At 40.8% G+C, this 576,716-nt stretch overlaps 4 protein-coding genes across 9 annotated transcripts; 2 read left to right on the top strand and 2 right to left on the bottom strand.

Moving 5' to 3' along the window:
- Positions 85,809-179,383, bottom strand: OPA1 (OPA1, mitochondrial dynamin like GTPase). Of its 4 annotated transcripts, XM_021070063.1 has the most exons (31): positions 179,154-179,375; positions 173,409-173,727; positions 172,484-172,580; positions 169,242-169,349; positions 168,688-168,741; positions 167,412-167,479; positions 157,919-158,029; positions 152,472-152,525; positions 150,628-150,732; positions 148,074-148,160; positions 147,031-147,144; positions 141,745-141,825; positions 141,539-141,613; positions 141,148-141,219; positions 140,965-141,064; positions 140,499-140,629; positions 137,915-137,987; positions 137,744-137,816; positions 136,251-136,366; positions 135,065-135,129; positions 133,855-133,931; positions 125,429-125,594; positions 122,940-123,092; positions 120,673-120,781; positions 120,111-120,190; positions 116,247-116,387; positions 114,601-114,717; positions 112,715-112,808; positions 112,099-112,209; positions 92,054-92,128; positions 85,809-89,340 (listed from the first exon to the last, which is right to left on the bottom strand). In XM_021070063.1, exons 1-30 carry the CDS (start codon positions 179,183-179,185, stop codon positions 92,064-92,066), a joined length of 3,048 nt encoding a protein of 1,015 aa, XP_020925722.1. In that variant the 5' UTR covers positions 179,186-179,375; the 3' UTR covers positions 85,809-89,340; positions 92,054-92,063. The 4 variants fall into 4 exon arrangements, with proteins under 4 accessions (XP_020925722.1, XP_020925723.1, XP_020925724.1 ...); XM_021070064.1 differs by lacking the exon at positions 168,688-168,741 and having other exon boundaries at positions 179,154-179,383; XM_021070065.1 differs by lacking the exon at positions 157,919-158,029.
- ATP13A4 (ATPase 13A4) lies at positions 214,030-367,159 on the top strand. The gene is given in 31 exon segments (XM_021070062.1): positions 214,030-214,529; positions 257,294-257,467; positions 275,230-275,376; positions 280,112-280,182; positions 280,414-280,494; positions 282,005-282,074; positions 283,853-283,987; positions 287,272-287,341; positions 296,534-296,668; positions 299,261-299,431; positions 300,481-300,638; positions 302,843-303,031; positions 306,275-306,336; positions 311,400-311,550; positions 313,080-313,166; positions 313,396-313,549; positions 314,748-314,859; positions 327,305-327,429; positions 336,349-336,512; positions 337,313-337,435; positions 339,213-339,228; positions 339,231-339,291; positions 340,719-340,761; positions 341,136-341,245; positions 343,375-343,471; positions 345,181-345,253; positions 351,238-351,409; positions 352,165-352,358; positions 353,427-353,515; positions 357,770-357,850; positions 363,223-367,159. Coding segments are annotated over 31 exon segments (3,591 nt in total). The 5' UTR covers positions 214,030-214,466; the 3' UTR covers positions 363,436-367,159.
- ATP13A5 (ATPase 13A5) lies at positions 383,612-497,472 on the top strand. 3 transcript variants are annotated; one of them, XM_021070060.1, is made up of 30 exons: positions 383,612-383,865; positions 402,878-403,051; positions 403,988-404,134; positions 404,354-404,424; positions 404,530-404,610; positions 413,356-413,425; positions 416,885-417,019; positions 426,598-426,670; positions 427,674-427,745; positions 433,651-433,821; positions 436,373-436,530; positions 439,878-440,066; positions 444,303-444,364; positions 446,634-446,784; positions 449,975-450,061; positions 451,281-451,437; positions 453,590-453,707; positions 456,988-457,112; positions 457,961-458,121; positions 460,933-461,058; positions 462,179-462,258; positions 464,972-465,014; positions 466,863-466,972; positions 471,179-471,275; positions 473,707-473,779; positions 482,814-482,988; positions 485,394-485,596; positions 491,460-491,548; positions 494,114-494,194; positions 496,323-497,472. In XM_021070060.1, exons 1-30 carry the CDS (start codon positions 383,803-383,805, stop codon positions 496,581-496,583), a joined length of 3,603 nt encoding a protein of 1,200 aa, XP_020925719.1. In that variant the 5' UTR covers positions 383,612-383,802; the 3' UTR covers positions 496,584-497,472. The 3 variants fall into 3 exon arrangements, with proteins under 3 accessions (XP_020925719.1, XP_005670134.1, XP_020925720.1); XM_005670077.3 differs by having other exon boundaries at positions 383,613-383,865; positions 427,617-427,745; XM_021070061.1 differs by lacking the exon at positions 404,530-404,610 and having other exon boundaries at positions 383,613-383,865; positions 427,617-427,745.
- HRASLS (HRAS like suppressor) lies at positions 500,795-522,040 on the bottom strand. Its single transcript, XM_021070059.1, has 4 exons — positions 521,936-522,040; positions 513,498-513,636; positions 508,040-508,308; positions 500,795-501,052 (listed from the first exon to the last, which is right to left on the bottom strand). Exons 2-4 carry the CDS (start codon positions 513,634-513,636, stop codon positions 500,951-500,953), a joined length of 510 nt encoding a protein of 169 aa, XP_020925718.1. The 5' UTR covers positions 521,936-522,040; the 3' UTR covers positions 500,795-500,950.

Below are 576,716 nucleotides of genomic sequence, written 5' to 3'. Positions count from 1 at the left end.
CCATGTGCAAATAGAATACTGACTAAGATCAAACATTTGCTGAGCCATAAAATAAATCTCAACACATTCAAACCGTTGAAATCTTATAAAATGTCTTTCCTAAATGAAGAATGAAATTAAATTAGAAATCAACTGCAATAAAATATCTAGAAAATCCCCCAAATATTTAGAAGTTAAATAACACACTTCTAAACATATGGATCAAAAGAGAAATTTACAAAGAAAATTAGAATATTTTTGAACCGATTGATAACAAAAATACAATATATCAAAATTTATGTTAAGCAACTAAAGTAATGATTAAAGGGAATTTTATAGGGTTTAAGAGTTCTTTGGGAAATTTCCAGTTTAAACACCTATATTAAAAACAAAGAAAGGTTTAAAATCAATGATTGAGGTTTCTAGCTTAAAAAGCTATAAAAAGAAGAAAGCATTAAATTTTGATATTAAAGAAAAGAAACAATAAGCATGAGTATAAAGCAATGAAATAAAATACATACCTTAAATAAAGAAAATTGACAGTCAGAAGTTGACTCTTTGAAAAGATTAATAAAATGTGTAATTCCTTATTAAGGTTAATAAAGAAAAAAAGAATCAATAAAAATGACTAATTTTAAGAATGAGGAGTTCCCATCATGGCTCAGGGGGTTAAGAGCCCGAATGGTATCCATGAGGATGCGGGTTCTATCCTGGCCTCGCTCAGTGGCTTAAGGATCCAGCATTATGGCAAGCTACAGTATAAGTTGCAGATGTGCCTTGGATCCTGCATTGACATGGCTGTGGCATAGGCAGCAGCTTCGGTTTCAATTCAACACCTAACCTGAGAACTTCCATATGCCACAGGCCCAGCCCTAAGAAGGAAAAAAAAAAAAAAAGAAAATGAAAGAAGGATATCCTATACATCTTGCAGACATTAGTGTCTAATAAGGGAATATTTGGAACTCTATGTTAATATAGTCAGTAATTTTAGGTCAAATGGACAAATTCTTTGAAAGAAATAACTCATCAAAGCTGACTCAAGATGAAACAGGAAATCTAAATAGCCTAACTTCTATTAAAAATATTCAGTTCATAGCATAAGTCAAAAACATTTCCACAAAGATAATTCCAGACTCAGAAGGTTTCACTGTGAGTTATACCAAACATTTACAGAATTAATAGTACCAATTTTATATTTATCAAATTAATTTTAAGCAGAGTTTAGAAAAATAGATATGAAGGCTCTACTTCTTTAACTCTATAAGGCTAACATAATCTTAATAGAAAAAACTAGATGAATGGATTAAGAAGATGTGGTATATATCCACAATGGAATACTACTCAGCCAAAAAAAGGACAAAATAATGCCATTTGCAGCAAGATGGATGGAACTAAAGTCTCATACTGAGTGAAGTAAGTCAGAAAGAGAAAGACAAATACCATATGATATCACTTATATCTGGAATCTAATATATGACACAAATGAACCTTTCCACAGGAAAGAAAATCATGGACCTGGAAAATATACTTGTGGATGCCAAGGGGGAGGGGGAGGGAGTGGGATGAACCAGGAGTCTGAGGTTAATAGGTGCAAGTTACTGCATTTGGAGTGGATAAGCAATGAGATCCTACTGTATAGCCCAAGGAACTATAGCTAGTCACTTGTGATGGAGCATGATGGAGGATAATGTGCGAAAAAGAATGTATATATATATATATGTGACTGGTTCACATTTCTGTACAGTAGAAAATTGACAGAACACTGTAAACCAACTCTAATGGAAAAAATAAATATTGTTAAAAAAGAAAAAACTGACAAATGCATTTAAGAAAAGGAATATATTATCCTCACTCTGTGAATGAGGACACTGAGGCTCAGACAGGTGACACGACTTGTCCCAAATCTCAGGATTTGGAAGAGGCAGAGCAGAGCTGGGTCCAGGTTTCCAGCCCCAGACTCTCTTCACCATGCTGTCACCTTCCAAGCAGCCCAATTACCATCCGCAAATCACATCCTATAGGCAACAATTTAGGCTACTTGGGCCAGAAGATGATACCTGAGGACCCTCTCTTCACTGCTTCCTGCTCCCAAAAGAAGGCAGATGGGTGATTTTTGCAACCTTTACTGGCCTGGTGTGAATCTTCCTACTTACAATGAACGGCTGTGTGAGCCCAAGGAGATATGTGTGGTTTCAGGGGAAAAAAAAAACAAAAAACAAAAAAAAACCACCTCTTCCATAGTGCATCTGGTTTTCTTATTTGGGCCAATAATCCTGTCTAGTCCATTATGTATTACTTTGGGTAACAGATCCAGGCACAGAAGGAAGGCTTGAAAGTTTTAACAGGAAAGCAAGTTGCTGCCAGAAGGAGATAATAGCAGAACCGCAACATAGTGATAGCAAAACTCTGCTGTTTTTCCTTATGCAGAGAGTCAGGTGCTATTTAAATTGAGGCTTGAGTGCTATTAATTAGTATTCAAATGAGTAATGTATCCTATATTAGACTCATTATCAGAACTAGAAATAACTTCCTCAGTTCATTTGTGGTCCTGTAGTTTAGATGTCCTTGGGGGTGATTTTAGAAGTGGGCCATTGGCTGGCACATGGGAATTCATTTCGGCATCTGTTCTACTGGTTTTTGAATCTTTGTGGCCTAGGTTTGCTGGGAACATGGTTAGGACTGGCCTTCATCTCTGCAGCCTTGACATCTAATCTTCCTTCATTGTCTAGTTGGGTCTATTTCCTAAATATCTCTCAGCTCTGTGTCTTCCCCTCACTCTCCTCTGTCCTTGTTCAGGGTCTCTTGATCAACTCCAAGGCCATTGGCTTCCTAGCCGGTTGCCTGTCTTTAACCGCCTAGCCTCCAGTCTGTCTTTCACAGGATCACTGGAAGCTGTATATCTATGTCGACTTTGTATTAAACCAAACACTCATTAGTATGTCTTTCATAATTCTAGCCTCAGTGTGTATAATTAATTTCCCAGTTTAAACTCTCCAAGCAGAATTCCCAAAGGTCCCACCTTCTCCTCCTTAAGACCAGACCCCCATCTTAACTAAAGACCACTCCTGGAGTTCCTGGCGGGGCGCAATGGAAACGAATCCGACTAGGAACCATGAGGTTGTGGATTCGATTCCTGGCCTCGCTCAGTGGGTTAAGGATCTGGCATTGCCATGAGCTGTGGTGTAGGTCTGATTTGACCCCTAGCCTGGGAACCTCCATATGCCTAGGGTGCGGCCCTAAAAGGCGAAAGAAATGAATGAATGAATGAATGAATGAATACATAAATAAACCTCCCCTTTCATCTAGTTGCACAGGCCAACAATTGGGGGTCAGAGTTCACCCTACCTTTTCGCTCTGCCCTGTATCCAATCCAGTCAGCAAATCACGCTGTCTCCACCTTCCAAAGAGATCCAGAATCTGCACCGGTCACCACCTCAATCTCCCCGATCTCTCACCAGGATTATTGAAAGAGCCTCCTTACTGGTCTCTCGGCTTCCTCTCTTGCTCCACCACCATTGTTCTCAAAAAGCAGGCTGAAGACTCCTATTAAAACTCAGAAGCCATATCACATAACTCTTGTGTGCAAAATCCATAACTGCCACCTAGCTCAGAGTAGAGACAAATTTCCTTACAGTGATGCCTTACTCGTCTGGCCCTTATTAAGCTTCCAAAACCACATTTCTACTCTTCTCTCCAGGGCTTCCTCCATTCCAGCCACCCTGGCTCCATCCATGCTCCAGGCAAGATCCTTTCTCAGAACCTTGGTGCCTGCCACTCCCTCTGCCTGGAACACTCTTCCCCTCCCTGTCTGCATGGCCCACTCCTTGTTTCTTTTAGATTCCTTATCACTTCCCTGACTGCCCAACTGCAGTACCCTTTTCTCATCCTTCTTATCTTCTTTTCCTGCTTCCTTTTTTTTTTTTTTTTTTTTTTTTAATGGCTTCCCTCGTGGCCTATGGAAGTTCCTGGGCCAAAGATTGAATCCAAGCCACAGCTGCAACCTATGCTGCAGCTCCAGTAATGCCAGATCTTTTATAACCCACTGCGCTGGGCCAGGGATTGAACCTGCACTTCCACAGCAACCCGAGCCACTGCAGTCAGATTCTTAACCCACTGCACTACAAGAGAAACTCCCCTGCTTCCTTTTTTTTTTTTTTTTTTTTTTTTTTTATTGCCTTTTAGGGCTGCACTCGTGGCATATGGAAGTTCCCAGGCTAGGGGTCAAATCAGAACTACAGTTGCTGGCCTACGCCACAGCCACAGCAATACCAGATCCCTAATGCATTGAGCAAGGCCAGGGATCGAACCCACGTCCTCATGGATGCTAGTCAGATTTGTTTCTGCTGAGCCACCCCAGGAACACCATCCTCCTCTCTTTTTTAAAATGGAACACAGGAGTTCCCATTGTGGTGCAGTGGGTAACGAATCTGACTAGGAACCATGAGGGATCCAGCGTTGCCGTGAGCTGTGGTGTAGGTCGCAGACGTGGCTCGGATCCTGCATTGCTGTGGCTGAGGTGTAGGCCGGTGGCTACAGCTCCAATTAGACCCCTAGCCTGGGAACCTCCATATGCCACGGGAGTGGCCCTAGAAATGGCAAACACACACACACACACACAAACAGAACATATAACCTTTTGATATACTACACACTTATCTAACAATTTGTTATTATTTCTGGTCTACATTCCCAAATGGAATACAATCTCTGTTAGGTCTGAACTTGATGTTATTCACTGCTCTACTGCCAGAGCCTGGCACATAATACATGGTTAATAAATATTTATCGAATGAGTGAAGAAAGGAATATGCTTCTCTAGCCTTATCTTCCAGAGTGCCTTCCCACTGAACACTAGCTTTTCAATGATGGTGATGATGATGATACATTTCTCTTGAAAAAAATTTGCTAAAGACAAAAGTATTAAAAAACGGAGACAATTTGTTAACATGTAAAAGTATAGCACATTGATGAAAACAAGCCAACACAAAAAGAAATAGCCAAAGCATGTGCAAAATACATCAGCACAGACTGAAAAAAGAGTTCATCCAATTCCAAGGTCTGTGGCTTTATAGCAACAATGGCTCCTAGGTCTCAACAGCATCCCAGCGGTCATGTCACAGGCAAGAAACCAGATGTTGGGTTTATTGTTCAACACTTCGTGGTGATATGGGTGGGGCTGGGTTTAGACATCCTCTCAAGGTCCTACCTTGTAAATGTTCTGATTATTTGGCAAGAATAGAAAGCATTCCTGGGAACTGCACAGTGCCTATTTGGACTCCTCATTAGGAGAGCGATTGCTCCAGCACAAAGGGATCGCTCAGGCCCGGGATGTTTCCGGGGAAAGGAAATAGCAAAGTCTCTTCAGTGCTGTTTGACTGGCCCTGTATCTGAGATTGCCAGATGCTCCAGGACACAGGTGCATAGGATGGTCCCGTCTCCCAGGGCCTCGTTCTGCTTCAAGCTGTGTTGGGACCTCTCATGAAATCAAGATGTGAGTTCCGCCCTGATCAGAACTTCCTTAATGTCCCTCATAAAAGTGGGGTTTATATCTGTAGATGACCTACCCGTGTCCCTCCCCTCCACCCACTACGCCCCACAGAGAGCTCCTGCAAGTCAGGCAGGCACGCTTGCTAGAGACAGACAAGCCAGGCTCTCCAATAGTCCCCATTGGCTTCATTTGCCTTTTAGCACCATCTCTGCCCTCAACATTTCCTGCTCCCTCACCCTCAGCCTCTAATCTAGTGGTTCTCACACCTGAATATGCATCTCCTGGAAGGCATCTTAAAGCATAGCTTCCTGGGACTCCTCCTCCCCCACCCCCACCCCACAGCTTCCATTGCACGAAGTCCAGATAAGAGCTGGAAAATTTGCATTTCTATCAAGTCCCCAGGTGATGCTGATGCTTCTGGTCCTGGGACCACACTTTGAGATGCACGGGTTCACTTTATCACTGTCTGAACTCTTCCATCCATCTCCTTTCCATTTTCTCGACCACTGGCTTAGCTTGGCTCCTCCCAGACCTCTAAACATTTAGGACTTAGACTTCAAACATAATATTTCAAAAAAGTGAAGTAAAAGGCTCAAAGTCACACAGCTAGACGGTGGTAGATTCAAGCAGGATCGCGGTGCTGTCAGCACGTGTAAATGGGGAATTTAATGTGGAAAGGGGCGTGGAGGAAGTTTTCCCCAGGGAAGTGACAAGTAGATTGTTCTCTAAAAGGCAGTAGATGTTAATCAGGGAAAGTAGAAGAAGCAAAGGTGTTTGGTGGAGGCAGCAGCCTGTATGAAAGCTCTGTGGTAGGAGGGACCCTGGTGATTACAAGGGAATAAAAGAAAGGCAGTATGGCTACAACAAGAAGAGGCAGAAACCAGAGGGGCAGGGAGGGCGGACATTGCAAGGACCAAGAGGGCACATTAGAAGGTTTTTACTGGGAAGAACAATAGGAATTAGCAAGAACCTACTGCATGGCATAGGTTGATCTACTCAATAGTGTGTAATGACCTATATGGGAAGAAAGAATGATATATTTATATGCAAAATTGGTTCACTTTATGGTACACCTGAAAGTACTACAACATTATAAGTCAACAATTCTCCAATAAAATAAAATTTAAAAAAAAAGAACAATAGGAATCCACCATGGGGTTTTAAGGAGGGAGAGGTGGCATCATCAGATTTGCTTTTCTGAAAGATGCAAGTGCTTGCCATATGGAGGAAGCAAAGGGGTATACAAAATCTGTGAATAATAAAGGGTGGAATCTGAGTATGTCAACTTCCCGGAGGAAAACATGGCCAGGATGGAATCTCCAGTCTGTGGAAAGTAGAGATACCAACAGCTTGAAGGGATCTTAACAGAATATTTTAGTAACTTTTGAAATCTCTGGGATTTCCTGCTGTGGTGCAGTGGGTTTAGGATCCAGTGTTGCTGTTAAGTCATAGTTGCAGGTAAGATTCAATCCCTGGTCCAGGAACTTCCATATGCCAAAGGTGTGGCCATTAAAAAAATTTTTTTTCAAAGCCCCCCAAACAGAAAAACAAATTGTGGGTCCCAAACATAACCATTAAATGTCACCAAGTGAAGCATCACCAGTCTTCCCAAAGGAAAATAGGTGGTCGCTCAGTCACTGTGAACGTAAACTCATCTTGCCTAACTTTCCCAGAATTCATGTGCCCTGATGAAAAGTTAAAATGCATTCTGCTGTTTCCTGAGAACCTTGGGGAACACATTTTAACTAAATACCCTTCAACAGCTCACAACTTGGAGTTGCTATGTGTAATTCCCTGTTTATAAAACCTAGTTTACCCAGATGCTCCTTGCTCAGGTAGGAGCTGCTTCTCACCTCCCCGCCTTTCTTATTTACAGATGAGCAATCTCCTTGGTGGCCCCTGGCAACGGTACCCCTCCACCTCATGAAGGAGATGCCAGCCTGATATGTCATCTGTGTTTTGCTTCGGCCTGAATTCTGGGAAGTGTTGCCATTTCCCTTCCTTGAACATTTGCTTTGAAAATAAAGAGAGGATGTTCATCTTCCCCGAGAACCTCCCAGGGCGTTCCTGCCTGTCCGTCATCCCCCTGCCTTGGGAAATTCCGTCAGGCAAACATGAGCTGAACTGACCATGCAGGTGGTTGGACAGGGAAGAAGAGGAGCCGGAGGAAAAGCCTTTTGCAGAATCCTTTCCCCCTTTGACACCCAGGCAGTGGTTTTAGGAAAGTAACTTGTGTTTACTAATACCCATGCACCAATTCAAGCGGATTTCCATACCATGCTCAAGGACACTGAGGGGCATTAAAAAGCCTGGTAGTTGGGCATCCAGGTTCTGGGTCTGGCTTGGCCAGTGAGCAGCTCTGTGACCTTGGATGAGTGTCTTTGTTTCTCTGGCCTCTGAATCCTCAACTGGAAGATGGGAGCATTAAATTGAATTACCAGTGTTTTCATTTTTATTTTCAATCTTTGAAAATGACATCCATATTGGTCCAGGCCCCTGTGTTTGAAAAATTTTTTGACTTCCATACATTCTGAACTTATTGAGAAAGCTTTCATTTCTCTGTTTTATTCACTAAAGCACATGCCAGAGGGTCTCATCAACATGGTCCCAGTTGTATATCAGACTGGCCAAAGAAAACATCATTGTAAGGACATGTGGTTGCTTACAGGATGTTAGAACTTTTGAAAACAGGTTGCAAATCTCTACTGCAATATTCAGAGACCCTTACACATTGCAAGGATCCTTCCCCTCGAAAGAAGAGTTCCCACTGTGTAGCAGGTTAAGGATCCAGTGTTGTCTCTGCAGGGGCTCAGATCACAGCTATAGCTCGGATTTGATCCCTGGCCCAGGAACTTCCATATGCCGTGGGTGCAGCCAAAAAAGTTTTTTTGGAAGGATCACAAATGTAGGAACAAATGAAGTAAAACATCTTTCGAGAAGCCAGCTGTGTCCACTGTCCTGAAGCTTAGGCCTGAGGAGGTAGAACCACAAGTCCTTATACTGAGGGAAAGAGTGTCACAGAGGCTGGAAAACCTGAGCTAGACCTCTGTCTTTCTTCTCTGTTGAAGGAGAACCATTCTGTGACTCTGGCTGACATCTATCCATGCTTCCTCTCCATTTAATCTCGCCAGTCTCCATATTGATGACTAGCCCAGACCGCTCCATCAGCTATATCCAAAATGATGAATATCAAGAAGCTCATTTATCTTTCTGAGGGATGCATCCACCAACTTCCTTAAAACTTGTGATTATGCTAGACCTCAAAGACAGACAAATGGAATTCTTTCTCTATCTCCACTTTGTTTTCTTCATACACGGATTGTCTATCATTTTCCAGGTATACAGTAGGTATATAACACATGCTTGCTGCATGTATGAATAAATTAACCAACTCAGGTAGAAGAAAACTCTGTTAAATATGTCCACACTTTCCATGCCCTTGAACTCTCTCTTATCAACCCTGTAAGGTAGGGAGCAGTCTTCCTATTTTACAACAGAGGAAACTACATGGTTAGGGTCATACAACAGGAGGTGGTGAGGCTGAACTTGAGTCCAGGTCTTTGGCCCACAGCCTGGCTGATGCCCCCAGGGTAGTCCCTCATGGATTTACATGGATTCCTTCATCTGGCATTTCTGGATGAGCTGACCCTGCCTCTTCTCCCTCTCCACCCGCCGCCCACCCTGTCCATTTTGCCACCATCACCCAAGGGCACACCAGTCCTTCTCACTGTAAGGCCCTCCATCACCTCCCCTTGGAGACTTTACCCAGCTGCCTCTGGTCCTCTCCTCACCTCCCTCTGAACACCTATACCTCTATCATGCAAAGGGCCTGCCCCACCCCGAAATGTCAACGCTCTCACCCATTAGCTGGGTGGTGTCAGGCCAGTCACATCCCCGTCGGGGTTCCCGCTAGTTAGGTGGAAGTGTTTAACTAGCAGCTTTGATATCAGTCCCTCTAGCAAATACTCCTGATTCTCTCCCCTCCCTTTCTCAAGGCTGCCCTGTCCTTTGCTGAGCCCTCCCTCAGCCTGGGGCCCAAACACTCCTCTTTCCCAAACGACTTCTCAAATTCCAGTTCCTCAGAGGCTTCCTGAACCAAGTCACCCAAGAGGGCCATTCTCAGCCCTGTGACTCTGGCCCAGAGCTCACATATCTCTCACTGCTGGAACCACAAACTCTCAGAGAAACACACGGTGTCAGGGTTAATGAGCACCTACCTGCTGTGGCAGGCCTGCTTGTGGTTCTTCATCCTTGGAAACTGGACACAGATAAATCCATCCCTGCATCACTACACCTGAGTCACTCCAGCCAATGTAGGAACAGCAGGTGATGTTACATTTTCCCCCTATTAGAACTGGAGAGGTCCTTTTAAAACAAGTGGTTCACGTTATCTCCAACTCCTATGCCCACGTGACATATGAAGAAACCAAGATTCCTGAACCCCTGGACAGAAGGTTATAACCAAGAACAAGAAGGATGGTAAGGGACAGGCCTTTTTCTTGGGGACTGATGGTGGAGGTATTTGACTGAAGGCATTCCTTTCTCTCTCGTAGGATAGGCTGACCAAAGATCCACTGGGCCTCTCATGATGAATGCTATTACCAATGGCAAGGCCTGTAGCTTTCCTGTCCCTGTTGGCACAATCATTCAATTGCTCAAAAACATGGTGCTGAAGTTCCCACGGTAGTGCAACAGCTGCATCTCTGCAGCTTCAGGACGTATGTTCGATCCCTAGGCCAGGGCAGTGGGTTAAAGATCGGGCATTGCCAAGCGGTGGAGTAGGCTGCAACTGTAACTCAGATCTGACCCCTGGCCTGAGAAATCCATAGGTTGCAGGGTGACCAAAAATGAAAAAAAAAAAAACCCAAAAAACAAACGAATAAGCAAACAAAAACCATGATGTTGATGAGAGCACTGTGGTTCCACCCCTTTCAGACTGATTTCCCCGAAATAAGGGCTATAATTTAACTTCTGGAAGAGAAACAGGAAGAGAAAAATTGTTAGCCAATTATTTCGGTCTAATATCAAGTACTCCCATGGCCATGTGCATGCACACACATGCACAAAATATTCTGTCCCTTTGATTAAACTAATTTTATGTGTTTTTAATGATGCATTTTTAATGATGAGAAACAATATCCCAAGGCCAGTGACGGGGGACAGACCTTCCCTCTTCTTGCCTGCCTGGCCAGGGTGGTGCTGAGTCAAGTTCAGGGTTTGGAGTCAGAGGAATTAGGACCAGGATTCGGCTTTAACCTTGACTCACTGTTCAACCTAGGGCAAGTCCTCTGTTTCCTGATCCATAAAATGGAAACACCACACAGCTGTTCACAGTAGTATCATGGGCAGCAGAAGAGGAAAGTCTGCGAAAGCTCTTCCCAGACTGTAAAGTGCGGCTCGAGGAGAGGTTATTCATACCAGAATTTTACTCCAGGGGTCTCCTGGGAAACTTTCATGGGGGAGCCTGGTCACATGGATATACATGCTGCTGCCAGTTCACCTTTCCCCAGAGCAGATACGCCCACATCACCTGCCCATGAAGAAGGCCACAGCAGCTGCCCCAACCTGCTGCCCAAGCTCCTTCACCAACATCTATAACCTTCCAAGGACTGACCCTGCTGACCAGCCTAACCAGCCAAACCAACCCTGTCATGTTTACCCAAAAAGCTTTCTCTCTGCCTACCTTCTCCCCACCCCCAAAATGCCCCACCTGCCCAGTCTCCACAGCCTTTGCCTATCAGAAGTCCACCCATCCTTCTAGGTACAATTTTAATGCCACTTCCAGGAAGTCTTCCCTGATTGTCCCTCCCCACACACCCTCAATAGAAGGGGTTTCCTCTCCTCTGAACTCACCTCGTTGTCCCTCTTTTACAGGGTCTATATTCTATTAGAGCTAATTTGAGCACATTCTCTCTGTTTTACCAAATTTGGAATTCCTCAAGACCAAGGTCTCTGTCCACTGCCCCCCACCCTGACCCCAGGCCCTTGCACAATTTCCAGCACCAGCAAGGGTTGGGTGTGGAAGGGATAAATGAATGAATGTACCCCTGCTTCCAAACACAAAAATCACCAGCAAAACTGTCAACTGAGCCCAGTTTTCTCTCCCTGGGTATGGGTTTGGTAAAGAATGCTGCATCTGGAACAGAGACAGAAGGGACATCAGCAAGTGACCTAGGCACATCAACCAGTGGGGCCCCCTGGAAAGTGGGTAACACAGAGGTGGTGAGTCAATTGGTAATCCGAAATCACATGACATATGCATTGACAGTTTAGTCAAGTAACCACAAAATCCAGGACATATTTTTAAAAGGCAGTCAGAGTTGGAGGGCATGTCTAATAAAAATCATAGCAATCGTGAACTGATTTAGATTTTTTTATTGTTTTACACCTATTCTTCCAGGATGTGCGAAAGCAAACATCCAACACCAAAGGGAGGAGCTGGGAGCGGCAGCAGGAGGGCTGAAAACATTCTAGTCTGGGAACGGAAGTTCTAGGCCAAGCTCTGCAACTAATTGGGTATGTAGACATGTCAGAAGAATGTCCTTGTGGTCCCCTTCTCTCCTCCTGTAAATCACAGTTGGAGCAGGTGCTCCCTCCTGACGCTCAGATTAAGGAAGGTGCGCGGTTCTCCCACCTGCCAGGGTCTTGCACCATTTCCCACTGACCGCTAGCAAAAGACCCTCTGGGTTTACTTGAACATGGGTCAATTTCATGGGGGCACATTATTGGTAAAAGCGAGGTTTCCTGATGACGAGTGTGGAATGGGAGCCCCGAGAATAGAGAAGGCTGCCTTCAACACATGACTCTGTTTTGGTTGCCACCACCCCTGTCTATCACAGGTGGTTGAGTCCCAGTAAGGAGTCCTGGACCGGGGGTCCTTTTTCTGGCCATGCCCTCGGCATGCAGAAGTTCTCGGGCCAGGGAACGAACCTGCACCACGGCAGGGATAACGCCAGATCCTTAATCCACTAGGCCACCAGGGGACTCTTGAGGTGGGGTTCCCTGCTCTGCTGTCTTGCCTTTTGGAGGCTCAATTTCCCCACCGAGAAACTGAGACAACACCTTTGAGCCAGGGTCTGGTGCTCATGCATTAGCTGAGCTGGCCGCCGACACCCCTTGGCTGTGGCCCAGAGCTCAGCGGTGGTGAGCAGCCATCTGCAGGGGGTGGAAGAAAAACAGGAATGCCCCCCACCCCTCTGCCACCCACGCCCAGTGCAAACAGTCCTCACCCCTTACAAGCAAGTAATTAGATGTTCCCAGGGTGGCCTGTAAATTGCTAACTTCTCTCTTTGGGAGGTAAGACAGGAAAGAGATTGCTACCGAAAATTTCTCTATTTTTCTGTCTGTGGATGAGTGCATTTTGAGAGATAGCCTCTGTGTGTGTGTGTGTGTGTGTGTGTGTGTGTACCAGCACCCTCCTCTCCAGCCCATGACTTACACAACTGGGTATTTACACACCAGATGATCCCTGCAGGAAAAGGCAAGTCCCCAGCTGCTGTGGAATTTTAAGAGATCTCCCTGGAATGCCCTTCTGGGATGTCTGGTTCTAATTGCCTCCGTCAGCCAGTGCTGGCGAGCTGGCAGAAGCAATGAGAGGTGAAATTAAACAGATTCCAGTTCACATCAGACCCCCAGCCTTGCCAGAGCTCCCCCACCTTCCCATCCCAGGGCTGGAAAATGATGGTGGGCATGCTGGAAAGAACTCTAGACTGGAAATTGGAAGGCCCAGATTCTTGTCCCTGTGCTGCCACTGCCACCCTGCCCTGGGTGGCTTTGGACCCAGCGTTTCCCTTCTCCAGCCTCCATCTTCCTCATTTGCTGAATGAGTGGTGAGGACCACTGGCTGGTCTCCAAGGCCTCTTCCCAGCCTCAGATTCAGGGACAGTAATGTCAAGTTCTCGCTGCAGAGTCGAGCGGCGGGGAGGGGGCTGGACTTTCTTCTGAACTTTAAAACCGGATGCTCTGCATTTTTAGATCTTTACGAAGAACAGGGGAAAGAGAGAGGATCTCGTTCCCACCCATTATAACCCAGCCCCAGCCCCAGCCCCATTCTTTCCTTGCTCCTTGGCTCTGGGTCGGGATGGTGGAACCCCAGCCAGAGAGGAGACGGGCATCTGCAGTTCCCTAGTGCCCCCTATAGGCCCAAAGGACAATCGCGCTGAAATGGGAGTTGTCCCCGGGGCCACCTGCACCTCAGCCCCCCAGGCTTCTTCTACTGCAAAGCCTCAGGTTTTAGAAGCAGAAGATTCAAAGAGTCCCCTAAGTTGTGGGGAATTTATCTTTTTAGCCTACTGTTTTGAGGTTCAGATTAAAGCCATTGGACTAAAAGTCATAACAGGCTGGGGCCGAACCCCCTGTAGGTTTCCTATGGTGCATATAAGAGCAGCAGGAGTACCAAGCACCAAATACTGAAGGCTTCTGGTTCATACTCTGCTCTTACTCACCCCTCCCTGCCAGCACCCTCACCCCTAACCCTACAGTGGATGCTTGCACATCTCCAGTGCCAAGGAGCTCACTACTTTCCCAATCTGCCTATATATCTGGCAGGGATTCTGTATGATTAGTAACAGAGCCCAAATCACAAATCTGACTTCATCAAACTAGGGGTTTATTTGCTCACCTGAAAGATACCTGCAGAGAGCAGCAGGTCCACAAAATCACTGGGAGCTAGATTTCCTTCCAGATTCTTCCTTAGTCATCCTTCTAGCATGACTGCTTCATGGGCCTTGTGGGCCTAGATGATTGCTTATGTTCTCACCGTCACCTCTGCACCCAGAGAGGAAGAGGTGGGAGGGCAAGGGGCCCGGGGTCCCTTCCCACTTGGTCAGCCCCCCTTGAAGACCCATCTAATGCCTTGTGCTTGCATCTTCTGGGCCACTCCAGCTGCAGGGGTGCTTGGGAATGTAGTTTCATGGACCCTTCCCATAAAATCAGGGCCTGATCCCAAGGGACGAGGGAGAATGGACACTGGGTCCTCCAGAGCAAATGGCCGTACAGCCAGTGCCGGTGGAGAGAAGCTGTGAAGGGTTGTGCGGCACTGCAGCTGTCTCTTGAGCACACGAATCTCCCTCTGACTGCAGAGAGGACAGGAGCAAGCGTGCTGGCTCAGTGGGCGTACTCACATGCCCAGAGGGAACGCTCCACTCCCCACACTGGACCAGCTTCCTGCCAAGTCGGTGGAGAGAGAGATGGTATCTGCCACGATCCATCACTCTTTCCCCGTGACGATGCCAAGCAAGTAAAACCTCCCACTTCCTCTGAGCCAGGCCTCTCTGGTACTTTCCCTGGGGAGAACTATGCCAGCTCACCCACGAGGACCTAAGCCCAACTTCAGACACATCCACCTCGGCGCCTGCTGCCAGATCCACTCCTTCACTGCAGGTGCATGTGCCTTTGTCCCCTTCCCCACCCCAGCCTGGGGCCGGGTAGGGAGGCAGGAAGCTCCAGCCAACATTAGGATGTGTCCTCCATTCCTGGGCTTTCTCCCCTCAGGTTTGTTCTGCCGGGAGCCAAAGCCACTCGTCAGCAAACATTTGCATGTTTAAATTTGGTTTTTAAAATGGTAAACAGGAGTTCCTGCTGTGGCACAGCAGGTTAAGGATCCTAGGTTGTCTATGCAGCAACTCTGGTTGCTGCTGAGGTACGGATTCTATCCCTGCCCAGTGCAGTGGGTTAAGCATCCTGAGTTGCCACAGCTTTGGTAGGTCACAGCTCTCACTCAGATTTAATCCCTGGCCATGGAACTTCCATATACCCCAAGTGTGGGCTAATTAATTAATAATTGATTGATTAATTAAAAATAAAAAATAAGGGAGTTTCCGTTGTGGCTCAGTGGAAACGAATCTGACTAGCATCCATGAGGACGCAGGTTTGATCCCTGGCCTCGCTCAGTGGGTTAAGGATCCAGGGTTGCGGTGAGCTCTGGTGTAGGTCACAGACGCGGCTCAGATCTGGCGTGGCTGTGGCTGTGGCATAGGATGGCAGCTACAGCTCCAGTTGGTCCCCTAGCCTGGGAACCTCCATATGCCATGGGTGAGCCCCCCCCCAAAAAAGACGATAAATAAATAAAATAAAACAATAAACTGATAGAGCAAGTAGAGCCTGACTTGACCCTGCAGCTGATTCTAGTTTTCTGGTCTTAGATGCCCCTGGTCCTTCAGGCTTGGAGAGGAGGCTCCAACTTGGCTGGTCGCTAGACCCCATACCGTTTGGTGGGTGTGATTGCCTCCTCCTTGGGAGAGCCACAACCTTTCCTCCCTCCTTGGACCACTACAAGGCCACTTTCCCGGAAAGGAAACTGAGGCACAGACAGGTTGTCCCTAACCCTGGACCAAGTGTGTAGGCAGGTGAAGGAAGGAGAAAACCCAGGAGCAAGCTGCATTGGGGAACCATTTTATAAATCTCCTAGGGGGCTTCCAGCTCTTCGCTGTGGTCTCGCTCAGTATTTCTTTTTTATCTCAACAACCATCGACATAATTCAATAACTGGGTCACCTGTTTGCGACAGTACACTGGCCTCTCTTCATACAGCATCATTTGACACAGGCTTCTGTTTCCAGCCCCCTTGTAGACATGGCCTAAAAAAATGCCTCCTCCCCCTTCCTCTCACCTTCATCTACCCGGTTCTCTCCTGAGACTGAACATATTTAAAGCGAGAGGCCCTTAACTGTACAGTTAAAGTGGGATTTGCCTTTAAGATGGCATTTCCAGGAAGGAACCACGTTTAAAAGCCAGGACCACCTCTCTGGGAAGGCGAGGGAGAGAAATAATCAGCTCTAATTTGTGAAGAACCATTTGTCATGAATGCGCTAAAACTATGTCTGTTTTAGATCTTGTCTTCAGGATAACAAAGGTATCACACATCTGTCATGGAAAGGTTCCTGGACTCCTGGGCTCTGCAGACAGCCCCTCAGAGCCCAGCTTTTCTGTTTCTTGGAATATACTTCAGCAAAGATGGCATGTCATTTACGGCATGTGATTTTTAGCACTTTCCTAGTTGATATTTTTTTTAATATATTTTTTGTGCTGTTCAAAGCTAGGTACTTAATATCTTGGCACACTTAAAATTCTAATAGCACATTGAGTTATCACTGCTTTGCAGCTGGAGAAACTAGAAAAAGGTTTAAAAAAAAAAGGTTAGGTGCATGCTCTATCTTCAGCTCAAGGGGGAAGCAGGAAGTGGAGTCCCATGGCTGCATCATACTGACAGCCTGGCTTCATCCTTGCTTGTCTGTGTACATTGAAATTATTATTGGGAATACCAGCCAGGTCTCTCCTTTCTCCAGAGCTCAACTGTCATGCCCCCAAAGCACAAGATTGGAGTAGCTGAAATGGAGCAGCCACTGGGTTTGAATAAATCATTTCAATCCCTAGATGATTTTCCTTATAAAGTAGGGGTCACATCCCCCCGAGATCTGTGCAAAGTCCCCTGAATTCCTGGAAAATGCGCATGGGGAACATAAACAAGAATGTATCTGCAGTAATCTCTTAACATCTACGGGGTGCCCATGGGTTTACTAAGCATTGACTGAGGGTTTTGAAACCTGGTGGCTCAGCGGGTTAAGGATCAGGTGTTGTCACTATAGTGGCTCAAGTCTTTGCCACAGGCACACCAAAAAATAAATAAATAAATAAATAAATAAACAAACAAAACCAAAAAATAAAACCAAAAACCCGGCATCAACTGAGGGTTCCATCTGCATTGTGTTTTGAGTGCACAGGATAAAGGTTCAGGATTGACTGCTGGTGTCATGGAGCAGATGAGGATGAATTTAAACATTAGTCCATAAACTGGAAAATATGGACCTTCAGGGGAAAGAAAAGGTGTAGAAGAGAGGATATAGTAAACTGACATTTGCATTTTTTTTATAAAAGGAAAGGAGTTCCTGCTGTGGCACAGTGGGTTAAGAATCCATTTGTGGGCATTCCCATGGTGGTTAACGAATCCAACTAGGAACCATGAGGTTGCAGGTTCGATCCCTGGCCTCGCTCACTGGGTTAAGGATCCAGCATTGCTGTAAGCTGTGGTGTAGGTCACAGATGCAGCTCGGATCCTTCGTTGCTGTGGCTGTGGTGTAGGCCGGCAGCTGTAGCTCCGATTAGACCCCTAGCCTGGGAACCTCCATATGCCATGGGAGCAGCCCTAGAAAAGACAAAAAAAAAAAAAAAAAAAAAGAATCCATTTGTAGCAGCTTAGGTCTCTGAGGAGGTGTGCGTCTAATCCCTGGCCTCGAACAGTGGGTTGAAGGATGTAGCTTTGTCACAGGTTCAGCATAGGTCACAGCTGTAGCTCAGGTTCAATCCCTGGCCTGGGAACTTCCATACACCATGGATGCAGCCATTACAAAAAGAGAGAGAGTGAGAGAAACAACTATGGATATACAGACACATATTTACTGGTATTATAAGCACAATGGATATATCTGGAGACATCGGTTACTAGAAGAGGGGTAACAGATGGTGGGAAGAAGGGGTAGGAGGGAGAATTTCCACTTTCTGCCTTTTGTCATTTTTAAAATTTTTTTGTTTAATTTTTATTTCTTTTTTTTTTGCTTTTTAGGGCTGCACCTGCTGCCTATGGAGGTTCCCAGGCTAGGGGTCGAATCAGAGCTACAGCTGCTGACCTGAGCCACAGCCACAACAATGCCAGATCCAAGCCGCATCTGTGACCTACACCACAGCTTATTGCAATGCCAGATCCTTAACTCACTGAGCAAGGCCAGGGATTAAACACGAATCCTCCTGGATACTAGTCAGGTTTGTTAACTGCTGAGCCATGAAGGGAACTCCCATTTTGTACTTTTGAATTTTAAACCATGGGAATGTATTATACCTATTTACAAAAAAAAAAAAAAAAAAAAAAGTCACAAGACCTAATGCTTCCTATATTCCAAGTGGCAGGGTTAGTGGCTCAGAGGCCTGGGAGGAGGCGAACAGGAAGAAGAAGGCACTGTCTCCACCATCCTGGCTGATGGTTTGACGCCCGTGGACCTCCGACTGGGCACCTCCTGCTGTCCAGTGCCCTCCTAGGGGCCAAGGCCTTGTGTGTCCAGGAGTCAAGGTTCATGTTAGCTCTTCAAGCAAACAAAACAAAACAAAAAACAAAACAAAACAAAACAAGTACATCAGTTGCTAGCTGGTTGTAATGCCCTCCAAGCCAAGTAACAAGGCTTATGTCTGGGAACGTCTCTGTAGAAGGATGCCGCTCAATCGGAGGGCTTCCCAGAAGCTGGCCAGGGTGGACTGGGGGGCATGAGCTGGGCGTGGGGTGGCAGAGGGGAGGCAGGGAGTGTTGAAGACCTGAGCATATAACCTGGGGAGGAGAGGGCTTTTGGAGCCAGGACCCTGTCTCCAGCGTGTGAAGGGAAGCCGGAGGCCAGGCAAGATGCAAGCCCATGCAGAACATGTGTCCTGAGCAGGCTACACACCTCTTACTCAGAACTGTCTTTCCTCATCCACAAGGGGACGATAACACCTATGACAGCAATATCCCCAGGCTTTTCTTTCTTTCTTTTTTTGTCTTTTTTTTCAGGGCCACACCCACGGCATATGGAGGTTCCCAGACTAGGGTTCTAATCAGAACTGTAGCCGTCAGCCTACGCCAGAGCCACAGTGATGCCAGATCTGAGCTGCACCTGAGACCTACTCCACAACTCACGGCAATGCCAGATCCTTAACCCACTGAGCGAGGCCAGGGATTGAACCCGCAACCTCATGGTTCCTAGTCGGATTTATTTCCACCACGCCACGTCGGGAACTCCTCCCCGGGCTTTTCTGGATGGCGACACAACATACGCAGGATGGCTAGCACCTTGTGGGGACTTTGCAGAGATTCCTGTGTCCCTTCTCTACCACATGAATTTCCTGTCCTGCGTCTCTCCGGTGGGTGAAAGCTGTCAGAAAATGGACTTGGGTTCCTATTAGGCAAGACTTTCCTACAGACGGAACTGTTCCAGGAGACAGCAAATCTCCATAGACAGAGTGGCCATATGGTACTTCCTAGGGAAAATCCAGGAGGCTCTGCCTTTGATGTCTCAAAACTTCCACAAGGAGGTGGGATCGGAAAGCCCTGCACCCTTCCCCACTAGCTCCTCTCTGGTCCTGTCCCTCCTCCAGCCAGCCTGGTCCCAGAAAGGCTCAATTAAGAAGGCATTTCCAGGCCTCTCTGAGGCTGGCACCACCACATTTTTTGCATTCTCTCCTCTGATGCATGTCTCTGTGTGTGTGTGTATCTCACCTACCCCAGGAGTCCTGTGACCCCACCTAAGAGGGAGTTTCTCCTTTGACCTCATTGTTCCAGCTGGTAGAATTTTCTCCAGGCTCTGGAAAGAATTGTCTTTGCTGAGCCCAGACTCTCCAGGACTTGTGAGCATGCCCTGTTCTGGACTCGTGGGGATTCGGGGATGAGTGGGACCTGGCCCCCAGCCTGGGGTAACCACCATCATATGCAAGTGACGTGTACTTGTGCAAGTTGCTCTCACCCTGGGAGAGTTGATTGATGCCCGAGGGCTGGAGCGCCAGAGGCCCAAGGAGGCAGCTAGTGATTAATTCTGACACCAGGCGCACAGGTCAGCCACAGCTTCACACAGTTGGTGAGGTTGAAACTGGGGTTCAGGGATGAGTCAGGGGATTGGGAGTGGGAGGAATGCCCAGGATTTCGAAGCTCTCGTTGGCTTCATTTTTGGTCTGTGAATCCTTTTGTTCTCTTGGGTTTTCACACCAGTGAAAGCATTTCCCTTCCAGGGTGTGACCCGTCCTGGCTTCAGACACCCCTTTGGGTGGAACCTTGCAGGAAGGACTCGTCTGGCCGCCAGAGTTGGACCAGATGCTGCCCCCCGCCCCCGGCCCCGAGAAGCCGCCCCCCCTTCCCTTTTCCTCTCTCCCCTCTAGTGCCCCGTCTGGGGAAACTTATCCAAGTTCCAAATAGTAAATTTAAGTCCTTGGCAGCCCTCCCACAGATGACTCCCAAATTATCCCATTCCAAGCCTGGGGGTGGGGAGGCCAGGAGTTCAGGCCTGAGGATGTGGCTGGTGGTCTGAGAGCTCCGTGCGCCATCTGCTGGCAGAAACCAGTAGCCAGCCTGGAGTGGGAGGCAGGGGAGAGCCTGTTGGTTGGTTGGTTTCATTTTAATTTAATTTTTATTTTATACTGGAGTAGAGATGAGTTACAATGCTGTGTTAGTTTCAGGGGTACAGCAAAATGCTTCCGTTATACATATACACATACCCATTCTTTTTTGTATTTTTTTTCCCATGGAGGTTATTACCAAATAATGAGTAGAGCTCCTTGTGCTATATAGCAGGTCCTGGTTGATGATCTATTTTATGTATAGTAGTGTGTATATGTTAATGGAAAAATCTGAATTGACCCTTCCCCTCAACGTTTCCCCTTTGGTAACCATAAATTATTTCCTGTGTGGGTGAGTCCATTTCTGTTGTCGCCTTAAAAAAATGCACAGCCTGAACGTTGAGGGTTACGTTCTATTTGGGGCAAAATTCGGGCTTAAGCCCGGGAGACAGCATCTCAGGTAGCCCTGAGAAAACTGCTCCAAGGAAGTGAGTGGGAAGCTAGGATATATAGGATAAAGGTCAAGGGGGAGGTGCCTGCAGCCGTGCACACATTTTCTAAAATTTGCTGCTGGTCTCCTGAAGGTTACCACTAGTCACACCGAACAGACATCACCATGAAGGATTTTAGTGTTTTTCCATCTAGAAAGATAGAGGAGATGCAAGAAGTGGGCTCCTAAAAATATCTAAGTATCTGAAGACCTGTTCTTCCAGTTTTCCCAGAGCACAGAGTACCTTACTCCTGAGCTCCGCTCAGGGGCTGTTGTGGGTCGGCGGCTGCAGTGGCTCGTGACTTAATCCATGTAGACTGTGATGGCAAGTGCCAAACTCCAGTTCACACTGTTTTGTAAATAACTTCATTTGTATCATTTTTTTAGATTCCACCAGCCCTGGTTGCGCATCTCTGACAGAGAAGGCAATGCACCATCTAACTGACAAAGTCAGAAAAGGGAGAAGTAAGGCGCGCGTGTGCATGTGTGCGTGCACGTGTATGTGCCACGTCGGTGCCTGTGTGGATTCCTCCACGGCCACTGCCTGCAGCCAGGCTGTGGGTAATTTGGGAGGTGTGTTGGGATGGCGTGCATGCTTCTGTTATAGTTCCCTAGGGTGAGTCTACGAGTCTGTCTCCAGAGTAAAAAGACAGTAAATAAGAAAGTAATCAGGCCCAGATGTATCCCTCCAAGGGAAGTTTCCAGATGTCCTCTCATTAATCCTCAGTCCAAACCACGGGTGACGTGTGAGACTCCGTTGATTGCCTTTTCAGTCGGGGAGAGTGAGACACACAGCACGATCGGGACCCAGAGTGAGAACACTGGGCTTTACTACAAGCACCCAATGACCTGGTGATAAAGACCTTACAAGTCATTTAGTCCATCCCTGCCGTTTCGCAGAGGAAGAGCCATGAATTCAATGGTGGAGGAGCAAGAGAGAGCGTTCCCAGGAGGTTCCCTTTAAAGTCCTTCTCACCAGGAGTTCTGAGGGAAAAATCCCCAGCCCAGCCCCCTGGGTGTGCCAGGAGGATCCCAGGCAACTGCTCCCCTGCCCCGCCCCACCTCTGCCTCACCTCTTCTCTATTTATATTCCTGAAAGAATTTCCTGACCCGTAAATCTTGAGAGATTTATTATTTCCTGTGGCAGGCATCCCCTTCCTTGGAAAAATGTGGCTTGCCAGTTGCAGATTCAGAACCACAGTGGGGTCACAGCTCCCAAACGGCAGTGGCATTTCTCCTGGAAGCCTTCCATTGTCCCCTGTGGGGCTCCCAAGGACACTACTCACTCTTCCTGGCTTCCAATTAATGCTGCGGGAACAGGTTGGAAGAGCAGCCAAAAGTCCCAGGAGGACTGAAGGGCTTGATTCCCTGGCTCACATCCCCTGGAAGAAGGCGGGGGTGGGTGTGGGGAATGGGGGGTGGGGTGGGAGGGCTGGGATCTTCCTTTTTTCTCTCCAAAACCACTGCCTCCAACTTCAGGTTCTTGTTTCTTTCTTTTTTCTTTTTTTCCTTCACTGTGAGGAGAATCTTCCTAAAACACAGCTCAGCTCCGAATCCTACAGGCAATGCCTCCTTTTTGCATATGATAAGTTTATATATTTTACAGGGTCTTCAACCCCTCCAACACGTGGCTCTCTTACCACCACGTTTCTGCACATGCGCTGAGCTCCAGCCCTGCAGGTCCCTTCCTTGTTTCAGGTCCTCCCCTCCCCAGGCTGTTCTGCAGGGGCACCAGCCTTCAACGGTCACCCCGTGCTTCCTTCAACCTCCTGCCCTTTCTTCTACCTCCAAATGTCGAAATCTTTTCTGTTTTCCAAAAAGTCTATCAAAGGTCACCTTCTCCTGAAAACCTCCAGGGAGCTCCTCCCTCCAAAGTAAACAGAATGTCCCTTGAGGCTCCCCGTATGTGTTGGGTCTGTACCGCTTCAAATTCTCACAGGCTGCTTATTCTGCAGCCCCTCGCCCACACTGGCGGCTCCCCGTCTTAGATTCGGGACACCCAGAGGGCAGGAGCGGCATCTTATTCTTCTCCATCTTTCTCCTCCCTCCCTTCCCCCATCCGGGCAGTAAGGATGCTCTCCGAGGAACTCGTAAGTGGTATTCAGACGATTCACTATTTGGACTTTTCCAACCTCTGTGCTCCTTCCCCAAAGGACACATTAGCTCCAAGGAGCAACGTACTTAGAGAAAACAGACCCCATTTTCACCTCCATCATCCTCAGAGAAGAGCATGGCCCCAAGCCCCAGTGGGTGTGCAGGCAGCAGCTGTGGGCTGGAAGCCCCAGCTCCTGGCACTTCGGCTCCAGACTCAGAATCCACTGGGAAACCTCATTTTGGAGCAGAGGACCTCCCCGGAGAAAGTAACCCGAGCTCTCAGGATTCATACCTGGAGAGTTCCAGAAGGCAGTCTCAACCTGTTGCATCCTCCGTAGGCGACCGGGGAGGGAAGGTATTTTTATAGCACTGGTCTAGAGATGCGAGTCGACAGCCAGGTTCTGGCCCCAGCTTTGCTGTAACCAGCTCTCAGACCTGAAGCAAGATCCTTGCGTGTCTGCATAACACGGGGGCTGACCTGGATCATCCTTTAATGTCTTTGCCAGACTGGCACTCAGGAGTCATAGGGATACAGCCCAGGTAAGTGGCTCTTCATTCACAAACCTTCACAGGTTTTGTCTTCAGGTTTTGAAGTGAAGTTGTTTTGAGCTGATACCAAACAGTTGGGGTCATCCCAAGTTTTCACGAAGAAGCTCCAGAATCTTTTATGAAGAGTTCATAAGCATGAACTTAGTTCCTGGCCTCTTGAGATGAGATAGTTGCCATTGTATACATGTGAAAACCGAGATGGGAAAAGAGTACATATATTCAAAGCCAAGATTTTATTTCTCCCAAATAATTTCAGAATATTTTTTTACATTCTAAGAGTGATCCACATTCATCATGAGTAAATATTGGAAACATAGGAAAGTGTAAAGAAGAAAACAAAAATCCCCTAGAATCCTACCCCTGACCCAGGGATCTCTATGAACATATTGATGTGGATCCTTCTAGACCTTTGTCGAGACACATTTACAGACATATTTTTGCAAAACTAGTATCACATGAAAATTCCTGTTTAGAACCCTAGAGTTTTGCATAGCAAAATACTACGAGCATTTTTTTCCCATGCCTACGATATTCTGTGGTGTTGTTTTTAATGCTTTTATGGTTTCCCATCATATAAAATTCTATCATTTATTTAACTAATCCCTGATGATCTCATAAATGCCCTTACTTTCATGAATTTGATTTTTTGGGTTTTGTTTGTTTGTTTTGTTTTTGTTTTTGATTTTTTTTTTTTTTGGTCTTTTTAGGGCCCCACCTGTGGCATATGGAGGTTCCTGGCCTAGGGGTTGAATCGGAGCTGCAGCTGCTGGCCTGCACCACAGCCACAGCAACAAAGGGTTCAAGCTGCATCTGCAACCTACATTACAGCTCACAGCGATGCCAGATCCTTAACCCACTGAGCAAGGCCAGGGATTGAACCTTCATTCTCATAGATACTAGTCAAATTCGTTTCCCCTAAGCCGTGACGGGAACTCCTGAATTTGTCTTATTATTCTGGTTTATTTTCCTCACAATAGAATTGCTGAGCCAAAAATATGGACTCTCTGAAGATTTCTGGTATTTCTTTCTTTTCTTTCCTTTTTGGCTGTGCCCAAGGTATGCAGAAAGTTCCCGAGCCAGGGCTGGAACCCGTGCCATAGCAGCAACCCAAGCCACAGCAGTGACAACACCAGGTCCTTAACCCACTAGGCCACCAGGGAACTCTGGATTTCAGATATTTCAAAACTCTTCTCCTGAACTGACCCCCTTGCCATGGCCCCATCACCCGGCCTGCCTCCAGCATTCCCAACTTGCTGAATGATGGGATGTCAAAACCGGAAGGGACCTTAGGCATGAAGATTTATGGCTCGTTTAACAGATGGGAAAGCAGAGGTCCGCAAAGGGCAAGTGTCTTTCTGCAGCGAGTTAGAGGCAGAGTCGGAACATGGTCCTGGCTCCCTACCCAGCGAGCTTCCCCATGTCCCCCTGCCTCCCTTGGAACCTCAACCTTGAAATACACCGGCTCAGGGCACGCTTCTCAGGCTTGCACACATACATGCAGGAAACCCACGTATTTACTGAGCTGGCATTGACACCAGAGAAAAACATCCACGCTAAATGCCTATATTAATATTAACACCATTATCTCAACAAACAGAAACTCCCTCTGAGGGCTAAGATTTGTTTTTTTATTGGAGGGCTGGGGTTGAGATGGTGAGAAACAGCTGCACAGGCTGAGCCTCTGGTAAAAATGCGTCTTTCAGAGGCACTGTGGTGAGGCGGCTTGAGGACTTGAGGTTTTCAATATTTGCATTAAAATCAAGGACAGAGCCCACATCTGAAGCCCCAGGGTGGGTGGGTCGCGCCCCCATCTCAGCTACAGTCTCTCAGGCACCTGAGCCTGGCGAAGCGATGCCAGTCCCAGGAAAATTCTCCAGCGAAAGCCTTTCCTGGGGAGTGGAGGGGCTGGGGAGGCACTGTTTATGCTAATGAGGCACTAAATTAGTGCATTACACGCCTCATTTAGCACGACTGTGCAACATCTAAAAGTACTAATAAATTTTCCTTCTGGGGTCAAGAATCATAAAAGGATAGATGATCAACCATTAATTAGCAGAGAAATTAAAGCTTGACGGCTTCTGTTCTATCCTTGCCTTCTTTCAAATGGCACAATTTGTTCAAAACACTTCTTTGAGGCAGTCTTTCTTAGGGAAGGAAAAAAAAAGTGGCATCAGCCAGCCAGAAGAGTGTCCTCCCATCCTCTGTGACTCTCAGGGTGACGGGACTTGCATAGAACTGACTGTTCCAGAAGGTGAGCCCTGGGCATTTTGTCAAAAGAGAAGGATCCTATCTTCTTCTTTTACTTTTTTTTTTTTTTTTTAACAGCTGCACCCACAGCATAGTCGACCCCAGGCTAGGGGTTGAATTGGAGCTGCAGCTGCCAGCCTGTACCACAGCCACAGCAATGCCAGATCCAAGCTGGTCTGTGACCTACACCACAGCTCACAGCAATGCCAGATCCTTATTCCACTGAGCAAAGCCAGGGATCAAACCCACATCTTCACAAACACTATGTTGGGGTCTTAAGCCACTGAGCCACAAAGGGAACTCCTACTTACTTTTCCTGTTAGCTTTAAAATGAGATCTATGTCTATGTCTTATGCTGGAACTACTTTTTTTTAAAGGGCATTCTTTTTTTGTCTTTTTAGGGTCGCATCCATGGCATATGGAGGTTTCCAGACTGGGGGTTGAATCAGAGCTACAGCTACCGGCCTACGCCAGAGCCACAGCAACTCGGGATCTGAGCCGGGTCTGCGACCTACACCACAGCTCACGGCAACGCCGGATCCTTAACCCACTGAGCGAGGCCAGGGATTGAACCTTCATCCTCATGGACATTAGTTGGGTTCGTTAATTCCCGAGCCATGAGAGGAACTCCTAAAGGGCATTCTTTGTTATTTGCACTAAAAAGTCAATGACTCTGAAGGGTCTCAGCAAATTTTGCTGAATATGGCAAAACAGACATTCTAGGATGAAAGGAAGTCAGTCTTTACTTTAAGTCAGCCAGAGACTTTTGAGGACCAATCTCATAACAATTCATTGTTCCTTTCCCCCCTTTCCTTTTTCAGGAAATGTATTTATGTATTCTAGAAAGTTGGGTGGAGGGAGGGCTTTATAGAATTCTCAGCTGTAAGTCTTAAACCTTCAGGCAGTCTCTCTGCCCATTGCTGCTACCCCAGCCTTGCTGTCCTCGTGTGCCCACTGAGTGTAAAGTGGAATACTTGGTTATGAAACAAAAGGTGCCCTGAACCAGAGTATAAAGGGGACTTTTTCTGACACATAAGTCCCCACTCCTCCTCTCCAAGCCTTGGCTTCGCCAGAGGGCAGGTGAATGCCCCCAGCAAGGCAGGGAGGGCTAGCCCTGCATGTCCCATCATCACTAGATCCTCCAAGGCGTCTGCAAATACGTTTAAACAAAAGCCGTTTAAATCCTCATGTTTCGTGTGTTTTGGTCATGGCTTTGGCAGTATAAATACACCCAGATGTTTTAAACTTTTCCTCTGTTGCCTCTAATCGCCAGAACAACTGGGCCTCAGTGCCTCTTTCCCCACCCTGCAGGGATGCGCAGAGAGTCTAATTAAAAGGGTTCTCTTTTGTTTCCCTAACAGCTCTCAGCCCTGCAGAGGCCAGCATTTGGTCAACAAGACAGACCCTAGTGTTTAAGGCCCCACATGTGGGCATGCCTGCATTGAACATTCAATGCAGCCCCTAGGGTATTGCTGAAGGGGGAGATGCAGTAGGACCAGGTTCCTGGGGAACATCTCCCGAGATCTCTCTGGAGGAGGGCAGTGAGCAGGGGTTGGAGGATGGATCCTGCCCGGGCAGGTCTGTTTGTTAATAGCAGTTGCAGGAGCTGTTGCTGGTTCCTCGTTGCAAAGGATCCTTTCCTTCTCCCTGGGGCTTTGGCTGCAGCATCCGCTCAGGCCCCTTCTCTCCACCTCTAGCCACTGCTTATTCTGGCCCTGGGGCAGCTCTAGTGGGTCTCTCCTCCAGCTTCTACCACTCCGTGGAATCACTGCCAGCCCGATGCCGCCCTTCTGCCACTGTGCGAACTATCTCCCCAAGACAAAGACCGCATCAGTCCCAGGCTTGAACTCCTTTCTGTTTGTCTGTTGCCTCCAGAATAAAGTGCAAAGCTAACCTCATCTTTCCCCAGTTCCCTCTAGTTATCCTTCTGGGTTTCTTACTCTTCCTTTGCCCACTTGCCTCTCTTCCTGCTGTGCCTACTACTTGCAAAGCACTTCCCACAGCTGGACTCAGAAAAATCTAGCTCATCCTTCAAAATTAAATCAAGTGTCTTCTCCATGGTGCAGCCTCCTCTGCAGGCAGGGTCATCTGTCACTCCCATTTCCTCCCCCTGCCGCTATTTATTTATTTATTTATTTATTTATTTATTTATTTATGTATCTTTTTAGGGTTTCACCCATAGCATATGGAAGTCCCCAGGCCAGGGATCAAATTAGAGCTGCAGCTGCCAGCCTATGCCACAACCACAGCAACAGGGGATCCAAGCCATGTCTGCAACCTATACCACAGCTCATGGCAACATTGGATCCTTAACCCACTGAGCAGGGCCAGGGATCTAGTCTGCACCCTTGAGGACACTAAGCTGTGTTTAACCCACAGAGCCACAACAGGAACTTGTTGCTCCATTTTTATGTGTCACATCCAACTGAAATGATCTCTATTTCCTTTCTAGATCACGAGCTCCACGAGGAGGAGTATGTCTAATTTAGCCTTGCGCCCCCTCTCCTGGGTACATTTCATATACAATACTTATGTTGCTTCTGTAAGTATTGTACATGAAAGTGGCAACACCATATTTGACTCTTTCACAGGAATTTTCTGGGTCACTGAAGATGGATCTTTTTTTTTTTTTTTCCTAGCATATGGAGGTTCCCAGGCTAGGAGTCTGATCAGAGCTACAGCCACCGGCCTATGCCACAGCCACAGCAACACCAGATCCAAGCCTCGTCTGCGACCTACACCATGGGGGTCATACCTTTGACGGATCCTTAACCCACTGAGCAAGGCCAGGTATCAAACCCGCACCCTCATGGTTCCTAGTCGGATTTGTTAACCACTGAGCCATGATGGGAACTCCACTGAAGGTGATCTTTAAACTTGGTCACTAGTCCTGCTTCCCAGATCACTGCTACTTAGATGTTAGCTTCCAGCATCCACACAACTGTCCATGGGTGTCCCAACACTGCAGCATGGAGCCCAGCAGGATGTGAGATGCTTCAAGCCCAGACCACCATTGGCGCACACACACCCTCCCCCCATGCTCCTTCTCAGGGGACACACACAGGACAGACTGAAACTGAGGAGCATCAAGGAACACCCCAGTTTAGAATGAATGTGGGTAGAAATACTGCCCAGACCCCATCTCAGACCAATGAATCAGTCTCTGGGGTGGGGTGCAGGTCCGAGCGATTCTAAGTTCCCAGTGTACAGTCAAAATTAAAAATCACCACTTTAGTCCAAAATGGTGGAAACCTTGCAACCCCACTTTTGAACCCTCAAGAACATAGCCAAAGCCTGGAGAGTTCTGTAAACTATCACTACCCCTCAGCTATTGGAAGAAGTCAAACAGAGCTAGTATAAGTGGTTTCTTATTATCCCAAACCAGCTGACTCTTCGGTCATAAAAGGGCAGGAAGAGGAATTAAGCAAAGCTGCTCCAGACCAAAAGTGTTCCAAACCCACCCTGGACCTGAGCTCAAAGGACTTTGGATAGCCTTTCTGAGTGGTGTTGTCCTCAACTGCAAAATGGATTCAGCAATCATTCCTACCACGGAGTCTACTGTGATGGCTGGATATGAGATGTGAAAGAATTCTATAAACTATTTTGGGCAGATGTTAAGGGTTGTTATTTTGGTGCTGTAATTATACATTTCTGAATTTATGAGAAATAGGACATGTATCATATTCGTTTATACACTTTTTGCACCAGACTCCTGCACCTGACTCATGGTCTACCCAGAGTATTCATTGAGTATGTGAATGAATGAATAGAATGAATGAGTGAGTGAGGTTAAGAGTGAGTGAGGTTAAAAGTGAGTGAGGTTAAAATTGAGTGAGAAATGAATGAGGGAATGAACAAATGGATGGAGGAACACTGGAGTTCCGTGTCCCCAAATCCATACCCCAAGCTCTGCAAGGCTGAGACAAAGCTTGTCCCCCTCCCCAAACCTGCTTCTCAGCCTTCAGATGACATGATCCAAACATGGACCAACTTGGCAGACAAGCAAACATCTGGGGACCAGAAACACTGTCACACAAACCACCCTGGATCTAATCCTGAATTTTGAAAACTGTGTGTAGCTTTGCAGTTTCCCTTGGGTCTCACGCCCCTTCCCTTCGGCAATGCTGCTAACATCAGGCAAAGGCTGGCCAAGGTCAATGGCCAAGGACAGGGCTTGGGGAAAGGGGCATGGGGAAATGGGAGGCCTTACCCGGGCTCCACTGGCGCCTGAAGTGAGAAAGCTGACCTTGATCACACAGCTCTGGCCCAAGGGCAGAGGCCACCAGACACAGAGGCAAGGGGCAGAGCTGCGAGGGGCTCCGAAAAAGAGCCCTGGACTGGGGATCAAAAGACCCAAATTCAAGACCAGGGGCCACCATTCATCTTCCACATGGCCTTGGGCAAGTCACCAATGCTTTTGTAAAAAGGGGTAAATCCATCCTGTGTCAAAGGGTTGTGAAGTGGAAAAAAAAAAAAAATTCTGGAAACTCCTAGCTTGCATCAAACTAACTTTAAACAGTCACTCATTCATTCTGCAACAAAATTCATTTCTGTGACTTTTCAAGCCCCAGACGCTATTCTAGGACACAAGGTGCTCAATAAATCCTTCCTCCCTTCCTCTCTCCCTTCCATTTTCTCTGAGGGGGAAGAAGACTTGGGTGTTATTTGGTTTAAACATAATGATGATGAAACAATCATTGTGTTTCCTAAGAGAGCCTCCCACCCCTGCACCCAAGAGGGAGAAGACAGAGCAGAGAGCTGTGCAAATACCCACTTATCACCATGAACAGAAAAGCACACACATCTTCAAGATGATTTCACTCAACAGTCTGGAGAAAGGCAAATCAAATTAAACCCTTGATTGGAGAAGCCTGCACTTGGCCAGAGGAGTTGCTGTGGGGCCAGATGTGTCTGGCAGGGCCAGATGTGTCCGGCAGGGCCGGGAGGGCTGGGAGCATTCTGAGGGCGCTCCTCCGTGTTCCGCGTTATCTCCCATTTCCTTTGGGAGCCCAGGAGACACGACCTTCCCAAAGCAGCCTCCGAGGTGGCCTGTGAAGCTTTTGTCCTTGGCAGCAGAGAAATTTCTGCTTCAGTGGTTCCAAACAAGGCCTGCATTAACTCCGGGCCTGTGAGGAGAGCGTGTGCAACAAAACCCAACACCGTGTCCCAGCCCTCAGACAAGCACAGAAACAAACGGTGCAGGAATTTTTCAGAATAGAATCATCCGCTCAATGTCACTGCATACATTTACCTACCTCAGTGCCTATTCACGGCCCCCTTTAAAGGCTGATATCAATAGAGATGGATAAGACAACATCTCTATGGCAACACCTCCCCTGAAGACCCATGGCGGACACAGCGAGAAGAGCGATGACCATTTTTTAAAAAACATACACAAACACAACACTACTCACCCCCAAGGAACCCTTGGCTCCCAGGACGCAGGGTTGTGTTGAAAACATTCGCAGAGGAACCCATGACACGACTGATTAGGGGCACGAGGTGGGCAGGCAAACTTGGGATGGAGAAGAAAGAATTAAGACCTGGGGCTTCAGAACATTGCAATTTGTCAACAAAGTTAACCCTCTGTTTCCTGGAAACTCTCACCATGAAGCACTTTAGGACCCTTATTCTAAGGGTCCATCTTGGGCAGGGACTGAGAGGTGGTAAAAAGAAATAGTAGCCACTGTCAGGCCGTTAATAAGATATTAAACTTAGCAGAAGGCTGGACCCCTCTACCTGGTCCACGCCTCTTGTGAGCCTTTGCAAATCAGGATTTGTAGAAGGAGCGGCCCTCACAACCTCAGCTCAGAAGCCTTGAGGGCTTCGTGGTTCTAAAGGGCTGGGATGTGAAAGGCCTAAAATGCTGTGACTGCCACCATCAGCAGAAGAAGATGAGGAAGCAATGGTGATGGAGTGAGGCGGATTCCATGTAGGCACTTTCAGGAGGTCTTAGGAGGTATGGAATGTTTTTTTCTTCTTTTTTTATTTTATTTTAATTTTTATTTTTTGGCTTTTTTTTTTTTTTTTTTTTTTTTTGCCATTTCTAGGGCAGCTCCCATGGCATATGGAGGTTCCCAGGCTAGAGGTCTGTCTAATTGGAGCTGTAGCCACCGACCTACACCAGAGCCACAGCACCGCCGGATCCGAGCTGACTCTGCAACCTATACCACAGCTCACCGCAACGCTGGATCCTTAACCCACTGAGCAAGGCCAGGGATTGAACCTGCAACCTCATGGTTCCTAGTCGGATTCATTAACCACTGAGCCACGACAGGAACTCCTGATTTTTTTTTTTTTAAGGGCCACACCCACGGCATATGGAAGCTCTCAGGCTAGGGGTTGAATGGGAGCTACAGCTGCCTGCCTACACCACAGCCACAGCAATGCCAGATCTGAGCCACATCCATGACCTACACCACAGCTTGGGACAACACCGGATCCTTAACCCACTGAGGCCAGGGACTGAGGCCAGGGATCAAACCGACATCTTCACGGATACTAGTTGGGTTCTTAACCCACTGTTCTATTTTTTTCTTTTTTGGCTGCACCTGCAGCATATGGAGTTCTCGGGACAGGGATCGAATCTGAGCTGGAGCTGCAACAATGAGGGATCCTTAACCCACCACGCCGGGTGGAGGATGGAACCCCAGTCCCTACAGAGACACCACTGATCCCCATGCTCCACAAAGGGAACCCCTACTGAATGCTTTAGAAAGAAATTGGTCACCGCCTCTGTAAAGCAGTTTTTCCAACTGTCAAAAGGATAAACAAAGGAAAAATACCATTTCATCTTGCTTCTCGATCAGCTGCATGTCATAGAAAAGTAAAGAGAAGCCAAGGCCAAGGTCAGGAGGCCAGCCAAGGCAGACCACTCTGTTTCCATCTTCCCCACTTACTTTCCCTCTGACCTTAGGCAAGTCATTAACCTTGCTTGCCTCTCAAAGCTCCTTCCTTGAAACGAGAAGTGCTCGCAGAGTGTGAGATGAAAGATTCCGCTGCGCATGCAGAGTTTATATACGGCGCCCTTTCTACCCAACACGTGAAAGAAATTAGCTGTGATAGGCGGGGGCCTCAGGTGGACCATGTGTGAGGGCGGCTGCCCATGACCCCAGTGTTTGGATCCCAGAGCTTTGAACAGCCTTATTTTAAGAAACTTTGTCAGTGCAGACTCTCGATTTTGCCTTTCCTTTCCTCTCTGTGCATTCTTTCCAAGTACATACTCCTCTTAGACAGTTGAAAGAAGTTGCACCATAATGTGTGTTCTAATTTTCAGAAGCCACAATAAAACCCTCTCTTTTTTGGTCTTCAATTAGGGAGAAGCTCTTGAACTTAAACACATACCAATTAGATCCTTTGACTCATTCCTTTTTCTAGGACCTATGTTTCAAATACCTCTTATTGACCTTTAAAATTCCATCCACACAGTTAAAATACATATTTTATATCCATTTGTGATATAACAAATATTGATGTCACTAACTTATATTGATGTCTCTCTTTAATATATAATGAATATACAATCAGAGTTTCTGCAAGGGCTGCAAAAAAAAAAAAAAAAAAAAAAAAAAAAACCCAAATAAAGAGCTAAAGGGGGAGGATAAATTAGGAGGTTGGGATTAACACCTACACACTACTATATATAAAATAAATAAGTACTGAGAACCTACTAAGAGCACAGAGAAATCTACTCCATACTCTGTAATAATCTATACTGGAAAAACTAAGACTTTAAAATTTTAATTAAATTTCAAAGAATACCACTATCAAGTATAAAAGCACTGAATACATTTTTGCATTCTCAAAGACTTTTCGTCTTAATTGCCTCTCCATCATCACAATATGAATGCTTTAATAAACGATATTTGTTTTCAATGACTGATCTGGTATTTTATAAAATCACGATTTTTGGTTCTAATGATATTCCTTTTTAAAACTAAATCAAACTCTTCTTCATTTTCACTTGATCAGGAGTCAGTTTCAGCCTAGTAAGAAAGGGACAGATGACTGTGTTTCAAGTCCATTGCTGATAAACACACGCCTTTCGGCCCTGTTTGTCAGCCTTGGGTTTTGTTCATCCAGCTGATGACAATTGCCATTTCCACTTCACGAGGTCTGCTGTGCAGGACTGAACTTGGCAAAATGATTGATGGAGCTCCTGTTTCTTTCCCTGCTTCTAAGCGTATTTGTGGATTAAGACTCAGTTCCCAGCACACGTGAGAGTTGCTCTCCCATGTTGGCTGCCCTGGGTAGAGTGTGGACATGCAAACGGATGGGGCAGCCCAGGACCTGCTACTCGCCTAAGAAGCAGAGGACCCATCTTCTGCTTATTCCTCTGGCCTGCGAGTGAAGAAGGGGTTCCGGGTCCTGCTCCCCTCTCCCTCTGCTGCCAGGAGGAAATTGAAGGACCATCCCTTTCTGAGGTCACATCACAAGTCACAAGGTACAGGCACCATTGGGTCCTCAGGGCACCACCCCCTCCTCTTAGAACCTGTTAGAAGGCCCAGGAGACCCTCCTGAGCACAACAGCCATCAATTTCAAAAGAAAATCACACAATGAAGTTAGAATTAAATGCCTATGAGAGGCATTGCCTATGGATGTGGTAACAACTGGGGACAAGTTCATGGATTCATGGATTTCAACAGGCATTTACCCCACTTCAGGGTGTGTAGGTGTGTGTGGGGGGAGGGGGGATTCCACAGTAGCTACATCATAGCCTTATCGTGTTATCTCCTAATACATCCTCATCCAAAAAACTAGGCAAGAGCTTGCAGACCATAAATTTCACTTCGCAGATGGGAAAACTGAGGCCCAGAAGAGGTTGCGTCTTGCCCAAGTTCAACTGGCAAGGCCAGAAGCCAGGTGTGCTGGCTCTGCACCAGGGTACATTCTGCTTTGGGGATTAACTCCATTATCTCTTTCCTGAGCTGTTAGATCCCTCTGCTGTCATTTTTCACACCAAGGGTCCCAGCCAACACAAGCTTACTGGGATTTACAAAATCCATTTTGGGGCCCCTAGTGATATCCTGCTGACCTAGGCAGAGAGCTGCGAGGGTCGCCTGAATACTGGATGAGGAAGTGACTTGTAAAGCGATAGGTGATGTATAATTATGAAGCGCTGTTTTTCTGGGGCTTCCTGGGAAACCCGGTCAGAAGATTCGATAGCAGCCTCTCCCCCGACACTCAGCTGAAGATGCTGACTCAGCTCTACAGCCCCAGGAGCCAGAAGCAGAGACAGGCGGCAGCTGCAGGGAGGATGGGGCAAACCTCTGTGGCCATTTGGGAAGCAGGAGCATTCGGATGCAGTCCAAAGGAAAAAAAAACAAAAACGCTTCTTTCTGTTTGTTTTCCTCTTCATTACCAAATGATGTCTAGCATAGTGATCCCCTCCCACCCCCTGGGCTCAAGAATGGCTCAGAAGTGGCTCAGAAATGGCTCAGGGATGGCTAAGGGGCGGGATGTGTGTTGCACAGACTGCCTGGTGTGCAAGGGTGTTTGGGCACGGGAGACAGGGGAGCAGCCGGGCTGGGGTGGCTGCATCACGGCTGAGGCTTTGCTCTGAGAGCAGGCTGTGGCCGGGACCCATGGGCCAGCCGCCCCACCCTCTCAGCCCCTGCCTCCCATGCTCCCAGGCTCTAAGCAGAGGCATCTTTTCCATGTTATAAAGCAGGGCCAGCTGGGATGGCCAGAATGAGTCAGGACACGAATGGCACCACCAGCAAGGAAATGGTAGAGAGTCTGTGAGGACAGGCTGATCACGCTGGAAGTGCCCTTGATGGAGCGATGCCACCACAGCCTGGCCTGCTATGCGTGGAACCTTGGACTCTTACAGCCCCTCTCAGGCGGGGCCTCCAAACTTCGAGACAGGAGTCCCAGTCCTGCCTCCCCTCCCCCCAACCCCCACCTCTACTCCCAACCCTCTGCCGCTGCCGCAGGATCATTGGGAATGTCAGGAATCATTAGGGGGGAGGATAGTCTTATTTATTTCCGATAAGCATTGACTGAGTTCTTTCTCTTCTCCACGTACCCTGAGGGCACAGGAGACAGAGAGATAAATAAGACACCCCTGGAAGGGCCTTAAGCCTGAGAAGTGACAGGTGCCTGTGTTAGGTGCCACTGCAGGGGCCAGCACCTCTGCACCCTGGGTACAGAAGTTTACCCACCGAGGGAAAGAAAATTTCTGGGGCAGAGCCATAGGTTTTATTTTTGCAAACCCACAGACAGAATGTTCACAGGGACAGAGAGATGGGCTTAGTCAGTGAGGAGGAGTCGAGGAGGCCTGGGGCGGGGGTGGGGGGGCAGGCTGGCTAATCCACCTATAGCATTGATTTTATTTCATATCCATGTAACAGATCACTAAGAATTTTACTCCTTTGATCTTTGAAAAGTACGTTCCGCAGTTCCCATCACGGTGCAGCAGAAACGAATCTGACTAGGAACCATAAGGTTTCGAGTTCGATCCCTGGCCTTGTTCAGTGGGTTAAGGATCCGGCGTTGCCATAAGTTGTGATGTAGGTCACAGATGCAGCTCGGTTCTGGCGTGGCTGAGGCTGTGGTGTAGGCCAGTGGCTACAGCTCCGATTAGACCCCTAGCCTGGGATCTCCATATACCGTGGGTGCAGCCCTAAAAAGGGCAAAAGGCCAAAAAAAAAAAAAAAAAAAGTAGGTTCCATTTTTATCTCCACTCTACGAGGAGGAGAGAGAGGCAGAGAGGAGTTGATTCCAGCCCATCACACAGGGAGATCCTAAACTCTGTGTAAACGCCAGTATGTGTGATTATAGAAGAATCACAGGACACTGGAGATGGTGTCATGGAAAGGAAAGAGATCATGCCGGTTTTGTTTTGTCATTTTGGTGGTTTTCATTCTTTTTTATTGAAAAGTCAAATAAACACTTTAAAATAAGTTACCAATGCTGAGGATGTGGGTAAGCCCATGCTCAGCCTTAAAGCTGCAGTTCCACCTGTGGGTCTGCTGTGGTGGCTCACGTGGGAAAAAGGTGCAGAGGGCAAGTTTCGAGGTCCTCCTCGCCTCTTAGTTCTCTGCCCTTCTACCTTAGCTCAGGTTTGGGATCTACTTTCTCTCATTCTCTCCTCTCCCAGCCTCATCAAATTCTGCCTCAGCCAAGAACATCTGGGTCCAGGGGTTAACTTACAGAGGCAAGTTCTTTGAAGCAGAAGCATGGGTATTACCACTTTTTATTCCTTTAGGTCAATTACTTAGTTAAGCCATCTCTTGCCACAAGCAAAGGGAGGGCCTACTGGTCTTCTGGTCATCACTTGATCCAAGTGAGAAAAGCGAGCTAAAGGTCCTGGACAGAGAGTGATGGTTCCACCCAGTGTGATGGTCCTGGTGCTGGGAGAGTGGCCCAGGCCCTTTATTCATCTTCACAGCCAGGGGGAAGCAGGCTCACCTGAGGGTTGTAGAATGGATGTGGCTGCCATTGCCCCAGGGGAGGGTCTGGACCTGATGTAGCAATGGGACAGGCTAGGACCTTGCGAGTCTGATGCTGTGTATGGAGCAACTTCTGGAAAGCACTCAGCATGCTCATTCCCACCACAGGTGGTGCGTGAAGCAGGTAAGGGCCTTCCAAACGCTCTTAGCCGAGCTCTTCCATGGGCACCACTTGACACAGACTAACCCAGCTTGGCCAGGACCCAGCCAGCAGTCTGGAAAACTGTGACCCAGCCATCTTCAGCCTGGATCAGCCAGGTTTCATTCTTTTGCAACCCCACAGAGTCCAGAGCCAGGCGTGTAGAATGCCGCCATCGCCACAGTCAAGGGACACGTCTACTTGGAGGTCCTCCCCCATTGTGGACCAGTTCCACAACACTTTGCAACCCATAAAGAAGCCCAGTGACACTAAAAAAAAAAATCAGTGAGGGGGGAGGGGCACTTACAAACCCTGGCGATTAGAAAACCTGGTCTCCACTTTATTCTGCATTTGCCTCTAAAGACATTGGAGTGAATGAAGAAGAAAATGAGAAACAAGCAACCAAGATGACTCCACTCTGAAGTCTGAAACAGGAACAGAAGGTCAGATGGAAGAAAGCCAAGGCCACCCGACACTGTTTTTCAGAAAACCTCAGCCCTCTTGTGGACAGAGGAACTTCAAAGCCACCGGGAGACAGAGACAGGGGAGCCATTCAGGGCTGCAGGGCAGTTACTTTATCCTTGATCTTGAATGACACTCCCTTCAGCCCTCACAACAGAGCCTGGGGACCCCAGGGCCCCCAGGGCCTGATTCCTGCCCCCGCCTCCACCACATCCCTTGCTGGCAAGGCTCTGATCTGCCCAAGGTCTCCACCCAGACTCTAGGATAACATCAGTGAAGAAACTACTCTGCTTGGACCTCAACGAAGGCATTGCCTTCTGCTTGGCAGATGGGATCTTTGCAGTCCCCTCCCCAGAGGCCTCTAAGAAGGGCCAGGCTGAGGAGGCTAAGCTTCTCCAAAGCTCAGCCTCTCTGCCATCAGACTGGTGTGTGTCAGGGCCACAGTCCTAGAACCAGGTGCCATGCTGGGCTTCAAGGCAACACTGATGCTGCCTTGCGCCATGGATCCTGAGGCTTACAGTACAACTAGAAATCCATCTAGGCACAGCTTCGATGCCACCTCCTCCATGAAGCCACTTCCAATCACCCCAAGCCACCAGCAGAATTGACTTTCTCCTCAAAGCCCCATTTTGCACTCTGAACTCTTATTGTAGCACTTCTAATTCTGCTTTGTACTAAAGATAAATATTTGATGGAGTTCCCGTCGTGGTGCAGTGATTAACGAATCTGACTAGGAACCATGAGGTTGCGGGTTCGGTCCTGCCCTTGCTCAGTGGGTTAACGATCCGGCGTTGCCGTGTGCTGTGGTGTAGGTTGCAGACACGGCTCGGATCCAGCGTTGCTGTGGCTCTGGCGTAGGCTAGTGGCTACAGCTCCGATTCAACCCCTAGCCTGGGAACCTCCATATGCCGCAGGAGCAGTCCAAGAAATAGCAAAAAAAAGGCAAAAAAAAAAAAAATAAGATAAATATTTGCATGTCCAGTTCTGACACCAGTTCTGACATGTGGGTTGTCGTCCCCTCACCACCAAGCAATTCTCAGACACCAGCTGGGTGCCCTATGATTCAACTCAATTCTGATGCTATCTATCCAGAGATAGCATCAGAATGTACAAGTTAAAGGCTCTGTCCCCACAAGATTGTCCCCACTTAAGATGCCAATCGCCAAGTCCAAGAAATTACCTGAGCTTCTGACCAACTGGCTATAAATCAGAAGTTCCTATGATCCCCCTCCTTGAGTGCAATTAATTTGCTAGAATGGTTCACAGAACTCAGGGAGCCAGTTTACTCACCAGATTGCCAATTATTACAAAGGATATTAAAAGATACAAATCAATAGCTAGATGAAAAAATGCATAGGGCAAGGTCTTGAACAAAGAAGCTTCTGTTCCATGGGGTTAGGGAGCCAGCACAGTAGCATGTGGAAGCATTCTGGTTCACCAACCTAGAAGCTCTCTGAACCCTATCCTTTTGGGTTTTATGGAGGCTTCGTTACATAGCCACAACTGATTAAGTCTTTAGCCACTGGTCTCCAGACTCTCTCCCACACCAGAAATCAGAAATCGGGGTTGCAGGGGGAGAATGAAACATCCAACTTCTAATCACTTGGTTGACTCCACTGGCAACAAGCTTCCCTATTTAGGTGCTTTCAAAACTCACCTTATTAACATCACAATCACAGCAAATTCCAAGGGTTTTAGGAGCTCCCAACCAGGACCTGGGACAAAGACCAAATATATATTTATTATAAATCACATTATCCAGACACATATCTCTCCCCCAAAGACTGTGAACTCCTTGAGGGCTAGGCTCAGAGCAGACTCTCACCAAATCCTGAATGATTAAGTTAATAAAAGAGCAGGTGCAGTAAATGCCACATTTCACTCATCTCCTGGATGCCTAGGTGGAGGAAACCCTCCTCTCATTCATCTGACATATTCATATTGTTTTACCAAATGCCAAGGATGAGTCTTGGTTATAAAAGGAAACAAAGCAGACAAAAATACATATCCTCCTCAAATTTACAGTTTAGAAAATGAGAACAAGCAATCTGTAGGAGAAAAACAACAAACAAAAAAAGTATGTAAAATAGACTGAGAGATGACAATGACTGGAGGAGAAACAAGTGATGGAGAAAAGGCAGAGGAAGACAGAGAGAGCTGGGGTGGAAGAGGATATGGGCTGGGCTTTTCTCTGTAGACATAAGGGATGTGTCAGTACCGAGAAGACATTTGAGAAAATACTTGAAAGACATGATAGAGTCAGCTACATGGACATCTGGAAGAAGAGCCTCTAAGATGGAGGGAAGAGTGTGTGCAAATGTCCTGAGGTAGGAACATTCAGCAATTCAGTGTAGCTGGGGCAGAGTAGGTGAAGGAGACAGCAATGGGTGGTGAGGCCAGAGAGTTAATGAGAAAAGAGGTCACAGAAGGCCTGGTGGGCATAATTAGTAAAATAGGAAGCCATTGAAGAAGAGTTTTAAGAAGAACAGCATGATCCACCTTCAGTTTTAGCAGGATCATTCAGGCTATCATGTGGAGAATAGACTGCAGTGGGTGGAGCAGTGTGAAAAGCTGGGAGGCCAGTTAGGAGGGTGTTGTGATAATCTGGATGAACATTATCGCAATTTGGCTCAGGCTGATCTCATTGGAAATGGTATGAAGTGGGAGGATTCCAGCACAATTTAAAGTGAGAGACAACAGAATCAGCTGCTGAAATTGGACATGGTACATGAGGGGGAAAAAAGAGAGGAATTAAGGGGGACTGCCAGATTTTTGGACTGGGCAACTAGGCAGAAGGGGGTGGCATTACTGAGATGAGGACGACTACAAGAGGAACTGCTTGTTCACCATCATGCTGGTGTTAAGATGCCTATTATATACCCTAATACAATAAATATAACAAATAATATAATATCTATTATAACTATTTTATATCAGATGCCTATTATAAACTGCAGAGTTACAGAGTAGGCAATTGGGTATTCCAATGTGGCGTTAGAGAGAAGTCTAGGCTGGTGTGAAATAATGGCCACATCCTACTCTCTAGAACTTATGAATGTTACTTTATAGGAGAAAAGGGACTTTGTGCATGTGATTAAGTATCTTGAGATGGAGTGATTACCCTGAATAACTGAGGTGTGATCTCAGTGATTCTTTTTTTTTTTTTTTGTCTATTTAGGGCCACACATGGAGGTTCCCAGGCTAGGGGTCCAATCAGAGCTACAGCTGCTGGCCTGTGCCACAGCCACAGCAATGCCAGATCTGAGCCACATCTGCAACCTACACCACAGCTCACAGCAATGCTGGATCCTTAACCCACTGGAGTGAGGCCAGGGATCAAACCCACAACCTCATGGCTCCTAGTCAGATTTGTTTCCACTGTGCCATGACGGGAACTCCCTCAGTGGTTCTTATACAAGGAACGCAGAAGAAGAAAGAGTCAAAGGAGAAGGTGATGTGATGCTGGAAGCAGAGATTAAAGTGCTATGACCACAGAACAGGGAATGCTGGCAGAATCTAGAAGTGGGAAGAAGCAAGTAACAGATTCTCCTGGGGCCTCCAGAAGGAACCAGCTCAGCTGAGACTTCAGTTTAAGACTCATTGCACTTTTAACCTCCAGAAGCACAACACAACAGATCTGTGTTACTGTGAGTCATTAAGTTTATAGTAATCAATTATAGCAAAAGGGAGATGAACATGATTGGATACATAAAATTGAAAGCATATTCTTTAAATGGGGTCCCCAAGGAGATAATTATATATAGAGAAAAGGGATCCAAACATGGAGACCTAGAGCAGTTGGGAGTGTGAGGAGGAAGGAACAGGAGAGACTGAGAAGGAGTCCACAGTCCAGTAGGAGGAAATCAAGAGAGTATGATGACCAAGAAGCAAAGTGAAAGAAGAACTCCAAGAGAAGGGAATGACTCACAGGGTAAGATGCTGCTGGTTGTCAAGAAGAATGAGAGGTGAGCATTGACCATGGGATTAAGCCATATGGAGACTCTTGGTGGCCTTGATAAGAGCAGTTTGGGTGGAGAGGTAGTGAGTAGGGGTGAGAAATGAGTCTGGAAGGGGGTATTGAGCAAGAATTGGAGAAATGGAATTTGGTGATAGGTTGAGAAGGTAAATCTTCCAAGGTGTTTGGCAAGAATAGGGAAGGAGAGAGGAATAGAGTGATGGTCCAAGGGGCATTTGAGAGCCTATTTATGATTTCTGATTAGTCTGTTGACAGTGAGCTAACAGAGAAGGAAAAGCTGAGGATACAGGAGAGGAAAATGACTGGAGCAATATTCTTGGGTAGATGAGAGGGGTAGGAGCTAGTGATTCCAGCTCAGACCGCCTAGACTCTCTCTCCTCCCTCTGCATTTGTGACATAATGCCCCCACCCCTACCCCCAGGCCATGGAGGCACCTTCCTTTCCCCACCCCAGCAGGGTTCTCCCACTTTCCATTTCATTCTCCAGCAGTTTGTCTCTAGCCCAGAGAGCTCGATGCACAGAGGTGCTCCCTCTGGGAGGAGGCAGAGTTGTCACGAGAAAGGCCACTTGGCTGTTAAGGCCCTGCCTTACCTCTGCCCAACTCTGAGAATCCCCTGTCTGAGAATCTGCTGCAACAGTGTCACCCCTTTTTCTGAGAGTTAGTACACTCAGAAAAACCCAGCTCCACCTAAAATGACTATTGAGCTTAATAGAAAAACATGTCTTTTATGGTCAAGCATGACAAAAAGGCTGTCTTGTTGCATTTCTTTCCCCCACTCTTAATGACATCAAGTTGTTAGTTTCTCGTTTCCTTAATTACACCCAGAATTTCTCCCCCTGCCTTGTGTAAACTTCTTCATGTCAGTTATATCCAGCATTCTTGACTGCCTCTCACCCCATATTAGGTGACAACTCATGAGGAAATTAGACAGACAGCTGCTGGGTTCCTCTGTAAGATGCACGTGGTCTTCTGTTTTTATAGTTGTATGCATTGTATATTTTAAGTTATGCATAGTCAATCCCCCTGTGTCAGGTCTTGTTATATAAAATGTAAGATAAATTGGGACAGTAATAGCTGACAACTTTGTGATGGTCAGAATGACCAATGAGTTTCATTAGTCATGGCTGTTTCTCCTTATGTGAGGGGTGTTGTAAGAATCACTCTAGAAAAGATCTGTGGACATTTAAATGGATTTTCTAGAAGATTATCTTTGGTAGAATCTTTGAGCTGGTAACATTATATCCCCCAAATACATTTTTTTTTTAATTTTGTGGTTTTCTTTTTTCTTGATCAAACACAACTCTCGCCCTAGAATACAGATAATAGTCGTGAATGGTTTGTTTCCATCTTTATTGAACTTGTAGATGATGCTCTATCATCAAAGGGAGCCAAGTAGACTTTCAGGCAGGTCAGAGAAGAGACTAGAAAGAGAATCTTGAAATCCTAAACCATGATGGAACATTGTGCAGAAAAGTTATCTACAAATCAGTTTAACAAAGCCTAAATAGAATAATTTTTTTAAAATGGGCAAAAGACTTGAATAGACACTTCACTAAAGAATTCTTTATTCAATGGTCAATAAATATATGAAAGGAGGTTTAGCATCTTTAGTCATTAGAGAGATGTCCTCATAGTGCCTAGAGTTCTGCAAGGAAGACAGACATTAACAAACAATTAAATGACATTTGATGGACAAAATGACACACCGGACTAGCAGGGACACGCCAAGGGGTTGGTCGTGGGGGGAAATGTCAGCCCAGGATACCCTAACAAGGTGGGTTGTCTGCAGAATTTTTTAAAGCAATAATAAAACCAACTCAAAGCTGCCTGTCTTTCCTTATGTGACAGTAATTCGAAACAATATCAGTGAAAAATTATTCTTACCTCAGCCACTTGCCACTGATGATGGTGAAGCTCTTGTAATACAGACAGTTTAGTCCCCATGTTTTCCCTTAGCATTAATTTCAACATATTCCCTCTTTAAAAACTTCCTGAAATAGGACTTTTCAATGATTGCATAATATGCCTTTATATTTTGTGAATCAATGCCCTTTCACTGATTGTTAAGTGTGTTCCCAATTTCTCTGTCTTACAAATGACATTGAGATAACATCTCCGTGCATAATCCTTTGACATTTTTTTCAGGTTATTTTCTTAGGAGAGAGAGGCCTCTTCTCGATGTTTGATGTATGAGGAAGTTCTTAGACAGTGAATTAGCTGGAAATGCATAAATGCGAGTGTATTGCGAAGGCCATGTGGATGTCCCTCCTGGGGAGGTGAAAAGGGCCGAGCAGCAGGTGGAGAGTAGCATGGGAGGGACCCTGGAGAAAGAGGAACACATATGCAGGACTCTACCTACATGGTGAGCCAAGGGAAAACAAGGCCATGCTTGTACCCAGAGCAAGGGTTAGAAGTGTGTGGGGGGCTGCCTTGTTCCTTGGGGTTGGCAGACTTAACCCTGTTTCCTCATCTTTAAAAAGAGCTTAGGAGTTCCCTCTGTTGTGCACTGGGTTAAGAATCTGATTGCGACAGCTCAAGTTGCTGTGGAAGCACAGTTTCAATCCCTTGCCTGGTGCAGTGGGTTACAGACACAGCATTAAGTGGTCTTTTGTTTTGTTGGTTTTTTTGGCCATTTTAGGGTTGCACCTGTGGCATATGGAGGTTCCCAGCCTAGGGGTCAAATTGGAGCTACAGCTGCCGACTTGTGCCACAGCTACAGCAACTCGGGATCCAAGCTGCATCTTCGACCTACTCCATGACTCAAGGCCATGCTGGATCCTTAACCCACTAAGCAAGGCCAGGGATCAAGCCTGCGTCCTCATGGATGCTAGTCAGATTCGTTTCTACTGAGCCAGAACAGACTCTCCTAAAGATGCAACGTTGATGTAGCTGTGGTGTAGGTTGAAGCTGTGGCTTGGATTCAATCCCTGGTCCAAGAACTTTCATATGCCACAGATTTGGCCATTAAACAACAAAAAAAAAGGAGTTCCGGTCGTGGCGCAGGGGAAACAAATCCAACTAGGAACCATGAGGTTGCAGGTTCAATCCCTGGCCTCACTCAGTGGGTTAAGGATCCAGCATTGCTGTGAGCTGTGGTATAGGCCGGCAGCTGTATTGGACCCCTAGCCTGGGAACCTCCGTATGCCATGGGTGTGGCCCTAAAAAGTAAAAAAAAAAAAAAGGAAAAAAAACAAAAACAAAAACAAAAGAAGAGCTTAGAAATAGTACCTAACTCTGTGACATTCTTCTGTAGATTAAATATATTAATGCTTGTCAAGTGCCTAGAATGTGAGCTGGCACACCTTAGGTGCTATATAAGTGTTTGGTAAATAAAATAAAAGTAAATGTGACTTCTGGGGGGAGCCTAAAACAATGCCCAAGGAGGAGATTGGCACCCAAATGCACCCGAAAGGGACATCTTCTGCTCCTTGATGAGGGAAAGTGACTGGCAGCCTTGCCCCTGGAGCAGGCTCCCGGCAGAGCAAATTTCTCTCTGACTCTGGCCAGCATCTCAAAGACAAGACATGAGAAAGGAAACACACAACTAGGATAGAAGGCGCTGTCTTCCCCCTCCATCAGCTCTTTGGGGACACCAGTTCCCACCTATTAAGCAGTTTTTGTCATTAAGCATCTCCCTGGGGAGCTGGGGAGCCGCAGGACAGGGTAGATAATGAAGATCTATTGCATTAGCAGGAGAAGTTCAACGGATAAAAACCTCCTCCGGAGCTCCCCCACCCCAGGGCAGCTCTGGCTCCTTTTCGTTAGCAGAGGGTTCAACGTGCATTTTATTTTCTTACTCCTTGTAGGAAAAGACATTGATCCCCCTTAAAGAGCTTTTCTGAATCTGTTCCCTGAGGCTGAGAATTGGGTTTCTGCTAGGCACAGGCTGGACTGCGCCCCAGGCCAGGGGAGCCCTGGGCAGAGGTCTGACCCCCCTCCATTTCCCTCTTCAGGCCTGTGAGAGTCCAGAGTGCCTGCTCTCAGGACCCTCCAACCAAGGAGGACTGCCCTCAAAAACAAAAGCCTGTCTTGGAATGGGAGCCAGATGCTACGGTTCCCTTGGCTTCTTCCGCTGTGAAACAGGGCAGACATGAGGCTGAAGGGCCTTCCGATCTGCACATTGTGTGAAGCGGAAAGCCATTCGGGAGCCAGGCTGCCTCTGGAGACAGGGGTTCAGGCCGGGCTGAGGTCCCAGGGGAGGGAGGGGAGGAACACGCTGCCTGGCCCCCAGGCCAGTGGAGTCCTGGACACACCTCATCGCATCGGCTTACTTACTCCACCCGTGGACCTCTCATTCTTTGATGGAGCTGGGTTTGTGTCATGATTGAACAGAAACATGTGGAGACTCCCCTCCAATGTCTAGTGTATAGTGCACATCTCCAAGCCTTCTTCTTTTTATTTTCTTTCTGTTTTTTTTTTTGCTTTTTAGGGCCATGACTATGGAGTAGGTTGCAGCTGCAACTCTGATTTGACCCCTGACCTAGGAACTTTCATATGCCACAGGTGTGGCCAAAAAAGATTAAAAAGAGAGAGAGAAAGAGAGAGAGATACGACAGTTGGAAAATAGTTCACACATCAAACCTAGGAACTGTGCTAAAAACTGGAAGGGAGGAGTTCCCGTCGTGGCACAGTGGTTGGCGAATCCGACTAGGAACCATGAGGTTGTGGGTTCAATCCCTGCCCTTGCTCAGTGGGTTAAGGATCCGGCGTTGCTGTGAGCTGTGGTGTAGGTCACAGACGCGACTCAGATCCTGGGTTGCTGTGGCTCTGGTGTAGGCCGTCGGCTACAGCTCCGATTCGACCCCTAGCCTGGGAACCTCCATATTCCACAGGAGCGGCCCAAGAAATGGCAAAAAGACAAAAAACAAAAAACAAAAAACAAAAACTGGAAGGGAAGAAATGAACAGCATATGGATTATTTGGTTGAGAGAAGCATACATCACCCAGTATATTGGAATCAGAGGACTGTGAAGTCCAGCAGTGTGGAATTAAATTAAAACACTGGAATTGCCACTCAGAAATTTGTCTTTAATTCAGAGTTTCTCAACCTGGGCACTCTCCACATTTTTGACAAATAATTCTTTGTTGTCTGAGGCTGTCCTATGCATTGCAGGCTGTGCAGAATTACTGGCTTTCACCCACTAGATGCCAGAAGTCCCTTTCCCATCTGTGACACCCAAAATGTTTCCAGTGCGGGAGCTGGTACCAGGACCTCAGAAGGAAGGTGAGATTAGCCACTGGGATGAGGGAAATAAAATATTAGATTTTATATATGATATATTTTGATTATAAAATGTAGAATTGAAATTTTTTTTTAAATTTTATTTATTTATTTATTTATTTTTGTCTTTTTGCTATTTCTTTGGGCCGCTCCCGCGGCATATGGAGGTTCCCACGCTAAGGGTCGAATCGGAGCTGTGACGCCCGGCCTACGCCAGGGCCACAGCAACGAGGGATCCGAGCCGCATCTGCAACCTACACCACAGGTCACGGCAACGCCGGATCGTTAACCCACTGAGCAAGGGCAGGGATCGAACCCGCAACCTCATGGTTCCTAGTCGGATTCGTTAACCACTGCGCCACGATGGGAACTCCAGAATTGAAATTTTAACATTAATGATATCCTCATCCAAGATACATCAGTGAGATACCCATAACTTAGGTAGACAGAAAACTCATTTGTTCTCTCCCTCTACAAGGGTTAGAAGGTGTTACAGTTCATATGTGCACAATTAGGTGAATTTAGTAATGATTTTAAATAGCAGATTATAACAATAAAGACCCCATAGGTTATCTCATAGCATGGCATTTTAAAATGGGGCACATTTTTTTCCCTCACAAAAAGACAAATTATTCTAAATTTGCTGCCCTTTTCTGTGATAGGTAGTATGCCAGTAGTATGCTACCTAGTAGATATTTTCTGTACACACAAAACCCATACTTTTAAAGCAAAGGCTATATTTTATGAGTGCAAACGCAACTGCTTTTAGTTGTTGTAGTTTTGTTTTTGTTTTTTTTGGATTTTTTTTGGCTGGTCCTGCGGCATCCTGAAGTTCTGGGGCCAGGGATTGAACTTGAGACATGGCAGTGACCATGCTGGATCCTTAACCCACTGGGCTGCCAGGAAACTCAAAATGTGACTACTTTTAGAAAGAAATTTTGCTATGGCAATTCTGGCAATAGAGAGCTTGCAAATTTCTCCTGAAATAGAATATATAGATATTTCGTATAAAATATAGCATGCACACTTTTAGATTCAGAACTGAACTGACCTGGAAGTAAGGAAAATTACTAGATTTTCACCATGGGTTACAGAACCTATGAATCCTGAAGGCTAACCAGGGGACTTGAACATCTAAAATTTTGGTATCTGTAGCCAGTGCTGAGACCAGTCCCAGGCAGGAGGGTGGGGAATGACTGAAGGATGACTGTACTCTCAAAAAGTCCCAGGTGTTTGTGGAAGAAGACCAAACAGAATTCTAAACACAAGAAAATATAATTATTTTAATTAAAAAAAAAAAACTAGGTGGACACTAGTTTAAATATGAAGTTAGGCACACTGAAGAAAGAATTAGTGAACTGGAAGATAGCTCTAAAGAAACATGAAGAATACATACATTTTTTTTTTTTGAGTCCACAGAACCCTAAACTAAGGACTTTAGATAATAACAGTGTATCAAGATCTGTTCATTAATTGTAACAAACAGACCTTACCTAATATTAGACATCAATAGGGAAACCTGCAAGCTGGAAAAGTTTCACCAGGGGGTAAAAGGGAATGCTCTGTACTTTCTGTCCAGTTTGTCCGTAAACTTAAAACTGCTTTGATAAATAAACTCTATTAATTAAAAAAAGAACTATTAAGTTCAGCAAGATTACAGGACAGGATCAACATATAAAGATCCCTGTACCATATACCAAGAAACAAAGTATTCCTATTTAACAGCAATGGGCAATCTGAAAATTCAGTCACTGTTGCTGTAATTCAATCCCTCAATAGTCACATGTGACAAGTGGCCATTCTACAGGACAGCACAGACATAGGACATGCCCATCACCATAGGAAGTTCTACTGGACAGCACCACAGTAGCACAAAAATGGGCTCTGTCTCCTCACCTCAAGAATAGGGATGATTTCCATCTCATAGGTTGTTGTCTATGAAATAAAATACTGTCCGGAACAGAATAGGTGTTGGGTAACTGGTGCTATGGTCACAACTACTAAGCAAGGAGTCGGCTGTCTTGGCTGTGGGACGCCCTGGTAATCCTCGGTGCTGGCACTAATCCCTGTGCTACCTTTAACAAACAGCTCATTTCCCCACCTTGGGACTCAGTGCCCTGGTCTGGAAAATGCAAGAGTTGGATCAGATGCTGGTGATCAGTTCTGACATTTGAAAAGCCCATTAATCAAAGAATCTTTCAATGAGAAAGGATTCAAGAAGTTTTTTCACTCTATCTCCTCCACCACGGGGCCAAATCATGCAAAATATAGAGCAAACGAACTGGGGGATATGACTTTTTTTCTTGTTTTTATGAGAGGTCCCAGAATTCTTGGTGAAACTTAACCATTAGAAACAAAAATGGTTCACTCTTTCAACATATTGAGGAAGGAAGAAAGAAAGGGCAGGAGGTAGGAAGAGGGGAAAAAAAAAGCATATAAATTTACAGGTTGACTCAACCTGTTCCAGCTGGCAGCTGGCGTGATGGGGCTGGGGGACACTTGACCTCCATATATCTTCTGAACAAAGTGGGAGGGAAGGGCTCCCTGCCATCCTTTGTCATCAAGCAGGCCAAGCCTGGCTAATGGGAACTGTCACCTGGGCCTTTCCAGGTCAGAAACGAAGAACAGCAATTAACTCCTCTCGGAGGCCGGCGGCCCTGAGCCGGTCCTGCTAGGCCAGGTAGCTAAATCATTAAAGACACAGTTCTTTTCAGTGATGAATTGTGCAGGCGCGTGAAACCCGCTGCTGGCCATTAATCTGGGCTAATCAGGTTGAAAGCTGGGTTGTTTTATTTAGTAATTAACAGGTTATGTGAAAAACATGATCCATGGCCTGGGGCATGTCTATAGAGCACTGTCCCGGCGAGAGAATGGAGGACCGGGGATTCTCTGGAGAGCCGCTCAGCCTTATGCAATTACAGCCATTGGCAAATGCTGAAAAATGACCCCGGGTTCGTATTGACACCCAGGAAAGAAACATTCCTGCCAACAGTGCAGGCGGTGTCTTGAAGGCTGATAATTGCTCTCTCCTCCCTGCCCCTCCCTTCTGCCTGCCAAGCCAGACCCAAGGTTTCGGGGATGCACGGCAATTCTGCAGGCAGGCACCACTCCCCATGGTGTGGCCTGTGTTTGAAAGTGAGCTGGATGGAGGGCGGGGCCTTTGCAGAAATGGGGGTCCCAATTGTAAAGGCGAAGGGCTCTGACTTGACACCTGGGCAGCTGGTGCTCAGAGATGGCCAAGAAGAAATGACCTCTTGGCAGCTGGATGGATAGATCTAGGGCTCAGGACCCGTGCAAGAGGTCTGGGCTGGAGTTATGAGCCTAGAGGGGTGCTATCATCTCGAGCAGGTGTGTTGAGAGCAAAGCCCAGAAGGCTTGGTTCTGCCCCTGTTCAGCACCCGCCTCCGACCCAGTCCCCTTGGGTGGTTCTACTGCCATTCTGCTTACTTGAGTCTCTCCTCCACTCCTGCTCTATAGTGAGTCACCCAATGCCAAGTCCTGCCTATTCTACCTTCTAAATTGCCCCCATTCCCCACGGCCTGCCCTCTGCAGCAGGGTACCAGCCTTTTCATCAATTCAAGCAATGTCTTTCGATGAGCAGCCTGTAAGTGGGAAGAGCTGACATTTCCACATAACATTGATGACTAGAAACAATTTAAGGAACACTCTTGAAAGTTTACATTAACTTTCTAGGATTCTTTGGAGGCAGTTAAGAAGGAGTGTTCGGGGGTGTCATTCATGAGCTATCAGATTTGGGGCAATTTCCTGGACCTCTCTGTGCCTTACTTTCCTCACCTGTAGACTGGGGATAATAATACTGGCCTAAGAAGTTATTGCTAATAACAAGTGAGATGGCATAATAATGGAAGGTGATGTTTCTTTTTTTTGTCTTTTTTTTTGCTATTTCTTTGGGCCGCTCCCGCGGCATATGGAGGTTCCCACGCTAGGGGTCGAATCGGAGCTGTAGCCACCGGCCTACGCCAGAGCCACAGCAACTCGGGATCCGAGCCGCATCTGCAACCTACACCACAGTTCACGGCAACGCCGGATCGTTAACCCACTGAGCAAGGGCAGGGACCGAACCTGCAACCTCATGATTCCTAGTCGGATTCGTTAACCACTGCACCACGACGGGAACTCCCGGAAGGTGATGTTTCTTAAGGGCTGGATACTGTGCTAAGTGTTTTAGATGTCTTACCTCAATCTCTCATATATCCTCTCTTATATATCTTATATCTGACCTTGGCATTTATACAGAACAGCACAGTATTCTTATTCCCATTTCATAGATGAAAAAAAGTGCAGCACAAGAAGGTTCAGTAAGCTGCCCAAGGTCACACAGTCAGTAAATGGAAAAGCCAGGAATGGCGAACTTCTAACCACTGCTCTCAATTTCCTCTGCAGCCCGGTGCCTGACACACAGTCTCCATCCGTGTCTCTGCTCTGAGTAGAGGCAGTACCAGAAGCGACAGTGGAAATTGCATTTTGTCAAGGGCTTGGTTCAGAGTAACTACTCAACAAATGTGTAGCTTGTAGGAGTCTGTGCCTGGGAGTGTGTTTCCTACTGTTTCTACCCTTAATTAATTAATTAATTAATAAATTAATTAATTTTCTTTATAGGGCTGCACCTGCAGCATGTGGAAATTCCTGGGTTAGAAGTTGAATTGGAACTGCAGCTGCCAGCCTATGCGGGATCCGAGCTGCATCTGTGACCTACTCTGCAATTTTTGGCAATGCCAAATCCTTAACCCACTGACCTGAGATCGAACCTGCATCCTCAAGGACACTATGTTGGGTTCTTAACCTGCTGGGCCAAAACGGGAACTCCTACTCTTTCTTTAAAAGAGAGCTAGGAGTTGTTCCCTAGTGGCCTGGCAGTCACTGTGTGGCTTGGGTTCAATCGGAGGCCGGGGAACTTTCACACGCCCGTGGGTGTGGTCAAAAACTGTTTTTAAATTTAAAAAGAAAAAAGAAAAAGAAAAAGAATCACACAATTATCTTTAAAAAGAGAGCGAGATTTGGAGCCTGGTGAGGAAATCCGATGGGCGGAAATGCAGCCATACGTTCCGGCCTTGGAGGAGGCGGTTCTCAAAGAGCCAGGAGTTCTGGCATCAGCTGGCTTCCACTCAGCTGCCAAGTCAAGACATGCCCGGCCCTGGTTTCACTTCCCTCCAGGCTTGAGGCTAAGTCATGTGCACACAAACCAGGTGGAATGCCAGGTCTAAGTGCCCAAGGGGGCAGCTGATGTAGCCCCTACAGGTCTGCAAAAGCCAGGGGTGGAGGGCCTCCTCTGTTGCACCAGGACTGGGCCCTGGTTGTCAATTGGAGGGCACACACTGATGGCCCCCTGTCCCTTCTAGGCCAACCATGCACCAGAGGGGACATTCCTACTATCTCCTTCCTCCAGGAGAAGCTTTTCTTCCTTCAAAATCACACACCTCTTATTGGTCTTACTGCCTGGCTGAGCAAGGGAAGGTACCAGCCAGCTAGGCCCAACCTCACAGGAACGGCAAGGGCACCATTCCTTGGCCAAGTGGGGAGTCACTAAACCACAGAGATGGAAGCGTGTTTGCTTGAAGATCTCCCGTAAAGGAGGAGTCATGGTATTAAGGTTGAGACCCTGGCCTCCGGAGGCATCCCACCCGGGTTTGAATCTAGGCTCTGCCACGTAGCTCTGTGCCCTTGAGTGTGTTTCTTAATTTGCCCATGCCTCCACTTTCTCATCTATAAACCAAAATAATAACGATACTTACTTCATAGAGCTCTGTGAATATTATACGACAGAACCCACAAAAATACAGTTGACCCTGGAATACAGGTTTGAGCTGCATAGATCCAGTTATACTTGTATATTTCTCAATAGTAAATACTACACGGTCTTTGGTTGGTTGAATTCTTGGATGCAGAGAAACTATATATGCAGAGGACAGACTACTAAGTATACAGAGATTAACACCTGCAGTTGTTCAAGGGTTAGCTATACTTAGAATTGTACTTGGGACAGTTCATTGCAGCACTATTTACAATAGCCAAGACATGGAAACAACCTAAATGTCCATCAACAGAGGAGTGGATCCAGAAGATGTGGTATATATACACAATGGAATATTACTCAGCCATTAAAAAGAATGAAATACCAGCATTTTTTGTAACATGGATGGACCTAGAGACTATCATGCTAAGTAAAGTCAGCCATACAATGAGACACCAACATCAAATGCTTTCAGTGACATGTGGAATCTGAAAAAAGGACAGACTGAACTTCTTTGCAGAACGGATGCTGACTCAGACATTGAAAAACTTATGGTCTCCAGAGGAGACAGTTTGGGGGGTGGGGGGATGTGCCTGGGCTGTGGGATGGAAATCCTGTGAAATCAGATTGTTATGACCATTATACAACTACAGATGTGATAAATTCATTTGATTAATAAAAAAATGGGGAAAAAAAAGAAGGAAAAACACATAACATAAGATTTGCCATCAAAAAAAAAAAAAAAAGAATTGTACTTGGGACATAGCGATTGTTCAGTATGTGTCAAATTCTTATTCTTGTTGCTGCGCTCAGGGTAGGAATCCTCAGTGTGACTAATGTGTGGCTAGTGGCCTCTTGTCCACTTCTAGTGATAGGAAGCTCTTTACATTCCAGGGCTCTCCTACTGTTCCTGGACAGCCCTGGCTGTTGGGTGATCCTTCCCTCTCTATGCAGCAATCAAAAAGTGCATGTAAGAAGCCTACATATACTAGAATGAAAGATACCCAAGGAGTTCCTGTCGTGCCTGAGCAGCAACGAACCTGATTAGTATCCATGAGGATGCAGGTTCAATCCCTGGCCTCGCTCAGTGGGTTAAGGATATGGTGTTGCCCTGAACTGCAGTGTCTTTGACAGGTCAAAGACATGTCTCGGATCCTGCGTTGCTGTGGCTTTAGTGTAGGCCAGTAGCTGTAGCTCCAATTTGACCCTAGCCTGGAACTTCCATATGCCATGGGTATGGCCCTTAAAAAAAAAAAAAAATCCAAGATGTAATCAAAGAAAAATCAAGCTGCAGAGCAATATCTGTACTAAATAAGCTAAGTGACTGGTGACAGATATTGGACACTCTCTCTGGGTGATAGGCCCCCATGGCTTTAGGCAGTATAGGTGAGAAAGTTCTGATTAAAGCACTTAGCTACCAGTTAATCCAGTCTCAGATGGTCAATCCCAGAGCTTAACAAAAGGAAACTCATGGGCCACAAGAAGTGAATTCTTTTTTTTTCTCCTTTTTGCTCTTTAGGGCCACATGAACAGCATATGGAGGTTCCCAGGCCAGAGGTCAAATTGGAGCTTCAGCTGCTGGCCTACACCACAGCCACAGCAACTCAGAATCTGAGACGTGTCTTCAACCTACACCACAGCTCACAACAACACCAGCTCCTTAACCCAATGAGTGAGGCCAGGGATCGAACCCACATCTTCATGGATACTAGTTGGGTTCGTTAACCACTGAGCCATGATAGGAACTCCTAGATCATTTTTTAAATGAAGCTCAAGATCCAGAATTGATCAGAAATTCCCTAAAGTCCCAAGAGTTGGCTGAACATCTCTTATGCAAACCATCATGCATGCACTTCAGGGCAATTCCAAGTCGTCTTCTGTTTCAGGACACTCCAAGGGCCTCACTGAGCCCCCGGTGATGGCCCAGCTCCACCCACTGCACCTGTTCCCTACTCAGCACCCCCCCGGGGGGGGGGGAATCAGATTTCCTCTCTGCAGCCACTATACCTGTGAGACTTGGAATAGTATTATGTAACCCCTTCATTAGCAAAGGGAGAAGGCTCACCTTGTCTGCTAGCTCTGCTCTGCCAGAGACGTTTCTGTGGCTCAATGGAAATTTGCAGACCTGGACCACGTGATTACACACGCCTCCATCATAGTCGTTATTTTGTATGGTTTTAAGATAAACCCATGTAGGTCTATTTGATCCCATTTTACAGATGAGGACACTGAGGCAAGAACCGGGAAGACTCACCCCGTGCAGAGGTGGACCCACCCCCAGGTCTCCCAGCTCCCCAACTGCATGTTCCTTCTGGCCCACTGGCCCCTTAGCAGCATCCTTCTTTCTCCTGTCTTTGTTCCTAAGCCAGTTTTTCTGCCCCCCTTCAGTCTACCATCCTTCATTGCTATTCAAAAGGGAAGTCTTCTTTTAGGAGAAAGGAGATGAAGGAAATCGTGGCAGAACAGAACATGATTAGATGCCCAGGGAGCAGCAGCAGCAAATACAAACAGGGGGCTTAGTCATCCTGTGAAAGCCCAGATTATCAAGGCTGATTCTCAGGGTCTGATTGAGGGTAAAGCCAAGGTCCCCTGATGGCCGTGAACTAGTCGCTCTGCTCAAGGTCAAACCGAGGCTCCAAGACGCGATTGAAGAGGAGGGTATAGAGACTGTCAGGCCTGCCCTGGGCCTGCAGTGCTCGCCTGGGGGCTGCACGGGAGCCCTAGAGCCCTTAAGCTGTATTTCAGAGTTGGGCAGATCAAGGAGGCAAAGTCATGGACTGTCACCCCCACAGCAGCATCATTTATAATAGGGGAGAGAGCAAGAGGACACCAGCCCCCAGGCGGTCCTCGCGCTTGAACCTGGCCCCCCTGGGGTCTAGAAAGGTGGGGTGAGGCTGGTCTGGGCATCCTCTGCCTGCTGGTTGGGCCTGTACTCTGCAGTGTCCCCCTGGGATTGCACTGGAGGGTTCCCTCTGCCCAGAATGGACCAGAGGCCACGTGGGGATTGGCCTCAGCCAGCACCAAGGACCCTAGATAGGGATGCGTCCCTGAGGGCGCATCTTGCACTGTGGCTGATGGCGACCCCAAACGGGCCCTGTGTCTCCTCCTCTGGAGTATTTCTCAAGAAGCCTGGGCCAGCCTGAGAATGGGAAAAGTCCCTGCTCAGCTGACTAAACTTCTGAACAGAGAATATGTGCACACGGGACAACCTCAGGGCCTGGGGTGGGGCTGGGAGCTCCCTGAGGTAAACTCCTCCTAGGCTGAGAGGGTAAAGGAGGAGAGACTTCCAATCCACCTTCCTTCTAAGTAGGATTTCTTTCAGGGCCTTCATTTCCACATCTGTAGGACGAGGGGCAGAAGGAATTTTCCAGTCTCTCTGGCTCTGCTCTCCTGTGACTCTGAAAATCCCCACACCTTGACTTCTGAAAGGCTGTGTCCCCAGACACTGTAGCTCTTGGTAAACACACATGAGATTTTCTCTCAGAGGGAGGCAGCTCCTTACTAAGGGTTCCCCAGCATCAAAATTAAGAAAATATTCTGTTTTGGAGTTCCTGTTGTGGCTCGGTGGTAATGAACCCAGCTAGTATCCATGAGGATGCGGGTTCGAACCCTGGCCTCCCTCAGTGGGTTAAGAATCCGGCATTGCCGTGAGCTGTGTAGGTCGCAGATGCGGCTCAGATCTGGCAGTGCTGTGGCTGTGGCATAGGCTGGCAGCTGCAGCTCCAATTCAACCCCTAGCCTGGGAAATTCCATATGCTGCAGGTGTGGCTGTAAAAAGCAAAAAAAGAAAGAAAGAAAAAAAAAAAAAAACATGAAGAAGAAGAAAGAAAGAAAAAAAGAAAAAAGGGAAAGATTCTGTTTTTCTGTGACTGCCTAGGTCTTTATAGTCCTAAATTTATCTGCACTCAGTTACTTAGTTAATTTAATAATTTAGGTAAGATTTCCTACACTTTCCTTAAATTCAGTCAAAACTTTGTCTGGAGCACCTGCATAGTACCTCCATGAAAGTGCCCATTTTATTTTATTTTTTATTTATTTATTTTTTTGTCTTTTTGCCTTTTCTAGGGCTGCTCCCATGGCATATGGAGGTTCCCAGGCTAGGGGTCCAATCGGAGCTGTAGCCCAGCCTACACCACAGCCACAGCAACTCGGGATCTAAGCCACATCTGCAACCTACACCACAGCTCATGGCAACGCCAGATCCTTAACCCACTAAGCAAGGGCAGGGATGGAACCTAGTTGGATTCATTAACCACTGAGCCATGACAGGAACTCCAAATGTGCCCATTTTAGTTGCTGGTGTCAGATTTCTACGTTTCCCAGATTCCAGCAGCTGAAGAACGTCTTTTTTTTTTTTTTTAAGAATCTTCATTAACTTTTTTCCCCTCTTTTTATTGAAGTATAGTTGATTGACAACTTTGTGTTAGTTTCAAGTGTACAGCAGTATGATTCAAATATACATATCTTTTTCCAGATTCCTTTCCTGTATAGATTATTACAAGACGTCAAGTAGAGTTCCCCGTACTACACAGGAGGTCCTTGTTGATTATCTATTTTGTATATAGTTGGGTGTATCTGATAATCCCAAACTCCTAATTTATGAAGATAAATTAGGACCTTTATGAACTTTTAAAAATGCATGCCAGGCTGCAGCCTCTTGGGGGATGCAGACAAGCCCCACAAGCAGAAAGGGATGTCAGGACGTGCCCTGTGCCTTGATCCTTTGGGGTCACATTTGAACACAGGACACATACGCTGGAAGTAGAAACCTCATCTGCCCTGTTCACAGGGCCTGGGGGAAGGTCACAGAGACCCTGCTGGCAGCCGGGAGAGCCCCCCTCCCACTGGCCTAGCCAGCCCCTTACTCACCGCTCCGATCACGTGCAGCTCCCTGGGGACCCCATTGTCTGCATGGATGAGCTGGGGTTCATTCGGGAAACCCGTGCCTGGGCATGGAAAGGGAGACTTCAACCGTGGAGCTGGACTTTTGTGTGAATACAACTGTGTTTTGTGTGGGAGTTTTGTCTTTTTTTTCAAGTAACACCACACAGAGAACCCTAAGAAAGTCCCCAGCCCGCGACGGACAGATGCATCATTTCTTTTGATTTCATCCATCAGAGGGAAAAAAAGAGTGAGAAAGGAAAGAAAGGGAAGAAAGGAGAAAGAAGCTCCTTCCCATCAGCCACGTGGGCCTGCACAATTCAATCTCAATAGTTTGCTCCAGGGCTTTGTGGGGCCCCTGATGGCCTGTGAGAACAGCCACTCTGAGTGCCACACTGCCCTATCCCCCCCAGCTGCTCCTTCCGGCTGCATCTTACCAGGCTGGCTTCTCTGGAGGAGTGAGTGGTGCTCCTGGCCACGGGGGAGCCCATCACGGGCCCAAAGCTGTCCAGGCTCCAGCTGGGAAGACTACCCGTCCCTGGAGAATGCAGAGAGCTGGCTGCTGGCGTCGCTGGCCTTTTATGTGGCTGCAAAGTGTGTTCATCCTGAGTTTAGGCTGGTTCAGAATCAGAGCAAGGAGATGGGTTGTTTGGGGGTTTTTCCTATGAAGGATCCATCAAGGATCATGTGCAAGCAACAATCTCTGTCTTAAATAAAATTCTAAACTTTCAGTTTATCTGATAATAAAATTAAAGGCATGGAACATAATACAAAATGTCTATCATTTTTTCTTATTTTCTTTCAGCCCCTCCCTGGCATGCCCAAGTTCCTGGGTCAGGGATCAAAGGTGAGCCAGAGCAGTGACTTGAGCCACAGAAATGACAATGCCAGATCCTTAACCTGCTGAGCCAACAGGGAACTTTAAGATGTCTACTTTATTTTATTAATTATTATTACTATTATTATTTGCTTTTTAGAGCCGAACTCGCAGCATATGGAAGTTCCCCCAGGCTAGGGGTTGAATCAGAACTACAGCTGCTGGCCTATGCCACAGCTACAGAAATGCCAGATCTGAGCCACATCTGCGACCTACACCAAGTTTATGGCAACGCCGGATCCTTAACCCACTAAGCGAGGCCACGGATCGAACCCACATCCTCATGGATCCTAGTTGGATTCATTTCTGCTGCTCCATGACGGGAACTCCTAAGATGTCTACTTTAAATCTGAAACCTTAGGCCTAATTTGGAAGAAAAGAGAATTCAGTTAGAAAAAGGAAGGCAGAGGGTTGGAAGGAGAAGAGCAAGGGACTCCTCTGCCACGCCCTACCCACTTCTCCTGTTTCCTTCCATCCATCCTCTCCCCGTCCTTCCCTTTGCTCCTTCTGCCCCTTGCTTGAATCTGTGGTTCCCTCCAGGCTCTCATGAGTCCCTCTGCATCTACAGGGCATCTTCCCCCACCTCTGACGGCATCCTCTGCATTACCACTGCCCTGGTCCATATCCACCTATGCCGTGATATCCCTCCTCCTCTAACAGAGTGGATCTGCCTCTGGGACTTACCTCCCTGAGGACCAGGACTGCTTGCTCCTTGAAGGCAGGGGTGGGGCCCGAGATACCCTTCAAACCCCCCTAGGACCACTGGTCAGATGCATGATATGTATTCAGCGTGACTGAACAGAGCTGCAGGTGGGAGAAGGTGAGGCTGAGTCTTCAGGCAGGATTAGCCCAGCTGGCTGCCATCTCTGCCTCCCCCAGGATATCGGCGGTGCTACCTGGAAGTTTCTTCTGCCAAGGTGTCCAACCAACATGTATTCATTACAGAAATCTCCCCAATGAAAAAGAACACATTTGGCCTTAAAGTTCACATGGGGGAAGGGGAGGGGACATGGGCTGTAACTTCACAGAGCTCGAATTTGCCTTTTAACTGGGCCAGGTCACTTTAGTACTTTGTTACTATTTCCTTATCTGTAAAATGGGTACAGTGATAATACCACTCACCCGCTGTCTTCCCTGAGTGTGAAGAGAATGTCTGTGAAGAGCACTTTGTAAAAGTTATAGTCAGAGTCCCCTTGTGGCTCAGGGGGTTAAGGATCCAGTGCTGTCACTGCTGTGGCTCTGATTATTGCAGTGGGCAGCTTCAATATCTGGCCCAGAAACTTCTGCCTGCTGCAGGAGTGTTGGAAAAAAAAGTAGCATGGAGATAAATTTTTTTTTAAAAGTTAGAGTATAAGTGACTGCAAAACAAGTTCCCCTGTGGTGGAAAATATCATCCCTCAATAGTTAGAAATAGATTTGGGAATTAATGGAATTAAAGGCTGGTTATTTTTTGTATAAAATAATTTCTGTATAAAATTATGATTCCCCCCCTCCAAAAAAGAACAAAAAATTACAATCTCCCTAGAGTTTCCATCGTGGCTCAGCAGAAAGGAATCTTACTAGTATCCTTGAGGATGCAGATTCGATCCCTGGCCTCGCTCAGTGTGTTAAGGATCCAGCACTGCCGTGAGCTGTGATGTAGGTCACAGACGTGGCTGTGATTCTACAGCTCTGATTCGACCCCTAGCCTGGGAATCTCCACATGCCGCAGACGTGGCCTTAAAATAAAAAGACAAAAAAAATTAAAAATTATGATATCCCTGGTGCCAGCAGTGACGTGGACCAAGGACACTAGAGAAGGGAATGGGTGGGTCTGAATGTGAACTAGTGAGCAGTTTTCCTGGAGCCAAGAGGATGTGGGAGGTGCATTTGGATGTAAAGGTTGGGGCTGTATTGTAGAGGCCTCACCTGCATGTCTGTGGAACCCTTGAAGATCTCTGAACAGAGAAGCGAGGCGTTGTGGGCTCTGAGTGTGGTCAGTGCAGCAAGAAGCATCGGACGTGGGAGATGCTGAAGAGAGGCAGACTCAGACCCGACACTGGCCGAAGAATTTGTGTTACTTTTATGTACAGAAAACTCAGTAGTGTACACTTAGCCCAGTTTGGTGGCCAGTTCTTTAGCCTTTGCCTTTTCCCCTTTGGCAATGAGAGCCACTGACTTTAGCAGACCCAGGACCTTGCCCAGTGATGGCAGATCTCATCGTATCTGTCATTGGTCACAGCTGTTACTGGTCCTGATGGCTTCCACCAGATTAGACCCACACTCTAGGAAGGAGAATCTGCAGGTGACTGTCACCCCCAGGATGCCAAGGCTGGTCATCTGTCATCCCAGGACACCTCTTTCATACATGGCACTGTCTGCCTGTGGCCTGTCTTTCTCCCACATGTACATTCCTTGAAACAGGTGTCATGGCAACATTGTGTACCCAGCATCTGGGCTGTGGGAGCTGCTAGTAAATATGGGTGTGGAAGGAATGAGAGTAACACATCTTTACCCCCAGTGCACCTAGGGCTCCTTATTTGTGGGAAGGGGGAAGCTACATTTTCAATAGTCTGGTCCCCCTTCTCCCAGGATGGATGTGGCTCTGGGAAGTGTCTAGTTGCCTCTCTCTCTCCAGGCTTTGCCTTGGCCCTTCCTGGTGGATGTAAGTGCCCTGGGAAACACTAGACCAGCCCAGCCTGCCCCTCACTGAGAGCCACTGTGGCCAGATTTGTGGAGTGTCTGCTCTGTGCCCAATCCTGGAGGAATGGTGTGTATCATCTCATTTAATTCCACTTCGTCTTTATGGCAATCCTTTAAAAGGGTTATAGTCCCATCTATGAAACGTAGGTGCTGGGACTCAAAAAGGTCAGTAAATTGCCCAGGGCCATACAATGAGACACAATGGACCAAATTATTATGCTGTGAACACTATTGCATTGTGTCTGCTATTGTATCCCCATGACCACGCTGTGCAGGTTTGAATGTTTGTTGAATGAATGACTGAGACAAGATGCTTCTGACTCCAAAGCACAAACGTGATCTGAGCCTCCATTGACTCACCTGGAAGTGACATGAAAACCTACGGGCTTGGTGTAAGATGAACATGGGTCCTGGCAGTATGTTTGGTAAACCCAGGGGTATGGAAGTCACCTGTCTTCTGGAAGTCCCCAAATCCCAGACTGTGACAGTGCTCGCAGATAGCCTTTGCAAGAGGTTTGGCCTTCAGAGCATAGCTTACTTTCCATCAGGCCTCTTTTGTGAGTCCAATCTGATTCTTAAAACTGGCACCATCACCTGCCACCAGGCAAATGGGCAAAACTTGCAGGAGAAGCTGAACAAACTCCCTTTACTTCCACCGCATCTGAAACCTGCTCCCTACTCCCGGCCACCACCCCATCCTGACCACACCTCCCAGCACCCCCTGGGCCTTTTGTCAGGGAACTTGGAGGAAGTGAAAGATCAACACAAAGGGAACCCCTCTTTGTGGCCAAAATAAACTAGCAGTGGGGTTGCTGGCTCAGCCTTTCTGGCTGGAGTTTCAGCGGCTGTGGCCACACAGAGCAAGCCTTGTTCTTTCACGGGAGTTCTAGTCCCAGTTTTGTGGAGACTTCAGCAGGGTCTTTGTGGCCAAAGAATCCTCCTAGACAATAGGGCCACCCTCCTCCAAAGAGCCTGCTCCACCCAGGAGGGCGAGCCAAGGCTCACAAACTGCACAGAGGCCCAGCACTTGTGGACATGGAAAGTTCCATGAGGCCTGGGAGAAAGGGAAAGCTCAGGCCTCCACAGTGCCAGGCCCCTTTCAGGTCAAGTCACCACCCGGAGGAAAGAAGGCTGCCTCCAGCCCTCGTCAGGTGGGGCTAACCTCAGCCACACCCCCTGGGGACAAGATGAGAGATGACACAGCTGAAGTGTGTCACTCAGAAGCTGACTTTCCCTGCCTATGGCAGCTGGTGTCCCCTCCTTGATTCAGAGGGCCGAGACTGTTCCCAACCAAACGCAGAGGGAAGGTAAGGGTGGAGAAAGGGAGAAACTTTATTGAGCATTTACTGAATGTCTGATGCTCTGTGAAGCACTTCGTAATATTATTTATTAAGCATCTACTATGTCCCCGGTAGTCTGTTAAGTAATTTATATGTATTATTTCCTTCCATGTTCATAATCATAAGGAAGGAATATTATCATTCTCATTTCACAGGCAAAAATTTGAGGTTCAGATAGGTTAAGTGACTTGCTTAAGGTCCTGCAGTCTGTAAATGGTGAGTTAGGATTTAAATGTGGGATTTGAATCCACAACTGTGCAACAGGGAAACCTATGTTTTTGTTTCTTCGTTGAGGCATAACGGCTATACAATATATTGTACATATTTAAAGTGTACAAATGACAAGTTTCAGTGCCTGTGAAACCATCACTGCCATCAAGATAGTGAACACATTCATCAGCCCAGAAGATCCCACACACCCTTCACAGCACCTTCATCCTGTCCCCAACCAACTGCACATCTTATATCACTTTATACTAGACTGTAGTTCCTAGAATGCATGGTTCCTAGAATTGTACAGTATGTCATCTTTTCTTTTTTTTCACTGAGCACCCTCATTCTAAGATTTTTCCATGATGCATGCATGTCTATTCCTTTTCATTGCAGAGTAGTATTCCACAGTGTAGATATACCAAAGTATGATTATCCATTTCTCTGTTGGTGGACATTTGGGTGATGCCCAGTTTCTGGCTGTTAGAAATAAAGCTACTAAGAACATCTGTGACTAAGTCTTTTTATATACCCATGCTTTCATTCCTCTTGGGTAAACACCTAGGGATGAGATGGCTAGATCATATGATGAGCTACCTAGGAAACTTTTTAAGACACTGCCAACTGTTTTCCAAAGTGGTTGTAACATTTTTTATTTCCACCAACAGGGTAAGAAGATTTTAATTGCTCCAGATACTTTTCAACCCTTGATAATGTCAGTTTTCAATTTTAGCCATTCTAATAGGTGGGTATTAGTACCTAATCTTTTCATGTGCTCATTTGCCATCATATACCTTCTTTGGTGAAATATCTATTCAAATATATTGCCCATATTTTTAATTAGGTTATGTGAGTTCTAATGATTGACTTTGGAGAGTTCTTTATATATTCTGAATTCAAGCCCTTTATCAGATATATAATTGGCAAGTATTTTCTCCCAGTCTGTGGCTTGTCTTTTCATTCTCTTAACAGTATCTTTTAAAGTATAGGTAATTTTAATTTTGATATCCGACTTATCAGTTTCTTCTTTTATGGTTGGTGCTTTAGTTTGTGTTTGCCTAACTCAAGCTTGCACTGTTTCTTTCCTCTGTTTTCTTCTAAAAGTTTTATAGGTACGGTTTCTACATTTAGGTCTATAATCCATTTCATGATAATTTGTGTATATCATGAGTCAAAGGGTTTTTTTTTTTGCACGTTTGATTATTTCAGCACCATTTTTTGAAAAAAAATCCTTTTTTTATTAAATTATATTTGAAATTTTGTCAAAAATCAGATGTCCAGATGTGCATGGGTTTATTTCTATACTCGCTATGCTGTTCCATGGATCTACTTGTCTGTCTTTATGCCACTATCACACTGTCCTAATTACTCTAACTTCACAATAAAGTTTTGAAATCAAGCATTGTTAATCTTGTTCTAGTTTATCTATTTATTCATTTATTTTGCAAAGGTGTCTTATTTTTCTGGGTCCATAGCACCATTGCCACATGAATTTTAGAATAAGTTTGTTGATTTCTACTAAAAAATCCACTAGGATATTGAAACTATCCTTAATTATCTGCTAATCATATTTTAAATTTTTACCAAAATCTTTGTGTATGACATTATTCTTACTAATTTAGAGATGAAGAAAATCAAGACCCACATGGGTTAAAGAGTCTCATTAGTGACAGAGTAAAAATTTGAAGTCTTCCGTAACTCTTGCTACCACTACACCATAGTACTTGAAGGAGCCACCTGGGTCACATGCTGTCCCAGCCTTCAGCTGGCACTCCCCTCTGGAACAGTTTGGGGTTGTATTTAATACATGACACCATCATTTAATGATTACTTGATTTCAAAATAGACCTTCAAAAACATATTCTTCATGCCCTCTCTGGCCCTCTCTTCATTCTCATTTCTTCCATGAATGGCGAGAAATGCACGCTCTCATCTATGCATATAATAATTTCCCTCTAACTCCACTAACCATTACCACAACGAGCACTCACCATTCGGCTTACAGATGTTCAAATACTCATCTCCTTAAAAAGCATGTCACTCTCTGGTTCAAGAACAATTGGTAACTCTGAAGTGTTACTAAAATTAAGCTGATTCAGGGAGTCGTGGGTGTCTAGAGCAGAAAGAGACCTTAGTGATCACGTATGACAAACAGTGGAGAGGCAATGCTCAACCCTCTTATTTCAGATGTGAGGGCTGATTACCAAGGACAGGAAGAGATATTTTGATGCAAGGAATCACTAACACCACCTCTGTTAGGATGTCTGGTTTTGTGCTTTAAGTCAGGATTTTCATTGCCATCTGATCTAATGTTTTGCCTCTAAAAATGTAAAAGACTCAGGCTGACATTCAAGGCTCTCCTCAATTGCATTCCAGCTCATTCCCTGTCCCTTCACCATACTCCAGGCAACTTGTCCCCACATCCGCAGGGCCCTTCCTGATACCTGTGCTTTGTTTCTGCTGCCCTCCGCCAGTGATGGAATCTTGCATTGATTTCTTCCTGAAATACCTTCACTTGCCATCAACTGAGGCTGATCTGAAATGCCACCTCTTCCATGAAAGCTTCTCTGATTCCACCAGCTGCATGCATAGGTTCTCTACCAGCACCCCAAATTCCCATCACCCTGGGTCTGAGATGAAAAAGACGTTGGATGGGATTAACAGCAGATAGGTGACTACAGAAGAGACGATGAGTGAAGTTGATGATATAGCAACAGAAACACCAAATGAAAGCCAAAGAGATACAAAGAGAATATGAAAAAATAAACAGATAATCAGTGACCTGTGGGAGAGCTGTAAGTGACCTACTGCATGTATAACAAGGGTCATAGAGGAGGAGCAAAATACTAAAGAAATAATGGCTGAAGTTTCCCTAACCTTAATTTAAAAAAAAAAAAACAACAGAAAAACCTATATACTCACAGATCCAAGGTCAGTCAACCCCCACCCAAAGCACAAGAAACGTGAAGCAACGTATAAGGCCCATCCCAATCAAATTGCTTAAAACCAGTGGTAAAGAGAAAAATCTTAAAGCAGTTAGAGAAAAAAGACATGGCACGTACAAAGGAACAGAAAACAGAATAGCAGACCTCACACTGAAAACAACACCACCACTCAGAAGAGTGAAGCAACATCTTTAAAGTTCTGAAAAGGAAAAACAACTTAGGAATTCCTGATCCAGTGAAAAAAAAGCTTGGGGAAATGAAGGTGAAATAAAGACTTCTTTAGATGTGTGAAAGCTGACTTACTTCACCTAGTATGATAATTTCTAGGTCTTTCCATGTTGCTGCAAATGACATTATTTCCTTCTTTTTTATGGCTGAGTAACAGTCCATTGTCATATGCACCACATCTTCTGTATCCATTCCTCTGCTGATGGACATTTAGGTTGCTTCCATGTCTTGGCTGTTGTAAACAGTGCTGCTATAAACATCAGTATGCATGTATCTTTCTAATTTAGAGTTTTCATCTTTTCCAGATTTATGCCTAGGAGTGGGACTGCTGGATCATATGGTAGATTTATTTTTAGTTTTTAAAAGGAAACTCCATATCGCTTATGTGTTGAATCAAAAAAATGTATAGATGAACTTATTTACAAAACAGAAACAAATTCAGACATAGAAAACAAACTTATGGTTACCAAAGAGAAAGTGGGGCTAGGGATAAATTAGGAGTTTGGGATTAACAGATACAAAAGACAGTACGTAAAACAGATAAACAACAAAGACCTAGTGTGTATAGCACAGGGAACTATATTTAATATCTTATAATAATTTTTAATGGAAAAGAATATATACATATATATATATATATAATACTGTATATATACATACACACACATAGCTGAACCACTGCTGTAAACTTGAAACTAACAATATTGTAAATCAACTATATTCAGTAAAATAAGTAAATAAACAAGCTGAAAGTTGACCTACGCTACAAGAAACAGTAAAGAAAATCCATTAAAAATGATAAGAGATGGAAATCTCAATCTGGAGTTCCTGTCGTGGCTCAACGGTTAATGAATCTCACTAGCATCCATGGGGTCACAGGTTCAATCCCTGGCCTCGCTCAGTGGGTTAAGGATCAGGTGTTGCTGTGAGCTGTGATATAGGTCGCAGACGTGGCTCGGATCCTGCGTTGCTGTGGCTGTGGTATAGGCCAGCGGCTACAGCTCCAATTGGACCCCTAGCCTGGGAACCTTTATATGCCATTGGTGAGGCCCTAAAAAAAAAAGAAAGAAAAAAGAAATCTGAATCTATGGAAAGTACTGGAGAGCACCAGATTGGTAACTTCGGGACCAAGTGTATAATCATTCTTATTATTACAAGTCCCTTTCAAAGATCATTTTTTAAGAGGTAATTGCCTGTTTACAGTAAAAATAATTACAATGTATTCAGGACTTCATAACATAGATTGGCGTAAAATGTATGAAAGCAATTCACTGTAAATTTTCTTAGCCGTTATCACAATTCGGGATTTATTACACCAAAGGTGAAAGATGACAATTCACTTTTTGAAGGATGTCCTTCATCACAGGTGATATGCCACCTCCTCCATGAAGGCCACCTGGGTCAATGGGCTTTCTCTGGCCCATCTCCCCTTTCCCAGTGCTGGTTCTCTATAGTTACTTCTTGTATGTGATCTGGGATTATTACTTTCTTCCTCATGTGCTCAATCCCTATCAAACTGTGGGAGCCTCTTGAGCTGAGGGCACACGTATTGTTCATCTCTGTCCCAGGCCAGGAGTCAGAACTGATTGGATGGGAATATGGGGCCCCTGGAAGGAGCTCCTATCAAGCCCACCCAGTTCCACAGATCTGCCCAAGGATGCTTGGGTGCATGCCCAGAGGTGGGGGTGGTGCCCCTCCCCTGCCCCAGGCATCAGCCTTCGGGGCGGGGGGGCAGGGGGGAGGAGGGGGGCCTGGAGGCAAAGACTGGGGTGTTGCTGGCACATGTCCTCAGGGGGAGTGAAGCAAGACTCCAGGGCATCTGTGTCCCCAGTGGAGGTCTGTGGACAGTGGGAGTGTCTCTTTGACGAACTAATAATTTCACATCCTGCTTTTGTGCTCAGAAGAAAGAGCAGGGCTTGCTGGAATCCATGCTCTGGTTTCCAATTCTACAGGAGATCCAAAGGCCCTGCCCCTTCCCACATGGGCAGCAGGGGATAGAGAAACCCTTTCCAGACCCTGGCATCTCCAAGCTAGCTTCATGGCCAAGGATATAATATTGGGCAACACATTTTTAAATGCAGACTCCAGGTCCTCAGTTGTAAAGTAAGGCTCATGATAAAAGAGAACAGGGTTGTTGTGATCATGGAATGAGAAGTTCTGTAATAGCTGGTGGGGGGTGGGGAGCAGGGGGCAGACATTAATGTGAAATGTGGGGGAGAAGTAGGTGAAATGGAGAATTCTCATGAATCTAAGGTCATTGTTTGTGCACTTGTGAATCTGCGTATATGTGTTTTCTCGGGGAGAAAAGGGTGGTGGTGGTGATTTCTTTTGTCTCTTGACATTAGCAATAAAGTCTTTTGAAAGCTTTCTAGGGCTGAGGTAGCTGCCCCCAGACACTCCCCACACAGCCTAGGACAACTCCCCTCTCCTTATGGGCCCCAGTTTCCCTACTGGTGAAACCAAGCATTCCTGCAGGGCCTTCCCAGGGACAGACCTGTTCATAGAAAAGCTTTCACCTCCTAGGTCTCTCTGAGTTCCAAAGAGCAAATTTAATCAGAGAAGTGAGAAAATGCAAAAACAAAGGAAAACAGTCAAGCAAGATAAAATAATAATAGCTTAGTTATAAAACAAAGTCAAGGAATTTAGTTCCTCCTCAAGGGCTATAGATAATATCCTGAGCCATATCCTGGAGTTCTTTTGCAGATGCTAATATCTTCAGCAGGTGGAAGAAGTTAACTGTACGCCCGCCCGCAGACCACAAGCATGCAGACTTCAGACCAGCTGGAACGAGAAGACAGATGATGTTAACTCCTGATTACCTCACCACCAACCAATCAGAAGGATGTCAATGATCTGGTTATTCACCCTGTGACCCTCATCCTTAATTGCCTTTAAAAACCATCCCTGATGAGTTCCTGTCATGATTCAGTGGTTAATGAACCCGATTAGTATCTGTGAGGATTCAGGTTTGATTCCTGGCCTTGCTCAGTGGGTTAAGGATCCGGCATTGCTGTGAGCTGTGGTATAGGTATGCAGTAGCTTAGATCCCTTGTTGCCATGGCTGTGGTATAGGCTGACAGCTGTGGCTCTGATTCAACCCCTAGCCTGGGAACCTCCATATGCCACAGGTGTGGCCGTAAAAAGACAAAAATAAAATAAAAAATAAAAATAAAAAAATAAAACCCCTCCCTGAAAGCTATTGGGGATTCAGGTCTTTTGAGCACCTGCTGCCTGTTCTCTTTGCTTGGTGCCTTTCAATAAATGCTGTACTTTTCTTCACTACAACCTGTTGTCAGACTCAAGTTTAGTTCCTCACATATGAAGGAAGCAGTTGGACCCCCAGCTCTGGCCTGCTTTCTGTAAGCTACTTTTCACTCCCTCCCACCCTATCCCACCACCACCACCACCACACACACACACACACACACACACACACACAGAGAGAGAGAGACAGGGAGAGAGGGAGGGAGAGAGAGGAGGCTGTAGGGATGCAAAAAGGAGTGGGATAGCTATCATACAGCAGAATGTATGCAGAGGGAAGTTTCCAGCGTCCCTCTCCTCATCTGCCTGGGATGGTTTTCATATAGAAGACTGGACAAGATTCAGGACTGGAACAAATCAGGTGTACTCCAGTGATATGGAGAGAATCCCAAACTGACCTGTCTTCTGATGTTTCTGGATGGTGGTATGGAAGGGAGGCAGGGCGGCAGGGTGTCTGCCTCCTTCTTAGAACAAGCCTGTGCATAGACACAAGCTCATAGTCCCCCTGATCCCTCCCCCCCACCAGGGACCACTCCTTGGCACTGGAAGCACCCCAAGAGATTCAGACCAACAGTTCTTCAGCAGGGCCAACCTGGATGCCAGAGCACTGAAGGAGCTTGCCCCAGCTAGGACAGAGCCGAGATCAGCATGTGTGCTGCACTGTAACCTTGCCCTCCTGGCCAAACATACACTATGGTGGTTTCAAATGCCAAGGAAAAGTTTCAAAAGCATGAGGCTTAAAACAGGCGAACATAATTTATGTTAGAAATCCAGATAGGACTTCCTTGCAGGAGGTGATCCTGGGAGGGAGCACAGGTGGGCTGTAAGATGCTGGAAAGGTTCAAGGTTCTCGACCTGATGGAGACAAGGAGGTGGCAGTGTTCAAGCTGGACAGGTGACGTGTATACATGACACTGCAGTAAAAATATCTCTTAAACAAATGAACTGAAAAGAGAGAGGGAAGGAAGCATATGGGCCGGACATGGTGTTGGCAGCTCCACACAGGAGAGGGCGGGTGTATCCGGCACCTCCAGTGTGGTCCTGGGAGGGGCTGGAAGGCCGTCGCCTGCGTGTGTTGGCAGAGCAAACACCCGGGCCTCCGAGTGCCCTGTCTCCTCTGTGTACACAGGGTGTTAGGCCAGGCTCCGTCGAGCTGCACTTCATGGTGACAAAGACAACAATGCCACCATCTCGTAATTGTCAACAGCGTCGCCACACTCAAGTCTTTGTTTCAATATTTGTGGAGCCAGAAGGGCCAGGTCGCCTTTGTAAAGTTGACTTAGATTCATCACTTGCCAGGAAAATTGCGGTGCCCCTCATCACTATGGCCCAAGGCAGAACGTTCGGGATCTTGGAAAATCAACCCTGCTTGGTTGTTGTCATGATTTTCTTCCCCCGCAGACCTGGGAGTCAGGAGTCACGAATTTTCAAGCCCTCTAGCATCCAACCTGCAAGATTTGCAGAGAGGGCAGGGAAAATGAAGCATAAAGTTCATACCTTGAACTTGTAGACGTTTCAGGAATGTGGCCTTGGAAAGTTTTTCCTGAGGAGGTTTTTGTTTTTGTTTTTTGTTTTTGTTTTGTCTTTCTAGGGCCACACCTGCAGCATGTGGAGGTTCCCAGGCTAGGCGTCTAATAGGAACTGCAGCTGCCAGGCTACACCACAGCCACAGCAACGCCAGATTTGAGGCACGTCTTCTACCTACACCACAGCTCATGGCAATGCTGGATCCTTAACCCACTGAGCGAGGCCAGGGATCGAACCTGCATCCTCATGGGTACTAGTTGGGTTTGTTTCCACTGAGCCACAATGGGAACTCCAGGAAGTTTTCTTTTTTTTGGAAAAAGAATTTCTTTTCCCCCTAACTTGGTTAAACTCGAAAAATACCAAACGTGTTAGCCTCCAGGTTTTACTGCTCCCAATCATTTCTGAGTGAGACACTTGACCACTGACAGATAAGAGGGACCACTTTCCAGAAACCTGCGTTGCCAGGGGAAGCCCTGCTCCCTTTGTGAGAGCCAGGCCTCAGCACCCGGCCGGGACCTATGACCTCCAGGCCCCCGCCTTGCTGTCAGCGGGAGAAAGCGAGGGGCCAGCCCGCATCAGCTGGACAAACGAGGGCCTGGAAACACCGCCCTGGGGCTCTGCTCTCCACAAGGGCCTGACCCCTCGCTGCAGGTGCCCTGTCCCTGGGGCAGCTTGCTGTCCGGTCAGGTGGCAAGAAGCTTGGCCCTCTCTGTTGTCTGAGAGGGGTTCTCTTTTCCCCATTTTCGCAGAAGAGCTCTGATGAAACTCCATGCCCTGCCCTCTCTTTCTGCCTCCAGGGCCCACACATTCCATGAGGCCTCCAGTAACCATTAATTTAGCCAATTTCCTGGGCCACACCATCCCCCCAGGGTCCCCACTTTGGTGGGCAGCAGCGGAACAAGACGCCCTGCTGTTTCTCTTCCCTTTTAATTACACGGGGAACAAGCTTCCTCGGGCTGACTTTGGGAGGCGAGCCCCGGGCCAGCCTGGCTGCCCTCCACGAAACAATGCACACATGTTCCAGAGAATTCCCTCTGCGCCTAATCCGGGCTGGGAAGAAAAGGGCTTTTCTTCTTGTCGTCAAAAGGGGTCTTCGATGCTAAGATACCATTTTGTGTCTCAAGTCATGTCACGGGACTTGTGCCTCGGCCTTGCTGCCTGCTCTTTAGAAATGAAAGACACAGTCCCTGCTTCACCCCAGGACAAGGGCCCCCTCCTTCCCCCACCCCCAGAAAATACAGGGGGCCTGGGGCCCAAGAGAAGCGGCAAGATCTCCCAACTCCCACTGTTCCTTTCTCCTCTGGGGACTATTTGCCCAAAGGATGAGTAGGGATGGCTGGGCCTCACCTGCTGGTCTCAAGGGTCATGAATATTCTTATAATCCCCTGGAAAGAAGGGCCCTTTCATTAGAGAAGCAGATTCCTCCTGGCTGCCTGGGGACTTGCTGCCCTCCTCCCGCCCTGTGCGCAGCCTCCTCTGTGCCTCTCTGCCTCTCTGCTCCACAGCCTCTGGGTCCCAGCTGGCTTCTCTTGATTCTCACCAGGCCTGGCTAGGCTGCTTTCCATTGCGAATCCATGTCCCTATGTTATAGAAGGGTGAAAGAAAGAACAACAGAGATGTTACAGACACGCAACCTGGGACTCAGAGAGGAGTTGCGTTTAGTACCCAGAGGAGAACAATCTTCCTGCATCCTAGGCAGCTGCAGCATTTATGTTTACACTTTACCCTGTTTGGCAAAGGGATTGGAGGTAGTTTTGGAAATACTCATGGAAATTCAGATGAAGAAATCAAAGATCAATATGGGCTCGGTGAGTTAAGAACCCAAATAGTATCCATGGGGATGCGGGTTTGATCCTTGGCCTTGCTCAGTGAGTTAAGTTTTCAGCGGCGCTGCCGTGAGCTTCTGCCTAGGTTGTGGATGCAGCTTAGATCCAGCATTGCTGTAGTTGTGGTGTAGGTTGCAGCTGCATCTCTCTTTCAACTGCTAGCCTGGGAATTTCCATATGCTGCAGGTGCAGCCCTAAAAAGAGGGAAGGCAGGGGGAGTAGTAAAATGAAATTGAGTCAGGGTCAAGTTTACTACTTGGAAGACTTGAAAATGTAAGTTTCCATATGTGAGCAAGGCTAAGTAGAGAATTTAGTTTCAGGCTTCCCAGCAGCCAAAGAAAAGAGAGGAAAGTGCTTGACGGAAGGTTGGAGCAGACCAGTTGCTCAGGGGAAGCACAGTTCTCCCTAATACTGAGGCCTGAGACAGCCCACTACAAAGTGTAAGTTCTCAAAAAGCCACCATGGACCACATTAAAAATGTCATCCCTTATGTAACAGTTTCCTTAAGTTGTGCTTTAAAATGGTTTAACCTGGGAGTTCCTGCTGTGGCACAATGGGATTGGTGGCATTGCTGCAGCACCTGGATGTAGGTTCGATCCCGGGCCCAGCACAGTGGGTTAAAGAATCCAGTGTTGCTGCAGCTGTGGCTCGGATCTGATCCCTGGCCTAGAGATTCCGTATGCAGGTAAAAAAAGAAAAAAATAAAGTAAAATGGTTTAGGGAGTTCCCATCGTGGCTCAGCAGAAATGAATCTGACTAGTATCCATGAGGATGCAGATTCAATCCCTGGCCTTGCTCAGGTTAAGGATCTGGCATTGCTGCGAGCTATGCTGTAGATTGCAGGCAAGGCTCAGATCTGGAATGGCTGTGGCTGTGGTGTAGGCCAGAGGCTATAGCTTTGATTCCACCCCTATCCTGGGAAGCTTCATATGCTGCGGGTGTGGTCCTAAAAAGACAAAAAAAAAAAAAAAAAAAAAAAAAAAGGTTTAAATTACAGCACACACACGAGTGGTCACAGCCATTCCCTAGACTTCTAACACTTGCCATTGTGTTTAAAATAGTTACTGAAATTCAGGCTAAGAAACCAAGGGATCATTCTCCTGGGAACTGCAGTGCTGCAAATATTTTCTTTTCTTTTCACTTTACTTTTTTGTCTTTTTTTTTTAAGGGCCACACCCGTGGTGTATGGAGGTTCCAGGAGTGTTTTTCTTGAAGTGGCAGTTTCACTCTTAGTTTGGAGAAAATGTCTGCTTTCTGACTCAGTTTGAGTCACCAGAGCTTATTAGTTCTTCTTTTAAGCAAAATGGTGTTTTTTGAAAAAAAAAAACGATAGTTTGGGTCATAAAGCAATGACCATCACATTTTGGGTTACAAAGGGTTTTATGTGACCCTTCTAACTTGTCACATAGACTATTAAAAAGCTATGTACTTAAGAGCTGAAATTTAAAAAAAATTCAAATCAATATAACCTATTAATAATGTAACAATACAAATTAATAGAATAAATGAATAATTTTCATTGTTTCATCAAGCCATTCTTTAGTGAGGCTAGCTTTTTTTTTTTTTTTAACTGTGAGCATATGGTGGTGAAGATGACAACATCATGAAAAGAGAGTAAAATATTAGTGTTACTATAAATCATGCTGACCTTGTGGCCACTGACAGGATCTTTAGGGCTCCGGGGTCCACAGACCACCTTTATCAAATGCTGTAGGAGAGGAAGACTTGCCATCTAAGATGACAGCTACTCTAGGAGGGATTCCAGATGCAATCCCCTCCCCCCCCAAAACGGCAAGGATTTCCCTCAGAAAAATGTGTTATATTTTGAGTACAACTCTGAGAGCCAAAGGCATTAGAAATGCATCCTATGCTGCAGAAACAATCATTTCGGAAATTTAGTCCTAGAATCAAATTATTTGACTAAGTTTGGATAAATGCTTAAAACAAGCCAATAACAGAATTCTACTTATTTCATCACAATGATGATCTAATCTACTACACAGATACATTTTAAAGATTGAATGAGTGGAATTCCCATTGTGACCTATTGGATCCCTGGCCTCGCTCAGTGGGTTAAGGATCCTGCGTTGCTGTGGCTCTGGCGTAGGCCGGTGGCTAAAGCTCCGATTGGATCCCTAGTCTGGGGACTTCTATATGCTGCGGGTACAGCCCTAGAAAGACAAAAAGACAAAAAAAAAAAAAAAAAAGGAAAAGAGAGATGAAAATGAAGGCATGTGGCAGTAACAGAGGTGAGCCATGTGGACCATCATGTGTGGAGACAGGAGAATGTGCACAAAAGATATTAAGATAAAAACTGTAGAAATTGGTGACTGTGTTTGCTGTTTGTATCAGGGACAGGGAGAGCCCTAGGTATCTGTCTTGTGCAGCTATCACAGGGCCTGTCCCCAAAGCAGTGAAACCTGAAGAAGGGGCATGTGTAAGGGAGAAAGGGGTGGTTGTGTTTTGGACAGGGTGAGCGTTAAGACTTCTGGGGGAGATGTAAGTTGATAGTCAGAGCTGGGGTTTGGAGCATGGAGAGAGGAACAGGGTGGAGCCAGAGAGCTGAGAGTCGCAAGCAGATATGGCTGGGGTTGATCAGCCAAAGGAATGTGGGACTGAGACAGGAGATGCTGAGAGAGCATCTGCAACCAGTCCTGAAATCAGCAGCTGTCTCGTGATTAGAAGGAAAACCAGGACAAAGTGGGGCCACACAAGTACAGGAGTCAAAGAAATAAGAATTGAGAGAAAGAGAGAGAATAGATGTCATGAAGTGTTAAATGGCCTTAATGGATCAAGCAAAATAAGTGTAGAAGCATTTGGGGGAATTGGCAGCATGGAGGTTACAGGGGGCTTCAGTGAGGGGCAGTGACTGAGGCTCCAGGATGTGGAGGAGGAGGTGGGCTCAAGTGGTCAAGAAAATGCCAACTTGGAGTAAGCCCAAGAATGAATGTGGGATGATCTCTCTTCCAAGGAGCTTGGCTAAGAACGAAAGGAGAGACAGTGCATCGTTCACAGATAGACAGGGCTTATGGAAGATATTGCTTTGTTTGTAGATCCTGGGATCCAAGGACATTTTCAAACTGCATTTGCCTTTTTTCCCAGATAACCATATCCAGAGGACCCAGAGGACAGCATGTTAAAATGGTGGTATAGAGTGAGTTCCCTGGTGTCACAGCGAGTTAAGGATCTGGCATTGTCACTAAAGCAGCTCAGGTGGCTGGGATTCAATCCCCAGCCTGGGAACTTCTACATACTGCAAGTGAGGCCAAAAAAAAATTTTTTTATAAAGTAAATAAAGTGGTGGTCTAAAAATGAGGATGAAGGGGAGTTCCCGTCGTGGCGCAGTGGTTAATGACTCCAACTAGGAACCATGAGGTTGAGGGCTCGATCCCTGGCCTTGCTCAATGGCTTAAGGATCGATCCCACGTTGCCGTGGCTCTGATACAGGCCGGCAGCTACAGCTCCGATTCGACCCCTAGCCTGGGAACGTTCATATATCTCAGGAGCGGTCCAAGAAATGGCAAAAAGACAAAAAAAAAAAAAAAAAAAAAAAAAAAAAAGAAAAATGTAAAAACAGCTAGTGCAAGCCACCATACTAGGTTCTGAGGGGGATGGCGGATGTGACTGTTAGGGTTGTGCAACATGGACAAGGACATAAGGAAGGTCGCTCGGGAAGCACGCTGACCAAGGATTGACTCCTCCCTGGGCAGGGTGGTTACGACACGACACGTACCCAGAAGTGAGACATGGAGAAGAGACACACATTCCTTTGCCGCTCTCCTCCCCTGATACTGGTCCCGCCATGTTTCTCCCACCAGCCGCCCTTCATAAGCAGATGCCTCCTCGCAGTCGTCGCTGATGCCATCTCGAGGCTCAGCCCATCCGTCTCCAATGTCCTAAGAAGTCTCTCCTGCTTTTCTGACTTGGCCTTGGACGCTCCTCCCTCGGCAAACCTAACAATATGCAATACTTGAAGATGCCAAAAAAGCCGAGTTGCCTCCTACCCACGTGCTAAAGCATGGCCTGGTGGCAGAGCTAGAAGTAGAAATTGAGCCAGTCCCTTTGCTGCCTGCCATGAACAGAAGGATTCACACAGCTCATACTCCACCCTCCCAGGCAGCCAATCCATAGTCTCCTTATTTTTTATTTATTTTTTATTTTATTTTATTGTCTTTTTTTTGCTATTTCTTGGGCCGCTCCTGCGGCATATGGAGGTTCCCAGGCTAGGGGTTGAATCGGAGCTGTGGCCACCGGCCTACACCAGAGCCACAGCAATGCTGGATCTGAGCCACATCTTCGATCTACACCGCAGCTCACCGCAACATCGGATCCTTAACCCACAGAGCAGGGGGCCAGGGATCGAACCCACATCCTCATGGATACAAGCTGGGTTCATTACCACTGAGCCACAATGGGAACTCCCCATAGTCTCTTTAAAAGCTGACTTGGAGGAGTTCCTATTTTGGCTCAGTGGGTTAAGGACCCAACATTTTCTCTGTGAGGATGTAGGTTTGATCCGTTAGCCTCGCTCATCGGATTAAGGATCACGGCATTGCTGCAAACTGCAGCGTAGATCGCAGCTGTAGCTCCAATTAGACCCCTAGCCTGAGAACCTCCATATGCTGCAGATGCGGTCATAAAGGAAAACAAAAACAAAAACCTTGGTTTCAGGGCTTTTCCCTGCCTTGTTCCCAAGCATACTCAGCTTTTGCCCTTCCCCCAGGAGGAGCCACCCGGCAGTCAGGGCATCCTAAGACCGGGCTGCCTGGTTCCCAAGGACTTGGGTGTGGTGAGCCGCGCCAGTTATCCCTAGAAACAAAAACATTCTATTTGCAAATATTCCCAACAAAGCAAGAACTCTCTTACCTATAGCTTCCAAATGCCTGCCTTCTGAGAAAACGTCTCTGACCTCCTTTGCCAGCAGCACCTTTTCCCCCAGGCTTCCTCCTAAACGTCACAAGCCATTTCTAGTGGAGAAACAGTTCACGGTACCGTGAGAGCGTTTTGTGCTCAGACAAGGAGCCAGGTTGTCAGAGTGGAAATCCCAGCTTTGCCACTATGATGGAAGCAAACTCTGGCAATTTGAACAGCTCAGAGACTCTATTTTTTGGGGGGGAGGCAGGGAGCAAGCCCATGGCATGTGGAAGTTCCCGGGCCAGAGATCAAACTGGCACCACCACCGCAACCTGAGCTGCTGCAGTGATAACTCTGGGTCCTTAACCGCTAGGCCACCCGGTAACTTCTCTATTTCCTTTTTCCATCTGTAAAAGGGGAAAATAGCAGGACCGATCTGTCAGGGTTGTAGAAGCCAAGAGCATGCATGGAGCTCTAAGTACTTACAACAGGATCTGACACATAATAATCCCTCAATAAGTGTTCATATCATTATTTAGAAAGATTTAGGAGAAAAACACCTTGTCCTTGGTTTGGAGTCACGTATGATGCTTTTCACTTAAAAGAGAATACAATCTGTCCTGCCTGACTTACCTGGACTGGGAGACATTATCCTTTGACTTTGAGAGAACATCTCTAGATGCCAACTGCAAGAGACGGCAGCAACTCATGGGCCAGCTGGGCTGGAAAAGACCTCTGGGACCATTCTGGAGGAGGAAGTGGCTCTAATAAGGTCACTTGTCATGTGGGCAGACAGCATGATTAGGAGCAGAGCTCTTTGTCTTCATGGCTGGGCTCTGCCTTTGCCCATCTACAGATGTATACACAGGGGCAAACCCTGTGTGTGCACACTTGTCATGGCCTTTCTCTTCTCAGCAGTGGCCTTCTTCTTGGTAAAATTTCTCCCAATGGATTTCTTTTTCTGGAACCAGTGATGAATTGTTGGTTACAAATCCAGGATACACACACTTGACAGCAGACACTTCTTTACTGAGTGAGATGATTTTATTCAAGCTGTGCAATAAATACAAAATAATGACCAATTCGGGTTCACTCCCTGGTCTTGCTCAGTGGGTAAAGGATCCGGCGTTGCCCTGAGCTGTGGTGTAGGTTGCAGACACGGCTCGGATCCTGCGTTGCTGTGACTGTGGTGTAGGCCAGTGGCTACAGCTCCAATTAGACCCCTAGCCTGGGACCCTCCATATGCCGCGGGAGCAGCCCTAGACCAGGCAAAAAGACAAAATAATGACCAAGATTCTGGGCTGCCTCTTCCTCAGCAAGCCTTAAAAATAAATATGCCCTGGAGTTCTCTGGTGGCACAGCAGGTTAAGGAGACAGCGTCACTGTAGTGGCTTGGGCGGCTGCTGTGGCTTGGGTTTGATCCCCGGCCCGGGAACTTTCCGTGTTGAGGGCATGGCCAAACAAAAATGCATTCAGAATACTCTAAATTCACTTAAAATGTGAAAAACTGGCATAAGTGCCATTTTCCCCAGCTGAGGTTCACCAGTGTGACTTTCAGAAGTTGGAAAAGTTGCTGTTTAGAACAAAAGGCTTTTGAAGGTCCCGCTGTGGCACAGCGGAAAGAATCTGACTGGTATCCATGAGGTGGAGGGTTCAATCCCTGGCCTCATTCAATAAGGGTCTGGCAATTGGCACTTAATAAGTGAGATGCTCCCTTCAGTCCGGCCTCACCGTAAATGAAGCTAGAACTCTATGCAGCTTAATGAAGGTTAAAATCCTATGCATCTCTACAAATGACCAGAAAGCATATTATTTTTAGAAGCCTCAGTAGTACTGTTACTCAAATCCATGGAGGCCAGAGGTGAGCAGAAAGTTGCTGTTTAAACCTGAAGTTTCAGATGGTGACTCATGAGTGAGCAGTGTGGTATGGATGTTTCTGGCTGACTCACACTGTTTAAAATTCTTCAAATTAGCTGCTAACATTTAAAAGGTAGGTTTCACAGGACTATCCGGGTCCCCAACTTCTTTCACAAAATGTCTGGCTTTGGAGGCCCTATACTTGTGGTCCCTGATTTAAGTCTTCAAGGAATAGAAAGAACATTTACCTGGGAACCTGAACGCAAGGGTTCTAGCACAACAACTCATGGAAGAAATTGCTTCTTCTCTCCAGGTTTCTCTCTCTCTTGTTTAAGAACTATTGTTGTTCTCAAGTTATAAAGCTAGATAAGCAAAGTCTGAGGGTAAAAAAATGATCTAACTCCTCTAGAAATCACACCATTCTCTCTCAAGTTAGCTAGATGGTAGAAGGTTTTTAAAATGTTTCTGAATAGGGAGTTCTCTCAGTGGAAACAAATCTGACTAGTATTCATGAGGATGCAGTTTCCATCCCTGGCTTTGAGCAGTGGGTCAGGGATCGGGCACTGCCATGAGCTGTGGTGTAGGCTGGCAGCTGCAGTTCAGATCTGGTGTTGCTGTGGCTGTGGTGTAGGCTGGCAGCTGCAGCTCCAATTCGACCCCTAGCCTGGGAACTTCCATATGCCGCAAGTGCAGCCCTATTTAAAAAAAAAACGTTTCCGAATATATCTAACTAATTGCACAAAATATTATCCAAAGTATAGGCACTGGTATAAAAGGCATGGCAGCTCAGAAAGAGGAGCTGTTTTTTTAAAGGGAGAAGTACCGTTCTCTATACTCGGGAAGATGGAAGCTGCCACCACCAGATGCTCAACACCCAGACGTGCCATGTATCCATCTGCTCTGGAAACTTCCCTATTTCCACATTCGCATCTTGTAGTTTTGAGGTTGAGCAGGCCACGCCTCGGCTGTGGAGGCTTTCTGCTCCGGTGGCTTCAGACAAAGTTACCATTAACTCCCCAACCTGCAAGAAAATGATTTGACACAAAGGATTCCAAAATGTCCTCCTCTCCCCCTACAAGCCGGCAAACAAATGGTACAGGAATGAGGTCAGAAAGGAATCCCCCGCCCACCAGGCCCCTGAATTCATTTACCTACCTCAGAGCCCATTCAGGGGAAGGGGTGGGACCAGGAACAAGAGCCCCTCGGAGGCCAAGTGGAGTTTGGGGGTCGAGCGCTACATTACAAGATCTGACAGGCCTTTGCCAGCCTTCAGCTTCTTTGTGTCTCTCACATAATAGAGAAACACAAACTGAGCAGCACACGATCTGTGGTTACACCCTTGGACAGCGCACACTCTTTGCAAATGCTAATAGTATTGTAGCATCCTGTCACCCGGGAACACAAAAAAGGATGTTGATTTTCACATGAACCAGAACAGGCCCATTGTACACAAGTTGGTGACCAACTTGTAGTATCTGCACATCAAAAGCCCAGCCAATCATAGGGTACACAGCTGGCGAATGCACCCAGGGACGGGGGCGCCTGGCCCAGAGAACGGGATCCAAAGGCCTCGGCCACCACGACAGGGACAAAACACAGTGCTTTTGACGTGAATGGGCCCACAGTCTCACCATCCCGATTCAGTTCTGACCGTAGCAATTACTATAAGCAGCGGGACTGTAAGTGTCTCAGATATTTACAAAGAGAAATCTGAATGTATGAAAATGGGAGTGGCATTGTGCTCCTGCTGAGAAGCTTTAATATGGCAGAGGCAGAGAAGGGCAGGGATAGGCAACGAGGCATTCACACTAGGGGTGATCTGATACAGGAAAGAGAAACTCATGAGAATGCTGGCAGGGAAGTATTCATTATCTACCTCCATCCTAATGGTCCGGGGGACCTAGAAACTCTCTTGTTAGTTAAATCAGGAATATATGTGGGAGTTCCCATCATGGCGCAGGGGAAACGAATCCGACTAGGAACCATGAGGTTGCGGGTTCGATCCCTGGCCTCATTCAGTGGATTCAGGATCTGGCGTTGCCGTGAGCTGTGGTGTAGGGTCACAGATGTGGCTCGGATCTGCGTGGCTATGGCTCTGGCGTAGGCCAGTGGCAACAGCTCCAATTAGACCCCTAGCCTGGGAACCTCCGTATGCATACGCTGCGGGTGTGGCCCTAAAAAGACAAAAATAATAATAATAATAATAAAGAATATATATGATATTCCAGGAGTTCCCGCCATGGCTCGGCTGAAACGAATCTAACTAGTATCCATGAGGACGCAGGTTCAATCCCTGGCATCCCTCAGTGGGTTAAGGATCTGGCGTTGTTGTGAGCTGTGGTGTGGGCCAGCAACTACAGCTTCGATTTGACCCCTAGCCTGGGAACTTCCATATGTTGAGGGTGCGGGCCGCCCCTCCATCCCAAAAGAATATATATGATATTCCTGAAAAGAAACTTACTCAAAATTGATAAAGGCTTCTGCTAATAGCTTGCCTTCCTAAGGTTAAATTTATAAGAAACCAAAAGGCAGACAAAATTTGGGAAAATAAAATATTCAATCTAGGTTTTGAAAACTGGTATAAAAATCATCCTATATCTTAACAGTTGGGGTAACTCAAAAAGAGAGAATCTGTATAGGTAAAACGGGAAAATGAATATGACAACACATTGAGGGAAATTTGCAGGGTATTCATTTTTCCTCCTAAGACTTAAGGTCTGGGGTAGATGGGAGATCAGAGCACCCAGAATCTCAGTAACCCCTCTCCCCCTGGGTCCCTGAGGGAACCACACCTCTCTGCTGGCATTTCCATTCCTGTGATGCCGCAACAGCCTCATATCATTAGGGGAAACCATCCTAGGCCATTTCTGCAAAGTTAACTCAAACTGCACTATTTAGGTGTATCAGTGCCCGAATGTAATTTTATAAATATGTTCATTTTCCTAAAAGCATGTTTGAGATAGAGCATATTTTGGAAAGTGCATAGGCTTGTCACCAGATTTGTTTTCCAATTTAGAAAAATTTCCACCTTTGTTATTTATTCACTAAAACACAATCGTGGTCATTTAGTTGGTTAATAGGATGCCCTGAGCCTATTTCCTCACCTATAAAACAGAAATAATACTGCTTGTGGTTGATGGATGTATAACACAAGACATGGTGGTTCTTTTGCTCTAGATTCAAGTTCTTTTCTTCAAAATTTAAAAAAGTTAAGTCGAACAAGTTTCTGAGGATTAATCCTTGGCAAGACAAGATACTGACCATTAAAAAGCCTTCATGGGGGGGGTCTATATAGACCCCAAAAGGCCCATGGCCAATGACAATACACGTCTTTGCTGTGCCCCAAGTCCTGCTAAGACCTTTATTCAGGCCCTTTGGGTGTGTGGCCGCCCCTGCAATGGCTGGAGACTGTGACATCTCTGCACGCTTTCTCCCAACACACACCAGGGCCTCCCTCCTGTTAGTGTAGCTCCTGGTGGTGGGGAAGCAGTTCACTGGATTTGTGCTGTGGTCTTAAGGTGACTTTCAGTTTCAATTACATGTAAATTTTTTGTTTTTTGTTTTTTGTTTGTTTTTGATCTTTTTAGGGCCATACCTGCAACATATGGAAGTTCCCAGGCTAGGAGTTGAATTGGAGCTGTAGCTGCTGGCCTACGCCACGGCCACAGCAACGCTGGATCCGAGTCGTGTCTGCAACCCACGCCACAGCTCACAGCAATGCAGATCCTTAACCCACTGAGCCAGGCCAGGAATGGAACCTTCGTCCTCATGTATACTAGCCAGGTTCGTTTTTGCTGAGCCATGGTGGGAACTCCTCCACTAAATATAAATTGATTGTAGAAATTTATCCATATACATTTGGCATCCAAAGGCTGGGTACCGCTCATGGCATCACTACATGCAAGTGTGAGAACCTTTGACTTAAGCCTTTTGGACAAATATATTTCTTTTCTTTTCTTTTTGGCTACACCTGCAGCATGTGGAAGTTGCCGGGCCAGGGACAGAACCTGGGCCACAGCAGTGACCAGGGCCACTGCAGTGACAATGCCACGTCCTTAACCTGCTGTGTCACAAGAAAACTCCCTAAACGAATATATTTCTTAATGGAGAAATACTTAAGTATTGCATTTCGTTAATGATGCATGACTACTTCTGTGTTCAGATGTTTGGAAGAGAGGTATTAAAAACAAAAATGGAACACAAACTAAGGGAACAGAGAAACAGATAAGTTCATTCCTTAAGCGATTAGTTTCAGCACTTCCTGGCAGCTGAGGCAACAAAAGGTACTAAGGTACTAAGTCTTGAGTTCTTTTTGACAAGAGGGAAGCACCATATGCGTTTATCTAGAGCAGGAAACTTCTGTAGGACTGAATTATCTAGCCATCGTTACTTTAAAGAACTTAAGTGATGGCAGAGACATGCCATTAGATTTTACTTCTACAAAAGGTACCGTGTATTTTCTTCAAATGAGGGCATCCTATAGTATTTGTCTGTCTATGCCAAGGGTGAATACTATTAGGTGAATTAAGAAGTGGGTAAACATAAGTAGTCCAAGCAGTTTTGCTTGCTGATGATTTTGGTCTAATTGTCAGAAAACTTTGGCAAATCAAGAAGATGTAGTGGGAGTTCCCGTCGTGGCTCAGTGGTTAATGAACCTGACTAGGAACCATGAGGTTGCAGGTTCCATCCCTGGCCTCGCTCAGTGGGTTAAGGATTTAGCGTTGCCGTGAGCTGTGGTGTAGGTTGCAGACATGGCCCGGGATCCTGGGTTGCTGTGGCTTGTGGTGTAGGCCGGCAGCTACAGCTTCAATTACACCCCTAGCTTGGGAACTTCCATGTGCCACGGTGTGGCCCTAGAAAAGACAAAAAAAAAAAAAAAAAAAAAAAGAAAAAAAAGAAGATGGAGTGGACCTATGCCCTACATACCTTCTCAGGAATGTTAGGGGTCTCACAGATTTTTGGCAAGTGTCAAGTCACGTACACCATGACCATATTTTTTGACACCAGATAAAATTTTGTGTCATTGCTATGATTTAGTTACTCTAAGAGTAAGCAGCCAAATAGACATTCTTCTTTGAACTCTAAGGAGTGTAACTTATACACAACCATAAGACATGTCTCTGTGGAGGCTACTGCAGTGCCATGACATGGTGACTGACTCTTCAGTGGGGCCTCTAGTTTTTTTTTTAATGACTATGCATTTTCTCATATACTTGGAAAGGAACAAGGCTACACCTGGGTTAATTACTTAAAAGCAAAACAAATAACAGTAAGTTTTTACCACAAAGAATGAAGGACTTGATTAAAAAACATAAAAGGTATAGTTATCCCCTCGTCAGTAACTTGATCTCAGTTGAACCTTAACACTGGTCCAAGAGAATGTGAACAAAACTCAGGAGAAAGTTTTCAGAGGGTGATCATACACTTTCTCATTTTCAAGCTGGTAACTCAAGTCTCATTTTACCATGTCTGTTTTTCTTACCCTTATCTTACAGAACTGACTCCTTTGGGCTAAAAATCACTCCCAAGTGAACTTTCTTGACACTGCCTGGCTTTTTAATCTTTGACAACTTTTGTAGTACCTTTTCTACAGCCATCAACTTAGTCTAATATGTGTAGAAATTATGACTTAGTTACCACAAATTGGGTATTTTATTGTTTAAGTTTTATTCAAACAATTATTATTTTAAAACATGTTTAATATAATTAAATAATACACCTTGTATTATTTACAAGCACATGGTAGCTACTTTGACAAAGATACTAACTCTTCATTTGAAAGTATTTGAAGAAAATGCATAAATTAACCTATTAAATCTTCAGAAAGTAAACTCTTCAAACTTTCTTGACCCACGAAGGTTTTGAACTTGAATTGCACAGAGGATGAAAACAATTTAAAATACAACTCGTTTCGGGGCCTTATACCAGGATTGGCCTGGTAGCACCGCTAAGTGAAATAACTGCTAATGTGACTGGAGTATGTTCTTCCCTTCAAATTTTCTAAAGGAATTCAAAGATTGTCTCGACATCTCTTCACCAGAAACATGCCACACTCCAGCTACGTGTACCACTTATGGGAGCGACTGTGCCTTTACTAAATCTTTTCCTGGTTTTGACTTTAGCCAACCACATGAGTCCTGGAGAAGACACACCTATGCCTTGTCTTATTTGACACATCTAATGATCACCAAATCTCTAATAAGCATCATTTATGAAAAAAAGTTCTGGGAAGAATTATAAAATAAGAAATGGGAGTTCATAATCAGGTGGTAGATGGAATTAAGTGATCTTTAAGGTTCCTTCCAGTTCTGAGACCTTAATGATGACTTTTTAATAAGCCTCATGTATGACGGAGCATGTTAGCATCACTAATGAAAATGATGGCCATGGCAGTGAAATGCAGTTAAAATCATTTAAAAATATATTTTAACAAAGAAAGTATCAGAATGTATTTACAAATATCAAGACATGAAAAAAGAGCATTGTTAGACCAGGAATTACAACTGTGCAATGTGAGGTACGTGAAATTTAAGTATTCAAACAGCCACGTGAAGAGGCTTGTTAGACCATGAATTTGGTTATACTAGAGGGTCAAATTATCACCCTAGGTGCACAGATACTTTCTCTTTCTTCTTCATTAAAACAGAGACAACTTAAAAGATGTTCTCCAATAACAGAATTATCACATGATTTTAGTATCTTTAATCACTCATCTACACAAATGACCTTAGATCAAGCACAGGCAAAATATAAATTGCAGTAACATCTACATGTAATGTGAAGGTCTTTAAAAATAATACAAAGTTCATTCATAGTGCACAAGTAAAAACAGGGTTAAACTTTAAACATTTAAGCACAAAGTCATGATTATTCAAAAGGTAAGCATTATTTGTAAGCACATTTCCATACCGTTAAAGATCCTGAAACCATAGCAATACCAGCTTAGAGAACTGAAATAAAAAAAAAAAATACTTTGATCCCCTTTATTGGAAAACTAAAATAACATATTTCTTTTCACAGATAAATACATCTAAAATAAATAAAATTATGGACTAGTTAAGGGATTTACCTCTTAAACTTACACTCTGAATCTTATCATCATATATAAAGTTCCCTAATTATAAGCTTAGGAAGCATTTCTCTCTGCAATGTTCCCTACTCATTTTTACACTAGTCATTTGCATCTGGAGGCTAAATTACTTGTGGGAAGGAGTCTGTTGCAGGAAGAAGTCTGGAAAGGATGGGGGGGGCAATAAAAAGAAGAGAGAATACAAATAAGCCACTAAGATTGCTCCACCTATAACAACAGCTCCACTGAACTATAGTTCAACCGTGAAACCACTTGTTTTCTATCGGGTCTTGCCCACATGGACTGATTTTTTTATTTAACTGATACCTAGACCAAGTAAATTTTAGATATAATCTATTTACAGTTGTTCAGTCTTCCATAAAGAGCTTTGTTCACTCTATTATTTGCAGTTTCTGACATGAAGAACAAACGATTCCTGGTCTAGTTAGAATTTAACTTCTGTATAGTGAATGTTTTTATTTGTTAATTTGTATACTTCTGTAGAGTGATTTGTTTACATTTGAATCATTTGTAATTTCTGAACTACAGATGCAACACACAGGGTTTACTGTTGAGAATCTGAACTTTATTTTTTCTTTTAATAACATCTGCATTTAATAAATACCTAGCTATGGCAAGGGGCTTAGTATGAGATCAGCCATAAAGGGAAAAAATACATAATCCATGAAAGGAGTTGTATTATGGAGAGGGATGGGAAATGTCTGGATTCTAATATGGTATTTCTAATAATATTTTTACCATCTATTTATATATTTAAATTACAAACACTGATCTCAAAGAAATGGAGATACCCCATTGCTCTTTCTTAAGTTTACATAAAGGCATGTGATAAAAGTACTGATTTAGGGAGTTCTCATTGTGGCTCTGGGGTAATGAATCCAACTAGAATCCATGAGGATGCGGGTTCGATCCCTGACCTCGCTCAGTGGGTTAAGGATACAGCACTTCGGTGAGCTGTGCGTAGGTAGCAGATGGGGCTTGGATCTGGCATTGCTGTGGCTGTGGTGCAGGCCGGTGGCTATAGCTCTGATTCGACCCCTAGCCTGGAACCTCCATATGCCACCAGAGCGGCCCTAGAAACAAAAGTACTGATTTAACATCAGCCTTTTGCTTGGGGACAATCTGTGGAACTATAGCTGAGGGCATTTTTCCTTATCCTTAGCTCAGAGAGTTAAATATGGGCCTATTTCTTTTTTCCTTTAGAAGTAGATTTGTAGTTGTAAAGTGGTTGTATTTTATAACCGCAAAAACATGAATAATTGTAGGATGTCTGCTTCAGTGAGGGTGTTTACCACTGGCCTGCACTGGCTGGAGGGAGTTAACCAGTAAGTTAGGAACGCCTAAGCTTTGGACAGGACATTGGTAAGCTCTACTCCCTTTCTATTCAGCAGCGATCCCTAAGCCTAAATGACATAAGAAATGTTCTTGACCACCCAGCTACCAAATAAAATACACTGCTACTAGCCACCTAAAACTGGATCTATTTTCCTTATCAAACAGTATAAAACAACTATTTTCTGAACTCTCAATTTCTGAACTATTTTGTGACATCTTTTAACCTTGCATACTAAGTGTCAGATCTTGATAGAGCTCACAATAAAGGCTGCACTGTTGTTAAATTAAAAAAAAATGTGGGGTTGGCAAGGAAACTGTTACCAAAACATATTCCGAGAAAACTGTAAAATTAAAAAAACTGTAAAATAAACTGTCGCGCAATGGCATTTTTATCAGAATAATAAAGGCTTAATGAAAGGGCAGCAAAGAGCAAAGTTAAACGAGAAAGATATTTAAAGTCAAAGATGGCCTATTTCTTTGTTTTAAATTTCTTTAGCTGATAAAAAAATTATATAAAAAACATGAAAATAATGTGAGGATATTACTGTAATTGAACTGCAATTAATTAAACTTTGTATTTTTCTTAAATGTTCAGTGAACTGGGGGTGGTGAACATTATTCTAATTGCTGAAATAACTTCTATTTAAAATACAGTGTCATGAAAGAAAGCTTTCTCCTGAGGTCTACTGAAATGTTTGACAATCATCTAAATGAAATCAGTCAACTGATTATTCTTAATCTTCCCCATCCTGTGTCACAATCCAATAGCTCTGTCAACAGGTTAAAAAAAACATTAGCAGAAAGCCTAGCTCAAGTATACAGCATCCAAAATGAATGAAATTCAAATGGATAGAGAGAGTACAAAAACATTAACTGAATCAAATAGGTAAACTGCTATTGACTTCTCTAAATTGTCAACGAAGGGCTGAAATCTGTCACTGAATGTACATGGGACTGCCTACTGGGCGGGGGGGGGGGTTTCCACTCGACTTCTTTCACCTGATGAATATCAACTGAATTATCATGTCAGATATTTTCTGGATCTAGAACATTACAGATACAGACAACAACTCCGCAGGTTACCATCATCTATAGATATACAATTGATAGCCTTTAGAAAATTGCCTTAAGTTTTATTTCAACACCTAGCATTCTTTTTCTGGAAAATAAACAGATATCAAGTAATGTCAGCTAATGAGTTAGCTGAGACAACAAGAAGGAGGCCAAGTGTCTTATCTTCAAGGACTGAGCCTAATGGCTATGCCACTTAAAGCATCCCAACTTTGATAAAATAAAATAGAATGTTACTGCCATTCGCATTGTTCTTTCATTCAAAAGGTAGCTGATGGTTAAAGTGTCTCTAACACACTGCATAAATTATTTATATTCCATGACTTTATTTTATGTTTAGAAAGGTGGAATAGCAGAAGAAAAAAAAAGGCAGGACAAAAGATTTTGGAGTTTTCTTTCTTCAGATGTATGCAGAGGTGATTATAGTATGAGTAGGTTTCTGTAAAAATAAACAGAATTTTTATTAAAAAATTTATTAGGTCTGAGGAGACAAATGTAAAAGTTTCTAGGTAAATTTTGCATGGCCATAAAAATATTTAAGCTTAACTGCCTAAGTTTGCTAGTTCTATTAAACATATCCACCATAAAAATATAACAATTTCATCAAACATGATATATGAATCAAAAAATACTGGAATTCATCTTCAGCAAGTATCAGAATTAGTTACTCAAAACTATCAGACTGAGGAGCTCCATGAATCTTAAAATTGTCACTGAGAAACTACTCTTTAAGATGCTTGGTAACTTTTATTAAATGGTCAGAACGAAGTAAGGCTACAATTTTGCCCGATTTATTCTTTTAAATGGATTTGCAGAGTACAAAATAGACTATCTGTCCAATTCATAGATATCTGTTAACAGTTCACAGAACCCTACATCAAGGGTTGGGAAGTGCCTTAGAGAGTAGAAACAAAGAAAGTTGGGACTGTTTTCCTGTATGCAACCCGGCTCACAGGACTGTCCTGTCCTGTACTTGGAACAGACATGCGGACAGGAAAAGGCCTGTTCATAGCAGCAATGGTAACTCCAGATGTCATACTGACCAGCTTAGGGAAGCGACCCTGACTATTTTGTAAAGCACTGGCTACCTTTGGGCTTCTTTGTTTTATTGAAAAGACAAAAACATACATTATTTTTTAGGGCCACACCTGTGGCATATGGAGGTTCCCAGGCTAGGGGACGAATTGGAGCTGTAGCTGCCAGCCTACGCCACAGCCACAGCAATGTGGGATCCGAGCCGCGTCTGCGACCTCCACCACAGCTCAGGGCAACGCCGGAACCTTAACCCACTGAGCAAGGCCAGGGATCGAACTTGCATCCTCATGGATACTAGTCGGGTTGGTTTCTGCTGAGCCATGACAGGAACTCCATACTTTATATTTTTAATGGGGTTTCTGTCAACTCCCCCCACCAAGAAAAAACACATTTTTAAGCAAAAATATCAAGTAAACTCGTGTTGAAGAGAATCTCCAAATCAATCAAGACTTTGAAATGTTTCTAACATCAACTACTGAGAGTAATTACGGTGATAAGGAAGATGCAACACTTTTTGGTTTTAAAAGAGAATTTCACACACTGAAGTTATATAAAACATTTACACTGGTAGATACTTTAAAACAACAAAAAAAAACATAAAGTAAGAAAACATTATTCTAAAGCTTTCTAACTCCTTCTTCTCTCATGCATTGATGGTATACTATTCTAAATGATGTTGGTCTGAGCTGTGCTTCATGTCCCAGCCTGCTTTCGCAAACATAGTCCCTACAATGAAGTAGGTAGCCTGATTTAAGGGCCTTTTCTGAACAGAATGTAGCCAGAGAAAGACTCTTGCATGTTACTAATTCTTTCCCTTCTGACTGTGCTGCAGGCTGCCTACAGGGTAAGGCTCCGAGATAAAGTAATTAATCAAATATTTTAAATAAATGATAAGGTCTTAATTATAGCATTTTCCCTTTCTCAACTTCTTCATTAAAAGCAAAAGACTTACTAATTGTAATTCTTTGGCAATAATTAACTATGCTACTAACGGAAGTCATTAAATAGACAATATTTTATTGGAAACTGCTTATATTGCCAGACTATAGAATTATACAAGAGCCTTTACATCCAGAAGAGTCCTAAATTCTACAGCTAAGTTAGTTTAAATAGAAAAATGTTTTCTGGAGTTCCCGTCGTGGTGCAGTGGTTAACGAATCCAACTAGGAACCATGATGTTGAGGGTTCAATCCTTGGCCTTACGCAGTGGGTTAACGATCCAGCATTGCGGTGAGCTGTGGTGTAGGTCGCAGACGCGGCTCTGGCTCTGGCGTAGGCTGGCAGCTACAGCTCCGATTAGACCCCTAGCCTGGGAACCTCCATATGCTGCGGCAGCGTCCCAAGAAATGGCAAAAAGACAAAAAAAAAGAAAAGAAAAGGAAAATGTTTTCTATTTCAATGTTTTTAAACATGGAGAATAAGACTAAGAACAATTATTGAAATTTTTAGTCAAGGCAAATAAAAAAAGCTTTTGCAAGTTAACATATACATAATCACCCACTGAATATGAACAATGAGGAATAAAATAATGATATCCACAGTTCAACTCTTCACCTGCAGAAAATCTGAGCCACACTGCATATTTTGAAGTACCTTAGCTTTATTCACCTTTGTTCTGTTCAAAATGAGTTCTAGAGGATATTTTTAATTTAGCCAAAAGGCAATCAAATCATTCAAAGGAACATCATAAATATGAAATTTAGAATCTAGTTTCAAAGATTCCAGCATTTTCAATTATTTAGATTAAAATTATGATTAAGGGGGAGTTCCGATTGTGGCACAATGGAAACAAATCTGACTAGTATCCATCAGGATGCGGGTTCCATTCCTGGCCTACACTCAGTGGGTCGGGGATCCGGTGCTGCCGTGAGCTGTGGTGTAGGTTGCAGACATGGTCAGATCCCGAGTTACTGGGGCTGTGGTGTAGGCCAGCAGCTGTAGCTCCAATTCGATCCCTGGCCTGGGAACTTCCATATGCTGCGGGTGCAGCCCTAAAAAAAAAAAAAAAAAAGAGCAACTTGAATCTAGCTAAGTAGAACGATAAACTATTAAAATAAGATTAAAAGGTAAATTTTGTGTGTAGACAGTACCAGTGCAGTAAAAGGACAATTACTTACTTATTACAATTTATTTCTCCTGATGAAGAGCTTCAATAAAAGCATCAAGTTTTTCTTGAATTTCTCTAACTTTCTCTGTGGAGACAAAAAAGATAATAAAACAGTTAAAAATTAATTTATTTTTCAAAGTCACAAATCATAGGAAATAAGTAATCTGGGATACTATAACTACTTGGGAAAATGGGAAAAATTACCTTAGAACCACACATCATCTTATATCCAAATAAAGTTCAAATGGATTGTAGCATTAATCCATAGTTACGGATTCTTACACAGAAAAATACAAGTATAAATACATTATATAATTTTAAAAAGTTCTTGGATACTTTGGATTCTAACCAAGGACTCACAGTTAGCAATATCTGAAAAGAGGAAAATATAATGACACCATTTTTTAAAATTAGAAGAGAATACAGGTGAGTATAAAGAACTAGCCTTCAACTGGGAAATGACTTTCTAAGTAGGTATCAATTAACAGGAAGAGTAACAAAGGAAAAGATTAACCAGTATGACCACATTAAAACATACAATGCATACATGAAAATGTCCTAAAATTAAAAGACAACGGAAATTGCAGGAAATATTTGCAATGAACATGAAAAAGGCAATAACACTTTAAAATATAAAAATGTACTTTTCTTGCTGTGAATGAGCAAAGTTTAAAGTGCCAGAGCCACTGAAGACAGACTTAATTTTATTTGATTTTAGAGGTTTTCATATTTAGAGATGTTCAAATAAAATCGATAATTTCTCTGAAATATAAAAATTTACATCAAGGATTTCCTGTTGTGGCTCAGCGGGAATAAAATTGACTAGCATCCATGAGGATGCTGGTCTGATCCCTGGCCTCGCTCAGCACATTAAGGATCTGGTGTTGCTGTGAGCTGTGGTGTAGTTTGGTAGCTACAGCTCCGATTCAACCCCTAGCCTGGGAACCTCCATATGCCGTGGATTCAGCCCTAAAAAGATTAAAAAAAAAAAAAAAAATTTTCCATCAAAATATAAACTATTCAAAGGACACGCCAATCTCCTAATATTAAAAACTGAAGTCGTGATTTATTGCTAACTTAATTGTGCAACTCAAATTTTATAATACAGGTTATAGTAAGCATAATAACAAATATTTTTGTCCTGTTAACACAGTTTAACATGTTAGTGAGAAATATCAATTAAAGTGAAGCGAAAGGTTTCAAAGCTGGTGATGTGCAAAACTTCAAAGCATTCTACTTCCTATCTTAAAGAAAAACCACATAAAATACATTAATATTCAAGATTTATATCTTTTACATTTAAAAATAAATAATTTGCAGTTGAAGATTAAGTATCCCTTTTTACTGGTGAGACAGCATTTATGATGAACAACCATTAAAAAGAGGAATGACCCTTTTTTATAAACTCTTATTAGCATTGCAGGATCTCAACAGAGCCTACCATGGTTGAATATAAAGAACATAATGTCTTTATCTTCTTTGCCCGGTAATTTAGCACTTCCAATTCTTGGTATTAGGACTGAGACTAACACACACTAAAAAAAAAAAAAAAAAAAAAAAAAAAAAAAAAAAAAAAGGCTGGGGGAGGGGGATCTCCTCTGTTCTATTTTTTGAGAAAATATGATTTAACAATTATCATAAAGGTAGCATTAACTCCTTACATATGTAAAAAAATAAACTACAGAAACTAGAAAAAATATTCCCAAACTATCTCTTGGAAGTTTACTCTGTACTTTTTGGTAGTCTGTGTGTAAATATATATGTATTTTATCTAGCAGTCAAACCAGTAAACATTTCCTTTCTCAAAATAAGGCCACATTCTTATTTCAAAAGTGATTTCATCGAGTTGCTTAGAAACAGTTCACCTATTTTCTTCACTGAGTATTTAGAGAGCTCCAGATACTACAAGTCATCAAGGAATTTTTAAGAGGGAGTGAGGAATACGGAGTAAAACAGAGTTTTCTAAATTGTCTCATGGAGCTCCCGTCCTGGCTCAGTGGTTAACGAATCCGACTAGGAACCATGAGGTTGTGGGTTTGATCCTTGGCATGGCTCAGTGGGTTAAGGATCCGGCGTTGCCATGAGCTGTGGTGTAGTTTGCAGACATGGCTCGGATCTGGCGTTGCTGTGGCTCTGGCGTAGGCTGCAACTATAGCTCCGATTCGACCCCTAGCCTGGAAACCTCCATATGCCACGGGTATGGCCCTAGAAAAGACAAAAAAAAAAAAAAAAAAAAAAGAAAAGACAAATAAATTGTCTTAGAATTTTGAAAATGAATGGTGTCTTTAAAAAATCATCTACCTTAAATAGCACAAAACATGGAAATCAAAAACAAATGTTTATAGAGCCTTAGCAGATCTCTAAACATTACATTGAGAATTATTTCTACTTGGGAAAACTGCAGTGTATGAAGAAAGGAAATCACGTTCTATCTGCTCTGTGACCTGAATACAATCAGACAGCTGGAGGGCCAGCTCTACCCATCCTTTTGCCCCATAAATGACCTCTGTGCTCAGCTGGACAGACTATCTGAGAGTGGGTGGTACGGTAGCATCACTCACAAGAGACTGTTCAGAACAAGATCTATTTGTAATGAAGGAGACCAAGAGCCATTCCGATGCAGGTGTCTAACCGTGGAATCTGGTTCAAATTCAAATTATTCTAAAATTAGGGATAACCAATGTTTTTATAAATGAGAGAAAAAACAAAAACAAACTAATTTTAAGATGAAGGCTACAGAATTAGAAAATACCAAATTTCCCTTTAAGGAGCTGTTTTTACAAAATATTTTACAGTGAGAATATCAGGACATTCATTGTACCCTTATGACCTAGAACTTTACATATGACAAAAAGGACATTTGTAAGTTACTAGGAAGTAATGGGGGGGTGGGAGGAGAAGAGGATGGAGGTAAATATTAAAAAGAAAAAAGAATACTTGCGATAGATGTAGCTTTTAACACTAAATTTAAAAACTTATTTCTTCCTTTGTTCCTTCACTTACACAATGTACTTAATGGAGTGACATGGGACACACAGGATATACCCTGCCCTTCAGAAGCATTCCCTGCCTACTTTTTACCTCATTCAGTCTGTAAGTATCTATGTTTTGGGTGATTTCGGATCTCACATGTCATTTGGTCCTCATCTAACCCTGTAGGTATCACTGCCAAGGATGAGGACATTAATAAGCCCAGAGAGTTAGCTCTGTCCACAGTCCTCTAATTCAGAAATACACACTAGATCTGCTACCAAATGCAGACTCTGAATGGTAACAAACTAATGCTATTATTTCAAGTGCATTTGTTTTAAGTTTTACCTTTTATGTGAAATATGACATTTTGATGAGACAGCTATCGAGCACCTCCTAAGTAGTTCTGTGCCTATAGGACTGTTTAAAAAATATATACTACACCGTCATACTTGGATGAGTACTCGTACCTTTTTAGGAGACTAGATCTACACACACTTGGAGGAAACCTTGGAGAACAACATACAGGTATGAAAGTGGACCAAAAAAGACCAGCATCTTCAAGGTTTACAACAGCATCCGACCTACTATATACACTCAATAAATGATAAATGAAGTTTCCAAAGTATGGCACAGAAATGAGGGCTGTAGGTTGACAGGCTTTCTGAATGTTAAGCCAGAACCACAAGAACTACAGCAAAGCCTGAGAACAGGGGGCAAGGTACACACTACTGACAATGAAGATCAAGGAAAGCTGGTGGGTCATCTGAACCAGAGCCACGCACAAAAGAGAATGAGCAGGTCTCACAACACAGTAACAGTGAAGAGAGGAAAAACTTCAACTTAATTACTGTACTTTATTAAGAAGGCTAAAATATGTTGACTACACCTGCACACATACACACATGTGTGCACATACATTCACACAAACACTCAACAAGCACAGCTTTGGGAAATAAACTGATTTCATGCTTTGTAAGGAAACGATACTATAAATAATAAGCAGTATTATTTCCCATATTTGAATTCATTCATTTAAAATTCTGATATAAGTTTCCAGCACTGTCCTGTATACTAACTATGTCATCTGACTGCACATAAAACTGAATTATGCATAAAAATCAAAGTTGAAAAAAAATTAAGCTGGAATATTAGCAACTAAAACTTTCTACTTTCTTGTCCTTCCAAATTAATGTTCCAGTATTACAGATTTTCAAATCCCTAGATCTTTCTGTATTTAACTTTTTCGCCATTAGAAATTACTTTCCCACAGAAAAATGTGTATAGATTAGCATGCTAATTATAAAGCAAATGCTTCTCTATTAAATATTTGCATTAAATATTTATAGCTTGAGAATTCTTACAAGTTCTTATAAACCAACTCAGGAAGGGATTAACAAACTGCTATTTCTGTTACACTGAAATAGCCAATTCCACATGTAGTGAATACTGAGTCTACTTTCCATTTACCCAATGTTTACTTAAAAGATGAACAATTTCAAACATCAATTCATTGTGCTTCTTGATGGAGTCATGAATATTCCCATAATCCCCAACTCATAGATCGTCAGTCTCAGTGAATGAAGTTCCTTCTTTTTTTCTTTTCTTCAGATGACTTGACACCATTCATGTTTTGGGTCTCTTTATCTCCACATGAAATGATACTGCTACTCTCATTTTCTTTTTGAGTCTTCTGATACTAGCTCTAAAAGCCTCAAATATAGACTAATCTGTAATTAGGTTTTGAATACACTGTGAATACCAAAAGGCCAAACCTGAGAGAAGGTTCACTTCAGTGGTTAATAACAGTTTAGAACAGGAACAAAGAATCACACACAAAACACTACCACATGCACTGAAATAAACCTTTAACAACTTTTGATGTTTTTAAAGAAAGCATGAAGAAATGAACTGCAAACTTATTAATGCAGTGTATTTTAAACAAACCACACATCCAAAGATCCAAATGTACTTTAAGAGAACTGTTTTATAACACGCAGTGGTACACACTTTGAACCAAGCTTGAGGACACCTTGTAGGTGAGAGTTTGCTATAAAAAGCTGAAAGTCACTAAAGGACTGAAAATTAAGGAACACTTCTTATTATGCCATATATGTCATTCCTGAACAGGCTTGCTTTTCATTAGACAATCACACTGTAAGTGCTCTTTAGAAATTCAGTATTTAAAGGCATCATTTAGAGAAAGAAGGAAAGAAAACAAACCAAAAAAGGTGAACAAGAGAGACCAGATTCAAGTTTCTCAAAACTACAGCTAAAATCTTAGACTTAGCACAAGAAAAGATGTATACCATTTACAGTTGAAAGAACCAAAAAGATACAAAAATACCTAGTGAAATCTAATACTTTCCTTCTGAATCTTGGCCTTGTAGTTTTTTCCTACAAATAGGTATGATTATTTTTAAACAGATTCACTGATGAAGACAAACAGTACACTTCTGCTTGTTACAGAAGATGGAGGTGTCACCTCCTAACCGTTTTGGAAAGCTGTTTGAGGTTGGGGCAGTAATTTCAAAGCTGGGTGGGTCCCAGATGTCTAGAGGTCTGTGAAAGTTCAAATGGAGATCTTTGTTTGGGCTAGAATTACATGCACTCTTGCAACAGCCTATTTATTTAGGTTGATTACAAAATGGAATTGTAGTTCTGTATTTCAGGTTAAAAACATAAGTGTATTTATTATAGACAAATCTTATAAGACACAGACTTCAGAAGAGTGTACAATAATGAAAGGCGTGTTTTATGAAACAAATGTTAGGAATCCTTGATCTAATTCCCCTAATCATCAATGGGGTAGTTATGCCATTTGATTTTTATAAAGATGAGATCATAATGTATTAACAGGTATTCGATTATGTGATCGGAAGAACTAAGTTTCTACTCCTGGTTTTTCCTTTAACCTTATGTCTCTAAACAAGTCACAGTCCTAGTTTCTTATTTATAAAATGAGGGAATCTGTCCAACAAAATTCAAAGCCCATATTACTTTAAAATTTAGGATTGATATATTCTATTCTAACTGACCATATGCTTTAATTGCATCTTTTATTTATTTTTTTGTCTTTTTGCCATTTCTTGGGCCACTCCTGCAGCGTATGGAGACTCCCAGGCTAGGGGTCCAATCAGAGCTGTAGCCGCTGGCCTACACCACAGCTACAGCAACATGGGATCTGAGCAGTCTGCGACCTACACCACAGCTCATGGCAACGCCGGATCCTTAACCCACTGAGCGAGGCCAGGGATCAAACCTGCAACCTCATGGTTCCTAGTCGGATTCGTTAACCACTGAGCCACAATGGGAACTCCTAATTGCATCTTTTAAAACTTGTTAGTGGCCTTTTGTTTGTTCCTTAGTATCTTTTTATTTGATGTTAAGCTCCTGGTAAAACATGTAACCACAAATGATAATATTCATTGTGTAACTCACAGGGTTACATAATTCATTTCAGAAAGATCAGTTTTATATTGTTCTTTCCAGGAATCAATGTGGGACTGTTTGTATGAATTATGTACTTACAAAAAAGTCTGTCATTTAAAATCACTCAGCCTAGTGTAATATGTAATAGATAACCATAAATATGTAATATTCATTCATTCACTTATTATCTGGTTTAACCAATACTTAATCCAAACTTAAAGATGATTATTTTAAAAATTTGTTATTTCGAACCCCAAAACACTATGATTTAGAAAGTTGACATAAGAAAGTATGTAAAGTAAATTATTAATCAGCTGAATGTATGCATAAACAGTTCAGAGTGACCTGCAGATACAAGCTTTTCTTTTAAAAAAAAAAAAACTTTTTAACTATAAGCATTTCTACCAGGCTCCTTTTGGCTAATATAATTAAAACCTCTTAAAATACTTAGATATTTTGAAGCCTATTCCCCAAAAGACTTCAGTATGGATGAAGACAGGGTAGCCTTATACTCAAGCCTTTATATTAATTAGGCCCATAAACTTTCACAAGTAGATGGCAACCCTGATTTCAGCTTAACTATTAATTCTTATGGACCTGCCCCTAACCAGTAAAACAGCACCATTCCAGGTGCTTGTCAATGTCAATCAGGGTAAAATCATGAACTTTCTGCTACCTGGTACTTACTAAAAGTCTTAATCACATTTATGGAAAACTGTGTGGGGGATATATAATCTATCTGTTTCTCTAGATAATATATTTATTTCATCTTTAGATAAGCCAAACCAAATAGCTAAGTATCTGCACTGCATCATTTTGATTTTTGCCCAGAATTGCCTATGTTATTGGCTTACAACAAAGAGCCCCATGCAATTCATGATTATGTGTGGCCATCTGATTCACTGTATCACATTACTCAGTGTTCCTTTTAGAGGACTAATGACTTCTCTCAGGGGTGTGTACTGGCAATACCTATGCTTCAACTAAGCATCTGCTTTGTTGTCTGATAGCCACCATAAATCATGTAATCAACTACGCTTCCCACTATGCATCAGCTACTGAAACTGAGTCCCCCTGTGGAGTTAATGATTAACCTCTCTATCCAAAACTTTATCCCCTGTCTTGTCCTGTTCCTGTCTTCCTTAAGATTGAGAAGTAGCAAAGAAAAAGGGGGACTGAAACCGAGTAGGACCATTCGGGGTGTTCCCCAAGTACAAGGCCTCTGGTTCCCCACTTGCTTCTTGTTTGACCTTCCGTGAGTTCCAAAGAGCAGGTTCAAGCAGTTAGTGATGACAACCACAGAGTCACAGGACTCTGGTTCCTCCTGGAGGGATACAGATTGCAATATGACACATATCTTTGAGCTGCTTTGCAAAAATGAAGACACCCACCCAACTCACTGGAGGATGGTGACTACATGCTGACCACAAGCAGGTAGACCCAGACTGGCTGGAGTCAGAAGGTTGCTAACTGAGATTCCTAAAGCATCACCCACGTCACCTCACCACCAAGCAGTCAGGAAAATGTCCACGAGCTGACCAGGCACTCTGTGAACCTTACCTCTAATTGTGGCCTTTAAAAACCCTTCCCTCAAAGGCATCAGGGAGTTCAGGTCTTTCGAGCAAAAGTTCAAAAGGGACCCTGCAATAAATGCTGTACTCTCCTTCACTTCAACCTGGTATCAGTTGACTGGCTTTACTGCACAGAGGGCAAGTGGACCAGAGTTCAATAACGCTGCTAGGAAGCTCAAGGCTAAATCTGCAGCTTCCTTACAGCAAAGTACACAGAACCCTCGAGCACCAATCTTGCCAAGTATCACATTACTTTACTTGCCTGGATTTTCTCTTCGCTTCTCCCCAATTTCTTCACTTAAGTATTTTACCTTTTGCACAGGGTAGATCTTTGCAAGCTGCCTCAAATTGTTTTGGGGATAAAGGAGGGAATTAATTAACAAACAAGCTAGTTTGTAGAAGATGTACCACTGGGCAGCTGATTTATTCGATATACTATAATAATCTAAAAAATGGTCTCCTTATACTGGTAATGCTTTTAAAACCAGTAACTTAAGCACATTTTTTGGGGGCAATATTTGTCACATTTAATCTCCTATGAATAATCTCTGCATAGGAGAAAAAACAAATTATTTTTTATTTTTGCTCAATTCTTGGAAAACTCAATTATATATATAACTATACTGAAAGTATTTTCAACAGAAAAAAATCATACGTTATTATGGGATTCATGATTGTCTTTTTAAATCTAAAAGTTAGATAGATCCTGGAGTTCCCACTGTGGCGCAGAGGAAATGAATCCGACGACTAGGAACCATGAGGTTGTGGGTTGGACCCTGGCCTCGCTCAGTGGGTCAAGGATCTGGCATTGCTGTGGCTGTGATGTAGGCCAGCAGCTGTAGCTCTGATCTGACCTCTAGCCTGGGAACGTCCGTATGCTGCCGGTGTGGGAAAAAAAAAGTTTTAAAAAGTTCACTATTTCAAAATAATTCCGCCTCTTGCCTTCTGGGATGGTCCACACTATCTGTAGAGTGTGTTTCTCCCAGGGCCGCTTTCTTGCCTTTTGAGAGGGATCGCATTCTGTCTATGGAATGTGTATCTTCCAGGCCCCTCTGGCCTTCTGAGATGGCCCACACTCTAGCAATAAATCTACTTCTTACCCATCAAAAAAAAAAAAAAAAAAAATTCCTTTTTGATTTCAAAGAAAAATTTAAAAACTATGATATAGGTAATTAATTGGGAAAGCTAAAAGAGGATTAGCCTACTGACTGACCAGTAAAATATTCAGTCCCAAACAATTAAGAAGGTTTTAAAACAATCCATCATTTTTTTTCCTTTTCTATTTTCTCTTATTCTTAAAAGCATATTTTACTCTGAATTTTGTTAGGAAGGAAACATTTTAAGAAAAGGAAAACCACCCAGGCAGTCCTTAAAGAGACAGGACATCATTTATCACCTGCAAAGACAGATTTATAAGAAGAGGGCCCCTTCTGTTCCTTTAAGACTGCAAAACAGATGGGAAGTGAATGGACAGTCAATGGGACAAGAAAACACATGGGAGGTGCTGCTGTATGTATGTTCCCAGCACAAGAAAGAGGTCAAGATTGTAACTGCATGACTGGGTCCTGGAAAGGGTCTTTCTTCAAGCTGTTACAAAGACAAACGCTGTTCCTCATCCTGCTGTCAAACTGTTATAAATATTGGTTTGTCAAAAGACCTTCAGTGCCGAAGCTTTCAAAAGGAGGCGTAACAGACAAATGAATCATGAGAATGATTCTTAAACAGCTCATTAATGTAATTTTAAAAGTAAAGGAAAATAATATAAGAATGGAGAATGTAATTCTGATTTATGAACCAAACTAAAAGTTTATAGTAAAAAGTATGGAATTAAAAATTGCAGACTTTAATAAAATTATGAATTAAGTGAGATGAAAAACAAAGACGAAATATGTCTCTTAAATAAGGTGCTGAATTAGGACAAAGTCTTATCAATCTTATCACAGGATTAACAGATATTCCTCTTTTGTTAGGCTGATTTCATAAGTTTTTAGTTACTTCTCACTATAACCCTATAAAGATGTATCATTACTGATGCTGGTTCCATAAGTCAGAATAAGCCTCAAAGACATAGAAATAATGTCAGACTTAATTTCATGTATTTACTAACTTAGAAAACCACCTTTAAATTATGTCAATTTCTTTTTTTCTATAGAAAAGAAATAATCATAAGATTGAAATAGCAATAAGAATGCATAGATTTATAAACCTGGGTTATCTTTTTTGAAGAATGAAACCATTACATATGTCTTTAGGAGACAAACCCGCATTATTCTAGATTTAATGAGCAGTTTAACCAGACTCCAAAACTAACACATTGAAAACTATTATATATATGTATATATATATATATATGTACATATATATATATATATAGAGAGAGAGAGAGAGAGAGAGACGCATATATATGTATATGTATATAGATATGTGTGTGTGTGTCTATCTATCTATCTATTGTCTTTTCTAGGAGTGCACCCATAGCTCATGGAGGATCCCAGGCCAGGGATCCAATCAAAGCTTCAGCCGCTGGCCTATGCCAGAGTCACAGCAATGCCACATCCGAGCCACAACTGCAACCTACACCACAGCTTACTCATGGCAATGCCAGGCCCCCAATCCACTGAGTGAGGCAAGGGATCACACCATGTCCTCATGGATCCTAGTCGGGTTTGTTAACCACTGAGCCACAACAGGAACTCCTGAAAACAGTATTAAAAAGGAAGCCAATGGAGTTCCTGTTGTGGCTCAGTGATAACAAACCCAAACAGTATTCACGAAGATGCAGGTTCGATCCCTGGCCTTGCTCAGTGGGTTAAGTATCTGGCGTTGCCGTGAGTTGTGGTGTAGGTCACGGATGCGACTTGGATCCTGTGTTGCTGTGGCTGTGGTGTCGGCCAGCAGGCAGCTGCAGCTCCAATTCAACCCCTAGCCTGGGAACTTACATATGCCTCAGGTGCTGCCCTTAAAAACAAAAAACAAAAAACAAAAACCTTACAAGCCTAGTATGTCTTTACAAGGCAAACATGGGCAAACATAACATACCCTGCAAAGTGTAAAGCACTATACAAATTTAAGGAACATGTATAGAGTTTCAAGCAGGATTTGGATGCCAAAGTACCAAATGACGCAATTACACGAGAATACTTTCTAATCCGAAATGCGTGCCTGGATCATTGCCTTCTTCATTGTCAGCAATCTCCAAAAAACCCAACTTCAGCAGAAGTGAGAATAAAAGATTAAAGTTAAGAAAAGAGAATCAAAAGTAGCTAGAGTGCAGAGAAGAATCAATCCAAAAGTTTTGTTAAGATGGGAATGATCTGAGCATCTCTGAAGAAAGGAGAGACATAATGAAGGCATAAGCAACAGAGAGGAAGGGCCAGGGTCCTGAATACAGGTGGGGATTAACTTTAAAAGCAGAGTAAATTTTTAGTACATGTTTTGCTACAATATAGTCTCTGGAATACCTGACCTATTTAAAGTAATGGGTACCATAGGTTTTATTTTTATCAATGCTACTTACTCCTCTCAATGAACCTTTTTGAAATAAGTTTGTATGAAGAAAAGGAAGAGAAATTTAGACTACTCTGATAGATACGAAATAGGAGTAATTACAACAAATTGAAGATGTGTTGGGTGTAAAAGGAAGCAACCTAGGATTGCTTCATGAAAAATGTGCTCCAGAAGTGTGACAGAAATCATGTCCCTAAGATCACATTAAAATTTTTGTTAATACAGGAGTTCCCATCGTGGCGCAGTGGTTAACGAATCCGACTAGGAACCATGAGATTTCGGGTTCGGTCCCTGCCCTTGCTCAGTGGGTTAAGGATCCGGCGTTGCCGTGAGCTGTGGTGTAGGTCGCAGATGCGGCTCGGATCCCACGTTGCTGTGGCTCTGGCGCAGGCTGGCAGCTACAGCTCCGATTAGACCCCTAGCCTGGGAACCTCCATATGCTGCGGGAGTGGCCCAAGAAATAGCAAAAAGACAAAAAAAAAAAAAAAATTTTGTTAATACAATGTTACAGCGGTTATCTCTGGGGAGGGGCAACAGCATAAAAAAATTTGCCTTCTCTATCTCCTAATTTTACACACTGCACATGCACTAGTTCTGTAATTTTATAGGATTAAAACAAAAACACCTAATGTTCTGGTAGGAAGTGGTGCCAATAAAAGGGGAGACCAAGAAAAGGCTTGAATGCCCTGGCCCAGAAAAAAAGACCTAAGTGAAGTGAATAAAAAATAGCCAACAACTCAGATTACTAAAACTAAGGAAGAGATGAAAGAACTTTTCTAAGGGAAATTAAAATGGACTATTTCCATATATGGTAGGTAACAATGAGACAGAGAAAATTTATTATCTTAAATGAGCTGCACAAGCTTGAAAACTTCACTTATTCAAGAAAGGTTTCAATTCCTTCACAGATAACAGAAAGGCCGTTTCTGGAAATGAGAAGAATTCAAAGTGAATCCCAACCAGGAAGGATGATATGACGGTGACCAGATACTATGTGGCCCATGAAAATGTCTCTTGGTGTCACAATCACCAAGAGATTATTCAGGAAAATATTCAGTTAAAGATTGATCACATCACGAATTAGCTTCATCATTTCTATGAACACGATTTCTAAGGTAATTCTGAATTACGCTTATTTGGGAAAAGAAATAGTTTAGAAACACATAAAATGGTAAAGAAATGAAAACTTTTGCCCTCGACACGCCCTGCCAACTATTCTGAGAACTCTCTTTCACAGAGGTTAGCAGTTCAGTGTACACCAATTTGTCCTTCAAGACAGTTCTTTTTAAAGAACTTATTCATATCTTGTCTATTTTTATTTTTTAATATACTGATTCACAGGCCAATGGGTTGTTCTGTGATTTGATTTAGTTTTCAATGACTAGATCCCATTTTTTTCCCCATCTTAGAATGATGAGAATACTTAAGATATAATTAAAAAATAAAACAAAGTTTAATCCCGAATGTAAAGGTATTATTTCCTTCTAAACTCTCACTGGGGAGTAGTAAGCATTAATAACAACGGAAAAAACAGCCAATTTCTAGCTATATATGTGTGCATTGGCTTTTTTACACATGAGCATATACTTATAAATATATAACACATAAATAGAACCTATTTTAAAATGATAAATGAAAAACTCAATCCATAAATTACTGAAGAGCCCTTTCCTATAATTTTTTTTTTACTTTTAATCAGTTAAAATGTGAGTTTAAAATAAAAAGAATATATTTGCTAGTAAAGCACTGAGTACCAGTAGCCTGAATAAGATTACAGAGAAGTAAATAAATACCCTTTTAATCTTGTACCAATTTATCAATATCCTTCAAGGCTGTCTTTAAAAGACAGACTTAGGGCATGAAAAATGTGCTTGATTCTAAAAGTGCCATTTTGAGTCTGAATTTTCTCATCAATAACCTGGAAAGCACACAACTCAGACTCATCATGTGGAATTCTGCGTGTAAATAACTACTTCTCTAACACAGAGGACTCTCCCTGAGGATTACTTTATTCTTTGTGTCAATTCACTCTCCTTCCCTCCCTTTATTGGGGTATGACACAAAGGCAGAGTCTACTTCATCTCTGCAGACTCGAGGTAAAAATAATCCTTCACTCTCTTCCTTAGCTGCTTCGTCAATTTCATCTTACTAAGAAAAACATTTCACAAAGGCAGAATTTAAAATTTCAATCACTTTTGCCCTGAGAAGATGCTTTAAAGACCTCAAACACTGATAATATAAAATAGAAGTTATTCATTCTGTAGTGAAGAACGATTCCAATCTTTCCATTTTTCAAACATGCTCCTCCTAACCATTCCAAAAAGTACATGAATGTCAGAGAGAATAACAATATTGCAATTGGTTTTAAAATTCCTAACATTTTAAAACATTACCTTAAAACAAAGCGTTTTGGTGAACTGGGTGGATGGGCGATTAGGACATCACTGGTGACCTAGAACGAGGTGGAGCTGCTAGGGATGAAAGCAAGACTGCAAGACGTGAGCAAAGGAATGTGTGGGTAGATGGGTGACTGCAGCAAACGCAAGCTACTCTACAAGAGGAGTGAGATGGTAGCTTTCTGGCATGACAGAGTGGAAGAGGATGAGAAAGCTCCCTTCTCCCTCTTCACTACGTCAAGAGAAGGGGGCTAACAACAAAGAGTCTGTATAAAACATCATGACCATATATTCCGTGAACACATACAATATATGGCATACAAAGTATGATAATTCATGAAAGAATCAAATCACTTTGGCAGAACAGACACAATAGGCACAAAAACAATTTTTCTTCTTAAATTGGTTATTTTGGTTGGTCTACAGCTGTCTGCAGTACCTCAGTAAGGTTCTTAACCACTGAAGGAAGGTAAATAAGCAGGGAGGAAGAAAAGCACTAGTTGAGGGCCAAGAGATAATGATATGGAAGGCACAGTGAGAGACATATGAAAAAAGACACAAAGGGAAAAAACTGTGTAGAAATGTACTAGAAGCTAGGAGAGATGATGAAGCAGTATTGAGGTCCTGTATTTATTGGGCAAAAAACCATAATAACAGTACTTAGATATAAATGATGCCACAGGGCTTATGGTTTTTACAGTTGCCTAAGTACCTAGAATTCTAGAAGCCAATGCTACCTTTTCCTCCATTAAGTCCCTTTAAAATTCTTTTTTTTTTTTTTTTTTTTTTTTGGTTATAGATACGGAAACAAGATGAACATGCTACTATAGATAGAGTTCAAATAACAAATTTTCAATAGTCACATGATTTAATAGACTCTACTAAAAGATAAACGCCAATTTTATCCCAATGAATAAAATGACAGACTGTATTGCTGTAAACAGGAAGAACTTGCTAGAGTACTGGTTTGGGGGCAGGAGAGTGGGTGGCAGTGGTCTGTGGCAAGAATCACTATGACACTTGTCAAAATATGCATGCCAGAGCCCTTCCTCTGGAACAGTAGTTTTAAACAGACAACTGCCCTTTCTATCATTTTAAGTACCAGATTCTGAGCACAGTAATCTTTTTAGGATGATTTTCAGTCTCACACTCTTTGTGGCCATTATTCTTATCCATAAAGGCCCTTAAGGATTCTGCAGTTATGGAAGAAGTTTATCTGGAGTAACCAATGGAAATTCAAGAGTATCTTGATAGTTTTCTTTTCTAGATGAAGAACAACAAAATTATTCTTGCTGGAGCATTAATCTAGATATTTTCTGACTACTTTTTATTCAAGTTTTAACACAGCATGAAGATCTTTCTTAACTATCTTATAAAATTAGAATTATATTTCAAAGAAAATGAAAGGATCTTCTTAAACCTAAGCAGCTCAGGTGCATTTCTCTTCTGATCTTAGGTTTTAAAATGGCAGTACCGGTTCATTCTGCTGCTGCTCTCCTTTTATTGCCAAGTTTTCAAAAATGCACTAGTACATTAATTATGAAGAAAAATACTTTCATTATAAAAATAAATTACTGACTATGTGGTAACAGAGAAAAAACATACTTCTACCTGTTGTCTATATTTCTAAGTTTTTGTCATCAAAATTGAATCTCCTGTGTACTAAGATACAAAGCTTGTATCTTTACTCCATTTTAATTATCAAGAGAAAGCACAGGATGGAGGATAAGAGGAGACTGGGAAAGTGAGGAGACACAAAGACAAACCCCCAGCCTTGAATGCTCCCAAGAGAAACAAACTTTAGGTTTCAAGAAACAATTGCTCGCTGTCCGGGAGATGCTCAGGCATCAAACAATAAAGAACAGTCAACAGAGGCAAGAGGCCGAGCACGCTGCTGTGACTCTGCTCTCTAATCCCCGGAGCTCTAGTAAAAAGGCCAGCTGTTGCCACCTCGTGTAGGGAGTCAGCAGAGCAAATTAACTGCGGGAGAAAAAAAAGCTGGGGATATTGGAAAATTCCAATTTACCAGCCTCTTTAAGCTGTACTGTTTTTAACATTAAGGACATCAAACTAAATCATTAAAATAAGCTCATGCAATGGTAGCCAACGTAAAGGAGTTTATCACTATCTTCATATTTCATTAGTAAATGGGATGTAAATATGAAATAATCAGTTTTGAATGAAGCATATAGCTTCTCCCCATGGAAAGTACAAGGAATATGAAGAAATACACTGAAGCCTATTATAAAACATTTCAATACTCTCAGACCAGCTCAACGAAAAGCCTCAACATAGAGGAACAACCATTATGCTCAACTACAGAGTCTGTATGTATTAGAGCTGGACCTTAAATCTCTAAGTACAAACACTAAAAGCTCTGTCTGAATTTTGGGTAACGCAGATACTACTTAACTATGGCAGAGTTTGACTGGACGTACTTCCAGATAGATTTACAAATTATATAAAGAAAATTATTTTCCTTCAATCTGTTCAGTGGCTTCATTTATATACTTTAGTGTTCTCTTAGCCAGATGCTCCCATTTGTCAAAGTTTTCATACTGTTTGAAAGTTAAACCTGCAAAGCTTTTTGTAGTGTGAGGGGTACACAGGAGGATCACAATTGTGGCGATTATCATCACTAACACAAATGTCTTTCTGACCCACTCTGTAAAGGACACTGTTAACTACGAAGCTTGCAAATTTTATATCATTATATATCATTTTATATCATTATATTTTCCAACACCTTGGGCTATTTTCTCAATTAGTTCAGCACAGTAGTTAAAAGAATTGGGTTCGAATCTTGGCGTTACCACTTACTATGTGTGTGTGTCTTAGGCCTCCATTTCTTTATCTGTAAAATGAGAACAATGACTGTATCTCTGAGAATGCAAGTTAAACACATAACCAAATACCTGGCACAGGAATTTATTCAAATATTAATTCACATTCATAAAAACTTTCACGTTGTGATACAAAAATGAAAAAGAAGTAATTGTAAAATAAGAAGGGAAAAATATAAATGATTGGTAATGCTCCTTTAATTCCTAGGACAATGCCCAAATTGTCCTAGTTTTGGCCAGCAGGAAGGAGCCTCTGCATGCCGGCTTCTGTATCTTGTCCCCATTATCATCATCCTACTGCCTTACCTCGTGCATCCTAAGATGCCCCAGGATCCTCCTGACCATTCCCTCTCCATCTATGGAATCCATAGCATCTCCAGAGTCCTGGTTCCTCGTGTGACTCCTCATCCTACGAGCCTCCTAGGACCACCAGTGGCAAGTTCTTCTTTCATACCTCTCATCTTTCCTAACTCAAGCTTTATGGCTTCATTTCAATAGTTTCACAGACTATTTTCTCCAGGATATGAGCGAAAACTGCACTACTTCGTACGTACTCATCTTAAAGAACAATCAGCTGATGAATCTCCAAGGTAAAGTGGTAAAATGATTTAAAATTGGGGACATTTACAACCAGCAAAATTCAGGCTACATCAAACTTCTACCAATCTCTATCTATAATACTCTACCCTGTACTATTCTGACGCTGTAGTAAAAAACAAAAACAAAGACAAAAACCTGACTCCCCCCTTCCTCTACATTCCATTAATTCCATATTCTAATTGGATATGCTATACTAGGAATTTTGATCTGTGTAATACAGTAGCAACTGTTAAACTTTCAAAGTTTTCTGGCTGAACGTACCCATGACCATATTCCCAAGTGTGAGACTGAAAATAAACAAGAAAAAGTATTCTCAAGATTCTTTTTCAACTAATGGACAAAATCATGGCTCCTCTCCTTTAGCGTGACTATTGAAGCTGAGTCATTGGTCAAACACTTGCTTCTAAGGACATTATTTGGTATATTAACACAACCATAATTACATATATACACAAAAAAGCAGTAAATCATTTCAAGGTAGTCATATGAGTACTTCCTTGGGAAAACAAGCAAGAGAACATAAGATTTGACTTATTGTGTTAGCAATACACTTTCTTTAAATAATCAGATTAGGAGTGGAGAATCATGGGGTTACACAAGGATCTATTATAAAAGATAAGAATAGACATAATTTTTTAATCACTTAAAACGTACATACTGGTAAAGCACATGAAAGCAGTTCACTGTCTGATAATTACATCCTGAGGGATGACAGTGACACATGTTTTCCTGTAACAGTACTAATTCAGAGCAAAATTATGAATCAGAAACTTCTAAGTGTTTTGTGAATCAATTCTCCTAACAACCCTGTGAAATAACTATCATAGTAGTTGTTACTCCAAACAAGGTACGGCTGAGGAGATACCCTGCCCAAGATTACATGACTGGTACATGCAAGTTCAGATTTAAACACAGACCTTCTATGAATCAACATAAATTTAACTACCCTGTCAAAGTGGTATGAAAACACTTAAAAGAAAAGCAAGAGAAGATGGAAATAAAAGTTAAAGTGAGAGATGTTTCAAAATAAAAGATTAGGACTTCCTGTGTGGCTCACAACAAAATAAAAGATGAAAGAAAGAAAAGGACAAGAAAAAGAAATGAGAAGCTGAGATAAGCAGGGAGGAGGAGAGAGCAGTAGTGGAAGAGAACATACTGCTCAGGCTCAGGGCAAAAGACAGAAAAACTCTGCCTGGTTTTTCTTGGATGTTTTGGTGATTATACTGTAGTGCCAAATATTCAGCTTAGAAACTGTTCTCAAATTTGAAGAACTGCTTTCTGCTGAGCATGTGTTATCTTTTGGATATCAGAAAACTCATAGATGATAAATTTATATATTAAAAGGAAAAATACTGTTTCATGAAGTAGAAGTAAGGGAAACTTGTAACAAGGTAAACTCAAACAGAAGGACTAAACTAGTATTTTTTATTTTTATTTAACAATATTAATCTTTCACTGGTTTCCTTGGATTGTCGAGTATCTAAATAAATTTTAATGTGCAACCTAAACATCTTAAAGCTAGGAATTTACTAGCATTCAAAAAGAGCCAAATACCCTTCTCTCCCTCCACCCCCAAAGAGAAAGTGAGAATGTGACTAATAAGCCCCAGCTATGTTGGGGGGCTGAGTGTGGGGAGCCACACTGGCCTGGTATAGGTGTTAAAGCTGGACCAGGTTTAAGAGGGAATCCACATGGGGGTGTTGGTGGCCTGCTCCGTAGAGAGGAGAGGATTCATACAGGAGAGCAGTTAGTGCAGGTGTTGGAACATGAGCAGGATGCAAGTGGTGTGTCTATAAATGCGTGGTGGGGCTTCAGGTGAGGAAGAGTCCTTGTGCAGTGGGGTAGAGAACAGGAAGGTGAGAGGGAGAGATGCCTGGCAGTGTCAGAACAGGAGCTCAGTGAAAAGGACTCCACAAGGAAAGTCAAAACCTAGATGAGGTGGAAAGGGAGTGCACAGGTGAGGCACTGTGCTGGCAGTCTGGGGTCGGGTGATAAGAACCCAAGCCCGGTGAGAAAGTTATCTGTGCAACGAGGGAGATGGTATTTGGTTACATATAAGAGGACTGATCTATCTCTGATCTCCAGATTTCTCACTACCAGAAAAGCAATTACAAATACAGAAAAGGAGAAAATTAGAATGAACTCAGTATCATCATATTAAAACGGGAAGTAGTGGTGTCAACTTATATTTATACTTATGATTAGGAATGTAAATGTAAATATATGTGGATGCATGTGTGCACACCCATGTGCATGTGCACGCCCGCCCGCCTGCTTGAATGCACACACACACACAAACACACAATATTTGTTCCCTGGCTCCACTGAGAGGGTTTGGAACAGAAATATTCCAGTAACAATAAACCTATCGAGTTCCTAGCTGTTGATTTCTTATTATCATTCTCCAAAAAAGGGATGCTGGGTCAGGAAAAGCACAAGATAAGCATGGAACATCTTGTTACATGGAAGGACAATATTAGGACAACAGGTGAAACTTGAATGAAGTCTGAAAATTAGATGCAATAATTTATCAGTGTTGACATCATGATTTTGATGGTTGCTAGGAGAAAATCCTTGTTTCTAAAAAGCACACATTAAAGTACTTGGAACTGACGGAGCTTCATGTCAACAACTTTCAAAGAGTTCAGGGGAAAAAGTTCTTTGTCTATACTTTAGGTTTGAGATGAAATAGAGAAATATATGGACAGTAGGTAGAGGGTAGGGAGAACTACTTACTGAGGTCTTCGGCCAGCTGAACTCGTTTACCAGTGAGCAATTTTACCTTCTTCTCACTATCTTCAGCAAAATCTTCCAATACTTCTTTAACATTTTTCTCTAATCGCCTAACTGTTTAAAGCCAAATAAAAAAAAATATGAGATGCACTGTTTTCATGAATGCACAAGGATGACAAAATTAACAATATATGAAGAGTAAGTTACTATTTCTCTCATCATGATCAATCAACTGTTAAGTTTAGGCTTCTCAGAGTTATAGGGAGAGAATGTCTACCTGTTACACAGTACTTTTATCGTCATGAAAGTAATACATATTCTCAGAGAATGTCCCACTCTTAAGCCCTAATGGAAGTACAGATTTCCCCCCAAATTTGCATGATGCTTAGGAGTCCTTTCTTATCAGAATTTTTGTGTAATGAAGAAAGACTCCTGTTTTATTGCTTGCTTTTTTCAATTATGATTTATTTTCATTAATATTTTAAGGGCAAATTATAACTTTTGGTTTTTCTAATAAATCTAATTTTCGGAAAGTATTTTGGCAGCCCTCTATTTAAAATGAATGTTATTACTATTACTTTTTATGTCAAAATTAAAAAATGGTTCTTCTGTGGCTTACCTTCAGTGTTTGTAAGTTGCTGTCTTAAAGTATTTGCGGTGATAGCTAGCATGCGCTGTATTCGCCAAAACAAGACAACATCGTTGCATTCCAACTGAAATATTAGGTAATGAAGATTACCAGATGCACATTTAAAAATAAAAATCACAATTATGAACACATACAACTACTAAAGTCAGTACCTATAGCCTACACTTAAAGATATTCAGATTTACCTAATAAATTATTCCTATTATAGATATAACCTGCCATTTTGTTTCTACACAGGATCCATGAAGTTCTCCATGATTTGAATTTTGTCTGCCCCACAGCTATATAGCTTTGTTTTGATTCCAATGACAAAACAATTAAAACTTCAGAAGCAGAGAATTTCATAAAATTTCATAAAATTATCTACGATTGGTTCATAGAATATAACCTTAATTTGTAACTAACAATCACATTATCTTAAATATGCCCTTGGGTCAATCTCTTTTGAATGTGCATTAGCTGCATTTTTGAAGTTCAGCTGCATATGAAGATAAATTAATGTTATTTAATTAATTTTTTAAAATTTTATGTTTTGGCATGTTCCCAGGCGAGGGATCCAACTCTCACCACAGCAGCTGCCCAAGCTGCTACAGTGACAGCACTGAATCCTTAACCCCACTGTGCCACAAGAGGATTCCTAATATTTTTAAAAAGAAGCTTATTCTCTGCATGAGGAATATAAGAGGGGTCGGGGACTAAGAGGTATAAATTTTCACGTATAAAATAAGTAAACAAAATGTATTGTATGGCACAGGGAAATATGGCCAATATTTGATAACTTTAAATGGAGTATAATCTAAAAAAAAAATGCTGAATCACTGTTGTACTCCTGAAACTAATATAATCTTGTAAATCGACTTCAAAAAAAACATAAAAACCAAAAAAAAACAAAACCTAGCATGTTCCTTTTCAAAAGAAAGAAAGGAAGGAAGGAAGGGAGGAAGCAAAGGAAGGACGAAAGAAGGAAAGAAAAGAAACTGTATTCTATATAGAGAGATCTGCCCAACAACTGAAATTACACAAAATACTTGTCAATTTTTATAAAGGCATATTTAAACACGAATTTCTTTAAGCTGCTGAAACTCAAAAGAAAAACATTTTAGAGGTCTTAAGATCACCAATTACCAGAACTCTTTCAGAAGGGTACTTTATAAAGCATTTCTGCTTATATGAAAATGTTCCAAAATACGTTAGTCTACTGCCACCTAGGGGTTGCTTTGTAAAATGTGACATTAAATTGTACAACTGTTTATTTCAAGAACTTCCTACAGTTCTTTTAAAGAATTATTTAAAGCAAGAATTTCATGATATATAAAAATTACAATATGGGCAAAAAGCATGACTACAAAATGTACTGCCTTATGATTTCCACTATGCAAACAGATGGTTGTGTTTTTTATATATATATATACACACACACATACATACACAAAACCATGTACAGTTGAACAGATATACATGAAAATGTTAACTAAAATTACTTCTAGGTCAGGTATTATAAGTTACTGTTTCCTTTTGCATTTTTTTTACATATATTTATTCTATTTACTTTCTACAACAGGAATGTATTATTTTCTAACATAAAAAAGTTAATTCTTAAAAAGTCCTTAAAAAGTGGTATGGTATCTATCACTATGCAGTTTTATGAGCACTGGGATATGAATGTAAAATGCAATTACCACCAAAGTGGTAAATGTCTTTGAAAAAATATGAGTTAGGTTCCTCTTTGCAAATCATGCATACTTTTCCCAAGAAGATTAAAAGACTTAAAATTAATGTTAAACGTCAAGCTTACTTTTTTTACACAACAAACAACTATCACTAAAGAACATTTCTCTTGTTTTTGGAAATCTTACCTCAGAATCTACGAAATGCCTTTGGTAGTAATAGAAGCCTCTCCGACAAAGGTTACAATGGTTTAGAGCTGTTTTTAAGAAATGTCTTCTATAAACTTGGTGCCAAGTATCCTTAATCTAAAATAAAAGAAGAAAACAAAGACCAAAGAGTTACTGTACACTCTCCAGGTTGATCAAACACATTCTGAAAAGTCATACACAAGTTTATTTATAAAGAAGTTGATTAAAACCAAGGGCAATGTTGTTATTCTGCCCATCATTTTATCCATTAAAATTTTTTTTCAAGATAAATATTAAATTACTACTAATCTGATTACTTACCAGTCTACGCACTTTAAAATTTGCAGTGTTTCTCTCACTCTTTTTTTAATGGCCCCACCCATGAGTATACGGAAGTTCCCACAGCTGCAGTGCAGCAATGCCAGATCCTTTAACCCACTGTGCTGGGCCAGGGATCGAACTTGTGGCTCCACAGTGACCCGAGTCGCTAGAGTGGGATTCTTAACCCACTATGCCACAGCAAGAACTACCAAATTTGCAGTATTTCTAATGAGCATTGTTATTAATCATCTTGTAAAGAGGGTGAGGATTATCTTCCCCTAGTTAGAGATAAGGTGTCCAAGGCAAAAAGAGGTTGTGAGCCTTGTCTAAGGTGAGAGTCAGGCTAGGAAGCTAGTCTCAGACAATGTCCATCCACCTAACAACATTTCTTTTCTCATTATTAAATTTTACTGTAACCTTATTGTTAGTGGGAACTAGGACCAACACGGATAAATTAAATCTATATTCAATAATTGCATGTAATCATTAGTTTTAATCATAATTTCTCAATCTATAAACAATAAGATGTTTGTTATTTATAAAACTGGTTCTTTTTACCAGTTTTCCTTCCTTGTTCTCTGGTGGATTTTAAAGTAAATATACTAATTTCTCAAGTGCAGACATATAAATAGCAAATAGTCTTTAAGAGAATTTATGCTTGGCTCTGAAATTTCTTATACAATTATTTTGCCCATGAGAATTACTTTTCTAAATGGGGTTCACTTAAGCTAACTTAAGCTAATATTAAAATGAAGTTTTGATCCGTTACATACTACATAGGAAACCTAGGCCCAGAAACACGATTGCTTTTTAAAAATTTTCTCCAAGTAAGCATCATGAAGATAAGCAAAAAGTAGTCTAAACTATAATTATTTTTATCCTTAATATTTATTATAAACAAAGAAAAGGATATAGAATCAAAAGGCATTGTCTAATTTACTCATACCTGTTTGAGCTACATTTGATTGAAAAAACATGTATATAAATGAGCCATATTTAAGCAAAAATTTTAGTCTGTAATCTAAAACAGTGTAATGTGGTTCAGAGATCTGGAGTGGGACGGGGCGGGGGGTGCTTTGCACATATATTTCACTTTCCTAAGTCTCAAGCTTCCTATTTACAAATTAAGCATTATACTTAAAAAAGGAATACTGAGAATAAAATTTCTACTCTTCCCACACCTAAAATGACTGAGTTCTTATTGTCACCCAGACGTACACATGATCAAAGCCAAATTAAGCACTCAAATTATCTAAGTAACACATTAGAACTAGTAATATTTTACTGCAAGAAACAAAGATTAAGGAAGCAGCAATGTTTATTACCAAGCTTGGGTCTACTTCTACTCCTCGGGATTCAAGGTTCTTTCGGACTGTGGTTATCTCATCACTTGCGAGATAAGCGGGGTGCTCCTCATTACATTTCAACATCTTCTCCAATTCATTCTTGGTCTCATTGTGAACACACTTTGAAATGTTTAAAAGAGAACTGTGTTTAGATGGTTCATGATTTGGCATAACTATAAAAACAGTCTCAATTTTAATAAATACATTGCTTCTGCACAATAGGTAACACAAGCTCAACGACAAGGAAGACCCAAGTCCCCTCATGTATGAATGAAGAACAACTGGGATGTACGAGGGGCCCGCGGAGAAGGGGATCAGCTCTATTTGTATATTTTACTTTTGCTGAGATGTTTTGATGTTGAAGTCATGGCACCAGGCACCTTACTATGTACTTCCTTTCTTGACCCTAGGGTACAATTTCCATCTAGGAAAAAGGATACGTGGGAAGAGACAATGGAAGGAGATGATGTTCTATAATTGCCTCATATCTAAGAACTAACTGGGTGACCGTAAGGACTTGCACCTGTTCACAGGTTCCTTTTCTGATAAGCTAAATATAAAATTCATAGGTTGATTTTTTAAGTCTTTTCAATAAAAATTCTTTAGACTACTTCTGCGAGGTGCCTATCAGTCTTAAATTCACTTTCAGTCTCTTACTAGTAATAAGTCTGAAAAGAAGACTTTTGATGGAAATTTTGAAATTTCTTTCAAAATTGCACAGTACAAGAAACTAGCTTCAGGAGTTCCCATCGTGGCTCAGTGGTTAACGAATCTGACTAGGAACCATGAGGTTTCGGGTTGGATCCATGGCCTTGCTCAGTGGATTGAGGATCCAGCGTTGCTGTGAGCTGTGGTGTAGGTGCAGAGGCAGCCTGGATCCCACATTGCTGTGGCTCTGGCATAGGCCGGCGACTATGGCTCTGATTTGACCCCTAGTCTGGGAACCTCCATATGCCATGGGTGCGGCCCTAGAAAAAGCAAAAAGACAAAAAAAAAATAAATAAAGAAAGAAAAAGAAACTAGCTTCAAATGCACTGATTACACTAAAGAAGCTACTATCACAGCACTGTGCCCCAACCTGTCCCAAACTATGGAATCTGAGTTTTTATGTAAGAATGGCACAAACACAAATAAATGGCTTTTAAATGGAACTACTAAATGATAATCTTTGAAAATATGACATATAGAAGAAATTTAATAAACAAAAATCTCACTGTTGCCTTAAACATCTGCATTTTGGTCTGAGAAAGAGAAGAAACCTCTAATTACAACATCCTCTCATTCTTCTGCTTCACTTCTACCTGTCCACACCATGCTCAGCATTTAGGAGAACCCCACCTTCCCATCTATCCTGACCAAAATTTCCATTAGTTTAGCTAAGACAAGATGAGAATGTTTCACAGGACAGGTTTTTTCCACAGAAGATTATGGAAAAAGTAACAACAGAAAAGCAAAAAACAAACAAACAAAACGAAGTTTTCAGAACATGGATTTCTCATTTTCAACTCAGGACAATCTTAAGTTTCTTTTCCTGCTAAATCTGCTAACTCAAAAGAAAGAAAAGGACCTGCTACACAGCTATCTAAATTTGCTGTGTGAGACTGGGATATTCTCAATGTCTTCTAGAATCTGTTTTCCATTGAAACCTCCAGGTATGAAGTCTAGACCAGTTATTTTCAACTGGGAGTGGAAGGGTTAGAGAGATAGAGGAGAACTTAATTTGGTGAGTCCGACACGAGGCTTTGCTTTGAGAAAGAAAACAAAATATTCATATTCAAACACCTCCCCAGTGATTCTCATGTCCCTCCCAGTCCCCCGCCACACACACACTCCAAACCATAGCCTCTGTTCTACAGTCAGCCTGGGTCTTAAGCACACTGCCCTGAAATCCTAGGAGGAAAAGCTCCTCTCTGAGGGACTTCCATATTCCTCTTCTAGGCTAAAGATCCTTGCATTGACCTTTAAACTAATTCCCCTGCTTCTCCTGACGGGATCCCCTATGGGTTTAAGTTCCTGAGAAAAGTAACTTACAAGCAGGAATCATTTCTCTCTGAGAGTGTTTGGCTGAAGCATATTTACTACTAGTTGCTGCTGAGGCATGTTCCGTCATCATTGATTGTTCTAGACCTAATTAGGCCTAATTGTACTAAGCCTCAAAGGTCAGATACCGTTTTTCTTTGGTGTTTATCTGCCTAACACCAGTTCTTTCGAATCAATGCCTCCTCCTGACTCAAAGTTATAAATCTCTAATGGATTCCCTAGAAATTCTTTTCCCAAAGATTACCTCCTTGCAGCATGTCTGTGGAGCAGAGATAACTGGGGCCCAACCACTAACTCTGTCCACTTCCTCAGCTTCTCTTCAGCCTCTTAGTGATTCACTTTTCCACACACAAAAAAAACAGTATCAGAAAAAAAAGAGAAGAGGAAGACTATCTCTAGACTCTTTTAAGACAAATTTGGGACTCACAGCTGATAGAGCCTATGAAGCAAGAAATGCATAAAGTCAGAAAAAAATAGGGTGTTGATTATACAATTAACTGTATTTAAAATGAAAACAAAAAAAATGAAGAAGAAAATAGGAGCCATAAGTCATTTGGTAATTTTTCATTCTCTTGATCTGTCCTCTCAGTATTTCCATATACGACAGTCTCCTTTTTCCTACTAATCATGGATTCAAGGAAGGAAGGAAGGAAGGAAAGTGAATTGGATACCACTTCTTTTTCTGATTCATTACTTCATTTATGTATTTCGCTTTGATATCCTATTTATACACTTTTATTTAAGAAATTAATGTAAAAGAGGTAGTGGTATAAACTCAATGCTAGACAGGATCTGTAACAACAAGGAAGAAATAAAAAGGGGTGGAGATGAAGGGGATTTTAATGATTACACATTTTCCCTCTATTTACTCATTTGTAAAGTTACGTATACTTGCCTTTACTATTTTATTCTCCTAAAGTGTTCATTAAAGGTTTATTAAATGAATTCTATAATTCCACTTCCCATCTGAAATTTTATACTTATATTGTGAACAGAGCAAAAATGCAAAAGAATATAATGATGTGACTAGACAACAACAGAAAAATCGAGATACTATGGATAGAATAAAGTAAAAAAAAAAAAGTCATTATATCCTTTACTCCAATTACATTCATTCTACATCCTTGAAAATCCTTGTCATTCTGGTCTTCTGCTCATAACTTTGATTTCACCCCAAAGAGAGACTTGAAATAAACTACCACTCTTTTTAATAAACAGCTACCTCACTTATTTATTTATTTTTTATTTTTTGGTCTTTTTTTGCCATTTCTTGGGCTGCTCCCGCGGCATATGGAGGTTCCCAGGCTAGGGGTCAAATCGGAGCTGAAGCCACTAGCCTACGCCAGAGCCACAGCAACTCCCCAACCTCATTTATTTTTAAATTTTCCTTTGTAGGAGTTCCCGTCGTGTGGCAGTGGTTAATGAATCCGACTAGGAACGATGAGGTTGCAGGTTCGATCCCTGGCCTTGCTCAGTGGGCTAAGGATCCATCATTGCCGTGAGCCATGGTGTAGGTCGCAGACACGACTCGGATCCCGTGTTGCTGTGGCTGTGGTGTAGGCCGGCGGCTACAGCTCTGATTAGACCCCTGGGAACCTCCATATGCTGTGGGAGCAGCCCTAGAAAAGGCAAAAAGACAAAACAAACAAACAAACCTTTCCTTTGTAGTTTGCTATTTATTCCAAAGACATTATATTTTAGAAAGGCTGATATAAAAACATTTAAAATTATTAAGTTTGGTCTAGGGGCATTCTGAGGTTATATTTTAATGACTGAATTAAAATGCCAAAGATTTGTTTTTACCTGTTCTTGTGTTCGATTCTTCCAGTACAGCCACCTCTTTTTCCAGTCTGGACCTACCATATTTTCAAGTGCATTTTCAGCTAGAAAAATTTTTAAAAAATTTTTGTAATTTATTGGGAATTTTATTACCTACCAAATACATAAATTATAACTAATACTATCTTGTTTTCTTTGCTACAAAATGTTATGTCAATTCAAAGTCAGGTGAAATAAAGAAATTACATGATCAATACAGTACATATATAAGAAATAATTATCTGTGTTAAGAATTTATGAAAAGTACAATTGTTTATAAAGTTCCCATAAGTATAGTAGCAAACACTACAATAGTCTGAATTATAGCTTTTTGGAATACGAGTACATATAAACATCATGGGTCGAATTTAATATTTTCAGTAGTTAGAGGCAGTTGACAGAAAAATCTCACAAGTAACATTCAACTAGAATATTAATAACAAAGACCTTTAAATGCTAAATTTTTTTAAACCAATCTTTACGAAAATCTGACGCTGCTTTCTCCCCTGGGAATATTCAAAACTTGATAATTCACATCCCTACTTACTATCCTTGAGACGAGCCTGAAGAGCCTCTTCCATAAAATAAATAGCGGCATCCCACTGCTGTTTATCAGATATGGACCGATCTTCTAAAGCATTGTGTTGAATAACTCTCTGAAATAACAAGGAAAAATAGCTATTTTGATTTATGCCTTATCATTTTAGTAATTTTTATTCAAATCGACAGCTTAGAAAATATCTAAAGGGAGTTTGTGCCTCTGCGGTTAATGAATCTGACTAGCATCCATGAGGACGCAGGTTCGATCCCAGGACTTGCTCAGTGGGTTAAGGATCTGGCGTTGCCATGAGCTGTGGTGTAGGTCTCAGATGAGGCTTGGATCCTGCATTGTTGTGGTGTAGTGTAGGACAGTGGCTACAGCTCTGATTCTACCCCTAGCCTGGAATCTCCATATGCCGAAGGTGTGGCCCTAAAAAACAAAAAACAAAAACAAAAAAAACCATCTAAAATAACAGATGTATCTACAACATAAAAATAGGTCCCCCCCACACACAAATGCAGAGGGAGGGCCCTATTATCTGCCTGCTTATTTGTCAGCTTTCTGTCTAAAAAATAAGTAGTGGAGATTTTTTCCTAGCCCAAATTAAATAGCCCACCATCTATAAGCTAGTTGGGATGGGGGTGGGGTAGAGAATTACATATTTAGCTATATAAAATCATACCCCAGAACTCTGGTATTAAGGAACTAATGGTTCAGATCATCTATACTACTCCTTTTTTTGCCATGTGACTGATATGTTAGCATTTTCAATTAAGAGGGGGGAAAAAAAAGCAATAACCATTAACTCAATGTTAACAGCAATGAAAAATGTAATGGAAGGAAGCTTAAAAGGTCTAGACAATCATAAGTAAATGTTAGTTGTTATAAGAAAATTGGTTTCCAAGTCTTATGATTTTGAACTAATGTATGAATGAAAATGGCACCATTCTCAAAAAGCTGATCTTACTGAGGCATTGATAAGAATCAATATGGTTTTCAAACATGAAGACAAACATTTCCTCAAAAAGAAAAAGGAGCTCCCATGTGGCTCAGCAGTTAACGCATTGACTAGCATCCATGAGGATGTAGGTTCAATCCCTGGCTTGCTCGTCGGGTTAAGGATCTGGCATTGCTGTGAGCTGTGGTATAGGTCGAAGACATGGCTTGGATCCCATGTTGCTGTGGCTGTGGTGTAGGCCAACAGCTACAGCTACAACTCGACCCCTAGCCTGGGAACCTCCATAAGCAGCAAGTTCGGCCCTAAAAAAAAAAAAAAAGAAAAAAAAAAACCCACTATAATTATGATCAGCTCACAGTGAGGTGATTTTGCCTAGAAAGCTGCTCAATCTTATCTTTTAACAGTTCCTCTCACAACTGAGCAGAGCAGGGGCTTAACAAGATTTGATTGATTATGGTGATGAGAACATTCTATATAACAAAACATCTATCAGGCGGTGGAGGTCAGGAGCCAGACTTTATAATTAGACTAAGGGCAGCTTGTATTCCAGCTTTGCCAAAGACAACACAGAATTGCTTAAGAATGAAATAAAATAATGCTTACAAAAAACATAGCAGAGTTCCTGGTACCTTGTAAGGATTCAATATAGGGTAATTAGTATTATGATTTTAGGACCCTAACATTTTGACTCAACTCCACCGAAAACCACTGCATCTAATTCCTTTTGCTACCATTGAAGGTAAAATGAAAAGCAGCTGTTCCTAGTTTGGGCATGTGTAAATTTTTTTTTTTTTTTTTTGTCTTTTTAGCTATTTCTTGGGCCGCTCCCACGGCATATGGAGGTTCCCAGGCTAGGGGTTGAATCAGAGCTGTAGCCACCAGCCTACGCCAGATCTGAGCAGTGTCTGCAACCTACACCACAGCTCACGGCAACGCCGGATCGTTAACCCACTGAGCAAGGGCAGGGACCGAACCCGCAACCTCATGGTTCCTAGTTGGATTCGTTAACCACTGTGCCATGATGGACACTCCGGCATGTGTAAATTTTGTGAAAGTTTATAGAAACCTGTTTACTGCAAGGTTTGACTTTTTTCTGAAATGATAGCCAAGAAAGAAATAGCAGAGGGTGATTTTAGGACAGAGAAATGTCAAAAGGCCGATTATATTCCATAAATCTATTTCTTTCCTTCATATTTTCAATTCAGAACCTAACTTAAATAGTCATATAAAAATAGTCTCCTATAAAAGAGTATCAATTTAAGAATTTACATAAAAGTATGAGGTTGGCAGGCACCCTAGTATACAAACAACATACCAAGCTGTCCTCTGCAAAATCATTCCACTTGTGGCGCTTAATACTTTCTTCCTTAACAGCCTCTTTAAGTTTATCAAATATGTCATCATGTTCTTTTCCTTTTGGTTCTGTCATGAAGCGAGAAAATTCTTCCTGCAGAGTCTCCCAAGCAACCTAGAATTATTTAAAAGAAAAAAGCTATTTTTATACTGCATACTTTAATTTATAACAAGAAAAATAAACACATGAATTTAAGTCAAACAGATTTAACAGACTGGTTTATCCAAAAGTACATACGATATCACACTTTTAAAAAAGGTAGCAGAACTCTGACTGAAAGATCTCATACTGCAAGTTGATGGGATAGATGGGGGCCTCTGAATATATTTGGCTACACATACATATTCACACTTAAAAAAATTAGTAACCAACATTTAAAAGCTGAGAGACCTCATATAAAATCTTTGTTTCCAGCCTCACCAGAACTATCTGGCAATACTGGACCCTCACACCTGCAAACCTCCACCCAACAGAGTTGAAAAGGAGCTGCCCTCTCACAGCTGGCGTGCATGCCACATCAGCCACCAGATTCAGTTCACTTATTTACTTCACCCTGTACAACATCTAAGTTTGTCTGCCTCCTCTACACTGTAGAAAGTTTTAAATTTCTTAATGATTTAGCCCTTTTCACATCTTTGCCTTCATGCAAATATATGAATCGATGTATCAGTACTTTCAAACATAGCTGAGTATTAGTCAGGCTTGTATTACTGCTAACTCCCAATTATCTGAACAGTGAAGGAAAACAGTGTCAAAAGCAATTAAGAACTAAGCCTACTTAGGATTAAGTGGGCTAGTTAATGCAATCGTTTATATTCAGCGCTCTCCAATTTTTTTTTTTTTTTTAGGGCCACACTTGTGGCATATGGAAGTTACCAGGCTAGGGGATGAATCAGAGCTGCAGCTGCCAGCCTGTACCACAGCCACAGCAACCCGGGATCCGAGCTGCTTTTGCGACCTACCACCACAGCCCATGGCAACACTGGATCCTTACCCCACTGAGCGAGGCCAGGGATCAAACCCAAATGCTCATGGATAGTAGTCAGGTTCATAACCTGCTGAGCCACAATGGGAACTCCTACTTCTCTTCATTTTAAACATTAATAAATTATGCATTAAGAAAGATGTATTCAATAATACACAGTGAGGTATTAAAATCTGTTTCTTGACCTCCAGCAGGTTCATGTCTTTCTACCACACCTAGGTGTGAAGGGAGGAGGCAACAGGAGACAGAATCACTTGTCATTTTTATAATCACTTCCACTGCTTGAACATTAGGATATAAAAATATGCTATCATGGGAAGGGCCCAGAAAAATGTTAGGGCCAGTAGTAGGAAAGCTGGTGAAGTGGTGGCAGCAGCTCTCTATTTTAGGGGGAAATGTGTTAAGCTCAGGGGTCAGCAACATGAAGCTTAGGTAGGACAGCTGTAACAGGTGTTAGAAAAAGAGGGTTGAGGAAATTGACAGCAGAGGTGAAGAAGCAAGGACTGGAGCAGGATAGGAAAGGGGTGAAATATACCTGCATGATCAGAAACTGACATTCTGTTTCTAAGGTAGGTATGAGAAACACATTTATTTTAACATGAATTCTAATTCTGTCAACAACCTCACACAGAAGCAAAGGACACTGACTCTTATCTACAGAAGTCCTTCTTCAGAGTCACATGCATGGCAACATCAACTTGGATGACGATTAGCATCATCATCAGAGCAGCTGGACTCACTGAGTGGTTACTATGGACCAAGTATTGTCTAAGTATTTTACATATGATAACTCCTTTACATAACAATGTGTGATGCAGGTCACATTTTCATCCTTATTTTATAGGTGAAGAAGCAGGAAGGTTATTAAGCAAGTAGCCCAAGGACTGCAGAGCTACAAAGAGGTAGAGCCAAGATACATGAGTAATAGGAATGCATTCTCTACCGTACTTTCTTATAATTCCTAGTCTAACTGTCAGGGTTCTAAAATACAGGAGTAACTAGCCCACTTAATCCTAAGTAGGCTGAGTTCTTAATTGCTTTTGACACTGTGCTCTCTTCATTCTTCAGGGTTCTAACTAAGGGAATAATTAAGTAAAATTGAGCTCTGTGGAAATTTCATCCATTAAACATTTTCCTTACAGAATCTCTAACCACAGAAGAAGTTAAAAATATTTCACATTCAAACAAACTTTGCTGGTTTTGTTAACTGCTATCCTTGGGAAAAGGACTAATACCCTCGGACCAACACGATACCAATTAATAATTATTTTTTAACAGTAGTAACTAGTAGCAGCATTAATGTTAATCCCAACACAGCAATTAGGAAGATTAGGAATAAAGACCAAAAGGAGCATAAGGACCAAAAAGAAAGACAGTGGCTGTGATGGGAATGAAACCTAAAACGCACAGCTCCTACTCCCTTCAGATAATGCTTCTTACCCATTTAATTAAATTATATCCTAACCTCGACTGCTTTATTAGGAAGCTGCTTATCAGTCCACTGTTTAAGCTTGATATCCACTGTAGTATTAAAAGTCCCAGAATTCATGGTCTGTGCAGCTGGAAGATAGATGTTTTCAATCACATGAGTTGATACTCTTTCCCACAAGGATTGCTGAAGGATTTCCTCCCTGAAATTAAAAAGAGAAGTTACAAGAATATACATTCAAATATAAAATTAAGTTTTTATAAACAGCTTTACTGATATACCATGAACTTACAATAAATTGCACATATATAATGTTTTGACACATGTATACACCTGTGTAACAGCTGAATCAAGATAATGAATTTATTCATCATCCTCAAAAGTTGTAACCTCTGGATCTGCTTTCTGCCACTACAGAATTAGTTTATATTTTCTAGAATTTAATACAAATGCAACGATACAGCATGCACTGATATTGTGTCTATCTTCATCTAGTACAATTATTTTGAGATTCACCCATGCTGTGTATATTCATATTTCACTTCTTTTTTTGCTGAGTAATATTCCATTGCATGCATCTGTTTATTTACCTGCTGATGGACACCTGGGTTGTTTCCAGTTGTTGGCTATCACAAATAAAGCTGCCATGAGCATCTATTAACAAGTCTTTGTATGACATGTGCTCTTGGGCAAATATCTAGAAGTGGAATGGCTGGACCATAAGGTAAGTATATATTTAACTATATAAGATATAGTTATAACTGCCAAACTGTTTTCCAAATTGGTTGGATCATATTACATTCCCAGTAGCAGGGTATGAAAATTCTAGATCCTCTACATCTTGCCAACATTTGGCATGATTAGTCATTTTCATTTTGGTCATTCTAATAGGCTTACAGTGGCACCTCATTACAGTCTTAATGTGCATTTCCCTGATGACTATTAATTCTAAGCATCTTTTCATATGCTCATTGACCTAATATTCATATTTGTATATGTTGACTCTGAAGTGGATTCCAAGACTATAAACTTCTTGGTAGGATTTTAACAATTTATCAGACCACAGCACAAAGCACAGAGATGTTATAGGATATTGCTAGGTAAAATTGTACAATACTTAATGATGATACAAAAGAGGCACAATCAAGTTGAAAATTCTACCTTAAAAGACGTCTTACAGGAGTTCCCGTCATGGCGCAGCAGAAACAATCTGACTAGGAACCATGAGGTTTCAGGCTCACTCAGTGGGTTAAGGATCTGGCGTTGCCATGAGCTGTGGTGTAGGTTGCAGACTTGGCTCAGTTCTGATGTTGCTGTGGCATAGATCAGCAGCTGTAGAACCAACTCCACCCCTAGCCTGGGAACCTCCATATGATGCAGGCACAGCTCTGAAAAAAACAAACAAACAAACAAACAAAAAGACACCTTACAAGGACACAGTTCTCTAAACAGAAAAGATAACTTTCAATCAAGAAAAAAAATGAAATCTCAAGAAAATATTTACTGGGCTTTTCCCAAACTAATCTCTACTGTAATATAATACCACGACATACAAAAACACCATGCTTACCAAGTGATCAGCTTTAAGAGTTAACCTTAAACTTTTAGGATGTAGCCCCAAAGCTCAGTGTAGCAGAAACACCCATTCTGTCCAAAAGCCAAATGGCACTTGAGTGAAGAGAGTCAACACTCCCTATTATGCAAGACTACTCATACTCACTCAACATTTTGTGTAAAATTAAACGTACTGACTCCCTGAGCTTAGCTGCTGGTTTTCCCTTGCTAATTTTTAGGTCTTTTTCTATTACAACCAGAAAACAAGAGTATGAGAGAGGACAAAACAGGTGATGAAGATAAAGAGGTTATCCACCAGTTATAAAGCATCCAGTTATAAAATAAGTAAGCCATGGAGATGGAAAATAAAGCATGACAAAGAAGGCCAATAACACTGTAATAACCTTGAATGGGTAAAAGACCCAGAATTGCCAAAACAATCCTGAGGGGAAAAAACCAAGCAGGAGGCATAACTCTCCCAGACTTCAGACAATATTACAAAGTACAGTCATCAAAACAGTGTGGCACTGGTACCAAAACAGACATACAGACCAACGGAACAAAACAGAGAACCCAGAAATAAGCCCAGACACCTCTGGTCAATTAAATCTTCGACAAAGGAGGCAAGAATATAAAATGGGAAAAAGGCAGTCTCTTCAGCAAGTGGTGCTGGAAAAACTGGACAGCCCCATGTAAATCAATAAAACTAGAACACACCCTCATGCTATACACAAAAATAAACTCAAAATGGCTTAAAGACTTAAAACATAAGACAAGATAGCATAAAACTCCTAGAGGAGAACATAAGGCAAATCATTCTCTGACATCAACCATACAAATGTGTTCTTAGGTCGATCACCCAAGAAATAAAAACAAAAATAAATCTATCAGGCCTAATTAAACTGACAAGCTTTTGCACAGCAAAGTAAACCATTAAAAAAAAAAAGGGGACAACTTATGGAATGGAAAAAGTAGTTTCAAAAGATGCAACTGACAAGGGATTCATCTCTAAAATATACAAACAATTTATACAACTCACCAGCAAAAAGTCAACAACCCAATGAAAAAACAGGCAAAAGACCTGAATAGACATTTCTTCAAAGAAAATATACAGATGGCCAACAGGCACATGAAAAAATGCTCAACATCACTAATTATTAGAGAAATGCAAATCAAAACTACAATGAGGTACCACCTCACACAGATCAGAATGGCCATCATAACAAGTCAACAAATAACAAATGCTGGAGAGGGTGTGGAGAAAAGGGTACCCTCCTACACCGTTGGTGGGAATGTAAATTGGCACAACCTCTATGGAAAACAGTATGGAGAATGTCAGAAATTTAAATATAGAACTACCATATGACCCAGCAATCCCATTCCTGGGCATATATCTGGACAAAACTTTTACTGAAAAAAATGCATGCACCTGTACGTTCACTGCAGCACTATTCACAAGAGCCGAGACATGGAAACAACAACCTAAAAGTCCATCAACAGATGAGTTGATTAAGAAGATGTAATATATATACATAATGGAATACTCTCAGCCATAAAAAAAAAGAACAAAATAATGCCATTTGCAGCAACATAGATCAAACTAGAGACTCTCATATTAAGTGAAGTAAGTCAGAAAGAGAAAGACAAATACCATATGATAGCACTTATATCTGGAATCTAATATATGGCACAAATGAACCTTTCCACAGAAAAGAAACTCATGGACTTGGAGAAGAGACTTGTGGCTGCCAAGGGGTAGAAGGACGGAAGTGGTATGGACTGGCAATTTGGGGTTAACAGATGGAAACTATTGCATTTGGAGTGGATAAGCAATGAGATCCTGATGTATAGCACTGGGAACTATATCTAGCCACTTGTGATTGAACATAATGGAGGATAACATGAGAAAAAGAATATATATATATGTGTGTGTGTGTATGAATGGGTCACTTTGCTGTACAGTTGAAATTGACAGAACACTGTAAATCAACTATAATGGAAAAAATAAAAATCTTAAAAAAAAAAAAATCCAAAACCTTGCATGGGGACAGATGGTTACTAGACTTATGATGGTGATCATACCATAATGTATGCAAATATCAAATCACTATGCAGTACACTGAAACTAGTATAATATTGTACCTCAACTATATTTCAATAAAAATAAACAAACAAAAGAAAACGTATGAGAAAAGGATACACCACTGAGGACCTAAAGGACAAAGTCAATTTAGTCATGGTAATGACGGATAATGGGAAAATTTTTAAGAACAGGCTAGAAGAAAAGAAGCTTGTCAGGGCCTTCTAGTCAGACAATTTTAAACACAAACTCAAGATTTTTGAAAGATGAACAAAAGATCAAGATTCAGACTCTGACCACTAAGGCCTTTTGCTGTTCCCTTCTCAGAAAAGACATGGTCTGTTATCTCTTTCCAGGAGTCTGTGGGACAGAAATCCATAAGAGAGACACCCTTTGGAGTTCCCGTCATGGCGCAGTGGTTAACGAATCCGACTGGGAACCATGAGGTTGCGGGTTCGATCCCTGGCCTTGCTCAGTGGGTTAAGGATCTGGCGTTGCTGTGAGCTGTGGTGTAGGTTGCAGATGCGGCTTGGATCCCACATTGCTGTGGCTCTGGCATAGGCTGGTGGCTACAGCTCCGATTAGACCCCTGGCCTGGGAACCCCCATATGCCGTAGGAGTGGCCCTAGAAAGGGCAAAAGAAAAAAGAAAAAAGGATCTGGCATTGTCACTGCTGTGGTTCTGGTTACAGCTGTGGTATGGGTTCAATCCCTGGCCTGAGAACTTCTGTATGTTGCAGACGCTGCCAAAAAAAAAAAAAAGAGATCATAACAAAGTTCCAGAGCACCAAACCCTGACGAGCCCCAGGTAACTTTCTCAGAGGAGGCTGCACCTTCCCAATCCACCAAAAGTGGCTGTTGTCACCTATCCTTACCCGGTCTCACCCGCCCTTTCATCATCAACCTGCTGTCCTCTGTCCAGATATCCCCTGCTCTCCTCCAACACAAACTTTTATTGTGCCCCCAGTACCCTGGCTCCATAAGAAACAAACCATTTTACATTCTCACTCTTTCCCTGTCCCCTGTATCTTCAAACCCTTCCTGGCTCTCCCTTACAGGCAGTGAGTGTCCTCAAATTCTGCTGCCTGGAAGCTGCAGCTGAATGTGCTTCAGAGTTAGGAAGTGGAAGCTATCTTCTCCTTGTACCACAATCTCTCTTCCCAACTCCTAGTCCTCAGGTGACATCCACCAATTTCCCCAGTACATGTGCTATGTGACTGTAGACTTTTTCTCTATCCTAAGTTTTGCTATAAGCCAGGGTCAAATTCTACTAACACACAAAATACAATTACCAGATAGTTCTATTCATTACCCTATCTCCCAAACTTTTTTCAAAATGGAATTTTTTTTTTCAAAATGGAAATTTCTTCTTTTAAAGCACTTACTCCATATAATAATTTCAACCAATACAGAAAGAGTAAGAGGTCCTCTACAATTTCTCTTTCATTAGACAAACACTATTCACATTTAATGCCTACCTTACTATTTGTGTGTGTTTACACAGGTGGACGTTACACATATTGTTTAATATATACAATATAAAAGTATATACATAGTTTTCCATGTTGACATCCTATATTTTTCAATGGCTGCATGGTAATACTCTATGGATAAATCAAATATTATGTAATTCCAAATAAATAAGTTTTCAATTTTTACACATTTAGACAAAACCATGGTAAAGATTCTTATGCATTCACCTTTGTCAAAAATATCTTCATTTCCATAGAGCCCTAGCAATATGCTCACTGGATAAAAACGTACTCAGTGTATAACTGCCTTTTCTCCATTACCTACACATTCAATCACAAAATCCTGCCAATTCTATCCCCCGGTAACATCTCAAAAATATCTCAAAAATGTCTCCTCTTCCCCATCTGCACAACCACTACTCAAGTTCAAGCCACTGACACTTGTCTAGATAATTTCAACAGTCAACTGTCTCCTTACTCAGTTTTCTCCACCTGTGTTCCACATTCCCTACTATAAAGATCTTTAGTTTACAAATGCAATTCTGAACCAAGCCTCTTCATTGGCCTTCACTGCTTGTGGGATAAATTCCAAGCTGCTGAACATGGCTTGAAAGGCCCTTAACTTTATCTTGCTTATGCCCACCATTTCATCTCCTGCCTCTTGCCTCTGATGCTAAAGTCATTAAGTAACTGCCTTCACAATACCTGTGTCACCTTTCATGCTCTCACCTCTCAGCCTCTGCAATATTTGGCCACTGACTTTATTAGCATTTATTTACTCTTTAAATCTCAGATTATGATATAAGAAATCCTTTTTTTTTTTTTTTGATTCCTTACATCTGAGTTAGGGTAATTAACTGGACAGTCCCATTTTCCTTTCATTCTTTTAACTCAACAAAATAAACTTAATGCTTTTCACCAAAAAAATGTATGCATACTATATGACATCATTTTTTAAAAAGTGTATTTCTATAAATCCAGCCAGTTATCCTTCCAAATAACATGAAAAAAAAAAAAAAAAGATCTAACAAAATGGTGGTCACATGGTGTTTACGATATACCATTATTTCTTGTTTAGTGTTCATATTCGACTCCTAATGATGAAGCATATTGCATGAAAATGCTAAGAGCCTATTTCTCACCATAATGAATCATGTCAAATCTAAACCTCCAATAACTTTCCTAAAGTATAACTGAAGTATAATATAATGACAAAACGCTGTAACACTGCTTTCAGATCACCAAATACAGATCAAACAGTCCTATCACTTAATTAACTATAAACATCTTAGGCATGTATCCTAAAATGTCACATAAGGCATTATGTAGCAAAAAGATACCATCTAAGACAACAGAGACTACATCACAAAAATTAAACACTTTGCATGCAATGCAGCTGAAATAAATGTGGCATGAATAGCTAAGATTAGGACCTGCTATTCTAACCTACGTTTGTGTTAAACTATAGAGCCTGGAGAAAAAAAGGGTGGGGTGATGAAAAGACCCAGCAGCTCAGAGAATAAATCTCTAGCAACCAGATGTCCTAGCTCTCTCCCTTGCCTTCTCTGCAGGAAATCTGGCAGTATAGGTCTCTGGTTCCTTCACAATTCCTTTCAGTCACCTATGTGTTAAGTAAATCAGATTTATCTTCAAGGCTCAAAGTGTGGGTATACTTTGATTTCAGACTTGCTCTGTCCAAACAAAACTAACTGCTCCTATTGATGATGTCAGAAATTTAGAAGCACATTTTTATCTCATAAATAGCATTATTAATTATTACAGTCTACCAATCACTTGTTCTGTACATCATCCTCATACAACTTAGCAAGATAGGTAGTATTATATTCATCCTGTGTGTATCTGTGTATACACACACACACACACACATAATCAATCTGTTGCAAACTGTAAAAGCTAGTTGACTTTTAGAAAGCAATAGAACTGGCTTAAAATACAAATAATAAAGATTAACAAGTGTTGTGTGTGATGTGTGTGTGTGTGTGTGTGTGTATACGACTAATTAACAAATATAGATAAGATTAGAATTCTTTTTTGAATAAGGAGAAGAGATTAAAAACAGCAAAGTTTTGACTACTTAAAGAGAGAAAAGGGTTCACCACTGAGGAAGAAAGGGCGCCGTGACAAAGTAAACTAGCAATACTGGATACAAACTTAAGGACTGGATATTACTATCTAAGTTTTTTTTTTTTTTTTTTTTTTTTTTTTTGTCTTTTCTAGGGCCACACCCACAGCATATGGAGGTTCCCAGGTTAGGGGTCTAATAGGAGCTATAGCCACCGGCCTACGTCACAGCCATAGCATCTCGGGATCCGAGCTGCATCTGTGACCTACACCACCTCACGGCAACGCCGGATCCTTAACCTACTGAGTGAGGCCAGGGATCGAACCCGCAACCTCATGGTTCCTAGTCAGATTCGTTAACCACTGCCCCACGATGGGAACTCCCTAAGTTCAATTTGATAATCTTCAACTGAGCAAATAGAAGAGTTACAGAAAATATTTGTAATGAATGGCAGTAAGGATAGTTGTGCTCCAAGAATAAATTCTTAAGTTACTACAGACTTCATTAGAAAAATAATTTTTATACAAGGAATTTGTTAATTAAAATATGATTATAAAAATGTCAAGGGTATTTACATAGTTTTCTTGAGATACATGGAACTATTTTGGTTACAGAGCCATGCCAACAAATTTAAGAGTGCCAATATTTACATAAAACAAAGGGAAGGGGTAGATAGCCTGCCTTCAAAGCAATTTGCATGAGTAATTTTCAAAAGGAGGCATTTATGTGCCATTTAAAAAAAAATGTCAAATAGGATTCAATTTCAAATGTGATTTGTACAAAACACATATTAGGCCCATGTTAACAAAAGTACCAGTGTTCTTACGGAGATATGAAAATTTGAAAATAATGTATCTCTACGTATAATCCAAAATAGCAACCAGTTTTGATAGACTGATACTTATCTAAAGCAGAGTTTGCTAAAACTTTTACCTAAATCATTTTATAGAAACAAAATAATGTATTTAAGTATAAGGTGAGCCTAAGACGGATCAAGATTTAAAAAGAGCATGGAGAAAGCTATCTCTCAGAATATCTCTTCTCAGAGATACTTAATAAATACATAATTTATTGTACTTAAAACACTCACATGGTTAGACTAGAAATAGTGGTTAGATTTTTCAAAAAGACATACTTTTATGTTCTTATCTATTTGCTAAGTATTTGGGAGGATGAGCCAAGGCTAAAATAAATAACTGCTTTTATCAATCTAAATTTTACTATTCCATTATAATTCATATAGTAAAGTCTTTGAGTAAAGGTCAAATACTCACCAATGTTTTGGTGTAACCTGGCTCAGACTGATAACTTCATCGAGGATTTCATTTTTAGCTTTTTCAAATAGTTCGTTCTAGGCAATACAGATACAAGTGTGTAAGATTTTGATAAGATAGTCAACCTGCCTCATCATGATTTTCAGAGATAACTAAAAGGAAGGCCTCTGACAGGCTACTTGGCTGGGCTAAGATTTGAAGTATGCAAAGTAACAAGTAATGCTGTTCTCTTCCAGTCCCTCTCTCTCTTTTTTTTTTTTTTTCCTTTTTTTTCTTTTTCCTAGGGCTACACTCGAAGCACATGAAGCTCCCAGCCTAGGAGTCAAATCAGAGCTACAGCTGCCAGCCTATACCACAGCCACAGCAATGTGGGATCTGAGCTGCGTCTGTGACCTACACCACAGCTCACGGCAACGCTGGATCCTTAACCCACTGAGTGAGGCCAGGGATTAAACCCGTGTCCTCATGGATACTGGTCAGGTTCAGTACTGCTAAGTCATGACAGCAACTTCCAGTCTCTTTTTTTAGGAATGTTAATATGCAGATAAGGTCAAAGAAACTGACACAAATGTCTACCTTATTCACTCAATTCTGAATACAGTTTTTCACGTTTGTTCAGAGAAGTTTTTCATGTAATAAACATTATGTGAAAAAGTTATCAACGCATATTAGTTTAGTGTATTAGTAATAGTAATTACTAATTACTGTGTTTTACAGCTGATGGCATTTTAAAATCAAAGAAAACCAATACTGAAGTCTCACTAGCTTAGAGTATATCTCGCCACGGTAAACGGTGAAAAGATGATGTATAGAACATCACAGAACGGAGAAATGTGATGTATAATTTTTAAGTTACATTACATAAATGTTAATTCTGTAAGATCTTTAAAGAATGCTCTTCACTTTCTCAGAAAAATTTTAATCATTTGTTTTGATATCCTATGATCCCTAATTACTTTTTCTTATGTAATAAGTAATTTAAATTATTGCAGAAGTGACAACTGCTCCTGGAAATGTACCCTTGCAACTCTACATTAGTAATTACGGTCAAAATCAAAATTAGGTTACCAGATTTCGCTCATCAACATGCATTTTGTTACAGCATGACGTTAAATTAGGTATATACAAAATAATGTATATAAGTATAAGGTAAGCCTAAGACGATCAAGGCTTAGATACACAAATATTACACAAGGTACACAAATATTACCCGGTCAAGTTCTCGGAGGCGAGGATAGTTATTCTTCCACTCAGTTTCAAGGTTGAAACGTGTTGCTGAGGAAAAAGGAAAGATGCACAGGTTTGAAGATTCTCTTTTGTTCCAGATGCAGTGGTTAAAGGCTAGCTTACCTATCTTCTATATTACCTGAATTTCTTTTTTCTTTGCTTTTTAGGGCCACACTTGCAACATATGGAGGTTCCCAGGCTAGAGGTCAAATTGGAGCTACAGCTGCCAGCCTATGCTGCAGCCATAGCAACGCCAGATCCAGGCCATGTCTGCGACCTACACCACGTCTCATGGTAATGCTGGACCCTTAACCCACTGAGCGAGGCCAAGGATCGAACCCACAACCTTATGGTTCCTAGTCTGATTCACTTCTGCTGTGCCACGGGAACTCTTTACCTGAATTTCTGAGTGTGCGCCAGCTCCTGAGCCCTCTGGGCTCACATCTCAGAACTGCATTATCGCGACAGTTTTATAAACCAGTCTCCTTGACTGTAGCTTCCCATTTTCAATCCACAAAGCACGCAGCTGGAGCAATTTAGTAGAGCTACTAGGAGTGTGAGCTCGGAAGTCAAATCACCAAGATTCAGATCCAGGCCTATTATCTATTACTTAGTGACGATGGGTGTGTTACCTAGGTAAGCTGTCCTCTGCTTCAGTTTGCTCTTCTGTAAACTGGGAATAATACCTAAAAGGTTGCTGAGGAACTAAATGGGATAAATAGGTAGGATCTTTCAATGAGAAAAGGGAAGGAAGGTATGCTCCCACCAAATGAAACTAGGGAAGAAAGCAAAGCCATGGGATGGGACAGTTCAGGTTCATGGGAATCAGTACAATGTAGCTGAAGCATACTGGCCACTCTGCTTCCCAACACATTTCCTCTCCTCCCTCTAAAAGGGGGGAATCAGAGTTCTCTATAGTTGACTAGGCTCTTTCTTCCACATACAACTGCAAACTTTCTGTTTGAACTTTGTAATGTGTTCTTAGCAATGCTTCCTCTCAAAGGGAAAATCCTGCTCTTGTACAACTGAATATTTGCATTTTTCCATTTCCTACATACTAACTTAGAAGCAACTGTTAAAGAAAGGGACTAAAGAATCTGATGGATGCCGAAGAACGCCAGCTAATAAAATCTCTAAATTTGATAGCTTATTTTAAAAATCCAACTTACCTTTAAAACTATCAGCCTGTTGTTCAACTGACTCTCGTACCATTTTCCAAAAGCAGTCTGATACAGCAAGGCTTAGATTTCTTGTAGTCACCTGGTGTGCCTTTAGCATGCTTGTCCTATAAAACAACAATCAGAGCTAAAGTATGTTAAAGTGGCAGAAAGGACAATACCATCACCAAGTTTGGGAATACGCTTGTTATAATATAATGAGAATTACTCATTTTAACGAGGGCTTCCCAATGAACTCTCTGTGATGAAGAAAGTAATCTGTGTCTGTGCTGGCCAACATGGCAGCTACTAGTCACATGCGGTTACCGAGGCCTTGAAATGTATGGCTAGTATGACTGAGGAGCTGAAGTTTCCATTTGGCTGCATGTTAACTAATTAAACGTCAGCAGACAAGACTAGTGACTATTGCATTGGACAGCACAGTTCTACACACTTGCCAGCTCCCATCCCAAGAGACAATACTCAAGATTACGTGTGCAAGGACCGCCTTAATTTCCTCTACTATATAGAGGCAAACACGATTTTCCAGTTCAAGAGATTCTCTATATGCTTTAATGTTGTAAGATTTTGTTGCCCTTTAGCTTTTCTTTTTCGCTTTTCTGTCACTGTTTTATTTCTATTAATTTCTACCAATACCTATTTAAAGACACCCACACCCCTCACTCCAACTTTCCCCAATACTGCAAGAGAAGTTGTTGCTTAGTGCCCATGTACCACGAGCAAGTTTATTATGCCAGTATGTACTGTATCATGTGAGCAAATGCCCTCAACTCTGTCATGGTAGCTTGAGGACTTGTTTATTAGGTACAGATCACCATGTGGGAAAAGGGAAAAGTTCTGGAAATTCAATGTTAAACTGACAGCTACTGCAGTTCCCGTCGTGGTGCAGTGGTTAACGAATCCGACTAGGAACCATGAGGTTGCGGGTTCGGTCCCTGCGCTTGCTCAGTGGGTTAACGATCTGGCGTTGCTGTGAGCTGTGGTGCAGGTTGCAGACGCGGCTCGGATCCCGCGTTGCTGTGGCTCTGGCGTAGGCCGGTGGCTACAGCTCTGATTTGACCCCTAGCCTGGGAACCTCCATATGCCACGGAAGCGGCCCAAAGAAATAGCAAAAAGACAAAAAAATAAATAAATAAATAAACTGACAGCTACAAAACAAACTTTTAAATGAAAACAGGAGTTCCCATTGTGGCGCAGTGGAAACAAATCCGACTGGTAACCATGAGGTTGTAGGTTCAATCCCTGGCTTCACTCAGTGGGTTAAGGATCCAGTGTTGCCGTGAGCTGTGGTGTAGGTTGTAGATGTGGCTCACATCCCAAGTTGCTGTGGCTGTGATGTCGGCCAGCAGCTGTAGCTCCGAATAGACCCCCAGCCTGAGAACCTCCATATGCCTCAGGTGCGGCCCTAAAAAATAAATAAATAAAAATAGTTGATAACTACTTTCTCACTATAAATTCTTTCAATATTTAAACAAGACACTCACTTTAGAAGTTTAGAATTCTGAAAAAATTCTTCTTCATAGTCTCTTATAGCTTCAATGCTTTCAGAGCTGTTTCCTAGGGACAAATGATGGTAAAGTTCTCACTAAGAAAATTCATCTTTATTATTTGAAAACAACAAACAACAAAAACTGTAGTAATCTGTCTTGGCATACCTTTTCCTGTTACAACAGCAAAATAACCTAGAGCTTTCATTGGGAAGAGTTTTCCTTCAATTATTTGCTGAATCTATTTTTAAAAGTGGGAAAAATAAACATGAGACGTAGGTTTACATAAGTTTTAAAGCATAATATCTCATTTAGAAAGCAAATTTAGTAATGTTGCACATATATGTTTAAATATATAAGTTTGTACAAAAGTATTGATAATGTATTTCAATTGTTATTTGAGGAAGAAAATTAAATACATTTAATTTTGTTATGTTAAATGTATTATTAAAACATAAGTACCAAAAGTAGAACTTGGAATGTATACAATGCTTTGGAGTCAGGCCTTAGTTTGAACTTCTGCTTTAACACTTAATAGGTATGTAGCGTTAAGCAAGCCTCTTAACTTTTTCAAAATGGTAGTTTAAAAGGTCATATAATAGAATATGATACTTAACAGTGCCAGGCATGCAGAAGCACTCAATAAATGGTAGCTGCTATTATTATTTCCCCATACTCTTCTCCAAATATCTAAATCCTAATAAAGTTGGAATTTTTTTAATTCTCTTAAAAAAAAAAAAAAAGATCCACTGGTCCTCAACTCTTTTAGAGCCAAAACTCCTTTTTAAATAGAATAAAAACCAGACTGTCCCCAGAAAAAATGCACATTTACACAGAGATCAATCATCCCCACACAATATAAAAGTTTCTACTTCCAGAAGCCCATTCAGATTAACACTGAGGTAAGAATCCCTCCTCTAAGACAAGTTCTGTCCCTAAGCTAATCTTTGGTATAAGAAAGACTGACATAAGTTTCAACTGTATTTAAAGGAATACAAACTCAATCTCCTACAGAAGAGGAGAAAGAAATGAACAGAACAAGGAGAGATGGGAGGAATGCAAATTTGCTTCTACCCTCACTTCTCCCCTTCTCCATCAGGACCAATACTGCCATACAGGCCTTACCCTTAAAGATAAGGTCACAGGAGGCTGCGCAGGAAAGAGTTAATAGAGCAGGCCTGCGACTGCTGTCCTCAGAAAGGCCTGTTTGTCCTCAGTTGGCACCAGGAACTTAACTGGTAAACAATTTCCTACATTGATATAAAGCTTGTCCTAAATAACAGACTCATTGTGCAATCAACATGGTTTATGCTGAACATCCGCTTTCCTTTGGGCATCTGGACTTTTCGTACTTGAGGGTGCCTACGTGACCACCTTAGGTGCTGAGTCTCTGATGAGTAACTTCCTGCTGGAGGGATTTCTACTGGGAAAGGACTCTTGGAAACGTGAGCCTGGTTTTCTTCAGACATTATCCCTTGCACCTTCTTCTTTTGTGATTTTGCTTTGCATCATTATAATAAAATCTAAGGTAAGTATGACTATGTGCTGAATCCCAGAAGTCCTTCAAGAGAATCAACCTAGGGGTGTTCCACTTTGGGAGCCCCCATCACGGAGGCACAGTCTCACAAAGTTTCAGACGGGAAAAGGAGAAATTCTAAGCAGTAGCATGAGGGATGGGTACTTCTATACCTGAAGCTCTTGCTCTTTGGGGGATGAAGATATAATAATAACAACATGATAGTCACCATTTACATAACACTTTTGAGCCAAGCACTATTTCAGCCACTTTACAAGTATTTAACTCAATAAATCTTCATAACCTATGAGGTAGTACCATTAATATCTTCATTCCCAACAGATATGACGAGGCCTAGAGCACTGAAAAAGTTAAATAACTTACCTAAGGTTACACAGCCAGCAAACTGTAGAGTGCATTTGAAACCAAATAATCTGGCTATAGATTGTGCACTTTTATCCACTTTCACCTTATGCCTTTACAATTAAGTAGAAAGCATGCCCTAATAAAACTTATATACAATGCTACCCTGAAATAAAACTCTTTCCTTGTTAAGAGAAGAGGATGGAAGGGCCACTGAACACCAGGTACAAAAGTCACAGAAGTCATTTTAATGAACCAGACCAATCTAGAAATCAGTCTAGAGATCAACTAGACCAATAGGCTGGATTGTGCACTGTCTGGATGCAGAAATAAGATTTTCCCAAAGACGTGTGTAGCCAATTGATGGTAGAGCATGAATAAGAACGCTGGACCTGATACCCCATCGAACGCCTTCTCTATTATCTGCTACACAGTCTTTCATCAGTTAGGAAAGGTGATGTTTCATTGAAAATAAATAATAGTAAAAACTTTTAAAAAGTAGAATAAAGTCCAAAAGGAATTTAAACTGTCCATAGTTTTACATTAATTTATGAACATCAACTAAAAAAATTTTAAACTAAAGCAAAAAATATTGCAAATGAGGGTAAAGACTGTCAGCTTACAAAATGACTTAAGAGCAACAACGTTAGCAGTTTTAAGTATTTGAAACAAACTTATTACAATTGTGGAATTCCACTTTTACCTCAAAACTGTACTTAATTTACTATAACTTTACAATAGTTTGTTTTTAAGAACCAAGAAAAATCCCATTGCTCATATTTCACAAGGAAATTTTCCCCCCCAACCAGTCCCTGTCATAGCTAAAGTTGGTACAAAGGCTCTATTCTCTCCAAATAAAGAACTTGCCCTCACCCTGCTTGGACTAGCCACATTTTTCTCTGCCAGGTCTACTTTGGTCAAAACAAATATTGTCCTTCTTCCATGAGGATCCATTTGACTGACCAAGTCTGTAACAATGCTGCGCTCAGCATCCACAGAGCCATCTGAAAAAATTGAAAAATGACACCTTAATGGTTACAAAGTGGGTTTCAAAAACTTCAACAAGCTATATCCCTGTGTCTATATTATAGTAAGAAAATTTTTCTTAATATTTTAGTTATGAAAACAAAGTCTGGCCAGTAAAAGTTTCTATGATGCCTACATAGTGAAATTTATCAAAATATCACTAACTCCAAATCTATTTACTAATAAAATGAACATTTAGAGAGGACAAAACACACAATTTGTACGTTTATGAAACATGCATATTTAGAGTAAAGCTTGGATTGTTAAATAAAGAAGAATATTACTGCAATTACAATCTTTTGATAAGATTTACCTTGAATACACAGTATGATGGCGTTGGGATTCTGCATATAAGCTTTGCTGATACTGAAAATGGTTTCCTTTGTGTCAGGAGCCATGCCTGATGTCACAGTCTTGAAGAAAAAGGTTTCAAATGTCATTATAAATGTCTTCCACAATAGGAATAAGATAAAACACATGTTTTGCATATACTTACATTAATCACACCTGGTAAGTCAACAAGCACCATCCTCTGTAGTCCAGGGCCTTTTACATTTAAGGATATGGTCTGTTTGGGGGAGGGGGGGAATCCAAAAAAATATTTTGGGAGGCAGCTTGTTAGGAATTTTTCGGTGACACATATTCTGAAAATTCTATATCTCCTCCATTCAGATATATAGCTCAGAAAAAGTTACAATTTTTCTGATCCTAAGACTAATTATTCTAGAAAATTACCCATAAAACAATACATCATTTGGATTATTATAAAGAAAAGGGCTATGTATCTTGGAACAGCTGAAATCTAAACATCAATGCCAATATCATGATTTCAAATCATAAACACTGGATTTCCATAAAATATTGTTGAAATGAATTTCAACACTTACCTCAGGGCTAACAGTACAGCCTTCTTTCACATTTTTCCTCATTCGGAGTTCTATTTCATGCCTTAATGCTGCAAGCTATCAATGGAAAACAACAAAATCCTAAGAAAATCTCCAGTTAGCAATATTTCGTTTAGTTGTCTTTTATACGTTTACATAGGTTATAAGAAGTTACACATTTTGATAAACCTCATATGAATTCTACTTACATCTTCCTCTTTTGTAAGATCAAACTCCCGAGAACTGTCTTTAAACAAGGCCACATGGTGAGGACCCTCACTCAAAGTCACCTGCAATTAACAGAAAATTGAGACAACTCTTTACAATTCCTATTAATTCCCACAGCAGTGAAGTGCATGGTTCTCATTTCCCAGTCAATGTTATACAAAGAGTACGAAGCACAAAACCATCCATCTCAAAACCTGAAAAACTAAAAGGAAATCTTGCACTTCACTTCAAAGGCAAATTCAGGTAAAGAACAACTTATCTATCTGACCTCTATTTATTGAGAGCTAACTGTGTCAGACATTATAGATGGAGGAACTCAAGGAACTGACTGTTCCTGGTTTAGACTCTGCTAGATACTGCGGGTAACATACACAGAAATAGTAAGTCGGTGTAACAAAACCTAGGATGCCACAGAGGAGAGCGATACTAAGGAGAACTAGGGCAGCCTTCACTAAAGGAGTGACATTTGTGCAAGAAATTCCCCAACAACTGCAGTGGTTTCATGAGAACTTAAAAACTTCACATTTCTTAACTTGTCAAACTGTAACTTTTCAAGCTTCTCTATAAGGATCCATTTCACTTTTAAAATACAATTCCTTCTACTGAGATTAGCTAAGCATACATAAGGTAACAAACAAAAGCCAGCTGTTTGAAGGCTCATCAGAAGAGCAGTCTGGACTAAGTCCAAGATCCCAAAGGCTTTGGGGTGGGCTAGGGGGATATTCCTGCAGCTATTTTCCCCCCAGGGCATCTGCTGATCTGTGGCACAGGGCCACCTGAGAGAAAAGCTAAAACTTGTAGAAGTCCCACTGCGTAAAGGAGACAAAATCGGGATTTCAGGGTTATTGAGACTGAAATTTGAGGTGCCATGGTCTTAGAGAAAAAAGAAGATTCAGAATTGAAACTCCAAAAACTAAGCTCTACATTCTATGCATAATTTCCTTTTAAGGGATCTGCACATTAAGAACAAAGCAGATAGAAGCTGCTAAAGAGGTTAAAAATGCTAAATCAAGATTTTGGCAATCTTATTCTTCAAGGGAAGACAAAAATCTGAAGTTCAGAGTCCACCAAGGAGAAGTCCTGGTAAATACTGGAGGAATTAATGGCAAACTGGAAAGAAACCACCCTTGTCTATTTCAAAGAAATCTGTCTACTGGGAGTTCCCGTCATGGCTCAGTGGTTAACGAATCCAAGTAGGAACCATGAGGTTGCGGGTTCGATCCCTGGCCTTGCTCAGTGGGTTAAGGATCTGGCGTTGCCGTGAGCTGTGGTGTAGGTTGCAGACTTGGCTCGGATCCCAAGTTGCTGTGGCTCTGGCATAGGCCAGCGGCTACAGCTCCCATTAAACCCCAAGCCTGGGAACCTCCATATGCTGTGGGTAAGGCCCCAGAACAGGCAAAAAGACAAAAAAAAAAAAAAAAAAAGAAATCTGTCCATGACGTCTGTCTGCCAGGAGAAAAAGTGAACTAACTCCTCCCTAAAATACAGTATCAGCCACAGACACTACAATTAGGGTGCTAGTGTAAAAGGTAGGTTTACAGTGTTTCTACAGTTGATTACAGAGCATGATATAAGGCTAGTCAGTTCATTTATTCCCCCTAAACTGGAATTATTCCAAATGCCTGTTAATAATAAGATGGATCTATAAAGTGCTGTATATTCACACAGTAACAGAAAGCAATGAAAAAGAAACTATCTTCACATAACATGGTTGAATTCAGGGTCAGAACTCCCAAAATGTATTCTTTAAGAATCATACCAGACTATTGCAGTTCTAAACAGACTTTATTTCTGCAAGATTGCAGCTTCAGCCTTCTTGCTTCACTTTTTTTTTTTTTCTTTTTAGGGCCACACCCATGGCATACGGAAATTCCCAGGCTAGGGGTCTAATCAGAGCTACAGCTGCCTGCCTAACCACAACCACAGCAATGCTGGATCTGAGCTGCATCTGTGAACTACACCACAGCTCATGGCAATGCCAGATCCCCAACCCACTGAGTGAGGCCAGGGATCCAACCTTCATCTTCATGGCTACTAGTCAGATTCATTTTTGCTGCGCCACAATGGGAACTCCCATTGCCTCACTTTCTACCACTATTCTGGCCTTCATTCTTGGTCATTTCAATTTTCCAATTCTCCAATCACTCTATACCTACCTATGCTACCCAGCAGCTGAACTAAAACCCACACCAACACACACACACAGATTCCCCTTAGATTTATGTCCATAGACCTTCATGGGAACTTCACTACAACTCAGCAATTCTCTCAACTAGCAATTTCTCAAGTACACTTGTCAACTCACTCCTAGAGTCACCACGTGCCTAGGAGTCTTCACATGTGTCTTTTAGCTCTGTCTTCAATACCTTCCTCCCCTCTACTTAACAGCTGATAAATCTAGTTTCTTATTTCACTGAGGAACTGGAAGCAATAAGAAGAAAATGTCCTTGTATTTTACCTACTTGCTTCCACCGGCAAATTCAATGAATGACCGGTTCTGTCAGGGTGTCTTCCTTGATCTATCAGCAGCATCTGACCTCACAGCTGATGCCCCTGCAAGCCCCCTGGATATGCTCACTGCACTGTCCCAGTTTCCCTCCCATCACTCTGGCTGCTCATTCACAAGCTCCTTTGTTGTTTCCTCTTCCCTCAACCTCTTACTGTTGGCAGTGCCCAGGAAGCAACCTTTGTCCTACATCTTCTCTATCTCTACTCACTCCCTAGGTTTTTATCTTATTCAGTAGGGTGGGGGCATTAAATACCACTTTCAGATGTCTGATTATGACTCCTTCATTTTTATCTCTAGCCCAGACAGCTCTCCAAACTTGTACATCCAACTGTTCCTTTGTCAACATCCCTCAGGCAAGCCACAAACTCCTGATCTTTGTTCTTGCCCGAAGGGTGCCTCCTATGGATTTCTTTTTTTTTTTTTTTTTAATTTTCCCACTGTACAGCAAGGGAGTCAGGTTATCCTTACATGTATACATTGCAATTACAGTTTTTCCCCCACCCTTTCTTCTGTTGCAACATGAGTATCTAGACATAGTTCTCAATGCTACTCAGCAGGATCTCCTTGTAAATCTATTCTAAGTTGTGTCTGATAAGCCCAAGCTCCCGATCCCTCCCACTCCCTCCCCCTCCCATCAGGCAGCCACAAGTCTCTTCTCCAAGTCCATGATTTTCTTTTCTGAGGAGATGTTCATTTGTGCTGGATATTAGATTCCAGTTATAAGTGATATCATATGGTATTTGCCTTTGTCTTTCTGACTCATTTCACTCAGGATGAGAGTCTCTAGTTCCATCCATGTTGCTGCAAATGGCATTATGTCATTCTTTTTTATGGCTGAGTAGTTTTCCATTGTGTATATATACCACCTCTTCCGAATCCAATCATCTGTTGATGGACATATGGATTGTTTCCATGTCCTGGCTATTGTGAATAGTGCTGCAATGAACATGCGGGTGCATGTGTCTCTTTTAAGTAGAGTTTTGTCTGGATAGATGCCCAAGAGTGGGATTGCAGGGTCATATGGAAGTTCTATGTATAGATTTCTAAGGTATCTCCAAACTGTTCTCCATAGTGGCTGTACCAGTTTACATTCCCACCAGCAGTGCAGGAGGGTTCCCTTTTCTCCACAGCCCCTCCAGCACTTGTTATTTGTGGACTTATTAATGATGGCCATTCTGACTGGTGTGAGGTGGTATCTCATGGTAGTTTTGATTTGCATTTCTCTTATAATCAGCGATGTTGAGCATTTTTTCATGTGTTTGTTGGCCATCTGTATATCTTCTTTGGAGAAATGTCTATTCAGGTCTTTTGCCCATTTTTCCATTGATTGATTGGTTTTTTTAGGTAAAGGACCTATATGCCGAGAACTATAAAACTTTAATCAAAGAAATCAAAGAAGATGTAAAGAAATGGAAAGATATTCCATGTTCCTGGATTGGAAAAATCAATATTGTGAAAATGGCCATCCTACCCAAAGCAATCTACAGATTCAATGCAATCCCTATCAAATTACCCATGACATTTTTCACAGAACTAGAACAAACAATCCAAACATTTATATGGAACAACAAAAGACCCAGAATCGCCAAAGCAATCCTGAGAAACAAAAACCAAGCAGGAGGCATAACTCTCCCAGACTTCAAGAAATACTACAAAGCCACAGTCATCAAAACAGTGTGGTACTGGTATCAAAACAGACAGACAGACCAATGGAACAGAATAGAGAATCCGGAAATTAACCCTGACACCTATGGTCAATTAATCTTTGACAAGGGAGGCAAGAACATCAAATGGGAAAAGGAAAGTCTATTCAGCAAGCATTGCTGGGAAACCTGGACAGCTGCATGCAAAGCAATGAAACTAGAACACACCCTCACACCATGCACAAAAATAAACTCCAAATGGCTGAAAGACTTAAATATACGACAGGACACCATCAAACTCCTAGAAGAAAACATAGGCAAAACACTCTCTGACATCAACATCATGAATATTTTCTCAGGGCAGTCTCCCAAAGCAATAGAAATTAGAGCAAAAATAAACCCATGGGACCTCATCAAACTGAAAAGCTTTTGCACAGCAAAGGAAACCAAAAAGAAAACAAAAAGACAACTTACAGAATGGGAGAAGATAGTTTCAAATGATGCAACTGACAAGGGCTTAATCTCTAGAATATATAAGCAACTTATACAATCCAACAGCAAAAAAACCTCCTATGATTTCTAAACCAGCATTAAGTCCAAGTGCTGTGTATCAACTACTTCTTTTATCAAAATTCTTCATTTCAACACAATGGACAAACTTCATTAAAATACTTTCCTTAGGAACTTCATTTGGCCAATTTCTTTCTTTTTTAAAATTGAAGTATAGGAGTTCCATCGTAGTGCAGTGGAAACAAATCTAACTAGGAACCATGAGGTTGCAGGTTCCATCCCTGGCCTTGCTTAGTGGGTTATGAATCTGGTGTTGCTGTGAGCTGTGGTGTAGGTCGCAGACGCAGCTTGGATCATGCGTTACTGTGGCTCTGGCGTAGGCTGGCAGCTGTAGCTCTGATTAGACCCCTAGCCTGGGAATCTCCATATGCCACAGGTGTGGCCCCCAAAAACAAAAAAAAAAAACAACAACAACAAAAAATTGAAGTATAGTTGACAAAAAGTATTATATTACTTTTATGTGTACAACATAGTGATTTGACATTTTAATACATTACAAATGATCCCCAAAGTAAGTCTATGAACCCAGAGGCCTATCTTCTTACCTTAACTGGAGAACGTGTCATCATCTCCCCAGATCCTCGAGGGAATATTCGTGCTTGAGCAATCATTTCCAACACACTAGTTTTTCCAGCACTCTGATCTCCAACCACAACAACCTTACCACAAAATAAATAAACACATATTTATATTTTCTGATACCAACTTAAATTTAAATAGACTAGAAATGCTGCTGAGAATTTTTAAAAATTATCCACAGTTAGGAGTTCCTGTTGTGGTGCAGCGGAAACGAATATGACTAGGAACCATGAGGTTGCAGATTCGATCCCTGGCCTTGCTCAGTGGGTTAAGGATCCGGTGTTGCCGTGAGCTGTGGTGTGGGTTGAAGATGCAGCTCAGATCCTGCGTTGCTGTGGCTCTGGCATAGGCCAGTGGCTACAGCTCTGATTCAACCCCTAGCTGGGAACCTTCATATGCCACGGGAGCGGCCCTGGAAAAGGCAAAAAAAAGAGACAAAAAAAAAAAAAAAAAAAAAAAATTTCCGCAGTTAAATCTAAAACACCATCCATGAAAAAAAAGTCTGTTGAGGAGTTCCCATTGTGGTACAGTGGGTTAAGAACCTGACTGCAGTGGCTTGGGTTGCTATGGAGGCACTGCTCAGATTTCAAGCATACAGCAAAGTGATTCAGTTATACAATTTTTCAGACTCTTTCCATTATAGGTCACTACAAGATATTGAGTATAGGTTCCCTGTGCTATACAATATGTTCTTATTATTTATTTTATATAGACACTTTAAATTTTGAGGGTAAATTTCACTCATATACCTACTTTGATCCACCACTCAGGTATTTTAATATCATGGATATTATGAATACGTAATCCCAAATATCTGATAGCTTTCCTTCATGACACAAAATAGAGTCAAACAACATTCTATGCTTAGGACATCACCTACAACACATGAGTGTTAGAGAAAATTTTATGCCTTGTCTATGAATGTAGGTGTATATACAACTTTTTTTAAAAACTAGATTTTTTTTTTTTTTGCTAGTGGACAAGTTCACTGTGTTATTTTTTCACTTACCCTTGGCAGATGATCTTGTGTATTGTAACTGGCATCATAATCAGACAGAACATCAAGAACTTCAGAATACATGTCAATCAAAGATTTCTATAAAATTCAAAAAATTAATAATAGTCAACTTTTTTTTAAAAAAAAATGGATATGACAAGAGAAAAAAGCGGATAAATTCAAAATGTTTTCCATAATCACTGTATTGCTTTTTCTAGTTGTGAAAATAAAAGTTCTTAGTAAGTGTTAAATAGTACAGAATAAAATTTTTTATACCTGGCCTGGTACAGAGAGTTGAAGGATCCCTGAGATCCACCAAGATTATTGTTAAATCAGTAAGAAAGATTTAAGTGTATAGTGACAACTGAGCAACCTAAAATGTGAGAGTACCAGGGGCAGGCATCCTGTATTGTTTTCTCAGTAAAACTAGTATCAAATATGGAGCCTGGAAAATAACAAGCTTCAAGTATTTGAGGAATAAATGAACATACAAACAGGCTCGGGAAAAAGGCTACTATCAATAATTTAATAATTGGAGTTCCCATTGTGGTATAGCAGAAACGAATCTAATTAGGAACCATGGGGTTGCGGGTTCAATCCCTGGCCTTCCTCAGTGAGTTAAGGATCTGGCATTGCTGTGAGCTGTGATGTAAGTCACAGATGCAGCTCAGATCCCACATTGCTACGGCTATGGTTGTGGTGTAGACCTGCAGCTGTAGCTCTGATTGGACCCCAAGCCTGGGAACTTCCATATGCTGCAGGTGTGCAGGTGCAGCCATAAGAAAGCAAAAAATAAAATAAAAAAAAAAAAACTAAAAAAAGAATTTAATAATAATAGTTAAATTAATGCCAAAGTAAGAACAAAATGAGGGCCTATAGTTGTTTTCATCTCTCAACATTTAGAAAAAACAGTTAGTAGGAAAGCAACTATTATCCCCTCCATCTAAAAAAAAAAATTTCAAATTTTCATCACCATTTCATTTTATGAGAGAAAATACAATTTCTCAAATTCTCAACATATATTAAGACTTGGATATGACTTTTTTCAAATGCCATGTGTTGACTTGTAAATAAAGTCATGCTATTTATTTGTTCTATGCAGTCATAATTCAGAGTCAGAACTACTCATACATGGTGGTTAAAACTAGAACTATATATATACATATATACATATATATATATATTTTTTTTTCCCGCTGTACAGCATGGGGCGCAAGTTATTCTTACATGGATATACATTTTATTCCCCTACCCTTTGTTCTGTTGCAATATGAGTATCTAGACATAGTTCTCAATGCTACTCAGCAGGATCTCCTTGTAAATCTATTCTAAGTTGTATCTGATAACCCCAAGCTCCCGATCCCTCCCACTCCCTCCCCTCCCATCAGGCAGCCACAAGTCTCTTCTCCAAGTCCATGATTTTCTTTTCTGAGGAGATGTTCATTTGTGCTGGATATTAGATTCCAGTTATAAGTGATATCATATGGTATTTGTCTTTGTCTTTCTGGCTCATTTCACTCAGTATGAGATTCTCTAGTTCCATCCATGTTGCTGCAAATGGCATTATGTCATTCTTTTTTATGGCTGAGTAGTATTCCATTGTGTATATACAACACATCTTCCTAATCCAATCATCTGTTGATGGACATTTGGGTTGTTTCCATGTACTGGCTATTGTAAATAGTGCTGCAATGAACATGCGGGTGCATGTGTCTCTTTTAAGTAGAGTTTTGTCTGGATAGATGCCCAAGAGTGGGATTGCAGGGTCATATGGAAGTTCTATGTATAGATTTCTAAGGTATCTCCAAACTGTTCTCCATAGTGGCTGTACCAGCTTACATTCCCACCAACAGTGCAGGAGGGTTCCCTTTTCTCCACAACCCCTCCGAGAACTATATATTTTTGAACCTTGGCAATGAAATGCATGTGCTGATTTACTGCAATTTTGCTACATACAAATTCAGTTTACTTATGATATTTTAAGGTAAAAGAATTACTTCAATGTATTTGAGCACATACAGGTTGACAGTATGGAATAAGATTTGATTTATTGGTAATGGTAATTACCAATGTGCCGATAACAATGCCAGCATGTTTTTTCAAGAATTCTTTAAAAACGCCAAAGGAGCCTTTCAGAAGAAAATGTTAACATCTATAAAACTGAAGAAATAAAATAGCCTCTTCATTCAGTGGAAATACAAGTAGGACAATGAAGGTAAGTCACATGCAAATGTCTTATCAACTTATATTGCTGGTTTTGTAGCCATAGACATTAAGTAAGCCTGAAGAGCAACTTAAGTATTTCAGAAAAAATGAACTGATTCACAAGAAATGACTCTTAAAAGTATGAAGAATTTATGGGCATGGTATAGAGCAAATGTTTGGAGACTATATAATTTGTGAAATGTCTTAACATAGGAAGGAGATCGCTCCACCCTCCAAGGAGATCAGTTTAGAAAGAAAAGGATAGAACACTTTGCAGTTCTTTAAAAACTGGTATTGATGAGCACACAATGTGAAGTGGACAAGTTCTGAGAATTAACAAATTAAAACAAACTTAAAATACCTTAAGCTTTCTATGATGGATGCCTTTGTCGTCTTTTTGCAATACTAATTTTCTCAATTCTTTGTTCTCCTTTTCTAACCGTTCCAAGATTCTCTGGTACTTTAACTGAAACAAAATCATCCACATAACTTTGTAAGAAAAAATTAACAGTAATTAAGTCTAAATTAAAATCTTCCAAAATCCTGAAGTCATACCTCCTAACTACTTATGATGAATTATTTCATTTAAAAAGCTTCTATGAAAATGTTGAACAAGTAGATTATGAATATGATCTCAAACAATGAACCACATTCGAGTTTTCTATTATAACTGGCATTTTATTTGGAAAATTCTTTGTTGTCTACCTTGAAGAAATCATTTAAAAATACCAAAAACAATGAGTTAAAGAAACAAGTTCTTGGAGTTCCCATCATAGCTCAGCAGTTAACAAACCCAACTAGGATCCATGAGGATGTGAGTTCGATCCCTGACTTTGCTCAGTGGGTCAAGGAGCCGGCATTGCCATGAGCTGTGGTGTAAATCGCAGATGCGGCTATTATTAACATCAAAATTCCTTTTTTACCTTTTTTATATATAAATTTTAAATTACACATGGCTTGTATTATTTTTCTAATGGACACTGCTGATATAGATAATGCCATTATGACACAATGAATTCTGCATAAAGCATTTGTGTCAATGCCCAGCAGCTGACAAATACAACTGCACAAACTAAAGGGTCAATATCAATAGGTATGTATGAAGGTGGCAGGATTTCTACTGGCTCACTTCTTTGTAAATATGGAATCAATTATGGGGTCTACATTTTCTGGGGATGGAAATATTCTTCGGTACAGGTGCCAATCTGCAGCCTTTCTGCAGAGAAGTGTTATTGGGCCGCCCTGCAAAGCTCTAGCCCAAGAATTCTCAAACTTAAGAATTCATCATAATCACTTGAAGGCTTTTAAAACATAGACTCCTCAGCTCTACATCCAGAGTTTCCAATTCAGTCCACTGGAAGGGCCAATAATGTTCATTTCCAACAAGTTCCCAAAGGATACCACTGATGACCACAGAGACCACCTCCGAGGACAATGACTATTAATCTCTGGCTGCAGATTGTGATCACCTGGCTAAGAAGCCTTAAAAAAATATACAGTGCTGCCCAGAGCACAGGTGATTCTAAAACATAGTCATGTATAAGAATCAACACATAGATGTTAAGAAAACCTGTGACTCCAAAATACTAGTTCCTAATTTCATCTAGATTCTCCTTGTGTTTTTTCCCCTAAAAGGAGAGACCCAAGATAATAAGTCTTTTTAACTTGAACTTCTTAATTACTGCAAATCATTTTATCTACATCACACAGAACAAGTCTTTAAAATAATGACAACTGAAAAAAAAATGACAACTGTTATCATCAAGTATAAGAGAAGAGCTTTTCAAAGTAGTGTTAGAAATACCTTTGGAAAGGTTATAACCTGATTGGCTTCAGGTTTTAGAGAAGAATTCTGGTGGACTCAAGTCCAATTTCTTTAACAGTAATTAGTCTTTCAAAGTAAAAATGCCAGCATAGGTTTATATAAGGACAAGCCACTTTCCCCAGTTTTTTTCCGTAGGTTGTCTTGAAAATGAAAAGCATAAGATTTACTCAAAAACAGGTTTTTACACATTAATGAATTAAGTTCCTTCATTATTCTTTATTTCTCAATTAGCTTCTGTTATTTTTTGCATCTATCGATAATAAGGTTCTATCATTTAGACCACTCCAAATTTTGCTTTGTTAAAGATAAACTTCCATATCACCAAACTTACATTAGAGAGGAAGAAAAACTCTCCAGTTCTTTTTAATCATCAGAATTACCTGAGTATGCAGAAGTTCTTCTTGAAGTTGGTCAATTTTCTCTTTGTCTGACACCTAAATATTTAAAATAATTTTATTTGAGTAGCATTATATAGAATATACAGTAAATTAAATTTTTAAAAAAGTATTTTTAAAAGTTGACTTTACATGAACATTTAATCAAAGTAAATTTAAATCAAATGCTTATTTAAGAAAAGTAAAAAATATTATCAATAAAAACAGCTCATCAAAATTTTACATCAAATGGAAATCTTAAAAAGCAATCATCTTCCTATGGCTATTCTACTCATTTCTCATGGCTGGCTTGTTAGAAAAATAAGAAATCAACACATATGGTTACTATATTCTTGATAGGTTGTTTTGTACTCCAGCATAGGAACTTGGATGCTTGGAGAAATAAGGCATGGATATCCTCATAGAAATGTTTCACAGGAAGTCAGACACATGTTATCATTTATAACTACTGAAAAAGTCATTGGTTATAGTGTATCTTTTAAGCAAACATTATCCATTTCTGTTTTATAGTAGGGAACTGTTTAAAAAATGTAAAGAACAACTTGCATTTTCAGAGCTTTAGGTGGAGCCAGATGCTCTTTTTAAAATTCAGTTCCAACACAAGATCTGCTAACCCATAATAAAACAAATGCATCAGTAGCAATGAAGTTGGGTAAAGCAACTAAAACTGATTTCAACATAAAACATTGGGGGGATAAAATCCACAGGTATTGGAGAAACCACATCAAACTGTTATTAATGCTAATAGTTCTAAGATAAAATATTCAAAACAACAAAGAACTTTATATATAATAGTCTTTAAAGAAGTCACAATTCTAAACATAAAAACAAAATAATCAATTAAAATTAAAATGATGTCATTTATGACAAATCCATGTAACTGTGCTTTGTTTGACTGCTTGGTGAGATTTTGAAGTTGCCTCAGTCTTTCAAAATAATTATCTAATTTCTGTTACTCAAAATTTGTAAACATGATTTTATCCATGAGACAAAAATCAAGTTAATATTCATACAAATCTTTATTCATCTTCATTCATTGGCTATATTTAAGCAATCAAGACATCATGGTAGCAAATATATAAGAAAAATTTTTAAATGATTTGCTTATTGAGGTAGACATTAATAACTCTTATCCATTTATTTTAACATTTTAATTTCTACTTACAGATACTTTCTCAAAATCTCCCCCAAAATTCTTTTAAATAAAAATGACAATGCTTGCTAGGAATGACAGGTTCATATCATTTTTTCCTTAAAAGCCTATGCCTAAAAATTCCAAATTTGATTTGGTAATTAGAAAAAAGATAATATAAAACAAACTTTGTATTACTGTTTTCTTATTCCTATATAGCAAGCAGAGACTTGGGGATAGAAGGTTTTTTCATTTGACTGTTTGTGTAAAATGGACAAGAAATTATTAATCATCTAAAATGTGAGGAAACAAGCAAGTTGAGGAGGAGCCCACAACCCAAAGAACAAAATCTAGAAGGCCAATGAAGAAATAATTCCACATTTTGATCATATGGCATGCCATCATATTGCAATAATGTGGTGACAAAAATTCTGTTATGCAGATTATATTCCCAATTCATTTTAAAAGGTTCTCTAATTGACTGTTCCATTAAATATTCATCCAATTGCAGCTAAATTAGTATGAAATGTATAAACAATATTAGTATAAACTATTTTAGTTTTGGATGTGAATACCGAATGATTTCATGCAAAATATCCTAAGTTACAGTAGAAAATTCAACATTTCTCTACATCTGGGGCAATAATTAAGGAACTAATACAATTACACAAAAAAGAATGTTTACTGTAAGTCAAGGACTATAAAAGGTTAACTTGGTAATTTTGTAAAATAAAAAGTTTATAAAAAGTCTAAATGATATAGGGTTATTAGAACATTACAAATATAATCTTTAGGCTGATATTAGTATTTAGTAACCATGACTGTTAAGATTTTTATAAATCTGGATTTTTAGGAGTATTTAAATTTATCATATGCCCTTCTGGCACAATCATTAAGAATGACTCATGCATAGTTTTAGTGACACATTTCCTATCTGCTTAATGTTAAAAGATTACTGTTAAATTAAAAAAGATTAATGTTATATTAAAAGAAAGCTGGTGGTGTTGTCAAGACTTAGACCTACTATTCTCTTGGAAACAAGATTAAAACCTTTAGGTTTACAAAATAACTATTAAAGATTGATCAGAAGATACTTTTAGGTATTTTCCTAAGAGAATAGTACATGTTATTTTTCTTTTCTTTTTTTTTGTCTTTTTGCCTTTCCTAGGGTCGCTTCCGCGGCATATGGAGGTTCCCAGGCTAGAGGTCTAATGGGATCTGTTAGCTGCCAGCCTACACCAGAGTCACAGCAACCTGGGATCTGAGAGGCTTCTGCAACCTACACCACAGCTCACGGCAACGCCGGATCCTTAACCCACTGAGCAAGGCCAGGGATCGAACCTGCAACCTCATGGCTCCTAGTCGGATTCGTTAACCACTGAGCCACGACGGGAACTCCGGCATACTTTATTTTGATGCACTTTACTGGTAAAGTTCAGCTACTTACAGTAAGTTCTTGTCCTGTTGTTTAGTACATTTAGTTTTCATTATGAGATTAATTTAAAACTCACCCTGACAGAAATGGGTATCAATAGTCTTGAAACCAGAGCTTTTCTACAATTCCAGGGCTGTAAAACTGATGGAGAAAGTGCGGAACCCTCCGCAGAAAACAAGCTAAAAGCTGAAAGAGAAAAACCTTTACTAGCTCCTCACAAAACCAAGGCTCATTTTAAATTTTTAAGTATTTCTTCCTAAGCAGCTGTGGTGATTCTGAAATACAGAAATGCATAAACTCATAAAAATTCTTTATGTGTACAGATTCACTTGAGGTAAATCTACCAACAGCAGTTTTAATCTACTGTTTCTGCATGAGTGCCTTTGCTCAAGTGATACAGGAAAAATCTATTAGGGGCTACTAAGATATACAAAATGAAGGCCTACTTATAATTTTCAAGAAGTAATGGGAAAGAACGACTAAAAAGCAACAGAAAGTAGCTGTGGTTTTGTACCTCAAGTAAACCTCAAATGCTTGGAATGATAAAAACCTCATCGAATTAGGATTTTGATCACTACAACAAATGAAGGGGTGTAAAGTCATCTGTGTATTACCTATAGGGGGAATAGAGAGGATGATATTGTAAGCAAACTATCTTAAAGGACAGTAAAAAGAATGCTATCACTATAGAGGAGCATAATAAGTTGTTTTTAAAGTCTCATCTACTTTCACACAAGGCAACTCTATAGTGGGCAGGTATGTGGAATCTAATATACGGGACAAATGAACCTTTCCACAGAAAAGAAAATCATGGACTTGGAGAACAGACTCATGATTGCCAAGGGGTGGGAGAGTGGGATGGATTGGGAGCTTAGGGTTAATGGATGCAGACTATTGCCTTTGGAATGGATTAGCAATGAGATCCTGATGTGTAGCACAGGAAACTATTTCTAGTCACTTATGATGGAGCACGAAAATGTGAGAAAAAATAGTGTATACATGTACGTGTAACTGGGTCACCATGCTGTATAGTAGAAAATTGACAGATCACTGTAAACCACCTATAATGGAAAAAAATAAAAACCACTATATAAAAAAAAATTCAGTCAGTAGAAAAACAGAAAAAAAATAATGTGGACAGTAACAAGCCATGTTTGGTACTCTAATAAGTATGCCTTAATAAATAAAACAGATAGAGGTATAGTCCTGTCAGTAGCTCTTTTACAAATGCAGAAAACGAGGAATAAAAGGGTAACATAGATAATCTGATGAATATCAGAAACAAGAAGGATATAACTAAGCCTGGAAAAAGGCTAGTAAAGTAGCCCCTGAGTGAATAGTAACCCTTGGCAATGTCAAAAATAAACAATATTCACTAATGGTTATCATTTAAATCAGATTCAATAGCATGTCTTAAATCATACCTTAGAATCTTAAAACAGCAGCTCTATGGGACTCACTGCAAATTATTTTACCATTATGAAAAAAACAAGAATGACATGTAACCAGAGCTGTATTCATATTCCTAACTACCAAAACGTAGTAGTTCTTTCCCCTTCTTTCTGGAAGGAAGCTAAGGAAAGGATGGCTAGGCCCAAGCATCCAATTGGTTAGAATATTTAAATGGTACTCTCAACAGCATGAGGAACAGAGAAGGCTAAATCACCATTTAAAATCAGTCCCTCCTTAGTTTAACACAAGTTGAAAAATAACTTGTTTTCTGTTTCTACCTATGTTATTCATTCACTGAAAGCTAAACAACATACATGAATCAAATTCCACAGCCATGGAATTGAGAAAAGCCCGGAAACAATATTCAAAAAAAAAAAAAAAAAAAAAAAAAGGTCAAACTATGATGAGTACTCCCAAGTATTAACCACCACCATATACAATAGGGTTAGCCAGCAGAATTACAGCACACTAATTATCTATAGTATTGGTTAATTCAAAATCGAACCTACAGGAAGCTACTTCTATGACTGAATTATTTTTTCTAAGATTTGTTCCTCACTCTAAAATTTTTCTGATCTAATAACACAAGTAGCCAATTTCAAGATCTTAGCGTACAATTTTAAAATCATTACTTATATTTCATTTGATTCTAGTCTCTTTAGAACATTAACCTTGGGACCTACACTATGGGATCATCTAACAGCCAAAAGCACATTTTTAAAGATTTCCTGATTGCACTTACAACCAAATATCTGTATAGAGTTACAATGACTTCTACTAGAATCTGTTCTTCAGTGACTAGAATTACAACAGATTTCCAATGTTCAATCCCTCAGTGGTCCAAGGTGAAAATTTATCTGTGTTGACTTTACTAATAAATGTGGAAAATCTTTATGCAACAAGTTTATCAAAGTACCTAAGAATAACTGCCCAAAAGTTGTCAAAATAGCTTTCTTCTGTAAAAAAATAAGAATATTCTCTGCTGATTCATTTTAGCTAAAACAAATACATTTCATTCTTTAAGTAATTTAACATGGTCATCCATAGTAATCCTTTTCATTTCAGCAATGAAAACTTTGTGAACAAATAAACAGACAAGCTGGCTACAAACTTAGGGTGCCTCAGTAACTCGACCAAGTAAACCACAATTCATAATTCTTCTCTAAGTACAAATCCATGAACCCTTACAGATAATCTGATTTTCCAATCTAATAATTCCAATGTTTAATATTTTGGTTTTGTTTACCTACTCTAGGAAAGTTGCATATCTAAAGTATGTATCTTTCCTATTTTCACTTTATCAAAAATAATTTCTCATAACTGGAGTCCATGAATGGATTAAGGCGACATGATCTTGGTAGAAATGGCTGATTAGTGCGAATACATCAGTAGCCCCCTTAAACCATCCATCACCTTGCGCTTCTGTTGGGTATAGCTCGTGCTATATTGGCCAGCAGCTCTGCGTGCTTCCTCTTCATGCTCTTGAATTTGCTGTTGTAAGAGAATGAGCTCACCAAGCAGACCCTGCCATGAGTTTATAACGAGGAGAAGAGGAAAATTGGGGAGGAGAACAATGTTAAACCAAAGGGCACAAGAAAGGAACAGATTAAGTTAAGGAGAAATGGATAGCTTATCACAAAATGGAAATTCAGTTATGTACTTTTAGAGCCACTATGTAACTGGGCTCTGTACCACATTTCCATTTTTCCCCTCAGTAAAATTCTATGCCTCAGAAATATGCAACAGCAGTTTAAAAAGTGAAAAGGAAAATGCAATAAGTGACTGCTTACTGAATAAAACAAGCCAGATATATAATAGCAACATACAGTAAAACCCAGACTAACTGGAATGCTCAGGGAAGATGGCACTGTAGTTAACTGAATTTCCTAGTAACAGGAAAAATTGAGAAAACAAATACTTCACCCCTTATTTTTGAATTGCCAATATGAACTAATACATATGGGGGAAGAAACAAAACTGTTTTGAACAGTGTTGATGTTACAGGCCTGAATCTTTTAATTCTTAGTTTCATTAGACTAAATGGAGAATACATAATATCTGATTTAATTATTATTTTTCCTTGACATGTGACATCATCCATTAAAGACTATAGTCCTTCAAAACTTAGTTTTGAGAATCAAGTTAATCGAGGTTTTACATTAATTCATAATTTTACATGCCTATGCACATAACCTTATTTGACTAAAACTTAAGGGTTTTTTTTTCACCAATTAAATAATGTTTGAGGTACTGTCTTAACTTTACACAACCTCAAATAAGTAGTCTGACTGAATTTTCACTTTTTATGAGTTGTTCTGACATTAAATAAAAATAGCCTCTGAGAATACAACCAAGGCTATATCAATTATTAAAGCACAATCACTATAAAAGAACATAATTAAGATATGGAGATAGCACAATTATGAATAAATAAAAATGAAACAAAACCCAGTTTGGACCTATGCACAAAATTACCATTTCTATGTTTAAAATTCTAATAATCATGAAATGTATATTTGGTGTAATGTGTTCACATGTGGCATACAACCAAAGTACATGTCATTTTCTGCAGTGTTTTAAACTGTTGGTCTATTAGATGATCTTAAGAAATACAGGAGAGGAAAACAACTAGGAAATAACAATGTCAGAAGCCTACTATTTTTTCAATTAGAAACATGAAAAGGGTAAAATTCCAATGAATGAAGTCGCTCTTTAATTTGCACAACAAAAGTTTTCTGGGAGAACAATGGGTTCAATTTTTACCAAATTACAAAAACAAAGAGGAAAACTAATACTTTAAAATAATCTAAATTAGGAGTTTCAAACAGCTTCACAGATTTATAAAATAATTGCCAAAAATATTTTATTTTGTATAATACAATTATAAAGTTTCTTAAAATGAACCACTGGATAACATCATATTCAAATTTTAATTGGTAGACTCCCCCAGAGGTTAATAACTTAGTTTACATAATCCAAGGACTAATATAAATAAAAAAGTTTTCCAGAAAAGAAATACAAACAGAAAAACTGTATCATAGCAAAGCATTTTAAATTAAGGGAAACTATCAGCACACGATTTGAGAGATTTTTGTTTGATTCCTAGTTTTAATACATTAAGCTATACCAACAATAATGAAACTGGTTGACTTACTATAAATCAAAGGATGAAACTAGTTGATATTTCTGCATGACAAGTAAGAGAACATCAAAGTGGCAAGTAACATAACTGAAATTTCAACACCTGTTTCCAAATTCAATAGTAAAAAATATACTTATAAAAAGTGCAGTTATTGTTTAAAATGTATTTTTTAAACAAATGCTTTTACGGTCATTGATAAATCTATCAAAGAAATGCAATGCCCCTCATCACTACTCTCATCATTTCCATAATTTTTATGTCCTTTGCGCCTCCTTTTTTTGTATCATTGCCTTTCACCAAGCAAAAAGAAAAGTAACCCATCTTATTTTTATTCATTTGGTAATTTATCATGATCACTTCTTCTAATCATTCAAGTGTTTAGATTTCTCAAAACAACTGCCTTTTAAAGAAGGTTTCCCATGTTGGCTTACACATGAGTGTACCTATACTTTAATTATCATAGTATCAGTAGTATTTATAAAATGCCAAAGCAGTAAGAAAATATTTCACATTTCTTAACTGTGCTGGTCTATCAGGCAAAGGATTGTTTTTTATTTAGAGCATAAACACCCCTCCCTAACCAACTGCTTATATGTATATACAAATCATATGGTCAATACTCTAATATCTATTATATTATAAGAAAAGCAGCCTCTTTCTAGTGACACCTCACTTTCCTTCCATGTCTGTTACTGAAGCAGTTATGTGAAGATAGTTGAAATTAACTGTTACCTCCTGAAAAAAGTAGGAAGAAAACAAGAATTAGACACAGAAAAAGCTATTTACACCCTAATACACAACTAAAAAAGGTTACCTTTATCCAATTTTAGGCGTCAAATCTCAATCTAAACACTGATGGGCTAGCTTCTAAAGCTAAGGTCATGCGTTGTAAGGAGGGGGAAGAAATGTATGTGCCTAAAGAATGCAAGATAACACTCCTTAAATGAACAAAATAATTTTACTTGATAAATATTTTCCCAAGTTCAGACATTTTTCTCTCAAGAAATAGCACATAATTCTTTTGAAATGATATGTATTGCATTCAAAATGTAATAATTATGATCTATAACAAAAATAGTTATTATAAACAACAGGGATGGTATGTATACTCTCTAAACTGCTCCTGGTTACTGTCAATTTGACACTGCTGCTCTCATGGTCCCGTATTTCACAATGTTCTCAGTTTTTTAAAAAATATAGTATCAGATTAAAAACATCAGTGATAACTCCAGAAACCAAAATAGCAACTGACAGAGTTCCTGTCGTGACTCAGAAGAAACAAATCTGACTAGCATCCACGAGGATACAGGTTTGATCCCTGGCCTCACTCAGTGGGTGTTGCAGTGGTGTAGGTCGCAGAGGCAGCTGGGATCCCATCTTGCTGTGGCTGTGGCGTAGGCCAGCAGCTAAAGCTCCGATTCGACCCCTAACCTGGGAACCTCCACATGCTGTGAGTGTGGCCCTAAAAAAAAAAGACCAAAAAAAAAGGCAACTGAAAGTGCTGCAAATACCTCTAAGTTGATGAGTTTGATAGAAAAGATTTTTTAAAATCTTGAAACTATGACTCGTTCATATCAATACACTTAAAATACTGTTATTTTCAACAATATGCTAAAAACTAATAGCAGAGCAGGGCCCATAGCTTGTTTGTTTTTATACCTAGCACATAGAATAAGGCCTGAGACATTAGATGTGTTACAGCCAGCACCTAAGATAAGGCTTGGCACATGTTTGTTGCTTGAAGTGAGTGACAATCTTTTACCTAACAATGCAAAGTTGATAGCATAAAATCCAAATTGAGCTTCTTAAAAAAATGTTTATTCTGTAAATAAGCTCCCGAAGAGACTGCATAGAAATTAAGGGGAGGAAATTAATTAAATGATGTTAACATACTGTTAATTCATGCAATAATTCAAAGTGTAAGACGGTAATGATCGTTGTCATCTTCATATATATTAACATTTATTTAGTTTTATTATGTGCCAGATCTTGTGCTAAAGGGCTTTACCTAATTCCCACAACAACCTTTTAACAGACGGTTCCCCATTTTACTAAAAAGGAAACCAGAAAGTCAGAGAAGATAAGGAACTTATCTTACGTCACACAGCTCAGAAAGCAGGAAGGGCAGGGTCCAAAAGGTCACAGTGCGCCTGCAAAGTCTGTACCTGATACCACCCTGTTAGCTCTATGGTCTCACTATTTTCAAAGGGCCTTTGACACACCAGGTTCAATGTACACTTAAAAGAGGAAAATGGTGAAACCACAATGCTTTGAAGGGCATATGTAAATTACTCTTTAGAGAAGGCACTGGCAAACTACAATGTTCTGGCTGAGTAGTCCACAGAGACCTTAGGGCCTGCAAACCTAAAATATTTACTATCTGGACCTCTAAGGAAAAGCTTGCCAACTCCTGCTTTACTAGTTTTAACAGTAATTTGGGTCTGGGAAAGAACTTCAGGTAAGTGAAGACTTCTTTCCCTTTCCATTTAAAAAATATTCCTGGGCACTAATCTACTTTTCAAAGTTTAAATAATTCCACTATTTCAATTAGCTAAAGAGAACTATCCTCCTATTTTTCTCCCTCCCAGTAACACGTAATTTTGCTAGAGATATTTACAGCCAACAATATTTATGATTAGACATTAGAAGGAAATAACATCTTTCCACTTGAATTATTTAACTTGCTCCATTTCAGAAATTCCACATCCTGTTTTACTAACTGGACAATTTCTACAAACAATTTTAAAAGATGACCAAATCAGTCTACTACCAATAGTTTTTATCAATATTGCAATTTTTACCAAATACCCTATGTTCTAAATTATCATGTAAAAACAATGTTACATACACTATATATGTATATGTGTGTGTGTGCGCGTGTGTGTGTGTGTGTGTGTGTGTGTATTTTTTTTTTTTAGGGCTGCACCTGCAACATATGGAAGTTCCCAGACTAGGGGTCAGATCAGAGCTGCAGCTGCTGGCCTACACCACAGCCACAGCAACACAGCATCCAAGCCACACCTGTGACCTACACCACAGCTCACGGCAACGCTGGATCCTTTAGCCACTGAGTGAGCCCAGGAATCGAACCTGCATCCTCATGGATAGCATCCTCATGGATACTAGTCTGGTTTTTAATCTGCTGAGTCACAATGGGAACTCCTGTTTAATGTTTTTTAAATGACATAAAAATGCAACATGCTTATTATTAAGGAATAAAATTAAGTGTCTAACCAAGTATAGTTGCTAGTTGTTAGGAGCTCAGGAAACTTAAGTCTCCTGCATCTGTGGCTATTGATCGTGTTGGCCATGAGAATTTCATTTTGCCACAGTTTACATTACTTGTTGCATGAGGAATCCCAGAAATCTAAATCCTACTAAGCAACACTGCTTTGTTACAATTCAGAATTCTGAGTACATGTGTCATCTTCACATTCCTGTTCTCAACAGTAGCCAAATATTGAAAGCCAGAAAATTCACAGGTAATCAGAACCAACATACCATTTCGTAAAATCTTTGGGTCCACTCTTGTCAGCATCAATCAAATTTACTTAATTTAAGTTTTCTTTTATTGAGTTAAACAGTGAATTCTGTTAAGAGTTTGTTATCCTAGGTGCTCTGACAACAGAGATTATATGACAGAAATAGCCCATTAAATAGTAAGAATGAAAAGACAAAGTAAATAGTACTTCATCTGTCAAATGTTTTAAATATTGAGAGTATAATTATTGGCACCAAAATGGTTATGGAAGGCTTCCTGAAGATGACAATTGAACTGGGCTTTGAGGATGAACGGAATTAGGCAGAGAAAAGGAAGAGGGAGATTTCAGCTGGGAGGTACAAAATAAGTAAAACCACATAAATAAGAATCAGAGTAACATGAGGAAAGGGAGAGCATTACTGCTTAATAGTTATATTTAAAACTGTAACACTACTTTTTATTATTTGGACTTTTAAAAATCCTTCAAATATTTTTCTATAAGTTATAAATGTGCTTGCTTGTAACCTTCAAAATGACTATACATCTAACTTCTGTGAGATGTTTCTGACCTATCAGAAACATGAGAGAACAAAAGCCGATAATAAAATGTCCCATTTAGCAAAATAATTTTCACCTGAACATAATGATCTTACTGAATCTACCAAAAGGAAATACACTAAGTGGTCCTGCCACCTGTATATATTATGACCAATATACAGAAATCTGCTTATGTACAAACCAGGTGAGGTCATTAATTCCCTAAAAAAGGCTTGTCACTCCAATTCCTAATTTGTCTTTAAGCAGTTCTAAGGAGCTCCAGGTCCCAAGAATGCTATTTAGCTCACACTCAGGGTTCTTTCTAATATTCTTCTATAGTGGGTACAAGTTTTAAAATCTCTAATTAAATAAAAGCATTTATTATGGAGTGGTTTCGGCATTTTTCCCTTTTTTTTTTTTTTGGATTTTTAGGGCCGCACCTGTGGCACATGGAAGTTCCCAGGCTAGGGGTTGAATCAGAGCTACAGGTGCTGGCCTACAGCAATGCGGCTGCAGCACGGCAGAATCCAAGCTGTGTCTGTGATCTACACCACAGCTCACAGTAACACCGGATCCCCAAACCATTGAGCGAAACCAGGGACAGAATCCACATCCTCATGGACACTAATTGGATTGGTTGCCACTGTACCACAATGGTGAACTCCCTCCATTTTTAATTTGTCAAAAAAAATATCAGAACTTCTGATCAAACATAACTATTGTCCACAAACTGAAAAGATATACATTCAGGCAAAATCAAAGAAACTTGGTGTCTAGTTAGCCTGCGCAGCATTATGTGGGAGTATATGCTTCTTGAGTTTCCAAAGATCCCAATTATAAATTTCCAAAACACCCAAAAGTCTTAGGGACCCCAGACTGAAAACCACACGAGAACCAATCTGTCTACTGTGTTGCTCATTCTGATTCAAGTAGATCTGACATCCATGTCCTTCAGCCGCCTCTCACTTTCACTTTAGTTGACTTGGAAAGGTTCCTAACTATCCCTCAGCTCACTAGCAGTTTTCTAGATGTGTTCTTATTGAAAAGATCAAATCTTTTTTAGTTCTAGTTGTAGAAATGTTTTTAATTTATTACAACTTAAAAAAAATCTGATTCACTTTTACTTTTCCATTCCTAGTATAAGTCTAGCCAGAAACTTAGCATAAACCAGACAATCATTAGGCTAAGGCTCTGAACATCATTTTAAATCCAGGGCTCTCACACACCAGGCTGAACCAATCAAAAAGGTATTGCCCAAATTCTGGATACCATCCTACCATCTCTGATTATTGCCCACATTTTAAAACTTGATGTTTTAGAGTAATTTCAAAAGGCTTCTGCTAAGGTCTCCTTTTCCATGCTTTCATTCAACCTTCAACTTACAGACAAGTCTCTTAAAATCAGTTTATATGCATCTTGTCTGAGCAGTTCATTATTTTCAAGTATCACAGGTAACAGTCAAGCCTTGAAAACATAATACTGCATATTAATAAAATTCAAAACTAGTAGGTGAGGCTGAAAATACTTTTTCTGTACAGCAAATATTTATATTAGCATTTAATGCTGTTTGATTTAGGCTTCAACGAAAACAGCTTAATCAGAATTATAGATTAATTCTTATATTTATAACTCATACTTGGAAATAATTGGTGACTTTTTAATGGGCAAGATAATTGCCATGAATTACGGAAAAGTTTAAAAAAAAAAAAAGTCCACAAGAGTATCTACCTTTTTAAAATTATAAAATAAAGCAAAAGATTTGCTATCATGTCTATTGTATAAAATAAAATCTGTAAGGAATTCCCGTCGTGGCGCAGTGGTTAATGAATCCGACTAGGAACCATGAGGTTGTGGGATCCCTGGCCTTGCTCAGTGGGTTAAGGATCCGGCGTTGCCGCGAGCTGTGCTTTAGGTTATAGATGCGGCTCCGCTCCCACATTGCTGTGGCTGTGGCGTAGGCCGGCGGCTATAGCTCTGATTAGACCCCTAGCCTGGGAACCTCCATACGCCGCGGGAAGCGGCCCTAGAAATGGCAAAAAGACCAAAAAAAAAAAAATCTGTAAATGCAAAAAATTTCCCAGACATCTGTTCTCTTGTTTTATCTATACTGCAGAGCATCTGATCATTTACCAATTACTATTCATTTATCACCTTAGCAGGATTTTAAGGGAATTACCCAAGTCAGGACCTCAGTAGGTTTCTACTTTACCAAAGCAATACTAGGCCATACCAGACAATAATGGAGATGCAGGCCTCCCCAAAATGATCTAGGCAACAAGAAATCTTGTCACGCAAAATCCACACTACCATGCCTATAACAGAGGTTGTTTCTTCCCAGTTAGATTAGCTCCTCTCCACACATTAAACCTATCTGCATTAAGGGCCAGGGCCTTGGCTCAATATTAGCTGCGTATCATAGGCTAATTTCTATTCACATTTTTCTTTCCAGTAGCCATGTATAGTCAAGGGTGTCTCTTGGTTAGAATAATGTTATTGTAAAAAAATATTAAAAATGACCAAATTAAAAGGCAAATACACATGCATACATAAACACACATTTTGAAAAATGTTTTCTCCCAAATATCAAGTTAAAAGACAAAAGAGAAGTTCCCATGGTGGCTCAGTGGGTTAAGGATCCAATGTTGTCTTGAGGAGATTCAATCCCTGGCCTTGTTCAGTGGGTTAAGGACCCAGTATTGTCGTAAGCTGTGGCAAAGGATCCAGTGCTGCTGTGGCTGTGGTGTAGGCCAGTAGCTGCAGCTCCAATTCGACCCCTACCCTGGGAACTTCCATAGCTACAGGTGTAGCCACAGAAAGAAAAAAGCCAAAAGAAAAAAAACTTTTGAAATATAATTAAAACTTGGAACATTACGTAAAAAGTTCAAAGTTGAAGGACAGGAAACAAGATGGAAACCTTTCCACATAAACATAAAATTACTTCAATGTATGAAAACCCTAATAATCTTCACTATTTTAATTTTAAATGTTCACAGAATATTTTTTCAGATATATACTTAGGTATTATATTTTTAAAAACCTCCAAAGAATCAGTTATCTGCCCAATTCCAAAAGATGAAAAAAGAGAAAACTAAGAAAATGTCAGGATAACATGACTATAAATGCACAACATATGTGATTCTACATCAGCAGTTCTCCTAAACCGTTCTTATGCATTAATATGCATGTATTGAAATTAACATATCCTAAATAATCCCCACATAATTTTGTTGACTATCAATGTAACAGAAATCTGTTTATCCCCTAATAATGAACATGCTATTCTCTTAATATTTCCCCTAAGTATATGTCATGAAACATTAGTCCATAGAATATATTTCACAGAATAGGGATTCTACTAGTAAATAAATCTGGAAAGCTCTGCACGCTTTTTGACTTCTCTTAGATTCACAGTGTCTATTAAGGTCTGAGAATTCCTAAAGAAAAGAAGCTTGCTTATTTTATTTACAGCAGCTTTCCCCCACACATATTTAACAACAAAACTTCTAGGGGAGACAACCCAGGAAACCAGTATTTCACTGACGTATTTGAGGGAAATGGGCTTCTCCAATTATATTTCCAAAACTGTCACATAACATCGTGCATTTTGTACCAAGATTAATAACAATACCTCTATTGGATGCTTTTATACTTGCTCCTCAGATGTTACTATTTTCACATCTTCCAAGTAGGTGAAAACTTTGAAAAAAATCTTTCAAGACTATATGAGAATGCTCCTTTATACTTACCTTTCTATAACGCTTGTCACTTTCAGATCCAGGATCTGTTGCTCTAAATGCTGTTTCTCCAGGTGAACCTTAAAGATAAATATGCAGTCCTTTAAATTCTCCAGTGAAGTCAACAGCCTAAGCTAAATTCCAAATTATGTTTAGTCAGTTGAAAGGTAAACTGATTTTTAGAGCAAAAATCACCTTTTGGAAAACTATTCTCATTTTGAGGAACATAATGGCAACCTAAGGAAAAAAACTCAAAAATATTATAGGACATGTTTTTTTTTTGGTCATCTTAGGGCCCCACCCCCAGCATATGGAACTTCCCAGGCTAGGGGCTGAATCCGTGCTACAGCTGCTGGTCTGCACTACAGTCACAGCCACGCCACATCTGAGCCACGTCTGTGACGTACACTGCAGCTCACAGCAACACTGGATCCCTGACACACGGGCGAGGCCAGGGATCAAACTCAAGTCCTCATGGATACTAGTGGGGTTCATTACTGCTGAGCCACAATGATAACTCCTTTAGCACATTTTTAACTAATTTTTTAAAAATATCAATATAGGAGTTCCCATTGTGGCTCAGCAAAAACGAATCTGACTAGTATCCGTAAGGACTCAGTTTATTCCCTGGCCTCGCTCAGTGAGTTAAGGATCCAGCGTTGCCATGGGCTATGGTGTAGGTCACAGACCACGGCTTGGTTCCTGCACTGCTGTGGCTGTGGCGTAGGCCAGTGGCTACAGCTCTGATTAGATCACTGGCCTGGGAATCTCCACATGCCGCAAATGAGGCCCTAAAAAGTGAAAAAAATAAAAATTAAAATAATCACTGAAAACTACACACACCAAAAAACCCCCTAATCTTTGATAAGGATTATTTTACATGAGAGTACTTACAGTTTGGCCACCTACTACCGCCATTACAGACCACAATGAATAAAAAAAATTAAATTAAAAATGTCAACTGTGACAGGACAGATAAGACAAAACTAAAATTACTTTTTGTTCCAATGATCAGAAACAATCAGATCAGTTTCAAGAAAATATTTTGGTTAAGCAAACTTTCTTTTTAATAGCTTGAATCTAATATAGATACATATTCAGGAATTTTAGTTTTACCACAAAATATTATTTCTACCTAAAGGATAATGAATTTGCCCAATATGATTCTGACATTTTAAAACTCAGCATAAGCAGCATTATAAATTTGGTCTGCAATTTTATTTGCGACTAGTTTATTAGAAGCATTTAAGAGGCATGTTAAGGTCAGCAAAAATATCTGTTTACACACCTAACAAGAGAAGTAGGTCAGAAGCTTCTATGACTTCACTAACCAATTTGTGACCTGTGAAAAATCAGCAAAGGGGGAAATAGAAATGTAAAATTTAATAGGAATGCGCAAACAAAGATGTCTTGAGACCTCAGATTTATATGATAGGGCAGAATTGGGCAAATACACCAGGATTAACTGTAGTAAATACTACTCATTATGGTCCGTGATAATTAGTTTTAAAATCACCAAATTGGCTTTAATCAATTATGAAAAGCAAACACACAGGAAGTCTCATCTACTTGTCAAGAACAAGTGATATATTTTTCCCTCAATACCTAAAGCCAAACATGCTGAAGTTCTTTCACATTTTCATTCTGTTGGGCCAAACAAAATTTAAAACTACTGAGCAACAAAACTTTATGCTTACCATTTTTTCAAGATCCTAGTTTTTATTTGGACTAAGTATTTTCATTTAAAAGCTGGGAATAAATAAATGAATACATCTTAAGCATTTTTCCTCTGTGTATCCTGACATTTCATGGGGATAAGATCAAACACAGGTCCTTCCTTACCTGTGGTGAAAAAGTCTTTCAATAAGCTGAGGCTTTCAACAATCTTGTCAAAGTCAGGCGTCAATTTTGCAAGGTCCTCTGAATTAGGAAGGGCGTTTCTAATTTTCTCTGGAGAAGAGAAATACAGTCTCAAAATAAGAATTTGACTATTAAATTCAATTCATAAAATTTAAATATCACACATAAATTTATTTATTTATTTATTTATTGTCTTTTTGCCATTTCTTGGGTCGCTCCCATGGTATATGGAAGTTCCCAGGCTAGGGGTCAAGTCGGAGCTGTAGCCACCAGCCTACACCAAAGCCATAGTAACTCGGGATCTGAGCCTCGTCTGCAACCTACACCACAGCTCACGGCAATGCCGGATTCTTAACCTACTGAGCAAGGCCAGGGATCGAACCTGCAACCTCATGGTTCCTACTTGGATTCGTTAACCACTAAGCCATGACGGGAACTCCAAATCACACATAAATTTAACTCAAATATTTTTTCAATTATTCTCCCTATAACAGCTGCTACATATATCTGAAACAATACGTTACTCTGATGATATTCTATAAGCCATGAAAATTTTAAAAAGACTCACTGGACATGGCTTAGAAGGCTAGCTTTGATTTATAAGTTAAATGCCTTGAAACAGAAGCACTACATTAACAGTGGATTGGAATCAGAAATACTTTTTGGGAGGAAGTCACAGCAAAGAGGCCAAGAATCAAAGGAAAAAAGAGAAAAAAATAAATCTCTTGTAGCACCTGGCCTGAATTTAAAAAGAAAAAAAAAAAAAGTGATGAAATTCCAGCTCAGGAACAGAATTCTATTACTTTTCTCTGTCCTTTCATATTCCCTAAAAAGATTCACACTTGTTACTATTTCAAAAAAAAACTGTCTATGAGCCCAAGACAAGCCTTTATTTTTGCTAGATTTATTTTTACAGTGATCAAGTATTTATTTTTGTTTACAAATACTCAACAATTTGTCAAAGTTTGAAGCAACCGTATTTATTTTGGTTTATAAATACTCAACAATTTGTCAAAGTTTGAAGCAACCTTATGTCTTCTCAGTTAGGAAGGGCTTATCTAATTTTCTCTGGAGAATATGCATCAGGTCTCATTCTAAGTGCTACAAAGGCATTAACTTGTTTAATCTTCATGGTAGTCCTACAAAACAGTTACCATCAACACCATTTTACAGATGAGGAACTGGGCACAGAGATTAAGTAACAGGGCCCTTGCATAGAGCAAAGTGAGGAAGTCAGGTTTAAGCCTAGACAGTCTAGCTTCAGAACCCAGGCTCTCAGCCACTATACTGTGGTACAGGTCAATGTACAAACTTAAAAAGCTCTCCTCATGTATGTTAGAAAATAATTTGAAAGAGTGATCTTATTGCAAATATCTTTGCCAATGCAGCAGTTCTAACTTTAAGAATGTGCTGTGAGTAGTGCATGCAGAGATTAAATCTACCTGTGCATACACTTAAGCTAGAGTCTAAAAAATGTTTACAAAAAGTCTAAAAAAAGAGACTTGAGGAAAATAATTTTATCAGAAAAAAATTTTTTTTAAAGATCAGTATGACTGGAGTTCCCATCGTAGCTCACTGGTTAACGAATCCGATGAGGAACCAGTTCGATCCCTGGCCTCGCTCAGTGGCTCAGTGGGTTAAGGATCCGGCGTTGCCGTGAGCTGTGGTGTAGGTAGCAGACGTGGCTTGGATCCTGCGTTGCTGCGGCTCTGGTGTAAGCTGGTGGCTACAGCTCTGATTAGACCCCTAGCCTGGGAACTTCCATATGCTTCGGGAGTGGCCCCAGAAAAGACAAAAAAAATAAAAACAAAAAAATAATCGGTATGACTTAGTGGCAATCACAACTTTCAAAAATACTTTTTTCTCATCTATCTGTTATTAGAAAAGGGGAACAATGGCAGACTAACGGGAGAAATTACTCTGGACACTGGCAGGCTTTCAAAATATCTGATTATAAAAAGTACAGGTAACCAAGTTATCCAAAGACAGCTAATCAGGTGTGGCACAGTGCATCTGTTCCGGGTAACATTATACGACATTGAAAGTGATGTCTAAGAAAGCTGCTTGGCGGAGTTCCCGTTGTGGCTCAGTGGTTAATGAATCTGACTAGAAACCATGAGGTTGTGGGTTCGATCCTGGCCTTGCTCAGTGGGTTAAGGATCTGGCGTTGCCGTGAGCTATGGTGTAGGTAGCAGACACAGCTTGGATCCTGTGTTGCTATGGCTCTGGCGTAGGCTGGTGGCTACAGCTCTGATTCGACCCCTAGCCTGGGAACCTCCATATGCTGTGAAAGCGGCCCAAGAAAGGGCAAAAAGAAAAAAGAAAAAAAGCTGCTTGGCAACATGGAAAATGCTGACCAGTGCATCAGCAGCAAAAGACAAGATTGCAAATTGTGGATTCATTATGACTGTACAATCTTTTTTTGGGGGAGGGGAGTCTTTTTGTCTTTTCTAGGGCCACACCTGTGGCATATGGAGGTTCCCAGGCTAGAGGTTGAATAAGAGCTGTAGCCACTGGCCTACACCACAGCCACAGCAACCTGGGATCTGAGCCGCATCTGTGACCTACACCACAGCTCAGGGCAACACCAGATCCTTAACACACTGAACGAGGCCAGGGATCGAACTCGCAACCTCATGGTTTCTAGTTGGATTCATTAACCACTGAGCCACGATGGGAACTCCTGACAGTACAATTTAAAAAAAGAATTTTTTTTTTGGCCATGACCACAGCATGCAGAAATTCCCAGGCCAGGAACTGAACACTGTGCCATAGCAGTGACCTGAGCTGCTGCAATGATAACACTGGATCCTTGACCCACTATGCCACAAGAGAACTCCAAAAATTACAGTTTTTAAAATTATAAATTTAGTTCAAAAAAACTAAAGCATTAATCACACACACAAAATAAGTACAATTAAAAGAAAGTGCTCCTTAAGGAGAGTGACAGCTATGTTAAAGTGATGAACTAGAGGATAATTTCTTCCACCAATTTTTTTCTTTGCTATTCTATTACTCTTATCATTAAACTGTTATACCTTAAAATTCTGAGTTAAGAAACTACCTCAATACAACTATTTTTCCTAAAATAAAGTATATTTATTTACTCATTTTTTGGCCATGCCCACAGCATGTTCCCAGGGATGAACCCGTGCCAAAGCATCCTTAATCTACTGTGCCACCAGGGAACTCCCCCCAAAAAGTATTTTAATGTTGATACAAACCTAAATCGATATACTCATCAATCTCCCACACAATGTCAGGCACAATCCACTTATAGTCACTAAGGTCAGGTATCATATCTTTCCACTGATCAAAAGTCTAAAAGACAAGAAAGTATGCCAATCAAATGCTCTGAATGCCATATAAAATATAAAGAAAAATTATTTAAATTTATTAGTTAAAACATACTAAGAGCAATGTACTATGCTTAAAATTTTTAGAAACAAAATGGCCTTAGCTCTTCTAAAAATAAATTAGCAGACAAGCATATAAAACATGTAAATGTTCCTTCACCAAATATAGAAACTGCAAAAATTCAAAATATACTCCTACTTCACACAGATTTCAGATTTGACTTTACTTTAGGCTTTAGCCCCCTTTCCTAACCTTCTTTCTTAAGTTTTTTTTTTTTTTTTTACTTTAGGCTTCAGCCCCCTTTCCTAACCTTCTTTCTTAAGTTTTTTTTTTTTTTTTTTTTTTTTTTTTACTTTAGTCAGATTTGACTTTAAACAACACTGAAGCATGGAAGGAAGAGAGACCAGGGGTCAGGACAGCTTGCCTGTGGTCCCAGAGCTGCCACAAAGTGGTTGTCTGAGCTTGCCTGTGCTTCCAAATGGCAAAGCAGAAAATCAAACCTAGGTGTTCCTACTCCCAGCCCACTGCTCCTTCCATTAGGCTGTTTTCATCACCTAGAAAAACTAGGGTTCAGAAAATAAATTTTAAAAAATAGTAATAATAAAAACTAAGATTCAGAGAGCATTTTCCTCTTAGCACCATTAAAACAATTTAGCATGTGGTGGAGACCCACAATAAATGTTTAAACGTCTAATTATATTCTATTACACTAAAGAAAAATGATATATGCTATGAAACCTTAAAATAATCATGCTGGAATAATTAGAATAGCAGCAGGAAAGTTAAACTCACCTTTTTGGCAGTATAGCCACCCCCAACAGCAGATCCTAGTATGAGGTACCGAAGTTTTAAGAGTCTTGCAGCTAATCTCGCTGGCCAAAAATTCCTGCGGGGCTGGTAGCCATATTTAATTGGAGAAAGTTTCAATTTACGTAAAGGAAGGTTTGTTAAAGAGGAGAACTGCTGAAACGATGTCCTGAATTGAGGTCTTTGAAGCTTTAAGGTAGGATGACGTGAATGATAAATACTTCTCGAAACCAGGTGCAGTTTTTGTAGTGGTAAGCTTCCTTTTATTCCAGAGCTGTGTTTCACTAAGGACTGGCAGACCTCGCTGAAAGAAAATGAGTGTGGGAGAAAGATCAGACAGGGAAACAACATAAAGGAAATGATATAAAAAGAGCAACAGGAGTCCCTGTCGTGGAGTCCCTGTCATGGCTCAGCAGAAACGAATCTGACTAGCATTCATGAGGATGCAGGTTCAAGCCCTGGCCTTGCTCAGTGGGTTAAGGATCTGGTGTTGCTGTGAGCTGTGGTATAGGTCACAGAGGGGGCTCGGATCCTGCAATGCTGTGGCTATGGCATAGGCCGGCAGCTACAGCTCCATTTCAACCTGAAACCTGGGAACCTCCGCATGCCGTGGGTACAGGCCTAAAAAGATAAATAAATAAAAATAGAAAGGGCAACATACAAAAGAGAAAACATGCAGGGGGACACATGACCAATCACACTGTCTTAGGATAGCTCACAGTTACCAACCATTTGCTGTATGTCAGGTGCTATCTCATTTAATCCTGCTGATAATTCTATGGTAAAAGCCCTAGTATCATCCCCATTTTACCAATGAGGAAAAGGCGGCTCACAGACATAAGTAACTTGCTGAAGTCCCCACCAATATAGGGAGTAAAGATGGGATTCAAACCTAGGCAGTGGGACTCTGGAGCCTGTCCATCATGGACTATATGTGGGCTATGATCCTGTCAAGAAATCAACATTGGAAAGAAAAAAGGTAGAGATTTGTTTTATTAACTATGGATAGCTGTTTGTTGTCAGTAAAGTTGAAAACAAAGTATCTTTGTATAGTGACATATCCCAACCAGACTTATCATGGTAATCGTTTTGAAAAAGTATAGAAATACTAAATCAATATGTTGTATAATAGGAAACTAATAGTGTTGTAGGTCAATTATATTTCAAAAACAAACAAACTCACACTGAGAAAAGAGATCAGATTTGTGGTTACCAGAGACAGGGGTAGCAGAAGAAGGAAACGGATGAAGACAGTCAAAAGGTACAAACTTAATAGTTCTAAAACAAATAAATACTAAGAATGTAGTGTATGACATGATAAATATAATTAACAAGGCCGTATGCTATATATGAAAGTTAAGACAGTAAATCCTAAGAGTTCTCACCACAAAAAAAATTTTCTATTTCTTAAATTTTATATTTATATGAGAAGACGGCTGTTCACTAAATTTATTGTGATATCATTTCATGATGTATGTAAGTTAAACTGCTATGCTGTTTCTACATAGTAACAACAAAAGATCAGAAGGAGAAATTAGGGAAATGATCCCATTTACCAATGCATCAAACAGAATAAAATACTTAGGAATAAACCTACCTAAAGAGACAAAAGACCTGTACTCTGAAAACTATAAGACGCTGATGAAAGAAATCAAAGATGACAAAAAGAGATGGAAAGACAGACCATGTTCCTGGATGGGAAGAACCAATATAGTCAAAATGACTATACTACCCAAGGCAATCTACAGATTCAATGCAATCCCTATCAAATTACCAAGGGCATTTTTCAAAGAACTCGAACAAAATATTTTAAAGTTTGTTTGGAAGCACAAAAGACCCAGAATAGCCAAAGACATCCTGAAAAAGAAAAATGGAGCTGGAGGAATCAGGCTCTCTGACTTCACGCCATACTACAAAGCTATACTCATCAAACCCATATGCTACGGGCATAAAGATAGAAATATAGATGAGTGGAACAGGACAGAAAGCCCAAAATTGAACCCACATACCTACAGTCAACTAATCGATGACAAAGGAAGCAAGAATATACAATGAAGAAAAGACAGCCTGTTCAATAAGTGGTGCTGGGAAAAATGGACAGCCACATGTAAAAGAATGAAATTAGAACATTTCCTAACACCATATACAAAAATAAACTCAAAATGGATTAAAGACCTAAATATAAGACCAGATGCTATAAAACCCTTAGAGGAAAACATAGGCCAAACAAGCTCCGACATAAACTATAGCAATATCTTCTCAGATCCACCCCCTAGAGTAATGGCAATAAAAACACAAATAAACAAATGGGACCTAATCAAACTTAAAAGTTTCTTCATAGCAAAGGAAACGCTAAGCAAAATGAAAAGACAACCCACAGAATGGGAGAAAATCTTTGCAAATGAAGCGATGGACAAGGGATTAATCTCCAAAATTTATGAACAACTTCTGCAGCTCAATACCAAAAAAAACAACCCCCATCAAAAAACAGGCAGAGATCTAACCAGAAAAAGTTAAAAAACAAACAAACAAACAAACAAACAAAAAAAAAAAAACCCACCCCAAGAAGAAAAGAATCTAAATGTCTATGTTGGAGCTCCTGTTGTGGCTCAGTGGAAACAAATCCAACAAGGAACTATGTGCTTGCAGGTTTGATTCCTGGCCTCGATCAATGGGTCAAGGATCCAGCATTGCCATGAGCTGTGGTGTAGGTCGCAGATGCAGCTCAGATATGGCGTTGCCAGGGCTGTGGTGGAGGCTGGCAGCTATACCTCTGATTTGACCCTTAGCCTGGGAACCTTCATATGTCATGGGTGCGGCCCCAAAATGCAAAAAAAAAAAAGTATATGTTGGTGATGCCGGTGCCTGAGCTCTTCCCTCTTGTCCTTCCTGACAGAGACGGAGTTTCCCACCAACAACCACACTCCTTATTCAACACAGTCATCGTACTTACTAAGGGCCAGGCCCCATTCTAAAGAGTTTTGAAATATTAATCCATTTAATTACCTGGGGATAGAATCTTTTTTTTTTTTTTTTTTTTATTTTCCCACTGTACAGCAAGGGGGTCAGGTTATCCTTACACGTATACATTACAATTACATTTTTTCCCCCAGGGATAGAATCTTAAAAGGAATCAAAGAACACAGAAATAATGCTGTGAAGAAGGACAGTAAGGGAAAAAGGGAAAAAGTGCCAGATATTATACTAGATATTTACACAAACGCTACTATTAACTCTCAGAAAAACCTAGTAAGGTAAGCATCCTTATCAATTTGGTCTTTTGAACTGTGTCTTGCCTAAGGTAAAAAGACTAGTGAATGGTGGAAAAGGAATTTGAATGTATACTTCTATATTAGGCCAAACTAAAAATTAAATGTGATGCAAAACAAAAGCCCCCCAACCCCACCCCACCCCAGAAATCACCTATTCTCTATCATCCATCATCTTCTTCTAACCTATGTACTGTTCCCTAGTACATAATTATTTTTTCAAAAATTTTATGCAGGGAAAAGCAAAAAAACAAAACAAAACAAAAAAAGAGAAAAGAGACCAAAAAAAAATTTTTATGCAGGGAGTTCCCTTCATGGCTCAGCAGTTAACAAACCCAACTAGAATCCATGAGGATGCAGGTTCAATCCCAGGCCTCGCTCAGATCCTGCCTTGCTGTGGCTGTGGTGTAAGCCAGCAGCTACAGCTCAGATTTGACCCCTAGCTTGGGAACTTCCATATGCCTCGGGTGCAGCCCTAAAAAGCAAATATTTATTGCACCTAAATAAACATTGGTCATTGGTCTTCTCACATGTTCATGAGCATGTATTTAGACATATATGTCAAAGAATGTTTATCTTTAAAGAATAGAAATTTAAATTTACTCTTTCACAACACACAGGAACTACATCAAAAGACAAACTTCAGATCTTGGGGCTTCTGACCTTTCACATCTTTACTTCTGCTGAGAGCTAAACTGTGCTATCCACACTAAGACTTTTAAGCTATAACCATGGAGTCAATAGTAACTTTAGAAACAATTTAGTGGACAGCATCCAACGGACTAAACAATTATCAGTTATTAATCAGTTTGTTTTTAAACTCAATTTTTAAGTTTTTCCTACATATCTTAATTGCCCCAACAAAGTATGCTACTTTCTGCAAAGTCTTTACTAATTTTTTTTTTTTTGCTTTTTAGGGCTGCACCCGAGGCATATAGAGGTTCCCAGGTTAGAGGTTGAATCGGAGCTACAGCTGCCGGCCTACACAACGGGAACTCCAAGTCTTTTCTAATTTAAGGAAAATTGAATATATTTCCCCAGTAAATACTGAGGAGTAGAAATAAAAAAGGTTGTAAATAACTTAGTTCAGTACCAAGGGATGCAGGTTTACTCAAATTAAAATTCCACGAGATTAGAAATAACTTATTCAATTATTCTAATTGACTAAAACTATAACTACTGCATGCTATTCAGTTCTAAATTTAGACTCAAGTTAACCTTCATAAAACAAATGGATTCCATCCCTTAGAAACACTAAATTTCTGCACTTAAAATATTATGCAGAAAAATTCAAGACAGGTGTTTGGGAGTTCCTGTTGTGGCTCAGTGGTTAAGGAATCCGACTAGGAACCATGAGGTTGCAGGTTCAATCAGTGGCCTTCCGGTGAGCTGTGCTGTAGGTTGCAGATGCAGCTCCGATCCCTCCTTGCTGTGGCTCTGGCATAGGCTGGCAGCTATGGCTCCGATTAGACCCCTAGCCTGGGAACCTCCATATGCTGCGGGAGCGGCCCTAGAAAAGGCAAAAGGACCAAGGGGGAAAAAAAAAAAAAAGGTGTTTGGAGATTGAGTTAATTTAGGAAAACCAAGTTTTTCCAATTTTGCTTGATGCATGTTACTGCTCATCAAATGCCTGCAACAATGAGTTAAACCTGAAGGATATCTAAGACCACTAGAACACAACCACGTGTAAAGGCTGAAGTTAAAATTACTCTCATTAAAATGCACTATAGAGATGTAAATACTTCCACGACTTTCTCTTTAGGATTAAGTCAGGCCTGGGCGACAACAACATAAAGATTAGAAAGGTGGTGCCACATTCCTCACCTCTCATCCAAAAGCAATTCTCCCTTCCTAAACACTGAAAGAAAAAAAAAAAAAAAAAAAAGCTGCTATTAAGAGAATATCTCTAATTTCATCTGACACAGCATGCGCCACTGCTCCAGACATAACTCCAAATCACGTTCACTCAGCAGACTAAGGAAAGAGGCAGAGTCCCCTTCACGCCGAGAGACTAAGTCGGGTACCTGCAAAAGCAATGTAAGCCTGGCGTGGAGGTAGAAGAAAAACACAGTGAGAATTAAGACTCAGAAAGGGTGACACATGGATAGAGTCAGAGACTGGGGAGCAAGGAGGCAGAAACAAGCAGCTACCAGACGCAGAGATAATAGCGAGAGCAGAAAGGTTAAAGGGACAGGCACAAATAATAATAGGAACAGGCCAAGAATGAAAAGCACCCAGAATCTTCCGAATGGCATAGGGACAGGGACCAGTACTGGGGCCAGCATCTCCGGTAAGCCCAGTCACGGCTCCTGTCACTCAGGTCCTCAAAAACATTCCGGAATTCTCCAACTGCCCTCTGCCTGGCCTGAGACTTATCTGCATATTCTGGAGATAGTGATGGGACAAGCCGGTTTTCCGGAGGCCTCAGAGATAACGGGGCCAGGTCGGAGCCCGCACTTACCAGGCCACGGCAGCCCGGCGTAGTCGCCACATTCTGCCGGCGAGGAGGTCACACAGACGCCGAGGCGGCCAGGCGGGAGCCCCGCTGTTATCCCCAGTCCGGCTTCTGCTCCAGGAATGACCCAGGAAGAGGCCCTCAGCAACAAGGGCACAAAGCAGCCACCGCGGCCCTCCCAATGCGAATGGACTTCCGCGAGAGCCTGCTCGGCACCCGTACTCGGTCCGTCAGGCAAACCACCACCCCCACCTTCCTAGGCGGGCAGCACAAATGGTCCGGGGGAGGACTCACGCATGCGCTCAAAGCCTGTGTGAGAAGCAAGGTAATTTCCCCTTCGCTCTCCCCCACCCGCCTTCTTTGTTTGAAGGAGGAGGAGGCTGAGTGGTGTATTTGAATGTCTCCAGTTAGACTCTGGGACGGGAAGAGTTCAGGTGTTGGGCAGGGACTGGCAGGGTGAAGGACTTGAGATCCGAATAAAGTGTCAATGCTTGGCTACCAATTTGAGAAAATTTGGACTGTTGGAGCACAGAGGAGCTTACGGAATACAAAATTAATACAGCACAGGGATAGAGTAATAGAATAGAGTAATGCCCTTTTGCCCTGCTCCTTTTTTTAGGTGTTTTTGTTCACGAAGCACTTTGATGTCTTAGCACAATCTCGGGGGAGGTGGGGGGTGCTGAAGGAGGAATGGTCAACAAGTTAAGTGCTTTAGAGTTTCTGAAGGTTAGATCCAAGAGGAACTCAGATGAATTAAGCAAACTAAGGGTTTGGAACAAGCTTGTGCAGGCTATAAAGGCGTCAAAAAGTGATTTCGTTCATTCGCTCCCTGTCAGTTTTCATCTGGCTTTTAATTTAACTAATTTATTGAAATTGCTGCTCAGGGAGTTCCCGTCGTGGCGCAGTGGTTAACGAATCCGACTAGGAACCATGAGGTTGCGGGTTCGGTCCCTGCCCTTGCTCAGTGGGTTAACGATCCGGCGTTGCCATGAGCTGTGGTGTAGGTTGAAGACACGGCTCGGATCCCGCGTTGCTGTGGCTCTGGCGTAGGCTAGTGGCTACAGCTCCAATTCGACCCCTAGCCTGGGAACCTCCATATGCCCCGGGAGCGGCCCAAGAAATAGCAACGACAACAACAACAACAACAACAACAACAGACAAAAAGACAAAAAAAAAAAAAAAAAAAAAGAAGAAATTGCTGCTCAAAGTCTTGCAGCAATTCCATATTGCCAAGGGTCACTGGGCCGCCCTGCATTCAGCTCAGGATGTTGGGCCCTCAACGCTCTCTCTTTTTTTTTTTTATTACTCAATGAATTTATTACATTTATAGTTGTACAATGATCATCACAATCCAATTTTATAGGATTTCCATCCCACAACCCCCAGCGTATACTCCCACCGTCAACGCTCTCCTTAAAGGGCTTCCCTCTCCTAGCTTTCTGAAAGTCACACTCTCCTTTTCTCCAGGATCTGCTACTCCCCAGCCTCATTCTCCTTCCAACCTCTCAACTTTGGAGGGTTTCGGATCTCAAGAAATCCTGGACCCCTTTTCATCTCTGTCTGCATTATCTCCTTAAGTAGTCTAAGTCAGCTCTACAAATTTAAATACCTTTTACCCCTTACAATGCTTATCATTTTATGCTTTATGTGGAAACAGGCCCATATATGGGATGTGGCCTAGAGAAGGTAGTGAAGTCAATTAGTGGCATAGCCAGGACCAAAATCAGAGGGCTGTGTGCCCCCTTCTTTTTAAGGGCACCACCTCTAAAGGAGCTAGATGCAAAGAAAATTACTTTTCCCTTAATCATCAGAATCCTTAGTCAATATCCATCCATTCGCAGTACTGCCAAGTGTAAACATAGTTATTGGTAACATAGTCCTCAAACGAAGGACTCTGGAAAATTTATTATATTTCTTATTTATTTATTTTTTAGGGCTGCACCTGCGGCACATGGAGGTTCCCAGACTAGGGGTCTAATCGGAGCTGTAGCCACCGGCCTACGCCAGAGCCACAGCAATGCGGGATCCGAGCCACATCTGTGATCTACACCACAGCTCACGGCAATGCCGGATCCTTAACCCACTGAGCAAGGCCAGGGATCAAACCCACAACCTCATGGTTCCTAGTTGGATTCGTTTCCGCTGCGCCACGACGGGAACTCCTGTTATGTTTCTTATGGTGACTTTTTGCTTGTTTTATTTTGCCTGTTTGCATTTTAGGGCTGCATCTGCAGCATATGGAAGTTTCCAGGCTAGGAGTCAAATCAGAGCTGATAGCTTACACCACAGCCACAGCAATGCACAATCTGAGCCACATCTGCAACCTATACCACAGCTCACAGCAATGCCAGATCCTTAACCCACTGAGCAAGGACAGGCATTGAACCTGGATCATCATGGATACTAGTCGGGTTCTTAACCCACTGAGCGACAGGGAACTCCTAAAACACTTATTTTAGTGATACTTTATAATGTGTGTAATATATGAGTAGTATGGAACATGGACAGAATTCATAAGTAAGTTTATTGGGAGTGAGCTTCAAGGCTTTGATGAGCAGGGGAATAATAAGAAAATTGAAGGGCTGCTGCTCAGACCCTGACAAACTTCTATGAGGCCTTTTCCAATGAGTCCATTGCCTAATCACTGGGTTTGAGGTTCTAACAAAATGACATAAATGCTTTTTCTGGGGCCCAGAGCAAGGATGAGGCAAGGGGCTATAGCATTACTACTGTTTGTTTATATTGCTCTCAGCTGACCCCCTGAGTCACAACAGGAACTCTTGGCCACTGTTTTAATGCTAGGAACTAATAGGGACTTGCTATACTGATCTGTACAAACTGTAGCTCTTTCCAGAACTGTAGAGTTATGCGAAAAGTCCTTTGTTATTGTTAATTTACAGTTATTTTATAAAGAAAAAAGGGGAGAGCACCAAATAATGGCAACTCCCTTCATATATGGGTTATTGTTAATTTTACAAGACCCTTGTTTTGCTATCTTTTTGTTTGTTTGTTTGTTTGTTTTTTGTCTTTTTAGGGCCACACCTGTGGCACATGGAGGTTCCCAGGCTAGGAGTCCAATCGGGGCTGTAGCCGTTGGTCTACACTACAGCCACAGCAATGCTAGGTACGAGCCTGTCTGTGACCTACACCACAGACCATGGATCCTCAATCCACTGAGCAAGGCCAGGGATCGAACCGCAACCTTATGGTTCCTAGTCGGATTTGTTAACCACTGAGCCATGATGGGAACTCCTGCTCTTTTATTTTTAAGCATTTAGCTTACTGAATCTGTTGCCAGAAAAATTGGGTTCACTTTTGGTGGGTATTGAGCCAAAAGACACAACCAAGCCAAAGATTGGGAGAAGGATGGATTTATTACTTTCAGCAAGAAGGGAGAAAATCAAGAATCTTTCCTGAAGCAGTGTCTCCTCCAACAGTAAAACTGGGGAATTTTTAAGCTAAGGGTACATGCATATTCTCATGAAGGGGCTTGGCAGTCAGCAGAGTCCAGGGTTTTAGTTGATCGAAGTTTAGAGGGTCAACATAATTATCCCTTAAATTCCAGCTGATCTGGTGGTTGAGTGCTTCAGGCTATAATCTACCATTGAAACAGAACTGGGAGTCTTTATAACTGATGTATTATCTTTGCTGTTGTTACTTCTTTTGCTTGATAATGGTTGTTTGTATCTGTATTCTTTTGTTCCCTTAAGATCATTAATTACTGAGATCTGAGGGTAAGCCTGGTGGCCAGATTTATATCACAAAATGGCTAAAGCCAAAAATGTCTTCTCTTATGCCAAGAAAGCCATACCTGTTTGTTTTTTTTCCTCCTCCTGGCCCTCTACCTTATCTGCTTACAAATCATTCACATATATTCAAAGATATATGCATAATGTTTACTTTCACATTGTATGAAATAACAAAATATGGGAATCAGCATCATTAAAAGATAAACTGAGTCATTAAAAGATTTAAGGGTTTGGAGTTCCTGTCCTGGCCAGCAGAAACAAATTGGATCAGGAACCCTGAGGTTGCAGATTTGATCCCTGGCCTCAGTGGATTAAGGATCTGGCATTGCCATAGCTATGGTGTAGGTGGCAGATGCAACTCAGATCCTGCATTGCTGTGGTTGTGGTGTAGGCTTACAGCTGTAGCTCCAATTGAACCCCTAGCCTGGGAACCTCCACATGCCTCGGGAGCAGCCCTAAAAAGGCAAAATAATAATAATAATAATAATAATCTGGTGTTCCCATCATGGCTCCGTGGTTAATGAATCTGACTAGGAACCATGAGGTTGTGGGTTCAATCCCTGGCCTCGCTCAGTGGGTTAACAATCTGGCGTTGCCATGAGCTGTGGTGTAGTTGGTGTAGTTCGCAGATGCACCTCGGATCTGGCGTTGCTGTGGCTCTGGCGTAGGCCGGTGGCTACAGCTCTGATTCGACCCCTAGCCTGGGAATCTACACATGCTGCAGGTGTGGCCCTAGAAAAGACTGAAAGACAAAAATAAATAAATAAAATAATTTTTTAAAAATCTGAGGGTTTGATATAATAATTTGATCAAAAATTATTCAAATCAGGAGTTCCTGTTGACACCAGAAAGATGATACCAGAATCCAGGTTCTTGTTCATGGCAGTTGAAGAATGAACTCCATGAACATACAGGCAGCAAGCAAGCAAAGTCTTTATTAAAGGAAAGCAAATTGCTCCCAGGTTTGCTGGGAAGGGGGAGAATAGCCTCCTTCTTTATTGTCCTGTAGGGATTTTTATCTCTTAAAGATGGGGAGGGGCATCAACGTGGGGTCCAGAAAGATGTGGTTTTCTCCCATTGGCCTGGCTCAATTACTTATATCAGTCCTTGTCCAATTGGGGTTTTAGGGCTGAAAATGTCCCATAAATTTTACGGTTTCTTTGTCCTTTTCTTTCCTTAGATTAAGTCACAGGGGATTAGGGATTAATGTCTATTCCCCATTGTAAACAAGGCCTGCAGGGATGTTACTCCCTGGAGCTCCTAAACCATAAATGTTAGTCAATGGCCATATCAAAGAATGCACGGAAGCCTATGTTCCTACACAGACTACCTGAGCTAATAATCTGCCTCACTGTCATGGCTCAGCAGCAAGGAACCTGACTAGTATCCATGAGGTTCGATCCCTGGCCTCACTCAGTGGGTTAAGGATCTGGTGATGCCTTATGCTGTGGTGTAGGTTGCAGACATGGCTCACATCTGGTTTTGCTGTGGCTGTGGTGTAGACCAGCAGCTGCAGTTCTGATTTGACCCCTAGCCTGGGAAATTCCATGTGCTGCAGGTGCAGCCCTAAAAGGACAAATATATATATGTAGGAGAAAATGTCCCAATAAAAATGTAGAAAGGAGAGACCCCGGCCATGATGACTAAGCAAGGTCTAGCCAACTGCCCCAACCACCCCTCCCCCATGCATCTGCTTCCGTAAATTTGTTTCCACATCTTCTACCTTAAGTGACGTCACTCCGATCCAACTAGCCAAGCATGGACCTGGAAGAAGTAGCCCATAAAAGCCTTGTGAAGCCCTTCTTCCGGGCTCAGACTCTGAAGATCGATCTCCTCTGAGCCCGCCGGTGTAATAAACCTGAGTTCTCCAACTCTCCGAGTGCTCGCTTGGTTTCTTGCTGGGTAAAAGAGCTGATCCACTGCAGCCACAGGGCTGTCGCCAGAGCTGATACACTGCAGCTCAAGGCTGCTGGGTAGCTGCAGTAACGTATATATACTCAAATCAAGCCTTAGTCCCTAAAAACAAAAAATGGAGGAAACAGTCTTGTGTGTCCAGGAGCCCCACTGGACATTAGCTCAGTTACATGAGGATTAATTTAGATTGATTGTTTTTAAGAAGCATGACTCAGGAAGTCTTTCTTTCCACCTCCCTCTTAGCTGCCTAAAGAATTTAAACAGAAGGCCTGTATAGGAATAGAGCCATCACCAGAGATTTTTGCAGAAGATGTGGACTAAGTGTAGTAGCGGAAACTCTCACAGATCAGACTTCACACTCCATCCAATTGTCTCTGCATGGCCCAGCATTTATTTATGATATATTTACTTTTCCACCTCCATCTGCATTTCCTTCCTCCCTTTTGAAGTCCTGAATCCCTATCCCCAACATCTTCTTTTGTTTTTAGCTGAGGATGGTATTTAAGGTTAAGGCTTCAGTCATTTTGGTGAGTTACAGTTTTTCTAGGTCTCTCCCGTGTATACATGTTATTAAACTTTTGTTTGACTGTCTCCTATTAACCCGTCTCATGTCAATTTAATGCTTAGACAAGTTCGTGTGCCCAGTGCAACAGTGATGTCAAACAAATCCAAAGGTTTGGAACAGAGAAAGGTTTATTGCAAGGGCCATGAAAGGAGAACAGGAAGCTTGTGCTCAGAAAACCCAAACTTCTGGATGGTTTGTGTGGGTGAGGTTTTGTAGACAAAATTTGGGGTGAGGGCTGCAGGACATATGACTTTCTTCTGATTGGTTAGTGAGGAGGTAACTGGGCAGTGTTCCAGGAATCTTGTGCTCAGCCTGAGGGCGGGGTGGGGGGGTGGTGGCTTCTTTCTGCAGCAGAACTCCAAAGACATTTTTATACATTCCATGAGGGGGAATTAGGACCCTGTTTTATCACTGTACTGTTGTTTCTTCATGCTCCCCCTTGGTTTCTGCATTCCTTTCATTCCCTTATTAGAAACTGTTTGAATCTGCCCTTTGGAGCTTAGGGAAAGTTTAGGAGGCTAAAACCTTTTTTCCTACAAACAAGAAACAGGACACAGGGTTTTGTACCCAGGAGAGCTCCACAAGGTCCTGCTTGGTTTCAAGACCAGCCAAAAGAACCTAGAAGGGTAGAGGTAAATTTCTTCCTCCTCAGCACTGCCAACATATTAGGCCATCTAGTCTAATAGCCTCTTTGTTTAATTAAGTCAACAATATAAATACCCATAAATAAGAATAGTTAAATAAATTATATTCATACTAACCATGAAGGTTTAGTATGAATTATATTTATACTAACCATGAAAGTAGCAGGACCTTTGTCCTGATAAGGAACAATTTCCGATATACAGTATCACATGAGATTAAAGGGGCAGAATATTGTGTAATCAAAATGCCACCATTGGGAGTTCCCATTGTGACACAGTGGAAACGAATCCAACTAGGAACCATGAGGTTGCGGGTTCGATCCCTGGCCTTTCTCAGTGGGTTAAGGATCCAGCATTGCTGTGAGCTGTGGTGTAGGTCACAGACATGGCTTGGATCCTGCATTGGTGTGGCTATGGCATAGCTGTCAGCTGTAGATCCAATAGACCCCCCTATGTTGCAGGTGTGGCCCTAAAAAGCAAAAAAAAGTTTCAGCCACCAGGCCTGTTTTGTTTGGCATGTGTTATCCTATTGAGTATTTTTAATATAATGTTGAATTTTTTGTTGTCAGTGAGAAAAACTGCACGCCCCAAATACTGTCACTTATGCCAAATACGATGATACCAAACCTAGATTTAACACCTGTTGACAAAGAAAGAAAAAAAAAAAAAAGCACAACCTGAAAGTTGAGAGTTAAGTTTTATTTGGGGCAAAATTAGGACCTAAGCCCAGGAAACAGCATCTCAGGTAACCCTGAGAAACCGGAAATGAGGAGGGAAGCTAAGGCCATATGAGTATTTGTAACAAGTGGAAGGTAGTAAGAACAAAACCTTTACAGATAACCAGATTTACACAAAAAGATTTACAGAAAACCAGTTTCTATGGGAAAACTAAAGGTCTGGGCTTACTAGAAGCATTCATTTGATAGGCATCTCAGCGTGGGCTAATCTTCTTTTTTCTTTCCTGAGTTCCCTCAGGGCTCACTGGCCCACCCTTGGGTGTGGCTGTTCTCACAGATGACTTTGACATCTTTTGTTTTGTCCACTTAACTATGGCCCAAGGGGCAGTATTTCACACCTATCTGAAATACTGCCCCAAAGAGGAAAGGGTGGAATATCAAGATATTAGCCATAAAGATGAAGGGGGAGGTACATGCAACCATGCAGCCATTTTACAGAAGTTTGCTGCTGGTCTCGTGAAGGTTACTGCTAGTCACAGACATCAGTCATCATTGAAGGTTTTTCTAGATATGAGGAGATGCAAGAATTGGGCTCATAAAATCTTCTCCTAAGAAATATTTAACTATCTGAAGACCTGTTCTTCCAGTTTTCCTGAGAACAGATTGCCCCACTCTTGGTCTCCACCCTGAGCTCCTCTCAGTGGGCACTGAGGGTTGGCAGCTGCAGTGGTTCATGTTTTACTCCATGTAGAGGCTGATGGCAAGTGCCAGAATGCAGTTCACACACCTAACCCAATGGGACCCTCCTGGGTACAAAAGCCCCTCTGTGTCCCCTGTTTGTTGTTTGTAGAAAAAGGCTTTAGTTGAGTTCCCATTGTGGTGCAGTGGAAAGAATTCAACTAGTACCCATGAGGTTGCAAGTTCAATCCCTGGCCTTACTCACTGGGTTAAGGATCTGGCATTGCCTCAAGTTGTGGTGTAGGTTGCAGATGCTGCCCGGATCTGATGTTACTGTGGCTGTGGTGTAGGCCAGCAGCTACAGCTCTGATTTAACCCCTAGCCTGGGAAGTTCCATATGCCACAGATGCAGCCCTAAAAAAAAAAAAAAAAAAAAAAAAAAAAAAAAAAAAGGCTTTAGTCTCCTAGGGCTTCCCTGAGTTCCAAAGAGCAGATGCAACCAGTTACTAACTAAGAAAGTGAGGGACTGCAGAAACAAAGGAACAACAAATAGTTCAGAGTAAAACAGAGACATTGTTCATCCTCAATGGATATACATAACAATCTGACACATATCTTTGAGTCATTCTGCAGAAACTAATATTCCCACCCAGGTGGAGAATGCTCAATGCATGCTAGCAATAAGCAGTAAACCCCAGACTTGTTGGAACTGAAAGGCCAGTAAAAGAACAATCCCCCTCGTCCAGGCTGGGAAGAGGCGACACCCCAAACCACTCACAAGAAGCGGTCTTGATGCAAACAGCAAGAGGATTTTTATTCCAAGCGCGCTGGGGCCCACAGTCGTACGCCACGCAGGGGTAGAGGACTGCGGCCCCGAGTGCGGAATCGGGACAGCTTTTATGGGGTTCACAACAAAGCCTGTGCGTCGCAAACCAGTCATTTTAAAATATCGAGAGCCCGTGCTCCATGGACCAATCATTTTAAAACAGCTCCGGAGGTCCGCATCTGCGCGGGCTCCTGGGCAGAGTGACAGATTGCAGTTGAGATAGGTCACTAGGGCTTTCAATGTGTAATCAATTCTTCTATGGTGCCAGTCAGTTTTACAGAATCCAGATAAGCGACTAGTCAACTCATTTCCTGTTATCTTACTTAAGCCAGGATAGCAGGCCCTGGAACAATAAGAAGTGTGACCTTCTACCTATTTATTGGCAGCGAGCAGGGTCTGGAAATCGGGGGCATTTAGAGCTTTTTATTAACTTCCTGGGTTCTGGGAGGGTTAGGTTGCATTTTCATCCTTTCAAAACCATCAGATTGATGGATAGGATTCCTGAAACATCACCCTATTGTCTCAACACCAACCAATCAGACAAAAGTTCACAAGCTGCAACACTCAACCCAGATGTTGTCTTTAAAAAAATCCTTCCTGAAAGCCATCTGGGAGTTAGGGTCTTTGGGGTATGAGTTGCTTATTCTCCTTGTTTGGCACCCTGCACATAAACACTGTACTTTCCTTCACCACAACCCAGTGTCAGCAGATTGGCTTTGCTGCACTGCAGGCAAGAGGACCAGCTTCTGTTTGGTAACAGTAACATCTTGGACTTGTGATTGGTTCTGAAGTGAGGAAGGGGCTGATCCTTTAACCTGTGGGATCTGATGCTATTTCCAAGAAGATACTGTCTGAATTGAAATAAATTATAGGACACCCAGCTGGGGTCCAGAGAATCTGAGAATTGCTTGGTGTGAGGGAACCTCCTGAACCCTCACCACCCCACCCACTTTTGGTGACCACAAAAGTGGAAGATTCGGAGAATTTCAAGAGTAGACATAGGAGGACTGTTTTTCCTTGACAGGCAGTGTCTAGGGAGGGACTTGAGGGTGGTGAATCATGAGTGGAAAGGAGGCTTACTTTCACTGTATAATTTTTATACTCTGTATACATTGTATCCTTTTATACTCTGAATTTGTTAACATATGTATTAATTACTTAAAGAAATAGATGTTAAAAATGTTTTTCTGGTCCAGAAGTCATGAAATAATTTTACTATTTTATTTTTTATTTTATTTTTATTTTTTGTCTTTTGAGGGCCACACCTACGGCATATGGAGATTCCCAGGCTAGGGGTCTAATTGGAGCTGTTGCCACTGGCCTATGCCAGAGCCACAGCAATGCCAGGTCCCAGCCAAATCTGCAACCTACACCACAGCTCATGGCAATGCCAGATTGTTAACCCACTGAGCGAGGCCAGGGAACACAACCTCATGGTTCCTAGTTGGACTCGTTTCCACTGTGTCATGACAGGAACTCCCAATTTTACTATTTTAAATTGAATTCTTAAGTTCAACTGGAAATTGAGCGATCAGTTAAAATTCTCAAAACATTTATCTTTCCCGGAATAAAAAAAAAAAGAAAGACATTTTTCAGAGTGTTTGGTGAAGCAAGGATCTTCAGAAAGGGAGATATGAATGGAAACTGAAATATTTACATTTGTTTTCTTAAGTTTTGTATCAAATATTTTATAATAGAAGTTTTTGCCAAGTTCTTCCTGGGAGATGCCCAAGTTCCCTGACACTGCACTTCCTCTGTGGTTTCCTGGAGAGGGAGACAAGCTAAGTCACACATAAGTGCACCATCCTCATTATCAAATTCTCACAACCTCTCCAAAAACCATGTCATAATCCTTATCAACAAACATGTGTAAATCACTTCCTGTGAATCTTGGTGTGGAAATTAACAACAACAAAAAAAAGAATGAAACTCAACCCTACTTTTTTTTTTTTTTCCCCATCTTTATGGCCACACCGGCAGCATATGGAAGTTCCTAGACTAGACTTTGAACCTGCCCATGCTACCGCCACAGCGACCGCAATGCTGGATCCCAGCCAGATGCAACAAGGCTGGATCCTTAACTCACCGAGTGAGGCCAGGGATAGAACCAGCATCCGCACAAACTATGTCAGATTCTTAACCTACTGAGCCACAACAGGAACTCCAGCCCAACTTTCAAGGAACTATGGCCTAGCGAGGGAGACAGACACATCCATAAAAAGGTAAGCGATGTGATTGAGTACACACTGAGGACCAAGTAAGGGGTGGAAGTTCTGCTATAGGTCAGAACTATCACATAATCAAGTGAGCCTATGATAATTCTGGAAAAATAAAAGATGAATTTGTAAAGAGAGAGACTGAGGTTGGAAAGGCTAGTTGAGAAGCTATTGAGAAAGTCAAGTGTGAGTGGTCTGAGCTAAAGTACAGAAGCGGGGATAGAGGTGAGAAAGAGATAATGTAAAAGAATATGTCTGAGTATTTAAAGTAATGGAAAACTAAATGCAGAAATTAGGGAAAAAAACCAAAGATGACTGGTGTTTTAAGCCATAGTGAATCAACAGTGCCAGTGACAGTCACAGATATAGGGAAGCTGATATGCAGTAGAGATGATAATGATGGTTTTGGACTGATGATTAATGCTGAGACATCGATGAATTATCTTTTGGAAAAATCTATGGGGCATTTAAAAATTAAGCCCTGGAGTTCCATAGGGAGGTAAAACTGACAATACAGATTTAAAAGTTGTCTTTATAAAGGTGAAACTTTAATAAACTTTTGGTGACCAGAAGTATCAGAAGGAGAGTGGCAGATTCAGAGAATATCAAGAGTAGACACAGGAGGACTGTTTTTCCTTGACAGGCAGGAGTCACATTAACCTTGGTGAAGCCATGCAAAAATTTGAAATTGCTTATAAATGATTGTCTATATTATTTTATAATGTTTATATTTTAAGACTAAAAGTATTATATGCAATCAGGAGTTCCCATTGTAGCTCAGTGGTAAAGAACCCAACCAGTATCCATGAGTACGTGGGTTCCATCCCTAGCCTTGCTCAGTGGATCCAGCATTGCTGTGAGCTGCAGCATAGTTCGCAGACATGGCTAGGATCTGGGGTTGCTGTGTCTGTGGGGTAGGCTGGCAGCCACAATTCCGATTTAACCCCTAGCCTTGGAACTTCCATATGCTGTGGGTGCAGCCCTAAAAAGACAAAAAATAAAAATAAAAAATAATTAAAAGTATTACATGTGATGAAATAATGTAAGAAACAGAAATATAAGGCATAACATGATTGTTTACATTGGAATTCTTAAGAAATCAATTTTAAAAACATTGAAAATAGTTGAGTATCAGAATACAAGGTCAATATAAAAAAATGTTTCTTTTCTTTCTTTTTTTTTTTTGTCTTTTTGCCATCTCTTGGGCTTCTCCCCCAGCATATGGAGGTTCCCAGGCTAGGGGTCTAATCAGAGCTGTAGCTGCCGGCCTACGCCAGAGCCACAGCAACTCAGGATCTGAGCAGGGTCTGCAACCTACACCACAGCTCACGGCAACGCTGGATCCTTAACCCTCTGAGCAAGGCCAGGGATTGAAGCCGCCACCTCATGGTTCCTAGTTGGATTCGTTAACCACTGAGCCACGACAGGAACTCCAAAAAAAAAAAAGTTTCTATATATTTGCCAAAATGCCTATGTAGATATCAGGTCCTATCCTTAGAATTTGTAAATGTTGGAGAAGTTCCCGTCGTGGCGCAGTGGTTAATGAATCTGACTAAGAACCATGAGGTTGTGGGTTCGATCCCTGGCCTTTCTCAGGGGGTTAAGGATCCTGTGCTGCCATGAACTGTGGTGAAGGTCGTAGATGTGGCTCTGGCATAGGCCGGAGGCTACAGCTCTGATTCAACCCGGAGCCTGGGAACCTCCATATGCCAAGGGAGCGGCCCAAGAAATGGCAAAAAGACAAAAAAAAAAAAAAAAAAAAAAAAAAAAAGAATTTGTAAATGTTACCTTATTTGGAAAAGGGTCTTTGCAGAGGTTATATTAAGGATCTTGAAATGAGGAGAAATCTAGGTGGGCACTAAATGCCATCACATGTGTCCTTACAAGAGATTAGAGTGAAGCAGCCACAAGCCAATGAAGGCTGGTGACCACAGAAAATGGAATAGAGTAACACCAGAGTCACAGCAATGACCATGAATTTTCTTTTTCTTTCTTTCTTTCCTTTTTCTTTTTTTTTTTTTTTTTTTTTTTTGGCTTTTTAGGTCCACACCCATGGCATATGGAGGTTCCCAGGCTAGCGGTCCAATCAGAGCTGTGGCTTCCAGCCATAGGCACAGCCACAACAACACAGGATCCAAGACATTTCTGTGACCTACACCACAGCTTGTGGCAACACTGGATCCTTAACCCACTGAGCAAGGCCAGGGATCAAACCTGCATCCTCATGGGTGCTAGTCAGATTCGTTAACTGCTAAGCCATGACACAAACTCCAAAATTTCATTTTTTAATGTTAAGACTGAAAGATGTTTATATACTTTTAAAATAAACTTTTTAAATATCATGTTTCTTTTTTCCTTACTTCTCTTGGAGCATCCATTCTAGCATAATTGCCTGTCCATCCATACTTCCTTCCTTCATTCCAGCAGTGTCCATGCCAGTGATGGGAGTAGCACTGTCCCCATGAACCAAGTCTACAGTTTGCTTTTTTGATTATACCTTTCTGCACAGCCTCCAGGCCGTGTCCTCCAGAACTCCCAGAGATTCTATGATTTCACTATTACTTGATATATTCCTTTCCTGCTCAATTTTCCCAGAGTTAGTTTCTGTTACTTGCAATAAAAGAAACTATAACTAATTCAATTTTCTTAGTTGATGCTATAACTCAGATGCTGACTAGAATGACCCTGCCCTAATAATGTAGGTAAGATTTGTTCAAACGATATTCCATGGGTTGTAGAAAGTCTAACATCTTCTCAAGACTTAAATAAATTCTGTGGTTCTCACAGACACATCTGACCCAGAACTTTTGTGACCTTTAAATCTAGATTTCACAACCTTGGGATGATTGACATTTCAGGCTGGACAATTCTTTATTGTGAGCGGGTGTCTAGTGCATTGTAGGAATTTTTGGCAGCATCCCCGGTATCTGCCCACTGAATGCCAGTCTGAATGCCTTGACTGCCCTGTCCCCAGTCGTGACAATCAAAAGTGTCTCTAGACATTGCTAAATGTTCCTTGGGGAGGGGAGTAAAATCACTCCCCATTCACTGGGAACCACTAACCTAAATTTATTCAGTGCAGGAATTGGCACTTGTTATCTCTGTTTTCACCAAGACTGAATGTGGTGCTCAAATATTTTTCTCAATTTCCACCAAAAATTTTTTTAAATGGTAACAAAAGGTAACCAATACTGGTAGCAAATTTGATGGAAGTTCTGGAGAAATAGAGATTTTCATCATGAATATGTAACTGAATCAAATTTGTTAGATGTTCATGTATTTTAAAAGTCTTCTGGTCATTTCTGCAACTTGGGTTCTAGCTTCCGGCCACATTATTTACTCCTCCTCCATTTCTCTTCCCTTATCTCCATATACTTCTCCTATTCTTCCTCTTCCTTGCCTCCCACTTCCTGTCCATTCTCAAGTCAAAGTGTTTAGTTACACCTTTTTTTTTTTTTTTTTTTGTCTTTTTGCCTTTTCTAGGGCCACTCCCTCAGCATATGGAAGTTCCTAGGCTAGGGGTCTAGTTGGAGCTGCAGCTGCCAGCCTATACCATAGCCACACCAACGCCAGGTCCTTAACCCACTGAACAAGGGCAGGGATCGAACTCGAAACGTCATGGTTCCTAGTCGGATTTGTTAACCACTGAGCCATGACGAGAACTCCAGTTACAACATTTTATTTCTCTGTGCCAACTCCTCCCCTTAGAGTCTCCCTTTCTACTCCTAATTGGCTTATCAGGGTATTTTCCTAAAAAAAAAGCCCCCTCCCTTATAGAAGTTCTGGAACCTATTATGAAGATGATTCTCACTAAAGCTCCCCCTAGGAGCTACAGCAGCATTAACCCTCTTTTTGGGGGGGAATCTGTTCTAATTATCCATGGCAGCATAATCATGACCCAAAACTTAGTGGCTTAAAACAGCAGACATTTCCTCCTCTCTCTCTCCAAATGGCATACCCCGCGGTTAGCTTGGACTCTTGCAGCAGAGCATTCTCAGCCTAGTTCACCTTTCACATGGTAGCTCAGGGCTCCTAAAGAAAGGGCTCCTCCTCACAGAATGGAAGCTGCCAGTCTCTTAAAGCCTAAGCCCTCAGTGTCATGTCTGTCATATTGATCAAAGCTGTCACAGAGCCTGTCAGATTCAAGTCAATGTGTGGTCATTTTTATTATCATAGTATATTCTTTGGCCACAAATTTTGACATTACTCCTTCGTGCACATATCCTATTTCTGTCCCAGGATCCCAGGATATCTCGTCTCATTATAGCATCAGACTTGAGATTTAGGTTTTTGGATGGATAAGAAAACTAGGAAAAGAGCTAAGAGAGCTTGGTGTTCTGAAGGCTGAGGAAAATAGAGGGTTTCAAGAAGAGAGTGGTCGGAGTTCCTGTCGTGGCTCGTGGTTAGCAAATCCAACTAGGAACCATGAGGTTGCGGGTTCGATCCCTGGCCTTGCTCCCTGGGTTAAGGATCCGGTGTGGCCGTGAGCTGTGGTGTAGGTCACAGACGCCACTTGGATCCCGCATTGCTGTGGCTCTGGCGAAGGCCTGCGGCTACAGTTCCAATTTGGACCCCTAGCCTGGGAACCTCCATATGCTGTGGGTGCGACCCTAGAAAAGACAAAAAAAAAGAAGAGAGTGGTTAATAGGGACAAAAATCATGTAACACAGAGACTGAGAAGAGGAGGGTTTTGGGTGAGGCCAATAGAAGGTTTGGATTCCCTTCTCTCCCTCCTTCACTGTGTGTGGTGATGCTGGGAAACATAAATCTTTTTTTTTTTTTTTTTTTTTTTTTTAATGGCTGCATTTGCAGCATCTGGAAGTTCCCAGGCTAGGGGTCAAATTGGAGTTGTAGCTGCCAGCCTATAGCACAGCCATAACAACACTGGATCCTACAGATCCACTGGATCATCCGGACCTATACTGTACTTTGCAGCAATGCTGGATCCTTGACCCACTGAATGAGGCCAGGGATTGAACCTGCATCCTCACAGATATTACATCAGGTTCCTAAACTGCTGAGCCACAATGGGAACTCCAGAGACAGAGATTTTTTTTATTGACTTATTATTATTATTTTTTTTTTGGTTGCACCCATGGCACATGGAAGTTCCTGGGCCAAGGATTGAATCTGAGCCAAGATGTGACCTATGCCACAGTGTGGCAAACGCTGGATCCTTAACCCACTGCACCACAGTGGGAACTCCAGACTTATTTTTATATATCATTTTCTTCTGATGATGATATGAAACATGTTCCTTCCAGAAATTTAGGAAATATGGGGGAAATGTATAAGCAGCCACTACAACTGTTTGTTGAATCAATTATTGTTTTTTTTTGAATTGAAGTATGATTGATTTACAATGATTCAGGTATACAGCAAAGTGATTCAGTTATATCTATCTACATTCTTTTTCATATTCTTTTCCATTATAGTTTATTATAGAATATTGAATAATTGAATATAGTTCCCTGTGCTATACAGTAGGTCCACATTTTTCTATCATTTATATAAATATGTAACTTATATGCATATATATATATATTTGTGTGTGTACATATATTCATTCCTTTTTGCTCCCACTCTTCCTGATTATTCAATCACCAGCAAGACTTTTCTAGGTGTACTATTGTAAGATTATAGTAGGAAAGCAAAGAGAAAAAAATGAGACTGTTTTTGGTACTTAAGTTTTCAAAATTGACTTGAAAATCCTGGAAGATACTTTACTTAGAGAAAAAGGTTTCTGAGTCTCAAAGTCTGACTCTTGTATACAAAAACTAAATTTTATTTTATAAATAATAGACTTTGGAAGAGTGAATGATGTCTGATCATTTCCTGTCATGGATTTTTTTTTCTTTTTGGCCACGCTTACAGCATATGGAAGTTCCCAGGCCAGGGACTGTACCCACAGTACAGCAGTGACCAAGCTGCTGTAGCGACAACACTGGATCCTTAACCCCCTGCACCACAAGGGAACACCCCTGTCACGGGTTTGATAAATATTTCACAACTGAGGAGGGAGAGATCTGGGAAGTATGATTGGATTCTGTGCTGGTGTAGGTGCCAGAGACACTTGCATACCTTGTGGAATGATCTATGTCTCACAGCAATGGGGCTGGGAACCTTAAGCAGAGACCTGGATCCTGATGCCTAGAGAAGTCTGAGGGGACAGTGACATTGACAGAGAAGTCCTTCATGCTAACAGGTCACAGTAGTAGTGGAGGAGAACTGGGCAGGGAAATGCCTAGTAGGGGACCATATCCCAGCCTGCCTGTGGCCCTGGGAAGAAGGGCTGAGTGAAGGCTGAGATACAGCCCAAGGTGGAGCCACAGAAGTCTCAGCGGAGGCAAATAAATGCATGTGCCCAGATGAACCGGGACAAGTGATGGCTCAACCTAAGAGTGGTGAAAGACCAGCCTTCCTGTGCCGAACCTCCAGGTAATGGAGTCTAATGCTTGGGACTATCTCAGTGTTACTTAGTTACCCCATAGCTGACTAGATTCATTTCTTGCCATCAGGCAAAATGAGGGAGTGAAAGAAAAATCAAGGCATTGAAATATAAAAAAAATAAAGTTGCAGTTCCCATTGTGGCTCAGTGGTAAGAACCTGACTAGTGTTCTTGAGGATGCGGGTTCAATCCCTGGCTTCGCTCAGTGAGTTAAGTATCCCGCTTTGCCGTGAGCTGTGGCCTAGGTCGGCAGTCCCAGCTCCAATTTGACTCCTAGCCTGGGAACTACCATATGCCATGGGTGCGGCCCTAAAAAGACAAAAAATAAATAAAGTTACATTTTCTGCACCCTGTGACCTAAGAAATCTGTATTGTCATATATGTGTGTCTGTGTATATACGGTCATCTATGTTATTCCCTAAAGTTTTGTTCACACTGTTTATAGAGGTTCACTAAACATTCTGTCATGAAAAGTTTAAGCATGCCATTAAAGATTCTTAGGCATGTCTTGATTGACTGTGTAATAAATCTGTTACATGGATATAGTTTTCCTTCCCCTTCCTTCTTTCCTCCAGCCCTTCCTTCCTTCTTTTCAAACTTCCCTGATTGTTCAATATTCACTTTGTCTCTAATTTTTCATGTTATACATAATGCTTTTTAAAAAAACAGGTAAAATATTTCCCTGTAACTTGCATTACTTTCTGGGGATCGATTTCCAAAAGAAATTACTGGGTGAAGGTCTGCAAGTATTTTTAAGGCTTCCTATTCACATTCTTCAACAGCCCTCCTGCCTAGCCGTGCTGTTTATATTCCCATCAGTTGATTCCTTCATGAGGATGTGTCTTTTTTCAGAGACCACTCAGGAGGGTAGAGGTCTGTGTATATGAATAAAGTGGGATGCAGTCCAGCAGATCAAGGATCTGAGTACATCTGAACACGTGTCCTTGAAGACATCCAAATTGGATCCCGAAGCCTGACCTGTGACACAAAATGCAAATTAAATATTAAGCCACTAGGGGGCAGAGCCATTCCACTAAACCAAGGTTTTTTTGGGGGGGGGGGCAAACCCAAGCCAGTTTACACCATCAATTTAGATCTAAATCCTGACATTGCCACCTAGGTGGCTTTAATTATTTTAACAAGGTGATAAAGGCTGGGATGCTATTTATTTAAAATAAACAGTTCTCAGTTACCCTAATAAACACATTGTATTCACATTGTTTTTTAAAAAATGAACTTCTAACTTTAGAATAATTTTAGATTTGCAGGGAAATTGCGAAAATAGTATAGAGAGTTCCCATATGTCCTAAACCCAGTTTTCCCTATTACTAACACCTGGCGTTAGTGTGGTACATTTACCACAACTAGTAAACAAATATTGACACATTGTTTGTAAACAAAGTCTGCAATTTATTCAGGTTTTTCTTAGTTTTAACCAGATATTCTTTATTTGTTCTAGGACACCACATTACATTTAGTTGTCATGTCTCCTTAGGCTCCTCTCGGCTGTGACAGTTCCTCAGACTTTGTTTTGATGACCTTGGCGGTTTTGAGGAGTACTGGCCAGGTATTTTGTACATTGCCCTTCTATGGGGATCTGTCTGGCTAAGGTTTTTGTTTTTTGTTTTTTCTCATTACTAGAATGGTATTGAGTTTGAGGGAAGAATATCACAGAGGTGAAGTGCCCATTCTCATCTCATCATATTAAGATGATGATACAAACTATCAACATGATTTAGGACTATTGATCTTGGCCTGGCTCACCTGGCCGGGCCAGTGTTTTCAGTTTTCTCCACTGCAAAGTTACTCTTTCGACCCCTTCTGGTACTGTGCTCTTTGGAGGGAAGTCACTATGAGCAACCCGCTCTTAAGGAGTTGGGAGCTATTTAACTCTCCTTGAGAGGGTGCTAAGTAGATCCATTATTTGGATTCTTCTGTTTAGGAGATTTGTCCTTTCTATCCATCTATCATCCATCTATCTATCTATCTATCTATCTATCTATCTATCTATCTATCTATCATCTCTCTCTGCCTATTTATCTAAGCCCACGGCATGTGGAAGTTCCCAGGGCTAGGCATTAATCCACACCACAGCAGTGACCCGAACTGCTGCAGTGACAACCCTGAATCCTTAACCTGCTGCACCACCAGGGAACTCCTCCATTTATTTATTTACTCCACTCTTTGTTTATATCAGTGTGGACTCATGGAGAGTGATTTTACACTTTGGATTATAATCCCAATCCAATTTTTAATTTTTCTTGCTCAGATTATTTTGGCCCTTGAGAACTCTTGCAGTTTCTCTGGTGCCCTGTTGATATGGCCCCATCATTGTTCTTTTGATCTTTTTTTTTTTTTGGAGCACTTTTAAACTTTCTGGCTCTAAAAGAGGCCATAGAACAGAATCAGCCATCCCGCCGTGCTCCCCGCCCAGGAGCCCTGGTCCCTTTTATTGGAGAATGGTATTAGAAGCAATGATCCAGGTGCTGGGTTTATGTTCACTTAGGTACACATTTTGTATACTTTTATCCCTCCAACTACCTTGTAAAGTTATTTGTCTTATTTTATGGACAAGCAATCTTTGCAGCCATGCAAATTTTCCCCAGCTAGTCGTAGAGTCTGACCTCATGTCTGTATTTGAGGTGACTACAAATCCATGTTCCTTTTAATATGCCCAGAAATAATGGCTAAAATGGAAGAAGAGTGTACTTTATTCCCTGCAATTGGATGAAAGATTTTGCATTGACTTTTTTTTTTTTTTTCTTTTTAGGGCCGCACCTGTACCATATGGAAGATCCCAGGCTAGGGGTTGAATTAAAGCTGCAGCTGGGGCCTATGCCGCAGCCACAGCAAGGCCAGATCTGAGCTGCCTCTGTGACCTACACCACAGTTCGTGGCAACTCCAGATCCTTAACCCACTGATTGAGCCCAAGGATTGAACTTTATCCTCGTGGAGAAAATGTGAGGTCCTTAGCCCAGTGAGTCACAACGGGAACTCCTACATTGACTTTTATTTTATTTTTCCCCCAGAGAAAGAATTTGTTGTGGGGTCAGTTGTTTGTTGAAGCTCTCTGGCTGTCCAAGGAAAGTGGGGGCTTCTGGTGTCCCCAGTTTACTGCGGTGCCTCTATGGGCCCAGGACTTGGGATGCGCTATCCTGACCTGACTCACAGGATCAGAGGGAGGGGAATCTCTCTGGAGGACCCTAGGCAGGCTGCGAACAGGACTAGGGCCAATCGGATTTGGAGAGGCAGGGGCTGGTGAGGAGGAAAGAAACAAAGAACATCACTGGAAGGAAAAACCCTGGGAGAAGGAAAGATTCTGGCAGAAAAGAGAAAGCCTAATGCATAGTGGCCAAATTTCCATTTTCCTCAGCAGTTCAGGAGAGTTGGTGGCTCCTTAGTGAGGATAAATTTCCTGCCACCAAGTGAGGCACACAGGCTCTTTATTTGGATATTTTCTGTGTCATTGGAAAAAAAAAACTTGCATATATTTCCAACTCATTATCTTTGGGGATATTGTTAACTTTATGACAGATGGGCCCCATGGAAGAGGTTGACACTGTCAAGCTCCCAATGGGGGTGAGTAAGAGACCTGGCCTTGAGTATAAGTTAAGAAGAACTTGAAGAAATTTTACTATAGCCAAAATATTTTAAATAACATTTGACATTAAAGCACGTTTATTGTGGAAAATAAGATCATGCAGACAAGCAAATAAAAGAAAGAATTCTCCCACTTAGAGATATTTACTCTTAGAATGTTGCTGTATTTCTGCTTTTTTTCCTTCTCTAAGTATCCATGGATGACATCAGACTCAAGTTGCCTATAAAATTTGCGTCTCTTTTTTCACTTAATGTTTGATTACCTTTTAATCTTATTAAGAATTGCTGGCAAATTTGATATCTAATGGATGTATAAGATTATATCATATTGGATACATTCAGTTTGAAGTATGCTGTGATCAATTTTTGTATATGTTTATTGTACTTTTTTTTGGTCTTTTTTACAGCTGCACCCACGGCATATGGAGCTTTGTTCCCAGGCTAAGGCTCAAATCAGAGCTGTAGCCACTGGCCTATACCACAGCCACAGCAACGCAGGATCCAAGTTGCATCTGCGTGCGACCTGCACCACAGCTCTCGGCAACACTGGATCCTTAACCCAGAGTGAGGCCAGGAATTGACCCTGTGTCCTCATGGATGCCAGTCGGATTCATTTCTGCTGAGCCACAAGGGGAACTCCTGAATATGTACATTTTGAAGATAGCTAAGATGATTCCCATAGGAACAATTTCTAGAAGTGGAATAAAGTGATGATAATAAAAGTATCTGTTCCAGAGAGTGGATGTAAGGAAAATGAGATCAAATGAATTAAACCACTCACAACAGTGTTTGGTACATGCCAAACAGTCAAAGAATGTTAGGTGTGATTGTTGAAATTATGTTCCACTTGATAAATATTTAGAAATAACATTCCAGTGGACTCCTTTTCATTTTTTTTCATTTTTTCAAAGTTTTTTTTGAAGTAGGGTTGATTTACAAGGTTGTGATAATTTCTGCTGTAAAACAGAAATTAGTTATGTATACAAACATCCATTCTCTTTCAGATTTTTTTTTTCCCATATAGATTAATAGATTATCACAGAATATTAGCTAGAGTTCCCTGGTTTTTTTTTTTTTTTTTTTTTTTTTTTTAAGGCCACACCTGAGGCATATGGAGGCTCCCAGGCTAGGGGTCGAATCAGATCTGTAGCTGATGGCCTATAACACAGCCACAGCCATGCAGGATCCAAGCTGCATCTGTGACCTACACGACAGCTCATAGCAACGCCAGATCCTTAACCCACTGAGTGAGGCCAGGGATCAAACCCTCATCCTCATGGATACTACTCAGGCTTGTTACCACTGACCCATGACTCCCTCTGGTCATTCTTAATATAAGCATGTCATCAAACATTTTAATAGTGGTTAAAATATTGTGAACCACAACACTAAGCTTTGTGAAGGACATCTGAGGGAAGAGATGGGCTTCTGGCAAGAAGAGATTAAAGAAACCAGCAACGGGCCCTTTGAAGAGTGGATTAAAGGAGTGAGAAATAGCCTAGAAAGAAATGATGAGACAAATGTCACCATTTCATCTGATGTGAGTATGACCGGGACTTACTCTGGGGTGGCGTGCAGTCATGATGTGTGTGTGTATGCGTGTGAGATGTTGTGGGGCTGGTGGGAAAGAGAGGCAAGGCTCTTGTGATGCCTGATGTCTTCCTGGGCCCGGGCGTCCCCAGCAGATGGGCTTTGGGGCTGAACAGCCAGGAGCAGTCACACATTGTCAAGGGCAGAGTAGAGACTGAGTGGGGTCATCCAGAGCTGTGAGGAAGGAGACAGGCCAGCTGTTGTCCAGATTGGAACAACGTGTTCAGTTGTGGAGAAGGTATAGCTGGAGACCATCTGTTTTATCATAGGGTTAAAAAGACCAAAGCAAAGCCTGGACTGAAGGATGATCCAAAGTGAAGGATCATCACTGAGGGATTACATTTCAATAAATGAGACTGGAATTCAGGAGGATAGCAAAAAGACTAGGTTAAGAGAACCAAGGTGAGTGTGTTGCCTCCAGGGAACTGTGATCTAAAATGCATTTGTGGATTTCCCGTCATGGCTCAGTGGTTAACAAATCCGACTAGGAACCATGAGCTCGATCCCTGGCCTCGTTCAGTGGGTTAAGGATCTGGCATTGCTGTGGCTCTGGCGTAGACCGGCGGCTACAGCTCCGATTCGACCCCTAGCCTGGGAACCTCCATATGCCGCGGGTGTGGCCCTAGAAAAGGCAAAAAGACACTAAAAAATAAAAAATAAAAAAATAAAATAAAATGCATTTGTGGTGCCTGTAGGGGAAGTAAGCACTTCCACTTGCTCCTTTCAGCAACCACATAGGTTTGTGAGCTGAGGACTCCATTCTGTGTGGCTTTTAGCTCGATTACCTCCCACTGGGCTCCCCCAGACAGTCTCATGACTTCAGTTATTGCCTTGCCATTTACTATCAGTGTGATCCTTGCATTTAAACGGCTGGGGTTGCCCAAGTTAGACAGCGAGGCTGACAAAGGTCGGCTGGGATCCTCTGTCTTTCTAGTGCTTTCTGATGGACTTTGAGAAGTCCCTGGGGGCGTTCCCATGTGGCTCAGCAGGTTAAGGATCCAGCAGTGTCACTGCAGTGGCTCCGGTTGCTGCTGCGGTGTGGATTCCATCCCTGGCTTGGGAACTTCTGCATGCTGCAGGTGCAGACAAAAAAAAAAAAGTCCCTGGAAACCCACCACCCCAATTCTGCCCTTCTAGGCCTGGCACCCCTCTATTAAACTACCCCTTTCCATGTTAAGATTTTCACGGAAGTCAGAGCATCCAGTAACAGCAGGCCTATTGACTCTGTGCTAAGCACCTTATATGCATCATCTCACCTAGCTACAAGAGATTATCAACTACAAGAGATTTGTCAGAGTTTAAAGAGTTTGTCTTAGATCACACCGATGTAAATGGCAAGGCAGTAAATGCAGCCCAAGCCACCAGATATAAAGGCTCATATGATTTTCTGCTTTATTGACATATAATTAGATTGCAACAAACTGAGCATATATACAATGTATATAGTATGTCAAGTGTATATCTGTGAAACCATCACCATGATCAAGAGGACTCAAGCCCTTGATCGTAACCACTAAGCAGAATTAGTTAATCCTAATTCTTCCCTTGGCTTGACTAGATCAGTGTCAGTCCTATCCCGCATGACAAGTGATCAGATATTTGAAGATGACCAACCTATGCGTCCTAAATCTTCTATTCCTTGAGATAAGCACCTTCCTGAATTTCTGCAAATGCATTTCATGGGACATAGCTGTGTCTCTTGTCTGCTTGTTAACCATTCCGTACTGATTTTGCCCAGGTACTTGGATATTTGGATGATTCTTCAATCCCAAAAGCCATGCAGCTATTGTCACAAGGTACACCGGCTGGGACCAGGCCTACAGGTGGCAGGCAGCAGTATCCACAGCAAGGCCCAGGGAGACAGGCTCAATGGCCAGGGTTGGGACGTCTCTGGCTTAGCCCAATCTGCTCTGAATGCTCTCATCCTAGTAGGCTGACATCCTTCAACCAAAAATCAGTGTGCGTGTTTGTGTGTGTGTGTGTGTGTGTGTGTGTGTGTGTATGTGTGTGTGTTTCTTTTAGAAAGATTAATAAAATTACTCTATTTAATTATTTTTATTGAAGTATAGTTGTTTTACAATATTTTATAAGTTTCAAGTATATAGCATGGCGATTCAATATTTTTTTGAGTTATACTCCATTTAAAGCTATTAGAAAATAATGGCTATATTTCCCTGTACTGTATAATATATCTTTGTTGCTTATCTACTTTACACATCGCAGTTGTATTTCTTCATCCCATACCCCTCCCTTGCCCTTCTCCCAAAGTAAAATTTTCAATTGTCTTTTTTTTCCATTTTATTATGTACATAGAATAAATATAAATAATATCTATAAATATGTTTTGTATTTTGTATTTACATATTTATTTTTTCCATATAAAACCTATTTTTTTTTTAGGAAAGAAAAAATTCCCAAGTACAGGTTTATTCAACTTCCACTAATTTTTCCTTTAAAAATATTCTTATAATTTGTCTGATACTAGATTGGGCATGTGTACACTATCTTATTTATTCTTACAACCATCTCCTAGACTAGAGTAGTAGTATTATTCCATTTCACAGAAGCAAAACTGAAGCTTAAGGTATTTCAGTAACTTGCCAATTTCCATCGCTGTTAAATGACAGAGCCATAATATAAGTTGTCCGATACTATGGCTGGAATAAGGCTTTGGCAGGTAAATGGCTGAGGGGAACAGGAAACAGTGGCTAAAATCCCAAGTCCAAGGACTCCTTTGATTAAATACTTTCATATACATCACACACACACACACACACACACACACACATTTTCTGCTTTTAGAAAAAACAGGATCATGTTCCACTTAACTTGGCAGTTTATGTACCATGGTCAGCTTGACAGTAGATCTACCTTGTTTTTAATTTTCCTTTTTTACAAAAATAGCACAAGCACAACATAACTGATACTTGCCAAAAATGTGGATTCAGTGTTTCCCTTCCCAGGGATTCTGATTTGGGAGGCCACCTGGAGTCTAAAAGACTTTCTGGTGATAGACAGGGCACCACTGGTAAAGAACCTCTGCTCTTCCAGGCACCCCCTGGAGGATGAATGGAATATAAACAAACAGAGCAAGGACACGACACAACCAGCCCATGACAAATGTCCCAGGGCCAGAGAGTTTGAGAGAAGAGGAGAAGGTGGCTCTGTCCCCAGTATGGGGAGAGGTACAGCAGCATTCCTGTGGCAGACCAGGGAGGAAAGAGATGTTTCGCAGGGACTTACACAGGAGGGCAGTGGCAAGAAGGTGACGGCCCCCAAACACCTCTATGAGGAAATTATTTTAAAGTTGCTTTTGCATGGCAAACTCACTTTTCCCCTAGACTGTTAATTTGAGATGCTTGGGCTGGGTTCATAGAGGGTTTGGGAGAGCTAAAGACCTCAGCGAGCCTCCTTTGATGCCATGTTAATGGGGAGGTGGGTAGGATCTGGGTACTGAAAGCACGTTGGTTCTACTTTCCATCAGGAAATAACATTTGCCATCACCCATTTGCTTAGGGCATTGGACCACATGTGTGATACGCACAAATGAAAGCTCTGAACTTCAAGAGTCATTCATTTCAGTCTCTCCTCCCTCCCAATATATCATTGATTGACCCACTTGAGGGTCTCCTCCCTTCCATGCAGTGTCTTACTTGCCAAGGAATGAGGAAAGCGGTAACTAGCATAAGCCATCCTAAAGTGAACACTGGGGAGGACAGTAAACAGGGAGCCATAACGCCAGTCCCAGTGGCCTCTCTCCCTCCATCTCCAGCAAGGACCTGTTCTGGATTCCTCCCAGGAAGCTCAGCCCCGTTCCTGGGTCATCCCTTGGCAGGGGGAGGGAGGGAGAGGATGGAGGAGGGGGGACTGAACCCAGCCCTGTCTCACTCTCCACCACTCAGCACCAGTCTGACCTGAACCAAGGCAGTGCCCTGATTCTGTTAACTAGGCTCCTGCCTCATTCCCCAAACTTAAGGTCCCCTCCGGGTACGACCGTTCTGAAGCTCCTGTCTGGCAGCCTGCCTCAAGCCCCAGATCCTTCATAGGATTAAGGACTAGCCTTTCTCTTGCCAGGCTCCTACCCGGAATCGGAACACTGCCCCAGGCCCAGTCTCTGGCTGGGCTTGCCACTAGAGAACAGACTCTCCGAGCCAGCTTCCTGTTTGGATTTCCAAGTGCCACCTGCCCTACGTTCCTTAGAGCTGGACTTAACTGTTTGATGGAAACATTTCCACTTCTGTCTTAAGGTCTCCCTCTCTTAGCCAATGGCATCCCTGAGTGTAAGGAAAGAGTGCCATAAGCTTCAGCCACCTGCTAGACTAACTTTCTTTGCTAGCACCTGCCATTTCATTAGCACGCCAAGTACAGATAGTTACTCCCCGGGTGTGTCCACATCTCCTCTCTCCTGCCTAAGTAATTGGATATGCCCTACAATTCTGTGATGTGGCTATGGCTTTACACCGTTGGTGGGTTCTGCAAGTGTTCTAATTAAATCAAACTTTCCAAATGAAATTTTCTTTTAAATATGCTAGAGGGACACTTTCCTTTTTTTATTAACAATATTTTTTAAAATTTATTTATATTTTTAAAATTTATTTATTTTGCTTTTTAGGAGGCATGTGGAGGTTCCCAGGTTAGGGGTTGAGTCGAAGCAATAGCTGCCAGCCTGCACCACAGCCATAGCAACTTGGGATGCAAGCCTCGTCTGCAACCTACACCACAACTCCCAGCAATGCCAGATCCTTAACCCAACAAGCAAGGTCAGGGATCACACCTGAGTCCTCATGGATACTAGTTGGGTTGGTTAACCACTGAGCCATGAAGGGAACTCCAGCAGTCTGTGATTCTTAATAGTTCCACCTTAACATGCCTTGTTTTGCATATTCAAAATTTCAGGTTAGAAATTCTCGAAACTAAGTAAACTGGAATGAAGTCTCTGCCTGGGGATTTACACTTCTGGCTTTTGTTTTTACAGACTGTCCTTAATGACCTGGGATTTTCATAACAGTTGCCAATCAGATACGCTTCACAGAGGGAAACTGCTCTACCTCCAGAGAGGTGCTTTTTATCTTTCATTTTTAAATAACAGAAAGCGGGGGTGGGGGTGGGGCTCTTCTGAAGGTGGACCACTGGGCCACCCCACATCACCTTAAAGAAGGTCAGAACTCAGTGCCAAGCAGGGATAGTGATAGCAATGCTTCTGAGAAGGAGTGACAGCATTAACCAGCTCTTTTCTTCTGTAATTAACGAGGAGGCCCTGTATCTTTGTACTGGACCCTTTCATCTAAGGGTTGCTAAATGTTTTACAAATGGTAATTAATTCAATTAAACTTCACATCATCACCTTGAGGCAGATAATTCCTCTTCAGAACATCTCATCTTTGCTTGCTCCAAAGTTGTCCACAGATTATGCATTAAGGCAGATTAGAATAATTAATAATACAAGCTTGAGTTTAGATAAAGTTCTGGAACGAAAGATCTCAAGCACTTTCCACGGAAAGTGATGTGACTAACGAGGACTGAGGAGGGAGCTTGAGGCAGCTCATTGCCCGGGATGACAAGGCAGATACACTGCCCTCGTTTAGGGCTCTGCTCCATGCTGAAGGCACATGACCTTGAACAGTTCTTTGTGACCCCTCTGTGACTCAGTCCCTACAGCTCTCAAGAGGGGGCAATAATATTATTCATCTCCATACTTCATAGAGATGTTGCAAGGAATAATGTGTATAATAGGCTGTGGAGTTCTCAGATGAAAGGTGGAAATTAACAGATGATGAAACATTGTTACCACTTATCTTCATACCACCTAAGTGGGTTAGGCAAGTGAAATAGCAGCATCACCACACTCCTGGCAGGAACCAGTACTACCAGGATTTATTTCCCTTTAGCATCTATTATATACACCCAAAGACATTGAGAAGGGCTCAGGGCAGCAGGCATGCAACTGGGATAAAGGAAAGCAAGCTGAGACACCAGATCAGCAAAGAGGTAGCTAATTTTTGGTTTTCTTCTTCTTCTTTTTTCTCTTGCATTCTAATTTGAGATAGAGTATTTGAGGGGCAGAGAGAGAATCAGGGAATGGCAGAAACAATTTTTCCTCTTGGGCATTCCTCTTAATTCTTTTATCCCTATATATATAGATATTATTCAGATTCCTGAGAATGGGCTCATGTGCAGGCCCTCCACTGGGGCTTTGCTTTCAGTCTTCTCTGCCATCTCCATACATCTTTCTCTATCCATCTCCATTTGCCTAGGTCAACATGGAACTCCACACCTCCCTGAACCTTCCTGGTCTAACTCCCTACCTGAACTTCCTCTGCCACTCCTTTGCAATTAGCACTTGTGTTGGAATTCATATTTTGGTGTGTCTTGCTTCCGGAAAGACTTAGCTCTTTCAGGGTGTATTTTGTTAATTTACGTTCTTCATCTAGTATAAGCCTTGGCTCAATGAAATTAATTAAATAGGTGTTAATGAAATGAATGAATGGAGTCTGTCAGCAAAATGTCGAGATTCGAAGTCAGACCACACCAAAACTTCATCCCCTACTTTCATCTTTCCATATTACACTCTGAGGCACCTGTGGTGTAGAATAGAAGTTTCTAACAGGTAAAATTAGGGGAAAGAGGACTCGTTTTATTTTATTTATTTATTTATTTTTGTCTTTTTGCTACTTCTTGGGCCACTCCCACGGCATATGGAGGTTCCCAGGCTAGGGGTCCAATCGGAACTGTGACCACCATCCTACACCAGAGCCACAGCAACGTGGGATCAGAGCCGCGTCTGCAACCTACACCACAGCTCATGGCAACGCTGGATCGTTAACCCACTGAGCAAGGGCAGGGACCGAACCCGCCACCTCATGGTTCCTAGTCAGATTCATTAACCACTGCGCCATGATGGGAACTCCAAGAGGACTTGTTTTAAATAATGAACTTTCAACTCCTTTGGATGAATTCCAAGGTACATGGTCACTGAATCATAAGGTAAGATGTTTAATTTTGTGGGAAACTCCCAAACTGTCTTCCAAAGTGGTTGTACCATTTTTGTTTTTTTTTTTTAATTTTTAATTTGTTTTTATTAGGGTATGGTTGATTTACAGTGTGGAGTCAATTTCTGCTGTATAGTATAGTGACCCAGTCATACATATATATACATTCTCATATTATCTTCCATTATGGTCCATCCTAAAAGATTGGATATAGGTCCCTGTGCTCAGATCGCATTGCTTATTCATTCTAAATATAATGGTTTACATCTAACAGCCCCACGCTCCCCACCTATCCCACTTCTTCCCTCCTGCCCATTGGTAACCACAAGTCTGTTCTCCATATCTGTGAGTCTTTTTCTGTTTTGTAGATAGGTTCATTTGTGCCATATGTTAGATTCCACATATAAGTGATATGGTATTTTTCTTTCTCATTCTGACTTAATTCACTTTAATATGAGAATTTCTGGTTGCATCCATGTTGCTGCAAATGGCATTATTTTGTCATTTTTTATGGCTGGGTAGTATTCTATTATATATATGTACCGTATCTTCTTAATCCATTCATCTGTCAATGGACATTTAGGTTGTTTCCATGTCTTGGCTATTGTGAATGATGCTGCAGTGCACATACAGGTGTATTTCCACCAGCAATGAGAACTCCTATTGTTCCACATCCTTAGGGGTGTTTGGTGTTGTCAATGTTCCAGATTTGGACCATTTTAATAGGTATACAGTGATATCTCATTATTGTTTTAATTTGCAGTTCCCCAATGACATAATCAAATGTGTTGATTATAAATAACTAACCCAGAAGTTATCTACTTAAATTGTTTTCTTGGTTAACTGCTTTAGCCCTGACTATTAAATTCTTCATTTCTAAATATATGTCCACATGAAAATCTGTACATGAACATTTATAGCAGCCTTTTTCATATTGGCCCAAACTTGGAAACAACCAAGATGTTGCTTAAGTAGGTGAATGGGTAAATGAACTCTGGTGTATCCAGAGGATGGAATATCATTCAGCTTTAAAAAGAAAGGAACAATCAAGCCAGGAAAAGACATGGAGGAAACTTAAATACTACTAATGAAAGAAGTCAATCTGAAAAGGCAATATGCTGAATGATTATAACCCTATAATGTACTAAAAGGCAACACTATGGATACAGTAAAAGAATCAGTGGTTGCCAGGGGTCTTGGGAGAATTAAGGGTGAATATGGGGAGCAGAGAATATGTTACTCTATACAATACAGTAAATGTGGATGTATGACATTATACATTTGTAAAAACCCATAGAATGGACCACACCAAAAGGAAACTCTAATGTAAACTGTGGACTTTCAGTGAAAATGATGTGTCAGTGTAGGTTAAGTTGGTAAGAAATGTACAATTCTATGGGGGATGCTAATGGGGGAGAAAGGATATGTATTTGCAAAGAGTATATGGAAAACTTGTACCTTCTCGATTTTGGTGTGCCTCTAAAACTGCTATAAAAAACAAAGCCTATCAAAATTTATTTAGTAGTAAAATTTATTCTATAAATAATAATCAACTTTCAAAAAATGTTCTGAAGGAAAGTAGAAGATTAGAGGATTCAAGGAAACTGCCTATATGCCCGTAATCTTGTCTAGATAGACTGAGTTACTTTAGAAGTTGCTCATGCAATGATTCCTGTAATATCTAAGCTAAAGCGAGTCAAGAAAAATTTTGCATATTTATGATATCAGTTTGCCTTCACTGATATCGTTGCTCATTGCGTTAAGCCTGGACTCAGGCCTCAAATTCAAGACTTCCTTACAATGGCCTCTATTTCTTGCTATATCTCACTCTTTCCTTCTTCTTTCACTAAATACTCCTTCTGCAGCAAAGGCGATGGACTTACTCTGGACAAGCTCATGTGTTTCTCTTGCTGATGGCTCCCTTGCTTTAAATGCTCTTTCCTATGACCCTGTTCTCTGTCTAGACCCCAGCATCTCCACCTGTTCAAGGCTTTCGCTTCTGCTTTCAAGGCCTTTCTCAAATGCTACTTTCACAAAGAGAGTCTCCTGGTCATATAGATGCAATGTCCCTCACAGAACACTTGGTTATGCCAAATAAACCTATGGATACCCTGTTAGCTTGGTAACTACTAGTAACTAGGCTCATGCATTGGGAGAGCTGCCTCACCGTGTTCACATACCCACTCCTCGGGAATTATTTATTTTCTGTGCCTTGTTTCCTTGTCTCCTAAGTGGGGATGATCATAACAGGCCATTGTAAGGACTATAAATAGTGTGCGTAAAATGCTTAGAGTGGCTTTTGGTAGGTAAAAGGGTTCCATGAATGTTCTATTTCCTTTTCCATGGAACCTAGCTCTATTTCTGGGGACACTCATGCTTGCGGACCAACAGGGCTAAGTCAGGAAGAAGGCTGCCCAAGAGTCAAGGCTGGAGAGGCACTCAGACACTTTACCATTAGAACTTTTGAGGGCGGAAACTCATTGTTTCTGAGTCCTCAGTTCTCCCAGACCACGTGGTTGAAATGATTTTCTATGGACCCCAGGTTTTCATAAACATTTTTTATGTTCTTAGGGACATGTTGCTATTCAAGTTTGGCTTAAATATTATCATGGCATAACCAGATCTGTCTAATGAGGTAGGTTCCTGGGCAGTTTTCCCCATAACTCTTAATCAGACATTCATCTTAACCTCACAGTGGTGCATGAATTGCCAGGTATATTCAGGAACTCAGCCAGAACGAAGCAGTGCAGGAATTGCCAGTTATGTGTAATAGAATGAAACACTTTTCTCTCACCTGCCCACTAGCACTGGCATGATATGATTACTTGACATACAAACATTCCTCGACCTCCATCAGTAAAATTTGAGATCTTGTTTTATTATTGTCTCTGCTAAATATTTAACTGACTGGCAGCTAGAGCTCTAAGAATTTATTTACTTTGTTTGAGATATCATTTTTATTGAAATATAATTCACATTTATGAAAATCAACTCTTTAAAAAGTATTTAATTTGGAGTTCCCATGGTGGCGCAACGGTTAACGAATTTAAGAACCATGAAGGTGTGGGTTCGATCCCTGGCCTTGCTCAGTGGGTTAAGGATCCGGCATTGCCATGAGCTGTGGTGTAGGTTGCAGACGTGGCTCAGATCCCGAGTTGCTGTGGCTGTGGGGTAGGCCAGCGACTACAGCTCCGATTAGACCCCTAGCCTGGGAACCTCAATATATCATGGGATGCAGCCCTAGAAAAGGCAAAAAGACTATATATATATATATATATATTTCAGTGAGTTTTAGTATATTCACAAAGTTTTGCTACCATGAGCACTATCTAAATTCAGAACATTTTCATTCCCCTAAAAAAATCCTATCCTCCTCATGGTTTGATCTTGTGATAAAATGTTTAATTTGGTTAAATTGTGCTAATAATTTTTAGAAATTCAGAGAACTGCATGTGTGTGTACACACACACACACATACACACACACACACCCATCCATAGATAGTAACTAGTATTACAATAGCTTACTTTTTTTTTTTTTTTAGGGCCACGCATGTGGCATATGGATGTTCTAAGGCTAGGGGTCTAATTAGAGTTTCAGCTGTCGGCCTGGACCACAGCCACAGCAACACCAGATCTGAGCTGCATCTGCAACCACGCTCCAGACAAAGCTGGATCCTTAACCCACTGAGTGAGGACAGGGATCAAACCTGTGTCCTCAAGGATGCTAGTCGGGTTTGTGACCACCTAAGCCTCAGTGGGAACTCCAACAGTAGTTTGCTTTTTACTGTTTATCTTATTTATATTTTACCATTTGCTCAATGTTTTACACACACACGTAAACACACACCCACTTTAGTCTTGGTCTTGTTAGGGTTTTTCCTTTCACGTCCCGGATACTAGTGTCAACTTTTTCTGTAGCTTGAAGGAGAGTGAGTGGACACAGCAAAGAAAATAATAACTCTCCATTATTGAACACACCTTGTTTCCCAGGCACGGGGCCTCATATAACAAATTTAGGAGGCAAGTTGCCTTATGATCGTCTTTATTTTACATGTGAGCAGATGGAGGCTTCTGGAGTTTATGAGACGTGTTATCCCAAGGTGGCTTAACTGGGAAAGTCAAAGTTTGAATCCAGGCCCTCCAAATGCAGAGCACATGCCTTTAAAAACTGCTGGGCTCTACTCCTTGCTATTAAATTGGGCATTTAATTTAATGATACCAACAACTCTTGATTGGAGCAGTACAATATGTTTTCCCAAGCCCTCCTTCAGTTCCTCCGATTACTGGATGAAAAGAGCCAGCCGCTTGCTGGTCACATGATCACACAGAGAGGCCAGTGTCGTTGGCCAAAAGGATTTTGTTTTTCTGTTTTTTGTTTTTCGTTTGTTTGTTTTTTCTAGAGTTTACATTTGGATGTGCATTCCCCTCCATCACACCAAGACTTCTGAGAGTTACCTTAGACTTCTGTTTTAGCTCTTATAATAACTAACCACCTTTTATCATATTTGTTTGCATATATAATCCTGACATCAGTCTGAGGGTAGCAAATATGACTTGAGGTATAAATGTCTTCCCTGTGCTCAAATAATGTATATTGAATGAACCTGTAAGAAAATTTACAAAATGAGTCTTGCCACATAGTCACTTGAATATTTTATTTCTGGACCTCCTTGAGAGTTTAGCCACCAAAATTTTAGTGAGAAGAGACTACCCAGAATAGTATGGTTATATCTTTGTTCTTTTTCTACAAGTTTCTCAAAAGAGTCAACGTAGTTCCCCAGACACATTAAGTGGAATGTGTTTTGCACACACAGGGAAATGTGATTTCAAACACCTTTTGAAGAGGATTAGTCATAATTTGTACCTTTTGTAAGCAAAATGAATGAAGATCCTATTAAAAGCCAATGGATTAGGCCTTTCATTGAGCAAATAAAATCTGCAGCTCTGTTAGCCTCCCTTCACCCCACGGACTTAGCCTCAGTGAATAAAGTGAATAAAGCAGTGACCTGGGAGTCCCTGTGCCTGCTCTCCACTCCTACAGGAGGTCCTGCCAATTCTGCATTGTCCCGCTGGATTTGCAGTCAGATGTCTTAGGCTGGCAGGCACTGCGCAGGCAATGAGCTCTTTCCCTGTAAGTTGGGCACAAAAAGATCAGCATGGGAGCAGCCTCCTTTGGGACAGAGAGAATGCAGCAAGCCAGGAGCCGGCAGAAATTCCTCCAAGCAGAGGGTGGCTCGTGGGAGGAGTTTGGTTTGCAAAGTATTGTCATTTGCTGAGAGAAGGTGTGTGCTCCAGAAGGAGTTTTAACCTGGAGGATCATTAACTCTTTCCGTCAGCTGGCGCTGCCGTGGCTCGGCAAGTTCAAGTTCGTCCTGGACGCATCTGCTCTGGAAGGTCAGGGAGGTGTGGAATCCTTTTCCATGGGGGACCACTTTGAGAAGGGCCAGCACGCTTTGCTCAATGAAGGAGAAGAGAATGAAATGGTAAGATTAGAACCTTCCCCTCTCACCATTCCCCCTCCCCAGCCTCCTGCACACACACACACACACACACACACACACACACACACACACACACTTCTCTGTGATTTGACTCTGGTATAATGTGAGAAAAGATAATGTTCAAGAAGTCTTTCTTTCTCATAAATGTAACCTCAGAGAGGAGAAATTTGCTAGGAAGGAAATATCGTATTCATTTTATCGAGAATGTTTTCTTTTTAAGTAAAATCGAAAGGGAGAGAGGTACAAAGCCACTTTATGACATGTTTTTGAGCCTCATCAGTAAAGCAAGTTCTGTTCAAAACGTCTCATAATTTCAGCAAATCCCTTATGTTGGGAGCAGTGTATTCCCTGATAGGAAGAAGTGGTTCTTCTATAGCAAAGTAGGAGGACAGCTGGGTTCTGACCTTCTTCTGCTCACCTATCTGTGTTCACAGAGACGGCTGGACAGGGAAAACATATCAAATATTAGCAATCATCAGCCTCCATGCATTTCTGTTTACTTCTAGGATTTTACTTGTAGCTCCCTAGAGAGAGATTGGTTACAGAAAACTTTCTGGAGTTCACGGTCTCTTTTATTTTAAATGTGTTCCCATCTGGGAAACTGTAGGAAAATCAAAGATGATTCTTATGCTCTTGCTGAAATTAAAGCTGTAGTTCTCAATTACAATATAATCAAGAGAGTGTTAGAAATGTGTACTTCTGTTAATAAGGCCGTTCTGCTAATTGTGTAAGCACAGTCTCTTATGCCAGTAATGGTGTAATTAAAATGTTAAAATGTGATGCTCTCATTCTACAATAGCATTTTTATCTTCCTGGAATTAATGTATAAATAACAAACCCCAAAAGATATTTACTTCAAATGTTTTCTTGGTTAATTGCTTTAGCCCTGACTATTAAATTCTTTGTTCCTAAACTGGTCTTTCAAGTCTAATCTGCTTACCTGTTCCTATAGCAACAACATTTTTTGGACCTTCAAGGGTAGATCCCTTCTGCTATCAAAGCTAAAAACAATTATAAGGGAATAAACGGCATCCAAGTTTACATGGCTTTCTTAACCATCTTCTTACTTCCTCTGGATTCCATCACCAAGTGGCAATTACCTTTAGTCCCTACACAAATGTCAGCAGGAATGACCTTCTGACCCATATGGATATCATCCTTATTTTTCTCAAGTGTTTCCCCTATGTTAAGACAATTGAGAGAATTTTCTAAATAGGTTGAAAATTTGATCGCCACCTTGAATATTCTTTACCAGAAGGCAGAGTTCCCCGCCCGCGAATGATTTTTAAATTCTCCCTCAAATCCTCAGATGAAGACACACCTACTCTTTTCCCATACACTCATTTCTGCTCTTCCTGACTTTGTCATTCAAGAGTCATGAAGAATCAGCTACTTCCTGGTAAGACATTTCCAGGTCAAGGGAAAATACTATTCCTTCTTTAGCCTATGTGTTCTAGGGAAGCAATTTTGTTAATTGGTCATCTTCCTAGAAGTACCACCCAATCAATGCATAGGAGTGTCAATGTGTTTTTTTTGGTATTGTTTTGCCCTGTTTTTTGGCCATGCCTGCAGCATGTAGAAGTTCCCAGGCCAGGGAACTGCTTGTCTAATTGACATCAGCCATTAAGTCCAAGGATCAAACTCTCACCATAGCAGTGAAAACGCCAGATCCTTACCCACTTGGCCATCAGGGAACACCATCAGGGTGTCAACTTAGTTTTGCATGCAGCTGAAAGCCCAGTTAGGAGAGGGCCTTTGACATGGAAAGGGACACTGTGTTTTCTGGAGGGGAGTCATTTGGCTGGTAGCCTCAGTGGAGGTGCAGCCATTAGTATGCGCCCTTGAGCTCTCCATCCTGCTCTGCCTGGAGAAAACTGGCCACCTGCCTGTTGCTGTGTCTGACACTCTGTCCTTTTTTAACTCACTACTCCATTCCCTTCATCCAGTATAGTCCACTCTCAGAATTAGCAAGATATCTTAAATGCATTGCGCATATTTTTAACAGGATTTTTAGTTTACGAAGTAGTTTCTTGGCCACTAGCTAATTTAGTTTTTGTTGCACCCTGTGAAGTGGGTGCTATGATTCCCACTTTATGTTTTTTCTTTTCTTTTCTTTAGGCCACAGGTGCAGCATATGGAAGTTCCCTGGCTAGGGGTTGAATTGGAGCTGCATCTGCCAGCCTACACCACAGCCACAGCAAGGCACGATCCAAGGTGCATCTGTGACCCACACCACAGCTCATCACAATGCTGGAATCTTTAACTCATTGAGTGAGGCCAGGGAATGAATCCACATCCTCATGGATACTAGTTGGGTTTGTTTCCATTGAGCTACAATGGGAACACCTGGTTCCCATTTTAAAGAGGAGGAAACTGATGCCCTAGAATTTGCTTGTCTCATTTATATCAGCAATTAAGTCCAGGAGCTGAGACCCACATAGGTGGTTTAAGTTGGTAGACCAGCAGATAGCCCATTGATACCTTCTTCAGCTCTTCTGGAGGACATAACACTCTTAACAGGAGAACACACACCTTCTTTGTTTTTTTGTTTGTTTGTTTTTTGTTTTGTCTTTTTCTAGGGCCACACCTGTGGCATGTGGAGGGTCGAAGGCTAGGGGTCTAATCGGAGCTATAGCCACCAGCCTACGCCAGAGCCATAGCAACTCAGGATCCGAGCCACGTCTGTGATCTAAACCACAGCTCAGGGCAACGCTGGATCCTGAACCCACTGAGCAAGGCCAGGGATCAAACCTGCAACCTCATGGTTCCTAGTCAGATTCGTTAACCACTGAGTCACGATGGGAACTCGCACACATCCTCTTTGAATAAAACAAAGCTTAGGAGCATCAGATCTTAGATTCCCCAGGATCTATTGTTATGTGTGATCTGTATTTCCTGAGCCAGTGTAACTCCTTTGACCTCAATGTTGATCTCTTAGAAAATCAAGATTGTCTAGAAATGTGTAGTACCAATGTGTTTAGAGTTTCTTGCTTTCTAATACTCACTGTTTGGACCTTTGCAGAATTTGTTCCTCTGATGATAGAAATGACTGCAAATTTCAAGGGAAAACACTTAGAATAAGGTTTAGTCCTCATGTCAAATGAGGAAGCAAGGAATATTTTCAGGCTTAGTGTGGTGCCTGGGACTATCTTCCATTCTAGAATTAATAAAACAGGAACAAAAGAGCCACTCTAGGAGAACTGAAAGTCATACCCTTAAGTGTAAAATGAGACAAGAGCCAATGGAAGAAAGAATTGGTTAGGAGGACAAGGCCGGAAAGGGGACAAAGTGACCTTCAGAGAACTATCACCCAGATGGCTGCCTTAGAAAGGCCTTATAGAGGAGAACAATCTTTTTCTTCTTTTTTTTTTTTTAATTTTCTTTTCATGGCTGCACCTGTGGCATATGGAAATTCCTGGGCTAGGGGTTGAATTGGAGCTGAGCTGCTGGCCTATACCACAGGCACAGCAACATGGGATCTGAGCAGCATCTGTGACCTATAACACAGCTTGCAGCAATGCTGGATCCTTAACCCACTGATCAAGCCCAGGGATCAAACCTGCATCCTCATGGACACTCTGTTTGGTTCTTAACCTGCCGAGCCACAACAGGAACTCCAAGTCCAATTTCCAGACAGCACCATAATGGGACCAGAGGCCTGACTCTTGCTAGCCTTGGGATGGCCACTTGCCTGCTCTAGCCTGAGTTTTTGTATCCGTAAAATGGGAGTAGTCCTTCTCATTTCACCTGCCTCACAGGGCTCTTATGAGGATCAACTAAGTCTCTGCGGAAGTGTTAAGAAGAATAACATTCTGGAGAAGCGTAAGCTGATGTTATCTATGCAAAGATAGGAAGAGTCAGGACCTCAGCAATTAACCATTGGATAAATACTGTCCCCCCAAAAAAGAAGTCATTTTTTCTCATTAAATAGTGACAAGGGAGGAATATACCCTTTCATTCACAAGCTATAGAGACATTTATAAACAGAAAGGAGCTGAGTTTCTTTGTAACCTGCCTTAGAGTACTTACTTTGGAAAACACCTACCAGTCTTAGGACTCAGTTTTCTTATTTGTAAAGGGATTGTATCAAGCTGGGAGCTCAAATTCCTTTAACTTCTGATGTTATTTATGTATCTTTATTATGAAGGAGCTTAGAAACACTGAGTGTTCATTTCCTTACACCATGAATGAACAAAAATGCAGTTTAATTGATTCAAACTTTACTTAACATTATCATTAATTACACTCTAATGAAATCATACTCTTTTGGGGGTAAGTGTTTTGTCCCAGAGAGACTTGATTTTTTTTTTCTTCCAGGGAGATTTGATTTAAAAATTAGGGAGTTCCCGTTGTGGCTCAGTGGTTAACGAATCCGACTAGGAACCATGAGGTTGCGGGTTCGGTCCCTGCCCTTGCTCAGTGGGTTGACGATCCGGCGTTGCCGTGAGCTGTGGTGTAGGTTGCAGACACGGCTCGGATCCCACGTTGCTGTGGCTCTGGCGTAGTCTGGGGGCTGCGGCTCTATTTCGACCCCTAGCCTGGGAACCTCCATATGCTGCGGGAGCGGCCCAAAGAAATAGCAAAAATAAATAAATAAATAAAAATAAAAATAAAATAAAAATTATGTACTCTGATTTTTTCTTTCCTAGATATTAGGAAATCAAAAAGGAAAAAACACCTTGATTTTTTCTGATTATTAAAGAATCATATGTTGATTGTGAAAATCTTGAAATGACATAGAAAGGCCTAAATAATGAATTAAATATGATAAATGAATTTTCCAACTAGACACGCCAATAGTATTAAATTGGTGACTCTCCTTCCAGACTTACTAAAATGCGTACATAAAGCCTATCACTTTCTAATTATTTTACTACATTTTAATATTATCTATATGCTCTTGTGGTTATTTATCCATTGTAGCTGTCTCATGGAAGCACTACATAATGTTATACTCCTGTACATCTCTTCCCAGTTCTGCATTCAGTGACATTACATTAGTAGCTTGAAATGAATAATGTTGGGAGTATTTATGCCCTAGAAATTGGCAGGTGTTACCAGAACTTCTACCTGCCTCATAGGAAGGCTGGTTGTTAAATATATTTTTTTCTTTCTTTCTTTCTTTCTTTCTTTCTTTCTTTCTTTCTTTCTTTCTTTCTCTTTCTTTCTTTCTCTTTCTTTCTTTCTCTTTCTTTCTTTCTTTCTTTCTTTCTTTCTTTCTTTCTCTTTCTTTCTTCCTTCCTTCCTTCCTTCCTTCCTTCCTTCCTTCCTTCCTTCCTTCCTCATTCTTTTGGCTGCAGCAGCTTGATGTGGGATCTCAGTTTCCAGAGCAGGGATGGAACCCAGGCCACAGCAGCAAAAATGAGTCCTAACCACTAGACTACCAGGGAACTCCCCATATTATTTCTTCGAGATTTTACTTCCCTTTCTTCCCCCCATACATGTAAAAATTCAATAAGTGTATTGTATTTGGATATCATCCATTTGCTCTATGTACCATGCCAAAACAAAATACTGTCGATCACAATTTATTGTTAAAACAATGCATGCACCTATTCAAAAATATGTATTGTTTTAAATAAAAGATGGAGTCCATTTACGCTTTTTTATTTATTTTATTTATTTATTTATTTTGTCTTTTTGCCTTTTCTAGGGCCGCTCCTGCGGCATATGGAGGTTCCCAGGCTAGGGGTCCAATCGGAGCTGTAGCTGCTGGCCTATGCCAAAGCCACAGCAATTAGGGATCCGAGCCGCGTCTGCAACCTACACCACAGCTCACGGCAATGCCAGATCCTTAACCCACTGAGCAAGGCCAGGGATTGAACCTGCAACCTCATGGTTCCTAGTCAGATTCGTTAACCACTGAGCCACGACAGGAACTCCTGCCCTCTTTTTAAAGCTGGCCTTTTCATTATACTCAAAACAAATTATGGATACATTTTCCTTTTGATATTTATAGTTCTGCATAAGAATTTTAATGTTTAAATTGTGTTTAGATGGATTATGCTATATTAAGCAAATCTCTTGTGTTGCATATTTATTTTTAATTTTTTTTTCTTTTTGGTTGTGATGGACACCTCTGTACATGTATTTTTATATATTTATTGGATCATTCCATTAGGATAAAGTCCTAGAAGAGCATTGCTGCACTAAAGGGGGTATGTGTTTTACTTATTTTTATTTATTTATTTATTTGGTCTTTTTAGCCTTTTCTTGAGCTGATCCCGTGACATATGGAGGATCCCAGGCTAGGGGTCTAATCGGAGCTGTAGCCGCCAGCCTACGCCAGAGCCACAGCAACTCGGGATCTGAGCCGCATCTGAGACCCACACCACAGCTCCCGGCAGAGCCAGATCATTAACCCACTGAGCAAGGCCAGGAATTGAACCCGCAGCTTCATGGTTCCTAGTCGGATTCGTTTACCATGGCGCCACGATGGGAACTCCAGGGGTGTGTGTTTTAAATCTCGATTGATACATAATGCCAAGTCGCCCTCCTTAAGATTGTGGTCGTACCAATTTATACTCTGAGTAGTGATCATTTTTGAACATACTTGCTTTGTCTACCATACAGGCCAACACTGAGCAGTATCAACTTTTTTTAACTTTGGCTCATCTGGTACGTGAAAATGATACTTTATGGCTGCACTATTTTGCATTTCTTTGAAGTTGATCACATCTCTGTATGTTTACTAGCATTTAAAAGTTTTATTAAAGTATGTTGATGTACAATATTGTGATAATTTCTGCTTTACAACAAAGTGATTCAGTTATACATAGACATATATTCATTCTTTTTCAGGTTCTTTTCCCATATAGGTTATCACAGAATATAAGTAGAGTTCCCTGTGCTATACAGAAGGTCTCCACTGACCATCCATTCCATGTGCAATAGTGTATATAACTAGCATTTTTTTTTTTTTAACTAGAGTATCTTAATGTTATCACTGATGTTATATCAACTAGTAGACTGGGTAACCAAAAAGTAGTGACTGTGGAAAAGCAAGAGAAACTCTTTGTGAACTTCCAAGTCGTTTCTGAGAACGGCAAAAAGTTGGTGCCAGGGGCACATAATATGGTCGCAGGGTGGTGTGTGGTCTTCACCACATTGGAAGTCCTGTCGTGCCTTCAGCATGAGCTGGGGACATCTGTCCCTGGCAATTATTTGCTTCACTTTGATAGCTGATGTTGGCCTTTTCTTCCCTAACGCCAGGGAGCGAAAGCACCTCCCCCACCTCAATAGCCACTTATTTATTATGCTCCGGGAGCACCTCCGAATTGGTTGCCAATGTTAACTAGTGAACCCACAGATCTCATAGTGGAGGAATTGTGTCCCGACTGAGACATTTTGTCAGCTGAAGTGTTCAGGAAGCTGGGCCACTGGCCAAGTCTAGTGTTTTTATTCTTGATTCATTGCTGTAGAACTCCCATGAAGTCAACTCATCTCTGATTGAAACTCTTGAAGAATAAGATTTAATGGCTTCTTGAGAACAGGGACCTTGCTTGATTCACCTTTCTATGGCCTCCTTCTCCCCTTTCCTGCTATCCCCAGGATTTAGCACAGTGCTTGGCACGAACACTCAGGGCACATTTGATGGTACAGTTGCAAGCTCCATTAACCTGCCATTTTGCATTCTGAGAAGAACAGGGAGGCTTCAGGGCTCAAAGGGAGAAATAGTTTGAGTACTTTAAAGAGAAACCTAGGAAATTTTATGTTATTTATTTGGGATTGTCAATCGTCTTGTGAATTTATCAACTGAACGCTACGCTCTCTCCCTCAAGCATGAGCAAAGCTTATTCTTCAGTTAATTAGCCATCCTACACAATTTTTCTGTGAGATATCTTATTCTACTCTTTTATCCATTCACGTATAAACTCAACAAATATTTACCAAAAGCCTATTCTGTGCCAGGAGTCCTCTTTGCTAACCAAAGAGGATTTCGTGTGAATGATAAATAGTTTCTGTTTTCAAGGAGTTCACAGTCGAGTGGGCAGGACCAAGTATAGAATTTGTGGGGCCCAGTGCAAAATGATAATGAAGTGCCCTTGGGTCAACAATTATGAAGAACTTCAGGATGGTCCAGCAGAGCATTGTACCAAGTTCAGAGCACTTGCAGGAGCAGGGTCCAGTGTGACTGTCCAAGCCATGTGGTCATGAAGCTGGTCCTACAAGTGGGGGAAACCGGGTAAAAACATGACGGAAATGTGATGAAATAGGTACCATTGTGGGATTTATGCATACAGAGGGGTGGGAGCACAGAAGGAACTCAGTCAAAGAACACTTCAAGGGGAAAGACAGGGTTTAAATTTCCCCGGAGGAGTAGGTAAGGGAAGGCCGGACTGTGAAGGACTTTATAAGACATCCTAATGAATGTACATTTTATCTTTTCCAATCATTCTCAAGCCCTGGTCCATGAAAACACCATGGCAGGATCAAGTTGGAGAGACTATAAACAATAGATTCCTAGGCCCCCATTACATACTTACTGACTTAGAAGCTTTGATGGTGGAACTGGATTTGGTCAGAATGCTCGTGTGATGACAGCTCAAGGGACACAGTGGAGGAACCTCTGGAAGATTCAGAATAGGGACTGGTACAGTAGGATTTGCTTCCCCCAAGGCTGTTACATCAGGGGGAGAGGAAGAACTGTTGGAGGAGGAGAGTCAAGGAAGGAGTGTTTGAAATAGTCTAGGTGAGAGATTCAGGCGTACAGCTCGTCAGAGAGGATGCTAAGTGGCGAATGGATTTAAGAGACTTTGTAATCTGTAGACTGTGGGGTAAGAGAGAGAGATGATGATGATGATGATGATGATGATGATGATGATGATGATGATGAAGAATTTATTTTTAGGGCCGCACCTGCAGATATGGAGGTTCCCAGGCTAGGAGTCAAATCGGAGCTGCAGCTGCTGGTCTATACCACAGCACAGCAATGCTAAATCCGTAACCCACTGAGTGAGGCCAGGGATCGAACCCGCATCCTCATGATACTAGTAGTGTTCATTAACCACTGAGCCACCACAGGAACCCAAGAGAGAATATTATTAAGGAAGACTTTAGTGTTCCTACTCTGTCCAATGGGAGAAGATGATGCTACCTTTAATCCTGTAGGGAAAGTAAAAACTAATTGGGGGTGGGAATGGCAATAGTAGTTATGAAAACTTACAGGGTGATTGATCTGAACTAAGAAACTTACACATAGTAACTTTTTTAACCCTCTCAGCATCCCTAGGAGTAATGATCATTTCTTTTCTACAAATGAGAAAACTGAAGCACAGAGAAATTAAATGACATGTCTAAGTTCATTTGGTTAAGGAAATGGAAAGATATAGCTTAAGTGCCCACTTTAAATATGGTGGTTTACTGCCTTGTAGGTGTTGTTAAATTCTTGGCACACTATTTTACTTGTTGGTGGCAAAAACAGCAGGGCATAATGGAAAGGAACTCAACATTAGGAGCCTGGAGTCGACGAGCACTGTAGTGTTAGCTGTGAAATTATTTATTCTCACAACCTTAAACAAGACTGGGGCTACCTCTCTTTGACTTCACATCATTTACAAGATGGAGATAATAATACCTTAAGGTTTAAGCAAGGGACCAATGCAGATGGTTTCTTGGGGTCCTCTCCAACATGCATAAAATATAACTTATAAAGTCTTGAAACAGGTGGATAAAATCTCTGTGAAACATATTCAGAAATTTGAAATGACACTCTTGAGTTTTTCAAAGTTCTACAAGATTGTTTAGTCACGGAAAGAAGAACATATCTGGAGATATTACATGAAATGAAATTCATAGTAGTCCCTGTATGAATTATTCATGAATAAGGGACTGAAGAGTAGATCTATTTATGAATAATTAACCAGTGCTGAACCCTATAGCTTCCTTAGGCCCAGAGAAGACACAGAGCACAGGGACTTGACCTTCAAAAGAGCTGGTAATTTGGTGAAATGTCCAGAGGAAATTTACTCCTGGGAGCCAGTTTCAAGACTCTGTGGTTCTTTCAAAATCTTGTGAAGACTAACCAGAGTGGGACTACCTATCTACATGGCCTAAGCTATTTCTAGATGCCCATCATGTAAACCTTGGTGAGTTGCTTGAAAACACAACCGGAGGGAGTTAAAAGGCAGCTCAGAACATCGCCTCCTCACATTTGTCCTCACCTGAGGCTAGTCTTATGGAAAATGAGCACAGGTATGCCCTAGATGCCCCCTCAGAATAAGAACAGAAGGTAGCCCAAATGTGCTGCGTGCTTTCTGGAGAAATATTATGTCCCTCAGGCCAGGATGCTTTCTGATTTTAGTGGCTGCACACACTTTCTGACTTTACTGGCTGCAACCATAATAACCTTAGCAATTTTCAGATTCTGTTAACTTCTTAGGGAAACCATGGCTGGAAGATGTTGAATCTCTGATGGTCCGATCTCAGGATCGGTACAGAGAAGATGATACTGTGAAGAAGGATCAATTGTTGAGACTAGTTCAGAACCAAAAGCACCCAAGAATTCAGTTTGGATAGATTAGTGGTCCCTTCTACTTGCTTTTTAATGGAAGAATAAAGTTGATTTTTATGGCCCACATTTACCTTCAACATTGCTCTCCCTCAGCTTGGAATCGCCAAGGATGCTAAGGATCTTTCAGCTTGGAGACCATGCCTCTCTGGGTAGGTCTTTCCTTTAGCTAATTCCAAGAGACAATTTTTTACTTCTCATTTTCTCTGATCACCCAAATGTGGTCATTTTGCTCTTCTCAGAATGCATTATATACTTTCTCTGCCAGGGATGTGTCTTCACTCTGATACCTGGCTGTCAGAATCCTGTCCATCCTTCGGAATTTGTCCCTTCCTTAAAAGCCATGTGGGGGCACCTGGGTCACACTTGACCATTTCCTCATCTGGAGCAGATTTGAATGCCTGCTATAGCAATTTTCACTAGGTTTTGAAGTGGAGTCACATGTTTATCCTTCTCCCACAAGAAATCGTGGGATAGTATGGGCAGGTGCTGTGTCTTGTTTCATGTCTATGTTTTACATGTAACACTGAAGTTACTTAATATGTGGCTGATAAGGTAGATTGAGATTTTGTTCAAATATTTCAAGAGTTTTTCTCTTTCCTGATTCAGTGGAGTCATTCATCTCAATTTTACAAAAGGAAGCACTGAGACATTGTCGAATTTGTTCAATTCTGGAAGCCAAGAAGCAGCAAAAACAGATCTTGAACCTCAGTAGCTTGATTGCAAAGCTCCTGCTGCAACTACAATAGCTCCTTGGTTACCCTCACTGCTACCACCCCTACTAATACTACTGTCTCTATTACTGCTATCACTACTATTACTACCACCACGACTAGCACTATTATTATCACCACTACTACCATTACTGCCTCTATTACCATCACTACTGTGATTACCGTTACTACCATTGTTACCACTATTACCACCACCATGACTACCACCACTGCTGCCACTACTGGTACCATTACTACCACTAGCACCACTACCGCTATTACCATCACCACCATGACTAGTATTACTACGACCATTACTACCACTATTGCCACCACTACCACTACTATTACTGCCACGGCCACTACTACAACTACTACATAAACCCAAGACAGTGTATATCAGTGTAGCAGCTATTTTATGCTTTGGGCTCCTTTTGAGCTTGTGGGAAACACCCTCTGTTCCTCTTTTTACACAAGTCACAGCGCTCCGATTTTCTGTGCATAGGGCACAGATCGCCAATACCCCCCTGCGGTTTTTAGTTATCTGTGTGTGCCTGCATCCCCTAAGCGATCTCACCTCATGCTCTTATCCCTCTGCCAGGGTGGCCTCCTTGGCTTGTTACTCGGTGTGGTGCCAGGCTTCTAGTGGGGTCCCCTGTTTGACCTGATCTTAGCTGGTCCCTTTGTGTTTGGGTTTCAGGAAGTGGTACTTGGTCAATATTCCTCTTCATCCTGTCCTTGACAGCCACTTCCATCTTCTATCAGTTATTGGCTTTCGGTAGGAGTTTTCATTGCTTGGGCATGATTTTGTAGAATCCTGATTTCAGGATGTTGAGTGGTAGAAGGGGTTTGCTTCTATTCTTCATTTAGCATCAGTGGATTTTTGCTTGGGTCCTGGGAGAGGATTTTCTACTTAGAAATAATATGTCAATTTAGTTATATTAGTTTTCTTCTCAAGACCTCACATGGGGCCTTCTAATAACTCCAGGATTATGTATCCCCAAGTGTTAAGCCAGTGGAAAAAAATAACTTGCTTTTCTTTCAATCATCTCAGCAAAAAAGAGGAGCAAAAAAGACTCATCTTTTCTCACTGTCTCTGACTGGGTCATCTCTCCTTTTCAAACTTATTGGTGTGGACAGGGAAATATCATGGTCTTAGTCACATGCCTGGTCCTAGAGTTGGGGTCAGAGTCAACCCTATATGAAATACATCAGCAGAGGGAGGTGAAAGGGACAGTTTGACAGAAGAAAATTGAGGTATTGGATGCTATCACCTGGAATGAGATAAATGGGGATTGGGTGGCCTAAACAAAAAATGCGAATGGACAAAAAAACAGAATTTCCAATCTGATAGTCAACAAATAATAGTTTAGTTGAAGTGAACAAATAATGTTTAAAGGGGTCAAGTGCCCCTGTAATATTGTTTTTTGCCTGAGAGAATATATATATAGAATTTTCCTGATGGTATTTTAAAGAGAAGAGGTAGAAAAGGGCTTTTAAAATATATACTAAAAAAAAATTGGAGTTCCCATCATGGCTCGGTGGAAATGAATCTGACTAGCATCCATAAGGACGCAGGTTTGATTCCTGGCTTTGTTCAGTGGGCTAAGGATCTGGTGTTGCCATGAGCTGTGGTGTAGGTTGCAGATGCAGCTCAGACAGCATGTTGATGTGGCTGTGGTGTAGGCCGGTGGCTACAGCTCCAATTCGATCCCTAGCCTGGGAACCTCCATATGGTGTGGAGTAAAAAAATAAAATAAAATAAAGTAAAATAAGTAAAATATGCATTTATTTTTCTGATTTTATTTTTATTTAAATTTATTTTTAAATTGAAGGATAGTTGACTTAAAATGTATTTAAGTCAAAAAGTAAAATAAAATATGTATTTATTTTTCTGATTTTATTTTTATTTAAATTTATTTATTTATTTTCATTTTATTTTATTTTATTTTTTTGTCTTTTTGCCATTTCTTGGGCCGCTCCCGTGGCATACGGAGGTTCCCAGGCTAGGGGTCTAATCGGAGCTGTAGCTGTTGGCCTACACCAGAGCCACAGCAGTGCGGGATCTGAGCTGTGTCTGCGACCTACACCACAGCTCAGGGCAACGCCAGATCCTTAACGCACTGAGCAAGGGCAGGGATTGAACCCGCAACCTCATGGTTCCTAGTAGGATTAGTTAACCACTGCGCCACGACAGGAACTCCCAAATTTATTTTTGAATTGAAGGATAGTTGACTTAAAATGTATTTGTTTCAGGTGTAAAGCAAAGTGATTTGGTTGCACATATATATATATGTATATATTTAAATATACTATATATATATTTTCTGATTATTGTCCATTATAGGTTATTATAGGATATTGAATATAGTTCCCTCTTCTATACAGTAAATCCTTGTTTTTTTAAATCTATTTTATATATTATAGTGTGTATCTGTTAATCCCATACTCCTAATTTATCCCTCCCCCCCACTTTCCCTTTGATAGCCATAGGTTTATTTTTTATGTTTGTGACTCTGTCTCTATTTCGTAAATAAGTTCATTTGTTTTTTTTTAAATTCCACTTATAAATGATACCATATAATATTTGTCTTTGTTTGACTTCATTTAGCATAATAATTTCTAGGCCCACTTATGTTGCTATTTTCTGGTATTCGATGATTAAAATGTGTACAATACAGAAGTAAAAGAAGAATGACAATGATGCCATCACCAAGGCAAATACCAAATACCACTAGTATTTTATTTGATACATTTATCTTTCAGTCTTTTTTTTTTTTTTTGGCGTGCCCATGTTGTCTCTGTGAGTATGCAGGTTCAATCTCAGTCCTCACTCAGTGGGTTAAGGATCTGGCATTCCTGCAACCTGTGGCATATGCCTCAGCTGCAGCTCCAATTCAACCCCTAGCTTGGGAACTTCCATATGCCACAGTTGTGGCTGTTAAAAAAAAAAAATTCCATGTAAGAGTTTCTGCTGGCTCAGCAGGTTAAAGATCTGGCATTATCACTGCTGTGGCTCACTTTGTTGCTGTGGTGCAGCTTTGATACCTGGCCTGGGAACTTCTGCTTTCCATGGGCATGGCCAGAAAATGTTATTACGTATATATCTCCCCCTATATTATTGAAAATACTTAAATGTTATTTTAATGGCTGTATAATATTATTTAATGATTACTCAATTCTTATATACATGGATCGCTTTCTATTGCTACGAATATTACAGTGACTATCTCTGCATATGAATCTTGTCTGCATTTTGTGTTAGAGGGATTTTTTTTTTTTTTTTTAGAAAAACTGTCTTTCTCAGTTCCTAAAATCATGCCCTTTGAGGGTCTGTGCATTTGCAAGGCAAGATGGGCTTTCAAAATCCCACTCAAGAGTAGAGCTCTAGGAGTTCCTGTCGTGGCTCAGTGGTTAAGGAATCCGACTAGGAACCATGAGGTTGTGGGTTTGATCCCTGGCCTTGCTCAGTGGGTTAAGGATCCGGCATTGCCGTGAGCTGTGGTTTGGGTTGCAGACACGGCTTGGATCCCGTGTTGCTGTGGCTGTGGTGTAGGCCTGTGGCTACTGCTCTGATTAGACCCCTAGCCTGGGAACCTCCATATGCCGAGGGAGTGGCCCAAGAAAAGGCAAAAAGACAAAAAAAAAAAAAAAAAAAAAAAAAAGAGTAGAGATCTAGACTCACAGGGAACTGCAGGAAAGGATATGGTTATGATGCTCAGAAATGCCACTTTTGCAACTCCCCATCTCAGAACCATGAAGAGGAATGTGTAATAGACAATTGTGAAGCTTCTATTTATTTAAAGGCTTTTGGGGCAAAAGGCATAACATGCATATAAAGGATCAGTTCTGACCACAGCACTCCCAAAAAGGACTGCAACAATAGATTGGGGAGGCTCTATATTTCATTTCAGAAAAGTTTTCCAGGTATCTTCCCTCTGCTATTAATACCCTAAGAGGAATAAATAAAAGCTAGATTTCCTATTATCTTGGTATCAAACTCTATCCTCTGTGGCCACAGCTGTAGTATCTGTTCTTTAATAAAGGCTTGATTATGGGGGCTTTCAACCTGTTGGAAGAAAAATCCAATCATCTTCCTTCTGAATTTTTACACAAGATCACAGAGCAGGAAAAAAATTATTTTTGAATTTTAACATTATCGAAATAATTGTCTACAAAAGCTCCCATATATACATTAATGGGCCAATTGAAAAATAGCAAAAGAATATGCAAATAAAAATAGAATATTTTATTACCCCAAGGAGGATATGCTTTTCTATTTAATTTTTCACGACTTACTCATCAACAATTCACTGTTGTATCTTCAATGCTTAGAAAAATGCCTGGCACATAGGAAGTAAATAATACACATTTTTGGAGTAAACAAATGATGAATGATGGATGAATGTAGCTAGTTATATTTACATCCCAAAATCATATGAAATAGCATACAAATTGAAAGATAAATATGGATTAGAATTTAAAGAAACAGGTGCCTGATTTACTACAGTTCATTTCACCTATTCCACTGAATCACAGCATCTCTGTCCAGAAGTTCCTTCAAAGTTTATCTGGACTTTTCCTGCCCCTTTCTTTACCCATTCAACCTTTCCTTAAATGCCCTCAGAGAAGGAAACTTATCATAAGACAAATCATTTCCTTGTAAGACAGAGCCAGCTCTTTAAAAAGCTCTTCCTTATGTTGAACTGAAAAGTGGTTCTATTAACCTGAATTCATTAGTCTTGCTTCTTTTGCGTTTGGGGGCTACCTGTCAAAAATCAGCTCCCATTCCTACAACTGTTCTTGTGTGTTCCTCTGCCCCACCCCAAAGGCAGCTCTTCTCCAATCTAAACCTTCTGTTTCTTTCGTCGCTCTTCGTGTGGCACATTTCTTTGAAATTCACCTCTGAAAATCTTGGAATGATTCTTTCATGAAGCTACCTCCTCTTAGTGTAATTCTCTCTTTGAAATCCACCGAGATTCTGGGATAAAGGGGTGAACATCTATCAGGACAAACACAGAGGTGCCATTTATTGTGTCACTAAGGTTGTTGACCATAAGGAGGTCAGACATCTCTGGTCAGATCCAGACAGGTCTTAGATCAGTCTGATTCTGTTACGGAACTCAGGTTTGGCTGCTCACCGAATCAATACTTGAGAGACTGGGGTTCCTCGGTGGCCTAGCAGCTAAAGATCTGGCATTGTCATTGCTGTGGCTCAGGTCCCTGCAGTGGCTCAGGTTTGATCCCTGCCCCCCGCAGAAAGAAAATACTCGAGAGAAAAGTGTTGATTGGAAGGAAAAGGTTGCTTTAATCAGGAAGCTGGTAACCCATGGAGAAGGTAGACTTGTGTCCCCAAAGCAACTCTGAAGAATCTGCTCAACTGTGAAAGGTTTTAAAGGGAAAACTCATCTCAGTTAGTTGTTAAGGGAGAGGGTCAGGTCTTTGTCATTCTTCCATTGCGTGCAGATTTGCTGGCTGTGCTGCCCATGTGGTCCAGGGGGATGCTGGGGGTAGAGAGTCAGTCATTCTTTAACTACTTAATACTTTATTCTTACTCCTTTTAATCCAGGAAAGGAATCAATAGGTTAAGCAAGGCATTGTGTACATTCAGTAGAGCATAAATCAGGAGTGAGGTTAAATATTACCTTGTTACCTCATTTTTATAATTAAGGTCTAAGGGAAACAGAGATGGACAAACAGAGAAGGGGCAAAAGAGCTACTTGTAAGCCTAATAAAGTTAACATGTATTGACCACTTACAAGGACCTCTGTCCACTGATAAGCACTTTTGTGTGATACTTCATTTTAAATGCACGATCACCCATTAGGAAGTTACTGTCATTATAAGTGAGGACACTAAATGTTTCCTGTTGTTCTTCTGTGGCAGGGGTCTGCAGACTATGGATTGTGGGTGAAATCTGGCCCACTGGTTGTTTTGTGGGAAAACCTCTCCCACATCTGTATTTGTTTACAGATGGTTTCTGGCTGCTTTTGCACTGTAACAGTAGAACTGAGAGAGACCCGTATAGTCCACAAAGCTGAAACTATTTCCTATCTGATGCTTTACAGAAAAAAATTGTCTGACCCTTGCTCTTTTTCTTTCCTTTATAGTCTCATCCCCCCCCTCCTTTAAAAATTTTTCTTTCCCCTTTATTGCCATAATAAAATGTTACTTGTTAAGGTCATCTTTCCAAGTTTTTCCATCCACCAGCTCTGGTTTAGTAGTGCTCTGAAAGGACTTGGGTTAGGGTTGTTTTAGGGTTTGGACAGCCTGTCAATGTAGGCACTAGACATTCAGAAATTGTTAGAGGTCTAATTGCAAGCAGCGGAAATGAATCTGACGAGTATCCATGAGGATGCAGGTTTAATCCCTGGCCTCGCTCAGTGGGTCGGGGACATCGTCGTGAGCTATGGTGTAGGTTGCGGGTGTCGCTTGGATCCCATGTTGCTGTGGCTGTGGTGTAGGCCAGCAGCTGTAGCTCTGATTCAACCCCTAGCCTGGGAAGCCTCCATATGTCGTGGGTATGGGCCCAAAAAGCAAAAAAAAATATTGTTGTGGTAGAAAAGGGTTAGAAGCTGCTATGTATTCTTCCATTGAACATTTGTTTTGTGTGAGGTATTTTCCCTTGTCTGGCTTCATTTTTTTCCATCTCTAAATGCATGTAGATCTGTAGGATCTGATTTAGTTCCACATCTGTCCTCATTTTGAGGTTGCCCAGATCTTTTCTTATTTTCTTAACCAGCATGAACATTAGTGTCCGAATCTGTAAGAAGCTTTGTTTGCTGGAAAGAGCGCAACTATTTATTAAGAGGAGCCAAAGGGATCCTTAGACCCACCCCCATCCCACTCTAATCATGAAATTTCAGAGAGAATCACATGGAGATTATTTAGTCCAAAACATTCTTATTTATTTATTGTCTTTTTTGCCTTTTCTAGGGCCGCACCTGTGGCATGTGGAGGTTCCCAGGCTAGGGGTCTAATCGGAGCTGTAGCCACCGGCCGACACCACAGCCACAGCAACACGGGATCCAAGCCGTGTCTGCAACCCACACCACAGCTCACGGCAACGCCGGATCCTTAACCCACTGAGCAAGGCCAGGGATCGAACCCACAACCTCATGTTTCCTAGTCAGATTCGTTAACCACTGAGCCACGATGGGAACTCCTTTTATTTATTTATTTATTTATTTATTTTTCAATACATTCATTTTTTAAAAGTTTCTTTGGTAAAGATAATTGTAGATTCACAGGCAGTGGTAAGAAATAACTCAGAGTCTGTACCCATTGGTAACATCTTGTAAAACTATAGTACAATATCACAATCAGGAAATTGATGTTGATATAATCAAGATACAGGACATTTCCATTACCCACAAGGATCTTTCATTTGCCCTTTTATAGCCACCACCATTTCCTACTTATCTACACTCACTTAAGTTCTGGCAACCACTAATCTGCTCCTTATTTCAATAATTTTGTCATCTCAAGACGGTTATCTAAATGTAGTCATACCGTACATAAACTTTGAGACTGAATTTTTTACTCAGTGTCATTCTTTGTAAGGGTGATCCTGGTTATTGTATGTATCAAGAGTTCATCTTTTTTATTGCTGAGTAGTATTCCGTGGTATTCCATGGTGTTACATTTTATCTAACCTTTTAGCCACTGAAGGTCTTCTGAGTTGTTTCTAATATTTGGCTATTATGAATAAAGCTGCGATAAATATTTGTGGTTAGTTTTTTGTGTGAATATAACTTTTAATTTCGCTGGGATAAATGTCCAGAAGAGCAATTCCTGGGTTGTATGGAAGTTACATGTTTAGTTTTTTAAGACAATACCAAATTATTTTCTATAGCGACTTATGATTTTACATGCCCACTAGCAATATATGAATGATTCAGGTTCTGTATACCTTCACCAGCATTTACTGTTGTCGCTATTGTTATTTTAACCATTCTGATGGGTGTGTAGTGATTGCTCACTCTGGTTTTAGTTTGTGTTTCCCTGATGGCTATTGATTTTGAAGATCTTTTTTGTGGGGTTATTAGTCATCTGTATATTCATGTATTTTGTCAGTTATCTAGTTGGACTGTTGAGTTTTAAGAGTTGTTTATACATTCTTTTTTTTTCCTGTGGTATTTTATTGTATCTTATTTTATTTTTGGCCCTGCCAGTGGCATGCAGAACTTCTCAGGCCTGGGATCAAACCCAAGCCACATCAGTGACAATACTGGATCCTTAACCCACTGAGCCACCAGGAAACTCCAAACATTCACTTTTTTTTTTTCCTTTCTTTGACCGTACCTGCAGCATATGGAAGTTTCCAGGCTAGGGATTGATTTGGAACTGCAGCTAATGGCCTACACTCGAGCTGTAGCCAGTGTAATATGGGATCCTTAGCTCACTGAGCAAGGCCAGGTATCGAACCTGCATTCTCACCGACACTAGTTGGGTTCTTAACCCTCTGAGCTACAACGGGAACTCTCTTTATACATTCTTGATACCAGTCCTTTGTAAGATATATTTTCCTAGTCAATAGATTTCCTTTTCCTCCTCTTAATAGTCAAAAATTTTCACAGAACAAAAGTTTAAATTTTCAATGTATTCCAATTTATCATTTTTCCCTTTAATGGGCAGTGCTTCAGAAGACAAATCTAAGAACTCTTTGTGTAACTGTAGGCCTCAATATTTTTTCCTAATTTTGTTCTTGAAGTCTTATGTTTTACATTTAAGTGTGCAATCCACTGAAAGTTAATTTTTTTTTTTTTTTTTGGCTATACCCATGGCATGTGGAAGTTCCTAGGCAGGGGATTGAACCTGTGCCAGAGCAGTGGCCTGAGATGCTGCAGTGACAATGCCAGATCCTTAACCCACTGTGCCACAAGAGAACTCTGAGGGATAATTTTTGTATAAGGTGTGGGACTTAGGTTGAGGGTCATTTTTTGCCTATGGAGGTCCAATTGCTCCCGTACTGTTTATTGAAAAACTATTTTTTTTCTCCATTGAATTGCTTTTGCACATTTGTGAAAAATCAGTTGAGTGTATTTGTCTAGGTCTGTTTCTTGGTTTCTGTTCAGTTTCATTGAGCTGTGTCAATGCTACCTAGTCTTGATTAAGGCAGCTATATAATACATCTTGAAATCAGGTAGACAGGTTGCTCCTATTTCATTCTTATTTTTCAAAATTATTTTAGCTACTATAGTTTATTTGCTTTTCCATATAAATTTTAGAATAAACTTGTTTATATCTACAAAAATATTACTGAGATTTTGATAAAAATTGTATTAAATCCATATATAAATTTGTTGAGAATTAAAATTTTTACTACATTGAGTTTTCCAAACCATAGACATGGCATGCCTCTCCATTTATTTAGATCGTCTTTAGTTTCTTTCATTAGCATTTTGCAGTTTTCAATATACGAGTCCCTGATACATATTTTGTTATTTTTACACCTAAGTATTTCAGTGTTTTAGTGATTGTAAATCATCTTGTATTTTTATTTTTTGGTATTCATGTATTCATTACTAGGATATAGAAATACAATTGATTTTTGTATGTTTGTCTTCTATCTTGTGACTGTGGTTAACTCATTTATTAGTTCTAAGACTAGGATTTTCTACACAGAAATCATGCCGTAATCAAGTAAAAATAATTTTATTTCTGTATACTGTTTATTTCTTTTTCTTGTCCAGCTACAACTCTAGTACTATATTGAATGAGAGTGGTGAGAATAGGAGTATCCATTGTTGCTCAGTAAGTTAAGAACCCAACTAGTATCTATGAGAATGCAGGTTCGATCCTTGGCCTTGTTCAGTGGGTTAAGGATCCAGAGTTGCCACAAGCTGTGGCATAGGTTGCAGCTGCAGCTCAGTTCTGGTATTGCTGTGGCTCTGCTGTAGGCCGGCATCTGCAGCTCTAATTTGACCCCTAGCCTGGAACTTCCATATGCCAAAGGTGCGGCTATAAAAAGAAAAGAGAGAGGTAAGAATAGATGTCTTGTCTTATTCCCAGTCTTATGGGGAAAACATTTAATCTGTCATCAGTAAATATAATGTTACCTGTATGTTTTTAAAGATACTCTTTGTCAAGTTAAGGAAGTTCCCTTTTATTCCTGTTTTCTGGGAGTTTTTTTTTTTAATCATGAAATGAGTGTGAAATTCTGTCAAATGTTTTTCTGTATTGATTGATACAATGATATTTTGTTTTGTTTTGTTTTTTACTCTGTTAACATGATGGATTGCATTGATTGATTTATGAATGTTGAAGCAGTCTTGTATTCCCTGAAGTAGTCTTGTCTCACTTGGTAACGGCGCATGATTCTTTTAGTATATTGCTGAATTCTGTTTGATAATATTTCATTTAGGACTTCTGCCTCTACATTCATAAAGGATATAGGTCTACAGTTTGATTGCTTTCTTTCTCCTTCCTCTGTTCTCTCTTTTCTTCCTTCCTTCCTTCCTTCCTTTTTTAATACTGTCTGTCTAGTTTTGTTATCAGGTTAACACTGGCTTAATAAAATGAATTAGAGAATATTTCATCCTTTTTTCGTTTCCTGGAAGAAATTGCGAAGAACTGATAGTAGTCATTCTTTAAATGTTTAGTAGAAATTTTGATTGGAACCACCTGGCCTTACGTATTTCTTTTTTGGAAATTTAAAAAGTATAAATTCAATTTTCTTGATAGTTATAGGGTTATTCAAATTATCTATTATCTTTCTAATGACATGAATATTAAGATCTTTTGCTATAGTTTCAGAGGTCCTATGACTCTAATTCAGTACTTTTTAGAGACTATTTCCTCCCAGGCATTCAGATTGGGCAATTTTTATTGTTCTCTCTTTCATTTCTTTAATTGCAGGTATTGTATAATTCAGTTCTAAAATCTCCGTTTTGTTCTACTTTCTATCTTCTGTTTCTTGCTGAGATATTCATTTTTTTCATTTGTTTCAGGTGTGACCGTAGTTGCTCTTTAAAGCATTTTTATGATGCCTGTTTTATCAGATAATACTAATATCTCTGTTGTTTTGGTGTTGGCCTCTATTGACTGTGTTTCTTCATTCAGTTTGAGATTGTCTTCTTTTTGGTATGACTTGAAAAAATGAAAACCTGCACATTTTGGATATTGTTATGAGACTCTAGACCTTATTTAAAACACATCTTAGTTGGCTTCTGTTGACACTGCTCTAGTAGGGGAAGAGTAGGGCACCACCTCATACTGCCACTTAGTAGAGAAAGTCCAGGTAACTTACTCAATTACCATTGACACTTGAGGAGGGGGAGATTCCTCATTATCACTGGCTGGGGGTAGGAGTTTCAGCACCACTATGCTTCCACTGATGACTCTCTGGCTTGGAGAATTAGAAGAGTCTCATTTTACCTCCCCACATGTCTCCACTGACACCTTGGGATGGGGTCTTTCTACTGCTAGGTGGTAGGAAAATGTCTTGACTCTCCACAGGCTTTCTCTGTCAACACCCCAGCCTGGAGGAGGAGGGGATACTTGTTACTGCTGGCTGGGAGTGGTGGTCCAGGCTCCACATGGTTTTTCCACTGACAAAGAGGGGAAAGAGTGTTTGTTACTAAGCAGTAGGAATGAAAGTCTTGGCTCCTTATTTTGTCTTATCTGACCTCATTCCTGCCCGGTGTTAAGGTTCCTCTTTGCAATGTGTTGAGAAGGACAACCTAGACTCTGCACTTGGCCTTTGTTGTTGTAGGTGGGGTGGGGCACAGTTTTTTGGTATATGAACTTCGGATGCTTTTCTGGTCATTTGGTTATAAAGATCAGACTTGGTGTGTGTGCGTGTTCTCCCATTTCTAAGTTGCCAGCTTCTTCTGCTCCAAGCCGAAGAGGAGGCAAAAAGAAAACTCAGGGAACTCACTACTGTATCATTTGTTACTTGGTTCCCAAGTTCCCTGGCCAATCTGCTTTCTGTCTACTATTCGGACAATTATGTTTTGTCTTCTTATGTTTGTTTTCTATATAATGTTCATGGATTTTAGTTGAACTTATTAGGGGGAATAGAAAAAAAAGTATGGCTACTCCATGTTTCCAGAGTAAAATTCTCCTTTACTTTCAAAAATAGCATTACTCTCTGACTTTATTTTCAAATATATTTTATTCTACTTTAGAAATTTTTGAAAGTACAGAAAAGTATAAGGAAATAAACAAATCTCATCATGATTCTATCATTGTTAACATTTGGTATATTTTCTACTAGCTTTTTTTCTATAAATTTTCTTCTACATTGTTGGACTCAAACTACAACTGCCTTTGTTCATTTAACACATAATAAATATTTCTCTATGTCATTAAAATTTATTGTAAACTTTAATTTGATGACTGGATAGTATTTTATTTTGTGGAGATGTCACATTTCCTTGACTATTCTCCAAGTGTCAGACAGTTCTAGTGCATATGAATGTTTTACTCTTGTATATAAAAATACAGAATTTTACTGTTGTCTATCATATTATTTCCCTACAATGAACTCCTAGAAAGAATAATCATACTACCACAACAAAAATTATGAACACTTTCAAGACTCTTGATAAATTTGCTGAATTGCTTTTTTTAGAAAGTTTGTGCCATTTTATAAAGGATCCTACCAACTTTGTACAAAAATGCCCTTGTAACTCTCTCTGGTAAGCTTTTAGAACTTGCCAAAGATCTTGGCCAATTTTAGTAAAATGACATTCTGTTTGAACTTTCCCTCCAATCTTATTCAAGACTAAATTTGGTTTAATAAATTTGTTGGGGGGCAATTATCTGTACATTCATATATTGGATGCCAAAATGTCAGGGTCAATACAGGAATGAAAAAGTATGTTCTTTCAACAAGGAAATCAAAGTCCAGGAACATTACTGGCTAATATATACTGAGTACTTGCCTTGTGTTAGGCATTGTATAAACACTTTATAGGTAACATATTATTTAATTGTCACATCAACCCTATGAGGCAGTTACTGTAATACTAGTCATCTGTCAGAAGAAATATGACTTGGTTTAAATGGCAGAGTCTCCTTCACTGTATTGATCAGCAATTCCCAGATGCCATATGTATAACAATCAGCTGAGATAATGGAGCTAGAAATGCCCTGGTCGTCTGGCCCTAGCCTCAGAAATTTGGGATGGTGATCCAGGAATTTGCATTTTTGAAAAGCTTCCATGTGATTCTGATGCATGTGGGTGGCAGTCTCATATTTAGGCACACTGGTAGGGATATTTACTTATGGCTTTGAAATAGGGGCTGATGTGATGATTGAACAAGGAATCGTTTTCTTCCAAAAGGCAGAAAAACTAGTTAAAGGGAGAGCTGTTTCAACTATTTCCAGTGCCTGATTTAGACGGGAGATTCCAATTCTCCACTCTCCTATCTATTTATTTAGCCATAAAGAGGTTTCCCTTTAAAAGAAGAAGGGATTGCTGCAAAGGCCAATCCATGGCCATCACATTCAGGAAGGGAGAGCACTTGAGTAAAACCTCTGGATCACATGTGTACATCCCTGCTGTCCCTTCTGACGTGTCCCCCAGCAAAGACCTTACTGTCACCCATCTTTTCTCAGTCTCAGACGATAGCTAAATCATATCAATTGGACAGAGGTAATGAGTCTCTGAAGTGTAGTTGTGGAGATAGATCAAGCTTGGTCCTGCCCTCAAGAAGCTAACACTTTAATGCAAGAAGTAAACAATTTGTTCAGTTTATTCAAATATAAGTTCTACATGGAAGGCAAAGTGATCTAAGCAAATACTTTTCCCTCCCTCCTTCCCTCCTTCTCTCTTTCCTTCCTTCCTCCCTCCCTTCCTATCTCCTTCCTCTCCTTCCCTTCTCCTCTCCTTCCTTCTTGAGCACTTGCTATGTATGAATTCCTGCTCTTGGTATTAGGGATACAAAGAAAAATCCTAGGGCTGAATATCTGGTGGAGGATAGAGTTCACTGGGCTAGTGTTATGACAGAAGGATCTGCAAGGTGTGGTGGGAACATAGAGGAAGCTACAGCCAATTCCTGGATGACTCAGTGAAAAGTGCCAACTGAAAACAATATAGATGGATGGATAGGAGTTTACCAGCAATCTCAGATAAGGCAAAGAACATTTTAACTCAAGGAGACACAATGTACAAAGGTACTGAGATGTAAAGATACAGAGCACATTCTGTTCAGAGAACTGAATGTAGCTTGGTAAATTTGTTGTGCAGGGTGTGTGTGTGTCTGAGTGTGTGTGTGGGGGTGGGTGGGGTGGGACCAGAAGAACAGAGAGGTAAGGCTGAGAAGGTAGTGTGGAGAAGGGTAGGAAGATGCCTGCCATTGGAGAGTTCTCAGGAGTGACCAATAAATCTTGGTTGGCCTGGACTTTCTGGGCATTAACACTGAAAGCACCCATCCTGAAAAACCCCCAGTCTTAGACAAATTGGGATGGTTGGTCACTCTAGTAAGGAGAAGGGAACTCTGTAGCAGTGTGCCCAACAGTGTAGGCACATATGGAACTGGAAATGGGGGCTCTTACAGTGATTCTAGCAAGGGTAGAGGTTGAACTAATAGGAGAGAAGTATCAGGAGTGGAGCAGAGGTAACCAATTGGAGAAATGTCTAGGAGACACACTCCATAAACTTTGAGCTAATTAGAGGGAGGGAGGGGAGAATGTAAAGGAAATTCCTGGATTTCTAGTCATCTAACTGATTGTGTGGTGGTGGTGATTCAGAGAGAAGATGTGGGTCATGAGTTTGGTTTTAAACTTGTGATTAATTCTGATTGAGGAGGCTCCACAGAGGAAGTTTCATTTGAAAAGTACTTTTTTTTATGGCTGTACCCACAGCATATGGAAATTCCTGGGCCAGCGATTGAATACAAGCTGCAGCTCTGACCTATGCCACAGCTGCAATAGCTCTGGATCCTTTAACCCACTGCACTGGGCTGGGGATCAAACCCACACCTCCGAAGCGACTGAGCTACTCCAGTCAGATTCTTAACTCACTGGGTCACAGCAGGAACTCCTCAATAGTACTATTGATTAATTAATTTATTATTATTTTTTTATTATAGTTGATTTACAGTGTTCTGTCAATTTCTACTGTAAAGTACTTTTAAAGATTGCTAGGATTTCTTTTTTTTTTCCAGGGGAAGGAACGATGAGGTAGGAGCAGGCATTTGCAGGTGAGAAACAAACAAAAAACCTGCCGGAATAAAGGCATATTGGTAGGTCAGAGGATGTTTCTAGGAATGGTGTGTAGTTACCAGACATACTCATTTTAAGTGCAACTTTGCTTGTTATGACACTGACTTCACTGCAGAAAATAAGAGAAAGTATTGTTTTGTTATAAATATAGGATAAGGCAAGGTGACCCAACTGGTATGCCATGGATGGCATTGGGGTGTACAGATGGATTACAATGGTTCTTAGAGGAAGGAAGAGATATTGATCCCCTCCAGCTTTAAGTAGCCTCATCTACTTATCTGATCTCCATTGTACAAATATTGTCATTTTCTCCATGGGGGTCATTGTATGAAAAAAGATTTGGAAACACTGTGCCAAGGAAATCCCTTCTTTTGTTTAACTTAAACTGACATGAAATCACACTTTCATTTTTATGAGAATGCAAAATAGCAAAACAGACATTAAGTTATTTTTTTCTTGCTGCTTATAGACTTTATTCTCCCCCCAGCTTTATCGAGATGCAATTGTATACAACATTGTATAAGTTTAAGGTATACAACATGATGATTGCCATATGTATATATTGTGAAATGATTAAGTCCTTTATGGATAAAACTTTGGATTTTTTTTTTTTACTCTTTCTTTGTGGGATACATGTTATTTCTTTAAAAGATTCATTAAAATAAAAGCAGCCGAATGTTGGGTCATTTGTTGTCTTTGTATAACATCTGAAATCAGTGGGAACTTAGCTATTAGCATTTGAATTCTTGCAGAAGTACTGGTTGTTCCTAAGGCATTATCATCGAATAGGGATAGAACTAGATTAAAAGAACCAGCAAAAGTATGATGGTCTTATAGGCGTGTGTGACATTTCCTCTTTTATTTTATTGTTAAATATTATATAATACCTATATAAAATCATAGGAAATATTTTTGTACAGATTAATGGATAATTCTAAGGTAAATATTTATTTATTTATTTATTTATTTATTTATTTTTGTTGTTGTTGTTGCTATTTCTTGGGCCGCTCCCGCGGCATATGGAGGTTCCCAGGCTAGGGGTCGAATCGGAACTGTAGCCACCGGCCTACGCCAGAGCCACAGCAACGCGGGATCCGAGCCGCGTCTGCAACCTACACCACAGCTCACGGCAACGCCGGATCCTTAACCCACTGAGCAAGGGCAGGGACCGAACCCGCAACCTCATGGTTTCTAGTCGGATTCGTTAACCACTGCGCCACGACGGGAACTCCTAAGGTAAATATTTATTAACAATCATCTAGGTTAAGAAACAAAGTAATGCTAAGCCATTTGGGAAAAGTCATTTGTAGTTGACATTAGTGTGTCCATTGAAAATTTTGAATTTTTTTTCTTTTTTTTGCTTTTTAGGGCCGCACCCATGGCGTATGGAAGTTGCCAAGCTACAGCTGCTGGCCTACGCTGAAGCCACAGCAATGCAGGATCCGAGCCTCATCTGCGCGACCTACACCACAGTTCAGGGCAACGTGGGATTCTTAACCCACTGAACAAGGTCAGAGATAGAACCGGCATCCTCATGGATCCTAGTCAAGTTCGTTAACAGCTGAGCCACAAAGGGAACTCCAGAAAAATTTGAATGTAATATGAGTATTAGTTGAGATCAAAACTCACTGACCTGGAGAAATGGAGATGAGTGAATGAAAACACAGACCATAAAAGAGCATTTATAGTGTGGTTTCATTTTGGTAAAAGAAACAACATATCTGCAGTAAGTTATTTACTGTGGTACTCTCTGTTGTGGGAATGTAAAGTTTTTATTTGTATTTTCCTTTTCTGATCTTTAAAATATACAGGTTTTGCTCCTGTAGTAACAGAAGCATTTAAAAAAACAAAACCCTGGGACTGGAACTCCCTTTGCGGCTCCACCGGTAACGAACCTGACTAGGATCCATGAGGATGTGGGTTCAGTCCCTGGCCTTGTTCAGTGAGTTAAGGATCCACCGTTGCTGTGGCTGTGGTGTAGGCTGGCAGCTGTAGCTCTGATTCTACCCCTAACCTGAGAACTTCCATATGCTGCAGGTGCGACCCTTAAAAAAAAAAAAAACCCTGAGAGGATGTCATAACTATCTGGCCTAGCATTTAATGTCCCGAATTACCCTTTAATTGGGTGCAGCAAAAAGGTAGAAATTCTGGTTTCCCTCATAGTCTGCCGTTCTCTCAAACAATTTTCCATTTTTATTGGGTCACTCATTTCCCTATCACCTGTCCTGATCTCATCACCTGCCACTTTGGTCCATTTGCTTAAAATTCTCTGCCAGATTAGGAGGCCTCTTTCCTGTCAGTCGAAACCAGAATCATGCATCATGGCTTGATGGTGCCATCCTACAGAGTTGTGAGAAATTTTACCCAAGGTGGTGCTCAGTTTTGAATACCAGTTAAGGAAATGAATCATGTAGTCCCGTCATACTGAGGAATTCTGATGCTCAGTTGAGGAATATGGCACAGTGGCCAGGAAGTCCCCTGGTGGCATGCCAGCTCCCATTCTCAGGGCCAGGCATGGAGAGGCCATCCTGTATGGGGCATGCTCCCTCTTCCAGAAGGCTGTCTGATGGTCTCAAGCAGATGGTCTGCATGATATGTTGGTGACAAGTTTGCACAAATGATGCAATAGAAACCACCCTCAAAAAAAAAAAAAATGAAAAATGTTGAAGGTTGATTGAAGGCCATGTGGGCAGCTTTGAAACCAGCATCTCCATGGAAGAGATTTATGACCTGAGTTGTGTACTTATGACGGAACTGCAAGCTGACAGGCACTTGGGTGATATTCATGAGGTTCCTATTGTTATGAGAACTACAGGTATGAAAATTTAGAGGGACTCAATCATTCATATAATTCTACCCCCTCTGTTACAGAGGGTGAAACCAGGGCCCAGAGAAAGAAAAGGGATTATTGAATAGACTGACAGTTCTGACTAGAGCGCCTTCTTCCCCATTTCCAAGCCAGTGCTTCCCCACCCCCTACATCAGTAGTTGCAAACCTGACCATTGGCCATGACTCTCAATAGGTCTTAGGGTTATTGCTATGGGTCCAAGGATTTGTATGCCCAATAAGCATTGACAGCTTCCATACGCAAAAGGAGAACTCAATCATTTGAGAGTGTGAAGCCTTTCAAAAACTGTCAAATAAATGTGCAAAAATATATACAACCATTTAATTATAAATTGAAACCCACAGGGTCATTGCCTGAGTCAGGTGATAGATCACTGCTGGTATTCAAGATGTTTTCCTGGAGCCCTCCTCAACTATAACTCATCTCTGTTGCCCCAAGCTGATGTAGAAGTAGCCTCTTACCTGACTTCCTTAATTATCATTTTCCTGCCTTTAAAAAATATTTTTTCTAACCATGGATGCATTCCATAGCAATATATTTGAACTTAGTATGCTCGAAATCATAGTGATTATATTCTTTTGTGTTTTGCTTCTTCTGCTTATTTGTGAGCTGTATCCACATTGCTGCATAAAATGATGGTTTATCCATTTTCATTATTTGTGTCAGAATATATCATTGTAAGATGACACTTCAAAGAAGTCAGTTTCATTGTTGATGGGCATTGTTTTGGGTGGTTTCAAGACTTGCCTTTTTCTTATTTGTGCCTCCTGGTCCACATGCACACACATTTCTGTAGAGAAGGTTCTTGGTGGAATTGCTGGATCACACCATGTGCATACTTTTAACCTTGCTCTAGAATGCCCAGCTCCTTTCCAAAGTGGTTTTTAACAACTTATCTCTCACCAGCAATGTTAAAAAAGGGCTCTTCGTTCTAAAAAAGGATAACCACTATTGTTCAAGGAAAGCTTTCCACCTGTTGCCACTATATGGAAAAGATTTCTGCCCATCTCAACAAGAGAGCTTGGTAATAAATACAGTAGTTTTCAAAATCATTTTTAGTTACACAAGCCCTTGTTTAGGCATAAACTTGGACTGGAAGAGTGATATATTTATACTGATTTTATGTTGTTTGGACAGAGAGAAATGGAGTTCTGGCTGGGAGAGACATGTTTGTGTGTGCGTGTGTGGTGAGTAGGTGGGGGACACAGGGCACCACCTTCTGGGCTTTAGCCCAGTGTCTGGCACATGGTGTAATAATGAGTAAGGTTGTCTGGAAATGAAACAGGCTCTCCCAAGACGTAGAGTTTGGGTCACCAGAGGTGTGGGAGCTTCCTCGTGTGAAAGAAATGCCAGTTCAGATCATCTCTGACCCTTCCCTCTCTCAGAGTTGAGATAATCTACTTCTCCCTCTTTCATTTTCGAAAATCCTATGGTAAATAACACATCATAATACCTGGGGGATAGAGACAAATAAAAAATCCTTGCGGATACAATCTATTGTCAAGATAAATTCTCCATTGATCCAAGAGCGGAAGTCTGACTTTGGAAGGAGATTGTTAGTTTCCCTATGATCTCTCTCTCTCTCTCTCTCTCTCTGTGCCCTTGTTAGCTAAGTCTCCTAAAAGCTTAGATTTCTTCTCTGGAAAATAATGTTTGACTGGGTGTTTGCTAAGATTCTCACATGCTAATGTTGGTAAACATTTTTGGCCTCTCTGCTTTACCAGTCTAGTAACATTTAACAATGAAATGGGAGCCATTTGTTCACTCAGAAAAATATTAGTGGGCCTATTATGTTCCCAGAACTATTCTACTATGTGCCAGGGATCCAGCAATGAACACAGACCGCAGCTCTATGCTTGTGAAACTTACATCCTAGGAACAGATCATTTAAAAAAAATGAGAAAAATACCCAATAAAGACAGGGCTCGCAGAGATTTAAAAAGGATGTTAGGAAGAGAATGACTGTGATCAGGGAAGCTAAGATCTGAGTGATAAGCAAGGGGCAGCCATGTCCGGGTGTCCCTGGGGGTGTATCATTCAACCTCAAGTCTGATGGCCCTCATGATAAGAACAATTTCTCCTTGAAGAGCGCTTTCTCCACTGTTGTTCCATTTCATTGTTGAGAATAGTTTTCTGAGGTAGGCATTCATATTACTTTTTAGGTGGGTTAGTTATGTCCAGATAATAAAGTTAGCAAGTGGCAGAAGCAGGTCTGGAACCCAGTGTCTGTTACATGTGGCATTTCCCCCCGCTCTGCCCTGTTTGGGACCTTTCTCCTGGGCCTTGGGGAGGCTGCCAAGACAGGAAGGTGTCCCAGGTACTGATCTATCCGAACTCTACCTGCCTTAGACTCCTCAGACATCCCTGGCAAGAGAAGGCTTCCTTGCAGCATCACACAGGAACCTAGAAAATGCCTCTTACCCAAGGTGACCAGCCCAGAAGATTAAGATGTTGCCTGCCAAAACCACCACCAGTCAAGTTGCTGGGTGGAGTCCCTCCTGCTTATTTCCTTTCCCTCTGCAGTTTGAAGCTTGTGAAAACCTGTTTAAGGGGAGCCTAAGAACTTGTCTGGCCGGTGCATCCATTAGCTCAGATGTGAACAATCAGCAAGTTCAAGTACTATCCCCCGTGACACCTGCCAGGTGAGACTATCAGAGAGAGGGGGCAGGAACATCTTCATGAGAGGCGGCCTTCTTGGTGGAAAGAGTTTTGTCTGTTACCTACCAGCTGGGTGACTCTGGGGAGCCTTCCTTAAGCTCCTTGAAAAAGGAGCATTCAAACCGTAGGCTTATATCCCTCAGGAATGTCGAAGCAGAAGTCCGAAAGGAAACACGAACAGATAGAATTCTCACCCACTGTTGATATTACCTTCCTTGTAGGTTTGTGAGGATTAGAGCAGAATATGGAAAAATCCATATATGGGGTGACTGGGGCATGATAAGACGTTGTTGTTCACACAAACTCTGTGTTTTCATGAGCTTCAGCCAGGTTTGGGTAGACATGTAGCCACAGGGTGTGGGACACGCTGTCCGGAGGGACAGGCGACTTTTTCTGCCAGCCAACTGGTGTGACAAGGAGGAGTTTCCACAACCCAGACTGACAGACCTCTGGGTGGCAGAGGAGAAAGTCTGAGTAGATCAAAGGACACTGACGCTCCCAGTCTATCTGTTCTTCCTGCTTCCATAACCAGAAAGCTGCCCAGAGAGAATGGCCATAGGCAGAGGCCTCTGTCCCTGAGTTCACCCAAGGACCCCAGCTTTAAGGAAGCTGTGAGAGGTCTGCTTGCTGCTTGTGGAATGTAGGTGCAGCTTTTGTTTGTTCCTGTCCTTTTTTTTTCCCCCCTGTTGTCTTTTTTAGGGCAGCACCCATGGGGTATTCCCAGGCTAGGGGTTGAATTGGAGCCATCGCTGCCAGCTTGCACCTTAGCCACAGCCACACCGGATCTGAGCCACATCCTCAACCTATGCTTCAGCTTATGGTCATGCCGGATCCTTAGCCCACTGAGCGAGGCCAGAGTCCAAACGCCTGTGCTCATGGATACTCGTCGGGTTCTTAACCCACTGAGCCACAGCAGGAATTCCAGGAGCAGCTTTTAAGGATTCAGCAAACTCTGTTTTGGTCTAGAATCCTGAAATCCCAACCAAGGATGCATTACCTCGTCATACAGGAGGGGGTTAACTGTGACACGACAGGACGCCAATCTTATGCTGACATTTTGTCCTATGTTACTTTCCATGTTTCCAGATTCTGCACCTTTGCTCAAGGCTAGTTCTTTCACTTGGAGGGCCTGTCTCCTCCCCTCCTTTCCCAAGGACTGAAGTTCTCACAAGTCTCTCCAAGTCCACCTCAAGGAACCCTTCTCCTGGCAAGCTATTCCTAATTATCATCTTGGTAGGATACCATTAGCATTTTACATTGATAGCATTTTTCTTCCTCTGTGCTTTTCACATCACACTTAGGTTTTCCGCCCCGAATCATGTTCTTTAATCCGTCACCTCTCTGTTAGCCCCTTGAGGGTGGGAAATTTATCTCGAGCATAGCCACCTTCCCTGTGGCCTTAGGCACAGTAGGCAGTTGAATCAACCTTAAGCAACGATACCTTGAAGACTTTATGCTGCGATGCAGCAACTAAATGTTTTTAGGAGGCGTGCCTTGGTTCTAGGGCCTGACCCTGTCATTCAGCTGTTTCCTATAGCAGTCATAGAGGTAATGCTGACCAGGCCACTGGAAGTCAGTGGCTAGAGAGGAGGCACCCCAAAGCCAGGAAGGGGAAGGAAGTGAAATTCCAAAGTGGGGAATGTCATTGAGTTGAGCGACATTCTAACCTTCTGCCACAGGACAGTGAATGGCAGTCAGGCCACTGGATTCCCAAGGTCCCCTCTAGGCTCAGGCTTGATACCACACAATGGGTGTCAACAATATGAATGGAAAATAAGACTTAGTGGTTAAGTGGTTATTATTGCAGAGTGTTACTTTATATATGCTAAAAATAATTTTCTTGGGAGTTCCCATTGTGGCTCAGTGGGTTAAGAATAGAGCTAGTATCCATGAGGATGCAGGTTCAATCCCTGGCCTCACTCAGGATTACGGATCTGGCATTGCCATAAGCTGCAGCATAGGTTACAGATGCGGCTCAGAGCTGGCGTTGCTGGGGCTGCGGCGTAGGCCAGCAGCTGTAGCTCCGATTTGACGCCTAGCCTGGGAACTTCCAAATGCCTCGGGTACGGCCCTAAAAAGCAAAATAAACAAAACAAAACAAAAATTCTTGTAATTTCAAAGACTGGGAAATTAACACAGCTCACGCAAAGGTAGTTGTAAAGACACCTCCTTTCGGTCCAGAGCAGGAGCCTGGAGGCAGGTGTCCCAATCAGTGTCTCTCCTCCAGGCCAGGCCTTGGTTTGTCTCTGTTGAAGATGAGGAGTTTGGGAAGCTCAGTCTTATCCTTAACATCTTTCAACTCCTGGGGACAGACTATAAGAAGAAAAAGAAAAAGCACTTGTTCAAGAAAACTTGCCTTAGAGATTAATTCAAGTGTAAGGTAATGATAATGGTTAATGTTTCTTAATGACCCAAGGCACAGAGCAGTATCTGGGGATTGCTTATGCCTCCTTTTTTCTTTCTTTCTTTCCTTTTTTTTTTTGGTCTTCATTTGCCTTTTCTAGGGCTGCTCCTGTGGTACATGGAGGTTCCCAGGCTAGGGTCCAATCAGAGCCGTAGCTGCCGGCCTACGCCAGAGTCACAGCAACAAGAGTTCCCAGCTGTGTCTGCGATCTACAACACACTCACGGCAATGCCGGATCCTTAACCCACGGAGCAAGGCCAGGGATCAAGCCCACAACCTAATGGTTCCTAGTCAGATTTGTTAACCACTGAGCCACGACGGGAACTCTTCTTTCTTTTTTCTTCCTTCCTTCCTTCCTTCTTTCCTTCCTTCCTTCCTTTCCTTCTTTCTTCTTTCTTTCCTTCTTCTTTCTTTCCTTCTTTCTTCTTTCTTTCTTTCTTTTTTTTTTTTTTAATCCCAGTGCATTGACTGAATTTTTAGAATGTCCAAAAGGAGAATACAGTTAGACTTCTTGGGATAGGACCAGGAATGTAGGGTTTATTAATTTTTATTTCCTCTCTCTCTCTCTCAATCCTTCCTTCCTTCTCCTTCCTTATTTTCTTTCCTTCAATACAATCACTCATTTGTAATTTATTCATTCAGTGCCTACTGCGTGCACATAATGTACTAGGTGTTGGGTAAAGAGTATCAGAGGAAACAAACTTGAATGGAACCAAAATGGACAGAACTTAAAGCCTTGCAGTGGGGGCAGAAGGGAGGAAGAGTTAGAAAAGCAATATATATATATATTAATGGCTAGTTGTGAAAATGCCAGAAAAGTAGTATAAAGGTGCCTGAGAGAGAGGGGGCTTATAATTATCTAGGAGATGGGCTAAGCCCTCTCTGAGAAGGACACATTTGAAGGAGACATAAAAGGATGAGAAGCAGCCAGCCATGGGAAGATCCTGAGGCAGGAAAGGGCTGGACGAGTTAGAAGAAATGTCCTGAAGGCTGGGGCAGCGTGAGGTAGAGGTGGAGCGGCTCAGGCAGGGGCGGGAGATGGACACAGTCCTTCTGGGCAGGTGGCTTTCTCTCCTAGTTTCCTCAGTTTCCTTGTCTGCAAAGTGAGTTGCTGTGATCGCTACTGACCTTAGCGGTCATTTGGCATTAAGTTCATATCCTTGTTTACAATCAATTTCAATATCAAAATTTTCTAGTTGTCCTCTGGGTGCTGAGGATGCAATCCCAGGCTCTAGGACCTAGAGACCTGCTTGGGTGGGGGAAACTCAAATGCCCACAGCAAGCACCTTGATCTTGGCACTCTTTGGGGCCAGATCAGTTTTTGGGGTAGAGGTTTGAGGGCAGCAGTCCTCTGCATTGTAGGATGTTTAGCAGCATCCCTAGCCTCTACCCATCAGATGTCCATATTGTCTCTCACCCAGTTGAGAGGGACCTGAAATGTCTCTGGTCATTGCCACATGTCCCCTGAGGGGACAGAATCACTGCTGGTTGACAACCCCTGACCTCCAGAGAGAGGTTGCAGCTCCAAAGAGCAACCCTCGTATGAGATGAGAAACAGAAGCTGACATAGACCACAGTGTTGGGGAAAAGACAAGGCAGGACAGAGACCATGGGAAGTAGGGAGTGTCTGCTCATTTAAAGAGGGGGCATCTCTCACTCTGGCTGATGCTTCCTTTTTTCCCCAAGGCTTCAGGTGCTCACAATTAGATAGTCCATAGTCCTTGGTTCATGACACATTCATTCTTGGTCCATGCTGATGCTGTATTCCATTAATTTAGTCATGTAATTAATTCCTTATAGTAATGTGATGAACCCCCCCAACCAAAAGCTACAATTTTGACGATTACCTACATTTAACAGTGTGGCCCCTCTTTTCTTGCCTTGCCCCAATACAAATAACCATCGTCCCATACCACATGGTCATTGTATGGTCAGGCAAATCAAGATGGCTGTTCTCTTGCTCTCTGCACATCCCCTCCTAGACCAGTGCTTGCTTCACCTACACCCTACTCACATGCCTGACGTGGCTCAAAACTTGCCCCAGGCCTCAGCTAGTGTCTGTTCTTTTTTTTTTTTTTTGGCTTTTTGCCTTTTCTTGAGCTGCTCCCACGGTATATGGAGGTTCCCAGGCTAGGGGTCTAATGGGAGCTGTAGCCACCGGCCTATGCCAGAGCCACAGCAACCAGGATCCGAGCCGCATCTGTGACCCACACCACAGCTCTGCTACCTACACCACAGCCATGGCAACGCTGGATCCTTAAACCACTGAGCAAGGCCAGGGATCAAACCCGCAACCTCATGGTTCCTAGTCGGATTCATTAACCACTGAGCCACAACGGGAACTCCAGCTAGTGTCTGTTCTTATCAAATGGGTGGTGAGGGGTGTGCCCCTCTTCTAGTTCCCACGGTAACCAATGAGCCAACCTGACGTCAATTCCCTCTATAACTGGTACCCTCCCCTGCAGCCCCCCCTTTCCCACCCCAGGATCAAAGACAGCAGCCCTGTCCTGCCCACCGACATCTGCACACAGTGGGGTGTCACTCCTGGACTTTGCTTCAGACACGTAAGATCTGATGTTTCCATTGCTGACTCCAGGTTCTTTCTTCAGTCTAGTAGCTGGGCAAGTGCAGGCTTCGAAGCCCAACTGTCATCATTCCCTTGCTTTCCTTTATATGTAGGTTTCTTTTTCTAAGTGTATCCTAAACATAGTTTTAAAATTTTAGTTGGTTTTTTTTTTTGCAGTTAAGTTCATTTCTCTTTTTTTAAATTATAGTTGATTTCCAGTGTTGTGTCAATTTCTGCTGTACAGAAATGTCATACATGTATATACATTCTTTTTCTCATACTATCTTCCATCAAGCTCTATCCCATGAGATTGGATATAGTTCTCTGTGCTGTACAGCAGGATCTCATTGCTCATCCATTCTAAATATAATAAGTTTGCATCTACCAACCTCAAGCTCCTCATCCATCCCACATCCTCCCCTTCATGCTGATGTAATCCTTTGTGCTGACTCTTTTCACTTACCGTTATGTAACTAAAAGTCATTCCTACTCTTGGGTGACGCTGGGAGCTGATTTGTCTACTGTAGCAGATCTTGTTGTGTGAACACACCACACTGCCTCATCCTTTCTCTCGCTGGATGGTGTTGAGTTAGTTCCTGGGCTACTTTGGACGTATATCTTGGTGCTCTCAGTTGATTCTTTCAGGGCAAGAAGGTGGGTACTGTACAGTAATGATTTCTGATTTATTTTAAAGAAAAGGTAGAAAATTTATGTTAAAATAACTGGAGGACCAAGCTAAGTTTTAAGAAATACTTAGGGGGCCAAAAAGACACCTGTCTGCAGCCATTCTTTTTGAACCTCCAGTTTAATATTTTTGGATGAGGTCATTCAGAATGAGAATTCCTCCCCGGGATGAAGTTAAATTAACTTAGAGGACACGTAAGAAATCATTCTTTAGCACAAAAAGAGTGGCAAACAGGAAACGACTAAGGCAGACATTTGAATAGGGTGTGTGGTTAAGCTCAGCAGTGAGGGGAACTGCATTCCTTTAGCACAATGTGTTGTAGTGCACGGAAGTTGTAGCAAAGCCTTCTCTTCACGCTCGCTCAACATTTGGAAATAAGGGAAAAGAGAATATCTTTCGGGAGGTAAACTTTTAAAAAATGAATCACTTAAACTTTCAAATATTTAATGAAGCCAGTAGAGAAATGCAAAATTGTCTTAAAGAGAGTAAGTGGCTCCCAGGCCAACAGGATTTGACTGTCATTGATTGAATATGTTTAAAGAAGGCATGTCCATCAGGGTGAGAGAATTAGTCAGAGAAGATTCAGAGCCCAGTTTAAGTACTATGCTTGCACAGGGCTCCATAAGGAGGACAATCACATCTGTGGAGGTGGTGCCGATGGGAAAAGAACAAACTCTTAATACCTGCACGTGTGTTTATCTGGTCAGGGTAAGGCAGATGCCTCTCCCTCACTCACTTGACACTGAGACTCTCTGAGAGCTGGCTAACTTGAGTCCTCTCTGTGAGAGCTGTTCTGCTGGCAGTCTCTGGGACTCGAAGGCTGAGAGCCATGCTCAGGCCTCAGTGGGCCCAGGTGGTGACATTACCTGAGGGAACTTCTTGGAGCCACTGCTCTGCTCTTGTCACCCTTTGACCCTCCCTGCATTTCCATGTGCTGCATTTCCTGTCTTCACACTTCTAGGTGCTTACCTAGGGCCAGGCCCCAAGGTCACCAACAGAGTGTAAATTCTGAAAGATCAGTCTTGACTTAGTTTTTTTTTTTTTTTTCTTTTTTCTTTTTAGGGCCGTGGCATATGGAAGTTCCCAGGCTAGGGGTCAAATTGGAGCTGCAGCTACTGGTCTACACCACAGCCACAGCAATGCAGGATCCAAGCCGCATCGGCAACCTACACCACAGCTCACGGCAATGCCAGATCCTTAACCCACTGAGTGAGGCCAGGGATCAAACCTGAAACCTCATGGTTCCTAGTCAGATTCGTTTCTGCTGCTCCATGATGGAAACTCCCAGTCTTGATTTAGTCTTATGAGCCCTCTAGGGTAGGATCTTTTCTAGACTCTGGGAACCCACTGAGTATCTATGGAGCTCTGTGTGTGGGGGTGTGTGTGAGTGTGTGTGTGAGAGAGAGAGAGAGAAGAGAGGGTATGTAGATTCTCTTGGCTGGTAATTTAGACCATTGCTTCAGAGACCACTGACTTCTTGATATAGAGGCTGTGCAAGGGAGAAGGTCTGTATATCTGGAAGTCAGACTTTAAGACCTTAGGGGTGCAAAGGACATAGATACCCAGGGACAAAGGGAGGAGGAGAACCTGTGGGTTGGAGGGAAATAAAGAAAGGGACAGTGTGCTATTCTGCAGTGCATGTAGACTGCCATGAGGGTAAGATTCTTTGGACATTTTCCCAACAGTTTTTTGGGGGGTGATTGACTCCTTTTGTGGGAAGAGAGGTTGGGTGGAATGCCGGGTGGCAGGGACAGTTCCTTGGAGCATTTTCATGGACAAGGAAGGCACTCATTATGAAGGGAGAAAATTGCTATGGGGCGATAAGAAAGAGCACTGCACTCATTTTTGCAATTTCAAACCTAAGATCTATGAATAGTCCCTGCAATACAATTCAATTCAAGTCCATACAGTTCAGCTCATTTCAACAAGCAATAACTGAACATTCCCTGTCCACAATATTCCAGCTTTTCTACTGAAAATTTGGCAATGGATTATGGGTCATGAGCTACTGTTATTGTGACTTCAGGCTGAGACCAACCAAGCTCTTAGGGTAACATTCTGGTATCATGAGGGGGTGTTCATGTGGCTTTCCTGAAATACTTCTGGTCTCCGGAATACATCTGGTCTACCAGAAGTTGTTTCTGTATTTTTTAATAGCACTGCATTCAGGAGTTCCCGTCATGGCTCAGTGGTTAACGAATCTGACTAGGAACCATGAGGTTGTGGGTTCAATCCCTGGCCTTGCTCAGTGGGTTAAGGATCTGGCGTTGCTGTGAGCTGTGGTGTAGGTCACAGACATGGCTCGGATCTGGCATTGCTCTGGCTGTGGTGTAGGCCAGCAACTATAGCTCCGATTGGACCCCTAGCCTGGGAACCTCCATATGCGTGGGAGCGGCCCTAGAAAAGGCAAAGAGACAAAAAAAAAAAAAAAAAAAAAGAAAAAGAAAAAGCACTCCATTCAGATGACAATTAATATTGTCACCTCTCTATATAACCCTTTTATTGCTCTAATCTTATTTAATCTTATCTGTTCTTGTGTGTCTTGAGTTCCCTTTAAACTAATGAGCTTCTTGAGGCTACACTGTCTCATTCCTCTCTGTGTCTAGCTCATGCCTGCTATTTGGTGGACACGTAGAAGAACATTTCTTAAATCAAACTAAAATTAAAAACAAAATGAAGAAGAGCGTTAGAGTAGAAACAGTCACCTCACATCTGCTTCCATGTGCTGCCAAGCTCTGGACTGGATGCCCATTTCTGAGTTACTTACAAACATTGTGCATTGGGAAATGTTTAATCTGCTTCAATGAAGGGAAAGATTGTGTATAGTGTGCTTGGTGAAAGACTTGTAAGTGCTCCATCCATGTTAGCGGCCATCAGTGTTTCCAAATCATTAGTTGTTAATAATAACTGTTACTATAATAACTTTAAATTCCAGTTTTCTTAGCTAGAAATTAAAGGTAATAATTCCTACTCTTTTTTGCTAATGACCATGGAGACACTTTGGAAACTCCAGAGAGCTCTCATTGCGCAGCTGGTGGAAGAATGTGTGGTAACAGGGAGATGTGTGCTTATAGAACTGGCATAACTCTAGCATACTGGGGGGGGGCTTGACTGAATGGCAAATAAGCAAGATTTTAGGAAGAATCTTTTTTAAAAAGGAGAAATTAGCTGGGTAGGGAGGGTGGGTAGAAATGGGTCTGTTCCAAAGGGTAGGAACATAGGAAAAGCACATGAGAAAAGATGGTGAGAAGGACCCAAGACTGGTCTAGAAGTTAGGATTGGGCCCCTGCCCGATAGATACGGGACCAACAAAGCATTGCTTCCGGGGTGTCGAGGGAGCAACAGGTTGGGTGTAAGACAGAAGGGTATTTGTGTCAAGATAGACATCCTACTTTATAAGGTCAGTCAAGAGCTTTTTTCTTTTCTTTTTTTCCCCCGAGCATTTTATCAAAGGCATGCCCGATGCGGACACTGCTGAAGGAAGCCATTCAGCACCTGCATGCCCTGCTCATAAGAGGAAGAAACCTAATAATTACATGTGGAAAGCAGCTTTCAGTCAAGGATCACAGAAACTCTTATGATAATATAGTTTTATCAAATGGGATAGAGAAGTAGGTGGATTTAAAGCTGCCTGTTCCAGATCCCTTGTTATCCTAACAGGCAATTCTAACAAAATAGAATTATTGACCCTAAGATCTAAATGCCAATAAACCCAGGCTAGAATTTCAGGTCTACGCTGGGAGAAATGGTAAAATAGTAGCAGCAGCAGCAGCAGTAAATGCTTACATAGCACTTACACATAGTAACTTATTTAAACTTCACAATAATTTTATCACCACCCCCATGTAATGGATGACAAACTGAGGAATAATGACCATGTTCAAGGTCATACCCAGTAAGGTCACACTTAGTTCAAAAACTGGACTTTGAACCCAATGCGTCTTGGTCCAGAGAGTGTGCTTTTAACCCAGACATGCTCCTTCTTCTCAACTGTAGCCATTATAACCAGTTTTATAAAGTATACCTATGGCTTTGTGGGATGTGGCTAAGGCCATAAACATGAGGGGTGGTTTTCCCTTCTATCCCAGGCTTTACTTGAAAGGAAAAAGTTTGCCCACATTATAGATTTATTCGACGGCAGGCTCTCACCTTGTTCATATCTGTACCTCCAGGATCTCATAGCCCCTCATGCACCTAGCAGCTGCTCAGTAAGCATGAATTGAAATAAGCCAAGTAGTCTCTATGGTTTCCCCCTTGACATAACATTCTTCTTGGTTACTAAACGAGAGAGGAGGGTGCAAATGCATAGCTCTCTCTACCCCATGCCCCCAAAGGCAGGCTGGAATTCAGCTGTTCATCCTTTGGTGGTCAAACACCTTCACCAAATTCTGACTCCAAACTCAAGGTCCATGCGGCCGCTGGCCCCAGCCAAGGGAATCATTGCTGCTGTCACCTAGCCCTTCGGTCATGTGGCTGATGGTCACATCTGTGAAGGCTGTGGATCAAGCTCAAGTTCTGAAGGCTGATGGATCTGGGCTTGAATCTTTTTTCTTTTTAGGGGGGCACCTGCGGCATATGGAAATTCCCGGGCTAGAGGTTGAATCAGAGTGGCAGCTGCCAGCCACAGTGACACCAGATCTGAGCCATGGCTATGAACTGTGCTGCAGCTTGTGGCCCTGCTGAGCAAGGCCAGGGATTGAACTCACATCCTCATAGAGTCAGTGTTGGGTTCTTAACTCTCTGAGCCACAGTGGGAACTTGAATCTTGGCAGCAGAATGTGCCAGCTGTGTGGACTTGGATAAGTCATTACATTCAGCCTTTCTGAGCTTAAGCCTTATCATTTATGAAGTGAGAGTAATAGCATCATAATCAGGAGATGCTGGAGAGACTGAAACAAAATAACATATCATATAGTATAGTGTTTGGCACAGTGTAGCCCCTAGCCACATGCTGAAATTGTAGCAACTGGCTTTCCCTGTTTGCTCACAACTTCTTGGAGGCCTGGGATCCCATCTCATGAAGGATCTTGGCCAGGGGTTCTTCTCCACTTTCTCAACCCTTCAGCCTCCTCAGCTTCTTCACTCTCTGCCCCTCTTCCCCACCAGTTACATCGCCCCAATTCCAATTTGTTCATGGTTGTTTCTTGTGCTTAACCAATGTTCGGGGTCATTTTGATTCTGCCCCAGGAGATATTTGGCTACCGGACTCAAAGCTGCCGGAAAACCCTCTGCCTTGCTGGATACGTCTTCTCCTTTGGTATCCTCCCCTTGGTGTTTTACTGGAGACCTGCTTGGCACGTGTGGGCAAATTGCATCCCGTGTTCCTTGCAAGAGGCAGACGTCGTGTTGCTGAGGACAACAGTAAGTGTGTACCTGCTGATGTACCTGGCGGCCCTTTTTCCTGGACCTCTTATTATGGGATGGTTGTGGGGAGATGAGTACAAGGCAGGTGTCAGCTGGACGGTCCAGCCTCGGGCTCCATCACAGCCCTACTTTTATTTACCAAGAATTCAATACCTTGTATTTGATGGAATTTCATGAGAAGACCTGTTTCAAAGGTTGTTCTTTTTGTTTGTTTGTTTTGACACTTTTTAAAAAAAGTTTTGTTGAAGTATATTTATGCTGTTGTGATCATTTCTGCTGAACCACAAAATGACTCAGTTGTACGTGTATGCACATCCATTCTTTTTCAGATTCTTTCCCCATGTAGACCATCACAAATTATTGGGTAACATTCCCTGTGCTATAGAACAGGTCCCCCCTGGCCAATCATTCCATCCACCACCGTGTGCAATTGTGATTTTAGTGAACCCTGGAATAAGGAATAACTGTATTAATAGCTAAAAGTAATAGGTAGTGTGAAGTAGTTAAGTCAAGCTACAGGCTACAATGTTTACACTCTTCCTTCCCCCTCCCCCCAGGCTGACATACCCATGCCTACCTCGCCTCCACCACTGGAGCATCCCTGGAGGATGTTGTCTTCCCCTGCTTCTCCAAGAGAGCTACGGTTATTGATAGGAGTGCGTTGCATCCTGCAGTTATGCTAGGGTTAAAAAAAAACTGTAGCCGTCTTGTCCTTGAGGTCATGCTTCTTTCTGCCAATACAAGGTCCTGGTATTAGCCAAGGTTCCCTTTATTGGCTCTGGCACTCATCACACTTAGGCAATGTTTGTTGTTCCTGCCGGACTGTCAGCTCCACAAAAGGAGGGGCTCTCTCTAACTTGCTATTTGCTGCATCCCTAGCTCCAGAGTGATGGGGAGTCCAGACATATGTGGTGGCTGACAGGCTGGAGTGGATATTCCTCTTGATGGAAGTCAAAGTACAGTCTCACAGTGGACCCTTTTCTGGCTGACTTTTACTGACTCTGTCTAACAATGCATCAGCCTAAATGACCCTGTATGACAACCAGATTCTTGATAAATCAAATTCTGCCAGGCTGTAAGCTTCTTTTTATACATAACACTATCTCCAGAGAAACATTCCATTTATTTCAGAGAGAAGTCATAACTGGCCAAAAAAAAAAAAAAAAAAAAGCCTCTATATTTCAATCTAACAGAGATGGGGCTAGCCCTCCATGGCACTGGGAATTGGACGAAGTTTTTCTTTGTTGACCTGCTTCACTGGGGTCAGTCTCATCCCTCATTTCTGGATCCTGGTCATTTCAACACCCACCTGCTGTAGGTCCCAGCTTAGCTGACATGTGAACCACGATACAGATGACAGCTGAGGGAGCTCCTCCCAAGGTCCACTATAATTTCACTCGAATAGTCTTCAAGTTTCTAAGAAGGTAAGATGATAGTGGGGAAAGAGCAGTCATATTGATGGAGTTGGGCTGGGAGCCCTGCTCCACTGCTGCCTCAAATCATTCTTCACAAGAATATTCATGAGAGGAGTGTCTGGCACTCAGGGAGGAAGACTTCAACATTTGATGGGGGAGGAAGTGGGGCCTGGAGTGGCCACACGATTTACCCCCACTCCTTGGTGAGTGAAAGCCTAACCAGGACTACGTCCTATATATCCTGGCTCCTGGTTCAAGGCTGTTCCCCTGCAACTGCACTTAGACCAGTGCTTCCCATACTTCAACCAGCATCAGAATCATCAAGTGGGCTTATTAACCAATTGCTGGGCCACACCCCCAGAGTTTCTAACTTGTAAGATTTGAATTAGGGCTCAAGAATTTGCATTTTTTTTTTTTTCTTTTTAGGGCCATCCCACAGCCTATGGTGGTTCCCAGGCTAGGGATTGAATAGGAGCTGCAGCTGCCAGCCTACACCGCAGCCACAGCAATATGGGATCTGAGCCGCATCTGCGACCATCACCACAGCTCACAGCAATGCTGGATCTTTAACTCACTGAGTGTGGCCACAGATTGAACCTGCATCCTTTTGGATACTTGTTGGGTTTCCACTGGGCCGCAGTGGAAACTCCAGAATTTACGTTTTTTTTTTTTTTTTTTTGGTCTTTTTTGGCATTTCTTGGGCTGCTCCTGTGGCATATGGAGGTTTCCAGGCTAGGGGTCGAATCGGAGCTGTAGCCACTGGCCTATGCCAGAGCCACAGCAATGCGAGATCCTAACTGAGTCTGCACACTACACCACAGATCACAGCAACGCTGGATCCTTAACCCACTGAGCAAGGCCAGGGATCGAACCCACAACCTCATGGTTCCTAGTCGGATTCGTTAACCACTGCGCCACAATGGCAACTCCGAATTTACATTTTTAACATGTTCTCAGATGATGTTAATACCTCTGGTAAGGGACCATACTTTGAGCAATACTGCTATAGGTAGTCCTCACTCCTATTTATGAACCTATTTGGTCCTTGGGAGAGAAATAGAAGCCTGGACTTTTGCGTTATGGCTCAGTCTGTATATATGTGTATGCTCTCAAGGGGAATGATCCATACTTAGCAAAATGTTATAAATGGTCTCGCTGAATACAGCTGGAGTGTCTTGCTGGAGCAGAGGTAGAAAGTGGTTTGCTTTCTGGGGTCAGGGTGGGGACCTAAGAACTTATGGAAGACCATGATAACAGGTCAACCCCCGCCATGTGAACTTAAGGACCTATGAGATTCTTATTTTTTGGTATGAAAGGAGGATTTGGAAAAATACTTCTCTCTACCCTGCAGGGGCTTTCATTTCCCCCAACTCAGGGGGCAATGCTTTTGTTGCAGTGGAAACAACCTCTGAAACAGAAAAGCTTTCAGAATGTATCCACAGACTCTTTCAATCTGAACATCTGGTTGGCTGAGCTATAAGCTCCAGGGTTGCCAGCTGAGTCAAGGCACAGGCAGAAAAAAGAGGAAATGAGCAGGGAGATATCAAGGGAAGTGAACAAAATGAAAGAAATGGAGAGAAGAGTAGGTAAAAGGGAAATGAAGAGGGAGAAAAGAGAAAGATCTAATAAGATACAAAGTATTATATATAAGATATAAACTATATAAACTAAGATGATAACCAACAAGCGTATATTGTACAGCACAGGGGATTGTAGCCATTATTTTGTAATAACTTTAAATGGAGCAAAATCTATAAAAATACCAAATCACTATGCTGTACATTTGAAACTAATGTAATATAGTAAATCAGCTATACCTCAATTTAAAAAAAAATTAAAATTTACAAAGAAAGATCCGGTAAGAGTGAAAGAAGTAAGAAAGTGGCAGCCAACAGGGAAATGGTGTATTTTGGGATTTGGGGACATAAGTCCAGATGTGTGACAAATTAGGTTTGTTTCTTGACCTTTTATGACCTCAGTTTCTCTACTTATAAAACGGGCTTAGTAAGAGTATTTGTTCTTTCTTGGGTTGATGTGAGGATGCAGCAATTACACGTGTAAAAGTCAGTTACAAGGAGTCTTGTGGTACAGTGGGTTAAGGATCCCATGTTGTCACTGCAGTGGCTCTGGTCATTGCTCTGGGTCGGGGTCATTCCCTGTCCTGGGGAACTTCCACATGCCCTGGCTGTGGCCAAAAAAAGAGCCAGTTATAATCTTTAAAGTGCATTCCCGGAGTTCCCGTCGTGGCGCAGTGGTTAACGAATCTGACTAGGAACATGAGGTTGCGGGTTCGATCCCTGCCCTTGCTCAGTGTGTTGACGATCCGGCGTTGCCGTGAGCTGTGCTGTAGGTCACAAATGCGGCTCGGATCCCGCGTTGCTGTGGCTCTGGCGTAGGCTGGTGGCTACAGCTCCGATTCGACCCCTAGCCTGGGAACCTCCATGTGCTGCAGGAGAGGCCCAAGAAATGGCAAAAAGACCAAAAAAAAAAAAAAAAAAAAAAAATGCATTCCTGATGGTCCTTGTGATTGTGTGTATATGTGCATGCATGTGTTGCTGCTCACACCAACTCCACAAGTTTGCTGCACAAAAGGGCCTGCTATAGCCTAGATGTAGCGCTATGTGATGGCTCTGCTTATCTGGATGCTGCCCTTCCCTTACTAGCCAGGGGGCCTGGCCTTTCCTTCTAGGACAGGAGCCTTGGGAAGAGTACCCTGCAATTGGAGATCCCCAATACTCATCCGTAATCCATCAGGTCACCTCCCCTCATTGCACACGGTCAGCTTTGCAACTGGACACCTAGTGGAAAGATTCAAAAAGACATTGTGCCTTAGAGAGCTGTGTTCCATCACCTGCCTCTCTCCTTGCCTCTTTGAAAGTCTATTAAGACCTTTTCCCATTTCACTGCCCTCTACAACTAATCAGAGCCGTTGAAATCAGCTCCAACCTTGCCTTTTTCATCTTGATTTCAACCTTAATTTTTAATTACCTGCTCTTTTGCATCATTTTAAATGGATTTGCTGTGCCAGAGACTCTCCAAATAAATGAGGTGCTAAATTAGTCTTTATGTAATTAGACAAGAACTCAATTATTTCAAACACTTTTACTATGTGAGCCTTAGATAAAAATGAGCTTTGGGAACCATGAGTTTAAGTTAGGTTATTTGCATTAAAGTGACACCTTAAGAAAGACGTTATTTGAATTATAATCGCTGGACAAGAGAAAGATTTTCCCAGTAAGGAAGACTGGATGACTCCTCCTGAAAATGTGTTGTATATCTGTTGTTCATGTTATTAAAAAATCAGTAAGTACTTGGCATTTATCATCAATCTCACACTGGTAAGATTACAGATCATTATTACAGATACTGATTAGGTAGTTATTTTTTAACATTTAAAAAAAAAAGTAACGTGATATACTGACTGAAAGTCTTTTGCATCTAGATTATTTTCTGCTCTCCTTCTCTTATTAAGTGCCTCTAAAAGTAAGATTTTTCCAAAAGATAAGAATAATTACATTTTTATTTTATAATTTTAAAAGTGGAATTTTATTCATTATTTAGTCGACTTCTGAATTTTAACCAATATCGTAGAAAGGTCACATTTCTATGCAAATAAGGTGAATTACATCCATTGGTGTTTTGAATTCAGATGCTCCTGATGATTTCCATAGTTTTCATCTTTACAATAATTACAAATACAATTTTTCCTTCACTGTCACTGCATGTCATACATTGGCAAAGATTCACGATGTGCCAAGGAGAACTTGGTGATGATTGGCTATTTGGCCTGACTCCAGGTCTTTCAGTCCAGTGTTTTAAAACTGTCTTTCCTTCGGTTTCTCCTAAAGATAGTGATGGGGGCATTAGCTTGAAAAATTACACATCCCACCAATCAGCCATGCAAAGAACACACAGAGTCCACCAGCCCACCAGGATACTCATCAGCCACCAGTGTTTGTGTTCATGTTTCCTGGAGGGCTTACTTCCTCTCCGCCTCTGCCCCTGCAACCTGGTCTTTCCAAGTCCGGGCGCCCCACATCAGCACCATTTCTAAGGGAATCAGACAGTTTGGCTATGCTTTTACTCATACAATTTCTTCTGATATCCCTATCTTCTTCATTCATTCCCTCATTTATTCATTCAGTGAATATTTACTGAGCACCAATCATGCACTAGACCTTGTTATTAGCACTGGGAATACAGCTATGAACAAAAGAGATGGAAATCCCTCTTCTTATAGAGTGACATTCTGGAGAGGACCCAACTCATATACACTGGCACACACTCACACATACATTCTCTATAGAGTAAATATAGAGAGAGTAGGTGTTCTATCTCTACTTATTAAAACCTACTCTTTCCTTAGCCATATTCAACCTTCTCCGTTAAATCTTTTTGATCCATTCTCTGTTCCATTTCTGGAGGGTATCCCTCACCTGCCCTTCATTCTCTCTTTGCTCTATATTTTCAACTAAACTACTATAAAGCTTTCTGCACTGTCTTCTATTAAAATGCTGTTTGCTTTACATTTTATAAAACAGCATTTCATTTATTATATTAGTTAATTGTCATAACAACTCTAAAAATTGTATTGTCTTTTCTTTTTTCTTTTTTTTTTTTTTTTTTTTAGCTTTTTAGGGCTGCCTCTGCAGCATATGGAGATTCCCAGGCTAGGGGTCCAATCAGAGCTACAGCTGCCAGCCTATACCACTACAGCAATGCTGGATCCCTGACCCACTGAGTGAGGCCAGGGATCAAACCTGCCTCTTCATGGATACTAATCAAATTCATTTCCTCTGCGCCACAATGGGAACTCCAGTATTATTATTTTTATTTTACAAACAAGGATACAGAGAGGACAAGTAATTTTGTAACCTAGTAAGTGTCAGCCAGGATCTTCTTCTCCCTTCCTTTCTGTCTTTTTCTCTTTCTCCTTCCTTCATAAATTTGATGAGCACAGGTTGTATTCCAGCCACAGTGCTAACTCATGGACAGGGCAGGGTGCAGGGAGTATAACAGTTAATAAAATCACTACACAAATAAATGCAAAAATCCACCTGTTACAAGTGGTACTTAGGAAAGCTTTGGGGTTATCGTAGGATTATAGACAAGTCAAGAAAACCAGGAAAGGCATTCCTGAGCATCAGAGGATGATTAGAGTTAAAAGGGAAGGAGCACATGGGGAGGGAGGTCCAGGTAAAGGGGATACTGTGGACAAGGAACTCAAATTTGTCTTCTCACTCTCTAACTCCAGAGTTTTCCCCACTATGCTACATTCCTTTTTATAGCTTTTTCTCTTCTTAGACTGTAAGATTTTCAGAGACAGTGGCCTTGTGTTTTCATTTTGAACAGCACCAAGCACATGATCTGAGCAAGTACTCAGTATTTATTTAATTCAATGAAATAAATAAATTAAATCATAATAAAAGGTCTCATGGTTTCTACCAACACCTTATCACAAAGACACTAAGGTGAAATGTCCTGGTTGAGAAAGTAAGAGAAGGTAGTATTGTGCTTTTTTTAGGTATTCATTCCTTCTTCTGAAGCCCATTTCCCAATCCCCCATTTTAAATGAAATTTTTGGTTAGGTATCTAGCTAGAAATCCCAGAGATTCCATAGGCTGGCCTCTCAGAGATGATTTTTTTGTTAAGACAAATAGTTTAGGGCTATTATCTTTTATAACATAGGGATATTAACATGTGACTTATAGTTTGCAAAGTATTTGCATGTATGTTGTCGTGCTTCCTTCCTGGTAGAGATGAATTCTTCCCCATTGTACAAATGGAAGCATAGATAGATTTAAAGAAATGCTCGTGATCTCAAAGCTGTAAGCAGTGAAAACAAAATTTATGCTGAGTTGTTCAGGATTTCTTTCTTTCTTTTTCTTTTTTGCATGCAAACATGGATATAAATTTTGCTTTGTCATATAATTTCCATGCTTTGACCACATAAACTTGTCTTTGTCGTATAATTTCCATGTTTGACCATCACCCTCCCCCCCACCTCCACTTTTTGGAGGGGTCCACATATCCTGTGTTAACCAAAAAATAATGTGGGAGGCTGCACATAAGAAAAGTTTATTTGGAGTCTTAAGGATGGAGATTCTGGAGACAGATTTGCATAATCCCAAAAGAGTGTTCTGGGGTGGAGAGAGTTACAGGCTTGTAATAATAAAAAGCCATAACTGTCCAAACTTTCCTGGACAGAATTATGACTGACTCTGACACAAGTCAGAAATCACAGGAGTTCCCGTCGTGGCGCAGTGGTTAACGAATCCGACTAGGAACCATGAGGTTGCAGGTTCGGTCCCTGCCCTTGCTCAGTGGGTTGACGATCCGGCGTTGCCGTGAGCTGTGGTGTAGGTTGCAGACACGGCTTGGATCCCACGTTGCTGTGGCTCTGGCATAGGCCGGTGGCTACAGCTCCGATTAGACCCCTAGCCTGGGAACCTCCATATGCCGCGGGAGCGGCCCAAAGAAATAGCAAAAAGAGAAAAAAAAAAAAAAAAAAAAAAAAAAAAGAAAGAAATCACAGAGCAGGGATCCCATAAGACAATAGACTAATGTGAGTTATCTGAGGGTAAAGATCTGAGAAGTATTTTGAGTTTCTGGCAGGTGTTGTGGATGACTTCATCAGGTCAAAAAGTCAGATGCTATCCAGGCTCAGAGGTGCATAAGTCACACTGTCTTACTGGCCTCCTCCTGGCTCCATCTGAGAGAGCTCGCCCACAGTACTGACTCCACTTTGACTTTCCTTTCACATTTCTCCCTTTTTTTTTTTTTTGTCTTTTCTAGGGCTGCCCCCACGGTATATGAAGGTTCCCAGGCTAGGGGTCAAATTGGAGCTGTAGCCGCCGGCCTACGCCAGAGCCACAGCAACGCGGATCTGAGCCGCGTCTTCGACCTACACCATAGCTCACGGCAATGCCGGATCCTTAACCCACTGAGCAGACCAAGGATCGAACCTGCAACCTCATGGTTTCTAGTCGGATTCGTTAACCACTGAGCCATGACGAGAACTTCACACATTTCTCCCTTTTGATAGAGATCTTTCTTTAGAAAGTATTGATGATCAACCATTTGGTTATTTGGCATTGCTATCAACTCCCTTTGACACTGGGAAGACTCATTCCTGGAGAGTCTTGTCCCACTAAGGAGCATGAGAGGTAGTTATATGGGCAGTGAATACTTTTTTAGAGAGCTCATGGCCACACTTGAGCAATAAAGAGCCAACTAAGAAGTGTGTCTTAGGTGGTGTACAAAATAGGAGAAATTCATAGGTCTCTATCAGGAGTATTTGTGTAGGAGTGGCCAATCATCTCCAGATGTGGAGCTATTATTTTCCCTGTGAAAGGCAACAAAGAGAGAACAAATCAGAAAAGTGATTAGCTGGGTTGGGGACCTGGTGTTGCCATGAGCTGTGGTGTAGATCTTAGATGAGGCTTGGATCCCGCATTGCTGTGGCTGTGGTATAGGCCAGCAGCTGAAGCTCCTATTTGACCCCCAGCCTGGGAACTTCCATATGTTATGGGTGTGGGCCTAAAAAACCAAAAAAAAAAAAAAAAAGAAAAAGAAAAGAAAGAAAAAGAAAACTGATCAGTATAACTAGTTGCAATCCCAATACGCCACCAAGTCCAGCAGGGAGCCAGCTGAAGAAGATTTCTAGATGTCAGAATCAAAGCCTGTTTTGTAGTTTTAAATGTCTCTGATGATGCCATCAGGTGAAGGGCAATTTTAGTTCTCTGCAACTCCAAGTTAAAAGAATGGGAGAAAAACTGTTAGTTTAAGGAGTCATAGCCAGGTATTGGAGGAAACAAGAATAATTCAAGATCTAGTCTAGTTTGTAAGTAAATACCAAAACCTCAAAGATGATTAATAGCACTAGAACTTAATAGTCACAAAGGTGTATTACTGAGACCTAATATTTCTCCCTAAAATCAAACTGACCAATTAAGTCAAATATAGCCAAATTAAGACAAATTTGTATGCAAAATGTGTCTGTTTTCAATAAACATTACTGATTATTTACATAAGTGTACTAGGAATAGCAACTGATCATACAGGCTTTTAAAAATTGGCTTTGCTGGAATTTTTCACAAGGAATCTCAGACCAAATTTTTAAAAGGCCTCTCCAGACCAGAAAAGCAAGTAAGAACGTGCCATCAGACTCTGACTGCAATACCTACAGATTGGGGTGAATTCTTCCATTCTTGAGATCCTCCAAATATCTTGAGGTTCCTGCACCTGCTAGGAACTGACCTTCCTTACTCAGCTGGTAAGGCTTCTGGGAACCCTGTCAGAAAGGTGCCAGACAGATATTTCCAAGAGTCTTTATTGGGCCTTTGAGATATAAATATTCTACCTCATCTTCTCAGGGAACTGTTATGTGAACCATCTCCAATCCGGGGGTGGGGGTTGGGGAATGGAAAGGAAAGGAGAGGAAAAGAGAACTTTTTTTTTGTCTTTTTGCCTTTTCTTGAGCTACTCCCGTGGCATATGGAGGTTCCCAGGCTAGGTGTCGAGTCTGAGCTGTAGCCACTGGCCTATGCCAGAGCCACAGCAATGCCGGATCTGAGCTGCGTCTGCGAAGTACACCACAGCTCACGGCAACACTGGATCCTTAAACCACTGAGCAAGGCCAGGGACCGAACCCACAACCTCATGGCTCCTAGTCGGATTCATTAACCACTGTGTCACGACGGGAACTCCAGGACTCTCTTACCCCATCAGCCTGCTTAAAATTCCTTGTCAAGGGTAAATGCAATCTTATCCGTCTTCCCCACATATAATAAAATACTTTAGCCATCTGAGTGAGCAGATATAATTTATTCCAACACTTGTTTACAAAGCAGTGAGTTTACTGTACCTGACTCATGACTAAAGTTTTGAAATGAAAACTATGAGATATCTGTCTGTGCCTATTTGGAGATGTTTCTACTCTTGGATGGTATTACCAAAATTTGTAGAAGAGTTCTATTTAGTTGGCTTTAAAAAATTAAGCACTTAAAATAAATTTTCAGAAATACAGTCATATATTTCTAATCCAAATGAGTTTCAGGGTCACATGATCTGGGTAATATTTAGTATTAAATTAATATTCAGTATTAAATTGAATTGGTTTAATTAATACAGACATTCCTTTAGAGTCATTAACAGTTAAGTAGAATACTCTTCTTGTAGCTTGGTTTACTAAAAGTCTAGAAAGCTCATGTTATCTTTGTTACAAAATTTGTTGGCTGTAAAAGTAACTTGGTATATTTTCACAAGCAAATTAAATAAATATAAGTGGGATAAAAATTTTTAGGTGAACTCTCTAAGAATAATTATGTTTTATGATGTGTCTACCTCAAAATAGTTCCCCCAAACTGGTAACTTGAAATTTTAGAGTTTTGCTAAATTAAGTTAAATGATGGAAATATATTAAATATCTAGACCATCCCCAAATAAAATAAGGAATCGAAACATTAATTATTGAATATAGGCTTCTTTTTACAGAGAAACTAAAGATATTTGGGGCTATTGGTAAATACATTTGGTGCCATACTGCAAAGTGTTCTATAAGAAAGTATAGGTTTTTTAAAATTATAAAAGTAATTACGTTTGCCAATCTACAAACTACTAATGTAAAACAGCTCATAATGGCTTATTTATTAGTTTTCACTAAACATTAATGTTTCTAGGGCTTAAAATTCCAAACTAATATATACTAATATTAGTCTAATTAAAACTACTTCATTAATAAGGAAAAATTTTTGTATTCAAGGAAAAAAATTTTTAAAGGTACAAAGAATGGCAATGCATTTTGTTAAGGGAAAAGAAAGTAGTTTTGTTCTAAAGCTGGTTATTTCTAAATGAGAAAGAAAACAAAGAGGAAGCTAAAATACAAAGCTGTTGAAAGTTTGTGGAAAAATTTTTTAGAAAAGAATTTTGTGTGCCGTCAGGACTGGCTAAAATTGTTATGAATTTAATTAAATGAGTAAGTTTTAATATCAAAAGTAAACTGGTGTAAAATTTGTTTTTTCTCTACATTAAAAGGACAAAGTTGGAGTTCTTTTGTGGTGCAGCAGGCTAAGGACCCAGTGTTGTCACTGCATGCCAGGGTGTGCCCCCCCCAAAAAAAACCAACAACAAAGGACAAAGTTTTTGAGATTATTTGTCTGGCTTTAATGAGAAATTGTAAACAAAGATTTTCTTTACCTTTAGTGTAATCTATCTAGAAAAACAAAGATTCTATGTTTTGTAGCTAAGGCTTTTAAAAACTGTATAAACTTTTATATTTAGCTATGAAGTCTTTGTTATTTTGGTTAAATGAATAACTAAGCATTGTTTCACAGTGACTTATGATCCTATTTGACCAAGTGTTTTAAAGGAAAAAAAACTTTCAATATTTTTAACAAACTTACCAAAATTAAATACTAAATGAAGTTGTTTTTTTCTTTTTCTTTTTCTTTTTTTCTTTTTTTTTGTCTTTTCTAGGGCTGCATTAGGTTGTACATGTAAGTTCCCAGGCTAGGGGTCTATCAGAGCTGTAGCCGCTGGCCTACACCACAGCCACAGCAACACCAGATCTGAGTCTCGTCTGCGACCTACACCACAGCTCATGGCAATGCCGGGTCCTTAACCCACTGAGTGAGGCCAGGGATGGAACCCAAAACCTCACGTTTCCTAGTTGGATTTGTTAACCACTGAGCCACAACGGGAATTCCTAAATGAATTTTTTTTTTTTTACTTAAAACTAACTTTGACACATGAGATGTTTCTTTCCAGAAAGACTTTTGTTTCCTTAGGGTCAGAATTTTTAAAAAGTGGTTTTTGTTTTTGTTTTTCAAAATGGCCATAATCATTGTATACTTTTTCATTAAGCCCTTAGGACTGTTGCCTTCTGCAGGGGATCTGTCTTGGTATCATAAAAAGAAAGTTCAGAGAGAGATGGAGAACATTGTGGTGGACATTCAGAGGAACAGGAAAGAGCAGAGGCAGAGAGAGAATGAGAGTTAGAGAGACAGAGAACTCTCAGAAGGAATTTCCAGTTCTGAAATCCATACAGATAATTGTGAGTTAGTTTCTCTGAAGCAAGCAATAGTGGATTCATTCCTTTTTTTTTTTTTTGAGGCCTCAAAATACCAACTGAAATATGCTTCCATTCTTATCTTTGATCCTTTTTCTAATTAACTGCACAGACAAACAAATTTAGGAATTTCCTAGGAGCCCCTTGTTGGCCAGTTAAATTGTAAATCATTCCAGGTAATCACAATCCAGTAAGACAGATACTGGCAGGACTAAGGTCTATAGTTCTCATATATAAAACCAGCAGAAACTCCATAAGGAGGCCACTCTGCAGCCTTGCCCTTAGGGAGTGAATGTCTCATATTCCAAGCATAATTACTTACCAGAAAAAAAAAAAAAAAAAAAAAGAAATCTTGGGAACCGAAGTTGGCAACCCAAACAAAACAGGAAGCGAAATCCCAAAGGCCCCTGGAGCAAGACAGACAAAATGGGAAGGAAGGCTCTGAAAGACAGTAGCTGACAAGAGAGGACACCTAATAAACTAGCACCTCTACTGAAGAGGGAGGTCCCAGTGTGGGAGGACGGACTGCCAAGTGCTGGGATGGTGGAGGGGACACAAAGCACTCTAGACTAGCGTAGGTACCTTACTCAGATCCAAGACAGTGTGTCTCCATGTGAAAAATACTGATTTCTTAACGTCCCTTTGGAACGTTGCAGTGGGTTATTGTTTTCTTTTTAAGGCAATGCTCAGAAGTATGACACATTGTGGAGTGAACTCCTACACAAAAGGATAAGTCATAGCACTGGCCTGAACTTGAAGGGATCACTGCTTTTAAATTCTGAGAGATGAGGGGCTTATTGCAAATGGTTGAAAGAAGATAAGCAAGGTCACTCACTTCATTCAGTATAAAAGTTACCCTGGCATTTCCAGGCTCAGAAATTGCAAGGCCAGAGGAAATAAAAAAAAAAAAATGCCTGGGTTTGCTTCTCTATCTTTCGGTCCAGGGTCAAACATAAGTCTCCTGTGTACATTCAATTTTTTGAAATCCACTCTTGAATTATTTTAAATCCTACTATTCTAGAGTTCAAGGAGTGGCCTGGTTAATTCTCTTGGTAAAGAGGAGGTAAAGCCTGGTCAATGAGACTCGAGGTGTTACAAAGTCTACATTCGCCAGGCAAACAATTTGGATTATCTGCATTACAAAGCGATTATTTCAAGTGGTAGCTCTTCTGGTGCACTTAGGTATTTTACAAATCATTACTTGCTTGAGGGGACTGGGAAACAGACTTAAGTGGAAATGGACTTTTGCAGGTAAATATACTTCTTTTCCAGAAAGGAAAAAAAAAAAATAGACTCTTAGAGATTCTAAAGTTTCCTTAAATGGAAAATAAATCCCTATTTACAGAAAGAACTCAGGAACAACATACTGTGGAAAAGAAGTTCAGAGCTATACCCAACCAGCCTTTGTCACACTCAGCTGTGGGCCAGGTCATTTTATATTATTGTGTTTTATTCTTTAAACATCCATGAAATACGTATTATCATCTCTACTTTCTGGATAGAGAAAATTAGGTGGAGAGAGTTGCAATGATTTTTTTCAGTGTGGTTCGGAGTTGAGATTTGAACTCATAAAGGAGCTTATGATCTTTCTACATTGTACAAAACTGAGCTGAAAATGGAGAGAAGCTGGTATCACCCAGAGAGACCACCTCGCAGTGACAGAGTTTCCCATGCTTTCTTTGCCTTATTTCCCCCTTAAGAGTTTTTGTGAATTTCTTTAAATTTTCTTTAATTTTTAATGAAATTTTAATGTAATTTAATTTATTTATTTTTAGCCACACCCTGGCATGCAGACGTTCCTGGGCCAGGTATCGAACCCAAGCCACAGCAGTGACGATGCTGAATCCTTAACCTCTAGACCAACAAGGAACTCCTACAAACTTTTATACAATTTTTAAAGGTTACATTCCATTTATAGTTTTTAAAATATGAATGATTTTACAGCATTTTACCAGAGTAGTAAACAAGAGAAAAGTCAGTGATGCTATCTAAGAAAAGTGTCTCACTATGGCATCTTTATTTAGCCTAAGGAATCCTATTCTGTGGAGTTCCTGTCATGGCTCACTGGTAATGAATCTGACTAGGATCCCTGAGGACTTGGGTTTGGTCCCTGGCCTCACTCAGTGGTTCAAGGACCTGGCGTTGCCATGAGCTGTGGTGTAGTTCGCAGATGCGGCTCGGATCTGACGTTGTTTTGGCTGTGGTGTAGGTCGGCAGCTGCAGCTCTGATTTGACCACTACCCTGGGAACCTCCATATGCCGTGGGTGCTGCCTTAAAAAGACAAAAAACAAACAAACAAACAAAACCCACCAAGATGAATCCCAGCCTTTAATAGTCACCTAGACTAAGGCATGCGGTCGGTGTCTTGGGTTAACACTGGCCTGTGAGAGATTTCCCTTTGTTGGAACTGCAGTCTTGAGGTCTGTCTGCTCTCACACTGGGTCAGAGGGTGACAGCTCGATTTTGGGAATCAGGTCCTCTGTTGCTAGGAGATGAGAGGTTCTGAGAAAAGGGATGCTATTTGTCACACAGTCTAGAATTCAAGGGTTTTTTTTTATATGAGCCACAAACACCACAGGACAACTTGTTAAAATAAAGAGGGAAGGAGCCAAGACTTGGAGTGGGAAGATCTGGCCTCGGATCTCTGCTCCCCCTTGCTGCCCAAACCAGACTGGCTTGGGCAAATCGCAGCCTTGATGATGAAGAGTTTTCTCCCCTGCAAAATGGAGACCATAATACCAACTTTGGAGAATTGTGAGCCTAATATAAGACAACAGACACGAAAAGCTTTTATGAACTGTTAAGTCATCATTTGAGAATTAGCAGTTCATATTATTTTGCTTCCTGTAAGGGGACCAAGAATGGCTTGTCATTCTAACTGTCTTCACTTGGTGGCCAGAAGTCTCTGGTCCAGATGCCACTTTTATATTGTGTGTTCCTATTTATATACAAATTATGTGTTTTTTTACCAAGGGTTTCATTGAAACTCTGTTCTTTGGCAATCCTAGTTCTAGCTGCATATAAAAATAGACCAATCAAGTTGTATTTTCAAACAAAATGTAGACTAGGGCAGAGGGTAAATGGGGCTGGGGGATGAGGATGTCACACCCCTGCTGTAATGGTTACCTCCTGTGACTCAGTTTCCTCACTTGTTGAGTGAGGATGATAATGAATAGGAATGACCTCATAAGTTCTCTGAGCTTTTAATGAAATAATACACATAGAACATAGAAAGTGCAAAATAAGTGTTTATTATTTTTATTACTGTTATTGCTAGAAACTGAAAGTTCTTCTCATGACAGAGAGACCACATTACCTTTCAGTGTGGTCAAAGGTGAAGCTACATAATGCTGAGCTATGTCAGGCTGTGTTCTAGGGAGGTGGGTTATTCCACAATATCTAGAACACATCCACCAGTTCCGTGACTTAGTCCTTGGCTGTGTAGCCATCTTCTGTCCTTCTTAGGCTCTGGAGACCACTCCATGCAAATGTGATTTGACTTGATTTAGCAATGTTTTTAAAAATGAGGTAATGTAGAAGTTCCTGGGCCAGGGATGGAGCCCGAACCACAGCACTAACCAGAGTCGCCGCTGGACTGTTAACCCACCAATTTTACTGATTTTTCAAATTAATTTATTAGTTGACAAATTTCTACTAAGGTTTTTCCTTCTTTCCCTCCCTTCTCTCCCTCTTTTTCCTCCCCTCCCCTCTCCTTTCTTTTCTTTTCCTTTCCTCCCTTCCTTTCTCCTCCCTACTTCCTTTGCTTTGCTTTCTTTGTTTCTTTCCCTCCTCCCTCCACTCTTGTCTCTCTCTCTCAGAATCTGTGCTAGGCCTGGCTGGAGCACAGACACCCATCAGACACGCATCCCTACCCAAGAGGAGTGATAAAGTGAAGGGGCAAAGGGCGATGCAGGGAGTTGGACTGTGGTAAGAAGCTCAAGTGCCCTGATGGTTTGGAGGAAAAATGCCTCAGAGACATTAGAGAGGTTCCCAGGACATGAACTTTGAGCTGGACCCTGAAGGATGGTGAGGATCTAGTCCTGTAAAGACTTAAAGAAAGGAGAGAAGCCTGCAACATTCCAGGCTAAGGAAGCAGCAGGAGCAAAGGCATGGTGCTGGGCTCCTCCTGAGGAGATTCAATGTAAGAGACTTAGCTACAACTACTATGCTTTCTGTCTGCTTTTTGCAGAGTCAGCTCAGACATGCTCCCTGGTAAAAGTGGGTGTGGTGGAGACAATCCCCGGCTCTGACCTACATTCCTCAGGCATCAGAGTCTTTCCCAAGCTTGAATTCCCCGGCCGCTCTTCCTGGCTCCCAAGGTTTACCAGACATCCAAGTGGAATTTATGTGTAGCATTTACCCGTTCAGAAAATAACCACTGTTATTATCAAGTCAATCTCTAAGGGACCATTGTGGTACTTGTTACTCAATCTAGCGCTGCTCCCTCTAGTTTTATTCTGTGATGGAGTCATCAGTGAACTGCAAAGGGAAGCAGCTTCAATTAGGCTCCTGCACAAAGGGCCCTCAGTGCCTCCGGTGCTAACATCCTGACAATTACCCTTGGGCAGGTTCAGTCCAGGCGTTCGTTCGGTCTTTTCTCCATCCATTCATCAGACTCTCACTGAGCAGGCTGCAAATCATCATGTGGATGGGATATAAAGGATGGCAAAACAGGGTCCCTACCTTCAAGGTAGTCTGGAAGAACTAAGAGAAGGCAAGGCAGAAGGTAACTGGAAGCATGACAGGGGGACCATGAGAATCTTTTGCCGTTAGTACAGTGACAGTCCTGTTGTTCTCGACACCCTCCTCCTCCCCCAGGAGAATGTTAACGGGGTTGTTTTGGAAGAGGTGGAATTATAGCTAAGCCTCAAAACAGGGGGATGGTTCAGTTGGCCTGGTTTCCTCACCCTCGAGACCTGCAGAAACACTTTGGAATGCTTGCTTGGGTTTTTTGTTTGTTTACTGTGCAATTTGCATCTGACCATAGCCCCGTGGTTGGAGGGTAATTGGGAAAACTGGAACCTGCCTCATGAGTCCTGAGCGTTGCTGTGTGTGCCCGTGCTTCATATTCACACCCTGATTCCTCTGTAAGTGATGATAACTTTTTCACTCAAGGCTCTAGATCTCCCACCTTTCAGAGGCAAATCATCCTGTCAAGGGTGTTTATTAACACCATTAAGGTACAGAATGACATTAAAACAATGTTTTTCAGGTTGAATTTTAGCCTGATGACTTCTCTTAACTTCACGGGGGGCTTCCGTGTTTATTTCCTCAGGATGAATTCCAAACTTACTCTCGGAAAAAGGTAGCGTGGATCTGCCTGTCGGCATTAAACAGCACATTTCGCCTCACTCCTGACCACCCTCTCATCACAGATGAGGAGTATATCATAAACAGAGCCATAAGAAAGCCAGACTTGAAGGTAAGTACCTATGTGTCTATTGCAGATGCTAGAGAAAGTTCATCTTTTTTTCCCGCCGAATGTAAGTTTAAATTCATAGACAGCAAATATTTTAGAATAACTATAAATGGAGTATAACCTTTAAAAACTGTGAATCACTGTATTTTACACCTGTAACTTAAGATTGTACAGCAGCTGTATTTCAATTTAAAAAAAAGATTAAATTCAGGTCCTCCTCTGTGCCGGTCTTTGACAGTGTAGAACATTGCTAAGAACATGGATTTTTTAAATTTATTTATTTAAATTTATTTTTGCGTTGGAATATAGTTGCTTTACAATATTGTGCTACCTTCAGGTGTACAGTAAAGTGGCTCAGTTATGCATGTACATATACACATATCCATTTTTTTTTCAGATTCTTTTCCCATATAGGTTAGTGCAGGATATTGAATGGAGTTCTCTGTGCTATGCAGTAGGTCAGATCTTGGAGCTACACAGAGCTTGGTTCAGATTTCAGCCTCATTGTTCTAAACTGTGCAATCTTGGATCAAGGACCAAACTCTGCTGAGCCTCAGTTTTCTCATGTACAAAATGACGATAGTGCCTCCCTCCAATATTAATTGATGAAATTTAATTAATTAAGAAATACAAAGATCGATACGGTGGCGGGTACATAGTAGATGCTTACTGTATATTAGCTCTTGGTAGCATCATGCCCTGTATGATCATTGGTGCAATAGCGTTTGTCTTATAGTAAAGGCAGCCCCCTAAGAATATCCTGAGAAATTTGCTATGTCTGTAAAATGATCTTGTTTTGAATTCTGTCATCCAAATGTATTTGGGTTACTCCCTTCTCATCATATTAAATTATTAGTACTTGGATTATGACCAGTTAACACTGATATGAAAAACACATTTTATAACACAGACTGTTTTCTCTCACATTTATATATGTGTAGACAGCTGCTTAAATTGGTTTTATGGGCTCAAGATCATAATAAAAGGCAATTGCTGAGCAGTTTCTCTACTGTCCATTATTATCACCCAGTTGTCCTAACCACCCAAATAAACGAAAGCAAAAGAGGTCAAGCACCTTCAACCAACAGGCAGCTTAATCTGTTAGATGGCCATTCACCTAGAGATGTAGGTATCCCCACGGACATGACCTCCGAGTATTATTGACTTCTACCATCTTTAATTGCATTAAACAATAGGGATTGCATTAAACAATGCATTAAACAACGGGCAGTCAAATGAAGAAATAGTCAAATAGACAAACAAAATGTGAGGAGGGGGCAGAGGTCTTGAAATGGAAAGTGCTGACACCCAGGCTTGATATCTTCATTTGCCAGCATATGGCATAGGGAATTTGGTTGGTTACGGCCTCCCTGAGCTTTGAGCTTTTTATATATAAGAATAGTAATGTCTTCTCTGCCTGTTTCTCAGGACTGTTGTGAACCTGAAGTGAGAAGATCAATAAAAAGGTGATTTGTGAGCAGTCATGAGCTATATTCATAGGAAGGACTGAAACTTTTTAGAAAATTGGAAGAGCTGTCACAGGCTCAGCCATGGCAACAATGATAACAATAACAACAAGACAATACCAAAATGATAACCATTCAGGGCCATATAGGGGGCGTTTGGAGACTGCAGCAAAGGTAGGCTAAAAGGAGACTCCCAGGGCCATTTTGTAGGACTATATGCAAGATTGAAACTCGGTGCCTAACCTGTTAAACAAGATGCTCCTACAACTTGTTCCAACAAGAAGTGAAGAGCGGAAAACTTGGAGATTGAAAGGATTCCTGTTTCTGAGCAGAAAGATGAAAATCACCCCATAGCAGATCCCTGATTTCCTCAGATTACTGTCTCCTGGTCTGAAGTTCCAGGAAATGAGTAAAGAAATTCCACCCCTGGTAAAATATTATGCTTTACGTCCTCTTACCAACTTCTGGAGCCTCTGAAGGGGTGAGGGAATCTGAGAAACCCCAGGCAGAGACACTTCCTACTTGGGGAATCTCAAAGATATTTAAAAGGTCTATAATGGAGTCATTCTTCTTGCTCTGCCATGAATAGTCTCAGAAATTGTCAGGAGATAATGGGTTTTTCTCTTTTCTGACCTGACATAAAACTTACCAACAACCTCTTTATTCCTCCTCATTTTTGCTGCCTTCATCTGCTGTTTTGGATCTATTATATTTTATAAATTTCTCATAGCCTATTGATCTAGGTTTTCTAACTGAGCAGAGATTCCACATTCTACTATCCTTTGTCTTTTAAATTTTTTTTAACTTGGAATTTTGAACTTAGAGCATTAGTACAGTAGGCAACTCTCACCTTATACAACTTGACTACTGGAGGGATTTTCAGACCATCTTCTGAGACTAGCTTGACTATTGGATCCTTGAGAGAATAGACTTGGGGGCCAGGGGAGCTTGAGTTAAATTTCCAGAGCTGCTTCATAATAGATATGATCTTGGGAAAGTCACTAAATCGGAATGAACTTAAGGGGCAAAGTGGAAATGAAGATAATATCACAGGATGATGAAAAATACTGCCCACCCACCAAGTACTCAGTAAACAGTAGCTGTGACTACAGTCCAGCTCTATTTGCACAATTGCAGAGAATACTGGAAAGGAAAGGAAGATGTGAAGCAAGAAACTTGAGGCTCTAAGATGAATCATGACAGCTAACATACCCCAGGCTGGTCACTTTTCCTTACCTTAACTTGCTTCTTGTGGAGGAAGAATTGTTCCCAGTGGCCTGTTCACTCCAATTTTATACTGAAAGTTGGTAGATAGGCTTTATCTTTTAAAAATATTATTTTTCAACCAACACATTGAAACAATTCCATTCAGTAAAATAAAAACTAAAATATTTAATACCTTTATTTGGTAACTATGAATGCATATGTGTGTGCATGCGTGCACACACAAGCATATGTTTTTTTCTTCTAGTTTATTGAAATATATTTGACATCAGCACTGTGTAAAGTTTAAGGTATGCAGTATGATTTGACTTACATACATCATGAGATGTTTACCACAGTAAGTTTATACACATATATTTATTGAACGAGGCTAATAGTCATTGGCAGTAACTCAGGTCTTGGAGCTTAGGAACTTAAATTCTATTTCTAGTTGACATGTGATTGTGAAAGTACTTACCTATTTGTTTAATCAAAAGTGTAATACACACTACTATATATAAATAGATAACAAACAAGGACCTACTGTATAGCACAGGGAACTACACTCAATTTTCTGTAATAACCTATAAGGGAAAAAAAATCTGAAATACGTGTATATATATATGAAACTGAATCACTTTGCTTTACACAACAGTGTAAATCAACTCTGTTCCGATACAAAAAGAACTCTATCAAGATTTGAAAAAAGATGTATTGAGCACTTGGAACGTACCAACTATATGCTCTTTCCAGTTTTAGATTTTATCTAGTGGTTATACTGACTATAATTCTCATAGGTATAGAACATATTCAGAAGAGTTGCAGTGGAATTTAGAAATAATCTGGATAATTGCCTCAATTTATTCATAGGGAAATTGAGGTTCAGAGACATTTTGATGAATTTCCCAAGGACACAGTGATCAGAGGTGCTATAAAAGGAAGTCTTGAACACTGTCTCTTAGCTTTGGCTGCATATTAGAATTACCTGAGGAAGTTTAAAAATATTTATGCCCAGGCTGGAACCCAGAAAAATGAATCAGAATCTCTTTAGAGGTGGGACCTAGGCATCCATATCAAAAAAAAAAAAAAAAAAAAAATTCCTCAGTTGATTCCAATGTGCAAAATTAGGTCATCATCATTTCCTCAATAACAATGTGGTAGTCTTACCATTTGTGTGTGTGTACGTGTGTGTGCTTAATTAGGTCATCAGTTAATGGAAATTCAGATTCACATATAAGGTTGATTAAAGAAATCAGAAACAAGAAGGCATAATTGTCACAAGCATTAGTCTTTCCACTGCCAACACCCTCAGCCCTCACCTCCAGGAGTTCATTTTCCTGCAGTAATCTCCTCATTCTCCTCTAGAACCTGCTGCTAGTCGAATCTCTTTCAGAGTCTTTTCTATAGATTATTCTACTAGTTCATTGTTTACAAGATAAAAGTCCTAAATACCTCATCCTAGCATGTAAGGACGTGTCATCTGATCTTTGTTTACCTTTCCAGCCTCATTCACCATTTGGTTGGCAGATCGGCTCCCTCACTTGCCCCTCCCCATAATGAAATTGTGCCTGATCCCTTTGAAACGCCCGCGCCCTTCCCTTCTCATCTGAGCAAAATTCTTCCAATCCTTTAAGGATGCCGCTCAGATTCTTCCTCTTCAAGATGCCTTCTGTCATCTGCCCTCTATGTTTCTACACTATTTCATACTATAATTTTTATTTTATTATGTTTTTATTTCTTTGACATATACACAATTTGACTGTATGGTATAGTTTTCCTTTTGTAATATATTTTCTCCCCTTGTTAGGTTATCATGTAGTGGAACACGGAGGCTGAGTTTTGCTTATATACTTATCCATACAGCAGGCCCATGATACACATTGATTGAATGATGACTTCCAATAAAGGATGCCATTTGTATAGTAGGCAAAGATAGGATAAGCTAGGAAAGGATAAAATCTTAAATAAGTATATAAGGGCTCTATCTTTGCTTCTTCCACAAGTGCTTCTTTAGTCACTGAACTGCTATATATCCACTGATCCTCCTTCCTAGTACTTTTCTTTTGCAGGTGAGATGCATAAAAGTGCAGAAAATAAGATACGTTTGGAACAACTTAGAAGGACAATTCCAGAAAATCGGGTAAGTTGTTTGAGCAATTGCATCCAAAAAGAAAAATATTATCTTATAAATATTGTTGCTAGGAGTTCTCTGGTGGCACAATGGGTTAAGGATCCAGCACTGTCACTGTAGTGGCTCAGGTTGCTGCTATGGTATGGGTTCAATCCCAGGCCTGGGAACTTCCTCATGCTGAAGGCACAGCCAAAATAAATATTGTTGCTAAATATGTCTCTCTCATTATTATTATTTTAGCTCTTTGGAAGACTGGCTCAGTTCTGCCAAGATACATCTAAAATTCGGATCTGGCCTAACAACAGAAGAACAAGAGATTAGGTACCACTTGTATTGCTATCTATAGCAGCTCAAAACAACTGTTACCAGTTAGTCAAGTAGAGAGCCCAAGAAACAGTTATCTGAACTGATCAATATCAGAATATATTGTAATGCTCTATTTAGTATTATTAAATTAAATGCTTTTTCATACATCATCTCACCTTATTGGAACAACCTTGTGAGGGAGTTAGAACAGATATTCTCCTCATTTCAATATAACAGATGAGAAATCTGAGACTCAGAGAGGTTTAATAGCCTGAACAAGGTCACACAGATGGAAGGCATAGAAGAAGAAATACTTCTCTGACTGTAGGTTTAGTTCTCTTTTTCCTCTGCCTAATGCTTATGAAGGTTATTATAATAACAAGGTTGAATCAGTTTTGATTGCAATATATATTATAGTATGATAACATAGGTAGATAATAATATGTAGAGCAGCAACAGAATAACATGCAAGACTTAGAGCTCCACAATTCTGAATTAGATACTGGGCAGAGGAGGGAGGTTGGGGAAGGGCGCTGGGTAGACCCTCAAGAGTCTGTTACTAATTCACTGTGTGACTTTGAGCAAGTAGGTTCTCCTTTCTGGGCTTTAGTTTCCTAATTATTAAAAAAGAGGAGGAGAACTCCGCAAATGGGTTAAGTTACTATGACTAAGTTTCTATGACTCTTGCTTTTCCCTCTACCCCATTTTGGAGTGGAGTTAGGTGGTACTTTGAAGAGACCCAGGGTCTGCAGCATCAGCATCATGTGGTTGCTTGTTAGACATGTACAATCCCAGACCACACTTCACCCTTATTGAATCAGAACCTTCCTATTAGCAAGATCACAAGGGTATCTATGAACTTTAAACTATGAGAAGTATTGCTATAGTACATTCTGTTAAGCTCTTTGGTGTAAGCATTCATGTGGAAGGCACAGAGAAAGGATTTAGTATTCTGAACAGCAAAATAATTCACAGAGGCTCATTGTTTTGCATAATCAAAGAAACATATCTCCGAGTTTTCAATCAAAAGGCTGTGTAACTCTGTTATGGAGCTATTTTTGAGAACTCAACACCTTTTTATTCACATTAAAATGAATCCCGCCACTTCCTAAAATTAAATAGGAGTAGGTAAGTAGGTACCGTATTCCTCATCAGTAACACCATTTTCTTGTAATGAGTCCTCCATCCCACATCCATGAAGCCAGAGTTGAGAGAATGTCAATCCTGAAACTACTTGAATAGAACAATGACTAAAACGACATATCCAAATTACCATCAGGGAAATATTTAGACCTCAGGAAGAGTCTAGTTCAATAAATGCAAAATGAGCAAGTTTATTGGTTTTGCCCCTGGAGACCCTCCCCTTCCCCAGTTGGTTTGAGAAAGATGGGGATGTTCTGTAATAAGTGAGGCTTGTGTTGCTACAACAGGCATGAAGGGCAACATGGAGTAGATGTTTTTTGAATGGGTGAGAAATGAGTTTCATTTTTATTACTAGTAAGTGATCTATGATCTTTCCCTATAGGAGGTTAATATGTGGGCCAAATACTATCGATGTTGAAATCACACCTGTCTGGAAACTGCTCATCAAGGAGGTAATCAGTATTTTCTCTTGGTGCTGGCTAGAAAATAACAAAGTTTGGTTCTGGTCAAATAATCGAGAATGCTGCTTGTTAATAATAACTGTACTTTGGGATATTTTCAAAGAATGTGAGGCATAAGCATATCTCTACTCTTTCTTGGAATCCATTTTTGGACACACATAGTCTGTTACAGCATAAGATGGGACCCTTGTCTATCTACTTATTCTTTAATAACTGGATGAACACAAGGTTTCTTCTCTTTCTTTTGAATCCTATGCTTTTGATCCTATCTCCTCTCTGTGAAATTAAAGTAATAATCAAAACTTAACTCAATCCCTTTCTTATGGGCAACATACACAATGTCCTCAACATCCAAAATTTCCTCAACATCTCTTCAGCCTTGTTAGTTCTATCTTTCTCAATGTGTGTGTGGGACAGAAAGAAAGATCTGACCATCATTTACTAAGTTGAATTTTTTCCTCTTTGACTCTATCACTGGGCTTACTTTTCATTTTACAGTGACTATTTCTGACACTATAACCATACTGCTGTACTCTGCGTCCTCTCTTGCACTTCCTTCTTCTTTTCTGCCTTAAAAAAGGCTTACTAAACTCAAAACTCAAGCTACTTTCTCAATGTTTCTAGCAAGCTTTAAAGCATGAAAGAGAGCAGACGAAACTGATAAAATTTCTGTGCGTCTGTTCTCTAACCAGAGGTGAGGACTGCTGTTCCCAGTTGAGAAAGATGGAAATCAACCAGAGGGAATTTGAGGAAAGGCACAAAATGTTTTTAACCAAAGCAGGACTACAACTGTTGGAGTTAATCTCTACTTTCTCCCATAGTGTTCTAAATGCTCAATTCCAGATTACAACTTTTAGCCTGGTTCTCTATGAGAAAATTTAGCCTTCGAATCTACATTCATCTAAAATACTTTAATGGCTGAAGCTATGGCAATGTTGTGTCACAGAGAAGAATGATAAACCAGAAAGAATTTTAACTTTGTAGACCCGACCTACTGCTTCATGCTTCTGAAGGCCGGTGAATGCCAATTGGACATGATAATATCTGTTCCTCACATACCTGTTGTGATGGTCAACATGAGGATACATTAGATAAAACTGTAAAATTATAAGGCACTGTGGTGATGAAAAGTAAGTGCTCTGGGGCCAGATTGCCTGGGTTCAAGCCCTTGTCTGTGATAGCTATGGCTGTGCCCTTGGGCAAGTTTCTCAAGATCTAAGGCTTACTTCCTTCATCTTTACCATGGCAATAAGTAATAATAACTTCTAGTTAAAAAGATAATTATGGGAATTAAATGAGGAAATGCAGGTAAAGTTGGTTAGCACAGAGTATGGTGCATGCCAATTGCTGCATAAATGTAGTAAGAATAAGAATTTTTTTTTTTTTTTTTTTTTTTGTCTTTTTGCCATTTCTTGGGCCACTCCTGCGGCATATGGAGGTTCCCAGGCTAGGGGTTGAATCAGAGCTGTAGCCACTAGCCTACACCAGAGCCACAGCAACGCAGGATCCAAGCCGTGTCTGCAGCCCACACCACAGCTCACGGCAACACCAGATCCTTAACCCACTGAGCAAGGCCAGGGATCAAACTTGCAACCTCATGGTTCCTGGTCAGATTCGTTAACCACTGAGCCACGACGGGAACTCCAAGAATAAGAATATTGTGTGAGATGTTTTATGTCATGGAGATGATTATGATACCAAGCCAATGAAGAGCTAAGTGTAAAGCCTAAATATCTTGCTTGTCTTCCTGTTTTTATGTCTGCCAACAGGTTTTAAATCCATTTTATATATTTCAACTCTTCAGTGTCTGTCTGTGGTTTAGTGAAGATTATAAGGAGTACGCTTTTGCCATCATAATCATGTCCATCATTTCCATAGCTTTGACAGTGTATGATCTCAGAGAGGTGAGTTTTTCTGCCAAACCTATGGTCTCAGAAAGGAAGAATTGTGACTGTGCTAAAATTTTGTTAGAAAAAAGTATAATTGGGAAATAATCATTGCCCTCTCCATAACAAAGGAGAACAAGTTTATAAATATCTAGCACAATAGCTAGTGCTCAAGTGTTAGTTCTTTGCCCTTCTTCAATCCCTAACTTTCAAGTTATTTTTTCCCGCTCTTTAGCTTACTATGCCTGAATAGGCCGATCTAGTATAAATGAAAGCATCTATGTAGAGAGCACTGATGGATCTTGAAGATGGTGGAAGAGGGGTAGAGGTGGAGGAATCTTTAATATTTAACAAAGGAGTGCGTAATATTTTTGCCATTTATGTTTGGTTGGTACACATTTGTCAAAACCCCAGTCCAACTTTTGCCTTTCCCTGTGCCTATACCGGGGATTCCAGGTGCCATTGGGATAAAAAAAAAAAAAAATCACGCAGTATGTGTTAGTTGATGGCACTATAAATCCATGAATACCAGCCTTTTCGGGGCAAGTTTTCTGTGTCTCTCTGGCCAACATGCTCTCCCATTCTTTGAAATTAAGGTTTTAAACCAAATCTTCTTTCAAGTTTCTTAGATACCTAACAACCCACATTCCACATTTTTCTCTACTTCAGCTGATAATCTCATTGCTTTTTTTGCAAAGATAGAGACCGTAGGACAGGAATTTGCTCAACTCCCCACTGTCCAACTGCAGGTGACTTTTGTCACCATCCCCTTCCTGCCCTGATCTCTCATAACAGAGGAGGAAGTGCCCTTTGCTTGTGCTTCAGAGAGCATCCTTTCCTACCTTCTTGGCATGCTCATGGGGTCAGTGAATAACTCCTTCTGCCTCCTTCTCCTCAACTGCTTTCCCAACAGTATTTAAACATGCTCAAGCTTCTTCCAACTTAAAAAAAGAAAAAACTGGGAGCCGGTGCTGTGGCCTAGTGGGTCAAGATTCTGACTTGTAGCAGCTCAGTCGCTATGGAGGTGCAGGTTTGATCCTCGGCTGGGGTGGTGGGCTAAAGGCCGTGGGTGAGGCTTGGATTCAATCACTGGCTAGCCTGGGAACTTCAATATACCTTGGGTGTGGCCATAATATTAAAAGAAGAAAAAGAAAAAACGTAAACATGAAAAGAATTCCTTCTTTTGGTCATGCTTCTAACTTCAGCTACTACGCTATTTTTCTCCCTTTTATAGCAAAACTTCTCCACCTGTTTATGCTCTCCCTCTCTCTCTTTTAGCCGCACCTGTGGCATGTGGAAATTCCCTGGCCAAGGATCAAACTTGAGCCACAGCAGTAACCGGAGCCACAGCAGTGACCACACCTGAGCCTTAACCTGCTGAGCCACTAGGGAACTCTGCACCCTCTCTTCGTTACTCATTCTTTTCTCCTTTCTCACCTGTACTGAGCTGGTTTCCTCTCTCATGTCTCCATTCAAACAACTCTTGTTAAGGCCAACATTATAATGCTAAGGCTCATAGATAGTTTTAAAATTAAAAAAACAATACCTCTTTTTTAACTAGTTAGTTTTCTTCCCTTAGTAGAAGAAGTAATATATGGTCATAAGAAAGAAAAGTTCAGGGAGTTCCCATCGTGGCACAGTGGTTAACGAATCCGACTAGGAACCATGAGGTTGCGGGTTCGGTCCCTGCCCTTGCTCAGTGGGTTAAGGATCCGGCGTTGCCGTGAGCTGTGGTGTAGGTTGCAGACGTGGCTCGGATCCTGCGTTGCTGTGGCTCTGGCGTAGGCCGGTGGCTGCAGCTCCGATTCAACCCCTAGCCTGGGAACCACCATATGCCGAGGGAGCGGCCCAAGAAATAGCAACAACAACAAAACAACAACAAAAAAGACAAAAGACAAAAAAAAAAAAAAAAAAAAAAAAAGAAAAGTTCAAACAGAAGAAAACAGTGTAAATGAGAAGTAAATATTTCTCCCACCTCAGTTCTTCATTATCCTTATACCATATATACTAATGACTTCCAAATTTTTAAATGTGTCTCAAGTCCAAATGTCTCTTATTAGTTTAAGACTCATATATCAACATCCTATTTTGATTTGATGTCACTTCTCCAGGGAAAATTTCTATTGCTTAGTTATATATGGTCCCAAAACACTTTGTTTTTTTTCTTTTCAATTGTCATGATATATTTATATGTGTGATTATTTGATTTAATGTATTTCTTCTAGTAGATCGTGAATCCTTGATGGTAAGAACCGTATCTAGGAGTTCCCTCTGTAGCTCAGTGGTAATGAATCCGACTAGTATCCGTGAGGATGCGGTTTCGATCCCTGGCCTCACTCAGTGGGTTGGGCATCCAGCGTTGCCATGAACTGTCATGTAGGTCGCAGACGCAGCTTAGATCCTGTGTTGCTGTGGCTGTGACGTAGGCTGGAAGCTATAGCTCCAATTCGACCCCTCGCCTGGAAGCATCTGTGTGCTGCAGGTGCAGCCCTAAAACAAAAAAAGAACCATATCTGTCTTGTTGACATTTCTCCCCTGACCTTTTAGCATAGCCCCCGATACATAAGGGTTGTTCAATAAGTATTGAGAGAGTGCACAAATGAATAAAAGAATAACTTAACAGCAGAACACTCTTTCATCTTATGTTATTCTATTGATAATTCTTGGGACATATTAAACAGATTTGTAAGTGATTTGAAGCAGGAGATTTAGGGGGTATCTTAAATAAAAAAATCAGAATAAAAAAATGAAAACACTAAATGATTGGGATGTTTAAACCCCAACCATATAAAAGGTCTTTCACATAGTAGTTTCTTAATAAATGTGAAATCAAATATAATTTTGTTATTGTTTTTGTCTCCCCTTATTTATTCATTCTCAATATCCCATGTATTTCATATACCATAACAGCAAATATTATGAGGAAATTGCAAGAACCATTAAACTCCTTATAAAGTAATAGATGAGGAACTCTGATATGGGATGACTTGAAGCTGAAATAACGCTTGGTTTTTGAAGCTATTTAGGTATAAATGTATATCTCGAATGATCAAAGTTCTTTTGGGTAGACTGAACACGGTGAGAAATTCCTTTCTACTAAAGAACACGTACTTCTTGTCACTGGTTAAGAACAGCGTGAGGTTGGATGCTTTTTCAATTGTGTAGGAGGCTGCTTAGTCTTGTTTTTAGACAGCACACCCAGTTGGCTCCACCTTTAAAGAAGGCTAGCACTTTACTGAATACTATCTGGGATCTATCCTCAGGTAGAAAAGGCTTTTCCTATTTCTGTTCTTCTTTTTCAGCAATCCGTAAAGCTCCACCATTTAGTTGAATCACATAATAACATTACAGTCTCTGTATGTGGGAAAACAGGTAAGTCTCTTCACTTTAGACCTTTGTGCTATCCATGTGAAATCGGAAAAGGATTTAAGTGGGTATTTCTGATTCTTCCTACTACTCTCATCCTCATGTGTATCTTTTCCTGTGCATTTACTTAAAGGGATGAGGAACTTCAGATTTTTTTTTTTAACCTTTAAAAAACCTTTGAGGTAAAACTGACATTGACATACAATACACTGAACATATTTGAAGTGTACAATTTGATATTTCTTGATATGTGTACCTACCATGAAACCATCATTGCAATAAAGATGACTATCCATTACCCCTAAAACTTGCTTTATAGCTGTTTTAATCTTCCCTCTCAGCCTTTCTGCCCATCTCCATCCTCAGGCAACCCTTTGCATGTTTAGGATATTTTATAAATGGTGTTGTACCGAATGCGCTTTTTGTCTTTTATAATACATTCTGGGTTAATTTCATTGGGATCCAAGTTCATGATAATTTTGAAGTTCATCAATTTTGTTAAGAATATTAATAGTTTATTCCTTTTCACTCCTGGGTAGAATTCCATATTAGATAGAATATCCCAAACTAGATAGACTAGTTTGCTCATCCATTCACGTATTGATGGAAATTTGAGTCGTTTCCAGTTTTGGGCTTTTACAAATAATGCCACCTAAATATTTGGGTTCAAGTCTTTCTATGGACATACACTTTTATTTCTTATGGGAAAATACTTAACTGTTTAATGGCTGAGTTACATGGTAAATAAAGCTTCCAAACTATTCCAAAGTGGTTGTACCATTTTACATTCCCACCAGCAGGGTATAACAATTCTAGTTGCTCTGCATTCTTGTCAGCACTCGATGTGGCTGGTTTTTTGTTTTTTGTTTTTTTTTTTAATTTTAGTGATTTTAATAGATGAGTGGTAGTATCTCATTGTTGTTTTAATTTGCATTTTCCTAATGACTAATGGCTTGAGCACCTTTTCAAGTGCTTATTTGCTATTTGTATATCCTCTCTAGTGACCTGTGTGTTCAAATCTTTTTCTTATTAGATTTTTTTTTTTATTATTAAATTTTGAAGTTCTTTCTACCTCCTAGGTTCAAGTCTTTTTTTCATTCGTATAGGTTTTTGGTGTGGTGTCCTTTTTGCAGACAATAGTGTTGTAGCCTCTCTTACTTTTGGTCTCTGGCCCCCTAGTGGCTGAAGTTGGTATGGGGCTTGCTGTAGGCTTCCTGATGGGAGGGACTGATGCCTGCCCACTGGTAGGTGGAGCTGATTCCTATCCCTCTGGTGGGTGGGGCTTTGTCTCTGGGTGTGATTAGAGGCGGCTGTGTGCCTGGGGACTCTTTAGGCAGCCTGTTTCCTGATGGGTGGGGCTCTGATCCCACCTGGATTATTGTTTGGCCTGGGGCTTCTCAGCCAGGATGGGTGGGGCCAGATTTTCCCAAAATGGCCACCTCTAGAGGAACACATACTGATGGATATTCCCAAGACCTTTGCCTCCAATGTCCTTCCCCCACAACAAGCCATAGTCACTCCCTGTTTTCCCAGGAGATCCTCCAAGAACTGCAGTCAGGTCCAACCGAGATTCCTATGGAACCTTTGCTTTGCCCTGGGACCTGGTGCACGTGAAAGTCTGTGTGGGCCTTTTAAGAATGGGGTCTCTGTTTACCCCAGTCCTGTGGAGCTCCTGCGCACAAGCTCTGGCCTTCATTGCCAGATGCTCTGGGGGCTCTCTCTCCCAATGCCAGATCCCCAGGTCTGGGGATTTGACGTGGGGCCCAGAACTCTCACTCCTATAGGTGAGTCTCAGTGATACAGTTACTTTCCAGTCTGTGGGGTTTTCCACCCAGTGGTTATGGGGTTGCTTATATTGCATAATTGCCCCTCCTACCTCTTGATGTGGCCTCCACCATGTCTTCTGGAGTAGGATATCTTTTTGAAAGTTTCCTGTCCCTTTGGTTGAAAGCTGCTCAGCATTTGGTTGTAATTTTATTGTTTTTATGAGAGAAGTTGAGTTCCAGTCCTTCTATTCTGCCATCTTAATCCCATCTCCTTTTTTTTTTTTTTCATTTTTTAATAGTTTCCTTTGCTGTGCAAAAGCTTTTAGGTTTGACTTCAAGTCTTTTTTTCAGATGTGATTTGAAAATATTTTATCTCGTTCTGTAACTTATCTATTCATTCCCTTTATAGTGTCTTTAAAAGGATGATGTTTTTACTTTTGTTAAAGTCTAATTTAACAGTTTTTTCTTTTGTGGATCATGTTTTTGTGTCATACCTAATACTCTGCCTGATTCAAGGTCACCAAGATTTTCTCTGTTGTCTTCCAGAGGTATAGTTTTAAGTTTTAAATTTTGGTCTCTATTGTATTTTGGGAGGGGTTGTTTGCTTGCTTTTTGTTTTGTTTGATTGAAGTTCATTTTTTACAGATAGATATTCAAATGTCTCAATACCATATGTTGAAAAGGCCATCCTTTCTTCATTAAATTGTCTTTGTACCTTTGTCAAAAATCAGTTTTCTGTACACGGGTGGATCTATTTATGGCTCCTTGTCCTATTCATCCTATTCTACTGTTCTTTTGGCTTGTCTTTATAGCAATGCTACATAAAAGCAATACTTTATAAGTATTGAAATATAATGTTAGTCCTCCGGCTGTGTTCTCTTCCAGAGCTATTTTGGTAATATTGGCCCTTTGCATTTCCATGTCTTTAAGAATCAGCCTCTCAATTTCTACCAAAAAACCTGCAGGGGTTTTGAGTGGGATTGTGTTGAATATATAGATCAAATTGTGAAAAATTGATTTGTCAACAAATTGGCTCCTGTGACCTATAGATATGGTGTCTTTCTCCATTTATTTGTCTTTTTTGATTTTTCTCAGTAGTGTTTTATAGTTTTCAGTAAAAATTTCCTATTCTTTCTCAGATTTATTCTTAAATGTTTCATATTTTGATGCTCCCACCCCCTTTTTTTTTTGGCTGCACTACAGCGTACAGAGTTCCCAGGCCAGGGATCAGATCTCAGCTGCAAGTTGCCTCCTATACCACAGCATCAGCAATGCCAGATCCTTTAACCCACTGTGCTGGGCAGGCATCAAATCCATGTCCCAGTGCTCCTGAGATCTCATTATGCCACAGTGGGAACTCTTGATGCTTTTAAAATTATATATATATAATTTTTTTTTTTAATGTGGAGATTCCCAGGCCTGGGGTCAAACCTGTGCCACTGCAGCAACCCAAGATGCTGCAGTGACAATGCTGGGTCCTTAACTTACTAAATCAAGAGGGAACCCCCTAAAATGATATTTGTAAATGCAAATATCCCATTGTTCATTTACCAGTAGTTTCCTCCTATGTGTCTACTGATTACTAGCCTGCTGAATACTAAAGGAGGCCTCTTTGGACCTTTGTGGCTCTCTCTCTGCACAGTTACCTTTTCTTCAGTGCTCTGTGCTGTGATCTCAAGCCACCTTAATCTCTATAGACTTTTATCTCTGTTCTAAACTAAGATTCTTCTGGACTTTGTCTGGGTTCCCCCACCATGCATAGTGGCCTGGAAATCCTCTAAAGGCAGTAAACTGAGAAATTACAGGGCACCTTCATTTGTTTCTTATTCTTTTGTTGCTTATTTTTAGCCTCTAAAACCATTGTTTCATATACTTTTGGTGACTTTTGGTTGTTTCATGTGGGAAGAATAGATTTGTTCCTTTTTGCTACGTCTTTGCTAGAAATGAATCTTTATCTTTTGCAAATGTACTGATCACCTTCTCATCTTAACTTTTTATGAGAACATGTTTTACAAGTATGCAATAGTGGATAGAATACAATAATGAATCCTATGTATCTGTCAACCAGATTCAATTATTATCAACTCACTGAATCTTATTTTCATCTGTTCTACTTCTTCCTTCACCATGCATTATTTTTAAACTATTTTAGATGTCATTTAATTTCTTTTGAAAACATTTCAGTATATGTCTAAAATGTGAAGACTCCTTTTAAATTCACTTATCACATCTTAAAAAACATAATTAAAAAATCAACTATACAAGCAGTATTCAAATTTCCATAATTGACTAACAAGTTTTTGTATATATATATCATATGTATATGATATGTAATATATGATAGAGCTATTACATATATATTCAAATCAGGATTCAAATAAAGTCCATATACTGCAATTGGTTACGTTTCAAGATTTATTTAATCCAGACTTTCCCTCCTCCATGTCCTATTTTTTTCCTCACATATTTTTTGTTGTGGTAGTTCATCCTGAGTTTTGAGTATATTGATTGCATATTCATGCAATAATTGAACATGATTTTCTACACCTTGTACTTCCTATAAACTGATAGTTAGGTCTAAGGCTGGAGTTTTTGGCAAGTACAATAGTTGGTATTATGAATTCCTAATAGGAGGTACATAGTATTTATCTTTTTCTTGTGATATTAGCAGACATAAATCCTCATGACCTAAATTTATTATGTAATTAAGAGCTTAAAATCCATGCCATCTTCATACCTTAAGTGTAATATTTCTATAAAGAAAGATGATCTTCCTCAATTATTTCTTCACCCTGAGATTCAGTTTGTTTAAGAAAGATGGGAGAAATATCTGGCTAGTTCTCTTTATTTACCAGCTTTCAAAATAATGGGTTGAGCCTCTCGCATTTTCCAAATTTTTTGTGTCATTATGGATGTATAATATTAACATGGTTGGTATATTTTAATCCATTGCAATTTTTATTCTTGTTGTTGCTCAAGTTGCCCATCTTGGCCATTCAGAACTTTTTCAGGTTGATTCTTGAATTCATTTGACATGACCCCAGTAGTCTTTGAACTTTTTATTGTTTTATGCTATGATTAGATATTTCAGGTTCATCTTGGACAATTCCTGCTCCAAACCTGGACACATCCATTTACCAAAGACCTCTTAGACATGGTGCTTAGAGACCTCAAACAGAGTGTTAGGAGTGCTCATTTCTACTCTGTTCATGGTTTCCAAGCCTTTTCAGAAGATAGACCTAAGGAAGAATATTTTAAAGATAGCATAAACTATGAGTTCATTTTGATATTTCTAGTTTGTTTGGAATTACTGGTTTTTTACTTACCTTTGTTGATAGTACTTTTGTTTCTCCTTTCTCTGTACCCAAAGTCCTGATTCTCAATGACAGCAACAAATTACTCATTTGCTTCATCCCATTAATCTCACAATGATATCAGAGTAACAAAATAACACACCTAGCAACAGTATGATTCCTAAAAACAGTTCAAGGGGTTTTTTTTTTAGAGCTCTTCCTTTCTCTTATTTGTGATACACCACTAGAAAGGTACAAATTATACTTTTTTAATTTATTTATTTAGTCTTTTTAGGGCTGCATCTGTGGCATATGGAGGCTCCCAGGTTAGGGGTCCAATCAGAGCTGTATGCCAGCCTACACCACGGCCACAACAACACCAGATCTGAGCTGCGTCTGCAACATGCACCACAGCTCCTGGCAACACTGGATCCTTAACCTACTGAGCGAGGCCAGGGATAGAACATGCACCATCATGGATACTAGTCAGATTCACTTCTGCTGAGTCACAATGGGAACTCCACAAATTATAGTTTAAAATACGTGTTTTAAAGTCACTCAAAGTAATTCTTCTCTGTACGGTTTTGCCAAAAACTTGATAGGTTAATCTCATTCATTTTCCTTTAGACTTTTAGTGGTAACTTCTCAAATTTATTTTTGTGTTAGTTTCTGTAGATATTATATAAAATATCTACATGATTTGAAAGTTAAATCTATAAGACAAAAGACCTTCAGGGGAGAATACTTCCTATTCCTTCTCTGTGTACCATATGTACTCATATTCACAAGAGTAATCATTTTTTGTGGGTTTTCTATTTATTTTTATTTAAAAATACAAATTATATATAATAGTCATAGTGATATAGTATATATACAGAATAGGATATATATTTACACTGCTTCTTCTTAGATATCAGGGGTATGTCATACAGGTTTAACTTCTGTTTCCTGGTGTGAATGCTACATACTTAATGCTATTTCCCAGGGACTCTTTCAGAGCAGTATATGTAGATATTTTTCATTCATTATTTCATCTGCATAATACTCTCTTGTGCGGAGGAACCATTGTTGTTCAATCAGCTCTTTATTGAAGGATTTGTTTCCCAGCCTTTTACTATCACAAACAGTGGTGTAATAAAGAGCCTTGTGCATTATCTTTTAATATTTTTACCAGTCTATCTTTGGTATAGATTTCAAGAAGTAAAGCAGCTCAGTTAAATAATAGATGGATATGTATATTTTGATAGATGGGTATTGCCAAACTTTTTTCATAGACAATGTCCCAGTTTTCATTTGTACCAGAAATGTGTGAATGTACCAGTTTCTTCAGTCTTCCAACAGAACATGTTGACAAACTTTTAGGTTTTGTGTTTTTTTGTTTTTTGTTTTTTTAGGCCCACACCCATGGCATATGGAAGTTCTCAGGCTAGGAACTATAGTCGTAGCAATCGGAGCTGTGGCTTCCAGCCTATACCACAGCCACAGCAATGCAGGATCCGAGCCTCATCTGCCACCTACACCACAGCTCACGGCAATGCTGGATCCTTAACCCACTCAGCGAGGCCAGGGATCAAATCCACATCCTCATGGATGCTAGTTGGGTTCGTTAACCACTGAGCCACGATGGAAACTCCACTTTTAGATTTTTCTAACCAGATAGGTGAGCAGTGCTATGTCACTTTTATTTCTTTTCTTTCTTTTTGTTTCTTTTTTTCTTGTAGGAAATAGTTTACAACATACAAAAATTCACAATAGTAGATAAAATAACTTTTTTCTTGAACCATTTGAATAAGTTGCTGACATGTAGCTCCATGATCTCCATGATACATGTACACTCCATACGTTAATGTACATATATCTTAAAGTCAGGGCATTCTTCTACATAAACCACCATGTAAACATTAATATCAGGATGTTAATATTGAATTATACCAACAAGTACTCAGATCCATTCCAATTTTGCCAAGTGTCTCAATAACTTTCTTTATGGGAAAGGATCCAAGATCACATGATATTGTTTGCTATGTCTCTTTAATCTTCTTTAATCTTTCTTTGACTTTCCTGACTTCGACTCTTTCAACTCTGGTTATTTTGTAGCATGTCTTTAGATTTGGATTGGCCAGATAGTCCCTTATCATTAAATTCAGTTTATGCATTGTTGGCTGGAATATTACAAAAGTGGTGCCATGTTCTCACTGCTTCCTCTCAGGTTGTGCATAATTTAAATTTGTCTGGTTTCTGGTGATATTAACTTGGATTACTTAATTTAACAGTGTCTGCCAGATTTTCTGACTGTAAATTTACTTTCTTCTCTTTGCAATTAATAGTTATTTTGTCAACTGAAACTTTGAGACTATATAAATAAACCACTCTCATCAAATTTTCACCCACTAGTTTTAGTAGCCATTGGTGTTTCTGGACTAGATTATTACTTTGATGATTGCCAAATGGTGATTTTCTAATTTTCTCTCCTTCTACATTAAATAATTGCCAATTTACTGTAAGGAAAAGCTATCTTTTCTCCTCATTTATTTACTTACTTATGCCATTATGCACTAATGAATTCCTGTTGTATTTGATAGATTGTTGTTCATTATTATCATTATTTATTTTGATACTCAAATTGTTACAGATGTAGGCAGTGAGAGCCCCTTAAGTTAGCTTTGATACATTTTTGATTTGTCCCTGTCAGTCTTTGAGCACTTCCCTACCTAACGGCACAGCAGAATGTTCTGTCTTATACTTTTCTTGGCCCAGCATTGTAATTAGCCACTTTTTTGAAAGAACCCTTGCTCTTTTTTGAAGGGAGATAAAATTAAGAAGCCAAAATTTTGGCACTGGATGTACACTTTATTGTTGATCTTTCGCTGTTCCTGGACCCTTTCAGAGAACAGATATAAAGAATATACATATAAAAAAAGACAAGAAAATATATTTGCGTATATTCTTTTATGCATACAATTCACGTCTATATTATTTAACTATCTATTGAAAACTATCAGTTTTACACTGTGGTCTCCAATTCTAGTCCAATACCAGAGAATCCATTCTGCTTTTATTTCTGATTCTACTTGTAACTTCCTTTCTTCAGTGAGCCTCATTATATCTACTTGCTGTATCAGTTCAGCCTTTTTTTTTTTTTTTGGTCTTTTTGGCTTTTCTTGAGCCGCTCCCGCAGCATATGGAGGTTCCCAGGCTAGGGGTCCCATCGGAGCTCTAGCCACCGGCCTACGCCAGAGCCACAGCAACATGGGATCCGAGCCGCATCTGCGGCCTACACCACAGCTCACAGCACTGCCAGATCCTTAACCCACTGAGCAAGGCCAGGGATCGAACCTGCAACCTCATGGTTCCTAGTTGGATTTGTTAACCACTGCACCATGACGGGAACTCCCTCACTTCAGCCTTTTAAGCCTACTTGGACTCCAGTATCTCACACCAGGCCACTGCCCCCATGGTGCTCCTGGTCTTCTTCCTTGGGCTTTGACACCCTGCACCAAACCGTGGAAGGACCCATTCACCCTTCTTAGGCTCCGCCATGTGGAGGGGGCTGCTACTCCCAGCCCCACTCCACCCAGCCCCCTACATGGATGTCTGTCTTGCTTAACCCCTTATAACTTTGGGGCTTTGGGACTGAATAAGGAAGGTGAGAAGTAAAGGAAGGCCAGAAAGAAGGAAGAAAGAAGGAAGGAAGGATGGATTTTTTAATTTTCTTATTATAAGTAAGAATGACGTCTTTTCAGATGTTGAACACCATGTCATGTATAATATGTTTTTGTGTGCATGACCTATCTGTTAACATCTCCAGCAGTTTTTACTATATAGTTATTTGCTAGATTTCTTTTTTCCAGACTCTTTATTAGGAATATTAATCTTTTGTCTGTGATGTAAGTTTCAAACATGTTTTCTGAATTTTTTTTTGCTCATTTATTTTCTCGCCACACAAAGATTTTTATTTTACGTAATATAATGATTGCCTTTTTTTTTTATTGTTTGCAGATTTTGAATGAAGGTTGAGGAATGGCCTCCTTTTAATATATGCCCTGGTTGCTTTTTCATTGATTTCCAATTTAGGTAGATGTTGGACTGTGTTTTTGTGGGAAAAAACCTGACTCCACTTTGTCTCCTCACACTTTCAGCTGGAGTCCAGGAGCTGGAATCACGCTTCCTGGTACCTGGAGATCTATTAATTTTGACGGGGAACAAAGTGCAAATGCCATGTGATGCCATTCTGATTGATGGCCACTGTGTGGTAGATGAAGGCATGCTGACAGGTACGGTTCTAACACCTAGCTTATAGCCTCTGCTGCTTCTCCTGGGTTTTTCCTGAATGGTAATGGCAAAGCCTGGGGTTGCTATGGGTCCCTCCTATGCTCACAAATCTTATTAACAGTCCTGCACTGGATAGATCCTGGAGTTCAAATTAAAGCTGCTTTCTATTTGTTAGGTCGGATATGGTTATAACTTTTTCAGTTCTTAGCATTTCTTTCTTGAGCAAAGAATTATTTCAACCCTGTCATTTTACTTTAAAAGATTTTAGAGATCGTTAGATGTTTCAGAATCATCTGTGACTTTATATTTAATATTTATAAAACACATCCTCAGATAAACACAGAGGGTTTTAAAACCACTGAGAACCATTGAAAAACATCCCCCAACCTCCCTGGGTCCAATCCAAGCTCTTCCTAGCTTGGTTTAAAAATGTCGAAAAGTTGATGATGCAGGAATTGGCAAATCTGCTACTTTCAAAATATACACTGCCTGTGTTGGATGAAGTGTTTCATTTTTAAACAGCATGCCAGGGCTGGGAGGGACTTCCTATCATAATATGCAAGCTGAGGTTCAGAGAGAAGTGACTCGCTCTAGGTCACGGCGCTTCAAGTTCTTACTCACGTATGCATTTATGAGATGTTTTGCCAACCTTTCTGTGAGGTAAAGAATCATGAAGTCTTTTTCAGAGATGGAATTGGAGGCTGTGAATACATATTGATGTACTGTGGTTCCTATTAAAGTCCAAATCAGATCAGTTTCTCCTGGCAGACCAGGAAAGCATGAAATGGAGACAAGGGCACACAGCTGCCTCCTACGTGAACTTCCAAAAAAAAAAAAAAAAAAAAAACCCACAAAAAAAACAAAACAAAACTAATCATAGAGTGACAACAATCCCTTCCTGCTGGGACTTTTGCAATGCCAAGTACCATTAGTGAAAGTGGCCCTCCTGTACTGGCACATATCCCTAGACTTTATCCTGTTTATTTTACAGATGGAAGTAGAGGGCTTAATAAGTTTTGTTCTCAGAACAGGCCATAGTTATTTTCACAACTCATTCACCACCTTGTTTTAGCACTTCAACACAATGAAGTCTGCCCCTCCCAGGGAACTGGCAAAAATCACTAATATCCCAGTTGGCAAATCCAATAGATTCTTTACATTGCTCATCTTATGGTCCTGTCTGCTACATTGGACCATTCTGACCATCTCTTCCTTTGGAAATGCTCTTCTGTCTAAGTTTTCCAAGATAGCACCATCTCGCCACGGTTTTGGGCCACTAACAATACTTTTAAGCTTCCTATACTGCTCCTCTTCCTCCATCTCTGCATTTTGAGGTGGTTCAGGGATCCTCGACCTTTCCTTTTTCTCACTCTTCACTCCATACCTAAGTAATCTTGTCTCTTCCCATGGCTATCTTATTGCCTCTAAGGTGATAAACTGTGACTAAATATCTCTGGTCCAGGCCCCTCCCCTCAACTCTGGACCCAAATAAACATCTAACTGCCTGCAAAGCATCTCAACATGGTCGTTCCACAAGCATCTCCACCTCTGGGACCAAAAGGCTATTCTTCTTCCTCCTAGAATCCCTACGTTGGTGATTAAAACCATCCTCCGCTCATCCTTCCGAGTCAGAAAGCAGGATGCCATTTAAAATTCCTCTGTCCCTATGGATCTGCCTCTATAAAATTTTCCCCACATTTTGTAGCTGCTCGATTTATTTCTCAAAACTTGTATCTTTTCTACTCCTACTGCCAGCTGACAAAGTTCAGACCTTGTCCTCTTCAACCAGGACTCTTGTGATGTGTCCCACCTAGATGTCCAGCCTCCACCCTCATCAGACTTCATTCATTCCCTGTACTGCAGACAGAATATACTCTTATACATAAACAGAGTCGTGGCACTCTGCTGAATCAGTTAAATACCTCCTGATTTCCCTCCTGCCAACAGTGCCTATAGAGAAATATGTTGGGGAGTTCCTGTTGTGGCTCGGTGGTTAATGAATCTGATTAAGAACCATGAGGTTGCAGGTTTGATCCCTGGCCTTGCTCAGTGGGTTAAGGATCTGGCGTTGCCATGAGCTGTGGTGTAGGTTGCAGGTGTGGCTCGGATCCCGCGTTGCTGTGGCTGTGGTGTAGGCCGGCAGCTACAGCTCCGATTGGACTCCTAGCCTGGGAACCTCCATATGCCGCGAGTGTGGCCCTAAAAGAACAAAAGGACAAAATAAAATAAAATAAAATAAAGAAATATTTAAACCCTTAAGTGCATGCACAGAGTGCCCTCCATACCTTGCATCCTACATAGCTCTCATGGCCCCACGTTCTAGACCACACAACTTGCTATTCACTAAATGTTTATTTCAGCGTCCATGTTTGATTTTACAGCACTCAGAGTATTTATGATATGACGTTAGATTTATTGGTTTCCGTGTCTGTCTCCCCTGTGGACTACAAACCTCTGAAAAACAAGAACTGTTTTTCTCCTTGTATCCCCTAGATCCAGGGTTGTTCCTGCCACAGGCTCACAAAAAAGGTCTGCCCTGTGATGAGGTCCTGTTTGCATGGCTTACACAAAATGAGATGCTTGTTTTTTTGTAGGAGAAAGCATCCCAGTCACTAAAACCCCTTTACCTGAGATGAACAGCTCTGTGCCCTGGAAAACACAGAGTGAAGCAGATTACAAGCGGCATGTCCTCTTCTGTGGAACCGAGGTTATCCAGGCCAAGGGGGCTTGCTCTGGGACCGTGAAAGCAGTGGTACTGCAAACGGGTTAGTTAGCATCTCCTTTGTTTTACTATTTTAAGGAAATGTTTTTGCTCAGTTTGTCTAGTGCCTTGAGTGAATTAGGTAAGGAGCAGTCTTTCAAGAACAAATCTAATATATGAAAATACAGATGTTTAAAACGTGAATTGAAATGTGGAGTATGCGTTTTGGTAAAAATAATAACATTGATGACAACAATTAATATTTCTGTGCTTTTTAGTTTATAAACTATTTCTACATATCAAGTGAGCAGAACAAAAATCCATGTTTCCATTTTGTACATGAATTCAGGTGAAATTGTAGAAAAACATCACACAGCCAGTCACTGACAGAGTTGGACCTAGAACTCAGGTCTTCTAACCCAAAGAACTAATCTCAAGGTCTTTCTGGGCAGGAGAGGAATTGAAAACTTGATGATGAAAAGTATTAGAGGAGTTGCCTTTGTGGCTCAGTGGGTTAAGGACGCAACATTGTCTCTTGTGAGGATACGGGTTTGATCCCTGGTCTCACTCAGTGGGTTAAGGATCCTCTGTTGCCATGGCTTAAGTGTAGGCCAGCAACTGCAGGTCTGATTTGACCCCTGGCCTGGGACCTTCCATATGCTACAGGTGTAGCTGTTAAAAAAAAAAACAAATTGAAAATAAATCTATCTGCATTTACTGGGTCATTTAATTTAAATTCAAGTGTGAGAGTGTGTGTGTGTGTGTGTGTGTGTGTGTGTGTGTGTGTGAGTGTTTATGCGTGTAAATCACTTCCATAAAATGAAGCTTTATTTGGAAAAGCTGTGCTCTGCCCCCACCTGGTGCTTTCCTGTCTCTGGGATGCATTGAATTAGAAGTAGAAGGAAGGAAAACCAGAGTGAAGTCAGTTTGGAAAGAGGTGAGATATATCTATTCTAAGACTTAGGTGTTTTGCCAATTATCCTTTAATTGCGTTTGGGTTTAAGCATGGCTTAAGCCCCTCTAAAGAAAACAAAGTCTGCGTTGAGGATTAGAAGAGCACTAGCAGTGAGTTTTGTCATCCTGAGCATGTTGGGGGGGTGTTTGCTGCTTCAGGATTCAACACTGCCAAGGGGGACCTGGTGAGATCCATTCTCTACCCCAAGCCGATGAATTTTAAGCTCTACAGGGATGCCATCAGGTTCCTCCTGTGCCTCGTGGGGACCGCCACCATTGGGATGATCTACACATTGTGCGTCTATGTGCTCAGCGGGGTAAGTTGCTTTTGTTCTTTCGCTCCTTACACGCATACACTCATCTATGTTTTATACTTTGCATGATGACCTTAATCTAAGGTGTGGTTTTCAAACCTGGGAAAACAAAGCTATACTCCTGAAAGCTGCTTCTATACTCCTGGCTCCCCATTATAAGCAATTGATCACCAAGTGTTCCATAATAACCATCAGATCTAGTGGGATAAAACACTTTGTTAATTGTGATATCAACATGCTTCTACTCTTGGACTTTTCCTTACACAATTTTTTTCATTTAAATCTGAGAATATATTTATTCTAATAAGGTAGTATTTCGTAGTTGTTAAATGAGGGCTTTTTTTTCATTTATTTATTTTTTTAAATTTTTAAAAAAAATTTTTTCCTGCTATACAGCATGGGGCTCAAGTTCTTACATGTATACATTTTTTTCCCCTACCCTTTGTTCTGTTGCAATATGAGTATCTAGACATAGTTCTCAATGCTATTCAGCAGGATCTCCTTGTAAATCTATTCTAAGTTGTGACTGATAACCCCAAGCTCCCAATCCCTCCCACTCCCTCCCTCTCCTGTCGGGCAGCCACAAGTCTATTCTCCAAGTCCATGGTTTTCTTTTCTGTGGAGATGTTCATTTGTGCCGGATATTAGATTCCAGTTATAAGTGATATCATATGGTATTTGTCTTTGTCTTTCTGGCTTATTTCACTCAGTATGAGATTCTCTAGTTCCATCCATGTTGCTGCAAATGGCATTATGTCATTCTTTTTTATGGCTGAGTAGTATTCCATTGTGTATATATACCACCTCTTCTGAATCCAATCATCTGTCGATGGACATTTGGGTTGTTTCCATGTCCTGGCTATTGTGAAGAGTGCTGCAATGAACATGCGGGTACATGTGTCTCTTTTAAGTAGAGTTTTGTCCTGATATATGCCCAAGTGTGGGATTGCGGGGTCATATGGAAGTTCTATGTATAGATTTCTAAGGCATCTCCAAACTGTTCTCCACAGTGGCTATACCAGTTTACATTCCCACCAGCAGTGCAGGAGGGTTCCCTTTTCTCCACAACCCCTCCAGCACTTGTTATTTGTGGACTTATTAATAATGGCCATTCTGACTGGTGTGAAGTGGTATCTCAAGGTAGTTTTGATTTGCATTTCTCTTATGATCAGCGATGTTGAGCATTTTTTCATGTGTTTGCTGGCCATCTGTATATCTTCCTTGGAGAACAGTCTATTCAGGTCTTTTGCCCATTTTTCCATTGATTGATTGGCTTTTTTGCTGTTGGGTTTTATAAGTTGCTTATATATTCTAGAGATTAAGCCCTTGTCCGTTGCATCATTTGAAACTATCTTCTCCCATTCTGTAAGTTGTCTTTTTGTTTTCTTTTTGGGTTTCTTTTGCTGTGCAAAAGCTTTTCAGTTTGATGAGGTCCCATGGGTTTATTTTTGCTCTAATTTCTATTCTTTGGGAGACTGACCTGAGAAAATATTCATGAGGTTGATGTCAGAGAGTGTTTTGCCTATGTTCTCTTTTAGGAGTTTGATGGTGTCCTGTCGTATATTTAAGTCTTTCAGCCATTTGGAGTTTATTTTTGTGCATGGTGTGAAGGTGTGTTCTAATTTCATTGCTTTGCATGCAGCTGTCCAGGTTTCCCAGCAATGGTTGCTGAATAGACTTTCTTTTTCCCATTTTATGTTCTTGCCTCCCTGGTCAAAGATTAATTGACCATAGGTGTCAGGGTTTATTTCCAGGTTCTCTATTCTGTTCCATTGGACTGTCTGTCTGTTTTGATACCAGTACCACACTGTTTTGATTACTGTGGCTTTGTAGTATTTCTTGAAGTCTGGGAAAGTTATGCCTCCTGCTTGGTTTTTGTTTCTCAGGATTGCTTTGGCAATTCTGGGGTAAATGAGGGCTTTTAAATAAAACCCAGACACCCAGTGTTGGTGAAGTCATGGCCAACTGATACATTGTTCTCCACTGACAACAGTATGAATTGTTACAAGCTTTTTCATTGTCCTTTAGCAAACTATATTGAGAGCCATAAATGTGTTCATATCCTTTGAACCATATTTGACCTACTCATATCATTTTAAGGAATGTGACCTAAAGAAGTAAACAAAAAGGAGGAAAAACATCATATGCACAAAGATGTTCATAATCCATTTCTCTGTAATCACTAAATAGGGACTTTACTTTCCCAGGAACCTCCGGAGGAAGTGGTGAAGAAAGCCCTTGATGTCATCACCATTGCTGTTCCTCCTGCTCTACCTGCTGCTCTGACCACAGGCATTATCTATGCCCAGCGCAGGCTGAAAAAGAGAGGCATCTTTTGCATTAGTCCACAGAGGATCAATGTATGTGGACAATTAAACCTTGTCTGCTTTGACAAGGTATGTGTGTTTCATTCTCATTCCCAGTGCCATTTTTATCATCACTGTCACCACACACAGGTGCTTTGCACACCTGAGAGGCAGGAAACTTAGGATGTGGGCACCTGACTTCATTTTATTTCTGGTTGGATGTATAATCTAGGACAGATACATTTCTTTCTTTCTTTTTTTTTTTTGGCTCACCCATGGCATTCAGATGTTCCTGAGCCAGGGATTGAACCTGTGCCATAGCAGTGACAATGCTGGATCATTAAGCCTCTAGGTCACCAGGTAGCTCCTAGATACATTTATTGAGCTCTCAGATTCTAGGGTTTAGAGAAGGAAGAGTAGGTACTGAATCTTTTAGGGTTCTTCCAACTCTGATATTCTATGACACACAATTAGTTAAAATAGCATTTTGTCCCTCTATAGTCAAAACTTTCGTACAAGGAACAGAATTTAAACCTTTGACTCTACTTACTGCTATATCCCTAATGCTAAGACTGTTGCCTGGTGTATAGTCAGTGCTTAATAAATATTTATTGAATTAACAAACAAATAAAAAAAGGAAGCGTTTATTTAGCTGTGTCTTACTATGAAACTTGATTAAAATAAATTCCCAGTCAATTCCTTACTATATTTTCCCATCTGCAGTATACTGCTTAAAATAATCCTTGATCCCTTGCCAGTTACTCCCAACCAACCTCTTAGTCTACCTTCTCTTGAATATATTCTTTTCGTCTATATACACGTATGCTGGGGTCAAGGTGGGAGCCATAAGAGGGTAAGATGGAAATGGTTTGTGCCTGGGCCTTGATTTTTAAAGATGCCTAAGTGACCACAGGCAGAGGTCAATGCCACTGAAGGAAAGGTTTCACATTACTCACAGTTTCCTTAGACAGAAGAGGCCTGTCTCACCATGCAGGGCTGCAGGAGGGATGTTGGATTTTGATCAGGAAGCAAAGCAGGAGTGAGAGGAATGCTTAGGCTATGGCCTTGATGGGAGTTTCTGCAGGAAAGGCATGACAGAGAAGGTACACAGCAGATGGACAATTGGCTCATTGGAATGATTTCAGTGGGCTCTGGGTTATAGGAATGCTCTCTTGTTGTCTGGTACCTGGCGCTGGATGCTTAAGGTAGAGGGATGTGGTCTCCAGGGCAATGTGGCTGGATAGAAGAGGGGTGATTCCTGACTGGTCAGTTTGCACATCAAAGGCTTGCTCTTGGCTGAGACCCTTGTTATCTTTAAGAATTGGTTAGCCTCCATCCCAGGAAGTGGTCCCTTTCCCTCAGAAAGGTGTCTTAAGTTAAAGTTTTGGGGGTGGGCACACTGTAGGGTATACAGAAGTAGAAATATAATGCTGGACACATGAAACTTATATAATGCTATTTCTCACATATAATGAAAACTGCTGTTATTGCAATAAAAAAATAAAAAAGAGAAAGGTTTCCTAACATGTCAAATATAATACACAGAAAACTTTAAAATATATACAAGGTCATTCCCTGGTGGCCTAGCAGGTTAAGGATCTGGTGTTGTCACAGCTGTGACTTGGGTGTGGTGTGGGTTTGATCTTTGGCCCAGGAAATTCCGCATGCCACGGGTGCAGCCAAAAAAAGATCTATAATCCCAGGGCATTGTAGGTAGGCGAATATGGCAGAGAGCCAGGAGAGCAATAGAATGTGATTTTGATCAGAACAACACATTAGTAGTGGGAGAGGGTGTTTGTAGATCTCAAATTCTGGCTAAGACTGTTTGCATACTTTTTTTTTTGGCAGTGGGGAGCCATCGAAGGTGTTTTCTTCCTCTTTTTTGATTGCTGCCTTATTTTTTCTCAATTTAATTTTTATTGTGGTGAAAGATGCACAACATAAAATCTACCATGTTAACCATTATTATGGGACTTTAAGTGCATTCATTTTGCTGTGCCACCATCATCACCATCTCTTTCCAGAACTTTTTCTACTTTTTCTATCTTCCCCAACTGAAATTTGGTACCCATCAAACAGTACATCGAAGGTTTTTGATAGCAGAGAATGAATGGGATCAGAGCTGTATTTTTTTTTTTTTGTCTTTTGTCTTTTTTGTTGTTGTTGTTGTTGTTGTTGTTATTGTTGCTATTTCTTGGGCCGCTCCCGCGGCATATGGAGGTTCCCAGGCTAGGGGTTGAATCGGAGCTGTAGCCACCGGCCTACGCCAGAGCCACAGCAACTCGGGATCCGAGCCGCGTCTGCAACCTACACCACAGCTCACGGCAACGCCGGATCGTTAACCCACTGAGCAAGGGCAGGGATCGAACCCGCAACCTCATGGTTCCTAGTCGGATTCGTTAACCCTGCGCCACGACGGGAACTCCCAGAGCTGTATTTTTTAATTACTGGAATAACAGAGAGATCCACAAGATCCACAAGAGGTTAACATGGCTCTTGCTATTGTTTCCATGTTACTCTGTGGTCATATAGCATCACAAGGAAAGATGTTCTGTTTCTAAGATCATATTATTCTCGGGCTTGGAAAAGGAAAAAAGGCAGGGGAGATAATTGTAGTGTGAATTTGAATGAAAAATAAGTAATAATTATGAGCAATTAACATTTTTCTCAGCTCTTACTCTATGCTAGGCATTAAATTAAGCACTTTGTATTATCTCACTAATCTTCACAATAGCCCTATATGGCTTATGTGATTATGACTATGTTGCAGATAAGGGCTCTGATGTCTTGAGGGGTTAAATAATTGGCCCAGGTCACCCAGCTGGAGTTTTAACCCAGTCCGAACTCTTCATCACTATACTGCACTGAGAAAAACACCAACAAACACCTTTTTACCAAATAGGTGTCAAGTAGCAAAATATTTCTTTAGAGCAATACTTATTTCCAATGACCTATTTTTAACTTCTGCTATCAAGGCTTGGATTTGCCTACTTCATGGCTCTGAGAGCAGGCTTACCCAGGACTCTCCCATCCATTCCATCTTCCATGAAATCCTCAAAACAAGCCTCTGAAATATGTAAAGCAGGCACTGTATTCTTCTCTTTATCACTGAGAACACTGAAGTTCAACGATACTAAGCGCCAGCCTGTCATTCAACAAGTGTGAGTTCATCAAAGCTTCCACCCGGGACTCAAGATACCACCTTATTGTGTGCTTCTCTGAAGTGCCGATATCAATAATGTGACATATATTTTCCTGTTAAAACATAACTTATCAGTGTCACTATGGAGGTGCTGGATCTTCAGAGTAAACTGAGTGCTTGTTTCTGTTTAGACAGGCACCTTAACGAGGGATGGCTTGGATCTCTGGGGAGTCATGCCTTGCGGTAGGAACGGGTGAGTACTTGGGACTGAATGCATTGTCGGTTCACTTTCCCCGGAACTTTGCGTTCTTTCCTGAACACTAATGATGGAGCGATTTTGGCATTGGCTTCTGTGAGCAGTGGTTGCCCAAGTAGGCTTCATTTAATTTCTCTTCTTGACTATTTCCAAAGCTCACTAAAACATGCCTATTTCCCTCACCCCTATCCCAGCCCCAGGACACTCACAAAATCCAAGGATGTATTCACATCCTTGCTAAAATGTGATTTGCTATGAGCATATCAGACAGGGGTCTGTGTGGGTCATTTGGACACTACCAGGATACTGTCCTTCAAAGGGGTAATTATTCCTTGTACAAACTGAAGCCATTCCATGTACTAATAGAAAGAACACAGCCATGACTTGTAGACACTGTTTCAGGAAGGGGGATATCTCTGAACCTTACCTAGTGGATGTCAGTTTTGACAATTTTCACATCAGTGTGGTGAAGACTTGCATCTTGCATGTCTTTCTCTTGGGGCTCTCTTGTCTGACTTTGCTTCTCTGCCTGCTTTTTTATCCTACTCCAACTTGCAGCCTGATCAGAACATGGACAATTGACTTTCAGGTTTTGTTTTCAATTGAGGTATAGTTGATTTCAGATTTTGGTTTTTTTTTTTTTTTTTTTTTTTTTTGGCTGTACTCAGAGCATGCGGAAGTTTCAGGCCAGAGATCGCACCCAAGCCACAGCAGTGACAATGCTGGATCTTTAACCATCTGCACCACCAGGGAACTTCTCATGTTTTGTTTTTTAAATGCAAGTATTTCCCTTTCACACTTGCAACCTAAATCATAAACTATTTTATATATAAATGGTACATCAATGTTCATCTGCAGTATGCACATGATGTACAATTTACCCATGAAGTATTTTAATTATATATGTTTAATGCATGCTATTTATAAATGAGTCTATTTCCTGGGTTAAAAAAATTAATCTGATGCTTCTAACCGTTTTAGCCTATAGAAGAAGGCTGCCATAAGTGTTAAACTTTCTACAGTTCTTTTCATTTTCTCCCAAAGATCATTTTAGATAGATACTCAGTCATCTTGTTCATTAATATTTTTCTGTTTCAGCTTCTATAAAAAGTGTACGTATTTATTCAAATATATGAGCATTCAGAGAGCAGTTTTTTTTTTGTTTGTTTTTTGTCTTTTTGCCTTTTCTAGGGCTACTTCCAGCAGCATATGGAGGTTCCCAGGCTAGGGGTTTAGTCAGAGCTGTAGATGCTGGCCTACGCCAGAGCCACAGCAACACCAGATCCCAGCCACGTCTGCAACCTACACCACAGCTCACGGCAATGCCAAATCCTTAACCCACTGAGCAAGGCCAGGGATTGAACCCGAAACCTCATGGTTCCTAGTCGGATTTGTTAACCACTGCGCCACAACAGGAACTCTAGAGAGCAGTCTTGTTCTTATTTATAGTTGTGTCTCTAGTGCCATATAGCACTATAGTAGGCATACAGAGTAGATGCACAATAAGTGTTGGTCTATCTAAAATAAACTAAAGGAGTACCTGCTGTGGTGCAGTGGGTTAAGAATCTGACTGCAGTGGCTTGGGTCACTATGGAGGTGCAAGTTCTATCCTGGGCCTGTCCCAGGGAGTTAAAGGATCCAGCGTTGCCATAGCTGTGGCTTGGATTCAGTCCTTGGCCCATATTCAATCCTTGGCCCAGGAATTTCCATATGCCTCGGTGTGGCCATTAAAAAATAAATTAATTAATGAAATAATCTAAATATGTTCCATCTCTTAAATATTCTTCTCCTTATTGAGTTGACATCATACTATGCACAAGACTTTTAAAACTTTCTGTACCTAAAAGAACTTGTCAAATTTATGTATTTATTCTTTCTCTTAAATGCTGTCTTTGTTGGTATGCAATTCTAGATGAAAGAGTTTTTATTTTATTTTATTTTAATTTTATTGGTCAGTACTTTTGAGGTATTCTACTATCTTCCAGATTCCCTTCTTTTCTTTCTTTCTTTCTTTCTTTCTTTCTTTCTTTCTTTCTTTCTTTCTTTCTTTCTTTCTTTCTTTCTTCCTTCTTTCCTTCCTTCCTTCCTCCCTCCTTTCTTTCTCTCTCTCTCTCTCTTTCTTTCTTTCTCTCTTCCTTTCTTTCTCTCTCTCTTTCTTTCTTTCTTTCTTTCTCTCTCTCTCTCTCTCTCTCTCTCTCTTTCTTTCCTTCCTTCCTTCCTTCCTTCCTTCCTTCCTTCCTTCCTTCCTTTCTTCCTTTCTTTCTTTCTTTCGCTTTTTAGGGCCACACCTGTGGCATATGGAAGTTCCCAGGCTAGGGGATGAATCAGAGCTGAAGCTGCTGGCCTACACCACAACCACAGCAGCACAAGATCCAAGCCGCACCTGTGACCTACACCACAACTCATAGCAACGCTGGGTCCTCAACCCACTGAGCGAGGCCAGGGATTGACCCATGTCCTCATGGATGCTAGTTCATTACCACTGAGCTATGATGGGAACTCTAGAACTTGTCAAATTTAAACAAAAACAATTGATATCATATTTAGATTATTGCTAGATTAATTTGGTCTCTCACGCTACTTCCCTCTCCTCTTTCCTACTTCAGAAAGATCAGAGTTGGTTTCAAATGACTAAAAGAGCAATTAAAATCTTTTTTTGACACATTTAATAGAATAAGGTAAAATGGATTCAATTCAAAGAAAGAAGTCAGCACCTGACTTAGAAGCTATTAACTATCATATTATAAAAGTGAGCTCATCTCTAATAATTCATATCTTTTCCAAAGAGGGCCTGTGCAATGGGCCAGGTACTTCAAAACCATTGGAAGGCCACCTGAGCTACCTGGTTTGGATAAATCATAAACATTCAAATAAAAGTTCAAGGACAGGGATGACAGAGTTTTATTTGTTGCACAAACCAGAGTCTGGCTCAGTCCACAGGAACCCAGAACTATGTAATCAGAATTATATGTGGAGGATAGTTTGTGTGCCAGCTGAAAAATAAGGTTCTTTTTTCCTGATCTGTGTTTGCTTTACAATGTGAGCTCAAGAATCTGTGTTAATCTCTGCTGATGATTGCTTACTTTTAGATTTTTACTAAAACGCCAGGGACACATTGTAAACCTTTGAGGCAGCTTGATCTTTCAATTTATAAAAATAGGTATGATCAGCAGGGTCAGTACTCAGTTAAAAGGTTCTTGAGCTTTTAAGGAAGCTTGAATGAGGAAGCCAGGAAGAAATACAGCTGGATTGTGAATTAACATTCTGATGTGTAGGTACCCTAAGGAAATGCAGTGCCCATAACATGAGAAGTCATAGTCTGACCCTGGAGACCATGTTTTAAGTCAATAACAAAAAGTAAAAAATACAAACTCTTCCAAGAAAGAGTAACTATAAAGGTCTGGAAACTGCACACTGGAGGCAGAGCTTGACGTTCCTATGTAATCCTAGAGGAAGGGAGTATAAAAGGGGGTACAGCCAAGCTGGTCCACAAATCTGAAAGAAGTTGACATGTGGAGGAGGAAGAGCAAGTAGATTCTGACTGGCTCCAAAAAGCAGATTTGGCCTCAATCCAGGAAGCTCTTTCTGCCACTCAGGGTCCTCCAGATAGGATGGTCTGCTTTGTGACTTGCTTACTGATTCACACATTTAAGAAGGGACTGACCAATAAGGTCCAGAGGACATCTTTTATTAGATGACATCAACTCTGAATTAGTGGAAGAAGCCTGCATATGGCCTTTGAGTTTTATCTTAGTAGGTTTTAGATGAGGCCACTTTCTATAGGAAGCTATGGTGATGATGGCTGCAGTATAGACACCAGAAGTCAGGTTGGAAGAAGAGAGAATGCAAATGCAGTGTCCTTTTCATAAGTGGTGGGGTTTTTTTGTTTGTTTGTTGGGTTGTTTTTTGTTTGTTTGTTTGTTTTGTTTTGTTTTGTTTTGTTTTTGTTTTTGTTTTTTTTGCTTTTTAGGGCCACACCCGAGCAAGGCATATGGAAGTTCCCATGCTTGGGGTCCATTGGAGCTGCAGCTGCCAGCCAACGCCACAGCCACAGCTACACGGGATCTGAGCGGCACCAGTGATCTACATCACAGCTCATGGCAATGCTGGATCCCTGACCCATTGAGCAAGACCAGGGATCAAACCCACATCCTCATGGATACTAGTCAGATTCATTTCCACTGCGCCATGACGGGAACTCCCAAAAGTGGTTTTTAAAGTTCATTTCTTTACCATTACCGTCTGTCAGATTGCCAGTAATTGACTCATTCATTTATTTACTCATATATTTTTTGACTGTCTACTGTGGACTAAACATCAGATATCTTGGAGAAAAATATAGTAAAGAGACAGCCCTGCCCTGAAGGACAGGTTGAGGAAGATAACGCAAATACACAAATAGACATAGTACGAGCTAGCCTGTTCTGTCTCATGGCATAGGAAAAGTGGTCTGGAGGCTCAGGTGCAAGTGAATGCACTTAGAGCCAAGGGTGATACTTCTAGTTCTTTCTATACCTCTGGATTTAGAATCAGTGCTAGAGAGATGATAAGGAAAAGAGGGAAGAAAGAACTTGTAAGAACCTCAGGACCTGTATCTTATTCATCAACTTACATAAGGACCAGGGCCAAATGAAACACTCTTCATTTAAGGAGATTAGAGAATGGGTAGGAAATGTAGCAAAGCATATTAACTTATTATTTTATTTATTTATTGTCTTTTTTTTTTTTTTTTTTTGTTATGGCCGCACCTTTGGCATATGGAAGTTCCCAGGCTACGGGTTGAGTTGGAGCTGTAGGTGCTAGCCTACGCCACAGCCACAGCAATGCAGGATCCAACCTGCATCTATGACCTACACCACAGCTCACAGCAATGCTGGATCCTTAACCCACTGAGTGAGGCCAGGGATCAAACCTGCATCTTCATGGATGACAGTTGGGATCGTTTATACTGAACCATGATGGGAAGTCCTTAACTTATTATTTTAAAAAAGAGTCACCTCCCAAAGCTCCATTCTGGCCTGGAAGAATAGGACTAGAGCCGTTTCCCTTTTCTTCTTTAGCTTCCAGGAAGTCCACAGCTTTGCCTCAGGCAAGGCTCTGCCCTGGGGCCCACTGTGTGCGGCCATGGCCAGCTGCCACTCTCTGATCCTCCTCGATGGGACCATCCAAGGAGACCCACTGGACCTCAAAATGTTTGAAGCCACCACATGGGTAAGCCTCTGTCTCCAAAGATTCTAAGAAGCTTCTTCAAGGCCACACCAACACAGGTTTTACCATGGCTATTCAATTCTTAAAAAATGCCAGGTCTCCAATAAGGAGTACCTCTGGCAATGAGAGGCAAACTCACCTAAGCCCAGTCCTCTCCTTTATACAATGAATTTCCATATTAGGGTTACTGTGAGGATTAAATGGAATGGTGCATTTTAAAAATCCCTGGTACTGTGCCTGGCATGTATCACAGGCTCAACAGTATTAATATAATTATTATATAATTATGTTCTAATTCTTTCCACCTGTAGCATAAATCATGTCTGACTTCAAAGTTTCCCAGAACACGGGGATTAAGAAATATCACTTCCCCAGTTCTTAGGATAACTCATTGTCACAAGGAGTTTTATTCCCCTTACTTTAATATTGATTTTGTCTCTAAGACTAGAAACAATAACAAGGAAAACCATGCAGAGCTTTTGTTGAGACTCTGAAGTCAATTTCAGAGCAAAACAGGCTTGTTCAGACTGAGGAATCTGGCTCTCCTGGATCTGGTCTTGGCCCTGTGCTGACTTCTTGACCCCCTGAAGTCACCTCACCTGTTGGGGCTTTCCATGACTTTAAAATGAATGTGACTATCAGTAAACAAAATAAAATAGTATATTAAAATAAAATAAAATAAAACAAACAAATATATATTTTAAGGAGACCTTATTCAGAAGCACCCTACAAAGACCAAATAGTTGGAGTTGAGTAAAGGTACAGTTTAGGAGACAGACATCCCCAGCTCCTAAGCCACAAGCCCTTCTCCATTCCTGGTAGCTGGTGCAGCTCCAGGGCCCTGTGTTACATGTGCGAGCCCCACTGAAGGAGACAAGCGTTGGGGTCCCTTCCTGCTCTTATAGGGCAAGATTCTGTAGCAGTCTGATGTAACGTTCTCCATTCTTTTCAGTTACTGTTTCTATATCTTTAGGTAGGGATTATAATTTCCCCTCTGAGATTGTTTCTGTCACTCAGTGAGATGATTATAAAGCATTTTGGCATCTTTGCATAGAAGATTCCTCTGACTATAATTTAGGGTCATTATTATGGCAATTACTGAGTATTTACTGAACATTAACCACGTACATCACTGTCCCTGCCCTGCCGTACCCTGAGGACCATCAATCCAAATTAGAGAGGGAAGAGCAGGAGCAGCAGTGAACTGAGAGAAGAAAGACACTAGGGGCTGGCTAGCCACACTCCCGATTTTCAAGTTAAGCCCTTCAGAAATGGAGGATGTGCCTTTATACAGCACATCGAGCAGAGAAATGGCATGAATAATTCAGAAGTGTCTGCCTTTTAAGTTCTATAGCATTTCTGATGCATTATTTTTGTGTGTGGCGAATTAAGTCTGGTTCATCTCCATGTGGCCAAGGGAGGAGAATACATTGAGGTGATCTGACTATTTTCTCAAGGGGGGAGATCTGGGCACAGTATTAGTGGATGAACAAGAAAGAAATCTCTACAACGAAATATCCCCTATGAAATAGGAAATGGCGACTTCTGAGGACGATTTCCATATCAAGGGAGCACCGGCATGTGCCATGGTTGTTAAGCCCTGCAAAACAGCCAGCCAGGTAAGCTTTGCTTGCTCTCTACCTGACAACACCTAACTCAGAGGGAAAATTCCTTCAGGCCCATAATTTTGAGTGCCCAGAGATATGTATTCTTTGAATTCCTCGTGTGAAAACTGGTGAGTTCTTGTTGCCCTTATTTTCTAAAACGAGGATTGTGGGAGGGGTAATCAATTCCCACCAGCTAGAAGCTCTGTGGTGAGTCACTCTCCATTCTCCATCCCTCAACCAGGTCCCAGTGGAAGGGATTGCAATCCTGCACCAGTTCCCATTCTCATCAGCGCTACAGAGGATGACAGTCATTGTCCAAGAGATGGGGGGTGACCGGCTGGCATTCATGAAAGGTGCACCAGAGAGGGTGGCCAGCTTTTGCCAACCTGAGACAGGTAAGTGAACAGACTTCTGTTCTGGCTATTCTGTCCTGACTTCTGTTCTGAACTGTCTTCTGTTACAACTGGCAAATCTGTATTTCCAGCCCAAATATGTCACCTCAGCACTTGATGGATGACTCCAGTTGCCTACAGGCCATTACCAATGGGATAAGTCATTAGAATCCCAAACTTAATACCAAAAGCAAGCTTATCTTTCTCACTTTCTCTATTTCCCACCTTAATTAATCAAAGCACCACTCCCCCATCCCAATTTAGGATTCTTCCCAGATTTCTCCTCTCCCTCAGTGTCCCTATCTTGTCTATTGCTACGTTATGGCCCTGTTACTCCATCAGCTCAGGCCCTCATCATCTCTCCATTTTTAATAGTTGCTGAATTGGCTCCCAGTTCTCAGTGTCCCCTATTCTGATTCACCCTTCAGAGTGTGACCTGATTGGTTTTTCCGTCACATAGTATAAGTCTGTTGTCACTTTCCTGTTTTCATTCTTTGGTTGCTTCCAGTAGGCTCCAGGCTAATCTCAAAATCCTTTAGGAGGACCACACATATGGCCTTCATGATCTAATTCCTATCAAACTTTCCAGACTTTCCTTACCACTCCTAGCTTTACATCTGGTGCTCCCCAGGGATAAACTATCCACTCAAGGTTTGCTGTCTCATGTCCCCATGTTGAGCATGTGATATTCCCTCAGCCAAAACGATCTTTCCTTTCTCCATCTGAGTATCTCCTCCCTGTCTGGTAGAGGTACCAAGTGCTTCCATTATCATGCTGCAATTGCCTGCATCATAGAAATGACCTAATTTAATTGTATTGTCAGTCTACTGGCAGTTATCCTACTAGACAGAGATCCTCAGAGTGAGGGTTGGTGTTTAATCTCTGCATAGCCATAAGGCCTGACCCATAGCAGACTCTCAATAAATAACTGTTGGTTAAACTGGAGAAAAAAAAATCATACACTTTTCCCAGGCTATCCTTTTTTTTTTTTTTTAAATTCTTTCTTTTCATTCTGCTTCACTGGATCCCACAAGGTCAACTGTGACAATGTAGTAATATTTAAGGTTCCCATTGACTTGTTTGTGTACCTTTTTAGAGATGTATTTTCTTGGGCAAGAGTTGGATCTGTTTGTAAAGAATTTCTCTGCCAGTACCAGCTGAGTTCATATTGTGCACTAATCATGTGTTATTTTCTGAACAGTACCAACTAGTTTTGTTAGTGAACTTCAGGTTTACACGACACAGGGCTTCCGGGTCATAGGACTGGCCTACAAAAAGCTGGAAATGGACCACCACACCACTGCCTTGATGAGGTAAATGAGGCGGGGAGAACTTTGATAAAGCAGAATGGTTTTATGGGAAGATCCTCCAGGGCAGTAGATATAGCTTATTGATTTATATGCATGAAATGTCTCTATATTTAGTAAATGAGAATATAGTCATCTCTGCCCTGCCTAAATCCCAAAGCTGATGTGAACACTGACTGGGAGAATTGATAAAAAATAGCTGTATAAATCATAAAATATGTACAGCTTTGTGATAACAGACATATGAATATAACCTGTGTCCAGAGAGTTCATAATTATGGTCATGCCCCTATTTTGACCCAAAAACAAGTTTGGCTTTTAATTATTTTTGTTATTTTAAATATGTATTTATTTAGTCATTCATTCATTTGCTATTTTGGTATTTTATAATCTTAATTTTTTATTATAGTTGGTGAATTAGTTGAAAATTAGAAAACACTTGTCTGAAAAAATCTTGGTAAGAAATACACAACTTAATGAAACAAATAAATATAGCTTGGACTCAACATATAATCTAGAAAATTTTTGTGGAAAAATAAGCTTTGGAGGTCTATTCTAAAGATAGTTTTGAGGAATTCCCGTCATGGCTCAGTGGTAATAAACCCTACTAGTATCCTTGAGGATGGGAATTTGATCCCTGGCCTTGCTGAGTGGGCTGAGGATCCAGTGTTGCTGTGAGATGTGGTTAGTTCACAGACATGGCTTGGATCTGGCATTGCTGTGGCTGTGGTATAGGTTGGCAACCATAGCTCCTATTCAACCCCTAGCCTGGTAACTTCCATATGCCACACTTGTAGCCCTAAAAAGCAAAAAAATAAAAATAGAGTTTTGATATTTATAGATTACAATAGGGATGTCCAAAAGCTAAAATGGGAAGATGCCATTAAGATGGCAGAATAGAACGACTGGAGCTAACCTTCTCTCATAAAAACAAAATTACAACTGCTGAACAACCTTCAACCAAATGTACTGGGAAACCTTCAAAAAGAAATCCTACTCCAGAAGACAAAGAGGAGAGGCCACATCAAGAGGTAGAGGGGTGATTATGTGATATGAGCAACCCCATACCTGCTGAGTGGGAAGCCCACAGACTGGAAAGTAACTGTATTACAGAGACCCACCTACAGGAGTGAGGGTTCTGAGCCCCAAATCAGGTCCCCATGCCTGGGGATCTGGCACTGGGAGAAAGAACCTCTGGAGCATCTGGCATTGAAGGCCAGTAGGGCTTGTGTGCAGGAGCTCCATGGGACTGGCAGAAACAGAGACCTCATTCTTGAAAGGCACATGCAGGCTTTTCTGTGTGTTGGAACCCAGGGCAAAGCAGAGGCTCCATGGGAATCTGGGTCAGACCTGACTGCAGTTCTTGGAGGATGTCCTGTGAAAATGGGGTGACTGTGGTTTGTTGTGGGGGAAGGAAATTGGAAGTAAAGCTCTTGGGAATATTCATCAGTGTGCCTTTCTCTGGAGGTGGCCATTTTGGGAAAATCTGGCCCCACCCATCAAAGCTGAGAAGCCCCAGGCCAAACAATAATCCAGGATTATAGCCCCACCCATCAGTAAACAGGCTGCCTAAAGACCCCCTAGGCACAGTAGCCACCTCTAATCTCACTGGAGACAAAGCCCCACCCACCAGAGAGATAGGAATAAGCCCCACCTACCCGTGGGCAGCCCTTCCCATCAGGAAGCCTACAGCAAGCCCCCATACCAACTTCAGCCACAAGGGTGGCAGACGTCAGAAGTAAGAGAGGCTGCAACTCTATTTTCTGCCAAAAGGATACCACACAAAAACCTATAAAAATGAAAAGGCAGAGAAGTATAACTCAGATAAGGGAGAAAGAAAAAAAAAACCCCAAACAGCTAAGTGATCTGGAGATTCTCAGCCTCCAGGAAAAATACTTTAGACTATTGATGCTGAAGATGTTGCAAGACATTGGAAATAAACTGGAGGCAAAGATGGATAATTTACAGGAAACACTGAGCAAAGAGATACCAGATATAAAACTTAAGCAAGAAGAGATAAAAAATACAATAAATGAAATAAAAAATTTCATTAGAAGCAGCCAATAGCAGAATACAGGAGGCAGAAGAACAAATAAGCAAGGTGGAGGACAGACTAATGGAAATCATGGATGCAGAACAGAAGTGAGAAAAAAGATTGAAAAGAAATGAGGACAGTCTAAGAGAATTCTGAGACAATGTTAAATGTACCAACATCCATATTATAGGGGAGCCAGAAGGAGAAGAGAGAGAGAGAAAGGGACAGAAAAAATATTCAAAGATATAATAGCCAAAAACTTTCATATCATGGGAAAGGAACCACTCACTCAAATCCAGGAAGCACAACGAGTTCCATATAAAGTAAACCCAAGGAGGAATACCCCAAGACACATATTAATCAAACTGACCAAAGTTAAAGACAAAGAGAAACTATTGAAAGCAACTAGGGAAAAGAAACAAACAACATACAAAGGAACCCCAATAAGGTTATTGGCAGATTTTTCAGCAGAAACTCTACAGGCCAGAAGGGAGTGGCATGATATGCTTAATGTGATGAAGGGAAAAAACCTCCTACCAAGATGACTTTACCCAGCAAGGCTCTCATTCAGATTTGAAGGATAAATCAAAAGATTCCCAGATAAGCAAAAGTTGAGAGAATTCAGCAACACTAGACCAGCTTTACATCAAATACTAAAGAACTTCTCTAAGCAGAAAAGAATATGCCACAGCTATAAGCAAAAGTTACCACAAATGACAAGCCTCACCAGTAAAGGCATATATATGGTAAAGGTAGGAAATCATCCACATACAAATATGCTACCAAAATCAGAAGTCATGAGAAGAGGAGGGTGCAAATGCAGGATGCTGAAGATGCACTTGCAATGAAGAGACCAACAACTTAAAACAATCTCATATATATATATATATAATACCCTATATCAAAACTTCAGGGTAACTGCAAACCAAAAATCTACAATTGATACACAAACAAATAAGAAAAATCAACTCAAATATAACACTAAAGATAGTCATCAAATCACAAGAGGAGGGAACAAGAGAAGAAAAAAGAGCAACAAAAACAAAACCAGAACAGTTAATAAAATGGAAATAAGATAATACATATCAATAATAACCTTAAATGTAAATGGACTAAATGCCCCAACCAAAAGACACAGACTGGCTGAATGATGATCCATATATATGCTGTCTTCAAGAAACCCACCTTCATTTCTAGGGATGCATCCAAATTGGAAATGTGGAGTACCTGTCATGGCTCAGTGGTTAATGAATTTGACTAGGAAGCATGAGGTTGCAGATTTGATCCCTAGCCTTGTTCAGTGGGTTAAGGATCCGGTGTTGCCATGAGCTGTGGTGTAGGTTGCAGACACAGCTCGGATCCCGCATTGCTATGGCTCTGGTGTAGGCTAGCGGCTACAGCTCTGATTAGACCCCTGGCCTGGGAACCTCCGTATGCCATGGGAACGGCCCTAGAAAAAAAAAAGACACACACACACACACACACACAAAAAGACACACAAAAAAACAAAACAAAACAAAACAAAACAAAACAACAAATTGGAAATTTGAGGATGGAAGAAAATATTCCATGCAAATGGGAATCAAAAGAAAGCTGGAGTAGCAATACTCATATCAGACAAAATAGACCTTAAAATAAAGAATATTATAAGAGAAAAAGGACATTACCAAATAATCAAAGAATCAATCCAAGAAGAAGATATAACAATGGTAAATATATATGCACAGAACATAGGATCACCTCAATATATAAGACAACTGCTAACAATCTTAAAAGGAGAAATTGACAATAACACAATAATAGCAGGGGACTTGAACACCACACTTACAACAATAGATAGATCATCCAAACAGCAAATTAATAAGGAAACACAGGCCCTGAATGAAGCATTAGACCAGATGGACTTAATAGATATTTATAGGACATTCCATCCAAAATTAGCATAATACACATTCTTCTCAAGTGCACTGCAGAACATACTTTAGGATTGATCACATTCTGGGCCACAAATCAAGCCTCAGTAACTTTCAGAAAACTGAAATCATATCAAGCATATTTCCCAACCACAAAGCTATATGACTGGATATCAACAAGAAAAAAACTGCAAAAAACACAAACACATGGAGACTAACAACATGCTACTTAACAACCAATAGATCACTGAAGAAATCAAAGAGGAACTTAAGAAATACCTAGAGGCAAATGACAACAAAGATACAGCATTCCAAAACCTATGGGATGTAGCAAAAGCAATTCTAAGAGGAAAGTTTATAGCAATACAAGCCTACCTCAGGAAACAAGAAAAAGCTCAAACAAACAACTTAACTTTACATCTAAAGTAGCTAGAAAGAGAATAGACAAGACCTAAAGTTAGCAGAAGAAAAGAAATCATAAAGATCAGAGCAAAAATCAATGAAGTAGAAACAAAGAAAACCATAGAAAAGATCGATGAAACTAAAACCTGGTTCTTGAAAAGATCAACAAAATTGATAAACCCTTAGCCAGACTTATCAAGAAAAAAAGAGAGAGGACTCAACTCAATAAAATTAGAGATGAAAAAGGAGAAGGTACAATGGACATCACAGAAATACAAAGGATCATAAAAGACTACTACATGCAACCATACGCCAATAAAATGGAAAGCCTAGAAGAAATGGACAAATTGTTAGAAAAGTACAATCTTCCAAGACTAAACCAAGATGAAATAGAAAAGATGAATGGACCAATCACAAGTACTGAAAGTGAAACTGTGATTGAAAAATTTCCAACAAACAAAAGTCCAAGACCAGATGGCTTCAAAGGCAAATTCTATCAAACATTTAGAGAAGAGCTAACACTTACCCTTCTGAAACTATTCCAAAAAATTGTAGAGTAAGGAACACTCCCAAACTCATTCTATGGGGCCACTATCACCCTGATACCAAAATCAGACAAAGATACCACACAGAAAAGAAAATTACAGGCCAATTTCGCCAATGAACATAGATGCAAAAATTCTCAACAAAATATAAGCAAACTGAATCCAACAATACATCAAAAGGATTGTACATCATGATCAAGTGGGATTTATCCCATGGAATCAAGGATTCTTCAATATTGGCAAATCAATCAGTGTAATACACCACATTAACAAACTGAAGAATAGGAGTTCCCATCGTGGCTCAGTGGTTAACAAATCTGACTAGGAACCATGAGGTTGTTGGTTTGATCCCTGGCCTTGCTCAGTGGGTTAAGAATCTGGCATTGTTGTGAGCTGTGGTGTAGGCCACAGATGCGGCTTGGATCCCACATTGCTGTGGCTCTGGTGTAGGCTGGTGGCTACAGCTCTGATTAGATCCCTAGCCTGGCAACCTCCATACGCTGTGGGTGTGGCCCAAAAAGACACACACACGCACACACACACAGAAAAATACTAAAGAATAAAAACCATGTGATCTTCTCAATATATGCAGAAAAAGCCTTTGACAAAAACCAACACCCACATCTGATAAAAACCCTTCAGAAAGTGGCCATAGAAGGAAACTGCCTCAGCATAATAAAGGCCATATTGAGCTGACATCATTCTCAATAGTGAAAAGCTGAAAGAATTCCCACTGAAATCAGGACAAGACAAGGATGTCTACTCTCGCCAATACTCTTCAACATAGTTTTGGAAGTCCTAGCCACAGCAATCAGAGAAGAAAAAGAAATAAAAGGAATCCAAATTGGAAAGGAAGAAGTAAAACGATCACTATTTGCAGATGACATGATACTATATCTAGAGAATCCTAAAGACTCTACCAGAAAACTGTTAGAGCTCATCCATGAATTTGGCAAGGTCACAGGATACAAAATTAATACACAGAAATTGACGGCATTTCTATACACTAACAATGAAATAGCAAAGAGAGAAATTAGGGAAGCATCCAAAAGAATAAAATACCTAGGAGTAAACCTACCTAAAGAGACAAAAGACCTGTACTCTGAAAACTATAACACACTGATGAAAGACAGCAAAGATGACACAAATAGATGGCAAGACACATCATGCTTGTGGATTGGAAGAGTTAATATTATCAAAATGACTATACTACCTAAGGCAATCTAGAGAGTCAATGCAATCCCTATCAAATTACCAAGGACATTTTTCACAGAACTCAAACAAATATTCTAAAGTTTGTTTGGAAGCACAAAATCCCCAGAGGAGCCAAAGACATCCTGAGAAAGAAAAATGGAGCTGGAGGGATCAGGCTCCTGGACTTCACACTATACTACAAAGCTTCACTCATCAAAATCCTATGGTACTGGCACAAAGACAGGACACATAGATCAGTGGAACAGGATAGAAAGCCCAGAATTAAACCCAGGCACCTACAGCCCACTAATCTATGACAAAGGAGGCAAGAATATTCAATGGAGAAAAGACAGCCCCTTCAATAAGTGGTGCTGGGAAAACTGGACAGCCACATGGAAAAGAATGAAATTGGAACACTCTCTAACACCATACACAAAAATAAACTCAAAATGGATGAAAGACCTAGATATAGGACCAGGCACTATAACACTCTTAGAGCAAAACATAGGCCAAACACTCTCTGACATAAGCAATAGCCACATCTTCTCAGATCCACCTCTTAAGCGTATTGACAATAAAAACAAAAGTAAACAAATGGGACCTAATCAAACTGAAAAGTTTCTGCACAGCAAAGGAAACCCTCAACAAAATGAAAAGACAACCCACAGAATGGGAAAAAATCTTTGCAAGTGAATCCACTGACAAGGGATTCATCTCCAAAATTTATAAACACCTTCTGCAGCTCCATACCAAAGAAACAAACAACCCCATCCAAAAATGGGCAGAAGATCTAAACAGACAGTTCTCCAAAGAAGACATACAGATGGCCCCAAAACACATGCAAAGGTGTTCAACATCAGTCATCCTTAAGAGAAATACGAATCAAAACCACTATGAGATACCACCTTCCACTGGCCAGAATGGCCATCTTCCAAAAGTCTACACACAAGAAGTGCTGGAGAGGGTGTGGAGAAAAAGGAACCCTACCACACTCTAGGTGGGAATGTAAACTGGTGCAACCACTGTGGAAAACAGTATGGAGAGTCCTCAGAAAACTAAAAGCAGAATTACCATTTGATCCAGCAATCCCACTCCTGGGCATCTATCCAGAGAAAACCATGACTGGAAAAGACACATGTACTGCAATGTTCATTGCTGCACTGTATGCAATAGCCAAGACGTGGAAACAACCTACATGTCCAAAGACAGAGGAGTGGCTAAAGAAGATGTGGTACATATATACATGATGGACTATTTCTCAGCCATTGAAATGAAAGAAATAATGGCATTTTTAGCAACAGGGATGGACCTAGAAATTATTATGCTAAGTGAAGTCAGTCAGACAGTGAGACACCAACATCAAATGCTATCACTTACATGTGGAATCTACAAAAAGGACACAATGAACTTCTTTGTAGTACAGATACCGATTCACAGACTTTGAAAAACTTATGGTTTCCAAATGAAACAGGTTGGGGGGGTGGGGAGATGCACTGAGCGTTTGGGATGGAAATGCTATACAATTTGGTTGTGATGATACTTGTACAACTATAAATGTAATTGAGTAATAAAAAATGCTACATATTTCTTTTTAAAAAGCTTAAATGGACCAGAGACTTTTATTCAAATTTACTTATTGTTGTATTTTCCGCTATTTTCTGGCTATGGTGTTCATTTCATTTTCAATGCCCTGTCCAGTAATCTGTCAGCAACTACTGGTAACACTGCTGTGGAGATAATCAAGGTTTATTTTGTTATTTAGGATTTCATTTTATTTTATTTTATGTATTTTTTATTTTTAAAGCCGCAGTTGCAGTATATGCAAGTTCCCAGGCTAGGGATTGAATCAGAGCTGCGGCTGCCAGCCTATGATACAGCCCCAGCAATGTGGGATCCCAGTCTTGTCTGTGACCTACACTGTAGCTCACAACAATGACAACACAGCTCATGGCAATGCTGGACCCTTAACCCACTGAGCAAGGCCAGGGATCAAACCCGCAACCTCCTGGTTCCTAGTCAGATTCGTTAACCACTGCGCCACAACAGGAACTCCCCAGCACTCTCTTTTTTTTTAAACTATATTTTGAACCACTTTCTTTAATAAATGAAAATAAAATTCATATGTAACATGATCTGCATATATTCTCTGTATAAAAAGAAATATAATGCCCTCCCATATGGTAAAAATAGAAGCAAATGTTATAATGCATTACAAAAAGTTATAATGCATTACAAGCAAAAGTTATAAATGCATTATAATGCATTTATAATGCAAAAAAAATAGAAGCAAAAGTTATAATGCATTACAATAAATACTCAGATGGCTCCATTAAAACAAAATGAAGCAATGTGTTGCCTTCACCTAGTGTAGAATCACTGGGGCTGCAACAGCTAGAAATGCAGACTGACATAAGTACATTATACATCAGAGTCTCAAATATCACCCACCTTGATACAGTCAGCGAGGTGACTGTGAAATGGCTAGAAACGCTTAGTAAAACCAAACAAAACAGAACACGCTCCTTTCAATGTACATAGGTAGTTACATTCCTGGAACATTCAATAGAATATTAAAAATGTATAAAAATATTTTGTTTACATGTAAAACAGAGTGAGGGGAATTGTAAACAATTTTATACTTGCTGAATATAATATAGTGGTGTTCCATATACTACAGTAATACAGCATACTATATAGTATAATAATAGTGTAAAATAAACAGTGTAAGCCTATACTGGCTTAGGAAAGTATAAACAATTTTTTAGTGTCCATGAAAGTCTTGTAAAATATTCAAAAGTCATGTGAAATTGAGGGTATCTTCACCGTGCATTGGTTATTACGGAAAATCCTGCATAGATGTCTAAGTTTCCAAAATGTCCTCTAAGGGCAGTATTGCCCCTGCAAAGAATATGTCCCAACCCTGTGTTTTTGTGAATGATGGGTGACACCCAGAGACCCTGGAAGTGGCTCATTCAAAGTCATAGACTGTTGGATCCCTGGGTTTATTGGCCCACTGTCCCTGCAGCCTGCTTAATGCGACCTTTGAAACTTTGAATATTTGTTGTAATTTAGTTGACTCAGGTCACTCAAATCAGAGAGCTAAAAGTGAACTTTGAGATTGGATCTCACATTTTAAAGAAGAGGAAACAGAACTGAACTTTGTTTACTGAGATCCTATTGACATTTATTAAGATTCTGGCTACTATGATTCTGCTTCTGATTATTATAGTAAAATATCTGCCTATCTATAAGTTTCAGATGCATGGCTGTGGGGCTTGTGCATGTAACAGAGCATTCATGAGGGAGGCACATGAGCAATGAAGAATGGTGAGGGCCGTGACACGCGGGAGAGTTTTGGCCCACAGCACTGAAATTCCGACTTTTAAAAAAAATTTTTTAATTATAGTTGATTACAGTGTTCTGTCGATTTCTGCTGTACAGCAAAGTAACCTAGTTAAATCCCAACTTTTCAAGATCTTATAGGGTGTATAAACAACTTCACTGGTAGAATCTGATCTTAGGTTTTCAATTTGCCCATCCTGTGTTAAAGCCACATTACCAGTACATTTACTCTTAGCTAAGTTAATTTACCTAACCTTTGCTAATTCCCAATTCGAGCAGAACATTCTTTCTGGTGTGCGTGTGTGTGTGTGTGTGCGTGTGTGTGTTTACTCAGAGTGCTTCTAGCACTGATATCATAATTTCTTTGATGACTCTTGGCTCGCTTTATGCATTCTTCATCTTTTAAAAATCACATAGATTTTAAGAACATGAAGTGTAATTGTGGGAGTGACAATGCTTCTTTATATTACACACCTCATTCTTGATTATTTTTAGGTGCTACAGGAGGAAGTATAACATCTGCACAGGAAGCAGGAAAAGATAACATGTATTCCAAGTTACACAGTATGAGACTCTTCAAGGAACTACTTCCTCTCTTTATTTCCTAGCTCAGATTGAACACTCATGAAAAGAAGAATCATGTAATATTAGAGCTAGAAGAGGCTTTGCAGATTCGTTAGTTTCAACACTTTCTTTTACAAAAGTGAAGATTACCAGACAAAGAAATTGATTTGACCGTGATCACACAGCAAGGTGGCTGCAGAGCTGGGATTAGAATGCTGGTCTCCTGATAATTGAACCCTCTTATGCACTGAACCCTAGGAGGGCCATAGGAGCCAGAGGCAGCCAGAAATATAAGCACCAAAATGCGCTGCGGTCTTCGTCAGATGCTTGACCCTGAAGCCATTTCTTGGCTCAATCTGGTGCCTTGTGGTTGGACCACATAATATCATCTCTGAAAAATCTAAAACCTGAAGCCTGTGTGTGTGGGCCACTCATAAGATTGGAGGACCTCATTCAGGCATCAACAAAGTTATCCTTTAAAGGCCAGCTCAATTATCACTATCTCTAGGAAGCTTTCTCCAGTCACCCCACCTAGAAATCACTCCACCTAGAAATGTTGACATCTTCCTCTCTAACTCCACAGAACTCCTATTTGTACATGATCACAATACTTTTCCCAGCCCTCCATATAACCCAGTGCTCAGGTCTAATCTTGCTTTCCAGTTTGAATGTCAACTCGAGTCCAGAGCTACTATAATCTGGGTGTTGGGGTTGCACTAGTCCCTCAGCTCCCACCTGCCGTAGCAAAGAATCGAAACAGCGGGCATGTTACAGACAAATTTATTAAAGCAAAAGTACATTTTTAGAGAGAGAAAGAGAAAGAGAGAGCGTGGGCTGAGCCTTTTACAATTGGGTTTTTTTTATCCCTATGCTGCAGCCTGAGTGGGGACGTGATTCTTCCCGCCCTGGCCCACTGCGTGTGCCTAGGGACTGGGTGTTGATTGGTCTTTGAATGAATTTTCCTAGGTTGCCTGGCAAAAAATGGTGACACCAGGTGGAAGAGCATTTTGACTAGGCAGATATTTTCAGAGCACCTCCTCTGTGCTAGACACCACATGGGTACTCTTGAACTTATTGAACCAGGCAAGCTTGCCTTTAGGAGCTGAGACAGACAGCTCAGATAGCAAAGAATTATACTATATAGACAAATAAATTGAAGCAAACTGAAGTAGAAGTAATATGCTGAAGGAGTTAGTATTTCTATCTGGAGAATTCTTTATGGGGAGATTCCTATGAATTGGGCCTTAAAACATAGGAAGGATTTCATTGGCAGATTATGGGGGAACCTATACACTTTTCCAGGAAATAAAAGTGTCTTATGGTGGGTCTAGAGCAAATGTTTAGCGATGGTTGGCATACCCATCGTCCAGTTTGCCTGCAGGTTGGAAGTTATGAAGAATTTAGTGATAGATGAAGCTGGAAAGAGTGTTTGGAATCAGATTTTGGAGTGACTTAAATGCTAGGTTCAGAAGAATAGGAAATGTTATTCTTCTGAGCCAGCCTTGAGGTAAATAGGTCAAGCTGTGCCCACTTCCTGCCACTCCAGGGGAGGTGTTATTAGCAGTGTCCTAGCATCTCTAATTCTAGTTTGGGCCCCTGGTCAAAGTGAGGCCTGGCATTGAGACACTCATGGCAGGTAAGGCAGGTTGGCTTTTCTGGGTGCTGTTTTCATCTGTATTTCAGCCAGAATTAGGCAGCGCAGGTGCCTTGCTCTTGTGTCTGCTAGAGGCATCTGGGTCTCAGATAAAGGAATCATGGGAAAAAAATCTTTGAACCCCCAACCTCAAATATACTCCCCTGCACTTAGTCCCATGGAGGGTCCTGGAAATGTTTTTCTGGTGGATGGGAGCCTCAGACTCCACTCTGGCAGAAACATTCACACTTTATATAGAAGAGCAATGCTAACCAGTTGAGAGAGAGAGAGAGAGAGAGAGAGAGAGAGAGAGAGAGAGGGAGAGAGAGAGGAAGAGCTTGGCCTTAAAAAGGGAGCTCTCTTTTTGAGATTATGGCCTCATACCTCCTGGGACTAAAATATTATTGATGGTTTTGGTTTCTAGAGAAACTGGTATGTTATTTTTCTTGTGCCTACTTATTGTTCACGATGTTTTATGCCAGAGCTAGAACTCCTCTCTGGTGGTTGCTAATGGGTGAGGTGATGAAAATCACCACAGCAGATGGATGATACTCTTGTGGTCATTTAATTCATTACTCTACAAGGATTAAAGTAAATCTTGGGCTCAGTAAGCATTCTCTCTTCCTTTTGATTCTGTCAGAGAAAATGTCTCCATATCCTTTGTGCCTCCTCCTGTCTTCCCTTTGGATGGTTCCTGCACAAATTCAGGGCCTCAGGAATGGTGCTTGAATGAGTGAGTAGGGGCCACTCTGACAGGAAGTTTCACTTCTTGTAAGAAAGTTTCTAATGTGCAATGTCTACCCAATCATCCATGTATTTCCAGGGACCAGGTGGAATCAGACCTGATATTTCTGGGACTGCTGATCTTAGAGAATAGATTGAAGGAAGAGACAAAGCCTGTCCTGGAAGAGCTCATCTCAGCCCGGATAAGGACTGTAATGATCACAGGTACAGAACAAAGTGTTTGTGAGATCAGAAAGAATTGGATATGGAGACAGATTCACTCATTCAGTAAAAGATTGTTGGCTACCTAGTGTGGGCCAGAAACCATTCTAGGCACTGGAGATGGACAACATAAAAGGCAAAGTTACTGCTCTCACTGAGCTGCCACTTATGGGGGATGGGATAGAAAATAATCTATCAATCAATAATCAATCAAATAAACAGCTAGCAATAAATGTTATCAGCTACATAAAACGAAACAGTGTGATGTGGCAAAGTGTGTCTGACCCTTTCTGCGACGGGGCATGTGAAATGACACTTGAATAAGGAGACCTGAGCCATGCAAAGATGTTGATTTTTATTGTTAAATATTAGAAGAGGAATGCTTAGTCTGCATGGTCTTATAAACTACACTGAAGGCCCATCAATGGCATCTATGACTCTGGAGATTGAAAAAAGACTGTGCCCTCTACTCCATCTTCCAAATCTCAAATCACAAACAGGGGAGCCATGAGGAAGGATCATGCAAGCGTAATGTGTGACTCTTCTTAATGAATGCTTCTGAGGGGAGAGTAAATTGTTTCCTAATGCTTCATGTTTTTTTTGAGTGTGTTGCCTTCACACTCTCTACTCTCAAAGGCAGATGTGTTTTACTCTAGCCCACTGGAGTGCTCTCTCCCCAACCCACTGCCTTTGAACCTCGTTCTATGTTGGGAACCCTAGAGTGCATCCACTCCCCTTTGGTACTTCTCCGGGCCCGTCTCTATACCCCCCACAATCCGAGGGATGTTTGGATCACTTTTACCTTCTCCCTTTTCAGCCCTTTCCTCCATCCAACATCTAGATGTTGCGGAGTTAGTTTATAACCCGTTAGAATTTCCCTTACATTATGGACCTTCTGCTTCAATTTTTTTTTTTTAATTTAGCACTTATTTTACACCTTCTCAGAGTCTATCCCTAACCATTTAGATTTATGTACCGATAAGAACTCACCATTCTCCACCACCCCCCCTTTCACTTCTTTCCTTGTGTTGAGATTTCTCTTCTCTGTCTTTCCTTGCTTGGTTGTACTTTTTCTTGAAGAATGGTCCTTGGATGAGGTAGACGTGTGCTGTGCTTACGTGCCCCAAAATGTCTTTGCTCTGACAGGTGAATGATGTCTTGTCTAGGTAAAGGATGTTTGGGTTAAAGTCTTTTTTTTTTTCTCCTATTAATGCTCTGTAAGCATTATTCTTTTGGCTTCTGGCTTTGGGTATTGCATACCGTAAGTCAAGGCCATTTCACATCATTCTTTTTACTTACAATCCTTTTTGGAGTTTAGAAATGTTACCAGGGCATGTATATATGAATTTAGTCTATAGCATCTTGAGCACTTCTTTTTTTTTGTTGTTGCTTCTGTCTTTTTTAGGGTGGCACCCATGGCACATGGAGGTTCCCAGGCTAGGGGTCAAATCAGAGCTACAGCTGCTGGCCTACACCATTGCCACAGTAATGCGGGATCTGAGCTGCAGTTGCCAGATTCATAACCCACTGAGTGGAGCCAGGGATTGAACTCTCATCCTCGTGGATGATAGTCGGGTTCGTTAACCACTGAGCCACACAGGGAACTGAGCACTTTTAATCTGTCTTCTGTCTTCCTCCTCTCAGGAATATATCTTCTACTGTTTGTTTAATTAGTGTCTTCTTTCTCTCTCTTTTCTTTTTCCCTTCTGAAATTTCCATTATTCACATGTCAGACTTCATGGATCTATCTTCTCAGTCTCTCCCTCTATTTTTGGTAACTCTCATATTTTAAAAAATTTGTGATTTTTTATGCAATCTTTAAAGGTTACACTTCATTTACTGTTATTATGAAATACTGGCTATATTCTCTGTGGTGTGCAATACATCCTGATAACCTGTCTTATGTAACTCTCATAGTTTTATAATTTTGCTTTACACTTCAAGATTTTTTTTCCCCACACCCATGGCATGAGGAAGTTCCCAGGCCTGGGATAAAACCTGAGCCACAGCAGTGATAATGCCAAATCTCTAACCATTAGACCACCAGGGACCTCCTTAAGATTTTTTTTTTGGGGGGGGCACCTAATTTTTCCAAACCAAAACCTTGGGTATCAAAAATGACAATGATCTCCTTCCTATCACCTTTTGAATTGTGAAGTTCTTACATTTCATTTTGGGGTGGGTACCCATTTTATTTCCCCACCATGCTCCATCTGAGTTTACTAAGTGCTCTCTCTTTTTAAATTTTAATTAATTAATTAATTAATTTTGCTTTTTAAGGCTGCACTTGCAGCATATGGAAGTTCCCAGGCTAGAGACTGAATCACCTATGCAGCAGCCACAGCCACAAGGATTTCAAACTGCGTCTGCAACCAACAACACAGCTCATAGCAATGCCATATCCTTAACTCACTGAGCAAGGCCAGGGATCGAACCTGCATCCTCATGGAGGCTAGTCGGATTCATTTCTGCTGCTTCACCACGGAACTCCCTCATTATCTTTAATGCAGCTTCATCTGTCTCCAGCAGCTAGACTCCTTTACCAGTCATGTGTTCTGGTTGTTCTGCCTCATCTTTCCTTATCCAGCTCCTTGAATTGCCTAAGTAGGTTGTTCTATTTTCTGGTTAGATAGTTGAGGCCCAGGCTTGGGTGCATGTCCTAAACAATAGACCTCTTTCAGGGGGAAGATGGCAAAAGGGCTTGGGTTTCAAAGCAGATGGGCTATTCATGCCCTGCTAAGCTGTGTGGAAGAGGCTTTCAGTCTCAGGGATTCCTGTACCCTTCATCTCGGCCAGAGCATCTTCTTCTCCCCAAGTTAGTCCTATTGAGGATCCTCCAAGTATTTTAGAAGCCCACCAGTGGTTATTTATTTCAGGGGTTTCTCTGGGAATCACAATATCTGTACCTACCCTTGGGGAGGCCTTATAACCACAAACATCCCTTGCTTTCTCTCCTTTATGTTATAGTTGTCATGTGTATGACATACACTGAAACCCCACCAGGCAGTGTTAGAGTTTTATTTTCAACAGTCAAGGGTTGAAGAACGTAAGTGAAAAGAGAATCAACTTTTATATTTATCCAGCTGTTTATAATTTTTCTGTTCCTAAATTTTCATTTCTTATGTTGCAGATTTCCCTCCAGTATCATTTCCTTTCAGCCTAAAGAACTTCTCTGAGCATTTCTTTTTGGGCATAACTGCTGGCAACAAATTATTTTAGTTTCCCTTATTTAAGAATGTCTTTATTTCTCCTTCCCTTTGAGGATTTTTTCATCAGCTATAGGAGTCTAAGCTGACAATTTTTTCTGTCAGCATTTTAAAGATGTTCCATTCTCATCTTGCTGCCATGGTTTCTGATGAGAAAACTGTGATGATTTCAACTATTGTTTCCTTATATGTAAGATATTATTTTCCCTAGCTGCTTCTTGATGTTAATTACTTAATGAATTTTATTACAATTATACATGTACAACAATTATCACAACCAAATTTTACAGCATTTCCATCCCGAACGCTCAGTGCATCTCCCCACCCCCCCAACCTGTTTCATTTGGAAACCATAAGTTTTTCAAAGTCTGTGAATCGGTATCTGTACTACAAAGAAGTTCATTGTGTCCTTTTTGTAGATTCCACATGTAAGTGATAGCATTTGATGTTGGTGTCTCACTGTCTGACTGACTTCACTTAGCATAATAATTTCTAGGTCCATCCCTGTTGCTAAAAATGCCATTATTTCTTTCATTTCAATGGCTGAGAAATAGTCCATCATGTATATATGTACCACATCTTCTTTAGCCACTCCTCTGTCTTTGGACATGTAGGTTGTTTCCACGTCTTGGCTATTGCATACAGTGCAGCAATGAACATTGCAGTACATGTGTCTTTTCCAGTCATGGTTTTCTCTGGATAGATGCCCAGGAGTGGGATTGCTGGATCAAATGGTAATTCTGCTTTTAGTTTTCTGAGGACTCTCCATACTGTTTTCCACAGTGGTTGCACCAGTTTACATTCCCACCTAGAGTGTGGTAGGGTTCCTTTTTCTCCACACCCTCTCCAGCACTTCTTGTGTGTAGACTTTTGGAAGATGGCCATTCTGGCCAGTGGAAGGTGGTATCTCATAGTGGTTTTGATTCGTATTTCTCTTAAGGATGACTGATGTTGAACACCTTTGCATGTGTTTTGGGGCCATCTGTATGTCTTCTTTGGAGAACTGTCTGTTTAGATCTTCTGCCCATTTTTGGATGGGGTTGTTTGTTTCTTTGGTATGGAGCTGCAGAAGGTGTTTATAAATTTTGGAGATGAATCCCTTGTCAGTGGATTCACTTGCAAAGATTTTTTCCCATTCTGTGGGTTGTCTTTTCATTTTGTTGAGGGTTTCCTTTGCTGTGCAGAAACTTTTCAGTTTGATTAGGTCCCATTTGTTTACTTTTGTTTTTATTGTCAATACGCTTAAGAGGTGGATCTGAGAAGATGTGGCTATTGCTTATGTCAGAGAGTGTTTGGCCTATGTTTTGCTCTAAGAGTGTTATAGTGCCTGGTCCTATATCTAGGTCTTTCATCCATTTTGAGTTTATTTTTGTGTATGGTGTTAGAGAGTGTTCCAATTTCATTCTTTTCCATGTGGCTGTCCAGTTTTCCCAGCACCACTTATTGAAGGGGCTGTCTTTTCTCCATTGAATATTCTTGCCTCCTTTGTCATAGATTAGTGGGCTGTAGGTGCCTGGGTTTAATTCTGGGCTTTCTATCCTGTTCCACTGATCTATGTGTCCTGTCTTTGTGCCAGTACCATAGGATTTTGATGAGTGAAGCTTTGTAGTATAGTGTGAAGTCCAGGAGCCTGATCCCTCCAGCTCCATTTTTCTTTCTCAGGATGTCTTTGGCTCCTCTGGGGATTTTGTGCTTCCAAACAAACTTTAGAATATTTGTTTGAGTTCTGTGAAAAATGTCCTTGGTAATTTGATAGGGATTGCATTGACTCTCTAGATTGCCTTAGGTAGTATAGTCATTTTGATAATATTAACTCTTCCAATCCACAAGCATGATGTGTCTTGCCATCTATTTGTGTCATCTTTGCTGTCTTTCATCAGTGTGTTATAGTTTTCAGAGTACAGGTCTTTTGTCTCTTTAGGTAGGTTTACTCCTAGGTATTTTATTCTTTTGGATGCTTCCCTAATTTCTCTCTTTGCTATTTCATTGTTAGTGTATAGAAATGCCGTCAATTTCTGTGTATTAATTTTGTATCCTGTGACCTTGCCAAATTCATGGATGAGCTCTAACAGTTTTCTGGTAGAGTCTTTAGGATTCTCTAGATATAGTATCATGTCATCTGCAAATAGTGATCGTTTTACTTCTTCCTTTCCAATTTGGATTCCTTTTATTTCTTTTTCTTCTCTGATTGCTGTGGCTAGGACTTCCAAAACTATGTTGAAGAGTATTGGCGAGAGTAGACATCCTTGTCTTGTTCCTAATCTCAGCAGGAATTCTTTCAGCTTTTCACCATTGAGAATGATGTTCACTGTGGGTTTGTCATATAGGGCCTTTATTATGTTGAGGTAGGTTCCCGCTATTCCCACTTTCTGAGGGTTTTTTTTTTTTTTATCAGAAATGAGTGTTGGTTTTTGTCAAAGGCTTTTTCCACGTCTATTGAGAGGATCATATGGTTTTTTTTTTCATCAGTTTGTTAATGTGGTGTATCACACTGATGGATTTGTGGATATTGAAGAATCCTTGCATCCCTGCGATGAATCCCACTTGATCATGATGTACAATCCTTTTAATGTATTGTTAGATTTGGTTTGCTAGTATTTTGTTGAGGATTTTTGCATTTATGTTCATTGGTGAATTTGGCCTGTAATTTTCTCTTTTTGTGGTATCTTCGTCTGGTTTTGGTATCAGGGTGATGGTGGCCTCACAGAATGAGTTTGGGAGTGTCCCTTCCTCTGTGATTTTTTGGAATAGTTTCAGAAGGATAGGCATTAGCTCTTCTCTAAATGTTTGATAGAATTTGCCTTTGAGGTTATATAATAGAAAGATTAAGATGGAAATGATGAGCCAGACAGGCTCTGAAAGCTCTAAGTGTTCTCTGTATCTCAGGCTCCCCAAACATTACCGATGGCAAGTGTCTACTTTGTATTCACCAATCTATAAGGAACAGGATGGTGAAAGGCTTGAGGATTCTCCTAGTGTTTCAGCTAAAAACTACAGAATCAAGTAAGACAGTTCAAGCATTCAGTGATTCAAAATATTTAACTAGGCCTCAAATTTATGCTAGATACCATGGTTTTCTCACATGATGTATTTCAGGAAGATGATTAGAAAGGGAGAGCAGTTTGAGGCTTTGGCATGTATAATTTATACAGAGTGATTGCTGCTGCTGCTTTGTTGTTGCATGGCCAGACCTCTATCTTTCTGTCCTTTCTTTTGTTCCAGACAAATCCTCCACTTTTGTCTCACACTCAGCATCATGTTCTGGATCCTCTCCTATCTTCTTCCCATCCTAGGTACTAATTTACTGAAAATGATAAAATGTTAGAGTTCTTAAAAAGAGCCTAGAGGATAATCTGGCTCATTCTCTTCATTTGTTTTTAATTATATTTTTTATTTGCAATATTTTGTATAGAAAACACTATACATGTTTAATGCATATAATTTCAGTTTGGACACATGTATACACCAGTGGCTCCATTACCACAATCAAGGTAATAAACACATCCATCATCTCCAAAAAAAAAAAAAAAAAAAAAAGAATTTGCCTTTGATGCCATCTGGTCTTGGACTTTTGTTTGTTGGAAATTTTTCAATCACAGTTTCACTTTCAGTACTTGTGATTGGTCCATTCATCTTTTCTATTTCATCTTGGTTTAGTCTTGGAAGATTGTACTTTTCTAACAATTTGTCCATTTCTTCTAGGCTTTCCATTTTATTGGCGTATGGTTGCATGTAGTAGTCTTTTATGATCCTTTGTACTTCTGTGATGTCCATTGTACCTTCTCCTTTTTCATCTCTAATTTTATTGATTTGAGTCCTCTCTTTTTTCTTGATAAGTCTGCCTAAGGGTTTATCAATTTTGTTGATCTTTTCAAAGAACCAGCTTTTAGTTTCATCGATCTTTTCTATGGTTTTCTTCATTTTCATTTCATTGATTTCTGCTCTGATCTTTATGATTTCTTTCCTTCTACTAACTTTAGGTCTTGTCTGTTCTTCTCTCTCTAGCTGCTTTAGATGTAAAATTAGGTTGTCTGTTTGAGCTTTTTCTTGTTTCCTGAGGTAGGCTTGTATTGCTGTAAACTTCCCTGTTAGAAGTACTTTTGCTGCATACCATAGGTTTTTGAGCTGAAGTGTCTGCTTCTAAGATACTTTTTAAAAAATTTTTATTTATTTTTTTTACAACTGCACCTGTGGCATATAGAAATTCCTGGGCTAGGGACTGAATTGGAACTGCGGCTGCTGGCCTATGCCACAGCCTTAATAATACCAGGTCCAAACCACTTCTGCAAGCTATGCTACAGCTCATGCAATATCGGATCCTTAACCTACTGAGCAGGGCCAGGGATTGAACCCACATCCTCATGGATACTATGTCAGGTTCTTAACCTGGGAAGCCACTACAGGAATGCCATAAGATACTTTCTTTATTTTTGTTTTTTTATCAGCTTAATTATGTATCTGGATCTGGTTTTCAGTGAGTTTATCTTGCTTGTAATTCATTGAGCTTCTTGAATCTGTAAATTTAAATCTTTCACTATATTTGGGAAGGTTTCCATTGTTATTTCCTCAATTTTTTTTAGCTGTTTGTCTTTTACTTCTCTCCTTCTTGGGCTCTAATGATATAAATCTGAGAAGGTTTTGTTGTTGTTTTATATTTTTAAATTTTTGTTCTTTGCTTTTTCAGTTGAAAACTTCTGTCTTATCCTTTATTTCAAGAGAATTAACCTTTACCATGTGGAAGAAGATCATAATTGCTGCTGTAAGACCACTGTCTGATAGTCCAACATCTGGGTCATCTTGGGTCAGGCAACTCTTGATTTTTTTTTTTTTTTCTTGAGAATTGGCCAGATTTTCCAGGATTTTTTACATACTGAGTATCACGAACATTTTGAATATTATATTGGGGGACCTTAGGTCCTATTAATATCCTCTGGGAGCTAGGAAACAATATCACAGTTCAGTTCTTGAAACTTTTGCTTTTCTTCTTTGGGTTGTTCAGCTCTGGGCTGAGGCAGGGGCTTACATAGTTCATACACTGAATGAATCTCCTTGTCTAGTTCTCTCCTTTCCAGAATTTCTCTCGTATCTCTTTAGCCCTCCAATGACCCTTTCCTGGTTCCTCTGGCCAGAAAGACTAGGTTTTTCTTAGAGCCTTAGCATCTACACAGCTCTGAAACTGAGGCTTACACTAATGCCAAATTATATGAGGTGAAAGAGAAAAATAATCTGAGAGACTCTTATCTTGTAGATTATTTCTCCAAACCTGATTCCCTTCCACCTTCTGCCGTATGTGTTTACTTTTCAAAGTCCTTGGATAGGTTTGGGTTTTGGGGGGTATTTTTTCCAGAGTTTTCCATTCTGATCAGTGAGAGAAATAGATTCTAGTGGTCTTACTCCATATTAGCTAGCAGAGGGTTTTACTAAATATTTACTAAACAGTTAGCAAATGGCAGAAATATATTTTAATTTTACTTCCCACTCTCTGGCAAAAATATACTTATGGGTCATGAAGTAACCAGAGAAGAAGCAGCAATAAAAAAGAAAAGAAAAGGTTGAGGCGGGGGGGAACCATGGAATCATGAAAGGTCAGGGCTGAGAAAGACCTTAGGGATTATTTCTTATACCAAAAATAAGGTCTGATTTCCTTACCCTAGTTCTCCAGGCTCTACGTGAATTGGGTCTACCTTTTCAATCTCATCTTGGGATCTTCTTCTAGGTGACAACCTTCAGACTGCAATAACAGTGGCCAGAAAGTCTGGAATGGTTTCTGAAAGCCAGAAAGTCATTCTCATTGAAGCAAATGAACCTACTGGGTCCTCATCAGCATCTATATCTTGGAAACTAGTAGAAGAGAAGAAGCACATTGTATACAAGAATCAGGTATACCTAAAAACAGACCTTATGCCACATTATCTAACTTGTCACACAGAGTTGGCTACTGAGCAACTTTGATTGGCAGATGTATATCTAAGGTCAACATACTTCTTCAAATGTCTACCATGTATGCAGTTCAAAGAACTCAATTATATCAGTTTCCCATACCATTCCTACTGAGCTTTAAGGTAGGGTGATTTCCTGGATACTGGAAATAATTATTCTTTCAAACTTAAAAAAAAAATCTTTAGATAGAATATAGTAAGTGAGGCTGAAAATCTAATTTTCCATTTTTTTCCTTGCTTGCCAGCCATCCCAGTGGGTTCAAAGGGGATTTAGTACTAGGAGAGACACTGTTGTTTGCACTGGAAAATCAGACAATGTCTCCAGGGTGGGAAAAAAAAGTTTTATTCATTTTTATCCAATCTTGTCAGTATCCTATCTCTATGGTGTCCTTGTGAAACAATATTAATTCTGTAAGGAAAAAAAAAGTAAGTTCTTACTACAGGAAGAAACTTGTTAAGCAGCAATGGTTTTGTATTTTACACTTGAAAAGTATGAAATGTGCTTTTCTCTTGGACTCCTGGAGATCAAATCAGGATGAGGACAGGACACGAGTAAGTATTATTCTCCTGTTTACTAGAAGCTGTTGATGCGCAAAGATTGATCCAGCAAAGAGAAAGTGCTTCTCTAATGAATGTGACTTTTAAAAAGAGAACCCAAACTGTTATAGTTGCCTTCTATCAGATATGCTTGTGGTGCTAACCACTCTATCAAATCTAAAATAACTGCATCTTGCTTTGCAGGACACCTACATTAACATCAGGGAAGTAGTCTCTGATAGTAGCAGAGAAGGAAGTTACCATTTTGCCCTAAGTGGAAAATCCTTCCAGGTTATAAATCAACATTTCAGCAGCTTACTGCCTAAGGTAAGTTCCAAGAAGGTACTAATCTTCCAGTAAAGATGCTAACAATGTCACCAGCATGATCCTAAGTAATTTCAAACCTCTAACTAGGTTAGATGTACCTATTGAATGTACCATAAGGGAAGCAGATTATTTTTGAAGAGGTCATTGTTAGGCATTAGATTTTAAATAAGTAAACCTGATTAGCCAATTATCTGTCCTCTATAGGATTAAAGTATTAGTGATTTCTCAAGTGAAAAGGTTACTTTGGGGTAGTTGTCACTACATTACTATGGTTAGGGATCTCACAGTATGGTGGAAATCCAGCAATTATACAGGAAGACAGGCCAAGAATAGAGGAATTCTGTTAGGTTTTTCAGTTAGGTTTCTTCCATAGAGAATAGGGTCAGACTGAAAAATTTCCCCCAGACCCATAAGTGGGAGCAGGTATGTTATCTATAAAATATGTGAACAAACTAGAGAAAGATTGTGTCCAATGTAAGCCAAAGATAATTTATTTGTATTCAATTGCTCATTATCTTAGGTACTATTTAAGAAAAAAAAAGAATGAAAATTTTAAAGCTGAGTGAACACTAAGCTGAATTTACTGCCAAGAAGAGCAGGGAGCACACGGCTGTAACACAGAAGAATTTAGACTCTGTAGGATGGGGCTCAGGTAGACGGAGCTGGTACAGGTTTTTTATACCACAGTCCATTAATATTTCACATCCCAGATTAGGCTTAGGGTATCAGCTGAGTTTCACAATTGGTCAAACACAAACGGTACGGTTAACTCAAAGACCACAGGTAGTCACTCTCTCAACATTAGGCTGTTTTCCTGCTAGATCTGAACAATTTTCTGAGAAGCAATCTTCTCCTTTCCTTATCCTGGGATCCTGACCTCTTGTTATCTTGCAGTTTCTCATAATCTACTAGTTTAAGGCACCATTAAACTCAGGATTTTTCAGGACCACTTTCTTCATGGCAACTGAGCTAAATTCCTATAGCTCATCATTTTCTTTTTCCTTCCTTCCTTCCTTCCTTCCTTCCTTTCTTCTTTTCTTTCTTTCTTTTGCTTTTTAGGGCTGCAGGTGTGACATATGGAAGTTCCCAGGCTAGGGGGGTTGAATCGCAGCTACAGTTACTGACCTACACCACAGCTATAGCGACGTGGGATCCAAACCTCATCTGCTAGCTCATGGCAATGCCAGATCCTTAACCTGCTGAGTGAGGCCAGAAATCAAACCCACATCCTCATGGATACTAGTTGGGTTCCAAACCCATGGAGCCACAGTGGGAATTCCTGTAGGTCACTCATTTTCATCAATGATTTTTTTTTCATTTTTTTTATTACTCAAATGAATTTATCACATCTGTAGTTGTATAATGATCATAACACTCTGATTTCACAGGATTTCCATCCCACAGCCCAAGCACATCCCCCCACTCCCCAACTGTCTCCTCTGGAGACCATAAGTTTTTCAATGTCTGTGAGTCAGCATCTGTTCTGTAAAGAAATTCCGTCTGTCCTTTTTTCAGATTCCACATGTCAGTGAAAGCATTTGATGTTCATCAGTGATTTTTATTAAGTAGTCATCTTTACTGATTTTGGTCTTGCTGGTCACTTATCTGAGGACAAAAGTCTCAATGTCTGTCTTAAAATCTGAAGGAGGACTTCTTGTAAACAATTTTTTCCCTTATTCATGGATATCATTACAGTCAGTGTTGTGAATGTAATCAATTATTTCATGTATGGCCTGCTGAAATTATGAAAAAAATTTCCTTTTTGCATTCTTTATAGATACTGATCAATGGAACATCTTTGCAAGAATGTCTCCTGGGCAGAAATCCAGTCTGGTGGAAGAATTTCAGAAACTAGAGTAGGTTCTTTACCAATTCAGGTGATATGAAGTGTGTGGAGGCATGACATTGGGAGAGTAAGAAGTACGGGAAGTCACTCAGTTTGGATAGGCAGTGGTTCTCCACATGGCAGCACAGTCACCCCAGGAGCTTTGAAAAAATAGCAGTACCATGACACTGCTATCCAGAGATTCTGATTCAATTGCTCATGTGGGGCTTGGACATCAGTATTTTTCAAAAATTCCTTTGATCAGTCAATTTTGCATTCAAAGTTGAGAACCCCACTGAACTAGAATATAAAGGGTGTAGGAAATAATTTTGGAAAGGTCATTTGAACTCAGCTCCTGAAGGGACGAATAAAATTTGGACTTCATGTTTACGAATTATTGTCACAGCTATGATATTGGGAGGTTCCTATGACCAGAGAGTCACGTAACCTAAAAATATGAAAGTATTCTTATGCCTGAGCATCATCTCCATCCCAAATCAGGAAAATCCTGTTAACACAAAGGCTTTCCATTGACAGAATCCCATCGTTTGGGATCCTTTCTTTCCTGTTAATGGAATCCTATTGAGTTCTGGGGGCTTTCTTTACTTCTGGTGCTGGGTCACACCAACAGGACTCCAATTCCTTCTGGCCCCTAGTCCACCCTCCTACTCACTTGATTCAGTCACTAGGCAAGTTCCTATATTCAAAAAGCCCTATCCTCTCAGCATGGCTGATAACCTACACAGTGAACTAGTTACCTTGTGTAGCAGCGTGGAAGAGAAATACAGCAAATTCTGCAGCACCTGTCAGGTTGCTCTTACCTATAAAAGCAGACTATCTGTAAGCTTCACCAACAATTCAAGAGACCAGTATCAATATCCATCCAGCTTCAAAAAGCAGTCCTGATGTATTTTCTTCTTTAACTTCTGGGCCTGGCATCACACTTTCAAGTTGAATGACTGCTAATCTGGTGCATTTCTTCTCAAATTACTAGTAACTGCACCAACAACTAATTTTTATGTATTATTTTAGGATGCAGCAACTCACTGAATACTCATAACACTTGGTAGGGAAGAAAAATGGTAGTCAAAATGGTAGAGTGAGCAGGTCAAAATCTAGATCTTCTGGTTTCAGATCCTGTGCCCTCCCCACCTTGCCACGCTGTCATATAATCATGACCATCCTGTTTTACAGCTGACAGAGCTTCCTCCTAGACAGAGAAGTGCAGGGTCTCCCTGAAACCCTGGGAATCAGGAAGGGTGTGTTGGATTCCTTCATTCATTGTGGGAGCTGCTGAGTCATACTTGACTTTTGTCAAACCAGACTGTTTGGGAAACTCCCTGAAAATAAATAAGTTTGAACCTTAAGTAATAAAGCCCCATTTTATCTTTTTAATTAGAAAAATCAGCAGGTAAGTTTGCTTTGATCTCCTCTGCAATTGACATGGTGTTCTTTTAGTTATTTTGTAGGTATGTGTGGTGATGGAGCCAATGACTGTGGGGTGAGTAGCTGCCAGTGTGTGTGGGACCATCATCTCACACCCAATTGTACTTGCTCCAGGCTCTTTAAGAGATAGTATCTCCTGGGATATACACCATCTCCATTCCTCTTGATGGAGAACCTGAAGTGGAGGGTTTTGGAAGGTTTTGACCAAAGGCACATGATGACTCAGTGGTCAATACTAACTAAATGGGGTAGAATTTGGTTCTGGGTTCCCTGCTTCTTTGGTTAAGGCAGAGAAAAATTTGATCATCTCCTGGTGGTACGTGGGCCCACAAGCCACCTCGTGGCCAGCCTAGCTGGTTTTTTCTTACATGGGTTTAAGAGAGAGGTATGGGAGCATGCATCTACAGTAAGCTGTCTCTTTGCTTTCAGGCTTTGAAAATGGCTCACGTGGGCATCTCTTTATCAGAGCAGGAGGCATCCGTGGCCTCACCTTTCACTTCCAAAACTCCAAACATTGAGTGTGTACCTCACCTTATTAAGTAAGTAGGCATTTTCCCCAGCATTGTTTTAATCTCTGTGACTTTTATTTATTTATTTATTTTTGTCGTTTATCCTTTTAGGGCCACACCCGTGGCATATGGAGGTTCCCAGGCTAGGGGTCCAATCAGAGCTGTAGCCACCGGCCTACGCCAGAGCCACAGCAACACCAGATCTGAAGCGCATCTGTGACCTACACCACAGCTCATGGCAACGCCGGATCCTCAACCCACTGAGTGAGGCCAGAGATCAAACCCACAACCTCATGGTTCCTAGTTGGATTTGTTTCCACTGTGCCACAATGGGAACTCTTCTCTTGACTTTCAGGTGCAGATCTCACTGTTCTGCCAGGCAAAGACCAGGGGAACTGTGTGTCCCTGGCTGCGGAGTGTGCTTTGTGGGAGAGAGCAGTCAAATGTTCTACTCCCAAGTGGACTTACTTACTGAGAATGCAGTGCATCTCTAATGAAAATCACTGAGTAGGTTATTTTTAGAAGATTAGAATCTGGAGCTTGTTACTGCTTTGAAAATGTCAATCATCCTCTTCTTATTATTATTTTAAATGTATCTTCTTAGATGCTTTATTAATGGGGGATTGACAGAAACTTTCTCTTTCCCTTTGCCTCTTTATGTATCCTTAGAATATCCTCCCCATCCCCAGTTTTCAGAATACTCATCTTTGCTGCTCCTACTAAAATTTCCCTTTGTGCTTTATTCCCCTCCTCCCCAAAATATATACTTCTGTGGCATTTTATTTGAATGATAGAGATGGTTAGCATTGTGGCTGCTTCTGGTTATTTTAACTGGCATGTGTTTACAGATTATAAAGTGCTTTAATGGCTATGATCTTATACATCAAAGCAGCCTGGACTTGTAGGGATGCTCACTATTTCTTTTACAAACAAAGAAATTAAGGATCAGAGAACTGCATTGATGTATCCATGCTTACAGCCCTATAGGGCTGAAGATTGTAATGGAATTAATTTTGTTTCCCTGTGTTTTATTTACAAATATTCTTTGCTTCCCACCACATTAAAATAATGATTTGACTCCTCCCCATTTAAAAAATGCTTTTATGCATCCAACAAATATTTATAAAATAGGGACTTAGTGCCAGGAACTGTTGGAGGCCCTGGGGACCAGAAGCAACATCCCTTGATCTCATGAAGCTTTCTACTGGCAAAGAAGTCAGGCAATAAATACACCCAGATAAATCAGGGGCCACGTGAAAAGTCAGAGTATGGCTTGAGTGGTGGAACTGGCTGCCTCAGGTGTGGTGGTCTGTGGAAGCCTTTCTAAGGTGGTGAGAGAAGAGGAGAAATTACCCTCCAGGCAGAGTAAATAGTAGCAGCAAAGCCTTGATACAGGAAGAAGCCTGGTTTGACGATCAGGGTTTGGAATCCCAGGAAACCATCTGACCAGAAGTAAATTTAAACTCTATTTTTTTCCCAAATGAAAGAGCTTAAAGTGGCATTTCATCAGTAATCTATTTTATGCTTTAAATGTATGCCATTTACTCAAAGTCAATCAATAGTAGCACAAATGAACATGCTGATTCCAGTCTATTTAAATATGATGTATGCCTAATGTGAGGCTGCGTATTGTTTTAGTTTCTGCTTTAGAAAAAGTTAGGACTGCCAAATGTAATTTGAATGAGATGTTTGCCAGACTCCTGGAGCACCTGGGACATGAAAATAGCCCTCAAACTTTCAATCTTATTTAAGTTTCTCAGTTCACTGATGAAGAAACTGTGGCAGAGAGAGGGTAAATGACCTTCCACATAACATTAGTGAGTAGATATGAAATCTGGGACCCATTCCCAGGTCTCCTGACTTGGAATTGAAGTAATGCTCATAGAGAAGACAAGAGTAACTCCATCCCTGGGCTCCATAGCTCCATCAAAGGTCTGTGGACCTTGGCCTGGAATTGGTCTCTCTTGAAAATCTGGTCATTTAGCCTACTGATCACTGGCTCCCTCTGGCTCAAGGCTGTCCAGTCTATCAGATAAACAATCCAGTAATCAGGATTTTGATTTTTTTCTCCTGAGCTTAGCTGAACAGCATAGAATAACTGACCTCATTTCTTTCTGTTACTTTCATTTCCTTACTGTTTCATTTCTTTTCTCACACAGGGAAGGACGTGCCGCTCTCGTTACCTCATTTTGCATGTTTAAGTACATGGCTCTCTACAGCATGATTCAGTATGTTGGTGTTCTGCTGCTCTACTGGGTATGACTTGGGACCTAGCCTCTTGGTTAGTGAGAGCTAAAACAAGTAGCAATCACTCTCAATGTGCAATGCCTCTTAAAGGGGGCAAATGGGATATTTTGAGCACCAACAGCCGCTCCAAAACTTTTAAAATTTTCGAAAGTAAATCAGAAAAAGACAAATGTATACAGGAAAAGTTGTTGGTGTCAATTCTCTGACTCTCTAACATAGAAGCTTTTTATCTAGATGTAGCTGAGGTTCAGAACTGAACATACTACCTTCTGTCTTGCTGTTGCTTTTGCTTGCTTGGATCAGGTCCCTGTCTTCCCAATTCCAGTGTGGCTGTGCCCTAACATATCATTCATTAAAGAGCAGCTTCTCTGATTGTGGTGCTAGTAAATGTTTCATAACTGGCTCTTCCTGGAAAAACAAACTGTGATTATTAGCGTTTGCCAATTTCAATGGTGTAAATATTCCCATCATGGCTGATTTCAAGTTATCTACCTAATGCCACTGAATGTTGGGAAGAGATGTACAATAGCAAGCCACTCTATAGTACTTGCACCATACAGATAAAATAGTTGTGAATAACCTCAAGACTATAGATAATAGTAAAGTGTAGGAAAAATGATTAGGAAGTGCTGAGTTTTGAGTATTTATCACCTTTGTTTTTAGTACAATTTATTTAATGGTATATTTGTATAATTTATGTTTTTATATTTGCTGTGTTTAACAACCAGCTCACAAAATTTCGTAATGAACTTTCATGAGTGAGTATGAAGCAGCATACCACTGATTCCCTGAATATAGGGATTTAGAATTTGGCATGTCATAACCCCCAATGTACATAGGTTCTTGTGATGCCTTTTACTATTTAACAAAATGTAAAAGAGGAAAGAAATAGTGGCTAGTGTTTGTGAACTCAACATATGGGCTTCTTCTATTAACACTGAGAAAGGGAATTCCATTTATTCTGAAGATTCGGATTCATTTCTACATCTTGCCTTCTTGCTCCTAGGTTAAAGGTTTTACTTCTGTTATTTTCAGATTATATGAGTCTTTTCCCACTCACTGATGAATCATATGAAAAAGGAGAGGCTGTTTATAAAAATTTAGTTCTATTTTGGAATGCCAATAATTCATTATATTCAAAAGTAGAATTAAACTTGGGTCATCATTATCTCTTTCCAAGAGGGGGGGACAGGGAAGCAAATCCTTTTTGAACTCAGTAAGACCTTAACATTTTTTTCCCTCAAGAATACTAAGGTGTTTTATCAGGCTTTCCAACAATACCCAAGAATGCAAATAGTAAGTTCAATTATTTTTATTTTCCAATGATGAAATTTAGGTAAGATCACCATACGTTTGTCACTTAGCATTGAGAACACACTGCTTTGTTGTGCCAGACCAAACCCAAAATTTTTCTGCTAACAAGCAGAAAAGAGAGCGGAGATGAATCTAGTAGAGGGAGATGTTCCCTTCAACATGGGATAATACCGATGCTCAAAGGACCAGCCCAGAAAGTAAACAGCGGTCACCCTCCTGGTTAGAGAAGAGTTCACAGTCTGATCTATGGTGTCCCTGCTGATATGACCAGTCCCCTGACTACATCATGTCCTCAATAATTTCCTTGAAAATCCTATGTTGCAATGAGAAAATGAGCATAATTGATATCAAACTTTATCCAAGAAGTCGTAACTTTTTTGAGTCACTTTCTTTTTTCATTTCAGGAGACAAACAGCCTTTCAAATTACCAGTTTCTGTTCCAGGATCTGGCCATTACAACTCTTATTGGTGTAACAAGTAAGACATTTTTTACCTTTCTTCTCAGAGGTGCTCCCCTCCACCTACTTTCCACTGTCCTGGCAAGGTTGGTCCACCAGGAGGGGCAGCAGCTATAGTGGCAGTGATGTGTGACTTATTCCCAAGGGGCATGGTATACAGAAAGAAAAAGGGGAAATAGAAACCTCATTTTTGATGTTGAAAAAAAGTGTTAGCAAAGGAAAATCTGGCTAGTTGTTTTGCTGTTTTTCACAAAATGTAGAGCTTCTATAAATGGCCACTAAACATTTTAAATGAAAAAAGCACCTTGAAAACAAGGAACACTGACTTCAATGTGCTTTTAAGTGTAGTTATAGTCCAAATGTGCCCAGTTTATAGAAGCTAAATGGCTTTTATGTTTCCAATTTTCAATCCCAGCCTCTCAGGATTTAGGACAGAGATGAAAGGATCTGGCCATTACAACTCATAAGGCCATTATGCCACTCTCACCCCCACCTCCTCACTAGTTTATGAATTGTCACCACAGTTTCCCTGCTGTGGGAGTTTTTCCCCAACCGCCTATTAACCATTATCTTTACCATATACTCTCTGCCGTTCTCTCTGTTACATATAAATGTCACCAGCTCCACTTGTACTTTTAATCCTACCTCCTCAAGGATTTTTTTTTCCTATAATAATCTTTTCCCTGTTATTGACTTTTCTTTGGTCTTCTGGATTATTCCAATCAGAATATAGATATATTTCCTATCTTTTTTCTTTAAAAGCTCTTTCATGACCCCAAATTCACCACCACTATTTGCTGTCCCCTTTGTTCTCAAACTTCCCAACCAGTTGAGTATACCCACTTTGTCCACTTGCCATCTTTAATTCTATTGCCATTTCATTTCAGTCAGCCAGAGTCTAATAATAGAGGACATGAATTAGGATGTTGGGCCTGTGCTGTTGTTTTGTGGGAGGCAGTGGTATGTTGGCAAATGTTTTTTCTTTTTTGTCTTTTCTAGGGCTGCACCCGTGGCATATGGAGGTTCTAATCAGAGCTGTAGCCGCCGGCTATGCCAGAGCCACAGCAATGCCAGATCTGAGCCGCATCTGCGACCTACACCACAGCTCAAGGGAACGCTGGATCCTTAACCCACTGAGCAAGGCCAGGGATCGAACCCACAACCTCATGGTTCCTAGTCAGATTCGTTAACCACTGAGCCACGACGGGAACTCCTATTGGCAAATGTTTAACAGCTCTCAAAACAAAAGTTTGTATATATACAAACTTTCATTATAATTTTATTATAAGCCTTACTAAAAAACAAAATATGTATTGAGCAATTATCAATTAATAGTAAAATATGTATTACTCTTTCTTGCAATTCCTTTCAGCTCATTGATTCTCACAGAAATGCTTTCATCAAATTTTGTCAGTCTCACATCCGTAGGCAACATGTGGTTGTGAGTGATGACTGAAATACTTCCAGCGTGGATGTTGGTTGATGTTTTTCTTTACCAGAATGAGCAAAGCAATAAAGACTTACGTTGAAACTTTAATCATTTATCATTGATGTGAGCAATTTATTTGCTGAATTGGATAATAGTTCTTAAAAGCTGAAAGGTTATTTCCTCAGTTAAAAAATTGTTCATGATGTAATGGTTACAGATGTGACACAATTTTAAGTTGTCTTCATTTTTAACTTCTAAGAACAGAGATAACTAAAATGCAGTAAAGTCATTAAGACATTATCAGTTTTGAGTCTTCATTATCTTTATTTTTTAGGTATTTATCTATGTGTAACTTCATATAATTTTCTTTTAATAGTGGCTGTGTTTAATAACTGGCTTGCAAACTCAGCAGCAGTTGGCTCTTGTGAGCTAGGATGAGCCAGCTCCAGCCACCATGTTACTGATACAATCAAAAGTACCAGCATATACACATTATTGAATATAAAGTCGGCAAACAACAAGGACCTACGGTATAGCACAGGAAATACTATACTCAATATCTTGTAATGACCTATAACTGAAAAGAATTTGAGAGAGAATATATATGTATACACACACACACATATATATGTGTGTATAACTGAATCACTTTGCTATACTAACACAACATTGTAAATTAACTATACTTCAATTTTAAAAAAATATTAGTCTTAGATTTCCTCTTCCACATGCCTCCTGGTCTTGCTTTCACATTATCTCCTCTTATACCATCTCATCACATTCTTAACAGCTCTCCTGCCAACCTCTTATTTAAAAAACTTGTTCAAAAGCTCTGCTTTCAGAGAAAATACTCAGGGAGAACAACTACTATCTACACTTCAGCTGCCACCTCCCCAACACTGCTCTTGTCACATCCACAAATGACTCTCTTGCTATTCACAGTACTGATCACTTCTCTTTTCTCCTTGTACTTGAATCTCTCAACATCACTCTCTTTCCTCAAAAGTTTTCTCTTCTTGGCTTTTGTGGTACCACACACTCCTGAATTATCTATCACTTTAATAAATACAGCTTCCCCATCTCTTTTGCTGGCCTCTGCTACTTTACCTGTGCTCTATCTTTTAGGATATTTCAAGGCTCATTCTTAGGGTCTCTTGTCTTTTCAATCTACACCATCTCCCTAAGTGATTTCAACCAGTTCCATGGCTTTAAGGTCATCTCTTTGCTTATAAATCCCAAATTTGTGCCTCTAACCTTGATGTCTCAGGTCTTGAGTTCTGAAAATGCAGCTACTCAGCCTCTAATCTTGGATGTTTAACAAGATGGAGACTTAACATGCCTTAACAAGAGGACCCTATATACTACCAGATCTGATTTTTAATAAAATTATTAAATATTTACTGAATGTCTGGTTGGTACTACTTCCTGTAATAGGCACTTGAAATATGTCAGTGGAAAAAAAAAATTCCTTCCTCATGGAGTTCACACTGTGTTAAAATAGTACTATAATCTGCCAAATTGTTTCGATCAAAGACCTAGAATCATCCTTAATTTCTTCCTTTTCTTCACTTTTACATGTAATAGCTATGAAATTCTTATTGGCACTACCTCTGAAACATATCCTGCATCCTTTCTCTCCATCTTTGTGGTGGCCACTATCACAAAGTCATGTCACCTCATTTATGGAGTGCTGTGTTAACCTCACAATTGATCTTGCTTCCATTCTTGCTACCCTCCCCCACCTCAGTTTACCTTTCACATGGTAGTCTGTTATTTTGCAAACATAAATTTTATTGTCATCTTTCCCATTTCCACTAAATCTGAGTCCTTGTAAGATTTGACTCCTGCCTACTTCCTCAACTTCACCTCTAACTATATTGCTACCCACTTACTTATTTTGGCACCCTAGTCTTTCTGTCTTGTGAGCATTGCCAAGCTTGTGGTCATCTCAGCACCTTTGTTTTTGCTATTTTCTTTACCTAAAATACTCTCCCTGTAGATTTTCCTATGGCTTTGGCTTTTTATTTTTGGTCAAATTTTAGCTCAAGATAGATAGCTGAATTCATTTATTATCTCTTCCAATTTGAATGACTTATTTCTTTTTCTTCACTAATTTCTCTAGGTAGAGCTTCCAATGCAATGTTGAATAGCAATGGTGAACGTGAGCATTTTGCTTTGTTCCTAAGCTTAGAGGGAAAGATTTCAGTCTTTCACCCTTGAGTGCGATGTTAACTATAGGTTCATCATTACATAATATATAAGCATAGGGATTACATGTAACATGCTAAATTTATAACAATCTAGTTTGAATTGGTACCTTCAAGAACATGCAAAAACTCTGCTTCTGTGCAGCTCTGTTGCTCCCTTTTATGTTGTCTTGGTCACAAATTACATCTTTATCCATTGTGTGCCCAATTACATACGTATATAATTATTTTTAGGGCATTTGTCTTTTAAATCATGTAGGAGTAAGAAGTGGAGTTTAATACAAAAATCCAATAATACAGGATTTTATATTTTCCCAAATATTTACCTTTCTTGGACAAAATGGTTATGTCACTACAGAGGTAGCCATTATTAAAAAAAGTATTCTTTAAAAAGAACATCTCTTTGTTTCTTTTTAAAATTTTTACTTCTTAATTAATATTCACTTTTTGTTCACACATCATTTTCCTCATTTCCTTTAGTTCTTTGGCCATGGTTTCCTTTAGTTCCTTGAGCATATTTAAGACAATTGTTTTAGAGCCTTTGGCCAGTAAGTCCAATGTCTGGGCTTCCTCAGAAATAATTTCTGCCAATTTATTTGATTCCATTGAATATTATAATGTTGCAGTTTTGGAAATCTGATTCTCTCCCTTCCCCAGGGCTTAATATTTTTTATTTTGCTGCTTTTTGAAGACTGTAGTAGCCCATTTATTTTGTGATTTTTCTAAACTATTTTTGCAAAGATTGTATCAGTTGTCATGTGTGGTCACTAAAATCTCTGTTGCTTTAGCTTTTGTTCAGCTAGTATTTTGACAGGGACTTCATTGAATTCTGCAAGTTTAAAAACATAAACAAATCAGAGTTCCCATTATGGATCAGCAGTAACAAATATGACTAGTATCCATGAGGATGCAGGTTTGACCCCTGGCCTCGCTCAGTGGGTTAAGGATCTGGTGTGGCTGGGAGCTGTGGTGTAGGTCGTAGACATGGCTCAGATCCTGCATTGCTGTGGCTGTGGCATAGGTGGCAGCTGCAATTCCGATTTGACCCCCTAGCCTGAAAACTTCCATATGCCACAAGTACAGCTCTTAAAAACGAACAAACAAAAAACATAAATAAATCAATACCTCTTCCAGTCTTTGTAGATTTTTTCTGTGCTAGCGCCCTTCAACACTTAGCCAGGACTGTGCTGACTTTAGCAATTATCCAGGACTGAAAGCTTAGGGTTTTTCTGAGCATCTTGCCCTGGGCATGCTCATGGCTTTCTACATTCCTTAACATACACAGGTATTTTTGAATACCATAATTTTCCAAAGAAATGGTTCTTAACTTTTCTTTCTAGGCTTCAGGTCATTGTTTTATGTCTCAGCTATAATCTTTGCTCCAGGCGACTATAGGTTTGTTAGCTTATTGTGTTTTCAAGGAGTAAATGCTGCTTTTTCACCCTGAGTTGAGTTTGGTATTAGGTGAAACAGAATTGAACATCTTGTATCAGTCCTTCAGGGAGCCCCCAGACAGGTTAGAACAGATATACACAGTAATTTGTGGATAAAGTCTGCTTTTCCATTTTTGTAACCAGGGACCAGGGTCCCCTACTGGGAATACAGACAACCATCTTCAAGACTGCCTCTGAGCTAAGGAGGGAGTGGGGAAGGGCAAGTAAAAACGACTCAGAGCTTTTCTCCCATTTTTAAGTTGTCTTGGACTTGATTTAGCATTTGCTTGGTTGCTGTAAACCTTTGACTGTGTTTCAGAGTTCTGACAAAGTTGATTCCGGCAGTTTCCTCTTGTTTTTCAAGTTTCTGTGGAGGGATGGGATCTTGGGAACAATGCCAATGTGACTCCTCATTTTGTTATTAAGTATTTGAAAGCATTACTTTCTAGTGACTGTGTGTTGTTTCACTACAGAGATGTACCATAATTTACTATAAATGATGCCATGAGGAACATCTCCCTATATGTCTGATTTTTTAGCTCAGGATGAATTTCCAGAAGTGGAATAGCTATGTCAAAAATTATGAACCTTTTTCAATCTCTTCATATGTATTGCCAAATTGCCCTGCAGAAGGTATGTGTATATCAAGTTACATTTCCACAAGCAGCGTATGAGATTGTTTATCGCTTCCTCATCTCTGATTTCATAGTCTTTGCCTATTTAATAGGGGAAAAAAGGGCATTTGTGGTTGTTCTGTGTCTGCTCTTTTGAGAATTCCTCATATGACTTGAGTTTGGATTCATTCACTGTTTTACTCCCTCACTTTGTGATATATTTGAATTTGTCCATTTCCTCAGATATGTGGACCATTCTGACGAAGAATACAACATTGTTCTCTCCTCATGTACATATAAAACGTGAATTTATTTTGTAGTGAATTTGAATGGTGCCTATCCCAAGCTGGTGCCTTTCAGACCTGCAGGACGGCTCATCTCCCCACCTCTGCTGCTCTCTGTGATTCTCAACATTCTTCTCAGCCTGGCCATGCACATTGTGGGCTTCATTCTGGTTCAGAGGCAGCCTTGGTATTCCGTGGGGATGCACAGGTATGGCCACAACTTTAGAATCTCACCTTCTAATTTCTATCAAGCATCATCTAGCCTGTATGATAACAGACAAATGGGTCTTCAATCTACCAAAGGCTTTGGCTTCCTTAAGCCATTGGCAATTTTCCAGTGATCTTCTCTTCTGGGTAGCACAGTTTGGTGATATCATTCGTTGGCACTTATCTTTGCTCATCTTGTATGATATGAACTATGACCATCTTAAATATCTAGGGTGACTGTGCATTATAACTTGGCTAGGCAGCCCTAGTTTAAGTCTGATATCCTGATGAAATGACTAAACTTTTTTTCTTTCACATTCAAATATATGACTGTAGTATGGTCACCCTACTTGGAAAAGTTCAGAAATCTTAGGCAACTGGAGGGAAGAGTTATGACTTGCGTCTTTTTCTCCCATATAGCCTTAACACAAGATTAGTGCCCAATTTATTGAATAAATAACTTGTTGAATCTGTTATCTATCTGTCTGTCTGTCTATCTATCTATCTATCTATCTATCTATCTATCTATCTATCATATCTATCTATCTATTATCTATCTATCTATCTATCATCATCTGTCCATCTACCCAAAATATAGATCTATACATGCTGATTTCTTTCTCCTTACTTTTATGTATATTCTTTCCCAAAGTGTAGGCAATTATAGAAGCACTGAGGGCATGTAGTTGTGTAGTTACCAATGCTTCATAGGGACTTGTCATCTTACTTTATTAGCTTCATTGGTTTCCCTTTTAGTGCCTGCACAGTGCAAAATGAAACACTTCCAAAGTTGACTATATCTCCCACTGCTCCAGAAAAGACTGGAAGTAATGGTGTCTTCACAAGCTTTGAGAACACTACTACATGGTTCTTGGGGACAATCAACTGCATTATTGTGGCTCTTGTCTTCTCCAAAGGAAAACCATTTAGGCAGCCCACCTACAAAAACTGTGAGTAGAATTGTACTGGATCAGAGGTAAGAGGTCATCAGAGAGGAGAACAGACATTCCTGGATCATTCAAGGAGCAGTTGCAGCATTGGTGCTCAGTGAGGGTCTTCAGACTTGGACCCCAGAGCTCTATAAACACATTCTGCAGCCTTGTTTCCTGGTCCTTTTCTACCTCCGTCAATGCTGCATTGAATACTGGGGCTTCCTAATCCACCTCTTCCCTTCACTAGAAATTTGTGTCTAGCTATCACTTCATGGGATCACTACAAATTGGAAAGATGTAGTTATTTCTCTGCCTGTTAGTGCTTGTCAGAATTTATCTTGGAAGAGGTGAAGGGTCATAGTTGGAAGTATCTCTTGCCGTGAATATAATGGTTACTGTTCTGGGAGTGAGTCCAGCCTGGAGAAACCTGATTCTAAAAGATTGTTGAGGCCAAAGGACCTCTTACCTCCTTACATTTTGGGCTGAGGGTGGGGTTGTATTAAGAGAAATGGGTGGCCCGGTTAGCCTTTGGGACATTTTTCTTTTTTTTGTATAGCATCACCACTCCTCTAATTGGGAAAATTTTAAAGCATGAGTTGAAGAATCAATAGCCACATAAAAGTCTGTTTAGAGAAAGTTATTTTGCTCTTCTTCTTAGGATGAGAAAGCAGTCGAAGGCTTTCACATGATTTCAATTTAAACATTTATTTACATCCCTCCTTTTTTTTTTCCACAAGAGGATTTGAGGCAGATGATTTGCCTTAAAGAGACTCAGATACTTAGATATCTCCAAAGCATTTATTGCAAGTGTATTTTGTCCATGTTACCCAATATGTATTTCCCATTTTTATTAATTAAAATATGTAACATGCAGATGAAAATTTCCACTTGCTTCAAGGACATGCATAGAGATTGTAGAGGTGAGACGCATTGCATAGAAATGAGTACTTTTCATCTAGGATGCTGTGTTTGGATGTAGAAATCAAATAAATCTAATCAGTGTTAATCTAGAATATGTCTATCAATGGACGTGACACTCTGTACTCAGATTTCTCTAAATGATAGCCTGTGTTCTTATTTCCTCAGATATATTTGTCCTTGTGCTGCTCATACAGCTGAGTGTGTGTCTATTCATTCTATTTGCTGATATTCCAGAACTATATAGGCGTTTGGATGTAAGTCTTAACTCTGGGAAATGATGATATTTTATAGTTATATAACACCCCGTCAAAAAGCAGGTGGCAACTGCAATTGACATGGATTCTTGACACCCATTATTCTTTTGAGATGGTAGGGTTAAAAAGAATACTGAATTTGTTCCTATGGTTTATTTAAGCTGGTCAGGAAATAAAATTCTGTCTAGTTTTGATTTCAAGTATTTCAAAAGCATTGAACATTTTTCTTTTAAAAGATCCCTATAAGATTGGAAATTTCATTTATACAGTTTCTCTTTCAAATGTGAGAGAATTTTCCCTTAAATTGTTTTATTTTGAATCTACTTAAAACACTCTTCCTACCACAACTCTGAGGTTAGTTTTCAAATCTGTATTTATATCTTTTTTTTAACTCTTCAAACGTATATTTTTCTGTACGTACATAATAGTGTCTGCAAAACTTACTTTCAACAATCCATACTTTACCTCATGAACTCTCTTAAATTTTGTAATTTTGAGACAACTTTGAAACTCTGTATGAGACAGAAATTTTACATATTCAAGCAAGGGAAAATATTTATATTTCGATTCTTCCGATCTATTCTTCTTTTGAATTAGAAATTAATCATTACTAAATGTCCTTTAGGCAGATAAATAGAATACAGAAGAGATGATAAAAGGAACTGAGCTGTTAGTTCTTTGTAAAAATTACCTGTCTGCTTCTCTGTCTCAAAGATAAGTTTCATGAGGGCCAAAATCCTATCTTGTTCATTCTTGTATCACCAGTGTCTGTCAGAGAGAAGGGCATGTAATGGCAATGACAGGTGACTGATCATGTACATCAGGTTCCTAAATGTAGACAAGCATTTGGAATACATCGTGCATTCCAAACCAGCAATACCTTCACAAACCCATTGTGACTCTTGGCTTATAAACTGATATCTACATTCAGTTTTTCATTCCTTTTTTTTCTTTTTATGTATGCACCTTTTTTTCTTTTCTGGGCCAGGGGTCAAATTGGAGCTGCAGCCTACTCCATAGCCATAGCAACACCAGAACCTTAACCCACTGAGCGAGGCAAGGGATCAAACCCGCATCCTTACACAGACAGTGTTGTGAACCTCTGAGCCACAATAGGAACTCAATTTTTTCATTTTTATACTTGTATTACTGTGGTTAACAGTATAATTATATTTATGAATTAGATCAAGTACTCATAAAGATAAATAGTCTTGGCCTGCTAGTCTTCTAAATGAGTTAAAACCTCTTAATCCTGCAGAAGTTAAGGTTGCCATGTAGGATTTAGTTACACTCTATAATAGCAAAGATACTTTCAGAGGGGCTGTGTCCTTTGTTATTAAAAAATAGGGAGCGTATTTGGTTTGGACGGAACCTGTATGGAATCATTGCCAGCGCAACTTAAAAAGGTTCTCCAAAGAATTACTGTTCACCTTAAAAATAATTGTCTTATTAATAAAATTATGGGTACATTTTAGAAAATGAAAATATGCAGGCAAGAAAAACTATAACAATATTGACTATCCTTCCATCCTTGAAAATTCACGTTATAAATGTGTTTTTGACTGATTTATGAAGTTTATTTTATTTTAAATGGAATCACACTGCTTCACATCCTAGTTATTGCTTATATTTAAAAAAGAAATCCATGATTAAAAAAAGGTTTAAAAAGTAAAAGTTAGAGAATTTTTTTTTTCTTCTTAAGGCCTCACATGTGGCAAATGGAAGTTCCCAGGCTAGGGGTCAAATCAGAGCTGCAGCCACTGGCCTACACCACAACCATAGCAACGCAGGATCCCAGACACATCCGTGACCTACACCACAGCTCACACCAGTGCTGGCTCCCCAGCCCACCAATCGAGGCCAGGGATTGAACCCGCATCCTCATGGATCCTAGTTGGGTTGGTTAACTGCTAGGCCATGAAGGGAACTCCCTAAAAGTTAGAGAATTTTTGTAGTGAAAATCTCCCTCCCATCCTTGTTCCTCAACTACCAGGTCCCTTCTCCAGAGACAACTGATAACATCAGTTCATTTTACATACTTTCAGATTTATATCATGCATATGTACATATATATTTCTTATATGTATATTCTACCATGTTTTTACACAAATAGTAGCAAACTATTACATGTAACCAAGTCTTCTAAGATGGAGATGTTGAGGTGAGATGAGGCGTGTAAGAAAATCATTGGAGGAATTGCCCTTGGGATAAAAAGATTAGGACACCAGTGGAGATGGAGAGGGCACCACACTGTGATGTGGGTCTGGCCCTCGTGAAGAACAGAGAGAAGGAAGGAGAGCTGGATGGCTAGAATTTCAGACTACAGTGCAACTCCAAGAAAGTCAAGCCAAAGTTGCCCATCAGAGGTGTCTAGTGTCTCACAAGAATGAATGTGGTGGGAGTTCCCATTGTGGCTCAGCAGGTTAAGAACCCAACATAGTATCTATGAGGATGCAGGTTCAATCCCTGGCCTTGTTCAGTGGGTTAAGGCTCAAGGGTTGCCATGAGCTATGGTGTAGTTCGCAGATGCAGCTCAGATCCTGTGTTGCTGTGGCTGTGGTATAGGCTGGCAGCTGTTGCTCCAATTCAACCCCTAGCCTGGGAACTTCCATATGCCGTAGGTGCAGCCCTAAAAATAAAAAAATGAAGGAAAAAAAAAAAGAATGAATGTGGTTAGAAGCCCTGCTGTCCTCAGTTATTAGCTAGGAGCAGACCATGGGAGGTATGGCCATAGGGTGAATGTGGTGGTGGATTCTGACTGCAGCAGGTGGCGTGTGTTTGCCATTTATCCTCCCAGCAGCAGGAGATCCGGGTGGAGCATTTTCATGGCTGCCACAACCACTTACACCATCCTGCACTTTGTCCTTTCATATATTTTAGTCATGGTTCCAAATCAACACATGAGGCTCCCTCATTCTTTTTTATGCTAATATAGTATCACACTATTTATATGTATCACATATATGATACATATGCTAATATAGTATCACACTATTATATGTACCATAATTTATATATAGTCCCCTAATAAACATTAAGTCATTTATAATTTTTTATTATTTTAAACAAAGCTGTAATAAAATAACCTTACACATGTATCATTTAAGCCATGTACAATTATATCTCTAGGACTAACTCCTAAAAATGGATTTGAACTTTCAGTTTTAGTATTATTGCCCTCCATAGTCACACCAATTTTACTCCTACCAATTATACATATAAGGCAATGCATGAGGCAGTGCCAGGTGCAAGAGTACACTTGGCCTTGTTTCACTCATTCATTCATTTGTTCATCCATTCAATATATATATCATGTGACTGGGGAAGGATAGAGGGAGACACAGAGAAAGAAGGAAAGAAGACAGGTAGTGACAGCAGAATTTAGCCCTGATTACTCCATTGTGGGATCCTTGTGATGGCACAGCCCAGTCAACTGTATACACAGCTTTGAGGGTGAAGCCCTAACCAAGGGCTCAAAAGCAGAGCTCAGTGGAAGGGGATGTGGCACTAGAAAAAAGAGAGCAGCACTGCCCAGTGAGGAGGTGTGACACCCTTAGAGCCTCCTGGGAACAGAGCCACATTCCTGTATTTTCTCATAAAGCCAAAGCAAAACAAGCAAGCAAACCAAAAAACACTTCTGGAGTTCCCGTTGTAGCTCACTGGGTTAAGGACATAACATAGTGTCCGTGAGGACACAGGTGCAATACCTGGCCTCTCTCAGCAGGTTAAGGATGCAGTGCTGCCCCAAACTGTGGCATAGGTCACAGATGCGGCTCAGATCTGGAGTTGCTGTGGTTGTGGCATAGGTTGGCAGCTGCAGCTCCAATTCAGCCCCTAGCCTGGGAACTTCCATATGCTGCATGTACAGCCATAAAAAGAAAACAAACAAACAAAACGCTTTTACTATTATATTTTTACGGCAAAGTGACTAAATTTATTTCGGAAAATAAATTAGAAACTACAGAGAAAAAAAAGTTAAAAAGAAAGGAAGAGGAAAGAAAGCAACATAGTCCCCAAATCATTGGAATCACTGAGTGTAATCCATCCACATTTCCTGTGCATTCATGCATAGAAATGGGTACATATATGAAAAATATATGCATGTGTATAAATGTAACCCATGTACACATATAGGCATGTGTCTATTAGGAAGGATGTAATTTGCAATCTATGAAAATATACGCTGTGAGTGCATGAAATTTTTGCAGCATAATCTCTGTATTCAGACTGACTTGCTTCTTCATCTCCCACCAGCTGCTCTGCACACCTGTCCTGTGGAGGGTCTACATTGTCATTATGCTCAGTTCCAATTTCATTGTGTCCCTTGTGGTGGAGGTAAGTGCCTTCCAGTTGCCAACCATAGGCTGAGGTGGCAGAGGTGTTCTCTGGGAGTCTGAAAAAGGAACAGCTTTAACTGACAAGGCTCAACAGTACAAGGGGCTCCTTGGCAATGTGAGCAATGGTGCTTCCTTCTGATCAATTTCAAACAAGGCATTTGTTTTCCTGTCTCTAAAGTGGAGCTGGGGAGGATGGTTTCAGGTCCTATTCATTTCCAAAATTCACAGAAGCCCTACTCAATTCATTTTTTTTTTGAAATTGAGATATGAGTCACATACTATAAGATTCACCTTTTTTAAATATAGAGTTCAGTGGTTTTTAGTATGTTTACTGAGTTGTGCAACCACCATCAATTCCAGAACATTCTCGACACCCTGAAAGAAATTCCATAGCCATTGGCAGTTACTCTTTATTTTCCCTTCTTCCCACTTCACCCTCTGGCAACCACTAATCTACTTTCTTTCTCTATGGATTTGCCTATTCTCGACATTTCATATAAAGGGAAATCATACAATATGTGGCCTTTTGTGTCTGGCTTCTTTCACTCAACAACTTGTATTATTTTTGCTTTACAGATGGGAAATGAAATTCATAGTGAGCTTTTCCTGGCTTTTGCTCTTTATGCTCCATTTCCTCAGTAAAATGAGCTTGTGTTCTCTGTTTCCCTGGCTACATGCTTCACTCTCTCCATTTCCTAAAGCCCACTCTTGGGGAGGTGGCACCCAGGAAAAGACATCCATTTTGAAGGAGAGATGAGCTGTAAGACTCAATTTGTTCCCATTCCGGCTCTCACTTACAAACCCAGGTTTGTTCCAGGGACGGGGGATTCAGAGTGGGCTGGATGCACCTGGGGCCTCACGTGCTGGCAGGATTTCGTAGGCAGGAGCTCAAAGAACCATCCTTATTAAGCAGGGTAAGGGTTGCACAGGAGGTGGTGCAGGAGCCAGAAGGAGGGTTAGGAACATCTTATTGTTTGCTGAACCAGGGCTTCTCAAACTTGAGTGGGCTTTAGGATTCCCTGGAGAGCTTGTTAAAACACAGCCTGTCCAGCCCTGGCCATATCTGAATCAGCATATCTGACCCAATAGGTTTGCAGTGGACACAGGTCTTTGTTTCTAATAAGTTGCCAGGTGATTCTGATGCAGCTGACTTGGGGACCACACTGAGAAGTACTACATTAAACCGGATAGTCCCCAAAGCCACCAAATTAATAAAGGAGAGTCCCTGTGGGAGCCCTCTTATGGAGTTGCAGAAAGATGGTCCTTGTCCATTAAGGGATCGTCTTATGTATATATCCTGTCCCTGTGTGTGATCACATTATTTCCTCTGCTTGCTACGGCTTTCCCCTTTTCTGCGCATTGAAATACCATTCTGTCCTCTATGGCATGACTGTGGTATCATCCTGTTCATGAATTTTTCCTGATGTGTGGATCAGTTAGACAAGCGTCAAAACTCAGATAGTAGTGGCTTAAATAATAAAGATACTTATTGATTCAGTTAACAAGAAGATTGGAGGTAAGTGGCTTCAGGTCTAGTTTAGAGACTTGATGGCATCATTGGGCTCTAATCCTTCAAACTTTCTGTCTCACTCTCCTTAGATGTTGACTTTTCATGTTTGTGCTTATTGCTTACGGTACCAAGCTAGCTCCCATGTGGCTTAGTGTTATGTCTGTTTTCAGTGCAGGGGAAAAAAAAAAAAAAAAAAATAGAAGGAGAGACACCAGCAAGCTTTCTCTCCCTCAAGTATGAATTTTTTTTTTTTTTTTTTTTTTTTTTTTTTTTTTTTTTTTAGGGCTGCCCCTGCGGCATATGGAGGTTCCTAGGCTAGGGGCTGAATTGGAGCTGCTGCTGCCAGCCTATGCCATAGCCACAGCAATGCAGGATCCGAGCTCTCATCCTGCAACCTGTGCCACAGCTCAGGACAACGCTGGATCCCTGACCCACTGAGTGAGTCCAGGGATGGAACCCACATTCTCTTGAATACTAGTCGGATTCATTCCACTGAGCCACGACAGGAACTCCCTGAACCTTTTATCAGGAAGAAAAAAATTTTCCACAGCCCACCATTGGACTTCCTCTTGTGCCTCATTTCTTAGAACTCTGTCTCATTGTCATCTTTAGTAGAAAAGGATTCTAGGAAAGTGGATCTCTGCCAAAAATTTAGACAGATTGGCTTATGATTTTTAAAAATCATAAACAGGAGGACAAGTTAGAAGGAATGGAGGAATGAGCTCTGCTATAATCCCCCAGCAGGAAGCCATTCTGCTGTCAGTATATTTGCAGTTAAGAACCTATCTGTGGGAGTTCCCATTGTGGCTCAGTGGTTAACGAATCTGACTAGGAACCGTGAGGTTGCAGATTTGATCCCTGGCCTTGCTCAGTGGGTTAAGGATCCGGTGTTGCTATGAGCTGTGGTGTAGGTTGCAGACGTGGCTTGGATCCCACATTGTTGTGGCTGTGGCGTAGGCTGGTGGCTACAGCTCTGATTAGACCCCTGGCCTGGGAACCTCCATGTGCCGAAGGAGAGGCCCTAGAAAAGACAAAAACATGACTAAAATAAATAAATAAATAAAACCGTAGCTGTGGAGTGTTCTACCTGGGTTTGAATCCTGGTTCCACCCTTTCTATCTATCTGACTTTGGTCAAGTTACTGCACTTCTCTGTTTCTGTAAAATGGTGATAATAGTGGTACCTTATCTCACAAAATGGTATCTTATCTCACCTCGTGAGCCTGAAATGTAAATAATGAAAAAACTTATGCTTAGTAAGTATAAACCATGATTATTATATTATCTCTGGTGGTACTTACCATTCCTCCCTTTGTATCTATCCATCACTTCTTTGTTCACTCTTTCCATAAGTGTCTGTTGAACACATGATATATCCTAGGGCATGATGTGAAAGGGCTAAGAAGGAGGGGCAGAGGTCACGAGCCACAGGGAGAAAGAGGACAAGCATTAGAGTTATTTGGGTATAAATTTCTGTTTTCGCTTGCCATTAAACTGTGGTGGCAAGAAGTCATCTTAGTAGCTATAGCACCTGAAACCCTGCTTTAGACTAATAGAAGCTGGGTAAATGTTCATTCAATTATTCGAGGAAAGAAGTGAGCCTGCCCAGCACCACCTCACCCCCCCCACCCCCGCCACTCCCACCCCACCCCCACCCCATCCCCCACCCCTGCAGTGGAGAGGGTAATTTGATACTCAGGAAACTAATCTGTTAACAAGCAGGGAAGCTAATGTGAATAGCTTTAACAACCCCCTTTCTGTTACATATGCACTTGTGTGTGTGTGTGTGTATGTATACACACATACATGAATTATTTGAATAGCCTGTTGGAAGAGCTCATGTGATGAAGGGTTTTTTGTTTGTTTGTTTTGTTTTAAAGAAATGAATATCATCAAAGCATTCCTTTTGTTTCTAGTTCTTCATCTAATTTACAATGTAGAGTAATAGGACAGATGGCTTTCTTTGGTTTCCCTTTTCAGAGCTGCAAAGTCATACATTACTAGAATTGTAAAAGTGCTCAAGACATGCTGTAGAGCACTAAAGTTTTCGTGTGTGTGTGTGTGTGTGTGTGTTCGTTTATTTTGTCTAAAGCCTGATAAGATTTCCTGGGCATAACTTAGATTTTTAAACCTTTAATTGGACACCTATGATGCTGCCTTACCTCAGCTCTAAGGAAAACTACTGTTCTCTTGTTAATTAAGGAGGACAAAAAAACCTTGCTGAGGGAAAATAGGGGAACTGGTCTGGCTAGGTGACCCCTGAGCCTTGCAGGATGCCGATGAGATGGCTTTGTGAGTGTTTATTAGCCTATTAGCAGAGGACTAGTTTTTAGAGAAATATTCAGACTATCTATTCTCCATTATTTTCATGGGCAGTAGACACAGATGTCAAAGATGGGTGGATTTTGGGGTTCCTGTCGTGGCTCAGTGGTTAATAAATCCCACTAGGAACCATGAGGTTGCGGGTTCGATCTCTGGCCTTGCTCAGTGGGTTAAGAATCTGGTGTTGCCATGAGCTGTGGTGTAGGTTGCAGACACGGCTCAGATCGTGCATTGCTGTGGCTGAGGTGTAGGCCCATGGCTACAGCTCCGATTGGACCCCTAGCCTGGGAACCTCCATATGCCATGGGTGCAGCCCTAGAAAAGGCAAACACACACACACACACACACACACACACACACACACACACACACAAAAGAAGAAGAAGAAGAAAAAAAAAAGATGGGTGGATTTTAGGAAACTACTATGTCTAGCAAAGTTTCTTATAGAATTGTGCAGAATTAACTCTTTCAGTTTAGCAAATGTACCACTGGTAGACACCAAAGCCAGTTCTATTTCTGTGGGACAGCCTGGCTCCTCATATTTTCCTCTTTGTTCCTTTCATGGTAACTTCAACGATGGTCAACCTCTGTAACCACAAATGATTTTAAAAAATGAAATTCACTTAATAACCCTTCACACATTCTGAATTGTAAGTTATAACTTGGGCTTTATTCAAGGCTCAGTCCAACTCATGAAATAAAATAGTAGTCCCAAATGTTTTCAAAAAGACATGTCTTTTGCAATCCTAAAACACACACACATACACACACACACATTGCAATGAAATATTTGTAGGTAAAGGTGGAAGCTTATTTGAACAGGGCCACAATGCACAGCACTGAATAGTTGAGAAGAATGGTAATGGGAGGCAGCTATGCCATGCCCTGCCCTGCATTGTGATGGGAGTTACATAATCCTCATGACAAGGAACATAAGAAGCAGGAATTGTTATTTCTAATCTCTGAGGCTCTGATGGGGTAATTACTTCGCCCACAGTACATATCAGAGCTGGGACTCTAATCCAGATCTATACAGCTCCAAGACTATGAAATTTTATCTACCTGCGTTCATTACTGTGAATACAGAGATATGCCAGGGTAGGCCAAAACCCCACCATAAATTGGTATATCTTTCTATAGAGTCAATACTATATTTGGTAGTAAGTAATTCTAAATGTCATGTATATTAAATTAAATATGTATGTAATATGGAGTGGGCTTCAGAGTTGGATACTTTTATATTTAATTTATATACAAAATTTAGAAGTGATTTCATCCTTAAGGCCAATGACTTCAAGCTATGTTTCTGGATTCTTGAAACTATGTACTTCTCTCTTCTCCCAGAAGGTTCTTAAGAGGAAAAGTTGAAGACAGCATGATCTATTTCATAAAACCTGGTTTTGTCAGAGGCTCAAGTTCCTTGTCAAGCTAGATTGAAATAGCCAATGTGGTAGTGCCTTGAGGGGGGCGGTCTATGGAATGCTGTGTTCTGGAAACACTTAACCTCTGATTATAAAGAGTAACTCTTTTATTTTGCAGGAAGCCATTATTGAAAATAGAGCCCTGTGGATGATAATCAAAAAATGTTTTGGCTATCAATCAAAAAGCCAGTATCGAATATGGCAGAGGGCCTTGGCAAATGACCCCAGTTGGCCCCCGATAAACCAGACCTCCTACTCTGATATGTCAGGGTATGGCCCGGGAGTGTCTTACAGCAACCCCGTATTTGAGAGCAACGAGGACCAACTTTGAAGGCAATGTGATACCCAAATTTATATATCATAGAAACAATGACAAAAGGGACCTGTTTCAGTGATTTTTTTAAGCAATGAGACTCTTGCAATATCAGCTGGAGTTTTTGGAATCAAAAACCTACCCAATCATGGTGACAAATTAAAGTCTTTTTGATAAAATGCTTTCTACAGATCAGAAAACTGCCCTAGGAGAGTGCTTTTCTCTTGGCTTCTGAAAATATTAGAGGTATTCAGTGACTCAAGAATGGCCCAGGGATGGCAATGGGCCAAGAGTTTGGGAGGCTGGAAGAGAAGGAGAATATGTAATTTGTCTTTTTAGATAATATATTTTTAAAATGAGTTGAGGGAAAGTAACATAGAATTGTAACATGTTAAGGATCATTTTTGAATTCTTAGTTCATTGATGGAAAAAAAAATGCATGAGAACCATCACACCAATCCTCACTGTCTGGTTTCCTTTCCTTTGTGGAACTTTTCAGATTTGAGATGTCTCCTTCTATTTCTGTCCTTCCCTTACATATTAGTCAGGATAGGCTAAGCTATTGCTGCAATAACAAACAGCTCCAGTATCTCCGTGTCTAACACTCAAGAGTACCTTTCTTGGTCCAGATGCCTCTTTAGCATAGCTCTCCTCAGAGTGGAACTACCACAGAAGACATGGAGTCTGTGAACACATGGAGCAAGGCTCCAATCTGATGGTTCCACCAACACAACACGAGGACTCCTTGTGTTCTGTGATGAGGGAAGGAAGATGGAGGCTCTTCACTGTGCCAAAGTGGGGGATACATCTCAACCATCACTCACACCTCATTAACCAGGGATTTGGCAAAGGATCCGGGAAGTACAGTCTCCTGTATTTAGGGCTAGCTTCATGGGTGTATGATTTGGCATTCACACAGGGCCTCATGCTTGGACGGGCCCCCTACCTGGATTAGTACTCTGCTCTTGCCATCTTGAAATTCTTAATTTTTGCACTGGGCCCCGCAAACTATAAAATTGACCTGGCTTGTATTCCTGGGAAAGAAAGGAAAGTAGTACACATCACACAGTGCTCATACCATCCACTAAAGTCTACATCTCCTGACCCTGTGAACCTCTATGTTTTAGAAATGCTTTATCTTACATGCCCAACTCCAGGAATTTTCATTCCTTGGCTCTATTATTTTTGAGAAAAGTTACCTCTTGTGCTACAACCTTATATATTATCCCTCACAGAAGTCTCCTATAGCCTACACATCTCTTAAGTTTGAGGCTTTGGTTTTCAGAAAACAAAAATGTCCCTTATTTTATCACTACTATAATTTGCTTATATTGGATTCATTCAGCCTAGAAAACATTCAGGTTTCTGTTAGCTCAGCAGACAACACAGAATTCTAGGAAAATGCCCACAAATAGTATTTTAAAGCAAAAGCAACATTTTCATGGTAAACATCAAATCCTAAGTGAGTAGTTCTGGGCTGGGAGTCCCTGGATGGCTTTGCTTCTTACCAAGAGCATCTGCAAGGCTTCCCTTCCTCCTTCAGCTCAGGCTGAACTCCTAAGTGTGGCCAGTGGCCCTGTGATTGTAGACAATTTTGGGAACAAGGTGTTTGCCAGCCACAAAGTTACCTTGTTGCTTCTAGTTTTAAAATAAGGTGTGAAGAATCATTAAAACAGGTGGCAGGGAGTTCCCTTTGTGGCTCAGGGGTAACGAACCTGACTAGTATCCATGAGGATGCAGCTTTGATCTCACTAGGAACCATGAGGTTGTGGGTTCAATCCCTGGCCTCCCTCAGTAGGTTAAGGATCCGGCGTTGTGTAGGTCACAGACACAGCTTGGATCCTACATTGCTGTGACTGTGGTGTAGGCTGGCAACTGTAGCTCCAGTTCGACCCCTAGACTGGGAACTTCCATATGCCACAGGTGTGGCTTAAAAAGCAAAACAAAGAAAAACAGACAGTTGCTAGGATCATTGTCTTCCTAGGTTCAGAAAGAAATGTTTCCTTTTACAAAGTCAGTCTCAGGGCAGGGTGTATGGTGTGATCTCATAGTCAAACAGAGTGAATTTTTTCCTTACCAGTGATAGGGCAGATCTGAATGTCTTTTTCTAAAACTGATAGTTTTTTTCATTTTTCAAAAGTTATGGGCAGGGGCAAGCTGGAGACAGTCTACAGCCTAGCGACAAGCAAGAGTGGGGTGCCCTGTTCATACTCTGAAGAACCCCTCACCAAGTGCTGCCATTTCCACTAGTCACCTGAACTGCATAATTCCTCTGGAACTCAGACAAGAAAGGGTCGATCATTCCCCACTTTAGAGCTGAGATTCAGGGAGAGGGGCACATACCCAGACCTCAAACACAAATCTTCTGTTACCTCCAAATACCTCCTACATACTAAGCTCCAACTGGGCACAGTACATTGTGCCATCTCACAGTCAAACAAAGAGTGAATTTCTTCCTTGCCAGCTATTAAGACCTGGAGCTTCTGCTCAAATGAATGCCAGGCAGCCCGCCAGCCTTGGGCTAGAGGTGTGTTCCAAACAAAATGAAACCCCAAACTACAGCTTTCTGTGTTTTTTCCTGCAACTCTGGGTCGCTTTTGTCTTAATCGGAGATGATTTCATCTTCAGCAATTCACACACAGTTGGCAGGGAGCAGGGAAGGAGAACGCGATTCCCCACTAGCCAAACAACTCTCAAATCTTTGCCGAAAGGGACTGATTCTAAAGATGGTTCTTGAGACTAACTGTATCTTAGAGGCAGTAAGTGAAAGAGCAGGGAGCACTTAGCCTGGAAAAATGGGGATTCAGGGGTCTCCAGAATTGTATTCAAATACTTGAAGGGGTTACCATGAGAGAGAAAGCTCTGACCTGGATGGGGTGGCACCACCAGGTTGCCAAGAGCACCCAGTGGTGGCAGTGACCTCAGGCTGACATGGAAAATCACCGCCCTAACAGTCAGCACTGCCAGAAGTGGAAGCTGGTGACCTCAAGAGGTGGGCACTCTGTGACAGTGGTTGTTCCAGTGGATATTCAAAGGTCAATTCGCAAAGGAAGTCACGTATCAGATGAAACTCAATGACCTGCAGGATCCCTTTCAGGCTTGATATGCCCAGTGTCTCCATGTTACACTGGGATGGGAACTATTTACTACTTCTGCCCAGGCAGAACGTCACACTGATCCCATGGGGGGCTGGGCAGCGGAGGTCCCATAGTGTGGACGCACAGGCGGACTTCTCTGTATCTTGGAATGTGGCTTCTGATGGGGACAGGAACCTAGAAAAGAGGTGCACAGTGAGGGGTCCTGACTACCAAATTGACAGCTGAGTGATATTTCAGATGTGTTTATTTTCTTAGAAAAAGATGTTTAGAAATTTGAGGAAAAGAACAGGGGAAAGTGCCCCAAACCCAAGGGCAGCGCTGCCTGGGCCAAGTATGCTTCTCTGACCAGGACTTGGAAGAGAAAAGGACACAGTCACCTGCTCCAAATCATTTGAGAGTGTCCCCTGAATGTTCACTCCAAGGTATACAGCTCCTAGCCCATAGCGAAGAACCCTGACTCTAGGCTCTCCTCACTAAATTTGGAGTCATGGAAATAGAGAATGGAACTACGTCCATGCCGTCTGTGTCCTATGTGCTCATAGAAGTGTGTGTTATACACTTGAAGATGTGATGACTAGGAAAAGTGACTATTTATTCAGAGCCTTGTATGTAGTTTATGTTATAATAAATTATTTTGTACAGAAGAAGCCAGTAAAATCTGTCATTCTGTTGTTCTGAAACCAGTCTCTCCTTCTCTCCCTCTCCCTCCTCCCCCTCTCCATCTCTCTCCAGTGAAGTCCTTCACTCAGGCTAATAAAATAGTGTGGTCTCCTCTAGTAATGATGAATCAAAGCAACATTTTTACAAAGTTCCAAGCATTTCTAACACTGCATATGCTATTACTTCCTGCTTTGTTACAGGCTGATACAGTCTCCAAAATACTTTCATAAACGTTCTTTCATTGAAGCCCATAACAATCCTAGGAGGAAGGCAGGGCAAGGATGACTATCCTCCTTCTTTTTATAAGGAACCAGACCTTCTAAAGGCTCAGTAACTTGTTCCAGAGCGCACAGCTCATGAGTGGAGTTTGCTGGAGCTGGATTCAGACACAGGACCTCTGCCAGCAAAGTCTATTGTTTTCCCCAGGAGGAAAATTTACTGATGGTTGTACAACTATAAATATGATACAATTTATTCAAGTATTAAAAAATAAAAGGCTGAAAAGAAAAAGAAACTTTTTAGCACCAACAAACAAGGAAGCAAGGCAACTATCCAATGGCTTGCCATCAGGAGTATGATTTCCTCCAGAAAGAGATTGTAGTTTCTTCTAGGTGTTCTCTTACACCCAACCATCAATCACAAGAAGGTGCACTCCCACAGCTGAGAGAGTAAAATTGGAAAACCAGAGCCTGTGGCATGAGATGAGCTAAAGCTCTTGCTTCTGCCCTAGGTCCCCAGAAGCAGAAACCTGTTCCTCTGCCTGAACTTTGCTAAGCCCTGCTTTGTGCAGTTTTGAGGGTTTTATGGATTTCCTCTCTGCTTTGCAGTACGCCTACTTCCTTATGTTAAAAAAGAAAAAAAGCCTTGAATATTGCTGCCACATGACATTGTCTGTCCTTTGGGTTCCATTAGACTTGTTAAAATGACCTGCTAAACTTTATCCACAAAATGACTTTCTTCAAAATTGAACAAACATACAAACAACATTGAGGGAGTTCCCATTGTGGCTCAGTGGAAATGAACCCAACTAGTATCCATGAGGACACAGGTTCAATCCCTGGCCTTGCTCAGTGGGTTAAGAATCTGGCATTGCTGTGAGCTGTGGTGTAGGTTTCACACAAAGCTCAGATCCAGGGTTGCTGTGGCCAGCAGTTGTAGTTCCAATTAGATCCCTAGCCTGGGAACCTCCATATGCCATGGGTGTGGCCCTAAAAGCAAACTAAATAACTAAATAAATAAATAAAAAGCAAACCCACACACACAAACAAAAAACCACACCTCTCCTGGAGGTGCTGAGAGAGCCTCAGGAATGAGCCACGTTGGCTTTCCCAAACATGTCAAGCATGTTCCTTTCTCAAGAAGACCGCATTTGCCACCCCTATTGCCTTGATTGATCTCCCCACTCCAGCAGCCCCCACCCTCATGGCTGACTCCTCCTTCAGGTCTCAGCTCTCTGGTCACTTCTTCAAAGAAGTCTGACCTGACCTGACCTGACCTATTTATCCAAACATGTCTTCACCCAACTAGCTTGGCTTGTTTTCTCCGTAATACTTGCACAACACTCAGGAGACTGAGGTTGAAGAAAATCCCAATTGTTCAAGATCACACATTTAGGAAACTGGTGGCTTGGGTCTAAAATCCAAGTCTACTGGTTTCCAAATCAAAGTCCTTCATGTTCTTCTCCTTAGCCAGATTCTGTGAATCAAATCAGCTTATCCACTGGGAAAAAGAGTGTGACATGTGGTAGAGGATTGTCCATGGTGGGACTGAGTCCACTCAAGGGCTAACCCAGGTCCTCTTAGCTCTATTTCCTTGCTGTCTCCTTCCAATTCTCTCTCCTTGACTCCATGGACAATCTGACAAAATACTGGCCTGTGATGAAAGCTGTGCACATGTGGGCTAGGAAAACACAATTGCATTTGAAGTTGTGGATAAGGGTGACTATGCTGCAGGAAGGACTCACATATGTTGCATGTATTACATGTTGCACAACTCGGGGGGGACCACTCACATTGTATCAAGCCAAAAATGTTGGCTCTGTGTGATATCATGAAGGCTTTGTGGGTAAGTGAGGATTTTTCCTTTTGTAACCACAAACATGAGTATGCAATGAAAAGTCCGACCCATCACCCTTCCAATCAGTTCTTAAAGTCCCTACAAGCTGTCTTGGTGGTATCTCTCATGTAGAATCTACTCTCCTCCTAGCTGTTGGCCACCTCCTGTTTGAATATAAGAGTATCTTAACCGGTCTCCCCAACTGAGGTCTCTTCTATTTTTGCTTCTCAAGTTCCCTATGAATTCTATAGTCCAACTCTGATCATGCCATGTTCATGGTCAGAAACCCTTCATAGTCTACATTATCTATGAAATAAAATACACATTGTTTAGTAAGGACCTGAGGACCCTTTGCACTGGCCACATCTGGCCTCATCGAAGCCATTTCTCCTTCTCTTTTGCCTACAAAGAAGCAAATTATTATTCCCAGCACTTAGTAACTCCCTTATTCCCAGCATACAGTAACCACTTTCCCACCTCAATACCTTTACTCATGCTGTTTTCTCTTTGGAGTGATCAAAAAATATCTCCATGCATCTAAATACCACCTATTTCTCAAGACCCAATTAGAATACCGCTGGATCTGCCAAGCCAAAAGGAGATCTCTTTCATGGGCATGTGCATCACACTCTACAAAGCCATCCTTTATAGCAGGCAGCTCTTTTTACTTTGTCTTATGGTCCTGTAGTGTTTTAACTTCTTCCAACTCCTACGCAACCCCAGTTTAACTAGAGAGCACATTCTCTGGGGGGTATGGACCAAGCTTGATTCATTTCATCTCCCCACTCTGCGTCCAGCACAGGGCCATGGTTGGGACTCCATAAGCAGCTGTGGCATGATTGAATAAAAAAACATAATCATTGGGACATTTTGTTGATTTATTTCTCCTCCTTTGTCTGTGAACATCTGTTTTCTATTCAGTACAAAGGCTTAACTACAACAATAGGACTATGAATAAAAGCAACCCAAACTACAAAGTATAGTGATTCCAATGTTGTGCTTAATGAGTTTGGCTGTACATTTATATAGTGGGTGTGGGGAGTGAGCTGGGACTTAGAAGATCTAGGTAAATGCTATAAAGATTATCTCATATGTAGAGGACACTAGAGGTTTACTTGTGAGTGCAAAGACTTTCCTAGGAAGATACTTAACCCAAGGGAAAAGAGAATGGAGGTAAGCAAACTTGAGTGAAAACTAAACATTGGAAATTAGGGAAAAGGGGTAAAGTTCAAGTACAACTGACTATGTGTTTTTTAATCTGTTCTCTGGGTTCACCCTACCTTTACCAAGTTTTGCAAGGGCCTGAGGAAGAGAAAGGTATGATGAAATGAGAGAGATAGAGTTAGAGATAGAGATAGGGATAGGGATGAAGGTAAGGCTGGAGATAAAAATAAGGATAAGGACAGGAATAGAAATAGAGGTAGAGATTGGGATAGGGATATTGATAGAGATTGAGATGGAGATAGAGATAGAAATAGAGATAGGAACAGGGATGGAAATAGAAATAGAGGCCCACTCTGTGGTTAATGTGTCAGAGAGTAATAAAGGCAGGGTGGAGGGAATCCATCTGTGGTCTCTGTCAGTTGGCTGTTCAAGCACCGGAGGAAGAGGCATTTTGCTAATGGCTGATAGTGTCACACAGAGATACATAGGTGTTATGAACAGTCTGAGCATGTCTCCAAATGGCTAAGGGAAGTAGAAAGTGGCTAAAGGAGACAGAGAATGGGGAGGTGGGACTTGAAGTGGTATGCAATTTGTGGTCCCCTGCAACCAATCTCAGGGTCAGATAAAACCCGCAGAAACCTCATGGAAGCGGCAGAGATCATCTCAGAGTGGCATTCTGGTCTGTGCAGGAGGGAAGGGCATGCTGTCACCATGAGCCCTGGGTTCAGCATTCCGTGGACCTTCTCAGTGACTGAGGAGGGACTTCAGCACAGCATTGTTTCTGTGATGTTGTTTTTGACTATGGTCCCAGGTTTATGTGACCAGAGAAACATAGGCTATAAAGATAAGAGGGATACTTCCTCAGGATGTGAAGGCTCATCTGGTGAAAATGAAGGCAGGAACACTTAGGGGGAAAGTACTCCAAGAAAGTGGCTCGGAGCCCCAATATCACACTGTGTTCTTGATCTGGACAAAGTGCAAGGTAAGAGGGCTCCATAGCTATCTGAAAGCTGAGTCAGTTCTTTCCTGACCCAGCCCAAGTTTAGCCTTGAGAAGTTGAAAGGACCTCAAGAATTCAGCCACAATCCATGACTAATTGGAAACTGGTTTGATCTGGGCACAGTTTTATACAATCAGATATCTCCTGAGAAGGAGTCTATCATTTGACTTGGTCTGGATACCAAGAGCTGTACTTAGGAAAGGCCAAATATTCGCATCTGCCCTCACCTCACCCTAGCACAGCTGTTGTTCCAGGGCAGAGCAGGGCTCAGGCCTGCACCTGGAACCTTTTAGAGGCAGGAGCAGAGCAGGCCTTTGGGGCATAGAAACAGCCATGCTACTGAGGTCATGGGCTCTTGACAAGTACGTCATGTTGGACCTCATCTCTGGGCCACGCAGCACTTTGATAAGGTCAATTTCAAAAGTGTCTCTTGGAGTCAGACAGGTCTGAGCTCTGATCCATACTTCTTCAATTTGTGATTTTGAGCAAATTAATGACTATGTCTACATCTTAGTTCCCCAGGCCATTGGCATGAGAATATTATTTATGACTTCCTTCCTAACTGCAGACATCAAAGGAGACTAAATATGGCACATAATTTATTTTTCTACATTTCTCAAGCTTTAAGGAGGATTTTTAAGTCTTGGTCTTACACATAGTACAGCTATCTTATGTGTTGTATGAATCAGTGGAGTAAATAAAAGAAATAGAGAAGGAATGCACTGATGAATACACTACAAATTTCTAGGAACTGTATGACTACAATGCCATTTTCATTAACGTGTAATTATCTATGATTTACTAATAGTTTAAAATGATTACTTTTTAACTAAAAAATAATCTGCCTATTCTTATTTATTTAAAATGAGATACAGAGTGGCCTACTGCCAGCCTTGGTTTATAGAATCGATTACTTGCACTATAAGAATCAACTTACTTTTTACATTTCACTTTGAAGCTCTTCTTGCCCCATTATCTGATGATCCTAAAGGATTGCTTTTTTTTTTTTTTTTTTTTTTTTGTCTTTTTGCCTTTTTTAGGGCTGTTACCGTGACATAGGGAGGTTCCCAGGCTAGGGGTCTAATTGGAGCTGTAGCCGCTGACCTACACCACAGCCACAGCAACGCGAGATCTGAGCCACGTCTGCGAACTACACCACAGCTCACAGCAATGCTGGATCCTTAACCCAGTGAGCAAGGCCAGGGATAGAACCCACAACCTCATGGTTCCCAGTCGGATTCATTAACCACTGAGCCATGATGGGGACTCCAAGGATTGCTTTTTTTAAATTGGCCCTTCTTGGATGACTTCCAAGTCTACAGCATCTCCCATGACATGCAAAGACCTGTAAAATATCATCCAGATTTGGACATATTTGTAGGTGGTGTCAAGCTGGTCTTTTTGCTGTCACATCACATGTTAGCCCACCTCCTACAGGGAATAGTCTACAGCACTTCATGGGCTTCTTTTTGGAACATGGTTCTCATATTCGACCCATCATGAAGATCCCCAAGGAGCTTATGAGAAATAAATTCCTGGGCCCAAGCTCGGACATACTCAATCTGAATTTCTGGAATGGGTCCTAGAGAGCCATAGCTTTATCACACTCTCTGGGAGATTCTGAAGATGAATCAGGTCTAGAAACTGTAAACCTGAAAGAATAACTTAGATTATTTCCCCTAAACTTGCTGTCTTGCATTTGTCCCCATAGAGACTCATCTACAATTTTCCTGCCAACTCCTGGAATGTTGAGAGAATATCCTGTGATATATTTCCTTTGGAAATGCCATGTTTGTCACTGTGCATTCTTGACTCTCTGTTATAAAAGCAGCCCCTGGTGGGAAGAAAGCCTGCTGACAGACTTCTCTCTCTTCGAGGTGAGCCGATTTATCCCTGCTCTTTGTTAAAGCTCTAAGTCCTCCATTCTTGACAAAACAATCACCTGCTGGCTAAGTTCAAAGGGAAAGCATTGCCACAAGCCAAAGGCAAAAATATAGAATAGTGTTTAATACCTTGCATTCTTGAGGCTAGTTGAAAGATGTATGCAAAGCCTCCACTCCATAAGATGTTCGATCTAATCCATCTTTCAGAGAAAGGAGAAAAAGAAAAACCATACCTGGGCCATGCTCAGCTCTGAATACCTCAAAGGAATCATCTCTGCAACCAGGTTAGATGATCTAGAATTGCTTTGTAAAAAATCAGTTTGCTTCAGGACATCAAGGTGGGGGTTATATTCTCCTCTAGGATAGATCTTGGGGTCCAGCTCACTCTGGAATGCCTAAGTGCATCCACCATTGTTGTAACCATCCCATTTCATCCCAGCTATTTTCTTTCTGGGGAAGCCTCTTAGATTGACAAATGTTATTGGAATTGGATGTCTGTTCTTTGAGCGGCCCCAACATCAATTTCACAAATGCCACTGTTCTTTTGTTCAGCATCCTTCATTGGCCTCAATGCTCAACAGGGTTTTTAGCAGCGAGGGGAGCAGAGATGTGAGATTAGTGTTCACCAAGGTATTGATCCGACGCACTGGGACACCTTTTTGGCTCCCGGTCAGATTCTGCTCAGTGACTTACCTGACAAACACAGTTAACACTTGACAGCCATTCTCGTTGGCATTTCCAGTGCTCAGCTGACAAGCCACACAACTGGCAGTATGTATAGATTTGTTCTTGTGGCCAGCCATCTGGAAAGCCTTCCAGAATATTAAATTAAACAGACCTTCTGTTCCTAGCCAGCTACTAAATACACAGAGCGCCGGCACAATATGGCACAAGCTTTGGCAAGCCTAAAGTCTTTTACTAGAATAAGTACATTTCCAGCAACATAAAATGAACTATCAACTTCTCCTGAACAATCTTAGTACCTTAGGCAGAAAGAATGGTTAGACCAAACTCAGAGAAATCACATGGAAAATTTTCAATTAGAGAGAAAAGAACCTGGAGGCTTTGAAGTGAGGGAGCTGAGTAAGAACCAGGAGAGAGAAAGGAAAGATAAAATTGGCTTATACAGCAAGTAGTACCCCCCCCCAAAGAAATGAGTTGATGGTGCCTCCATTGATCTGTGATGGGGATTACAAATATTAGGAACCCTTACATCTTTGCTGAAGTTGGATTTCCCAGAAGCAGACACTAAGCCACAGATTTATGTGCACATATTTTTATTAAGGAAGTATTCCTAGGAGAAACTGGTAAGAGAGTGGAAGAAAAGACGAGGGAGAATGTGATTTCAGGCCAAGTCTTAATCTCAACCTGATGCTGCCAGAGAGCCTCAGAATGTAAATTTCACCTCCGTGTCTCAACTCTTGCCAAGAGAGTGGTGGTTCAGACGTCAGCCTTAGTCATTAGCTCAGGGCTGTTTGTGGGGATTAAACTCCAGGCACTTTTGGGTCTTTGCTAGGACAGGCAAAGGGACTCAAGGACAATCCTCTGCAGAGAGCCACAGGCACATTAGAAAAAAATATGTTGGAGTTCCCATTGTGGCTCATTGGAAATGAATCCGACTAGTATCCATGAGGATGTGGGTTCAATCCCTGGCCTCGCTCAATGCATTAAGGATCTGGTGTTGCCATGAGCTGTGGTGTAGGTCGCAGATGTGGCTCAGATCCTTCGTTGCTCTGGCTGTGGCATAGCCCAGCAGCTGTAGCTCCGATTCAACCCCCTAGCCTGGGAACTAGCCTGGAAACTTCCATATGCCACAGGTGATGATCTAAAAATCAAAAAGTAAAAAAATGCATAAATGCCTGTGGAGGCATCAAGACATCCAAGAGGGTCCAAACAGATCACAGACAATGTCTACTACAGATCTATTTTTCACTCTGCCACTGACTGACCTACAGGAAAACCTGTAAGTATCTACCTAACCTGAAAAATGGAATAGTGGAAACCAGATTTCCTAGGCAGGGAAAGAGTGATTTATTCATTTCCACAGCATATTTTAAACCTCTGCCATATCTGCCACTCCCTGAACCAAGTACTTGGATTTGAAGATGAGTGACCCTTTCTCCTGGGTGTGATAAGAGCCATTATTGACTTACATGTAAAATGCTACAGGAATAGTCCCCAAAGCAAAGTTGGTAGACCTAAGGGCAGTGAGGGCCACCAAGCCTGGGATATGTAAAGCATTAGGAAAATAGAACTGACTCTATTATAGAGTAAATATATTAATACTTGTTTAATGACAAAAGAAACTACATTTTAAAAATTCCCAACAGGAGCAATTAAATAAAAAATAATAACAGCTTCCATGGCCCACACCAGATCACAGAATCTGCATGGCATAAAGTTAATTATACAAGTAGAGATAGGATTTGATCCAAGTTCTTATACTTGAGTCCCATGAGGGCCATGAAAGAACAAGGCCAGCTACCCAACTTGGGTCTCTGCCCTTGTGGAGGGAAGATGGAGGGGCAGCCATGCCTGGAATAGGAGCAGAAATGAGAGCCCCAGAGAAAAGCCATCGCCGAAGAGGGGAGCCTTTCCTTCACCCACCAGGACACAGCAGTAAGCGGACAAGGTGGACTATTTCTTCACCATTTGATTCACATACTCTAATCAGAAGTCCCTGGGCTGCCTTTGTCTTCTGTTACAAGTTCAGATATTCCAACTGTCAGATACTTTCAAATACGATAACATCTGCCAACAGATTCTGAACCACCCAGTTTCTATAGGAGGAAGATAACTCAAAGTTCCAGCTAAGCAATGAATGGTTTCTACATCAGAGACAAGCTGTCCATGAGTGATGAGCTAGTTGACACCCTTCTGTGATATGTGTCCTAAGAACAGCAAGAGGGAAGTAGAGAAACAGTAGATTTCCATTCTGGAATCTGGCGCTGGTAGACTGGGCTGAAGGGCAGGGATCCAGTCTCATTCATGGCTAGATTCTCATCTTAGGACCTAGAACAGTGCTTTGTATATGGCAGCTTTTTAAACCCGTGGGCAGGAGTTCCCGTCGTGGCGCAGTGGAAACGAATCCGACTAGGAACCATGAGGTTTCAGGTTCAATCTCAGACCTTGCTCAGTGGGTTAAGGATCCAGCATTGCTGTGAACTGTGGTGTAAATTGCAAAGGCAGCTCAGATCCTGCGTTGCTGTGACTGTGGCGTAGGCTGGTGGCTACAGCTCTGATTAGACTCCTAGCCTGGGAACCTCCATATGCCACGGGTGTGGGCCTAAAAAAAAAAAAAAAAAAAAAAAAAAGGACAAAAGACTAAATAAATAAATAAATAAATAAACCCGTGGGCAGAATTGAGTTGCGAAGAGCTGAAAAGGTTGATGACCCACGATTACACCTCCAAGAGGATGCTTTTTGCCAACTATGTAAAATTTAACTACTTAGCTAGAGAGTTCAGGTTTCCATTCGCTGATTTTAATTTAGTTATCTAGGTTCCCCACCCAACCCCCAGGCTCATCATCAAAAGAAGTAAAACACTGCACATTGCAAATTTAAATATTTGTTTATGGTAAGTGCAAATTGTAGTTCATACTTGAAATATTTTACTGAATTTGAATGATATCTTTAAAATCAAATTTTTTTTTTCAAATTTTCAATTGTTTTAAAACTAAAAACTCGGTCAAGAAAATAAAATTTTACATCACGTAGAAAAATTTGATAATAGCCTAGACTTTACCTTTTGCAGGTGTTCTGATTCTATTGAAATTCATATACCTAGTTACTACAATTTTACTATTGATTACAATGTATGTATTTTTATTTTGTTAAATACATTAATAAAATTTAAAATATTAATTCATGACTTCTTTATTTACAGTAATATTTACTTTATTTTTAATTTTTTAAAATCCTTTCATTGGTATAATTATACATACAAAATCCAATAAAATATCATTTTGTTTTACATCTATGTTAATTTTCTATTTATCGTTCTTATTTCATTTCACAAATTGAAAACTATGGGTCATTTAGAGGAGAAGGTGTAAGGAATGATCTATTTGAAAGAGAAAGACAAATACTGTACCATACCACTTATACGTGGAATCTAGGAAATACAAGAAACTAGTAAATATAACAAAAAGCAGACTCACAAATACAGACAACAAACTAGTGGTTGCCAGTGGGGAGAGAGAAGACAGGAAGGAGCAATATAGGGATAGGGGAGTAAGAGGTACAAACTATTAGGTATAAAATAAGCTATAAGGATATATTGTACAACCTGCAGAATATAGCCAATATTTTATAATAAATAGAAATGGAGTATAACCTTTAAAAATTGTGAAGCATTATGTTCTACACCTTAACATATAATATTGTATGGCAACTATATTTCAATTAAAAAAAAAAAAAGAATGATCTCTCTAGGTGCCAAATACACCAGACCCACAGCATTGCCTCTCTGCCTCCAGTGCTGTGGTTCCGTCCTTTGCATACACCACTCTGGGCACACAGCCTCCTTCTGGCCTCCAACTTCTGCATTTGGACACTAGATATTCCCTCTGCCTGGAACCCTCTTGGTCCAGGTAGCCATATGCCTTAGCTCTACTATTACATTGTCAGTAGTACCTTCCCTGCCCAACATATTTGTTTACTTATTTTATTTACTTTTTATGGTCTATTTTTTTGTCTTTTTAGGGTCACACCCACAGCATATGGAGGTTCTCAGGCTAGGGGTCCAATTGGAGCTGTAGCTGCTGGCCTATATCAGAGCTGCAACAATGTGGGATCTGAGTTGAGATTACAACCTACACAACAGCTCATGGCAATGCCAGATTCTTAACCCACTGAGCAAGGCCAGGGATCAAACCCATGTCTTCATAGATGCTAGTCGGGTTTGGTAACCACTGAGCTACAATGGGAACTCCCCTGCCCAACATATTTAAAATGCAACTTCCCATCTCCTTCTGTCCCCCACTCACTCCAGACCACCACCACTGACGTTGCTTAGTCCCATTGGTAACCTTATTTCTTTCCACAGCAGTATTACTACATCCCAACTCTGAATTTTACTTCTGTTGTCAGTCTTTCCCCCCTGACGTGTCAGCTCCATAGGCTACTTTTGTCTGCTTTGACCACTTCCAACACCATAAACATTTCCTTATAGAAAGGAAGAGCTCAATAAATATCTGTTAAACAAATTCATGTACTGTAAAATGAGGTGATTGGACCAGATAAGGAGTAATAAAATCTGATGTAAGTAAAATTTTCTGCACATGAGCATATGTGTATTAGTGCTGGGAGGAGGAAATATACGAAGTTCCCCAGATTTTCAAAGTTTTCTCTGTAACCCCACAAAAGTGAATAAGCTGTGCATGAGATACCTATGAATCCTTTGAGCTCATGGATCTTGAGCCCCTCTCTAGCCATTTTGCTGTCTGTCCCCGCTGGCACATTCCATTTTTTCCCCCTGATAACAGAGTCGCATTTTTAACTTTCTTTCTTTCTTTCTTTCTTTCTTTCTTTCTTTCTTTCTTTCTTTCTTTCTTTCTTTCTTTCTTTCTTTCTTTCTTTCCTTCCTTCCTTCCTTCCTTCCTTCCTTCCTTCCTTCCTTCCTTCCTTCCTTCCTTCTTTCTTTCTTTCTTTCTTTCTTTCTTTCTACTAGACTGTAAACTCACTAAGTACAGGAGTAGGGTGTGATTAGGTTAGGTCAAGAAGCCTTCAGGTTAGGTCAAGCAGCCTCTCCCACCAAGGCTGAGCTGCTTCCCCAACATCCCCACCCCCACACTCCTACATACCACCCTCCACTACATACATAAAAACCCAATAATGGAGTTCCTGTTGTGGCTCAGTGGTTAATGAATCCAACTAGGAACCATGAGGTTGCAGGTTCAATCCTTGGCCTTGCTCAGTGGGTTAAGGATCTGGTGTTGCCATGAGCTGTGTTGTAGGTTGCAGACGAGGCTCGGATCCCACAGCATCGCTGTGGCTCTGGCATAGGCCGGCAGCTACAGCTCTGATTAGACCCCTAGCCTGGGAATCTCCATATGCCACAGGCATGGCCCTAGAAAAGACAAAAAGACTGAAAAAAAAAAAAAAAACCCTGATAGGTGGCCCTTCTAAGAGCCTTCAAGGGGCTGGCTAAGCCATTTTACTTACAGGCATTTGACAGTAGATCCTTTAAGCTTTAATATCTGTTTTGGATCCTCCAGGAGGTGGGGCTTAGAGCAGATGTGATTACTTTCTCTGTAGAGCATGTCCTCTGGTGGAGGACATGGTGAAGCAAGTAAGTGCTTAGTATTTATAGAACCTCAAGAGTATCTAACACACTGTTAAAATGGCCATATTGCCCAAAGCAATCTACAGATTTAATTCAATATCTATCAAATTACCAATGGAATTTTTCACCAAACTAGAAAAAAATATCTTAAAATTTATGTGGAGCCATAAGAGACCTACAATGACAAAAGCAATCCTTAAGAAAAAGAACAAAGCATGAGACATAACCCTCCCAGGTTTCAGATGATACTACAAAGCTACAGTAATCAAAACAGCATGGTATTGGTACAAAAACAGCTGTACAGATCAGTGGACCAGAACAGACAACCTAAAAATATACCCACACACCTACAGTCAGTTAATCTTCAAGAAAGGAGGCAAGAATATACAATGGGAAAAAGACAGTCTCTTCAGCAAGTGGCATTGGCAAAGTTGGACAGCCTCATGTAAATCAATGAAGTTGGAATACATTCTCACATCATACACAGAAATAAACTCAAGATGGATTAAAGACTTAAACATAGACATGACATGATAAAACTCCTAGAGGAGAGCATAAGCAAAATATTCCCTGACATAAATATCATAGCAATATTTTCTTTGGTCAGTCTCCCAAGGCAATAGAAATAAAAACAAAAATAAACAGATGGAACCTAATCAAACTTATAAGCTTTTGCACAGCAAAGAAAACCATAAACAAAATGAAAATGGGAGAAAATAGTTGCAAATGATATGACCAACAATGCTTAATTTCCAAAATATACAAACAGTTCATACACCTCAACAACAACAAAAACAACTTAATAGAAAAATGGGCAGAAGACAAAAATAGACATTTCTACAAAGAGGAAATACAGATAGCTAATAGGCCTATGAAATGAGAATCAACATCACTAATTATTAGAAAAATGCAAATCAAAACTAAAATGAGGTAGCCCTTCACACTGGTTAGAATCACCAACATTAAAAAGTCTACAGATAACAAATGCTGGAGAGGGTGTGGAGAAAAGGGAACCTTCCTACACTGTTAGTGGGAATGTAAGTTGGTGTGACCACTATGGAAAAGAGTATGGAGGTTCCTCAGAAAACTAAAAATAGAATTACCATATCATCTAGCAATCCCACTCTTGGGTGTATATCCAGACAAAAGTATAATTCAAAAAGATACACACATCCCTGTGTTCATAGCAGCACTATTCACAATATCCAAGGCATGGAAACAACCTAAATGTCCATCAACAGATGAACGGATAAAGAAGATGTGGTATATATATACTACTCAGCTATAAAAGAGAATGAAATAATGCCATTTGCAACAATGAGGATACAACTGGAGATTGTCATACTAAGTGAGGTAATTCAGAAAGAAATACCATGTGACATCACTTATACGTGAAATTTGAAATATGACACAAGTGAACCTATGTATGAAACAAAGACAGACTAACATAGAGAAGAGACTAGTGGTTGCCAACAGAGTGGGGGTAGGGGGAGGGGTGAAGTGGGAGGTTGGGATTAGCAGACGTAAGCTATTCTATATAAAATGGATAAACAGCAAGGTCCTACTGTATAGCGCAAGGAACTCCAGTCAATATCCTATGATAAATCATAATGGGAAAGAATATTTAAAAAGAATGCGTGTGCATATATATATTTATATATATAAAATTGAATCACTTTGCTGTATGCTGTACAGCAGAAATATAGTTGTGTAATATAGTTATGTGTAAATCAACTATATTTCAATTTTTTAAAAGGAAAGGAAAGAAAGAAGCAGAGTTTTGTGTATGCCTCATGAAAAAATACATTATTCATTGTAAATTAAGATTTATAGCTATCAACTGACTGGAAAAAGAAGAAAATTTTCTAGTATAAAATTTCTAAAGTAAAAGAAAAAAATTATCTAATACAAACTTTTAACTGATGACCTAGTTCTCTGCATGGTGAACAGGCCCAATGTCAGTGTGAACACCTCTGGGGCCAGGAAGCTCATTACCTCCAAGACATTTGGGAACTGTTGTGATTATTAGATGACTTGATGTTAAATTGAAAGATTGTTTATTCATTAATATAAAAGAGCTTAAGTCTTGGATCTTGGACAGTAGACAGAATCCTTTTGCCACATACAAAACCACTATATATAAATATATAAACTCCAAAGTAATGGATCAACAAACTCTAATCTTTATGGAAGGCATAGCTCTGTTTACATTCCATGTTCATGGCCCAACTCTCTCCCTCCTTCCCTTTACTCTCAAATCTTACTTTGATGTCTCTTGATACCACAAATAAGGTCTATTTTTTCACCTCTCTTGAATCTTTTCACACATTCTGTTCTCTTCTCTGGCCTAGAATGTGCCTGCCATCCGCCACTATGCCCTACTCCTGCCACCTGGTTGACTTGTATTCATCCTTGAGATGTCAGCAGAGATGTCACTTCCTTTAGGAAGCTGTTCTTATCCCACTAGGTCTGAGTTCAATGTCTTTCCTATTTAAGAGGCTGTTCACTTGTCAGTCTCTCCCAAGCAACTGTACACTCCCTCTGGGTAGTGGCTCTGTCCTTTCCACCACTGAATCCCAAGGGCCCAGCACAAAGTCTGGAACATCTGTTGTTCAACACCTAATTGCTGAGTAAGAGTTGAACAGAGTTGCTATGGGTACTATATTTTGTATCTTCGGGCTGTAACAGAAACCACAAACAGCAGTGGCTTTATTAAGAACATTTAACTGGACTTCCCTGGTGGCTCAGCCGGTTAAGGATCCAATGTTATCACTGCTTTAGTATGGGTTCAATCCCTGGCCCAAGAGTGCATGCCTGCATGCTGCAGGCATGACTCCCCACCCCCAAAATTTTTTTAGCTGTATATTTAATAAGATGTCTAGAGCTAGGCAGTCCCAGGCTTAGTGTGTGGCTCTGTGGTATCATGAGGATCTAAGCCCTTTTCTCCTGTTCTCTACCACTATTAACACAGTGATTTTCATCCTCCTCATGATCTAAAGATGGCGGTCATGCTCCAAGCATTGCATCCTCACATGTCATTTTTCAAGGAAGGAAGAAAGTAAAGGATAAAGAAGGTTCTCACCCTTTTGTCACTCGGACATTCTTTCCCAGAGGATTCCTGTCCTTGGCCATCTTTCCCTTGTATAGTACTGGTGAGAATTGGGTCTCATGTCCACTCTAAGATATGTTATGACTCTTTCTTGGTGCTTGCATCTGAAGTCATGCTGCTGAGACAAAGTAGGTGCTGTAGTTGGGCTTTTACAAACATGACCTTAGAGCCTCATATCCACTCTTTCCTTATTGTTGACATGTTAACTATTATAAACCTAAAATTGAAATTTCAAATGGGAGTTCCCGTCGTGGCGCAGTGGTTAACGAATCCGACTAGGAACCATGAGGTTTCGGGTTCGGTCCCTGCCCTTGCTCAGTGGGTTAACGATCCGGCGTTGCCGTGAGCTGTGGTGTAGGTTGCAGACAGGCCTCGGATCCCGCGTTGCTGTGGCTCTGGCGTAGGCCGGTGGCTACAGCTCCGATTCAACCCCTAGCCTGGGAACCTCTATATGCCGCGGGAGCGGCCCAAGAAATAGCAACAACAACAACAACAAAAAAAGACAAAAAGACAAAAAATAAATAAATAAATAAAAGAGAGAAGATTATTAAAAAAAAAATATTAAAAAAAAAAGAAATTTCAAATGATTTGTCCAGGGTCATCCGTATGATAGGGTTTAGAATTAGAATTTTCCTGATTCCAAAATGATCCCAATGTTCCCTGTTTGAGCCAAACTCCCTTCTTTCAGTTTTCGTTGTCACTCCCAATAGGCCCATTCTGTTTCCAAAATCCACTGGCTTTTTATTTATCTCTCACTAGTTAACCCTTTTGTCTCAGATTTTTGGCAAAGTAGCTATTCCTATTCATTGGCTGAGACATTCATGGACAGCCCATGAAATTAATTCTCTTCCTAGTCCAACAGCTTGTGTCTGGAAGTGCTCCCATCTAGCTCTGTAAGTAAATACTAAAAATTAACACACACGCACCCAACAAACAAGTTAGCAGACCAATCCTGTGCCTGAGGAAAGTATTTCCTCTCTTTCCTTTAGTGGCCTAATAGGTAAGGTGTGTGCTAGGAGATTTTAAAAGCACCTGCGAACAGCAATGACAAGCAGTGATTGTTCCGAGTTCACTTAAGCCCCAGCGGCTTTGGCATTTCTCCAGGGAATTAGCTGGGAGGTTCAGGTCAGATGGAGGAGAAAAGTAGGAAAGACCATCGGGCTTTGCTCAATCCAGGAGAGGAGAATGAACTGGTGAGTCTCCTCTTCTTTTTACTGTGTTCTTCTCAAAACACCTGAGCCTGTGGGCTACTTGGGAGAGTGTTGGCTTTAGGACTTGGGGAAGTTTAAGTCCGCTAAGGCGCCCTGAGAGTCACAGGCACACTTTTATGGTCAGGGGTTGGGGGTGGGGGACCTGCCGGGGTAAGAAAGTTGTGTCTTCTGGATGATGGTGTTCTGTCATCCTCATGTGCTTTGATTGGAACGTCCTTAGACATTTTGCAGAGCACAGGGGTGCATTCCTACAGGATGCTCATTGAGGTGTTCCCCCCCTTATCTGCATCTCCATGTAATTGGACGAATTCAGGCAAAAACTGAAACTCTTTTTTCCCCCAACTCTACAAATAGTTTTATTTTAATAAATATGTAATAAGATTTAACTAAATTTTAAAAAGTAAAAATTAAGAATATTTTCTTTAAATTATTTTAAGATATTTGTGTGCCTTCTTGTAAATTGTAGTTTTCATTCTTTAAATTTTTATTAGTTGATTTACAGTGTTGTGCCAATTTCTGCTGCACAGCAGTATCCTGCCAAAGGAGACTGAAACCCTTTAAAAAAACAAACAAACAAAAAAATTTGGAGTTCCCATTGTGGGGCAGTGGAAACGAACCTGACTATTATCCATGAGGACTCAGTTCGATCCCTGGCCTCACTCAGTGGGTTAAGGATCCTGCATTGCCATGAGTTGTGGTGTAGGTCACAGACACAATTCGGATCCTGCATGGCACTGGCTGTGATGTAGGCCGGAAGCTATAGCTCCAATTCAACCCCTAGCCTGGGAACTTCCATATGCTGCACTTGTGGCCCTAAAAAAATTAATTAAAAAAATTTTTTTAAAAACTCTTTTGTTTTGAGTATACCTGCATAATGGAGAGTGCTTTGGTCTGAAATCATACCCTTTAAGAGTATGGAGAGGTTTAGGTACCCAGTACTGAAGAAGGACTGGACTGCGGCCCAGGCTTTAGCACCTATTAAAAAAAAGTTGTTACTTCTCCAATCCTTTTTTCCCCTCCACCCCTTCCACCAAACACCTATAAACCTTGAAAAACAGTCATTAAAAACTCTCACAGTGTCTGTTTGGTGCTGAAGAGTTAAAGCTCGGGGAAGGAATTAATCCTTTTTTCTAGACAAGAAATCTGAGGCTTGGGACGTTACGTAACCTGCCCGAGGTCCTCAGCCTACAGGGAACAGGCTGGTTATCCAGCCACATTCCTTCCCCCTCCATGCCCTGTGCTGTTCACCCTGCAGTGGTGACTCTAGTTAGACAAAGGGTGGTGGAGGTGGGAGGGAGGGCAGAACAGAGGGGTCGCAAGGGAGGCTGGAAAGGACCCAAAGCGTTTGGGTCACATATCAGCCAGGGTGTCAGTTTCCTGCCTGCTCGTTCCCCAGTTCCCCATGAGACCCGTGGGAAAGCCACATCCACTCTCTCCCCATCTACCCACATTTGTGAAACTACAGAACATACATGATTTCACTGAAACCTTCACTGTCCAATAACACAGCCACTGGCCATGCATGGTTTTAGAAAATTAGCTGGTCCCCATTGAAATGTGCTATAGTGTAAACTATACACAAGATTTTTAAGACTTTGTAAAAACAATGTGTAAAATACCTCATTAATAATTTTTATACTGGCTACACATTGGAATAACAATATTTTGGATATGTTGGGCTAAATAAAAACATGTTATGAAAATTAATTTCACCTACGTCTTTTTACTTCTTTAATGTGGCTGCTGGGGAATTTAAATTACAAAGTGGCTCACATGGTGGCTTGCATTATTGTACCCCACTGATCTTGACAGTGGAACAGGGTTCTAAAATCCTCTGACTAAAGTGATGTAATGAATTAAAAGCTACTCATCTGTGTTCTCCGCCAAATAACTCTGTTCCAGTTTGTTTTCTCCAACATGTCGATGAGTGTTCATGAAAATCTTTGGTTACTCTTTCTTTCTCTCTAGCTGGATGCTATATTTGTCAATTTAGAGCCTAGCATTTTAATTCTCTTAATCACAGAGGGGGGCATAGATATCAAAGGATTAAATAACCGGTTAGGAGCCACAATTTTCTTTTCTGTTGATGATCAAACAATTCTAGAGAAATCCACCAAAAAACTCTGTTGGGTCTCCCACCGCGCTGACGTCATGGTTAGGGCATGCTGGGGAGGAGGAGGGGCCACTGACCTGTCCTCCACAAATCTTGCTTGGGGAGCTTAGGCAGAGAGCACAGATGCAAATCCTGCTCAGGCAGATCAGGAAACTCAGTGAGGCAGGTAGGCCCCACCGTACAGGGGGTGATCTTGGTGCATAGCTGAGTGGAAGCTGCCACCTGCCTCTGGACACTGCTGTCCTATAAGTCACAGGCCCAGTGGTGTCAGATCTTTCAAGTTTGAAAGGGAAGCTAAGAAGTCTGTATGCTTATGCGAAATAGCCTTATTATAAATTTTGGAAACTTTCTATTTTAATTTTTTTTAGATAATCAGTAGGCCCAACTCAACAGGGATCTGGTCTAGCTTCAGCCTTTGGGGGCTGTCGGGCCATGACTTTACAACCTCTCCCCGCTTGCTCTTCCTTTCCTGAAGGTTCCCCATAGTGGCCCCATCTGACTTCCACTTGCAGTCATTTCAAGTAAACAAGCACCTGATTGTGTGGAAGGAGGTGCTGTTAAAAACCACCTCCATGCATAGAAAGGGCCTGTGGAGTATCCACTGCAGTCTTGGGTCATTTTGCTGAGCTCAGCACGAATATAAGGCAGGGGATCAGGCATGGCCGGACTTCCCTAATTGAATCTCGCTGTATTATCTCTTGTTCTCCGGCCCCCACTTTTCTGGGAGCAAAATTTCACATCACCCTCACAACAGCCTGTGTGATTGGTACGTTCACTGTATAGGCCTCTAGCATCCTTCCCAACCTCCTCCCTCCCACAACTGCCTGACTCCAATGGTCTCTTTTTTTTTCACCTGACTTTTTCCTAAAAGCCTTTCCTTTTTCTGCCCAGGTATTTCATCAGCCCCTCCATTTGCAGTCAGTTTTTCTTGTCATCACTGAGGTCCTTCCAGGACCTACAGTTTGACTAACAGCCCACAGCATCCTCACAACACGACACCCCCAGTGAGCCTAGAGCTTTCCAGCTGTATAAATCAGCGCCTAATGGGATGGGATTTGTTCTCAGGCAGATCCGGCTTTAAATTCTGATCCTGGGAGTTCCCGTCATGGCGCAGTGGTTAATGAATCCGACTAGGAACCATGAGGTTGCGGGTTCGGTCCCTGCCCTTGCTCAGTGGGTTAACGATCCAGCGTTGCCGTGAGCTGTGGTGTAGGTTGCAGACGCGGCTTGGATCCTGCGTTGCTGTGGCTCTGGCGTAGGCCGGTGGCTACAGCTCCGATTCAACCCCTAGCCTGGGAACCTCCATATGCCGCGGGAGTGGCCCAAGAAATAGCAACAACAACAAAAAAGACAAAAAGACAAAAAAAAAAAAAAAAAAAGAAAAAAAAAATTCTGATCCTGTCAGGCAAGTTATTTAACCTCTCTGAGTCATTTGTAAAATGGGATAGTCCTTCCTACCATTCAGAATTGTGCTAAGGATTAAATGAGGTAAGACAGCCTTTCCAAAAATAGCTTCTGGTACAATATTGTTAATGGGTGTTGTTATATAAGAAAGCTCCCTTTTCTTCCTAGCAATTAGGTTTGAGAAATACAAGGTGAAACAGGCAGGCTGAGACCAGCGGGGCCTTTCAGAGCCCTTTGGACACTATAGTTCTTTGTGACTCTCTAAAAGGGGCAGCAAAGTGTGCTCTGTTTCACAAGTATGTATTCATAGAGGACTACCTGTGTGTGTGTGTGTGTGTGTGTGTGGTATGTGTATGCGTGTGTGTATATGCAGATTTTCCTGTGACTCCTGTACCATGGAACCACCATAGGAAAGCTTGCAATGTTCTCAGTGAATGGTTGGTATCATTTTAGCATTATTATAACTCTTCCAGGAGATAAAAAGAGTCATCATATCCATCAGTGCTCCCCTGTGCTAGTCAAAATCACAAGTGGGTGCAGCCCCAGAAGGCAAAACAGCCGCTTGGTGTGGAGGACACGGGTTTGATAAGAGTGCACTTCCCGTCATGGTAGCTTTTTTTCCAGGAAAGAGTTGGAGGATCTTTGGACTTATGGCAGCCGATCTTAGCCAAGGCTCCATTGCTGACTGTGTGGCTGTGGCCATCTTTTGGGACCTTGCTGGCTGCCTGAGAATGACATCAATTACCCCTTCTGGTTCACAAGGTTTGCCAAGGTTATGTAAGAAATGCTATGAAAATATAAATTTACATGCAAGGAGTCAAGAGTTGTCAGGTGGCTTTAAAATTTACAGGAATACATATAGTAAGTAAAATTGATGTTGTGACTATTTATCCTTTCTCTGATTAAACTTGGGGAATGATAATTGTTTTAGGTCATTCTAAAAACAATATGTGAAGAGTTGGTAAGAGAAATCAGGAATTTTGAACATCTGAATTATTTTAAACACTCATGTGTACCCCTCATCTTCATTAATGGACAAACAGAACAAAACTCAAATGACGTATACTGAAAATTAAAAAGTGAGCTTTATTGTCCCCTTCCTGGGTTCAGTCACCATTTATATTAGCACTTGGATGAAAGTAAGTTTATGTAATCTTCAGTTGCCCCTTTGCTTTGAGGGAGACAGAACAATGTAAGTGACAGAACAAAGATTCCAGAAGTTCTCAGAGGTCCTGGTAGTCTAGTGGTTAAGGACTCAGTGTTATCAGTGCTGTGGCTAGTGTTACTGCTATGGCTTGTAATTGGTGGCCCAGGTATTTGGTGGGCGGGGCCAAAAACCAAAGATTTAAAAAGTTCTTTAGGCCAGATAGTAGGGGAGAAATTGGCAAAATGCAGTGTAACAAGTCATTATTAAGTTTTTTCTTAAGTTATTATAAAAATACAAGGAGACAGTATTAGAGACTTGGGCTTGTAACTATTCACGAAAAAGTGCTTTATTTGTTTATGGCTGGATTTTGGTTGCTGATATGATATAGCTATTCAAAAACAGTCCTTGGATATCTTGTTGGAATCTGTTCTGCAGAATAGAAGAACTAAGTCCTGCTATAATTTATGTAAGAACTGTTTGACCTGTATAAGAACGATTTAAAAGACTTTGGGAAGAGTTCTCCAAAGAAAAGTCATGGTGGTTGTCTTTTACTGGTTGAGCAGCTGATGTGGAGAACAGAGTAGAGGCGGCAGAGTCCAATCTCATTTACTTTCCTCATGAAAGAACTTCCTAACCATCTGTGGTGGCAGAATCTCGTTAGCATGACTCCCTTCTGAAGAACTTTGCCTTTGTATAATCCCTTCTGGTTGAGCAGGTGGCACCCATACACATGATGAACTATAACTCCTCTGATTATGTCATGTTGTATGGCAAAAATGGATTTACAAATAATAAATCCTGGCAAAGGTGTGGAGAAAAGGAAACCCTCCCACACTGTTGATGGAAATGTAAATTGGTGCAGCCACTGTGGAAAACAGTATGGTGTGTACTTTAAAAATGAGAAATAGAGCTATCATATGATGCAGCAATCCCACTCCTGGGCATATATCTGGAAAAAGTGAAAACTCTAATTCAAAAAGATACATGCACCCCACCGTTCACAGCAGCACTATTTATAATAGTAAAGATGTGGAAACAATCCAAGTGCTCTTCAACAGATGACTGGCTTAAGAAGATGTGGTATATATACATGATGGAATATTACTTAGCCACGAAAAAGAATGAAACATTGCCATTTGCAGCAACATGGATGGACCTAGAGAATATTATACTAGATGAAATTAATCAGGGAAGATGAATATTGTATGATATCATTTACATTATGAATCGAAAAAATAATATAAAAGGTTCTATATACAAAATAGAAAAAGACTCATAGACATGAAAAACAAACTTGTGGTTACCAAAAGGGAAAAGGAAGGAGGGAAAAATTAGGAGTACAGGACAAACAGAAACTATTGTACATAAAATTGATTAAGCAACCAGGATTTACTGCACAGCACAGAGACTTATATTCAACATCTTGTAACAACCTACAATGGAATATAATCTGAAAAAATAACTGCATCAATTTTCTGTACACTTGAAAATAACACAATCTTGGAAATCAATTATATTTTGATTTTTTTAAAAAAGAGATTATCTGGGTGGGCCTGATCTAATCAGGCGAGCAAGGGAGATTTTTCCATTGCATCTTTGTGTGGCAAGGAGCTCCGAGTTTCCTCTAAGAACATAGAGTAGCTTCTGGCAGTCAAGCAGCAAGAGAACAGAGGCCTCTTCTAGAGCTATAAGTGACTGAATCCTGCCAACAACCATGTGATCCTGCAAAAAGTTCTTGATGTCCAAAAGGAGCACAGCCCAGACAACATTTTAGTCTTGTGAGATGCTGAGCAAAGGACTCAGCCAACCAGACCTAGCCCATGAAAAACTGTGAGAAAATAAACTTGTGTTGTTTCAAGCCACTTGTCAGGCAGCAATAGAAAATAATTACACCATCACAGCTGTCCAGCAGAGGAAGGTGAGGCCCTGGCTGGTAGTGAATAATCTATCTTAAGCAAACAATAGATGTTCGTCTGTGAAGGATAGTGTAGTGCTATTTTTTTCTAAGAGAGGAATTTGAATTAAATAATTCCCAAGACACGCTTCCTGTTTAGTGATGGTCTTGCTCCACAAATAATTTTTAACAGAATATGCCATGTTGTCCTATGCCTTTGAAGTAGGTCAAATTTCTGTTCTAGAAACCGTCCCTGCTAATCAGCCCTTGCATCTCATTACCTTGCGATTTACACTCAGTGCTCTCTGGTCATTAGCCTAGTTAAACAAAGGTAACAAAGGTCCTTATTTGCATTTTTACTTCCAGGAAGATCATGTATTGGCACTTTGGCTGATTTTTATGGGCATGTGCACAGCTCAGAGTAACAGTATGATCATTTCTTTGGTACTGGGCTTTAATTCACACTTCTAAAGAGTAAATGGCCTTTCTTACTCCAGAAAGAAAGCATAAAGGAAACATTTAATAGGTTAAATTATTTCAATAATTATTTTGAACTTCTCAGTGACTCCATTTCTTTGATCTACAAATAACCTGCAAATATTACTACTAATAATACTTATTTCAATTCATAATATACCTATTTCTTAAAATTGTTGTGAGGAATAAATGACACCTAAGTAAATGTCAAGTGTTTAGTTCTTATTGTCAAACATAGACAGAAGTGAAAGTCCTCGTGACATTTTTATCTTTACTCAAAGGCCTCTCCGTGGCATGAATATAGGGCAAAATATAGGCAACTATAATTAATGATTCTTGGCAACTAGTGATAACTAACACAAATGACTACATTTGACCAAACCAAAACAGTAATAGAAGGTTGAAGAATAATAACCACACTAACATGATTCATTACCTAGAGACAGTATTATCCTAACATTAATGAAAAGAACTTTGACACATGGCAGAGTTAGAGATAAGAGAGCAGTTTTAAGAATGTCCTTCCATTAAACACATAAAAGAACACAATTTGACATGCCCAGATAAAGACAACAAAGGGTAGACGGTGAATAATAAATAGATACTTGGTGCTGTGATTATTGTTTAAAAAAAGAAGATAAAACTTTATGAATTCCAGCTTCATAAAAGGACACAGAAATGTTATCTCTTTGTTGTTTTTTTTTTTTTTTACAAGCCCCACATTTTTATTCTTAGATTCAGTAGACATAAAAGTACGCTGTCAAATTGCTGTACATTTTCTGAATGCTTCCTCCTCGTTCCTGGACTTCTATTATCTAGATTAGTAGCCAACGCTCACAGACTGATATTAGTCTATGGACATCTACTGTAGTGACCCAGCTTTAACATTTTCTTTAGTGAGGACCTCCCTGCTAGTAATGTACTCTCAATTTTTATGTGTCTGAAGGGTCTTTTTAAAACCTTCATCTTTTGGAGTTCCTGTCGTGGCACAGTGGTTAACAAATCTGACTAGGAACCATGAAGTTGAAGGTTTGATCCCTGGCCACACTCAGTGGGTTAAGGATCCAGTGTTTCTGTGAGCTGTGGTGTAGGTTGCAGACACGGGTTTGGATCCTCCATTGCTGTGGCTCTGGCATAGGCTGGTGGCTACTGCTCTGATTAGACCTCTAGCCTGGGAACTTCCATATGCCATGGGAGCAGCCCTAGAAAAGGCAAAAAGACAAAAAAATAAATAAACCTTCCTCTTTTATTTTTTTAATTTTTTTCAGTAAGACATCTAATTTAATAAATAATTATACATCAATAATAACTGACACAAAGCCAAAATCCAAGAGTACATGGATTAATAAAAATAACAGAGTGGACATAAGGTATGGATATGTATAAATTCAATAATTTTCTTATTAAATGTCCAAATATGGAATTACATTATTGAAATTGACAAGTATAAGAAGATAATTTTAGTTGGGGCGTTTAGTCCATTAACATTTAGGGTAATTATTGATATGTTTGTTCTTACTGCCATTTTATTAATTGCTTTGGATTTGTTTTTGTTGCTCTTTTTTCTTCCCTTCTTCCCTTGTCCTCTCCTCTTCTGGTTTGATGACTATCTTTAGTGTTGTATCTGAGTTTGTGTATCAATTGTAGATTTTTGGTTTGTAGTTATTCTGAAGTTTTGATATAAGAGAATATATATATATATATACAAGAGATTTTTTAAGTTGTTGGTCTCTTCATTGCAAGTGCTTCTCCAGTGTCCTGCATTTGTACCCACCTCTTCTCACGATTTCTGATTTTGGTGGCATAATTTTGTGTGGATGATTTCGTATCTTTACTGTATATAAACCTTTACTGGTGAGCCTTGTCATTTGTGGTATTTTTGTTTCTGGTTGTAGCCTTTTCTTTTCTGTCTAGAGAAGTTCCTTTAGTATTTGTTGTAAGGCTGGTTTAGTGTTGCTGAATTTTCTTAGCTTTTGCTTATCTGTGAAGCTTTTGATTTCTCCTTCAAATCTGAAAGAGAGCCTTGCTGGGTAAAGTCATCTTGGTCAGAGATTTTATCCTTTCATCACATTAAGTATATCATGCCACTCCCTTCTGGCCTGCAGAGTTTCTGCTGAAAAATCTGCCAATAATCTTATTGAGGTTCCCTTGTATGTCGTTTGTTTCTTTTCCCTAGCTGCTTTCAATATTTTCTCTTTGTCTTCAATTTTGGTCAGTTTGATTAATATGTGTCTTGGGGTGTTCCTCCTTGGGTTTATTTTATATGGAACTCATTGAGCTTCCTGGATTTGAGTGAGTGGTTCCTTTCCCATGATAGGAAAGTTTTTGGCTATTATATCTTCGAATATTTTTTCTGTCCCTTTCTCTCTCTCTTCTCCTTCTGGCTCCCCTATAATATGGATGTTGGTGTGTTTAACATTGTCCCAGAGTACTCTGAGACTCTCTTCATTTGTTTTCAATCTTTTTTCTCTTTTCTGTTCTGCATCCATGATTTCCACTAAACTGTCCTCCACCTCACTTATTTGTTCTTCTGCCTCCTGTATTCTGCTGTTGGCTGCTTCTAATGAAATTTTTTATTTCATTTATTGTATTTTGTATCTCTTCTTGCTTAAGTTTTATATCTTTATCTCTTTGCTCAGTGTTTCCTGTAAATTATTCATCTTTGCCTCCAGTTTATTTCCAGTGTCTTGCAACATCTTCAGCATCAACAGTCTAAAGTCTTTTTTCTGGAGGCTGAGAATCTCCTGATCACTTAGCTGTTTTTCTGGGGTTGTTCCTTTCTCCCTCATCTGAGTTATAGTTCTCTATCTTTTCATTTTTGTAGGCTTTTGGTGTGGTGACCTTTTTATAGATAATAGAGTTGTAGCCTCTCTTACTTCTGGTGTCTGCCCCCCTTGTGGCTGAAGTTGGTATGGGGGCTTGCTGTTGGCTTCCTGATGGGAGGGACTGATGCCTGCCCACTGATAGGTGGAGCTGATTCCTATCCCTCTGGTGGGTGGGGCTTTGTCTCTGAGTGAGATTAGAGGCGGCTGTGTGCCTGGGGGCTCTTTAGGCAGCCTGTTTCCTGATGGGTGGGGCTCTGATCCCACCTGGATTATTGTTTGGCCTGGGGCTTCTCAGCCCAGATGGGTGGGGCCAGATTTCCCCAAAATGGCCACTTCCAGAGAAAGCCATGCTGCTGAATATTCTCAAGAGCTTTGCTTCCAATGACCTTCCCTCACAATAAGCCACATTCACCCCTGTTTTCCCAAGAGGTCCTCCAAGAACTGCAGTCAGGTCTGACTCAGTTTCCTATGGAGACTTTGCTTTACCCTGGGACACAGTGCATGTGAAAATCTGTGTGCACCTTTCAAGAATGGGGTCTCCTTTTCCCCCAGTCCTATGGGGCTCCTGTGCACAAGCCCCACTGGCCTTCAATGCCACATACTCTGGGGGCTCTTTCTCCCAGTGCCAGATAACCATGCATGGGGATTTGATGTGGGGCTCAGGACTCTTACTCCTATAGGTGAGTCTCTGTGATATAGTTACTTTCCCAGTCTGTGGGGCTTCCCACCCAGTGATTATGGGGTTGCTTATATTGCATAATCGCTCCTCCTACCTCTTGATGTGGCCTCGTCTTTGTCTTCTGGAGTAGGATATCTTTTTGAAAGTTTCCAGTTCATTTGGTTGAAGATTGCTCAGCATTTGGTTGTAAATTTTGTTGTTTTTAATGAGACAAGTTGAGTTCCAGTCCTTCTATTCTACCATCTTAATCCCCCTAAGATGTTATCTCTTTGGACATGATTCAAGGGACTGAAAGTTTTTGTTTTGTTTTGTTTTGTTTTCCTTTTTTTTTTTTTTTTTTTTTTTGTCTTTTGTCTTTTGTTGTTGTTGTTGTTGTTGCTATTTCTTGGGCCGCTCCCGCGGCATGTGGAGTTCCCAGGCTAGGGGTCCAATCGGAGCTGTAGCCTCCGGCCTACACCAGAGCCACAGCAACGCGGGATCCGAGCCACATCTGCAACCTACACCACAGCTCACGGCAACGCGGGATCGTTAACCCACTAAACAAGGGCAGGGACCGAACCCGCAACCTCATGGTTCCTAGTCGGATTCGTTAACCACTGCACCATGACGGGAACTCCAAGGGACTAAAAGTTTGAAGCCTACACAGAAAAGCTAACTTATTCTAAGACCATTAGAATATTCACAGTCATGGAAAAGCCTAACATGTCACAGCAAAAAACTGTCATTACCATGCACAGAAGGGAATTATCTATGTTATGTCTTGTGTGAGTAAATAAATTTGTAACTTTGAGCTCTCAGAATCTGGTTTGAGTAAAGTGAAAGTATTATGAACTGTAAACCTAAATACCCATTCCAAAAAATCTGAATCACTACTGTGTCTTTGCATGGTGAGTATGCGATAAATACTTCAGAACGATAAAGATGTGAACAATGAACATAAGAATAAGAAGATTGGGAGTTCCCATTGTGGCTCAGTGGTAACAAACCTGACCGGTATCCATGGGGACATGGGTTCGATCCCTGGCCTAGCTCAGTGCGTTAAGGATCCATCGTTGATGTGAGCTGTGGTGTAGCTCACAGACTTGGCTCGGATCCCACATTGCCATGGCTGTGGTATAGGCTGGCAGCTATAGCTCCCATTCGACCCATAGCCTGGGAAGTATGCCAGAGGTGCAGCCCTAAAAAGACAGAAAAAAAGAAAAAAAAAAATAGAGGAAGACTTACAAGGTCCTACTGTATAGCACAGGGAACTATATTCAATATCCTATGATAAACCATAATGGAAAAGACTATCAATAAGAATATATATATGGATAATTGATTCACTTTGCAGAATGGAAGAAATTAGCACAACACTGTAAATCAATAATACTTCAATAAAATTTTCTTTAAAAGAATAAGCTTATTTACAGAAATTAAAAAAGACCCACTCACAAAACTGGTGGTTGATAAATAAATGCTAGTGCTCCAAATGCAATAAAAATTCCAGAAGAGAGACCGGGGTTGGAGGGGTGCCCTAGGGGATGCTTCCAAAACACTAAGAGGATCCCACCAAAGGAGATTCGGGGGAAAAGCATGTGAAATGAAATGGTACCCTTAATTCTCTTTTCCTGAGGACCATAGTCAATCTTAGTTCTGTCTCTGTCAGAACTACCTACAAAGAAAAGAAAGAATGAAAAATTATTTTTTAAATGCCCTATAGGTGCTAGAATTTCCTGTATGTTCTCATTTAATCCCTATGCTCTAGTTCCTCAGATACTCATTTTACAACTGAGGAAACTGAGGCTCAGTTAAATAACGTGTAAAAGGTCACCTTATGTAAGCATCAGAGAGAGGATGCTCTATTATACCATCTGCCTACTATGCAAGGGAAGGATGGTTATACAGCGTGGTGGGGAGTGGGTGTGTATGTGCACGTGCATGCACACGTGCACACACTCTTGTACATAGTTACTACATCTGGTTAAACTTTGAATCAATTCAGTGTTTATCTTAAAAGCCTTTCACCCAGTTTCACATATTACAAAGGTAAGCAGTTTTCTTTTCAACCTGCATTTGACTTCAATTTTGACAATTTGTGCTCTACAGGAAAGCAAAAATTCCATTTAAGCCATTGGATCAATCACTTTTTGAAACACAACTTAACAGTCTTGGCAAATACAATTAGCTGGAACTATTGCATATGTTCAAATCATTTTACAGTGAGTCTGACAGGACAAGCCACTTTGAATCCACCAAAACTTTTGTGGAACTGTAAATTGCCCAAGGTAATATTTACTCTCAACACACACTGAGTGTTCAAAATGTTTCAGGACCTGTGTTAAATGCTTTGCATGTATCATCTTGTTGGTTTTTCATAAGAACCCTAGAAAATAGTTAATGTCATTATTTCTGTTTATGAAGGAGGAAACTGAGTCCTCAGAAGTAAAGTGGATTACCCAAGGTCATATATCCGATTAAATAGTAGAGGCATGATTTGAACTTGGTTTTCTCATGCCACAGCCCCAGCTTTTAACTGTGACATCAGACTCTTCCACTGTATTTTACAACCAGCCACAGTTTTCACATGAGGAATCTGAAGTCCAGTGCATTAAATCATTTACCCAGATCACCTTAACTTGTAAGTGATGGAGCAAGAAACAGAAATGAGAATTTCTAGAAAGCAACAGGGTGGGGTATAAAGAACAGAGGCTCTGCTGTCAGACCTTAGGCAACAACTTCTGTAAAAGGCATGGCATATTTCAGTTACTCCTAATCCAGCCTGCTTCCTCTATTCTCTGGGCCTAGAAAAAGGCCACTAAGGCAATGCCACATCTCCTGTTATCTGGAATACAGAATTCTAGTGGGGAACAAAAAAGTGATGGGCCATCGCTGCTTGTAAGAGAAGACAATTAAGTCTGTGTGAAAATGGGCATGACCTATGTGCTAGTCACCTCCACTAATAGGTGACAGACCTGTGGTCCTCGCCCTGTGGAACACAGCCTGTTTCCATTACCAATCTTGGCTCAGTATATTGAAGCTCAAAACTGAGAGTCACCTCTCTCCTTCTTTGATTGACCTATTATCAAATCACCTGCTAATGTTAACTGAGTGCTTCCTTTGTGCTCAACACCCTACACTTTTCGTTTCATCTTCACAACTATTCTCCAGATGTGTGTTATTAATATTCCCAAAGTATAGAGATGGAAACTAAGACTTAGGGAAGTTAAGTCCTGAGGTCACATAGCTAATAGGTGGCAAAACTCACTTGATTGCAAGGGGCCACATATGAGTTCACGATTCTGAGCCTCTCTGACTCCTGTTCCCAATATCTTTACATTCACAAGACCTCTGGAGTCTACTTATCTTCCTCCTGCAGCACACATGTTGTTCCTGGCTTCCTCCTTTACTCTGCATTTCTTAGTGGATTTTACCAGAATCAGTGTTTGGGAGAAATCTGAGTGATTCTTACTGCATCAAAAGAATAATCCTTTAGAACAATCAAATTAGAGTTGAAATTAATTGGTCAAAATGGAAATGTGATAAATTCAAATCACATAAACATTGGCAGGCTGATTGGGAATAGATTGAAAGAAGGCCAGATAAAGTAATGACTCTTTTAGCTGAAATGTCAAGACTCCTATCTAGCCATATAAACTCTGGGAGAACTGATAGAAAGGAATTTTACCAAGGTTTATGAGGCCAGTTTATCAAAGAAGCAAAAACTTGCTTCTACTCATCTTTGCTCAAGGAGTGATACATTTCCGAAGGTTACTCTGACATTTGCAAGCTCTTTTATATCTGTCTATCTATCTATCATCTACCTATCATCTATCTACATTTCTTTTTTTCTTTCCTTCTTTCTTTCTATCATCTATCTACTATTTATTTACTTACTTATTCTTTAACAGATAGGAAAGGAAAAAAAAAAAAACCTGTTGATATTTTGCTTGAGTCGTCCCCAGCCATAAGCAGTGTCTTTCATAAAAATTTATTAGGGATGTGATTTTATCTCTGCTCTATGTCAGCACTTCCCAATCCTCCACACCAGGATGCAGCTACTGTCTTCCTAGGTCACCAAACCTCCCACTTCCTACAAGAAATCCCTTCTCTGTCCTTTTCCTTTTTAATTCACTTCTCAAATTTCTCTGCCACTTCTTCTTTCACAATCCAATCTCAATAATGTAATTGAAGTAATTTCTGCCTGCTTGGAAAAGTGTCTAATAACAAACTCTTACTTTTGTTTTGCTTTTAAAGGACATATATAAATACAGTGGTGTCAATAAAGTGCACTGATCTTAAATGTACAGCTCAATGTACATTCTGTCATCAGTTAGTTAGATAGGATTGCTAATGGTTCATCCTCAAACCTAATAACATCTCTAAATTTATTTAGATCTTTGCTCCAAGGAATAATATGTAGTTTTTCAATTTAGAGGTATTTTACAACTTTGTTAGAACTATCACAAGGTAATTGATTTTTTTTCCTTTGAGAGTATTACAAATAATATTTCACTTTATTTTCAAATTGTTTGTTACTAGCATATGCAAATACAATTGGTTTTTCTATATTGACCCAGTATCCAGCAACCTTGATAAATTCTATTAATCATTCTTATTAATTCTAATAATTAATTCTAATGACTTTTTGTACATTCTTATTAATTCCAATAATTTTGTGTACATTCTTTTGGATTTCTTTGTGTAAATAATTAGATTATCTACTCATAAAAAGAGTTTAACTTCTTTTTTCCCAACTTGGCATATGATTGACATGTAACAATTTATAAGCTTAAGATACACAACATGTTGATTAGATACACTTAAATACTGTGCAATGATTACTGCCATAGCTTTGGCTAACAGCACCATCATCTCATATAATTCCCACTTTTTTTTTTGTGATGGGAACATTTAAGACTAACTCTCTTAGCAATTTTCAAGTATATGATACAGTATTGTTACTTTTCGTTTTCCAATTATTATAGATATTTGCTCTTTTTCTTGCCTTATTCACTAGTTAAGACTTCCAGTTCCATATTGGAAGTGGTAATACTATACTGTATACTACTTCCAGTACTATATTAGTGGTAATTGTTGGTAATCTTATTTTGCTTGTGACCTCAGGAGGGAAATATTCAATATTTTATCATTAAGCATGATGTTAGCTGAGAGATGCTCTTATCTATTGCTGGTTTACTGAGAAGTTTCTTTCTTTTTTAATGTATTGATGTTGAACTTTATGAAAGTTTCTCTGTATCTATTGAGTTCATCCTATGATTTTTTCCCCTGAATGTTAAACATACCAAAATACATTGATTTTTCAAGTGCTTATAATTCTAAACTCCATTTGGTAATGATGTATCACCTTCTTACTATATCACTGACTTAAATAATAGATTTTGGGATTATTTCATCCATGTTTCAGGCCGATCCTAGCCTATAATTTTCCTTTATTGTAACAGACCTATTAGATTTTGTAATCTGAGTATGATGGCCTCATAAAATGATTTGAGACCATTCCTACTTCCTCTATGAAAGAGTTTGTGAAATATTGATATCACTTCTACCTTAAATATTTGAAAAGATTCACAAGCCATCTGGGCTTGAAGTTTTTTGGGTTTTTGGTAGAAAGCCTTTTAGTTACACATTAATTTTCTTTAATAATGATAAAAATATTCAGATTTACTTGTTTATCTATGTTATTAATCTTTCAAAGTATAAATTTGGCCTTATTGATTTTCTCTATTGTATATCTGCTTTCTATTTTATTAATTTCTCTTCTTATCCTTATTTTTTTCCTTTCTTATGTGTTAAAATCTCCAGTGATGAGAGTGAATTTAAGTCCTATCAATTTTGTTTTACAAATTTTGAAACTATGTTTACAGATGCACAAAAATTTAAGATTGTTGTGTCTGTTGAATGGATCTTTGTCTTTCTTTTCCTCATAATAATTCTTTCCTTAAAGTCCATTTTACCTGATATTAATACAGGTATACTGGATTTTTTCATTAGTCCTTTCATGCTGTATTTACCCTTCTTTATCCTTTATCTGTTTCTTTATGTTTAAAGCATATTTCTCATAAACAGCATATAGTGGATCTTCTTTTCTTATCTAGTCTGACAATTTTTGCATTCAATCACAGAATTAAAGTCATTTACATTTAATGTAATTGTTGATGTAGTGGGGTAAAAGTTCATGATGTTGCTATTTGTTTTCCACTTATTTTATCTCTTTGTTCTTTTCTTCAGTTAACATTGTATCATATGATGTCCCAGGCTTTTATCTTGACTTCATACTTTTTGTTTTTAATGGCTCCATAATAGGCCATTGTTTTGACTCACATCTTATTGAACCATTAGCTATCATTCATTTCTTCTAATAACTTTTCTATTACAAATAATGCTGTGCTGAACAACTGTTATTTACATCACTTTCCATTTTCTGTATTACTTCCATAGGGTATACTTTTGAGTGTGGAATTACTGATTCAAGGGATAGAAACATTTTTATAATTCTCAATACAGTTTGTCACCTTGCTTTCCTGAAGAATTACTCCAATTTATAAGGTTATTAGTAGAATGTAGCTGTAGTGACTCATTGCAGTCTTGATGGCATTGTGGGTTCCCTTTTTAATAAAAAATAATTGCTGTATAGAAAAGACCTAAAAGAGAACCAGAATTATAGTTACCAATGCCATTGTTGTGTCTAAGTAAACAGAAAAAAAAAGGAAACTCATTTACAAATGTGATCGTTTCAGCTACAAGCTGGACAAAAATTCCAATCTCTTCTGCTTCTATTTTTCACACCTGCAGACTTTGGCAATAGCTCCTGTAAATAACTTTGTAAGAGAATACATGTTTATGACATAATATGTGAATAGGCATATACTCTTTATTTGAGTCTAATAAACCTACAATTCACAAATAGAACCAAAACATGTTTATAGGCAGAGGAAAGATAGGAGATCCAATTGAAAATATGCTTAAAAGCATAGTGAAATGTTTCTAAGTTACATTTAAATCTTATCAATCTCCAAATAGGGTAGCTACATTACTAAACTTAATGAACATTTTTTTTCCCCAGGTGGGTGATTATGTTGAGGAATGGTGGAAATGAACTGTTACCATTGTAATTACTTTGCAGAGCACTTAAGGTGACATATCTTATTTGAGCACAAGTGCCCTATAAGGCACGTATTTCTAATTGTTTTACAGAAGAATAAATTGGGATTCCCTAGAGGTGAAATGATTTATCTAAGGTCACATGGTTGATAACTATCAGAGTGGTAACTCAACCTTGTGTCTTTGCTTCTTAAGCCTGTGACCTTTTCAATATGTTTAAGGATTATTTTCAGCAACTTTTATTAAAAATCTTGGTCTATCACAAGTTCTTTATTAGAAAATATTAATGAAAATGACCACATTGAAGATGAAAGCTTTTCCAAAGAATTAAGCCAAGAGATTTATTATAACATGATCTAAACTGGAATAAAATTTAGGATATTCCATCATTGAAAGTACTATAGAAATTCCGTAAAAACCTATTTTCTTGACATTACAACTCTGTGATCTGGACCCAGGAGTTGAGTCATGGAATCACACCCACCCCCCTCCCAAGAGCAGAAACTAAAATAACAGTAATGATGTCTTTCATAATGATCAGTAGCCCCCTGTGTCTTGTAAATACACTAAAAATGTAGTTTTAGGAATTTAAAAAATAATGCTCTAAAATTTCATTGTAGAAGATGGAAACTAGAAACTTGCTTTAATTAAGGAAATATATTGTTTTGGACTGTGTATCTTTCCCTGAGACCATATCTCAAGTCTTTGTTCAATTCATGACTAATGTTAACTAACCCATTACTGAAACTAGAAATATTTCAGCATATTACTCTCAGGGTAATACCTATAAGGTATCTTTTGAAAGTCTGTCATGTCCACAGATAATCTATTAATTTACATTATCCCACTGTTTTAGAAAGCAGTACCCTTATTCACACTTAATAGTTCTTCTTAATCATATTATTAAGCAAATCTGAATCTGAATAAAATAAGACATATACGTGTGGATCATAATGGTCATAATTATGTCATCTTCCTCCAGTAAATTAATATTAAGAATTTTTTTTTAAAAAAACATTGCATTTAAAGAAAGTAAACCTGGTCTGAAACATGAGGTATTTTATAAATCTAAGGTGACTCTTATGACTATTTAGAACCAATTAGGTCTGTCCATTCCTCGCTCCTCCTGCCTACCCTTTTAGTTCTATATGCCAGTGTAGCAAAATGAGTTCTTCCTTCTTTTTAAAATTATATCAGCTGATAGGTGTTACACAATCAATCTGATTCAACCAGCCCAAACCAGTTTTCTCTCCCATCCAACCCTCCTGCCTCTAAAGTTTGTGTGTCTTGGAACAAAATTATGTGCTTATGTGAGAAAAAAAAATAGAGTGATGTTTTATTTCCTCTCTAGGAGGTGTTTGGTTACGAGACCCAGAATCTACGCAGAGTCCTCTGCCTCCTAATATCCGTGCTGACCTGTGGGGTCCTCCTGCTGGTGTTCTACTGGAAGCCCCAGTGGAGGGTATGGGCCACCTGCATTCCATGCCCCTTGCAAGAAGCAGACACCATTTTGCTCAGGACAACGGTGCGTGTCCTTCTGTGTTGCATCTGTGGCACAGCCTCTGACTGGCCAGGATTCCTTTATTGAAGAGTTTCCCTGTCCCCAAATAGGAGAGTGCAAAACTTTCCCTGCCATCTAGTTGCCATGTCTTATTTTGACCCAGGAAGAAAGGACATTTCCTCTGTATCAGCCTGGAGAGATTTCTACTAGGTCAGGTTAATTGTGAGTGCCCCCAGCCATTACCTGAGCAGTGGCCATAAGTGTTAAAACTCTTAAAGACATAAAGTGGGAGAGTTACTATTGTGGCTTAGCAGAAACGAATCTGATTAGCATCCATGAGCACTTAGGTTTGATCCCTGGCCCTGCTCAGTGGGTTAAAGATCTGATGTTGCCATGAGCTGTGGTGTAGGTCACAGACTCGGCTCAGATCCCGCATTGCTGTGGCTGTGGTGTAGACCAGCAGCTACAGCTCTGACTGGACTCCTAGCCTGGTAAACTCCATATGCCATGGGTGCAGCCCTAAAAAGACAAAAAAAAAAAAAAAAAAGATACAACATGGTGGTTATTTTTCAGTTTTTCAAAAATATGTATTGTGAGGGAAATTATGCATTTTAAACATCTAGATGTCATTTTAAGATATCCAGAAACTATTTTTCCTACCAAGTGTATTTTTCTCTTTGTTCTCTAGCAAGGTGGTTCTCAAATTTCAGTGCAAACCAGAACTACCTGGAGAGCTCCTTAAAACACAGACTACTGGCCCCACCCCAGAATATCTGATTCAGTAGTTTGGGATCAGGCTAAGAATCTGCATTTCTAACAAATTCTGAAATAATGGTCATGCATTAATTGGTAGCCCAAACTTCAGGAACTACTGGTCTAGCGCTTGGTGGGTATTTGGTTGAGTAAATGCTTTGTTGAATAATACTGGAGAATTTTATGGGGGTACATTGTCTTCTCTAGGATGAATTTCAAAGATATATGAGGAAGAAGGTAATCTGCCTCGACTTATCTACACTGAAGTTTCCTATAAGCAAGAACCCAGAAGAACCCCTGTTGGCTGACCGCCACTCTATTATAAACCAAGCCGTACTGAAGCCAGAATTAAAAGTAAGTGATTTGAAGACTGCAATGTTATGGAATGTTTTTGCTACACAAGAACAATACATTTATTGTAAGGAAGTTCTGAAAATCAATGCTGCTGGCTGGCTATTACAGCTATGCATCAAGGAAAGTGAGAGCTGTGTTGGGACCTATGCTAAACCCTAACCTCCCCTGATGGGCTTGACTTTGCAAATAAGATTTGTTTTATCACATTTGTAATTGCAGCTGCGATATATCCAAGTGCAGAAAATCAGGTATGTTTGGGACAACGTGGAAAAGAGGTTCCAGAAAGTTGGGTAAGTCTGATTTTTTTTTAAAGCACTCATTAAGATATAAGGGAAGAATACTGATTGTTGAGTGACATGAACTGAGGTACAGTTCCTGTTCTGACCACATTTTAGGTTGCTGGAAGATAGCAATTCCTGCTATGACATCCACCATACATTTGGACTGGGTCTGACCAGTGAAGACCAAGAAGTCAGGTAGGGTTTGTGGTACTCCCTCAGTAAACTCTGCCAGCAGAAACTGAAGTATCAAATGATTTATAATCAGTGAATTGTTGACATTATGCTTCCTCAACTTCATATAACCCTCATTCCTTTACTGGCATCAGAGAGATATTCTAAATTATTCTCATCTTAGACAACTTAATGAAAAGAAAAAACTAAAAGAATGATGTGATCAAATAACATTGGACCTTTTCTCTCAGGATTATAGAACTGTATTCTCTGTGTTGTCTTTCCTCAAAAAAAATCTTGAGTCATTTCATAAACATCAGCATCTTAATCCTCCAAATCCCCTGGCAATATAAGGCTGTCAATTTTGTAAGACAATATAATTGTTGCATTTTACTGTGGAGAATGAGCCCTGGAGATGAGGATTTTGTTTGCTCAGTTAATTGTGTCATTCACCACTGTATTTACAGAGCCTAGAATAGTGCCTGATTCATGGTAGATGCTCAATAGATGTGTGTGGAAAGAATGAATAAATAAATGCAGTCATTGATCTGTTGACTGAACGCCTTTAAATATACTACACATTTTGCAAGGCATTAGGTTCTAAGGATAAATAAGACTTGGTCATCTTCCCTGAGAAATTAATTGACTGGTGGAAAAGAGAGACAAAGAATAGTGGTCCAACTGTGAGAAGGAGATATATAGATGCACAGAGATTAGGAAATAATAGTCTAACAGTAGCACAGGAAATCCTTACACTGACTCACTTATAGTGACCTAGAGTCTCTGCTTTCCTCGCTTGTAATTTGAAGTGGCAAATCCTGGTGACTCCAAAAGTAAACCATTGCAAGCCTTCCCAAGCATCTTAATAATCACCTTCATTCCTTGCTCAGTTTTAGGGACAAGAAGAAAGATCTGCCTGACCTTCTTCACAGTTAGTCAGAAACACAAATTCTCAAGCTAAGAAGCCATCTGGTACTTAAAATACAGGTTCTTGGGTTCTCCTCCATAATTTGGATTTAGTAAGCAGAAGCTGGGGCAGTGGTGAGAAAAAAAAACTGCATTTTTTGCAAGCACCCCCATGATTTGCATTCACATCAAGCCTGCAAGTTACAGATCTGATATTGTTTTCAAGTTTTCCCAGTGTCTAAACACTATGAAAACTGAACCAGGCATCTAGATGATGACAATATTACAAAATGCCTTAGACATGGCATCATTATATGAGATTTCAGATACAATCCCTAAATCACAGAACTATAAAAAGTTTTCAAAGTCATTTAAAACATATTGGTTTTCTAGCATTAAGCACAAGACATTTAAAGGATTGATCTATTTAGGAAATCTAGCTGATGAATATATATATATACTCTGCCCAGGAAACCATTGCCACAGGAAAGATTTCCCATCAGTCTAGCTACCTCATATTTGGCCCCATTTATCAAGTACCAAACTTTAATAAACATTATACATAATTAAATTTAAATCTGGTCCACACAATAAAGAACTTGACAATCTAATAAGCAAGACGAAGAGTATAGTTTTCCAAATATGAAGAATAGAGGAGACAATCAACTTAGAAACATATATAGTCATATTTTATTTTGCAGGTTTTTCTATTTAGCAAATAAATAGAGTATGTAGAATATAAAGCATACCCCCCAATTTTACCTTTTATTTTTTAGTGTAAGACTAAACACTTCTCAAAAATTAAATGTGATTGATTGGTTGGTTGAGTGATAGCATATCAATTTCCTAAATGAATTTGAGCTTGCTTGTATGGAAAGCAAGGAACTAAATATAAGCAATAAAGGAAGGGGGATACACAAAAATCTCTAATCAGAAAAGGCCAAGGAATCTAAACACAACCTCTTCCTTGGAGTTCTGTTGTGACTCAGCATTATAAACCCAGCTAGTATCCATGAAGAGGTGAGTTTGATCCCTGGCCTCGCTTATTGGGTTAAGGATTCAGTGTTGCTGTGAGCTGAGGTGACCTGTGGTGTAGGCTGCAGATATGGCTCGGATCCCACGTTGCTGTGGCTATGGTGCAGGCCGGCAGCGGCAGCTCTGATTCGACCCCTAGCCTGGGAATTTCCATATTGCACCATGGGCGTGGCCCTAAAAAGACAAAAAATATGATAAATAAATAAATAAATAAATACAACCTCCTCCTTTAGGCTTCCTAGCAGCCAGACACAAGGAGAAAATGCACAGATGCACAAAGAGAAAATGCACAGATGCACATAGTTCTCACTTTTTGGTCTCAACAAACAAATCAAAATATCGAGAGTGACAACTTTACCCTGGAGAGAAAATGTCAGAGGGCATAGGAAGAAGATAGAGAAATCATTCCTGGAGGTTTCCTGCCCCCATCTTCTCTCATTCATGAACTGAATACAACTTCCCATCTGAGAGCCTGTCCTATACAGGTTCACAGACACTTGGGGTAATTCTCTTACCTCAGGGATACAGGGCCCTCTGGAATAAACACAGCTACTTCATCCCCCATCCATCCAAGTGATCTTATTAGGCCAGTTTTTGAGTGACTCTTCATCTTTTCACTCAGCCCATCCTACTCCAGCCTTCTTTGTTTAGCATCCTGAAAACAGAAGGGGAACATTCTGGCAGTAGAGATCCAGGCACCTCCTAACTAGGGGTTATCTACAGAACAATTGCCTTGTTAGTAACCTAGAGATCTGGAATTTAAAAAAAAAGGCTTTTATGGGTAGGGCTTGCCAATTTCTACAATCGGAATATCTCAGCCATGGCTGATTTCAAGCTGCCAAGTGACATCACTGAATGTGGAGCTGTGCAAAGGTCCTAACAATTGGCTTGATGATTCTGCTGGACAAACTTATTTCTCCACATTTGTCACATCATTGAGAAAAAAAGCCATGCCTGTTAGTACAGAGGAAAGAAATCTGAGTAACAGGCAGCAAAAAGGGTATGTTTGCCATTAGTGCTCAGCTCCAAGCTGGTGGAAGTTGTTGCAGGAGAAGAGAGAAAAATGAAGCAAGAAGAAGGTGAGAGAGAGAGATTAGGGCTACTATGAACCCCTACTCTCTTATACCTTAGGTCTTGTGGGAAGCAAAAGTCAGAAAAGAAACCATGCTATATACCATGATCTTCATCCCCTGGAAAGCCCCATCCTAGAAATAGCCCAAGTATAGACAATCTACCATCAGATCAGTCCTTTGGGAAAGGAAGGATTGGTTGGAGTAGAGGGGACAGGCTTCACTCACTCTTCTGGAAGCCAATAAAGTTGATTCAAATCTTAGAATTTTATTAGAAGTAAATAACTTACTTAAAAATATAACCCACAGTTCTATGGATCTGGGTCCACTGAAAGTATAGAATCACTTAACTCCACTGTCTTGCTTCAGAGCAAAACTCCATGGCAGCACAAGTAAGCTTAGGTCCTGGTCTCCCCGGAAAGATCCTGCATGGATTTCTCCACTCCTGCCTCCATCCAGATGCCCTCTTGATCCCCTGCTTTCTGGATCTTTATGCCTGGGAATGCTTCAGGCACTTTCCCAAAAAAGCTGACCTCACTTAGCTCACATATAAGGCAGGAAATCCTGCAAGAACTTGACTTTCCCTGAGGTTATCGGGAAATGAGCTTTAGGAAATGAAAGAAGTGAACAGGTAACAGATGAGAACTAATGCTAAGAAATAAAATGACTTCTGTCATTTGTACAATGGATCTTCTCTGTATAAATTACAAAGTATATAAGCAGGTTTAAGCACTGCTGAAATAGGGATTTTTTTCCCCCTGAAAGTAATTTCTCAAAACGTACCAGCTTTGCTGTTTTTGTTACTTTTTAATGGAGAGGGCTCTAAAACCAACATCCTGTTACACTCTATAACCATGCTCAAATGCCAGCCACTGGATGGCATTTCTATGCATCTGTGAATTTCTTAAGTCTCTCATCCTTTATAAAGCAGGTGTATGAGGGGAGTGAGGGATTAGGTAGCAGAACCACCTGGGAAATTTTTTCAAACTCTAATAAACCTGCTCCTTAAAAATTCCAAAGTTCATGGAAACAGGCCATGCCAGAATCCCCTAGCTTAGCATTAACAGTTTGGAAAACTGCAGGCCTCCGTCCCTGCCAAGGACTCTATTGGTGGCTTATCAAAAGGGAAGCAGAGTGGTTGTGTGCAGTTTGAAGAAGCTCACCATTGATTTTGGCATCATCTTCCTGCCTCTTTACAGACCCTCAGTCTAGTCTTCCCCATCTGGAACCAAAAGGGCCTAGCACACAGCAAACTGTCAACAATTATTTGGTGAATAAATTGATAAATGAATTAATGAATGAATGATTCATTCATTTATCTTCTTTAGACCATCCCCAAAGAAAATATTCCTAGTCATTCATGCTTGGTTTTTCAGGAATAAATATCTTCCAGCAGATTTACTCATATCTCATGGTGGTCAGAAAACTCAGTGCTCCTTCAAGCATAGCTCATAGCCAGGACAGAAATGCTTAACTTCCCTGTTGAGAAATCCTTCAGTTTATTTTGGAGACAGACCTTCTACCTCCAAAGCAATTATTCCCCTAATGAATAGTTCTGAATATTAGGCAAGTCTACTTAATTTCATTCAGACTATTTAGTTTTATGAGGCCACCTGGAATAAGTCTAAGGCTTCTTTTCCCTGTCAGCTCATCAGATTTTTTTTTTTCTTTTTAGGGCCACATCCATGGCATATGGAAGTCCCCAGGCTAGGGGTCAAATTGGAGTTGTAGCTGTAGGCTTACACTGTAGCCACAGCAATGCCAGATCCTTAACCTACTGAGCAAGGTCAGAGATCAAACCCACATCCTCATGAACACAGTCAGGTTTGTTATCACTGAGCCATGACCACAACTCTTCCTCAGATTTTTAGAGTCAAGGAATGTTATATCCTTTGTTCCTTGAAACTTTGTTCATGTGATCCAGTTTCCAGCCTCTTATTCCTTCCAGTTGCTTAGCCATTGGTCAATGTCCCTGAAAATACAGCTTGGCTTGCACTGAATTTGAGAAGAGTACACAGTTCCTAGACACATGATACTTTTTGGCAAAAGATAGTGAAAAATATAAAAGCAGCAAGGGGCAGGCCATGCTGTTATGCAAACAGCCCAGAGAAGCCCTAAGAAGTATCATCTATAGGCAAGTATCAATCTGCTGGATCTCAGTCCTCATGAGAGCTGAGCCCCTCTCCCTTGATATTAATATCAGAAACCATGTCACCAGACAAGGCAAGACAAAGATCACCATGCCCTTGGCTTGCTCCTTTCTAACCTGACTGCCACAGCCTGTGTGCTGCTGTAGTTCTGTGAACTGGATTTTCCCCTTGTGAGGGGAGACAGTATTCTAGTCATGGGTCACAAAGGTCCCCCTTAATTAATTCCAATATTTAGGAAGCACTCTCTGTGTCAGACACTGTGCTCCTAGATGCTAAATAAACAGAGTTGAGAAAACTCCCTCCCTGAAATTAAAGACGGCCTAGGAAATTTGAGGAGAAAGACATGTAACTACATGTTACAATTTAAAAAGTTATGTGTTGTTATTAAGAAATGAAGGGTTGTTGGAGTTCCTGTCATGGCGCAGTGGAAACGAATCTGACTAGGAACCATGAGATCCAGGGTTCAATCCCTGGTGTCGCTTAGCAGGTTAAGGATCTAGCATTGCCGTGAGCTGTGGTGTAGGTCGCAGACACAGCTCAGATCCTGCGTTGCCGGGCCTGTGGTGTAGGCTGGCAGCTGCAGCTCCGATTCAACCCCTAGCCTGGGAACCTCCCTATGCCATGGGTGCGGCCCTAAAAAGCAAAAAGAAAGAAAGAAAGAAATGAAGGGTGTTGAAAGAGAAAAAAATATTTCACTGTGCCTGTGGGAATAGGGAAGATTTCAAATACAGCTGCCACTTACTAAGAACTTGTCATGTCTTAGCCTCTTGTCCTAAATTCTTTACTTATTTATGTCATATGCTAATGATAGCAATTTTATTAGGCAGGTATTATTAAACCTGTTTTATAAATAAAGGAACTGAGGTTCACGCCTCCTTATCATTCATTCATTTAACAAACCATTTTCAAGTGTATGAATGAGGCCATGATTTAGGCCTTCAGGAAATACCAGTGCCTCTAGTAGCTTATAGCAGAGGATACAGTCTGTTACATGTATGCTTGTTAACATGTAAAAATAAGGTATAACTTCAGATGATCAAATACATTATAAAAGAAAATGAGATAGGTTAAGGAGATAAAGAGAATCTGAGTTGGAGGGGGTCACAGTAGCTATTTTATTTTATTTTATTTTTTATTTCCCCACTACATTTTTTTTTCTACTGTACAGCATGGTGACCCAGTTACACATACATGTATACATTCTTTTTTCTCGCATTATCATGCTCCATCATAAGTGAGCAGACATAGTTCCCAGTGCTACACAGCAGGATTTCATTGCTAATCCATTCCTAAGGCAATAGTCTGCATCTATTAACCCCAAGCTCCCAATCCATCCCACAGTAGCTATTTTAAATGGAATTGTAATAGGGCTATTTGAACAGAGGCCTGGATGAAAAGAGGGCAGGAGCCATGCAGAGGTGTGGGGGAAACTGGTTCTGGGTGGAGAAAGCAGCAAGTAGGAAGGCTTAGCTGGACTCAAGCCCAGGTCTGTTGGATCTCAAACTTCTCAATCACTGAAGTGGCAGAACATGTCTCAGGACTCTGTAGAGCTCAGGTTCTTTATATCTTGATATGGAAAGAATTCAGCAAGAGGCAAATTGATAGATAAGAAGTGATTTATTAGTATAGGATGCTTGTGAAGGATACAAGTGGGCAGGCAAGAGGGCTCTGCCCTTAGAACTTAGGGGGCTAAATTTTTATGATCAAAGGAAAAGTGGGGAGGGGAGAAGACCACCCTCTTCTTCGTTCCTGAGCAGACCTCAAGCTTCCATCATTAGCTCCTCCTCCATGTCGGGTGGGGGCGTTTTTTGTCCTGCACGATCAAACTAGGACTGTCAGGGTGCAATTCCAATCGGCAGAAGGGTGGTAACATATGCTAAAATATGGTAAATCATCTCAGGCTTTAGTATAATGAGGGTCTTCTACTTTAGAATGTCACCTTTCCCCTATATTTTTATTTTTAGTATACACAGAGGAACATGTCCTAGGGATCATTAACTTACTGACCTCAACCAGCAGGATGCAGGCGTCATTGACCTAATGTATTTTGTTAGTTTTGTTGTTAAGCAAGTCTGCTTGGTTTCATGATGTTACGATTGCTTTCTTGAGTGATCATTAACAAACAATGGTCTCCCCAAACCCCTTAACATTCCCTCGCTATCTATGATCCACTAGTGGGATTTCTAAACTAGCTAGTTATTATCCTATCTATCCCAATGACCGCTAGGCTCTATTATCACATTTGGATCTGAAAGGCTAAGTAGGCATTAACAAAGTGAAAGATGCAGGGAGTGTATTCCAAGGAGAGAGAGAGAGAACCAAATTCAGGGTACTGAGAAGTTCTGACACTTGCTTAAAACAGGTTATTTCATCTGACTCTGGAAAAGAATCCTAACCACCAAAGTGGCTTGAGTTATGACCTCTTCCCAGTGTGACACTTAGGGACTTCCAAAGTCCCTAACATAGCAGCACGTGCTGTTTGATCTCACTACTTTCCAATATCTCTCTGCCACAGTGTTTTCGTGCAGAGTCAGAAGACTTTGGTCTGAGTCCTTGCTGACACTCAGAAGCGATGATGTTATTTGGAATAGCACGGTTTAGAAGTCAGACAAACTTGGACTATTCTCTCTGTCATGGACCAAAAGTCCATCATGCAGATTTGCATCATGGGTCCTGAGGCAGAATGTGGAGTGGAGTCATAGAGACCACGGTGGGGAGCCTGGCTCTGTCTCTGTCTAGCTCTGAGACTCTGGGAAAGTTCTTAGTTCATCTAAACCTGTACTCTTTATATGAAAAATGATAATACATAATCTCATAGGGATAATGTAATGACTAAAGGGAAAAGGGTATATAAAAGGTTAAATGTGGTTTCTGACATTGTCCTCTATGCTTTAAAGTTATATTGTCATGATTAATATCAGATATGTGCACCTTTGTCAAAACACCCATACAGAGTAGTTCTTCTCATTAGCAAAGTGGGGATATCAGTTCTTTCCTTTCTACTGTTGTGATGACCCAATAACAGAATTTTGTAGATTGAAAATTGTAGAAATTTGTAAATTGTAAATTGCTATGTAAACACGAGAGCCTCTTATTTTAAGGCACACATGTGTAGATTTACAAGGTGTTAGCGGTGAAGCCCATAGACGATCTTCCACTTTGTTGGTACATTCCTTCATGTAATTATTAAGTTCGTATACTAAGGCTCTGTCCTAGGTGCTGGAGGTACAAAGGTAAGATAGACATACTCTCAACACCAGGAGCCATCTAGAATGCCTGAGAACTCCAGGACACCTTCATATCTGTGTCTTCTTAGCTGCTCTGAGAATGTAATCAAAGTATTTTTTTTTTTAAAGAACTGCCTAACTTCATTTTGATTCTTGAGTTGTACTGTACTTAAGATATATTTTAACCAGAAAAACGACTTTGTCCATCATGTACTAACATTCATTTAAAAATATATGAATGTTTTAAGATTAGCGCATTAATTTTTGATTGAAGCACAAAATCTCTAAAGGGTAGAGAAGGGACTTCTGTTTACTGTGGCCTGAACTCACTTACTGATGAGCTTGTAGGTGTAACACTAATAGATGATCAATTTCCTACAGAAGATTAGTATGCGGGCCCAATGCCATCGAGGTTGAAATCCAACCCATATGGAAGCTGCTTGTTAAACAGGTAACTGTTCTCATTTATTTTTGGAAAAAAACAAAACAAAACAAATGCCTGTTTTTTCCTTTTTCCTTTCTAGCACTCAGGGAAATCTTAAATATGTAGATATTTTGATGTGGACAAAATTCGTGTTTCATCAAATTTTTTTTTTCTTTTGTCCTTTTAGGGCCGTACCCGCAGCATATGGAGGTTCCCAGGCCAGAGGTCCAATCGGAGCTCCAGCTGCCAGCCTACGCCAGAGCCACAGCAATGCAGGATCCAAGCTGCGTCTGCAACCTACACCGCAGCTCATAGCAGTGTCAGATCCTCAACCCGCTGAGTGAGGCCAGGGATTGAACCCGTAACCTCATGGTTCCTAGTCGGATTCGTTTCTGCTGCTCCATGACGGGAACTCCTCATGAAAATTTTTTTTTTGTTATTCCCATTGACTTTATGCTTTTCCTGTCTATTGAGGTTTTCATTATTTCAATAAATAAATATATATTTATGTGTTTAAGTATATATATACTTTAATTCTAGGATTTCTAACTGGTGGTCCTTTTCAGTAACAACTTGTTTTTAATTCAAATTCACTTAAAAAAAAAATCCCTTCCCAGTGTGAGAGATAGATTCCTATTTCCTAATCTCCTGTTTGTTTTGTTTTCTTCAGTTTTTGATGGTGGTTATGGTGGAACTGGCGATATTATTACTTCATGATCTCTTTGATGATTTAAAAAGTATAATTTTGATCGTTTTTATATTGCTCTATTATATCCATTTTCTTGAGAGTGACCTCTTCCTTTGTTACCATTTTTCTGCTTTTTGTGTATTTTCTCTGTATGCTTTAAAATTATTATTTTTGATAAGCTCACCTTGAATAGGGCTTTCCCTTCCTCCACTTTTCTCTTTCTCTCTGTGCTCACTCTCCCTCTTTGGTGGTTCTTACAGGTCCCCAGGGGTCCCCAGTATAGAACTGGGGCGTCGCTTGGAAGTTTGTGCTCTATTCCTCTGGGATCTGTGAGATGCAGGCCCTGAGTCAGTTTGGGGCTTGGCCAGGCTCACAGCTGCACCACAAACTTGTCTCTCCCATGCTGCCCTCTGCTGGTGAACCTGAACCCTTCCTTGCTGGCTGTGACTTCTCAGCCTCAGCTCAGTTTTCTTTGTGTGTGTGTGTGTGTCTGTGTGTCAGTGGGGATAGGTCTGTGGGCCTCATCACATTCAGCTCTGTTTTCTGCAGTAAGCCTGGTTTTTGTTCCCTGTCTCTTATGGGACACTTGTTCCTTCAAGCATCCAACAGATCGATCTGTCAGTCCCCAGTCAGTGCTGCATGTTTCTGGTCCATTTTTAATGCACAAAGATGGTCACTTTGGTTTTTAGCGTGGTCATTTTTAGAAATAAATTTTTTGTAGGCTTTTCTTTCTAGAGTAGTCTTAGGTTCACAGCAGAATTGATGAGAAAGTATTGAGAGTCCCCATATATGACATGCCTCCACATATGCTCAGGCTCTCCTACTATTAAAAAAGTAGTTTGCTTTCTAAACTTCTTATTCAAGTATATTTTCAAATTACCCAAGACTCTTTCAAGTGTCAGTCTGGTCTGTTTTGAAAGCAGAGCTAATATTTTCTGGCACTTATTTATTAGGCTTTTAGTAGGAAAAAAAAATTCTTCACATTTGATTTCAAAAGAATATTGAATAAGAATAAGAATATTGAATAAGAATAAGAATATTGTTTCTCCTACAAGAGGTATTTCACCAATTTTCTACTGAGTTTATACACACTCAATATTGCATTATCACAAATGCATAATCTGCAATTAAACCATTTTATGCCAAGCAGAGAGAAGAGCTATAATTTATAAGAAATTCATGTTGCAGTGGAAATGATAAAAACATTAAAGAACATAAGCTTTTTTAATGTAAAAAAAATATATATCCAGGTGGTCAGAAAAATTTTAAGATATAGCTTATTCACTTAGGAATGAATGTTAGTTCATTTTTAGGAATAAGGTAGAAATTTATTTAATATATTAGAGAATTACAAAAAATGGAGGTAAAAAAGAGCAGCACTGGCTTTAGGTAATAATTTTATCTAATTCATTATAATTACAAAGAGTGCTTCACCAGGAAAAGAGACTTGCTTTGTTCAGATGGACTCTTTAATTCATGATAAGTATGTAAGTCATGTGACCTTCTCTAGCTCTTGGGTTTGCACTCTGCTATTATTATTAATAGTGAAGTTAGCAGACCCAAAATGGGGACAATTAAGGGAATAAAAAAAAAGTTGAAGATATTATTGAGACCAAAAATAACTGCATGGATGACCAGCTTTGGGGCTGGTGATACATTCTGCCCGTGATTTTCTTTCTTCTTCTTCTTTCTTTTGGGGGGGGAGATTTTTTACTGCTGCATCCTCAACTTATGGAAGTTCCCAGGTTAGGGGTAGAATTGGAGCTGCAGCTACCGACCTACACCACAGCCACAGCAACACCGGATCCAAGCCCACCTTGGCAAACTAAACCACAGCTCTCAGGAATGCCGGATCCTTAACTCACTGAGCAAGGCCAGGAATCAAACTCGCATCCTCGTAGATACTAGTTGGGTTCATTACCACTGAGCCACCACAGGAACTCCTGCACATGATTTTCAAACATCTTTGGATAAAACTTCTCTTCCCTGACTGTCCTTCCTTGTTCAAGAAAAGGCCTTACTGACTTCAGTGACTCTCAGAGGATCTTGCTGAGACCTGTGATGTGAGCGTATGTTATTTTTAAATGAGTGACCTGGATAACAGCAGAAACTTTAATTTTCATTGCACAACTTGTCTATATCTGCAGCTTGTAATTACATGAAAAAGAAACCTGCAATAAGAGGTTCAAAATTGAAGTTTGTTTTTAAAAGAATCTGAGCGTTTCTCCTCCATTATGGATAAATCTATTTTGAAAAGTTGTTAGATTTTGTTACTGGTAAAATATTTTCAAAAATTCAAACTAAAGGGGCTCACGTCATGGTTCAGTCATTAACGAACTCGACTAGGATCCATGAGGACTCGGGTTCAATCCCTGACCTCACTCAGTGGGTTAGGGATCTGGTGTTGCCCTGAGCTGTGGTAGAGGTTGCAGACGCGGCTCAGATCTGGCATTGCTGTGGCTGTGGTGTAGGCCAGCAGCTGTAGCTCTGATTCGACCCCTAGCCTGGGAACTTCCATATGCCTCAGGTGTGGCCCTAAAAAGCCAAAAAAAAAAAAAAACTAAATAAGAATGATGATTTGTGGATGTGGCTCTGTGTGCTTAAAATAAATATGTTTCTACTATATCACACTCTGTGTGCTTGACATTGTCTCCACTGAAATTAAGCGAGTTCTAAGTAAGCTGTATTGTAATATGTTGTAGAAATGGAAGAAAAAATTCTGTAATAAAGAAATGATATCATCTTGACTGCCACTAAGGTCCATGCAAGTGACCCAAATGCTATTTTTGTACCTGCAGGTTTTAAATCCATTCTACGTGTTTCAAGCTTTTACCCTAACTTTGTGGCTGTCTCAAGGTTACATCGAATATGCAACGGCCATCATCATCTTGTCTGTCATCTCCATTGTCTTAACTGTGTATGATTTGCGACAGGTAAGAACAGAAATCACAGTTGGAGTCTATTTGGCTTCTGGCTGTACAAGAAGAAAAACCTATCACAATTCCACTGAAAGCAAAGACTTACTTTGTTAAACATAAATCATAACAAAGGAAAAAGCAAGGGCTTAACTAAATATGGGGTCTCTGGAGGAGGGCTTCAGGAATACCAGGCAGATTTAAATGTCTTTGCAAACTCTGATCATCAACTGAAGGCATGAATACTATGTTTAAAAGGACTCTGAGGCCAAATCTGAGTTTGGGGGAAAGAAAATTGTGATGGATTAATGATGACGTCATAATACCTTTCTGTCCTCTTACCATCATTGTTCATCTCATAGCCATTTACAAATCTTCCTTTCAAAGAAAAACAGTCTTATAAATGGTATAGCAACATGTTCGGAAATGGAATCTAGCTGAATATTACTTTTAAATCCACAGCGCCTCCATGTCTCAGTTCCCCACAGCATCTTTCTAGAAAATGTTCTGCTCCTTTGCTTAAGATTCATAAGATTAAATTACAAGGCAACCTCCAAAAGGTGTCTCACTGTATTTGTTCCGTACTTTTGAAAACTGGACCATGACTTTGGCATTTTAGACACAGGGACCAGGGGCCCCTGGGTCAACCTGTTAACTCTTTTAAACTGTTGAAACTACCTAGTCTCAAGTTCATTTAGAGGAGAGGAACCTAAGATACAGGGAGCTTGTTCAGGTCATAAAGTGGGTTTGTGACAGAGTCAGGGCTTCTGGCTCCTCGTCAATTAAATTCTATTGCACATACAGTATTTCCTTAGCAGAAAGCCCTTTCCAAAGAGACACAGAGCTTGAGAAGAAAGTCAGACCTGCACGTGTGAGGAGAGATGCCTTTTAACTGCCTGTAAATTCTGGGCACATGTCAGTAAGGCAGCCGTGGAGGCGTTTAAACAAGCCCAACTGAAAGAGATCTACTCTATTTCAGTCACTCAGCAAATATTAGGTCTAAGATTGGCTTTTTAATCTGGTTTTAAATCCTATAAATTTTGAATGAAGCATTTGATTAAAAATCATGAAGGAAAGGCAGTATATATCTAAAGAGTTAGAAAACAGGACCTGAAAATGAAAAGTTGCATGAATGGAGACTCTTTGAGCTAGAGGATGACTAGAAGGGCTTTGTTTTGTTTACTTGGTTTTTTTGTTTTGTTTTGTTTTTGTTATCCTTTTTTTTTTCTGCTTTTTTAAAAATGAGCACCCAAGTGTGTTTCTTCATGAACCACTTTAAATCACAAAAATATTAACAGTGACTAGTAATCTGCCTTTGATGATGGCAATTCCTTTCTGTCTGGCAGCCAAGTCAGGGGGAAGAGTGACTGTCTTTCTAGATTTGAATAAAGCAGGAAACTAAACACCAGGAAAATAAAAGATCTTCCACATTCTGCTCAGCCACAGTAGAAAACAAATTATAGTGTCCCAAACTTTTACCCATGTCATTTGATAGAGGTATGAAACATGAGGCCCCAAATCAAATTTCTACATCTTAGGTTTTGAGAAATCTTTGCTTTAATAGAATATCTAAGCTACTCATATGCTTTCCGGCTGATGTTAAAGATCAGAGAATAAACTTCTTCTCCCATGTGCTTCATTCTATTGGGAAGACATATACACACAGTCCCCTGACTATATTATCACAACTCATTTCAGTGTTCCAAGGAAAAGTACAGAACCATCTGAGGACTTTGGCAGGGAGATATTATCTAGTCCAGTAACAATCTTCTCCTAGCTACTCCTGTTTGTGTAACTTGATATCTTAATAGTCAGCTTCCTCATGTATAAAATGTGTGTGTGTGTGTGTGCGTGCGCGCGCGCGCGCGCACGCATGCTTGCAGTGTTATAGTTTAGAGATGTAAATGAAACAATGCATTTGAAGTACTTGTGTTCCTGGTACATAGTAGGCACTCATCAAATGTTACTTCTTGGTATCATGGATATGGATGTTGCTGTTTTTACTACTATTCCTGGAGTGGGGAAATTAGGCAATGGAAAGATGGGAGGGGCACAGAGATTGAAGGGAGGAGCTCTAACCCAAGCCAGGAAGTCGCACAGGAACAACCCCCAGGACAGGGCTCCTAATGGCCCCTGACCACTAGCTCATTCACTGTGTGACTCTGGGAACTCTTTTCCTCTCCCTGGACGCGCTATCCTCGGTTGTAAATGGTGGAGGTTAAATTCAGGTCCTACCTTTTTAGGATTCTATCAGGGCCTTTTTAGTATATTGTCAGAGCCACCAGTAAGGGACAGAAAATGAGCCCTTGAAAACTTTAAAACACTAATGAGCAAATTTCTGGCCACTGGGAATGTGGGAGCTTGTGTTATAGACTGGAGTCAGTCCCTATAGGACCCTACTAATGTGGCACTGGCTAGCCAGATAAACTACTCAATCAAAATGTAGACAAATAATAGACATTTTAAAAAACTTCCTTAATCACAAGAAACATCTGTTATAAATATGTTGCAAGAGCTCATGGAACCCAAGGACATAAAGAACAGATGGCTTTACCAAGAACTGGACCCAGGAACTTGGGTTACTTTTCCCATCTTCTTATTCTCTGACAGGTAGGGAACGAGGTACACATAGCTGGGGGCAAGTGCTCCATCCCTACTTTTCTTCTCTGAAAACTGGGTGCCCCCAGAACTCTAGCAGCCTATAACTGGCTTGTTCCATGTGGCTTTCTCCCTCCAGTGGCACAGCCAGTTGGAACAGGGGGCACCTGCTCTCATAGAAGCCAATCTATCAACAGGAATGATGGTGACATATCTTTTTGCCTGAGATCCTGGAATAAGGTCTTGTAGCTGCTGGTCATGCTCTATTAGGAAGGTGATCTGAGAAATGATGTATAGCTAGGACCTGGGCTGCCACCCTTGATGTCTATGGAAGGACAAGCAAAGAAAAACAAAAACTTCTGCAGAGAAAGAGAGAAAACGTGTGAACCAAATACACAGCAAGACACGGATGAGCAATACGCAGTCCATCAGAGTCACTGTAACCTGTTCCTCACAGCACTTCCTGTTCCTGTTCCTTTTCAGAGGTCTTGGGAGACTTGGCTGCACTTCCCACCTGGGGTTCATAAGACATCTCTGAATCCTCACAGATTCTCATCCTCTGCTAAAACCAGCTTAATACATTTCTGCTCCTTGCAATCAGTTTGTCCTAAGGAAATATGGTGCTACTCCTTGATAGACTGCATCCCCTAGAGTGTTTCCACCTAGTTTCCCAACTTAGATATTGCCTTTGTCCTATGCATTATTCATCTGTATCTTCATGACACATTTCAGCCTTTTTAAAAATTCCTTTACAATGCCCATTCCCTCATTTGGAACTCAGGTATATCCTTCTTTAAGGAAACCCCAAACAAATTTAGAAATTCCTGTGTAGGAGAAGAGGAAGAATTATAGAAAGAGTTAGGTTTGATTCTAAAGTCTAGAGGCCAATGAATGTTTCAGTAAGAGAATTACTTGAGATTCCTGAGCTCCTGAACTCCTGACCTATTAAACCAGAATATTCAGTATAATAACAGGAATTTGCTTTTTTTTAATAGTTTCATAACAGGTGATTATGATGCATTCTAAAGGCTTAAATAATAGCTGTTACAAAAGAATCCACCAAAGGACCAATTTAAGCACCAAGACCCCAAATACACCTATTTATTTATTTATCTATTAATGGCATCAACAGTTGAACCTATTTTGCACTCTTTTCACTCTATAAACTGCATAGAAATACAAGTTTATATGGAGACGTACTTACATATTCATTAATTTGTTTTATCAAAAGAGAATTGTTTCATGTACATTAATATGGAACTTGCATTTTTCACTTTGCAATATATATAATGGCCATCCACCATTATAAATAATTCTAAATCATGTTTAAAACTAATGGGTGTGATATTCTATGTTTTATAATTTATTCAACTATTCTCTTATTTATAGAAAAGAAGGGGTTTCTTCTCCAATTTTTGTCACCACAAATATGTTGAATTTAACTACAATATAGGGTATCCTTACATATTAGTGTTTTCATTTCTTTTTTCTTTTTTAGCAAAGCAACCAAATGCCAGGTTGATGAATCAAAAAATATGTTTATTTTGGATGTTAATAAATACTGTAATATTATTTATTTTTCCCAAATGAAGTAATTCATTCTCCTATCAGCAACATATGAGACTATCTATTTTCCCAGGTCCTCACCAGCATTAGGTGTTATATCTTGACATTTAGAATTTTCAATCTGTAGTTCCCATCGTGGCGCAGTGGTTAACGAAGCTGACTAGGAACCATGAGGTTGCGGGTTCGGTCCCTACCCTTGCTCAGTGGGTTAACGATCCGGCGTTGCCATGAGCTGTGGTCCAGCTCCGATTGGACCCCTAGCCTGGGAATCTCCATATGCTGCGGGAGCAGCCCAAGAAATAGCAAAAAGACAAAAAAAAAATTAAAAAAATAAAATTTTCAATCTGATATTTTTTTTAAAATTGCATCTCATTGATGCTTTAATATATAGTTCCTTGATTATCAGTGAGATTAGACATATTTTCCTTTGCCTAAAAAAGATCCGCATTTTTTAATTAACTGCCTCTTTATACCCATAATATATGTGAAAAAATTTATTTTTTAATATTTTTCGCTTGACTTTGACTTTTTCAGATTTTGTTTTTAAAAATGTCTATTTAAACATGCCCTTTTTTTTAAACTCTATGGTTTCTGGGTTTCTTATTTTGCTTATAAATGTTCTCCTGTTCCAGACTTAGGTATTCTGTTTTTTCTGCTTGTGCTCTACTTAATATTTATTTTAAAATCCTTAATGGAATTTAAACATTCAGATTTTACATTTTAAAAAATCCCTGAGTGCCATTACTCAAAACGATGACTGGCATGAGAATTTCAGTCTTCATGGCATTATTGCAAAGAAAGACTTCTTTGAAATGAAGATACTAATCACATTAGCAGTGAGCATTTTGTTAGTAAAAGGTTATCTGACCCAACCTGCAAGGCATCTTATAACGCTATGCAAAATGAGCCAGTTTCCTGAAACTGTATCTTTGCAGTTTCAATCACAAGTCCTCAACAATCAATATCTGCTTAGCACTTTACAGTTTGCAGTAAGCTCTGACATATATAATGAATGTGCTTGGGTGAGGCTTGGCAAACTATGAAATGGTAACATATGATATTTCCTGCCGCCATCTGTGAGAGAGGGGCGGGGTCGTCAGGGAGGTAAAGCACAGCTCACACTCACCCGGGAACAGCATTTGTAGACCTTAGTTTCAGGTTTCTCCTGACTCCAAGTCAGGTCTCTGTCCCATTGAGCAAAACCTCAAAGTAACCTGGGAGCTTCCTGTTGGAAATGATTATTTGATAATTTGATAACAAAAAGCAGATTTAGGGAGGAGGAAAGGAAAAAGGAGCATCTACTGCCATCTTCAAACCATGCTAGAAAATTACATGCTTTTGTAAATTGCAAGAGGGGAGGTGTTGGAAGTGGAATAAGGTGTCTTCTGGCATCCACTCTAACCCCAAATCAAGTCACATAGAGAGAAGTTACCTTGCCTAAGCTAAGAAACTCCCTACTGCAGTCCGTTTCTTTCTTATTTATTTATTTATTTTGCTTTTCAGGGCCGCACCTGTGGCATATGGAAGTTCCCAGACTAGGGGTCGAATTGGAGCTACTGCTGATGGTTTATGCCACAGCCACAGCAATGACAGATCCTTAAACCACTGAGACAGGCCAAGGATTGAACCCACATGCTCATGGATACTAGTCAGGCTCATTTGCACTGAGCCACACCAGGAACTCGCTGAGTCCATGTCTAACCAGTTTGGTGCAAGCATAAGTGGAAACCTCGGCACTCACCTGTCTTTCCATTGAACTGTATTTCACACTCCGTGGCTGCTGGCAATAGCACAGACTGTATCTGGCCCGTAGCACTCTGCCTCATTCAGGACTGAGCTGGGATCAAGAGACACCTGAGTTAGTGCCCTTATTACTCATCTCTGCAGGAAATCCAGCCACTGCAAACAGAGGGACACACAGCAAGAGACGCCAAATAATAGCAATATGCAAATTAGTTTTGGAAACTGATCCTGGTCTCACTGAACAGGAACTGGAGGAATCAGAGGGGGCCTAATGAAAATCAGGCAGTGAGCTTCGAAATCATGAAAAGCATCACAACGCTGGCTTTCTCCTAGCTGTTTGGTTGTCATAGAAACCTGTGTTTGTAGAGTTTCTGAGTACATTAGCTCAAAGAGGATGCTTACATTATCCCACTGTGGTGGTGTTGAGAGAAGAAGAATAATTCAGTTCAATTAAATAAGCATTTTCTGAGGACCTACTATGTGATACATTATAGAGGATGCATAGATGAATACATAGTCTTATCTTTGAACCTCCTATTTTGCAGGGTAGACCCAACAAGAAAACAGACAGCTGTAATGGAATGGGATCTATACACTAAAACAGGTGGAAATACAGGGAACAGAACAATTAATTCTTCCTGGGGGTGTTAGGGATGGAGGTGACATTTGAGCAGGGCTTTATGTGAAGGACTTAGAAAGAGTTGACTAATAAAAAACTGGGGTGAACCTTCTAGGGAATAGCTTGAGCAAAGGCATGGAAGCATGGCCATTTGTGCAGAATGCTAAGTCTGATAAACAAATCCAGCTTTATGCCATAATGAGTTTTGAGAGTTACAGTCAAGCATTATTAACTCAAACTTCACCACTTCCAAATGTGTTATCATCCTCTTAAGCAAAGTTGGAATTGTATGTCATTGACAAAGAGAGTTTGCCAAACAAGAAAATAAAGAAATTTATAAGGAGGAATGTTTATTTTCTTAAAGGACGAAAGTTATTTTCAAGCACTTTTAGAGAACAAATTCATCAACAGAAAAGATTTTAGAGTCCAGTGAACCTGGTTTTATTGTTGATTTCTTCTGGCCACACCCACAACATGCAGAAGTTGCCTGGCCAGGGACTAAACCCAAGCCACAGCGATGACAACACCAGATCCTAACCCACTGAGCCACCAGGGAACTCCTATTGTTGATTTTAATACTTAGTAAGTAAATGATTGTAGGCAAGTTACTCTAACATTTTCAAGCCCCTGTAGGTTTCTTTCTTTATTTGTTTTCTTGTTTTTGTTTTGTTATATGTACGAGGGAGGTAATAATATTTTCGTCATAGGGTTATTTTGAGGATTAAAAAAAAAAAAACTCAAGCCATATATTCCAAGTGCCTAAAATAGCACTTAACACATAGTGGCTGTATAAAGTTCTAAACTGTTTAAAAGTAATAAATTGAATCATCTGTTAGACCCTGGGTATTTTTTCTGTGAAGCCTTGGGAGTTTTAAGTTAATCTCTTATAAGCAAAATAAATCAGTATCATGTCATTTTAGAGGTTTAAGGGAATTTGAAAATGATCCAATTCAATGTTGCCGGTTTACAGAGGAAATAACTAACTTATAAGGTGAAATGTCTTGTATACACGTACTTGGCAGGTTAGCAGGTACTAAGCAGGCACCACTTAGGAATCCTGACTGAATCCAGTGTTCTTGCTATCAAACCACTTTCTCACTGTTACCCGTCGTTAAAATGAATGTCCCAGCAGGCAGCCCCAGGAAGTCAAGTGAGGACAATGAATATGTGCCTAACAGTAACATCACTTCTTCCACTCAATTGGTCCAAATGATTGAGGTTTGGCTTTTCATGCAAAACTGAAGGAAATAATAAATTGTTCCATGTAAATATTAACACCGAACTCATTATGTTCTCTCAAGAGGAAAGTTGCATAATTGTGTGTAATGCTTGTCTAAGCCCAGTGACATTTGTAACATTAAAAATCATCAACAAAACAGATAAAAATAATTTACTCTAACACCTGGAAGAAAAAGTGCTATATTTGAATTACGTTAAGCTGTGTTTAAGTACTGCTGACAATATTCAGACTGCTTCTACTTAGAGGCATCCACATAATTGACATCCGTACAGAGAGGGGGCAGTGCCTTCCAGGGATGTGCCAGTTGGTCCCGCATCATGCGCCCTCTGCCTGATGGCACTCCTGACAGTCAGTGTAAAGAGCTAGGTGGACCACATCCCTTCTCATTCTGTTTCCTGTCCCCTGGGTCATCTCAGGGGATGCCACCTCCATTTCTCTAGGCTGCTTCCGTTTACTCTGCTTTGCATAGGGTCGTATGTCAGTGCGTTCTGCCTCAAGTGAAACATTCCAGCTGATGAAATCAGACAACATTTTTTTTTTTTTTTTGTCTTTTGTCTTTTTGTTGTTGTTGTTGTTATTGTTGCTATTTCTTGGGCCGCTCCCGCGGCATACGGAGGTTCCCAGGCTAGGGGTTGAATCAGAGCTGTAGCCACCGGCCTATGCCAGAGCCACAGCAACGCGGAATCCGAGCCGCGTCTGCAACCTACACCACAGCTCACGGCAACGCCGGATCGTTAACCCACTGAGCAAGGGCAGGGATTGAACCCGCAACCTCATGGTTCCTAGTCGGATTCGTTAAGCACTGCGCCACGACGGGAACTCCAGACAACTTTTTTTTTAAAACAACTTTCTTATTAATCATCAGTGCTCACTGGGCTCTTACTACAGTAATGAGTATTATTGAAAGGATGAAAATAAAATAAGCATGGGAGTTCCCATTGTGGCTCATCTGGTTAAGAACCTGACATAGGGTCCGTGAGGATACAGGTTTGATCCCTGGCCTCATTCAGTGTGTTAAGGATCCAGCATTGTCATGAGCTGTGGTACAGGTCATGGATGGGGCTCAGATCTGGTGTTGCTGTGGCTGTGGTGTAGGCTGGCAGAGGAAGCGCCGATTCGACCCCTAGCCTGGGAACTTCCATATACCAAAGCTGTGGCCCTTGAAAGAAAAAAATTAAAAATTAAAAAAATAAGACAAGAATGAACTAAATTAAAACAACCACATAAAATAAGTACTGTTATTGTCTCCACCTTCAGATGAGGAAAGGAAAGTTAAACAGGCTAAAATAACTCATAAGCGATAGCACTAGGATTCCAAGCAGAGCAGCGCGAGTCCAGTCTGCAGAATTATCCAACGTGAAAATCCCACCAGTGTATAAAGAAGATGATGGCTGTTCCACATACAATCAAAATATAACCTAAATATTCATAGGCTGTTACAGATCAAATTCAGGTTTGTTGTTTTACAGATGGGGCAACAGAGACACAGAGAAGGAGAGTCACCTCTTTGTGGTCCCATTGCTTTTCCCCAGTCTAATTGTGTGTTCTCAGGAAGTTAAGCCATGGTTCCTTACCTTGGGGTAGTGGCTGTGCATTATTTTTCCCAGGATTGGAATAGCATTAAAATAATGAGTATATTTGCTGTTGTAAGTAGGAAGTTGTGTGAGGTGGGGGTGGGGGCAAGGAAGCAGGAGCATGGAAAGTTGAACTTGAATCTTTTTCCACAATCAATTTGGCTGTGACAGCAGACTCAGCACTTACGGTATTGCAATCAGGTGGTTTTTGCAGTGTGGATGATCTAATATTTAAACATTGACTTTAAATTTGTAGCAATCAGTTAAGCTGCACAAACTTGTGGAGGATCACAACAAAGTCCAGGTTACAATCAGTGTAAAAGGCCAAGGTAAGTGATGTGTTTCATTATCTTCAGCATCGTACTATTCAGAGTGGAGTCAGTCTCATTTGTTTTGATTATTAGTCAAGGAGAAAAAGTCTTTTCTGATTAAACCAAGGGCTGGGGCTAAGGTGAGGCAAACAAGGCATTATAGATGCAAAGTTTAAGGAGGCAAGTTCATGAGAATGCTGGCCTGCACCTGTGGGATCCTGCGAGTGAGCCCCTCCTTGAATTTTGTACCCCAGATGCCTGGCATGCCTCACGCTCAGCCCTAATTGAACCTTTCTATCTAATGTCTGGTTTATTTCAAATTCCCTCTGTCCTCCATACTTCCCTCCCTGAAATGCTGCTGGGTTAGCCTTCTTAAGGCGTTTTGATTTGCCTAACTATCCCAGATAGACCCATACATTTGAAATGCATCCCATACATTTCAATCTGTTATCCGGAACCCAGGCTTGAGTGAGGCTTATAGATGTCTAGTTGGATATTTGGCATGTGCCATGAGCCAGCCTGGAGGGGGTGGCCATGGCTTTCAGCAAGGAGTGAGGAGCTGCACTCCAGGGCAGCAGAAATTCTCTGGAGTGTTTGCACAGGCCCCAGTCCAAGGATAAAGGGTGCTACAGGGAGCCAGAACTCAATGAAAGAGAGTAAGCAGCAGCAAAGGGGCACTCCTCCTTTGCCCAAGGCTCTTGAGTGTCTTCTGTAGGCAGAGCACTGTCCCAGGTACTGGGATCAAAATGGGACCTTGTTGCTGAGCAAATCCTTTGTTATGGCCAAGCATCCACTCCCTCATCCTGATTCCCTGGGCACCTGCAGTTGAGTGGAAAGGGGCTGGAGCAGGTGAGCATGCAGGGTAGTTCTTGGTCAACAGGTTGATAAGAGATCTCAGTCACTTTTATTCTTAAGTAAAAGCAGGAAAATTTCAGCTAGTCATGAAGACGTTGCTGTTGTGCAGGTTTACAGGAGCTGGAATCCCGTCTCTTGGTTCCCGGAGATATTCTTATTCTTTCAGGAAAATCTTCATTGCCCTGCGATGCTGTTCTGATTGATGGGAGCTGTGTGGTGAATGAAGGCATGCTCACAGGTAGGCAGTTGTCATGGAGCTTCCTCTTTCGATCCAAGAGCCAGGCCAAATTAGGAAAGTACCTGCTTTGTACCAATGCTGAAACATTGAAATGTAGTGAGAGAGACACACCCAGACTTTTCACGAAGATGGAAACAATACAGGCAAAATAGAAAAAGTTTGAGAATATAAGAATCTGGAGTTCCCTTCATGGCTCAGCAGTTTACAAATCTGGCTAGCATCCATGAGGACACAGGTCCAATCCCTGGCCTTGCTCAGTGGGTTAAGGATCTGGCATTGCTGAGAGCTATGGTGTAGGTCACAGATGCAGCTTGGATCCTGCGTTGCTATGGCTGTGGTATAGGCTGGCAGCTGCAGCTCTGATTCAACCCCTAACCTCGGAACCTCCATAAGCCGTGGATGCATTCCTAAAAAACAAAAAAAAAATAAATAAATAAAACAAAACAAAAAGAATCAAGCCCCAATACACAGAAAACCTGAAGAAAAGACTAATAGAGCAGGGGCTTCATTAATGAGTGGGATGAATAGGGTGCTTTGATTTCAGAGGATGGTAAGAGAGCCATGCTGTTTGATGCACCATCTCTATAAATATGAGAATGGTTTATTCACTTGTCCAACCAAACGCAGGCTAACAGCCACCTCACAATTGGCAGGGCATAGAGATTTTAGCCAGCCCTGTACTCTGCAATTGGAAAACAGAGCCCCAGCCTTCACCGGGAAGGAGATTGAGTTGAACCTTCCAGAAAGACAATGTAACAGTTCTGTTCTTTAGAATCATGTTTTCAAGTTGATCTCACCGAGCAGAAAAATGGTTTTCTGGTTACTACATAAACTGTCCTTGTCCTCATTTGAACTTTGTGCTGTCTGTTTGAATTTGTGTAATTAGTAAGGCACCATTGAGGAAATATTCTTTAGGCAAGAAAGAAAATATGCAGAGCATCTTAATGAAAGTAGGAGAGACTAGATGGAAACTCAAAAAGAAGAAATTATTTGTCTTTTGTGCTTACAAATTGTTTCATTTTTCTGTTTTCAAAGGTGTCAAGACAGAAAAAAAACACAGACGCGCAAAGATTTTTTAACATCACCTAAATATAAAGAGAGTCATTCTCTATTCCTAAATTGTTCAACATAAGCAGATTCCCCATTAAAAATGGGTCGGCTTAATTTAAAATTGAGAAGAGCAAATGTAGTAAACATAAATATGTTCAGTATAATTACAAAATACCCCTTTAATGTGTTAAAATCTAACTGCCTTGTAATGGTGGCAATGAGGATTTGCATACTGATCATATCTTCATCTGGAATATTTCCATAGTACTCCAAGTGCAAACAGCAGACCCAAGAAAACCATGCTTTTCACTCAGAGGCTGCAACTATCTCGCGTTCCCAGCAGGAGAATGGCATCTCTCAAGGCGACAGAGAGCGTGGCAGAGAGAAAACAGGGGACTTATTCCCCTGGGTCTCCTTACCTGCGGGACAGTTCTTACCCTGATTCTCAGGAAAACTCAGAGAATCCCAGAGAATTAGGAATGGCATCAGTGCTGCCTTTGAACAAAGTTGACCTAAAAGGGCCTTAAATGGTCAGTGGCTTTTCTGAGGGGTTGTTTGAAGAAAAATAAAGTCACCAGCAGTAATATCTATAAAAGCTAAGTACTGATAAAGTGAATTTTAGAGATAGACACACATAATGGAAATACATCTATTCCTTTCTCATTAATTAATTTTTTTTTTAAATAGGGCCATACCCACAGCATGTGGAAGTTCCCAGGCTAGGGGTCAGATTGGAGCTGCAGCTGCCAGCCTACGCCATGGCCACAGCAATGCTGGATCCAAGCTGCATTTGTGACCTACACCACAGTTCACTGGATCCTTAATCCACTGAGTGGGGCCAGGGATTGAACCTGAGTACTAATGGATACTAGCCAGGTTCACTACTGCTGAGCCACAGTGGGAACTCCCTCATTAATTTCTTGAAATAGACCTAAGTACCAGCGTGCCCTGAATACTTTGTTACACAGCCTGCATAGACCCTCCCATTCACATAAGTATGTGTGGAAAAGCTCCAGATTGAACCATCAGGGTAGGGTTAGATTCCTGAAATGGCACGTGTATTTCTAGAGCATTTGGGCACAAATGTGACTTAGGTAATTTTCCTCATGTGCACAAATAGTCCTTTGTATATATATATGAGGCTTTATTTATATAAGAAGAAAAATAGCAAACACTCCTAGCATCTCTATAGCAATTTCTATTTTTTGGAACAACTTTGATATCTCATTTCATCATGGCATAAAACAAATTAGACTATAAGAGCTCTTAGAATGCCCACTTTACAGATGAGGAAACTGAGGTGAAAAGAGACTAAGACTGCTCATCCTTTGAGTGAGAAAAAGAGCTGGAATGGTATTTGTTTCTAGGCATGAGGAAAAGGGGTGAGGACAAGGATTTGAAGGTGGATAAAACCACTGCCTTCATGCTTTTGTCTCATCGCCTTTTTCTCTCTGCTGGTTATTCCCACTCATAGCACATGCCCTTTGTGGGAACTTCCCTCTCATCATCTTAACCTCAGCCTATTGTCATAAGCTCAACTGTGCAAGAAGCTTAACTTTATTTTATAACTACACTTAGTTTTGATTTTGACTCCATATTTGGCCATCCTTGAAAGTATGTGGCTTGGAATAACTGGTAGAAGTCAGGCATCCCCATGCATTAACAAGGCCTTCTGGTTCTAGTTGGGCTACAGAAGTTGTGCAGGGCACTGGGGGCAGGGATCTGGTCTGGGGCAGCTCTTCTCTCTGTTGCCTCACATCACTTGGAGCTTGCATCCAAGCCTTGTCTACCTGGAAGAGGAGGCAGACCCAGGTGATGTGTGCTCTCAGTTTCCACAAACTTCTAGAATGTTTCCATGTCCTCTTTTGGTTCAGGCCCCCTTCTCTCAGAGACACACAAAATCTCAGTTCCCTTTAGATTTTCTTCCAAATCCCAGTCCAGGGATTTTTTTTTTTTTTTTTTTAGGGCCACATCCATGGCATATGGAAGTTCCCAGGCAAGGGGTTGAATTGGAGCTGCAGCTGCTGGCCTATGCCACGGCAACGGCACTGCCAGATCTGAACCACATCTTTGACCTATGCCACAGCTTGCACCAATGCCAGGTCCTTAACCCAGTGAGTGAGACCAGGAGTCAAACCCACATCCTCGCAGACACTGTATTGGGTTCTTAACCTGCTTAGCCGCAGTGGGAACTCCAAGTCCAGGGATTTTTAATTGGCTAGAAAAGAATTAGAAGAAAGGCATAGTGAACAGAAGAGCATTGTTCTTATTCTCAGGTGATCTCTAAAATGCATCATCAAATTTATGAATAGCTTTTGAAACTCAAAAGCCAATTCTGTATCCTTTTTTTCTGCCTCCTAGGACAGTGATCTTATTTAAAATTTATCTTCTCACGAAGGGATTAATAAGCAAAAAGGAATATCACAGGGGGAAGTGCTATTAATATTTTAAAATTTTCTCTTGTTAGCAAATAGCCGATTAACTAATTTTTCTTAGTTCTCATATGTATCAGTCACTGTGCTTGCACTTTACATATGTTATTTTATTCAATCCACAATTCTATAATGTGGGAGAATCTGAGGTCCCGAGAGGGTAAGTGACTTACTTGCCTAAGATCACACAGCTGAAAAGCAGTGGAACTGAGATTTGAACCTTCTATTCATTTCTGTTGGTTCATTTACTCACTCCACAAATGTTTATTTGCCTCTATTTTAGCTCAGACACTCTACTAGGGGCTGGGGATACAGCAGTGAACAAGGCATGGAACTGAGAGTGGGAAGACAGGAAGCATGGAAGTAGGCAAATGACATAAATTTCCAACAGCTATAAGGGCTTTACCCACTGCATATGGTGGTTCTCAGGCTAGGGGTTGAATCAGAGCTGTAGCTGCCGGCCTATGCCACAGCCACAGCAACACAGGATCCAAGCCGCATCTGTGACCTACACTGCAGCTCGCAACAACGCTGGATCCTTAACCCACTGAGAGGGACCAGGGATTGAACCTCCATCTTCATGGATACTAGTCAGATTCATTACCATTGAGCCACGGTGGGAACGGCCCAACAGCTACAATTTCTATGAAGAAAATAAAACACTTAAACCCAGGCATTCTGTCTCCAGAGCTTATGCTTATAATGACTACTCCTCATTCTCTTAAGGATAATTATGGAGCAGAGAAGTAGCATTTACTCTGCCACAGTCCCTTCCCTCTCCTACTCATTAGAATTTCTGATCTACATGAATCACATGCAGAGGTGTGCAGCAATCTGAGTTAGACATACAGGTTATTTCACACTTGTATCTTGTCAGACAAGCTTACAATCAGTGGATAGGTTAGATCTTTTCCTCTCCTTTTTATCTCTCTTCCTCTCTCACTCCCTTCTTCTTTCATTTATTCGCTCATTCATCCGTTTAATCAATAAAATTTCGGAAATGCCTCCTACATGCCAGCATTGTGTTGTGTGCTAGAGTCACTAAGCGAAATGAGAAATGGTTCCTGCCGTCAAGTGGTTTACAACCTAATGGTCCCAGGAATCTAAAGAAGCAAGGAAATGACCTTTCAAAACACCATCCCATGGAGAGGCATCTGGCTCACTGGGAACAAAGGAGAAAGTCTCGATTTCACAGCAGCCGAGTTTCAGAACAATGTGGTACAATGATTTGGAGATTTGTCAAAAGCTTCCATCTCTTTTGCAAAGCCATTTAGAATGCAAATGATAAATCTATGCAATAGGTGGAGATCATAATTGTTTTACAGAAAATGATTTAGGGGTAATCCTTGTCTAAAAGAATATCCTGAAAATGTTCGTGACCACTAATGAAAATATTATAGTTTCTTGCACCTTAGGCCATAAAAACTGCATCATGTAGAAGACTAGTTAAAAAAAAATCACAGAAAAACTTGTATGATTGTTTTTATTTAATTCACCTGTGTATCCAGCAATATATATATATTAAATACATATATACATATACCTATTACAATACCAGTACAGGAAACGGTGACTATAGAAAGTTATACATGGGGGTTCTCTTGCAGCAGCTTGGGTTGCAGCTGTGGTGTGGGTTACCCCCCTGGCCCAGAAACTTCCACATGCTGTGGGTGTGGCCAAAAAAAAGTGTTCCGCATGTCGAAGTTCTTGCCCTCAGTTATTACCTAAAAGGAGAAAAAAAACTAAATTTGTTTTTTGTTTGTTTTTGTTTTTGTGAAGAAGCAAAGTCTTTATTAAAGGAAAGCAAATAACTCCCAAGGCTGCTGGGAGTGGGGAGAAGAGCCCCACGCTCTCTATTGTCCTGAAGGGGTTTTTAATCCCTTAACGATGCGGGGGTACCAATGTGGGGTCCAGAAAGATGTGGTTTTCTCCTAATGGTCTTGCTCAATTACCTCTATCAGTCCTTGTCCAATAGGGGTCTTAGGGGTGGAAATGTAATTTGTATAACTGTGATCAGTACAATGGTATTTCCAAATAGGAAAAATGACATGTTATCTCGCTAATTAAATATTTAGCAAAAATATGATGAAAGTTTAAATTCATTCTAGTTCTTTTTAAATCTGAAAGCCAGGAAGTGCATATTGCATTTTTATTTTGTCTTTGAAATGTATCGTTTTTGAACTGATTTTCTTTGTATCTGAAATGTTGTGTCGTACATCCGTTAGGGAAAGTAGAGGAATGATACTGGCAAAGAATGGCAGTCATAATAGGATATTCCCTATCCCTAAAACAAATCTGACTTAAGAGATAGGAATTAACAACCAGATTAGCTGGGGTTGGTATCTTTTCTTGGAACTGGTAAGTACCAGCTCTAAATTACTACCTGAGTTCACACAGAATAAACAAAATACAATCTTTTTTAGGGGAAAGTATACCTGTTACAAAGACACCATTGCCTCACACGGAGAACACCACATCCTGGAAATCCCACAGTTTGGAGGACTATCGGAAACATGTCCTTTTCTGTGGGACAGAAGTTATTCAGGTCAAGCCCACTGGGCAGGGCCCAGTAAGAGCAGTCGTTTTGCAAACAGGTTAGTAGAGTCCACTTTTGTAAATTTGGTCCATGATTGGAGGTGGGGGAGCTGGATTAGGGAAATCTTGTCTAGGATTATGGACTTTGCCACATTCTGGTTTCTAATTCGACCCTTATTGTTAGTCTAAGTTCCCACCATTTCCAGCTAAATGGTTCATTGCTAATACGCTTGTCTGTGATGAAGGCTGTACAGGGATGAAATACAGTTCATCAAAGGCAAAACTATGTTCTTGGTTTTATTGCGTGTCCAGAGGCTTCTTCTCTTTTCCTTCTATACCCCCTCTAGGTGATTACCAAGAAAGGAGTTTCAACCACCATCACTTGGGGACTTTTTCTTTTCAAAGCCTTGCTTGCTGGGCTGTTATTTCAAGGTTCTGTTGGATACCTCCACCTGTGTGTCTTACAGGTGCTTCCAAGTCAAGGCATCTAAAAGGGAACTTATCCTCCTCTGTTGCTTCTTTCTGTTGATGTCATCACCCTCTGGCTAGTCTCTTCATATCATCTTTAACTCCTCATTTTCTCCGACACCAAATAGGACCCCACATCCTGTAGCTTCTGCAAATACCTCTTGAGACCTCTCTCCCTCTTCTTCCTCCCTGTGGTTGGCATTTTATCCAAGCCTTCAACATCTCATGTCTAAACTATTACAACAAAAATTCTCATTTGACTGTTTCCCTTCAACTTTCACCTCAAATATTTATTTTTGCATTTTGTTCAACTTTTCTCTAACCTATCTCTCAATCTGTCATCAAATCACACTTTTTTTCTCTTTCTTTTTTTAAATGGGTTTACTTTTTTTTTTTTTTTTCCTTTTTTACTCACCCCAAGGCATATGGAGCTCCTGGGCCAGGGATCAGAATTAAGGTGCAGTTGCAACCTCCACCATAATTGTGGTAATTCAGGATCCTTTAACCCACTGTGCTGGGCCGGGGATCAAACCTGATTGCATTGCACCATAGCAGGAACTCCCAAATCACACTTTAAAAACACAATCTGGAGCAATTCGTATGTGCCATGCTCAAAAACTTTTCAAGACTACCAATATTAGTCCCACTTTTTCATATGACATTACATGATCAACATCTTCTATGATCTGGTCCCAGCTCCCTGTAGTCATCCTGATCTAGGTTTCCTGCCCCATCACATATTCACAGATCCAAAACACATTGTGCACCTTGGTATCCTTAGGCTTTAATCTATGATTTGATTATTCTACCTGATTTCTTAAAAAATGAAAATATAAAGTTTGGTGTTTGGGGGGTTTTTGTGTGTTGGGGTTTTTTTTGTTGTTGTTGTTTGGTTGTTTTTTTTTTTTTTTTTAATGTTCAAGATAGGAAGTAGGCAGGAGAATATTCCTTCAGCTGATGCCTAAGCAGAAAGCTAATGGCTGGAGATCTTGGGAGCCCCTGATCTGAGTTTGTAAAATCTTAAAGCAGCAGATTAGAGGATACTCTCCTTTCCTCTAAAGCTAGCAAAGCCATGTTTGAGACTACGTGGTTCAACAAGCTGTGGGATGAAAGCATGTTTTAGACTTATAATACTGACTCATGTCTGGAATACATAGTCAATCTTTTTTTTTTTTTTTTTTTTTTTTTTTTTTTTTTTTTTTTGCCAGTACTTTAGATATTAGTATCTACTAAATGTTGTGCTCATAGGCCTAAGGAAAAAAAATTGTGAGATATTACTTGCCTTTGAAGAAGATTATGGTCTGGTACAAGAGACAGACAGACTTACAGCTAACCAAAACATGGAGCAGTGAGAGATGCCAAATGACCAAGAGGACTCCAAGAGCAGGAGAAATTATATTAGGAATGAAATATGGGAGTAGAATTCTGGAAACATTTTCTGGAAGAAGTGGCATTTTCAGCCAAGTCTGATAGGATGGGAAGGATTGAGCCAATCATATCAGAGAGTAGGAAAGATATGCTAAATCCCTGTTTCAAAAACACAAAGGAAAGAATGCATGAGGGTCTTCTGGGACCACTGAGCAGTTAAAAGCTAAGTCTAGTGAGGCAGGAGTATATCAGATAGAAAGGGACTGCAAATGCCATGCCTAAAAATCTGAACTTTATTCTAGAAAGTGTGGGGTCTGGAAGGTTTTTGAGCATTAGTAGGGCATGACCAGAGGCACATAAGATTATTTGCCTTGTGCTTGACTTTTATCTGAATTTTCTCTTATTTTCAACACATTTGTTCTTTGAAGTCTTCTCTCAGCAGCTCCCGTTGGTCTTCATCAGCTTCTTGGTCTTCTTTTCCTCAACCCCGTGCATGAATGGAGAGGTGGGGGGCTACACTGTGTGAGCCACTGAAGCACTGACTCCCAAAGCAAGAGAAAGGGAGCAGGCCTAAGTGAACACCATTGACCATTTCTGACAACTTGAAAGAACAATAAATGTAAATACTCTGTTAGGTCACAGCATGCTGATTTAATTCCTTATTCTAATGACTCTGTGAACCAATCCTTAATTCAGTGCAAACCATTTTTTTTGTTTGTTTTAGGGGAAACTGTATTAAAGGACCTTACTCCACTTGTAATTATCTTCATGTAGGTTACAATACAGCCAAAGGAGACTTGGTGAGATCCATCCTCTACCCTCGGCCTCTGAACTTCAAACTATACAGTGATGCCTTCAAGTTCATAGTGTGTCTGGCCTTCCTTGGAGTCATGGGCTTTTTCTATGCCCTGGGGGTATATATGTACCATGGAGTAAGTACTTGGGGTAAGGCATTTGAATAGCATAGCTTTCTCAAGGAACTTAACATAACTCAAAAGGGTTAGATAAGGTTACCTTAATCCCATCATTTGGAATCAATGCCATCCAGTAGAGCTTCCAGGATGATGAAAATATTCTATATAGCTACACTGTCCAACTTGGTAGCCCTTAATCACATGTGTTCATTGAGCACTTGAAGTGTAGTAAGTGTGATGGAAGAAATGAATTTTTTATTTTACTTCCTTGTAATTAATTTAAATTTAAATAACCACATTGAATTAGTGGAAATTGTATTGGAAGATGAAGCTATGAAAAGTTGTAATGTTCATGGCTCCGTTCACCGCTTGGTTGGGAGTGAGGGGTTACTGTATGTGTGGCATTTGTGATACCCAAGCCTAAATAACCTCAGAGGAAATAAATGTTTCTCAAGCCTATCAGATAGGAAGGATTCAGTCAATCAGATCAGAAAGCAGGAAGGACACACTCATTTGAATGAACAAAATGCAAAGTAAGTAGAGCACATGGGGATTCTGGAACCTGCAATCATTTAAGGGATAAGTCTTGGGAGCTTCCTGTTGGCTCAGTGGGTTAAGGATCCAGCATTGCCACTGCTGTGACTTGGGTCACTGCCATGGTATGGGTTCGATCCCTGGCCCAGGAACTTCCACATGCCATGAGCATGACCAAATAAATAAATAAATAAATAAATAATAAGTCTAGCAAAGTAGGAGTAGATCAGATTGAAGGGGATCCTGGATGCCATGCCTAGAAGTGTGGACTATTTGAGAGTGTTTGAAGTATTTGAGTGTGTACACTCTCTGGAAGGTATCCCAACACACCATGTAGTCAATGAGTTTCCCTCTGTTCTTGTTAGATTCTGAGATGAAATTAAATGACTGCATGGATCCCTACTTCCCTTTTTAAGCTTCAGGATGTCTGATTTCATTTGGATGTCTCTCTAAAGAGTTGTGACGGCTGTAATGGAAAGAGTTGTCACAAATGATCTCTGAGGTCCTTTCTGGTCCTGAGAGTCTGATTCAGTTATGAAGCCAGTGGCCTCTTCTGTAAGACATGCTAGGTTTTTAGCGTGTGTGGCTTATAGGGAAGAATAAAATTTTGTGAACAAAAGGATCCAAACTTAGGTATGCAACTGGGGGTGGGTGGTCTATTTATAAAGTACAAACTGATGGCATCAGTGATGGCATCAGTGATGGCATAGAAATATGTGTGTGTTGGGCAGGGGAAGGCTAAAACACAGTCACAAGAATTTCTAGGTAATGCTCATACTCAAACTTGAGCTCTGTGTTTAGGCACTGCCATCTGAAATAAGCTCCCAGGGAGCATACCTGGGGGAAGTGAGGGCAGGGGAAGCCAGGGCACATTGGCGCCAGTCATACGGAGCCTGGAAAGAGCGAGTTGAAATATCAAAGCCAGTAGGGATGGAATATGAGGAAGTGTGCCAGTTTCATCTGGGGAGGAGGAGAACTGAGCAGGAAAATAAAGAGCCCTCTCCCATGGACAAGGAAGCCCTGGCAGTGACTGGACATACTGGTTTTATGGGCAGGACTCAACATCCATTACACACCAAAGCTACATCCTCATTGCTGATCCCATCTTTCTATAGGGCCGAACCCATAGACCTGTTGGCTACTTCAGTCTGCACTGACCCAGCATTAGGCAGGGATGAGTCCTCCGGGTTAAAACTCCTCTGTGGCTGTGGTTGGGAAAAGCAGGCTGTGGTTGTAATAAACTAGAATTGGACCAAAGATGCATCTAGCAGCCATTGTTACTGAATTGAATCCACGTTTCTAATACTGAACAGAGAAATGATGGCTAAAATTATGGTTAACTTTTTTTTTGTCTTTTTGCCTTTTCTAGGGCCACTCCCGTGGCATATGGAGGTTCCCAGGCTAGGGGTCTAATCAGAGGTATAGCCGCCGGTCTATGACACAGCCACAGCAATGCGGGGTCTGAGCCATGTCTGCGACCTACACCACGGCTCACAGCAACGCCGGATCCTTAACCCACTGAGTGAGGCCAGGGATCGAACCCACATCCTCATGGTTCCCTGTTGGATTCATTAACCACTGAGTCATGATGGGAACTCCAAAAATTATGGTTAATTTTTTTTAAAAAGCCTATGCCAGGTTGTAGAGGAAAAGCCATTAATTAATAGAGCATGGGAAAATTAAAACAAGTAACCCTATGATTTGATCTTGGCCCCCCTCTTGTCAGTCCTGTGAGCCTCTGTGGATTTGCCTGCGTCCTGACGCCATGAGATCTGGCTCGATACTGTAACACCCTGGTCACAGATTTGGGCCCTCGAGTTGAACAGATGCGGATCTACATCCTCACCATTTAACTAGCACATGGTCTTGGAAAATTTTTTAAATCCTGATTTCCTCTTCTGCTGGGTGGAGAAAGTAACAGTATTTGCATCACAATGTTGTGAGGAGTAACTAAATAGTGTGTGTACCCAGTGCTTGTCCCAGGGTGTGGGTCCAGCGAGAGCAAGCTATTTTTATTATTGGCTTCCTCAGAGCAGGTAATACATGCTGGGATCTTGACAGAATCTTGGTGCTAATTTTTATTGCATCTCCATGCATTCCAACCATGTGCTGAGCGTCCTCTCTGCATCAGAACTGTGCAAGGCTCTGCATTTGGAGATGAGGAAGATGAATTCCAAGATGACTTCCGAGATGAAGAAGGCATAGCTGCCACACCAGGGAGTTTGTGGGCGAGTGGGGAGGGAGATTCATAAACCAACAGTCAAACCATGTGTGAATTGTTACACCTCAAGACTAGTCCCAGTATCCATGAGGATGAGGGTCCAATCCCTGCCCTCGCTCAGTGGGTTAAGTATCTGGCATTGCCATGAGCTGTGCTATAGGTTGCTGATGCTGCTTGGATCTGGCATGGCTGTGGCTGTGGTTATGGCCTGAAGCTGCAGCTCTGGTTGGACCCCTAGCCTGGGAACTTTCATATGCCCCAGGTGTGGCCCTAGAAAGAAAAAAGAAAAAAAAAAAAAAAAGACTAGTCCTGGTGCCTGGGAGTCCAGAGGGCATGTGGAAGTCTGGTGGGCAGAGAGGGGGTGGCACTCTGGGTGGAGGGGAGGTTGCTCAGTGGAGAGAAGCAGGGTCAGGAAGGGCAGCAGGACACAGAGCAGGGATCTGGGGTCTCCTTTGTTCTGCAGTGGGAGACAATTAGCTGAGCTCCCAGGCACAGCCAAGACAGCTGGCTATGCTGAGCTTCCAGAGCGTCAGTGGCACAGCACAAGAAGGTGCCAAGAAGGTGCCGGCTGGCCCTGCCAGGCTAACCTGTATGTCCCTCCCCTCCCCAGGTCTCTTCCAGAGATACTGTGACCATGGCCCTGCTCCTCCTCACCGTGACTGTGCCTCCCGTGCTGCCAGCTGCCCTGACCACAGGCATCGTGTATGCACAGAAGAGGCTGAAGAGGAAGAACATCTTCTGTATCTCCCCCCAGAGAATCAATATGTGCGGGCAGATCAACCTCGTGTGCTTTGACAAAGTAGGAGCTACACGTTCTGGGTTGTAGGTTAATGATTTTGAGACACAGCTTAGCTGGGAAGGGCTTCAGAGACCATCCAGTCCAGCACCCTCTCTGGAGAGATGGGAGCCCCGAGGCTGGGGACCCCCTTCTAGAAGCCCCCTTTCCTGGGCCCTGAGGAAGTGGTTTAGCCATCACATCATGAATTTCTTCCCGGTGAAAGTTCATGTTTTTTGTCTGTTTGGGGCTTCAAAATAATCTCTTATCCTGATAACGTTTCTGATTGACTGGCTTTTTCAGTCAAAAAAAAAATTATGAGGAATATTTCTATTCCCCAAAGGGCTTTGTCCAGGGCTTACGTAAGCATTTTTCTTTCTCCTCCACTGCTTTTTCTCTTTTGCTTCCCAGGTTATCAGGACTTGGGACTGGGACAGGTTGTCCATGCCGAGCTCCCTGGAAGGGTGGCAGAAAGGGAGTATATTCAGACTGGGGGGACCCCAAGGATCCCAGGACCCCTCCTTGTGGGTCTCCTGTAGACCTGGTGGGGCTACAGTGTCAGGCTGCCCTCAGCTCTGGTGCCCAGTGTACAGATTCTCCTGCAGTGGGCCTGGCCTGGCCCCTCCAGGTCTTTGGTTCATCTGCATGCAAATAATTGATAAAAGCTTTGCAACTTTTTACGTAACCCCTGTTGATAGAGTCCCATTAGTGAGTTGTCCCTAGCTCTTGAGAAGCTCACGATCTAGCTAAGGAAGTAGGTTAAAAGGAAAGCTCTGATGATAAAAATGCAATGAAATGCATGGTGAAGACAGAGTGAATCAAGCACGGAGGTGCAGTTCCCTGACACAGGCAGGTCACCTTTGAGCTATGGCTTTGGTCGTCAGACAGAATGGGTCTGAGGTTCAGCTCAGAAGCACAGGGCCACCAAGGCTACAGCAGCTGGGGAGCAGGACCATAGGTGGCGAGACTGTGGCTGTGGAGCAGGGATGCTGCTGGAGTGGAGAAGCCCAACTGCTCAGGGCCTGAGGTGCCAAGCTAAGGAGCCGGGTCTGGTGATGGAGGAGAATGGGGGCCTTTCCCTCCCCCCCTTTTTTTGATTTTGCTTTTTATGGCTGCATCTATGGCATATGGAGGTCCCCAGGCTAGGGGTCAAATCGGAGCTACAGCTGCCAGCCTACCCCATAGCCATGGCAACACCAGATTTGAGCTGCATCTGCAACCTACACCACAGCTCATGGCAACACCGGGTCCTTAACCCACTGAGGGAGGCCAGGGATCGAACCCACAACCTCATGGTTCCTAGTTGAATTCATTTCTGCTGCGCGATGGGAACTCCCCTTCCCTTTTCCTAAGAAGACCCATGACATCTCTATAGGTGTATTTTACTTATTCCATCTGGGGAAGTTGTGAGAAGGGACCAAAGGGATTTAGGACTGAGTTAGGAGGCTACCTGGGGACAACAGAAGACGTGGCTCATTGTCCTAGACGGGAAGCAATGGAGAGCAGAGGACAAGCTGGAGAGACACGATGAGTCAGGGTCCCCAGGTGCAAATGCCTTAGCACTTACATTATTTCAGGTCTATTCTTTTCAAGTTTCCTTTGGCAAAAAAGCCAGTAGGATCAACTTAAAAGTAGCTTCCTTTTATTTATTTATGTATTTATTTACTTTTTTAGAGCTGCACCTATGGCATGTGGAAGTTCTTAGGCTAGGGGTCAAATCCGAGCTGCAGCTGCAGGCCTATGCCACAACCATAGCAACACCAGTTCTGAGCTGCATCTGTGACCTACTCTGCAGCTTGTGGCAATGCCAGATCCTTAACCCATTGAGTGAGGCCAGGGGTCAAATCCACATCTTCACGAACACTACGCTGGGTTTTTAACCCACTGAACCAACATGGGAACTCCAGAAGTAGCTTCCTTTTAGATTCAGGGCCAGAGAATAGCCCCTGACAGGGATTCCTGTGACTTACCCACCAACCTCACCTGTATCGAGAATATAGGAGGGAGATTTATAAAATAAGTTTATTACATATTCAGCTATTTCTAAAACTCCTTTTTCCAGAGGCGTTCATTTTCCTTCCCATAGAGAGCTTTTCCCTCCACATCTTCATGTGCTCCTTTGCTGGACTGTTCTAAGGACATCTCCATAGCTGGCTTGACCAACCTCCATATGGCATCATGGCATCTCATCATGCAAAGAACTCTTGACTGAGAATTGGCAAAATGAGAAATCTAAATCCTGAATTTGACACTGTCTCTTGGTGACCTTTTAAGATAAGAAGGTTGAACTATAACCGTCTCTACATTTCTTTCTAGCTTTCATATTGTAAAACTCTACGAACATGATGTTGGAATAAAGCACTCCACAATTAATTGCATTTCCATCTAGCATCATTTCAATTGAGAAGATACTCACCATTGGGCTTCTGAGTATATATGTTCCCATATATTTTTAGTTTATGTTGGTTTGTTACAAGTTCTCTAAAACAAGTTATCTCTTTCTTTTCTATCCAATTCAATCCAAGCCTGGGCTTGTATTTATGCTAAGAAGTTTTCTTTTTCTATCTTATTGCCTTCAGAACAGCAACTATAATTTAGGGTTTTTTCCCCCCATTTTTGGCTAGTTTTATTGTACAAGGGTCATTTTCACATAGAGAAAAAACATGGTTCCATATCTGTTTTACTGTGATATCTCTATTTTCATGTGTAAGACATTGATGTATAAAAGCATGATTTAATCATCAGGAGAACATTTCAATTTCAATGAAGCTGCTAAAGTCTTTTTGAAATGGAGCAATTCAAGATCATTTGCAATCTAAACACAGAGTTTGAGGTCCTTATAAAATGCAGAGGGAAATGAAGCAGATAGTGTTTTGTTTGTTTGTTTATTTTTGCTATTGCAGTTCTTCAACGACTAGCACAAAGCTCTGTAGCTCTCCACGAAGTCCAAATAAATTAATGAATCCAATATTCCTGACTTCTTAATCCAGGAGCCCATTATGGGCTTATGTCTTTCTACATGCTTTGCCGAGTCTCCAGAGGAACTGGATTCTGGTTCTTTCTCTCCACCCTACAAGCTTCTGGTCTCTGATTACTCATTTCCCCTCTAACCTGAGAAGGCCTCTGCTCTGTTTATGCAGTTGTAAGACTCAAAATCATTGTCAGCACTTCACTCTAAAGCATGATATTAATGTGATGTGCTGTGGTGATAGAAAGCACCATTTGATAGAAAACTAGAAACTTTAGTGTCTTCTACAGAGCATCAGAGACCTGGGTGTCAGTGTTAGAAAGACTATTCCCTGGCCTTGGGCAATGCTCCGCTCCACCTTGACAGTGCTGTCAGCAGACCTAATGCACTTGGCCTCCTGAGTAAAGATGCAGGATCTGCAATTAATAACTGAGTGTGAGGCGATGAGCAAATGAAAAGTGCTGTGATAGTACTCACTTCCATTTTGCTTTCTCTGTTACAGTAACTGACAAAGTCTTTCCCATCATTACAGCAAATTAAATCTCTCAACCATTTTCTTCTGGATCGCACAGTAAAACCCATTCTTGGGTGTTAATTAATATTTATTATTAGCACTTCACTTCTCCCTAGAGTCTCAAAGCCCTCTATTAACATTTCATGATCAACCTGGACAGACACCCTGTCACCCATATTTTTAGGAAATAACTGTGAACCAGATGGCAAACTGTGAACTAGATAGTCTTACAGAGGAAAAAAAAATTCCAAGCTCTGCTTTAGAAAAACAACAAGTGCCGATTAAAAAGTCAAATCGGAGTTGGTCCTTGTTGGATTTCCATTAACTGTCCCTCTCATTTAACAATGGTCACAAACCATAATAAACAAACACAAACAAAACACTTGCATGCTATAATAATTAGTGATTTGATTCACCTAATTTTCGGCATGGTCTTTTGGAGTCATTTGTCATCTTCTGGATCTTTCTTTCAGGTACTCTTCTCCGATTCAAAATTTGGTGCTTACCAATAAGGCCTTGGCCAGTATTTTATAATAAGTACAAATGGAATATAACCTTTAAAAATTGTGCATCATTATATTGCACACCTGTAACATATAATATGGTACATCAACTGTACCTCAATAAAAATAAAATATAAACTTATTTGATGTAAGAAATATCTGCTTGGGACAACTAGATGAACTTTAATTTCTTGGGATCTTATTTTTTGTGAAAAATCATGATCTAATGAAAATCTCTAAATCTTCTGCTAAAACCCATTCTAATTATTTTCCAGACTGGGACTCTTACAGAAGATGGGCTGGACCTCTGGGGGACTGTCCCTGCTGCTGACAGCTGGTAGGCACTTTAGCAAAGAGGGAATGTGTTACTGGTGTGGCTATTCCGGTGACACTCCAACCTATCCTTCCAGTGCTGAGGGATCAATCGCACATAAAATATATTTAATCATTGGTTGATACCAGTTCCTCATTTGCCTAACTTGTTAATTTAAATGAGTTCTAAGTTCAGAATCAGACAGGGAAAGCAGGTCTTTAACCACCACATGAAAAATGGAATAGAATAAGTAAATGAGGAGTTCCTATTGTGGCTTAGTAGTAACAAACCCAACCCTACTCATGAGGACGTAGGTTCAAGCCCTGGCCTCGATCAGTAGGTTAAGGATCCAGCATTGCCGTGAGCTGCAGTGTAGGTGGCAAATGCAGCTTGGATGCTGAGTTGCTGTGGCTGTGGTGTAGGCTGGCAGCTATGGCTCCAATCTGACCCCTAGCCTGGGAAATTCTATGTGCCCCAGGTGTGGCCTTAAAAAAGCAAAACAAACAAACAAAAGAATAAGGTGGGCAATTAGGGAGTTGAATGAATAAAACAGAAAAGCAAAGAATGAAATCAGGACTGTGCTTAATTAAAAATTGCATAGACTTCCAGAGTGGCTTATGAGGTGGGAAATCCAGAAAGGAAGACCTCCATGTCCCTCTCATGGATTCACACTCCAGTGGGCTAAAAGGTACAAATGTACCCACTTTCAATGAGTGCACCACACAGGCCTGGAAAAGAATTATGATTAAAGCAGAGATAAGATGACAGAGAAGACATAACTGAATACTTGATTAAAAAAAAAAACACAGTCCTAATGTTTATAATAACATAATGGATAAAAGGCAGAAATTGTTTTTGAGAATGAATGGACAAAGGGATACCACCTAGAGGAGATAGCATTTGAGGCATGTTTTGAAGGGGATATGGCTAGAATTTTTACAGACATGGTTTAAAAAGTGGCAGTAGTTGGAGTTCCCATCGTGGTGCAGTGGTTAACGAATCTGACTAGGAAACATGAGGTTGCAGGTTCGATCCCTGGCCTTGCTCAGTGGGTTAACAATCCCGCGTTGCTGTGAGCTGTGGTGTAGGTCGAAGACATGGCTTGGATCCCGTGTTGCTGTGGCTCTGGCGTAGGCCCGCAACTACAGCTCTGATTATACCCCTAGCCTGGGAGCCTCCATATGCCGCTGGAGGCAGCCCTAGAAAAGGCAAAAAGACAGTAAAAGGGGGGGGGGGCAGTGGTACATTTAGAATGCATAAGCAATGAAGTCTACTGTACAGCCCAGGGAACCATATCAAATCTCTTGGGAAGGACCACGACAGAAGATAATTTAAGAAAGGGAATGTATATATATATTTGATTGGGTCACTTTGTTGTACAGCAGAAATTGGCACACCATCGTAAATCAACTAACAAAAAAAGAAATACATTTTTTTAAAAGCTGACACTAGTGAGCAAAGAGGGCAATCACATAAATGCTAGCCCAGAGTAGAGGTAGGGACAGGAAGAGTGCCAGGCAGTGCGATGTTGCAGAGGACACCCAGGCTGGGTGTCAATGAACTGCCTGAGTTCTAGCCCTATTCATGTTCTTCTGCTTCTGGCTGTTCAGACACCCAGGCCAGGGCCTTTGTCCAAACTCAGGGCCTTTGTTGTCCAGAGCAATGAGAGGGAAAAGGGATGTTTACAGTTTCCTTCCCTTCTCTCCTTCCTTTGCTCCTAGTACTCAAAACTTTGGGAGAAGTTGAAACGAGTAAATATAATTATTATTCTGCTCTAAGATGGGCGGTGAGAAGGTAAGCCAAGCCAGTCTACAGTCAAAAGAGAGAAGTGAGTTTTAGAGGCTGGATGTCCATGGCAGGAGTTTCAGGAAATAGGGGTAAAGGCCAAAGGGCCCACTGGTGAGAACTGTTTCTGAGTCGATGCCTGCTTTTTCTTAAAAGAAAAAGGAACCAGCATGTAAGCTTCCTTTCCACCACTGCTACCCCATTAGCCTGGAAACTTCTTGCCTAGATTGTATGGCTTTCTAAGGCAGCTTTGCAGAGTTTGCAGATGTCAACTTTGAGCCTTCCCACAATGCGTCTTCTAGAAGTTCTGCCACTATCTGGGCTGGCTGCAGACAACTTGACCAAAGGCCCTAGTACTTGGTATTTATCATACAGGGCATAGGGAGCCATTGAAGGTTTTGAGCATAGGGCTTAGGTATTATTGAAGCCTATGTTAGTATGATTTAGGGACAGAGTGTGCAAAATCATTTCGTTGACGACCTCTACTCACTGTTATCTTCTCTACCAGTTTCCAGGAAGTCCACAGCTTTTCCTCAGGCAAGGCTCTGCCCTGGAGCCCACTGTGTGCAGCCATGGCCAGCTGCCACTCTCTGATCCTCCTCAATGGGACCATCCAGGGAGACCCACTGGACCTCAAAATGTTTGAGAGCACCTTCTGGGTAAGGCAATAGTTTCTTGGTTCAACTGAATGAGGAAAACTTGAAGACATACTTACTGGGAGGGCCAAGGCTTTTCTAACTTTGAATGCAACCCAGAGATGATTCATAACAATACATAAGTGTAGGTCTGATCCTACCTGAATTCCCCAACCTCTGCTCCAAAACACTCCATTAATGAGTGCAACATGAGATAGGGTTCCATGATCAAATAAATTTGGTAAATTAAACAAATTTAATTTCTTAACTGTATTGTGCCCCATGCATGTGGGTTGGAAAAAGAATTTTCCATCATAGGGAGGTGGGGAGAAAGAAGAGTTTATTGAGATATGAAATGCTGCTAAGCCAGCAGGATGACCTTCTAATAATCAGGAAGAGCTGATCCCAAGTGTGTGGTCCTGCCAATTTCTATAGCCCAGGGGCAAAACAGAGAGGAGACGTCTTATAATACACCTGGCTGAAGAGTGGGCCAAATACCTTTCCTAGTAGTGGCCAGGAAGGAATGGGCTAAGTTGTTCAGGAGAGGCTTGGGAATTCTGTCACAATTGCACTGGGACGGAAGGGGCAATAAGGGTCTGGAAATTTTTATCTTTGCCAGAGACTTTTTGAGTTTTATCTCCTTGGAGAGGCCTTGAAGTGCCTCATACAGGATTTCTTCAATACACTGTGGTGCATTGTAAATATTCAAGAGGGGATGTGATATGTAATATTTACTAAACCCATTTCACCACAAAAACCCTGACTGGCCAAAACATGGCACAAAACACCCTCAGAGAATTACTGGTTTAAAGCAGTGCTATTCAACACAGTAGCCATTAGCCACATTTCCTATTGAACATATGAAATGTAGGTATACATCTGAAGAACAGAATTTTTGCCTTCTTTTTTTTAGGGCCACACCCATGGCATATGGAATTTCCCAGGCTATGGGTCGAATCAGAGCTATGGCTGCCAGCTTACACCACAGCTACAGCAATGTGGGACCTAAGCCATGTCTGTGACGTACACCACAGCTCAGGGCAATGCCAGATACCTGACCCTGACCCACTGAGAGAGGACAGGGATCAAACCCACATCCTCATGGATCCTAGTCAGGTTCATTAACTTCTGAGCCACAACGGGAGCTCCAGAATTTTAAATTTTATTTATTTTAACTAATTTAACTTTAAATAGCCACAGGTATCTGGTAGCTATTATATTAGACAGTATAGGTCTGGACACTCAACTGGAGATCCTTCAATCCAATGGGTTCAATTTCCTGGCTGAGTAGAAAAGTACAAGCCCCTTGCCTTGATGTTCCAGTTGTGGCTCAGTGGATTACGAACCCTACTAACATCCATGAGGATGCAGGTTCAATCTCTGATCCTGCTCAGTGGGTTAAGGGTATGTCATTGCTGTGAGCTGTGGTGTAGGTTGTAGACTCAGCTCGGATCTCTCGCTGCTGTGGCTGTGGCTTAGGCCCACAACTGCAGCTCAGATTTGACCCAGAGCCTAGGAACTTCCGTATGATGCACTTACAGCCCTAAAAACAAACAAACAAACAAACGAAAAAGTACAAGCCCCTCCTGGTGACCATCAGGACACAGTGGGGAAACCTCTGGACTCCACCTTTCTCTCCCCACCTGACCCCAAATCCAAAAGAGGACTCAGGGTCTGTTACATCATCTGTACATTTGGATAATAATGCCTCACTTCTGGAGCTTTGAGACTGTGAGGCTGAAGGGGCTGTGTGCATTGTAAAGTGCTCAAACAATGGAGGCTTTTCATTCATTCAATAGTTAATTAACTCCTTTGTTCTAAAGCTCCTGACAATGACATATAAAATACAGGACAGCATTTAAACAGAGTTGTAAAGGAATGAAAACAAATGATTGTGGGGACTTGAAGAACACCTGACAAAGCAGCTAATTGAAAGATTTAGTATAGGAAAATTATAGCCTTCTAGAGGCCAAAGTAATAAGAGGGGAAACCTGGTAAACAGGGACATTTCTGTTATCAGTAAGCTAAACTTCGAGCACTTGCTGTGGAGAAATACTTGATATGAAGATAAGACTGACATCACTTTCCTGGATCTTAATGGAGAGGAATCTGTGTAATTATTATAAGCAATATCCTTACCAGTATCTGACACAGTGCTGACACAGTGATGAGTTACACATGGTCATTATTGTTCTATGTGACTTTGATCCTGGGTCTAACAGTGCCCCCCTCCTCCATCAGAGGAGGCTTGATATATTTGTACAAACAACATACAAGTTGGGGTCTTGTGTGGGGTCATAAATCTGTCTATGGTATTAGCTCTGTAAGAACTGTCTTTAAGAGCAGTTTATCCACCCCAGACAAAGACTAAAAGTGCAAGATTGTTCATCGAGTTTAAAGCTGAATGAGAAAGTCTCTAGCTATATACCTTTTGACTGTTAGGAAACTTTCACTAAACATAAGGGGGAGGGAAAATGTCTTTATAGACTATAAGAATGATAACACTTCTTAGGAAGGATGTCAGAATATTTTTCAGGAGAAATCGAGATTCGGAGAAATGATGTCCCCAAGGCTGAACATGTAAGGGACAGAGCAGAAACCAGATGAGATGTTGTCTCCTATTTTCTGACTTCTACTGTTTATAAATTTGGCTGCCTTTCCCATATTTTAGCTTAATAGTGGTTTCTCAGATGGTGTAACTTCTACTCTTGTAACATCCAAAGAATACAAACTATTTTCAAATGCGCTTTCTAATTTGCTAGCAGCTAACATGTAACTCTCTGGCTAACCAATTAGGCTAGTAGCATAGATGGAGCATAAGAAATGGTTACGTGTTTATCTCAGGACTCAATCCTTAGTCACCTGAGAGCTAATGTGCTGAAGAATATTGGAGAGCAAATCTCCACTTAAACCCTCATCCATTTACTAGACATGCCTTTTAGGAAGAACCAGTGGGCTGTAGTTAGCGCTTCTTCCATCAACTACTCCTTAAAGTGCAGTCACAATAATTCTGGCTTTTTGACATTTTACAAGAAGGTCTTTAATATAAATCAACACAACAGAAATTTGACAAGGATGGTATTAAGATAATTGGCCTAGAAGAGAAAATATGTGAAAGGGCTTTGACAAGATTAAAGTGCTATGCAAATGAGAGAGATTTCTTTCTTCTTATTTTTCTCTAAAGAATCTTAGGAATGTTTTCATTTTAAAACAGATAATGGAAGATTGCAATGAAGACCACTGCAAATTTGGGATATCAGCTTCAAACATAATAATAAAACCAGGACCAAAAGCCAGTCAGGTATGATCTTTCAATTCTATAAATCTTTCCCTTTAAAACTGGTGAAATTCCCCTTTTACGTATTTTTATATTCCTGTGATTTTGCCTTATCCTAAAGGTATCCATAGCTGGTTTGCTAACTCCTTCATTCCTGAATTTATCCATTAATTTATTCAACCAACACTCGCAGAATACCTATGTATGTTCAAGTCCTGCATTAGGTGCTAAGGGATAAAAGGTTTCAAAACTAAGCATATTGGTCTGTATGTTGGAGAAAACTGTGGGCTGATAGAAAAATCAATACAGGTGCAAATGCAATACACTGTGCCAAGTGCTACAATAAAGACTGAAGAAAGAGCAGCAGGTGTCCAGAGGTGGGAGTAAACACCATTTCTAGGAGAGAAATACTACAGAGGAAGTGATCAGTAAACTTGGCCTGGAAGATAATTAGGATTTCTCCAGGCATCCAAGGGAAGGGTCTCGAGGCCAGTGTTGACTGAAAAAAAAAAAAAAAAAAAAAAAGGCATAACCTAAACATTGAGAATTATATCTTATTCAGTGGGCAACAATGAGGACTTAAGCTTGGGACACAGCATCTCAGATCTCAGATCGTTCTAAGAGGTAAGAGGTAAGGGAGGATCCAGGATATATAGGAATTTTTGCAACAAAGACCAGGTAGTCAGAACATCAAAAGATTACTTAAAGAATACTTAAATATTAATGAAAGAAAACCAGATATCTCAAATTAGGGAATTTTGTGCTTTTCTGCGTATGGGAAGATGCAAGATTCTGGACCCACTGAAATCTCTTCTTTGATATATACCTCACCTATCTGGGACCAGTATCCTGCGCTTTCTTATCCTGAGTTTTCTCAGGTGCACTGTGGCAGGGCTGTGCGTGGGTGGATGGTTGATTGCAGCAGCTGGCTGCTTGATAGCGGGTAGCCTGTTTCTATCCTGAGTTCCCTCAGGACTCACCTTAGGGGCTCTTGTAATGTGATGGCTGGATGGCTGCAACATCCTTTGTTTACTGATACAGCAGGCAGCATTTTTTCATTAACACCAGACAACTTGATGAGGGAATCCCCTTAGACGCAGCCAGAAAAATATCCATGTTGTGATAATATACCATTTCGTGTTGTCACCGGGCTCACTGCAGAGTAAACCTTGTTTGTTGATGAGCATCTACTAAATCTCACTTAATAGCTTCTTAAGCCCCCCCTCTCCCTGTGCACTTTCAGAGTCCTGTGGAAGCTATCACCATTGTGCGCCAGTTTCCATTCTCCTCCAGCCTGCAGAGGATGTCTGTGGTGGCCCAGCTGGCAGGGGAGGATCACTTCCATGTCTACATGAAGGGTGCCCCGGAGATGCTGGCCAGGTTCTGTAGTTCTGAAACAGGTACTATCACTTTTCCCTTTCAAGAGGTAAATACTTGAAAAGCTGGAGTTCCCATTTTGGCTCAGCGGCAACTAACCCAATTGGTAACCATGGGGACTCAGGTTTGATCCCTGGCCTCACTCAGTGGGTTAAGGATCTGGCTTTGTCATGAGCTTCGGTGTAGGTCCAAGAGGTGGCTCAGATCTGGCATTGCTGTGGCTGCCGTGCAGCTCCAATTCGATCCCTAGCCTGAGAACTTCCATATACCACAAGTGCAGCCCTAAAAAGACAAGAAAAAAAAAAGAAAGAAAGAAAGAAAAGCTCAAACACACAGAGCCAACCAACCTAAACTAATGAATGGGGAGTTGGTTGTTTTCTCGGTGGGGGGAAGTGGGCTCAGTAGATCTGCTAAGGCAGAAGTGATAATTTCAAAGCAGAGGCAGAGTTAATATCAGGTTGTGGTCCAGGCAGAAAAGCCCAACCACAATGGGGCATCAGGAAAGGAGGTGTGAAACAAGCATCAGGACTGAACAGGGAGCTACATGGGGGTCAGAGAACCAGGGAAGGTGAGAATGAGAAACATTCAGAAACAACTAAAGAGACAGGTCTAGCACTAGGCTAATTCAGCAGACAGGGATGCTCTTTCACCTCCTAGGGGCTGGCACCATCCATGGGGCCTCAGACAGATCAATGGAAGGAGAATATCATCATCTAAAAGAGATGAATCTTTTAGGGGAAAAAGAGTGATTAGAGTCAATTAGATGGTATCAGAGCAAGGTAATTGATCATTTTCACAGCAATTTCATCTTTCTGGGCAAGATTTTGAGCTGATTTGAATTGTTTCTTAGTCTTATAAACATATACACTCTCGAAGCTGCAGCCCAGATTTATAAGAATATTGTTGCATTCAAATGAATTCATTTGGATAAAATTGGCCTTTTTTCTCCTGATTTTCATCTATATTCTCCTTACAATTGCTGATCACCATCAAGTTGTGCATAGAATTCTAGATTTGGCAAATGATTGTTTTAACTTCTCTCTCTACATGGAGTCTTTTTTACCTTAGGAGTCCTCCTTTTTCTGATTTTGATCTCCTTTCTGGCTTCTGTTAACTCTGTCCTTCACAGATGGATGGTCTCTACTTGGCTGTCATTTTTTTTTTCAGGTGTCATTTGCCACCCCTTCTTCATCTGGTAGCCATTCCAATTTTTCTTATTGTCCTAACTGCTAATCCTTGACATATGCTAATATACTCAGTGATTTTGTTGTTGTTGTTCCTGTATTTAAGAAATAGAGAGTTAGGAGCTTCCTTGAAATTAGATTCCCACCCCCAGAATTATTTGAGAATTACAGAAAGTCTGAGCTGAATGAAGACATAGAAATCTACAACCTCCTCATTTTATGGGTGGGAAAATTTATGTGCAAAAGACAGACCTAACATACCCAAGGTCAAGGAGATTGTTGGCAGTAGAATAGAGACTAGAACTCAGGTGGTTCACTACCTAAGTCACTGCACCTCTCATTATACTGTTCTTTCTTATACCTTTATACACAACCATGAAAATTTTATAGCTATGGTAACATCAGTTATGATTACCATGTCAAAATAAACAAATGTTGGCATTGGGTCATCCAATTTCTAAAGCATGGATTGGCAAACTTTTCTGCAAAAAGCCAGGGAGTAAATATCTTAGGCTTTGTGGGCTACACCATCTCTGTCTCAACTGCTCAACCCTGCCTTGTAGCCCCAAAGCAGCCATAGATAATAAACAGACAAATAGGCTTGGCTGTGTTCCAATAAAACTTTATTTACAAAAACAAGCAATGGGCCAGATCTGGTCTGTGATTTGCTAACTGCAAATGTAGAGGAGCAGCAAATTCCCTCATTTCATTTTGGTAGACAGTCCTGAAGTCTGCCTTTACTGAATCCAGCCAGTCAATGTGACTCTCAGTTGACAACCAACACATCTTCAGCATTTATTTCAGATAGAGTCAAAATAACATACTAATGAAGCCATTTGTGGCCTTTAACTGAAGTTGTAGTTTTTCTATTAAAGCATCTTTATAAAGAAAAAGTTAAAACAAGATACAGTGACTGCATTTCAGAGTCTTGTGTAGGAGTTGAGCCACCTTCAGTGTGACCTGCATTCACTTCTCCCTTCTTTGCTGGTAGTGCCCAAGAATTTTGCACAGGAGCTGAGGAATTACACGGTGCAAGGCTTCCGTGTCATTGCCCTTGCCCACAAGGCCTTGAAGATGGGGAAGTTTTCGGAAGTGGAGAGCTTAACCAGGTAAGGAACTCAACAATTGGCACCAGGGCAGGCTCTGGAGATGGACTGAAGGACAAGTCAATCAACTGGGAAGCTTTAGGACAGGGAGAAGCATTTATCCAGTCCCCTGATTTGGAGATGGGCAACTGTAAGCCACACCGAGGACTTGCCCAGGTGATAGTGCTGCTTGGTGGCAGAACAAGGATGGTGGTTGAGATCTCCTGACTTCCCAATCCCAGTGAGGTATCTGAGTTATCTCTTCCTTGTGTTCCATCATCCCATCAAAGACATCCAACTCTCTTTCAACCTCAGAACATCATGTGGCTGACTGATGGGTTTGTCCCACATACAAAGGGATTGAGAGGATACAGTAGGCACTTGGAACAACCTCTGGAATCCTTTAGACTTGGCTTCTTTCAGGGCTCAGTAGTACACCTCTCTCAGATTTGGAGACGTTGTGAATACAAATCAAGTGCCCTATGTGAAACAGAATTCAGAATTCTTAATTACATTCAGGGGATAAAAGTATTCTCAGTAGAGGATAATCTATAGACTATTTTTTGAGAGTCTCAATTTTTTTAAAGTTTTTTGAATTGTTTATGACAAAGGAGGAGAGAAATACTGCAAAAAACTGAATGACAAATCATATATACATCCCTTATTTGGATTTTGTATTGCTGGTAGAGACTCACTTATCTGCAATTATTATTAGCCCTTCTGCATAAGATGTGAATATTCTTGGTTCCACATTGCTATTTATAACCTAAGTCCATCTATTCTAATATAATCAGTAATCACTGTCCCTTCCTTATGTTGTATCTATTTCCCCATCTATAAAATGTGGGATTGGATGATCTCTAAGAAGTCTTTCAGCCGTGACATTTTAATCTTCTAAATAAAAGCACAAAACTCATTTTTGGAATATATGAACAGTACTCTCAGGTTTAACATTCAAGGTGTTAGCTGTTCTTGAGCAAGCATAAAGACCCATAGTACACAGGATTTTGTTATTTTTTAAGATACAAATTTTAGTCATGAAAGTTAAGGTCATGTGTGAAGAAAAGATTTATGTTGCTAGACATGCAGGGTAGCCACTACCCAGCTGCCACATACAAATGCAGCTGTGATGTTCTTTAAAAGTCACTGGTGAGACAGATATTATTATAAGTATAAGAAATAAGAAAATGAGGATAAACGTGCTATATTTCTAACCATTTCAGATTTTCTCAGAGAACCACAGGAGCCTATTCATTATGCTCCTCAGAATATAGTTGTTATTTTCAAACAGGGTAAAAGAATAGGGTTTTGACTTTTTTTTTAGAATCAAATTATATTTAGCAAATGTTACCAATTAGGGAAATCAAAAACTTCAAAAAAACTGGTATCATAAAGGGGAAGTAGAAGAATATCTTAAGATGACTTAGGAAAAAATTAAAAAATAAAAACAGAGGAAATACTTTATCAAGATCCACCCCTTCATGCATTTAGCAAATTTCTATTGAGCTTGACTTCAAGTACTGAGGATTCAGAAGAAAATCCTTGCTCTCACAAAGCATATATGCCAATTGAGGGAAACAGGTAATAAAGTTAATCCATAAAATATTGTTTGGGAGTGATACATTTCCTGGAGGAAAAAAATAAAGCAGGCTAAGGGATTTTTAAAATGACTGAGAGCACATTTCACCTGGGTTGATCAGGGGAGTCCTTTGAGGAGGCACATTCGAACAGAAATCTGAGTAAAGTAAGGCGGCAAGGCAAGCAGATATCCGGGGAGGAACATTGCAGGCAATAGGAATAGTTGGCACAAAGGCCTAGACACAGGATTTTGCTAGAATATTGTAGAATCCCAAGAGGCCCAGGTCCCGGAATCAGCGAATGACAAGAGAGTCATAAAACAGAGACCAGAACAGGATAATTAGGTGAGAAGATGTTAGGATCTTTCTTTTAGTTCTAGTTAATGAGAACATATTAATCCAATCTATAACAGAAAGTCCTGAGTTTAAATGATGGGAATTTAACAAATTCTGTATGGAGGTGTATTTTCTTTTATGATTTCTATATAGTTTCTTTCTCCGAGATCATATTTGATTATCAGAGTATTTACCAAAGCGCCTAATATAAGATCTAAAATGAAGTAGTGATTTAGTGACTGAACTTTTGAATGAAGGATGTAGGTACTTGTACTCTATTCCAGAGAGGTGTTTCTTCATTGTGTTCCTATCCAAGTTTGAATTATTTTTTGCCAAATTCCAATTCTGATTTTTCTCTTAATGTTTATTGACCTTGTGATTATTTCCTTCCAAAATCCTATTAGTGTGATAGAAAAGAAACAATATCAGAGAAAAACTAGAGAAGCAATAACTATGGATGAGAGATTTCTATGTATTTCTGTAAGATGTAAAGTTGGTGGGCAGAATGAAGGCTGAATCAGAGGATAGAAGAAGCAATAGCCTACACCATGCCAGAGAGAGTTTGTGAGAGGAAAGTGGGTTCACCTGTAGAACCCAGGAGAGGACAATACTCTGATATGTCATGTACTATACAGGTGAAGGTAAGACTGCGGACCCTGAACTTGGGGATTAACTGATAGCAGGCATGAGATTAGTTCCCTAGGTCTCCCTCTCTTCCCTCTTCCTCTCCCTACCATTTTAACTCCACTCTGGATGGAAACAGGAACAAAGAAGGATCAAGAAAGAGATCTTGGCCCCAAAATTTACTTTTTAAAAAACACCCAATATTTATTTTATTTTAGAGGAGAGATCCCACATAGCTAATGTAACCCAGTTAGAATCCAAGCCTCCAATTTCAAATTCTGAAAACTATTCAGAACCTTGGCTGATGTCATGTATTTACTGGAGATTACAGATAAAGACCGAAATAAATAATTCCATATTCAACTATTACAATGGTATCCTGTGTGCAGTATATACCTAATATATACCTAATAAACTGAAATGCTTACAAGCTCAAAAAATTAAAAAATACATATGATGAACAAAAAATTTTTAAAACCAACAGAAGAGCTGGAAGATAAACACATTGTTTGAAAAAATGGAGTTGAAAATCGGAAAAAGCAACTAAAAGGCATAAAAATGGTTGCCCCTGGGAAGGAGAAGGGGTGAGGTGGGTGAAGACAGGACTATTGGTTTTCATTACTATAAGCTTTGGGATTCTTTCTAATTTTTTAAACCTGGGCATGTATGACATTGATAAAACTTAGAAGTTTTTAAAAGAAGAGATAAATGCAGCTGTTGAGACTATATGGATATACTTTAATACTGACTTTCTCCCAAATCCAAAGAGAGAAGGTGGAGTCAGAGTTAACATTTCTGGGACTTCTCATAATGGAGAATCGCTTGAAAAAGGAAACCAAACCAGTCTTGAAGGAACTGAGTGAGGCCCGCATCAGAACCGTGATGATTACAGGTATGGGTTTCTGGAGACCTGACAAATCAAATACATCCCAGGCACAAACAAAAGACCACATGAGCTGAGTGGGTTCATGTGATCGAAACAGAAAGAAAAGTGCTTTGCTGTCAAGTTTGTTACCCTGTGCTCCAGTTACCCAGGAACCTGTGTAGCTCCCGCCAACACAACTATGAGCTTTGGAGGCAAGGACCATATCTCATTCTCTTTGGCTAAGGCCCACTGTTCCTACCCTGGACCTGTGCAGGGCTAGTAAGTTCATAACAAATGCTGAAAGATGGAAATAGGGTTCTCATCAAGAACCCCAGTGAAACCTCTATATAAAGCATGTGAGACTCTGCTGGACTGTCCTTCAGGGCTGTGGGGTTGACATGGCCCATGATGATCAAATCCAACCATATGGCCACTACATGGCCTTCCCATAGTGCTTTTTTCTCTGCTTAACTGAAATCCAGATTCCAAGAATGAGTTTGTATTATTAGATTGTGTCCATATTACCTTTACCACCAAAAGCTGTCAGTCTCCTGAAGATTAGTCATAAAACACTTAAATATTTATTTACTCCTTTGTGTGTGCTTTGGAAATATGCAATGTTCAAGGGCATGACACTATTATGGGAGCGAGATGCAGGCATAGTGTTTGACTATAGGGACAGACAGGCTTGATAAATGGTTATGAAAAAGGCATAAAGCCATAAATTCTCCCAAAATACAAACACGCGCACACACACACACACACACACACACACACACAGCACCAACAAAGTGGTATGGACACTGGGGGGAGGGAGAGCTCAGTTCTGGAGGCTGAAAGGTTTCTATTCAAAGCAAACTCTCTTTGTCACCCAGGTGACAACCTTCAAACAGCCATTACTGTTGCAAGGAATTCCAAAATGATTCCTCAAGGAAGCCAAGTGATCCTTGTTGAAGCCAATGAACCTGAAGAGTCTGTCCCTGCCTCTGTGACCTGGCAGCTGGTAGAAAACCAAGAATGTGAACCTGGAAAGAATGTGAGTAAATGTTAGGAGACCCCTCCGTGGGCTGGGGCGGATGGAATACCACCCTGACCCTGGGTAACCTCCTCTCTCGGTGTGAGACGTCACCACAGTAATAATCCCTCCTCTCTGGCCAGTGTTTTTGTTTGTCTGTCTGTTTGTTTGTTTTGTCTTTTCTAGGGCCGCTCCTGCAGCATATGGAGGTTCCCAGGCTAGGGGTCTAATCAGAGCTATAGCTGCCGGCCTACACCAGAGTCACAGCAATGCAAGATCTGAGCCGCATCTGTGACCTTCACCACAGCTCATGGCAACACCGGATCCTTAACCCACTGAGCAAGGCCAGGGATTGAACCTGCAACCTCACAGTTCCTAGTCAGATTCGTTAACCACTGAGCCACGACGGGAACTCCATGGCCAGTGTTTTAAAGTTTGCAAAGCTTTTAGCATTTCCACTGGTGCTCCTTTGTCCTGGCTTCATGTAGAAATCACCTAGAAGAATGCTCAAGTTTCCAAAGCCGAGACTCTACGGATTCAATCAGGGTCTCTGGGCTGGGAACTGGTATCAATCCTTCCCCCAGGGATTCCAGTGTGCAAATGTGGCTGAGAACCACTGAATTCTATCCATTTTCCCATCTGATCCTTAGTTACCCTATGCAGTGGAGTTAACTATTCATTTTACCAATGACAAAACTCAGAACTAGAGAGATAAGCTTCCCTAGGACACACACTGGCGAGTTGCAGAACAGGGAATCAAATTAGGTCTGTTTGATTCTCTCCCCTCCCCACTTCCACCCAGTCCATAGGCATTTAGACTGTGCAGTAACAGTGACATGACGTGAACAGATGTTGGGCTTCTCTCAGTAGCAAGCTTCCTGTGCACTTGCCACAGGACAGCTCTTTCATGTGAAGAGAATGGGCTTCAACCTGACATTTCATTACAAACAAAGTGTCTCTGCCTTTGTATGAATTCAAAGAGATGGTCCTCCAGGTGATAAATTACAAAAAAGCTCCCTTCCTCCTGGCTGACCAGCCCTTCAGATTGTTCAGTGTAGAGTAGGCCTTTGTACAGCACAGAAGCTGCACAGCTGTGCCTGCCCCTACCCTGTGAAGAGGTGCATTAACGTGGCTCAAATCCATTGTGTGGGTGATGAAAGCTAACAGCTCTCTCTCTGCTTTCAGTGGGTTTCTGGTGCTGATTGCCTTGCCAACTCACTGGCCTCAGCATCAATGCATATTGTCTCAACTTTACTGAGTGATGAAACAAAAATCCTTATTAATTTTTTAAAAATATATTTTATTGAAGTATAGTTGATTTACAATGTTGTGTGAATTTCTGCTGCACAGCAAAGTGATTCAGTTATACATATCCACATTATTTTTCGTATTCTTTTCCCCTACGTTAGATCATTGGATATTGACTATAGCTCCCTATGCTGTACAGTAGGACCTTGTTTTTTATGCATTCTATACATATTAGTTTGCAACTTCTAACCCCAAACTCTCAGTCCATCCTTTCCCCATCCCCTTCCCCCTTGAAAACCACAAGCCTGTTCTCTATATCCATCCTCACTAATTTTTAACAAAGAGTCTACTCACATTATTCATTTAAGAGTTTAGTACCTCTCCAGAAGGTTTGTCATTGCCAGAAGTCACATCACTGTTTCGGGCTTTCTTCTTCTCTGGCTTCCTCCCACCATACTTTCTCTCCTCAATTTCCAGGAAAAGCAAGGGGAACTCTGTCCTTGCCCCAAGGGAACACTTTACAGCAAGTGTTCTGTTGGCCATTTTAGAAGGGGGTTGGAAGGGGAGGGGTGTATCACCTTGCCTCCCAATTTAGCACATCCAAATATTTTTTTCTTCCATACACGATGCTTTCCCAAATGACTTCCTCTAATAAAGAAAACGTTCTCATCTTTTATACTATCTGAATTTAGAGTCTGACACAAACATAGCACCTTCTGAGAAATGTTGCATGAAAAACCATTACCGGCTATTGACATGATGAGTGCTATATGGCCATCACATGTTTTCTCTTGGAGCTTAGCTGGCTGAGACTAGAGGCCAGTGGTAGCGGTATGCTGCCAGGTGAAAGACAGGGAAGAGAGGGTTTCAGAAAAGTAGTGCCAGTGCACGGGAACACAGTGTGTGGAAGAGGATCTGGGCTCCATGAGGGAAGAGGTTACCTGTGCGGTGGGGGAGATCAGGTTAGGCCCTGAAGAATGAGTCTACCTATTCTACAGGGAAGAACCTGGGGCATGATTTTTTTTTCTTTTTTAAAAAAAAATTATTGAGATGTAATTCATATATCATACAGTATATCATTTCAACCATTTAAAGTGCACAATTCAATGGTTCCTGTGTATCCACAGAGTTATGCAGCTGTCTTCATGATATTTTTTTAACTCAGTGAATTTTATTACACTTACATGGGGCATGATTTTTGAATGAAAGGTAAGTGATCTTAAGCAATAAAAGGTTGCATGAGGAGAAGAAGCAAGAGAAGGGAAGCTTGTTTCTTCTCCTTCCTTGGAATCACTCATCCATACCTTAGAATGATTTCCTCATTAGACTCCATCACAGATAGTATCTCCCAGGATAGGATCCGGAGCTTCATGCTGCCAAGTATTTTCTATTCATATAATGGGGGGGGGGGTGCATATTTTGACTGTCTTCTTCACATGAGTCTAAGTTCTATGAGTAAATTCCACATTATGTATGTGCTGGTCCCTCACACTGTTGTGTAACATGGTCCTTCCATAGAATGTAGGAAAACAGCAACATTCCATAAGAGCCAATGTAGAATTAACGCCCTTTCAATTATTTTAGGAAACCTACATTAATATTGGAAACAGTTCAGTGCCTGATGGAGAAAGAGGGAGCTGTTACCATTTTGCAATGAGTGGGAAATCATACCAAGTGATATTTCAGCATTTCAACAGCTTGCTTCCAAAAGTAAGTACTTGGAGGAATGATGTGTTTAGTTTCACTCCCCAGATTAGTGAGATAAAAAAGGGTAAGAGAACAGTGAAAGCGATGATCACTGAGGTTATCTTAGAGTTAAGGTTATCTTAGATAGGGTGATGCTCCTTCAGGAGTTTCTGTCTGCCTGCACCTACCTGGTCTGCACATGCGCACAGCCGGCCTCCTGTTCAGAGTCTGAGCTCTGATACTTCCTTGCTCCTGTGGCTACTCCAACCCCTGCCTCAGCCTCCTGTCTCCCTCCATTACCTGCAGAGGGAAGCTCTAGGTAGTTCCAAACATGCTGCCTGTTTTTTGGATCAGCTTCTCTCTGAAAGCCACCAACTCTTGTCAGGCTGAGCTCTGTGCCCCTTCCTGTCAGGATTCTGAAATTACAGCAGGAGAAAACAAAGGCTTCGTGGTTTATTCTCAAAAGCATTTGTTATCTTGTCATTGTGTGTCTGTTTTAAAATAGTGTCGTGCAGAGCTGCACTGTCAGTGGGAAGGAGATAAATGGAGCACAAGCCCAGGGCAGCAGCCATCTGTTAGCTGTGTCTTGAGAGTTCTGTTGCTTTACCAGTCAAGAGCCATAGAATCTAGACCCCCAAGGCTTCTAGAAAACCATTAGTGCATTTCCTCATTGAAAAGATGGGAAAGCTGAGGCTCAGAGAGGTTGAGGCTTGTCTAAGGTTTGCACAGTTTGGGACAGAGCTAGGAATAGACCCTTGATTCTCAATTCCTGATCTATTGATCTATTCCTGCTTCCTCTACTAAGTCTGCACTTATTGAAATGGTACTTGGTAAAAAGAACTGTATTTCCTTAGGCATTTTAATCTCATATACTCTGCAGCTTTTTAGTTACTAGTGTTCATTAGAGCTTACCCATCTTGGAAAAATGGCCTGGAAAAAAAGTAAATGACTTGTAATGGAGAACTGAAAGTGAAAGTTAAATATTAAAGTCCCATTTTTCCCCTTTCCTGAGATTTGGTCTAATGAAATACCCCCCCAATACCACAATAAAACGATGGCCAGGAGTAATTTTTCATGGCAGTTCTTTTATTTAAAAACTATTCTTCTTTCTAATCTTATTGCAAGGGTTGTATTTTCTCTTTAGATTCTGGTGAATGGAACCATTTTTGCGAGAATGTCTCCGGGGCAGAAATCTAGCCTTATTGAAGAATTTCAGAAATTAAAGTAGGTGTTATTGCATAAAAGGAGACTGTATTTGTTATCTATTGCTATGTAACAAACTACTCCCAAACACCTTGGCTGATAATAACCCCATTTTTTAAAATTTTTATTTTATTGCATCGCTGTGCATCAGGAATCCAGTTGTGCTTAGCTGAGTCTTCCAGCTCTGGATCTCTCACAGGTGTAATTAGGTGTTGGCCAGGGTGGCCGTCATCTCAGAACTTGGAGAGAAGATCTGCCACCAGCCTCACTCACGTGTTGTTGGCAGGATTCAGGTCTTTGTGGGTGGTTAGACAAGAAAGAGTCTCAGTTTTTCACAGGCTCTCTGGCAGAAGCCACCCTTAGTTCCTTGCCACATTGGGTCATTCTATAAAGAAGCTAGCTTCCAGAGTTCCTGTCGTGGATCAGTAGTAATGAACCTAGTATCTATGAGGTAGGTTCGATCCTTGGCCCCATTCATTGGGTTAAGGATCCAGTGAGGCCATAAACTGTGGTCTGTGTAGTTCACAGACACAGCTTGGATCCCATATTGCTATGGTTGTCTCACAGGTCAATGACTACAGCTCCAATTCGACCCCTAGCCTGGGAACTTCCATGTGCTGCAGGTGAGGGCCTAAAAAGACAAAAAAATTAAAATAAAAAAAAAGCTACCTTCCATAACAGTGAGCAAGCAAGAAGAGTCAGAGAGAGAGAGAGGAGAGAGAGAGAGAGAGAAAGAGGGAGAGAGAGAGGGAGGGAGGAAAAGAGGGAGAGAGAGGTGTCATAAATTTTCATACCTTCATCTCAAGAATGACATCCCATCCCATCACTTTATTCTCTTCATTGGAAGCAAGTTACAGGTTGAGTCCACACTCAAGGGAGGGCATTGTATAACATCATGAATACCAGGGGGTAGACACCACTGAGGGCCAGTTTAGAAGCTGCCTACCCTGGAGACCATTCCTTCTGTGGCCTAAGGCATATCTTAGAGGAAGATCTCCTACTTGGATATAGAGAATAGAAACAACAGGTGTTTGTACAGCTCAGAATGGGAAAAATGGGGAAGTGTATGAGTTATCACCTAGAGTTATTAGAAGTCTATCAGAAGATTTGTGAATACTTTCAGGACCTCCAGGAAAGGGATAAAATGGCATTTTTACTGTTTGGGGTATAGAGGTCAAAGTAAAAACAGGAAAAGTCCTTTCTTATTGCCTTAAAAAATACAGCTGACCAAGTCACATCAGAGTGGAGTGGTGCTTCCTGGGACCAAATCTACTTATTATTTGCTGGGAATGTTATAGTCTCCAAACTGCAGATTTCTGGAAAGTGAAGAGGGATGGAGAATTATGAAGCCTTATATAATTGCTGATAAATAGTAGCTAAAATCAAGAGACTGCCTTTGACTAATTTTTTTTTATTGCCCGAGCATTCTTGGGAAAGTTTCATAAACTGTTTATTAACTCCTATAATGCCTTGAGGCTGGGTTAGTAACCAGTGTCTAAAATGACTATTTTGCTTCCATGGTCATTATATGATATTGGCTGAAGAAAGTAATTTTACCCTTCTCAAATTCCTGAGAAATGTTGCCAACTTAAATGCTTACTTTTGAAAAGCTGTGTTCCCCTAAAGAGAAATCGATTCAAGAAGGAAGGTACATGCTGTCTCAGAATAAGTTATCCTCTCAATTTCCAGATCTTGCTTCTCATGCCTCTATCCTTCAGAACTTGTTCCGAATTTAGGCAACACTAGAAGATGTAAGATTCCTCATGTGATATGAAGACTAGATGTGTATTTTTACACCTGAAGAAAGGAAGCCATTTTTGGCAAATGTGCATGGTCTTGACATGTAGATGAGAACAGGTCAATGTTTATAGGGTGATTTTCATATATACTACCCAAATATTGGATTGACCCATATGATTTTGTTTATATGTGGCCATTATTTGACCCATAAAGATGGCCATTTCTTATGTATCAGCTGGTCATAAGGAAATTGTCTGTGAACTTCATTTTCCCCTGTATTGACTGTGTTATTTCATGTTTTTTTGGCAAGTTACCACTGAGCCTTTAATAGTATTGCCATTAATCAATATCTACAATGTAGTATTTACTAATAATAGAAGTCAGTGTGTATTGCATCAGAAATTCCTTTGCTTTAGCAACAGCTTTCAAATGTACTCTTTATACTATTGTGTTTGCACATCAAACTGGTATAGATGGGGAGCATATATCATTTTCATTCCCGGATCATCTAGGGTGTGTGTGTGTATGTCTCTAGTTAGATCTGTTAAATCATTTCCCAAATGTTTCTCATCCCAGCATCTACATGCTAAACTTTCAGTAGCAGCCAGCAACCAAAACACAGATGGACTAGGTTATGATCTGTGCATTAGGTTGTGGGGGAAGCTCTATGATTATGACAGCACACACTTCAACTTGGCCTTGGTGGGGGTAATCAAACAGGACTTCTTTTGAAGTGTGTGATCATCTTTGTGGATGCCCTTGGCAGTATCACCATCATTTCCACGTGATTGATCGAAACAATTTAAACATACCAGGGCCTTATACCTCTGGGAGTATTTCTCTCCAAGTCTTTTGCCTTCAGCCTGATTCCACATGTGTTCAGGACACACACACACACCACACACACACATACACGCGCAGTTGAGTGTGAGTTAGTTATGATAGAAATTATTCAAGTGAGGCATTAAGCTATTCATTTTTCTTTCCCCTGCAGTTATTATGTAGGCATGTGTGGAGATGGAGCAAATGACTGCGGGGTGAGTAGAAATTACTTCTTCTAATGCAGGAAGTTCACTAATATCCCTCTTGAGGACCCCACATCCCTGGGGTCTGACTCTTCACTCTTCTGTCAGGATTGCATCACTGGATCATTTTGATGTTTATATTCACTTCTACTGGAGTGTGGGTTGGATGTGGTGAAGAGAAAAGTGAGATAGATCGTTTCAGCCGTTTGCTGGCAACTCTTGGAATAATAAAGACAAGGAAAGGCTCCATAGGCCCACATATTTTAGACCCAAAAGAGAGTTTATAAGACTAGCTGATTTAAATCTCTCCTGTTATAAATAAGGAAATGAGCCTCAGAGAGGTGAATTCTTTTTTTTTTTTTTCTGAAGTCAAAGCTGATAAAGGCTTAGTGAAGGAAAAAATTGAAACTGATGGTAAAGATTGGAATTATGTGTAAATTGTATTTATTCCTGCCAGACTTCTCCAGGGTTACTTTTTACAGTGGCTTTATCCCAAAATTCTTACATTCAGTGAAATCATAGACAGACCTACTTGGTTATTACATACTCTAGCAAATCTAAATTAACAAATTTTCTGCAGATTACTTCTTAGACACAATAGAAAGTGGTGTATACTTTATAATCCGAGTTTTGAAGATATGGTTGAAACGGTAGCTTCCATTGAAGATTTATATACATAAGAAAATATTTTAGGAGCTAACTCGTGGCACAAGAAATGAAGAGAATCACTTTGTATTTCAAAAGCCTATTAGATACTTAAGTCTGGGTATTTGTTTTGCTTCCCTCTTATATATTTAATTCAAAGTTCTGTGAAAAACTATGATCATACTTAGAGATGTCCTCTGAATTTTTCTGCCTCATGCTTCATGAGAAGCTAGTATTAGTCTGCTCTTCAAGATCTAAAGTGAATCTCCATTAAATTATGTGAAATTTAGAAGAAAACACATCAATCAGATGTTATAAAGGATGTAGTCTCTGCCTCCAAAGAGTTTGTTATCTGATGGGGGGAAGGATCATGCATAAAACTAACCCTAACATAGAGTAGATGGCGTAATAGACATAATAGAGATACCCAGTACTACCAGAGAAAGGGGGGAGAAGGAAATCGTTTAATATTTATTGACCATGAATTTGGTGTATACAGGCCACGGTAACCAGGTATTTTGCATGCCCTATAGAACTACAGAAAAACAAAACCTCATTTTTATGTTCTTAAAATTCTTATCGGACCAGGGGCTCTCTGGCTTGTGTATTGGCCTCGGTCTGCTCTGTGCTCTTTCTTTCCAGTCTTGATAAGAAATGAATTAGCTCATGTTTCAGTGAGGTGACATCTATCCAGGAATGATTCTCTGATGAGTGTAATCTGGTCCCTGCCTCCAGTGAAGATGCTCTATGCCCCAAACTTCATCTCAGCAGTCAGTTGGTTGGCTGGATCAGACAACCTAGAAAAGGTGGGGAGTAGGTAGTTTTTCATATAGCTCATGAAGATGGCCTATTAATTGCAGGCACGCTGATGGTAAAGACCCCCCAAAAAACCTCATTCAAATGGGGCTCCTTTTTAATGGACTTTTAGGATGAGTCCTTCCACTTTCTTATCATGTCTGCACCCTCTCAACCAAACAAAACACACACACACACACACACATCACTCTTTTCCCTCTGGATCATTGTTTAGTTGGTGTCTCTTTCAATGGTGACTTTGTGTACCCAGGTGGAAGGACAGCATAAAGTAAACAGAGACCCAAGGGCGGAAGGGTGTGGTGTCATCACCTCTACAACATGAAGAATAGCCTCACAGTGTTTGGACAGTTAGAGCCTGGCCTGAGGAGTCTTGGGTGTAACACAGATTTATCATTCCAGGCTTTGAAAATGGCTCATGCGGGCATATCACTGTCAGAACAGGAGGCATCCGTCGCCTCCCCTTTCACTTCGAAAACAGCCAACATCGAGTGTGTGCCTCATCTCATCAAGTAAGCCACCTCTTCCCCTTCCATCCTCTGACTGAGGGGCTTACTACCTGACTCCAGGCAGAATTCAACTACAATTTAAAATGATAAATGTCACAGCAGAGGCCTGGGTAAAGTGCTGTTGAGCACCAGTGAAGGGGGCCATGAGTGCTGCTTGAGAAGCCTGGCAAAAGCAACAAAAAAAGTGACTTTTGCTGAGCTTGAAAGGATAAATGGTTGTGTCATATGGACAGTTGAAAGCTAGAGTTGATATTAAAAACTGATTGTGTATCTTCTCCCGCCCTTTATTTTGTATGTTGGATGCTTACTGGAGCCTTTCTCTCAGGAGCTGGGGATGGGGGAGGGAGCAGAAAAGGAGCACTCCATCAGATAGCTTTCCTAAAAGTGCTATGTCTCCAAAATACAAATTAGTGCATATCCAAAAATGATTGTGCCAAAGACTTTTACAATGGATTGACAATGATAAGGGGAAGGAATTAAAAACTGATATTTTCTCAGTAAAACTCCCTCACCTCCACTCCATTCTCATTTCTGACTATGTCTCTACCCATAATTCAAATGCAGTTAGGAGTAAAACATCAGATTTTATATTTTGTTTGTAGATGTTATTCCTCTGTTGTTTCCTATAACACCATGGCCTGTAACTACAGGCCATCTTCACAGCCAGAGATCTGGAGGACATCACCAAATCTTGAAGTTTTTATAAAAAAAAAGACAACCATGAAGTTTTTGACATGTCCCTTGATACATCTGAATGGGCAGCAACTGATAGGAATGACTCACCTAAAGGTTTCTGTCTGGGAGTTCCCTTTGGGGCTCAGTGGAAATGAATCTGACTAGTATCCATGAGGATGTGGGTTCAATCCCTGGCCTCACTCAGCGGGTCAGGGTCAGGGAACCAGCATTGCCATGAGCTGTGGTTTAGGTCAAAGACATGGCTTGGATCCTGCATTGCTATCGCTATGGTGTAGGCTGGCAGCTGTAGCTCCGACTCGACCCCTAGCCTGGGAATTTCCATATGTCGTGGGGGCTGCAAGAGAGCTTGCCATGTGTCCCTGAGTGCTGGGAGCCTGTACCTGTGTCCTTCCATGCCCTCAGCCCATCATCACCTCCTCTGTCTTCAAAGCAGCTTCCCTTCCTAACTGCCATGTTTTCTGCTTCTGAGGACCGTTTGGCCCTTATAGTCTGTCTTTGAGGCTCAGAATCTCAGAGTGCTTTTAACTCTTTCCTCTTTTCATCCCTAGCAAGCCAGGCATTATGTTTTGCTGATTTGTCTTTGGGAGAGTCCCTCCAAGCGCTACCCTTACTATCACTATTGCCTGAACCTGATTGGTGTCATGATGGCTGCAGAATGAGAGTTCTCAGGCCCCTCACCACAGGGCATGCTTCCCATCAGCAATGCAGCTGTGGACTTTTTAAATATTGTATTTGAAACTGTGGTGGATTGAGAATGCAACAGAGTCACTTTGCTGTATCGCAGAAATTGGCACAACATTGTAAATCAACTATACTTTAAAAAAAGAAAAAGAATAAGACAGAGCCTTGCCCTGGAAGACTTACCTTCCAGTCAAGGGTATAGAGAGATGTATGTGGATATAACCACATAACATTCTGCCTGATAAATTAGCTTTAAATAAATTAATGTCCAAACAGTACAGTCATTGTTCCAGGAGTTCTGTATAATAATTCAAACCAGGAGGGGAGGTTTCACAGGAGGGTTACATTTTTAAGGAGGGATAAATTAGGAGATTGTGATTAATGTATACACACTATTATATAAAAAATAGATAAGTAACAAGGCCCTACTGTATATTAAGTGCATGTAATTATTTATTTATTTATTTATTTTTATTTATTTATCTGCTGCACTACTTCATGCGGAGGTTCCTGGGTCAGGGTTTAAACCCGAGCCACAGCAGTGACCTGAGTGGCCCAGTGCATTTATGAATGCAATATACTGTTTTAAAATACAAATCAGCATGTAACATTTCTCTAGTGGCAGATGGCTTAGTAAGATGTAACTCTATGCTTTAATATTCCACAAATTCATAAAAATTAGATGTGGTTCAGCTGTGTTAGGCTGATTTTACCCTTCTTATTCCTTTTTTTTTTAGGGCCACACCCAAAGCACATTAAGCTCCCAAGCTAGGGGTTGAATCGGAGTTGCAGCTGCCAGCCTATACCACAGCAACATGAGATCCAAGCCACATCTACAACCTACACCACAGCTCATGACAACACCAGATCCTTAACCCACTGAGCAAGGCCAGGGATTGAACCTGCATCCTCATGCTAAGCCACCACAGAAACTCCTACACTTGCTATTCTTGATGTATGCCTAGTCCTGAGAAAACATCCTCTAGAGGAGCAGTGAAGTATGTACAGTTTTAGGTGCATGGGTCCAGATCCACAGGTTTTCATTTTTATCCTTTGAAACATGATTGACTTGTTATAGTTCAGTTCCTATAGGGCAAGGACTATACTTTATCCATTTCTGTATCTATCACTGTACCTACCATAGTACATCAGAGCATTCAGTGAATATTTGTGGAATGCATTAGGTAAATGAGTGAGCTGCTTAAAGCTTACAGCCATTAGGAATAGCAGTAATTCTGGAGGTCCGTGTGTAACATTCTTTATAATTTACCATTCTGTTTTTTTTCACTTTAAAAAAAAATCTGTGTGACAGTGCCCATTGTGGCTCCGTGGGTTACAAATCCAACTAGTATCCATGAAGATGCAGGTTCAATCCCTAGCCTTGCTCAGTAGGTTAAGGATCCTGCTTTGCTATGGCAGTGGCATAAGCAGCAGCTGCAGCTCCAATTTGACCCTTAGCCAGGGAACTTCCATATGCCACGGGTGGGACCCTAAAAAGGAAAAGGAACAAACAAACAAAAAATCTGGGTTTCCTGGAAATATACACAACTGCAGAGAAAAGGATGAATCACAAAAATCAGAAAACAGCCTGGGTTTCACATGCATGCCCCTTCTCGGTTGGTTGGTCTTCTTCTTCACCCTCTGTGTTGAAAACACAGGCAGTGCCTCTGCGACCTGATGGAAAGCATCCTCCCAAAGCATCCCGGCCCATCTCTCATCTTGCCTGAGGCAACGGTTGTTATCTTAGCTTTTTAGGTTTTCTTTCTCGTGTCCCTAGTGTGTTGTTGAAAGTCTTTGAGCATCACAGGCGTCCATGTTACCAGGACTGGAAACCAAGAGCACCTGGGCTGCCTCCCATGGGGATTTGCCGCTTCTGCCTTGACAAGGGAAGCCTGCAAGAGGGCTTGTTTGCCAAGTTCTCCCCTCCCTCATCATGTATTGCCACCTCCCTTTGTCTTCTGTGGCTCTCGTAATCCATCACCAGGCAGACCCAGTTAGAGGAATAATAGCTCAAATGGAACTTTTTAAAGGGAGTAACATTTACTTTTTTGTCTTTTTTAAAATTGTAGTAGGGTTGACTCTATGATATTAATTCCAGATGTACAAAGTGATTTGACATTTATGTACGTTATGAATTGAGCACCATGATAAATCCAGTAACCATCTGTCACCATACAAAGCTATTACAATATTATTGACTAGGGACTCTTCGCTTTTTAAGCTCTAATTTTTACCATTGTATTTATCTCTTTTGACTCCCTACCCAGCTGAGATTATTACCCCTGGGTTCTTCCTGGTACATCGAAGCCAACAAAACCCATTTTATCTCAAATACTGGCATCATATCTACTCTTCATATAATGTGAGAGTGCCTAGCCCTTGGCTTTATGTTTCTAAGGGACTCTGATAAAAGATGCACAGGGAGCAAGTGTTGCCAGGATGGAATGAATCACAGGCAAGCCAGTGCTTGACATTTTGCACCTTGTCACAATGTATGGTGTTTATAATGTACGTGTTAATCTCCTTAATTCACTGATAGTTCATTGAAAATAAGGACCATGCCCGATTCATGTACATCTTCCGTGACTCTGAGCATAATGCTGGCATACTTTTAAGCTTTATATAAAACTGTGCCTGTAAATCAATGGGTGAGGTAATGATTGATGGAGAGAATGAGTGAGTGAATGAGTGGTTAAATGAATAATTGAGACAATGAATCAGTGAATAAATGAAGGTATATCAACCGGCTAAAAAGAGCTCCTTTTGAAATATAAAAGAGACAGGGAGATGAGTATTATACATAACCAGTTATTTTTATTTTGTCTTAAACAGAGAAGGACGAGCTGCTCTGGTTTCATCCTTTGGTGTATTTAAATACTTGACCATGTATGGCATCATCCAGTTTATTGGTACATCCTTGCTCTATTGGGTATGACCCAAAATAATTGCTTCCAAGTTTGATTGCATTTACATCACTTGTTTGGTTTGGGGTGGATTTAATGTTTTATAAATAAATGACATTTCTCAAAATAGTTGTGTGCAAACTTGGGAACTTGGTATAACTGTGCATGAAACACGGAGCTGGAAATAAGTAAATCTGGATCAGTTTCTAGGACTGTTGTTTTTCTCCAGATAACCTGAGACACTTGACCTCCTCAAGCCTCTATTTCTTCACTTGGAGTATGAAGAATGCTTCAGAGTGGCCTAAATATAACCCAGCAGGAAATGGATCAGTCTCCAACTGTGGAATATTTTCGGCACACTGAAAAGAGATAAAAAGAAAGAGAAGTTGTTGAATTTGACTTTGAAGGACTCAAAACTGGAAACTTTCCCATACTGGAGCTTTCATTCTGAATCTGCAGAGAACTTACACACCATTAGGAAAGGATTAGCAGTTCTGTTTAAAAAAAAAAATTATAAGACTTGAAATGAAATGATAAAAATAATCATCTAAGAATTCATTAGCTGTATGGAAGAATACGTACAGGTTGAAAGTAATCTGCATTGGTTCAGTCATAACTTACTCTACAGGGAAATGATCCAATAGACTCAGGGAACAGTGCAGGGGAGGAATTATTTTACTGCTTTTGAGTGATGAAAGTGAGGACCGCAGGACTCCAGCCTCTGGTGAGCTGTTAATTGCAAGAGGTGCACACAGAGGCTTAAGGGCAACCAAGTGGATAGAAACAAGAAATGGATAGGGAGTCAGGAAACCTGGATTCAAGTTCTGCCTCTATCACTAAGAACAAATCAGTTCTCGCTTTTGGCCAAGCCTTTATCTGCCTCTGGGAAGTCAGGCTGACTTTTTGCCAAAGCCCTCCATAGTTCTATGAAAGCTGCTCCCAGAATAAGAAGTAGAGCTGCCTTTGAAAATTTCTCCCTGTTCTGTCTCACCCTGCATACATATAATTTTACTTATCATTCTGAGAGGAAAGGAAGGGAAAGTATATGAGAACGAAATATAAAGAAGATAGAGAAAGAAGAGGAGTTGAAAGAATGCTGAGGGACCATTTGCATCCTCTGAAAGACACAAAAGCAGAACTTCAGTTCCAGAGTCTCCATGGATGGAATTGGAACCATAGTTTACTTTGAAGTCCTTCACTCTGATGGTTTAGACCTAAGTTAAGAGTGTTCCCCAAGGACCTTCACTGGAAACATCTTGGCCTTGGTTTCAGTCTCTTACAGGCCAGAATTGTTTTTTGTTTTGTTTTGTTTTGTTTTTGTCAGGACCTACAGAATGCAGAAGTTCCCAGGCCAGGAATCAAACCCAAACCACAGCAGTAACATGAGCCATGGCAATGACAATGCCAAGTCCTTAACTGCTAGGCCACCAGGGTACTCCTAGAAATATTTTCATTTGCATAAATCTAGTCTGTAATAGGCATAGAACCATGTTATGATTTAGTGCTCAGTAGCTGTGAAGCAGACAAACAGACCTGGCTTGAAAAAGTATAGCAAGGCATGATCCTAGAGAGTAATGAGCTGACTTTTATATATAAATACCTCTGCTCAATAAATCTGAACTGAAAAAAAGTTTTATGTCTGCACAGATCTTAGAAAGGCAGGTGTACTAGACTGAAATCTGCAGTGGGCTTACTTGGGGTGAGGCACTTTTTCAGTTCATGAAAATAAATGGACTCCAAGAGAATGATGCCATGAACTCAATCCGTGGATAAGGATGGAGAGAAAAACCTGTTGAAGAGTTGAAGTCTTGACTTCAAATTTTAAGTGTGAAGTTCCCACGCAGAATTTTCAGGCTTTAATATCATCTGTTCAGAGTTCACGTGTCCAGGCTGAGACCATAGCTGCCAGAATTACTGTGGCCAATAGGAGGGTGTTCCCCAACTGACTGACTCTCATTGTTGATGTGGAATTAAGTTAAACACTGGGAAAATAGTTGTTTGGTTTATTCTATACAAGATGCTAAAAATCTTTGGTAACGAGAGTTCCACTGGGTGGTGCAGCAGAAGTGAATCCGACTAGGAACCACGAGGTTGCGGGTTCAATCCCTGGCCTCGATCAGTGGGTCAAAGATCTGCATGGCTGTGAGCTATGGTGTAGGTCGCAGACACTGCTCAGATCCTGTGTTGCTGTGGCTGTGGTGTAGGCCGGCAGCTACAGCTCTGATTAGACCCCTAGCCTGGGAATCTCCATATGCCGCAGGTGCAGCCCTAAAAAAAAGACAAAAGACAAAAACCAAAAATCTTCAGTAAGATGCTAAAAATCTTAGGTAAGTCACCTTCTTCCTAAAGTGAGGACAAAAATAGCCATTGCTTCCTGATTACTTTCAAGAAACGTGTTGGGAATGATAAAGATGCTGTGATGCTTGAAGCCTCATGTATGTTTCCTTTCCTTTTCAGCAACTACAACTCTTTGGGAATTACCAGTATCTCATGCAAGATGTTGCCATTACCTTGATGGTCTGTTTAACAAGTAAGCTCCTTAGCAAAGTAAACTATATTATTTGCATTTATCCATGAGATACTCACATAAAATAAGAGCTTTTGAGAATGATCCATCTTAACTACCAAAACCTCATTACCTATGAATTTTTTAAAGTGGTGTTAGCAGGAAGTTGAGACTTGAAGTCCTCAGATGTGGCATTAAAATATCCTGATAGCAAATAGGGCATAGCTTTGTAAAATTGTCATCGTTATTTTGAGTTCTCCGTAGGTTTGTGTCTTGTACATAGAGAAATGTACAAGAAATCCAGGAAAGGAAATCTTTAAAACCCAAAGGTCATTTTCCATTATTCAACTATGCTTCACATTGACATGGAACCAGATTTTTGCTAGGGCTTTGACGTTTGAGAACAAATGCTGGTGTTTTAGTCTAGTGGAGTTCTCTCAGAAGCAAGGTGGGGCTTACAGCAGCTATTGCTCATTTCCTTCCTTTGAGAGGACACTGATAAAGTATTTCCTATCCAGGAACTTGGAGCTTGATACTAATTCTTAATAAGTGAGAAAGGTGACTGCCTCAACAGAGAGCAAAGCAAAAGAATGACATACTCATCTCTTTTTCCTTGTTCAACAATGGAAACATTATGAAAAAAAATAGATAAAACATCCAACAATGCAGGATATTAGTAACCTTGAGGATTTCATATAGATCATAAAACATGAAACTGATATTGAAGTCATTTATTATATCAACCCTGTAACAAAATTTACCCGTGTCAGAGATGTAAGTAATACCAATTTTGAATCTTGGGGTTGAAATGACTATAACTATTCATAGCCCATTAAAATATTTTCTAGTGTTATTAATATTCACGTGACGGGATAATTTTGAATCAGTGATATATTGCTTCTTCAGTGTTGGTTATTTTTTAAGCAATTTGCATGCTTTGCTTCTGAACTTGGACAAGGATGCTAAAAGGAAAAAAAAGACTACCAGGAGGTTCCAAGAGCTAAGCTAGCAAGTAGCACGAAAGTGAAGACCATGGCTATCCTCCACCACTTCCTATCTCTGTGCCCTTTGGCAAATTATTTACTAAATAAATAATTGACCCAGATAAAACATCCTCAGAGAGTTGTGAGGATCAGAGAACACAGCGCATGTCAAGTGTATAGCACAGTGCATCACACCCCCTCAGCACGCATTAGGAGATGAATGATATTGTGCTACACCATCCTCTTTGTCTTCTTTCGTCTGCCTCACATGGTGAGACCTTAAAGAGATTTATGTAGTGTGCAAGTAGACTGTTGGGTTAGAAATGCAAAGACATGGGTGGTAGCCTTGCCTCAGAATGGCCAGGTGACCCTGAGCAAGTTCTTTTGAGCTTTCCCACAATTAATTCCATGATACTTGCTATGAATGTGATTCCCATGGTGATGGGTACACTATTTTTGGCCATGATGACAGCTTGTTGACCCTCATGCCAGGGGGTCACCCTGTGAAACTTAGCCTCTCATCTCAGAGTGGGCTCAGTGGGAGCGTCAGGATAACACAGGGTAGGACTACTGTTACCAGTGGGAGAGAAAGGTCTCTCTAATAGACCAGAAGCATAGTGTTCTATCAGAATAAAAGCACTTTATCCAATTATTATTCAACAAATGTGTAGCTGGCTCAGTAAATGGGCTGGACTCAGGATAGATTGGTAAAGTTGAGATACTGGGTCAGGAAACACATTTTTGTTTGTTTTTAACCCTCTTCATTCAAACACTATTGCTTTACCACCCCTGCAATCTTGGTCATCCTACAGGCAAATCATTTCCCGGTCAGCTCCTGGTATTAGTGATTCATTTTTAGATATGAAAATCCAGTGATTATAATTAACATTTTATGTTTTCATCCAATTCAAAGTTTTTTTCCCCAGATCAAGCCTGACCTATGGCTGAGAGCAGGCAGTGGGAGAGAAGGCTATGGTCTCTATTTTCCTAGTGTTACCAATTCTCAACCCTGCTTCGGCTAACACAAGCAGCAGAAGCCCAGGACTTTTTACTTACGTGAGGGTATCATAGCTCTTTCCTGTCCAGCTCCCCTAACAGGATAGGTGTCTAAACTCTCAGGCACTTTGCATGGAGCTGATTGGTGAGTTCTTGAGTTCTTCAGAGATTCCCTGTGGATTGGTCTGAACTAGACATTGGTGGTGCTTTCTTCTCTGACCCCTCAGGATTCCTTTCATCAGCTCCCTTCTAGAGGTACCTTCCACAAAGCCTTTTTCTTCCCCACCAGCCCTTCTAGTTCTACCAGACTTCGCCTTCCCCCACCCCCCTTGGCATATTCCTTCCAGGACAGTTCTGGCCTGGCTAATTTCCATAATTTCTTCTTGACCTATGGGATAGAATATGTGCAGCTTGTTCTCACTGCTGCCCCCTCTGTCTTCCCTTTGCGATTACAGGCAGGAGAGAGCTAATCTTCACCCTCTCACCACTTCAGATCTCTCCTAGAATGGCTCTTATGACCTCCCCTCATTTGTGTTGGGGCGATGCTGGGAAGAAAACCGCAGTTCATGCTGCTCCTAACGGTTCCCTTTAAAGACCCTCTTGATAATCTCCATGGTTTTCTCTTATATAGTCTGTACGGAGGAAACCCTTTTCCTATACAGTCTATATGTAGGTAACTGGGGGAGAGGGGATGGTATGCTTACAGTTGAAGGACCGGCATGGATTCCTTTTAAATTCCTTGGAGATATGGTAGTCATTGCTCTTTACATTAAACTGGCATTTACTTTTCATTGTCCTCAAATGTGAGGTTTGGTAAAATTGCCTCTTAGAAAAATGCTCATCTCCTACTACATGTTAGGTCCATCAGTACCTGGGGCAGTAAAAGGCTAATGACTGATATTTATTAGCAGAGGATTCACATACATGAATGGGTGAAATGCAGGTCAAAATAGTGAGTACCAGAAAACAATTGATGCTTTGGGAGTTCAGGGAAAGGGAAGGTTGTTTCTTAAGATCTGCAGTTAGGAAGGAGATAGAAATGGAGAAGAGAGAGCTACTAGGACAGCTTCATGGAAGAAGTAGCAGTTCACCAAAATAGGAAGGATGAGTAGATTCAAATATCTTTTACCAAAAGAAGGGCATTTCAAGTAGAAGGAAGCAGCATGATCAAGAGAGAGCTGATAAATATAGGGTGTGAGTTTTTCAATTTGACCACACTGTAGGGTATGTGGAAAGAAACAGCAGGAGATAAAACTTGAAAAAGTAGGTTGGGTCAGATCACAGAATCTTGACTGCCAGTCTGAGAACTGTGGACATTTATTGCAGATATTCAGGAGTCACTGATGATTGGATAATCAATGGAAATTCACTCTCACCAAGGCCTCTACATTTCCAGGTTCTCAGACTAGGGCTTTTGACTTTAAGCCTGAATTAGTATGAGAAAAAGACAGTGCCATCACAATATGCTAAGTGAAGTAAGTCAGACAAAGACAAATACTGTGTGATATCATTTATACGTGGAGTCTAAAAAGTATATCTAGTGAATAAGAAAAAAGAACCAGATGTACAGATATAGAGAACAAACTATTGCTTACCAGTGAGGAGAGGGAGGGGCACTATAGGGATGAGGAAGTGGGAGATACAAATTATTGAGTGTAAAATAGGCTACAGCATGAGGAATATAGAAATATTTTGTAATAATTGTAAATAGAGTATAAAATTTGTATTAAAATTTTAAATTTTCATTTAAAAAAACCATAATGAAATAAATGTACTAAGTACATTCTATTGGAGAATGTTTTTTTTTTTTTTTAATTCCATTACATCATCTATTCACTTATTTACTTGCTTATCTATATACACCCTGACTTGTTCCCACAAGATTTTAAGGCATGATACAAAGGCAGCCTGTGAGATAAGACAATATATGCAAGGAAAAATCAAGGACAAAAGTAGGATGAAGTCAGAAAAGTCAGTTAAGAAAACTCATATTTTGGAAGTTCCTGCTGTGGTACAGTGGATTAAGGATCCAGTGTTGTCTCTTCAGTGGCCCTCAGATTTGATTCCTGATCCCAGGCTGGGGAACTTCCATATGCTGTGGGTGCAGCCGAAAAAAAGAAAAAAAGAAAATGAACATCTTGAAGTCCAATTTGACCCTCATAGGTGTAGAAGTCACCTTGAGGAGTTCACATGGCAGCTCAGCAATAACAAATCTGACTAGTATTCATGAGGATGCTGGTTCGATCCTTGGCCTTGTTCAGTGGGCTACAGATCTTGCATTGCGGTCAGCTGTGGTGTAGGTCGCAGACTCGGCTTGGATCCTGCATTTCTGTGGCTGTCGGGTAGGCCAGCAGCTGCAGCTCCAATTCAACCACTAACCTGGGATCTTCCATATGCCACAGGTGCAGCCCTAAAAAAGACAAAAACAGAAAAAAAAAATCATCTTGCAAGGAACTTGCTCTAGCTACATCTCTGTTCTTTTCAGTAAGACCTACTCAAATCAGATCAAGAAAATTGAGGAAGGGGTTTGTGTAAGAATATAATTCTCAAACAAACAAACAAACAAAAACCTTGGAAGCACCTGGGTCTGAGGAGGGCTAGAGTCATCTTTCCTTATTTCCAAAAGACCATCTTGGGTCTTTCTTTTTCCTATCCTTCTTGTTTTCATTCACATTGTGAATGACCCCAAAATATGACTACTCTTGAGGCTCCATAACCTTTCTGCTTGTCTCCCTACAGCCAATTAGTTCAGCCTCTCAGTGTCATTTGCAAATCATTTGGAGAAACAAAATGTACCAACCTCACTAGAGTAAGATGGCCATTCCAGGCCAATCATTTCTGTGAATGAAGTATGCAATTCAGCTCCATGTGGGCCAACCACTCCAGCATATGGGATGTGACTTTGTAGAGAGAAGGAAACTACAGAGGGGAATTGCACCCTCTGTAGAAATGTATCTCTTAAATTCCATCAGTGCTTCAAAGAGTCCTTTCTGGGTCTTTGTCCCCTTGGAGAATCTGATGGAAGATATATGTCTTCTCATCTTGAAAATCTCATGATGCACACTCAGAATTGTGCATGTATTTTGAATAGATTCATGAACCTCCTGAAATTTGCCTTACATGACTTCAAATGTCCATAACATAAAAGTAAGCCAACTATTTAGGAGAAGCATATGTACGTAATATCCAGATGATGATGAACAATTAAAAACTATATACTTTGGGAATAGAATATGAAGTGGAAAAGTCCTCCATTTGGCATGCCCTGTGCTAGGTTCAGGGAGGGATAGAAAATGAGGTGAAACAGGATTTCTTCCCCTCAGTGAGCTCACAGTCTGCTGAATATGTGTGTCAACAAGTAGATTTAATGCAAGACATTCTGAACTATAGCAGCAGTATGGGTAATACACTGTGGAAACTCAGAGGAGATCATGATTAATTGGAATAAAACATAACACTTCACAAGTTTTTATTCCTCTGCATGCAATCTGATAGATATATCATCATTTTAAAGATATCTGAACAATTTAGAAAAGTTCTAGCTCTTGATAAACAATACTTCTGTCTAATCTTATATTACAGGACTCATTTTATTCTTTTTAAGTCATAAGATTCAAACCACAATATGCTATCAAGCAGAGAACATGAGGCTTTACAGTCAGACGGACTTGAGTTAACATCACTCCCCATGTCACTTACTAACTATGGGTCTCTAAGCAAGGGATTCTGCTTCTATGAACATCAGTTTGTTCACCTGTAAAGTAGGAGATAAATACCTATTTTGCATTGCTTCTTAAAGAAATAACAATAATGTTTATAAAACTCTTAGCGCAGCCTGTGGAAATGAGTAGGGACCCTAAAATGATTGTCATTATTTTTATTTATAGCCAAGTATACAGATTGTCAGAAAGTACTAAGAATCTCTAATATGGAAGAAATTAAAATAATCTTTATGTAAGGACTCTGTATCAGTCAGCTATTACCATAGTAACGCTGCATAAAAAACCACCTCCCCCAACTCAATGGCTCACAATACCCACTTATGGTTCTGTAAGTTGACCATCATTCAATCCTTCTAGGTGGGCTCACCTGAGCCACTCTGTAAGAATGCAGATTATTTGGTCTTGGTCCAGGATATGGGTTTAATTCACTTATTTCCTTTGTGGATGATGCTGAATGGATAGACTTGGGGATGTTATCAGTAAAGACCAAAGAGCAGAGCGAGCAAGCAAGCCTAGCCATCATGCATGCCTCTAAACTCTGCTAACATCTCTTTGGTCAGAGAAAATCACACAGTGAAAACCAAAATTAGGGGGTGATAAAGTATCCTCTGCTACAATGAGGCCAATAATTCAATCTCCCACAGTCCCTGTGTAAAATAAAAGGCAGAAACTACAATAAGCATCTGAGAAAAAGAAGACCAAATAGGTAGAATTCAGATGATTCTCAGAGATGCAATTACATGTTTACTACCTACAGCCTCTCTGAACTCTGTGGCCAAGGTCTACCTTGGATATTGGAGTGCAGAGAGAATGCCAAGCACTGCAGTCTCTGCCTTCTTCAGCCTCAGAGCACCGTCTCCCTAGCATCGACCACAGTCCATATTGTGTGTCTCTTCTTTGTGTGCCCATGCAATGACTTCTGACATCAACTACCTTTTGGGTTAAGGGCACAGCCTTCACAAGACTACCTTCACTTTAGGCACCAGCTGTAAGTTTGGAAATGCCCATGTTACACTTCTGACCTGCAAGTTACACATTGAGGGAGTTCTCACTAGTCCTTCAGGTTCAATAATTCACAACAACTCACAGAACGCAGGAAAGTGCTCTACTTCGTATTAGAGTTGTGTGATAGCCAAATACAAATTGGAACCAACCAAAGGGAGAGACATAAGACCAAGGTTGGGGAGGATCTCAAACATGGCATTTCCATTGTCTTCTCTCTAGGGAGTCAGTTAGCCTTACTCTCCTGGAACATGGAAGTGTGACCATATAGAGAGTATTGCAAAGTGGGAAGCTCACCTGAGCTTTAGTATCTGGAGTTTTTACTGAAGGTTGAGCTGATATCAAGTGGCTCTAAGCCCCAGCCCTCTAATCACACAGTTCGTATTTTTGGCCTGGTCAGGCCCCTATCCTAAGTCATCTCATTGCACAAAGTCTTTTCAGGCCCACCATGAACAACAGAGACATTCCTATCACTAAAGGAATTCCAAGGATTTAGAGGATACATCCCAGGAAATGCAGACAAAGGCCAGTCAAACTCCAAGGGTCCCAAGGTGCCCTCCCAGGAACTTGAGACAAAGGCTAGCCATGTTCTTTATTACACACCACATCTGTGTTTTCCATTGGACTTCAAGCTCTTTGGAAACAGATGAGATGCGCTTGTCATCTCTGCACACCTCACAGCCTCTAGCCCAGCATCCTCCCCAAAACAATGACTAAACTGGTAATGGTAAAGCTTTAGCTAGTTATAGAAATTTAGGATAAATGAGTTGGAAGAGCCTATGGAAACCATTTAAACATTCCAACATTCTTTTTTTTTTTTTTTTTTTTTAATCGCTGCACCTGTGCTATATGAAAGTTCCCAGGCTAAGGGTCAAACGGAAGCTATAGCTGCCGGCCTACACCACAGCCACAGCCACACCAGATCTGAGCCGCCTCTGTGACCTACACTGCAGCTCACAGCAATGCCAGATCCTAACCCACTGAGCCAGGCCAGGGATCGAAACTATATCCTCACAGAGACAATGTCAGGTCCTTATCCCACTGAGCCAACATTCATTTTAGAAATGAGAAAATGAAGGACCAAAGGGTTTACCTGATGGCCCCAGAACACACATTGAGCAAGCTAAAGACCTACTTTAAAGTTTTATTATCCTAAACTGGATACCCACACCTTATCATCCTGCCACTACATGCATGAATACAAACCTAAGGGTACACATCTGACTTTCTACCTTACATCAAAGAAACCAGTGATAAACTATGAAAAGGGAAGAGATGACAGATATGAAAAACTGAAACATCCTGACCTCCCCATACTTCTTTCCTGCTCTGCTCTAAGAAGTGCATTCCATTTTCATCAGCTTGTTAGAATACATAGCTTTTAAGAAGGATATAGTCATCTTTCTTTTCGTAGTTGTTCTGTTCAATCTCTGCCCATTGTCAACCCCTTTTATTAAAAAAATAAATCCTGGGATCAAAAATATATTTTAACACTCTCATCTGGAAGCAAGATTTTTTAGGTTCTTTTTCGTAACTAAGTCCAATGTGCCCTAGCAGTCCTCCATTTACACACTTATCCAGGAGGGAGAAGAACACACCTGTAGTATCTATCCTGGTCCAGACGTGCTCAGAGAATGTTGCCTGAGTGAATAATAGAGTGAGAGTTTTTTTTTAATTTCCCAGCATATGGAGATTAGTCTACCTGGATGCCTCCTTACTTGCTTCATCTTTTTTTTTAATTTAATTTTATTTTTTTAATTAGTTCCCCAATACAATTTTTTTTCTCCTGTACAGCATGGTGACCCAGTTACACATAACAGGCACACATTCTATTTTCTCACATTATCATGCGCCATCACAATTGACTAGACATAGTTCCCAGTGCTACACAGCAGGATCTCATTGCTAATCCATTCCAAAGGCAATAGTTTGCATCCATTAACCCCAAGCTCCCAATCCACCCCACTCCCTCTTACTTGCTTCATCTTAAATTTTCACTTTTCTATCATCACTGAGAGATAACAGTACTGTTATCATTAGTACTGGTATCAAAAGTACCATTTCTGGCCAGTCTGGTTGTGGAGGAAATATTTGCACTATGCAATATGTTACACATAATAATTCTAGATCTTTGGAACCCATTTCTTTTCATTTCTGAGGATGAAACCAAAGCATGAAAGAGAGCGAGGCTGGTAGCATTGGATGTGCAACTAGGCAGTGAGCCTACCTAGATGTAAACCCTCAATTCATGTCTACTGAATCTGAACTCTAACACAAGATTCAGGATAATATACATCTCAGTATTGTATCCTTAATAATGAAATTACAACAGGAAAAAATGCATTTGTCTTTCAGTGAGTTCCACTCATGCCTACCCAAAGCTGGCTCCGTATCGACCAGCAGGACAGCTCCTCTCTCCCCCTTTGCTGCTCTCAGTCCTTTTGAATACCTGCTTCACCTGCATCGTGCAGGTCTGTGCATTTCTCTACGTGAAGCAGCAGCCCTGGTATTGTGAGGTCTACAGATACAGGTAAAGTTTGGTTTCTTGGTTTTCCCTTCTGAAGGTGGTACAATGAATACTCAGTGACCTTGTACAACTTGGTTTGAACGTATACTCTGAAATTCTCACTAACAAAGTTGACTCCATATTGCAAAACACCAGTGATGGGATAGAGCGCAGAACAGAGTCAATGGGTAGAGTCTGGAATGAGCCATGTGCAGTGGGTGGGGAAAGACTTTTGCATTGGTTATTGATGTATGGATGTAATAGCTGGTTGACTAAATGACTATATTCATTCCCTAGTGGTTTGGACATCATATAAACCAGGGGTCAGCAAACATTTCTTGTAGAGGGTCAGGTAGTAAATATTTTGGGCTTTGTGAGCTCTGTGGTCTCTGTTGCAACTACTTAACTCTGCTGTTAGAGTGAAAAAGCAACCAGAGACAACACATAAACAAGTCAATGTGACTGCATTCCAATAAAACTTTATTGACAAAACCTGGTGGTGGATCAGATTTGGCTTAAGGGCTACAGTTCACCAGCCTCTGATATAGAAGAAAGATTTGCTTAAATTAGTTTGTTTTTCAAATGAATGTTAAAATTAAAAAAGGGAGTTGATGGTGTCACTGTCCTGATTGAATTGAACTGTAGACTCAGGGCTATTCTCCTTACTTCCTAGGGCTTTAATTTCCTTAGCTATAAATTAAGGGCAAGATGACGTAAACTGCTCCTTAGATGTTCAGACTATTTTTCTGACAAAGCCTGCCTGATCTCTAAAAGGAAAGGCAGAAAGAGAGCTACTCTTTTTGAAGTAGGGTTGATACAAACTCCCCCTCACTCCACTGTGATCCTGAAAGCATCAGAGCCCCAGGAGCCACTGAAAGTTAGATTAAAATCTACAAAACAATGTCTAAGATTGTCATTTAGACCCCAAATTCAGCAATTCAGGAATTACTTAGAACATAGAAGTCATTTTTGTTTCAAAACCAGATTTTTCTCCAGATCGGAATACATGTATTCAGAGAAGTAGCCTTCTGATTGCATCTAGGCGACAACATGGTATAGCCAAAAGGCTGATGGCTGGGTAACCCTGTCTCTGTTAATAACCATGCCACACTCAGTAGGTTGGATTAGATACATTTGGGTGATAAAATCTGTAATTCAGGCTTTCTAGTCTATCTTTTGCCTTTGTGCAAGAAAGCTTCGTGACTGCTAACTGTTTCATTAATGTTTCATTATTCTGCAGACAGTAACTGATCATCTACTATATGTAAATCACATCCTAGGGAGCCAAGGATATTAAGACTTAAGTCTTGCATTTGAGCTCGCAATTGAAAAAAGAATTTCATCTATACAGTTATAATAGAAATAAAAAGTTTCAAGCTGCACAAGAAAGCTGATGGAAACTAGTTTATTTGTGGGTTAGATTATTGTCTAAAAACAAATATTGCAATCAGATCAACCAGGACTGGTAGAACCCATGTCTTAAATGGTTTTCTGAGCAAATATTGTGTGGCATTGCTGTGCTAGGTGCTAAGGATTTGTTGTATAAGTGAGTAAAACCAAAAAATTAAAATAGAACTGAAAGAAAAATTCCATGTTCAAGAAAATTCTCATCCCCAGGGCAAAAAGTAATTGCAAAACAATAAGCTGAAGGCAGCACTGGAGGGAAGAATGAAGGGCACTGGTTCTACTTGCCACCAAACATAAAGTCACTCTGGTGACTTAGAAGGAAGAGTGTGTCTGGACCCAGAGGCATGCAAAAGAACAGGGAATATTTTTCTACATTTAGAGTAAGAGGCGTGGGAGAACAGGAAAAGACCAGGCTGGAAAGGCTGATTGAGACTATGTATGAAGTTCTCCTGGGCTTGCCTGAGAGAGAGATTTGAACTTAATTTATTAGCAAAACAGAAACACAGACACTCATAATCAGGAGAATGTCTTGTTCAGATCCTCAGAGAGAGGCTTTGGTTGTGTGCGGAGAGTGGGTTAGAGCCGTCAGATTCGAACTCAGGACCCCAGTTAGGAGTCGTATATTAGTCCATGAAAAAAAAAAAAATACCACCCTCCCAACACACACACACACACACACACACACACACACACACACACAAACACACACACACACACACACACACACATGAGCTACTGTGCTCTGAATTGAAAGGAATGCCATTGAGAATTATCATCCAAGCCCATTCAAGACAGTTCATTTGTTCTAAATGAAATCCTGGACAAAGAACAATCTTGACTTCTTCCTCTTCATTTTATTTCTGCTTTGTCATTTCAAGAGGTGAATAAAAATATGTCCTGGTAGTTACTGGCTGAAACAGCTTGAAAGATGAGGTCCCCTGGTCATGATTAACTAATTTTTTTTTTACCAGCTGGATAAAGTAGAGTAAAAAGTTCCATAAATGCTGGTGATTCTTTTGTAGTGAATGCTTCCTGGACAACCACAGTAATTTTTCAACGAATGAGAGTTTGGAAAGAAACTGGACCGGAAGTGCCACTCTGATTCCTGGCTCAGTTTTGAGCTTTGAGAGTACCACGCTGTGGCCCATCACCACCATCAACTGTATCACAGCAGCATTTATCTTTTCTAAGGGAAAGCCATTTCGAAAACCCATCTACACAAACTGTAAGTATGAAGTTTAATTTTTATTCTCGAATTTTTTTTCTCCTCTCCTACCATTTCTGGAGTTGCAACTCACTGGCGAAGTGATTGCCTGAGAAGAAAATAGTTGCATTCGTCTAAAACCTAGTACTGAACGACAATTATCAGAGGTGGTAAAGCCCATGGGCAGAAACCTGCTTATGTGCAGGGAAGCATGTGTGATACTGAAAGGTCACCTGAGTCCCGTCCTGATTTGAGTCATCAAGAATTATTTTAAGGGACTTCCCATCGTGGCACGGTGTTTAATGAATCCGACTAGGAACCATGAGGTTGTGGGTTCGATCCTTGGCCTTGCTCAGTGGGTTAAGGATCTGACACTGCCGTGAGCTGTGGTGTAGGCTGCAGATATGGCTTGGATACTGCTTTGCTGTGGCTCTGGTGTAGGCCGGCGGCTACAGCTCTGATTCAACCCCTAGCCTGGGAACCTCCATATGCTGTGGGAGCGGCCCTAGAAAAGGCAAAAAGACAAAAGAAAAAAAAAAGAATTATTTTAAACACAGAAGTGTGTCAACATGATTTGTAAAAGATTTTCTAAGCAATTCAAATACAACCTGACCTCTTAGTAGCTCTATAACTTTAGGCTGCTGTAATCATTCTGTGCATTTTTTGATCCTCGGTGATGATGACATACTTTTATGTTATTAGCCTTTCTTCTTCTCTGAATTACCTACATTTTCTAAATCTTTTTTTTTTTTTTTCTGTTAGGTGGCTGTTATATTTCTCATTTATTTGTATGAGCTGTTTATTCCTTTGTGATTTTTTCCATTATGTTTATACACAGAGTTTTTTCTCAGTACATAATTGGACAGATTATCACACAGTTTGTTTTTTATTTTAATGTTTTTAAAATCTAATGCTAATTTTGGTGTATAGTTTAAGGCAGAGATCAAAGTAGTTTATCCAACTAGTCACTAGCTTTCCCAGCAGATTTTTATTAATCATTTGGTCATTTATTAAACTGAATATAGTGCCATCTTTATCATACCTACATATGTGTTTGTTTATAGTCTTCTGATATATATAATTTATATAAACTTTATATTATTTTTATGTTATATACTTATGTACTAATTTGTATGTAATTAGTTTGTTCCTAGACTATCTTTTCTGTTTCCATTGCTATGCCAGCCTATTAATCTACAACTATACTTTAAAAATTACAGTTTTATAAGTTTTGATAAGTAATAAGGTTGGTATCATCATTACTCTCCATTTTTCAAAAATTTCTTACTTTTCTTTCTTGTTCATTCTTCCATATACTCTACAGGGTAAATTGCTAAGCTTTTAAAAAATTACCTTTGGGATCCAGACACTAGGGAAAATACAAAATTTAATATTCACATTTAATAAAATGTCATATATCTCCATTTATTCATAACTCTTTTATATTTTTAGTAAATATTTGTAGTTTTCTCCATTATAGATCCTACATATCTATTTAAAAATCTAATTCTATGTATTTTGTATTTTTGTTTATATCGTGATTGACTTTTTCCCATTATATTTTTAATTTCTAATCACAAATACATGTGAAAGATATAGTGTTGTTTATAGCATTTATTTTCCATTCAAAACCCTTTCTGAACTTTGCTGTCAATCCTTGATTTGGGGGTGTTCTAGGAAGATAATTATTATCATCTGCAATTAATAATGTTCCTCCTTCCTTTCCAATAGCCAAAATGCTTATTTATATTTTCCGTTTTGATGTACTGTCCAGAATTTCCAGGACAGTGTTAAGTAATAGTGGAAACTGCTGACAGTTCCACTCATTCGCAAAAATCTAGTAGTTTTCACTTTTAAATACAAGTTTGAATATTGGTTCAAGGTAGTTCACATCATATAAACAAAATACTCTTACATTTCCAGTAAATTAAGAGTATGTTTTCAAACCAAGAATGGGAGAGATACTCCATCAAACGTCTTCTCGTCACCTGCGGAGATAATGATACTTGTTTTCTATTTTGACCTATTGCTAGAAAGTGCTACATTAGTAAACATATTATTAAATCACCTTCATATTCTTGAGCAAACTTACTTATTTTGGTGGATGACACTTTTACTAAATTGAATTTTATTGTTTTTAGTATCTGCATTTTATATGGAGTTAGTTTGAAGTTTTTTGTCTAGTGTTTTATTAGGTTTGTGTATTAGACTTGAGAATTCAGACTTTTTCTTCCTTTGAAAAATATTTTATAGATAGAAATTGTCTATTCCTCGCCTATTTGCAAGAACCCAGTAAAGTCATATGATTCCAAATCTTTTCTGTGAAAGAAATGATTTTTTGAGGATTGGTTTAAGTTATCCTCTTTTTAAACTGTTTTTGAAGATAAAAAATTTTGCTCAGATAATTCCATTTCATTGAGATTATTACATCTTAGCCTAGGGTTTTGTATGATATTTTCTTATCATTTTTAATGCATTCTACAATTCTTTTAATATCTTCTCATCTTAATTATGTTTATGTATGTTTTGTACATTTATTTTTACCAGAAGTGTATTTTTACTGCCTTTCTTTAAACAACCAGCTGTCTGATTTAATAATCCTAAATGCTTTCTTTTATCTAATCTGTTCATTTTTGCTTTTCCTATTTTTGCTTTTTAGGGCTGCGCCCATGGCATATGGAAGTTCCCAGGCTGGGTGTCGTATCAGAGCTACAGCTGCCGACCTGTGCCACAGCCACAGGAACACAGGATCTAAGTGGTATCTGCAACCTACACCACAGCTCATGGCAATACTGGATCCTCAACCACCTGAGCGGACCAGGAATTGAACTCACATCCTCATGGATACTAGTCAGATTCATTTCTACTAAGCCATGATGGGAACTCCTGAAAATTTTTTCAATGTTTTATTTGATTTTATAACCAATGCATTTTCTTTTATTCTTATCAAATTAGGAAAGCATTTAAGTCCAATAACTATAGTTTGGGTTACATTCTTTATATTTTCATATGTCTCAAATTATGACTTAATTTCCTCTTTGACCCAGTAGTTTCAAGAATAGTGATTTTTAATTTTCAAGTGGGAAAGTATTTTGTTTTCATTTTTCTACTGCTCTTTTTCTCAATAGCTTACAAATGACCTTTGATTTCCTTTTTTGACCCAAAGTTCTTTAGAATTTTATTTTTAATTTTTATGTGAGGGGATTTTTCATTTAAATCTGGTTAATAATTTATACTTTCATTGTCATGATCAGAAAAAATCTAGCTTGTAATATTTCTGCTTTGGAGACTTTACCCCAGTTTTGTACATCAGGTGTAATAAACTCCAATTTCTAACTTTTTTTAAAAGTCATAGATATTAGAGAAGTAAGATAAAATCCAGTTTTAGCAATTATATTATTCATATTTTCTCTGTTTTCATCCCCTTTCAACTTTTTTTGTATAACCATTTAGTAAAAGGTTTTGAGAACTTGCTAAGATCTTGTTTTAATTATAGTTTTTACAGAATTTTTCTTTCTTTCTTTTTTTTTTTTTTTTTTTTTGTCTTTTGTCTTTTTAGGGCCATACCTGCAGCATATGGAGATTCCTAGGCTAGGAGTCTAATCGGAGCTGTAGCCACTGGCTTACGCCAGAGCCACAGCAACTCGGGATCCGAGCCACATATGCGACCTACACCACAGCTCATGGCAACACTGGATCCTTAACTCATGAGCGGAGCCAGGGATCAAACCCGAGTCCTCATGGATCCTAGTCAGATTCGTTACCACTGAGCCACAACAGGAACTCCGTAACTGATACTTTTAAATGAAAAAATTTTATAAATATATTCTGATAAACATAATCTTATAATAAATCATATACTCTCAAGGTTACAAGTCACAAGTCCTTAGAACTACTATTAAAATATACAAGCAATTTTATTTTGATGTAACAGAAGAGTCTTTACCCTTCTTAATAGCCTTTGACAGATCAACGTTATGATGAGATATAGAAAAAGTACAGATTTAATTTTTGTGGAACCAGGTGTGAATAGTCACTAACCCTCTTCTTATCTGAAAATCTGTAATGGTTTGCCCAGGACTTGTCTTGGCAAATCACCTGTGCAAACAAAGCCCCATACTTTCAAGTTTACTCATCAATAGCAACTAAGCAAGAGGACAACATGCACTTGATTATGTTTTCCAAGTCAAGCTGAATTAAAGAACAGAGCCTTATCATTCTGTTTCCGCACTGTTCATTTGCGCACTGGCCTGGCCTGCTTTTCTGATCATTGGTCTGAGGACAGTGTGATGTGCACGGCACTCAGCCCAGTTCTAGTGAGTACCAGGCCGTCATCAAGGTGGACACTTGGGCCATCATCCTTTTTCCAGCATCTGGATCCTTGGGACTTGCAAACAATGAAGTAAATGAAAAACCCACCCAGCCATCTCCTGGGGTCTTTTAATCAAACCGCTTAGATGGCTCTATTTTAGGACAAGCAGCTCCCTCTTCTCCTCTCTCTACCTCACTCTCCTCTCAAGCAAGCCTGGGTTTTCTAATGGGAAGGGCTGCATCTAATTGTATATATAAAGTGAAGCATGGGTGGATATGAGGGTGGGTGTAGGAGGTGAGGGTGAAGATGGAGCTCTCATGACTTAAAATAGAGGGCCTACTGTAGAGCAACAGTTGCCTCCAGTTTCTAGTTGGTCCATTTCTAGAGCTGTATGGATGTGGGGGCCAGTAGGCCTCCAACACTGGAGTAAATGAGGTAGAGAGAATGTAAGAGAAAACCTACTTTGTTTATACATGTTGAGGATTGTAAGAATCATTTCTATCACAGCAACAATGATTAAATGCTGCTGTGTGGGACTGAAGGTGCTTTGTAGACCATGCATGTATAAGGCATGGTCTACAAAGCACCTGAAAGCTCTGATGGACACAGGAGTGGATGGGGTTGGGAGACAAAAACATGGATGTTGGCACAGTACATCCAGGAACGTTGAGCTCCCCAAAGTAAGCCAGTTTGGGAGTTGGAGAGAAGGAAGCCAGCAGATGTGCATGCTAGTTTCTCATGTCCTCTTTTAAGTCAGAGTCCCAGGGAAGCCCCCACAAAGTCCCTTTCAGGTGGGCATGGTCTAGTGGACACATAAACGAAGACCTTGAAAGCAGAGTATGATATACACCATATGAAATAAAACATGGTAAGGGAGGACTTGCAGGGGAGGGGGGATGGTCTTTAAAAGAAAGTGGGATTGCAATGGGGCTTTTAAAGAAAAACTGGGACTTGAGCAGTGAGCAAGTTTGTGAGCAAAGGCGCAGAAGCTGGAGAAGTTTGGGCCTCAGTGGAAGCAGCAGGTTCGGAGCTTAACTTTTCATGGCATGTAAAGAAGAGCAGCCAGAGATCAGTTTGGAAAGTCTAATTGGAACCAGCTTGTGGAAGATCTTGAATGTCAGTCATTCAAGACCTTCAAACTTTATTCCCTAGACAAGGAAAAAGAATGAGGTCCGGGCAAGAGAACTGACTATTTATCTGTTCATGCAAGAGTTCATATCACTAGGCCCTCAGTAATAAAGCATCAAGGCCTCTCTGGTGACCTTTTACATGGGCCGTCTCTGCAAGGGGTCCCAGCTGTAGGGGTTCCTCAGTGGGGGAAACTCCTGTGTGGCGTTTACTAGAATGCGTTTAATTAAGAGCTTTCTACACCCAGCCTTTCAAAGAAAGATGTTAAGATATCACCTTTGTCTTTCAAGCATTATAACATATTTAAAAGTATATGAGGATATATCACAGCATCTGAAGATGTATCCAGTGTTTGTCCAACAGAGATCATTGATTCTGCAACGTGTGCCAAATTATAGGAAACTTTCCTTTAGTATCTAAAAATAATGTTTGCTGTTTCTTCAGATATATTCTCATTTCTGCTGGTATCTGCCTTGGGCCTCACAGTTTTCATTCTGTTTTCGGATTTTCAAGACGTATACAGTGGAATGGAGGTACGTGGTATCTGTGACTCCCAGGTGCAGTGGCACTGTATTCACATTGCAATTACAACTCAATTCTTCCTATACTCTTTCTGGCCACTGAATACTGACTGGGAGGCTATTGCCCTTTACTAGAAGAGCAAATAACATGCAGATCTCACACATGCTAGCCTTGGAGTGTTTTCATATTATTAGTCTCATCGGCTTAGTTCATTTATTCTGTTCATACCTGGAATACCATGTTTGAGTACTTCATCGCTCATGCTATACTAATACAATGAAATGAATGCATTCATGCAATCATGAATCCTTCGAGTTTAACTTTTTCATCATGGAGTAGAGATCCTTTATAATATAGTTGTGAAGAGTAAGAAAAAGTTGACTCGTAGGCCAATCGTGTTCTGTCTGTAAGACATTGGCTATAGGGAGCTTTAGTTCAGCAGTTATCATTTGATACAGGGTGCAAGGATCAAAATGAAATGTATTAAGAAGCTATTGAGATTTTCCCGTCATGACTCGATGAATCTGACGAGTATCCATGAGGACACAGGTTCAATTCCTGACCTTGCCTAGTGGGTTAAGGATCTGGCGATCGGGCATTGCCATGAGTTGTGGTGTAGATTGCAGACAAGGCTCAGATCTGGTGTTGCTGTGGCTGTGGTGTAGGCCAGCAGCTGTGCTCCTATTCTACTCCTAGCCTGGGAACTTCCACATGCTGCAAGTGCAGCCCTAAAAAAGCCAAAAAAAAAAAAAAAAAAAGAAGAAGAAGCTATTGAGCCCATTTTTGGACCCAGCATTGTGGGAGAAATAAAAGCTAAAGATCACCTCTGGCCTTCCACCTATAGTTTTGTTTCAAAGATGAGCCATATCCGAGTGAAATGATGGCATGGCCATTCATGCTTGAAGAGAATGGAAAATTGAAGTGGGAAAAACATAGAAAGGAGGGCTCTTCCTTGGGCCTGTGGCTACCACGGGAGGCTTCATGCAGGTGATGCTACTTGGTCTAGGTCCAGAAGGATAGGCTGGATTTTGCCAAGTAGGAGGTAGAGATAGTCCCAACCAGGGGAACAGCCCCAGCATGAGCAGAGAGGGCTGAATGAATCTCTTTTGTCTTGGAAATGCAAAAGAATGTAGGGTAGCAGAGATAAAAATCAAAGCAGGTCTTGTTTCACAGAACTCCTGGAAGGATGGCTAAGACCAAGGCAGCAGGCTGTGGAATGTGAGGAAGGCATGGATGGATAAAAGCAGCCAGCCATGTTTGGACTGTATGCCAAGAGCAATGGGTGTCACTGAAGATATTAGAGCAGGTTTTTCAGCAGGGCGCTTGAGATAGATTAATTAGATGACAGCAGGAAGAGTGCAGGTGAGGGCAGAGAGGCTGTGGAGAGAGAAGCAGTTAGGAAGCAAAAAGCTAGACCATTCAGTCATTTAGAAAACGCTCCGCTCCTGGCTGTGCTTGGCCCTAAGGCTACAGAGATGAGTAAAATGTGGTCACTGCTCTCATGTACCTTGAAAGCCAGGAGGGAAGAGCATCACAGAAGCAGGGAATTCCAAACTAGTGTGTGACGAGTGCCTTCCAGGCCAAGGGGTGGAGAAGAGACCTCCCAGATTAAGGTGATGGCAGGAGTGAGGGAAAGGGCCAGGTTCTCTGCCACGATCCAACTCAGGGCCATATCTCATAGCCTTCTCCAGACAACCCTTTTACCCAGACTGCCTGTTTCACAGCCCTGAGAAAGGATGTCCCCACTTAAGGGAAAAAATAGAAAAGTGTAACTTTGGAATAACCCCTATCAGAATAGAGATGAGAATCAGTGGTGAGCATTTGGACACTGCTGAAAGCCTGTGATTTTACTCCCCACCTTGTGCATAGTCATGCTACACGTTCTGAACCCTTTAGGGTGAGAAAGGGAGCTGCATGATTATTCTTTTATCATGGATGCAGCCACAGGAAGTTGTAGCTGTCCCATCTACTACGTGTATTTGGTGGTCAAGGTGTACCTTTTAATCCTTAAAAGGAGATGGGTTGAGTGGGTTCAACTTTCATCAAGCCATTAGACTTAGAGCTAGGAATATTTGTTCAAAAAAATTTTCCCCTGGTTTCCCTCGGTCTCCCTTTTGTTTCTTTTGCTCATATGTCAATTTCACGGAAAAAAATGTCTCTTTTACTCATATGTCGATTTCATGGAAAAAATGAACTCCAAGGAGATTTTGCTTTGGGAGAATTAGAAGTAATAACATCATTAGATGGATGATTGAATCTTCCTTGTATTTGAGACACTTTCCAAAGTTCACTGTCTCGTGTCTGCCACCCAGGTCACATTTTCTCTGCATCTATCATCAGGCAGTGGAGGGAGCAGAGGGCAAGAGGCAATCAGTTCTCTTTTGAATTCTGGCTCTGCCATTTTTTAATTGGTCTTGAGTCCATGGGCAAGGTACTGACCTTCTCAGCTATAAGGCAGAAAGAGTAACAAGCCCAGAGAGTTGTTACAAATATATACATTAAATAAGATAATATTGTGATTTCTTTCCAAGTGTAAGGTATGCAAAGTATAAAGGCAGTGCTTCTTTTGTCAACAGTTCATCCCAACCAAAACATCATGGAGGGTTTCAGTTTTGGTGGCAGCCTTCACCCACTTCTGTGTGGCCTTCTTTGCAGAGGTAAAAGAATTTCTGTATGGCTCTTAACTATTTTTCCGGGGAGATAAATCAAGGGCTGACTCTCAACAGATGCTCATGTTTTAGAGCAACCCCTTTTGTCCCTCAAAGTGATAGTTATTAAAGTTTTGTTAAAACTGTACAGGTTCTCTTTGAAAGAAAAGAGAATGATTTAAAATTCCTCGAAGGAGTTCCCGTCGTGGCTCAGTGGTTAACGAACCTAACTGGGAACCATGAGGTTGCGGTTTGATCCCTGGCTTTGCTCAGTGGGTTAAAGATCCGCCGTTGCCATGAGCTGTGGTGTAGGTCACAGATGCGGCTCGGATCTGGAGTTGCTGTGGCTGTGGTGTAGGCTGGCAGCTATAGCTCCGATTAGACCCCTAGCCTGGGAACCTCCGTATGCCGCGAATGCGTCCCTAGAAAAAGACAAAAAAAGAAAAAAAAATTCTTCAAAGACTGCATAGAAATGCCCTCAGTACCTGTAGTGTAGAAAGCAGAGCTTCAAATTAACTCTCGCTTTGTCTCACATGAAGGCATTGTGTTGTACTTTCTTAGTATTCCCAATAATCTGGTAGAGAATAGACCAGATGACCTTCCAGCTCTAAAATTCAATGAGACCTTTTAGAGTGAAGAACTGTCTTCAGAAGAGCTTCCTTAATTAAGAGAGAAGGGAAGCCATTGCTCATTCTAGTCAATTATCCTTGAAGGCCTTCCCCTATAGCATTTCTCTTCTACTCAGTGTCACCAAATGACTTTACCTACTCAGTGAAAGACTCAGGTATTATTTTTTTAAGGAACAGTTTTTTAAAAAAGATTCATATACTGAAGTTCCTTGGGAAAAGGATCTATCAAATTAATTAAAAATACATATATATATATATATGCAAATATCCATTTGTATACACTGTGTCAAATTTCTCATACTCTAAGGAATTCCATTTTTGAGACTATATATTTTTTTAAATAGCCCAAAAACAGTGGAAAAAAATTACACTTTTGAAGAATTTTCTTCACATTATTATCTACATTGGTAAAATATTAGACCTGACAAGTGTTCAAAAGTAGAGATACTGTTTATATAGTGATACAGCAATATGGAGAAATGTTACGAGCTCCTGTGGTGGTTCAGCAGGTTGGGAACCTGACATGGTGTCTGTGAGGATATGGGTTTGATCCTTGGCTTCACTCAGGGGGTTAAGAATCTGGCTTTGCCACATCCTGTGGCATAGGTCACAGACGCAGCTCAGATCCGGTGTTGCTGTGACTGGTGTAGACCGCCAGCTGCAGCTCCAGTTTGATCCCTAGCTCAGGGAACTTCCATATGCTGCAAGTGCAGCCATTAATAAAAAAAAAAAAAAAAAAAAGAAGAAGAAGAAATGTTATAAAATCATTAAAAATGATTTATTGAGGAGTTCCCTCGTGATTTAGCAGGTTAAGGATCTGGAATTGTCACTGCTGTGGCACAAGTTCCATCCCTGGCCTGAGAACTTCCACATGCCAGGGTGCAGCCAAAACAAACAAACAAACAAAAAAATAATAATTATGGAAAAGACGGTAGCTACAAATTGTATATGACAGAGAAACTAGTATAAACAAAAGTAGAATGCAAGATTTAACCAATCCTGTTATTACAAATGCATAAAAATTGCATGTGCTTGTGGACAGAGCAAAAAAGAGGACACCCAAAATGGAAAGTAAAACCCATTTGATTTCAAGAATTCATTCATTCATTCATTCATTCAACAAACCATTATTTGATACTTTCTTCGTGGCATGTGGCAGTAATTTTTTTTTCTTTTCTTGACTTTAAGTACATGATTTTATTATCATTTCAGTCAGGCAGCAAAATAATTCTAAGTAAATTGCCAGCCAGGATTTAACCAGGAATTCTCTGGAAATGAAAGACTGCAAGCTTCCGGCAGATTTCTGTGAACATGGTACACACTTGTGTCTCAGGGGAAAGAACCTGGGGAGCTGCTAGGCTTCATGGGACAGCTCAGAGGAGAGTGGGCACAGAACGCCAGTAATAAGCACATTTGGAGGAAGGCCTGGGAAACAGGCAGTGGAGGAGAGCAAGCTGACTGCAAGGAGAAGTGGATGATGGTTTGTTTTTTCCACCCGATTTTTCCAGGATGCCATCCTTCAAAATCGAAAGCTCTGGCTATGGATCAAGAAAGAGCTTGGAATCTATTCTAAAAGTTCATATAGGAACTGGCAAAAAAAACTGGCAGAAGACCCAACCTGGCCTCCCACAAACAGGACAGATTATTCAGGTGATGGCAAAAATGGGTTCTATATCAACCAAGGCTATGAAAGCTCTGAACAGATTCCAAGAGAAAAACTCGAATTGGGAGGCCAAACCACAGAACAACATTTTTGGACCAGATTGTAATCAGACTTGTTCTTACACTTACACTTGTTCTTAACAGCATCCCCCTTTTTCCCAGAAACTACTATAGAGAGGTACCGATAGTCTACCCTGATCTTTTCTTTCTCCATCTGAAGATTCCAAGTGTATTTCTCAGTGTATTGAGCCTTACAACAAAGGCCTTTAAACATGCCTGTTTTGACTGTATCCTCTGTCATTGAGGGAAAATATACATTTCCTTGATTATCACTTTTTTCTAACAAACCATATCCACAATGCATGGCATGATCCTGGTTAAGATGCATAACTTTTCATGGTAGTAAAATTAATAGTGTGGACATCAGCAGAAGAAAGAAAAATTGCAGGGGAGTTTGAAAGTTTCACCAACATATTTTTATTTTCATCTACAGAAATAAAAGAATTTGAAAAAAAAAAAAACTTCTCTTAATAAATTGTCAAAAGTTTACTTAACCATATACTCATTTGCAAAGAACCTTTATACGTATACCTTTTCCCAAGGTCGCAGAATTCTCCTTTTGCTTCTTTGTATGGTTTTAATAGAGAAACAAGAATCGAAATTTACTTTAGAAAATTCAGCTCTGAGTGTGGAAGTGAAGGATGATCGAAGTATCCATTAATTGCCTATAATCTTGGCTTGGGCACAGCTAACATCTAAGCAAATTCCACCAAAGTTGGCATCCCCCAAAGTATATTTTTTTGGGGGGCCAGTGAGCTAGAAGATCCAGAGTAGATCACAAAGGTAGTGAAATAAACTATTAAAATGTCCTTTTCACTCAAAGAAGCATGGCATCTTTGTTCTTTATTACTGACAGATGAAAGCCACAAGTTGGCCCAGACCCAGCATAGCTCTTCTTCTTTTTTTTTTTTTTGTCTTTTTGCCTTTTTCTAGGGCCGCTCCCGCGGCATATGGAGGTTCCCAAGCTAGGAGTCCAATCAGAGCTGTAGCCGCCGGCCTACGCCACAGCCACAGCAACGCAGGATCTGAGCCGCATCTGTGACCTACACCACAGCTCAGGCAACGCAGGATCCTTAACCCACTGAGCAAGGCCAGGGACCGAACCTGCAACCTCATGGTTCCTAGTCGGATTCGTTAACCACTGTGCCACGATGGGAACTCCAAAAGCATAGCTCATCTTAAAAAAAAAAAAAAAAAAAAAAAACACTCCTAGGCAAGGGTCTCATAGTGTTTGTATCTACAGCATGACAATTCCCAGGCTCCTAAACAACCTTAAGTTCCATTGCGACTTTTCATAATCAAATCTAAATCAATTATTAGATGTGAATTGATGACCACAAGAAAGGCAACCTCCTTTGCAAATATATTCTGCACATTATTACCTTTAATATATATTAACCTCCCTGTGACCTTGAGAGGATATTTATTTCAGGTGACCACTTTAAATTACCTACTAGGCTTTCCTTGTAACCATAAATCTAATTTTGCTAATTAAACAGATCTTTAATGGGTCATAGTCAATTAGGTAACCAATCCCATTCCATGAGTGCCAATTACATGCCTAATACTGTGATTGTGTGGATTCAATAAAGTCTTTACAATTCTGAAATCTTTACAATTGGAAAAAGGCTTTCAAAATTTCAGCAATTTGTTGCTTTACATAATATTATACACTTTGTTATAAAAATGAGCAGCATAAATGCAAATTCCTGTAAAGACAAATATTTACATTTTATTTGCTTTTTAACCTTTTCTTGGATGTGCAGCTTTTGGAGTGTGATCATTTTAAAATGTGTCTAATTCAGTGGGCACCAATAAAAGATCGAAAGATCAAAGAGATTTTTAGCTTATGATTAAGAAATATATGTCAACCTAAAAAATATGGCAGCTCAGTTTCCTTGAGTTGACATATCTGTGTTTCGTAATTTGACCTTTAGAATGAGAAGACTCAACTGATATACTATGACCTTTAGATAGCACGAAAAGATTTTAAAAAGTCTTTATTCAATAAATGTACAGCCTCCCTCACCCAGTTTTTTCAACAACCTATTAGGTATGTGATAGATGATGATCTTTATTTCACACATCTTTTTTTTGAAGAGAGGGAGGAGACATGATAAAGTGGGACTCTAGACTTTGGTAAAAATACACTCAGAGAAAGGTTTACTAGTCTTGGGGAAAATGTTTGCTAAAAGCATGATGAACATGGGCCACAGAGAGTTCCCGCTATGGGGCAGTGGGTTAAGAACCTGACTGCAGCAGCTTGGGTCACTACAGAGGCATAATGGGTTAAAAGATCTGGCTAGTTGCATCTGTGGCATAGGTCACAGCTGCATCTCAGATTCAGTTCCTGGCCTGGGAACTTCCATATGCTGTGGGTATAGCCACAAAATTTTTAAAAATTGGGGGGGGTAGAAAAAAAGAAAGGGAAGGGAGTAATCAGGGACCAGGAAGAAAGAAAGGGTCTCTGTTAACTATGATTGTAGCACATGACCTCTTCTGTTATCATTATTCTTAATCCTGCAATTAGGCTATAAAATTTATCTCCAGCCCTGGAGTAAAATCTAAATCAATTAGCAGATTCCAGACTCTCACTGAGTGTCCTGTTTTGTTACTTTATCTACCATATTCCTGGTTCCTTCATTGTCCCCCAATGTCACACCCCCAATATTTACTTGAAATTTTCCTTCATTGAATGCCACACTTTTAATGATGGCACAAGAAGGATATCACTGGCTAGTGGTGTGGTTTGTAGGGTAATGTTCTAATATCTGATAGGATTCCAGGGTATAGAGACCTCTGTCCACTCTGCCAATAAAAATTCCACTGGGAAGGTGTTAGAAAAGGGAACCCTCCTGCACTGTTGGTGGGAATGTAAGCTGGTACAACCACTGTGGAGAACAGTACGGAGGTACCTTAGAAAACTATACATAGAACTAGCATAGGACCCAGCAACCCCACTCTTGGGCATATATCTGGACAAAACTTTCCTTAAAAAAGACACAGGCACCCACATGTTCATTGCAGCACTATTCACAATAGCCAAGACATGGAAACAACCCAAATGTCCATTGACAGATGATTGGATTAGGAAGATGTGGTATATATACACAATGGAATACTACTCAGCCATAAAAAAGAACAAAATAATGCCATTTGCAGCAACATGGATGGAACTAGAGACTCTCATCCTGAGTGAGGTAAGTCAGAAAGAGAAAGACAAGTACCATATGATATCACTTATATCTGGAATCTAATATATGGCACAAATGAACCTTTCCACAGAAAAGAAAATCATGGACTTTGAGAACAGACTTGTGGTTGTCAGGAAGGAGGGGGAGGGAGTGGGGTGGATTGGGAGTTTGGGGTTAATAGATGCAAACTATTGCTTTTGGAATGGATTAGCAATGAGATCCTGCTGTGTAGCCCTGGGAACTATGTCTGGTCACTTATGATGGAGCATGATAATGGGAGAAAAAAGAATGTATACATGTATGTGTAACTGGGTCACCATGCTGTACAGTAGAAAAAAAAATGTATTGGGGAAATAACAATAAAAAAGTTTTAAAAATTAAAACATTAAAAAAATAAAAAGTAGTTTCATTCAACACATAATCAATAAAATGCAAAAATAAAATCATAACACTCCTTGACTTATAGTAAAAGCCTTAAAAAGTAACACAGGATATTGTTTTCTAAATATGGCACCTTATGCCTACATTTAATGATCTTTTGCTAAGGTGAAAAAGAGTCAAACTCCTAAAATACTTCAAAATCCAAAGGGAACAATGGAGCAATCCATACTCCTGACAAATGAGCTGCTTCCAGGGAAGTCACTGGTTCTGAAACACTGGAGTCAGGAGCCCCTTCTTCTGTTCACCCTCTGCCTCCATCTACACAGGATCGAGGAGGTGGGTGTGCACCTTCAGATGGTTTATTAATCAAAGTTCCTCCAACTGCCTAACCAAAGGCTAAATTTCCACACTTCTTTTCTCACCAGAAAAGGAATATGAATTTTGATACTCACCAAACAATTTGTCTCCTATCATTTCTTTCAAAATCACATATAAAAGGTTCTTCATCTCTCTGGCAAATACAGTCACCCCCAGGGAAAAGGGAAACAATATTTATAGAAGAAAAACTATGATGTGATTGTAAGGTCCTCTGCTGGCTCCCTCGAAAGGCTACTGCCTCTGTGGTTCAAGTTGCCACAGAAAATCTATGCTGATAGGGAGAAAAATTTCCATGGTTCAACATGAGATAATACCAGTAAGCAATTTATTAAAGAGCCTGCCATCCATCAGTGGAATTTGGAACAATAATGATGCATTGAAAATAAGTATTCATCCCAGGTTTTTTTTTTTTTTTTTCCCCTCCTCACAAATTCCTTCAGCTCCAATATCTCTTCAGTAAATTAATAGTATTTTGCTCTTAGTCTTTTTGGAAACAAGCCCAGGAACGAGAAGGCACCAGCAGCAGCTGTCACAAACCCAATGGTACTGATTGCTCGGTTGGCCTATAAGGAAACAGGAAAGAAACAAAAAACACATCTTATTCTAAAGGCACTTCTGTGTCGTAAACCCTAGCTTTCACTTGTTTCCCCAAAGGCCCATTTTCACGTACAATGGGTAAATTTAAAGCTTAATGCAAAATTAAAATTCTGTATAAAGATGAAATGAACTTATTTGCAGAACAGTAACAGACTCATGGACTTTGCAAAACTTATGGCCACCAAAGGGGACAGGTAGGGAGGGGTGGGAGGGATGGACTGGGGGTTTGGGATTGGCATATGCACACTGAGGCATATGGAATGATTGGCCAACAGGGACCTGCTGTATAGCACAGAGACCTCTACCCAGTATTCTATGACAACCTATGTCAGAAAAGAATCCGAGAGAAGGAGTTCCCATTGTGGCGCAGTGGTTAATGAATCTGACTAGGAACCATGAGGTTGCGGGTTCGATCCCTGGCCTTGCTCAGTGGGTTGAGGATCCGGCGTTACCATGAGCTGTGCTGTAGGTTGCAGACGCGGCTTGGATCCTGAGTTGCTGTGGCTCTGGCATAGGCCAGCGGCTACAGCTCCAATTAGACCCTTAGCCTGGGAACCTCCATATGCCACAGAAGCGGCCCTAGAAAAGGCAAAAAGACAAAAAAAAAAAGAATCTGAGAGAGAATGGATATGTGTATGTGCATGACTGGGTCACTTTGTGGTACAGCAGAAATGATCACATCCTTGTAAATTAACTATACTTCGAACTTAAAAAAAAGATGAAATAAATTTATTATTGTAATTATGACAGAGAGAAATACACAAATGTTTAGTCTCCTCATATTTTCATAGGCTATGACAGTTTATAAACTCCCTATGCCACAATTCCTAATCATCACCATAGGACCCCTGGAAGGTAGCATTACTCCTGTTTTGTAAAACTTGAGAAGTTACTGGCCCGAGGGAGGCTGTACCACCAGGATGTTGTCTAGTCTAGACAGATACAGTCTAGTCCTGAACCATATATTCTTCCCTTACACAACCCCTACCCCTAAACACACTGGTTTGGTTAGGTGTATACTATGGTAAATATCGTGTGTGTGTGTGTGTGTGTGTGTGTGTGTGTGTGTGTGCGCGTGTGTGTTCCCTAAATTAATATCTATTAGGAAAATAACTCAGAGACGTGATCAGAGCTAAATACCTTATAGGCTCTTATTTTGTAGATACACTTTCTATTCTGATAAACTTCAAGAGAAGTCAATACTGATGTTAACTATCATGTCAAAAATTAATTCTCATGTAGACAACCTAAAATAAACCACTCTCAAACTCAATTGTCCATAAAGGAGTTCAGACATTTATAGCTTTAAGGATATTAATCACCATCATGATGAGGCAACTAATGAATATTCATGGTTTTCATGGCACTCAACTAATATTGCCTTCCATCTGCGTGGGTTTGAGTGCAATTTTATGACCCAAAGGTCACATTCAGATACTTTAGAGTCATCAGGTATTCTGAAAACAGCAGTTGTTCTCCGGGAGTTCAGAATTGGGCTTTCAAATAAAGCAAAACATTTTTCCTAAATGACTCTGGGGACCAGCCCAAATGCTGGAAAGCCTGACCCGGCTCACATTTGAGCATGCTCTCTGTCTAACCCACAGCCCTCCACCACTAGCCTGCCACCCCCATAGGCTATATAATGCTCCCTCTCTAATGCCGGCTTTCCTATGGGGAACAGGCAGTGAGGGCCCTGGCCAGGAAAGAAGCACAAGGGCAGAAGGGGTATTCACTTCATTACACCATCCTGTGGTCTGCAGGGACAAGGCCTATAACTGTTTGGTTTTTTTTTTTTTGGGGGGGGGGCACACCCACAGCATATGGAAGTTCCCAGGCTAGAGGTCAAATCAGAGCTACAGCTGCCAGCCTATACCTCAGCCACAACAACATGGGATCCCAGCCACCTCTGCAACCTACACCACAGCTCATGGCAATGCCAGATCCCCGACCCACCGTGCAAGGCCAGGGATCAAACCCGCATACTCATGGATATTAGTCGGATTTGTTTCCGCTGAGCCACACCTGGAACCCCCACGGCCTGTAACTGTGACTCCCTGTTCTGCCTCCATCCACAGTTGCCGAGGAGAATGACGTTGGCATACAACTGAAATATCCTATATTCTGTTCTATTGTAATCCATTCCATTCCATTCCATTCTATTCTATTTTTGGCTGCACCTGCCACATGTGGAAGTTCCCAGGCAAGGCATCCAACCTGCACCACACCAGTGACAATGCCGGATCCTTAACTGCTAGGCCACTAAGGAACTCCCTGAAAAATCCTATTTTAGTTTACAATTCTAATTTTATTTACTTTTTTGGTGGGTTGTTTCTTTTCTTTCTAATTTTTAAATAGCTGCTACCTAAGTTATTTCCCAGGAGAGAGTCAGAATTCAGTATAGTAAAGAGCTCCCGTCAATGCACACAGGGAGCAAAAAAGGGCTAGGAGATGCAAGATATCAGACAAAACTCCAAAGAGGAGCAGAATCAATAAATAGACAGGGATCAACATTATGAATCAAGCCTGCAATTACAGGCAGATGCTAAGATCCCAAGGAGCTCTGATATAGGAAAATATGGCAGACAATGAAAAAATAGGAAGGTGCAATTGGTGTCTCTAAACAAAAGTCTCAAGCGGCAGTAGGGGACAGCCCTGGGAAAATGACAAGATCCTGGGGCTGTCGGGGGGGTGGCCCCAGCTAGATACAGACCTAACTCACTGGGTATCCTTCAGCCACTAGAAGCAGAACATGTGAGAGAAATACCATCAATCTAAGAGTTCTGAGGAGAAGGCAGACAAATTGATCCTAAGTCAAAACCCCCTGAGAGTGCACAGGGCATATGCAATTGTAATAAAGCCACTTCTGGCATGCAGTTTCCCAAATCCCAAACATTTCTTTCAAGTCGCATCCCAAATGGAAAAAAATCCCATGTTATTTGGACAATTCCGTTAGAGTTATGTGTAATGGGATCTGACCTGCATGATTATAACATCCTAGGATGTTTGTGGTAAACTAGCATGAACAAGAGCTTTTACTTCACAGCTGACTTAGGATTATAAGGTCACAAATCCTATCCTACACACTTCATCCTTTATAGGGCTTTTGGTGTGGAGGCCGTACTAAAGGCCTCATTCTGAGGGTCTATATGTGCCCAGCAAAAAGTTAGCTACAACTGAAGCAGCTGGGTCCAGACACGAGTGACTTGCAGGAATTATCAGAATGCCTCCTGCCCCAATACTCCAATGAAGCACAGCCAGGGTGTACTGTGTGTCAGCTTGTCCAGGCCCACTGAAGGATGCTTCCACCTTCTACAAAAGTAGAAACATTTTAATAACCTGCTTAGATGCTAACAGTGAGAAATGTTGATCATAGGAATTTTTAAAAATAAATAAAAGACAAGCCACAAGCTGGGAGAAAACATTTGCAAAAGACATATTTGATAAAGGACCATTATCCAAAATATGCAAGGAACTCTTCAAATTCAATAAAGTAAAAACATGCAACTAATGCAATTAAAAATGGGCAAAAGACTTCAAGAGACATATCACCCAATATGACATGCAGATAGCAAATAAGATATGAAAAGATGCTCAACATCATATATATTTAGCAAACTGCAAATTAAAACAATAGAAATACAATCATGTACCTATCAGAATAGCTAAACTCCAAAACGCTGACAACACCAAATGTCAAAGAAGCTGTGGAGCAACAGGAACTCTCATTCATTGTTGGTGGAAATGCAAAATGACACAGTCCCTTTGGAAGACATTTAAGCAGTTTCTTACAAAACTAAACACATTCTTATCATATGATCCAGCAATCATACTCAATATTTATCCAAACAAGTAAAAAACTTAAATCCATACAAAAACCTGCACACAAATGTTTCTAGCAACCTTATTCATAATTATGAAAATGTGAACGCAACAAAGATGTTCTTCAGTAGGTGAGGTGATAAACTGTGGTGCATCCAGACAATGGGATGTTTTATTCAACAATAAAAATAAATGAACTATCAAACCAAGGAAAGGCACCGAAAAATTTTAAGTGCATATTGCTTAGGATGAGTTCAACTATATGACAATTCTGGGAAAGGTAAACTATAGGGTAGTAAAAGAAAAAAGTGAGTGGATGCTGAAGGTTTAGGGGGAGTGAAGAATGATAGGCAGAATATAGAGAATTTTTAGGGCTGCAAAACCATGCTGTATGATATTGTATGGCTACATGCCTTTATGTATTTGTCAAAACCCACAGAATGTACAACACCAAGAGTGAACCCCAATGTTAATTATTTTAGAGGAGGAAAATTTTTTCCTTTACCCATTTTCAGGTCTTTGCTGAGGCTCTGTAATGAGAGAAAGATTAACAAGAGGAAAACAAATAAAAGTTCATTAACATATACATCTCAGATACACGTTGAGAGAAAGTCAGGGAAGACTGAGTCAAAAAGGTAGCTTAAAATTCAAGCTTGGAGTTCCCGTCGTGGCACAATGGTTAACGAATCCGTCTAGGAACCATGAGGTTGCGGGTTCGATCCCTGGCCTTGCTCAGTGGGTTAAGGATCCGGCGTTGCCGTGAGCTGTGGTGTAGGTCACAGATGCGGCTCAGATCCTGCGTTGCTGTGGCTCTGGCATAGGCCAGTGGCTGCAGCTCCAATTCGACCCCTAGCCTAGGAACCTCCATGTGCCGAGGGAGCGGCCCAAAGAAATAGCAAAAAGACAAAAACAAACAAACAAAAATTCAGGCTTATACTACATCTTCAACAAAGAACAATAAATTTCTAAAGAAATGACAGGACAAAGGAAATTGGTCACCTTTCCAGGGCAACAAACTGCGATAAGGTAAATAGACAGGAAACTAATGGTAGGTAGAGGCTAGTTCATTGTTTGCTATGGAGAATCCTGTGGTGCCCTCTGGAGGCTGATAAAGGGCTTACATCAACCACTGTTTGTCCCTGATTAACTTTTGTCCTTCTTGGTAGAGATGGGACACCTTTGACATTTTCTGTTCTGTTTTTAGGCAAATAGGGGAGAACAGGGAGTTTTTCTTGTATTTGGTTCTATTCAATTGCCTCTCAATTGCTTAAAATAATTCTTACACCAAAGTGACACATTTCAGAGTGGCACATTCTGGTTTCCTTCACTATGGACTTTGGTCAATAATGATGTGCCAATGCTGGCTCATCTTTTGTTAACAATATACCACACTGCTGTGGGATGTTGATGGTGAGGAAGGCTTCGTGTGTGTGTGTGTGTGTGTGTGTGTGTGTTGAAGAGGTGAGCAGGTGGGAACTCGCTATACTTTCAGCTCAGTTTTGCTGGGAAGTTAAAACTACTCTAAAAAATAGTCTACTAATAAAAAAAAATACAAAATTCCAAAGCTTAGGACATCCTTAAGGCTGTCACTACACCGTCTTCTTCAGAACCTTCTAGAGAACATTTCTAGTAGTTGTTGAAAAATGGTTCATTTTTCATGGGTCTTGATCTGGGTAAGAAAGGTGAAATGATGACAGACTACAAGTGAGAGTCAAGGCAAAAAGGTGATGCTAATTCCTCTTAATTTAGCCACATTTTTAAAAATTTCCAATTGGAGTTCCCGTCGTGGTGCTGTGGTTAACGAATCCGACTAGGAACCATGAGGTTGTGCGTTTGATCCCTGGCCTCGCTCAGTGTGTTAAGGATCCGGCGTTGCCCTGAGCTGTGGTGTAGGTCACAGATGCGGCTCAGATCCTGCGTTGCTGTGGCTCTGGCGTAGGCTGGCAGCTACAGCTCTGATTCGACCCCTAGCCTAAGAACCGCCATATGCCGTGGGTGTGGCCCTAGAAAAGGCAAAAAAAATAATTAAGTAATTAATTAAAAATTGCTGATTGAGTGCAGTGGATAATTTTATCATTAACAAAGAGAGGAAGAGACTCTATTTCCTAGCTATACCACTAGTTTTCAATGCAAAGGTGAACAGAAATTTGTGCATACGTCCTCTGCATTTTGGTTCAGAAGCAATTTCTTGCTACATGTGAATAGAACATTCATTACTAATAAAAGTGAATTTCCAATTAAGTTATTTCCTAATAAAAACAAATGTATCCTTTCATTATGTTCCATCTCCCATTTCCCCAAGCTTTCATGAGAAGAATTGTAACTTCACTCCTTACAATAGACATTTATGTAACAGATCCACAATTTCAAGGTTCTGGGAGTCTTTATATATTCATTCTCTTATATCATTTTAATAAATCTTGAGATTAAAACATCGATGATGGAACTAGATTGGTAAGAAGATAGGTAGGGAAAGGGCAATTGAATCAAGAACGCCTCTAGTGAGGAATCTGCCCTATTACAAAATAGGAGTGGTAAATAACAAAACTGTAAGCCACTTTGAAAAGAAAGCCACCTAATCCACTAAAAATCATCCAAAAGCTCAATGAATCAAAGGATCTACTTCAAGCACATTTCTTTGAAACTAGCATTACAAGGAAATAGAGGATATTTACAAACCCACCAAGCTACGGCATCAGTCAGCCTCTGCCAGATAATAGAAAAGAATCTCAGTATTACCATCTATGTTTTTGGCAAATGAACTCCTACTCAAAAAGGTCAATGTTCTTTCCAGCATCTTCTTTTCAGTGTACGAAGCTACTGATTTAATAATCGATGGTAATGGGAAAGGATAATTATCAAGGGTAATGGGAAAAAATTGAAGGACAGACAGAAATCTATGGCCTTGACTCTGCTTCAAGTCCCTTCTAGCCTCTAATTCATCTTAGTCTAGTCTCAGTTTGGTCGTTAACTTGCAGCATGACCTTGGACAACCCTATTCCCTCCGTTGTCCTTCAGCGTTCTCATAATTTCTTGTTCTTTCCCATTTGTCTGAAGCCTGCAAATTTGATCATAGTCAGTAGTTACAATTTTCCCAATGTAAGAAACGTCTGTGCCTCCTAAGGAAAACTCACCTGCTCTGAAATTCCTGCTCCATAGCGGAGCAAAGTCACAAAATGCTCACAGTTGTTGACAAATATGTCATACTCCACTTCCTGTCCAATAACAAACTCTGACCGTTGCATGACCTCTTCCACGGGGAGAGGGGCGTATGTGTCATCGTACTTATTGTTTATTCTGAAAGTGTCATTTCCCACTACATCCTTCAAAAGCTGCATCTTCACCAGGGCCTTTGTGCTGAATATAGACTTGGCGCTTGTAAATGATGTGGAAATGCCATCCTCTGTAAGGAGAATTCTGGTTTAACAAGCTGTAGCGACCCAGCTCAGTGAAATCCAATGCCACCCCAACTTATCCTCAAACCAGAAACTACTTATTCTTACTGCCTTAAATACTCACTCTCTGATTTATCAATAACATGTATTCAATACTGTGTGAATAAGAATATAGGAAAATTTTTGAAATTTATTATCTCCCCCTAGAACAGACTAGATGTGAAAACTCTAAACTCTACCCATTCTTCTTCTTCTTCTTTTTTTTTTTTTTTTTTTAAAGACCACACACGTGGCATATGGAAGTCCCCGGGCTAGGGGTCAAAATGGAACTGCAGCTGCTGGACTATGACACCACAGCCACAGCAACACCAGATCCAAGCTGCATCCTACACCAGAGCTCATGGTAACACCAGATCCTTCATCCATGGAGCGAGGCCAGGGATCAAACCCACATCCTCATGGATTCTAGTTGGGTTTTTGACTTGCTGAGCCATAATGGGAACTCCAAACCATTCTTGAAGAATAAGTTCTCTATCAATTTGTTTTATTATTAGAGATCTTGGCCTATGTTTCTAACGTAGTACAGATAAGATCATTGTCCCCCTTTTCTATAGTCTGTCCTTCAGCATTTGAACCCTTCCAAACTGATACCGTTGGGCTTAGCACTAGTGGGTTACAGTTAACATTCTTGTCCTGCATCTAAGCTGCACTCCTTACCTCCATCTCTGCTCTTACACTTGTTCTTTTAATTAGACTTCACTTTGAAACCTGCATGGAACTCCAGTCTTCTAAGGGGTCAAGCTGGGGCCCTGCCTTTGCCTTGCCCAGTTCATTTAGCCAAGAGACTAAATCCTAAAATTAAACCTAATGTAGTAGGCACTGTTCAGTCTATGTGGCCCCTTGCTGTGCCCCACCCACCCATTATAACGCCCTGCATCCTACCACTCCATCCTACTGGCTCTATTGGTAAGCATTTGCCTGGACAGCCCAAAACCTCCATATCCTGGCCTGCCATAGTCAGCATCAGAGAATGGACAAATGATTCCTTAGGGTTTAGCTTTAATGCCAGGCCCTCAGCCCACACCATCTGCCTGAGACTGCTATGCTTGGTCATTGGTCAAGTACGCCATCAGATCAAGGGTCTCTATATAACCAGTGCTTACATACTTTTCCTTTCAGTAATAATTAAAAGCAAATTTTCTTTCCCATTCCTCTTTTTTTTCTGCCTTCCAAACTCCTTTTCATTGGAGCAGTATTTCCTATTAATACCTTCTTTTTTGTTTGTTGTAGGTTTTTGTTGTTGTCTTTTTAGGGCTGCACTGGTGGCATAGGGAAGGTCCCAGGCTAGGGGTCAAATCAGAGTTGTAGCCACCAGCCTATACCACAGCCACAGCAATGCGGGATCAGAGCCACATCTGTGACCTACACCACAGCTCATAACAATCCCGGATCCTTAACCCACTAAGCAAGGCCAGGAATTGAACCCGTGTCCTCATGGATACTAGTCAGGTTCATTACCACTGAGCCACAATGGGAACTCCTATAGTTTTTTTTTTAATTGAATTATAGTTGATTAACAATGTCGTGTTAGTTTCAGGTGATAGTATAGCAAAGTGGTTCAGTTATATATATACTTCTTCAGATTCTTTTCCCTCATAGGTTATGATCCACTTAACATCTTACAAGTTGAAATTTCTCACACGCTACCAGTTCATAGAGCACATATATCCTAGTTAGAATTACTAAATATTTTTCATTTGGGGGCTAGTTTGATGTAATCAATTTATAGATGAGAAAAATCAAAGTTTGGAGAGATAAACTGGCTTGCAGAATATCACATGAGTAATTAACAGAAACAGGAATTTAATTTCAGTCTACAAGATCAAAGCTCCGTGTTTGAGTCACATTAATATGGAGCTTATGATGTTTTAAGTTGTGAAAACAAGGAAACAGCACAAAAACCTCATATTATTTCCCAAATGGGAAAACTGCAGAGATAATGTAAAGAATTGCTTAGTGTTAATCACCAGACTCTGCAGAATGAATGGCTCTGTATCGTAAATGTCATGTTATTTGCCATTTCCATTTCTAATATTCTAGACAAGAGGAAAATATTTCAAAATGTTGCAAAAATCACCTCGTCAAAAATTCTCAGACACTCTCAAGATAGTAAGACTTAGGCCTAAAACAATTTTTCAAAAAGGTATCTTGAGGAAAAAAAATACTCTAGGCTTTTTGTTAGTGTTATTTTTTCTTAATAATTCATGCTCATTTCTAAATTTGAAAAATACAGCATAAACATTTTTTAAATCACGCATTATCCTACTACTCAGAAATTACTATTATTATTATTTTGATATATTGCTACTGTCTTTTATTATCATGAGTATGTTTGTGTACACATGTGCATTCATTTGTACTCATGATAAACCAGGTACCATACTACATTTTTAATCTGGAATTTCCAAATAACTATCATACAGGATCATCTTTCATGCAGCTAAAGATTCTAGAAATGATATTTAGCTGTTAAAGGGGCTATTGTTTTTGCCTACCAAGCACCCCATCCTACCACTGCTTCTTTCTTTCTGGAAAAGACTCTGTCTAGGACACTCCTCCTGCACCAATCTTCTGGGCACAGAGATGGTCCAGTGATGGACACCAGGCCCACATCAGACAATTAGAGTCATTCTCTATGATGTTTCTAACTGCAACAGGGATTAGCTCCTTTCCTTTGGGTTTTACACTATAAGAGTAAGAGCCCAAGGAGGCTTATGATATCAGTTTGGCTTCTTAGAGATAAGAAGACAATATATGGGGAAAGAAAGCAGATGTGGGATGGAGAGTTTAATACTTTCAGACCTTTAGATCTAGGCATCCCTGAGGCCAGCACCATCTCTACCCTTTCTGTAGTTTCCTTCAGTGTAGTAATGAATTTGCCTCTTTGTTTAAGCTAATGTTTTTCTTTTTCAAGGCCGCAACCACAGCATATGGATGTTCCTCCAAGGTTAAGTGTCGAATTGGAGCTACAGCTGCCAACCTACACCACAGCCACAGCAACACCAGATCGGAGCCACATCTGCAATCCACACCACAGCTCATGGCAATACCAGATCCTTAACCCACTGAGCGAGGCCAGGGATTGAACCCGTGTCCTCATAGATACTACTCAGATTCATTTCCACTGCACCACAATGGGAACTCCCTGTTTAAGCTAATTTGAATTTTATTTATGTTATTTGCATCTAAAAAATTCTGCCAACCACAGATACCTAACATTCTGTAGCTAAATCATAATTCACTTAACCATTGTCCTACTGAATATTAATACATTGCCTATTTTTTAAAATCATTATAACTGAGGAGTTCCCGTCGTGGCTCAGTGGTTAACGATCCCTGGCCTTGCTCCGTGGGTTGAGGATCCAGCATTGCTGTGATCTGTGGTGTAGGTTGCAGACACGGCTCGGATCCCACGTTGCTGTGGCTCTCGTGTAGGCCAGCGGCTACGGCTCCCATTAGCCTGGGAACCTCCACATGCCGCGGGAGTGGCCCTAGAAAAGACAAAAAGACAAAATAATAATAATAATAAATAAAATAAAAATCATTATAACTGAGATAGAAGTGAACCCCCTCATACACAAATGTTAAATAAAGATCTCTAAAAATATTTCCCAAGAATACATTTGTAGAAGTAAAATTACAGGGTCAGAGTATATGAACTCCTTTAAGACTCAACACATATTATTAAATTATTTTTATTGATAGAAATCTAAACTTCTATTAATAACATCCTTCTGTTCATTTCACTAATTATCAGTTTTTAAACTTTGCTAAGGAGAGAGGTATAAAATCTGTCATTTTACTTTATAATTTCTAGATGGCTAAAAAGTTGAAATCTTTAAAAATGACTATTGGCTTTTGCTTTTTTTCTTCTATAAATCTCCCAATTTTTTGCCCATTAGTTTGTTGAGATTTGGGTGTTCACTGTCCACTCAGCCTAAGGAAGAAACTCTTTCCCTAAATACCATGTGCCAGGTTTCCTCACCTCTTTCAAGTTGTTTTGCAAATGTTACTTTCTCAGAGTTCCTGTCATGGCGCAGAGGAAACGAATCTGACTAGGAACCATGATGTTGCGGGTTCAACCCCTGGCCTCGCTCAGGGAGGTAAGGATCCAGCATTGCCGTGAGTTGTGGTGTAGGCTGCAGACGTGGCTCGGATCTGGCATTGCTGTGGCCGTGGCGCAGGTCGTCAGCTATAGCTCTGATTTGACCCCTAGCCTGGGAACCTCCATATGCCACTGGTGCAGCCCTGAAAAGACAAAAAAAAAAAAAAAAAAAAGTTACTTTCTCATGAAATTTTCCTGACCAGCTCATTTAAAACTGCAGCAGCCCCAACTTCTAAGCACTTCTTATCCTGCTTCTATGATTTATTTTCTCCATATCACTTATCTCTAATCTAACAGTGCTTTCTATATTTTATTTATGCTCTCTCACTCTTTCTCTCTCCACTAAAATGTAAGTCCCACTGTGCAAGGAGAGGTTTATGTATCCCTAGCATCTAGAATAGCATTTGGCACATACTAGAAAATCTATAAATACATGATGAATGAATTGAAATAATCTATTTGTATGATATATAAAGACATTGACTCATATCAGGTTTGTGACAAATATTTTCCCCAGCTGATTATTTACATTTTAACAGTGTTTTCTTTTAATCCAGAAGTTTAAAATCTTAATGTTAATTGGCTTATTGGGAGTTTCCATTGTGACTCAGTGGTTAACGAACCCGACTAGTATCCATGAGAACGAGGGTTTGTTAACCACTGGCCTTGCTCAGTGGGTTAAGAATGCCATGTTGCCGTGAGCTGTGGTGTAGGTCACAGATGCAGCTTGGATCTAGCATTGCTGTGGTTGTGGAGTAGGCCAGCGGCTACAGCTCAGATTGGACCCCTACCCTGGGAATTTCCATATACCGTGGTGTGGCCCTAAAAAGACCAAAAAAAAAAAAAAGGCTTATTGGATTTCTTCACTGCCACTTTTGTCTTAGAATGTCCTTCCATAAACCTAGATGAGCTGGATTTATCTACTTCCTACATTTTATGTCCAGTTTGTTTTATTTTATGAATTTTTTCACAATTCCTTCTTGTAATAAGAAAACTAAAAAGCTCCCAGGAGCTTCTGGAAACAAATCTTACCTAGAGGTGCTATGTTGATCACATACCCATCACCCAAGTACAGTGCCCAGTGCTGGTAGCCAGGACGAAACACTTCAATCAAGTCCCCTGGCCGAGGATTGCCAGGATAGTTCAAACTAAAGCAATCATTAAACGCCATCTGTAAGGACAGACACACACACAAAATCTAGCTGGTAAGACCTACCAAAAGAAAATCAATTTAAGGCTTCTATAGAAACATAGCAATTTATTGGGATTGCATTCTTTATTAAAGACTTAGATTCACACTGCTGTCCTTTTCTTTGAATTATTCCAACAAGGAATTATATGTATACACATGGACAAGTGGAGAAAGAATTTGTCTGCTATTGCTTAATTTTCTATAGCAATGCTTCTCATACTGAAATTCCCCAGGGCTCTTTAGTTATAATAAGCATTTTACAATTCTCTCTTTAAATCCAGAAATTCATAGATAATAAAACTTAGCTATACACAAACTTTCAAAAATTAATATGATGCCCTATTTGAAATAGAAAGGGGAAGTAAATTTTTAATAATATCTGTTTTGCTATGTAAATGCTCAGTTCTGGACTACACAAAAAATACAATAGAGTACTTAGCATGAAAAAGTCAGGATCCAGAAGGAAGTTATGTACATTCATTGATAATCAAAAGGAGACTTCATGCTATATCCGTGTTGAATATCTAATTGACAACAAAGTATTCTTCAGATTCTCTCACTCTAATGTGATGTGTACACTCATTTACAAAATAAACCTAAGTGCCAGAAAGGGAAACTTCCAAATCATCTAAATTATAATTATAATAGCATAGGCAAAGGACTTGGGAATACAGACTATCATTTTCCTGGTAGGCTAGAAGTCTTTTTTACAACAATTAATATTGGGAGGGTGTTTTCCCAAGTATTTGTATGCCATCTGTTGAAAACTTCAATCATCATACTGTCACAGAAATGAGGCCAAATGTAAGCTGTCCATCTGTTGAAAAATAACAATTAAAACAACTTTATGGAAACCATTAAGTCTAACCCCCCTCTCAAATATGTTTGAGTCATTAATATGGCAGTTTGCAATTTGGCTGCATGGGCACTAAAGGGAAAAATAGATACTATACCATGATATAAACAAACACATTTCCCATGAATAGGAATCAACAAGCGCACACAGCTGCCTGCTAGCATTCACAGACCTAGCCAAGCTTACAATAATAACCACCATTTGAGCAGAAAGTACTTTGTCATGTAACATTTTTTTTCATGTGTGCTGTCTCAACTAACCCTAATTAATTTTTTAAAAACCTACCCTGATTTGAGTTTATCATGTTATTATCCTGTTTTACAGCTAAAAAGTGATAGTAGCAAATGCCAATTTTGGGAAAATACTCACCAGAACCCTTATAAAGTACAAAGGGAAAAACAACTGGCCTCAGTGTGAGAGATGTGAGCTGTTGTTTCAGGTCTTCTCCATGCTATTCTGTCACTTTGGGAGAGTCATCCAAACTGCTTGAGCCTCAGTTTCCTCATTTTAAAGGTATAAGAATATAGGGCTGGATTGTTTATCTCAAAAAGCTGTTGCAAGTAACCTTTCAGGAAATGGCCAAAAGCTCCTGCAGGTACTGCATGAACTGGCAATGTAACCGAGCAGGACCTTCTGGGGCTGTGCTGGGACAGACCCTTCCCCCATAACCTCTGCTTTAGCTCCTCTCGAAAGTTCCTAGATAATAGTATCTGTTGCATATTTCCTGAGTTTTTCAGATGCTAAAACCCACCACCAAATGGGAGAAATTAACTACTCGATGATCCTGAGCAGTAGCACTCAGACCTTCTGATGCCTAAGGACTGATCACCATAAGTCAATCAGAGAATTGTGCATGAACTGATCTGAGACATCCCTCCTTCACCCTACCTTTAAAAATGCTTTGCTAAAACCCTTTGGAGAGTTCCAGGTTTTTGATCACAAGCCGCTCATTCTCCTTCCCCTTGTTTGGCCCTGCAGTAAATCTTTCTTTGCTCCAAACTCCAAAGTTTTGGTTTGTTTGGCCTCACTGTGCATTAGGCCTATGAACTTACACTGGGTAACAGCAAGAGGTACAGGCGGGTGGTAGGAGAGAGGTGGTTGTTTGTAAAGCCTGAGACATCAGTTCATGGCTTATGTGTGATTTTAATTCTTTATCCTCTATTTCAGCCACAAAAATTTTAGATGATTTCCACTGCAAAATCTTAATATGTAAAACATTTAAAATTCCAACATATGATTTGCAAACTGATTTATGAAATATAAGTTAATTGATTTCATGAAGCCTATCATATTTATAAAGCAGGATGACAGGATAACAAGGAAAACATTTCATATGAGTAATGTCTCAAGAAACCAAGGGACGGGCCTGAAGCCTAAAGTGTAAGGAGAGAAGTTGGTTTCTGACACCAAATACTTAGAATCACAGCAATTTATTGCAGAAAGGGACTTCAGATAGTGTCCAATCCACTGAGCTCCACACTTTTTAGCAGTGAGGCCCTGAATTAAGCCAAATATCAGATGGACTCACAAAAAATGTAAAACAACTAATGCAGCCCAGTGCTGGATGAAGTAAGGGAGAGACATGAGAGCTCCATCTGCTCATTGCTGCTGCTACCAGATGCTTCCTGAGACCCCAGAACTTTGGGGAAAATAGAGCTTGAGTTATACCCATCTAGTCCTAGGACAACTCTTCATTTTTGAGACAAGGGAAACAGAAGCAGGCAGGTAATTTCAGTTGCCCAATGTCATAGGCTATTTTAAAAAGATTTTCATCAAACCGTGTTGGAAATAATTTGATTTTCACTAGGATGGGAGGAAACAACCTAAACTTGGGTCCCACATCTCCTAATTTAATACATAATTCAAAATGGAACATGGACTTAAATATAAAATGTAAAACTATAAAACATAGGAGAAAAACACAGAGGAGAAAATCCTCAGGACCTGTGGTAAACAAAAAGTTCTTAGACTTGATATCAAAAGTACTATCCATAAGAGGAAAAACTGACAAATTGGATGTCCTCAAAATTAAAAACTTTGTACCACAAATGAGCCAGTTAAAAGGACCCACCCCACCCCCATCAAAAGCCCTACATAGTGGGAAAAAATATTTGAAAACAACATATCCAAGAAAGGACCAGTGTTGGGAACGTACAAAAAACTCAAAACTCAACAATTAAAAACCAAAAATACATTCAGAACTTGAGAAAAAGACACAATGACACATTTTTATCAAGGAAGAGACACAGACGTCAAGTAAACCATCACGAGCTTTTAGGGAAATGCAGATTAAAAGTACCATAGCATCGGGAGTTCCCATGGTGGCTCAGTGGTAATGAACCCAACTGGTATCCATGAGGACTTGGGTTAGAACCCTGGCCTTGTTCACTGGGTTAAGGATCCAGTATTGCTGTGAGCTGTGGTGTAGGTTGAAGACGCAGCTGGAACCCTGCAATGGCACCCTGCATTGCTGGGGCTGTGGCCAGCAGCTATAGCTCTGAGTCAACCCCTAGCTTGGGAACTTCCAAATGCTGCATGTGTGGCCCTAAAAAGCAAAAAAAAAGCACTAATTAATTATCACAATAGCTAAAATAAATAAAATGTTGACAAGGAGGTGGAGTAAGTCATGAGGAGTCACTCATTCTCTGCTGGTGATAATATAAAATGTTGCAGCCACTCAAAGCAGTCTGGAAATTTCTTTAAAAACTTAACATGGAACTACCATATGATCTAGCAATTACATTCCTAGGCATTTATCCCAGAGACTGAAGACAGTGGAGACTTACAAAAATCTGTACAGGAATATTTACAGAATAATACATGTTTATAGAATAATAGCCCCAAACTGGAAACAACCCAGATGAACTTCCATGGGTGACTAGTAAACAAATTATGGTATAGCCACTACTCCTAAGAAATAAAAAGAAACAAATAAAGTGTTGATAAATAAAACCATACAACCAGGATGAATCTCCAGAGTAAAAAAAGCCAATGAGGGAATTCCCGTCGTGGCGCAGTGGTTAACGAATCCGACTAGGAACCATGAGGTTGAGGGTTCAGTCCCTGCCCTTGCTCAGTGGGTTAACAATCCGGCGTTGCCATGAGCTGTGGTGTAGGTTGCAGATGCGGCTCGGATCCCGCGTTGCTGTGGCTCTAGCTTAGGCCAGTGGCTACAGCTCCGATTAGACCCCTAGCCTGGGAACCTCCACATGCCGTGGGAGCGGCCCAAAGAAATAGCAAAAAAAAAAAAAAAAAAAAAAACAAAAGCCAATGACATGACATGTTCTATATATGATTCCATTTATATGACATTCTTGCCATGATCAAATTATAGAAACAGAGGACAAACAGTGGTTGCCAGGGGTTAAGGAAGTTGTTAGAAGGAAGTGGGTGTGGCTATGAAAAGGCAGCCTATGAGAGATGCTAGAGGTGGTGGGATGTTCTGCCTCTCCATGGCATCCATGTCAATAACCTGTTTGTGCTACTGCACTGTGGTTTGGCAAGATGTTACTATTGAAGGAAACCAGGTAAAGATACACGGGATCTCGCTGTACGATTTCTTAAAAACCACATGTGAATCCACAATTACCTCAAAATAAAAATTTTAATTAAAAAAAGAAAGATCAACTCTTTTTTTCCCCCTACAGAGCACAGAAAAGAACCAATACGTGGAAGTGCCACTGAGGGAGCTTTTCACTGTATATGAGGACAATTTTTCTTTTTTTTTTTTTTCCTGCTGTACAGCATGGGGTCAAGTCACTCTTACATGTATAGATTTTTTTTTTCCCCACCCTTTGTTCTGTTGCAATATGAGTATCTAGACATAGTTCTCAATGCTACTCAGCAGGATCTCCCGTGTGGCTCTCAGCATAACTACTCGGCATTGCTTCTACAATTTTTCTTTTGTTGAAGGTGATCCAACAACAGAATGGAGAACCTTGTACAGACAGCAGTCTCTGTCACTGTGAATTTTTTTAATCTTATTTTTATTTTATATTGGAGTATAGTTAACTTACAATGTTGTATTAGTTTCAGGTGTACAGCAATGATTCAGTTATACATACACATATATCCATCCTTTTTCAGATCCTTTATCTATACAGATTATTTCAGAATATTGAGTAGAGTTCCCTGCTATACAGTACATGGTCAGGGTTGATAAAAATAAGACTTTCATGGTGAGGGGGGGCATTGTTGGGGTGAAGAGGCCTTCTAAGATCCCTTTTTTTTTTTTTTTTTTTTTTTTTTTTAACCTCTCATGTTCTCTTATTCTATTTCCCAGGAATGGTGCAATCCTCAAATGAACACCACAAAGTAGATGGTATTCCTTCCATTTTAATGGGGAGGGACCTGATATTCACAGCAGTTCAGGGACTCACCCAAATGCACCCAGGGAGAAAGGGAAGAAGCCAGACCTGGAGGCAGGTTAGCCTACCTCCAAGGTCAGGCTCCTCACCCTAACTATTGTCCCCACGAGCCCATACGGCCTCCCTTACTGACCTTCCTACAGCCCTTCCTGGGCACTGTCAGCCTGGGTAACAACTGTGAGCTGGTTATTATGATCACCATTGTACAGAGGAGGAAACCGAGACAGACGAATTAAAAGTCAGAAAAAGTCACAGATAGTAAGTGACCCAATGAGAATTCAATTCCCAGTCTGCTTATTCCAGACTGTATGCTCCTTCTTTACCCTACTGATTAACATCAATAACCACAGGAATTGCTCCTCACCAATATTTCATCTTTTCCCTCTTCGCTGATATCCAGTAAATAGAGAAGCTGCAAAAGCATACAGAATTCATATTTCATAAGATAACACAGGAAGTTTCTAAATATTCATCTGCAGAACAAGTGATTAATGGGAAGTGGAGCCTTGGGGAACCCCTGCTTTTCTCCTGCAGGGAGGTGACAAGATGGGCTAGAAGCATTTCGAGGGTTCCCAGAGTCATACCTCAGTAAATGGCTAAACCTGTCTGCGTGGGTAACTTGATTTACAGGGACAGCTACCTGTTTCATTCAAGCACAAGTATGTCATGTACTGCTTCATAAGCATGATAATAGCAAACCAATTAAAAATACATTTATAGGTCCTCTGCTGAAATCTCTGAGTGTCACATTTAAGGTAAAAATATTTCATTTTAACAGTTCATCTGCACAGAATTCTTTGACTGGTTTATAATAAAGAGCGACATGAAGGAAAGTCTGTAATTTTTGTACAAGAAATCTCCCTTTCAACTGCCAAAACAAGCTTCCCTGTTTATAGCTCCCTGTTGGTCTCCCGGGATGCATCAAAAGAAATAGCAGCCCCCTGCACAGATAGGGACAGGCTGATTAACTGCTGTTCATGCCCATGGAGCCACCTGTGTTACAAGAATATTAAGAGCACTTTTTAGCAAACTACTCCCAAGGATGCCGTTGGCAGTCTGAAACATGATCACAGGCTATCCCCATAGTCCAATGGTCTCCCAATTCAATTTGGACCCTTTCCCACTTGGGCTGCATTTTTCATCCATAGCCCTATGACACTGAGAGGGCTCCATGGAGCCCTGTGCTCCCATTGGCTCATTTGCAGACCCTCAGTGCTGCAAGGATCCTTGGTCCAACATCTTTCCCCTGTGGCTGAGGGTTCCACCTCCCGGCCAGACGAACCATCCTGGGCCACTGCATTGTCATTCCTTGCTTGGAATCCCTCCAGGGATCCCATTATTGACTCCATATCTTGTCTCCTTTGCAGCCTTAGCATCCTTATTCACCTCTACATTCTAGGCAAACCAAACCATTATTCCTCACACACCCCTGGCTTTGTGTTGCTAATACCACACTGAACCTTCTACCTGGATTGTGCTGCCACTTTCCAAGTGCCCCTAAATGACCCACGCTTAAAGATCCAGATCAGATGTCCTTCCCAAGGTCTCCCTCCACTCAGCCACAAGTGACATGCTGGTCCTTTACCTCCCTAATGCGCTCATCGTGTTTCCTACACCTGTGTCAGTTACCGGTGTCAGGGGAATTTTCTCTTCTGCTCCACATGGAGAGCTGGTTCTTGTTTATCTCTGCTCCTTCAGTTTGCTACAGAGTGGCTGGCGCCAAGAACTGCCAAGGGAATGTTTAATGAATGAAGGAATGAGGCGCCCAAGCCCAGCGAGGACAGAGTGGCTGGGCTTTTCCAGCACATAACGTCCATGAATAGTCCCGAATGCCTAAGTGATATCACCGTTTCTAGTTCCCAACTCTGATATATTATCCTAATAAATACTTGTGATATTATTCATATTCATTTCAGCGAGGGTGGTGGAGAAAAGGCTTTGGTAAGCGAGACCAGGTATCCAGTCCCGGTTCTGCCATATGACAGCTCTGTCACTAGAGCTAGTCTCTAGGGGCAGACTCTGTTCCTCCATTTGTAAAAAGAGAGGTATGGGTTGGATTGGATGCTCTCTACTGGTCCTTGGAGCTCTCTTCTCTGACAGTCGGTTCAGCAAAGCTGTCTGTGGGCTCAGAGGCCCTCCCTCCCCATCCCCAGCACACCTCACTCTGAAGCCCTGGTTGTCTTCCCCACAGGTAGCAGCGAGCAAGCGAGAGGGGATCCTGGGGTTGTGGCGGCCTCGCAGCAGCTGCTGCCCCTCCCGCTAGAGGCGGCGGGACGCCTGCATCTACTCCGGGAGTAGGTCAAGGCGGCAGCGGCTCACTACCGGTAACCCAGGGCCGTCCTCTAGCTTCAACGCCACCCTGCCGCGAGGAAACCTCCTGAGCCCAGACGCTGCCGCGCACGCTCAAGGCTCCTGCTGACCCTGCCCCGCCCCCACCACCTCCGGGGGACCCTCCGCCCGCCTGTCCCCCACCCCGCACTTGCTTGGTTCCCAGTCCCCTCCGCACCAACACAGCTGCCTTCTGCCCGCACAGACACACACAAACCCAACCGCCCGGGCGTGGTTAACTAAACAAGGACACTCTGCCCCGTCAAACTTCCCAGGTACCAAGAGCTGGTCTAGGCGCGGCAGTAATGCAGTTAATTTGTCTTGCTGAGCTCAGAAATGTTGGCGAGCATGAATACACATTGCACCCACTAGAAGAGAGCCCCTTTTTAGCTCTATGCACATTCCTCTAAGGCGGCAGAAAGGATCCTGGTCACTGTGCAGCAAGAAGGCATCTCAGTCTAAGCTAAGGCAGGCGAAAGGAGTGGCCTTAAGAAACCACTCTGCTTCTCACCACAGGCACACACCTACAAAACGTGTGCCTGTGAGCCAGATCAGCGCCCAGGGCTGCGAGGACGCACCCGGACCCCTGCTTTCTTTAGATTTCTCCCTGTCACCACCCTCCAGTCTAAAATCAACTTCAGAAGTGGGAGGAGGGGACAAAGAAGGAAGGAAGGGTACGCCTGTCTCTAGATCTCCACGTACAGGTTTCTCCAAGTGGGAAATTTACCTGGCTCCGTATGGGACCTTCCTTAAAGACAAGACTCTCTCAGGCAGCCCATGCCCCTCCCCACTTCCCCTGCCCTGCCCTGCCTCTTAGCAAAGCCCTGGTTCTAGATAGAGAAGCAAAGCAAGTCCCTTATTTAGCGTGACTTGGGTGCATGTGACAGGGCAGGGCCTGACTCTTTCAGGTCATGGGCCGGCCGAGGCCTCCAGGAATATAGCCATGTGAGTTTAAAAATAAAGCTGGGCATGAAGAGTATCCATTTTCTCCCTGCTAAAAAAAGGGAGGCCAGGAATACAAACCAGCTAAGTAGGGAAGGCCGGGCAGACTGCTAAGTGAACTTTTTGGAGCACAGCACAGGACTTTTCTTCAAACAAGTCATAACCTAGATTTTTCCTCTGATATAAATGGACCTTCAGCTAAAAGGAAGGATTTTTTTTTTTTTCCTTTCGAATTCAAAGGCTGAAATAGCCTTCTAATTTTACATTGTTTTGTCACAATGGGATAAGGACTACCAAAAGATGCAGCTGCCTTTTTAAAGGAATCAGGTTCTGTGGTGAACGTTAAGGGTAATTCTGCATGACTTGAAACTGGGGTCTGGCTGTGGCATCTTTGATGACAAAGTAGTAGAAAGATAATGAAAACATGGAATCTAGATACACTATTGGTAAAGTGGAAACCGAACACTTGAGAGGCTGTAGCTTTGTTTTTTATGAGTTAATGTTTTTCTTAAATGTTCTCTATTTAGTATATTTTTCGAATGATAAACTGAACCAGATATACCTTTCAATACCCTTCTAATGTCTCAAAGAGAAAGCCATAAACATGCATTTGCTTTATGTTCCCCAACTATTTCAATTGAGTCATCACTGAAGACAGTGGTTCATGATTTTATACAGGAGAGTTATTGTGAGCATTTATAAAGCCATCCTGCTTATGAGCTAAATTTATTATGTTTGCCAGGTTAATCTGTTTTCTCTAATCGGACACTTAATCATCCGCTCTCCTCCCTGCATTATGGATTCATGAACGTGAACCAAGGAGAGTTGCTCAGTCAAGGCAAAATGATAAATTATCTTTTCATTTTGGGGGGTATTTGTGATGAAATGCATCATAATAGAATTAAAATGAAATAAATCTTGGAATTTTACTTCTAGAGCCCTGCCAGGTATTGATAAAATGCATTCAGCTAAGAGTAAATTCAATTTGATGCCTGAATGGAACTTGTAGGAGAAACGGAGAAAGTGTGGTCATTTAGGAGAACTCTGAGTTCTCCTTTCATTGCTACAGATTGGAGGGATAGTTCATCAATCCTTGGCAGTACTTTCTAGATGATCAGCACAGAATTAAAATTTCTATCCAGAAAGAATGAGGAATTAGCCTCAGGCAGTTAATAGGCAAACTTTGTCTACATCTAGGGTGATAGTCCTGAGATGTCAAGGGTTGCTCATGGTATGTGATGGGAGTAAATGTTAGATTACAACCAAATAACCAGTTCCCAATATTTTGGCCATTATATAAAGCGCCACGTGGATGACATTCTCCATTGTTGCCTAGTTGAGTAGAAAGTGTTGAAACAAATTGAAATAACCGTGGTGGAACAACTTTAGTCATGTTTGTTGTAAGATTAATCAAGCCCAGCAAAAGCCTTGTGTTGTTAACAAGAGGCATTATTTGCCTTTTTAACATATGGAGACTAAAACCAACTGGCACTGTATGAAGTCAGTCCTCAAGAACTCTTTTTTTTTTAATTAAAAATATTTGTATTGAAGCATAGTTGATTGACACTGCTGTGTTAATGTCGTCTGTACTGCAAAGTGATTTAGTTATATAAGAGAGAGAGACATTCTTTTTTATATTCTTTCCCATTATGGTTTATCTTAGGATATTGAATGTAATCCCCTGTGCCGTACAGTAGGACCTTGTTGTTTATCCATTCTGTATATAATAATTTGCATCTGCTAACCCCAGACTCCCAGTTCATCCCTCACCCCTACCCCTCCTCCCCCTTGGCAACCACTAGTCTGAATAACCCTGTTTTTTAATGCATATTTTGCAGTTAGCAAAGCACTTTCATATCTTTTGTCTCATTTGAGCCCCACATCTAACAACTCACAAACAAATGTGATGGCTCAGGTCCTGGCAGTCCTTCTGAGCCCTAAGCTCTGAGCTATGGAACTTCTCACTCAGGGTCTCCTGGGGAAGGACCCAGGTCTTGTTTCTTAGTCAAGAGCTCTACCCAAATTTCCTCTTTTATTAGATATTAAAAGCAAAATTTTCCTTTTAGGTGAAAAAAAACCACAAAAGCAAAAGACCTGTGCAAATACAAGGTGAATGAGACAGTGCAAAAAGGATCTTGTAAAGATCTCATGGACTTAACTAAGATATTTGCTGAGATGATACAGAGGTTTTGGGCTACAGCAGCATAATAAATGAGAGTTGAGACAGTCAACCATGTGGTTCCAACCCTGTCCCTGTCCCCCAAATCAATGCTGTAAATGTAAACGCTTTTTTCCTTTTCTTTTCTTTCTTTCTTTTTTTTTTCTTTTGGTCTTTTTGTCTTTTTAGGGCCACATCAGCGGCATGTGGAGGTTCCCAGGCTAGGGGTCGAATTGGGGCTGCAGATGCCAGCCTACACCACAGCCACAGCAATGCCAGACACAAGCCACATCTGTGACCTACACCACAGCTCACGGCAATATGGGATCCTTAACACACTGAGTGAGGCCAGGAATCGAACCTGTGTCCTCATGGATACTAGTCAGATTCATTTCCACTGAGCCACAGTGGGAACTCCTAATAAAAGCTTTTTTCTTGACTTGACTATCCAGGCAACATGTCTGTTCAGATTTAAGTTTGGATTGAATTGATCAAGTCTCTCATTCCATGGGCTCTGTAGATTCTTGGTCAATATGGTTGGAACTAGTAATATGTTTCCCTATAGAGTCCTCATGTAGTGCACATCCAAGCCATGAGAGGTCTCTGTAAAATCTTATTCCCAATGGTTATGTGCATATGAAATTACCAAACTGGTAAGTTAGGTGGAACCAAGTGACTGTCTGGGGCAGTCAAGGGGATGGGTGGAAAAATGAATGATTTAAAGGGGGCCCAGGTCAGAGGCACAGAAACCTACTAGCATGTGGCAAGGAAGGAAGGACATGGGTATGCCTTTTATATAAGAAGTTGTCTTCATTCTACTCAAGAAAAAGGGCACTGGGAAAGCCTTGGACTGTGAGTCAGGAATCTTGGGTAATAATCCCAGTTCTGTCATTTGGTAGTTGTATGACATGGGACATGTTCCTTAAACCTTCTGAGCCTCAGTTATGCACGTATAAAATGGGGAAAGTCATAACATAGCCTGCCATCTTGATAGATTTGCAAAAAAGTCTTTTAACTGTACAAAAAAATTAACATAAGGAAGAGTACATTCAAATTAGGATTGATCAATCAATGTTAACACAAGGGTATCCTTGAAAATGACACTTATCTTTCATCATATTCAGGAAGAGAAAAGGCTAACTATATACATAATATTCCTGTTCTTGCTTTCTCTATTTGCCTCTTTCCATTTTAAATTTAGAGCAAACTGCCTTATTTATTAATTGTAACATTTACATAGCATAAATGGCTGTCACTTAAAAGTGATACTGACAATGCAGTTAAGCCTTTATTGTCTTCTATTAGTCTAAGAAATAAAAGGCCATCACTAAAATGAGGCCACAAATATAAATGATTTCAGGGACTTTACCCTAAGGGGAAATCATACAGTGCATTTGGGAACAGGTAATTTTGACTTGGTCCTCTATAAAATCCTAAATTTCTGCACAAAATCTTAGAGCACAAGTTTTTACAAGACTCTTGGTGACAAGAAAAATGGTAGTAAATGTGCCTTTGCACTAAAATACCCGTATCCATGGAAACCTGTGAAGTTCTGTAAGCACAGACACATGGCCTACGTGTTTATTGAAGGTCTGAGGCCATGATGGGTGGGTTACTATGCAGTGAAAAGATGACAGAATCCTGGGAGCTGCTCAGCACAGGCATGGATATCTTCACCCTGCTAAATATAATTACAGAGAAGTTCACAAATCTCAGACAATACAAAGAAAAAAGTACATATATTTACATGTACTTATATCTCTCAGAATACAGTAAGTTAAATCTGATTTTAATTCATGAAAGTCTTGAGAAACCATCAATTTCCCTCTCCTCCCACATTTGTAGCTACAATAAAAAAACCTAGATTTTCCATGTCTGCAAATCCAGGTATTTCTTCAATGTTGGGAAGGAAGATCACAGTTTTTATCAAACTGATTATTCCTGGAAATGTAAATGTATTCCTGGTTAGTGTATCCTAAGAACTTTAAAAACAAAGGGCATAATAATGGGATGGAAAGAATCATCTATAGATCTCTGAAGTGTTTATATAACTAAAGACAACTACTCTAATAAAATAAGTAAGTAATACTATTCATCATAATACTATTCATAAATAGTATAAGTACTATTTATACTATTAACATATATATTATCCCATTTAGTATGTACATCAGTCTTAACAGATATTATTATCCCTTTTTTCCCTTGCATTGTCAAGCCTTGGATTTTTTTTCTCAAGCATTGTTCTAGATTTTTTCTTTTTTAGGGCCACACCCATGGCATATGGAGATTGCTGGGCTAGCGGTCGAATCGGACCTGTGGCCACAGCCACAGCAATGCAGGATATGAGCCACATCTATGACCTACACCACAGCTCATGGCAACATGGGATCCTTAACCCATTGAGTGAGGCCAGGGATTTAACCTGTGTCCCCATGGATGTTAGCGGGGTTCGTTAACTGCTAAGCCACAATCAGAACTCCTGTTCTAGATTTTAATGATTTGGAAATGATTTTCGGCTTTGGTTGGATACATTGAAACAGGTAAAATTATTCCTGAGTTTTTAAAAATACTTAGTGTTTTATCCTTATAGAAGTTTTCTCTTTAAAATATCTTTTTTGTGAAAATTAGAGATGCAGAACAGAAAAGAGAAAAAAGACTGCAAACAAATGAAGAGAGTCTCATAGGACTCTGGGACAATGTTAAATGCACCAACATCCATATTATAGGGTGCCAGAAGGAGAAGAGAGAGAGAAGGGGACAGAAAAAATATTCGAAGAGACAATAGATGAAAACTTCCCTAACATGGGAAAGGAACCACTCACTCAAATCCAGGAAGCACAACAAGTACCATATAAAATAAACCCAAGGAGGAACACCCTGAGACACATATTAATCAAACTGACCAAAATTAAAGACACAGAGAAAATATTGAAAGCAGCTAGGGAAAAGAAACAAGTAACATACAAGGGGACCCCAATAAGGTTATTGGCAGATTTTTCAGCAGAAACTCTGCAGGCCAGAAGGGAATGGCATGATATACTTAACATGATGAAAGGAAAAAAACCTCCAACCAAGTTTACTTTACCCAGCAAGGCTCTCATTCAGATTTGAAGGAGAAATCAAAAGCTTCACAGATGAGCAAAAGCTAAGAGAATTCAGCAACACTAAACAAGCTTTACAGCAAATACTAAAGGAACTTCTCTAGGCAGAAAAGAAAAGGTCATAGCCAGAAACAAAAATACCATAAATGACAAGACTCACCAGTAAGGGTATATATACAGTAAAGATACGAAATTATCCATGGAAAATTAGGCCACCAGAGTCAGAAATTGTGAGAAGAGGAGGGTACAAATGCAGGACACTGGAGATGCACTTGCAATTAAGAGACCAACAACTTAAAACAATCTCGTATATATATATAGACACTTATATTGAAACTTCAGAATAACTGCAAACCAAAAACCTACAATTGATACACAAAAAAATAAGAAAAATCAACTCAAATACAGCACTAAAGATAGTCATCAAACCAGAAGAGGAGAGAACAAGAGAAGAAGGGAAGAAAAAAGAGCAACAAAAACAAATCCGGAGCAAATAATAAAATGGCAAAAAGAACATATATATCAATAATTAACTTAAATGTTAATGGACTAAATGCCCCAACCAAAAGACATAGACTGACTGAATGGATACAAAAACAAGACCCATATATATTGTCTTCAAGAGATACGCTTCACTTCTAGGGACACATACAAATTGAAAGTGACAGGATGGAAGAAAATATTCTATGCAAATGGGAATCAAAAGAAAGCTGGAGTAGCAATACTCATATCAGACAAAATAGACTTTAAAATGAAGAATATTTTAAGGGACAAGGAAGGTCACTACATAATGATCAAAGGATCAATCCAAGAGGAAGATATAACAATTTTAAATATCTACACACCCAACATAGGTTCAGCACACCTTCTAACAACCTTAAAAGGACAAATCGACAATAACACAATAATAGTGGGGGAATTTAACACCCCACTTACAGCAATGGACAGATCATCCAGACAGAAAATCAATAAGGAAACACAGGCCCTGAATGAAACATTAGACCAGATGGACTTAATAGATATTTATAGGACATTCCATCCAAAAGCAACAGAATACACATTCTTCTCAAGTGCACATGGAACATTCTCTAAGATTGATCACATCCTGGGCTACCAATCAAACCTCAGTAACTTTAAGAAAATTGAAATCATATCAAGCATCCTTTCCGACCACAACGCTGCATGACTGGAAATCAACAACAAGAAAAAAAACGCAAAAAACACAAACACGTGGAGACTAAACAACATGCTACTAAACAACCAATGGACCACTGAAGAAATCAAAGAGGAAATTTTAAAATACCTAGAAACAAATGACAACAAAGATACGACACTCCAAAACACATGGGATGCATCAAAAGCCATTCTAAAAAGAAAGTTTATAGCAATACAAGCCCACTTCAGGAAACAAGAAAAAGCTCAAACAAACAAGCCAACTTTACATCTAAAGCAGCTAGAGAGAGAGAAGAACAGACAAGACCTAAAGTTAGTAGAAGGAAAGAAATCATAAAAATCAGAGCAGAAATCAATGAAATAGAAACAAAGAAAACCATAGAAAAGATCAATATAATGAAAAGCTTGTTCTTCAAAAAGATCAACAAAATTATAAACCCTAGCCAGATTTAGCAAGAAAAAAAGAGAGAGGACTCAAATCAATAAAATTAGAGATGAAAAAGGAGAAGGTACAATGGACATCACAGAAATACAAAGGATCATAAGAGACTACTATATGCAACTATATGCCAATAAAATGGAAAGTCTAGAAGAAATGGACAAATTGTTAAAAAAAGTACAATCTTCCAAGACTAAACCAAGATGAAATAGAAAAGATGCATGGACCAATCACAAGTACTGAAATTGAAACTGTGATTAAGAAACTTCCAACAAACAAAAGTCCAAGACCAGATGGCTTCAGAGGCAAATTCTATCAAACATTTAGAGAAAAGCTAATGCCTATCCTTCTGAAACTGTTCCAAAAAATCGCAGAGGAAGGGACACTCCCAAACTCATTCTATGAGGCCACCATCACCCTGATACCAAAACCAGACAAAGATACCACAAAAAAAGAAAACTACAGTCCTATTTCACTGATGAACATCAATACAAAAATCCTCAACAAAATACTAGCAAACCACATCCAACAATACATTAAAAGGATTGTATATCATGATCAAGTGGGATTTATACCAGGGATGCAAGGATGCTTTAATATCTGCAAGTCAATCAGTGTGATACATCACATTAACAAACCAAAGAATAAAAACCATATGATCCTCTCAATAGACAGATAAAGCCTTTGACAAAATCCAACACGTATTCCTGATAAAAACCCTTCAGAAAGTGGGCATAATGGGAATCTACCTTAACATAATAAATGCCATATATGACAAACCCACAGATAACATCATTCTCAATGGTGAAAAGCTGAAAGAATTCCCACTGAGATCAGGAACAAGACAAGGCTGTCTGCTCTCACCACTACTCTTCAACATAGTTTTGGAAGTCCTAGCCACAGCAATCAGAGAAGAAAAAGAAATAAAAGGAATCCAAATTGGAAAGGAAGAAGTAAAACCATCACCATTTGCAGATGACATATTATATCTAGAGAATCCTAAAGACTCTACCAGAAAACTGTTAGACCTCATCCATGAATTTGGCAAGGTCACAGGATACAAAATTAATACACAGAAATCAACTGGATTTCTATATACTAACAATGAAAGATCAGAAAGAGAAATTAGGGAAGCAATCCCATTTACCATCACATCCAAAAGAATAAAATACCTAGGAGTAAACCTACCTAAAGAGACAAAAGACATGTACTCTGAAAACTATAAGACACTGATGAAAGCAAGCAAAGATGACACAAATAGGTGGAAAGACACACCATGCCCTTGGATTGGAAGAGTCAATATTATCAAAATGACTATACTACCTAAGGCAATCTACAGATTCAATGCAATCCCTATCAAATTACCAAGGACATTTCTCACAGAACTCGAACAAAATATGTTAAAGTTTGTTTGGATGCACAAAAGCCCAAGAGGAGCCAAAGACATCCTGAGAAAGAAAAATGGAGCTGGAGGGATCAGGCTCCCTGACTTCACACTATACTACAAAGCTACACTCATCAAAACCATATGGTACTGGGCACAAAGACAGAAATATAGATCAGTGGAACAGGATAGAAAGCCCAGAATTAAACCCATGCACCTACAGGGGCAAGAATATACAATGGAGAAAAGACAGCTTGTTCAGTAAGTGGTGCTGGGAAAACTGGACAGCCACATCGAAAAGAATGAAATTAGAACACTCCCTAACACCATACACAAAAATAAACTCAAAACAGATTAAAGACATAGATAGAAGACCAGATACTATAAAACTCTTAGAGCAAAACATAGGCCAAACACTCTCTGTCGTAAACGACAGCAACATCTTCTCGGATCCACCCCCTAGAGTAATGATAATAAAATCAAAAATACACAAATGGGACTTACACTTAAAAGTTTCTTCACAGCAAAGGAAACCCTCAACAAAATGAAAAGACAACCCACAGAATGGGAGAAAATATTTGCAAATGAATTGACTGACAAGGGATTAATCTCCAAAATTTATAAACACCTCCTACAGCTCAATACCCAAAAAATAAACAACCCCACCAAAAATGGGCAAAAGATCTAAACAGACAATTCTCCAAAGAACACATATAGATGGCCAAAAAACACATGAAAAGATGTTCAGCATCACTCATCATTAGAGAAATGCAAATCAAAACCACGATCAGGTACCACCTTATACCAGCCAGAACAGCCATCATCAAAAAGTCTACAAACAATAAGTTCTGGAGAGGGTGTGGAGAAAAAAGGAACCTTATGACACTGCTGGTGGGATTGTAAATTGGTGCAACCACTGTTGAAAAGAGTATAGCAATTCCTCAGAAAACTAAAAATAGAACTACCTTGTGATCCAGCAATCCCACTCCTGGGCATCTATCCAGAGAAAACCATGACTCGAAAAGACACATATACTCCAATATTCATTGCAGCACTATTTGCAATAGCCAAGACATGGAAACAACCTAAATGTCCATCAACAGAGGAGTGGATCAAGAAGATGTGGTACATATACACAATGGAATATTACTCAGCCATCAAAAAGAACAAAATACCGGCATTTTTAGCAACAGGGATGAACCTAGAAATTATCATGGTAAGTGAAGTCAGTCAGACAATGAGACACCGACATCAAATGCTATCACTGACATGTGGAGTCTAAAGAAAGGACACAATGAACTTCTTTGCAGAACAGATACTGACTCACAGACTTTGAAAAACTTATGGTTTCCAAATGAGACAGTTTGGGGGGGTGGGAGATACACTGAGGGTTTGGGATGGAAATGCTGTAAAATTTGGTTGTGACGATTGTTGTACACCTATAAATGTAATAAATTGATTAATAAAAAAATTATCTTTTTTATGCTTGATTCTCTAAAGATGTTGTTAAATATGGTAGCCATTAGCCACATGTGGCTATTGAGCACTTGAAGTGTGGCTTGTGTCATATGTTGAAATGATAATATTTGAATGTATTTAGTTAAATAAAATATGGTCTTAAATTTACTTGTTTTTGCTTTTATAATATGCTTACTAAGATATTTTAAATTATTAAGTGAAGCTAGCATTAAATTTCTATTGGGCAGCACTGCTCTAATGAAACTATCCAAAACCTTTAAAAAGGGTATATTTTTTTCTCACACTAAGTGAAGTAAATCAGAAAGAGGAAGTCAAATATCATATGATATTACTTACATGTGGAATCTAAAATATAGCACAAATGAACCTACAGAAACAGACTTACAGTTATAGAGAACAGACTGTGGTTGCCAAGTGGGAGGGGGAATGAGTGGAATAGACTGGGAGTTCAGGTTTAGTAGGTGCAAACCACTATATTAAGAATGGATAAGCAATAAAGTCCTGCTGTACAGCACAGAGAATTATATTTAGTCTCTTTGGATAGACCATGATGGAAGATAATATAAGAAAGGGAATGTGTGTGTGTATGTATATATATATATATATGACTGGGTCACTTTGCTGTATAGCAGAAACTGGCACAACATTGTAAATCAACTATATATATTTTAATTTTAAAAAGTGTATTGTAGGAAAAAACGGGGAGGATCTATTTTTGATCATTTCCTGCTCATTCAGTCTTAGAATTGATCTGCCATAGTTTTTACCAGAATAAGGAGATTCAAAGAACTGTTCTCTCACAAAAGAAGTCCACTCAACTATCCTTTTTCTGGGCTAGGTATCTTTCCTTTTCACTTTCACTCTAGGACAAAATCCCAATAAGCAAATTGACACGCTTCTTCTTAGATTTTGCTGCCAAAGAGATGATGAGGCCAAGTGCCTGCCCCTCTGGGAACCCAGGAAGCATGGCCCAGGTGGGACCCATAATTTGTCAATGTCTAGCACACTGGATGCTAGATCAAGACCTAGGCAGAGAGTGCTGCCCAGTGTTGAAACTGGCTCAGTCACTTCCAACTATAAGGAGAAAATAGTTGAAGCTATTTTGGGTTATTATATTATTATTGTAACCCCAGCTCAGACTACAGTCTGAGCTGTAATCTCAATACCCATTAACTGGCTGAGTGGCTTTTGTCAAATCATTGCAGCTTTCTGGGCTTCAATTTTCTTTTATCCTATTCTATTTCTTAGCAGAGTTTAATAATTAGATAAATTTTATAGATTAACTTTTGTGATTTCAGACTCTAACTCAGCTGGAATTTGTAAAACTGGAATGAAAAGCAGATATAAAGAAATAATGGTTTTGCTTCCAGCTACATCAGGAATACTTTCAGCTGCAAGTAAGAAAACAGCACATTAACAGTGGTTTAAATGAGTTTATTTTTCTCCTGTGTTCAGAAGTCTGAAGATAGCCCCTTGTTGGAATGATCTTCTGCATCCAACCCATCAATAGATGCTGAGGGTTTGATCTTCAAAATGTATTTAGAATTGGAGTTCTTGTTGTGGCTCAGTGGATTAAGGACCTGCCATAGACTCCCTGAGGATGCAGGTTCAATCCCTGGCCTTACTCAGTGGGTTAAGGATTGGGCATTGCCACAAGCTGGGGCACAGGTTGCAGACACAGCTTGGATCCAGTATTGCTGTGGCTGTGGTGCTGGCTGGCAGCTGCAGCTCCAATTCGACCCCTAGCCTGGGAACTTCTATATGCCCTGGGTGCAGCCCTGAAAAGAAAAAATATATATATCCAATCTAACCTTTCTGCCTCCACCCCTTCTACCTATGGCCAGCCACCCCTGGCTCTCACAATATTTTTCTGTCTCCCTGATCACTCCCTTGCTCTTTAATATTTTCTGTGTCCAACAGCCAGGAATTTTTTTTTTTTCTTAGAACGATAAAATTTAAATACTATGCTGCTCTCCTGCTCAAGATCCTCCAGTGATTTCTTATGTCCTTCAGAATGAAAACTAAAATCCTTATCACCGCTTGCAAGCCTCTGAAGGATCTAGAGACCTGCGATCTCTCTTATTGCATTCCCTTAATTCCCCTAATTGCTCACTCAGCCTGGCCTGTCTGGTCTTCCTGGTGTTCATTGAATGACTAAGCATGTTTTCCCTCGGGGTCTTTGCATATGCTGTTCCCTCTTCCTGGAGTCCTCATTTCCACTCCCCAAATATCTGCCTGACTTGCTCCCTCACTCCCTTTCGGTCTCAAAAATATCGCTTTATCAGACAGAACTTCCTTTATCCACCCATATAAAATATTACCCCATCACTCCCCAGATCCCTTAACCTTCTTAATTTTTTTTACCATAGCTCTTAACTCCAGCTGACATAGATTTATTATTGGCTGTCTTTCCTCCTACTGAAATATAACTCCCAGTAAGCAAGGACATTGTTTACTTTGTACATATGAATGCCCAGCACCAGTAAAGTGCCTGGTGCATAGTAAGCATCCAACAAAGTTGTCGAGTGAATACTTCAACAACTGAATGATTTTTCCCCTCTGTCAGTGTCTCTGCAATTCTCTTGACTTTCTCTTGGCTGCAAGATGGCTGCACCAGCTCCCACCATCATGTCCTCACACAGCCACCTGCAGAAGCAGGAAGCAGTAGGGAGAGAGCCTTTTCCTCCCACACCGCTCTCTCTCTCTCTCTCTCTTTTTTTCCTTTGACTATACGACAGTATGCGGAAGTTCCTGGGCCAGGGATGAACTCCAGCCACAACAGTGACAATGAGCCACAGAGCAGCTGCTCTCTTAACAGGGAGAAAAATACCCCTTCTAAAATCTTCCAGCAGATTTCCCTTCATAAGATTTTGACTAGAATTGGGTCGGTGCTAGGCTTATCTGCAAGAGAGGCTGAGAAAGTAAGTATTTGGCTTTTCTAGGCTATAGAGAAGGAAATAGGCAAGGAAGAATTACATAATTAATACAACCACCATGCCAATAAAATGCCATGCTGAATTCAGCCCAGTCACATCCTATGGCTGATAAGAGATTTGGTAAACCATGAGAGCCAGAGTCATTCAGTAGCGTGCTCTTACCCTGTCATGCTCCTGTTTCTTCCACCCTTCACATCTTGAAAATACAGCTGTTTACATACCTGATCTGTCCAGTGTAATTACTGTTTCATTAAATGAAAACATTTTCAAATAATTATACGGAAAAAATTACATATGTAATTCTATTAGAGAAGGTTGGTAGAAGAGTATAATAAGAGGAGAACCGAGGTGACATATAAAGGAAAATGGCCAAAAGAACAGGAGGAGAGGAGCTGAGAGAAGGTCTGCAGTGCTGGTGGTGGGGGTTGGACAGTCAGAATGGGACCATAGGCCATACTTTCCTCCTTGATTTCACACCCTTATTTAGGACTTGCAAAAGAACCAAGAATAGATTGTTATGTAACATTTGCAAATCAGACACTTAGAATGTTGCATAGGAATTTCTTTTTCCTTTAAAATAACTCACCAAAGCTTGGTTCTTGGCAGGTCAATACTGTAGCCCAGGACAGTGTCCTCCACATTCCAAGGGAATCTGGACAAAGATAATAGGATTTGGATGCCCAGGTAAACTTCCTTCTTCACATCTTTCATGAACCATCAATGGTTTAATATCTCAACCGCAGAATAATGACATAATTCAGATCTGAAATGTGGGGCGATAGATGAGAAAGCCACCTGTACAGGACACCAAGTAGGGACAGAAAGAGGAGGCAAGGAAAGCCTCCTTACCTTTTCTTCTCAACACTCTGCGTCCTGTGCTTCTGGTTTTGTGGCACAAAGGAAAATAATGGCTCCTAACTACAGAGCCCTAGAATCAGGTCAGAAAGCATGGACCTTAAGACACAGCTGCCAGAACTCCCAGATGTTCAAGTAAGCACTGCATGATGGGATCTTCAGACACTGTACTCCAGTGTAACAGTGGATTGCTCTCTCCTGTAGCTGTTTAAAGAGGAAGGAAAGCTTTTCACGTTTTGTAATGGCATTTAAGATGACATGTAGAGAAATGCAAATCAAAACTACCATGAGATACCACCTCACGCCAGTCAGAATGGCCATCATTAATAAGTCCACAAATAACAAGTGCTGGAGGGGCTGTGGAGAAAAGGGAACCCTCCTGCACTGCTGGTGGGAATGTAAACTGGTACAGCCACTATGGAGAACAGTTTGGAGATGCCTTAGAAATCTATACATAGAACTTCCATATGACCCAGCAATCCCACTCTTGGGCATATATCCAGACAAAACTCTACTTAAAAGAGACACATGCACCCGCATGTTCATTGCAGCCCTATTCACAATAGCCAGGACATGGAAACAACCCAAATGTCCATCGACAGATGATTGGATTCGGAAGATGTGGTATATATACACAATGGAATACTACTCAGCCATAAAAAAGAATGACATAATGCCTTTTGCAGCAACATGGATGGAACTAGAGACTCTCATACTGAGTGAAATGAGCTAGAAAGACAAAGACAAATACTATATGATATCACTTATAGCTGGAATCTAATATCCAGCACAAATGAACATCTTCTCAGAAAAGAAAATCATGGACTTGGAGAAAAGACTTGTGGCTGCCTGATGGGAGGGGGAGGGAGTGGGAGGGATCAAGAGCTTGGGCTTATCAGACACAACTTAGAATAGATTTACAAGGAGATCCTGCTGAGTATCATTGAGAACTTTGTCTAGATGCTCATGTTGCAACAGAACAAAGGGTGGGGGAAAAAAATGTAATTGTAATGTATACATGTAAGGATAACTTAATCCCCTTGCTGTACAGTGGGAAAAAAAAAAGAATGAGTACATAAAAGAAACATATAAATCACCCTATTAAACTAAAATTTTTGTTACAAATACACTAAAAAAAAAAAAAAAAGATGACATGTAAGGCAGGCATTTTGAAATAAATGATATTTGAATGCCTAGCTACTCAGATCTCTTTTGCAACAAAGCATGGAGGAGAACCAGTAAAACAGAATTAATAAAAATTAGCACTGGCTGTGAAATCTGTTTCTTAAGTTTTATTGAAATGTAGTTGATTTACAAGGTTGTGATCATTTCTGCTGCACAGCAAAGTGATTCAGTCACACATACAGACACATTCATTCTCTTTCAGATTCTTTTCCCATACAGATTATCACGAATGCTGGGCAGAGTTCTCTGTGCTATACAGCAGGTCCCCGTTGGCCAGTCATTCCATATGCCTCAGCGTGCATATGCCAATCCCAAACCCCTAGTCCATCCCTCCCACCCCACCCCCCCGCCTGTCCCCTTTGGTAACTATAAGCTTTTCACAGTCTGTGAGTCTGATTCTGTTCCGCAAATAAGTTTATTTGCATCCTTTTTTAGATTCCACACATAAGTGGTATCAAACGATGTTTGCCTTTCACTGTCTGTGACTGTGAAATCTTTTGTCAAATGTGGCATCTGGGATAAGGACACTGTTGCCCCAGTTCACATATAGATCATCTTATCAAACTGGTACATTCTCCAGTCTATAGAAAATGGCTTTCAGTTCTCTCGGTTGAATAATCAATAAAGAAAATAAGAAGGGATTGGACCTCAAGGGTGAACACATTGCCCTTGAGATAATTTGATTCTCCACCAAATTCTAGTGCTTGCTGCATATGAGCCCTTGGCCAGGGTGTACTGAGAGGAAAGAAGGACAGATTGCCTGGTGGTGTGTTTTCCAGCTCTGCCATGCACAGCAGCATGATTCTGCAGATTACGTAATCTCTCTGTTCTCTGATTTTCCCATTCTTTTATAAAGATCTATCTTTTGGGGTTAACCTGAGGACTAAACAAATATTTAATAAATAGTGAATACTTAGAATAACATCTGGCAAATGCCATGTAAATGCGAGCTATTATTGTTGTTGCTACTCAAAGCAAATACATGGTCAGTGAGTGGACACTTGGAAGAATATGGTGGAAATGAATTTTTGCTGAAGTAGATTAAAGACATAGAGAAAACATAAATATTTTATTTCTAAGTAAAAAAGAATTGTGAAAGAAATTAAAGTATGATATTTATTTCCAAAAATACAAAAGACATTTCCTTGCTTAAAATGGATCACAGATACCCATACCTCTTTTGCTTGGACTGAGTAAAACTTGATTACCTGGAAAATTATGCCTATACAAATATATATGTAAAATTAGACATAAAACTTTTGAACTAACTGGGAACATTTAGCCAGACACTACTCATTCAACCCTGGAAACAAAATCTTTGAAACCAAGTTATTGGCTCAAGTGACATTTTTTTTTTCTCTGTCCACACTAGCTGATTAATTCCATCAGGGCCACAGAACTATCTGAACAGGTGTCTTCTAGGCTGCCTGGAACAGCCTTCCTATTTTTTTTCCCCCTTTAGCAGATAACTAACCTTAACTTCCCAGTGCTGCCTGAAGCGCAGCTTCTTAATTTTAAACTTTGAATAGTGATACTCCGTGGCTTATTGCTAGAAGAAATGTCAAGAATCCTTGGGCTACTGATTCTCAGTATCTGTCTTAACCCTAATGCTGTCATCTTAGAAGCCAGAGTCTGGGATTTTGCACATAAAGGCCAGCGAGGTTATAACTGCAGCAAATTGACCCTCGATGGGCAGAGGGACACAGACATACTGAATGTGCCGTGGTGGCAGGGTGACCTGCCGCCAAGTCCTGCCGTGTTTGCAGGACGGTTTCTTTGGTGCGAAATGCATGACTCTCTAAAGGCCTATTGAATGACTAATGTTTAATGGTGTTATAGTCTGTCATGAATATCCAAGCTGATCATTCGAGGTAATTCCTGAACTACCTGGAAATAGCACTCATATTTCCAGACTACCTGTAAACTACTGGGAAAAAATATATGAGAGTAGAAGCAAATTTAAGAGAAAGAAAGTACAGAAAGAGCTCTGCTAGGAAGCATCCATTGCTTTGCTGAGTTATTTTTCCCTGCCTACCCCATATTACCTATCCCATAGAACCTCCACGGACCAGTAGGGATTGTTTCTAAGGCAGCTTTGATCAGGTCACGCCCCTGATTAAACCCTTCTTAACCACCCTCAAGATAAAGTGTAAATTCTTCAGCCCTTCACTTCCGGCCTTGATGTCAGATCCCATTATACCTACCAGACTTCATCTCTCACCCCTACCTCCCTTCCCAGTCCTACCACCCTGAGTCCCTACACCATATGTTCTAAACACAATGACCCACTTAAAAATCCCTGACCGTGACAGATGTCATCTTGTCTCCACATCCATTATGACCTTATGCCTTCTGTGTCAGTGCTCCTCCTATTTCAAGGGTCAGTTCAAATGTTACTGCTCTAAAACAAAGGCACCTTTCCCTCTTCTTTTCTGTAGTTGTACTTTCTTCACAACTTTCTAAAACAGTGCATGGCAGATGTGCTTTTCTCTCTCCCAATAGATTTTGAGTTCCTCACTCTCAACGCTCTTGATAGGTGTGGAGTCTGTCATTCATGGTTGCGTCCTTAATATCTAACTCAGAGCTGTGGATGTACAGTGGTTACATTAATTGCATTAGCAGAATGAAAATCTGAACGAGCTCGTCTTTGTTTTATTTTCTGTTGCCCTGTCATCCTTTGGCCCTTCTCCCCAGGGATTCATTTTGCTAATCACAAGTGCCAGTTCTCACTGCTCTGATATCAGCAAGACTCAGAGGCCAATGAAAGTAAGGTGAATCTCCCTAACTCCTTTGGGGCGAATGAAGGATGGTCTGTGGAAATCTACTAACACAAAATTATAACCTGACAAAAACAGCTGCCCTGTCTCACCTGCTGTCATCTCTGCTGTTCCGGAAACTGCGTGCAGATTCGGCTTTCTGACAACTCAGAAGCTATTCAGCAGCACCCCCGCTGACTTGCTTTCTGGTGAAGCTGAAAAGGCACCAGCTTGCAGTCAGAGGGTCTGAATTCTGGTCTTGGCTCTGCAGCTTGAAATCTGTATGACTTCATGTAGGACGCTTAGAGCTGTGTGTCCATTTGCTCGTGTGCAAAACAAGGGAAACAATCCTTTCCCCAGCCCTCCTGACCTTGCTGGATTCTTGTGAAGTTCAGAGGATGTAAAGAATTAGAAACCACTTTACAAAACAGAAAATTCATCGGGGGGATAGAGGTTAGAGTAATTCCATATTATTTATACATTAGCCCTGGCAGCCTGATCTTTTCCAAGGTGGTTTTCTTCAGGAAGATCAAATTAAACACAATGCCTGAGACATATTCTAATATTCAGGTAAAAGACCAACCTCTACCACCAGTAATCCAGGATCTTTGCTAGTCAGTCACCATGCAAAGTACATGTTACCACTGGTACTGGCTATATGTGAAACACATCCAGACGCTGTTTAGCCACATGAGACTAGAGAGCAAATAAAAGCCATGTTCCAGAAATACCGGTACACCTGTCAGAGAGGTGACTAACTAAACTACATGGACATTTCTAATTATGTCCCTCATGCCATGAGGTGGTTCTATGTCACTAGACCTAGAACAGGACATAAAGTCTTATTCGCTTAACGTAGGACTATAAATCTATTTTGTTTAAAGTCATTAAAAGTCATGTGGGGAGTTCCCATTTGGCTCAACAGAAATGAATCTGACTAGTATCCATGAGGATGCAGGTTTGATCCCTGGCCTTGTTCAGTGGGTTAAGGATCTGGTGTTGCTGTGAGCTGTGGTGTAGGTCACAGACACGGCTCAGATCCCTTATGGCTGTGGCTGTGGGGTAGGCCGGCAGCTGTAGCTCCAATTAGACTCCTAGACTGGGAACCTCCATATGCCACAGGTGTGGCCCTAAAATATAAATAAGTAAATAAAGTTATGTGGGCTAAGTGATAAGGAAAGCCACTCTAGGGAATAACAATAATAGCTGACACTTAGAGTGGGGTCGAGGTGGACCAGGCACAATCCTCAGGGATTGTCGTATGTTCTTTGAGCCCACAATCCTTTGAGGCAGTTTTCCCCGACAGCTCTATTTTGTACTTGAGGAAAATTAGGTCATACAACTTGAGAGTGTAGAGCAAGGATTCAAACCCATCTCTGCCTGACTCTACAGCCTAGATGCTTCACCCTCAGTCAGGTCCTAGCTTATGTGAGGTCCACGAGCAGCTAGAATTTCCCTGAGGATTATTGAGGGTTATTTGGATAAAATCATCAGCAGTCCATGTACTCTGTATGGTTTGCCTACTATCATTTTCAATAAATTGAGACAAAAGGAAGCACCTGGATGATTAATTTTTGTCCAGTGGTTAACTGCCTATTCAAAAACCTTTCTCTCCTTCTGGCTCAATAAAGAACCCCACTTTTATTTGAACTGGCAGTTCACCCATCTAAACCTTATAGTTCCCAGGCTCCTCCAATGCTGTGTGTGTGGCTTTGTAACTATATTCTGAGCAGTGAGATGGTAATGGAAGCATTCATATGGAATAACTTTATGGTATTTCCAGAGAACAGTTAACACAGCTAGGAGGTGCATGCTTCTTTCTTCCCGCTTCTTTCTTTTCATGTTTCTTTTTCTTTATTTCTCTTTCTTTTTCACCTTTTTTTTTTTTTTTTTTTTTTTTTAGGGCCACACTTGCTGCATATGGAAGTTCCCAGGCTAGGGGTCAAATCAGAGTTGCAGCTGCCAACCACAGCCACAGCCACAGCCACAAGTCATACCCAAACCACATCTTCAACCTACACCATAGCTCACAGTAAGCCTGGATCTTTAACCCCCTGAGTGAGGCCAGGGGTTGAATCTGCATCCTCATGGATACTAGTCAGGTTCATTACCTCTGAGCCACAACAGAAACTCCCTCTGTTTCTTTCTTTCTTTTCATTTATTGCATGAGCTACAGATATGGCTGGAGCTTCATTGGTTGTATTGGATCATGAATGTTTTGAGGATGAAGGCCAGAGGCAAGAGAGCAAGAGAAGGAGCCTGAGTTTCTAATTATTTGTGGAACATTGGGGCCAACACTAGATATCCTACCTTCTTTTTTATTCGAAGCATACATCCTGAATGTTTCAGTAGATGATATTTTGATTTTCCTTTTATGTTCAATCAGTCCTAACAGATGAAGATTACCTGGAAATTTTCTGGGTTTGTCTCTGTTTCATAGACATTGCACTCTAGATTAGCACTCCAACTACAAAGAAATTTCTGTAATTAATTCCTTTCACTTTGCTTGGTTTTTAATACAACTCAGAAAAGGAAATTTGAGGTAGGAAAAAAAGCTGAATATATTTATTAAAATGAAATCTGGAGGCTCACATCTTTTCCTAACTTTAGATGAAATAAAGTATCCAAAAGCTACTGGATTTTTTTTTTCTTTTCAGGGCCACACCCACGGCATGCAGAGGTTCCCAGGCTAGGGGTCCAATCAGAACTACAGCCGCCAGCCTACACCACAGCCACAGCAACATCAGATCCAAGCTGAGTCTGTGACGTACAACCAGAGCTCACGGCAATGCCAGATCCTTAACCCACGGAGAGAGGCCAGGGACGGAACCTGCAACTTCAAAGTTCCTAGTTGGATTCATTTCTACTGCGCCACAACAAGAACTCTGTGGATTTGAATCCAAAAGAGAAGAAGGGAGACAACCAACCATCTTCCTTCTTCGATGCTGCCCAAGACAGGCACATGGTAGGACCTTTGTTCTTCCTTAGATTCACATCAAGTGTATTTTCTATGCTCTTGTGACAGATCTCCTACATCACCCACATTGAGCCCAATTGTGTGAATGATGACTGTAGCCAGAAAATCCAACTAGAATTTGTCAGGATTTAGGATGAATCACAAATTTTATGAAACCCAGTTCATTTTAGCATATTGTGAGATGTAGCCATTGAAAGTGCTCTGAGGGAATTCCCATTGTGGCACAGCAGTAAAGAACCCTACTACTATCCATGAGGACGTGGGTTTGATCCCTGGCCTCACTCAGTGAGTTAAAGATCCAGCATTGCCATGAGATATGGTGGAGATGGCAGACATTGTTTGGATCTGACTGTGTTGAAGCTGTGGCATAGGCCAGCAGCTGCATCTCTGATTCAACCCCTAGCCTGGGAACTTCCATATGCTCAGTGTGGCCCTAAAAAGAAAAAAGCAAAAAGCAAAAAAAAAAAAAAAAAAAAATTGCTCTGAGGAGCCCATGTTTCAGTATGACAATAGTGAACCCTGTGAAAATTACTTTAAAAAATTTAAAGCTCCTGGAGATGGCCCTAAGAACACACAGCAAATAAAGAAACATCCATGCAATAATATCTATGAAAATTCAATATGAAAAGTGAGAGTTTGTGGTATCTGAACCACGATTGCTTCTTGCCACTAATTCCGATTCTGTTTCTAAATCCTATATTATATTCACCTTCGGCCTACATTTCCTCCCTTTGATGAGAATGCAAGAATCTTAGAGTTTAAAGAATGTAATGCTCAAACGTAGCAAGCCCCTCAACAAGTAAAATGCCTAGCATCGTGAGTAGCCATAGTAAGTAACCAAAAACTAACAGCTCCCATCATCACCAGAAACACCATCATTATCACCTCTGCCACTACCTGGGTGCTTGACTTCTCATCTGTGCCCCCCTTCCGTCTAGTTTCTTTTGTACTTTAATCTGAATTTATTTTTCATTGCTCCATGGTGTGTGTATGTGTGTGCACGTCCATGTGTGCATGTGCTTGCATCTTTATGTGTCTTTAGGTTTGAATTTAAAACTTCGTAAATTTCTTTAAGAAGTACTTATGTTATAATCAAATAATCTCATTGAGGAATACTATAGAGACCTATGATTAACTAGAAGTTATAATTACTTTGCTAAGAAACTCAAATGCATTCTCCCCCTTTCTAGGTGTCACATGTAATAGCTGTGCACGTCCATTTTCTGCTGCTTTTATCCCCAGGTGATTGTGTGAGGTGTCTCTCTTGGGCCTTGGAGTGACTTTCAGTTCCCTGTTATAAAAAGAAAGGTGGAGGATGTGCTTTTTTCTCCATATGAGATACATGAAATTTTAGTAAGTTATGATTGTCCATTTTGGAATATGGCACCAATGAGACTAATCATGGTCTACACAAAATTTCAAACTATATACATTTTTAAAAGCCGCTAGTTAAGGAAGACTCAGAATGTCTTAGGATAAAGGTTAAAACTGCTTTACTCTGTCTTACTTGATAATATTCCCTCCCTCCCTCCTTTGATTCTCCAAAACAAACAAATAAAAGGAAACCTTAATTGAAAGTTCCCACTAGACAAGTTGAAACAGGATTTTGTTGTATTTGACTATCATTGTACCTCAACTCAGGCATCTGAATAATTATTTTCTATTTTTGCAACTCAATTAAGTGTTGAATAACTTCACATTGAATTGATCATTAAAGCAAAGCTCATTAAAATGCAGACAGAAAATATGTTTTGTTTTGATTGCTTTGAACACTAGGAAAAATTAAATTTATTCATTGAAATATTCAAAAGAGAAGGTAGTATGAATGTACATAGGAAGAAAGTGAAATGACCTTAATGTGCCAAAATAAATACTTCTGTTTTATAAATAACAGCATCTTTTACAGGAAGGTGAAGAGGAACGCTTTCCGTTGTTAAGAGTAGAAGATGTTGTATTTTACTAAACTTAAATAATGTTCTAGTGAGTAAGGTTTACTTCAAAGGAATTGATTATGACAAGGAATATCCCATTTGTTCTTCTTGGGAGAGTAAAGGAGATGAGACTATGGTCACGTATTGGAACAAAATAAGTCAAAAAGGAATGGATAAAAATTTGAAAAAAAAAATCAAACTATAAAGAATTGTACCAGGTGTAGGAGTTTGGAGTAAAGGATAATCCATGAACTCTAGGAATCCTTTGCAGGACTTCTTGACATTGAGATTATGTGCAAAGTTTTTCTTATGGGGGAGGCGTGGGAAGTAATAGAAATAAATAATAGCAACAATAAGAACTACAGCGACTGACACTGAATGCTTAAAATGTGGTTTATACACTTTTCAGTTCTTTTCAAATACAATTCAACTTAATCTCACAGCAGCTTTGTGAAGATGTATAATAATCCCCCTTTCATAGATGAATCAACTGTGTACCTAGGGGTGTTGGGAGACAATTCTTCATGCATCTCAAGTTTCTGTACATCTTATGAGAGGAAGTACTGGCTGCCTTTTTTCCAGACTATCTTTTCAAGGAAGTTTGTATATCAAATAGGTTGGGAAAATAGAGACACCATCTCAGGTGCAAAGGACAGGTTTGTTTATTATCCAATGTAATGAAGATAACATCTTTCAGCACAAAGCTCAGACAGGCTTATTGCCCATTATAAAAGATTCAGGTTCCCAAGACTTAAAGTTCCGCATCTATGGGCACATTCCATGGCACATGCAGGCAACTCTTGCCCTATTCCCATCACCTTTTAAGAATTGAGATTCAGGGAACTGGTACAAAGGCTGACACTTTGGCTATGGCTGTTGCCATAAGCAATAAAAATCCTTTGTCTCTGACTCACAAGTCTCATGTCTTCTGCCAATAGCCATAAAACTGAGGCAGACTATCTTGTTACCTTGCAAGTAGAGTAATATCTCAAATTCCTTATAGTTCTGAAAAAAGGTTGACAACTTGTCCAATAACATTCAGCTAAAAAGTTGTGGAGCCAGGAATTTCACCAGCCCAGGTAGCTCCATTTCCTAGCACATGCTTTTCCTCATCATTTTGCATTAAAAAACTTCAAGTGGGCAGAAAATGTGGGGATGATATGTGTTACATTATGTAGAAGTTAAAAAAGGAGTTCCGAAGTTCCCGTCATGGCGCAGTGGTTAACGAATCTGACTAGGAACCATGAGGTTGCAGGTTCGATCCCTCACCTTGCTCAGTGGGTTAAGGATCTGGCATTGCCGTGAGCTGTGGTGTAGGTTGCAGACGTGGCTCAGATCCTGCATTGGTGTGGCTCTGGCATAGGCCGGTGGCTAAGGCTCCGATTGGACCCCTAGCCTGGGAACCTCCATATGCCACGGGAGCGGCCCTAGAAAAGGCAAAAAGACAAAAAAAAAAAAAAAAAAAAAAAAAAAAAAGGAGTTCCTGTCGAGGCTCAGCAGTAATGAACCCGACTAGTAACCATGAGGATGTGAGTTTGATCCCTGGCCTCACTCAGTGGGTTAAGGATCCAGCTTTGCCATGAGTTGCAGTGTAGGTCAAAGACACAACTTGGATCTGGCATTGCTGTGGCTGTGGCTCTGATTCAACCTGTAGCCTGGGGACTTCCATATGCCGTGGGTGGGGCCCTAAAAAGACAAAAAACTAAAAATAAAAAGTAAAATAAAATACCACATCATGCATGAAGCCCCTCTTATTCCCTCAGTAAAAAAATAATGTTACATTTCTCTGGATTCAGGAATATTTTGCATCTGTCTCTTGAGTCAACAGAGTCAACACAGTTGAATGATTAAGAGTTTGGACTCTGGAGCCAGACTACCTTGATTCTAATCTTGACCTTAGTTATGTAACCTTGGGCAATTCATTTAAGCTCACTGGGCTTCAGTTTCCTCACCTGCAAAATGGAAATAATAATTTTGACAGCAGCTCATAGGTACACCTATGACAAAGCAAATGAATCTCTTACTTACTACATCCCTATGGTTTAAGGGAAAAATAAAACCACATATTTTATGTGGGGACACTTAGCCTTTTTTTTTTCTATTGGTTTTTCAACCCACAGTGTAAAACTTTGTGTTATGAGATTAAATGAGTTTATCCACTTAAAGCATTCTGAATACTAGCTGACACATCATTAAGTTTCTTGATAAATATCGTGTCATCCATCTCTTAGGTCCTTCAAAATCTCCCTGGCTGCATAGCTACTTATGTGTGTTGCCTGAGTTTCTTAGGCTTGGGCAGGCAGTGAGCATAGTGTAGCTCCATTTATTCCACCAGTTATCAATGATTCTGATCATCCTCTTGATTGTTTTAGAAATACAACAGAAAATTGTTCCTTCTCGAATACAACCGAAAACAGTTTCTTCTCAATTATCCTCAAGGCTGTTTTCATGTTTCCCCAATCAAGTCCTGATTAGAAATCATCCCCTCAATCAGCCAAGCCCAACAATTCCTCAAAGGTATCCCTTGGATTGGAAACTCTCCACCCACCAACACCACTGCCGTCACAGCCGATCTGGGAGAGCTGCCACACCTAATGTTGGTGGACAGGGGACAACTCAACCACAGAGATCCCTGCTGTCACCCTTATGAAATGAAAAGGACAACACATCTGTGTGGCACTTCGGCAAAGATACCCTTAGCAAGGTGGCTTGCACTACTTCTAGTACTTCTGGCTTTGGAGGTACAACAACTCTCCCCTGCGTGTGCATAAGCCCAGCAAACCGGTGCAAGATGAGCTCTTTTCTTGCCTCCAAACATTTCCCAGGACTGACAGTCTCCTCTGGCTCCATTCCCAAGTCTGGTTCCCTGTGACACACTCCTTTTTCCTTTGTCATAAATTTCTCCCATGGTGCATTTTGTTTCTTTTTTCATATACATCTGAACGTGAATGATAGATAACATTCAAGGTTTTTTCAAAGATGTTACCTGCCTCTCTGGAAATCAGCGGGTACAAATGGATATAGCTTTGAAATAGCTGAAATTTATAAAACTGACCATGCAAACTATTGGCAAGGATGTGGAGTAACCGGAACTCTCATTGCTGGTGGATGAAAAATGGTTCAGCCCATTCTGATAAACAGTTTGGCAGCTTCTTCAAAAGTTAAATATACTGGAGTTCCCGTCATGGCTCAGTGGTTAATGAATCCGACTAGGAACCATGAGGTTGCAGGTTCAATCCCTGGCCTTGCTCAGTGGGTTAACAATCCGGCGTTGCCATGAGCTGTGGTGTAGATTACAGACACGGCTCGGATCCCACATTGCTATGGCTCTGGCGTAGGCCAGCAGCTACAGCTCTGATTGGACCCCTAGCCTGGGAAGCTCCATATGCCACGGGAGCAGCCCAAGAAATGGCAAAAAGACAAAAAAAAAAAAATTAAATATACTGGAACTCCCACTGTGGCTCAGCAGAAACAAACCTGACTAGTATCTATGAGGATGTGGGCTTGATCCCTGGCCTCACTCAGTGGGATAAGGATCCATGAGCTTTGGTGCAGGCTGCAGATGTAGATGTGGCTCAGATCTGGTGTTGCTGTGGCTGTAGTAGTAGCCGGCAGCTGCAGCTCCAATTTGATCCCTAGCCTGGGAACTTCCACATAACACAAGTGTGGCCTTAAAAAGCAAAAAAGAAAAAAAAAAGTTAAACTTCCATTGACCATGAGATCTAGCCATTCTACTCCCTAGTATTTACTCAAGAAAAATAAGAACATATGTCTACACAATAAAGATTTGTACTTGAATGTTCATGGCTTCATTCATAACAGAAACTGGAAACAATCCAAACTTCCAATGACAGAAGAATGAATAAACAAATTCTAATTATAAATTATATCATACTAAAAATATTTATATTTATCATTTATGTTATATAACATTTTGATTACTTATAAACATGTATTTGTAATATATTTTATATATTTATACATTTATTATATATTTATAATGGAATATTACTTAGCAATAAAAAGGAGCAAGCTGTTGATACACACAGCAGTGTAGATGGCTCTCAAGATAATTATGCTGAAAGAGTTCTTCTATGGTTCAGCAGGTTAAGGACCTGGCATTGTTGCTGCTGCAGCTCGGGTCACTTCTTGGCACATATTTGATTCCTAGCCTGGGGACTTCCACATGCCATGGGCACAGTCAAAAGAAGAAGAAAAGATAATTCCACTGAAAGACCGAAGTCAAACAGAAAAGACTTTGAGGATTCCATTTGCATAAATGGTTGACAGTGCACCTAATCTATAGCGGTAGAGAAGGGTCTTTGTTTCCTTGAGGCTGCGGTCTGGGGTCAAGGCTGAGTAAGAGGAGGGTTTACTAAGGGCGACAGTAAATTATAGGGCTGCAGCTATGTCATCATCTTGACTGTGATGGTGTTTTCATGAATGTCTGAGTGTGTCAAAACATCAAATTGTTCCCTTTAAATATATGAAGTTTAGGGAGTTCCCTTTGTGGCTCAGTGGAAACAAGCCTGACTAGTATCCATGAGGACTTGGGTTCGATTCCTGGCCTTGCTCAGTGGGTTAAGTATCCAATGTTGCCCTGAACTGTGGTGTAGGTCCCAGATGCAGCTCAGATCCCGAATTGCCTTGGATGTAACATAGGCTGGAGGCTGCAGCTCTGATTCAACCCCTAGCCTGGGAACTTCCGTATGTTGCAGGTGCAGCCCTCAAAAGCAAACTATGACATAAAAGCAAACTATGTATTAGACATAAAATAAACCTTATATATATCAAGTTTATGGAAGTCAATCACACCTCCATAAAAGCCGTTTTTAAAAAACGGCTATATAGGAAAATGTGCTGTTTAACTTTTTCCTCCAGAAATATCTGAGTGTCTCCACACCTACAGGATCAAAGCACCCTGCTGAATATCCACTACTTAGTGACTGGAAATCTAGCTTCTTAGGTGACTGGAAATCTAGCTCGTTCAGGGCAGACATGGACTTACCTTTGTTTTCTCTATGAACCTTGTCACAATATCATACAAACATCTCAGGCACTAAATATATACGTATGAAATGAGTAAAGAATGAATTGACTAATTAATCAAATAGTTAATTATCACCCTTAACTGTCTTCTCACAACTATCATTTATGTGTAGCTCTATAATTGCTAAATTCCATCTCTCCAGGATAAATTCCTTCTTTAGACAAGCCAACACTTCTCACTCCAGATTATCAGGCAGCAAATCTTTGTTCGAGTAAGATCTATGAGTATAAATCCTGAAATTCATAAAGGAACCCAAGAACCACTATTCGTTTCTCCCTAAATAGAGCATGGAGGTTGCCTCTTCAGTGTCTTTTCAATAACATTAAAATTTAGAATTGTAGTTGAATACCTATTGGATTCAGTTAATAAAAGTATTTATCAATATTCATGAATCTTAATGTAAATGGGAAAATATCTATAAATAAGAGAAAAGCTCTGAATCAGGAGACAAGAGCCTGGGGTTCTAGTTCTGAATCTGATTTTTACTACCTGTTTGAACGTGGTTTAATCACTTGACCATTGTTGGGCTTAGTTTTCCAGTACTTAAAGCAAGGAGATGAAGCAAAATCACTCATGGAATTGTCCTATCCCAGCATCCTGTGATTTTGTGATTTCCAGGAAGGGATTGATTTAAACTGGACCAGGGTTGTAAATGAACTCTTTTGGAGATGGGACGAAATGAGGTAAACAGTTGAGAGATTAAGTGGAGAAGGAGAGTATTTACAAAACTCTTGCACATGGGTGGAAACACTAAGGGCTGGTTCTTTGTCACTGAATTATTTTATTTTATTTCATTTTATGTTACGGCTGTACCCAGAGCATATGGAAGTCTCCCGGCCAGGGACTGAATCAGGGCCACAGTTAGGACCTATGCCACAGCAGCGGCAACCCCAGATATTTTTAACTGACCGCTCTGGGGATCCAACCCCCACCTCTGCAGCAACCCAAGCTGCTGCAATCGGATTCTTAACCCACTCCACCGCGACAGCAACTCCACCACTGCATCGTCTACTTGGAGTATATTTATATCATATTATACCTTCTCCAGGAAAAACATAAAGCTCTCGTTTCATGTCCCACGTGGATAAACTGTGTAATGAATAAAGCATGGAGGTTTTGTTCTGAAGGAAGCATGAGCTACTTATTCTGCAACTTTTCTGTGCATGTTTCATATCCAGGGACAGCAGACAGAGATTTGGCATAATCTATGTTCAATCACTGTCAGGGACTGGAATTGCATTTTCCGCCCCTGTTTCTGCTTGGCAAGAATCCTTATTGTGCTGATGCTTAATGGGAGGCAGTCTCTAGACGAGTGATTGATTGCCAGGTGCAGGAGTGATTAAGCCAGTGCAACTGTGGGTCACCCCAGCCCCACAGTGGAAGAAGAAAAGCACGCATTTTCTATGAGAACACTGTAGCTTTCTTCGGCTTTACAGCTCATGGCACAAATACCCTGGAGTTAAAAATAAATAATAATAACCTATGTATATACTGAGCAAACTGGGCTCCTTCATGGAAGCAGAAAATGGGTAAAACAAGCTACTTTCAGGACTCAGGGGCAAGTTTTAATTACAAAGAGATTAAAGCATAAGGCTTATTTAAAAACACTGACTCTGGTGGTGTCTTATTTAGCCAAATAAATGTGATGTGTGTGTAACCCAGTCATATCTCGACCATTTGTTCTTCCTTCAAACCCATCTCTGTTGGGGGGGAAGATAAGAGGAAAAAACAAATCCGTCTCTGAAAGTTTTGAAAAATAGTCCAAGTGTTTGGTGAAGTCTTGAGGAAGAGAAAAAGGAGAACTGAATAACTCGGTAGAGAGCAAAGCTTCCTAAAATCTTCTCTGTCCATCTGAAAGCAAAGTTCTACTTGCCTTCCTCCCAAAGAGAGACAGTCCCATCTTACCATTTCAAAAGCCAATATCTCTTGGAGATTTATGTGGTTTTTTGTCCGTCTCTTCTGGCACCTGGTGCTTGGGAATATAAAAAAGACAAATTCCTGCGCCTCACCCCCTAGCCCATGCCTAGGGACAGTCCTGGCCAGGACATCTAAATGAAAGCATCCTTTCAGGATAAGGAGCTAAGGTCAACCCAGGATGCAGTGGTTTGCAGCAAAGATGGAAGACTGAGGGATGGGTATTGTGAAAAATTCTTATTCTGTAGTGGAAAAAAAATTCGTGATAACCTTTGGACCTGGTTTCTGGGAGGAACTCTTTATTGTTTTCTCTTGCCCCCAGATCTACTTTCTGGGAAGCTGGAGGCTCAAAGACTTTTACAGCCAAGAGTTTTTTGCTCTTGTTTTTAGTTTTTGGCCACTCCCATGGCATGTGGAAGTTCTCAGGCCAGGGATGGAACTTAACTCACTGAGCCACCAAGGAACTCCTCAAGAGTTTTAAGTCAGGCATATAGCTGCTTTTAGCAATGTGTTTCCCTCAAAAGCACTAGGCTCCTGATCTCTGTGATGCCTGTCAATTCCATGTGCCAATGATCAATGGCCATACCCAAAGTTCTTTCCTGGATTTAGTGCTCCAGTAGACTGTATTTCCCTTTTTTTTTTTGTCTTTTTAAGGCCACACCCACAGCTATGGAGGTTCCCAGGCTAGGGATCTAATTGGAGCTGTAGTCACCGGCCTATGCCATGCAGCAATGTCAGATCCTAGCTGTGACTTTGACCTACACCACAGCTCACAGCAATGCTGGATCCTTAAGCCACTGAGCAAGGCCAAGGATCGAACCCACAGCCTCATGGTTCCTAGTCAGATACGTTTCCGTTGTACCCACAACGGGAACACCCAGGAGGCTGTATTTCTTTATTTCCTCATACCTATGCTGAATTCTTTCAATCTACTGGCATACTTAAGCAGATCTAAAACAATAGGCTTGGGCAAGAAGGAAGCATCCTTAATCTGATCTGTGCTATAGAGACTGAATTTCTTCATTAAATTGGTTAGTTCTCATAGATCTTCTTTGCTCAAAGCCTTTATGTTCTTCCTGTTTGGAGTCTGGAAGCAGTGGGCTTTTCAGATCCAACTTTCTAGATTCTTATCACCTTTTATTTCTACTTTCAAACCATGCAATCCTTGCATATGCTTATTTCATCTTTATAACACCTTGCTAAATGCATAAACACACAATGCACACACAAGTATTTTGGCTTTTTCTAACCTATTCCCCTAGAACTAAAACTTAGGAGAAACTTGTTCTAGCTTTCCAGTGACTGAAGGTGACAATATTACCTAACGTTTTGCCACTATGTGACATGGTGTATCTGTTTCCTCCACAGCTGATGCTTGACCTTTAAGCCAAATCTAAATATTTTAGCATCTTTGTTATAGCTAAGACCCACCTCCAGCATCAATTTCTGGTTGATGTTGAAGAAATAATCCAATTTTGCCAACAAAAAGAGCCTTCTATATGAACGTACGAGAGAGAGAACATAATTCATCACTGAGTAAGCAATAGCAGACTTACATGCACATAAGATAGAAAAGTGACTACAAAGTCTGGACAGAGTTTCACTCAAATTTGTGCAGTAAAATGGTAAGAAAAGCAATTACAACTTCTTTTATCTCTTTGAGAGACAAATGGCCTGAATCTTGTGACAGTCTCTGCTCATCTTGTGAGAGGCCCCTGAGCTAATTTCAAAGGTTATTTGGCTCATGACCTTGGAGATATCACTATATTATTAAAAAAAAAGAGAGAGAGAGAGAGAGAGACTGGCCTTAATCCCTAGAGAGATTCATCTTTATTCTGAAGGTTACAACAAAACCTCAGATTTAGTATGTCTCTAAAAAAAAAATGCTAAGAGAATGGGGAAAGGGAGGAAATGATCTTTTTGCCCTTTATAAATAACATAATTTTCATTTGCCCTTACATTAGTTAGGATCACGATAATAAATAGATGTAATACAAACAATGGCTCCAAAAGTAGAAGTTTGTTTCTTCATAACAGTCCAAGGTACACATTCCTGGTTTGCAGGTCAGCTCTCCTCCACGCAGTCATTCGGGGATCCTCGCTGACAATGCATCTGCCATCTTCAACTTGTGATTTATCAGATACCCTGGGGAGTGCCATATCAGTTAGCCATAAAGGGAAAGAGGATGGATGAGGCACTCCTTTTTCTTAAAAGCCTCAGCTTAGAATCGATACTCACCACTTGGGCTCACATTCCACTGATTGAATCATGTGACCTCACTTACCTAGAAAAAGTCTAGAAAATGTAGTCAAGCTCTGCTCATGAAAATTAATTGCTACCTCTATTATAAGAGATGAGACCAAGAAATATGTAGGACAGATTATAGGACCTGTAGAGAAATTAGCTAAAAGGCAGTGTCTTTTTAATTTTTTTAATTAAAGTATAGTTGGTTTACAAAGATGTGCCATTTCTACTATATAGCAAAGTGACCCCGTCATACCCATATATACGTTCCCTTTCTCGTATTGTCTTCCATCATGTTCTATCACAAGAGATTTGATATACTTCCCTGTGCTGTACAGTAGGACCTCATTGCTTATCCATTTTAACTGTTAATAGTTTGCATCTACTAACCCCAAACTCCCAGTCCCACTCCTCCCCCCCACCCTTGACAACCACAGGTCTGTTCTCTATGTCTATGAGTCTGTTTCTGTTTTGTAGATAGGTTCATTTGTACCACATTTTAGATGCCACATATAAGTGATATCATATGGTATTTGTCTTTCTCTTTCTGACTTACTTCACTTAGTATGAGAATCTCTAGTTGCACCCATGTTTCTGCAAATGGCATTATTTCCTTCTTTTTATGGTTGAGTGGTATTCCACTGTGTATACATACCACATTGGCTGTGCCTTTTAAAAGTGCTCACTACTGGGGAGATCCCATTGTGGTGTAGCAGAAATGAATCCAACTAGGAACCATGAGGTTTAGGGTTTGATCCCCGGCCTCGCTCAGTGGGTTAAGGATCCAGCATTACTGTGAGCTGTGGTGTAGTTCACAGATGCAGCTTGGATCCTGCGTTGTTGCTGTGGCTGTGGTGTAGGCCAGCAGCTGTAGCTCCAGTTAGACCCCTAGCTTAGGAAACTCCATATGCCATGGGTGTGGCCCTTAAAAGATAAAATAATAATAATAACAATAATAATAATAAATAAAAGTGTTCACTACTCAAATTGCTGGTGCAGCCTCCCAAACCACCTGGTTCACTCCTCCTCAGGTTAAAACCTGGCAATACCTCAGGTAGCACTACTGTAATTGTCCTTTCTATGCCGTGTTCCTCTGACTCATTTAGAAGATTTGGCCTCAGTCTGGATGAACTTCGTGCTGAGAGAGTCATTCATGTTTTCCCTCTTTCTCCACCGGTTCTAAATGGATCTGTCCTAAAGGGTCTGAGCTCTGAGTTCCCAAGAGCTTTGATTCCTCGGGCCAAGCCACTCTCTACTTCAGTTACCAGCCTCAGCCCATGATCAGACATGGTATCTTTGGCCAGTCTTTTTTTTTTTAGCTTTTTAGGGCCATACCCACGGCATAGGGAGGTTTCCAGGCTAGGGGCCAAATCAGAGCTACAGCTGCTGGCCTACACCACAGCTCATGGCAACACTACCAGATCCTTAAAGCCCACTGATTGAGGCCAGAGATCGAACTTGCAACCTCATGGTTCCTAGTCGGATTCATTGGTGCTGTGCCATGACAGGAACTCTTCTTTTGCCAGTCTTTTAGTAGGCATGGAGATTTGAAAATTCCCACTGCTTATCTACAAACATTCATTCAGTTCCAATGTAAGAGCCTTGAGAACAGGGGCCTTACTGGTCTCAGCACCTCATAGATAGAAGCTTCTCAGTCACAGCTCTGGAAGCATTTCTGTTTGGAGATGTGAATGATCCCCAATCTAGTCCATCAGTTTCCCATAGCTTCCTCCTTTCTCACTTGTATTAACTGTATCTCTTTATTTTCTGTGTTTTGATGCTTTGACATTGGGGGCCTTGCTGACACTGAAAAGACTGCTGATCCCAGGGTTAGCCAGTTCCTACAGGTGGTAAACAACAGTCCTGGGAGTGTGCCTTTTGAAGCAAATCAGCCAATCCAGAGTCTTCATTCCCAATCACCCTCTTTATTGACGTTCACACTCCTGGCTGCTATCTATCCACACCAGTCACTCCAGGTCCAGTGAATTATTCAGGGTTCTCCAGAAACAGAACCAATGGTATGGTGTGTGTGTGTGTGAGAGAGAGAGAGAGAAAGAGAGAGAGACATTGAGAGATTTTATTTTAAGTTTTATTTTTTAAGGAATTGGATCTCATGATTGTAGAGACTTAGTAAATCTAAAATCTGTAGGGCAGGCAGGCTGACAGGCTGCAAACTCAGGGAAGAGTTGCCGTTTGAGTCCAAAGGCAGCCTTCTGGCAGAATTACTTCTTGCTCAGGGGAGGTCAGTCTTTGTTCTAGTCAGGCCTTCCTTCAGTTGATTCCATGACGCCCACACACATTACAGAGGGCAGTCTTCCTTACTCAAAGTCTGTGGAGGTAAATGTTCATTTCATCCGCTCATCCAAAAAAGAAAAAAAAATTCCGCTGTCACAGAAACACCAGAATAATGTTTGATCAAATATCAGGGAACCATAGCTCAGCTAAGTTCATACATAAAACTAACAAAGCTCTTAGCCAGGCACCAGACGACTGGCAACAGCCCCTGACATGGAGCCTGTTAAAATTATTCAGACTAGCTGATTCTTAGGCTGCTTACCCTGATTCACCCGTTCCATCCCACAAAAACAACAATAAAGGCTCTTACCCATGTTTTCCCTCTGTCCCTGTGCCTGCTGGTTGCCCCTAGTGCTTCTCCATGTGGCCCTGCTGAGTGGCATGCTGTGCCTTCTGTTTCTAGAGATCTGTGAACATAACAAACATTCTTCTCTGTGACAGTCACTTCCATGTCTAATAAGTCTTAGCATATATGATTAAAATAAATCCTGGGTACCCTCAAAACATACCTAAATAAAACACTCCTGATAATGTTCCTTCAATAGAAGTTTTATTCCTGGAAAATCATCTCAGATTTTGGAATCTGAAATCCTTAGCATTCCTATCATAGGTTGAATGGCTTTCTCCCCCTTTCCCTAATGGGCTAGCTCTTGCCTCTGAGCTTGGTATCTTCAGGCTGGCAACAGAGTGGTATTTGGTGTCCCAAGTATAAGGCCAAAACCAACCCCTGCTTGCTTCTCCTTCTCCAAGAAGAGTTACACTCTGAGGCCTAACCATACTTTTATTGTATCTTGAAGCCACATTGAAGTCTCCATATCCTGCACCTTTCAAATGTCATCAATTCATTCTTCCAATGGCCTAGCTTTCCTTTAATAAAGAGCTCTGTGGACAGAATTCCTGTCTTGGCTCAGTGGTTAACAAATCTGACTAGGAACCATGAGGTTTCGAGTTCGATTCCCAGCCTCACTCAGTGGGTTAAGGATCCAGTGTTGCTGTGAGCTGTGGTGTGGGTCACAGACTCAGCTCAGATCTGGTGTTGCTGTGGCTCTGGCATAGGCCAAATGCTACAGCTCCGATTAGACTCCTAGCCTGGGAACCTCCATACGCCACTGCTGTGGCCCCAGAAAAGACAAAAAAAGAAAAAAGAAAGAAAGAACTCTGTGGAGATAGTATTCAGACTTCATCCTCACCGTTTCAAATCCAAAGCTTATATTTTTAATTACAGTTTGGTTGGCAGGGCAATATTGGTTGCTACACTTGAACTTACCAGACTGCTCATAAGCCCTTCTAAGAAAGACATATAAAATCTAATTAGACAGATTTGCTTCCAGGAAGTACCTGTATTTGCTTCCAGGAAGTACACCAAACTGTTGCCCACTTTTTTTTTTTTTCCAGCTACTGCCTCTAATTTAAACTTTAGATGTTGATTTTGGTTCCCAGGTGGTGATACATTTGGGCTTTTCTCTGTCACACTGATCTCCTTTCTGACTGAAGACTTTATTACTGAAAATTATGCCTCCCTCCATTTTTCCTTCTCAGGGGAGAGTTTCCCTCAGCCTAAACTCAAGGAGACTCTCTCTGCACCTGAGATCAACTGTGGAAACTCTTATGAGCACTAGACCTTTGGATAGCTCCTATCAAATAACTTGCCTTTTTCTCCACTCTTTCTTATCTTCTGGCCACCTACCCATTCTTCCACCTACTAGTTGAATCACCATTCAAAAATTTTAAGAATTACTATATACCAGAGACTACCTGTTAGACTCTTGGAATAAGACGGGGTCTATATCATCAAGTCTACAATATAGTGGTAGGGAATTTTTTTCTTTTTCTTTTCTTTTCTTTCTTTTTTTTTTTTTTTTTTTTTTTTAACGTTTTTGGCATGTACAAGTTCCCGAGCCAGGGACTGAATCTTCGCCACAGCTGTAGCAATGTCAGATCCTTAACCCACTCTACCGGGCCAAGGATCGAACCTGTGCCTCCGCACTGCCCCAGGTCACTGCAGTCAGATCTGTAATTCACTGCACCACAGCAGGAACTTTGGGAATAACTTTCATTTCTTTTTGTTTTGTTTTTTTTTTTTTTTTTTGTCTTTTTGCCTTTTCTGGGGTCACTTCCTCGGCAAATGGAGGTTCCCAGGCTAGGGGCCAAATCAGAGCCATAGTCGTTGGCCTATGCCAGAGCCACAGCAACACGGGATCTGAGCGGCATCTGCGACCTACACCACAGCTCACGGCAATGCCAGATCCTTAACCCACTGAGCAAGGCCAGGGACCGAACCCGCAACCTCATGGTTCCTAGTCAGATTTGTTAACCACTGAGCCACGACGAGAACTCCTGGGAATAACTTTTAAAAGTAGAAAAATAGCATAAAAGGTGGTACACGCTATAGTAAGAAGTATGAACAGAGTGCTGGGGGAGCCTGCTAGTGACTAGCTGCCTTCCTGCCCACCTCCTTCATTTCTCTGACTCCTCTTGGTTCCTCTCCATTATTCTCCATCAATACAGCTGTCAAATCCTAAGCCTACTGTTTGTACCACCACTGACATACCTTCTTTTATTCACCCATCTTTTCTCTCTTTGCTTTGCATAGGAAATGAGATCCCACAAGAAATGTATTAAAATGTGTTCGTCATTCCTTGAGCAGGATTTTAAAGCTGATTTCGAGTGGCTGAATCTCAGCGTGGAAAATTTGTTTCAGGATAATGAGTTGTCTGTGTACGTGTGCTCTCTATGGCAGAAGAGCAGATGAAGTGAAATGCCTGCTGTAATTGCTCCCTTTGGGGAATTATATGGGCGATAGGACAAAGTGATATGACTACTTTATTGGCCCAGCACCATGAATTTTAAAATGTTTATAGGAAAATACCACAAAGGAATACATGTTATACTCCTACACACATACAAAAAAAGACTTGGACCGAAATACTGGAAACTGTAATAAAAAGCCAATACATTGCCTATATCACCAGAGCCATGTGACATGAATGAAAATTAATTAATCAATTAATTAGAAAACCAAAATCAGAAAATAGGAGCTCTTGCTGTGGTGCAGTGGGTTCGTGATCCAGCATTGTCTCTGTGGTGATGCAGGTTCTATCCCCGAGCTGGCACAGTGATTAAGAATCAGGCGTCGCCTCAGCTGTGGCATAGGTCACAGTCATAGCTCAGATTCGACCCCTGGCCTGGGGACTTCTGCAGGTGTGCCTGAAAAAGGAAGAAAAAAAAAAAAAGCAGAGAACAGTTTGGAAAAAGAAAAAATGATCAGTCGGGTGTCAGAGTCCCTGGCCAAACCAGGCAGTGTCAGAGCCATCCACTGTAGAATGCCCTAGTGTTTAGGGTCTGCATGCTTCTCCCTCACAGAGATGGAGACACACTGTCCCGGAATGTTGATCAGAAATTCTTTCACTTGTTTATTCATTTTTTATTCAGTAATTATTCATGAAATGCCTATGTTATGCCAGATACCCTGCTAGGCTGAAGATGCAACCATCAACCTGAATGATGTGATCTGTGCCCTTGTGGGGCTTATATTCTAGTAGCTCCTAAGAATATCTGGAAGCAGGCAAAGCTAGAGGGCAGCAGGATGCAACTGTAGTAGTTCTAACAGTTAGCTGTACTAAGCTAGGTACTCCGTATTTTACTTGGATTATTCATTCACTGAATATACCTCACACCTTACGATCAAGGTTATTATCCTTGCCTCTTCTACTTTGATTAAATTTATCATCCTCATCTTACAGAAGAGGAAACTGAAGTTCAGAAAAATGAAGCAACTCATCCCAGTTTATATAATTATTAACCAGTTCGTACGGTTAATAAGAGACTATCTTTCTTTGTCGAAGTCTGTGCTGAACCCCTCTGCTCTATGGAATTCTGATAAGAAAGCTGAACTCAATGGTCCAGAGAAGGGAGAGCACTCTTGCTCATCTTCCTTGCATTAGACCTCAGGGCTCCTTTTCCTCTTCATGGACTGGGCTTGCCCCTTAGACCTAACTTTCCTATCTGCACCATCCTCAGATAAGACAGCTCTGGGCAAATACATTGCCTCAGGGATTCAGGGACCACCGGAACCAGCTCCTGCAACTCTGCAGTTTCACCTGGTCCTCGAGCAGGACAAGAACATAGGGCAACCCATAATGTCTGTGTATAATATTCCTGCAGATATACTATCAGATGCATTTGAGGCTCCAGGGAAAAGAAAAGCTTTGCTCTCTGATTCTCCCCTTCTGCTATAATCTAAACCAATAATGCAATGGAAGATAATATAGAACTGTATCAGGAAGTTCTTTTTCACTTTGTGCTGAGCTTGGCTAATGGAGAAGTAACATAGCAACTGATTTCTTCTTTCTCTGCCTCTGTTAGCAACCCAAACCAGAATGACTTTTTTTTTTTTCCCTCCTAGTTTCATTTAGGGATTTAATAACCTTTGTTCTAGTTCTCTGCAAAATTCCATTGTATCTTTGGGGTGAGGGGTGGAATCTCTCCTGTTTTATAATCTTACGTTATAAATAGGAGCCTAACGCAGAATAAATTTCCAGGAGAAAAGCCATCACTTTTGTCCCTTGACAAGAACTGAAATGTGAGGTTTTGACAGATGACAAATTGATAGTGACAAGGGGAATTACTTAAGTCATGAAGGCCCAACACAAAGGGTAAGAATTTTTCTGTTTACAGGTGTAAAACGAAAACAAACCCACAAATTGCTCGACAACCATATTTTATGGTGTTTTTCACAACCCATTTCTCCCATTCTCAGGCAGAGGGAAGGCTTTTTAGAAGGGTTATTCCTATCAATTTGTTTTCTAAATTAAATTTATTTATTATTATTTTTTTTAACCTCATTGAATTTTTATTATATCTGTGGTTGGACAACCATTATCACAACCCAATTTTACAACATTTCCACCCCAAATCCCCAGCCTGCCCCTGCTCCCCCCCACCACCACTTTTTAGTCAGTGTAGTATTCTTGTTCAGCAAGTTCCAGAGCCTGTAAGAACTAAAAGGAACCTCTGAAATCCCCCCATCCAAGGAATCTATTGTCCTGTTGGGGAAACTGAGGTCCAAAGAAGGAGGCAGCTTGGCAGATGTTAACAGAAGGGCCAGATTGCACTCTGGGCCTTGACTCTCCTGCAGTCCATTGATTTCATGACAGTAACCTATGCTGCTTCCATATACGTCCTGGACTTGCAGCAGAGAGATGCTGCTCCTGGCCAGACCAGCTGGACCCAGATCTTTGTGTGAAATGTGTCAGAGTAGGAGGATGGAGCTGCCAGAAACACTTAAAATAAAATAATTTAATTATTAATGGTGAAGAAGAGATCCAACAGCTTCTGCTGCTGCTTCCTGAAGGCTCATCATTCTCACATCTTTAGTGACACCTCATTTATCAACCAGCATGATAAGATGATAACTTCACAGAATGGAAAATACTGACTTTATTTTATAATATCTAAAAAGTGCCTTTTTCTTCGAGAGGAAAAAAATGTCAAAATGAAATAATGTTTTCCTAATGTAAAGCTGCACTTCTTTTTTAAAAGTCTCCTTTTTTTTTTCATAATACATAAAATATTCAAAGGGCCCAGTTGCAAACATAACCATTGAGAATCTATGTCCAGGTACACACATATGTCTGTAGATTTCTTGAGGACTTCCTGGAATAATTTTGGCTGAAAGCATATTAGAGAAAAGAAGAAGCTAAGCTTACTTTTCATCTAAAAATTAATTTAGAGATAGTTATAACCATGCTTTCTTTTTAATTAGGCATATAAATTTTTAATAAAATTAATATACAGCAACCACAGAGCAGCACTACCCAAAAAGTGGTCCATTGCCTAGTATTCCCATAGGACCATCTGTTAAAAATTAATTCTGTGGTCAAATGAATTTGAAAAATGCAAATAATATAGTCCCTTGAAAACTTACAATCCATATTAGCTTTTTATGGCTCTGAGGTGCCCTGCTGTCAAGACAAATGCATTTTCCAAGCTATTTTAACACAGGGTCTTTTTAATTTTTCATGGAACACATTTTGGAAAATCATACCACAGATAATACTTTTTACAAGATCGATAAGAAGTGTTTTAAAAATTAGGAATACATTGAAAACAGAGAAGCAAAGTAAGAAAACTAGTCTTTGCTTCTGGCATGGACAGATCAAGGCTTGGGCTTTAAACAAATACAAAAGTGGGCTTAAAACATGAAGTAAATGTTTTTAGACTTTAGACAGCAGGCAGCTCAAGAATTTGACCCCTAAGAGAAGAAAAACACCTTCAGCAAGCCCTGTGATGGATGGATGACCTTTACCCTGGAGCACTGTCTGAGTGGGGGAGGCGGAGCCCACGCAGAGCTGTTTCACTGAGCCGAAGGGCAGTGACGAGAGTTGGGATGCTTAGACGCGGGGACTTGCAGGCCAGGGTACCAGAAGGAGGGAGGCACATGGAGAGGAGCTGGGGAAATCCACGCGGTGGTCCTCTTATCTTCACCCAAATACAATTCTCCAGCACAGGGCAGCTCAATGAGACTGGCAGAGAATAGCTCTGGGGGTGCTGGGGGCTTAAGGGAGATTTTGGACATCCCACAGTGTGGCGCTCTAGAGCTTGACCATCCCAAGTGAGGAAACCTTGTGGAACCCTGTGGGCTTTCCACCGAGAGCCAGCGAGATCAGCCTCTCCACTAAGGGCTATGCTAGACCCCACCTAACAAACCCTAAAAACAAGTGTCCAAGGGGTCCCCCTGGTCAATTACTCTCCTGTAACAAAACTCAACACTCCTTAAGAAGAAAAACAACCAGACTCTTAAAAAATGGAGCATTTCAGAGTTCCCGTCATGGCGCAGTGGAAATGAATCCAACTAGGAACCATGAGGTTGCGGGTTCAATCCCTAGCCTCGATCAGTGAGTTAAGGATCCGGCATTACTGTGAGCTGTGGTGTAGATGGCAGATGTGGCTCAGATCCTGCATTTCTGTGGTTGTGGCCTAGGTCAGCAGCTGTAGCTCAGATTAGACCCCTAGGCTGGGAACCTCCATATGTCACGGGTACGGCCGTAAAAAAGCAAAATAAATAAATAAATAAAAATAAAATAAAACAGCTTTCCTATATATATTTATAGATATCAGGGAAGATAAACATAATAAGGGGATAAATGGAAATAAACAGAAAATCCTCAATAAGGGTGCAAATACATATGCCTTTCAACAAATACTTTTAAAATCATCTAGGAGTTCCCAACGTGGCTCAGCAGAAATAAATCTGGCTAATATCCATGAGGACACAGGTTCAATCCTTGGTCTTGCTCAGTGGGTTAAGGATCCAGCGTTGCCATGAGCTGTCATTGTAGGTCACTCTTGCTATGGTGTAGGCCAGCAGCTACAGCTTGGATTAGACCCCTAGCTTGGGAACCTCCATATGCCACAGGTGCGGCCCTAAAAAAGACAAAAAATAAAATAAAAATCATCTATTTATTAATTACTTTATATAGTAAAGTTTTCAGTTTTATGTTGATATTCTATACTTGCATCTTGCAGGTTTTGAGAGTTTAAAAGAACCCCCAGAGCAGTTTAAGAAATCCCATAAGTCGTGTCTGAAAAAGACACTGAAATTATATCTAGATATAAAAATTAGAACTTGGCCAATAATGGCAAGTTATAAATGATTCATTAGCTGGCTAACTATGGGGAGTCAAAAAAAAATAGTTTCTTAGTGAGAAGCAATGGGAGAAAATATTTCAAAACTAAAGCATAAAGCAAGGGCAAATCATTGATAAAGATGGTCCCCCATTTAAAAGGAACTTTATATAATTTCATCTTCAATCAAAGCAGTTCTTCACATTCCAGGAGACACTGGCCTCTTTATGTTTGATCTTTCCATATTCTGCTGCCCGTCGGCATAGCAGAACCCTAATTTTTGCAGACAAGCTCTTGCTACAAATTGTATAAGATCCTCTAGATCTTGAGTCAGGAAGGTCAAACAAGTATTGTCAAGTAAGGGTTGTGTATGCGTGTGTGTATGTGAAAAGGTGTTGTGTCCTATAGCCTGTATTTTGTCCTTGCATTGTCTTGAACCCAATGACATAACAAAGGTGAGGTGGGTGGATCAGGCAGAGTGGTGGTCCATCCTGAAAGGGGTGGTATGTTATCACTAGACTGGTTTACAATCACCAGCACATGGTGATAATAAAAAGTAGATCAATTTCTGGTCAATTTTAATGTTTTAAAATTCTCTATAGGGGTTAGTTCCACTGCCCTCTCCCCTACAACTTATCCCACTGCCAAAGTATTTTGCCTCTTGCTTTCCTAGGCCATCCTTTCTTTAACTAGCCAATTGAAAGAGGACTCTTACACTCTTTGCTCTACAGCAGACTTCATTAAAGAACGGAATATATCCCCAGGCTTTTCGTCTGTATAATAATAGACCTATTTTCTATTGTCCTCAGCAGATAAAGTGTTGGCTATGTATAGATTCTAGGAATGATTTTACAGAAAATCTGATAAACTTAATAATGTTGTATTTATATAACAACTAAATCATTTTAAAATTTATTTCATTTAAATCTCTTAGTGCTGTTTTATCTTTATACACCCAGACGGATATTATTATTTTCGCTTGACACATGATGAAACTAAGGCCCAGAAAGTGACTGTCTAAAGTCCCAAAGTTCATTAGCGACAGTGAGGGGACCAGACTCCACCCCCCTATTATTCAACTCTTTTCTTTTTACTGAATTATCACTTATATATCTACTCAAGTTAACTACCTCTTTTAATAAGAGACTATCAAGAAAAGTCTTTTGTAGATTTAGATTTTTATCTTTAATTCCCATTTAACCAGTAGGAAAGGCCAAGCTCAGGGATGTTACTTGAGCTCAGCTTCCAGGAGAGAGCTGGCTCAATGACAGCACAGCGAGAAAAATACAGATCCTGTACTTTGTTCATTGCACCAAGGCCAACCTGGGCTCTAGACTGCAGCAAGATTATTGGTTTCCATAAATCCTAGGAAAGAGGATTTTACACCCAGGAATAAGAGCACCAGAACAAACATTATGTAATTAGAACTTCTCGTGTCTTTCCTCTGCAGCATTTTTTCTTTTTTCTTTTTTTTTTTTTTTTTTTTTTTTTTTTGTTTAGCACTCATTTTTTTTTTAATTTTATTGAAATATAGTTGATTCGGAGTTCCCCTCGTGGCTCAGTGGTTAACAAATCCGACTAGGAACCATGAGGTTGCAGGTTCGATCCCTGACCTAGCTCAATGGGTTAAGGATCCTGTGTTGCCTTGAGCTGTGGTGCAGATTACAGATGCGGCTCGGATCCTGCATTGCTGTGGCTCTGGTGTAGGCTGGCGGCTATATCTTTGATTAGACCCCAAGCCTGGCAACCTCCATATGCCGCTGGTGCAGCCCTGGAAAAAGACAAAAAGACAAAAAAAAAAAAAAAAAAGAAATATAGTTGATTCATAATGTTATGTTAGTTTCAGGTATATAGCAAAGTGACTCATATATCTATATCTATCTACATACATTCTTTTAAAAATTATCTTCCATTATATGTTATTATGATAATGAGTATAGTTCCCTGTGCTGTAAAGTAGGTCCTTGTTGGTTATCTATTTTTTATATAGTAGTGTATATATTTTAATCCCAAACTCCTAATTTACCCTTTGCTGCTTTAAATATCTTCAGTCAAGCTGCAGCTATTTGCCCGGAGGGAGGGAGTTAAGCTCTATACCAAGACAAAGATTTAACCGCTAGGCTGGGGAGTGTGTCTTGTATGGATGAAAGACTGGCCCACCGAGAATGGCTCACCTTGTGCCAGGAATGGGAAGGTAGGAGGATGTGACCCAGAGAAAAGCCAGAGGGATGGTGGAGAAAGGAGGGTATACGAGACAGAGAGACAGTTGGGAGTAGTGGGCAGACCCAAGTGTCCTGACACATTCTTTCTACTTAAATCCTAAGCACCTTTAGAAGGTCCAAAGAAACTTCAGAGGCCAGAGGCTCCTATAGAGGTAGACCTGCATTACGTCTTACGCAGTATCAAGAATGGCTGATTATTGAGGCAGATGACTTGCCGAGGGCTATATAGCAAGGGAAGGGGAAACTATACAGTAAAGCTGAAACTGAACTGCTTGTTTCAGGGGGCCAGAGAGAGGACACAGCAGAAACTCAGAAGGGTCTAACATGGGAACAAGAGCTAAGATAAGGTGGAGGCAGCCAGGGAGCCTCACTAGGCTTAACCAAGCCCAGAGAAAAATACAAGTTGATGACAGATACTAGCTACAACCAGTGACAAGAGAGAATGCCTTGGAAACCAGAGGAAGCCCCAGACTCTTCTGATTCTCCTGCTTTCCTCCGTATCAGAATTCACATAATCTCCTTTTCTCCATTCACACAAGCACCTCAAATTCCCACTCTTTTTTTTTTTTTTTGGTTAGACATTTTTTTCCTTTTTTAAATTAAAATATTGTTGATGTTCAATGTTGTGCTTTTTTGTACACTGAAGTATGGTTGATTTGCAATATTATGTAAGGTTCATGTGTGTGATTCACAGCAGACAATCTTAGCAGAGCAGAAGGAAAGAGGAGGCAGGTGGGGTATTTTGCCTTAAAGTAGAACATTATCTGAAGGGACTGTTCAAATCACTGCATCAGATTAGAATTTTTCTTCAATTTTGAAATAATCTCAAACTTACAGAAGAGTTTCAAGGGTTGTAACAGACTTTTCCTCCTCTGAACTATTTAAGAATATGTTGCTGACATGATATTTTTCACCCCCCATACTTAAATGTGCTGTTCTTCCAAAAAAAAAAAAAAAAAGAACCAAAAAATTCTTACCCATGACCATAGCACCATCATTAAAATCAGGAAATTCACATGGATAAATTGCCATTATTTCAACCTCAAGATCCATCCAAATTGTACCAATTGTCACAATAATGTCCTTTATAGTAAAAGATTGCCGTTCAGTGAAAAAGCACACAATGGATGTCTCTTTATGTTTATCTGAAACACTTATGTGAACTGGAAGCTTTTGAAGATGTCAGCCTAGTTATCTGGTAGAATATCCCTCCATTTATGCTTCCTGAGTTTCCTCACAACCAGATCTGGGCTATCCATCTCTGGCAGGAATGTTACAGGAGAGATGAGTTTTCTTCTCTTTGCAGAAGATCTTCAGTTGGTTCCCTTACTGATGATGTATGTGCCCTTGGATCATTGGATTAGCATCTGCCGGGCTTATCCACTGTGAAGTTACTCTTTCCCCTTTTGTAATTAACAGGCAATTAGCCGAGGAGATACCTTGAAACTATATAAATATCCTCTTCTCCCCACACTTTCAGTTGATTCGTTTCCTGACTCATAGTCCATATGTACATAATGTGACTTATAAGCCTTTACTACTATTGCTTATTTGGATGCTCTTTGTTCTTTTGATGTGTCCCTACCATTCTCTGAGCACTTCCTTAGCTTTCTCACACAATCAGATGCTGTAAACTCTGACACCCACCCTGCCTGGCTGGAGGATGGAATTATTGAGAGGACGAAAAGACAGGAAGAGGAAGGGCTGACAAGTTCCAAGCTCAAGAAGACAAATTCCTTTCTATCATCCTCCTTAGCTTGCTATCCAACAGGTACGATTTAAAAGGAGACAAAAGCAACTGCTTACCCTCTGCTAATATGAATGAGAGTATGAGGGACTTTAAAACCTTGGCTACCTGTGTCTTCTTAGGGAGACCTGTGTTCACAGCTCCCTGAGACTGTCAGTTCCTTGGCCGGTGACTTACCTTATGCCCTTGGTTCATTCCTCTGTGGTGTTTAGCAACAGATCTGTGAAGTAGAGCAACAACATGAATCTATTTTCGGGTCTTCAATAATGGAAGAACTGGTGACGTGTTAATACTTTTCTAATACCACTTGGAGAGATGGGCACAGAAATGAAAGTAGTCTGCAGGTATCACCAAAAAGGTAAACCAGCCTGAAACTCTGGAGTCTAGGGAAGAACTAAGGATGGAGAAAACCAAGACCTGTCCAGGACCAAAAGGAGACCTGGGCTTAAGAAGCTTGAGAAGCAGGGGTCATGGGGCCTCTAAGAGTCATCTGTCACCAATTCTCCACTTTTCTAATGATTGTGAGCCAGGGGGCAAAGCTTAGCACTTCCACACTCTCAAAGTGATAGGGATGGAGTAGGTACAGGTGGTCGTAGAAGTCCCAATAAAGGATCATAGATAAAGAAGGAAATCTAGGGGACTTTGAGAGATCACTCTAAGTTAATAACTGCTCAAGAAAGCCATCAGAAAGAGGCAGCCTTGTTTGACTAGCAGAGGGGCAAGACTTTGGTTGGAGGATGGGGTGAGGCCTGCATTCAGATTGAGACCAAGGGTAGGAGTTGAGAACCACCCTTCGGCTGATTTGAATACACAGCTTACCAGACACTAAGGAGGAGCTACTGCTTGAAGAAGGAGGAAGAGGAGGTCTTCTCTGACTCCCACTCCCCTTGTATGATAAAACTGTAGCCCACCCACCAGATCCTGGGGGCAGAGCCTCCTTGCCTGCCCCCTTGCATCTCTCAAAAGTGTCCTATCTTAATAAATCTATTTCTTGCCTATTACTTTGTCTCTCACTGAATTCCTTCTGTGCGGAGGCATAAAGAACCTGAACCTCAGGAAGTCTAGACATCGGGTGAGTGATTCTAATTTAAAATGTGTGTTCAAGTCCCAACCTGGGTTCTGGCTAGGTTTAGGCCATTAGTGCTGTCAGTTGCAAAAGGAGGTGTTTTTCAAATGAAAATACAACCTGGAAAGAATATGTTTTTAGTAACATTTCTTCTCTATAAAATGGCATTTTGAAAGATATTATCTAAGTTTTTACTTTTCTGATATGTTGGCTTTTTTGTGAAATGTGTATTATTTTGTAATCAGAAAGACTGCAGACATGTAAGAAATAGAAATAGTAAAATGATAGATGTGGAACTAGGTAGTTTCCTTAAAATATTGCATTTAGTTTTTTTTCTTTTTTCTGACATATAATGTTATACTCAGTAAATGTATAAATCTTAAGTGTAGAGCTGGGGAATTTTCCCATATGTTCCATTCCAGCAACCACTGTCCAGATCAAGATAGAGAATATTTCTGTCACCTATGAGAGTTTCCTCCTACCTCTTTCCAGCCAATTCCCCACCAAGGTCACCACCACTTTGATTTGTATCACATAGATTAAGGCCAGGAAGTAGCCTCCAGCTCTGACTTGACCACTAATGTACAGAGTCCCTCTTCCCCTGTGCGTCCCAGGAAATAGACTAAATGACCTTTATGGATCTTTCAGTTCTACTATTCCAGGAAAGAAATGATAAGTAAGGTATTTTCCCCAAGGGCCCTTAGTAAATGAGTACTAAAAAGCATTTCCAAACTCCCAGGCATAACTCCATCTACTAAGCCATGGGGCCTCTGCATAATTTAGCTCCTAAAGCTGAATCAAGTTGAGTTTATTTAAAGGAGAAAGTAATAGTTAATTTTGAAATATTAGCCTAATGCTTCATTCATTTGGTTTTTTTACTCTTTACTATACGCTAAACATCACTTCGGCAGGGAGTCAGCTCAGCTGGGGAGGCAATGACTATCACAGCAGTGCCCACTCCTGGGTCTAGCGGAAGAAGGCAAACACAGACCCAATCTCACATAAATGTGGAATCTAAAAAAAACTAAACTCATGGATATGGAGAATAAATTGGTTGGCAGAAGCTGGGGGTAGGGATGGGCAAAATGGGTGAAGGTGGTCAAAACTTCCACTTACAAAATAAACAAATCCTGGGAATGCACACAGCATGGTGACTGTAATTAATAATACTCTATCACATGTTTGAAAGTTGCTACAAGAGATCTTAAAAGATCCTATCCCAAGAAAAAAATTGTAACTATATGGGTGATGGATGTTAACCAGAATTATTCTGGCAATCATTTCACAATATATACATATAACAAATCATTACATCAGCTACCTTAAATAAATATAGCATTATATGCCAATTATAGCTCAATAAGACTGGAAGAAGAAAAAGAAAAAACATGGGTCCAAGTGATTATAATAGAAAGAAGAAATTCTTGGGGCCTCAACAGAGAAACCAAGTTGTAAGTTCTAAGAGGGGAAAAAACACACTTCCACCCGTGAGATGAGCACAAGCTTCATGAAGGGGGTTGACCAGAAAGCTGGACCTTGAATGAAAAACAACAGCTGAGCACAGAGAAACAGGGTGGGCTTTTTTTTTTTTTTTTGTCTTTTTGCCTTTTCTAGGGCCGCTCCCACAGCATATGGAGGTTACCAGTCTAGGGGTCGAATAGGAGCTGTAGCCACTGGCCTACACCACAGCCACAGCCACAGCCACGCAGAATCCAAGCCGCAACTGTGACCTACACCACAGCTCACGGAAACACTGGATCCTTAATCCACTGAGCAAGGCCAAGGATCAAACCTGCAACCTCATGGTTGCTAGTCGGATTCATTAACCACTGAGCCACAAGGGGAACTCCGGGATGTGCTTTTCTTACATGAGGTTGATAGGCTCCCTTCTCCAGAGTATGCACAGGATACTCTTTTTTTCAGCAAGATTAATGGCTTTGTGCTGAGGTCTCCATAGATTCTACCTGATTTATATCTGCACATGAACAAGTCACCATTAGGGAAACTATGTTTCTGTAACAGATTGACATCAATAGATCTTTCATATGTTGAAGCAAAAAACCAGGATGTAGAGAGAAAATCACGTGTCCACAGAGCCACTGTAAATCAGCGATTCTGCTCACAACCCTCTAGGCTCTGCTGTGTCCACCTGAAGGGCTCTTTCTGGTTGGGCTGGACAGCTTCACCAATGCTACAGGAGTCACTCTTCTCCTAGAGGAAAAGAGTTCATTGTAAATGCTGACTCTTCTGTTGTTGGTGTGAGAGCATCCCTTATGATATGACATTTGTATTATTGACTCTAAAGCATTGAGTGATGTGAGACCTCACTTCTTCAGCAATTTCCGTGTTGAGAACCTTGTCCTGAAATCTTTGGACTTGAGCTCATGTAGGGTGTGCCTCTGTGTAAAAAAAAAAAAAAAAAAAAAAAATCCCTTCTGAAGGCAATGGACCAAAAACCACATGGTTGGGTCCTTGAGGGAAGTTTGGGAAAGGACAATACAGCACAGTTTATTTTCTTGTATCTATTTATTCAATTTAAATAATACATTTTAAAATTATTTATGCTAGATTACTCAATTCAAATTGCATTATCTGAAATTCTTTGTTGCTAGTAAAAGGGAATCATTTCCTTTTTAATAAATATGTACTGAGTTCCACTTATGTGCTAGGAGTTGATAATCTATGAAAATGTAAAAGACAGGTCAATTTCTCAGTATCATATATCGGAATTTTTTGAACAGTGATCAAGCATCCTCTACGTCCAAGGTACTTTTCTAGGGGAAAGAGATAGGTGAGCCAGGGATCCTCAGGGGTTATTTCCTACAATTCCCTCATTTTGCAGAGCCCAGAAAAGAATGTTCTCTCCTAGAGTACTAGGTTTTTCCAATACAAAAAAAAAAAAGCTTTCTTCATAGAAATAAGAACAAATCTGACAGTTGTTTTCCTGAAATAGACCTGTGGTTTGACAGACGAAGAACTGTTGACTAAGGAAATTGTATTAGGAAATTTTATTATCTCTTCTCAGTAAAACAGTATAGATGACATTGGATCCACCCAGATTTTGCTCAAATGGAGTCAGTTTGCACAAGTTGGATGGGAGAGTCTTACTCAGCCTGCTCAGTTCATTAGGAAAGAATATATATGGCAGGACATTTTGTTGTGGCATTCAATTTGTAAGAATGTATTTATAACAAGTAAAAATGAAAAGAACCAGAATATGATCTGTTCCTAAAAGGGACGATTGCTACTCATTGTATAATGGCAGTTGCCCTAGGTCAGCTGCATAACTGGGACCAGAAAGAGTTAGAGCCAATTTTTTTTGTTTCTCTTTGCATCCTACTCCAATCTCCATTAGTTGAAATGTGACTGCTGCTCTCAGCCAGGCCCTCTGTTTATCCTCTACTTCCCCCAAGTTTGGGTCTGATTTAAAGAGGAGGCTAGCCCACCTTCCTCATACAGCAGCCTAAATGTACATAGAATCATGTATTACTTTTTAAAAATTTTTTATATATTATTTTTTCCATTTCTACTGTACAGCAAAGTGACCCAGTCATACATATGTACATATATTCTTTTTCTCACATTATGCTCCATCATGTTTGTATTACATTTTGGGGGGTAGAGTCTTTTTAGGGCCACACCCATCGCATATGGAGGTTCCCAGGCTAGGGTCGAATCAGCTGTAGCTGCAGGCCTATGTCACAGCCACAGCCATACTGGATCCGAGCCACGTCTGCAACCTACACCACAGCTCACGGCAATGCAGAATCCTTAACCCACTGAACGAGACCAGGGATGGAACCTGCGTCCTCATCAATCCTATTCAGGTTTGTTAACCACTGAGCCATGCTGGGAATTCTGCAATTCACAATTCTTAAAGGTTATAGTCCACTTATAGTTATTATAAAATATTGGCTACATCCCCCATGTTGTACAATATATCCTTGTAGCTTATTTTATACCTAATAACTTGTACCTGTTACTCCCCTACCCCTATATTACCCCTTCCTTCTCCTGACTGGTAACCACTTATTTTAGAACAATGGTTTTTAAAGTGTGATCTGGAGTTCTCTCGTGGTGCAGCAGGTTAAGGATCTGGTATTGTGACTGCAGTGGCTCAGGCTGCTGCTGTAGCATGGGTTCAGTGTTTGGCCTGGAAACTTCCACATACCATGAGGCCAAAGAAAGAAGGAAAGAAAAGGAAGACAGAAGGAAAGGAGAGAAAGAAAGAAAGAAAGAAAGAAAGAAAGAAAGAAAGAAAGAAAGAAAGAAAGAAAGAAAGAAAGAAAGAAAGAAAGAAAGAAAGAAAGAAAAAAGAGAGAGAGAGAGAGAGAGAGAAAGAAAGGAAGGAAGGAAGGAAGGAAGGAAGGAAGGAAGGAAGGAAGGAAGAAAGAAAGAAAGAAAGAAGAAAAAAAAGAAAAGAAAGAGTCATCTGTGAACCCAGAGTTCACTGAAAGTCTTTTTTTTTTTGCTATTTCTTTGGGCCGCTTCCTGCGGCATATGGAGGTTCCCAGGCTAGGGGTCTAATCAGAGCTGTAGCCCCCAGCCTATGCCAGAGCCACAGCAACGTAGGATCCGAGCCGCATCTGCAACCTACACCACAGCTAACGGCAATGCCAGATTGTTAACCCACTGAGCAAGGGCAGGGATAGAACCCACAACCTCATGGTTCCTAGTAGGATTCGTTAACCACTGCGCCACGACAGGAACTCCTCACTGAAAGTCTTTTGAGGGGCCCACAGATCAAAATTCTTTTCATACTAATACTAAGCCATTATTTTTTTTATACTAATTCTTTCATGAGTATATGTATTTTCCAAAGGCTATAAAACATGTGATGTAGCAACACACTGAATGCAAAGCAGATGTGAGAATCCCACATTCTATTAAGCCAGACAGTAAAGATATTTGAGGAAATGGAAAGCAGCACTACTCTTCTCACTAAATTATTTTTGTTCTTAAGCAGCTAATTTTTTCATAACATATATCATTTATGTTAACACAAAAGGGTTAGTATATTTTAAGCAAATTAATAAATATTTGTATTGCTCAGCTCTAATTTCTAATAGTAAATATTAATAAAAGCAATGCACAAAAACAAGTTATTTGGACCCTCCACAATTTTTAAGGATGTAAAGGAGCCTGAAACCAGAAGTTTGAGACCTGCTGCTCTAGCATTAACATTAAAGCTCTTTCACAGGGAACCTCCTACACCATTAATGGGAATTGGTGCACTATGGAAAACAGTATGGAGGCGCCTCGAAAAACTGAAAATAGAGCTATCATCTGATCCTGTAATCTCATCCTGGGCAGATATCTGAAAAAGACAAAAACTCTAATGCAAAAAAGCACATACGGAGTTCCCATCGTGGCTCAATGGTTATCAAATCTGACTAGGAACCATGAGGTTGTGGGTTCCATCCCTGGCCTCGCTCAGTGGGTTAAGGATCCAGCGTTGCCATGAGCTGTGGTGTAGGTTGCAGATGCAGCTTGGATCTGGCGTTGCTGTGGCTGTGGCATAGTCCAGCAGCAACAGCTTCGATTAGACCCCTAGCCTGGGAACCTCCGTGTGCCACGGGTGCGACCCTAGAAAAGACAAAAAAAAAAAAAAAGACACATGTGCCCCAATGTTCACAGCAGCACTATTTACAATAGCCAAGACATGGAAGCAACCTAAGTGCCCATCAACACAGCAATGGATAAAAAAGATGTGGTACGTATGTACAATGGAATGTTATTCAGCATAAAAAATAATGAAATATTGCTGTTTGCAACAACACAGGTGACCCTAGAGAATATCACACTAAGAGCAGTAAGTCAGAGAAAGACAAATATTGTATGATATCACATATGTGGAATCTAAAAAAAAAAAGCTACAAATGAACTTATTTACAAAACAGAAACAGACTGATCGTCATAGAAAACAAATTTATAGTAACCGAAGGGGAAAGGGAGGAGGGGAGGGATAAATTAGGAGTATGAGATTAACAGATACACACTACTGTATATACAGGAGGTAAGCAAATAAGAACCTACAGCATAGCACAGGGATCTATATTCAATATCTTGTAATAATATATATTGGAAACTAGTCTGAAAATGTATAAATATAATTGAATCACTTCTCTGTACAGTTAAAACTAACACAATATCGCAAATCAACTATATTTCAATAAAAAAAATTAAAGCTCTCAGTTCACACTTGGTCTTTAGATATAAAGTCCCCTTTTGAAAAAAAAGAAAAAGAAAAAAGAAAGAAAAGAAAAGGAAAAAAAAAATCCCTTTTGCACCCAGAACTTTCCTTAAAACACAAGAGAAAGAGCTGCTAATATTTATTGAGTATTTACTACATTCTAGGCATACTGTAAACATTTTACAATATTTTATTAATCATCTCAAACAAATTTATGAGATGGTGAGATGGGTACTTTTATTATATCCACTTTACAAAGAGGGAACCAAGGGACAAAGCCATGAAAATTTATCCCAGGCCACACAGCTAGTACCTGGTAGAGCTGGAATTAGAACCCAAGAAGTCTCACTCTGCAGACAACATTCTTAACTATCAGTGGTAATTTATATGCATGAGAAATAAACAAAGATTTAGCCTTAATGCTTTGTGAACCTCACTTGCAGGGGATCGCAGTAGCTCCAACTGGCTGCTGGATAGGGGTGGGGGAGGCAGGATGCACTAAGATATCACGTGGCAGGCAGAGCCAGAAGATGGGTGAGAGTCCTGTCTAGGAAGTGCTGAACAGCAAGCCGTGGAAATTCACTTTGGCCAGCAAGTCCCACAGGCGAGCATGAATCAGGATGAGGGTCAAGGTCACAAGGTCCAAAGCTGCTTGGGCACTAGAGACAAAGCAAGGAAAGGGGTACAGTTGGTACTTCTGTCCCATCTCATGTAAGAGATCAGTCATCTCTCAGCATTGTGGCTCCCTGCCTTTCTGGTTCTCAAAAGAGGGGCATAATCTCTCTCTCTCTCCCCTCCACCCACTCAAGGGTGATTGAGTGAGCAAGCGGATTCCAGATACATAATAGGAGAAGGGCTAGAGTGCCCAAGACTCAGCTTCATTTACTGAAGGATGCAAGATTTATAGGTGAACCACCTGGTTTCATGGCATCAGGTTGAGGAAAACACTGACACCAGAGTAAAATTTGCAACAATACACTTTACTCGGTGGATTAAACAATCACATGGGGTCTATAGACTTTCGCTTGAAGAATCATTTAAGTGATACAAAAATTCCTAAATGCACATTACCATCAAGTATAAAGGCCAGAATCAATAAAGAGCAAAAATTAAATTATAGTCTACTGAGCATAAATATCATTTATAATAGGAATTTGAAAAATGGTGTTTAAAGTTTTTCTGCTCAATGGAATGAAGATACAATTTCCATTTTGTGGATAATGTAAGTGCAAGGCGAAAGAGAAATTTTTATTTATGAGAACCCATAGTCTCATCTGCCACAGGACGTATAACCTCTCTCTCTCCCCCTTCCACTAAAGTGAGTTCAGCCTCACAGGGTATATACTATGCAAATGAGTAATGGACGAGACAAGGAAACTCAGAAAAGCTTTCTTAATTTGTATTGGAAAGAGGTAATAGGAAATGGACTCATTCCTTTACAGGTAGCTTTGAAGACCCCTGGACAACATTGCCCCTCCCATTCCATCCTACAAAGACAACCTACAAAACTAAGCTCTATTTTCATAGTCTTGCCATATATTTGTTTATTTTTCACAATCTATTGTTTAACTTTGCATGTTTTGAACATTGGGTAAATGAAATCGGGTTGTACGTGCTATTCCACAGTGTGATTTTTATACCCCCTATCAGTTCCTAAGATTCGCCTGTGTACTTGGGCATTAGCCATATATGTATATTTTTAATCTTTATAGGGCCACACCCTTGGCATACGGAGGTTCCCACGCTAGGGGTCTGATCCAAGCTGTAGCCACTGGCCTAAACCGCAGCCACAGCAACACAGGATCCAAGCTGCGTCTGTGACCTACACCAC

This window comes from Sus scrofa, chromosome 13 (genome assembly GCF_000003025.6).
Source record: "Sus scrofa isolate TJ Tabasco breed Duroc chromosome 13, Sscrofa11.1, whole genome shotgun sequence".
Lineage (NCBI taxonomy): Eukaryota > Metazoa > Chordata > Mammalia > Artiodactyla > Suidae > Sus > Sus scrofa.
The sequence above is the reverse complement of the archived record's forward strand: the minus strand, read 5'-3'. Positions and strand labels throughout refer to the sequence as shown.

What these genes read in the sequence shown, in the direction of transcription:
- OPA1 (XM_021070063.1), bottom strand. Translation starts at nt 179,185, where the DNA reads ATGTGGCGACTACGCCGGGCTGCCGTGGCCTG. An exon ending in ATACCCAACAGAAGCGCAAG is followed by an intron (nt 152,526 to 157,918) that starts GTGATGGATGGT and finishes TTAAATATTTAG; the next exon opens with GTGTCAGACAAAGAGAAAAT. An exon ending in ATTTTGCAGAGGACAGCTTG is followed by an intron (nt 120,782 to 122,939) that starts GTATGTTGTTTG and finishes TTGTTATTTCAG; the next exon opens with AGAGTTATTCAACACAATGC.
- ATP13A5 (XM_005670077.3), top strand. Translation starts at nt 383,803, where the DNA reads ATGGAGGAGAAAAGTAGGAAAGACCATCGGGCTTTGCTCAATCCAGGA. An exon ending in TACTGAAGCCAGAATTAAAA is followed by an intron (nt 404,135 to 404,353) that starts GTAAGTGATTTG and finishes TTGTAATTGCAG; the next exon opens with CTGCGATATATCCAAGTGCA. An exon ending in GAAGTGGAGAGCTTAACCAG is followed by an intron (nt 453,708 to 456,987) that starts GTAAGGAACTCA and finishes CCAAATCCAAAG; the next exon opens with AGAGAAGGTGGAGTCAGAGT.
- HRASLS (XM_021070059.1), bottom strand. Translation starts at nt 513,636, where the DNA reads ATGGCGTTTAATGATTGCTTTAGTTTGAACTATCCTGGCAATCCTCGG. An exon ending in GATCAACATAGCACCTCTAG is followed by an intron (nt 508,309 to 513,497) that starts GTAAGATTTGTT and finishes TTCTCCTTACAG; the next exon opens with AGGATGGCATTTCCACATCA. An exon ending in GAGCAGGAATTTCAGAGCAG is followed by an intron (nt 501,053 to 508,039) that starts GTGAGTTTTCCT and finishes GTTTCCTTATAG; the next exon opens with GCCAACCGAGCAATCAGTAC.